This window comes from Harmonia axyridis, chromosome 1 (genome assembly GCF_914767665.1).
Source record: "Harmonia axyridis chromosome 1, icHarAxyr1.1, whole genome shotgun sequence".
Lineage (NCBI taxonomy): Eukaryota > Metazoa > Arthropoda > Insecta > Coleoptera > Coccinellidae > Harmonia > Harmonia axyridis.
In genome coordinates this window covers 64,765,528-65,342,243 of record NC_059501.1, presented here as the reverse complement: position 1 = coordinate 65,342,243, position 576,716 = coordinate 64,765,528, and the positions used below count along the sequence as shown (strand labels likewise).

General features: G+C 34.4%; 38 protein-coding genes, 7 long non-coding RNA genes, 1 other non-coding gene and 3 pseudogenes across 56 annotated transcripts; 24 read left to right on the top strand and 25 right to left on the bottom strand.

Moving 5' to 3' along the window:
• The first annotated feature begins 8,448 nt into the window (after positions 1–8,448).
• LOC123673713 (piggyBac transposable element-derived protein 4-like) lies at positions 8,449–9,429 on the top strand. Its single transcript, XM_045608351.1, has one exon. The coding sequence runs from the start codon at positions 8,449–8,451 to the stop codon at positions 9,427–9,429; it is 981 nt and encodes a 326-aa protein (XP_045464307.1).
• A 3-nt stretch (positions 9,430–9,432) lies between these two features.
• On the top strand, positions 9,433–10,472 carry LOC123670895 (piggyBac transposable element-derived protein 4-like). The gene is made up of 2 exons (XM_045604469.1): positions 9,433–10,211; positions 10,267–10,472. The coding sequence occupies exons 1-2, from the start codon at positions 9,555–9,557 to the stop codon at positions 10,270–10,272; spliced, it is 663 nt and encodes a 220-aa protein (XP_045460425.1). The 5' UTR covers positions 9,433–9,554; the 3' UTR covers positions 10,273–10,472.
• A 21,269-nt stretch (positions 10,473–31,741) lies between these two features.
• LOC123673708 lies at positions 31,742–32,414 on the top strand (annotated as a pseudogene).
• Positions 32,415–35,988: 3,574 nt separating this feature from the next.
• On the top strand, positions 35,989–38,469 carry LOC123670891. Its single transcript, XM_045604466.1, has 2 exons — positions 35,989–37,233; positions 37,620–38,469. Exons 1-2 carry the CDS (start codon positions 36,205–36,207, stop codon positions 37,674–37,676), a joined length of 1,086 nt encoding a protein of 361 aa, XP_045460422.1. The 5' UTR covers positions 35,989–36,204; the 3' UTR covers positions 37,677–38,469.
• Positions 38,470–58,801: 20,332 nt separating this feature from the next.
• On the bottom strand, positions 58,802–59,281 carry LOC123673703 (40S ribosomal protein S19-like; the record flags this gene model as incomplete). Its single annotated transcript, XM_045608323.1, has 1 exon — positions 58,802–59,281. A coding segment is annotated over one exon (480 nt), but the record flags the coding sequence as incomplete, so codon positions are not given.
• A 1,581-nt stretch (positions 59,282–60,862) lies between these two features.
• On the top strand, positions 60,863–61,716 carry LOC123670898. Its single transcript, XM_045604473.1, has 3 exons — positions 60,863–61,225; positions 61,284–61,534; positions 61,633–61,716. The coding sequence occupies exons 1-3, from the start codon at positions 61,128–61,130 to the stop codon at positions 61,680–61,682; spliced, it is 399 nt and encodes a 132-aa protein (XP_045460429.1). The 5' UTR covers positions 60,863–61,127; the 3' UTR covers positions 61,683–61,716.
• Positions 61,717–84,888: 23,172 nt separating this feature from the next.
• On the top strand, positions 84,889–87,518 carry LOC123670890 (protein ALP1-like). The gene is made up of 2 exons (XM_045604465.1): positions 84,889–85,359; positions 86,522–87,518. Exons 1-2 carry the CDS (start codon positions 85,055–85,057, stop codon positions 87,384–87,386), a joined length of 1,170 nt encoding a protein of 389 aa, XP_045460421.1. The 5' UTR covers positions 84,889–85,054; the 3' UTR covers positions 87,387–87,518.
• On the bottom strand, positions 85,662–87,774 carry LOC123670892. The gene is made up of 2 exons (XM_045604467.1): positions 87,537–87,774; positions 85,662–86,454 (listed from the first exon to the last, which is right to left on the bottom strand). The coding sequence occupies exons 1-2, from the start codon at positions 87,676–87,678 to the stop codon at positions 85,736–85,738; spliced, it is 861 nt and encodes a 286-aa protein (XP_045460423.1). The 5' UTR covers positions 87,679–87,774; the 3' UTR covers positions 85,662–85,735.
• An 11,683-nt stretch (positions 87,775–99,457) lies between these two features.
• LOC123673696 lies at positions 99,458–101,232 on the top strand. The gene is made up of 3 exons (XM_045608310.1): positions 99,458–99,695; positions 99,770–99,889; positions 100,934–101,232. Exons 1-3 carry the CDS (start codon positions 99,488–99,490, stop codon positions 101,230–101,232), a joined length of 627 nt encoding a protein of 208 aa, XP_045464266.1. The 5' UTR covers positions 99,458–99,487.
• Positions 101,233–104,398: 3,166 nt separating this feature from the next.
• Positions 104,399–104,854, bottom strand: LOC123670899. Its single transcript, XR_006746017.1, has 2 exons — positions 104,715–104,854; positions 104,399–104,633 (listed from the first exon to the last, which is right to left on the bottom strand). It is a non-coding gene; the product is annotated as an uncharacterized LOC123670899 (long non-coding RNA).
• Positions 104,628–109,332, top strand: LOC123670889. Of its 2 annotated transcripts, XM_045604463.1 has the most exons (5): positions 104,628–107,235; positions 107,459–107,811; positions 108,046–108,822; positions 108,987–109,070; positions 109,131–109,332. In XM_045604463.1, the coding sequence occupies exons 1-5, from the start codon at positions 107,229–107,231 to the stop codon at positions 109,212–109,214; spliced, it is 1,305 nt and encodes a 434-aa protein (XP_045460419.1). In that variant the 5' UTR covers positions 104,628–107,228; the 3' UTR covers positions 109,215–109,332. The 2 variants fall into 2 exon arrangements, with proteins under 2 accessions (XP_045460419.1, XP_045460420.1); XM_045604464.1 differs by lacking the exon at positions 109,131–109,332 and having other exon boundaries at positions 108,046–108,887; positions 108,987–109,083.
• LOC123670887 lies at positions 109,278–111,991 on the bottom strand. The gene is made up of 2 exons (XM_045604456.1): positions 110,560–111,991; positions 109,278–110,479 (listed from the first exon to the last, which is right to left on the bottom strand). The coding sequence occupies exons 1-2, from the start codon at positions 111,455–111,457 to the stop codon at positions 109,284–109,286; spliced, it is 2,094 nt and encodes a 697-aa protein (XP_045460412.1). The 5' UTR covers positions 111,458–111,991; the 3' UTR covers positions 109,278–109,283.
• A 223-nt stretch (positions 111,992–112,214) lies between these two features.
• On the top strand, positions 112,215–114,489 carry LOC123673690 (piggyBac transposable element-derived protein 3-like). The gene is made up of 2 exons (XM_045608297.1): positions 112,215–112,421; positions 112,623–114,489. Exons 1-2 carry the CDS (start codon positions 112,405–112,407, stop codon positions 114,487–114,489), a joined length of 1,884 nt encoding a protein of 627 aa, XP_045464253.1. The 5' UTR covers positions 112,215–112,404.
• A 7,146-nt stretch (positions 114,490–121,635) lies between these two features.
• Positions 121,636–124,454, top strand: LOC123670886 (zinc finger MYM-type protein 1-like). Its single transcript, XM_045604455.1, has 2 exons — positions 121,636–123,923; positions 124,019–124,454. The coding sequence occupies exons 1-2, from the start codon at positions 122,054–122,056 to the stop codon at positions 124,369–124,371; spliced, it is 2,223 nt and encodes a 740-aa protein (XP_045460411.1). The 5' UTR covers positions 121,636–122,053; the 3' UTR covers positions 124,372–124,454.
• Positions 124,455–127,451: 2,997 nt separating this feature from the next.
• Positions 127,452–133,120, top strand: LOC123670888. 6 transcript variants are annotated; one of them, XM_045604459.1, is made up of 9 exons: positions 127,464–128,120; positions 130,855–131,073; positions 131,146–131,364; positions 131,535–131,678; positions 131,885–131,947; positions 132,103–132,207; positions 132,261–132,481; positions 132,575–132,734; positions 132,993–133,120. In XM_045604459.1, the coding sequence occupies exons 2-9, from the start codon at positions 130,878–130,880 to the stop codon at positions 133,094–133,096; spliced, it is 1,212 nt and encodes a 403-aa protein (XP_045460415.1). In that variant the 5' UTR covers positions 127,464–128,120; positions 130,855–130,877; the 3' UTR covers positions 133,097–133,120. The 6 variants fall into 6 exon arrangements, with proteins under 6 accessions (XP_045460414.1, XP_045460415.1, XP_045460417.1 ...); XM_045604461.1 differs by having other exon boundaries at positions 127,466–128,120; positions 131,565–131,678; XM_045604462.1 differs by lacking the exon at positions 127,464–128,120 and having other exon boundaries at positions 129,921–131,073; positions 131,565–131,678.
• Positions 133,121–135,374: 2,254 nt separating this feature from the next.
• On the bottom strand, positions 135,375–136,963 carry LOC123670894. The gene has a single exon (XM_045604468.1). It carries the CDS (start codon positions 136,925–136,927, stop codon positions 136,094–136,096), a length of 834 nt encoding a protein of 277 aa, XP_045460424.1. The 5' UTR covers positions 136,928–136,963; the 3' UTR covers positions 135,375–136,093.
• A 3,774-nt stretch (positions 136,964–140,737) lies between these two features.
• Positions 140,738–144,948, top strand: LOC123670885 (probable LRR receptor-like serine/threonine-protein kinase At4g30520). Its single transcript, XM_045604454.1, has 7 exons — positions 140,738–141,084; positions 141,148–142,466; positions 142,521–142,780; positions 143,289–143,444; positions 143,507–143,604; positions 143,748–143,853; positions 144,149–144,948. Exons 1-7 carry the CDS (start codon positions 140,894–140,896, stop codon positions 144,359–144,361), a joined length of 2,343 nt encoding a protein of 780 aa, XP_045460410.1. The 5' UTR covers positions 140,738–140,893; the 3' UTR covers positions 144,362–144,948.
• Positions 144,949–149,163: 4,215 nt separating this feature from the next.
• On the bottom strand, positions 149,164–156,415 carry LOC123670883. The gene is made up of 2 exons (XR_006746014.1): positions 155,752–156,415; positions 149,164–149,268 (listed from the first exon to the last, which is right to left on the bottom strand). It is a non-coding gene; the product is annotated as an uncharacterized LOC123670883 (long non-coding RNA).
• On the top strand, positions 153,208–158,033 carry LOC123670877. Its single transcript, XR_006746008.1, has 2 exons — positions 153,208–153,488; positions 157,688–158,033. It is a non-coding gene; the product is annotated as an uncharacterized LOC123670877 (long non-coding RNA).
• Positions 158,034–182,345: 24,312 nt separating this feature from the next.
• LOC123670865 (transcriptional repressor CTCF-like) lies at positions 182,346–193,204 on the top strand. The gene is made up of 2 exons (XM_045604441.1): positions 182,346–182,666; positions 190,790–193,204. Exons 1-2 carry the CDS (start codon positions 182,575–182,577, stop codon positions 191,898–191,900), a joined length of 1,203 nt encoding a protein of 400 aa, XP_045460397.1. The 5' UTR covers positions 182,346–182,574; the 3' UTR covers positions 191,901–193,204.
• Positions 193,205–204,511: 11,307 nt separating this feature from the next.
• On the top strand, positions 204,512–425,895 carry LOC123670873. Of its 3 annotated transcripts, none has more exons than XR_006746006.1 (3): positions 204,512–204,698; positions 205,446–206,657; positions 209,839–210,984. XR_006746006.1 is itself a non-coding variant. In XM_045604449.1 (3 exons), exon 3 carries the CDS (start codon positions 424,898–424,900, stop codon positions 425,789–425,791), a length of 894 nt encoding a protein of 297 aa, XP_045460405.1. In that variant the 5' UTR covers positions 208,361–208,530; positions 209,839–209,957; positions 424,676–424,897; the 3' UTR covers positions 425,792–425,895. The 3 variants fall into 3 exon arrangements, 1 of the variants encoding a protein (XP_045460405.1); XM_045604449.1 differs by lacking the exons at positions 204,512–204,698; positions 205,446–206,657 and adding exons at positions 208,361–208,530; positions 424,676–425,895 and having other exon boundaries at positions 209,839–209,957; XR_006746007.1 differs by lacking the exons at positions 204,512–204,698; positions 205,446–206,657 and adding an exon at positions 208,376–208,530 and having other exon boundaries at positions 209,839–209,957; positions 210,037–210,788.
• Positions 210,796–213,267, bottom strand: LOC123670884. Its single transcript, XR_006746015.1, has 2 exons — positions 211,275–213,267; positions 210,796–211,192 (listed from the first exon to the last, which is right to left on the bottom strand). It is a non-coding gene; the product is annotated as an uncharacterized LOC123670884 (long non-coding RNA).
• On the bottom strand, positions 226,618–227,560 carry LOC123670879. The gene is made up of 2 exons (XR_006746010.1): positions 227,262–227,560; positions 226,618–226,870 (listed from the first exon to the last, which is right to left on the bottom strand). It is a non-coding gene; the product is annotated as an uncharacterized LOC123670879 (long non-coding RNA).
• Positions 238,300–240,831, bottom strand: LOC123670862 (piggyBac transposable element-derived protein 3-like). Its single transcript, XM_045604438.1, has 2 exons — positions 240,600–240,831; positions 238,300–240,381 (listed from the first exon to the last, which is right to left on the bottom strand). The coding sequence occupies exons 1-2, from the start codon at positions 240,617–240,619 to the stop codon at positions 238,563–238,565; spliced, it is 1,839 nt and encodes a 612-aa protein (XP_045460394.1). The 5' UTR covers positions 240,620–240,831; the 3' UTR covers positions 238,300–238,562.
• LOC123670863 lies at positions 241,869–246,370 on the bottom strand. The gene is made up of 7 exons (XM_045604439.1): positions 245,520–246,370; positions 244,662–244,782; positions 244,133–244,477; positions 243,811–244,073; positions 243,420–243,755; positions 243,074–243,201; positions 241,869–243,011 (listed from the first exon to the last, which is right to left on the bottom strand). The coding sequence occupies exons 1-7, from the start codon at positions 245,572–245,574 to the stop codon at positions 242,685–242,687; spliced, it is 1,575 nt and encodes a 524-aa protein (XP_045460395.1). The 5' UTR covers positions 245,575–246,370; the 3' UTR covers positions 241,869–242,684.
• LOC123670861 (protein FAM200A-like) lies at positions 248,535–251,326 on the bottom strand. Of its 2 annotated transcripts, XM_045604437.1 has the most exons (3): positions 250,842–251,326; positions 250,561–250,736; positions 248,535–250,502 (listed from the first exon to the last, which is right to left on the bottom strand). In XM_045604437.1, the coding sequence occupies exons 1-3, from the start codon at positions 250,868–250,870 to the stop codon at positions 248,602–248,604; spliced, it is 2,106 nt and encodes a 701-aa protein (XP_045460393.1). In that variant the 5' UTR covers positions 250,871–251,326; the 3' UTR covers positions 248,535–248,601. The 2 variants fall into 2 exon arrangements, with proteins under 2 accessions (XP_045460393.1, XP_045460392.1); XM_045604436.1 differs by having other exon boundaries at positions 250,561–251,326.
• Positions 253,821–255,213, bottom strand: LOC123673680 (jerky protein homolog-like). The gene is made up of 2 exons (XM_045608285.1): positions 254,425–255,213; positions 253,821–254,362 (listed from the first exon to the last, which is right to left on the bottom strand). The coding sequence occupies exons 1-2, from the start codon at positions 255,211–255,213 to the stop codon at positions 253,838–253,840; spliced, it is 1,314 nt and encodes a 437-aa protein (XP_045464241.1). The 3' UTR covers positions 253,821–253,837.
• On the bottom strand, positions 275,980–277,455 carry LOC123670872 (putative nuclease HARBI1). The gene is made up of 3 exons (XM_045604448.1): positions 276,984–277,455; positions 276,293–276,911; positions 275,980–276,208 (listed from the first exon to the last, which is right to left on the bottom strand). The coding sequence occupies exons 1-3, from the start codon at positions 277,198–277,200 to the stop codon at positions 276,103–276,105; spliced, it is 942 nt and encodes a 313-aa protein (XP_045460404.1). The 5' UTR covers positions 277,201–277,455; the 3' UTR covers positions 275,980–276,102.
• LOC123673675 (zinc finger protein 271-like) lies at positions 277,704–281,217 on the top strand. The gene is made up of 5 exons (XM_045608273.1): positions 277,704–277,970; positions 278,089–278,270; positions 278,324–278,785; positions 279,004–279,529; positions 279,657–281,217. The coding sequence occupies exons 1-5, from the start codon at positions 277,832–277,834 to the stop codon at positions 281,003–281,005; spliced, it is 2,658 nt and encodes an 885-aa protein (XP_045464229.1). The 5' UTR covers positions 277,704–277,831; the 3' UTR covers positions 281,006–281,217.
• Positions 287,416–288,060, top strand: LOC123673667. The gene has a single exon (XM_045608259.1). The coding sequence runs from the start codon at positions 287,449–287,451 to the stop codon at positions 288,058–288,060; it is 612 nt and encodes a 203-aa protein (XP_045464215.1). The 5' UTR covers positions 287,416–287,448.
• LOC123670868 (MFS-type transporter clz9-like) lies at positions 289,903–292,179 on the bottom strand. The gene is made up of 2 exons (XM_045604444.1): positions 291,599–292,179; positions 289,903–291,386 (listed from the first exon to the last, which is right to left on the bottom strand). The coding sequence occupies exon 2, from the start codon at positions 291,013–291,015 to the stop codon at positions 289,939–289,941; it is 1,077 nt and encodes a 358-aa protein (XP_045460400.1). The 5' UTR covers positions 291,016–291,386; positions 291,599–292,179; the 3' UTR covers positions 289,903–289,938.
• LOC123673658 lies at positions 296,481–307,606 on the bottom strand. Its single transcript, XM_045608247.1, has 8 exons — positions 307,510–307,606; positions 306,822–306,964; positions 304,960–305,086; positions 299,043–299,156; positions 298,956–298,975; positions 298,743–298,909; positions 297,351–298,505; positions 296,481–297,301 (listed from the first exon to the last, which is right to left on the bottom strand). The coding sequence occupies exons 1-8, from the start codon at positions 307,604–307,606 to the stop codon at positions 296,677–296,679; spliced, it is 2,448 nt and encodes an 815-aa protein (XP_045464203.1). The 3' UTR covers positions 296,481–296,676.
• On the bottom strand, positions 323,990–325,044 carry LOC123673648. Its single transcript, XM_045608241.1, has 2 exons — positions 324,772–325,044; positions 323,990–324,715 (listed from the first exon to the last, which is right to left on the bottom strand). The coding sequence occupies exons 1-2, from the start codon at positions 324,949–324,951 to the stop codon at positions 323,990–323,992; spliced, it is 906 nt and encodes a 301-aa protein (XP_045464197.1). The 5' UTR covers positions 324,952–325,044.
• On the top strand, positions 364,334–372,901 carry LOC123673642 (annotated as a pseudogene).
• Positions 376,008–406,555, bottom strand: LOC123673623. Its single transcript, XM_045608210.1, has 5 exons — positions 404,526–406,555; positions 403,733–403,999; positions 403,336–403,540; positions 387,824–387,899; positions 376,008–376,258 (listed from the first exon to the last, which is right to left on the bottom strand). Exons 1-5 carry the CDS (start codon positions 406,553–406,555, stop codon positions 376,008–376,010), a joined length of 2,829 nt encoding a protein of 942 aa, XP_045464166.1.
• On the bottom strand, positions 405,310–407,585 carry LOC123670871. The gene is made up of 2 exons (XM_045604447.1): positions 406,340–407,585; positions 405,310–405,686 (listed from the first exon to the last, which is right to left on the bottom strand). The coding sequence occupies exon 1, from the start codon at positions 407,554–407,556 to the stop codon at positions 406,555–406,557; it is 1,002 nt and encodes a 333-aa protein (XP_045460403.1). The 5' UTR covers positions 407,557–407,585; the 3' UTR covers positions 405,310–405,686; positions 406,340–406,554.
• Positions 412,143–414,327, top strand: LOC123670866 (stress-activated protein kinase alpha-like). The gene is made up of 2 exons (XM_045604442.1): positions 412,143–412,577; positions 413,103–414,327. Exons 1-2 carry the CDS (start codon positions 412,551–412,553, stop codon positions 414,234–414,236), a joined length of 1,161 nt encoding a protein of 386 aa, XP_045460398.1. The 5' UTR covers positions 412,143–412,550; the 3' UTR covers positions 414,237–414,327.
• Trnac-gca lies at positions 418,557–418,628 on the bottom strand. The gene has a single exon. It is a non-coding gene; the product is annotated as a tRNA-Cys (tRNA).
• Positions 425,896–442,011: 16,116 nt separating the features above from the next.
• LOC123670878 lies at positions 442,012–450,941 on the top strand. Its single transcript, XR_006746009.1, has 4 exons — positions 442,012–442,161; positions 445,654–445,894; positions 449,641–449,786; positions 450,919–450,941. It is a non-coding gene; the product is annotated as an uncharacterized LOC123670878 (long non-coding RNA).
• Positions 450,942–467,253: 16,312 nt separating this feature from the next.
• On the bottom strand, positions 467,254–467,622 carry LOC123673614 (smr domain-containing protein YPL199C-like). The gene has a single exon (XM_045608202.1). The coding sequence runs from the start codon at positions 467,620–467,622 to the stop codon at positions 467,254–467,256; it is 369 nt and encodes a 122-aa protein (XP_045464158.1).
• An 11,988-nt stretch (positions 467,623–479,610) lies between these two features.
• LOC123673604 lies at positions 479,611–481,582 on the bottom strand. Its single transcript, XM_045608192.1, has 2 exons — positions 481,456–481,582; positions 479,611–481,107 (listed from the first exon to the last, which is right to left on the bottom strand). Exon 2 carries the CDS (start codon positions 481,105–481,107, stop codon positions 479,611–479,613), a length of 1,497 nt encoding a protein of 498 aa, XP_045464148.1. The 5' UTR covers positions 481,456–481,582.
• A 29,592-nt stretch (positions 481,583–511,174) lies between these two features.
• LOC123673019 (piggyBac transposable element-derived protein 4-like) lies at positions 511,175–513,779 on the bottom strand. Its single transcript, XM_045607410.1, has 3 exons — positions 513,739–513,779; positions 511,522–512,706; positions 511,175–511,433 (listed from the first exon to the last, which is right to left on the bottom strand). Exons 1-3 carry the CDS (start codon positions 513,777–513,779, stop codon positions 511,175–511,177), a joined length of 1,485 nt encoding a protein of 494 aa, XP_045463366.1.
• A 343-nt stretch (positions 513,780–514,122) lies between these two features.
• LOC123673012 lies at positions 514,123–514,914 on the bottom strand. The gene has a single exon (XM_045607396.1). It carries the CDS (start codon positions 514,912–514,914, stop codon positions 514,123–514,125), a length of 792 nt encoding a protein of 263 aa, XP_045463352.1.
• A 137-nt stretch (positions 514,915–515,051) lies between these two features.
• LOC123673002 (piggyBac transposable element-derived protein 4-like) lies at positions 515,052–516,308 on the bottom strand. Its single transcript, XM_045607385.1, has one exon. The coding sequence runs from the start codon at positions 516,306–516,308 to the stop codon at positions 515,052–515,054; it is 1,257 nt and encodes a 418-aa protein (XP_045463341.1).
• A 1,007-nt stretch (positions 516,309–517,315) lies between these two features.
• LOC123670880 lies at positions 517,316–520,165 on the bottom strand. The gene is made up of 3 exons (XR_006746011.1): positions 519,741–520,165; positions 519,078–519,207; positions 517,316–517,771 (listed from the first exon to the last, which is right to left on the bottom strand). It is a non-coding gene; the product is annotated as an uncharacterized LOC123670880 (long non-coding RNA).
• A 22,736-nt stretch (positions 520,166–542,901) lies between these two features.
• Positions 542,902–544,381, top strand: LOC123670870. The gene is made up of 2 exons (XM_045604446.1): positions 542,902–543,233; positions 543,504–544,381. Exons 1-2 carry the CDS (start codon positions 543,101–543,103, stop codon positions 544,376–544,378), a joined length of 1,008 nt encoding a protein of 335 aa, XP_045460402.1. The 5' UTR covers positions 542,902–543,100; the 3' UTR covers positions 544,379–544,381.
• Positions 544,382–545,481: 1,100 nt separating this feature from the next.
• On the top strand, positions 545,482–547,104 carry LOC123670876. Of its 2 annotated transcripts, none has more exons than XM_045604452.1 (7): positions 545,482–545,646; positions 545,764–545,841; positions 545,902–546,051; positions 546,156–546,248; positions 546,350–546,433; positions 546,514–546,746; positions 546,804–547,104. In XM_045604452.1, exons 1-6 carry the CDS (start codon positions 545,522–545,524, stop codon positions 546,632–546,634), a joined length of 651 nt encoding a protein of 216 aa, XP_045460408.1. In that variant the 5' UTR covers positions 545,482–545,521; the 3' UTR covers positions 546,635–546,746; positions 546,804–547,104. The 2 variants fall into 2 exon arrangements, with proteins under 2 accessions (XP_045460408.1, XP_045460407.1); XM_045604451.1 differs by having other exon boundaries at positions 545,896–546,051.
• Positions 547,105–559,786: 12,682 nt separating this feature from the next.
• On the top strand, positions 559,787–564,133 carry LOC123672980. Its single transcript, XM_045607351.1, has 7 exons — positions 559,787–560,104; positions 560,195–560,254; positions 560,319–560,399; positions 560,568–560,648; positions 560,782–561,930; positions 562,055–562,815; positions 564,083–564,133. Exons 2-7 carry the CDS (start codon positions 560,218–560,220, stop codon positions 564,131–564,133), a joined length of 2,160 nt encoding a protein of 719 aa, XP_045463307.1. The 5' UTR covers positions 559,787–560,104; positions 560,195–560,217.
• A 6,360-nt stretch (positions 564,134–570,493) lies between these two features.
• Positions 570,494–574,644, top strand: LOC123672969 (annotated as a pseudogene).
• Positions 574,645–576,716: the final 2,072 nt, after the last annotated feature.

Sequence of the window (576,716 nt, the reverse complement as noted above, 5' to 3'; positions counted from 1 at the left end):
GCAGTTTACTATACATATCAAGCAAAATTAGACCAGACATAGCTTATGCTGTTAGTTTTTGTAGTAGGAAAATGGAGAATCCGACTAGAAATAATGTAAAACGAATTATGAGGTATTTGAAAGATACCAAAGCTGATGGTATTGTATACAGAAAAACTACCCAGTTAGAAATTGCAGCATACAGTGATTCAGACTTTGCTGGTGACGAAACTACTCGAAAGAGTACAACTGGCTATGTGGTGTACGATTGCAATGGACCAGTTACCTGGTGTTCCAGAAAACAACCTGTGGTAGCTCTATCTAGTACTGAAGCTGAGTTTATAGCCGCAGCGGAATGTGTTAAAGAGCTCTTGTATATAAAAGTAATGATTGAACACTTAACAAGTAATAATTTGAAAGTAATTCTTAACATTGATAATCAAAGTGCCATAGCTATTATTAAGAATGGTCAGTTTAATAAACGCAGTATACACATAGACGTGAGATATCACTTCATTCATGAAAAGATAAGAGAAAATCTGTTTAAAATTGATTATTTGAGTACGGAAAATATGATTGCAGACATATTCACTAAACCTTTAAACAAAATAAAATTTTTGAAACATAAGAATGAGTTGGTTTGTTAAGGATAAGTCCTTTGAGATTTTTTTTAGATTTAAGATTCTTCAAATCAGGTTAAGAACCACATGCTTGTTTTAACTATTGATGTTTTGATGAGGGAATTCTTTTTGTTAAGAGTAATAATTATAAAACATGTTATTAATTTATAATTATTAGGACAAGGTGTTAAAAGTATAAAAGATAAAGAAAACAATTATTTGTGAACTTGGGTTAAGTTGTCAATTGTCATGTGAACATGGAAGAATATACTGAACATAGGTTAACTAGAACGAGTCCATGTAAGATGAAAGTGTGCTACATGTGCTTTTGGGAAATAAATTTTTAATTACTTCTTCGCATTATTAATGATCAATGATAAGATAAAATAACAATCTCAACACCCCCCCTCAAACATCGCCTGGTTCCGCCCCTAAGCTACAGGTTCGCTAGAAGGGGACTTATCACGGGCGTAGCCAGGTTTCAGTTTAGGGGGGGGTTTTAAAAAAAGAAAGGCTAATGGCAGAAATAAGAATTTTTTTCATAGAAATAAATGAGAATAAAAGAAGAAAAAGATTAATAAATTTCGACATCTTAAACATTTCGGGGGGGGTTTGAACCCCCAAAACCCTCCCCCTGGCTACGCCCGTGGGACTTATACAAGTTAGATTCAGTGTTACCAAATCTACTGATTTTTCAGTATATCTACTGATTTGGTCATTAGTCTACTGATCTCCTGATTTGCACACTAAATCTACTTTTATTTTATTATTAATTTATTTTTATTAATTTTTAGCAAGTTATACTTCTGATAGTATTGAATAATAAAAATATTTATAAAAGTTGATGATGTTCGATGGTTTGTACACATCCATGAACAATCAAAATTTATATATTGTTCTGCGGTTCAGGAACCCCATTCCTTTTGCGACGCACATAAATAATTGAATGATATGAACTTTATTCTATGAATAAAATTCGTTTTGTTGTCAATTGTAGATTCGATTCAAATTTCTTACTTTCTTTCTTTAGAAGACTTCCTTTCTCTAGAAGATTGTTGGTGTATTGTATTGTGAATATTGCCTTTATTTTGAAAATGAGTTTTTTTTTCCTTTTTTTGGTGATTTTAGTGAATTATTGACGATAACTTTTATTCATATCTGTAATGTTAGAAAAAGAAGTTTGATAATGAAGTTCGAACCAAATTACTCGAAATAATTTTTGTTGTTACTAATTCGGTTGTTCTTACCTTATACTGGGTGTTCTCAAATAAGAGTTACATCTTCGCTACAGATTAGGTAAATAAATACCAAAACTTAAAATTAATGTATTCATTAGAGCTTACTAAGCTGGATCTTTATAATAATTTGGATTTTCCAAGAGATTTTTTCTCGAAATAGATAGCAGATACGACAAAACTATAACAAACCAAAAAGTGTAGTACTGGACCATAGTTTTTTTTACTACATTTTTCTAAACTAACGCCATTCACCAAAATATAGTTTTGGAGGAAGGAAGCAGGCATCTTTCCAGAAAATATATCACCCTGTAAATTTGCATTCAAAATTAGCATATCACATGGTGAAAACTTTAAACTAGAATATCTATGGCCAATTCATATTAAATATCTTGTGAAGGGAAGGTTATACGAGAAAAAAAACTCATGTTATAGGACTTTTTTCTTAAAATGATCCGGAAATCTGTTATTTTCATTTGTATCTCCAATTTAGGAACACCGTGTAATTACCCCCAGTATCCTCCTATTTCTACGCTCTTGTCGTGAACTTTGAGTATAGAACAATAATATTTTATATTCTATGGTCTGTCATTATATTCCATTCATTTGAGTAAAAATTCGATATGAACTGAATTGTAATTTATTGTGAATGTTTACAGTGTCTAAAATCAGTATTTCCTTTTTAAACGGCACCAGGCAGATGCGGGAATTCGAAAAATTTTAAAGAGCGCCACCTTACAGCACTCTGGTGAAGCAGACCACCAAAGCAAAATGTGGGTCTCTCGAAAAGTCTGAAAAAAATCGAATCAGTAAACACACCAGGTATTCTATGCATCTTAGTTGTGTCTAAGATGTCTAAAAACATGGTGAATGCACTCGTCAATTTTTGAATGGAATGACATTCGACCAAATTGAAAATATTAGATTTACTTCGTGGCGGCGCCGCAATGTCATACTTGTCATTTCGATCTCTTCCATTGATTTTGATTGATGTATTAAGTATCAAATCAACAGATGAAATCCAAGAATCAGTTTCCTGTCTATATTAAACGTTCGTAAAATGTATTTCATTAACTTCTCGTTATAAGATAAATGTACAGAATGACGAAAGAAAATATAAAATCCACTAATGACTGGAAAAATACGATAGCACTAAAGTTTTTCAAAAATTTTTCATGTAAGGTAAGTGAATTTTAATGAACTAGTTGCTTCTATATTATATTTTGTATAATTTAAAGTGCATCGTGTCCGAAGAAAAGTGCAAGGAATGATCATCTTGCAAATATTTGTATTTCCTAGGAATTTCAAGAGAAAACAGTGAAAAGTCATCTCCATTTGGTACATCTGCAGTGAAGTATTCAGGATTGTAAGGTGAGAAATTTGTAATTCAGATTGGATTTTCATAATCAGCGACACAATATTAATATGCTGAAATTTGTTTGTTACTAAAATTGTTTTTATAGCTTCTAGTCTAGATAAAATAGATTTATCATGAAGAATATTTCAATATCAAACTGTCTGCCGTTTCACCAATTCTGTGCTGTTATTTCAGTATAATCCAAAAAGGTTTATCCTAAATGTATCTAGTTGAAGCAATTGAAATATCCTGTATTATAATATTGAGGCTGAGTTTCATGGTGATATCCTGTATAAACATGATGTGATCCATTGCAGGCTAACTCAGAAATTTTGTTTGATAGGTTGCTTTTGATATTGAAATATGTTAGAATTTAACTTGAACGTGAATATTAAGATTCTTGACTTTATAAAGACAGATTAAATCTAATAAATACTTTAAGTGATTGAACACCTAAAGAAAAACATGAATACCTACATTTCAAAGTTATATGGAGAACAGGCTGTTGCAATAGCTGATCTTGAAGGATGCATGTAGAATATAGAAGGGATCATGATTCTGGTAAATACCCCATAATTATTAGAACATTTGAGAAGTTAAGATTTTGAAATTTGATAACTTCAATAGTCCAGGATAGTTCTTGATTTTGTTATTCTAATTTTAGTCTACTGCAACAAATAGCTTGAATTCAGGAACCGTATGAGTGATAGTGATCGCCCATGCTCAAGATAATTGATATGTCTTGATATGTCTGATAATGCAAAAGAATGCACCGCTTGCACTAGTTTCAAATATAGATTAAGGATGCAGGATAAAAATATCCACAAATGCCACAATATCCTGCACGCTAGATTTATGCAGATATTTATCTGAATTAGGCTTCCAATACTTGATGACTTCAAGGCTAAACCAAGACCATTTGGAGGAAATTTTGGTTATTATTGAAATGCTTATCAGCAATAATTGTAACTTTCAGATTTTCTTTGGAATGATGAGGACAGCTGCACTAGCCATCCTGAGTCAATAGCTCCAAAAGCTCCATGACTTTCAACGCTGAAATCTCTAAAACAGGTCATGAATCATGTGAGCTTTTTGCGAAATATTTCAGGAGTGTCTACGTTGAAGCATCTTGTAGCTCCCAGGTATCCTCAAAATTAACTGAGACTCTACATTGTTCTCGTAATTTTTGTGGTGTTCAGTTTTCTGTATATGAGGTTGAACAGGCTCCGAATAAACTAAATAAAAATAAAGGAGCTGGACCCGATAACATTCCCTCATACTTCGTCGTTCTTTGTGCTTCTTCGTTGAAGTATCCACTTACTTTGATTTTTAATCAGTCTTTACGAAGTGGTGTGTTTCCTGACAGATGGAAGGAATCATGCATTATTCTTATATTTAAGACTGGAGACAGGACTAACGTTACGAATTATAGACCGATAAGCAAATTATGTTTTTTCGAAAAAGTCTTCGAACAACTTATACACATTTCACTTTCTTATTTGGTTGGTGACCAAATAATCCAGGAACAGCATGGGTTTCAGAGGGGGAGGTCGGTTGAGACCAATCTCATTGATTTTGCTGAGTTCCTCCATGATTCCTTGGACCTTCGCATTCAAGTCGATGCCATATATACTGACTTCAGTAAGGCATTTGATAAAATTAATATTGATCGTCTCGTGTCCGCTCTTGCTGGTGTTGGAGTGTGTGGTATTGTGTTGCGATGGTTTCAATCCTATCTAACGAAGAGATAGGGTTCCCATCTTGGACCACTCTTCTTTTTGATATACATAAATAATATATCGAAATGCTTCGAGAGTTGTAGATTTTTGCTCTTTGCTGACGACTTGAAGTTGTTCATAAGGGTGAGGAGCATAGAGGACTGCGTTCAGCTCCAGCGTGAGCTCGATATGTTTTCGAGTTTTTGTCTGGAAAATCCCCTGGTCTTGAATATTCCTAAATGTCAGGTTATTACTTTCACAAGGAATAAGTGTCCTATCAACTACACGTACTGCCTCGGTGGTGAAGAACTATGTAGAGTAAGCCAAATTCGAGATCTTGGAGTAATTTTCGATTCAAAACTGATTTTTGATGCTCAGGTAGAGGCCATTGTGAATTCCTCTAGTAGGCTGCTGGGGTACTTGATTCGTCAATGCCGCCCATTTAGTGATTTGAATACTCTAAGGACTCTTTACTTCTCCTTCATTTTCTCCAAGTTAAATTCCGCTTCAACAGTCTGGTGTCCTCAATATTTGACTTACACAAATCGCATTGAAAGTGTTCAGAAAAGGTTTCTCAGATTTTTGAGTTTTAAATGTACTTTTCGCCTTGTTCCTGGTAATACTGAAAACTACAATATCAGGCTTAAATTCTTCAATATGATCAGTCTTGATGATCGAAGGAAGATTAATGATATTTCATTCTTCGTCAAACTATTATAATTAACTTCGAGATTCATGACAGTTACCTTTTACGGCAAATCAATATTAATATACCTGATAGGAGACTGAGACGTTTTAATGTCTTCCATATCAAGTTTCGAAATACCAGATGCGCCCAGAATTCGCCACTTCAGAGAATGACTCAATTGTGTAATAACATAAATGACCACTTTAATTTATTTTCCGCTAATTCGAGTGCATTAAAGAAATCCTTGAAAAATCACTTTTCATTACTATAGTTGCATTTAAGTATGTATGTTTATTTTATCTTATTTTCTTCAATTTTTTTTTTGTACTATATCTTATTGTTTTGTTTTTTTTCCACTTCTTTCAAACTTTCATTTTTGAGTTGGGTTCAATGGAATCGTTTTTCTTCTTCTGATTGTTATATATTGTAATAAAACCTCGAATTTGTAAATGCAGTAGTGGATTTAAATAGCCTGTTGTATTCCTTGTCTGTAATAAATAAATGAATAAATACAGGTTGGCCAAATATTTCGTCTAATGTCCCTGTATTCCCTCATAAAACCACCTAGGGGGAGTAACATAAAAGGTGGGGACATGATGAAAAATCTCTTCTTGAAATTGGAGACCTGAAAGGAAGAAAAAAAAAGTTCACTTTTGATCTAGAAATTGAGGGAAATTTTTCCGAATTTGAAAAAGCATTTGAAGAAGTGGAAGAAGCATTTGCTTATTTTTGTGGATATGTGGCAAGAAAGACTAAAACTCCACAGATTGTCCGATTTGCATAAATACAATCATAGGAAAGGGAAATGAGAAATTCAATTAATTTATAAAATTTATCAGTAGAGGGTACTTAACATTTCCCTCACAGAAGATAATAAATTTTTTGTATGAAGTAGAGAAACAAATATCAGACATTTTTGAAAGAGAATTGAACAGAAATTGCCTTCTGGAAGTTATGCGAAGGTTACCTCATTTCTCACCTAAAAGTGTGGTGGATTGTAAGGAACATCAAATCCAAATTACAAAGTATGCACTTAATGCTTACTTAATATCAAGAATGAGCATTTCTTGTACAAAAGAACATAATAATAGAACACAAAATAATAAATCTAAACATTATTCTAAATTGGCAAAATTATACTGACTTGTAAATAATAATACACTGTTGATTTCCACAAAATTTATTGATGTTAAATGACGACAATTGTTGTGGAAATCAACAGTGTATTATTATTTATTTGAAATGAATTTCCATCAAGTGAAGACCGAATCAATCAAATATATACTGACTTGTATTGAGTTGAACTGGTGTTGCTGCTGTGATTGCTGCTTTCTCAGGAAAATGGGACTATTACTATAACATATGGAAAAAAAATTATATTTTATATAGAGATTTTTGAAAATCTGTTCACTTGGTGGACTGCAATTCTTTTATCCATCTGCAGCACTATGTAATCATGGATAATTGTCGGAAATAGAATGTCTTTGAGTAGTCTAATAAAAATTAATGTTGTTTGAGAATAATAATATTCAATGAATACTGTGGTTAATTGTTAAGATTGTCTAAAATCCAATGTCCCATCAAGAAAATAAATTTTTGTTAACAACTTGGGAATTGTAGGAAAATAGTTTTCACAATTATTCAATTGTTTCTCAGGGAAAGAGCTTTGGAATTTCTTCAAAGGGCATCGAATTTGAGGCAATCTGTTGTCATTTCAAAAAATAATATTTAAAAATCTGCTGAAGATATGTTGACTTCCATTAATATTGCTAAAAATTTTTAATGATATTAAAATAGTTAGTGAAAAATTCTCACATGCATAATGGTTCTGCGCTTTTGAGCAGCTTTCTCATGCCCATGCTCTTATTATGAAAATGAGCGGAACAAATGAAAGATGAAGGAGGAAGATATTTTCCGACAGCATCAATCCACTGTTCACGTAGCTTATCGTCCTAAAAACAAATGAACTTTTATTATCATTCGTAAGATATGCAGGCACAAACAAATGAAATCTCAGTCATGAGATCTCGCTTAGCTAGATAATACTGTTGCCTGGAAAACTAGGATATTTAATGTCTTAGGTCAATTGCCTTCAAATACTTTCATTTATTTTATTCATATAATGGACAAGTTTAGTGATGTTGATAATACTATATTTGACACGATAGAATTAAAATATAGAGCAAAACTGATAAATCAGTGAAAAAATGTTGAAAATCCATCAATAAATGACTGAGAAATAGATTATTTAAATTTACGTATTTTAGCGCGGATTGCTTTGGTCTCCGACACGTCTGTGACGTCACGGCACTGGCCTGTGATCGCTACACCATAAATTACGTTTATTTATTTACCCGCGCCAAGGCTTTCGCGCCGTTTGTAGTTGTACAGTGTAGTTTTAACCCTTACTGGAACAGTAGTACAAAAATTGTACCACCTTTTCCCGAACAAGCGCAGCACAGTGGTCCATATAACATACCACTCATTTTATCGCAAATTTGATACGGCGCGGAAGCTTTAAAAGTGTGCCACCTAATGCATCGCGTGCATAAATGCATAATACGCATATCTTGTGCGCAAACGTAAACATCCCTTTTATCAAACATTAGTTTCTGCGACGCATTTGCAGGATAGTACACGTTTATATGCAAACCAATTTTTTTGTGAACAACTACCGTCTTTTTTTCATTTGAATTTATTTGTTGAGTGTGTTTATCCTATAAACTTCAAGAATAGTTTTCATCAAGTAAGTATATTTAAATTTTCTCAATATTTTGTCTAGAATGTAGTGGTACTTTATATGTACCACTGCGCCGGTTAGGGTTGGTCATGAACTATTATTCCAGATACAATGGAATATTTGCCATTCACATTGAAAGGACTAACCCATGCTGAGCTTATGGAGGAAATAGAAAATATTCCATCTGATGCAGAATCTATTGTTGACGAGGACGAAGCTGACGAGTCAGAACATCCCTTGCGGAATGAAATTTGTATCGAAAATTTGGTTCAAGACGTCGAAGATGACATCAGTGATGACTTGTGGGACTATGATGATGATATCCCTCTGATCAATTTAGTTCAGAAACAAGAACATAGAATAGGTAACGATTCAAATATCCTTTTTCCAGAGTGGGGAATTACGCAGGCCGTGAATCCAGCCCCACCTTTTGAACATAACTGCGGAATTACTGACATAGTCCGCAATGTTCATAGTAAAACTCCATATGCTTTTTTCAATCTAATTTTTACTGACGACTTACTGCAATACTTGGTATTCCATACAAATTTGTATGCTACGCAAGAAGTTAAGAATTTCATACCTACCACTGTATCTGAAATGAAAATATTTCTTGGAGTCAACATTTTGATGGGTCTCAAACCCTTACCTAGCTATAGAGACTATTGGAGTTCTAGTCCAGATATGCATGATGCATATATAAGCCAGTTTATGTCGGTCAATAGATTTGGATGGTTGCTCACTCACTTGCACCTAAATGATAATTCTCTCCTTCCACAAAAGAACCAGCCAAATTACGACAAATTGTACAAAGTACGTCCCTTTCTAGGTATGCTCTCTGTAAATTTCGAAAAATGCCTTCTTCCCCATGAAAATATAGCAATAGACGAATCTATGATCAGATTCAAAGGTAGAAGTTCAATAAAACAGTATCTTCCAAAAAAAACAATAAAAAGGGGATATAAGGTGTGGTGTTTGGCGGATCAAAGTGGTTATCTCTATAGATTCCAAATTTATACCGGGAAGGTCGGAAACGTGGCAGAAACAAATTTAGAAGAAAGGGTCGTTAAAAATTTAACAAAAGGACTCTAGAGAATAAAAACCATAAATTATACATAGACAATTATTTTTGCTCATATCCGCTACTTCTTTACCTGAAAGAAAGTGCAATTTGGACTTGTGGCACCATAAATTATACAAGAAAGAATATCCCGAAAATGAAAGATGATAAACAGTTAGCTAGAGGAGAAACAGATTGGAAAACTAGTGATAGCGGCTTATCCATTTTCAAATGGAAAGACAAGAGATCAGTGCATCTCCTCTCCAACTATCATGATCCTAATCTGTATACAATAGTGAAGAGAAAAGAAAAGAATGGAACCTCTATTGACGTGAAGTGCCCTCGCGTACTCCAAGACTATAATATGAGCATGGGATTTGTTGATAAATTGGACCAGTTGAAAACTTACTTCGAAATCAATCGTCAGAGCCGCAAGTGGTGGCATCGTATTTTTTTCCATTTTGTAGATGTTGCCGTCGTGAACTCTTATATTTTATATCGCTTGATCGGCGAAGAAATCACACATAAGGATTTTAGGAGAAGAGTTATAGATGGATTAGTAGCAGAGAAGATTGTCTCATTAAAAAGAAAACGAGACAACAGTCCATTAGAAATTAAGAAGCATAAACCGCAAGTATCCATAGAAGTCAGACTTGACAGTTCAGCACATCAACCTGGAAGAGGCACCAGAAGAAGATGCGCAGTATGCAGCACAAAAATTAACCAAGTGAGAACTGAATGGACCTGTACAATTTGTAAAGTTCCTTTGTGTTTGTCCAAAACGAAAACATGCTTCCAGGATTTCCACTCAAAGGTAAAATTACTCATCGTAAATAATTCGACAAGTAACTTTCATTTCTATCTTTCAGGCATAGTGGTACACTATATGTACCACCTCCTATAGGGTCCCACGATTTTTTTGGAAAAAAATTTACATTGATTTTTCATTATATATTCATATTTCTTCCTAAATAAATACAAAAACATAAGTAATTATGAACTTTTATTTGTCGTGCCACCCGTGCAAAATATCTTCGCTGATCTCTGTGCCAATAAGGGTTAACTCGAGTTTTGTTTTTATACCATCGTGCTACATTCTTGCCTGTTTGTGCTTCATCCATGATAATAGGAGGGAATATGCCCGGCAGTCTGATTTTCACGAACACAATACCCGCAGAAAAGATAACATAAGGCAGCCGAAAATTCGAACCGCGGCAGTGCAAAGGTGTTTCGTGTCTAACGGCATCAATCTGTACAACGCATTACCACTAAGCATTCGAGGGTTTCATTCGGCCAAATTTAAATATTCTACCAGGAGATTGTTGATGCAGGGCGAGTTTTATAGTGTGAGGGAGTTTTTTGATGGTGTGGCTGACCTGCAAAGTTTGTGATGGTTGTTTCGTTTTGTATATGTACTTATATGTATGCATTTTTGTTTTTTTTATTTCTTATATTTAATATTTAATTGACAGTCCATGTAAATTTTTGATGGAAAAATAAATGACTATGACTATGACTATGTCACCATAATGGAAGAAGGCTTCGTGAAATGACAAAGTGACAATTTGCCTAAAATAGATATATTTGCAGTGATGGAGTTTTTTTCTTCAAATCCCTCTTATGTCAGTGCTGAAATAAAAGGAGTTAAACTTTTCAAGTAAGTATCTACTTTTGAGTTTGCTTCATCATGGTTCAACTTATAACGATGATTTATTTAAAAAACGTTTCATAAACAGTTTGTAGTTGAGTACTGGTTGTTGAAGTCTATCCATTATCAATGGCAAAACATATTTTTCTACATTCATGCAAAAAACAAAACTTTATTGAACTATATTTAGTGGAAAAAGAAGTTCTTTATTGCACTAGTGCAATAAAGTTTTTATTGAACTCATCTGTCATTCTACTTCAACGTGCTGTCATCATTATTAAGATATTATGTTTCTCAGTTTATAAAAGAAGAAATGTTTCTATGAACTTATTTTTTGACAGAGGTAGATGCTCTGTGATCGTGAGATTATGGCTGTAACCGCCATTTTAAGCAGAGAGCGATGGAAAGAACTATGCCCAATGTCAGTCTTAGAGACAGAAAAAGGAATGAAGAAATCCGACAAAGAACTAGAGCCGTAGATATTATAGCGCGTGTTGCAAAATTGAAGTGGCAGTGGGCAGGACACGTGGCTCGACAGGACAAATCGAGATGGACATATAAAGTAACACACTGGCGACCAAGAACGACGAAACGCAGTGTAGGTAGACCACAGAGAAGATGGCTTGATGATATAAAGCAGTATGCGGGAAATAGATGGTTTCAGATAGCTCAGGACAGGAAAGCATGGAGCAACATGAAAGAGGCCTACATCCAGGAGTGGATAAGGGAAGGCTGACGAAGAAGAAAACTGAAGAACTGGCTTTTTACTGAGCCGTATTTTAAAAACAATTGAAAACATGTATTTCATTAACAAAACATTTCTTTCTTTGTGAATGTTTAGATGTTGTGTTCGTTTTGATTTTAATCTGTCGATTGAGATGGCAAGAAAAAATAGTACAGTGTGTTGTCCATATTTGATGGAGGATTATAGAGCCGGAGACCTAATTTGTGGATTGTGGATTAGTAGTTGGGGACAGAGTTATAGATGTGGGTGCGGAGTGGAGGACTTTTAGTGATGAGAAGAGTAAAGGTGGTGATCCCTCACGTGTTGGTGGGCGTGAGAATACATTACATGGTGCGCGTTGCCAAGCGCTGAACGCGCGTTGCCGTGAGCGTCCATATTCTGTTTGAATTATACAATTGTCAAAGATGGAAGTAGAAACAGTTTTAACGGTGATTTCATACCGACGGCAGCAACGACGAGACAGAAGACGTAGATATTGGGTCTACCCAATTTTTTCATACAGGCTGACAGAAAGCCAGTACATAATTTTGTATCCCAAGTTGAGGCAATTCGAGCCCAAATTTTTCAACTACTTTAGAATGTCCATCAAGTCATTTGATGATTTACTGGCTCTCATAAACGTTGAACTCGTAGCAGATAAAAACGCATTATTTTCCAAAATGTAAATTAAATTCAACACAAACAGCAGCTAGAATAGAGTTGTTCAAAGTTTTTCAATAGACTGCCTAATGAAATCAAAGAAATAAATAATTATAAACCATTTAAGAATAAGATATTTAATTTATTGTTGAATAATTATAATTAGAACCATATACTTAGTATAGAAGATTTCTGCTGTTAAGTGGTAGGGGAATGTTATTTTGATACTATTTCTCTTCATTTGTATTTGTTCTACGGGTATCTCATGATTTCTAAATAAAGAGCTATTATCATTTTTATGTGGTCACATAATAAATTTTTTTCTTCATTAGCATCTCCTTCACAGGATATGATGACGAGTTCTTCCCAAGCCCGTCTCCTTGAGTTTTTATCTCAATATACACTACTTGTCATGTCGCATATTACAGGAAAATTCTCAATTTCATCTATGAATAATTTAGGAGCGTCCGATTCCATTTTGAAATATTTCTGACCGAACGGATCGAAGGAAAATACGTAAATACGTCTCTGGCATCTATCAGCTCGTGCAAGCGCGCTCATCTGAACGTTAACATTAGAAACCTATGATCTCAAAGCGCGAGCCAACGAGCGCTTACTATGTATGCAAAGATTAAGGAGAGAAAGATAGGAAACGAAGCGACCCAGACGACGCCAGCGACATCTGGTGCGTCAGATGTGAACTAAATTGGTTAAAATATTATTACGGAGGCTATTTATAAACTATATAAGATTAGATTCATCTAATCTTTGCTTTTGAGTTAAATCAAAGATTAGGGTTATATTTTTGTTTGTAAACGTGCTGTGCAAAGATTAGTGTTGTGGTTATTAAGCACACGTGTTATTGAACCTGTTTATCAAAGATTAATATTAATTTGCTGTTCTTGTCAAGATGAGTCGTGGTTCATATTGTATGGTATTAACCTGCTCGAACAATAAACTTAAAAACCCAAAGCTCGCGTTTTTTACATTACCGAAGGACATGAAAATGTAAGTTTAAGTAGTCAATTCAATATAACAAAATCATCTAATTTCTATTATTATTCAGTGCCAAAAGTTGGATCGAATTCTCTGGACGCAAAGATCTTGACCTGGGTGCTTCGAAAAACTATAGAATGTGTAGTGAGCATTTTACAGAAAACCAATTCAAATGTATATATCCACGGATATTGCTTTGGCGTGGAAGTATTCCTCATGTGAATGGACCTAAATCAGATGTTCTTCCTCAATCAGAGTCTAAGATGATCATCCATGAAGAAACTGTTCAAACGGATCAAAACGTAGCTCTATCTAATATTGGTGAGTTTTTCCTGTTATTAATTGAATCACAAATGCTGTGAACAAATATTATCATTAGATAATTTTTGAAAAGAGGACACATGAATGCAAATCATATTTGTAGTAAGTCTAGTTACTTGAAGTTGTTGAATGAAATTATCAATTCAAATTAGTGATAAATGCAATAAGATGAAATTGTTTTTCTTTTTTCTAGATGTTACAATGGAATCAGAAGGTTTTACAGAAGCAAGTAGCAGTTCGGCCACCCCCAAACGTAGTGGTAGTAAGCTGAGCCCCTTAACCAACCAGAGAATTGAAAGAATGAAGGCTAAAATCAATTCTTTGAAGTGCAAAATATTTAGGACTTGCGTTTGAATTATGGTGTTGCGAAATTATTGACAAGACATCTGAATCAAGATCCTGTCGAAAATCTATTCGCCACTGTAAGACAACAACACGGTTGTTGCCGGAACCCAAGTTCTTTGCAATTTGAGAATGGTCTGCGGCATACATACCTCACAAGTATTTCAAAGTTGTCAAGTCAGACAAACTGTGAAGATGACTTCTCATTTTCATTGAAAAAATTAAGTGAGTTGAGTGAGCTTTCCGAAAGTCAAATAAACAGTCAACCTGAAGCATCTTTGTCTTGGAAAGCTATCGATAATATTGATGTTGACCTGCAGGATGAAAATGCCATATATTATGTTAGCGGATATATGGCAAAGAAATTTCTAAAATTGCACCCTTGTGAAAAATGTAAAAGTTTAGTCGTGGACGATGAAAAAAAATTAACAGGTCAGCATCAATTGTTCACATATTTCAAACAGGGGGAATCACTGCCAGAATCTGAAGGATTGCTTTATGCTTCTCAAAGTTTTTATGAATATATAAAGAAGCTTGAAGTAATCCATAATGTGCACTTCAAGGACCTTCTACATAGTAGGCATATAGTGGGGGATCTAGTGGAAATAGTCAGAGGAAAAAATGAAATTTCATTTGATCTGTGTACACCAGAAGCCTCTGGCCATTTCCTCAAGATGTTTATGACTACACGTTGTCTTTGGGGTGTTCGGTTCGAAAATCAAAATAAAATAAAAAAAGTTAATACAAAAAATCAAAAACTAAGAAATGTATGCAATGAATAATGATTCACATTTAAGATTATTACTTATTTTTATGTATATATTCTTCTGTACATTTTATTATGTTTATTCAATTGAATTAAAAATTCCACTAATTTGACAAAGCATTTTTATTTAAATAATCTCTTAATATGTTAATTTTATAATATATATATATATACATATTCTTTCGAGAAAGAGCAATAACAATTATTAATTTCAAACAATCAAGCATAATATGTGTCGATGAATCTCAGTACTAGCAGAGGAAATGTAACGGGGCATCATACATTTCAGCGTATGATACAAGAGAACAGATAAAAAACTCTGTCTCCCCGTATAAAAAAATATATTATAATATGGTATAAAAAATAGAAGCTACTAGTGAATGTGGAATACTGTGAAGATTTGAAATTCGCGCCAGATATAGATTTCTTTTTCGTTAGATGATTTCAGCGCCACCTGTTCCTTTAGATGTAAACTACGAGCCTAAAAGTGGGTCGCCATTTAGCACTAGGGTTAGTACGGCGTTTCCTATCTTTCTCTCCCTAATCTTTGTATGTATGGGCAAGCGCTAGAACAGCGCTCTACGCGTGCTCCATAAAAACGCGCGTAGGCATGTGTACGCTTCGAAGAAATTTCATGTACTTGTAAACGCGCGTTGTCAAAACACGCGCTGAGCGCTTGTCATGTGAACGGGCTCTAATGCGAACTTGAATGATATAGACAAAGATAGATGACGAAGGTAAATTCGGATAAATTTAGTGAAGGAGTTGACAGTCTCATTAATGTCTCTGGCCTCATTCATAATTTTGACAATTTGGGATATAAAATGATATAATATACCGATTATTTCCATGATGAAACCAAATCAATTCTATGTGATATTTTGTAACCAGAAATATATCAGCAACTGAACGTTTAAGGGCTATTTGATGTCAATAATTCCTGAATGAACTAAACCGATTTAACTATTCTAGGATTAAAGACACATTCCTGGGTTTACTGCCTCTTCATGGTGCCACTGCAGCGGATTTGTATGAGCACATAGTAACATTTTTTGCTACTCATCGAATTCAATATAGGAACAACCTTATTGGTTGTTTGCAGCTGATGGAGCAAGCGTGATGATTGGGGAGAACAACTCCTTAGTTACTAGGCTGCAATCGGATATACCGAATTTATTTGTTTTGAGATGTGTGTGTCACGGTTTCAGCTTATGTGCTTCAAATGGCTGTTTGAAATTACCAAGAGGTGTTGAAGATTTAATTAGAAATGTGTATAATTTTTTTTCGAATAGTCCGAAGCGAGTCGAATCTTTAAAAGAATTTCAAATTTTCACCAGAACTCCCATTCATAAATTACTAATTCCCATTCAAACTCGGTGGCTATCTTTAGCAAGTGCAGTTAACAGAGTCCTGGAGCAATATGATGCATTAGTTTTATATGTCACCGATGCAATAATGCTTGAAGGATTGCTATCGGTTGATTCTACTCGATGTTTTCTCGCACCATGGTCGCACCTCTAGAGAGTGCTTTCAATAATTCAGCAATCACCCAGTAATATTAATCAGTTAGTAACTCAGTATTCATCAGTTATTCCACATTCAAGTATTCAATAAGTATTCATTCATTTGGTATTCACAAGTTATTACTATTATAACACAGATATTTCACCGATGCAATAATGCTTGAAGGATTGCTATCGGTTGAAACTATATTAAGCAGTCTCCAGGATTCTTTAACGAAGCCATTTTTATGGTTTCTACAATTCATTTTACCATTATTCACAAATCTGAATAGGGAAATGCAGTCTGAGCGGCCAAAAATACAAAAACTTTTTTGTACTATTTCAGCTGCATACAAAACACTATTGGAATATTTAATCAAAAAAGAAATACTGGACAACAAAAATGTTAATTATAGAAACCCACAGAACTTTTTACCATTAGATAAATTGTATTTAGGTGCCAAAATTTCACTTGTAATTAACGATATGGATTATACACTAAATTAACTCTACAATCTAGATGTTTGGATTTTTATATCAAGGCTGTTGATCAGTTAACTAAGCGATTCGACTTTACTAAGGAATTTTTAATTAAATTTGAATTACTTAATTCTTCTAAAATCATATTCGGTGAAGTTCCATCAATTATACCCCTTGTGAGACATTTCCTTTCAATAGAAGAAAGCCAGTTACAGGAAATAGATAATGAATATCGTTCATTACGAAACACGGTAAAAAGCGATTTCAAAATTGATGTGGACATGGAGGAATTTTGGAATGATATAAGCAAAATGCGCTATGGCGACAATTCTCCAATGTTTTCCCTAATTTCCAATTTTGCCTTTGATATGATGTGTCAAGTAAATTTGTATTCTATGGTTCGACATAAGCATAGGTTAAGTTATGAGTTCCAAAATGGTCGTCACGGTGAGAAGACTACTTCTCCTCACGTCCCATTTTGGAGCTCCATAATTTGAAAGAGTCTTTTTGAAAATAAAATTAAAGCGTTTGTGAAGTTGAAATTGTAGAAGTAGTTTGTGATTGTTGAGATTTTTTGTAATTTGTGTTGCAGATTGTTGAATGTGTCGATGGCGACTAGCCAAGCACATGGTTAAATGAATTGGAAGGAAGGAAGGTTAAGTTATATTCTGTGGTCTATGAGATAAGTAGAGACTTCATGTCATGTTCCATGTTAATAAAGAGAGTTGAATAAATTTTTTTTTTTTTTTTTAAACGACTTTATTCTTCAAATTATTATTAAATCGTTAATAGTAATAGTTGAATCAGATAGTTAATCATTCATTGAATCCTGGTAAAATTGACGATCCCTGGAATCCCACATATTTTCATTGTCTACTACATTCATCGGCAAATGTAGAAAGAGTATTCTCCGAAATAAATTTGATGAAAACTGATGAAAGGAATCGCTTATCTTCAGCGAGTATAGTAGGGCATCTTCATACAAGGCAATATATGAAAAATAAAGATGAAAACTGATACGATGTAGAATTTAATAGTGAAATGATAAAGTTGCATAATTCAAATATGTATAAAAAAGCGAGAGACATTTCGGATTCAGACAATCACACAGTGATGAGAAGAGTAAAGGTGGTGATCCATCACGTGTTGGTGGGCGTGAGAATACATTACATGGTGCGCGTTGCCAAGCGCTGAACGCGCGTTGCCGTGAGCGTCCATATTCAGTTTGAATTCTACAATTGTCAAAGATGGAAGTAGAAACAGTTTTAACGGTGATTTCATACCGACGGCAGCAACGACGAGACAGAAGACGTAGATATTGGGTCTACCCAATTTTTTCATACAGGCTGACAGAAAGCCAGTACATAATTTTGTATCCCAAGTTGAGGCAATTCGAGCCCAAATTTTTCAACTACTTTAGAATGTCCATCAAGTCATTTGATGATTTACTGGCTCTCATAAACGTTGAACTCGTAGCAGATAAAAACGCATTATTTTCCAAAATGTAAATTAAATTCAACACAAACAGCAGCTAGAATAGAGTTGTTTAGAGTTTTTCAATAGACTGCCTAATGAAATCAAAGAAATAAATAATTATAAACCATTTAAGAATAAGATATTTAATTTATTGTTGAATAATTATAATTAGAACCATATACTTAGTATAGAAGATTTCTGCTGTTAAGTGGTAGGTGAATGTTATTTTGATACTATTTCTTTTCATTTGTATTTGTTCTACGTGTATCTCATGATTTCTAAATGAAGAGCTATTATCATTATTATGTGGTCACATAATAATTTTTTTTTCTTCATTAGCATCTCCTTCACAGGATATGATGACGAGTTCTTCCCAAGCCCGTCTCCTTGAGTTTTTATCTGAATATACACACACTACTTGTCATGTCGCATATCACAGGAAAATTCTCAATTTCATCTATGAATAATTTAGGAGCGTCCGGTTCCATTTTGAAATATTTCTGACCGAACGGATCGAAGGAAAATACGTAAATACGTCTCTGGCATCTATCAGTTCGTGCAAGCGCGCTCATCTGAACGGTTACATTAGAAACCTATGATCTCAAAGCGCGAGCCAACGCGCGCTTACTACGGGCAAACGCTAGAACAGCGCTCTACGCGCGTAGGCATGTGTACGCTTCGAAGAAAATTCATGTACTTGTAAACGCGCGTTGTCAAAACACGCGCTGAGCGCTTGTCATGTGAACGGGCTCTAATGCGAATTTGAATGATATAGACAAAGATAGATGACGAAGGTAAATTCGGATAAATTTAGTGAAGGAGTTGACAGTCTCATTAATGTCTCTGGCCTCATTCATAATTTTGACAATTTGGGATATAAAATGATATAATATACCGATTATTTCCATGATGAAACCACATCAATTCTATGTGATATTTTGTAACCAGAAATATATCAGCAACTGCACGTTTAAGGGCTATTTGATGTCAATAATTCCTGAATGAACTAAACCGATTTAACTATTCTAGGATTAAAGACACATTCCTGGGTTTACTGCCTCTTCATGGTGCCACTGCAGCGGATTTGTATGAGCGGATAGTAACATTTTTTGCTACTCATCGAATTCCATATAGGAACAACCTCATTGGGTTTGCAGCTGATGGAGCAAGCGTGATGATTGGGGAGAACAACTCCTTAGTTACTAGGCTGCAATCGGATATACCGAATTTATTTGTTTTGAGATGTGTGTGTCACGGTTTCAGCTTATGTGCTTCAAATGGCTGTTTGAAATTACCAAGAGGTGTTGAAGATTTAATTAGAAATGTGTATAATTTTTTTTCGAATAGTCCAAAGCGAGTCGAATCTTTAAAAGAATTTCAAATTTTCACCAGAACTCCCATTCATAAATTACTATCCAGTGTTGACAGAAATCACTGTGGCTAACGATAATAAATTATCAGTGGATTGCTCAGGTGACATTGAAATAGTTACTGCAGTTAACGAAAAACAGAATCCTAGTTCAATTCGTAATGTTGTTTATGTTCCTGGTATGATGACAAATCTACTATCTGTAAGTCAGCTCATCCAAGGAAAAAATAGTGTTAAATTTCACCCAAAAGGATGTGATATTTACAATGTACGAGAGCAATTGGTAGCTACAGCATGTTTAGTTAACAATGTGCATAAATTAAATTACATTGAAACATAACCAACCACTGTAGTAAACTTGGCTGCTTCAGTAGAAACGTGGCATCGCAGATTTGGTCACTTAAATTATAAGGATTTCAATTTAATGAAAAATGGTCTTGCAGATGGACTCGATTTCAAAGGAACTTCAAAGAATAACGAAGTGTGTGAAACCTGTTGTGAGGGAAAACAAACAAGATATCCATTTAACCACCCAGCAAGCAGAGCAACTTCAGTATTGGAATTGGTTCATGGAGATCTATGTGGACCCATGGAGGTCACATCCTAAGGAGGGTCAAGATACTTTTTCATCTTGGAGAACGACTTCACAAAAATGGTCTTTGTGTACTTCCTAAAAAGCAAAGACGAGGCCTTCAACAGATTTATAGAATTCAAAACGTATGTAGAAAATCAGAAAGGTTCTAAAATGAAATGTTTCAGAAGCGATCAAGGATCTGAATTCAACTCTAATGAAATCAAAGCATTTCACAAGAAGCATGGAATTCTACATCAGCAGACGAATGCATATTCTCCTCAACAGAATGGGATGTCGGAACGAACGAATCGGACCATTGTTGAGAAGGCTCGTTGCTTATTGTTTGATGCAAACATGAAGAAGATCTTTTGGGTAGAAGCTGTGGCAAGTGCAGTTTATCTGCGAAATCGTGCTGCAGTTTCAGGGATTGATAAAACTCCCTACGAGATGTGGTTCAACCGGAAACCTGATGTCACTCCAATAAGAATATTTGGAAGTAAAGCCATGACGCTAATACTCAAAGAAAAGCGACAAAAATGGGACAAAAAAATCAAGTAAATTGATACTGGTTGGTTATAGCGACAACATTAAAGGCTATAGATTGTACGATCCCAGCACAAGGAAAGTGATTGTAAGTAGAGATGTCGTTATAGAAGAATCTCCAACAAAATCAATGGAATTAATTGAACCATCACCAGAACCAGTGGGGGCTAAGGTCAGTGAAATATTATTAGATGAAGAACAGTCTGAAGAAGTTCCCAATGTTGCGTTACCAGAACCAGGAAGAATAAAATCAGCAAGGCCACCAAAACCTAAGAGGTATGATGACTATATGTCACTTTTGCATGTGCAGGAGCATCTGATCCAGATGATCCAGTAACGGTGGAGCAAGTATTATCTTCTACAGATTCTGATATGTGGAAAAGGGCGATGTCCGAGGAAATACAGTGCTTCGAAGAAAATGATGCTTGGGAGCTAGTTGACAACATTCCGAAATCTTCAACCGTTGTTCCATGCAGATGGGTTTTCAAGAAGAAGTCCTGTGAAAGTGGCGGAGTTAAGTATCGTGCGCGGTTAGTGGCGAAAGGGTGTGTACAGAAGTACGGGATTGACTAAAATGATGTGTTCTCTCCAGTGGTAAGACATTCCACTTTACGATTGTTGATGTCGTTAGCTGTAAGTTTGAATTTAAAAATTGTTCATCTCGATGTTAAGAAAGCTTTCTTAAATGGTTCACTCGATGAGCCAATTTATATGCAACAACCAGAAAGTTTTATTGTAAGGGGCCAAGAACACATGGTATATAAATTGAATAAGGCAGTATATGGCCTAAAACAGGCATCTAGAGCCTGGAATAATAAAGTTAATCAAACCCTATCAAAATTGGTCTTTAGTAGATCAAATCTAGAATCTTGTTTGTATATGAAGAAAAGTAAAAATTCAATAAGCTTTATTGCTTTATATGTTGATGATTTTTTGGTCTTTTCTAATATTGATGATGAACTTGATGATTTGAAATTGAAATAAGGCCACAAGAATTTGATGTTAAGGATTTAGGTGAAGCTGAATTTATATAGATAAAATATTGTCAAACTTTGGTATGGAGAATTGTAAGATTGTAAAAACTCCATTAGAATGTTCCTTGAACATTGATAAATTGAAGAAATCTGAAAGAGATATGAGTAAGTTGCCTCACCAGAAACTAATAGGGAGTCTAATGTATTTATCAGTTTTGACCAGACCAGACATCACATATGCTGTCAATTAGTTGAGTCAGTTCAATAATAACTACTCAGAGTATCACTGGCAATGTGCCAAAAGGGTTTTAAGATACTTGGAAGGTACAAAAGATTTGAAATTGACATACTCGAAAGATGTAAAGTTTAATTTGGAGGGTTTTGTAGACTACGATTGGGGCTCTGACGTATCAGATAGGAAATCGTACACAGGCTATGTTTTTAAATGTTCAGGTGGTGCTATTTCATGGAAAAGCTGTAAACAGAAAACTGTTGCTTTGTCCAGTACTGAGGCCGAGTATATGGCCATAACTGATGCTTGTAAGGAGGCTATTTATTTGAGAAACCTTATTAATGAGATTCATGGAGGCTTTAATTGTATTACTGTATATAACGATAATCAGGGTGCAAACAAATTGTGTTATAACCCAGTGTTTCATGAACGCTCTAAACATATCGACATACGATATAATTTCATTAGAGATAATATTGAAAAAGGAATTGTAAAAGTAGATTATCTGAACACTAATGAGATGATAGCAGATGTCTCAACAAAAAGTCTTGGTAATGTCAAGCATTCTACTTTTGTTGAAGGTCTAGGATTCAGAAATTTTTAAGAAGTGGGGGTGTTAGTTATGTATTAAAAATGTAATATGTGCCAACGCCTTTTAGATGTGAGACTAAGGTATGTTTCTATGAACATAGACACAGGATAAATACTCTGTGGTCGTTCTGTGATTTGTGCAGTTAATAAATGGCGGTTTGAGCGTTAGCAGACTGGAAAGTTCATGTTGTTTTATTCCCAATCCTGAACTAAAATATTCAATATCCACCGTTTTTCTACACGAAGAGCTCTCGAAAGAAACAAAAAGGCGACGAGATCTGGTGCATCCGCTTCAAAAATTAAAAAGTACATTTACCACGATCAACTAGATTTTTTGAGAAAAATTTTTGATGCGAGAGCGACTGAAGATTCGATGGCAAGTGAAAATAGTGATCAGGAAAGCTACGTTGAAAGTGTAGAAGGTGAGAATGAGGATCAACAGCAGTTCTCCAGAGGTGAAGGATCTTCAAATCTGGAAAGTGTTCGTCATTCAACAAAAAAAACAGAGGAAACAATCCTCTACAAGCCAACCTGACGAATTTGAGCTCAAATTAATGGAGATGGTTCAAAATACGAACCGTCACATAGCTTTCATTCAAGGATTATTGCCCACACTTGAAAATTTCGATGGCGATGAAGTCTTGGAATTTCAAACGGGCGTTCTTCAGTTGGCCCAAAGAATAAAATCTAAAAGAAAAAATGAAGCTAGTTCAACTCCAGAACGGTCTTTCTATCCAAATCAGACCATTCAGTATTATGGATGGGGAGAGCCCAGTACTTCTCGAGAACGTTACTACTCGAATCCGATGGCAACAACTCTGAACGCTCCTTCCGTAAACATGCAACATGATTACAGCCCTAGATCCTATGTATTCACCTCTCCCAATTCAACCAATACCACAATCCCGACTCCATCTGAAAGTCCATTTCTACATGATATGATACCATAAGTTTTTTTCTTGATTATTTCTCCAGAACATATATTTTTAAAATTTTTCCTATTTCCTATATTGTTGGCCATATTCGGGTCCATGGATTGAGGAACGCTAACCCGAATGTTCAACATTTTATTGCATCATTTCAAACTTTGGTGATGAATAATTTTTATCAGTTCATTCTGTAGGATATACACACATCGGAAAAGTCTAAGGATATTTCAGTATATCTCGCATGGTAAATCGCATATTGCTTTTATCTCAAGTTTTTTGCAGACTATCAATTGAAATCATCATGCGGAATGAATTTTGGTTGTATACATATGCTAGCCAAGAAAATATGGGAGATATGATAAAAATAAAAAAAATGAATGTCGCAGTTAAAATTTCTGTATTTGATTTTAATCATTTCATGCATTCGTTAGATCGATTTTGGGTTATAACATCGACAATATTTTTCTATCAACTTCTTTTTATTATGGAACGACATCATTTAACTTTGGAAGAGATGAATCGAGTGGTTGGTTTACTTGAAGGGGGCATGTGACAAGTCGATGCAGCTGAGCGAATGGGTGTTTCACAAAGTGTTATAAGTCGTTTGTGGAGGCGTTTCTGAACAACTGGAAATCCTGCCGAAAATCATCCAGGACGTGGACGTTGTACAACTGCTATTCAAGACAGATTTTTGGTTTTGACCGCCCGAAGGCAACCCACTATAACGGCTCCTGAGTTGGTTATGGAATTTCAACGGGCTCATAATTTGACCATTGGGCGAGATACTGTGAGGAATCGTCTTCATGAAGCCGATCTTCATTCCCGACGGCCCATTAGGTGTCCACCACTTTCCAGAGGAAATCGCGCTGCAAGATTGAAATGGTGTCGTGAGTTTTAAAATTGGGGTGTCAATGAGTGGTCCACAGTTTTATTCACAGATGAATCAAGATTCGGATATCATCCAGATTCTCGTCGAATAAGACTATGGAGACGATCTGGTAATTTAGAACGCTTGAGACACGTCCAGGAAGTACACCGTTATAGCGGTGGTACAATTATGGTGTGGGGAGGAATTTCCATTGGACGTAGAACAGAGCTCGTTTTTCCTGATGGTTTTCTAAGAGCTCAGCAATATTTGGAAAATATTCTGCAACCAATTGTACAACCTTATGCAGAAGCTGTTGGTGAAAACTTCCATTTGATGCATGACAATGCTCGTCCCCATACCGCTCGTATTGTGACACAATGGTTGGATAATGAGGGAATTGATGTTTTGCCATGGCCAGCACAATCTCCGGACCTGAATCCGATAGAACATGTATGGGACATGCTTCAAAGAAGGATTACGCCAAATATGGAAAACGTCCAAAATGTTTTAGAATTCAGGGAGCTTCTGACAGCTGAATGGACAAATTTAAATCAGGAAGACCTAAACAATCTGATTTTGTCTATGAATCTTAGGTGTAGAGCCGTAATTAATCAACGAGGAGGCCACACCATTGTATTAAATGCCAAACTTGAATTGATTTTCGATAAAAAATTACTGAGAATAATTACTATGTTTTTCGCAATTTAGAGACTTCGATTTTTTTCAGTTTTTCACTTTTTCATTATAAAAATTTCGGTTTATTTGAAGTATATAAACAATTATTGAATACATCTATACATAATTTCCTCGAATTTTCTTTCATTTAACTCAAAACCAATCATTTCGAAGAATATCCTTAGACTTTTCCGATGTGTGTATTTGTCAGGAAGATGAAACAGAAAGTTCTTCTTCAGACAATCTGAAATCTTTCCTGACAACAAATAGAACACGCAAGATTTTTCATCCGTAAATATTTCTAGGATTATAACTTTGCATGAGGCAACAAAACTAAGCAGATGTACCCTCGTTTATAAGAGTGGTGCAACTTTTGAAATTATTTAAAAAAAAAGTATAAAAAATGTGAAACCAATTTCTTCAGTTATCCAGAGAAAGTTAACGATTCTGAATTCATACATTATTGGGATATCAACTTTTTGTTCGGGCATTCACTCAACAAACTGTTTTACATTATTCCTAAACTTTGCGAGAGGAGGAATATCTACAGAATGCACTGAATTTGAATCTTCATTTTAGAGTTTTGAACTGCCCAATTCATTCACTTGATGAAATATGTTCATCAATCGTGAGATGTTCTTTATTCTGGTGGTGCCTACAAGTGAATGGAATTTCAATTTGAAAAAAAAAAGAAAAATTAATTCAAATCATACTACCAGTGAATCGGTAAGGTTTCTGGGAGTTTATCTAGATCCAAGTCTCACCTGGATCTCTCATGCCAATGACACAGCATCCAAAATAATAAAAAAATACCTTCCTGCTCCGTAACTTGGCCAACATTGTGTCATAGGATGTTATTAAGGTTGCCTTTCATAGTCTGGTCGAGTCGCATCTGAGATACTGTGTACTGATCGGGGGTAACTGTTCTAGTAGGGAAAGTATTTTCAGATTGCAAAGAAGAGCAGTTAGAATAGTTGCTGGTTTAAACTACAGGGATGATTGCGTAGACGCCTTCAAAAAACTCAAAATCCTGACATTTCCCTTAATTTATATTTATAAATGTCTTGGTTATGCATATAATAACAGGGATCTTCCAAAGTTTGGTGATACCCATGATTATTACACACACGATATACAAACAATATAAAATCTAAGTATATGCGATTAGAAAAATCCAAGAATGAACCTAATTTCATTTCTCATAAACTTTTTAATAAGATACCTGAAGAGGTGAAAAGGCTCAGTCTCAAAAAGTATAAGCAAACTGCCGGTGAATTTTTGCGGCAGCATGCGTTCTGGAGTGTCCAAGAGTTCCTGTCCAGTAGTTTGAATTTTAATCTCTTTTAAATTAATTTATTATTTGTGTTGTAATGTTGTAATGAGGAATGGTATTTTATATCATTCATAGTCGTATTACTTTATTGAGTAATGCATTCATATTTTATATTTCGACAATGATACTCTGTATCATTTAAGAATTGTATAACTTTTTTGAGTTATTTCTACTATATTTATACTCTGACATTGATGAGAAATGCTCTATACCATTTCGAAATTATTACTTTATTGAGTAATGCCTTTATATTTTGACAATGATACTCTGTATCATTTAAGAATTGTATAACTTTATTAAGTTATTTCTAATATTTTTGTGAAGGAGCATTAATAAATTATCTATCTATATACAGGCTAAAACAATTTTGAAAAAAATAAGAAAATGAATTTACTACATATTTATTAATTGTCAGAATATATAACATTACTGTTGCTCTTCACTCTGTACATATATCGCTCGTTTAAAACTACAACGTGTCACAATGGCATAACTCGGTTTTGAGTTATTACCACCATTTTATTCACCGTACTCGAATCTATTTAGTGCAAAAACGTGGTATAATTTAAGCCAATACTGACAAAAGTGTGAGGAAAAGAGAGGGCATGTCACGTTGTAGCGCTGTCTCGTTCGGCAGCTAAGCTTATTTCCACACCGCGCCACCTCAGTGCGACAGTGCAGTGCACATGAGCAGTTGCTCGAGATTTAAGACAACAACGTGTCACGACCTGCATGACACCTTTTTGTAGTAAAGGTAAGTTATTTTATTACTTATTTATTTTATTCTATAATGTGTTACACTTTTTATGTCGCATTTTAGCATTAATAGAATAATTGATCGTACTTGTTCATCACTTTAATAACACGTTGTTACTTTGAAAATGACGAAAATAAAATTGGTTAGTGTTAGCATGTCACGTTGTATGTAATTAACTTTTATACTTATTTAAATTCACACAGCGTTTATAACAGGATGTCGCGGTACATCTTTGAAATGTTGTTATTGAATGAAGAAATTCATCATCTTGTCACATTGTTTATAATAATATTTTACTAATAAAGCTTTTTTTTTCTTTCAAGATGGGGTCACGATCAAGAAGAATATTAGAAATGGCGAACGAAAATTATCATCAAGATGAGGAAACTCTAGCAAAGCGTCGGCGTAGTAATTCTTCTAGCAGCTCCAGCTCACCTAGAAGCTCAGGTGAGGAATCTTTCATCGAATATAGCGACGATTCCGTTAGAGACCCGAATTTCACTGTCAACAAAGTAATAGAAGAAAGTTCAGATGATGAAGAAGCTTACACCTTGACAACTCTGACTACAGTACCTCTAAACGAATTATCACAAGACTTAATAGATAGTGCAGGCATAGAAAATTGTGTTTCCAGTTATATAGACCAACTCATAGGTACATCTGAGGATCCTATTATTGCGGATTTAATATGCGATCAGGAAGAAAATAAAAACACACCACAGGATGACGCTCGTGAAGACGCCGTGGCCAAGAATATTGAAATTAAAACAAATGAAATTACTCCGACAAAGAAGGGGAAGAAGAAACAAAGACGAGAAGAAAAGTGGAAGAAAAATATCGCGAAAGAACTAAGAAACACCGGTAAATCCTACACTTCCATCAGGACTGAGAAAGTTGTGCCAGAACGTCAAATGAAGGAGCCTTGCAAAGATAACTGTTCATTTAAATGTCAAATCAACTTTACCATAGAACAGCGAAAACAATTAAATGAAGATTACTGGAATTTGGGTAGTATTGAAAAACAATGGACGTTTCTTGCCAACTCTACCGAAGTTATCGTTCCCAAAGTTCGATGTGTGAAAATAGACTCTGAGGGTAACCAGATTCCATCCAAGCGTGAACATGTCAATGCATACTTTTTTATGTCATCAGGTAAAAAAATTAGAGTGTGTAAGTTATTTTTTAAAAATACATTGGCCATCAACAACCGTCCTATAGAGACAGCCCTGAAGAAAAAAAATAACAACACAAATATTGCTACAATGAAGGATAAGCGTGGATCCCATGGAAAGCAACCAAAAATTAATGAGGATTTGAAGGCTGGCGTATTATCCTTTATTAACGCTATACCTAAAATAGAATTGCATTACACCCGAGCTAATACGACCAAACAGTACATTGATGGTAGCAAATCGGTAGCTGATCTGCATAGAGATTACGTTGAACTATGTAAATCTAATAATGCTCCTTACACGAGTTATGCCATTTTCTATCGCATTTTCAATCAGGACTTTAATATATCGTTCTTTACGCCCAAAAAGGACCTTTGTGATACTTGCGAAGCTTACAAAAATAGCTCCGATGAAGAAAAAATACTTATGAAGGAATCCTATGATACACACATTCGAGAGAAACAACTTTCCCGAATCGAAAAGGAAAATGACAAGAAGAAAACTGATACAGTGGTTGCTGTTTATGATCTGCAGGCCGTATTTCAATGCCCGAAAGGAGAAATATCCGTATTTTATTATAAATCTAAATTAAATGTTCTGAACCTAACAATCTATGACATACAGCAAAACCTGGTTGAAAGCTTTGTTTGGGACGAATCCAATGCGAATAGAGGAGTGAATGAAATAGGAACTTGTGTCTTTAACTATCTACAAAAGGTTTGCGGAGCTGGTAAGGATTTAGACATCATTTTTTATTCAGATAATTGCCCTGGCCAGCAAAAAAATAAATTCATGGTCGCTATGTACTTATTTGCGGTACAAAAATTTCCAAACTTAAAATCTATCACACATAAGTTTCTCATTAAAGGGCACACACAGAATGAAGGTGATTCTGCACATTCACAAATTGAAAGGCAGGTGAAAAGACAATTGAGAAGTGGACCCATGTACACTCCAGATGCCTTTATAGGTGCAATAAAAGCTTCTAGAAAGAAAAGCTCTCCTATTCACGTTACAGAAATATGTTATTCAGATATTTATGATTGGAAGGATGTCTGTAGTCAAATGAGTTTGGCTATCAACAAAGATGAGAACAACAAGTCTGTTAAATTGGCAGGTCTTAAAGTTATCATGGTTCAAAAGTCTGAACCACGAGCTATTTATTTCAAAACATCGTATGAAGAAACAGAATTTCAGAAAGCGGTTGTGATAAGAAGGAAGAAGGATATAGACGTAGAGGTTAAAAGGGCTTATACTAATAAGCCGGGATTGACTGACAGCAAAAAAAGAGACCTTTTAGATTTGGTTAACAAGAAAATGATACCGTCGTATTATAGGACATTTTTCGAAGCACTTTAATTCGTTTATAGAAATTTTAATTTTGTTATTATTTTTGGGAGTTTGAAAATTTGAGATTTAGATATCTAATCTTTATGCTAAGTACTTAATAAAATAGGAATTGATGCAAGACAACATCATGCATATTTTCAAAATAAGATTACCTACCTACTTCTAAAGTTAATTTTGACACTGATACTGTGATAAAGAGAAGTGAGATTAATATTAGTGCCTAGTTCTGTTCCTCAAAAAAGGTTGATTGTGATATTTCTTTTTCCTAGATCTGTTATAAATTCTTAAATAGTAAATATACCTAAGTTATTATGGTTGTTGTAAAAGAAGTACCTACCTAATTATAAGTATAAACTATGTACCGAAGCTGCCTTTATAAACATGTTTTATAATTAAGTAAGTGTTATAAAAATAGTTAACGTTACCCTAAGTCAAGCAACTTGTGATACTTTAGCAGTACATTTCGATTGAAACCTTTGTTTTGTTACAAATTTTGTTGTATACGATATTATCTATATTTCTTTAATTCATAATACCAGTTCAAATTATAATTATTAGAAGTAAGATTGTCTAGACTGATAATTAAGGTTTCAATTCAGGTACAAAAAACGCTATTTACTTATTTTTGTTATATCTGTTTGCTTAAGACTGATTATAAAACTTGTAAGTTCCACTTCAAAAATAATGTTTTTTTTTTCAATAAATACTCTTATTATAATTTCAACACAGTGTTATTATTCTGTACCACATTCTGAAATATCTTTATTTTATTACCTACAACGTGATATACCCCTATGTCAGTCAGTATGTTCATTATTTTCATAGGAAGAACGTGACATGAAGGGACTTTTTTGTTTAAACTATAGTTTCATAAAAAATATATGCATAAATCAATGAAATTTTCGCTGACATTGATAGTTCATTAGTGAAATTTGAAATGGGAATAAAAATCTTTTTTGTTGCTATCTTACTTTAAAAGTTATAAGAATATAAAAGTTTCAAAGTCATTTTCTCAAAATTCCAGTTTTTCGTTGTGCCACGTTGTAGTTTTAAATGAGCGATATGTATTTTTTTCATATAGTTTTGATCAGAGGAGGGACAGTTCAGTTTTTGACATAAATAGTTGGAGTAGTTTGTCAATTGAATTGTAAAGAAAAATAGTCAAATAAAAGTTAAAATTTAACACAACTGAAGACATTCTTTGATAATAAGACGAAGTAACAATTACTTTTGTTGGGTACAAATTTTGTATTTAGAATATTTCCTATGAATGTCATTGACATAAGAATATATTTCTGTGATCATCAAGTTAGATGTCATTGTCATAAGTATTATAATCAGTCATTGAATATAATAGTTAACCTCTATCACGTGTATTACTGATTTAATGGAATTATTCCTTAAATATACAATTACAAAATATAAATCATCATAAAATACATATCAAAATCAAAAGAAACAAATCGTCAGGTTTCGAGTCCAGACATCGTTTCAACTTGAAAATACTTTCAATCAAAAACTGCTGCGAAAACATACAACACCATGTCCAAGGAAGATATTGAATTCATCAATGGTCTGTCCAAATTAAAAGATTCATCTACATTTCCGACCTAAAACTCATGGTAAGGGCAAACCATGTGGCAAAAGTTTCATCGAATTATCAGCTGATAAAACGTTATATAGAGAGAGAGAGAGATTTTGTTTTGTTTGTCCCCCCCCCTGCCCAACGGCTGGCGACGCACTTGTGTGAGAGTAGTATTCTCGAACACCTAAATTAATGGACCGTATTCATAAAACTAAAGAATATACTTGTAAGTATAAGGTAGAAGTATAAGGTTTTGAATTGAAGAAAAAGGTAAGAGTATAAGCATTTCCTTTTTTTCGTATTCATAATGATAACCTCATACTTGCAAGAATATCCTCCAAGAATAAGTAAATGGTTATTGTCATGTTGGCTTGTGATTGTGCCGCGGCAGTTGTTAACATGTTTTCCATGGTTTTTTTATTGACGGTATTTCTTTCGCATCGGTGTCATTTGAGTACAGTACTTCGATCAGAGAAAATGAATTCGTCAAGCAGCGACAGTGAAAGTAAAGAAAAAGATAATGTTACAACCGAACTGCAGTTCATAGCAGATGAAATTGCCAATGCCCCCGTGATATTGGAAAAATCCCAAATACCAAAAATGAAAGCTAGAAAGAATGAGACTATTACAAATATTACCAGGAAGTACGAGGTGACATTTGACTGTGGGTGACTGGATGCGAAAGTCTGTTTAAAGAAAATGAACAATATGAAAGGAAGGTTGAAGAAAAAAACTGACTTGAAAAAAACTGGAAATAAAGCAATCAAACTGTTGGATTGGGAGAAAACATTATTGAAGGCTATGGAAGGAGACAGAAATCCTACATTGCAAGAATCGGAGGCACACTGCAAATTGGTACTGAAGATGGATCTACTCAGCATAGGGTAGGTGAAGCTTCTACTACGCGAGAAGAGACTCAATCTCATCAAACCACAATCTAGTAGTGTCAAGACTCTCTTCTGCCAACAGGAAAAAAACACCAACAGAAAAGTACGAAACACATTAAACAAAAGGACTCACAACCAAAGAGCTTCAACAGCTAGTTCTTTTAGAGCAGTATCGAACAAGTAGAGTTTAAAGAGAATATTATGAAAAAAAGTTGGAGAGCCTGAAGCGGGAGGAATCAGCAGCAATTGTTCCCGAGGGGTAGTTAGCATACATACAATCTGTTAGCAGGCTATTGCACATTTTCCTCTTGAAACCGATATAATTCTTTGTAATCACTAACAGGTGTTGATAAACGCTCTTTGTAGTGTTTAATCTCCCTCAGTTCCACAACATCTGCCATCGCTACAACTGATACCTATACGACTGAGTCTGATATTGACCACACTCGAAATTATTGAAGGATATCCTTTTAATTTAGAGTAAAAGGTAGCGTTTATGAATAACCAAATACTTTTTGTGAAGGATATGCTCATTCTCTATTAGTATAAGGTTTTACTCGGAATATTATGAATGCGAGCTGAAGGATTTCCTTTATATTCTGCAAGTATAAGCATAACCTTTTTTTATGAATACGGCCCAATAAGTAATGAGAACCATAGAAAAACATTCATATTATTTAAATCCAAATACAAATCCCGATGGACCAAGGCTTTCCGTACATATGACGTTTTAATCGCGAGAAACAAGAAATGGCTAGAGAGAAACTACTATTTCCATCCAAAAGTCAATACAACTCCATCAAGCCGTGTTCGAGGTAGACCAGAAAAGGATTTCGAATCTAGTTCTGAAAAATCAAAGAGACTGAAAACCCAAGTATTGCGAGAGTCTACATCGGGAGCTGTACTGAGCTTTGCCGCGCAAATGAATTTAAGATCTGAAGGTAAATCTGAATCTTCACAAGTGACAAAAGAAATCACAACAACTACCCCAACAAGAGCTACAAAATATAAGGCTGCATACCAAAAATCAACAAATTCCAAGTCTGAATATGCTATGTCAGGAGAAGATGCTCTTGTCGTTTTAATTAGTGGAAGGCGGCACCAATATGACGTAGTGAGGACAAGTACTCCGGATAGATTCCCCTCGTACAAGAATGGTAATAGTACAAGGTGCAAAAAGAAATTGTAAGCATGAAAATGTCCAACCGACAGAAACATCAGTAGAAGTGCCTTTACAAGATCTACTGGACCACGCTGTTCGAAGATTTCTGCAAAGTATCGAGGAAGTTGTTGCTACTCATGTTGCAGACTCGGAGTTAGATCATATTTGTTCACAAAATGGGGTTTTATGGTTCATCAGGACATAGCTCCTACAAGCTAGCCTTCCATGGTTTTGAAGCCAGTGATTCAGCTGTATTTATAACATGTATGGTTCCTGTTCGGTTGATATCTATGTAAAAAGAAGTTGATATGGGAAAATCCAAATCAAGCTTCAACTGTATACTGTCGACCGATGGAAATGGAATTTATTAGAGTCCACACAATTTTTAGTTGCAGAGAAAAATAGAGTAGATAATGAAATAAACGCTTTGCAAAATTATATAGTGCTACTGCAAAATAAAAATGTAACAGAAATTGATCTTTGCTAGATTGATGGAAAAGTTTGTAATGCGCTGACGGATACATCTTCAACACAGAAATGTTTTTTATGTGGCGCAACATCAAAAATGTTCAATAACATTGAAGACATGATTAGTACAAGTGTAAACACTGACAACTAGGAATTTGGTTTGTCAGTATTGCATGGATGAATTCGCATGTTGGAGTGTCTGCTTCACAAAATGCCAATAAAAAATGGCAGGCCCGAGGAAAAGACAAAGATATAGCTGCTAAAATTAAAGCCAGAATTCAGAGAGAGTTTAAATATCGCTGCAGTCTTGTAACGAAGTCTGATTATTCCAATAGGAATGATCAGGCACCCTCGAAAGAATATTTCATTGATTTCCGTTCAAATTAATCACTGTGATATATTCCCTAAATATTGGAATTAATTTATTAATTGTTCACCGCGATAATGAAAAAAGTCCATGCCTCATGTTTTTCAACCGACCAGGGCCTCGAATTATCCGATTGAAATAATATAAGAAATTATTTATTTCGGCGTTTTTACCGCCGATATATTTTTCCAGATGTTAGATTGCGTTCCGCCGAGAGAATTTTCTCGAAAAACGAGGTTTTTGTAGACATTAGGAGGCGGAAAAGGAGAACTCCCTACCAAAGATCCGAGCCACCGAGGACAGAGTTACGAACAAATCGCCCATTAAGAGCCCCCCGAGTCCCAAATCCAACCAGCACATTGGCCACGACCGAGCAGACTCCCGACTCTGTTACTACTACTATTTCAGATCCAACCAGCACATTGGCCACCATTGGTTCACTGGTGGCCACCACCGAGCATACGACTATTTCAGATCCAACCAGCACATTGGCCACCATTGGTTCACTGGTGGCCACCACCGAGCATACGAAATCCCAAATTCAAACGACGCCAAGGAGGCCCAAATCCTCCGTCAAACCGACACTAAGATGGAGGCAGTTGGTTTTCGATGAATCAGACCGTACTCCTTATCCGCTGAGGAGGAGTAACAGAAAAAGGTCTGATTCGTCGAAAAGGAGGATGGACGATGGGTTGGAAACTTCTTTATTAAATAACAAGTGTTCAACACTTTTCGATAGTTTGAGTTTATTCAATCTATGATGGTATAAAAATGTATTTTTTCTCTTTACAAATGAATAAACGTTATTATTATTATTATTAGGAGTCACATGGGCTGAATTCTTTCACCGTCCCCCCTCCGAGGTTATAAAGGGGTGTAACCGGCCCAAAATCGGTATTCAGATTTAGGCCATAGTAGTTATTACAGTTGAGATTCATTCAGACTAGGCAGTAGTTGAGATTATTATTAGAGATTCAGATTTAGGCAGTAGTAGATTGAATTGAAATAATATAAGAAATTATTTATTTCGGCGTTTTTACCGCCGATATATTTTTCCAGATGTTAGATTGCGTTCCGCCGAGAGAATTTTCTCGAAAAACGAGGTTTTTATCGACATAAGGAGGCGGAATAGGAGAACTCCCTACCAAAGATCCGAGCCACCGAGGACAGAGTTACGAACAAATCGCCCATTAAGAGCCCCCCGAGTCCCAAATCCAACCAGCACATTGGCCACGACCGAGCAGACTCCCGACTCTGTTACTACTACTATTTCAGATCCAACCAGCACATTGGCCACCATTGGTTCACTGGTGGCCACCACCGAGCATACGACTATTTCAGATCCAACCAGCACATTGGCCACCATTGGTTCACTGGTGGCCACCACCGAGCATACGAAATCCCAAATTCAAACGACGCCAAGGAGGCCCAAATCCTCCGTCAAACCGACACTAAGATGGAGGCAGTTGGTTTTCGATGAATCAGACCGTACTCCTTATCCGCTGAGGAGGAGTAACAGAAAAAGGTCTGATTCGTCGAAAAGGAGGATGGACGATGGGTTGGAAACTTCTTTATTAAATAACAAGTGTTCAACACTTTTCGATAGTTTGAGTTTATTCAATCTATGATGGTATAAAAATGTATTTTTTCTCTTTACAAATGAATAAACGTTATTATTATTAGGAGTCACATGGGCTGAATTCTTTCACCGTCCCCCCTCCGAGGTTATAAAGGGGTGTAACCGGCCCAAAATCGGTATTCAGATTTAGGCCATAGTAGTTATTACAGTTGAGATTCATTCAGATTTAGGAAGTGTAATATATTGTATTGTAATATTGTGTGCGCATGCTTGATTAAGTATCTAAGTTTCCACATGCGTTTATAAGTTCAGTATTCGGAAAGATTTGATGTTAGTAGTCGAGATTGAGGAATTGCATATCGAATAAAGTTGTAAAAACCAAACGTAGTTTTCTTATGGACATGACAATAATCTGGCGACGAGGATTATGGTAAAAATTGTTGGATTGCTTATTCCGGCTTATGAATTTTAAAGAGTATGTCGGACGCAGATGGTGCTGCAAGTTCTCAACCTAGTTCCAGAGGAAGAAGTCCATCCAGTGAAGTGAGAGTGAGCTGGGTGTACGAACTTAATAAACAAGAACTAATTGAAAAACTAAAAACGTATAACGTTACTGTGAGTGAAACTGATAGTGTTGATAACCTACGAAAAACGCTCGTCAAAAAACTTCGTGGAAAAAACGAAACTTTCACAAAGAAGGAACTATACAGGTACGACATGTTCGACTTTAATAAAATAAGTTTTACCCTAAACAAAGACAATTGGGAAGTTTTTGTCGAAAGACTAGAATTAATTTTCGAGTGTCAGTGTATTCCGCCGGAAAGACAAAGTGCAGAACTGTTAACAAGGGTTTGTCAAGAGACTTTCATGTTGTTTCGCAATTTAACTTCACCAAAAAAGGCCAAAGATCTTTCCTACTCTGATTTAGTTAATATCATGAACTCTCATCTTCATCCAAAGCCTTCAGAAATTTCCGAAAGAAATAAATTCTACGCCACGAAACAATTACCTTCGGAATCGATACACGCATTCCTTACAAAATTGAAAGAAAGATCTTTTTATTGTAATTTCAAGGACCTTGATATTGCTCTTCGTGATCAATTTGTATTTGGACTTATAAATCACGAAACAAAAGTGGAATTATTTCGTCAAGAAAATCTAACATTTCAAAGTGCGGTGAAGATAGCGGAGGATCGAGAAGCAGCTATAAAAAATTCCTTATCAATGAAGCCCGCATATGCTGTGTCTGAAGATACAATTTTTTACATGAATAAGGCTGGTTCAAAATATTCCAATCATCAACAATACAGAGGAAGGGGAAGCGGAAACGCAGAAGGAAAATTCAAATCTTCGCATCCAAACAACGCAGCCGCGGCTTCCACTTCCAAAGACCAGAGCCAGAAACTCATCAGCGACAATAGACAAAGACAACACGATAACAGGAGCAGCTACAGACGAGAAGACAGAAACGGCAGCCGTAGGTCGAATGTGTCAAACAATTCTCAGGTACATATAACCTCAAAAACGCGTAATAATAATAAATGTTATTGTTGTGGTGGATTTGATCATTTCGCAAGAAACTGTAAACTTAGGTGGAAAACTTGTAATTATTGTAATGTAAAAGGTCATATTGATAGAGCATGTCTAAAAAAACAAAACGGAATTAATTTAGTCAATGACAACTTATTAGAAAATGAAGATTTGGATAGTTCTGATTTAGATTTTTATTATATGCAGCAAAACAATTTTACTGAATTTCAGGTAAACAATATTGTGGTAGAACCTCATAGTATGAAATTAATTATTGATAATAATCAGGTAGAATTGGAAGTTGATACAGGTTCACATGTGACTGTGTTTTCAGAAAAAAACTGTAGCTAATTATTTTGCAGCTAAGAAAATCCACAAGGCAGATATTTCATTGTCCAGCTATGACAGAACAAAGTTGAATGTAATGGGTATGTTGACTGATCTTAAGGTGCATTTCGAAGGGGTTGAAGCAAATTTGAAAGCTTACGTTTTGGCAGGTAACGGGAAAAATTTAATAGGAAGGCAATGGCTTCAAGCCTTGGATATGTGGCCGATAACTTTTAAACCTCAGTTTGCGTTGAATTGCTTGAATGATCATAACAGTATTATTTCACATTTTAAATCAAAATATCCCCAATTGTTCGACAACAGCCCAGGTAAATATAAAGGTAAATCTATTAAACTAACTTTCAAAAAAGATTATCAACCAATTCAATGTAAACCTTATCATGTCCCTTTCGCTTTGAAAGACAAAGTAGATGCAGAAATCGATCGTTTGGTAAGAATAGGTAATTTGGAACAAGTTGAGGTGAGTGAATGGGCTACTCCAGTGGTTCCTGTGGTGAAAGGGGAAGGAGTTCGTTTATGCGGAAATTTTAAATTAACAGTGAATCCTCAAATAATTGTTAGAAGATATCCATTACCCTTAAAAGAAAAAGTGTTTCAGACGTTACAGGTTGGAACCAAATGGTCCCAAATTGATTTAAAACATGCATTTATGCAATTTGAAGTTGCTGAAGATTGTAGAGATCCATTGACAATAATCACACAGAAAGGTTTGTTTAGGTACAAAAAATTGCCAGAGGGTGTAGCCTCCAGCCCAGCAGAATGTCAAGATATTGTTACTGATATTTTGAAAGGTATTCCGAATATTGAAATTTACATAGATAATATTTATTGCACAGGAAAGAATGATTCAGAGCATCTCGATTATTTAGAAAAAATATTTTATAAGTTAAATGAAGCAGGACTTAAAGTAAACGAATCAAAATGTGAATTTTTCAGGTCTGAAATAGAGATATTAGGATTCAAATTGGACAAAAAGGGTTTATCACCATCTCCTAGTAGAATTCATTCAATTGTGAATATGCCTTCTCCAAAAACTAAAAAAGAACTTCAAGCTTTTTTAGGGTTAGTAAATTTTTACGAGTCATTTTTGTATAAGCGAGCTGATCAACTAAAGGTATTGTACGATGTTTTGAAAGCGAGCAAATTTTATTGAAATTCTAATTGTAATCAAGCAGTTAATTGGGTAAAGAAGGAATTAGCATCGGATAAAATTTTGGTTCCATATCAGCAAGATATTACTTTAGTATTGGCTACAGACGCAAGTTACTCAGGGTTGTCAGCTATTTTGTCTCACAGATTTTCAGACGGTACAGAGAGACCAATTGCCTTTGCTTCTAAATTGATACCTCATAATGAGTTACATCGATCTATTCTAGATAAAGAGGCAGCAGCTATAATTTTCGGGTTTAGAAAATTTTATCATTATATTGTTGGTAATGAAATTATTCTTAAAACTGATAATCAACCTTTAAAGTATATATTTGGTAATTCGAAGAAATTGAATGTTACAATTCAGAATAGGTTGTTAAGATGGATATATTTTTTATCGGGTTTCAAATACAAGATTGAATTGATTTCATCATCTAAAAACAGTAATTGTGATGCGCTTTCCAGGTTAGCAGTACGAGATAAGATGGCTGTGTTTGATTCTGAATTAGATGTTATAAACTTTATTGAAAATGAAAGTAATTTGATTGATTTAAATTTGATTAAGCAAGAAACAAAAAAAGATAAGGTTTTATGTGATGTGAAAAGAAAGTTAATGTTTGGATGGGTAGAAAATTCAAATGATATTTCTTTGGAAGAGAAAAAGTATTTCGATAAGAAAACAGAATTAAGTATTGAGAATGAATGTCTTGTTCGAGGTTCTAGACTAATAATACCAAAAGCATTGCGAAAAACTTTATTGAAATCACTTCACCAGTCTCATTTTGGTATTGTTAGAATGAAACAAGTAGCTCGTTCGTTTTTTTGGTGGCCGGGTTTGGACGATGATATAGAAAAATTAGCAAATAGTTGTGAGTTATGTGTGAAAAATAGAAAACAAAATAACAAAATCAGTACTTTTCAATGGCCATTTCCATCTAACCCATGGTCCAGGTTACACACTGATTTTTTAGGACCTATTCAAGGAAATATGTTTTTAGTCATAGTTGATGCACACAGTAAATGGCCTGAAGCTATAAATATGAAAAATAACACCTCAGCTAGTAAATTGATTGAAGTTTTTGATTCTATTTTTTCGAGGTTTGGATTATGTGATCATTTAGTCTCAGACAATGGTCCACAATTTGCAAGTGAAGAGTTTAATGAATTTTTGAAATCGTTAGGTATACGGCACACATATTCTCCACCCTATCACCCAGCAACTAATGGAGCAGCAGAAAATTTTGTGGGTACATTTAAAAATAAGGTTTTGAAAATTACAGGAGAGGGTAAGTCATTAAATTTTGCTGTGAATTCATTTTTGTTTGATTATCGTACAATGAAGCATTCGACAACGGGAAAATCACCATCAGATATTATTTTCAAAAGGGAGATTAAAACGAGGTTTCATCTTTTAAGAGAAAATTTAGTTAGTGAAACATCTTTTAAACAATTCAATATGTCAGATAAAAATAAAATAAGTAAAATTGATTTCAAGTTGGGAGATGTGGTTTTAGTAGATGTTTACAACAATAATAAGAGGCACCGAGTACAAGCAAAAATCGTTGAAAAATTATCACCAGTTACATTTAACTTGTTATGTGATGGAGGACGAATTATAAAAAGACATGTTAATCAAATGTTGAAATTTTTAAGTAATGACAATGATATAAATAAAGACTTGAAAGATGATATGAGTATAAGGAGATCTGAACGCTTGAAAAATTTAAATAAATGAAATTAAGATCCAGAATTTCTGTTTATATGTATATTGTAACTAGTTCTATATTGCATAATAATTGTATAGTAATGATAATTGATTATATAATGTATAATAATAACTCTATTAATTAATTGTTTCTATATTACATAATAAAAAATAAAAATAAAATTTATGATTGTAAATTATTATATTGGAATCATATTGTTGAATTGATTTTGATCGTATTTGTGAATTTTGAAAAATAACAGAAAAACAAAAAAAAAAAAAAATTATAAAATTTAAAAAATTAAAATATATGAATTCTTAGATTAAGATATAATTGTAATTTCTGATTAAATCAAATTGTACTTATTTAAATGGGGGAGATTGTAATATATTGTATTGTAATATTGTGTGCGCATGCTTGATTAAGTATCTAAGTTTCCACATGCGTTTATAAGTTCAGTATTCGGAAAGATTTGATGTTAGTAGTCGAGATTGAGGAATTGCATATCGAATAAAGTTGTAAAAACCAAACGTAGTTTTCTTATGGACATGACAGGCAGTAGTTGAGATTATTATTAGAGATTCAGATTTAGGCAGTAGTAGATTGAAATAATATAAGAAATTATTTATTTCGGCGTTTTTACCGCCGATATATTTTTCCAGATGTTAGATTGCGTTCCGCCGAGAGAATTTTCTCGAAAAACGAGGTTTTTGTCGACATAAGGAGGCGGAATAGGAGAACTCCCTACCAAAGATCCGAGCCACCGAGGACAGAGTTACGAACAAATCGCCCATTAAGAGCCCCCCGAGTCCCAAATCCAACCAGCACATTGGCCACGACCGAGCAGACTCCCGACTCTGTTACTACTACTATTTCAGATCCAACCAGCACATTGGCCACCATTGGTTCACTGGTGGCCACCACCGAGCATACGACTATTTCAGATCCAACCAGCACATTGGCCACCATTGGTTCACTGGTGGCCACCACCGAGCATACGAAATCCCAAATTCAAACGACGCCAAAGAGGCCCAAATCCTCCGTCAAACCGACACTAAGATGGAGGCAGTTGGTTTTCGATGAATCAGACCGTACTCCTTATCCGCTGAGGAGGAGTAACAGAAAAAGGTCTGATTCGTCGAAAAGGAGGATGGACGATGGGTTGGAAACTTCTTTATTAAATAACAAGTGTTCAACACTTTTCGATAGTTTGAGTTTATTCAATCTATGATGGTATAAAAATGTATTTTTTCTCTTTACAAATGAATAAACGTTATTATTATTATTATTAGGAGTCACATGGGCTGAATTCTTTCACCGTCCCCCCTCCGAGGTTATAAAGGGGTGTAACCGGCCCAAAATCGGTATTCAGATTTAGGCCATAGTAGTTATTACAGTTGAGATTCATTCAGACTAGGCAGTAGTTGAGATTATTATTAGAGATTCAGATTTAGGCAGTAGTAGATTGAATTGAAATAATATAAGAAATTATTTATTTCGGCGTTTTTACCGCCGATATATTTTTCCAGATGTTAGATTGCGTTCCGCCGAGAGAATTTTCTCGAAAAACGAGGTTTTTATCGACATAAGGAGGCGGAATAGGAGAACTCCCTACCAAAGATCCGAGCCACCGAGGACAGAGTTACGAACAAATCGCCCATTAAGAACCCCCCGAGTCCCAAATCCAACCAGCACATTGGCCACGACCGAGCAGACTCCCGACTCTGTTACTACTACTATTTCAGATCCAACCAGCACATTGGCCACCATTGGTTCACTGGTGGCCACCACCGAGCATACGACTATTTCAGATCCAACCAGCACATTGGCCACCATTGGTTCACTGGTGGCCACCACCGAGCATACGACTATTTCAGATCCAACCAGCACATTGGCCACCATTGGTTCACTGGTGGCCACCACCGAGCATACGAAATCCCAAATTCAAACGACGCCAAGGAGGCCCAAATCCTCCGTCAAACCGACACTAAGATGGAGGCAGTTGGTTTTCGATGAATCAGACCGTACTCCTTATCCGCTGAGGAGGAGTAACAGAAAAAGGTCTGATTCGTCGAAAAGGAGGATGGACGATGGGTTGGAAACTTCTTTATTAAATAACAAGTGTTCAACACTTTTCGATAGTTTGAGTTTATTCAATCTATGATGGTATAAAAATGTATTTTTTCTCTTTACAAATGAATAAACGTTATTATTATTATTATTAGGAGTCACATGGGCTGAATTCTTTCACCGTCCCCCCTCCGAGGTTATAAAGGGGTGTAACCGGCCCAAAATCGGTATTCAGATTTAGGCCATAGTAGTTATTACAGTTGAGATTCATTCAGATTTAGGCAGTAGTAGAATGGAAGTTACTTCCATCTGAGATCAAACATCTATCCATCCACGGACGGAAGTTACGGCAGAATAAATGAATGGACGCACAATTGCTACGAGTTTTATCCCGCACCCGCCATCATAGCTCAGACCCTACAGAAATTAGTGGAGTCAGGAGATGATGAAACAGCACCAAGAAATTGGGACGTGGGGGATGAACTGCGATACCTAGGACCAAACGAAGAAGATACAGAACAAGACGAAAGACCCGAGACACAACCCGGCCCTTCCTGTCGAGGCAGAGACGCGACGCGAACAGCGCACGATCCGCGCCTAGTCGGCGAAGACGTCATGGTGTTAAGAAGAAGGGCAGTCACCAGGAGCTCCGTCAAAGAACAAAAGACTGAAGAAGCAAAGAAGATAACGGGGCTAGACGCGCAACAGCGTTCCGGAAAAGAAACTTCCACGCAAGCAGGAGACGATATAGATGACACTGCAGATGAGGACGAATACGACCTAACTGCGGAAGAACAGTCGAATCACCCAACAGTGAACCTGCTCGGATGGCTACCGCTTCAGAGTTTAAAACGTAAACAAATCGAAATGCTAAGATCGTTAGGGATTTCAGAAACTGGATTCTCGAGAGATGTGGACACATTCCTATACAATAATAAAATTATGGAACATGTCTCAACTATTTTACGCAAGACGAACGTCGACCTTGACCTTGGACCGCACCGCTCACTAGCAGGATCACTAGCTAATATCGCGAAGACAATCCGAAGTGATGTGCGCCAATAAACATAGACCGACAGTACGCGGACTCACTCATAAGCGTCGAATGCGCGTTCGCGTTGAACTCCAAGTTGGTGAACGCCTCACAGGCGTGTATGTATCGAATTTTCCGCGACAGTGTCAAAGTGAACGAGATCGAACATCATCCGTGGTCGTGCTACTCATTCAATAACTATATTGAAGTGCCGCAGACATGGATTGATAACAGAAATCAGATCTTCAATGAAGGAACGGTTAGATTGTGGAATTCCGCAAGATTAGGATCACAACTACTACCATATTCCAACTTTATTCATCACTTGATGCAGTCTCAGATAAAGAGCGAAATCAAGCAGTAATTAATTAATTAAACCATCCTTGTTGCTTTTCTCAAGAGGGAACATTCAGGGGGATTTCATTTGAAAGAGACATCGAGAGGGTGGTGTATTGGTGGAGTTTTCAGCGCGTTAGGATTAGTTTTCATTCCTTCCCGACTCTACAAATCCACGAATCTCATCTCCATATATCATATCACGGCTCCCGGATCCGACTAACTTGTTCAACGGTTCTGACTGACATTAAATTGGTGAGGTAAGGACACAGTAGTTGTAGACAGTACAAATTATCTCGGTAACCGAATTTAAGTATACATATTGATACAGTTTATACTTTTTCTGATTTCCCGTTTTGCTGAGATTGTCTGTATTGTAAAATTGAATCAGTAAACCTATTAATTCTTTTGCGTTGTTTGTTACTTGGTCACCGCTACCATCCTAGGTGACACCGAATCCTGTCTTCACTAAGCTACCCTGGTAAGGTTTGTCAATTTCTCCCTAAAATTGGCTGGCGCTCGAGATACTACTGCAAAGTGCTGAAGGGCAATTGGCAGAGGCGCGCCGTGACGCAAAAAGGAGCGTTACAGTCTTATTGTCGATTCTCCCAAGCCTGGTTTTGGGAACACCAATGATGGCAATACGGCAAGGAGATTCTTCAAAAATGCGGAATTGTCAGATTTTTCTTTATGTGCCTTATCAGATTTATCCGACGTTGACGATCATCATAGCAAAGGCTTCTCGATCTTCTGCCATATGGAAAATTTGACCTGCATTTCGAATGTCTGTCCAGGCTGTTTCTCAGCCAAAAGACATCTGAATTGTCAGCAGATATAACAAAAATTGACTTGGTGTTGATAAAAAAAAATCATATCATAATGATAGCAATCGCAAGTGGTTTTGAAATTGATAAATTTCGATCCTATGCTCATGAAACGGCTAAATATTTAATCTTTTTGTATCCTTGGTACAATATGTCACCAACCATGCATAAATATTTGATACATGGACCTGAGATCATATCTCCTGCACTACTTACTACCTATTGGACAGTTGGCAATGAGGGAAAGAGGAATCCTCCTGACTAATTGCGTACCATCAGCGAACCTTCCCAGTGTAGATATGATAAAAAAAATTAAAATAAATAGAAAAGAAGATTGGGAACGGGAGTCCACAATCCCAGTTCTCAAAAAGAATATCATCAAATGGTACACAGATAGTTCCAAAACCACGATGTCGACTGGCACTGGGGTATTCGAGAGTGGTATCATTTGCTCAATATCATTAGGGCGCTGTCTAAGTGTCTTTCAGGCAGGGATACTTGCAATAGAAATATGTGTAGAAATTAACCTAGAACTATAGATCATAAGGTCTCAGTCAAACGGAACCACCTTGATTAAATGTAAATTTTAGTCTTAGCTATGAGAAATGTAGCAACATAGCACATATTTCAAACGCGTCCTGCTCGGGGTGCTATACAGTTCGTGCTGGGCAGTCACGCCGAGCGAGTGTTCATTTGTTACTTCTAATTAACAAACACTATTTAACATATAAAGACTATTCTTGTTATAAGTACATAACAAAACAGCAAAGACAATCAAAGTGCTCAAAAGTTGGCAAATAATCCAGTTTTCCATGATAGATAGATCCAAACATAATGACACACGATACCTTTTTCTAAGGTTGCTGAAAATAAAATTGTCCTAATGTAATGTTCTAACAACATTACCAAATGCTGAAAATTCCAAATTTGGCTTTAGGTGACAATCCAAATTTGTTTTAATATGAATGAACTTTTCTCAAGTGAGGATGTTAAAATTGTCAAGGATATGTTCTTATATTTGTAAAGCACCTGAATTTCACAAGCGATAAGCTGACCATGTACCTCCAAACCATTCTCCTATTCGCAGATGATACATCTGCCTCCAAACCCTTCTCCTATTTGCAGATGATACATCTGCAGATGGTGGGGATCCGAGAGTTTCATTATCTTCAAAATGTGCTAGAAGTTTTGATCTTATGATTTCATGAACTACCTTTGATATATTTTTTTGTGGTATTCGTGATAGTCAACTTAAGCTGATTCAGTCCTACTTAAGCAAAAGTAAACAAAGGGTGGAGATGATGAGGAAAGACGTGAATATCTTTGAGAAGGCATATGCCCTTATCAGTACTAGCCACTTTTTCGAGAAATTGTGAAGCAGTGAATAATAGAGAATTAATTGACTTGGAGGAAGGAATATCTGCTGAAGAGAATTCTAATTTCAATCATAGAAATGGAGAGAAAGATGAAGAACATTATTACTGAAGCACCAAAATAAAATCTGACAGCGAAGCTCTGAATTTCATTGATGAGTTGAAAATATTCGCCAAGAAACTTGAGATAGGGGAGACACCTATCTCAAAGAAGGAGCCCACATTGTCAGATATCTTGTCTGCCATACACAAAACGCACGCAGTGGTAACGAAAATTGACGTCGCAGTAAACAAACCTGGCACCAAAGAAGTACTGCTCACTCCTGGGATACTAAGTACTAGACTTGACCTGTTAGAGAGCCATTTAAACTCTATCCAAACAGTAACCCAGATAACCTCTCCTGCGATTCCTGCTGGTCTTCCTGTCAACTTCCCTCCTGGGTATGCTACCAACCCACCTAGTAAAGCAGGGAGCAGTCAGTCAGGATCGATTCAATTCCAGTCACCACAAGCACCCGCTATCAGAGCTGCCATGGGGAGATCCTTCTTACTGCCCCTTCCTATATCTAGTAACCTACCCACTGCAGTACCTGGTCCGGATCCTTTCAAGTCCATGTTTGGGGGAGGACCACCAGTCCAAGCTCCAAATGACGCCGCCTTCCCTTTCCAGTTCCCAGGGTCTTCTTTAGGATTTCCCATGTCACAAAGTGCAGCTCCATCCACCATAGATGAAAGCTCAAGTAAACTGGACCTAGGATTTTCTAGACTTTCTATTCTATTGGACAACTCTTATCGTGAAAATGACTATAGATTTTTCTTCTTCTTATTGGACAATTCCAGACTTACCCTATCAGAGGGAGATCTTAAAATCCGGTTGAAGATAAAGGAGTACCTTCGGTTCAGTGCTTAACCTTCTATGGTGTATATCGTGCTTAGCAAACCTAGACTTTGAAAACAACGATTATAATTTATAATAGCTATTCTCAAGACGAGTATGGAAATTGAGTATTGTTTTCGAAAATGTTTTCTTCATTAGCTGCAAAAGTAAGATTAAAACCCTCTCAAACATCCACAAAAATTCATAAAACTTCATGCTATTACATGGGTCATAAAATGGCTGCTTTTAACACATATATTAATAGACTACTCAATGTTCCTCTGAGTAAAGATGATTATAGTAAAGAAGTTAACACCCTGAAGTACTTAGCAGAGGGGAATGGTTACCACCCGAACGTCATCGATAAACTGATTAAGGAGAGAAGGAGAAAACAAAACACGGAAAGATCTAACTTGTCGACTTTGGAAGCGGGTACTACCTCCAAATAATAAATACTGTTGCATTCCTTTCTATGGCAGCATTTCACATAAGATGCGGCGAACCAGGCTGCAATGTAGTCTATGTGGGAAGAAGTGGTAGATCCATTCGAACGAGAACGAAAGAACATCTAACTAGCGCCAGAAACCCAAACAACCATAAGTCTATCTTCAGTGTTCACGTAAGGGAAGAAGAACATAATTTTGATATGGAAGATAACACCAAACTTATTCATCACTGCAAGTTAGGCTTCAAACAAGAAATTTTGGAGGAGGTGGAGATTTTTAAACATATGGAGAACAAAGAATATAGGACACTAAATGCTATGTTAACAAACAACTTTAAAGACACGTAAAAAATTTTATATTGATGCTCCTCAAGGACGCCACTGCATCGTAAGGAAATTTAACACCCGGGTCAACCTTGATTGGAAGAAGAGGAATCCGTCAACATGAACGTCAGATTTGTTTTATTTATGTTTTGTTTGTCATTTTATATTTTTTGACTTTTCACAGTATGCCTTTTTAAAAAGTGTATTTTTAATATTTATTTATTTATATTTTTGATTCACCTTGTGACTTATACTTATTTTATCAATGTTTTACCATATGACTATGGAACCTTAAAATCGTAAGTTTCAGTGAATTAGAAATTAATTTTATTTTTTATTAGGTACCTATATTAATAATGTTTTCCACCGTTTTTCTACAGGTGTTACTGTCTGGGTAAAAAATTCAACGATGTCAGAACACATCAAAAGACCGGCCAGTGGTAGTTGAGTTCGTAGTCAGTGGCTAAGAGATGCGCTGTTTACAAAGAAATCTAAATTGAAAGGTACGCGTGTGGTTATGGCCGAAATGTTGGTGAACAGAAAGTTGCATTTGTTCACAGAAAGGTTAGGGAAAAGAATAACTCGTGAACGTTTGAAGGTAATATTGTAAGTATAATGATGAACAATAACATCTGCAAATTGGTGGGCTGCATCTACTTGATCAGCTTGAAAATGAATAAAATTGGTAGGGGAGAGGGAGGTATAGTATATCCAAAGTCACTTGGACGAAACTGAATATTTAATTATAAAAGAGTTGTCCAAGCTTCCAGCAATTCCTTCGGGGCCAGTGGATTTATTGCCTAACAATACTTTCAAATAAACCCCGGTATTAAGCGGATAACGGTATCCACTTCAAAGGGACGTCTATGGCCAAGTTTTTTTATGGACTAGTTCAAGTGACTTTGGATATACTATACATGTGGACACGAGGCAGATGTGGACTATTCAATTTTACAGCCCGTTTGGCGCTGCTGTTAGTTCTCGAATATATGGGTGAATTAACCTTCCACTATAGTATTTCGTCCTTGGCAACAAAAATCACGGCAGTTTTCTTTTGAGTAAAACTTGTATGTTTTCTTTAGAAATTTGTAAAGAAAAGAGTGATTTCATATTTTTCCAGCATTTTCAAGCAGATGATGGTAAGTCATGGTCATAATTCTTCCTGAATTACTGAATGATTCAAGAAACGGTTACTGAAAAGACATTTATAGAGGATATAAACTGAAATTTTATGAAAGTTATGTTGCAAGTGATCCTAGCGTGGGGAAGAAGAGAACATGCAGTCTGGGGCGAATGTGGACATGTCCCCCAATAATATTCGACCTTTTTCCAAAGTAACCAGACCACCACCAAACAAAAATTTCAGACCGAAAATATTGTCATCAATTTTTACCGAAACACTCGAGAGAAATAGAATAGAACAAGAAACATCGGAACGAGAACAGAAAAAACTACCGAAAACAAAGAAGACAACCAGGTTTTTGACCAAGACACATCCGAAAGTGATATAGAGAAAGTTTGCTAAGTATCAGATGATAATCCATTGGATGAAGAAGAAGCGGAAATTGATTGGGATGGATTTAGCCTTCATATTGTTACGAGATTATCTTCGTGCAGATCAGTTGACATAGTGTAATCAGTTCGTGAAAAGTGCAATGTTCGAAAAGTGATGATACGGATTCTTCCAGAATCCGAGGTGACTTGTGAAATAAGACACAAACTAGCCCTAAGTTCCGTTTATACCTTAGTCATACACGTATGTTAGAGTAATCTTTTCGGACTCCGTTCTACCTCGTTAAAAATTATAAAATCATTTAATCGTAAGATTGTGATTTTTTATTTGAAAGAATAAAATTCTTTTTGAAAACAAATTTCGTAGATCGATAAACATAATTGGGGCTGCGAACAGGATATCGCAACGAGTTTTTTTGTTTTCGTGAAAAAGAAACTGAAATATTCCACTAGTGAATACAAACTCTCGAGATTGTGTTCTAGGAACTTCCGTTGAGTTTCAACTCTTTGTGCGATATCAAGAAACAACTCCACCACCACCACCCACTTCAACCAGAAGGAAGGACGATTCCACCCTAGGATGCAAATCATGGTGTCCTATTTTCCTCAAGATTTCTATTTTCATTAGTGCTCTTTATTTCGATGACAGAATTATCTGAACAATTGGAGGTAATTGCCGAAGATATTGAAATTTCAGAGTCACTTAATTCTCAAACCATTCAAGAGAAACTTTTAAGAAATAACCGATTTCGACCATACCCTCGAAGAGTTCCGTCAAACGAAATGACTCAAAGCTCTTCTAACACTTTAACAAACGAAAATATGTCTAGACAAGACATGCAAATGCTATTGAACTCAATACCTGAATTTTCCCCCGGAAGAAATTTGTCAATTTTCATAAATGAAGTTGATAATTTAGTCTCTGATTTACAAGGCAGATTGTCAACCGATTTGGAGTTATTCAATACGCTCGAAAATTCTAAACGAAGCAAGAGACTTCATCTCATTCCAAAACACTACAGATTGGCCTTCGATTAGACGTGCTCTTCTTCAAAGGTACGGAGATCAAAGAAACGAAAAATTACTAATTGCTGCAATCGCCATATTTAGCATGTGAAATCTTCATAGCGATCTGATTAACCATGAAATAATTAGCGACTCGCATAGGGATACAGGGGTTGATTTGTCATCCCTTATATCCAAAAATTTTATAAGTCGGGAGCCGTTCGCCGGAGCATATCCGATTAAAATTTTTAGATGAATGTCGCAAACACAAATATAATAGTAATCATTAGAGGAGAAGGTGGTAATGTGACCCCCGCAGGTATATTGGCCCCCTTCAATATTAGTTACTTCCCACAACGACATCTAGTATTATTTTGGCGCAACGAGATCATTTTAGTGTACTATTGATTTAATAGCCTATAAATCCGCTAGAGGCGGTTGCGTTCGTTCGTCATTTGAACAAGTAGAAACTCGTACCGGCCAAACTTATTTTACTACTGTGAGTTTTATTCCTTAATTGGTAAAACAACTGATCAAATTTGCTGTGGTTTTGAACATTGTGTCGTGACACTGTGGTCTACAGTACTTATAAGGTAAATATGCATTTTTTTAATATTTCATAATGTTTTAGATTGTATATCAAAATATTTTGAATAACTCTAATTTGGCCCCCCGACATTGGTTGTATCATGGCCCCGGGGGCCACATTACAAATAAGACTTGTTAAGCATTTACATATTTTTATTTTGTGATTTCAGATGCCTAGACAAAGCGTATTATCTCCATCTTCGAAGAAGAAACAAAAGACGTGGGACCCTGAACAAATGAAAAAAACAATCGATGCAGTGAGGCACAAGGTCATGGGATATAAAAAAGCTGAAAAATTGTTTTCGGTGCCTAGATCTACACTGAAACGGTTAGTGAAGGATCCACAAAAGTCTTTAGATTTACTTGTACATAAACCTCTTGGTCGAAAACCTATACTACCACTTAGCTTGGAAGAAAAGTTAGTGGATTATATTTTGTTTATGGAGGCTAGGTACTATGGACTCACTAGGATGGATGTTAGAAAAATGGCTTATCAGCTGGCGGTGAAAAATAATATTCAGAATACATTCAAGAATGATGTAGCAGGGCGAGCTTGGTTGGATCACTTTTTAAGGCGACACAAAGAAAAATTATCGTTGCGCAGACCAATGGGGACATCATATGCTCGTGCTAATGGCTTTAACCGTGAAGCAGTCAAGGAGTTTTTCAATATTTTGGAAGCCGAAATGAGTAAAACGAATTATCCTCCCGACAGAATTTTCAATGTCGATGAAACTGGGTTGACTATCGTGCAATCAAAAGTACCACAAGTGTTAGGGAAAAAGGGGAAAAGGCAGATAGGAGCCTTAACTGCTGCTGAACGAGGTTCTTTGTGTACTATTGTCTGCTGCATGAGTGCATCAGGTATGTTTGTGCCCCCTATGATGATTTTTCCAAGGAAAAACTTCACGGATATCTTGATGAAAGGTGCACCTCCTGGAGCGATTGGCAAAGTTCATCCATCTGGTTGGATTCAGTCCAATTTGTTCACTGAATGGTTCAGACACTTCATTGATAAAACTAACCCTAGTGCCGAGTCTCCCATATTACTTATATTTGACGGCCATTACAGTCACACGCGCAACATTGAAATAATAGAGCTTGCTCGTGTAAACCATGTTACGATCATCAGTCTTCCACCTCACACAACTCATAAGCTCCAACCTTTGGACAAGACTTTCATGGGCGCCTTGAAGAGTCACTACAGTGAGGAGATTCGCAAGTTTCTTTTGCACTCTGAAAGAATGCTAAAACCTTACGACATTGCTGAACTTTTTGGACGATCATATCTCAAGAGCACGACAGGAGAAATTGCAGTAAATGGTTTCCGTGCAACAGGCATTTATCCATTTAATCCGCAAGTTTTCAGTGAGGTCGATTTTTTAACGGAAGAATCTCATAGTTCTCTTACTCCTGATAACCAAGAAACAGGCCTTGTTGATGTAGTATCCCAGAGTACTCCAGGAGTGAGCTCTGAAGTACAAGAGCTGCAAAGTAGTTTGATTCTCCCAGAAGACATTCAACCAATCCCTAAGGCAAAGACTCGCACTTCTAATCGTGGAAGAAAGACTACTCGAGCGAACGTTATCACTTCATCGCCATATAAAAACCAATTAACCGAATCATTACAAGTAGCAGAGACTCGTGTAAAAGGGCGCGGACGAGGACGTGGTCGCGGACGTGGACAAGGTGTCAGGCATAATTATGATGGAGCAAGCACAAGTGGAGTTAGTGTACGGCGCAAGAGAGATGTGACACCCAGCAATAGTTCCGACAGTGACGAAACAAAGGTCAATTTTGATGACATAAATCTGAATAGGGTTCCTGACAACGAAAATGTACCCTGTATTTTTTGCGAAACCATTTATACCAATGACAGACCTGGAGAGAAATGGATACAGTGTCAGAGTTGCCAATTATGGGCTCATATTGCCTGTGCAGGTTCAGAAGGGGATTATTATATTTGTGACTTCTGTCGTTAGGTGCCAATACATTTAATGTGACCCCCAGGGGGCCACATAACCATCAGCTGATCTCGAGATGCCAAATTTGATTACTTAAGAATAAATGATAATTTGTATTTCATTTAGCGAGTTTATTTTATTTCATTGTAAGATGTGAATGCACATATAAATACTGAACCCAATATTTTTCATTTCATCTTTTTAATTCCTTTATTTTAGAAATGAACCCTCAAAAGCAAAGTGGGGGGTCACATTACCACCTTCTCCTCTATCACAAAATCCAGGGGTTATTGAATTGATGTGACAGGCAATGGTGTGATTTGATCATATTCACATTCAAAGGAATAAATATCGTCAGGGTAAAAAGGAATAGTGAATTTTGGAAAGAAAACATGCTGCCGCATTTGAAATCCTTTTAGCATTTCGATTTTTTGCCTTACGTTATTCAAGGGAAAGGAAATAGCTTGGAGATTTCAACTGAGAGAAAATTGAGGACACTCAAAGAATTAGAATTTTTTCCGAATGGCCTAGTGAAAGATATAAACTTTTACAAAAATATACCTGATCGCTGGCAAACTGAAAGTAAAACAAGAAGAGCGTCAGAACGCAACTATGTTGTTGCATTTTTCGAAAATGTATCTTGTCTTGTTAGAGAGATGGAAATAAATGATTTCCTCAATCTAAACCCCCGAAGTTATTTGACAAGTTTTGTGATCACTAATTATTTCTGCCTGATTGATTCACAGGATACAATTCAAAAATTCTCTGTACAAAGAGCCAGCAATTTATTTTCCAATAACTTAGATGCGAATAATGAATTGGTTATTGAAAAAGATTACGTGACACTCCCAATTAATGAAAAAATAGTCATTTTGTACTAATCATGCTCGACGTCAAGGTCAAAAAATTTTCATTCCTGGATTCCTTGAGAAGAACGGGAATTCAAGCCGAACAAACAATTAGTAAATGGAAATAAAGGAGTTCAATAGTGGAAAATTGTAGAAAAAACCATCATATATCAAGAAGATAATTTCAATTGTGGAATGTTCATATTGTATTACTTTAAAGAATACATTTTGGCAGAACCGTTAAACGATAAGGTTGATATTAATAACTTCCGCAATATTGTTAAAAGGTTTTTCCTAGAAAAATATAAGATAGGATGCTTGCATTGCTCAAGACAATCTGACTTTGATATATATGTATGCCGAAGTTGAAAGAGGAAGGTGCATATTTCGTGCCTAACGAACAATCCGGAAACGCACAATGAATTCATGAATTCATGAATGTGATCTATGCCGTATTCATCAAATAAAAAACTTGTGAAATCTGAATAAGCCTATCGGGGAAACCATGAAAAAAACGCGCCATGCATTGTACCTCATCAAGGTGGTAGGTGTAGTGCTGGCTAAGAAGAAAGAGGACATTAACAAATAGAGGAAGAAATCAATAGCAATTGCTGACTGATTACTCACAACATAGAGACCAAATTCATATGTATCTCCTCTGCAAGTGGGTATAGCTGAATTTTTGTACAGAAAATATGGATCGCGCAGGTTATTGGATGTGATCAGTTCCTTAGGGTAAAGCTCATCGTATCGTATCGATTTGTTTTTTTATGTTTTGTAGGTATTAGCTAAAGCTCATTTACCATACAATAACTTTCTTTAAAAAAAGCTTCGTTGCCGTGTTATAGGCATAAAAAACACCACTCTACCAACTCAGCTATAGTTGATGCGGTGATGGTGAAGATATGTTTCATTCGTCATTATAGATTTTTTTTTTTCAGTAGAAAAGGATGAACATGTCAAAGGACTCTAAGTCTTAGTCGTAAGATTTTCTTTTTCTAGGGACACAGTCAATAGATCAAGAAAACAGAAAATAGATATTCCTATTAATTTTTTTCATATTCCAATTTATCTTTTCCATGTTTCCATTTGAATTTTTCCTTCCAGATATAATATCAACAGATATGTCATATCAATTTAATATTAACGAAGGAAAGCTAACTCTACAAACTATATCGCAAAGAAATGTTATGATAATGAGGGGTACAAGATCGCAAAATAATGTGCGTTACCATGAAATCAGTCGAAATGAACAATGTTTCCCTATCGCGGTAGTAGCGATGGCATTTAATAAAATACGGCCGTTTAGCTTTTGGACAACTGAAGAAATTGATAATACGTTAGATTACGGGGACCATTTGTATAGAAAATCGAACGAAATAAGAATTTCACAAAATTCAGAAAATATATCCTTGCATCCATATTTGATGATGCAAGATATACATCCAAAATTCAAAATTGATAATTTCAGATTTGATTTAATTTTCGATGAAAGATAAAGCATTAATGGGCGCGTTGGGATAGAATCTGAAGATCCTTTTTTGACATTAAGCTTAGGATTGCCTCTGATTTTTCGGGATTTCGATTCAATTGTTTTACTTGCTCTTCAATGTCAATAGGAATCTGTAAATCATCCACTGCCTATTATTTATTCGATACCCATAGCCGAGATGAGAACGGAAGGTCTGTGGATTATGGAGGATGAGCATGTCTAATAAAATTCTATAGTGATCGAGATTTGCTCAGTTTTTATTAGAAAATTATCTGGTTGGCGAACAGTATTGTCTGAGTCCGATCGAGATGGAATTCGAATCTACTACAATTGATCATCGGAAACAAATGCGTACGTGTCATTGAACTTGACAATCTCCTCTCCCATTCAGATTCGAAATTCATGCGATTCTCCACCTAGAACTATTCAGAAGAAAACTCATGCGGTCGACACCACATCTTATTCTGTTTTTACCGTCTTGCAACCGAATGTGTCCTCGCACTATTTCAATAAAATGGACAAAGAGTGTTTTTATTGCGGTGCATCATGTTTTCAAGTCGGAAACATAAATTGCTGCGGTCAAGGTGCAGTTAAAATTCCCAATAATTCAATTTATCCGGACCTCCTTAAATCATTAATTACTGACATTCACCCACTTTCGAAAGCTTTTATCAAAAATATCCGGAGGTATTACACTTTTCTCGTGATCAGTTCGACAATGGCGATCCTGCGTAAGTGTAGTAAATCGGAAATTTGGAAATTATTGTAGTAAATCGGAAATTTGGAAATTATTGTAGTAAATCGGAAATTTGGAAATTATTGAAATTATTGGGATTATTATTCAGAAAGAATATACGTTAAATTCAAAAGAGCGATCGTGACTTGTGTAAACTGATCTTATTTTAGAAGCAGGATGTTTTATTTTTCAATTATTGCTTTTCTTAGTTATGGTCTCCCTGCGTTGGTGAAATCGACATATTTTTCACGGATAAGAAAGCATAAACTAAATCATGAATTAGCTGAGTTCGATACATGCGACGAACCATTAGGATCGTTCCCAGATGACACAGCAAAAAGCTAGTTAGGCAAAGTCGAAGAATGGTTTTTGTTGAGACGACAGAAAAATATAGTTTGAAGCCGAGCTTAAAGGTCTGTTGACAAAAAATTGAAGAAGGATAAAAAAATTTCTAACCAATGATCTAATTGGCATGGTATCTTGGGCAAGATACCATGCCAAGATGAGAGTTATTTTTAACAAGGTTGAGTCAAAAATAAAGGAAATTAAGTAGGTGATAGAGAGTTGAAGGAATTTGAAGTTTTTAAGGAAGAAGGAATTGTTTTAACTCTAAGAAAGGTTGAGTTAGGTCAGAAATAGAAAATAGGAATTTTTTTGGGATAAAGTTTCAAAATTTGTTTTGGTATAAATTAGATCAGCTCGGAGTGCGCGAATCGGGGGTGGAGTTATTAAAAATTGAAACTAGGTTTAGGCAGGGCCAATTACTCACCTAGCATTATAGCAATAAGGGCAAGTTAACAATCTTTTGGCTATTTGATTTTTATTTCATTTTGATGATTTTTGAATACTTTTTCGATGAAGATAAGTTTATTTGAGTAGTCCCGATTCTCCCAATTCCAAAGTTGAGTAAACCATTTTGGTATTTTGTTTGAATAAGAGATTATTTGAGACATTTTCATTTAGTCATAAAGTTTTGGCCGTTGAGTCAGAAATATAAACATTTCGTGGATATTGTAATTTTGATCGATTTTTATTAGCCCATAAAACTAATACTGTCCCTAGAGAAAGAAAGTCAACTAAAAAGACCTGTCCATTGAAGCGACGGTCTGGACTCACACATAACATCTTTGTGAATTTACATAATTATTCATTCTCCGAGATCTCTTGAAAGCCGCTCTTCCAGGGGTTGAAAGAACATCTCAACCGGAGATAAGTGAACGTTGGTCAATATTCTCTGACCAACCCGTTCATGACATGAGGACATAGGACATGGAGCACCGGTGATTGTCATATCAGGACAAATTCACTACCGCATAGAAGATGTTGACCCTCAGAAACTGGTGTTTGGTTCTCTCTATTTTATCGACAGCGGAGAAGCTATGCGAGAGATAACCACAAATGTAGGTGTACATAACGGTTGCGACCCAAATCTGCTCGATCAATTGGACAATTTACTCAGGACAACCCATCCCTATGTTAAATTGTATAAAAATTTAGGTCAAAATGTTGGAGAAGAACGACGGACTCATGGTAACGAAAGAATACCGGAAATAGGCTTATACTTCGAAACAATACCCGGTACAAATAGAAACATCTATGCAGCGCCCACCACATCGGAAGAAATCGGCGATGTATTCAAGTCAATCGACGGAAATTTGCCTCCACCAAATAGTTGCGTACGTGTTTTTTATAGTGAAAAAGGTGCAGGTTATTCAGATATTCCGAAATTATAACCTATCGTAGACACGCTTTGTTATCCTCTGCTCTTTCCTAACGGAGAATTAGGGTGGACAATAAATTTATCGAAATCAGGCGACAGAACTAGCAAGAGGAAACGAATTAGTAAACGGGACTTTGATCGCTACCGTCTGATGACCAGAAAAGACCAATTAAATCCAATCCTTCTTTGTGGAAAACTAACAGTATATCGTTGATAAATACGACGAATTGGAAGGTGACCGTTTAAACTATTTGCGCATTCACCAAAAAGATGTAAGAGCAGATACATACGTTGGACTTTTGGATCATTTAGCCCGAAAAAACGCGACGGTGTCTGTCGAGAACGAAAGGATAGGCAGAGCTATTATATTACCAAGCTCATTTTACGAAGGTCCTAGATGTATGCAACAGAGATATCAGGACGCGATGGCCGTCGTTGCTAAGTTCGGACGTCCCTCTTTGTTCATTACGTTTACATGTAATCCTAACTGGCCCGAAATACAGGAAACTTTGAACAGCAACTTATTGAATCCACAAGATAGACCAGAACTAATCGCACGAATTTTTTATCTCAAAAGGAGAGCTATTTTTGAAGATGTCCTGATACGTAAAATTTTCGGTTCAATAAAATAGCCCATGAATAAGTGATAGAATTCCAGAAACGCGGTTTACCGCACTTGCATTGGCTTTTGTTTTTGTCAGATACGGATAAATTACGAGAACCCGATGATGTAGTCAAGCTCATCTGCGCCGAGTTACCAGCTACCAATACACGCCTTTTTGACATTGTTACGACCTCTATGATTCACGGACCCTGTGGCGATCGTAATCCGAATTCTCCATGTATGGAAGACGGTTTGTGCATCACAAGCTACCCTAAAGAGTTCTCTCAAAACATAGATCGAAGACGGCCTATTTATAGAAGACCAAACGATGGTCGCACAGCAACGTTAGTAAAAAATAACAAAATGTTCATTGTAGATAATAGGGATATAGTCCCTTATAATCCATATCTATCACTGAAATATAACTCGCACATCAACGTCGAGGTTGTAACTAGCGTAGGAGCTGTCAAATATGTGTTCAAATACATAAACAAAGGACCAGATGCCGTTGTTCTACGAGCGAAGAATCAATAATTATTTGACGAAATAAAAGCTTATATCGATTATTAATTAAAATTAATAATGATATTCTACAAAGTCAAGAGAGCTCCCCTCTCATAGACTTTGACTTGCGCAGAAATTCTATCTAAATCCCTCCTGCCTTGTAGAGATATTCTCCTACCTCCTTCAGGGACAGCCTCAATGATTTTCAAGGCTTCTAAACTTTGAAGGGCTTTTCTGGCGATGCCCTTGGCAGATCGGCAGAAATGGGAAGGTTTGGTACCATTCCTCTTTCTGTCTCCGTAGACCTTAGTAACAGTACCCACACCAACTGGGCTCCTGATGTAGATGTGACGTGCAATAGATGCACATCTGGTATAATACCAGTCACTGTCATAGGGTGCTAATTCTTTAGACTTTGAGGTTTTGACAATGTCAACCCATTCTGGTACCCTCAATTTACCAGTCTTTTTCAAGAAGGCGGAGAAAGCCTTGACGAATGCGTGTTGATCCACGTCCTTCAAAGTAACGGAAGGTATTTTAGAAACTGATTTCCAAACCACTCCACGTTAAGAACACTATTGCGATCCGCGATACATTTCAGCAGGCGAAGCAGCTTACAGATTATTATCGTTTACAACCCACGGTAATACACCTTCGGTAATACAACTACCGGTTCACTTGCCAGGAGAACGGTCAGTTCATTTTGAAGAAGGCCAAGAAGAAGCGGCCATAGCGAAACAAAAAAATTAACTTTCCCGACTTGAAGCCTTTTTCGAACTTAATATAAACGATCAAAATGCGCGAAAATACCGTTATTACGATATTCCCCTTCATTATGTTTGGAAAGATGGCCATTGGAACAAACGAAAATATGCCAACTCAATCGTCACCCGAATGTACACAATAACTCCTAAATACGTTGAAAAATTCCATCTGCGAGTTCTGCTGCAATACGTTTGCGGACCAAAATCCTTCGAAGATGTCCGCACATATAATGGAATCGTACCCGAATAAGGCTATTGATCGCATCCGACGATGAGTGGGTACGAACATTGGAACATGCTGCTTTGGTCAACATGCCAAGGAGCATGCGAAAATTATTTGCATACATGCTATGCTATTGGGAAGTTGGAGACCCTTTAGCCATTTGGGCCGCCTTCAAATGTCATATGTGTGAAGATTTTCGTAGAAGAGGACTTTCTATAGAAGACGCGGAAAATTGTTCGTTACGCGGCATCGAAACCATATTACGTTTTTTGGGTAAAACTTTGAATGATTTTAATTTACCGGAATGTCCAATGTTATAGTAGACGACGATAAATTTGAATCTGATGCTTTGAGTGCCGACATATATAGCGGCTTTAATCTAGATGCGTTGAATATAGATCAGCGTGATATTTTCGATAAAATCATTAGAGCGATAGAATCGAACTTTTCGTCAGAAAGGTATTTCTACTTACAAGGTAGCGGTGGTACGGGAAAAACTCATCTTTATAACACCATATTAAATTTTTGCTAATCAAGGGATATTTCAGCGATCGCTATTGCTTTTACAGGCATTGCAGGCGTTACTTAAAAACGTTCATTCAATATTCAGCTTACCTCTGGATGTGGATGCAGACACACGATCAAGCATTACGGTACAATCAGAAGAAGCGACCGTTTTAAAAAACTTAAATTTAATAATCTGGGACGAAGTTTTTATGGCCAGCTGTCACGTGTTGGACGCTGTAGACAGACTTCTATAGGTAATTTGGATCTATGGGCAATGTGGATCTATGGATAATGCGGATCTATGGGCAATGTGGATCTATAAGCTTTATTGATCTACCTACCTATTGATCTACAGGATATATTGATCTGTAGTGACTCGGTTTGCTCAGAGATGGCGTGATGGTGGTAATGCGCCACAAAACATCGGCCCCGGCGTATTTAAAGGGATCGACGCGAAGCAACCGATTCACTGAACATCGCAAGACGACCGCGCGGCAGCTGATTTTTAAGGTCACGTTTTATTTGTGTTTAGCCATCATTAAGTTTAAAGCTAAGTGTTGTGAAAAAAGTTCTGTGAAAGACAACGGTGTCTTAGCCAAATTCAAGAAAATGGACCCTAACATCAAAGATTAGGGAGAGAAAGATAGGAAACGAAGCGACCCAGACGACGCCAGCGACATCTGGTGCGTCAGTTGTGAACTAAATTGGTTAAAATATTATTACGGAGGCTATTTATAAACTATATAAGATTAGATTAATCTAATCTAACCTAATCTTTGCTTTTGAGTTAAATCAAAGATTAGGGTTATATTTTTGTTTGTAAACGTGCTGTGCAAAGATTAGTGTTGTGGTTATTAAGCACACGTGTTATTGAACCTGTTTATCAAAGATTAATATTAATTTGCTGTTCTTGTCAAGATGAGTCGTGGTTCATATTGTATGGTATTAACCTGCTCGAACAATAAACTTAAAAACCCAAAGCTCGCGTTTTTTACATTACCGAAGGACATGAAAATGTAAGTTTAAGTAGTCAATTCAATATAACAAAATCATCTAATTTCTATTATTATTCAGTGCCAAAAGTTGGATCGAATTCTCTGGACGCAAAGATCTTGACCTGGGTGCTTCGAAAGACTATAGAATGTGTAGTGAGCATTTTACAGAAAACCAATTCAAATGTATATATCCACGGATATTGCTTGGGCGTGGAAGTATTCCTCATGTGAATGGACCTAAATCAGATGTTCTTCCTCAATCAGAGTCTAAGATGATCATCCATGAAGAAACTGTTCAAACGGATCAAAACGTAGCTCTATCTAATATTGGTGAGTTTTTCCTGTTATTAATTGAATCACAAATGTATAGATTAAATATCACACAAAGGAATTGAAAACTGAGTGACATTGTATTTCTTTTTTTGTAGAAAGATTCTGCGTTTGCTGTGAACAAATATTATCATTTGATAATTTTTGAAAAGAGGACACATGAATGCAAATCATATTTGTAAGTCTAGTTACTTGAAGTTGTTGAATGAAATTATCAATTCAAATTAGTGATAAATGCAATAAGATGAAATTGTTTTTCTTTTTTCTAGATGTTACAACGGAATCAGAAGGTTTTATAGAAGCAAGTAGCAGTTCGGCCACCCCCAAACGTAGTGGTAGTAAGCTGAGCCCCTTAACCAACCAGAGAATTGAAAGAATGAAGGCTAAAATCAATTCTTTGAAGTGCAAAATATTTAGGCGTAAAGTTCCCCACTGTTTTTGCAAAGGAAGACCCATCGAGGCTACCAATAGAACAAACATCTCAAGATTGATATGTGAATCAAAACGATACCTTTCCAAAGATGCTCATATTATTTTTGCTAATGAGTTGAAAGCAAACTTTGTTAATAAATTCAACAGAAGATATGATGATGACTTGAAAGAAATGTGCTTGTTTATGGTATTATGCTTCACCAAAGGGTTATTAAGCATTATCCAAATCACTCAACTTACCCACTGTTAGGAGTTTGAGAAATTGGCAGGCGAAGCTTAAAACTTCTCCTGGTATAAGTCCAGCCATAGAGGAATCGCTCAAAATTCATTTTAAAAATTGCACAGACCAAAAAAGAAAAATTTGCATATTGATTTTTGACGAAATTTCTCTTAGTGAAGAGATTCATTTTAATAGGGCGACAGATAAAGTAATTGGAGTTGTTGATACTGGCAACATAAGGAGAAATGAGAAGGCTACGTCTGCACTTGTCTGTATGGTAAGGGGCATCGTTTATAATTGGAAATTCACTTTGGGGTACTGGTTTTTGGGCCGTACGGCCACAAATGAATTTTTACCATCAATTTTTTCTGATTCACTTGACTCTGCTTTTAAAGCAGGACTCATAGTGAAAGCTGTAGTCTGTGATCAAAGTCCTGTGAATCAGAATGTGGCCAGGCAGCTCAAAATTTCAGTAAACCAAAGTTGTTTTTTCAGAAATGATGAGAAAATTTTTTTTCTGTTTGATGCTCCTCACCTACTGAAAAGTGTTAGGAATAATTTGGCGAAATATGACCTAATTTATAAAAATAAAACTGTTAGGTGGAAATACATTGAATCAGCTGGCAAATCTTCAAACCCTCTACGTGTGCGCTTGCTACCTAAACTCACTGAAGAGCATTTCAATGTGACATCATTTAATGCAATGAGGGTAAAATATGCCACTCAAGTATTAAGTGAATCGGTAAGTGTAGCAATGCTCGTACTACAGCAGTTTGGAGAGTTGCCAGCTGATTCCTTAGCTACAGCTGAGTTTGTGAGTGATATGGATAAACTGTTTGATTGTTTGAATAGTAGCAAACTCGATACTGATTTACTGAAGATGAGATATGCCATGAGTGATGGATCACCTCATGAGAAATTCATTTCAGAAATCAGGGACAATTTCAAAAATTCGAGGTTTCTACTATCTAAACGATCTATCCCTCCCTGCATTAATGGTTTTATCATTACAATTAACAGTGTCTTACAACTTGCAGAGGACTTGCGTTTGAATTATGGTGTTGCGAAATTATTGACAAGACATCTGAATCAAGATCCTGTCGAAAATCTATTCGCCACTGTAAGACAACAACACGGTTGTTGCCGGAACCCAAGTTCTTTGCAATTTGAGAATGGTCTGCGGCATACATACCTCACAAGTATTTCAAAGTTGTCAAGTCAGACAATCTGTGAAGATGACTTCTCATTTTCATTGAAAAAATTAAGTGAGTTGAGTGAGCTTTCCGAAAGTCAAATAAATAGTCAACCTGAAGCATCTTTGTCTTGGAAAGCTATCGATAATATTGATGTTGACCTGCAGGATGAAAATGCCATATATTATGTTAGCAGATATATGGCAAAGAAATTTCTAAAATTGCACCCTTGTGAAAAATGTAAAAGTTTACTCGCGGACGATGAAAAAAAATTAACAGGTCAGCATCAATTGTTCACATATTTCAAACAGGGGGAATCACTGCCAGAATCTGAAGGATTGCTTTATGCTTCTCAAAGTTTTTATGAATATATAAAGAAGCTTGAAGTAATCCATAATGTGCACTTCAAGGACCTTCTACATAGTAGGCATATAGTGGGGGATCTAGTGGAAATAGTCAGAGGAAAAAATGAAATTTCATTTGATCTGTGTACACCAGAAGCCTCTGGCCATTTCCTCAAGATGTTTATGACTACACGTTGTCTTTGGGGTGTTCGGTTCGAAAATCAAAATAAAATAAAAAAAAGTGAATACAAAAAATCTAAATCTATGCAATGAATAATGCAGAAATCAGAAATCTATGCAATGAATAATGATTCACATTTAAGATTACTGAGCTCTGGGCGACAAATGATGGAGAAATGGATTATTTTATATTTTTGGATTTCAGACGTTTCAGAATGTAAACATGTCAGAATTCCACGGAAGCAATTTTTTTTTTTTTTAAATCAAACGATGAAACTAGAAAGGACAAAATATTGCATTTCCCCAATTAATGTATAGCAATACATTTCTCAATTTGCTGATATGTGTTCTCAAATTTACGAAAAAGTTTTTTTTTAATCCTCAAATTTCAGCTTATATAATAATTTTGAAAGCTGAAAGTGCACCCAATTTCATTCAAATATTATACTTTGGTTTAATAATTTCCTATTATTTCATCGGATATTCTAAAATTTGTTGTAAAAAAATGATTTTAAAAAATAACAAAATTAATAAACCAAAAGCTCTACGGAAAGCTTCTAGTGTTTTACTTCCATCTGCATGACATCTTGGAACATTGAATTCACATTGAGACTGGTTGAAAATTGGTATAATCCCATAATCAAGAAATAATTACGGGTTCAAAATATTCTTTTAAAAACACCTATACCTTTTCCAACAACATCATTGATAAAGGTACAAGAGAACTGCCGTCAATGTAAGTAGTTACTAAGATCTTCATTATTCAGACCCCTCAAAACATGAATAAATTAAGGATTACACGATTTTAAACTGGTAACGTCTTAAATTGACGAGATACTACCATCTCAGGTATAAAAAAATCACATTAGCTTCCGTCAGAATTGCATTGCAAGGAGAACATCTCATTTTATTATTTTATTCCTTTTATGTTGAATTCTAATTTTTGTATCTGATGACGATCTATAAAATATACTCCCGTTGATGATAATAGATCTTATGCTTAATTCATAGATGAGAACTGCTATTTTTGGTGATGCTCCCCAAAGATTTTCAGCTACACATCTAAGAATAATGGTACTTTTCTCATATCGATATTTCGTGTTCGAAGCAACTTAAGATCGATAAATATAGGTATTTGTACTGCTTCATATATGTGTTATAGGGGATAGACGGTGTCTAGTAAAACACATAAGAGCAGACTCATCCGAATACATTATGACTATGTCAAATGTCTATTCACAATCTCTCAGATAATTGTCATAATCACCTTCGGTAACATAAAGCATAAATCGTCAGCAGAATCTTTACCTACGTATTTCTCAAGTAATCTATGCAATTCGGGCGTGAAAATATTGAATGTGGTAGGCCCACAATTGAACCTTGAGGGACACCATTATATACCAGTATAGGACCGTGCAAACCATTATGATGATCTTTTAGGTGAGTTTATTTCTCATTAAATATCTATGTGATATTGAATGCAATTCTCTGGTAAAGATCAATCCGACCAATCTTCTATGTAGTATTCAAAGGATCCCCTTAGATCTGAGAAGAAAAACAATAGAAGTCAGATGGGTATCAGTTATAAGACCTGATTGAAACCAAACAGTGTTTTCGGAAACATCCACCTGATTTCGAATGAAACCCTAGTCTTCTTAACTTAACTTTTTCCTCGTACATCTTGAGTACACATAACAGACATTTGAATATAGATCGCAATTGAAAGTTTATGGTTCAAGTAAAGAATAGTTTTGTCTTCATATTATTTTTGATGTTCATCAAAATTGTTAACTACAAAGTTATAATTGTGAAAGAGCTTGTGGAATTATCTAACATGAATACTTCAAGTGACATTTGCCAATAAAAATTTTGAGCAGTCAAAAAGAATTGCACAATAAAACAAAGATTATAAAAGACTTGTTGCCACCAGAACCCTTGATGAATTAATTAATTTTAGTAGATCTACAGCTATGAGGACTGCCAGAACGGTAGCTAGAGCATTCTTTCAATCGTGTACAAATATTTGTAGATGGTCAACTGGTGAATAACCAAAAGTAGCTTCAAGAAAATCTAATTTTCTGATACATATTTATTTCTATTGAATATATCTAACTGCATGTGATCGCCAAAAGGATTTCACTCAAGGAGTGTTATGTTGGAACAGTCAGATTGAATTATGGTGCAGTAGGTAGTATTGAGACGTAGTGAAATCTGTTCATACGATATTATTTATAGATTCCTTAAACTAAGATGAAATGTATTCCACCATACAGAAGCAAAGAAAAAATTCAATTATTTGTTTTGTATTTTATTTTAGCTTTCAGATATTATTTTATTTTAATTTTGGTTGAATATATTTAGTAATGCGACAAGACATACGACCTCAGTAATAAGGGTATATTCAATTTAGAGGAGGAAGATGAGGGATAATTTTGAAATTAGTGAATTAAAAGTTTCTAGAGATGTTAACGGATGCAGATTCATTCATGTATCATATTATATACTTGTACTAATTGGATATATGTGTTCGGGAGAATGTGAACTATTGGAGTATAGATGGGGTAGTAAAAGAAAAGTTATGGCATACGATGCCAAAACTTTTTCGAAGGAAAGAGTAATGTAATGTTTAGTCCATTCAGGAATTATTGACATCCCGGGTGGCTGTGAAAAAAATCGAAATTAAGTTGGTACTGGCTCATTCAGTAACATTTTGAATTGCAGATTTCGGGTTGACATTGAAAATGTCATTGAAGGAGGTTAGATTTCAGTTTGTTTGTGTTATTGGTTTTGATCCAAGAAATTTAGAAACTAAAGAGTATCAATTTCAAACACACATTGATTAGTTTATTTGAGTATTTTCCACAGTACTGCTTGAAAAAAGAAGAAGGCAAGTCATTACAACCTGGATTATTAGTGGAAGAAAACCTGTGCAATACGATTTCACCTTCAAAGAATCATTGAATCATTTGATTGTTACCAAAAGAAACCAATTTATCAGTCTGGATAAAATTTGACCAAAAAGCATCTGGATTTTAATTAATCAAAGACAACATTACATGAAATTAATTGGTTACAAGTTCAAAACAATTAATAAGAGGAAAATTCTTATCGATAAAAAGTCGAGTACGATGTTGTGGTGAATACAGAGAATATTTGCAACAAAATGTGAAATTCATTTATCTGGAGGGAACTTGGTTATTTGAAAATGGCACTATTTTGAACGCTGGATTGATGGATTTTTACCTGGATATTTTGTTTTGATAGTGGCTATCATTAGGATTATATAAATCTATGAAGGGAGTTGGGTTGATAAATTAATACCGTTTCTTTAGATACTTGAAATAATGTGTTCACAGCTCAAATGATGAATTTCAAAAATTCATGTAGCATGACCCAAGTTATAATATATTAATCTGTTTTATCTGTTTTATGGGTAATCCTAAAATTTAATAAATTCCAATTGCTATATAGAATTTTTACTGAGTATTTCGAAAAATATATAAAATATATTCAGAAGAGTATATTTAAGAATTTCTTTACCACCTAGCCAATTAAAGATAACAGAATGCAATACAATTTGAGAATAATTGCATGCTGAAATGCTTTTAGTGAGTGAATCAAAGCTGTTATGGGCAAAATACTTTATGTAATTTAATAGAATAAAAGCATTCCAATAAAAAATAGAAAACTTGAGTGTACAAATACTATCTAGGGGAAGCCCGGGCAAGACGCATAGTGCGGGTAAGAAGAATAAGCAAGTTTTCTACATATTGGCCATAGATGGCATTACTAATACTTGTCGCCGGTGTTCGGCACCTGTCGGCGACGCCATGACACATTTACCAAAACAATGCAAGCGCTCGCTTGTTGTCAAGAAGAAAAAAAAGAATTCGTGCTGTGTTGTTACGATTTCCAGAAAGGTATGTGCTTCAACTTTTTTATTAAGTAAATAGTGTATGATTATAACTTTTATTTGTTCAATAGTATAATTAATTATGTATGAATCGTGATTGGTTTTTTTTCATAACCATCAAATTAGAATTGAATTTGATACATTGATCTAATATTGATAACTTGGGCAAAACGAATATGGGTAAGACGGATACTTATTCGTTTTGCCCGTACTATTTCGGATACTGTTTCGTTTGAACTTTTATATCATAGACGTTCTTTTTTTTCAGACTATGGTTTACAATTACAAAAGAAAGAGCGGGAGAGCATCCTGGTCAGAAAAATCGTTAAAGCAAGCGGTAAAATTCGTAAGAGAAGAAGGAAAATCTATAAACTCTGCATCAAAAACTTTTGGGATTCCATTTATTACCTTGCATCGCCACTTAAAATCAGGAAGTATCTCGAAGAAATTGGGAAGGTATGTGCCTGTGTTTACAAAAAAACAAGAGGAGGATCTTTGTGAGTATCTCAAGCAGGATGATTGGTTTGCGGGTTATAAGAAGAGATACCCAGAAATTGTTCTAAGGGCACCCGAACCAACATCAGTGGCAAGAATGAGAGGTTTTAACAGGCCTCAAGTTGAATTATTTTACAGAAATTTTTGGCACTTAATAGAAAAATATAAATTCGACTCGACCACAATCTTTAACATGGATGAAACAGGCATCAAAAGCAGCACCACTAAACCACCTAGGGCAGTGTTTTTCAATCTTTTTGACTTCGCGACCCCTTTACAGGTTGAAATATTCTGGCGACCCCCTTGTGACGTAGAAAGCTAAAGAAAAAATTTAATTATTTTAAAATACGTACGATTTTACATACGTAAGGACCTAAAGAAAATCATTACCTAAATTCACGCGGGGGTCACTGCGTCGGCGACGGCGACGTTGCCACTTTCTGACAATACTATTTCACGCAGAATAAACGATATGGCCAAGGATATTCAAGAACAAATAGTCAACAAATTAAAGAACAGCCAACATTTTGCTTTGCAGTTTGACGAATCTACAGATGTTTTCGACTGTGCACAGTTTGTAGTATTTGTGCGCTTTGAAGCAGATGATGACAGTATCATTGAAGAAATCTTATTTTGCAAAGCACTTCCTGTAAACACTACTGGCCAGTGTTTGTACGATTTGTTTTTAGAAAGCACTTGAGACTTCCATATTGATTGGAAAAAATGTATCGCTATTTGTAGCGATGGGGCTAAAGCTATGACTGGCCAAAATAGCGGACTCATCGACAGGCTCTAGCTGCTAAGGTAGTATCTTCTGATTTAAATGACGTGCTCACGGAGGTCATAAAAATTGTGAATTCTATCAAAGGTAAAGCTTTGCAAACCCGGCTATTCAGAAACGTTTGTGAAGATATGGGCTCGCTTCATCAAAATCTCCTTTATCACACAGATGTCAGGTGGCTATCCAAAGGAGAGGTATTGACAACAGTTCTGGAACTGAGAGCTGAATTGTTAATGTTCTTACAAGATGCAAAATCTGAATATGCTTCTCTTTTTTCTGACCCTGTTTGGCGCTCGAAATAAGCATTTTTGGCAGATCTTTTTAGCCACCTCAACAATTTGAACAACAACCTTCAAGGAAGAGAAGAAAATATTTTAACAGCCAAAGATAAAGTAAAAGCATTTCACGCAAAACTTCGTTTGTGGTAACCTCTCTGCAAAACAAAATGTTCGAGTCTTTTCCATGTGTTCAGAAGATAATTGAAGATAATGCAACAGGCCAAAGTTTTGCATTATCGACTCATATTCCTTGCATGATACTGAGGTTGCATAGTTTACAAGAGAAACTTTTGACATACTTTCCAGACTTGCACTCTGAAGCTGACAATGGGCGTAGATGGATTTTAAACCCTTTTTTTGACAAATCAATAGATCTGGCTGACCACAAAAATGAAAGAATGAATGTCTTCTACATTTAGCTGCTGATGGCATGCTTAAAATAGAATTTTATTCGCATAGTGTCGATGTATTTCGGGTAAAAAGAAAACACGAATATCCAGAGCTGGCAAAAGAAGCTCTTGAATTATTAGTGCCATTGGCCACTTCATACTTGTGTGAATTGACATTTTCTTCAATGGTAGACATTAAAACTAAAAAGAGAAATAGACTGCAATTAGAAAATGATTTGATTATTAACGTTTCAAAAATAGCTCCTCAATTTGATAAACTTCTGAAAAATAAACAAGCACATCCTTCTCACTAAAATTGCGTTTTTATTGTGTAAGAAGAAGACATATTTAAAAAACTGAATTGGGCTGAGTGGGGTATAAAAAACGACGGACAACATCTCACCCATCTAAGATTTGCCGACGATATTATACTCATAAGCAGCAAGGTGGAAGAGCTTCAAGAGATGTTAAAGGAGTTGAAAAAACAACCCCCCTAGGGGTCGCGACCCACAGATTGAAAAACACTGACCTAGGGTATTATATATAAAAGGGAAAGACAAGTGGGTGTAGTGAGTAGCACGGAAAGGGGTCAACTCACCACAGTCATTTGCTGCTGCAATGCAGCTGGCACGTATGTTCCACCTTTCTTTATATTTGCCCGAAAGAGGATGCAGGAGAGGCTCTTGGATGGTACGTCTCCGGGTTCTCAAGCTACTGTTAGGGACAATGGTTGGGTAAACGGAGAAGCTTTTTTGAACTGGCTCCAATAGAAACTAAAAAGTTGTATCAATTTCAAACACACATTGATTAGTTTATTTGAGTATTTCTCACAGTACTGTTTGAAAAAAGAAGAAGGCAAGTCATTACAGCCTGGATTATCAGTGGATTAAATTGTTAGGCATCGGACAACGTCGCCGGACGTTTTAAAACCGATTATATATATATATATATATATTATCAGTGAAAGAAAACCTGTGCAATACGATTTCACCTTCAAAGAACCATTTTTTATAAACAGGAGCGAAGTTCGCAACCGAGTTTATAAAACGATGGCTGATAACAATGATCAACCACAACCCAACTAACCTGTTGAAGATCAGCGCCGAATATATAGAGGCAAGGCTGAAAATCAGCGAGACAAAACCGCTGTCCACCTACCAGGTAGACAGTCCCGAGGGCAGCCCGCCGGTAAAGAAGATACCAGCTACTTTACCGAAACCGACCCAGAAGGTCCATAATGTCGGCGGCGTTATAACCAGCGCCAACCCAGCCGACGCATCCCTGTTCGCGATGGGTATGTCCATCCGCGAGACAGCCCCCAGGCAGACCTTCACCCCGTCTGCCCCGGCATGCATCGAGATAAGTTCTCAGATGTATACCGAGCTAGTTGCGGATGACACCGCGCTAGCCAAACAGCTTCTCCTGGAATACGTCACGTACCATTCCACAGCCATGCTCTGGCTAAGGATTTTATCCTTAAAAGAGAAGAACTCCCAACCATTAACTCAGTCAGAGCAAGACTTACAAATAATGACGCAGGGAACTGCTTTCGCAATACCTGAGCCATTACTCTTGCAACTGAGAGCAATTGGCAACGTGGTCACGGCCACGAAACAGCATCTTTCATGAGTAGTAAAGATGGCGAACAGTGAACACGTATGTAAACGTTGCTCCGATAATTTCATAGTAAATTTTAAGTTTATTCGATGCAGTTCTTGTGAAACTAAGTTTCATTTGATATGCGCGTCTATAAAAGATGCATGGATTAAAATTATCAGTGAAAACCCTAATATTTTTTGGTTTTGTGATAACTGTGAAGTGAATATATCAGGAAATCAAATGCTGCTCGTGAAAGAAATTGAATGTCCCAAAAGGGAAAAATATCTACAAGAAAAATTCTTCGAAGAAATGGAGTATTCAAACAAGCTATAGAAAAAAATTATTAAATCATACGAGGAAGATAAAATTTCAACTATTGATATCAATCAAACTTATTCATCAAATAGAAACTCTAACACTCAAGGGCACCATATTGTACGTTCGAATTCTACAACATCAAACAAACCAGCTGGTGCAAGAAATAAACAAACAAGGAACGTCAACTCTTCCGAAATAAAAACTACATCTGTGCCATTGATGGTAAATATGACTAACAATCAAAATGTAAACAGATCTGATCTCCGAGGAATACATTGCCTATCTCCCGTGGTAAAGATTTCTGGTAATTACCAGAAATCTACCAGAATTGGTTTTATAGATCTAGTGGTACTGTTCAAATGAATCTATTAGTTGCCTACATATTTTACATTCTTGCTCTATTTTTTTTTTGCTGTTATGTATATAACTAACTCTTTTATTCATCTCGCACACCCTTACTTTTTACTTGTTTCCATTCGTTCTGTTCTTCAACATTACAAATTTCTTCTTTACCACGGGAGATAGGCAATGTATTCCTCGGAGATCAGATCTGTTTACATTTTGATTGTTAGTCGATATTGGGGCTCGTATTCACGTTGAATCGTTAAAATTTTAACGATTCAACGTGAATACGAGCCCCAATATCGCTCCCAGTGGGAACAAATTCCAGAATTTTCATCTTGGCTGAGTAAGACAAGGGATGGTTCTGGAGCCCATAGCAAAACTTGCAATTGTAAAATTTTGCCAAGAATGGTGTCTTTGAAAGAGCACGCAGCTTCTGCCAAACACAAGAAGAGAATTGTTGGGTTTACTGGAACATCACATGTTTGTGGAAACGCACAATGAAAATATAGTTTATCCCTTAAATGCATATTGTTGCTTTTCGGCAACACAACATTTCAAAGCATTTCAAACTCGCGTTATAGAGAGTATCGAATCATTGCATGAAGTAGCCGTTCTGCTACGAACCACTCTTCAATAAGCAACTAGTATCTGTTTGTAGGTGGCGTTCTTATTAGTTTATTATTGAGACTTCGCCGTTCGAATGCATCTGCAGAGTGACGTGTTTATATCGACTTTTTTATAGATTCTAGTTTATTCGAAAAAAGTGTTTCAGTGCAACAAAATTCTGTTTTCACATCTGAAGGTATGTATTTTGGATAAGATGGTGTTATTTTGTGTATAAGTAAAGTATTCTTGATCAAAAAATCGAATTTTGTTTTGTTGCCGATCGGCAACACCATGCATTCATGGTATCATTCGTTTTCAGTGCAAGACTGACTGTGCTACTCAGTTGAGTTTATCTTATTGTTATTCTTTCAGTATGGACAAGAAAAATCTTCTTACAGAAAAGGACCTGGAAGAGTACTGGAAAAATTTTACAGGTCTAAGTGACGACGAAATCGATTTTAACGATGAGCATAGCGATGAAGATTGCATGATTGGAGGCGATGATGAAGCCGACGTGGAAGAAGATGAAAGAAATCCTACTGGAAGTGGTGTCCAAGAAGATTCAGAGGATGAAGAAGATCTTTTGCCCCTCTCTTCTTTTTTGCCATTGAGAGGAGCAGGACAATCCGTGAAAAAGGACATACTTTGGAAATCGAAGTCATTGATTCTGAATGAAGATCAACTACGTTTTCATGGAGATGTAGAAGTTTCGGAGCAAATTTCTGCATTGGAACGGCCAGTTCAGTTTTTCAACTACTTCTTTTCAAGTGAGTTAGTGAAGAAAATTTTAGAAGAAACCAATTTATATGCGGTTCTATCCAAACCTGAGAGACCACCCTCTTTCGACGAAAACGACATAAGGCAGTTTTTGGCATACTAATATATACATCATTGGTGAATATGTCCAATACGAGGTCAATGTGGAATGATGAATTGAGATTTGCACCGGTAGCTGATGTGATGCCAATAAACAAATTTGAGACTATAAGAAGGTTTATACATTTCAACAACAATGACACATTTATACCGCGTGATCAAGCAGGCCACGATAGGCTTCATAAAATCAGACCCGTTATTGATTTTCTGAATGATAAATTTTCATCGGTTGCCTTGGAACAAAATCTGAGTATAGACGAACAAATGTGCTCCACCAAGGTGAGGCATTTTATGAAGCAATATATGCCGATGAAGCCCCATAAATGGGGTTTCAAATTTTTTGTTATGTCAGGTATTTCTGGATTTGCCTATAAATTTGAAATTTATGCTGGCCAAGAAAAGAAAAATGTACCCACTGGCGAACCTGACCTTGGAGTAACATCTAATTTGGTTTTACGTTTAGCCAGCATTATTCCACGACAAAAAAATTACAGACTTTATCATGACAACTACTATACATCAATTCCTCTAATGGTACATTTAGCGAAGGAGGGAATTTATTCCTTGGGTACCATACGTAGAAATAGGGTACCGAATTGTAAATTACCCACAGAATCAACCATGAAAAATGTTGACCGAGGAACAAGTTATGAATTTGTGGCAACAATTGATGGTGTAGATGTTTCATCTGTTATCTGGAAGGACAATAAATGTGTAACATTAGTATCTTCATTTGCTGGAAAAACTCCAATTTCAAAAGTCAGAAGATATGATAGAAAGGTGAAGAAAATCATCGAAGTTGATTGTCCTTATATCATAACTGAGTACAACAGACACATGGGAGGTGTAGATCTGATGGATAGTTTTATGGGACGATATAAAATATATATGAAGAGTCGTAAGTGGTACATCAGAATTTTTTACCACCTTTTAGATATGAGTTTGGTCAACTCCTGGTTAATTTATAAAAGAGTGCATTCTAAAAAACAACCAGCGTGCAAGTTATTGAACCAAGCACAATTTCGTGCAGAAGTGGCTTATACTTTATGCAACCTGAGATCGGTTGCTAACAAACGTGGCCGACCAAGCATAAATTTAGAACAAGAAATCGAAAATAAGAGAAAAAGAGGGCCAATGAAGCATATACCTCCATCTGAAGTAAGAGCAGACCAAACTGGACATTGGCCTAGTATTGCAGATAAAAAAATTCGATGCAAGCTCCCTAACTGTAAAGGATTCACTCATACTATATGTGAGAAGTGTGGAGTAGGATTATGTCTAAATAAACATAATAATTGTTTTAAGCAATTTCACATGTAGTATTATAACTTGATTCTATACAGTTAATGCATGATGTTGCCTTTTGACTACAAACACTTTTTTCTCAATAAAAATGTCAAAATGAAATAAAATATTTTTTTCATTATTTTTCCCTGTATAAGATAGGACTGATCTTCAAGTTTTCAATTTTTTTTTTCGAAACAAAAAGTCATGCATTTAAGGGTTATAATAATCAAGTCATTCTTATTTGCAGATTGAAAAATTTTTCAGAAATTCAACACTCTCGGATGAAACCAAGAAGGCTGAAATTAAAATTGTTTGGTGATGGATCACTTGAGTGAAGTAATAAACAATCATTCCCCGACTCAGAAATTGCCAAAAAATTTAGCTGCAAAAGAACAAAATCATCTGCTATTGCCTACAACGTGCTGGGTAAAAATTTCAAGGAAAAAATGATTTATGAAATGAAAGCAGGCTTACCTTTCTTCTCAATCATTATCGATGAAGTACAGATGTGAGTACTACAAAAATACTGGCTATTGCTGTGAAATTCTATTCATTCAGCAGTTGTTCTGTCAAGACAAAATATTTTGGCTCGATAGATCTAAAAGGAGAGACTTCCCAACATTTTTAAATTGAGCGATTCCATAATTTGTTCATGTGATGTTAGAATGCGAAAGCCCGAAAGTATTATAATTTCAGTAATACTGAAACTGTTCTCGGCAACTAGATACCTAATTGCAATAAATTTTTAAACTTTGAAATAAACGATAATATTCTCCATATAATTTTCTTTCTCGATTAAGGGTATGTATACCAATTCTTTTCTCCTTTTTATGATACTTTTCATTGTTGCAGATGCCGAAATACCAACGTAAAACTTCTAAGGCTCAATGGGATCGAGAAACTATGATTCAGGCCATACAGTTTGTAGAAAATGGAGGATCAATACGACAGGCGGGAAGGAAGTTCGATATTCCAGTCTTCAATAAGAAAAAGGAAAAGAGCATATGACAATGGACTTGAGGTGGTTGGACCACATATTGGAAAATTTTGTGTTTTTTCAACAGAACGGAAAATGGCCTTAAAAGACCATGTTCTCAAGTTGGCAAAACTCTACCATGGATTGACTAAGACTCAACTTAATTAATTATTAAGCATATTATGAAGCAAGTAGCAAGAAAAATTATCATGGTGTGTAACAATTTTCATTTTAAGTTTTCAAACAATTGACTTGTGTGAATTTAATGGTGCGAGTTATTCGTAAAGGTTTAACCATTATTTCTCGGCTTTGTAATTTCTGTAGCACACATAATGTAGGACCTTAAATATTAGCACATTAAGGGCCAGTTGCACCATTTGCCTAAACATTGATTGAAATTTAAACATTGATTAATTTCTGATTTCTCTTGAGAAATCATAGAGTAATCAATGTTTAGGCAAATGGTGCAACTGGCCCTAATTGTAGAATAAGATATTAATTAATTCTTATGGCTTTAAAATGAAGATAACCCAATTCTGTAATTTTGTATTTAGGAGTATGGTTTCTTTCTCAGGTATAAATCAGATGATCGCAGCTTGTGTTAGGTTTCGTATGGCTTGAATAATCGATACTGAAATTTATCTTTTTTAATATGGATTGGCTTTATTATTTATATGTTTTCAATTTTAACATCCCTGAAATTTATCTTTTCTTATATGAATTGGCTTTATTTTTTATTTGTATTCAATTTTAACATCCCAGAAATTTATCTTCACTAATATGGATTTGCTTTATCCTTCATCTGTTTTCAATAATTAATTAATAATTAATATTTAACAATAATTAATAACTAACACAATTTCAAGGTTGAATATAAAATGGCCGGAAAAGATTGGCACTACGGATTCCTCGGGAGAAACCCAGAAATATCGCTGAGAAAGCCAACCGACTAGTATAGCTAGAATAACAGCTTTTAACGAACATGAAGTTTCCATTCTTTCAAAACCTCAAAAAAGTATATGACAAATTCAAGTTTGAGGAGTATGCAATATTCAACGTAGACGAAACTGGTATTTTTACGGTACAAAAACCATGCAAGAGACTTGGTCCCAAAGGAATTAAACATTTTGGCGCTAAGACATCTGGTGAAAGATGGAAAACAGTTACTGTTATCTGCTGTTTCAATGCATCTGTAACTTGTTACGTGCCACCAATCTTCATATTTCCCCGAATTAGAATGACAAATTCATTAACCAACAATGGACCTCCTAATGCAATTTATACTTTGAAACAGAAAGGTTATCGGGTATGTAATCAACCTCATGATAGGATTGAAAAGTCAAATAGAAAAGTTGGTGAGCCCTCATATATTGCAGTCCAGCCTCCATAGAATACATCACCTCCTCATTAAAAATTCTTATCCTGCAAGACTTTTGAATAAATGTTTGTTTAACAACCCTGGTCGCATCACCGAATCTAACTCAAGAGTGATACAAGATAACCTTCCATCCATTGATGGGGAGAGTCCAGTTACTACAAAAAAAAATTCTCTATTCCTTACCATCTTGCCATCACACCTTCCATCATAAGAACTTTTAGAAACCATGTACCAAACAATCAAGATCTAATATTTGCTGCACGCATGCCTTGCACTTTGGGTAAATATGTATTTTCAAAAATGAAGGACAAAACACCAACATCCAACAAGTCTGGAATAATTTACTCCATAAATTGCATGGAACGTAATAGACCATATATAGGCCAAACTGGCAGAAATTTAAATACTCGAATAAAAGAACATGTTATTAGTCATTAGGTGTATTTTCAAGATGAATTACCGCGAATCTTGCAGAGGTATATTTAAACGTAATCGAATAATGACTGTTTACGGGCTCTACATATATGAAATACTCATCTATGTTTTTAAGAACATAGATGTGTACAGTACTTGTAGCAGCTTTCATAGCTATCAGACCAGACAACTGAATTTGAGCTTTCCACGCCATAAACTCAGCATCACCGAAAAACATCCAACATATGCTTGTATAAAATATTATAATAATTTACCAGTGGACATAAGGAACTGTCAAACATTGAACCTATTCAAGAAAAAACTAAAGAGCTTCCTACTAGACCTAGAGCCTTATTCATTAGATGATTTTTAGGAATACTTTTTTTGACTATTGTTTCATTTTGTGTTACTGTTTCTTGAAAATGATGTAACATGTCTTTGAAATAAATACCAATTATTATTATTATTATTATTATTATTGTTAGAGATTGTACAAAAGGGAGACAAACCACCGAATTATCAAAACATATATATGAAACCGGTCAAACCGGACATACTATGAAATTCTCAGAGGCTAGGTGCTTAAGATCTGAGCGAAATAAATATAAACGAGAGTTTTTGGAGGCGGTTGAAATCATGAGCCATGAAACAAACTGAAATATCAATTCAGATTTTAATGGTATTAATTCCATTTATTGTAATATCGTTCAATTGATTAATATGAGTCAAATTAGATGATTAGACATTACAGATGATAACTTGAGGATGACGGGGCTTGTACATCGACAGGTTCAGGTGGAAATCGTCCGAAATCTAAAACAAGAAAATATGACTCATCATACCTAAATTTGGGCTTTACTAGCCTTGAAGTAGGTGGTGAAGAAAAACCACAATGCGTTATCTGTTTAAAAGTATTAGCTGCAGATAGCATGAAACCAAATAAATTACAGAGGCATCTAGAAACGCTGCACAGAGAATATGTCAATAAACCGAGAGATCTTTTATGGAGAAACTCAGATTGTTTAAAAAACAAGAATCCAGCTTCCACAAAGTACTGGCAGTATATGAGAAGGCTCTCTTGGCATCATATAAAGTGGCATACAAAGTAGCTAAATGTAAAAAACTGCACACTATTGCAGAGCAACTTATTTTACCCGCTTGCAAAGACATTGTAGAAATAATGTTTGGTCAAAATTTTGCTTCACAACTTAACAATATTCCTCTGTCAAATGATACAATCTGTCGACGAATTAACGATTTATCAGTTGATATGCAGCAGCAGCTTGAATCTGAGCTTACTGGAAACTTGTTTGCTATACAACTTGGCGAAGCAACTGACTCTAGTAATGATTCCCATTTGATTTGCTACATTAGATTCTGTCAAGGTTCTAAAATATGTGAAGATTTATTGTTTTGTAAACAGATTGAAGGAAGAACTACAGCCACCGAGTTGTTCAAGATTACAAATGATTCTATTACTAAAATGAATTTGCAATGGAAAAATTGTGTTGCGATTTGCACCGATGGAGTTCAAGCCATGTCTGGTGAATACAACAGTTTACAAGCGCTAGTAAAAAAGGAATCCTCAGAAGTTATCTGGACGCACTGCAGATTTAGAAATCAAAGAGGATATAAAATCTTTAAAAAATAAACACTCCAGTGGATATGACGAAATATCAGATCACATAATTGAGCAAACAGCAGAAGAAATAATTGAACCTTTGACCCATATCATTAATAACTCTCTCAAACATGGTATTTTCCCTGATAAATTAAAAATTGCAATTGTGAAACCAATACATAAAAAGGGCGATATAAATGACTTTAATAACTATAGGCCTATAAGTATCCTGCCAAGTTTCTCCAAAATATTTTATTTCCGCTTTATAAAGCGGAAATAAGTTTTTCTTTTTTCTTGATTTCTTCCTCTTTTTCAATTTTGGGAACTGGTTTCGATGTTGAAACTTTTCCTACTGCAGTTGGATCAGCTAAATCAACAATTGAATCGGGATCCTCTTGGATATAGTTCTCATTCCTTCTCTTCTTCTTTGGTTTAGGCTCGTCAGTCTCCATACTTTCAACTTCTGAATCAGAATCCGCGAGAATATCGCCAATACTCTTATGTTTAGAATTGATGAGGAATCCGTCATTCTCTTCTTCATCATATGATTCTGCTTGCTCCATTTCTCCCTTACGTTTCCTTCTTGCTTCTTTTTTCCTTAAATTCTTCAGTCTTTTGCACATAATTTGATCATCTTGTGGCACATATGGAGCAATTTCAGCAGCTCCGAATTTTCTAACTAATGCAGAAACAACGTCACGTATTTTCAATCTGAAGTGACGTTTACAATCTTCTGACATTTCACGGAATGATTATTTAGAACTCTTGCTAGTAGTTGCAGTAAAACCACTAGCCATGCTGGCAGTATCAGATCGTTTCCTTTTTCGGTTTGTTAGTGGCATAGTTTCAACGCTTTCCTCTTCTGAATCAGATGCATCAAAACTGATTTTGTTTTTCTTCTCATCAGTTTCACTATCTGATGAATCCTCTCTTATTATCAACCTTACATTTTATGTGTCGAATTTCGAAGTTTATTGTGGTAAAGAACCCGAAGGCCCCTACAGCATACCACCTACTGCTGTTGTTCACCGCTTGTTGAAGGAAGTGAAAGGTAGTAATCGGAATCTGACGTGTGATAACTGGTTCTTTAGTTATCCGCTTGCTAAAGAATTTTCGGAAGATAAAATTACTATGATTGGGACCATGAAAAAAAAAAGGGAAATACCGCAAGAATTTTTGCCCCATAAAAGTAGACCTGTGAAATCATCGCTATTTGGATTCCAGAAAAACGTAACATTGGTTTCCTACGTACCGAAAATAAATAAAGCAGTCGTATTGATCTCAACAATGCACGAGCAGGGAGATATAGATTCAGTGTCGAATAAGCCTGATATCATCTTACAATATAACGCCACCAAAGGTGGAGTTGATACTGTTGATAAAATGTGTAGCACATACTCAGTATCCAGAAGAACAAGAAGATGGCCTTTGGTTATATTTTTCCAACTAATGAACATCGCGGGAATCAATGGACAACTGCTCTATAATGCAACTCATGTCAATAAAGCAACAGAAGAGAATTTTTGAAGGTACTTTCCTTAGGTTTGATGAAGCCATACCTGTCTGAACGTGGCATTCATTGCCAAGTGACATAAAATGTTTTCTGACAAAATACAAAACCCCAGCAGAAGACACCATTGAAGAGCCACCTGCAAAAATACGCGCGAGGTGTTTCATTTGCGGCAGAAAGAAAAACCGAGTCACGACGATCATGTGCGGAAGTTGCAATAGGTCAGCTTGCAAACAACATATGACAACAGTTGTTACATGCGATTCGTGTAAAAATGGCGAAGCAAGTAGTGGATGAAAAAAACTAACCATATAATATTAATTTGAGGTATTTATTTCGAGAGTTTTTTATTTTAGAGCACCTTCTTTGTTAGTTTGTAGTTTTTTCGGAGTAATTGAATTAATTTTTGTTACGTTTCAATAAAACCGAAAGAAAAGTCAAGAAACCAAGTTTTCTTATCCCTGTACATTGATTAATTCACTCAATATGGCATTCTTGGTTGTGGTGTACATAATACACCGCGCGGGTAGTTAAGTGAGACTTTTGAGCGCGGGTACTTAAAGGTTAATGACACTGTATGGACAGGAATGTTATTTTCACCCTAACATTGGGGGACCCGCAAGGTTGTGCGGTTAAATTCCTCTTTGTTTTTATAGTTTTTTAATATTCACATATATTCTTGGTTGTTATTTTTTCCACCACATATGGTAGGTTAAAATTTCAATTTTGATCACTATACTGACATTTCTTATTTCTGTAGACCTTTTTCTGGCTGAAGATGAAGGATTGTTCCTTCGAAACATGTCCCTTTTGATATTACACTCAATAAAGTTTGTATTTGGAAGAGTTTGACTGAAAGTTTTTTCACCTACCCAATATCATCTCACCTCCACTGTATGTTATGGATCGCCTCCATTTGTATCTAATATAAGAACTAATTTTTTGACCTTTGATTGAACATGAATACTTTGTGTCTTAGAATTGCCTATCCTTTGTGTTTTATTAATGATTTCGCATAGGAAATTATGCGTAATAATTTGAATTTTCCATAGCGAATATTTTATTTTCAAATTTCAGAATGCTGCAGATATACCGACTAATATTGAACTGAGACAACAATATTATAAAGAGAAGAATATCACCCTGCAACCATTCATGCTGATTGCTGGTATTAATGGTTCCTTTTCATATTTCTGTGTGGTTAATGGTATTCTGTATGAAACTGAAAGTGCTGTGAAAACCTTAGACATGACATTCAAGGTAATTTTTGCATTGGATTTGAAATATCAAATCCAGTGTAAACATTTCTGGCAATGCATTGAAAGACTAATAAATGACATGCATTCAGTTCAAAGTATCTCGATTAGTACTGACATAGTGGTAAATAAACTGAAGCAAGAAATGAGTAAACTTTCTTGAGGTTTAAATCAGCTCTATCCAACTCAGAATAAATTTTCTTTTTCTATTCCATTGTGCAATGCCTTGTTGTTTTTTATGTCATGTCGTTGAAACTTCAGATTATGCATTTAAGATTGAAACATGAACTCACTGATAACTCCAAATTCATATGTTCCGAGGGAAATTGTGGTCGATTATACTCATCTCTCACTTCTTTCAAAAAACATGTGAAAATTCTCCATCAAAAATTCTGAATTGAATATTTCGAAAATTCAACCAAATATTCAACCCCATAAGATAGTTATAAATACAGCGCCTGACAATCATGAAATGCTAATGTAGTAAGCTCGAGAGTCAATATTTGCAAAACTTTAGCCATTAAATCTCAGCTGAAAGCATGCGAACAGTATATTTCTAATAAGGGCTTTGAAAATCAATTATACATGGGAAAATCAGAAAATTTTGAAAATTTAGCAGTTAGTGATGTAGAAGAAAAAATTAAAATCTTATTATTGTCAATAAATTTTTCACTCAATATCTTTCGAGTATCATCAGTTACTTATTTTGGTGAAAAATATCAGAAGGGAAATGTTATATTGTTATATATTATATTGAGTATGATAGGGCCACATTAACCGATAAGACTTTTCGTAGCCTGCTACATAGTACAGCGACAGCATTAGACCCACTTGTAACAGATTATCTCGCTTCACGTGATATCGCCGGTCCGGAAGAACGGTGACGTAACTGCAAAAAGTTGACAAATGCAAATAAGTCCATAGGCAATATAAGAAACACCTCTCCTATACGGGGGAATATGGACCATAGACAAACTAAAAAATAGACGAGCCACTCGTATATTCCTCGCCATCTGTCGGAGAAGGATACTAATACACGAAAAAATTATTTTCAATTTGATAGTTAGATGTCGTTGCATTCATGGAGATCACTCGTGAATAATGGCTCCCATACACGTTACGGTCTATTGGGAGGAAAGTCTCCAGGTTTATATGCAGCTTGTGTGGGGAGATGTATGAAAATAGTATGTATAATGTATAATCATTATTATCAAAAAACCTTTGAAATGTCAACTGACACAAGGAGTGATTTGCGATATGCCTGCAAGAGTGAAGACGTGCTGTGTTATTGGATGTGAAAATCGAGATGCAAGAAGGTAATTATAAAATATGAATTCAAAACCCAATTGAAAACTTTTTAACGTCAACACAAGATTTGCAGTACCTATAAAAAGAATATATTTATTTTATTTCCGTAGATATGCCATCACTACCGATGAGAAAATTCGAAAAGTGTGGCTTGAGCGCATCGGCAATAGGAAACTTTTGGAATTGGAGAAATATCAAATTAAGCATGTTAGAATATGCCAGTGCCATTTTCATAGTGATTGTTTGGAAAGCAATGGAAAGCTGAAAAAAGGTTCTTTGCCCTCAATTGATTTGCCAGGTAATTAACGAAGGAGCTTTATACCGCGTAACGCAAAAGTCTATAAAATTCTGCTTTGGTTTTATTGAAGTTTGTAAAAGTAATAGATAATATATTCTAGGGTATACTGCAGATCTCGAGGACATTTTCTTTAGAGAGCCGAAAAAAACAATATTTCATGATATAACTCTAAAGGACGTTTATGAAATAGGACCTTCTACGTCATTTGGGTTGAGTCCTAAACGAGGTGTTACCGTACCTGACCGGACCTATGGAAATGCAAAAAAAATGAAGTTAGAGAAGGAGAATTCAATCCAGGATATATCTGTAGGTTCTGTGTGTGGAGACTTTATGATCAGGAAAACGTGGACCCTGCTTTGAAAGTTAAACAGAGTTATTTTCGTAAGGTATTCGTGACATGTTTTAATATTGGTTTCGGGACACCTCGAACAGATGTTTGTTCAAAATGTCTTGAATTTGAAGAAAGAATAAAACAAGAAAATGATCAACAGACCAAACAGCAACTCATTACAGAGAGGAGGGTCCATAAACTTCGTGCAAAATCGTTTTTCGAATTGCTTAGGGAGAAAAAAGATGGCCTGTTTACAATAAGCTTCGACTGTCAAAAAAATTTTGCAATACCAAGACTTCCAGACCAGGCAACCTACTACAGCAGGCAATTTTATTTATACAATTTCACCATAGTGCAAGGAACGTCCAAGGATCCTTTGACGGGAAACACGTTCGTTTATACTTGGGGAGAACACGAACTACCAGAAGGGTCGAATGAAATTGCATCCTGTATTTTTCATAGGCTGCTGAATACAGATTTAAAGGGAATCTCTACAGTGAGATGTGTTGCTGATGGATGTGGTGGGCGAAATAAAAATTCAGTGCTAATGTTAATATTGAGCAAATGGCTGGTGCATAGGGCTCCTGCAAATGTTGAAAGAATTGAATGTATATTCCCGGTCCCAGGACATTCTTTCATTCCACCTGATCGCGTGTTTGCTAAAATGGAAAAAATTATAAGAAAAAAAGAAGTGCTGTCACAGCCAAAAGACTTTTATGCAATTTTGAGAGATCACGGCGAAGTTTTTTTTTTGGGCAAGGATGTTACTAACTTGGATTGGAAAAGGTAAGCTACCAACATTATGAAGCCGCCTGGGCAGTAGCATTTTAAATTCGCACTCTCGAAACGTTTTTTCATTGTCAGGAATAAAACTCGAGATAATATCCTAATCCAAGGGGAATTTGCGTATGAATCAGAGCTAGGAAATTATGGTGGAGTATGTAAAAAAGGCAAAAATGTTTGGATGGCTAATCCGATACAGATTGCAGCAGGAAAGACTCTTAGGGTACGGCCATGGTGAGCCGCTTCTCGCGTCTCGCTTTATCACGGCTGTTTAGACTTGCGCTCGACGACTGGTGAACCTGCTAGATTGTAGCAGGTGGTGGTCATAGTGCACCGCTCGTCAAAACGTCTCGTTGTGTTTACCGCTGCAGCATAATTCATTTTTCATCATGAATTTATGCCGTGAGGATCTTTTGGCTATCTTAATAGCTAGTGATAATGTTTCTTTGAAACTAAAACATGGAAGGTCTACTGACGTTCATGAAATAAATAGATCACGCCAAAAAGTTGGTGAATATCATACCTTGTTTTCACAGCTGACGGCCCATCCAGAAAAATTTTTCGAATATTTCCGCATGCAAGAATTGACATTTAAGTATATTTTGAATCTAATAGAAAATCGTTTAAAAAAACAGTGGTGCAACTTTCATCAACAAAGAATTCTGCCGGAAGAACGTCTTATGGTAACTCTGAGGTAAGTTAATTCTCTTCATATTTTTGTTCATTGGTTCAGTACCCTGAGTATATTTGTTTATTTCATTTGCAATATATCGACTCATATAATTTCCACCGACTGAAAGATGAAGATGAATTTCTTGTAATTGAAACATCAAATTTTCTCTTAAAAAAAATATATTGAATAAGTAAAAAAATAATATAAAATAACAATATAGAAAAATAAAAGGAACATAAAAAAATCATTGGCAAATAAAAATATAAAATAAAAATATACAAAAATATAAGTAACAGAAAAAAATCTTTGGCAAATAATAATATAAAATAAAAATATACAAAAATATAAGTAACATAAAAAATTTTCGGCAAATAATAATATAATTAAATATATATCCTCAAGAAAGTTCTGCGAACACACATGATGAAGGTAGAGAGGATGGTCCAGAGGTTGATGATTCAGCATCAGGGCTTAAAATATATTCTGCACTATATTGCTGAACAAAAGATGGTGCTGACTGCGAATTTGAGTGGCTAGACTGCATTGTACCATGTGATGCATAGGCAAACTCGTCAACTATCATTTGAACTCGAGATCTGAATCTCATTTTCAAGTGCTGCGGTATCTTGCTAACATGAGGCAAAAGACTTCTAAAAAACAATGCATCTTCATCGTCTGATCCTCTATCATTAATCACACGTTCTAGTAGGGAAGCCTTTTTTGTCTCGAGGTCTAACATTTCCTGATTATAATTTTTATTCGCATTATTTCTTTTCCTTTTTCGCGAGAATACATCTGAAGATGGGGAATTCATCTGTGCTTGCTGACGTTGATCATCAGAAACTTGATTATCTATTTCTTGAACATCTTGTTGTGAATCCGTTTCCTTGCTAACATAATGAGACACCAAGTCTTCGTTTTCATTTTCGGGTTTTTTTAAATTGCTAGCAGAAGTTCTTGCTTTCACTATTCCTAATAAAAACATAAGTGACTTGAAGTAAGGCCACTTAGATTCAGGACGATCACCAGAATCACCTGAACGAGGAGGAGGTAATTTTCCCACTTCTACCGCAAATTGGTCTCTAAGGTACTTCCACTTCTTCCGTAGTACTCCGTCTGAAAAAATAATTATTATATCTTGAAGTTCTTCGGCTAATATTTCATCATAATCATTTCATTTCAGGTATCTTTCAACGGGATTATCATTCAGAGCACTGGCCTTCAGTTTTCGGATGGGAAAATCAACAGTTGCTGGAATTGTCAAAGAAACCGTGGAAGCAATATGGGATGAACTATATCCGATTCATATGCCAATGCCAACCAGTGAATCTTTGAAAAAAATTGCAGAAAAATTTTATGAAATTTGGAGTTTTCCAAACGTGATTGGTTGTCTTGATGGAAAGCATATTCGTTTAAATTGTCCTGCGAATTCTGGTTCTATGTTTTACAATTATAAACAGTATTTCTCTTTAGTTCTTCAGGCCCTTGTCGATGCTGACTACAAATACATTATTATTGACGTAGGAGGGTATGGAAAACAAAGCGATGGCGGAACTTATTTAGCTTCTCATCTACTTCATTTTATAGAAAATAAGTTTATAAAGTTTCCAGAACCGACTTTTTTGCCACATAGTCGAATCGAAGCCCCCTATGTTATTCTTGCAGATGAGGCTTACCCATTGCTTCCATACCTCATGAAGCCATATAAACCTGAAGGACTTACTGAAAGAAAACGAAGGTTCAATGATCGCTTATCACGTGCCAGAAAGACAGTAGAATGTGCATTTGGGATCACATACTCGAAGTGGCGCATACTTTCAAAGTCAATAGAGACTTCATTGGATCTTGCTGACAAAATTGTAAAATGTGTTTGTGTTTTGCATAACACAGTAATTGAAAGAGAAGGATTGGAAAGGCATCTCACAGATGTCCACATTGGAGGACACAATGTCAGTTGGGAAAGGAGAGGCAGGCCAGCTACTCAGGCAGAAAACATCAGGGATACATTATCTCAGTACTTTGAAAAATATCCTTTGAGTTATGTTTAAATAGATATAAATAATTTTGGATCTTATCATTTTGAGTTAACATAAATTTGAATAGTGAGTAATTGAATAAGGTAAAGTAGTGTTTGTGGAATATGGAAGTATTTCATAAGTACAATAAATAGTTATAAATTCTGTTAGTTTTTAACTTACCGTTCTCTAAACCCATTTCGGCAGCTATACTCTGCCATGCCTTGTCCACCATGTTACGATTTGCATGGCCTTTCAATCGTTTATCCCATATCACGCTATTAATAAATACTTTTGAAATCAAAATTTCTTTATTAATGTCCATCCTATCGCAAATAAACTTTTTTATTATTATTATTATCGATATTTATTCACTACTACGACACTACGTTCAAATTCCTTTATGAAATAAATCGAGCGGGCTTACCAGCAAGCGAGAAAAGAATTAGTAATTCATTCCGGTAAAAGCGAGAAGCACCTGGCCTAGCACTCGGAAACGGCCGAGCAGGCGCACTATGTCCATACCAGATCATTTCTTCGTATGTTTATTACCCGCTAGCAAGACGCAACAAAGCGAGACGCGAGAAGCGGCTCACCATGGCCGTACCCTTAGTCTACTAAAAGTTCGAGATGTTGAAAAGCTTCTTCAAAAACATTATGGTGGAAATTGGCAGCAAATAGACATATTGAAATTTTACAAAGAAATAATAAACAACCATCGTCACTCTGGAACCGAGGAAGAGGAAGAAGAAAGATTCTGTGAGGAAACACCTGAAGAAATTTCATTGAGAATTTGAATTTGCCTTATTTTGCTTTTGTTCTTTAGTCATTTCAAATTTTTATGATTTTGTTTTATTATACGAATGTAATTTTCGTTGCAATTTATAAGAATAAAGTTTATTTTTGAAGTACATACAGTAAAAATTAATGAAAAATAATTTTTGCGCCTGACAATCATGAAATGCTAACGTAGTAAGCTCGAGAGTCAATATTTGCAAAACTTCAGCCATTAAATCTCAGCTGAAAGCATGCGAACAGTATATTTCTAATAAGGGCTTTGAAAATCAATTATACATGGGAAAATCAGAAAATTTTGAAAATATAGCAGTTAGTGATGTAGAAGAAAAAATTCAAATCTTATTCTTCTTCTTCTTTAGCAGCCTTTCAGAATCCACTTCTGGACATAGGCCTCCCCTCTTTTCTTCCACTCTTCTCTATCCCTAGCTGTTCTATACCAGTTACGCAGTCTGTCTAATGTCGTCCATCCATCTTCTGGGGGGTCGCCCGACGCTTCTTTTATGCAGTCTCGGTCTCCACTGCATGATACGTCTTGTCCAACGGGTGTCGTCCTGTCGAGCAACGTGTCCTGCCCAAGCCCACTTCATGGTAGCAACTCGTTTTATTACATCCTCCACCCGTGTTCGCCGTCTGATCTCTTCGTTCCTTATGCGATCTTGGAGGTTGACGCCCATCTTATTATTGTCAATAAATTTTTCACTCAATATCTTTCGAGTATCATCAGTTACTTATTTTGGTGAAAAATATCAGAAGGGAAATGTTATATTGTTATATATTATATTGAGTATGATAGGGCCACATTAACCGATAAGACTATTCGTAGCCTGCTACATAGTACAGCGACAGCATTAGACCCACTTGTAACAGATTATCTCGCTTCACGTGATATCGCCGTTCCGGAAGAACGGTGACGTAACTGCAAAAAGTTGACAAATGCAAATAAGTCCATAGGCAATATAAGAAACACCTCTCCTATACGGGGGAATATGGACCATAGACAAACTAAAAAATAGATGAGCCACTCGTATATTCCGCGCCATCTGTCGGAGGAGGATACTAATACACGAAAAAATTATTTTCAATTTGATAGTTAGATGTCGTTGCATTCATGGAGATCACTCGTGAATAATGGCTCCCATACACGTTACGGTCTATTGGGAGGAAAGTCTCCAGGTTTATATGCAGCTTGTGTGGGGAGATGTATGAAAATAGTAAGTATAATGTATAATCATTATTATCAAAAAACCTTTGAAATGTCAACTGACACAAGGAGTGGTTTGCGATATGCCTGCAAGAGTGAAGACGTGCTGTGTTATTGGATGTGAAAATCGAGATGCAAGAAGGTAATTATAAAATATGAATTCAAAACCCAATTGAAAACTTTTTAACGTCAACACAAGATTTGTAGTACCTATAAAAAGAATATATTTATTTTATTTTCGTAGATATGCCATCACTACCGATGAGAAAATTCGAAAAGTGTGACTTGAGCGCATCGGCAATAGGAAACTTTTGGAATTGGAGAAATATCAAATTAAGCATGTTAGAATATGCCAGTGCCATTTTCATAGTGATTGTTTGGAAAGCAATGGAAAGCTGAAAAAAGGTTCTTTGCCCTCAATTGATTTGCCAGGTAATTAACTGAAGGAGCTTTATACCGCGTAACGCAAAAGTCTATAAAATTCTGCTTTGGTTTTATTGAAGTTTGTAAAAGTAATAGATAATATATTCTAGGGTATACTGCAGATCTCGAGGACATTTTCTTTAGAGAGCCGAAAAAAACAATATTTCATGATATAACTCCAAAGGACGTTTATGAAATAGGACCTTCTACGTCATTTGGGTTGAGTCCTAAACGAGGTGTTACCGTACCTGACCGGACCTATGGAAATGCAAAAAAAATGAAGTTAGAGAAGGAGAATTCAATCCAGGATATATCTGTTGGTTCTGTGTGTGGAGACTTTATGATCAGGAAAACGTGGACCCTGCTTTGAAAGTTAAACAGAGTTATTTTCGTAAGGTATTCGTGACATGTTTTAATATTGGTTTCGGGACACCTCGAACAGATTTTTGTTCAAAATGTCTTGAATTTGAAGAAAGAATAAAACAAGAAAATGATCAACAGACCAAACAGCAACTCATTACAGAGAGGAGGGTCCATAAACTTCGTGCAAAATCGTTTTTCGAATTGCTTAGGGAGAAAAAAGATGGCCTGTTTACAATAAGCTTCGACTGTCAAAAAAATTTTGCAATACCAAGACTTCCAGACCAGGCAACCTACTACAGCAGGCAATTTTATTTATACAATTTCACCATAGTGCAAGGAACGTCCAAGGATCCTTTGACGGGAAACACGTTCGTTTATACTTGGGGAGAACACGAACTACCAGAAGGGTCGAATGAAATTGCATCCTGTATTTTTCATAGGCTGCTGAATACAGATTTAAAGGGAATCTCTACAGTGAGATGTGTTGCTGATGGATGTGGTGGGCGAAATAAAAATTCAGTGCTAATGTTAATATTGAGCAAATGGCTGGTGCATAGGGCTCCTGCAAATGTTGAAAGAATTGAATGTATATTCCCGGTCCCAGGACATTCTTTCATTCCACCTGATCGCGTGTTTGCTAAAATGGAAAAAATTATAAGAAAAAAAGAAGTGCTGTCACAGCCAAAAGACTTTTATGCAATTTTGAGAGATCACGGCGAAGTTTTTTTTTTTGGGCAAGGATGTTACTAACTTGGATTGGAAAAGTGAAGCTACCAACATTATGAAGCCGCCTGGGCAGTGGCATTTTAAATTCGCACCCTCGAAACGTTTTTTCATTGTCAGGAATAAAACTCGAGATAATATCCTAATCCAAGGGGAATTTGCGTATAAATCAGAGCTAGGAAATTATGGTGGAGTATGTAAAAAAGGCAAAAATGTTGGGATGGCTAATCCGATACAGATTGCAGCAGGAAAGACTCTTAGTCTACTAAAAGTTCGAGATGTTGAAAAGCTACTTCAAAAACATTATGGTGAAAATTGGCAGCAAATAGACATATTGAAATTTTACAAAGAAATAATAAACAACCATCGTCACTCTGGAACCGAGGAAGAGGAAGAAGAAAGATTCTGTGAGAAAACACCTGAAGAAATTTCATTGAGAATTTGAATTTGCCTTATTTTGCTTTTGTTCTTTAGTCATTTCAAATTTTTATGATTTTGTTTTATTATACGAATGAAATTTTCGTTGCAATTTATAAGAATAAAGTTTATTCTTGAAGTACATACAGTAAAAATTAATGAAAAATAATTGTTATGCCAAATTCTCAAACAAAATTTTTTTGGAGTTTCAAAACCGGCCAAATCCAAAAAAGAATTGAAAATTATGAGTCAGCTATGAAAAATATTTCATTTTCGCTCATATTACCCTTCAGTATAATCCACAACTAACCATTTAATACAGTTTTCAACTAATAAATGTTTCAAGCGAACGAGCTACAGTTTTTTGGCTCTCCTGAAAAATTTTAAATTTTGGAGATGGCCGGTTTTGAACCCAAGGTACTCACTTGTATTGTATCTCCATAAAATTCTATCGCAGAATTAACTTGTAATTGCAATTGTAATATTTAATTTTTTTAAAACGAACTTACTGGACCAAAATACATAAGTGGCGCAGTCGACGGAGTTTTCGCGAGTTTTCATTGTGTAGGACTTTTGAGTTTCAACTCATTAAGCGAAAAAACGAACCCATCAAAAAAACCTTGGTGCAACCGTGAAGTTCCATCGAGGATACAATCACGCAGCGAGGCATGAAGATTTTGATGTTCAACTGGATCCTGTAAGTGAATTGAATATTACCATTGTTTATGTCAGACTCCTATGATTCCAATCCTATTGATTCAATTTCCGAAAACAATTCTATTGAATTAGAGACAATTCTTGATTTAATTAACTGGAGAAAGTAATAAAGTAAATATGGCAGTAACGCCCAATTTTGACACAAAGAATCTTTGTATCATACAGGAATTCGACGATAACCCAAATAAACTACACAGATTCGTAAAAGCTTCTGAATCGCTTTTACTTCACTATTTTGATGTTAATAACCCTAATAACTTTCAAAATACCCTACTGATTAATGGAATTTTGAATAAACTTCAAGGCAAAGCTCAAGAAGTAGTAGCTATTCACGGCGCAACTAATAGTTGGGAAGAAATAAAAAATACTCTCATTCTAAATTTCGGAGATCAACGAGAAGAAAACTGTCTGAACCAAGATTTAGTTAACTTGAGGCAAAGACCCGGAGAATCTCCCCAGAAGTTTCACGAAAAAGTTTTAACCCTTCTTAACACCATTTGCAACTACATTGACCTTAAATGCGCAGAAACAGAACGTAAAGCCAAGATAGAATTTTTCACCAAACAAGCTCTCAAAACATTTTTAGCAGGATTAAGAGATCCACTTGGACCAATGATACGCGCTATGAGACCTAATAGTTTAGCCCAGGCACTTCAATTCATCATTGAAGAAGATAATATAAAACATTATCAAAGTCCAAATAATTTTCAAAATTCGGGAAAACCGAATCTACAAAATTTTTCGACACATCAGCAATTTTATCGATCACAAAATAGACCAATTCTGACCCAACTGCAATACATTCATCCCCAAAACAGCCAAACAAATTCACAAAATAATTCTAACTTCAAATTCCAGCAATTTCCTAGTGTCCGCATAAATCTCAAGACAAATTCAAATTTCGTTCCGTAACGATTCCCAACCAACTCCCAAGTTTTAAAACGATCCCAAAATTATCAACAAAATAATCCTACACCAATGAGCATTAGCAGTTCCCTCAATAGTAAGCAGCGAACTCAAAGAAATTTCCAAAATACACCCTTCCAAAACACCACTCAAAAACCAGATTTTATTAGCGAAGAACTTTTCAATACTGAACACTACGATAACGGACAAGAAAACGTAGAATTTGGCGAAAACATTGAAATTGACAACACCGAAGAAGATTTTTCAAACTACGAATTCCCCGAAAAAACGAACTTACTGGACCAAAATACATAAGTCGCTCAAGATTCCGTGAGATCAGTTGTTTTCCGTGCCACAGTGACGTAAGTGTTGTTTCTGACGAAAACCTGGATTGATTTCTATTTGATTTTGGTGCAACTACGACGTAAGTGTCCTTTCTGTCATTGTATATTTGATTTTTTAGAAACGTCTGCTGGCATAACTGTTCCTTCTTCCGTTGTTGAGCACACGAATTTGTGTATTTTAGTTTACGAACTGTTCCTAACGTCACTATTGCTCCAAGGTGATATATTTCAATTCATAATAATGAATAATGGTCTTCCGCAGGGATCGATTTTGTCTCCCATACTTTTTAATTTATATTTGTGTGATATCCCAGTTACTTCATCTGAAAAATTCATTTATGCCGATGATATTGCTCTTTTGTTTCGTCATTCTGATTTTGGAATTATTGAAAATACTTTCAATGAAGATCTAAAAATTATGGAAAATTATTTTCTTGAGTGGCGCTTATGCCCTAATCCAAATAAAACAGAAGTCTCCTGTTTCCATTTGAATAATCAACAAAAACACAGAAAATTGAGAGTAACTTTCAATAATTCCGTCTTGAATCATAATTTTGCCCCCAAATATCTTGGAGTTAAACTTGATTCTTCTTTGAATTTCAAGGTTCACTTAGAAAATTTGCGTTTGAAATTGGAGTCGAGGAATAATATCCTCCAAAAATTAGCAGGATCTTCATGGGGTGCTGATGCCAACACTCTTCGTACAGCAGCCTTGGCCTTGGTTTTTTCTGCTGCTGAATACTTTTGTTCTGTTTGGTTTGATAGTGCTCATGTTCATAAAATTGATGCACAGCTTAACGTTTCTATGAGAATTATTAGTGGGACTATTAGATCTACTCCTTTAGTTTGGTTACCGGTGCTATCACATTTAGTTCCGCCTCATATTCGTAGACAGGTTGCAGTCAAGAAATATTGGGATAAATTTCATTTCTATCCGAACTCATTTCCAATTTTATCCTATTTCCCAGATTCTAGAACTGCTAGATTGAAATCACGCAAACCTTTATGGACTAATACCTTCCTTGAATCCAATGAAAGCGACAAGGAAATTTGGCGTTCGGGATGGACTTCTTCTAACGTTTTCAACAAAAATCTTATTTTTGATCCCTCAGAAAAAGTTCTAGGTTTCAATCTTCCTAGGAAAATTTGGTGTATTTTAAATCGACTTAGAACTGGTCATGGTCGTTGTAATAGTACCCTCTTCAAATGGCATTCTATTGATAGCCCACTATGTGAGTGTGGTGTAGAAGAGACCATTGACCACTTGGTGAATGATTGTCCGATTTATAAATTTCATGATGGTTTCCAAGCTATCCATTCAGTTTCAGATTCTTTTTTAGAATGGGTAGTTAACTTCAAATCGATATAATGAAAACTAATATTTAGTACTCCTTTCTGCTCCTTTTTTTTTTTGTTTTAGGATCCAATTGGAAATTATAGAGTCGTCAACCGAAAAGAGAGGATAAAGAAAATTTTGTTTTGGTTGAAGAGGAAGTCCTCCAATATAAATTATGTCAGCTTATTCTGTAAACGTTTACACAAACCAGTCACTACACCGATACGGGGAGACAGAGTTTTTGCTGAGGTTTTTATCTGTTCTCTTGTATCATACGTTGAAATGTATGATGCCCCGTTACATTTCCTCTGCTAATACTGAGATTCATCGACACATATGCTTGATTGTTTGAAATTAATATTTTGTATTGCTCTTTCTCAAAAGAATATATATATATATATATATATATATATATATATATATAGATATATTCATAATAATGAATATATAATTTTTTATTTACTTAAACTAATTAATAATTTAATTATTTGAGCTTTAGTGATGGTCGAGTAGTTTACATAGATATTAACAATTAGATATTTTTTGCAGGGTCGAAATGAGTGAACGTGCAAGAAAAATTGTGCAAGCCGCTCGTGAAATGGTGGACGAGAAGATTGACGGAGTAAATTCCTCATTTGCTTCAAATGACCAATCTATTCATAAATCAATCCATTGGGACATTGTGGAGTCTACTACAACAACAGTTACTCAACATTTGACTCATCCGATGACTGCTCATCTTTGGATGATATAGTTTCATCATTATTATTATTACAAAACGAAACTTCAAGTAGATAATCTTTGTTTTTATGATTTAAAAAATTCCGAAGCTTTCTGCTTCTTATGGAATGAATCTGAAGGCGGTGTCGGCGCTGAAGAATTTGCAAGCATTTGGATGTTCTTCATTGAAAATATGATAGTACCTCATATTCCTTCGGAAGTAGATACCAATAAAAGGAAAACTTTTATTATTTACTCAGATGGTTGTGGATACCAAAATAGAAACTGTCTATTGGCTAATGTACTACTGAATGTAGCAGCTCTTCATAATTTGAATATTGAGCAAAAATACTTGGAACCTGGACATACCCAAATGGAAGTTGATTCAGTACACGCGACCATTGAAAAAAAATTGAGGAATACAATCATCAACCTCCCTGCTGATTATGTGGAAGTATGCCAGAAGGCAAGGAAAAAACCTTCGCCTTACAAAGTTAAATATTTATCACATAATTTTTCTCGAAAATTTGTAGGCATCGACTTTTACAAAAGCATTCGCCCAGGAAAAACCAAGGGAGGTCATAAAGTTACTGATATACGGGCTCTGAAATATACTCCCGAAGGAGAAATATTTTATAAAATAGAATTTTCTGATGAGTGGACCAGTATTCCTCGAAGAAAGAATACGAAAATACAAAAACATGACTGGTATCAGCTTGATCAACTCTATACTGAAAGGCTTAAAATTACAGCCAAAAAATTTGCACATCTTCAAGCGATAAAAAAACTCTAAGTGTTGACTACATTTTATGATGATCTTCCGCATGAATAGTGTAATGACATGTATTTTTTTCTGTTACTTTTCATGAATATTATGTCAAAAATTTATTTTGTGTTTAACCTGCTTACTCCACTCTTGTGTTCATTCTTAGAAGAGTTAAACTGCTATCTCCATTAAATCATTAAAAAATATAATATTGAACATTGCAATTCCCTTATATTTCTGTGAGACAGCTTGTGATTATTGTTTAATGCGTTTTTGGACTTGAGTTGGTTCAATGTATTATTATCTGGAAAAAAAACGTTTTTTGTGTCTCCTGTAAAATTCGTTAGAAGTGACTTAGCAGGTTAACACTTTAGGCCGACGATATGCAGGCCAGTACACCCCTCAACGCCATTAACGGATTCAAGAAGACTGGAATTTGTCCGTACAACCCCGATATTTTCTCTGACATTGAGTTCGAAGCTGCTGAAGTAACTGAGCAAAAATACCCTAGGAATGACAGTGTCAATGGAAAAATTATGTGGTGCAGGAACAGCACGAAAAAATCAATAATACCGTCCATGAGGGGCTAATAAAAGCATTGAGCTGAATGTTGTTTCAACGTCTACTATCATACAATCCTTTGATTCGGTTAGTGAACCCTCAACATCATGGGGAACACGATATTTCAATATTCGGCCGAATGGTGTTCATCCACTTCCTAAAATGACACAAGAACAACGGAGTTCAAAAACAAGAAAGACAAGAAAAATCTATTGTTAGAGGAGCAACGGAGGAAGACAAAGCAGGTCGAAAAAATAGATTCAAAAAACAAGAATAAAATGGAAGAAAATATGTTTCCAAAGAAAGAAATAAAAGGCGAAGTCTGATGAAATACGTGAATAATAAAAAAAAAGGCCAAAAATTACGAGGAATCTTCAGAGGAATCCGAAGAAGATACAGAATGTCTCATTTGTACCGAAACGTTTTTACAGTCTCATTCAGGAGAAGATTTGGTGCAGTGCTCAATGTGCTATCGTTGGGCACATGATGAGTGTGCGGAAATCGACAAGAATGACTGTGATCCATATAGTTGTGTCTATTGCATTGACCGTTCCAAAGTGAACAAAGTGCGTGAACAGTTACATAGAGTCATTCCCACTCATTTCCCTAAAATGGACCTTACCTAAACGTCACTTATTGTTAAGCCTTATCTATCGTTTGCATGAAGACTACCTGCTCTTTCACTTAGTTAAGTATATGTTATACTTGGCAACACTGCAAAAAGTATCTCATTTTAATATCTAGAGCAGTGTTTCCCAATGTGGTCCAGGCGGACCCCCAGTGGTCCTCAGGGGTCTCGAAGGGGGTTCACGGTGTCGTGAAGCACAAATGGGGGTCCACAAATTTTTAATGAGGGTCCACGAAAATTTTTCTGATTTCGATTGTAAAGAATAAAAATATAGGCAGGGATTCGTAACCAAACTGCGCGTAGTGCCATAATGTAATCCTCAAAAAAAAAAAAAAACAATATCATGTATACCTAAATGTTTTTTTTTTTGCAATTAAGGCGCTATTATTATTATTATTATCAAATTATAATATCCAATTTTATTGAGTTATTTCAGAATATTCAACGCTTTCAAATAAAAACTACCTGATTTTGCATGGTCAATGGTCAAAAACGTTATCCGTTCATTCCGAATTTTTTAGCCTTTTCTTGGTTTTTACTAAAACTCCTATTTATACCTTAATTCACATACAAATACTCTTATCTGTACCATTTGTAAAAACTTCAGTGTTACCGAATTTAATTTTATAGCCCTTTCTTTGTTTTCCAAGCAATTCTTCAACTGAAAAAAAAGGTTGTAGATTTATATATAAGATGGGGGTCCACCGAAACTAGTGAAGCTTTAAAAGGGGTCCACGAAAAAAAAAGTTTGGGAACCATTGATCTAGAGCAAAGAATTATCGCATTTTACATAGCATAGAAAAAGAAAAATATCCAATTCTATGAATACAATCCTATAACCTCACCTAAGCTCTTCTATTTTTCAATCGTAGTAGTGAGTTTTACTCTGTTATGTGTAGTTGTAAGTTTGGCGTTTAGTTTTGTTTTATTGTGTTTACACAGTGTGAATAATGGAAGTTCTTAAGAAGCGTAGTCGAAGTGCTAATTTCTCAAAACCGGAAAAAGTTCTGTTATATACATTAATTACTAATTCGAAACACATAATCGAAAATAAGAAAACCGATTTGAATACTTGCAAAGAAAAAGATGCAGCATGGGACAAAAGTTGTGCAGATTTTAATGCACAAACACCAGACGGTATTCCGAGAAAAAAAAAATCCCTCAAAAAATATTATGTAAATACCAAGAAAATGGGGAGAAAGTGTATTGCTAATGAGAAGATGGAGTTGTGCAAAACTGAGGAAGGAACATCGAAGTCAATATCTAATCCTACCCACGATTTGACTCTTAATTTCATCCAAATTACTCTTAGGGAAATGATTTCTTGTACTTGTCTCATCGGTACATCCTTGTACACAACATTTCTTTAGTCTAGGCATTCTGATAAAATAATATATGCATTATTTATTTAATTGAAACATGTTAGATTGAAGCACTTACCTCGAAATTTGGAAGTATATTTTTTTCTTCAAATGAATTTCTACGGCGTACGAGAATTGTACTTAGTTGAACAACTTCAATGACAAACGTCCATTTTCAGCTTCTAGGTTAAAATAATATTGCAAGAGCAAACCAAAGGTAAACAAATGACTAGCAGCGGTTCCAAGCGTCCGGGACAAGAACTAAAACTTAATTTCGGGTGGGGGAAGGCGAGTGTTCCATCTATGTTATCCATAATCTGTGGTATTCAGTGTACGCTAGAATTTCATAAGACGTGTTTCGAGCCTCCGTTATAAAACAAAGTACGATTCACGCACACATTTTTTCGTTAAATGAAAGATTTTGTTGATAGGGAAACAAATAAATATGTAAGTACTGAAGTTGTTATTCCATATTACCCTTACTGGGCCATATTACCCTTACTGGGCCATATTACCCTTGCTGGGCCATATTACCAGGAAATCTGAATTATGTATATTTTAATTGCAGATGATAACACGACTCTACAAAAAAATTTTCGTTCTTTGTCCTTAAGTTTATACTATTATTTTCCAGTTAGTTATGCACAAAAACGAAAAGAAAATACCTTTTTTCGGTATAAAGTTTGCTTTTGTGATAGTTATAATAATAATACTCATTTTTCAATTTTTTTATAAATTTTAATTGATTTTAATATTTTTAAAGAGACCGCGCGGTGAGAGTGGGGTATTAACGTTTACACTGTGCCGCTAGATGGCACCCGAGTGATAAACAACCATCAGGTGTTATTTACAAGCCCAGAATAACTCAAAATGTCATCACGAAAGTGCAAATACGATGCTGATGCATTTTGTTTTATATGTGGTCAATTTATTAAAGTTCGAGACGTGAAATATGAACTAAAGACATCTCACGTTCTCTGTGGAGCCTATGAAGCATATTTTGACTGTCCTGTACGGAATCAAGATAAGCCATGGGCTCCACATGTTGCTTGTAGTTATTGTAAAAGGTGTTTGGAAGGTAAGCAATTTTTATTTAATTAAGCGATGAATCCAAAATAATAGACATATTAATTTTTATTTTTATATTTTTAGGTTGGTATCGAGGTGAGAAAAGGTCTATGAAATTTGCAATACCAAGGATTTGGCGAGAACCAAAAGACCATACTACTGACTGCTACTTTTGTATGGTGAATCCGAGTAAAAGACGTAGAGGTAAAAATGCAAAACCTATTGAATATCCTGACCTCGAATCTTCTTCTGCTCCAATTGCTCACGACCTGACACGACCAGTACCTGAGCCACCAAAAAAATTATCGCAGAAAAGTAGCTCATCTTTTAGTTCTTATAAAAGTAATTCCGATAAGGAGTTTTTGCCTACACCTGAACAACCAAAACACTATCTCATTACTTCAGAAGATTTTAACGATCTAATTAGAGATTTAAATTTGCCAAAAAATAAAGCAGAGCTTCTAGGCTCTCGGTTAAAACAGTGGAATTTGCTTGATGATGTTAAGATCACGGATCAGCGGACTAGGCATGAAATGTTTGCAACGTTTTTCACGAAAGAAGATGGACTTTGTTTTTGTAATGACATTAAAGGTATGTTTGAAGCAATTGGCATACCCTGTGTCCCTAGCGAATGGCGTTTATTCATTGACAGCTCTACAAAAAGTTTAAAAGCAGTTCTATTGCACAACGGAAATAAATTTCCGTCTCTTCCAATTGCTCACTCAGTACATCTTAAAGAAAATTATGAGTGTGTCAAAATTTTGCTTGAATCTGTAAAGTATCGTGAGTATAACTGGGAGCTGATTGGAGATTTTAAAATGGTGGGATTTTTAATGGGGCTACAGGGTGGATATACAAAGTATCCGTGTTATTTGTGCTTGTGGGATAGCAGAGCGGATTCTAAACACTATATTCAACGGTCATGGCCTGTAAGAACAGAATTGTGTGTCGGAAAACAGAACGTCAAATTTGAGCCGATTGTTGAAGCGGAAAAAGTGTTAATGCCGCCTTTGCACATTAAGTTAGGGTTGATGAAACAATTTGTTAAAAAACTGGATGAAACTTCAGAAGCTTTTGGATACTTAAAAGAAATTTTTCCGAAGTTATCGGAAGCAAAGGTTAAAGCTGGGGTTTTTGTTGGTCCGCAAATAAGACAGATTTTCGCCGATGAAAAATTTCCAACGTTGCTGAATCGTACTCAAAAAGCAAGTTGGAACAGTTTTAAAGCAGTAGTTTCTGGATTTTTAGGAAATAATAAAGCTGAAAACTACGAAAAGTTGGTTGAGGATATGCTTACAAATTTTAAGGCCATGGGCTGCAGGATGTCATTAAAAGTACATATGCTGCATGCTCATTTGGATAAATTTAAAAACAATATGGGAGCCTATTCCGAAGAGCAAGGAGAACGTTTCCATCAGGACATCATGAATTTTGAACAACGCTATCAAGGCCAATACAATGAAAACATGATGGGCGAATATATTTGGGGTTTATTGAGAGAAAGTAGCTATGAACATAAAAGAAAAAGTAAAAGTGTGCACTTTTAAGTTATTTTCCACTTTTCTGTAAGCTAATTTGATAGTAAAACTTAATAAAAATAATAAAAATTTTTATTTCAATAGTTTTATTTTCAATCAAGAATTAAAATCCGAGATTTTTAAAAATTTCGTTCAATCAGTCTTCTGAGCACAAAAGCAAAGTTTTTCATGCCATATATTTTTTTTCCGTCTTATTACGACCTAAACTACCGAAATTTAATGCTTTGCAATCAAAGTCAAATTTCATGTTGACCCGTGTAATCAACAATGGTCAAGCTAAAGGCTGAGACTAGAAATATAAGGAAACAGTGGACGCAGGAAAATTCAGAAAATGCTTTGAGAGCACTTAAAAATAATCAGTCACAAAGAGAAGTGTCAACAACATTTGGAATTCCACGTAGAACTCTTAGGAGATATTTGAAAGAGGGCGTATCAGTTAAACGCTTGGAAAGACCAAGCATCTTATCCCCACAACAAGAAACAGACTTCGTACAAAAAATTATCAGATACAGTGAAATTGGTTTGCCTTTGACATCTGAAATAGTCCGTCATCGAGCTCAAAGATACTGCGCTCGCTTCAACATTGCCAATAACTTCAGTAAAAAGAAAGAGATGGCTGGTAAAGATTGGCTGCTGCTATTTTTGCGAAGACATCCTGAGATTTCCAAGAGAAAAGCCCAAGCAATGAATCCCGCCCGAGCGCAGAAAATGAATCGACACATTGTAACTGATTATTTTCAAAAACTTGGTCAGGTTTTAGATGAACTGGATCTCAAAGATAAACCACAAAACATCTACAACATGGATGAGAAGGGGTGTCGCCTTACAATCCACCACCAACAATCCGTCCTCGCGCTTAAATGAGCTAAACGAGTTCACCTGGTAGCACCCGAACACGCAGAAAACGTAACTGTAGTCGGGTGTGCCAGCGCAATTGGAAGCGCAATACCGCCTATGGTAATTTTTAAGGGCAAACGTCTGAAACCCGAGTATTGTGACAATGTGCTGCCTGGTACTTTGATAAAAATGGCTCCACAAGGCAGCATGGTAACTGAACTCTTCATAGAATTTTTAAGTCATTTAGCCAAACATAAAGTGAATGGCAAAACTTTATTGATATTTGATGGTGCGTCAAGCCACCTAGATTCAAGAATTGTTGAAGCTGCCGATGAATTGAACATCACTTTATTTTGCTTGCCGTCAAATACTACACATGAACTGCAGCTGTTGGATAAATCGGTTTTTAAATCTTTCGAATCTCATTGGGATCAGGAGTTGTTGAAATATTGGGATATTAACCCAGAAAGGAGGTTAACTAAATCACGTTTCAATATTATTTTATCTAAAGTGTATCCCAAAAGCACGAGTCCTGAAAATATTACTCATGGATTTAGGGCGACTGGATACCCCTTTAACCCCTCGGTAATACCAGATTCTGCATTTGCTCCGGCACAACTATCGGAATGGCCTCAAAATGCACCTACTAGTCCAAACGAAAGACAAGATGCGGAATATTCTTCCGAAGATGAAATTCCACTTGCCCTCATCAGTCTTCAGCAAGGTAAAGAAAATGTAAGGATTAATGAAATGCCTCTTAAGACTGAAAACAAAGCAAAAAGCAATTCAAAAGCTAAGAATAAAAATACGCCTGTAGATATGGAAGGAGATATTGTAGATAATCTACGTAACCAAACTAACAAGATTGGCAGGTCTAGATCTGATCCTCAAAAAAGTCCGTCTAAATTTTTGAATTCAGAAGAATCCTTTAGGGATTTTTGCCTACTCCTGAGGGTACCAAACCAGTCAACAAAAAATGTAACCGCAGGAAAGCTATTAATTATAAAGCTCAAAGGGTCACGAAACATCTTTTTAAAGAATCTGGAGATCAGCCAGGCACATCAAAACTACAAGAACCTACAACTTCGAATGGCTCAGAGTCCTGGTATTGTCCGATATGTGATACCGACAAAAAAATGGATATGAGGCAGTGCATCGTGTGCCTGAAATACTACCACGAAGCATGTGTTGGCCTAACAGCAGATGACGAAGAGGATTTCGAATGTCCATGTTGTTCTTGAATATTTTTTTTGTGTTTCATGCATTGAAGTTAATATTGGTGGGCAATATGGCCAATCGCTGATGCCAACACTCTTCGTACAGCAGCTTTGGCCTTGGTTTTTTCTGCTGCTGAATACTGTTGTTCTGTTTGGTTTAATAGTGCTCATGTTCATAAAATTGATGCACAGCTTAATGTTTCTATGAGAATTATTAGTGGGACTATTAGATCTACTCCTTTAGTTTGGTTACCGGTGCTATCACATATAGTTCCGCCTCATATTCGTAGACAGGTTGCAGTCAAGAAATCTTGGGATAAATTTCATTTCTATCCGAACTCATTTCCAATTTTATCCTATTTCCCAGATTCTAGAACTGCTAGATTGAAATCACGCAAACCTTTATGGACTAACACCTTCCTTGAATCCAATGAAAGCGACAAGGAAATTTGGCGTTCGGGATGGACTTCTTCTAACGTTTTCAACAAAAGTCTTATTGTTGATCCCTCAGAAAAAGTTCTAGGTTTCAATCTTCCTAGGAAAATTTGGTGTATTTTGAATAGACCTAGAACTGGTCATGGTCGTTGTAATAGTACCCTCTTCAAATGGCGTTCTATTGATAGCCCACTATGTGAGTGTGGTGTAGAAGAGACCATTGACCACTTGGTGAATGATTGTCCGATTTATAAATTTCATGATGGTTTCCAAGCTATCCATTCAGTTTCAGATTCTTTTTTAGAATGGGTAGTTAACTTCAAATCGATATAATGAAAACTAATATTTAGTACTCCTTTCTGCTTCTTTTTTTTTTTTTTTTGTTTTAGGATCCAATTGGAAATTATAGAGTCGTCAACCGAAAAGAGAGGATAAAGGAAATTTTGTTTTGGTTGAATTATGTCAGCTTATTCTGTAAACGTTTACACAAACCAGTCACTACACCGATACGGGGAGACAGAGTTTTTGCTGAGGTTTTTATCTGTTCTCTTGTATCATACGTTGAAATGTATGATGCCCCGTTACATTTCCTCTGCTAATACTGAGATTCATCGACACATATGCTTGATTGTTTGAAATTAATATTTTGTATTGCTCTTTCTCAAAAGAATATATATATATATATATAACACGTTGACTGCCACCCCAACTAGCAATTTCATATTTTGTAACTGTTGCCAAAACGTTTTGAATGGTAATGTTATAAAATATCCTTGGTCTCGGAAATGTTTTCAATGCTTGTATACAACAGCTACTAGCGTAAAATTGGCACCATTTTATAAAATACATTTGTCTCCGTAGGAATTTCATAAAGCCTTCTAGTAACGTTACGAAACAATTTTATAAACATTCTGGCTGCTGCTAAAAAATTCATTAACGACATTATAAAACAGTTTCAATGAATATTTGCATAATACAGTATAAAATGTAATGGTTATATACCTAATATTTGGGAATCAACTAAAAACTGTTTTATAAGAGCTGTATAACTGACTTCATTAAACGTTCTGAAGTGAAAAAACGACATGCATTGCCATCTATAAAATCAAAATATTTTGTAATTGATGCCTACAGTTTCAATAAGTATATATTAATATAATTCTTTAGGAATGAGAAGACATAATACTGGAATGTCGGTTGGGTTTTCTCACTAGAGATTATATTCGAATCATACTTAGTTATGAAGTTTGAGACATATTTCATGATGACCGAAATGAACTTATGATGCAAATGAAATTTTATCGTGAAATCGAGCATAAAAATAATAGATTATTAACGCGCCACCTATTCACAAATGTTTTCAGTAAAAAAATAATAAAAAAAATTATCAAAAAATTAGGTTAGTGAATCTGATGATCTTTTTTGTAAATGAAACATATCTATATTTGATCTACGCATCAATTTGAGTGAGTTTTCGTACTTGGGCGGTTGTAATCTTCACATATCAATGATTTTCATCATTTTAATTCCTCGCCATTTCCTACCACCACAAATGATGTAATTTTTCAATGGCGTCTTCTTATAAAATAATTCTGCATCATCGGCAAGCTTTTTAAGATAACTTAGCTATTATATAGTTACTATAAAACATTCTGATATTATTTACTTCAGCACTACCTCTATGGTGAGACAGGACCGAACTGCTTCCGAATCAGTTTTTCTACAACATACCTTATACGTATGAGTATTTTCGATTCCGAGAAAGGACTATACCTTCTATTTCATAACTCATTTCTGATTGTTTGCTAAAAACCGGTTGCTATCTCTAATTTTCGAATTTTTGGCTGAAAATAATGATCTTAAACGATATGGTTTGACTCACTGATCAAGAATCCGTGGTCGAAATTGATTCTGTCCGGCCGACCGTGTATCCGATAACTGTCGAACGGAATGAGCTAGACGGTTGAAATTTTCAGAGTATGTTCGGCATATAGATATCTCGGTTAAGTTCGTTAATGATGAAAATCGGCATACTGGTTTCGTAACAGTTTCATCATAAGAATCTATTAATATCATTTTCTAATCTAGCAAGCTAATACAGATATGATTTTTCGAATTTTCAATAATTCATCGTACTTCATATATGTTTTCACGTCGAAATTTAACGTATGTTCTGTGATACCATATAGACATGGTCTATGTGTGATACAGATAGAGACATGCCAAACTAAGTTCATAGATATTAATTGCTGGCACTATGAATCAGAGAGAGTAGAAATAAGTGGGAATATTAAATTATGATTCTATGGCATGTCCGCTTATTGAAGTATATGTCATTTTAGAATAGACTAAGGCCGGACTTATGCTGCCGGAATGTCTCTCTGAATTCATATTCTCAATTCATAATCTGAATTCTGGAAGCTTGCAAATTCTAGATATTAATACTCCGAAAAAATCAGAATTTGTGAGGTGAATAGTGGATTAGTATGGAATTATGTGTTTTCTTAACTAATATTATGAATTGAGAGTATGAATTCAGAGAGCCATTCCGGCTGTATAAGGCCGCCCTTACAATGATGCTCTGTCTGTTCTTTCAGTTTTGAATTCTTGGAATGTTAATCATTCTGTTTTCGAAATTTGAAATGATTCGAATATGCTTCAGTTTGAAACAAAGCTCTATAAACAATATGTTTGTTTTCGTTACTCCGAGAACACCGATTTTGGTCGATTTTGCCCAATATCGAACTTATCCGAGATATTTATCTTCCAAATCTACTCTGAAAATTTAAACTGTCATTCCGTTCGACAGTTATCCTGTTCAAGGACGATCGGCCGGACAGAATGGATTTTGACCACGGATTCCTGATAGCGAGTCGAACCAAAACGTTTTATACCATATTCAACCAAATATTCGAAAATTACAGACATTTAGGCAAATTGATAAGCACTCAGCTGTTCCGATGAACAATTGCGCCAAAAATACAAAATGTGGGAAAGCTTACTCCGAAGCTGCTCTTAACAACTTTTCATTAAAGCTTCGGAGTAATTCCTATTAAAACTGTCGAGTATGTCGATCAATAGAATACGGTCCTGTCCTAAGGATTTCAGATTTCAGCGAAACAGTTGTGAGTTCCAGTTGATCCAAATATTAAAATAATAAGGTTGCTTAGATCACTTATAGAGCATTATTGACTACTGTTTGGCTAATTGACGATCTTTTTACGGCCTTATAAAGCAAGTCCTCATGGAATAAGAAATATAATTATGATTATGTGATAGTTAAACTTCTTATTGTAGTGATAGTCTTAGAGAAATAGTCTATTGTCTCTCGTGATAGTGATTGGGTCGCAGCAATTTGGCGCTACTGAGGAGAGGAGGTGAAATCCATAGATTATTCTGGAATAAATATACCGCGTAAACTTAATTTAACATAACCTAAAATCAAATTTGTTCTGAACTGCTTGGCAAATCTGAGTGCCGACTGTGACGAGTGACCTGTTTAAGTTAGAAAAGAAAATGCAAGGTAAGTTGATTGAGAGATTTGCACCAGTGATTCAATCGATAACTAGGTAAAGCACAGACATGGAATGTCCTTAATTTAATTTACCGAATCTTCAATAATGATTCACTGTAAAATACACTATGGTAAATGAATGAGTGCATAACATATTTGTGCTTTTTGATATGAAAATGATATCTTAGAGTTTGTTACCTACATTCTTTCTATATTACTGAACTTCTTTTAGACATGTTCAAGATCGTCCAAACTATCGAAAGGGGCTTGAAACAGCTAACAATTGTTCCTTCGGGATGGGAGTATAATAATCAGCTTCATTGGCCAAAATTAGGGGCTGAGAAGCTGATCAGGACTGCTAATTCCTTACCAGAAGCAAACTGGTTCACAATGGCTTGCAAATTAAAAAGGAACCACTTATTTAACTATGAAATTGCTGAAGAGGAACTAAATCGAATGTTGGAAAATGACGATACTGAACAAGAGGATATTTTAGAGGTCCAGACTAAAAAGAGACCGAGCGTGAAGCTGCCAAAGTCCATATCTAGCGAACATAATTTTAATGAATTGGCCAATAAATGTATGGTGAGTTATTAATTCTTATTAGACAAATTCAAGCGAGTAACAGGAACATCAGAGGGGTTAAGACCGATCCCTTGCTATCAAAACCGATTGGTTATGTATAGCAATATATTGGTCTTAACCGATCTGTTCCGGTTATTTGCTTATATTCGACTATTGTGTATCAATGATTCTAATCATAATCCACTTCTATTCAATATTTATAGTTGAATTAACAAATGTCTTCTTGTATTGCAGTTGACTGCTTCTTTGGAAGATTCTAGGGTGAAATCTTCAAAAACAGAGTTGGATACTGAAGTACTCCTACCCCAAAAAACAATCCAGCAAATTATACCAGATGGATTAAGAACAGAAAAATCCTCTCTAGATGCAGAATTGATGGAAAAATTTGAGAGCTTGATAATTAATCAAGACATAATTATGAATAACCAGAAACTAATTCTGGAAAGAGAAGGTCATTTATCTTATCTAGAAAATATAATGCAACTCCTTGCCAAATTACAAACCAGTATAGATGTTATGGCTAGTCATTCAATTAACAATAACTGTACATGTAACACTGCAACTCAGAATAATAATAATATTGATGATATCTTTTTCGAGCCAATAGACTCTTTAGCGGTACTTGAGAAACTGGAGGCCAAATTGGCTAATAAGAAGGAAATGGAAGACTTAATACAAAAGTTTAGTTATGTATGTGGAAGAAAGGGATGTGGAAATGGAACCAATAACTGCTATATTTTGGTGGACAAAATATTCTCTAGAAAATTCATGACTCTATGTTCTTGGGCTGGAGGTGCTAAAGATCCTGGAAAAGAGAAAATTCCATTCAAATTTTTCAAAAATGTTATCGGATTATTTTTTCGTGTTGTGAGACTCTCCGATGAAGATTTTACCTTGAAAAATTGCGAAGAGTTTTTCAAGGCTGTCATCAGAAACTCAACGAAAAGGAATGAGAGTAGCATGACACGAACATCAAGGAGCAAAAGGAGGCCCAAAAGTCTTTCTTACAAGGTAATGAGAGAACTTTTTTCTTGGCTATATTTTTGTGGAGAACTGATTTATGAATGAATTCACATGTGAGTAGAGTACTGACATCAATATAGGGCTCATTCTTTGTCTGAACATAATGCAATCTGACATCATTCTATGCATATACAATACATTCTTCATTTCAGATTAAGAACCCAAAGATTGAAGAAAGTAATGTTATGGAACTAAATGAATTAATCATCAACGAGGAGAACTTTCTAAGTAGTTATGTGAGTTATATAATCAAACTTTGGGAGTTTCTTCAATTTTCTTTCTTTTCAACTTTGTAGGTTCTGGTTGGAAATGAGGATTCTACAGGAGTAACATTAGAAGAGATGGAACAGGTGAATGGAGAGGATAGTGAAAATGAATGAGTGCAGATTATAAATTATTAACTTATTTTATTTGAATATTTTGTTGATTTTTAGTTTACAAGATGAAAATTATTTATTTTCATGTAAAGTGTGCAATAAAGGAATAAAAAAAAATTCATCTCTATATTTAGTTGCTACCATTTTGCACTTAACATCCGTAGTTGAATAAAGTTTTAATGGCTTTTGATTATTATTATTAGTTTTGAAAATATTTAAGAATGATGATTTTATTGGAATTTCAAAAACTTCTTGTAAATTATCACCTACAGCATGTCCACAAATGAGAGGAGTGTTATTTATCAATATGGCATACTCCATTGCTACAATATCATCATTGTGAGTAAGAAACCATTTATTACGATTGTCTGCCGATAATGAGAACTGTTTCAATTCTATTTTTGAAAAAAATCCTGAGTCGTTCTTGCTTTTTAAAACAGGAAAAGATGTGCAATATTTTTTAGATTCATTTTCACATTGTATAATTTCACTCATCCTTTTTGCAACCTGAGCCAGTGGGGAATTTCCATTTCGTAATAAATTTTTTATTTGATAAAGTCGACTTTCGAAAGGGTATGCATTGAAAGTCGTCAAAGGTCCATACCTTCTTACTTCATCAACTAAATGAGTGAGATTATGAACATTACTGGTAATATAATCCTCTCCATAAAAATCTCGATAATATTCAACATAATTATTGAGTAATGCTTCAGCCAAATGGAGAAAATGCACATAATATTTAGTTGAGCATATAGTTATAGCACAAAAAAAATTAAGAAAATGTTGGTACACATCAAGAGGCAATACATCCTTAAGTATTACTATACTTAAATAATGTAAAAAAGTATGATATTCGGAACCTTTCCAATGGCATAAAACATTTAAGCCTCGTACAGCTCTATGAACTTCAGATGGTAGCTTACATTTCTCAAGAAAATGTGAAACGTCAGTAATATCTTTCGCACACCATTTAGTTTTATAAGTACCAAAACTTCCATCTCTCCATCCCAATAAACACCTTTTCATGACACCCAGATCGATCAGATGAAGAGAATCACTGACCGGAAAATCTTCAACCATATCGATGGGCAGTAAACTTAGAGGGGTATCTTGTTTATGATGGGAGCCATATAATTTTGCATGAAATCCAGCATTAGTTCTTTTTTCACAACCTATCGTAGGAAAGTAGACTGTATGGGAAATGTGTGAATATTCTCCAACTGTAGTACACTTGAGGCATCCATGTTTACTATTGAAGTTCGTTACTCCTGAAAGATAAAGAAAATAATCATTCACCCTTTAAGTTATATACCTATCTTGGCCATTGATGGTCAATTATAATAATTACCTTTGATGAATGCTCTAGCCGGTGAGTCACATACAAAGCATCTTATTTTAACAGTAGTGTTGTTTCCGTTGATTATCAATCCTTCCGAAAGTATTGGTTTGGCTTCTTCAACAAATGGTGTCAAATATTCTGCCAAATTTGAAGGTTTTCCCTTACCACAATATATACCTATTATCATGGGTTTAATTTCAGGAAGTTCATGAATGTTGAAAAGTATAGGCCAGAATTCACTTCTACTGCTTTTGTATATGGGAAGACCATCCATACTAATATTCAACGAAATTTTCTTTGGAAGATTTTGAATTGATGTCAACATTTTCTGTAAAGAAAATTGTAATCCATGGTGCCAATAATGGCCATTCTCTCCAATTTTAACCATAACAATAGTGTGATATGTTTTCAAAAGTGTTCTGGGATCATGAGGTAGAATGTTCGGCATCCTTCCATTCAGGTATCGAAAGAGCACTCTTAATGCTGAGTGTGAAATATTAAATGAAACTGCCCATTGCCTTAAACGATTCCTAAATTCTGCATTTTGCTCAAGTTCCAGTACAGAGTCGCAATCTTCATTTGACTCTAATTCTATCAACCAATTACCTCTTACTTCATCATCACTTGTGACTATGTCAGTATTATTATTCGACAGGTCCACCACTGTTTGTGGGTTCTCAGTTGCTGTGGCTTTGGTAATCGAGATAGCAGACGTATTTTCGCTCATTGAGATTTCAGCATCTGCAGATTGTGTACAGTCTATTGATTCAACATCTTTCTGTAGTGTCTCCTGATTCCCAGCACTATATGTACTTGTATTCTTCATCATATTTTCATAACACATTTTCATTCGTCTTCGAAATGCACCACTTTTTTTGATTTTTTTCCACTGACTTATATCGCACATAATGAAGAATTATTTTCAAAATAGGTAACCTAACTTAAAATTTATAGGTATATTGTTTTATTATTGTCGTAGAAATACGATACAACAAAATAGTTATCAAGTGGTTACCAAAACAACTATTTACTCATCGAAACGAAATCGTTGCTAAAGGTACAACAATATAACAATTTTTTAAGTGGACGAAAAGCAACTTAAAAGTATTTCTTTAAGATATTTGTAACACTATCTGCCTTATCACCATAATAAATTAAAAAACCACTAAGCAACAAATCAGTTTTATAGATTGTATTATTTTATAAGCTAGGTATCGACACACTTAAATGATAACTAGGCAACTGTTTCATAAGATATTTTATAATTTCGCTTTACTAACGTTGTCACGATAACTCTATAAAATTCTTCAGCTATTCGCAACAAAAAAGTATTTATGTAGGCTTAATATAATAAATTGCTATTATTGAAAGCATTTATAAGATACCTTTAAAATAAAATAGTCACCAAACATTCGATTTATAAGACAACTTTGCTCGTTGGGACGGCCAATTTCCGAATTCTGGCCAAAAAAGCCAAAATGAGTTAATCATGTTATCCTACTCAAAACTGTAATTATAGTCCATAGTTAGCACCAAAATTTATAGAAAATGTATTTTTTTCGAAAAAAAGGTCTTACGAATCATCTCGTAATTGGCGTCCGTAAAAAAAATATCTTCGCGGAGGCCAACTACGAGTTAACCCTTCAAAGGCTACCGTGACCATATGGTCACACCTACAGCGCTGCACAAAATCAGCTGACATATGTACGTATATCTTAGTATACGTGAGGAAGCGATGATATTTATTCAGTTGACTTAGGAACTTTGTAGTGTGAACGTGTCGCATTGTTATTCCACTGATTTCTCATTCGTAATAGAGGTGAACTGCCGTGTTTGTTAGGTATTCGCAATAAAATGGATCCCAAATTTGTGTAAGTATCAAATTTCTATTTCAAACTGAATATCTTTTAATTATATTTGTTTCAATAGTTGGTGAAATGTGTGAGGAATTTCAAGAATATATTAGATTTGAATATCTCTTCTCTGTTCAAAATCAACTTTGATGCAAACTTGACTGTGACCGCATGGTGACACTAGCCGAATCTGGCAGAAATTGATATTTTTTGTTTCAGGCGAGGTTTCTCTCTCAAAGAAGCCTTAGATATAGTATATAACGACGAAGAAGATAGCAATGGTGTGTGTGACATTTACATATCACCGCCGGAACCAAATGTACTGACAGATGAAGATTCGGGTGATGAAGAAGGCGGGGAAATGGATAATTTATCACGTGGCCAATTATCAACTGCAGCAGAAATCCGACTTTCTGACAATTCGCGCATAACTGGCTTCGAAGATGTTTCAAATGAAGAAGGCAGTGAAGGAGACAATAGTTTATTAGAAAGTGAAGTTAGTCAGATTGAAAAATGTGGTCCAAGCACTAGTTCAAACAAGAGCACCAAAAAGACGAATTCAACGAAGAAGCCGCAGAAGAAAGTGAAAGAAACACTCAAAAGAACTTGGATCGAGGGCGATCTTCTAAAAACGACAGCAGTATTTCCACAGCCAGACTATACCAATTTTATAGGAAAATCCCCAACAGATTTATTTGAATTGTTTTTCGACGACGACATTGTTCGTATGTTAGTAGAAGAATCAAATAAATATGCGCTCTTCCTAAACCATCCAGATCCGAAAATAGAATCTGATGAAATGAAGTGTTTCATCGGTATACTTATTTTGACCGGGTATAACTCTCTTCCCGGAAAATGTTTTTACTGGGATTCAGAATCGGACATAGGAAATCAATTAGTAAAGGAAGCAATGCGTAGGGACAGATTTCGACAGATAATGCGTTTTTTACATTGTGCCGATAATACCAAACCCAATTACAAAGACAAAATGTGGAAACTTAGGCCGCTCATTGAAAAACTTCAAAAAAATTATTTGAAATATTTTAAGCCGACAGAAAATATGAGTTACGACGAATGTATGGTGAAATACTATGGCAGACACAGCTGCAAACAGTTTATTCGCGGAAAACCGATAAGATTTGGCTATAAAGTATGGAGTTTGAATGCCGAAAACGGCTACCTAATCAACTTCGATATATATCAGGGAAGTAATCCGAAGTCGGTTACTGAATATGACAATAAATTTGGAAAAGCTACTTCTCCATTACTAATAATGCTAGACTCCTTGCCAGATAGAAATCTTCGTTATCAAATTTATACAGACAATTTGTTTACGAGTTTCAATCTTTTGACGGAGCTAAAGCAAAGAGGCTATGGAGTTACAGGAACCGTTAGAGAAAATAGGGTTCCAAAGGACTGCCCAATAACTTCTAAATTAGACATGAAGAAAAAAAAAAGAGGTTCTATCGAGTCTAAAATTTCAAAAGATGAAGGTGTGATACTAGTGCGTTGGACTGACAATGCCCCTGTTACCATGGCTTCAACTTCTTATGGAATTGAACCCACTTCTTTGGTGAAAAGATATTCACAGTCCGAGAAGAAAATTATTCAAATTCCCCAGCCACGTCTTATAAATGCCTATAATAAATATATGGGTGGGACAGATCGGATGGACGAAGATATTGCGCGCCATAGAATAGGTATCAGAAGTAAGAAATGGTATTGGCCGTTACTTACTTGGCTTATAGATACCGCATTACACAATGCATGGATACAGTATAAAAGTGCAGGTAATTCAATTACTAATCTGAATTTCAGAAGAGAAATTGTAAAGGTATACCTAAATAGGTTTAAAACTGCCCCAAAAAGATATGGAAGACCAACAACGAGTAGAAATAGTGTCTCCATGAATAGGATTTCGGATGATATCAGGTATGACCATAAGGACCACTTAGTTGTTCCAGTTCCAAATAACAAGAGGAGAAGATGTGCCGGAGAAGGATGCTCCTCTGTTGGTCGAACACAGTGCAATAAATGTGATTTGGGACTATGTGTGGAATGTTTTTATATATTTCACATTAAATAATTTGTTCGACATTTCTGTATTCATATTGGGCTAGTGTGACCATATGGTTACGCCATTTTTTTGAGAAAAATAAAGGAAAAAAATGCATAATTCTTATTCTACCCAACACTGATAAATGGAATTCACTCAATAGAATCGCTAAATTTGCTCTCTTGAAAAAATAATAATTCCGCCTTTGAAGGGTTAATTCGCACCCCGACACGCTTAGACCTGCCGCTTCGCTAGAGCGGAATCCTAGATATACTGATCAGAGATAATGCATTTATATTCGTCAGTAGTGTCTAACATATTGTCGAGTGCATCTCGTTAGCGCCTTTCTTGCGTGTGTTGTTATCAAGAACGCAATATGGATAAAAAGAAGCGACCATTGTCTCAAAAACAACTTGAGTACTACGCTGATAACCTGAGTGATTCAGAATTAGATGAAATTGACGATGGTAACGATACTAACGACAGTAGTGATTATCAACCTTCTGATAATTCAAATAGTAGTAGCGATGAAGTCGTCTCAAAAAGTGAAGTTGTTCCTGAATCTGATGGTGATGACAGTGGTTCTCAATCAACATCAAATGCTAATTTGTGGACAGACATTCCGCAAGATCCTGAATTATTCATTTTCCAAGAAAATGTTGGTGTGAAATTGGATACGACAAATTTTACAGTACAAACGCTGGTAGACTTATTTTTTTCGGAAGAGTTTCTAGCATTACTCGTCGAACAAACGAATTTATATGCTTCACAAGAAATTGCAGAACGTAAAAATATAAAAAAATCTAACAGGGTGTCCAAGTGGACAGATGTTACTTCTGCAGAGATGAAAGTTTTTATCGGACGTTTGTTACAAATGAGGCCTTGTTCTTTTCCATCAATTGAACATTACTGGAGCAGAAACAAGTTATATAATGTGAGTTTTTGGCGGTCGAAAATGAGTCGAAATCGATTCCAGTTGTTACTTCGTTATTTTCATTTGGTAGATAACTCCAGACCATCTGCCGACAGATTATACAAGGCGAGACCAATACTAAATCATATATATAATAATATAATGTACCGGATAATAGTATATTATTTCACAAGGAGGAGAAGTGTCACTTTTCATGGCGAGCTTATGTTTGCCAATTAAATTTAAGCGAGCTATGAAAAGTCACTTCAACTCCGAATGAAATATGCTATTTTTTTTTCTAACGTTTTATAATTCATACAATCAAATTCTGAACAAAATCGTACGAGAATATATCAGATTTGCACAGCTTTCATGGTTATATTTTATTATCAAATGTTGGTACTCCGAACTATCCGTCAGCCGTCACGGATTTATCTGTCACTTCATCGTTTATTTTCATTTCTGCTCAGAAGTCAAGTCGTGAACAATAACAAATACAATATCTACTCTACACCTATAGTAATATCGAAATTCCTGGAACCTAAATAGAAATATATCAAGTAGATCCTATGTTATCTCGAACTTATCTAATAGTAGAGAAGAAGTTGTTTCATAAAATGGAAGGTAGAATCAAGCAAAATTATTACATCTCGTATGACTACTATTCACATTTATTTTGCAGAATTGTTGAACTCTCCAGGGTGAAAAAAATCGAAAATACTAATATGTACAATCCACACATACTTATTTATATATTTAATAACTGCATTGGATAACCAAAAGGATTGAAATAACTACAAATATTTTCGATGAAGAATATTGTTTACAATGTTTTCTTTACGGATAAGTTATGGAAAGGCATTGATGAAATATATTGTAATATAACTAACCTAAAAATTTTAGCATAAATATCATTAGTGTTCAGAAAAAATGATTGAGAGAATTATTATTCTCATCAACAATATTAATGCAGTTATATTTTTGATTACTAAAGAAGAATTACTGCAATTGTGCTAATATGTGATTTTATGAAAATATATGAGATTTGTTTTGATATACATATTCTATTCATTCTATAATAATTTGAAGATTGAATGAACTCTCAGTCCATATCATTGAAAGTACAATTATTGAAAACTTTGATTGTTACATTAGAATGCATAATGCATCCCTACATGGAATGATAGTCCAGGTATGTAGTGGTTACGTTTGTAGTACCTCTGCAAATTGTATTTATAATGGGAACGTTCAAATTTTGACTACTCGATGCAGGAATATAGCTAGCCAAGATTTCAGAAATAACCTTATTTGCCAGGTGAGAGGCAGATGATTGATTATTTATAATCATGCTGCTCATATCGATTCTTCTGCATGCACTAGAATATCTGATAATTAATATTATCTGCAATTTTGTTCCAAAATTATGAAATGTCAGATAAGATGTGATAACATCGAAGATAATATACATAACTTGACATTCAAAAACTGTTCAATGTCTTCAAATTCTAAAACCTTAGATTTTTTTGGAATATATTTTCTTTACAATAAAGCTTGTCATTTTGAATGATTTGTCGAAATCAATATAACTTTACAGGTTGAGTATACAACATAACATCGAATAGGTTTTTTTTTCCATAAAGCTGAACTTTCATGAATTTTGCTTAAACATTCAAAATATGCGATAACAACGTTTTCTATTGTAAATAGGATGATTTTTCCTGGTCCATTAGTTGAATTTTGTATGTTCGTTCTCCCAATATTCTTTTGACTTCTGGGGAATTATTCTATTTCGTGCTTCTATCGCAATGCTTTTATTTCTGGAGGAATCTAGTTCATTCCAAAATCAGATATTTAAATGTATTCATCGATAATTGCGTCTTCAACACTTATTGAATTTTGAGTTTGTGATACAGACATCTGTTCTGCCAACCAACATTTTTCAATGAAAAATCAGTAAATGATATTTATTGAAAATATTCCATTAAATTCGATAAAAATGCAGTGAATTAGAGAAAATAATGTATAATTCTAGTACAGAAGGCTTATTCCAACACTCGTTCGTTCAAATAATGACGTTTAAATCAGAATTATTTATTCTTGTCCATGGTAACTAATTAATTGTTTCCGTAGCAACCACTTTTCCCTCCGGCGGAGGAAAAGTAGAACTTTTCGATGATCCTGTCAGTCGAGAAATGACGTTATTATGGTACGTTTGAAAAAAAAAATATTTGCATTGACGAATCCATGATGCTGTGGCGTGGAAGATTACATTTCCGTCAGTATATCAAAAATAAAAAACACAAATACGGTGTGAAACTATATGAACTTTGCGAGTCTGACGGCCTTGTAATGAAAATAAAGGTTTACGCCGGAAAATCTGAGAAAACTGACAATAATTTAGGCCAAACTACTGATGTTGTATTATATTTACTTGAGGGCTATCTTGATAAAGGATACACGGTGTACATGGATAATTTTTATAATTCAGTTTCTCTTACGAAACTGCTAAATGCACGAAAAACTCATGTGTGTGGAACCCTACGAAATAACAGAAAGGGAAACCCCAGAGATGTGGTAACTCGTAAACTGAAAAAAGGGGAGTGTATTTGGAAGCGAAATGGTCCTGTTACTGTTTGCAAATGGAAAGACAAACGAGATGTCGTTTGCATTTCAAACATGCATGTTGTTGAAATGGTGGATGTGGCCAATCGCAATGGAAGACTTTCTAAAAAACCGAATATAGTTCGAGACTACAATCAAGGAATGTCTGGTATTGACCGATCAGATCAAATGCTGTCGTACTACACATCTCTCAGGAAGACTATCAGATGGCCCAAAAAGGTTTCACTACATATTATAGAGATATACAGGGTGTTTCCTAAACATGCGGCAAAAATTCAGGGGGTTGTTCCTTGGACTATTCTAAGAATATTTTGTCCTTTGATGATTTTTGAAAAACCTATTTGTTTCGAAGATATAGGGGAAACAAAATTTCAGATAATAACATTTTATTATGAAAAATTACATGAAAATTCAACTCAACCTACAAAAACTGTTGAAAATGACCACCTCTAGCCAGCATACAAGCATCCAATCTTCTCCTCATTGACTGCCGAACCCTTTCAAAAACACCAGGATCATTTCTTATTAAGTTACACCCAGCAATGATCCGATTTCGCAAGTCTTCCACATTTTCTACTGGAGTGGTATACTTTACCATCTGCACTTATCAATTTTTAGTCAAAAAACTGGCCGTTTTTAGTAATTGGAATGTTGTTAAACAAATTTAAAAATAAATTGTACCTACTTAGTAAACACAGTGCGGTACGCATTTTAATTTGAACTATTATTAATTTTAAAAATATGAAAAATGTTGTTCGCCCTGTATCTTCGAAACAAAGAGGTTTTTCAAAAATCATCCAAGGACAAAACATGCTTAAAATAGTCCAAGGAACAACCCCCTGAATTTTTGCCGCATGTTTAGGAAACACCCTGTATATTATTCAAGTTTTTATCATTTCTAGTTTCAGTTCTGAATTTTTCGAGTATATTATTTGATATTGGTAGATTTTGTATTAGCGCATGAACTGCAAATTCGATTTCTTGATTAGATTCAAGTCCTTTATCATTCTGTAAAAACGCTCTAGATAAAGTATCCGAAATATACATCTGTTTACCAGGTTTGTATGTCACACAAATATTATAGTTCAACAACTTTAGTCTAATTCGTTGCAATCTTGGTGAAATTGACGCTAAGTCCTTTTTAAATATTGTTTCAAGTGGTTTATGGTCACTAAAAAGTTTTATTTTAAAGCCATAAATGTAAAAATGAAATTTATGCACAGAAAATAAGATGGCTAGTGCTTCCTTTTCAATCTGTGCATACTTTTCCTCAGTTTTTGTCAAACTTCGAGACGCGAATGCAATTGGATGTCCCTCTTGTAAGAGACATGCCCCTAGACCATTTTTTGAGCTATCAGTTTCAATAACAATTTCTTTTCTTTGATCGAAATATGATAGAACAGGAGTATTTGTTAATTAATATTTCAACTGATTGATCGCATACTGATGTTCCTGATTCCACTTCCATTCTGTATCATTACAAGACAGGTTGTTATTTGTGATAAGTTCGGAATAAATTTGCCTACATATTTGACCATTCCTAAAAACCGCAATAGCTCTGATTCAGATTTAGGATCGGGCATTTCTGCAATTAGAGCTTATTTGGCTCTACAACCTTTTTTGAAAAAAAATTGACCCATATATTTAACACTTGGCATTTTAAACTTAATTTTATTTTTGTTAAATTTGATATTATATTTTAACGCTCTTTCAAGTACAGTTTGTGATTATCAGATCATCAAAAAAAAATCAACATTTTTTATATCCCCAAACATTTCGTAGTTCTTTGAAAAACCTCTGGAGCTGTAGCTATTCCAAATGCTAACCTTAAAAATTTATATCTACCAAACGGTGTTCCAAAGGCTAAAAGTTCTGAACTTTAGGCTTTTTTGTATGTGCTTGTAAAACATAGAAAGTATTAATTATAAAGTGTTAACTGGTAATTAGTATTATTCCACCAGACCTTGAAAACTAGTTACGAAGATAATACATGGTGTCAGGTGTGTCTACGACTGGCAAAGTAGACGAGAAGAGGAAAACAAAGAGCTCATGATTTGTATAACACATTTCAAATTTCGAAAACAAATAAAAAATTTCAAGATGTGTTTCAAAAGTTTGAAGAATACTGCTCTCCAAAGAAGAATGTTATTTTCGAAAGATTTAAATTCCACAACATAAATCAAGTTGAAGGTCAGTTATTCGACAATTTCGTTACTGAACTAAAGAAGGCTGTTCAAACAACAGAATATACCAATCCAGATGACATGGTTCGTGATAGAATTGTTATGGGTATATTCAGTAAGGACACACAAGAAAGGTTATTAAGAGAACCACAGTTAACCTTGGAAAAGGCAATCAATTGTTGCAGGGCCATTGAGATCAGCAAATCTCAATCAAAAATGTTACCAAATGAGACTGAAGTATGTGCTGTTAATAAGAAAGACTGTATGTATTGCGGACGTAAACATGAAAGAGGAAAATGTCCTGCATATAGAAAGACCTGTGCAAAGTGTCAAGGAAAGAACCACTTCGCCAAAGTATGTAAACGAGAAGCAAATGAAAAAAGAAGAGAGAAGAAGAAAGCTGAAGGTGACAAGAAACAAAAGAAGATTAACGAAGTTCTAGAAAGTGAGGATGCTAGAGAAAATTCCGATGATGACTTTTATGTAGACGAACTACAGATAGCTGATGTTAAAGGAAGCAAAAGGACATGTGAAACAGAGTGGAGAAAGAATATTATTGTAGGTAATAAGGTGATCAACTTCAAACTCGATATCGGTGCTGAGGTCAGTATTTTGCCATTTAATTGTTAGAGAACTTTGTTGTCAAAATTTAATGAGAAATTCAAATATATCATTAGTGTCATATGGAATTCTGGATTCAAATTGAATACAAAAGGTCAGATAGAACTGTTATGTAAAGTTAATAACATCAAGCAAACTATTAATTTTATTGTTATAGATGTGATTAATCAAAGTCCTTTGTTAGGGTTACAGGATTGTATAAAGCTGAATTTGGTTAAACGATTGGATTCTGTAAGAAGTAAATTTGAGACAACCTTTTTACAGAATTGCATAAAGCTAAATTTGGTTAAACGATTGGATTCTGTAAGAAGTAAATTTGAGACTACCTCGGTAGTATGGTCGACTGGGAGGTTGACTGTGGTGCCGAGGGTACCGGGTTCGAATCCCGGCTAGGTCATGGATGTTGTATATGTCTGGTGGTGGTTAATGAATTATCGTATATTACTTGATTATGGGTACATAGCATTACTGCTGACCCCAAATAAAATAGAAAAAAAAAGTAAATTTGACTCGGTTGAGGATATTATCAAACAATATCCTAGTTGTTTTCAAGGTCTGGTGGAATAATACTAATTACCAGTTAACACTTTATAATTAATACTTTCTATGTTTTACAAGCACATACAAAAAAACTAGATAGATAGCCCAGAAAAATCCAACGGTGCCAAATGTACGAAATACAATTATTTTAGGTTATGGCGCGAAATACAAGTTTTGAAGTTTGTCATTTGTCTCTGTTGAGTACTTGGCTGCTAAGAACTGATCGTTGGCTTGGAACATTTATTTGTTAGTCGTTAGTAATTCGCAAGTTCATTTCACAAAATGCCTGTTATACAGGGCCGTAGCCAGGGGGGGGCATTATGGGGCAATGCCCTACCTTTAATTTTCAATGCCCTACCTTAAAAAATAGTAACAATTTAAATAATATTCAAAGGAAATTTCATTATGTGACGTGAGGAAAAAATTATCACTCGCAAATCAATTCTGAATTAATCACGAGTTGTTAGAGATTGCGAACTACATCAATAGAGTGCACCGTGGTCATTGTATATATACAGCACGCTGTATTTTCAGAAGCACCTCATGTGCTTATTTTCTTGATTCCGCACATAGATGGCATTTGAAGTATGTATGGGACCTGTACTGGAATATACGCCCCTTGGTAGGGGGATCCCCATATAACCCAAAATAGAGTTTAGCGAAATAATTGTTTGTTTATTGAAGTGAAGTGAAGTGTTGATTGACTCATTTAGCGATGGATATAAGGACTTTCTTTACCAAAAAACGAAGAGTTGAAGAGGGAATTCATCACGATGAACCCCATTGCTCAAAACCCACTCCTAGTTCTATGGAAACTAGTTTGGCAAAACAGGTTGGTAGAAATAGAATTAACTATGGTATTCCTTCGGATATTGCACGAATCGGAGAACCGATAAAACAAATTATTTTAAATATATATCCCAAAGAAAATAATAGGGCCTTTGTTGCGGATTGGTTTAAGCGATATAAATGGTTGCAGTATTCGGTCGAGAGAGATGCTGCTTTTTGCTATCCTTGTCAACAATTTTTACCCCATGGAAGCAAACAAAGTTCTTATACTTCCACAGGATTCAGAAACTGGAAAAATGCCAGTGATACAAGAACTGGGTTTCCAAAACATGAGAAATCAATTCCTCATACACAAGCCATGGCGATGTGGCAAGACAAACTACGCAGAATATCTACAGGTAGCAGTGTCGAAACTTTGATAAATCATGAAGTTTTAGAAAAAAACCGGTATTACATGAAATCAATTGTTGAAGTTATACAATTTTTAGTTGTCAACGAGTTAGCTTTGCGAGGAAATTATGTTTTGGAGGAAAAAAAAGAACAAGGATTATTTCAGAATTTATTTGAATACACGTGCATGAAAGATCCGAATTTGAAGGAGGCTTTCAGCCATATACCACAAAATGCGACATATCATTCACCGGAAATTCAAAACCAAATAATTCAAGCAATGGTTCAAGTAGTACAGAACTCCATTGTCAAAGATATCAAGGAATCTGACGTGAATTGGTTCACTCTAATGGAAGATGGAACGAGGGATAAGAATAATCGTGAAAATATTGCTATAGCAATACGTTACGTTAAGGATGGAATCGTCAATGAGTCGTTGCTGACAGTTACAACAACTGAACATCTTGATGCAGCAACATTTACCGAATTAACTTTAAACACTCTTACGAAAAATGGCATTGATCTCTCCCGTATGCTAAGCCAATGCTATGATGGAGCAAGTGTTATGAGCGGAAAAGTTTCAGGAGTTGCGACTAGAATAGAGAATCAATTGGGCCGAAAAATTCCTTATGTCCACTGTTATAACCACCGCTTACATTTAATAGTTATCAGGACTATCTCTGAAATGACTTTCATCCGTTTATTTTTTGATCAATGCATCATGTTACATGAGTTCTTTCATCATGGAAAAATAGCTGCAATGTATGGTGGAAAAATAATTGGCAGATTACTCGAACAACGTTGGTCAGGACACTTGGCGGTTACAAAAGTTGTAAACGATAATTATTCAGAGATTTTGCTAACTTTAGATAAAATGAAAAATGACAGATTCAATGGTGACGACGTTGCCAAGAGTGTCGGCATCAAAAAAATTATGCTTAATTTGGAATTCCGAATGGCTATGGTTGTGGCCAAAAAAATACTATCCATGCTTCAGCCTGCAGATGCAAGTTTACAAGCCCGAAGCGCAGGATTGAAAGACGCCCTAATAATCATAAATTGCGTCCAAAATGAAATCACAAAATTGAGAACAGATGAAATGTATCATCAAATTTTGGAAGAAGCTAAATCTATGACAAGCATTGATTCTGAAAATAGGACTCACACCCAAAAAAGGCAAGTCAGAAGATCTAATCGCATGGATGACTACTTGATGTTTGACTCTTCCTGTTCCTCAACGAAACAAAATGAAGAAGATCAACCATTTAAATCTGAGTATTTCGAAACATTGGACATACTAGTTGCTGAATTACAGAGAAGGTTTTCAGACAACGATGATCTGTTAAATTCTGTAGCGAGTCTCGATGAGTTGGATGTGAACAAAATGGAACCTTTGAAAAATTTAGGTGAGTGTAAGGCAATTAACAAAATGATGTTGCTGCTTCTAAAATATTACGCTTGTTTATTCATATTCAATTCACAATTTAAATTAACTTTTCAGGTATAACAATTCCATCAAATGAAGAGGCTACAGTGGTTAAAGCTTATTTGAGTCGTCGTGAGGATAAAACAGAAGACATAGTGCAAGTTTTGTACAGACAGCGAGAGGCTTTCAAAGATACATATGAACTCTTTGCATCTGTGGCGACCATAGGATGTAGCACTGCTGTTTGTGAATCTACTTTTTCAACCTTAACTGCAATCAATAGACCTCAGAGGCTGTCAATGAGTCACGAAAGAATGGCAGGCATGGTATTTCTGGCCTTTGAAAAGAGAAGGACTCAGTCTGTTGATCTGAATGAAGTCCTTCGCATATTTAATAATATGACAAATCGAAGGATTCAGCTGTTTTGAGGAAGTTTTTTATCATCATTATATTAATCACAACATGTTGAAAGAAATAATATAAACTGAAGAAATAAATATTTTTATATATACATACTACCATACACTCAAAAGTAGGTACGATGAAAATTGATTCATCAGATCACATCGAGTACAATTTTTTACTTCTGCCCTACCTGTAACCTTCATTGCCCTACCTTAAATTCATTTCTAGCTACGGCCCTGCTGTTATATGTAAATTTTGTGAAAAATTCTTCAGCAATCAATCTAACCACAATCGACATATTAACGAAGTGCATAATGAAGTTGCAGAGCCAATATCTTATGAAAGGAATACTGTTTGGAGTAGCCATTGTCTTGAACCAAACTGCAATAAATCGTTTTCTAACAACAAAAATCTAATGCAACATTTACATAATGACCACTCAATGAACTTTGTGACAGAGTCTTATATATAATTATGTTTTTCGTTGAGAAAACCACGTTTTTAAAAACGAATTTATTTAAATGGAAATGAACAATAGGATGAATCTAAGATGATTCTAAAGCTGACTATCTATCTGACTATCTGACTGACAATAACATATTGTCTCCTATTTATAACATTATATTTTCTTATCTTAATTGACGCCACGTGTCGAACCACCTGCATTATGCTGGTGTAAGCAAAATGCAGCACATTGATATGTGAATCTAAATGAACAATACAATATTACGTCAATTGATCAGAACGGGATGGAATCCTGTAATTATATTCAAGAATACTAATGGTCAGTAAAATTCATTATTTATTGAAGCCTCTCACTAAAAATATCTAATAAAAAATTAAAATTCACTAATTGATCACCATTTAAATATATTTAAAGATGATGATTTTTGTATTATTGTTATGAATACCTTTCAAAAACAAATGATTAGAAAATTTCCATGTATAATTACTATTGACAGTAAACATGGTTTGAATGGTTATGATTTTGAAATGACAACAATAATGGTACTAGACGAGTTTCACCACTGTTTCCCATTGGCTGAAATGTTTTCCAATAGAAAGGATACAGTAGTTTATAGATGATTTTTTACAGTAGTTAGGGAGGAAGTAGGTATGTGAAATGGTGTTGGACGTATATTCTGAGTTCTTATTATGGGAAAAAAATTTCGGAAATATTGAAATTTTGAATTTTTTCATAGAAAAAGTAGTTTATAATATTTTAGTTTGAATACCAATTGATCATAAAACTTTCAAATTATGCTGAGGGATTGAAACTCAAATTACAATTCTAAATACCTATGTATAATAATAGTTCAGTATTCAATTTTTGCAAACATTTAGGACATGCTTAAGATTTATTTGGTAATGGAGTAAAATTTTGTCTAAGAGTGAAGAAATATAATTTTTTCATTATATTCAAAAGTATATATCACTTATTAGGTTTTATTTATAATGAGAATGGTGCTTCTTTCTATTATTTTGCATGAATATTGACATTATTTCATTTCAGGTGTTGTGTTTTGTGAGTTTTTCATGTCAGATATGGCTGAATGCTTTTTTAATGGTTGGCTTGAGGTGATGGGTGAAGGGAATGCATTTTATCCACAACATTTGTTTTGCTCATGGCATGTTGATCGTGCATGGCAAAGCAATTTAACTAAAATTTCTGACAGAGAGAAGCGTTCAGAAATTTATAAAATTTTGAAAACTTTGCAACAGGAAACACCATTGTTACAATTCACTTCTGCTTTGACTAATACTTTAGCTTACATTTGCAATAATGAAAAAACGAGAAATTTTGGAGAATATTTCAAAAAGAATTATGCTTATAATTTCAGGAAGTGGGCTTATTGTTTCAGGGTTGAAGCAGGAATCAATACAAATATGCACTTGGAGTCAATACATAAAGTCATAAAATACTTTTACCTGGAAAGGAAGACAGTAAAACGACTTGATAAGGGATTGAATGCTGTGTTGAAGTATGTGAGAGATAAAAGTGTTGAAAGAATAATTAGATTGACTAAAGGTGAACATACGAAGCAGACAAGATTTTTATCTCAGAATCACAAAGAAGGTCTCAAACACATTGATAATTATATTATTGAAACAAATAATTATAATATTAGTTGGAATATTAAGAAAAATGAACAAACTTCATATACTATTTACCGATTATTAGATATAAAGTGTTGTGAGCAAATATGCTTGTTTTGTGAAGTATGTACTCACATGTTTTCATGTGAATGCAAATTTTATTTGGAAAACAAGACTATGTGTAAACACATTCATATGCTAATAAATAAGCTTCAAAATGAAAATAAATTGGAACCTGTTCCTGACTTCAGAGTAGATAATATATCCAAAGAACTGTTAGCGTTGTCTGAAGAAAATAAAAAGAAAAAAGGTTAATAGAATCCCAAATAAGATTCACTTCCACAAAAAAAAATGCATAAAATCAAAGACCAGTCTCAAAAGACCAACATTACAGGAAATTTAAGCCGTGCCTCTGAAGATTCATTTCTCTATAAATCCGTAGAACCACTGAATGACCATCAATATTGTTAAATTACTTGATTGGATATGTAATGTTCTCAGTCTGACATTTTTTTGAAATAAATACCATTTGTGATTTGCATCACTTTTTTCTTTAACTACTTATAAACAATTTCATATAACCTCAATCAGAAACATTTTTTTTCAATATTTTTTGCTGTTTTTTATTCATTAATTATTTTATGGTAGGCGTTATTCCTCAATATGTAATCACATTTATGTATTTTTCTACAACCATGAAGAACAGTCAAAATAACCAAAATATTATTGTGAGAAGTAATAAAGAAAGAATAATACAAGCATTTTATTCACAAAATGAACATTGTTTCATATATTAGACTCAAAAATTAAAACATTTATATGGGAAATTTTTCACAATTAAAATTAACTTACAGGGCGAGAGTCAAAATATTTCGATTTTTTGCTGTTGATTTTGATTTGACGATTGATTCAGCAATCTTTCACAATATATGCACATATAAGACATTTTAAGATATCATCTATCAAACAGAATTAACCCACCCGGAAAGACCCAAAAAGAAGATACCCAGATAGCACAAACGTTCTAGGAATATTCCTACAAAGTGAAAAAGAGGTATGTTGTAGAATATTCCAAGAAATATTCATGGGATATTCTCAAAACATTTACGAATATTCATAGTATCATTCAAGAGAATATGCATAGAATGTTTCATGATAATGTTCTAGGAATATTCCTACAAAGTGCAGAAGAGGTATGTTGTAGAATATTCCAAGGAATATTCATGGGATATTCTTAAAACACTACGAATATTCATAGAATGATTCAGGAGGAATATACATAGAATGATTCAAGATAATTTTCCAATCGCATTCTCTGGCGTGGTGTTTTGTGTTTTGACAAAATGGTGAAACTTGATGATTGCGCGTTTTCGGAAACTTACTCGGGTTCACTGGATCCCTAATCTTTGTTTACTTTTAGAAGGTAAAATAATGGTTACGAGTGAACCAGAGTAAGTTTCCGAAAACGCGGAATCATCAAGTTTCTCGTTTCACCATTTGGTAAAAACGCAAATGCTAACACAACGCACAAAGCGTATGTTGTATGTTCTGTGGCACAAAGTTAACTTTGTGCGTTGTGTTAGGTTAGGTTAATGCAGAACGCAGATCTTCAACTCGGGTTCGTAAACTGTGAATGTGAAATATAAATATTGTTGCTGGTTCATATGCATATAAGGTAAGGTATGGTTATTATGTTATTTAATATATATTATCTATCACTCAATTAGTTTCTGAATACATAACCACAGAACACCTGTGTGTTCTGTGACATAACCTTCTTTTTTTTTCATTTTGGGTTAGTCATATATTTTCTCGCACTTATTCATTGCAATATTATTGTGACTTTATATGTTTACGTGTTTGATGAAGTTCGCAAATCGATTTCGAAGTTACATTTTACTTTGCATAACTTAGTAAGACAAGATCAGGTGATAAAAAATTCTATCACTACCTATTTGATTTTCTTGTAGAGTGATAGTTTTACTTGACATAACTAAGTAAGATCACCATCATGGCAAGAAAGTATTCAGCAAATTTTTATAAGAAAGTGAAAATCCAGACGGACATGAGCCTGAGTTATCCGAATATTCCACCCTCTGCTTCTTTTTCTTCGATAGTTGAGAATGAGATCAGGAATGAAGATGATGTTGAAATGCACATGCCGGAATTGCAAAACCCAGTGCATGAGTTGAATGAGATGGAAAATATTGAGTTAATTAAGGAAGGAAAAGGTGGACACATTTCTGAATATTCATTCCCAATATTAGATTCTCTTCAAACAAAAACTAGCCATATTGATAACAAGAAAGTTGATAAAGAGGAAGATATTAAGTCTAAGTTGAAATTGTGGTCAATTAAATATAATATAAGTCACGTTGCTCTAAGTGATTTATTGAAGATATTAAAAAGTTCAAAAGCCCAGTTAGATGAACTTCCGAATGATGCTCGTACTATTTTATCAACAAAGCGAACCATTGATGTAAGAAATATTGATCCAGGCTCTTATTGCCACGTTGGTATTACTGAGGCTGTGACTTATCTCTGTACGAAAAAATGTTATGATAAAATAGAATTGCTCATTAATATTGATGGGTTACCTCTCAGCAAAAGCTCTGGCAGTCAAATATACCCAATTCTTTGTTCTCTATATGATGATCCAAGAGAAGTTGCAGTTATTGGTGTATACCATGGTTATGAGAAACCTTCGAATGCTAATGATTTTCTGGGAGAATTTGTCCAAGATGCAGTGGAACTATCTAATAATGGCATTAAAGTGAATGGTGCTTGCATTCCCTTCAAAATTAAAGCGTTCATTGCTGATGCTCCAGCCAAATCGTTTATTTCCTATACCAAGGGTCACACAGGATTTTTTTCGTGCACCAAATGTGTGCAAAAAGGAGAATTCATTAGAAATCGTACATGTTTCCCCAAGATAAATTCTAAAAAAAGAACTGATAAAGATTTCAGACAAAAGAATCAGATACAACATCATACAGGAACTTCAGCCCTTGAAAATATACCTGATTTCAACATGGTAAGTGATATTCCCTTGGAGTATATGCATTTAATTTGTCTTGGTGTGATGAAAAAGCTCATTGTTAATATATGGATATATGGTAAACCTTCTTTCAAATTAGGATCATCAGCAGTTGGGGAAATATCCAGTATGCTGCTATCTTTTCAAAATCACACCCCCATAGAATTTGCTAGAAAACCTCGTTCGCTGGATGATGTTAAAAGATGGAAAGCTACAGAATTTCGTTTTTTTCTTTTATATTCTGGTCCAGTGGTTTTGGAAAAATTTCTACCTCAAGCGCAGTATCAAAATTTTATATGCCTGCACATCGCCATCAGAATATTATGTAATGAAACACATATTGCTGATAAGGAATATTTTGAACTGGCTGAATCTCTTCTGACATATTTTGTTCAAGATTTTGGGAATATTTATGGTCAAGAATTTATATCCCATAACATTCATGGACTGGTTCATATTGTTGATGATGTAAAAATGTTTGGTAAGCTGGATCACTACAGTGCATTCCCATTTGAAAATTTCATGCAAGTTTTAAAAAACATGGTCAGAAAACCTGATAAGCCGCTTTCCCAAATCATGAAGAGATTGTCTGAAAGGATGAAAGTTCCAAAAACAAAAAACATTGGAGTTTTAAAATATGAACGTCATCATAATGATGGTCCTACTCTAGAAGGATACTCTACACAATTTGAGTTGGTCAGATTTGACTATTTCACAATTAATATAAAGAGGTCAGGTGATACATTTTGCTTACTGCAAGATGGCAACATTATGAAAGTATACAATTTCATAGCAAAGAAGGAACAAATATATGTATATGGAAAAGTTTTTACAGAAACAAGTGATATTTTTTCTCGTCCAAATAGTTCATGTGACTCATCTGACATTGATGTTTATTTTGTGAGAAAGGAAAGCTCATTAGAAACCAGGCTTTTGGATAGTGTCTCAAAAAAAATGGTAGCTTTTCCACATAATGATGGATATATTGTATTCCCCTTTTTGCACGATTGCTGAAATATATCCAAAAATATTTTATTTCAGAATAATTAGAATTTTTAAGATGTAATTGCAATGAATTGATTTCTATTGATTTATTCAGAAAAAATTATATTACTAGATATTTCAAAATGATTTTGTGATACTTTCACCATTTTTTATAACTGTCGCTATTTTTTTTATCCAGGTTTTGAACCTAACTAATATTAATGAAACTTGGAGTGAGATGGTGCTCTTACTTAAGTGATATTAGACATCGAAATCAGTTTGGCTTTCGAATTAGAAACAAAAATGAATTGTATTTTAAACTGTATTTTTCATAAATTTCAGTCACAAGTTACAAAGTTTTTTATCAGGATATAATTTTGTTATCTAGTAGTTTTTGTTCACTTCATTATCATGAATGCTTGGAGAGTGGTCCATTTTCTAAAGGAGGATACAGTAGAAGCGGTACCAGTCTCCTGGTTGAGAGGCTCCAACCAATGTCACTGGCCTCCCTTCAATAGGCTGAAGCTCAAGACAGCGATCAATAAATGTATGCCACCTTCTTCAAACTGGGACGTACATGAAACACGAGTAATTGGGGAAATATATGGTAAGTGAAACAAAATCGCCAATCTACTTTTGAAGTAATTTAAAATGATTATACAGCAAAATAACATTACAGGAGATTTATCTGTTGCCCGAATGAAGGCTCTAGAAGCGGAGAGTACCTCTGATTTGAATTCTGATTCTGATCTATTAGGGTTGGGACATAGAAAAATCAGAATGAATAAAAAATATCAGGATTCTGAATCATCAGAACAAGACAAAGAGGATAGTCTATCACCAGAAGCATCTAAAATTATGATGCCTACCCTCAAAAGAAGAGAGGAAAAAACATCTGGTAAGATTTTTGTTTCTATTTTTTGTTTTATTTTGGGGACAAATCCCTGTTATCTGAAATTACCCGGTAAGTGAGAAAAGTAGTTCTGATTATTTTCAATTTTTTTTGCCATTAAATAATATAGCTGCACTCCTACACTGAGTCGCTCTACTTTCATATGTATATTACAGTTTCTATATCTGATTTTGGTATTTCTTCAGTGGCCCCTTCAGATGATGATTTAGGATTTGAGTCATACGTAGGCTCTGATAATGCAGGTGAAGCATCTAAAATTGTGATGTCTACCCTTAAAAGAAGGGATAAAGAAAGCGCTGGTGAGATTTTTATTTTTTTCTGATTCATTTTGAGGAAAAATTATCCCTGTTATCTGAAATAACTCTGTTAGTGAGAAAAGTAGTTCTAATTCTTTAAAATTTTTCTTGTAATTAAATAATATTGCTGCACTCCTGCATTGAGTCGCTGTACTTTCATCAAAGTATGCATGTTACAGTTTTCAATATCTGATTTTGGTATTTTTCAGTGTACCCTTATTCAGATGATGATTTAGGGATTGAGTCAAACGTCCCAGGATTTGATAATGCAGGTGAGAAAAAAAATTCAATTACTACCTCTATGAATAGCTTGTAGAAAATAGCTTTGTCGTCATGCTCGAAAAATCGCGCGTGTTTTAAAGACCTTAATGTCCACTTATACTTTAATGTACTGTTTTCAAAGTTCTTAATAAAACCAACTGTTTAGGAAATCCACTTAGAATTGTCCCAGGAAATCCAGACAGAAATGAGGCAGAATGTACAGCAACAGAGATCGAAGGGAGCTACTACAATAGACAGTATTACTTGAAAGGTGATTGCTTTATTCGTTATAGTGAGAAATTTAATTATTTTTTTGCTTTGCAGATGAGCAGTTTAAGCGGCAAGTACTGCGAAATCTGTCCATTTTAAATTTTAAACTGGATCAGTTGGCTGATGATATAGGTAGATTAGCGCTTAAAGAAAATACTGTAACAACAAACCTTCCTCCATCAGTATTTTCAAAATTCAATTTTCCATTAGCAACTGAGGAAGAACTGCACAATTTTGAGAGTCACTTGGCAGACAGAGAGAAGTACCAGCAAGTGGTGAGTATAGAGAATTCAACAATTACCGTCTTATTTGTTGGCTCAAGGCTCCCCTGCGGTAAAGATGTATATACCTATCTATTTAATTTTCAGCAATTGGAATTATCAAGAATTGGTGGTGGTACCACCAAAATTATGGTACGACGTTTAATGGAGAAGCTTATAAGCAGTCAACTTGGTGTTGAGTACAGTTGGATAGGATTTAAGAAAAAAAAGAACTTCTCAGTTTTACTCATATCCAAAGTACTCATAGGTGAGATTTTTATGGACTTCAAAAGAAATTAAATATGCAGGGCAGTAGAGATATGGTTTAAAATTTGATCAATCTTTAAGTACAGATATAAAGTATCTAAAAAATTGCAACAATGTTTTTTTGGTGCACTGTCTAAGCAGTATGTCTAATTCAGTGTTTTAAAAAATTAGGAAAGCCCTAACTGCAAACCAAAACAAGCCTTTCATCTTTTTCAAGACTGTCATAGAAGTAGAAAATAAAAAATATTATTTTTTGCAGATGCTGTATTGGCTGTGCATAAAAATTCAAATGCAGCGGAAGTGGAAGCATCAGCCAAACAATGGCTGGTTAAGTGTAAGGAGCGATGCACCAAAGAAAAATAATTTATATTATTATAAGAATATTATTTTTTTGGAAAAATGTTAGATTTTATTCTTTTATTTCATGTTGTTTTTGAAGAATCAGTATTATGTTTTTTTTTCAATGTATATTTTATTTTTTTATTTTATGTTATGGTTTTGAAAAATCAGTTTTATGTTTTTTTTTCAATATATATTTTACTTTTGTATTTATTATTATTTATTAATTAAACCAAAATTCTGGAGCACATTCAATGAACGTTCATAGAATGTGCTCTCAATTCAAATCTTAACCTTCATAGAATATTTCTAGAATGTATGAGAAATATTTCACGAATCTTCTGTAAATATACTTAGAATGTTCTCAAGAATATTCCTAGAATGTATGAAAAATATTTCACGAATCTTCCGTAAATGTACATGGAAAGTTCTCAAGAATATTCTGGGAACATTTATAGAATATGAAACTCAGTCCACTTTTAATGTCCATAGAATGTACCCAGAATATATTAAGTGTGTTTTGGTAATATTCTTGGAATATTTAAACATTCCAACCAGAGCTTCTATGAATATAATATGAATGTTCTTGTGCTATCTGGGTACTAGTGCAACCTATATTTCAATACTTACGTAGCCTACCCTAATATTCTTTATGTTCTATATTTCACAGACTCACACCTTATAAAAAAATATTAAACTTTAAATCAGAATTGTACAAGGGCAGGAAGACCTCGGTCGATAGCCCTTTGAAAAGTTTTCAATAAAGTTATTCTCTCTCTCTCTATATATATTGGAATAATTCATATAGGTATAACACTTTTTGTAATTACTATAATTAAATTACATATAAGTGAAATTAACAACAAAATTACACATTTACCACTGCTTTCATAAAACTGTAATAGACCAATCAACTTGTTGATTGTAGGTTGAAATCTCTGTAGGTATCAAAAATTAACTCAAACGCAAAAATGATTATATTGAGCAAATCAGCATGATAAAAGTTTTGTGAGACCCTCCTTTAGGCTATTGCCATAACTGAAATGCTACATGAGTCTTATCGATTTATCATACCAACTTTCAGACAAAAATCTCCATTGGGGAATTATGGGCTTTAATGGGTTAAGTGGGAATTTTGATTCATTTATTTCTGAATCAATCTTGATAAGTAACTACATACATATACTCCAATGTATTATGAAACTTCCTTCTCCGCATTCAATATATTTCGTGATTAATTCGTTCATTTTATTAACCCATTAGCTGTCATGGTCCGCAATGATTGGACAGATATCTAATAAAGCTGGTATCAATCTATATAAATAATATCTGCAAACAAAGTCTTGGCATTGCATCCAGCCAATCCAAAATGTTAAACGGTTCAGTCGTTCAGAGAAAAAAAAATCCCAATAAAAAATTATCAGAAGTCACAAATAGCCCAATAGAATCCCCGTCTACAGTAGATATTTTTCAAACTGTTGAAAACCCCCGAAAAAAAAAATTGTGTGCACCAAAAAAGCCAAGCAAAAAAAACACAAAATACTGCTGCAGTCATATCTTTTCCTAGGACATATTTTTATAACCTGCAGCTCCTGCCATTAACAGAGTTTTCGTAAACAAAAAGCAAATTCTGAAGATTAGGACGATTCATAAAAGATATCCATACATAAGATCTAGCATAAAAAAACTCAAAATAAATTTTTCTTTAGACCACACTGCATATCGATAACTATTGATGCCATTGAAGATGCTAGATATATATTGAAAGAAAAAGGCATTCAAAACCCCTAATGTTAAAATGTGCACATGACAGTGTATCTTATTTTTATTATTAATTTGTAATTTTGAAAATACCACATAATCAAATTTCAGCCACAGAAAATCCAATAGTTTCCGGAAGGTGGCATTACAGATGTTACCAATTTTCTTTAAATAAGAAGCTCATAACCAACCCAACAAAGATGTCAATTTCAAAAGAGGTCATTAGCTCAGGAAAATGAGATGTATAATTTACAATGAAAATGTTAATGTAAGTTAAAAGCACTACAATAATGTAATAGGTGTTTCAACATCCAAAGTAAAAAGAGACTATAACAAATGAAAACAAGATTTTATTATTATAAATACAATTGTCCCAACACACCTTATATATTTGGATATATGTATTTGGAAATTGTATTTATATAATAATAAAATCATAGAAGTTGAATAAAAATAAAAATCAATGGAAAACTATTGTTTTCAATGTATCCAATTCAGACGATATGGTCAGTGGTGGAATTTTTTTTTTTTTTGTATTCTTGGGACCTTACATATAAACAATGCCGTAAGTTTCTTTTTCGCAAATAAAATTATAGCATATTATACATTTTATATACATATATATATTTTTTTTCATTGATTATTTTCACTTGTATGTTTGCATTATTATTATACATAATAATAAATAGTTGACTATTAAGACCTGCTGTGATTTCTCACCCGATAGTAACTTGTGGATTGTAATTCCTTCGAGATTGATATTTCCATCCATTTCAGATACTGTGTATTATTGAGATAGGTAATACGAGTTGAGAAGTCAAGAAAAAATTAAGTTTGTAAAGAATATAGACGAAAAAGAGAAAAGTTCTCATGGATGTGATAAGGATATTGTTGCATAAAAATACAAAAATTAAATTTTTTAGATCTCAATTCGAATGAAAGTTAAATTGATTATGAATATATCATCGAACTGATTAAATTTTTCTGGTTAGGCTTTCAAATAAACAAATATGCACAATGAGTTAATTCCCTGCAATAAAATATTTGGATTTTTCCTTGAAATTCACATATGTAAATGCAAATTCCTGTAGAATTCACTGATCACTAATTCACTGATTGGGCCTTTCTGTGTAGAAAAGCTTAGGTAATGTCAGCACTTCAACTTTGCAATGACTCAAGTCACCAAAAAGACAACTTGTGAAAAATATTATTTAAACAGTTTTTTATTTTAATTTTGATTCTGTTCGCACTGTCAGATATTTATTTATAAATGATCATCCCCATAATATCATCCCCATGAATATCTTCTAGTTTTTGCATACAACTTTTAATGGTGTTATCAATTTTCTTAATTTCTTCCTTAACTTCATTGACAACCAATGGATCTGAGGATTTGCAGGTATCAGCAGAGGAGTCTGAATCTAAATCGATTCTATTCAATTGCACAATTAAGTTTTCAAATTTTGACCATCTATCACAAATATACCTGTCACCTAATAAACTGTTAAATTCAGAAATAGGTACATTGATATTGTCTCTAAATACTTCAACTTTCAAATCATTAAGAATTTTAAACCCTGATGTTATTTTCGGAATCACACCTTCAAAATTAATCTTATAAAACACAACAGAATTATTTTCTTTGACGTTGAAAAGAAAGTTGGAAATTTCCTTGTCTTTAAAATGAGAACAAAAATGAGAAAATGATTCGATTTGATCTTGTATGTCCAAATCATTTTGGTTACTTTCCTCTGGATCAGTTCTTTCAGGAAAGACTGAGGGTGACTTTTTACTTGGCTGATTTGGAAAAATTGAAGGGATTGCATCATCCTTCAACTTGGGAATTTTCCTGGGTACCCTTATAAATGAACCATCTAATGTCGGAAGAACGTCCTCTTTTAAAATGTCTTTATCTAAAAAATGTTTGATACAAACAACAGTATTAGTAGTAATTTTGAATTTATTATCTTTATGTATTGCATCAATCCAATCTAATCTTCTCACAGGATCTTTAGGAAATCGAAATACTGAAACATTCTCTTTAGTGGATTTGTAATTGCTCCTACAGCCAAGTACTGAACAACAACGAGGCATGACAAAGATCAAATCGAAGATTTCCTAATGTTTAACTAACTTACCGGTTGATTAGCTTAGATATCGACTCAAACACTAATATTTTTCACAATTCAAACGTAGTTTCAATTCAAACGTTTCAAGGAAAACGAACAGGGTACAATCATAGATGAATCAACCGTCGTATGTCAGTAAGTCAGTTCAGTTCAGTGTTCAGTCAATTATATTCTTAAGTTATATGGTTCTATGTCCCCATTCGCCATTTTTAGGCTAAATTTGAACGAATTTTCGCCACCACAGAACACTGAATATAGTCGCAACTATATTACTATATATTGTTTAATTAAGTCATAATTTGTTAATAGCGCTACCTACAGTTGACATAACGAAGCTCATAGTCCAGTAGATAAATACATTTTACCTGCAAAAAATTCCGAACTTAATGAAACTTCTACAAATTGTTCGGGGGTTCTGTGGCATGACTCTGTGAAGTTATCCAACATGAGGACCCTGTGCTAACTTGAGGAGGGCCGAAGATCCTCAACATTTTCGAACTTTTTTCAGTTTTTTGCTCATAACTTCTAACAATGCTTCTAATCTAATGAATTTTCTACCAGAACCTTCATTTTCAAAGTTTTAGAGCATTGAATTCTCTACAATTTTGTATATACAGAGTTTATCGTAAACCCAATATCAATTGAGATACATTCGATCATAATAATAGTCCAGTGACAAAGTAAGACAAGTAAGGTTTGCTCCGGAAAAAATTCCGAACTTCTACAGGTTGTTTGGGAGTGCTGTGGGATGTCAAGTTATCCAACGCGAGGACCCTGTTCTAACTTGAGGAGGGGCTGAAGAACCTCAACATTTTCGGACTTTTTCCGTTTTTTTGAGTATAACTTTCAACTTAATTAGTTTTCGACCAAAACGTTCATTTTCAAAGTTTGTTGATAATTGAATTCCTTATAATTTTTTTTCTCGAAACTTTTTTCTGAGAAATGGCAAAAAAAGGTTTTGACCCTCCAACTAACAATTACGAGCCGTTCTATGGTAATTATAGTAATTACTCATCAATATAGCCATATTGAACATAGAGAGGTGGAGGGGGAGGTAGCTTTGACTGAAAGCCTATGTTTATGTGATGAGTAGATATTTCAATGTTATCGTGTTACTGTATATTCCTAGCAACCCATATGTTATCACCTTACTGTAAATTCCTAGCAACCCATAATTATTTTGAACCTTATTAATCAGATCAACTGGGTAAAATCAATAAATAATAACCAAGAATTAATTGAAAATAGTGATTGTATATAATCCGAAAAAAATCCAAAAATGTTGGGGTTCATCGGCCCTCCTCCAGTTAGCACATGGTCCTCGTGTTGGATAACTCGACAGAGTCATCCCATAACACCCTCGAACAATCTGTAGAAGTTTCATCAAGTTCGGAAATTTTTCCAGCAGACCCACCTTTTTTGTATTTGTCTACTGGACTATTGACCAATATTCTCAAAAGTGGCAAAACAAAATCTTATCAGTGAATTCACCAGGTTTTTAGACATCTTAACTATAACTAACTGGTTGCCCCACAGGCAAATGGAGGTTACTGTCAAAATCAATTATTGATTTTCATGAAAATATCTGACAAATTCGATTCAGGTTAGTATTTACAGAAAAATTATGGTTGAAAATAGTATCAAGTAGAAAAGATACATCATGATTTCAGCAAGCTAGCTAGAAAGCATTTCAAAAAAATATTATTTTCTAACCATTTTCTTATTTTGTTCCTATTGGCAATTCAAGTGGCATCTGTAACCAAAACTGAAATGGGCGAGCACAGCTGATCTTCCTGATAATAACCATGTCGTCAATTAAATCGAAAAGAGGTTGTTAATAACGAAAAAAAAACATTTTTTCACTTTGAATTAGTAATATTTGTCTTAACAATAGAAATAACATATTAAAATTCATGATTTCAGTGACACCTGAAGCAAATTGAAATTATTGCCTAAAGTGAAAGAAACTATCACCACATGTTTGTTTTTCTGCGGTCAATTAATCAATTTCAATTTTCTGTGAAGATCTATGTCAAATGTATTTTTTTTTTCAATTTAGGGACTACTGTAGTCTTACTTCTATTCTATATTATTTCCAATGATCTAATAATAAGTACCATTAGTGTTATATATTGTTCAATAACTCAAAAGTAATAAATTGTATTTCCGGAGAGAAAATATGGACTTGGGCCACTCGTCCTAAAATCAACGAGGAAATGTCAGCGACACCTTTCACAGAGTGAAAAATAAAATAAAAATGCGAATTAATAACCCGAACTCAAAGCAAGCCACCAACGAATTGCACCTTACCTTGTGGGTTGAGATGATGGATTCTGGAAGGGTCCTTCTTATCTGCCTCTGCAGCTTACTCTCGAAGAACACACAAACCAAAACCGCACAAACACCTTTTGCGCGTTTCAATATATCGAAACTTAAGTTCTTTAGCGTTCACAGCGAAAATTTTGTGATTTTAGCGTGTATTTTATCCGCTTTCGAAAAATTACTTAGAACACATCGATTAATTATTAGTACATCTGTTCGACCGTTCAATTTGGTCTTAAAAAAAAGTCACAGGCGAGCACCGCGCATATACGTGCACGCTTCCTTTCGGCGCAAGACGTTGGCCAGCAGAAAATTGAAAATAACAAAAAAAAAAGGAAACCGGAAAAACAAAACAACTGTGAAAGGTCTCTAAAGCCAAATTTTAAATTAAGAGTTCCGTGGTTACGGAACAATTAGATCATTGATTATTTAATTCAAATTCCCTTCCCTATTTTGTATCTGTCAGATCACCGGGTCCAAAATCAAAGTAACTTAAGTAACCCTGATGTATGGTAGAGATAAGGAGAATAATCTCTTATTCTCTTATGGTTGAAAATAATTAATAAGGGCCCACGAATTCTCCACAATAGCACTAGTCTAGCCAAAAGGTAACAAACCCAGGAAGGCGAACACACTTTCATCCTTGTTCGCTTCTTACTTTATCCCTATCAGTCATTTTTGATACTACATATACTAGCGGCACCAATTTAGGTCAATTCAACGGACACTTCTATTAGAAGGATAGGGATAAGGAGAATAATCTCTTATGGTAGAAGTGTTGAGAAAATGTCCAGCGGAAAAGTACTGTCAGTACTTACTACAGTCCATTCAGGAATTATTGACATCGAAGTAGGCCATGAACGTCTAGTCGCGGCTTTATTTCTGGTTACAAAAATATCACTAAAAATTGCTATGGTTCATCATAGAAATAACCAGTTTAAATTATTTTCATCATTTTTGTATCCGAAAGATCCTGAATTTTCGAAATTATGAAGGGATGCATACAGTCATGATTTCATAAATTGCAATTCAGATTATATAACGTAAAAATATGGTGAAATGCTATCTCATTTCAAGGAAATCCAATAAAGAGATATCTATTCATTTAAGAGTCGCCTATGAAAGATCCCATTGAAGATCATTAAAATATGCATATTCCTTTTCACCAAAGGCTGTATGAAACTCACTCTCTAGCTATACTAGCGCCACCAATTTCGGTCAGGTAAACGGATACTTTTGAAACGGGAAGATTATTCAATATTCTTCATATCTCTACCAAAGATATGGAGTAGATAGTCCATATCTCTGATCTCTACTCTCCATAATATTAAAAACGAGAAGATCATTCTTTTTTCGCCTTCCTTCTACACTCCATCATTGAACTAATAATATTTTATTAATTCTATGCCCCCCATACATAACCTCCGACGCGGATTAAATACTTAAAGAAGAAGAAAAACGTTGTCAAAATGACACTGTTGTGTTAGCAATTTTTGGACCTCGATGATCGTTGTAGAAATTTCCTTCTTTTAGATTTCTTATTATGTATGGTGTATTGCTGTGAAATTATGTCACAATAAACCCTTCTTTGCTCATACATTCTGATAAAATGGCACTGGACACATCCGTTCAAATAAGAAAATTACCTCCTAGGCACATATCCCAGTTGTCAACTATTTTGGACTTTTCTGAACAATGGAAGAAATTAATGGCAGTTATTCCAAATACATTGAAGAAGAATATCTTTGAATGTTGCATAAATGGTGAAAATCCAGCCAAATACAATACGGACCACATGAGGTAAATACCGTTTTATTAAGTATTGAAGTACATTGCTCTGTTTACTAATTTTACCTCTTGAAGATTGATTGAAGCTGCTACCCAGAAATTCAAGAGATCCGGTACAGAAATACTTCTAGACGAATGGGGATGTTCAGGAAAGGTACGGCCTTCAGTGGGTCATTTACTGCATCTATTGTTGGAAGCAGAATTATATAGAGCTGCTGATTATGTTTCGGAAAAGATTTTGTGTAAAACATCCACCAAGAGACCATCTTTAGGCCCAGCTGCTAAGGTTCCTGTGAGTATTGATGAGAACATAGAAGAAAACCTTAACGATATGAAGTATTCAAGCTCTTTAATAGCAAAGTTGAATTTCAGTTCTTTCAATAATAATTTAAATCATGATGGTGAAACATCTTCAATTCCACATATTGTTGTTACTCCAGATGCTGATGAATTAGCACAAAATCCACATTTTTCAAATGATATTACTGGTACTAATAATGTAGCAGTAAGCTTGTCAAATATGATTGTTTTTTCTGAAGAGTTGATGCCTGATCCGACTAAAAGTGGAATGAATGCTTGTAGACCTGCAGAACCCTGCATTCCTATTATTAGCGCTCTATTGGAAGAAAACTCAGGAGTTCAAAAATCTACAATTGATGTTTCAACATCTCAAGAATTGAACAGTAGTGCATCAAATACAGTACCAGATCTAACAGAATTAAATCAGACTACTGGAATTATACCAAACCTAAGTGGATTGATCCGATCATCAACGGCTGGTAGCCTGAATGAAAATCAAGATTGTTCAATGCCGGATTTGAGTGAATTGAATGAATCAGTGTGTGTGAAAAGTATTGGAGAAAATGATGGACTATTACCAAATTTAAGTGAACTTAATCAATCAGAATTGAGTATAAAGAAATTTGATTCTAGTGCAGTTATTTCTTCCGATATATTGAATATGAACGCAAAAGCTGAAACAAAACAGTCAGTTCAAAGTGAGAAAAATAATATATCATATAATATTCCAGATCTAAGTGGATTGATTTGGTCATCTTCTCAACAATCTTATAACAGTACATTAGCAGATTCAGATTCTGTAGAAATAGCACATATTAATTCAACATATCAGTCAAAAAGTGAAAGTTCTGTTTCTACAGAGGGGTATGAAAATGATAATTCATTACCTAATTTGAATGTTCTGATTTCGGATTCAAGTAGATTGACTGTCAGTACATTTGATTCTTCTAAATCTCGTAAGTGCAACTCTCCACTACCCAATTTGACGTTGACAACACACCTACCACATTATACTTATGAAAAATTGAAAGCTTCAACTAATAATTTCAATGAGGGTATTTTTGATGGTTTGAATAAAGAAGGCAGACTTTTAGGTTTGTGAAATTTTTTTCATTCAAAATAGGCAGAAAATATATTTTATTTCATAGGAGTTGGAGCATTTGGAAAAGTTTTCTTAGCCACTGAAATATTACAAGAACCTGTTGCTGTCAAGAAAATCATTCTGGGTAATGTAGAAGTAGTTGATGTTGATGATAGGATCACTAAACAGTTTATAAATGAAGTGGAGGTATTGAGCAAGTTCAAACACAAAAATCTTGTATCACTACTTGGATTTTCTTGCGATGGTTGTACATATTGCTTATTGTATGACTATATACCTGGAGGAACCTTAAAAGATAGACTACAGGTAAGTTTTTCTTTTAGAGCTTGCAATTATGAATTGCTTTATGTGGCAACATATAAATGTGATTATACATTTATTTTACATTTCTTCGTTATTTTTCAAATGTGTTTTAAACCATGCAATATGTAGACTGAAAAGTTTCTGCAGTTATCATGATATCTCAATCCTCCGAGGATCCTGATTTGCAATAGTTTCTTCCAATGGCAAATCGTCAATATATTGTACTACCCCAATATTGGTTAAGTATATTAGGTATTTTCTTCGCCATACATTTCTCAATGAGTCTCAATACAATAGATGAAAAAGAAATGGGATTTCGGTTATTGAATGGAAAAATCTTCACCTCAAAGTCTATTTTCATTAGTTAGTTCATTTTGGTTGTAAGGAATTTCAACAGAAAGATTTTTGAGTAATCCAATTTATAAAGATCTTAGGTTTTACTTGCTTTACTAGATAAGATTAAACCTTGAATATTCGTCACAAGTTTGGTAACTTTAAATTTGAATTTCAGAGCAAAGATTCAAAGCTGCTATGGCAAGAAAGATTGATTATAGCATTAGGGACAGCGAATGCGATTACTTACCTACACACTGCAAATTCTTCTCCATTAATCCATCGTGATGTGAAAACGGCCAATATTTTATTGGATCATACAAACACTCCAAAGGTACCTATATCGAAACTTTTTCCTACATGAGAGAACTTATTTTCCATTAAACTTGATTTCAGCTTGGTGATTTTGGGGTAACTACATTATTAGATAAACAAAATATGAACACATGCACAGTCATTGGTACAACGGCATACATGGCACCAGAGGCAATGAGGTAATTTTCTTTTTTATGTTTTTTTCCTGGTAGTTAAAAAAAATTATTTTGTCTCTTAATCTGTTTCATCAAAGATGATAAATATTGGTAAACACCTTGGATCATTTTATATATATAAATTTAAGGATATTATTTCATTTCAGGGGGGAAATATCTGAGAAGTGCGATACTTTTAGTTTTGGTATCGTATTATTGGAATTACTTACATCTTTGCCACCTTTCGATGAAAATAGAGAAAATCATTATTTGGTAAGTTCAGGGTCATATGTAAATCTTTTCATAATATTATTAAATTTCCTTCTATATATATATTTATATAGAAGGAAATATAGGATGAATTCATCGACCTAATCGATTAAGAGTTATTTAACCAATATTATTCTGAAGAAACTCAAATCATAACTCTTTCAAATTTAATCTTTTGATTTGTTGTTTAGATGAATTAATATTTTTGAATTTTTATCATTAGGACATGTACAAATTATACTATTCATAAAACCTTTTTGATGATATAATCAATTTACGAAATGATGTTTATTTTCAGATAACCCATGTCGAAGAATTATGTGAAGATTCCATTTCGCCACTTCTAGATAAAAGTGTAGGATCATGGTCGATAAACAACATTGATTTTGGTGAACAAATTTTTGCTATAGCCAATCAATGCCTGGAAGAGAAAAAGAAAAGACCTCTCATGGTTGAAGTGAATGCAAAGTTGACTGAAATCACATATTTAATCGCTAATACACACACATGAATTAAAGTCTGGAATTTGTCCTCATTAGAAAAAGGAAGATTCTATAATAACTTACAGAAATAGGTACTGGATTTTAGACACAGCCTTGTTCTTATTGTTATAGAAATAATGTTAGTAAAATTCATAACTAACTAGAAAATAATTGCTAAAACTTTTCACAGAACTGCAATATTTCGAAATTGAGTTATACAGACAAAATAGAAAAAAACAACGAACGGAAACAATTTTGACTTATCATAATAAAGACTGTTATTATTGAAGACGGTTGTTATATAAATAGGAGATTTTTTATCTATCTATCTATCTTATATTGAAGAGATTTTTATTCATCATAAAATCCTAATGACAAACCTAATAAGGTAAACTTTGAATATTTTATGTATGCATATTTTCTAACCCAGCTTCTGAAAATAGAATAAAAAGGCTAGAAAAACTGAATGCTCCAATTTTTCTTACATTCACTCCTATGTTATATTTTTGTAGGAAAGAGAAATTTGTTTTGTTACAGCCTAAAAATGTTATATTTGATAGATTGCTCCTAAGGTGCATAGAAAATCTGGTGTGTCTACTTACACCTGTAAAACTTTCAGACGAAATGCGAGATTTTTCAGATTTATATCTACTTGATTTCCAGAGATTGCGTCTGTTTCAGATGGCGCATACAGCGTTTATTTTTGACATTTCTTGCGATTCTCGACTCTCGTGACCTCTGAGCATAGAATAATAATATTTTATATTGTAAGTTGGCTGTGGTGCCGAAGGTACCGGGCTCGAATCCTGGCTAGGTCATGGATGTTGTGTATGTCTGGTGGAGGTTTATGAGTTTGATATAGTAAATATGAAATGTTCGCTGTGTAGATGGCCTTAGTAGCCAAGCACATATAAAGGAAAAAAAAAAAAAAAATTGTATGCTGGTGACAACCTTCTATACTCTGAATTGGCCAATAGCCGTCTGTCATTATATTCCATTCATTTCATTAAAAATTCACCAAGGATTCTAGGCATCTTAGTTTCTACTGTACAGTGTCTGCAATATAATGCATAGAGATGCCTGGCTCTATAATAGTTCAGATTGGTGTAAAGTCAAATATTATGTTTTAATTTAAGGCAATCTGAATTATCTGAAAACAATCTAGGATTAGCTTACCTTTTTTAGTAAAAATTTAAGTCTGCATCCAGAGTTATATGAAGATGTCCAAATAAATAAAACTTTTGTTATGAAGTTTATGGCCATATGTATTTTCAGATGAATGGCTACATAATCAAGATTTTGTCTCAAAAAAGCGATAAAAGAAGTATTCTATGTATATTATTACTCTAAGGGTACAGAGGTTGAATTTCAAATATTGATATTTTTTATAGAATATTAACAACAATATCTGTGTTTACTTTTTCATTCTGGGATTTGTCACTAACTAATGAAATATATTTATATCTGAAACATTTGTGCAATAAAATGAAACCTAGACAAGATTTTTTTTTCCATTTGAAATATTGTTCAAATGATGAATTCTTATTCATTCTATTTCAAAAAGGAAATAGCGTTGTACCGGGTTTTTCACCATAATTTGAACCCCCCTTTAACTTTGTTACTGAAAGAGGTACAAAAAAATTTTTTCTACAAAAGTTTCACGAAATCGATTAGTGTTCTTTAAAATGATTTCACAAAATATATACAGAGTGGGCAACTTCATTTTTTCAAATGGAACACACTGTATATTTTTATATATTTGACTAGCTCTTTTCCTCCTGATTTCGAATATTGGCCTATCTCTCTTATTCTGAGTACCACAGAGGTTCAAATTTTAAGAACCACCTGGCAAGCTAAGTAATTGTTTTCAATTGGAAGGCTGCGATATTCAAAATGGCCTTTTGAGTTATCTCGTTGGCTACAATATATAACATACGTTTCTCATTGAATAAAACTATTCATCGAATATGCACTACACAGAAGCGGAAAAATTTGAAATATTTTCGCTTTATGTGGAGAACAATAAAATAAGAAAGCTAAAAGGAGAGAATATATGGAGTTGCATCATAGCAACTAGATTCAAGTCTATCATCATCAAAGTGAATAACAAAAATTCAAACAACTTAACCTACTAGAATGCCTCTTCTTCAATCCTCGAAAACAGGAAAAGGAAACAACACAGCAATAATAAATAATAAAAATGATCCAATTTATAGTGAAAAACGTATGTCATATCTTTCCCAACGAGATAACTCATAAATGGCATTTTGAGTTATCGCAGCCTTCCACTTGAAAATTGATTACTTTTGCCAGGTGGTTCTTAGAATTTGAAACTCTGTGGTACTTAGAATAAGAGAGATAGGCCAAACATATGTTATATATTCGAAATCAGGAGAAAAAGAGCTAGTCAAATATAGAGTAATATACAGGGTGTTCCATTTGAAAAAATGAAGTTGTTATGAATATGTTGTCCACTCTGTATATATTTCATTTTGTGAAATCATTTTGAAAAACACTAGTAAATTTCGTGAAACTTTTGTAGGAAATATTTTTTTGTACCTCTTCTAGTAATAAAGTTAAAGGGGGGGTCAAATTATGGTGAAAAACCCGGTACATAATCTAACTATTCCCTCAAAAATATTTTTAGTCAAAAAGTTGAATTTCCAACCAAAATTCTATGAAGGGTAGAATTCAGAGTAAAACTGTCGAATTAGCAAAAATTTACCCCTACGTGGTCTTCATGAAGGCCATGCTAATGATAAATTTGTATACTGCTTGAATGCTCATAAAACCCGGCATCTCGGAGCTAAGAAGGAATTCGACTGATGAATTATTGTTATTATGTGTATTGTTTTGCTACGGCTCAAGAGCTCAAGCTTCAAATGCATTTAAAGTTGATGGAAAGCGGAAATTTATACGGAATTAATGATTAATTGAAGCTTTGTATAACATAAACTCATCAGAAAAATAAAAAATATTCTATTCATTTTCTTTTTGATGATGCATTATTTATAAGCTCAACTGTCTAAATAATGGAAATTTAGATCTATTTCAGGCTAAGTAAATGAAATTACTTAAATTTTTTGAACAAATCTGGGGACTTTTCAAATTATTTTCGTTTAGGGATTTCTAGGAATTTTTCGAAAGAAATTTAGGTACTTTAACTTGAAAGAGTCGATATCACTGATCGCTTGTCCCTTCAATTTTCGCCTGTATCGGCTGATCGACATCCCTGTCATGCTCCGGCGATATTTCAAATGCCTGACAACATTTATCTGATGAAAATCTTACAATGTAAACATTCAACGCTTTACCGCCTAATTTGTTAATCTTCTCACATTTTATGTCAGTAAAACTGAAAACACACTCTCTGCTTGAGCATTACTATGAGGTAATATGTAACATCTCGCTGAATTACATATATCTTTGTATTCTGAAACCCCAGTGAAGTCTTTCGTGCCACTCAGGGTGTTCCAGAATTCCTCTGCACTCATCTTCGAAAAAAGTAGTTTTTTATCTTCATAACTCAAGCAATCAATAGCAATATTTTTCGATTGTCGCCATTAATGCCTTCCTTCTCACCGAATTTGGTCCAAACATTTCTGAGAGATGAAATATCTTCATGGGCGCCCGCAGGGGGGCCATTGCCCCGCCTGAGATTTTGATTGCCTCATTTTTCAGCACCCTCAATATTACTTTCTCAATCCAAAGGGCAAGGAAAAAAGGAAAGTAATGGATTCACAACAATTTTCCGGTTTTCAATGGAATTACTATACATATAATCCATAATCGGCAGACGTTTTTTTTGACTTGAGAACTTTTTTAGGCGCGTTGAGCACTTCTTGGATGAAGAAAAATCATGGAACCGAACGCACTTGAATTAAAATTGTTTTTATGAGTTATGTTTTCTCTTTGTTATTTCGAATCATATTTTAGTATCAAGTTTTAAACTTGATCGTTTGCGTCATTCAGTGTATATTTTAAGATTTATTATTATATTCATTTATTATTTTTTCAAACATAGTTTTATCAAGCGTATATGTATACATTTTTTATTTCGTTATTACTCGTTGAATTTCCTTTATTTATTAGCAATTATGATAATTATTTCATTCCGTTCTCCATATTTTTATATTTTATTTTTTTTGTAAATATTGTTACATTGAATGTGATTTGAAAAATTTGAAAAGAGTTACATGGCATGGACGCCTTATAGTTTTTCAATAATTTTCATTTTGCCCCCCCTGAGAAAAAATTCTGCGGGCGCCCATGAATATCTTCCGGTTTCTGATTATAGAAATTTCAGTGAGTCGAAAAAACTGTTATCCATAGGAAATATTTGCTTCATTTCGGTTGTTGCAGTAGTAAAAAAATATAGACAAGACTTTCTTACAGAGTTCTGAATATCTGGCTCTAAATGTAGAAGCAAGTTATTGCAGCCGGGACCTAAATCTATTTGTTCCAAATCCAGAAAATGATGAGGGTACTTGAAGTCGAGTGTAGGGTCATTTAAATATTCATGTTTTATGAAATGAGCGATAACTTGCCTACACAGCTTTTTGCAGTGAAAATACAATTCATGAATCAATATAACTCTTTCCTTGAAACATGGCATTGAATTTAAAAAAATTTCGAGATATAACTCAAAAATAATAATTAGTATATTGACTTGGTATAATTATTTAACTGGTGGAAGATAAAGTTGACACATTTTGAATTGTCTTCTGCTTTAGCAAACTGAAGAATTTTATGAAGTGCTATCTAAATAACGAGAATTCTTCGGATAAAATGTTGCAATCTAATCTTGTGGATGCTAATTTGAGCTTTTTTATTGCTCTAAATAAAAAACTCTTGGATTTCACAAGCGATGGGATAGTCTCCAGCGAAGATGATGATGAGGAATGCCAACTCGTCCCAAGAAAGAAGAAGAGGAAGACTGAAACAGAAACAAAGAAATCTAGAGTTCCGCCAATTCTTTGGATAAAGGAAAACTGGTCACAAACTAAAACCATTATGTTTTTCGTAAGTAATCTCATAAGGGCATCGGGCATCTAATTTTTCCGAAAAGAATCGAAAAAACACGTTGCTAAGTAATATTTTGACAAGAAGCATGAGTGTTTGTGCCAACAAAAATCCGAGTCGAAGACGAGGATTTTTGCACCTGCACGAATGCTTTTTGTCAAAAAATATTACTTTGCAATGTGTTTTTTCGATTTTTTTCACAGGAAAAATTAGATGCCCGAATGGTATTTGACAAGACTATTTCCTGAGTAACAGATTATTCTGCATGCATTACCTATGTATAGGTATTAATTTGAAAACTGAAAAACAGATACTCAATTTTATTTCATCCAAAATACTACAAATTTAATTATTTATGGTACAATTAAAATATAAATTGCAATTTTGGTACACGGTAGGGGTATTGTTTGAAACTTTTGTTGATTCATTGAAGATGTGGGGTGTAGGTACATCATTAATGTAATCTGTTGAGTGAGAAGCGGGAGGAGTGACTGCAGGATCTTCTGTTTTCTGCTTTTTAGCTGGAGGTTCTGAGGCGTCACTTCTAAGGGTGTTTATGATGTTGGAGTAGTGCTCATTATCCATTTGCAGATAAGGTTTAATTGAGTTGGCTGAACTGTGGCCAGTAATTTTAATTAATTGTTGTTCACCTACCCCTGCTTTAGCTAAGTTACTGACTGCTGTCGACCGCATAGAGTGGTTTGTTATTTTTATTCCTTTTGTATTCAATCCTGCCTTCTCTGCCGCTTGGTTAGTCCATTTCAAAAGTTCATTTTTTCCCACTGGAGTGTCTTTGTACCATCCACTTGAAAGTTCTTTGTTCCATGATGGGTTAATCGTTAAGAATAATCTATCAGTTGTTATTCTAGATGAACGTTTAACCATCAGAATTTTAAATAGGCGGACTGGACAAAAAGTTGGGTTCTTCGTGTTAGGGACCAGCCATTTACTTTAGGCCATTTTTTTTCTCCACCCTGTGCCGTTTTATTGAAGAGAGGATTAAATTCTACTCTTCCTAAAAAGTTGGATTTTTGAAAATCAGTTATTTAAAAAAATGTGTATTCTACCTGTTTTTATCCCAGAATTATCCACTTCCTCTTTAAAATAATGAACTTTGCAGTTTACTGCTTCTCCACCTCTCCAGGCAAGTTCCACTGAAGCGATATGGTAAAATTTCCGTTGGAGTCCTGCTGGAGTGTTTTCATCCCATAATGAAACCATTGCATAATACTCATCCAATTTCAATGAAGCAGAGCTGCACTTCCTTTTATTTACACACGTCTGCAAATTCCTTCTTTTCGCATTACGAGCTTCCCTACTAGACTTAAAGATAATGTCTTTAAATGGGTCAAAAATTATTTTCCACTTCACAAAATACATTTCTTGCATTTTTTTTGCAACGGTGTTCCACATTGTCTTCACAACTAGTTCTTTGTAATTTTCACCGTTTTCCTTCTTCATATTCCACGCCCAATCTTTCAGAATTAGGTTTAGTTCTTCCAAAGTTGTGTTTTCCATAAGCTCATAGTTCTTAGCTTTGCAGAATGTCATGAACTGTTTCCATATTGAAGTATGAGTTCTGAGGGTATTATACGGTATACTTTTCTCAATCGCCAGATCAATATTAGACAAAGAATCGCTTCCAAAGCGACTCATTTTCACGATATAAGCTGACTAACTAGCACTTGACAATAAAATCAGAAAAAATTGTTGAGCGTCGTTTTCTGGTGTCCTTGGAGATTATAATTACGCTTGTTTTCAAAGGTATTGTAATTTTTGGTGACAACAACTGTCAAGTTTTGCGGCGGGTAAACGCGAATAAACTGCTGACAGGTCCTGCCAAACAGTTTTTCCACCTAGAAACCATTTGTAATTCAAAATTGCGAGTTTCTGATTGGTGCAAATAACGACGAGGGAAATAGTCAAAAAAATATCACATAAATATTCTGAAAAGTCAGAATATTAAGTGCGGGATAGGTATACAATCGGCCAAATCCGAAGATTACAGGAAAATTACGAAAATACTGAAACAGAAAGTTTACCCTTTCATTCATTCACACTTCCAGAAGAGAAAGTATGGAAACTGATATTAAGAAGAATTTCGGAGACGGTTGAATTGAAGTATATATATACTTTTTCGAAATTGAATCTGAAATACAAAATAAAAAATATGTATCTTATGAATATGTTTTTCGGAAATTTTTAAAAAATTTTTAAGTTTCAGTATTAGAATTTATCAATTCGATTCATGTGGTTATCAATATTTTTGTTGTTTTTATTTAAACTTTTGCGATTCTGTTCTGTGAAATAAATATCTATAAATCTGAAATATTCGATGACCACTTTAATTTATCGATGAAATTCCAGTTTAATTTTGTTTCACGTAATACAATACCCGATGATGGAATATTTTCAACTGAAATTTACACCATCTGTTTTTAATGAGGTACAGGTCAATTGAAAAGTCCCCGGTCTACCATAGTAGAACACATTTTTTTGGCAAAATTCGATTTTATTATTCAACACAGTTTCCTTCAAGGGCGATACAGCGATTTTAGCGATCTTCCAACTTTTCGATACCATTTTTGTAGTACGATTTGTCTTTCGCTACAAAATAGGCTTCAGTTTCGGCGATTACTTGTTCATTTTGGCGCTAAATTCTTTCCAGCGAGCATTCTTTTGAAGTCTGAGAACAGGAAAAAGTCGCTGCGGGCCAGATACAATGGATGCAGAAGCAATTCGAAGCCCAATTCATGCAATTTTGCCATTGTTTTCAATGATTCGTGATACGGCGCATTGTCTTGATGAAACAGCACCTCTTTTCTCTTCAAATGGGGACGTTTCTTAACGATTTCATCATTTGAACGACCCAATAACACTATATAATAATCGCTGTTGATGGTCTGGCTCTTTTGGAGGTAATCAATGAACATTTTACCTTGCACATCCCAGAATACTGATGCCATAACCTTGCTAGCTGACTTGTATTTTTCAATTTTTCCTCGCTTTGGATTCGGTTCATCGTGTGCAGACCACTCAGCTGACTGTCGATTGGACTCCGGAGTGAAATGATAGATCCATGTTTCATCCATTGTCACATATCGACGCGAACATTTAGGTTTATCGCACTTAAACAGCTTCAAACACTGCTCAGAAGTCATAATCATTAACATGTTCTTGCTTTTGATCGATTGTGAGCGAGAGCGACTAATAGTTGGACTGCTGTCAATTTTTGACACGTATCGTTTGAAGGTTGGTACTAACCAAAAATCATATGGATTTAATACTAGCACCGCCATCTGTGCCTCAGACCATGGACTTTACAATTGGCTAAATCCCCTTCGTGGATTCCATCACCTTTTGTATTTATTCTCCGCCGACAGCCACCAAAGAAGTTTTTTGATTTTATTATTTACTTTCATTCTTCTAGAACCTCAATGAACAATTAATTGATTCATGGAAACAATCTAGGCCTCCCAAGTCCCAATACGCTCTATTGGGTGACTTTAATGAAGGAACCGTTTGATATTTGATTGATTCTCCTGGTGTCCTCTACACGACTATATATATGTTTGTCCAGTTTATGATGAAACACCCTGTAGATATTAACTCATCGCCAATATTTACATCATAAAAAAATGTTCGAACGAGCGCTCAAAAATGAACTGAAATAAAAGGCTTGTGGTTGAATTGAAATCAGCTGTTTCAATTGAGTTGTTCTAATTTTCGCAACATTGTATTATATCAAGGAATAAAGGAATATTTCGTAGCTATCTGCGGAAAAATAATAAAATCGGCCTTTTTGATCATAACGACGGTTAGTTTTCAGGAAATCCCGGTATTGTTGAGGAAACTGAGGTGATAGGAGCGTTATCAATTGAGTCATTCCAGGAAAAAAGAAGAGGTATTTCACAACAAGATTTAAGTATAATTATTTATATTACTTTTAACTCCGAGAATTTGAATGGACAATACCTACCTCTTGATTGTGATACATCAGGCTTATAAATTATTACATTCCATAGAAATAAATGGATCTTACTAAGATCTACATATTTTTTTGTATATTAATTTCAATTAGTGTGGTTGTTGATTCGTTTAATATCGATATTTCGCATATAAAATATAGAACAGGTAAGTTTTACTTTTCGAATTAATTTCAACAATTCAATTTCAAAATTCTTTTATACATTTCTTAAAAATAATTTTTCAAATTATTGGAGAAAGCAGCTTCGGATTGTATGTGAAAATTTGGCAGATATAATCATTATACTAACGGCAGCTGTACCAGCGTGCTAGTCCCTGAAAAGAGATCTTCTCGGCCTCGCGGAAATTGTCTTTAGTCTATCGTTTACCATTGCAACATATTCGAAATTCTGCGACCGAATCTTCACCTTTAATCGTTTTCATTAAATGAAAATGATGATGATTTACAATGATTAGAATTAAACAGTTTTTTGAAAGTTCCTACCTTGATAATAATAATAATTATAAAAATGGAGTTTATTTCGGTAAATAAACAAAATACATCACTGAGGTATAAAACATTATTACCTGTATGTGATATGAAATGCAATATAAATTCTTAAATTAGTTCCATGCAGAAAGTATTGAGTAAAAAAAATAAAAAATTTCATTCATCCACAAAATCTCAAAAATAACCACTTATATTGTCCATGAAGACCAGGGGCGGATCCAGACGATGTTTGAGGGGGGGCCATAGAAAGTCAAAATAGCGTAAATTTTTGTACCTACTGGGTCAAGTGTTTTTTTTATAGAAAGATGGATTTTAGTAAATCATATCATATTCAGTTTCCAAAATTTTTGTAGGACAAAAACAAGTTAAAAAAAAATTTCACATATTTCATAAATATATGTAAATTCATTTCATAAGAAAACTCAGGCGCACGAAAGTATAAGGTGTAGTAAAAAGAAAACCATTATTTTTGCATGAATAACAAGGCTTCAATAACCGTAATCCTTTTTGCTAGTGTCCATATTTGTGGCGCGCTTAAACTTAACTGAGTCAACTCATCACAAAACTGTCAAAATGTTTTTGTAGTGCGAAATCTCATCTTTTCAACGCCATATAGTGAAACCCAATCGGACTTGTAGAACACGAATTACAGATAACTAAAGCCATCTATTGAAAAAATAATGAATTCCTTTTTACTGCACCTATTAAATAAAAACATATGATCAAATATTAAAAATTTAATAACAAATTCTAATCCCCTATTTTTTTGACTAGCATATCTTTGTATAATATTTCAATATTAAGACTGCTGCAAATGGTTCCATGTGTATTACATAATACGACGCCATTCTGATCATACGAAATATTTTCGAATCTTCATTTATTACTTTATATTTCATGATAGAATATTGTTAACTCATCAATCTCAAACACGGGATAATGTGGGTGGAATGAATGCCTATTGTAACTATAATACATCCTTTGTTCTTACAATGTAATTTTGCTATTTTAGCTATTCTTTGTGTGACGCTTAGGATCACGCCACATTTTGCATTAGAGATAAATAATGTTATAAATTCTCAGATGCATTGTTTTTTAGTCAGTCAATAATAGATCAGTCAATAATAGATCAGTTCATGACAGATAGTTTTGATTGTACCTTTCGTCTTTTTCTTGTAAATAAAGTTTTTTTAAAAACAAGGTTTTCCATCTCAAAAACATAATTATATGCATTAATGCCAATACATTCAACATGTCTTCAACCATTCTAGATCATATCCAATCTTCCACCCTTGTGAGTGCCCACGCATATTTTTCGATTTTTCAGGATACATTTTTATATTTATGAGGTCCGCGAGGGGGGGCATGGCCCCCATGCCCCCCTCCTGTATCCGCCCCTGATGAAGGCAGAGTTTGAAAGAAAAGATAAATGATAACTAAAGAAAACAAAACTCAGAAAAAAAAACAGAAATGGATGGTTCCAATTGTGCTCTTCGAGGTTGAATTATTATTCTATTATTATCAAATTTCTTGCGTAATTGTGATTTTAGTACCTACCAACTGATTACCTATTACCTTTTGGCTTTTGATACATGTTTGAAGCGTAATAAATTTGGGAATATTTGTTCACTCTGTTGTTGTCATCAATTTCACTATGTTCCAACTATGTCATTTCGATTATAATTCATATTTGTTTTTTCATCTCATTCTATCAAAATTGGTCTGATTTGAGAAGTTCGGAATCACCAAATTTTCGAAAATTCAAAGCGTGAGATTTAATCGACCAATTGTTGATATTCATTTGATGATAAAACTAGTAAAATATATATTTTCTGGCAACGCTGCTAGAAACTGTTTTATGACGCCATAGTTCAGCTAAAAAAAATGGAATAAATCTATTTCGAAAATGCAGTTACGAACCTTAAACCATTGGTATTAAACAAACTTTCAAAGCCTCTCTAAAGTGATAGTGTTATTGTTTTCAACAGTGTCAAGCTTGAGATCGCTGTCTTTTTTCTTTTCTGGTGATTTATATTCCTGATCAATCATATTTTCGCCTCTTCAAAGTTGAAACTCATTTCTTCCGTTGATGCAATATTGTCGATGTCAACATAACTTTTAAGATTTTTTTGCGTAATTTTCATTTCTTTGGCACACCGTTCCATTAGAGAAATCATAGATGAAGGATGATAATCTTCTGGATCCCATTATTCGTTTGATGCAGAACCGCCATAACTTTTGTGAAAACCAGCTTTTCTAAAACGATTTTGTATTGTTGCTGACAAAACTTTATTCCAGGCCGTAAGATAGTTAAAAACATTTATGGACTTTATTAACTCTGAAGCGGATCTTGCTTAATCAGTTTTTGATGAAATGTGCTTAAGTGTTGAGCCTCGATAAAATAATTTGAAATTTTGCATCCATGTTTTTTTTAACTGGTAAATCTTTCATTGGTACATTTTTGAATGCCCTAGGCCAGGCCGCTTCTCCTATCACCAACACCTCTTCTATTTTTTCTTGCCATATTACAACAAATTAGAATTTTTCGCCTTTTCTTGGAAAGCTTCCCAACGTTACATTTTTCAGGCCTAAAGGCAAAGGTTTTTTCCAGTAAGGCTAGGAAGAAAAGGCCAGTTTCATCGGAATTGTACACATCTTCTGGTCAATAACCAAGGAGTATAGATGGAAACTTTATTTTAAACTGATTAACGTCATCTTGACTGACATCTTCTGATTCTCCGAAATACACTTAAAACTTATCGCATGTCTCTTACGCCATTTTTCCATCCAATGAACAAATATTATTTTACTACATACAACTCTGTTGTTAGAGGTTGGCGTCCGGTTGAGAGAGGTCTTGGTATTTTTGGAACCAAAAAAGTTGTTACCAGTGGTTCACAAAAAAATAATTCTGGAGGAAACAAGCGGGCACCCTTCCAAAAAAAAATCACCCTGTAGATTTGCATTCAAAATTAGGTTATCACATGATGAAAACTTTGAATTGGAATATCTATTCCAATTCAAGTTAAATATCTTGTAAAGGAAAGGTGCTATGAGAGAAAAACTTGAACTTTAACCTGTATCTCGAAAACAAAGCGTTTACGGACTCATGTTATAGGACTTTTTTTCTTGAAATGATTTAAGAAATCTGTCATTTTTATTTGTACCGTCAGTTTACGAACACCCTGTAGATATAGTCAATTCTATACTGATGTCTTCACAATGAAACACAATAAATTGTACAACACAGCCCAAACAATTTTTCGATGCGAATTAGGTACTCAGTTCAGTTCTTTGATAACTACATATTGAAATTTCGTGACGAGAATATACAAAAAACCGAAAACAACGTGTAAATGTATACCGATGACGGATGCAAAAATTACAGATGACCATTAAAAGGGCGATGCCGAGAAAGCGGAGATAAAGGAAAATAATGAACCTCGGACGAAGACGAGCTCGTAGTGGAAGAAAAGTTCTCATCTTGAAATCGATAATAAACTCATAAACCCTAAGGGGGTTCAATTTTTTACTGACGTATCACTTCAAAGGAAAGTAAAATGATTATTATTGGTTAATTTTATGGAGAAATTTTCCTTCTTAGTCTTTGCGAGATTTCTAAAATTTTATATTTTCGAAATCTTGGGGGGGGGGGGTTTATTACCCCCAGTACCCCTCATTTCTACGAACTTGATCAGCTTATTAAAGAATTTATTAATTAATAATTTGAAATATTATATTATATTGAATAAAATAATGATAAACCATCGAATAAATTTTGCAGTAGATACCATTATCTTCATTTTCAGGTTATTAGAAAAAGAAGGTTGTTATTATAATACCACTTATTTTTCAGATAAAACATCAATCAAGAAAAAAGGTGGCCCACAAAATTTACTCAGGCACAACAGAAAATGTCACCGAGGTCCATGCAGAAACGGTTTTCTAAGGGTTGGATGTTTGTGCAGACCAGAATTTAGAAGATAAAGTGTTGAGAGTTACAATATTATTCTTAATTTTATATACTACTAATAACCTTAATTACTGATATTAATCAATGTTTTTTTCATTTGAATTTTTGTGAAATATGTGTTTTATTGGAGATACTTATTTACTGTACTGTACATTGTACCTTGTGTCAATGGCCTAGCTGCTGAGACACGTTAATTTAAATAAAAAAAAAATCTGAAAATGACTTTTAATTCACTTGTATTCATTGCGTTCTTGTTAAGTTATCGTTTATTGAATAACCCACTGAAATTTATAAATAGAACTGGACCCTTTCACATTTGGGAGTGGAAAAAACTTAGCAGTTAAAGAGCCTATAAGGAAAATAAATTTTAGAGATTGATATTATAATTATTTTTACTCGATAAGGAAAAATAATTTCATCGTTTGTTTTTATTCATATTTTGATTTGTTCGTTTTAGAAGCTTAGGGATTACCAACACGTGGTTTTCGCGTATCAGTCAAAAGTTGGTACCCCCTACTTATTCATTTCCCCTCTAGCGCTCCTGCGATGACTAAACTTTGTACGGTGTTCGATCTCATCTTCTTTCTCTTTCCGAAGCCAATAAATAGAGGGCATCACTGTAAGCATCGTATAAGGAAAGGATAGTGAGCCAGTGTAGTGCTTTTTTCGATTTTGTTGATGTTGAGCGCCATCTAGTTGTAGTCACGTTTTACTCGAATTTTACTGTCAAAAATTGGTCCGTAAAGTGGAGCCCTCTGAAAAAATCGGTGTTATTTTGAAGAACTAAAATATTTGAAATAGATTGGTCAGAAGATTTCTATATTTTGATATTTTTTCTGCTCTGTAATAAGCATTTACGCCAGTGGCGTATATTTGTGATAACTAAATAATAACATAAAATTGTTGGCAATGTCATGCGACCCCTTTTCAACCACGCCACTGAATGAATTATCGTATTATTTCTGCGCCATCTATAGCTCATGATTCAGTGCCATCTATTATCGAGTTACTTCTCCAAATCCAAATCCAACTACAGTAGCGACCCCTGGCGACTATTTCCTTGCCGTCAAACGGCGGTTGGCTTACTATCCTTTCCTTATACTATGCTGTAAGACGAGCGATTATTTTTTCACAAAATTATAGCATTTTTTTCCTCTTTTGTAATGATTTTTGGTAGGATTTTTCTTCACGAATATTCTAAAATTATATCAGTGCTCTGGACATCAATATTTTTACGAAAAACGAAAAGTTACCATTGTTTTTCAATCGCAAATTGAAAATATTCACTTCCTTCCATGTGGATTACTGTCTAAGGAAATTATGTGAAAACCTCATAAAAATCGTTGAATAGTAAAAAGAAATATCTCTAATTTCGTTTTGAACTGAGCAGCTATATGGTGTTGTTCTCTCTAAATGACTTCAGAAATCATAATATTTTTTAATGTTTTTCGTCTTAATTTTTGAAGGACTTGTGAAAACGACATGTTAAGAAGGCCCACACTGTCTAAACACACACTAGGACTATGAACACTAGAACACTTATGTCAGAAGTGCTAAATATGTACCTTTATATCAGAAGCCCTATGGTAACAGGAAATGTTTGTCACTACAATAGTCGTGACCAAAACAGCTAGAATATTTTAATGTGAAAGCATGTCAATCCAATAAAAATCTTGTAGTCAGTGGACGGCAGATCACACATATTTTAGGGAAATCTAAAATTTCCTCAGTGGTCTGTTGTACCTATTATTATTGTTATGTTATTTATTCACACATGTAGACTATAAAAAAAAATGATGTTGTTATAATATTCCTCAGAATGAGAAAAACTGTGGGGCCCTGCCCGTCACACTAGGGACAGGTCTTCTGGTTGATTTTCTTTCTTGGGGACAGGATTAGATTTCCAGGTAAATTAAAATCAATTAATTCTTTAAAATTGAATATAATGAAACAAAAACCCAAATTATAATATTCACAAAATTTGTATTATTTGACTCAACGGCCAAAAACTTTAATACGAGACAAAAATAAAAAGAAACACCCAAAAGATCGTTAAACTATTACTTGACCTTATCCCGCAGGGCTAGGTTGGTATACCTAGTTTAAACTCCTTTTTAACTTTTCACACGAGACGTGTAATTCTTTTTTATTCACTTCACCCCCGAATCGCGCACTCAAAGCTAATCTATTTCTACATCAAAACAAAATTGAAACTTTATCAAAAACCCCTGTTTTCCTACTTTTGAGTCTCACCTAACTCGTCCTTTCTTAGAGTAAAACAATTTCTTTTTTTTTTAAATACTTGAAGTTCGTTGAACTCACTCATCTACTAAATTTCCCTTTTAGTTAACTCAACCTAAAAAAAATAACTCTAATCTTTAAAAAAAATTGTTTTGCCGGTTTCGCGACCGACGTACTATTCCCGTTACTATTGACTTCTTTAAGTCCCGGATCGATACTTCTTTCCACCCATTACTAACGATTCCCTTGAAACCCCGATCGATACTTTTTTCTTCCCGTTACTATCAACTACCTTGAAAGTCCGATCGATACTTTTTTCACCCGTTATTATTGACTCCCTTGAGTCCCGGATCGATACTTTGTTTCTTCCGTTACTAACGATTCCCTTGAAACCCCGATCGATACTGCCTTATTTTTTCTAATCCATTCTCCCAATTGATCTCTCACAGAGGGGCTTAGTTGAGGGAATTAAAAGCAAACTCATGTTATTCACCAAATATTTTTCCAAATTATTATTCCGTTCAAAAAAATCAGATCATCTTAACTGAGTATTAACCTTGTAAGAAAAATTTAAAAACCGTGTTAACCACTCAATTTATGTGGCATTAATGATCCATATAGGTATTCGAGACAAAGAAACTGCTCAAAGATCTAATTATGAGTTATCAATAATTCGAACCTGTCACCTGTCACACTTCGTAGAATTTGGTACTCAGATACTTTTGTTGCTGAAATAATCGCATTATCTCGTCCGATTTAGTTACTTCAAAAATTTCTCCACTACCTGTGAAAATATGAATATAAATCATTAGATTACCGAATTTCTATACCTATACCTTTATTTTTCAGAATAATAGTTTCAGTTCCATTTCGTATTCCATCATTTCGATTGAACTTTTGAACGTAAATTATGGCTATTTAAATTTCAAATGGAATAATAACAATAAAGACGTCAGAACTGTCAGAGCACAAGCTTACCCTACGACTTAATAGGGTATGATTCCTTTAAGTATGTTCATGAATGCTCACAGAGCTTACTCGGAGTACAGCATAGTTAGGCCCAGTTTCACCAAATGCTTTAATCTTGACTTGGCTCTCAAGTGAGGTCTTAGATCACGATTAATGCAATGTAGCGTTTCACCACATTCCAAAGCGCCATTTAATCGACCAATCGCGATTTAGCACTAATCGGCCATTTCTGGAGGATTACAACCTTTCAAGTTGAGATTAATAATTATTTATCAGTATGGAACTCTTGTCTATGTAATTATTTTTCCGGAAATTTCTAATTTTATCAAAATATGACTATATGTATAGGCTCAATATTTCCCATTTAAAATACACGTAAACTTTGTTTTTGTGTTTTATGAAATTTATTGCAAAGAATAATTTATTGATATGTTTGATTGAAATATTATTCAAGAAGCATTTAAACTTGTTAATAAAAATAAATAAGTTAATAAAATTACTTATATAGTTTTTTTTTCCAGAATGTGTGGTTTTGTGAAATGGGATAATTTCTTTTTAACTTCTGCAAGTTTCCGACATTTCGAAGCACATCACTCGACATTTTCGGCAAAAATTAACTTTGTTTTTTGTTTACAAGATGACAAATGTTTTGAAATGTTATGAGTTATGAATGAATGACACCTGACACCTAGCGCCAATGGTGGTCATCACTGCTAATACGATACAGAACACTATATAACTTTTTGTTCACAACGTTGCCAAATGGTTTGACTATTTAATCGCGATTTGGTTAATCGCGATCATCTTCGGACGGGTTGATGCATGGTGAAACAGAAAACACTGTTAAGCCTGCTTTAGTAACAAGCGGAGTTTAATCAATCTGGGATCAAGTGCTGTTTGGTGAAACTGGGCCTTAGTTCATGAACGCTTCTGAGTAATACGAGCTTAATCGAGTATCTTGGTGCTATGAGAAAACAACTTGAGAGAAAAATCAAACTCTAACGCGCTGTATCACGAAAACAAAGTCTATGTTTACGGAACTTTTTTATTTTAAATGATCCGTACAATCTGTCATTTCCGTTCGTACCTCCAATTTGAAAACATCCTGTATGTACAGAGTATAATTAGTGAGGATTATTTTTCTTAAAATTTAATTATTCAATTAACTTTGCACATGTATCAAGTTTTGTATGAAAGCCGTCTTTCATTCGCATTTACCATCACAGGTTTATAGTTTGTTGAAATCAAATGTTACTATTGAATTTGAAGTTATACTATTAATTATTATTTGTGCATAAAATCAACCAGAGCCGTATCTAGCGCGTGGCAAAGGTGGCACTTGCCTCGGGCGCAAAGTCTGCGGGGGCGACCAAAAATATCGAAAGAAAAAAATATTGGAGCACCAGGCGAAATAATTGGAAAAATTACAACTCGTTTTTCATGTATACATACGCCTCGCAACGAGCGATGCTTAGGAATCTGAAAATATTTGAAATATGGCCTAGCCTGGAATTTGCGTACTAGGCCTAAAATAATAACAAGATCAACAAAACTTTAAAGGAAAGAAATAATATGAATACGGATATGTTCGAGCGTGCCGTAATCTAGTCATAACTATTTCTGTCGAGCGTCGGCATGTTCAAAGATGCCGCCTTCAGATCATGAATATTACGGTCGCACATCGGCATGTGTGCTCACCCCTATTTTCGCGAGTTTTTTGCGCTTCATCAAGATTGTCGGTATTTCTTCGATAAATGGTACTATCTAGTTTTGTGTGAAGTGCGGCTTCTTTTTCCTTGATTCAATTTTATAACGATCGGTTTTTTAGATCTTCAGGAGTTTTCTGTTTATATGCATATGAAATGTGTATCTCAATGTTTTCAATAAAAATAAGTAAATACATACACGGTGTTTATGAATAGTTGCGAAAAAAATAGGGGGTGATTCCTTCTCAAAAAATAGGGGGGTCTTTCATGTAAACTTTTTTTGAGCCCCTTCCTGCTTAGTTATGGCCGCCTGAAGATTTTCTTGAAAACCAAAAAAATAACGAAAATGAAATTAATCTGGCGTTTCAAGAGGGCGAGAAGACATTCCAATGGGTAGAAAAAGCCACCCCTAAAACTATCATATATTCGCTGTAACATCATTATTCATATTTTTCAATAAGGAAATTAATTTAGGATAGGCTGATCCTGTCTTAACAAATAAGATGTCTTGTAATTTTTTGCTAAAATTCACGGCTTCTGAGAAAAGGAAATATCAACAAATAATACGCCTGAGTTGTGGAGGTTGGAATTACTTTCGACCTCAAATTTTTCGCGCATGTCGAAACTATATTTTTATTGAGATTTTCATTAGTACAAAAATAAAATAATTCTGAAAGAAAAAACAATTATGAACTTTTCACAAATAAAAAACTACTTTTCGGGCGCCATATTTAGGGGGTGGCTCAAAAAAAAAGTTTATATGAAAGACCATTTCTATTTTTGGCAAGGAATCGTTCCCTGAGTTTATTCCCAAATATTCATTTACATCCTGTATTATATTGTGTATTATTTTAAAACTTAAACGAAAACATACGACTCAAGTTATAAAAAAAATACTGTAAGAATATGTAATCGATGAAAAAATATTTGACTTAAATTATGAGAAAAAAATACTATAAGTATATATAAAATCGATAAACAAAAACTTAGAAAATGGGGGCTGCTGTCTAAAATATTGCCACAGGTGCAATACAATACAATACTGCAACTCTGAAATCAACCATTCATAAAATAATAAAAAATTAAATTTTGTTGCCTATGCATCATGAGGGGAAATCAACAACCCAATGATCTTAACAATAATATAATAAAATTCTCTAGGGATGGAATCAACAATTCCCGTAATTTTCACGTATGTGTTCAGGATAATCCAAGAACCGTAATCCAAAAAAATTCCCAGGTCGACAAGTGGCTTGGCCTCCTCGATCCCCTGATCTGACACCCTTGGATTATTAATTATGGGAGTGCTTTGAAAAGAAGTCTATGTGGTAAAGATCAACAGTGTTGCAACTTCTACAAAAAATCATTGATGCTTGCGATACCATCAAATCTCAAAGCTCTCAAAAATGTATTGAAATGGGGTTATACTATTTTGAACAATTCCTGAACTGAAAATATTTCCATTCATTCTGTTTCGGATTCATTGTTTTTAACTTAAAATATTTTATATATTCATTTTCATTGTCCAGTTTGACGATTAAAAGTTTTTTTAAACAAATTACAATTCGTTTCATTTGTGAACACTATTTTATGATTTGACATCTTAATTTGACCTCTACATAGTGATCCGATATCACTGGAAATATAGTCTAAAATTAAAAGTCCGGTTCTGTTATTTCCATTTGTGAAAAATTTAAGTAAGGCATGCGTAATGTGTGACAAAACTGCAAAATCCTAAATAATTCTACCGATAGGTTTAAGATTTATTGAAATGAAATCACACTTATAAGGGAATAATTATTGATTAAACTGTGTGACGGTGCCAAGCAGAGATTTTGAATTTTAATATGAATAAATTCCTAGTGGGGACGAAATATTGAAAATCTTATTGTTCACGCACAAGATGGTCTAATATTCACGAAAATAGAAAAAGTCTAAAATGTTCCTAGTCCGGTTCTGATTTGTTCAATTTCAGAAATATTAAAGGAAGGCGATAGCGAGGGATGATAGACTTTAAAATTTGAATTGGTTTGATTGATTAGTTAAAGAGTTATTGAACTATGAAATTTCACTCATAAGATGAACATCACCCTGTTTATCCCAAACGAAGGCACTCAGGCGATTGAATCCGAGATTGAAACTCTTAATACGATTCCTTCATGATGATCTTTTTTTCTGATATCCGTTTGTCGCGTTATTATTCCCAGACATCCTGTATACTCGCAAAATCTCAACCAGTGCATATTCGGTATTTTTTCACATTAAACTTCTCGAATTTTTTATGATTCTGATGATTTAAAATTTCGAACGACCATATTTACGGAACCTCCAGTCTGATTTTGCGAACCACTACATACGAGATTCGATCTTACCCTGAGAATTTAAAGTCGGTAGGTCTCATTGTTAAAGAATAATTAGTGTTGACGGCCAGATGGATAGTATCAAATTTGAAGGCCAATACTTCATCAGTACGTCGACCCTTATAATTTGAGTACCTCGCCGGCTATAAATTCAAGTACTTATGAATACTAAGAAAAGATTTATCATTTTTTTTAGGGGACCATCACTCTAAAATTAGATATTGGCGATTAATAATATTTAGGAATTAAATACATATTACGATATACGAGATAAGTAAAGAAAATTTTCCATATAGGCTCTATCCGAATTAATTTATCGTAAATTCTTATACATAACGAAACAAAATGATTTTGATTGAATGATTAAAATTTGAGGTAATAAAAATCATTAAAAATATCATTTTTTCAATAATCATATAATAATTCGGTTCGGTTAATTTCCAACTATTTCATAATTCATATTAAATAATAATATAATGTATTCAAAAGCGGAGGCGGTACTAATATAAATAGTTAATACTTTCGAACATATCTAAATAAGTTATTCGAGAGGAAGATAAAGGGTGACATGCCGGTAGTTATTAAGAACACTGCAATTCTGAAAAGTGAGATTTTATGTTGTTCAAAATGTCAGAAATAGTTCCTCATGTAGAATTTTTTTCTTTCGAAGTTTTTGATACTTATTACCTGATCACTCATGAGTGAATTATATTAGTCAAACCAGAAAAAATTCAAGTTTAATTTAAATGCGATTTTACTTTAGTTTCAAAGAGGTACTAGGTGTGTTTTTTGTGGAATAATTTATAGATTACTAAAAGTTTATTATGAATGAAAATACAAATTATATTGATAAAAAAAAATAAAATAAAATTGACGAAGAATAAATAAATATAAACATAAGTATAATACAAATAAGGAACATTGGACCATTTTTCATCGTTTTGAAATAGAAGAGAATTCAAAGACTAGTAGAGGGTATGGAAGAAGTTGATTGATCCAATTCTTTCGAATCTTCATCAAACTTTTTCGAATTTTTTTCATTACGATCGAACGCCATCTGGTGATCCATTTTGCACATAAGTATACGGTTTTTTCTCAATCTCTCAAAAAATCCCTTGTAGAAAGGATCATTGACGGTGTCGAAACCAGCAGCTAGATTGTTTACTCTTTGCATAGCGTTTTTGATTGCCTGATTCAGTTCCTCAGTAGGTTCTTCTCTATCTAGAAGTCGTAATCGACATTTGAGTACGGCTATTCGTAAATCGAGATTAATAGGTAATCCTTCATCGTCCAGTTCATAAATCTTATCTCCACATTTAGTACAAATATTAACACCTTTCTCAGCCAATACTGATGAAGAAGGGCCTTTATTGTCCATTTTAGGATTTAATTTCTTACCCTGTTGTTTCTTATGAATATTTTCGTTGGATGATGAGCTGGTACTTGAACTTGAAGAAACTACATCATTTTCATTAACCGGTTCTAAGGAGGAACAAGAGCCTTTTTTGTACATTTCAGGATTTAATTTCTTACCCTGTTGTTTCCTGTAAATATTTTCGTTGGATGATGAGCTGGTACTTGAACTTGAAGAAACTTTATTACTGGATATGGATAACGTTGAACCATACTTCCTCAAACTATTTTGGAAAACTTCTGGACAGCTCGAACCTTTATTTTTCTTCTGTAATGAACTAATGGTAGGCCTGCTAAATCCTCCTGTCATTTTTCGATTACAAATAGATAGTTGCTTAGATTTTCTTGATAATACATTGGGGTTACTGTTACGACTTTCATCTGATGAGGTTTCTATCACTGATGATTTCTTAAAATCGTTATTTTCACTTGAACTTGATGATTCCTTAAAATCGTTATTTTCATTTTCACTTGAACTTGTTGATGATTCATTTTCACTTGAACATTCACTGGACGAGCTTGAAGCATTGACATTCATCAAAGCTTCAACTGGTCTGAAAAACTTCATAATTTCCGAAACTATGCTTAAAATGGAATATATCGACAACATCTTGGTGCCTGATTCCTGATCAATAAGTTATATTTTTAAACTATTGCAACTACGATTGCTAGGGAGATACTGTATTCCACAAAGTATATTCACTTATATATTGTCTATACCTGAAGTTTGCAGTGGAGGGGAGGAGGGGTAAATGACTTTTATGACTTATAGATATTATCTTCATTTTGTCATAATTCTCCGAAAGAAATGGGGGGTACAAACGAAAGTGGAATATTCAAACAATTTTAGTCGAAAAGTTATTATGGGCTCGCAAACACGTTGTTTTCGAAATACAGGGTGTTTCTGATAGTCCCACCTTATTTGAGTGTGATTATTTGAATTTATCAAATCTTTATGAATCGCGAAAATAAGAACCAAAACTAATAATTAATTTATCCATCACATCTCCTAACTGGATATTTATGATAATTTGAATTTTTCTGAGGACTTCAAACGAATTGTTTCAATGTTTTTTTCTTCGGAATCGGTTTCAGATTCGACAAAATTATAAAAAACCAAATAGTTTAGAACTAGATCAAAGTTTTTTTTTTACATTTTTTAAACAACCAGTCGTCCACAAAAAAACTCCTTTAGCAATAAAGCGATTGCTGTTTCAGAAGAAGTAGAAACCTGGAGTGGCGTATCCAAGGGGGAGGATAAGGGGGATAATCCCCTTTCCAGGAGGAATATCCATTATAAGTCCCAATAATTTAATCGTGCAAAAATTGAATCAACGAATTCATCAACCAGCGTTATATCAAAGGGCACGATCTGTCCCGATTATCGTCGGCACAACCATTATTTATATACGGGCTTTATAAATGCCAGATTGATGATAAACAATCGCTTAAAAATTAATGAGATCCTGAAGTAAAAGCTGAATAATTCTCGATTGAATCGGCGGCACCCCTGATAGCAATTTCTCTCATTTTTTGGGACCTTAATGTAAATAAATGATATCGTATTATATCTAATTACCTCTTTGTCGCAAAGAATCTCTTTGTCGGTACTTAGGATTCCATTACTTACTTTGTTAATATTTTCACTCATGTTTAGTATATTCTGGTGAATTATATTATATTCTAGATTATAATCCGCGTTTAACTCTCAATGTGGGTTGCATGATCTCATAGCTAATCAAAATCTTATTATGAGTGAGCAAACTTTTTTGAACAACTTCTTTGAAAGAAGAAAAATTAATGCAAGCGAATCTTTTAATTGTTCGCGTTTGAATATAACAGCTAACATTTCGACAGCGACAGGTGAAAATCAATCTCAATAAATGTCTGTAAATTAAAAGGACATTGGAAACGAATAACCAATATTTTTTATTAGTATAATTTATTCATTTAGTATTTTAATACTTTATTAAGTCAGAATTGTTCTGCTCGTCGAAGGGACACCGCCTCTTGGACCTCGTTGGTAGATCCGCCACTGGGTATTTTAGGTCGGACTCGGTTTAAAAGTAAGTACCTATAAAACTCAGTTGATAGATTTATTATTACATTATTTCACAGTCTTTTGTGATTGATGACAGTTATTTCTCCTAAATAAGGAACTGTCACCAACTATAGACTGTGCAATGTTGCTTGAAAGCATGAAAATGGTAATTTTCATCTAATGACTGAATGAAACCGAATTCCAATTGTGTTTGAAATAATGTACATATTCCTTTTTCCAAGAAATTTGTAATTTATTTTACAATTCTGTTTGAGAATACAAACCTACAAAAATAGAGGTACCTGATTATGGTATAGAACTACTTTAGACATTTTTCGATCTCTTTACCTTGTAGGTACCTACTTACTGCATCATTCTATGGAAAGGACTTCTTTGTCTGAATGTTCGTATACACGGTGTATCAGTTTTAATCGTTAAAAATATTCTCCTCGTTGTCCTGATTCGGAAAAATGTATATTATATACCTCTATCTCGATCCCTAAGAGAGATACAGGGTGTTGAAGTTTACAAGAAAAAATCATTTTTGTTCAATAGCTTCCATAAAAAAGCTTGAATTCAAACTAAATGCCTACCCTACTCCCTGGGGGCTATTTTATGAAGATATTTTCGATTTTCGGGGAACACCAGTGGCGTGCAATTCGGTCACATCTCAAGCATTTCGAAGAAAAAAGTTTACCGCTGTTTTTTTGAAGGAATGAATGAAGCAATATCAAACTCTTTGTTCAATTTGGAGTATGATTTGATTTTACAGAACAAAATTTGAAATTCCAGATCCAGAGGTGATTTGTTTTTTCGAAAGACGTACTAACTCGAAACTGGCTACAAATTCATAATTTAGTCAGTCACGAATTGAATTCGGTAATATCTCGGAGAGATATATTGAAACAATAGATTTGATTGATTGTTTGACATACAGGGTATTTCACGAGGAACCTCACCCATATTTATACGGGAAACTACTGAACGTATTTTCATGAAATTCAGCACTTACAAGTATTTCACGATGCTGATGAAATCTAAAATACTTTCAAGGCATGAGCACCTCCGGTTTTTCCGGAAATGACGTCAACTTCCGTTTTTCAAATTAGAACACCATTTTTTTATTGCAGAAATAGATTCCTTAGAAAATTTCAAGTTATTTTGATGTAACATTTTTCAGTTTTGGTTGGAAAATTCTCTCTGAGCGGGAAAATTCGAAAAAAAAATCGAAAATAGAGCTCCGCTGAAACAAGAATTACTTCGAGGTTTTTCGATGAAAAATTTTCATTTTTGGGATTTTTCAAGATGTAAGATTGATGTATCCACTTTAAAAATCGAAATCGCGATTCATGATACAGGGGGTGAAAAAATTGCTTTCAAAGTTTGGGATGACAAAATCGTGAAAAATCAATTTTTTTCAAATTAGAACCGCATTTTTTTATGGCAGATATTGAATCTACGTTAAAAAATAATGTGAGTGTATGCATCACACCCTTGCCCTAAAGTGGATATTTTCTGAGTTATTCACAAAAAACTGTTTTTCGTCTTGAATTTTCAGCTATTTTTTTTTCCTTCACGCCAAAAAGATGAAATTTTCAGGAACTGTTACTTAAACCATGTTTTAGATTTTACTACCCTAATATGCAAGAACTGTAATTTCGTTGTTCTCATCTTCTACTACACTTTTTTCTCTGTGTATAGTTTTCTTAACGAAAGATTCGACATTTCTCAAGTTTGTCATGGTTCTCTTAATGGTATCTCTCGTTGGTCTGGGTCGGTCAGGAAACCTCTCAATGAACAGTCGAATAGTTCTATCTACAACTTTATTACATTCTCCATGAAGTAGAATGAGATTTAAATAATCTTCTTTGGTAAAATTAGGCATAGTGATTTCATAACTTAATACGAATTATCACCAAATTAATAGTCAACACAAAATGCTACTGAATAAAGAGGAATTTGGCAGATGTAATTAATGATATCTATCATTAAAAAAAAAGAATGTAAAACATGGTAAGTTTTTGCATATGGTTCATAAGGAATTATTTATTTATCACTGGAGAGAAAACCGATGGCCGATTAGTTGAAATAAAGAGGTTACCGATACAAATTCGAATCAAAATTCGCCATCTATTTAGGAACAACCTGTAACTTTTTTCTCTTGCATATTAGGGTAGTAAAATCTAAAACATGGTTTAAGTAACAGTTCCTGAAAATTTCATCTTTTTGGCGTGAAGGGAAAAGAAATAGCTGAAAATTCAAGACGAAAAACAGTTTTTTGTGAATAACTCAGAAAATATCAACTTTAGGGCAAGGGTGTGATGCATACACTCATATTATTTTTTAACGTAGATTCAATATCTGCCATAAAAAAATGGGGTTCTAATTTGAAAAAATTGATTTATCACGATTTTGTCATCCCTAACTTTGAAAGCGATTTTTTCACCCCTTACATCTTGAAAAATCCCAAAAATGTAAATTTTCCATCGAAAAACCTCGAAGTTATTCTTGTTTCAGCGGAGCTCTATTTTCGATTTTTTTTTCGAATTTTCCAACCAAAACTGAAAAATGTTACATCAAAATAACTTGAAATTTTCTAAGGAATCTATTTCTGCAATAAAAAAATGGTGTTCTAATTTGAAAAACGGAAGTTGACGTCATTTCCGGAAAAACCGGAGGTGCTCATGCCTTGAAAATATTTTAGATTTCATCAGCATCGTGAAATACTTATAAGTGCTGAATTTCATGAAAATACGTTCAGTAGTTTCCAGTATAAATATGGGTGAGGTTCCTCGTGAAAGACCCTGTATACATTCACCTAATGCAGAAGATATCCGAGGTATTACCGAATTCAATTCGTAGCTTTCGAAAAAGCTAATCATCTCTGGATCTGGAATTTCAAATTTTGTTCTGTAAAAGCAAATTATACTCCAAATTGAACAAGCAGTTCGATATTGCTTCATTCATTCCTTCAAAAAAACAGCGGTATACTTTTTTCTTCGAAATACTTGAGATGTGATCGAATTGCAAGCAACTGGTGTTCCCCGAAAATTGAAAATATCCGCATAAAAAAGGCCTTAGGAAGTAGGGTAGGCATGCAAAATTTCGTCTGAATTCAAGCTTTTTTATGGAAGCTATTGCATAAAAATGATTTTTCCTTGTAAACTTCAACATCCTGTATCTCTCTTAGGGATCGAGATAGGGGTATATAATATACATTTTTCAACGACAATCAGGACAACGAGGAGAATATCCCATTCAATTTTTAACGATTAGAACTGATACACCCTGTATATTTAGACGCCAATTTCTTAGTGCATTTTAACTGATTTCTGACACATATCTAATAACATTTAAATTATGATTTTTGACGTCTGTTTCAGTACTAATTACAGAGCTGCGAACCTCGACATTATTTTTGATATTATACATACAGGGTTACTCCGTTTTCATAATAATAATAATAATAACAAGCTTTATTTCAAGTAAAGTAGAGATGTGATACATAACTTCTTGAAATGAAATAGCGTCATAGGATAGGTAGAAAACTGAAACTGACAATAATTGGGGTTTGCTCAGTAAAAAAGATAAAGGACGGTGAAGAAAAAAAATGTATACACATTTTTTACGATTTTGCCTAACTACTGGCAATATTGAAATGAAATTTTATGCGAATGTGTTTTGGAAGCTGATTCGTCCCATGAATTTGTTTTTATAGCTCACTGTCATATAGGGCACTAGTTACACGGTTCGTCATTATGAAAATTGTTCACCAAGCAAACCCCTAATTATTTTTTTTATTATATTTATTTTCTAGAGTCGGGATCAACTTTTTTTGAAACACCCTGTATATTCGGTCCTTATACTCCTTAAATCCTCAAGTCGAACAAATAGAAGAAAATTGTTTTGGTGGACATTTAGACATTTCAGAGGGAAAAATATGATCGAATTTCATGCATTTTTTTTTAATAATATTGAAACAAAATTGCCACTGACTTGGCGTCAGAAGCTTTTGAGCGCTCGTTGATTAATTCACCTATGGCTCCGTTGTAGACTACAGAAATTTATTATGATGTCATTGTTGTCGTTTAGTTTATCTACAGATGAAGGGTTCTGATGATATGATACTTATGAAATTTGAGATGAACGTTCTGAATGATTATTTCATAAATACAAATTCAATTCCAACCTTGTCGGATCTGTTTATGGAAATATTGGGCACTTGTTTCGATATTTTACTTGAATTTTCTATAGTTCTGGAAACCAGATCAACATGATATTCTGCATACAGCTTGAAACTGTTAATATACAGGGGTTTGTAAATCAAAATAAAACAATAAATTCAGATGACAACGATTCAAACTTCAATTTCATTGAAAAAAGTAGGTTTGGAAATCAATGAAAAATGATATCTGATAAATATCCACGGATACATCATCAAAGTTTTTAATCACTTTTTGACAAAATGGTGAGCGTATTTCATCAATCTCTTCACGAATTTTGAATTTCAAGGTTGTAATCGATTTGATTGGATCCATATCGACTCTGTTTTAACATAGCACCATAAAATTAATACAGCGGTGTTGAATCACATGATGGCCATTTAACGACTGAACTTTCTTGAAATTATGCGATCCGAAAATTTGTTTTGCAATAAATTCATTAATTCATTGCTTCGGTGGCTGATGCAAGGGCGTTTTTCTTTTTTTTTTGGGAGGGGTAATCGAAAAAAATTTTTGACGACATTGTTCACTCATATCTATAATGTGAGAAAAAAAGGTTTGATAACGAAGATTGAACCAAATTACTCGAAATAATTTTTTTTAATTACCAATTCAATTATTCTCAACTTATATACTGGGTGTTCCTGAATTGGAGTTATGAAGGAAAATGAAAGATTTTTTGGATAATTTCTAAAATAAAATGGACCATAAATATCAGCCCGCAAACGCTTTGTTTTTGAGATACAGGGTGTTTCTTGTAGTCCTACTTTTTTGTGATGCTTAACCAGTTTATCGAATCTTTATTAATCTTCGCTACAGAGTTGGCAAATAAGCACCAAACTTATAATTAATTTATTCACCACAGCTACCTAACTAGATCTTTATAATAATTTGGATTTTCCTACTATAGTCTACTATAGAGAGATGTTTGAATTTTTTTCTCGAAATCGATTGCAGATATAACAAAACTACAACAAACCAAAAGTGTAGTACTGAACCAGAGTTTCTTTTAAAATTTTTCTAAACTACCAGTGGTCCACAAAAAAATAATTCTAGAGGAAAGAAGCGGACACGCTTCCAGAGATTTGCATTCAAAATTAGGATATCACATGATGATAAGTTTAAATTGAAATTTCTATGCCAATTCAAGTTGAATATTTTGTGAAGGGAAGGTGCTATGTGAAAAAACTTGAACTTTAACACCGTTATCTCAAAAACAAAGCTGATTCATGTAATAGGACTTTTTTCCTTGAAATGATCCGAGAAATCTGTCATTTTCATTTGTACCTCCAATTTAGGAATATCCTGTAGATATAATCAATTCAAAACTGATGTCTTCACAAATAAATTGCAAATTGAATGAAACACAATAAATTGTACAGCACAGCCCAGACAATTTTTCAATGCGAATTACTCAGTTCAGTTCTTTGATAACTATACATATATAGAAATTTTGTGACGAGAATGATAAACAAAAACCGAAAACAACGGGTAAGTGTATTGCGATGACGAATACAAAAATCATAGATGGCAAATAAGGGCGATGCCGAGATAGCGGAGAGATAAAGAAAAATAATAAACCTCGAACAAAGACTAGCTCGTATTGCAATAAAAGTACGCATCTTGAAAGCGATAATAAACTTATAAACCGTAAAGGGGTCAAATTTTTTACTGACGTGTCGATTGTCGAAGAAAGTAAAATGATTATGATCGGTTCATTTTATGGAAAAATTTTTGTATTTCGTCTTTGCGAGATTTCTGAAATTTTATATTCCGAAAATCTTGGGGTGGAAATTACCCCCAGTACCCCCCATTTCTAAACCCTTGGGTGTGAATTGTTGTTAAAAATGAATTTTTGAAACTGTCATGTTGAGACCATACTGAAAAACAAACTTCTTGTTGAAAAACCCTTCTCCTTTATTTTAATTTTCAATTTCAACTAGCGTGAATCTGTTGTCAAAAACATAATTTCGTACAGCGATATTTACGGAATCCCTATTCAGATTTTATCCCATTAAACTCCTTCGAGAACCGAACCTATTCTATTTCAAATTTCTGACTAGTTCTATTCGAGAACAATCGTGTTTACGGACAGAATTGAATTGGAAAACAGATTCGTTATCAACTAGATGAACCTTATCGTAATATACTATTTCCAGCTCAAAATTTGAAAATACAGACATCGTGTGGAAATGATACATCGATCTATTCGCCAAAAATTCATAAATATAATTCAAACAAACTTTAATTATTCAGCATTACAGTTTTCAAAATTTCGATCAAATTTAACTTTAAACCAAAATACTTATATGTATCTAATACGTTGGCTCAGGTTTCAAAATGTGAGTCAAGAAAAAAGGTCTAGAATATGTGTCATCCAGTTTCTTCTGGTTATGACAGTTTTATGGTCAGATTTTGGGAATAAACACATTCATCATTATTTGAAACAGTAATGGTTATCGGGTGTGTAGTCAAACTTGAACAATTTTAGCTCTTTATTGCTTCAGCCAAGCTTTCGGACAATAACTTGTCCTTTGTCAGGGCTGATCAATGTGAGTCTTAAATGTTAAAATTATTACAATGTCAATATATAATATGAAACTTGCCAGGAATAACTATGATGAATAACTACATTGTAATAATTTTAACATTTAAGACTCACATTGATTAGCCCTGAAGAAGGACAAGTTATTGTCCGAAAGCTTGGCTGAAGCAATAAAGAGCTAAAATTGTTCAAGTTTGACTACACACCCGATAACCTTTCTATTTCAAATTATAAATTGTTAGTCGAGATTTACAAGTAGTTATCATTCATCATTAACCTGTGTTCCAAGAAATCTTTACAAACTCAGTGGGACGTACCTATATGGGATACCAAAATACTGAAAATTACCTGAATCTTTCATTGATCATTGAAGGGTTTAGACAAGTTTGAAATACTAACCAGAAACCAATCTTGAATAATAATGATATGGTGATAAACTTCTTTGAAATAGTTTGGTGGCTACAGTAGAAAGTTTTTGAAATCTCTATGGAATGACATTTACCGATAGCTGTCAAGATGTTTACAGAGAAGAGAAAATGGTGACTGTGGTGACGTCATTCATTTTAACCTGTGTAAAATACGTCCACCAGAGTCAAAGAAAAAAATCTTATACTCTCAATATCATGAATATAATACTCAAAATCACGAACAGGCTTACGCTTCTGCGATCAGTGTTCATTACTGTTTTTTTTTTCGGAGAATTAACACGATATTTATTATTATAATACCGTTCCAAAATTTTGCTCATCGAAATTTTTTTTTTTTTTAGATTAGATGGATCTTTATTTGCAATAAAAATTACAAATGGTGTCGACAGTAATAAATATAAACTATCACAGTGGTAACAATATACAAACAAACACAATAAACCATAAAACAATCACTAGGTATCACATTTTTTTCTTAGCAAGAACTCCTCTATGGAATATGTAGTTTCATCCAAAAGCAACCTTTCACTTCTCTCTTGAAGTTCATAAGGGGCCTGCCATGAAACTCAGAAGGAAGATTATTATATAGTTTGGGGCCCCAGAAGTCAATGCCCTGCTATGGGAATTAAGAAAACACAGCAATATTCAAAATGTATATGATTGGATAATATGATATATATTGCTCGATAACATAAAATAAATTCATTAAAGAACTGCTACTTGACAAGGCGATCTAGAACCTGGAAGAAATTCAACTCTAATATTATTTGTCTTTAATGTGGCTGTTTTTGGTTATCTACTGTACCTAGATGCGCTTATTGACCATGGGGACCACATAAACGTATATAAGTCTGCAATGGAGCAATCCAGGTCTGGATTACTAAGAAGAGAAAAGAGCACTAAAGTCACGTAATTAAAATTTTCGCGCAGACAATTTTCCTGCACAAATTTTCAACTTGGAAGTGAATTTTTCAAGAATTGGATATAAAAAAAATGGTTTTAAGTCACTTTTGGTAATAGATTATTGAGATAATAAGCGTTTTTATAGACTAGTTTAAGTGACTTTGGATATACTATATCTTTTTGTTCTATTCTATGGCTGCTTTCATCATGATGTACATAATTGTATCAATTTGTATTAAATCGATTCAATTCTTTTCATGTATTTAAATTGAATATTCGAGTATACAATTCTGAATTATGCACATAAAGTTTGCCAATTTTTCTTCTTATTTATTTATAATTCACGGACAAGCCATTTTACATTGACAGTGAGAGAGAAAAAAACGAAAGAATAAGTTCATAAAAAGGATTAATCTAAAAACTGTTACAAGTAATTACAAGTAGGTGTATATTCCTGATAACTACACAATGGTTTGGTCCGAAGTTATGAAAAAGGAAAACTTATATATTTATTAGTAGTACGTGATTTTAAAATAACAAGGAAATCGATAGTTTCAATAATTACCCATTCCTGTTCTCTTTTTCTGAGAAACTAACAAGAGTATTCATTTGTGGTCACCTAGTACTGATGATAATTAAAACATTATACAGGCCTTTTTTTACGTAAAATCCAATGGCGTGCTCGCCTTTTTAACAGGGTTTTAAACTTGGTTTTAAATTACGAAAATATAACCCGAAGTTATGTTTTTTCGAAAAGGTTTTAGCTGTTGATGAGCACAGAAAAACTTGATCCTCATTCAAAGTTATAACTCACCAATTGTTATCACTATTATGTTAAATATTATTTCTTGTATGTTCCTTTTCCAATTAAATTGTTGAGTTTAATCATATATATGCGTTTATTTCATATGCTATTTTAAATTGATTGGTGCATGTGCGCATTCATTCTGGAGACCTATAAAAATAATCTTCTGATGCATCCATTTCATTACAACTCTTTAAATTGAAACAGTTGATAATGTGGATCATTTCGTTATTTCCAAATTATTATTATCATTTTGAATAAAAAATTCAGAAAAATATCTAGATTCGAATTTTGTAGAAATTAGTAAAGAGCATAGAAATAATCAGACTGACGGAAGGACACTTCTCATGTTATAGGAAGCTCTAATTTTTGTTGTTCTCATCAAAAGTTGAAACCATAGAAATATTGAGACTCTTAGAGGAAAAAAGGGTTTTTGACAATTTTCTATCATTTATATTGATACAAACCATACGATGTTTTATATTTTTGAAATCAGGAAAAATTAAGCTTTCGAAAAATGGCACAGAAATATAGTGTTCCTATTTGAAAAAACATAATTTTGGGTCATAGCTTTGTAATTAAAAACCCTAATAATAAGACGAGCACGCCACTGTATTCTACCTAAAGAAGTGCCTGTATAATGTTTCAATGTCAGAGCTCTATTCTCAGTATAAGCGGAGATATATTTTTTTTTCGATATCGCCATTTTTCCAATTTTCGCTTATAACTAAAAAACAAAAGAAGGTGACCAAAAATGTGTAGTACTCTTGTTAGTTTTTCCAAGAAAGAGAACTGGAGTGGAGTATCAGATTTTGTCTATCTCCTCTGGTTTAAAAGTTGTAGTGCTAAAACATCGAAATTTGCTCACCCTGTACAAGGTGTTATTTCAAGGATACAATCGGTTCATAATTTTTTGTTGATCCGGACCTGAATTTTCCTTGTGATCATAAGGTGATTCATTCGAGCTTTAAATGAGAAAGATGTGTGCCAAATATGAAGAAAATATACTTGGTGGTTCGTTAGTTAAAAACTCGAAAAGAAATGAGCGAATTTCTTGAATCACCCTGTATCTCGGTAACCAAGGCACTCAGACTCGGGGTATATCTAACCACATCGGTATCCTCTATTCAATGTCCGAGTGTTTTCGTTTACCAATAAAACACCTTGTATGTAGGGAATAATGAGAGAAATTTTTTGCTTTTATACAGACAATGTTACGGAATGATCTCTTCGGATATTGATGATAATATAATTATTTATCATCTTGAAAAAAAATTTGCACTCATCTCAAGTTCATTTAATGGGACACATAGATTTTCATCAAGCAAATGAAATAGAAAATTCAATTGAAATTTTTATTGATTAAATACATAAATATTTTTTTTAATTTGCAAAGATTCTAAAATTCATAGTATCAAAATTATCAACAAAATGTTCAGATATTATTGAAATGCAGAGGTTAATATAGAATGCATACAATTCCTCAAATACTTGAATTAAATATTCGAATTTATATACAAAAACAAATAATATTGAAAATATAAGAATGAATATAAAAACAAATATAACAATCATGGAAATAATATTTTTATTGACAATATTTCCAAAATATTAAAGAATTTAAATACGAGCTGATGTTACAGATGCAGTTGGTTGAATTCAATCCGATTTTTTCTTATTTTCTTCAGACTCCCTCATTTTCAGGTATTTTTCTTTTGATAATTCATAGGTATCTGACATTTTGCAACAAAGAATATGGTTTTTCCTCCATCTCTGAAATAAACCTTGGAAAAAAGGATCATTGCCGGATTCCAAACGAACAGCGAAACCGTTGATTATTTCCAAACCACTATCAATTCTTCGTTTTAAATCATCTTCTCGTTCTTTTTGTCTTTGCATAACAGTTATTTCGTCTTCGTCGACTTTATTTTCCCTACATTTATCACAAATATAAACTACTTCATTTTCATTAACCGGTTCTAAGGAGGAACAAGAGCCTTTTTCGACAATTTTAGGATTTAATTTCTTACCCTGTTGTTTCTTATAAATATTTTCGTTGGATGATGAGCTGGTACTTGAACTTGAAGAAACTTTATTACTGGATATGGATAACGTTGAACCATACTTCCTCAAACTATTTTGAAAAACTTCTGGACAGCTCGAACCATTATTTTTCTTCTGTAATGAACTAATGGTAGGTCTGCTAAATCCTCCTGTCATTTTTCGATTACAAATAGATAGTTGCTTAGATTTTCTTGATAATACATTGGGATTACTGTTATGACTTTCAGCTGATGAGGCTTTTACCACTGATGATTTCTTGAAATCGTTATTTTCACTTGAACTTGTTGATGATTTCTTAAAATCGATATTTTCATTTTCACTTGAACTTGTTGATGATTTCTTCAAATCGTTATTTTCATTTTCACTTGAACTTGTTGATGATTCATTTTCACTTGAACATTCACTGGACGAGCTTGAAACATCGACATCATTCAAAGCTTCAACTGGTCTGAAAAACTTCATAATTTCCGAAACTATGCTTACAATGGAATATATCGACAACATCTTGGTGCCAGATTCCTGATAAATAAGTTATATTTTTAAACTATTGCAACTACGATTTCTAGGGAGATACTGTATTCCACAAAGTATGTTTACCTATTTATTGCCTTTTTTTCTATAGCCGAAGTTTGCAGTGGAGGGGAGAAGGAGTGAATCACTTTTATGGCTTTTAGATGTTATCTTCATTTTGTCAAAATTATCCGAAATGAATCGAACAAAGTATTTATGAAAGTGAAAGTACATTAATAGTGGGATGGTATAAGAAAAATGAGCTTTAATGCCTTTAATACGGGGTGTAACATGAGTGACTGGTCATAAGCTAGTGATGAATGCAGGTCATTAAGGCCTTTCAGAAAAATAACTTGTTTTGTATATTAAGACTCTTAGTTTCAGAGATACATTGTTATTCATGCAAATTGGCATAAATTTTTGATCTCAATAACTTGGTAATCAACATTCCGATTTTGTTCATATTTTGTGTTTTTTTTTTTACTACATGCAGCTCTTCGAAACGATTAATGTAATTTTAATATTTTCAAGGAAACACCCAGATTATTGAGTTTCTTTCTTTGAACTTTGAAATCTATATTTTTTATACGTTTTTGAGAAATATCGTTAGTGGCATGGAAAAATACATAATTCAGTCTAATGAATTCAATTTTAACTTCAATTAGCACACTTCTCAAAGGAGTAGCAAACGAAAGAATCATGTGTCATGTTACAATTTTGAAATACGGTCTTGTTTTTATTCCTTTTGTGGAAATATTTGATGTTATCTGATAATTGCGGCGCCGCCACGAAATAAAAATAATATTTTCAATTTGGTCGAATGTCATTCCATTCAAAAATTTACGAGTGCATTCACCATCTTAGGTTTGATTATATCATCTGACGTCTTAACCATAGATAAACTAGTTCTAGATAAGATTAGTTGGTCTATGTTCTAAACGTTTCAGTGCTATGACGTCAAATTGTCCTGATTGGCGTTCGCAGTCACGTGCTAGTCGATAAGAATTAACACATTTAAAATCAATTTTATTGAATTGAATGCGAGAAATAAAATGATGAAAATGCTCTAATATGGTAAACCTAAATTCATCTGATTTTATTATATCACGCAACATCTCTATTCATGAAATGTCAAAGTAGGTTATCCAAAAATCGACTTTCAATTTCGTTCTATGTTTTCCGGAAGACACAGACTACTCCACTAAGTTAGAAATTGCGGTTTTCCCTTGGTTCTTTCTCGATAACTCTCAAAGTGTTCATTTTAGGTATAGGGTTTGCTGAAGTAACCTCCATCTTCTTTTCAGACGAAGAATGAAATGAATAAAACATATATGCTATCATTTGAAAATCTTGAGTTTTGATGAATTTAGGTTGCGGTACGATTTTAATGAAAATTTGGTTTATTACATCAAAAAGTACTAACAACTTCGATATTTCAAATAGAACATTCTGTATATTATTACTTTTTCATCTGTTAATTATTTATGTATTAAGATTTTCCCTCTCTCTAGCGGTTTTCTAGCAATTGATTGATTCTGTATTTGTGCATTCCGGTACTTGGAATTCTAAAAAGATATCCCTTATATCGATTACTTATATCGAAATACACCCATAATCATATAAGGTGGTTGTTCAAAATCAGATTCCAATGAAACATACAAAAATTATTTTTCTCAAATGAAAATAACATAAGATAATAACACAAGTTTTGAAATAAAATGAAATTTGCTTTCAGACGATATAACATGTTCTTGTATCTAAAATGAAATGTGTCCGCATTAAAAGCAAGTTTCGTAACTTTGATAAAAATTATAGAAATTTTGGTCTCAAGTGAAAAAGTTACGTGAATTGGATTATGATCTAAATTTTCCAATCAAAATTGAAAATGTAAAAAGGCTAATTCACGGTTTCTTAGTATGCTTTTAGAATCATTAATGAAAAATGGTATTTAACAGTAGAAAATTCTCAAAGTTCATAAAATAATTCTAATAGCCAATGACCCGAGGAACCTGTTTTTTTCTTTTTGACGTCAATCTCTTGGCCACCCTGTATAAACCTCAGTAAATAAGTTATTGTTGAAAAAACCTGAATGTATCTCCGAATCGGTAGGTATTTCTTTAAGAACGGTCATTATCTGAAAAAATCCTTCTGAATATCTTACGAAAGGTACGAGATTCTAAGATGTGAACTAAACGTGTGTTGTGAAACAATTTACTTTGATTGTCAGATTTGAGATATTCAATCATACATACATATTGCACTAGACCACTTCATTTTAAATATTCCCCACCACTACAGCAAATACTCTCAGAAGTGTGCAGAAATGTGGTGAAATTATTGATTATCTGCTTTTTTTTTAGTAGTCCACTAGCTTTTCTTTAATTTTTTCTATGTATGCATGGACGTTCTTCCTTATGCTCCTCTCGAGTTCTATTGAAGAACAACACTAATAAATTCATCACTTGTGTCTTGAATTTCAATTGATTATTTGATATTCATCAACAGAATTAGATTGTTTTGAAAATCACTGATTCTATTGCACTCTAGATTCGAACAAAAAATATGGAGAAAAAAAGTGAAGATAAGGTCGAGGTAGAAAAAATGGACGTTCTACAGCATTTATATCCCACAAGAGAACCATCCCTTGATTATGAGTGAGTATTTATCATATTTATCAACGCATAGTTGAAAATGAGAAAAAAGTTGATATTATTCAATTTCGATTATCTCAATCTGTCATTTATCCAACCGAAACATGTTAGTGTATGAATGGTAACTTTATCAAGCTATTCAAAACAAAATAATTATTCATTTTAATGAATGAATCTCATTCAAATCTATAGGTATATAACCAGTCGTTTGTGACCCCTCCAGCTTTCTAAATATCAAACAAGTGAAATTACAAGGAATTCTTGTGCCAATAGATAAAAATAATGAAATTATAATTTTAATATATTAAATGTTTTATATTATATTGTATTATGTTGTGAAATGTAATCTTCCTTGTGCCATATATTCAGTATTGACACAGCCAATTGGTCACCTTAACACAATTTCGCTCTAATCAGTATTTTTAATATTTTTTATATATTCATAATAATAATCAAAAAAAAATTTGAATAAATGTCGTAACTGGATTTTTCACTAATAATAAATATTTTATTTTTATTATTAGTGTAATTCTATTGTTTTTTAATTATTTTAATTCAATTCTAATTTGATTCAATTTTTAATTCAATTTTCATTTTCATATGTAAATTTTCCATTTTCACTTTATTATTTTACCTTCAATTCTATTTCCATTCAGATTTATTTTTGTTCTCATTTGATTTTTCTTTGTTTTCATTTTAATAATGATTTCATTCAGTTAATATTTTGATATTCATTTTAAATATTTATCAATCTAGATTATGGCTATTTTTATTTTTAATATAATTCGAGTGCATAATAAATGTATTAATATTATTATGAATATTATCTTCTAATCAGTGTAGACGCCAGCTTTCGAAAACAGGGATGGCCAAGAGGGGGCCAGGTTCTTTGGGGGGGGGTCAAAGTAAAGGAAAACTTTAGTTCTGCTAATTTTTTAGCCTTAATATGTCACATTTTAGGGGGGGCAGCATATTTTAGCGGGGGCCTGGGCCCCCCTGACCCCCCCTAGCGTAACCACTGCTTCTGATTTTTGTCATTTCATTAATATTATCAACAAGCAATATCATTCAATACTAATATCTTCCAATTATTTCAATGTTGGTATTCCTAAATATTGTTTGCGTAGTTTTGAAAGTGTGCAGAAATTAGGAGCTCATAGAGTGCAAAGAATTAACAAAAAGTGCAGGTTTCATAGGTATTATAAACGAGCCCTTGTTCAATCATGCGCCAATATCACCCTTAGGGATCACACCTATACCTAAGGATGGAATTAGCTCGTGAATGTATATGATGATGATGATAAACTTTATTTAGCACTCGGCTATTGAAAACAATACAAATGTAATCCTCTAACTTAATTGAATTCGTCATAAATATAACTCATTAAACATTTTTTGAATTCTCTATAATTATTACAATATTTGATCTTTCCAGGTGGTTTATTGAAGATAACTAATCCCCTGCTAAATGTGTATTTATTCATTAATGTAATATTAACTTTTTCTATGTAAAAATCATCTCGACGTCGTGTATTATAATTATGTATCTCATTAGCAAATTTTAGGTTTTCACTCAAATATTCAGGTAACATTTCATTCCTTGCTTTGAATATTAAATCTAATGTTCTATAAATAATCCTTTGATTGACACTCATCAATTTCAAACAATTTAACATATTTCTTATGGGAGTTCTTTTATTACATTTCAAAATAATTCTCATACCTCTATTTTGTACTTTTTGTAACTTATCTATGCTACCTTTATTCAAATTAAACATAACTGACGAGCAATAATCCACATGAGGAAGTAGATACCAATGATCTAAACAACATGAGTGACGTATTCATATCAATTTTACCCCTTATTCTAGATATGAAACCAACCTTTTTGGACATTTTATTTGCGATATAATCCACGTGAAACTGAAACTTTAAATTCTCGTCTAAAATCAATCCTAAGTATTTCATTTTAGTAACCCTCTCTATTTCATCTTTATCAATATTAATTCTGAAATTACTTATGTCGGTACTACGTGTTCTATATTCACTACCTATTAACATATACTTCGATTTTTTTATATTGACTTTCAAGTTATTGTCGCAAAGTCAAATGAACAACCTATCCAAATCCTCGTTAACTAATTTGAACAAAATTTCAACATCATATCCAGAAACATATATCATAGTATTGTAATAAATCGGAAATTGGTAAAACCTTCTAAATTAAATCGAACCAAATTCTACGCAGTGCGAGAGGTTCGAATTATCGATAATTCATAATTAGATCTTTCAGCAGCTTCTTTGTTCTATATCTCAAGTATATTGATCATTAATGCCACATAAATTGAGTGGTCAACACGGTTTTTATATTTCTCTTTCAAGGTTCAATACGCAGTAATGATGATCTTATATATTTGAACGGAATAATTCTTTGGAAAAATATTTGGTAAATAACATGAAATTGCTTTTAATTCCCTCAACTAAGCCCCTCTGTAGGAGATCAATTGGAAAAATGGATTAGAAAAATTAGGCAGTATCGATCGGGATCGATCAGGGAAGTCAATAGTAACGGGAATAGTACGTCGGTCGCGAAACCGGACTTAGAGTAAAGCAATTTTTTTTTTAAGATAAGAGTCCTATTTTTTATGGTTGAGTTAAATAAAAAAGGAAAATTCAGTAGATGAGTGAGTTCAAGGAGCTTCAAGTATTTAAGAAAGAAGAATTTGTTTTACTTTAAGACAGGACGAGTTAGGTCAGACTCAGAAGTAGAAATATAGGGGTTTTTGATAAAGTTTCAATTTTGTTTTGATAAAGAAATAGATTAGCTTTGAGTGCGTGATTCGGGGGTGAAGTGAATAAAAAAAGAATTACACGTCTCGTGTGAAAAGTTGAAAAGGAGTTTATTAAAACTAGGTATACCAACCTAGCCTCGTGGGATAAGGGCAAGTAACAGTTTAACGATCTTTTGGGTTTCTTTTTATTTTCGTCTTATTGAGTAGTCCTGATTCTCCCAAATTCAATGTTCAAAGAATAATTAGTGGATCATTTGAGATATATTTTTCTGTATTGAAAGTTTTGGCCGTTGAGTCAAATAGTACAAATTTTTGAATATTGTAACTTTGGTTTTTTGCTTTATTATATTTAATTTTAAAGAATCAATTGAGTTTGATTAACCTGGAAATATAATCCTGTCCCCAAGAAAGAAAAATCAACAAAAAACCTGTCCCTAGTGCGACGGGCCGAACCCACAATAACATCATATCTTTTTTATATTTAGTCAGTGGAAAGCCGCTCTTCCATTGACACATATATACCCCCAAAGAAGGGGTTTATTACAGTATCATCCGCAAACAAAGTTATCTTACAATTCCATACATATTTCACTACATCATTTATATACAATAGAAATAAAATTGTTCCCAAATTTGTACCCTGAGGTACCCCAAATTCATTTTTCCCAATTGATGACACAAAATTTCCGAATTTTACTTTTTGCGTCCTTCCTGTCAAATATGACTCAAACCATTGAAAAACTTTTCCAGATATGCGCTCAAAAGCTTCTTACTTCATGTCAGAACTTGCCCATTTTCGTATAATCGAAATAATAGATAACCTACTTCCTTTGAGAGAGACATATTATGTTGAAATATTCAACCTAGTCGAATATGTTGTTTTCCACTTGAGTTTCCTATGATTCTAGTAAAGCAATCAACATGAAATTTTGCAGAAAATTCCACACCAAATGTGTTTATTTCCAATAACATCAATTTTCGTCTTCATCAAGTACTCTAAATCAAGAACAAGCAACTTCCAATCAACCTGCCATAGTACACAGGGTGTTTCAAATTAAGTCGGTACCATTGCTAACTTCGTTGTTATTGATGCTACGAATTCGGTTAAATGGGCAAACTGGTAGCATTTTAGTGGCCTTCTCGATGCCGAAAACAAAAAAAAAATTGAAAGTCGCGTTGTCATAATATTTCGTGATATTTTTTCAATGGAACATCCTAATTTTTTTCATGCATTTCGATTCGTTATAACATTCTCAACAACAAAAATCATTTCACCTTTCTTTCTAAAGTGGAAAATGAGCGACTTATTTGGAGATATTTCTTTCACTAGGACAAAAAATTTCTTCGTTTTGGCGATAAAACCTCATGATTGTCCAAACCCCCCTTTTTTGTACTTATATGAATGATACCATTTAAATTACACATCATCCAAGTTTATCTGCCCACCACTGGCGCCTGCGACCAAGATATAGAAAACTTCTATGCACTTTTAGAAGATACTATGACGTCCTTTAAACCCAAGGGGATTACGGTCTTAATGGGCGACTTTAACGCCAAAGTAGGGTGCACAGGAGCTGATGACCATCTGAGAGATACAGTGGGGCGTTATGGGATTGGCAAACGTAACGAACGAGGTAGCAGACTAATCCAGTTTGCCATTGACAATAATTTAACTATAATGAACACCATATTTAAACATCACATACGCCGCCTCTATACCTGGACATCTCCTAATGGACAACACAAAAATCAAATTGACTACTTTCTTATTGACAAAAGGTGGAGAACGTCTTTCCGTAACACTAAGACCAAACCCGGTGCAGAATGTGGATCCGATCATCGTTTATTGTGGGCTTCTCTTAAGGTCAAATTCAACAAACCAAAGGTTAAACCGAAATCCAGAAAAATAACCATTCCTGACCCAATACGCTTTCAAGATGCTCTTCGAGAGAGTGGTCCGCCCGAAATAACAGGAAGCTGTGATAAAGTTTGGGATAGAACCGAAAAATGGATTGTTGAAGCAGCAAGTAAAGTTCAAAAAACTGATAAAACAACGAAACGCCAACATTGGATGTCAGACAAAACATTGGAATTAATCGATAAAAGACTGACCATACGACAAACAGTTACAGATGCAGAGCTGCAGAAACTTATGCTTAAAGAAATAAACAATGAAATAAAACAAGCTTGCCGAAGAGATAAAAACGAGCACATAAACAAAATATGCGGAGATCTAGAAATGCATGCGACTGCGAATCACTCTAAAGAACTATACAACAAAGTGAAATATTTATCTCGAGAATTCAAAGCTAAGACTCAGATCATCAAGGACAAGCAAGGAAATATTATAACAGATGTGGAAGGTATAGCCAAAGTATGGAGGGATTACTGCGTCCAATTGTTCCAGGATACTCCGGATACCATATCGGAAGACCATTTGAAAGACCTTGAACCTGAGATTCTAAGGGAAGAGGTAGAACGCGCAGTGAGAAGGCTACGAAATCAAACGTCACCAGGATCCGATATAATAACTGCTGAGGTTTTAAAAAGCATGGGAGAACTGGGCATTGACATTCTTCACGTTCTGTGTCGGAAGATTTGGGAATCGGGATACTGGCCGAAGAAATGGTGTCAATCCACATTCATACCATTGTACAAAAAGGGTTCACCACTAGAATGTGAAAACTACCGAACCATTGCACTCATCTCACACGCAAGCAAAGTCATGCTCACAATATTGAACGAAAGACTGAAAGCTTTCCTTTTACCGCAAATACCCAATGAACAGACAGGATTTGTTCCAGGGAAAGGGACTCGTGAGCAGATTTTGAATGTACGACAACTGATTGAGAAAGCAAGAGAATTCAACGTAAAAATGATATTATGTTTTGTGGATTTCAAAAAAGCTTTCGATAGGGTGAGGTGGCCGAAACTGTGGAGGATTCTGTTGGAAATGGGAACACCAAGACATCTGGTGCGCCTCATTCGGCAATTATACTCTTCAGGCACAGCGACGGTAAGAGTCAATGATATCCACTCAGACGAGTTTTCAACAGCTTCTGGAGTGAGACAGGGTTGCATTCTGTCTCCTCTTCTCTTTAACATTTACAGCGAGTACATCATGAGAGAGATCCTCGAGAACTGGAATGGAGGCATTGCAATTGGTGGTAAGAAGATTAGTAATCTACGATACGCTGACGACACATTGATAATAGTCCAAGACGAGGGTGAACTGCGGATTTTAATGCAAAGGTTAGAAAACAAAAGCTCAGTATATGGTCTCGAAATCAACAAATCTAAGACCAAGGTGATGATAGTAGATCGCCTTAACAATAACAGTCCAGACATCACAAGGATTGCTGACCTCGAGGTTGTCAACCGCTTCGAGTATCTGGGATCTATTGTGACGAACACCGGCGAATGTGAGCCCGAAATTCGAAAGCGCATAGCGATGGCGAGAAACTCTACAGCGAAATTGGCCCGTATCTGGAGGGATACCGCAATAACTGCAAGAACCAAGGTTAGGCTAGTCCAATCACTCATTTTTCCTATCGCAACATATGCAGCAGAGACTTGGACATTAAAGATGGCAGATCGACGAAGAATTGATGCATTAGAAATGTGGTGTTATAGACGCCTCCTCAGAATACCATGGACTTCTCGTCGCACCAATGAGTCGATTCTGAGACAACTGGGCATACAAACAAGATTGTCGACCAAGGTTAGTCAGCAGTACCTTAGATATTTTGGACACATTGCCAGGAGATCGGATGGAATGGAAAAGTTGATCATCGAAGGAAAAATCGAGGGAAAAAGACCTAGGGGACGCTCACCATCACGATGGATAGACCAACTTAAAACTCTAGCTGGGGAGAATATGCACGAAGCCGTTCATCATGCCCAAGATAGGGAGTCCTGGAAGCAGCTCGTTCAAAGAGTCGCGACATGATGTTACTACACCCTTACGAGGGTTAGATTAAGAGAGAGATGAATGATACAAATATTTTGTTACTAAATGCAAAATAATATAGAAAAAAGAAAAAATTGCGTTGGGGTGTGAACTCGTGAAACCCCCATCATCATGTTGCACCACTCAATTGACACAACAAAGCTATTTGGTATTAATATAAAAAATTATAGTTTCCATCTTGAAGCCATTTCGCTAGCCGCATTCATTTTGTGAATCAATTGTGTCAATAAAAAAGCCCAAATATGTGTTGAACATTTACTCGATATTTTAGAGCACTTTATCAAATCCGTTTGTTATAAATATTTCCTTATTCTCTTATTTTCACCTTAACCAAAAAAAGTCGAATGAGCTTTATTGTTGAGATTGTTATAACAAATCTAAATGCATGAAAATAGGGTGTTCGATTAAAAAAATTATCATTTTATGAAATATTATGACAACGCGAATGTCAATTTTTGTTTTGTTTTCAGCATCGAGTAGGTCACTGAACATGCTACCAGTTTGCCCATTTAACCGAAATCGTAGCATCTATAATAACGGATTTCGCAATAATGCCAACTTGATTTAGAACAGCCTGTATAATAATTGCGTTTTCTATATAAACATTAATCATAATGGTCCAAAGAATTAAGAAAACATCTAAGCTTGTAGTTGAAATGAATCGAAATTATCATGTGAACAAATGAGAATTAGATTGTCAAAAAAATATTCTGTCATTATAAACGTCAACAAAAATTCCAGTATATTTCACTGTAAAAATCACATGTGTGGAATTTTCTTACCGAATACCACACGAGGTAAAATTGAATCCGGATATTTTTTCTCGTTCATGAATATTTTTAGAAAATATTTATTTCATCTAATTTCCGGTAATAATTTGACCTCTAGTGGTATTACTATAGTGAAAATCTACATAAACTTCAACTTGATCGGATCTACTGACATCATTTTCTTTGGATGTTCTGTCATGATTTTCTTCGATTTTGATGACGCAATCAACATAAAATTTTGCACGAAGCTTGATAATGTTATTACAATGCTACAAGTATATTCTTATCTCGGTTGAATTTCATGTCACTGAATTATTGAGTATTGTTCCCAATATTCTTTCAAGATTTTCTCTAAATCTCTTATTTTCATCATTACATAATGATTTAACTCCAGTGTTCGAGACCTGAACATAATTTGAAAATTTCAAATTTTAATTTTTTTGACCACGGACTCGCCATGAGTATGTCGATTCTTAAGTATCCTTTCACACTTTTCCCAGATTAAAATTAAAAAAATACAATCCTCCTAGTGCTCTGTTCAGGGAATGAGCTCCCAAAAATATTAATATACTTTTCATTTTCATGTCGTTCCAGTGCCCTGAATGAACCTAACAGTGGAAGTTCTGAAGGTGAATTGAAAATTGAAGATGTGGACATCGTCGAACAGTTCGTCGATAACAATGAAATATTTGAAAGAGAATCGTATATTGTTAGAGTTCAAATAAATCAAATAGAAGAGGAATCTAATACAAAGAAAGGAAATTCAGGTTACCCTAATTCCAGCGATAATGTGATCGAAAATATTTTTAAGAATGAATGTGAGAATGCTAAGGAGCATGGATGTCACTCAGGTCACTATACGGCAACTAATGGAAAGAACCTCAAAAGCGATTTAAGTGAAAAGAAGCATAGATGCCACCTATGTAACTATAACTCAGATCGAGAACACCACCTCAAATCTCATATAGATTCAATCCATTTAAAGAAAAAGGATTTTAAATGTCACTTATGTGATTATTCTTCAGCTCGAAAACACCAACTCAAAAGACATATAGGTTACGTGCATTCTAATGGAAAGGAGCATAGATGTCACTTATGTGATTATGCTTCATCTCAGAAAGGTGATCTCAAGAAGCATATAAATTATGTACATTTGAATAATAAGGCGCATACTTGTCACTTATGTCACTATGCTTCAGCTTATAAAAACCATCTCAAAAACCATATAAATTCTGTCCATTTGAATAAAAAGGAGCATATATGTCACTTATGTGATTTTTCTTCAGCATATAAAAGCCTACTCAGAATCCATATTAATTCTTTACATTTGATTAAAAAGGAGCATATATGTCACTTATGTGACTATTCTTCAGCATATAAAAGCCTCCTAAAAAACCATATAAATTCAATCCATTTGGATAAAAAGGAGCATAGATGTCACTTATGTAACTATGCTTCAGTTCTGAAAAATAATCTTAAGGTTCATATAAATTCCACCCATTTGAAAAAAAAGGAGCAAAAATGTCACTTATGTGACTATGCCGCATTTTTGAAAAATGATCTGAAAAGGCATATCGATTCCACCCATTTGAATAAAAAGGATTACAGATGTCAGGCATGTAACTATGCTGCATCTCGAAAAGATCAACTTTACAGGCATATGGATTCCGTCCATTTGAAAAAAATTGCATTGGTGCAACTATAGTTAAGCTCCTAAAAACAACATGAAAGTACATTTAGATTGGGTTTATACAATACAATACAATCAGTATATATAGTATAAACCTATTAAAGATGAACATTTTGTTTCCCACAAAATTTCAAAGCTTGTACGTGGTTATTGTGAAGTCAAAGGAATAAAACGAACCACGTCTTGGAGAAGGCCTCGAACCGTATATACAGTGTGGAAAATCGCTCGGACCCATCAATTTCTGATTCGAGAGGGAATAACTTTTCCGCTCTCTTCGCATCCCCTTAACTGCAACCTCCTAAAAAGGGTGAGTACAAGCCCTTGATTTTTTTGAATAGGAATGAGGGATGTTGCAACACCTCATTTCGAAGATCTTATCGAGTACTATCTAATCCTCAAATTTCGCTTCAAAATTTCTATCGATGGCGAAATGACAGGTAAAATAGTGAAAGAGAGTTCCTACTAACTATCTACTAAAAATAAATACCTTTAAAGTATGTGTGATACGAATAATATACTGGAGATAAATTCCATATTATCTTTTTCATTATTTTCCCTGTTATTTCATTATCGATGGATATTTTAAAGCGAAAATTTAGGGTCAGATAGTATTCGATACGATCTTCAAAATTAGTTATCGCACACCCCTCATCCTTATTCAATATTTCCATATTTTCATTTTAAATCCGGAAAATTGAGGTGTTAAGTTTTCGATGGACTACCCTGTAGAATCCATTTATTTGCATGAGAAGAAGTGGTCAATGTTCTTTGAAAATTAATCCTGTATTTTTCAAGAAATTCAATAAAGATTAAAAGTTACCCTCTGCTTTCCCCATGCAGTGGTTTATTGGCAGAATGTGCAAAAAAAAACAAAAATGTGCATATTTACCTGTAAATTATTCTTTATAGTTTTCTATTTCATTGAAAATTTTAAATTAACCTTTGAGATGCAACGGATTGATCAATTTTCATATTTCTTTGCATTGATTTTTATATCTTTCAAATTTTGATTTTAGAAAATTGAAAAATGAAAAAATATCAAACAGAGACTAGTTAAAATAATATTTTATCATTATTTATATGAGTTCATCGTGGTCTAGCAGTCCGAATCAATTATCAAAATCGATAGCCACAAGAAAAATAAAAAGATGTTTTTCTTCATTATTTTTCAATTTTATTTTCATTGATTTCTCTAGTCCCCTGGGAATGGTGTTACCGAATTGAATTTTGTTTTCTGATATGAGAGCATTTGATATTTTTTCCTGACATTTTGATATTTTTTTTTTGTATACACATATTAGTGAAATGAAATGAAAAGTTGTTTTCAGTTATTCCAATAAATATATATTTTTATATACTTTGCGTTTGTAAGTTTATGCCTCTATACCTTAGTCTAGTCCAAGTTCATGGGTTTTCTCCCAAACTTTTTCATTAGAAAAAATTCAAGAAACCTTTTAAAAAATATAGAATAAAAAAATCGAATGAAATATGTTACTTTGTTGTCATTGAATTGGCAATTTGAACCATCTAGAAGTGAGTGATGTTATTCTCAGTTTTCAAAAATTAAATTAAATTTATATTCATCGGATTGAATTGGGAACAAATTGGGTTCATGTAAACCTAAATATAATTTTGTTCTGAGTAATTCGGGCAATAAATAAAAACATCATCTCAAATGGGATAAGAATTGTTGGTTGTTAGCATGTGATTTTAACTGATTTTTTTAGGACCAGGTAAACGATATCATCCCCAAGGGCGTAGATCTTTTTTTTCTTGGGGAGAGTAATCGAAAAAAAATTTTTGATGACATTGTTTACTCATTTCTCTCTGTGAGAAAAAGAGGTTTGATAACGAAGTTTGAACCAAATTACTCAAAACATTTTTTTATTACCAATTCGATTGTTCTTATCTTATAATGAGTGTTCCTGAATTGGAGATACGAAGGAAAATGACAGATTCCTTGGATAATTTAAAAAATAAAATGGCCCATAAACATGAGCCCGTAAACGCTTTATTTTCGAGATACAGGTGTTTTTTGTAGTCATACTATTTTGTGATGCTTAAACAGTTTATCTAATCTTTATTAATCTTCGCTACAGAGTTGATAAATAAGTACCAAAACTTATAATCAATCTATTAATCACAGCTGGTTAACTACCCTTTATCCTGAGAATTACTATAGAGAACTGTTTGAACTTTTTTCTCGAAATCGATTGCAGATACGACTTAACTACAGCAAACCAAAAAGTGTAGTACTGAACCAGAGTTTCTTTTTAAATTTTGCTGAACTACCAGTGGTTCACAAAAAAAAATAATTCTTGAGGAAAAAAGTGGGCACCCTTCCAGAAAAAAATTTACTCTATAGCTTTGCATTCAAAATTAGTATATCACATTATGAAAACTTCAAATTGGAATATCTATGTCAATTAAAGTTAAATATTTTGTGAAGGGAAGGTGCTATGAGAAAAAAATCTTACCTGTATCTCAAAAACAAAGCGTTTGCGGATTCATGTTATAGGACTTTTTTTTAATGATCCGAGAATTCTGTGTATTCCATTTGAACTTCCAATTTAGGAACACCCTGAAGATATACTTAATTCAAAACTGATGTCTTCCCAAATAAATTGCAATTTCAATGGTAAATAAATAAATAAATTTTACAACACAGCCTCGACAATTTTTCGATGCGAATTAGGTACTCAGTTCAGTTCTTTGATAACTATCAGGTGTGTGAATAAGTCTTTCCCGTTCTTTTTCAAATTTTGAGCCTTTATTGTGAAAAATGGTTACAAATGAATTATTGAAAGTATTGGCCATCGCTAGCTACAACTTTTCCCCATCTTTCTGGCAACATACGAATCCCGTTGCGAAAAAATTCGACCGGTTTGGCCTCTATCCAGTCATCCACCCATTTTTTGGCTTCCTCGTAGGAATGGAAGTGCTGGTCAGCCAGGCCATGCGTCATCGATCTGAAGAGATGGTAATCAGACGGAGCAATGTCTGGACTATACGGCGGGTGGGGTAGGACTTCCCATTTGAGCGTTTCTAAGTATGTTTTCACCGGCTGTGCAACATGTGGGCGAGCATTGTCATGTTGCAAAATAACTTTGTCGTGCCTGTCGGAGTATTGTGGCCGTTTTTCTCGCAGTGCGCGGCTCAAACGCATCAATTGTCGTCGATAGACCTCGCCTGTGATCCTTTCATTCGGTTTCAGAAGCTCATAGTAAACCACACCTAGCTGGTCCCATCATATACAGAGCATGAGCTTGGCGCCATGAATATTTGGCTTGGCCGTCGATGATGATGCATGGCCGGGTAGTCCCCATGATTTTCTTCGCTTCGGATTATCGTAACGGATCCACTTTTCATCGCCAGTCACGATACGATGCAGAAAACCCTTTCTTTTATGTCGCTGAAGCAGCTGTTCGCAAGTGAAAAAACGCCGTTCGACGTCTCTCAGCTTCAGTTCGTACGGCACCCAATTTCCTTGCTTTTGGATCATTCCCATGGCTTTCAAACGCTTGGAAATGGTTGTTCGGTCAACTCCCAATGCTTCAGCAAGTTCTTCTTGCGTTTGACACGAATCTTCATCAAGCAAAGTCGCCAATTCTTGATCTTCAAAGATTTGCGGCCGCCCGGAACGCTCCTTGTCTTCCACGTCGAAATCGCCACTTTTGAAGCGTCGAAACCATCCGCGAACACTTGAATCATCGACACAACCTTCTCCATAAGCTTCCTGAAGCAACCGATGCGCCTCGGCAGCAGATTTCTTCAAATTGAACCAATAAAGTGAAACTTCCCGCAAATGACGTCGACTCGGCTCAAATTTCGACATTTTCACGATTTCAAAAATTTATGATGCGAAAAAATTTCAACTAATGTGTTAGTGTGGAATTGTTGACAGATGAATAAGCTTTGATTATGACATATGTAACCATTAAATACTCGCACAGTATTGGTGGCGCCTACTCTTACAAAAAACGGGAAAGACTTATTCACACACCTGATACATATTGAAATTTTGTGACGAGAATGATACAAAAACCGAAAACAACGGGTAAGTATACCCGTTGATATGCAAAAATCAAAGATGGCAAATGAGAAGCAATGCCGAGAAAGCGGATAGATAAGAAAAATAATAAACCTCGGAAAAAGATGAGCTCGTAGTGCAATAAAAGTACTCATCTTGAAAGCGATAATAAATTCGTAAACCGTGAAAGGATCCGATTTTTTACTGACGTGTCGATTTCAAAGGAAAGTAAAATGATTATTATTGGTTCATTTTATGGAGAAATTTTCCTTCTTCGTCTTTGCGGGTTTTCTGAAATTTTATATTTGAAATTCTTGGGGGGGGGGAGGTAATTACCCCAGTACCCCCCATTCCTACGCCCTTGCTTTGAAGGGCTGTATGAAGTTAATAACTCCACAAAATTCGAACAAAATCGGACTGCTGATTTCCAAGTTATGGAGAACAGAAATTCGGGCCAATTTTCATGAATCACCATGTATCTTTGAAACTAACAGTCTCAGGAAAACGAGTTACTTTTCTGAAAGGTCTGGATGACCTGCATTCACCACTATGTTATGGCCAATCACTCATGTTACACCCAGTATATATTCTTTTCTCCCTCTACAATTGCTCATAAAACTGCATCTATCTATATATTTATAGAGAGAAAGATCACAAAATTTATATAGATACCTTTTCTCAACAATTGTTTATAAAAAGTACCTACACAAAGGTTCTGTAAATTCTTAAAAAATTATTAAAAATAAAAAATTTAATAGAATTTCTTCACAATCAAAAATACACCGAATTGTGTTTATTTCTGTACCTATTCCAGCACCAATTTGTGAATATTATAATATGTATATAATATGTAATATTGTGTATATATATAAAACAAGGAAAAAGAATATTGGACATGTCCTCAGGAGAAGTGCTAACTGTAGACACGTTTCTACGGTTAGCACTTGTCCTGAGGGCATGTCCATATTTTTTTCCTTGCTTTATACAGGGTGGCCACTTTTTCAATTGGATTGTATTGGTAACTTTTGAACCATAAGAGTTAGAAGGTCGGTCAAATGGAGAAAAAGTTTAATGCATAGAAGCATTGTCGAGCAGTTCAATCAAATCGAAATTATCAGGGCCGGTTATTGAGATATCATAAGAAAAGTAAATTTTGTCATTTTGATTTTTCTTAATTTCCCACTTTATTTCGAATATCATCAAAAAATGTTACAGGAATTTTTCATTCGACAGTAAATTATCCTCAATTTGACTTAATCAGATTTCGTATCCAACGTTTCGTACACTCTGGGCCACCCTCAACCTCATTTTTTTCAATTTTATGACACTTCTCGAAATAACATTTAACGCTGAATTCAACGATATATCATACAATGTCATTTAAAGTTGATTTTCAGGTGATTTTGACCCTTATCCAGATTTCTTGGTGGGTATGTAAGAAAAAACAAGTCTATCAACGATATCAATGTTCTGAGCCAAACTCAATTGAACCCAGAACAAACATCGAAAACTGTGGCCAGTGAATGCAATTTATCAAAATCTGCTGTTAATAAAATAATCAAGAGACGCGAATACAATGATTTTAAATTTGAATACCAAGCCTTGCAAAAATTATATCGTAATGATCTCAAAATAAAGTTCGATTATGTCATTTGTTTCAAAGGAACATATGACAAATCCAAAAATAGTGATTCCTCGCGAGAAAATTGAGAATGTATTGAAGGAGACAAAATAAGCAAATGTATAAGAAATATGGGTTCCAGAACCCTAAAGTGCATTTTACAAAATGGTGGACATTTCAAACACTTACTTTATTAATTTTCATTTACTTTCGAATAATCATTTGATTTTTCTCTCACTAGATGATAGTTTCGTTTGATTATTATGAATTGAAATATGTTAATAATTATTACTTGATTCTTACTTTGATTCTAATATGTTCCATTCAGTTCAAGATGAGTAAGTTGATTTTCCTATCGAAATGTATTGCATCTTGTTGATTAAACTCAAGGTACCCAAATGTAATACAGATTCGACCCAAAGAAAATTGGATAAGGGTCGAAATCACCGGAAAATCAACTTTGACTGACATTGTATGATATGTCGTTGAATTCAGCGTTAAAAGTTATTTCGAAAATTGTCATAAAATATGCAGGTCCGTATTGAAAAAAATGAGGTTGAGGGTGGCCCAGAGAGTACGAAACGTTGGATACGAAATCTGATTAAGTCAAATTGAGGATAATTTACTGTCGAATGAAAAATTCCTGTAACATTTTTCGATAATATTTGAAATAAAGTGGGGAAAAAAGAAAAATCAAAATGACAAAATTTACTTTTCTTTTGATATCTCAATAACCGGCCCTGATAATCTCGATTTGTTTGAACTGCTTGATAATGCTCCTATGAATGCAACTTTTTTTCCTTTGACCGACCTTCTAACTCTTATGGTTTAAAAGTTACCAATACAATCCCATTGAAAAAGTGGCCACCCTGTATATCATGTTATATATTTTTGAGAGGGCAAAAATTGAGCGATTTCATTTTTTATAGAAATTTATATGGTTCACATTCAAAAAAAAATTGTATTATAACTTCAAAACTATAGACAATAAAAAATAGATTATTACAACAGTGGTAAAAAAAGTGCTTGAAGGATGTTATTGTTTCTTGTTAATTGCACCAATAATAAGTAAGTTATGAGAACTTTTCATTCACCAAATTTTCCCATTTGCTTTTATAACTTGAAAATAGTTGAATTTATGAGGTTGCGGTTCTCACTAAAATAATCCTCTCAAAAATCGAAACCGAAAATGTGTCATTCATTTTTTTCTAGTTCGAAAGGGTTCTGAGATCCCCTCTCTAGACAACGACGATACATCGTAAACAAGATAAAAAACATCACGACAGTTAATAATTCACATATGAATAAATTTGTATTTCATTTGTTTCGAACTCAGTTGAGACCGATTTTCCTGATGTGTTGTTCAAAAACATTATAATTTACGTGTTTTTTCAAAATTGATAAAAGGCACCAACCTGCAAAGTAAGTAATCTTTGAATTTCATAATAAATTATATTTATTCACAATATCCTACCAAATTACTTGTTGAATCATAGAATTAAAAAAAATTCAAGAACAATATAAAAAAATCTCAATATTTTCATGACCACAAAATCGATGAATTTTATATTTTGGGTGGACCTTATATATGAAATAATAATTTTAGTTCCGGTCAAATTTCAAACTGATTACATCATCGGAAATAAAAAAAAATTCAAAAGGGATCTTCTAAAAGAAATACCCAATATTTCCGTGATTACATATCTCAACTGGCTGAGATTTTGTGTGTCTATAAAAATATATCAGAACGATAGAAAAATCAAGGAGAATATCGAAAAAATGAGGAAATCACTGACGTGAGGTCAGGAGGTTTTGAACGCTTTTTTATGCGCCAATTACACATTTGGCGACCTAATAACTTTATAGCGTGTGAATTTTTTTGGTTGAATACGTCAAAATCTCAACAAGATATCTTTCGGAAAAATATTTGAAATAAAAGATTGATGGATTTGAGGAGTAGGTCTAGAAGGGAACCTCCTTTTTTACAGATTCTTATTTTATGGCAGAAAATACAAAAATTTTGTACGAACAGAATATGTAACATATATTGTATACATATATAGATATTGGATTTTCGTTATTTTGAATATCTGTGTAATATGAGTGGTTGGTTATAGCCTAGAGGTGAATGTAGGTGATCCAGACCTTGAGTAGTTTGTTGTGTATCCTAATACTGTTAATTTCGGATATAGAGGGTCATTCATGAAATTTGGCCAAAATTTCTGATACTCATAACTTGGAAATCAGTCGTCTGATTTTGTTTAAATTTTGTGGGTTAGTTCACTTCATACATCAACCCTTTAAAACTTTCTATGTAACTTTTATGTAATCAGAGCAGTAGGTACTCAGATTATTGAGTTTTTTTTTAACTTTTGAATCCATATTTTTACACGTTTTAGAGGAATTTTGTAATTGCCATGAAAATACATACTTCAGTCTAATTGATTCAATTCTTACTTTGAATGCCAAACTTTTTTCGAAAGAGAAGCAGTTTTATCTAACTTTTTCAGAATACGCTCCTGTTTTTATTTCGTTAGTGATCATATTTGATGTCATCAGCTGAGATTTTGTATTTTATGGCAATTATCCTAATACGCTAATTTATAATTTCAGTCATAATTAATGCTTTTTCCTAGAAAAATATATTTTTCAAATAAATATGATCAATTATATATATTTTTTCTTTCTTTTTTTGTTCTTCTCAAGAATAATGATTTGGATTGAGTTTTTTTTTTGTTGATTCATGAATTTTCCATACAAGACAATTTCTCTGGCTCGCCAATGAGGTTGCTTTCGGAAAGATATGTCATTGATGTTTTGATTATGTTTGAATAGTGAAAATACTGAATTTGTGTGTAGATCCGATAGTATGCAGTTTGTAATGCATTTTTTTGTTGTTGTTGAATAAACATCATCATTATTATTATTATTAATTGAACAAGAACTAGGTATTTACCTAGTAAATATTCAACTAGTTCTTGTTCAATTGATCATATTTATTTGAAAAATATATTTTTCTAGGAGAATACATTAATTATGACTGATCATGATAGCGAATTTCAGAATGATTTCTGTAATAATAATTCAATACAAAAACCTATTTAGGTTTTTGTATCATAAATATCATGATTTTTACTGTTATAATTATTTGAGGTAAATATTATAAAGTCACAGAAGAGGTGGATCATTTGCTCAAGAATAAATGAGAGGAATAACTGCGAACGTAATATTTATTCCAGAGATGAAAACAAGAACGAACAGATTTTCAATTAAACTCAAAAAACATTTTATATTCAATATTGGACAGAACAACCTTTTTCAACAGAAATATTTAAATATATCATTATAATGAATTTATAATTACTAATGAATCATGGGGATATTAAAATAACTATAAGTTTGATCAACTTCTACAATATGAAGAAACATTTTTATTCAAGTGCAAATTCAGCAACAAAAAATGAACAATCATTCACACTTTATCAATTTATGACTATACATATAAAAAATTCGAGCTATCATAGTAGGTATACTCTAAATCAAAAATTGAGCATCATAAAATTGTCATGCGATATCATATCAGCGATGTCTTCAGCAAATACTATAGCGTTATAAAGCATACCATGTGCATGGAGTCCACTTTATGTTCCTCATTTCACCTTAATAGTTTATCATGAGTAAACAATTTTTCGAAAGAATCATCCCTCTGTAGAAATTCTTCAAGTGATTCCACACTATCAATATCATTTCCTGAAACAATACAAAGGGCATCTCTCAAAAGTAAAATTCTTGATGTTCAGAGTGAGTAAAACGTAGGTAACACTCAAAATTAATATCTCTGGTTTATACAGGTCAATTTTCATTTCTATTAAATGTTCGTGATCGACGTTTATTTTTTGATATTTTTATACATGTTGAAGGCCTTGGTGCCAGTTTTGTACAACTGATTTGAGGTCTGAATCTGAAATAAATGATTAAATGAAATACATGAAAATTCAAATTCCATGAGTTCAAAAATTGACATCGAAAGATTACTATCTTGAAAAATTTGAGAAAATTATTTCATTTATTTTCACGGCATTTATTGCATGTTTGATATTTTGCCCTTTATTGAATTGGATGTACATAATTTTATTTTCATTATATATATTTTTCTCTGAGAAAGTAGCATTTCCCGGCCTAGTCCGGAAAGTACGTACTTCCCGGACTAGGCCGGAAAAGAATCATAGAATCCATAGCAACCGAGATAACGGCTGACAGTTCATATGAAATTAGTTGTCAAAAATTTACATGTTTTTTGATCGCAATCGCAATAAAATATGGAAAGCAGCAGCGATAGTGTTATTCTACATGGTTGCCGAAAAAATAATGTACGCAACACGCCCGAAAATGGTTTTTTTGGACTCACAGACTTCCAGGACGAGCGTAAGCGAGTCCTGGAATTTTGTCTATTCGTCCAAAAAAACCCTATTTTCCGGACTTGTTACGTAAATTACTATTATGTTATTTCATTGACAGTGGGTAAAATTTTTTCATAACAATAAGTAAAAACAAATGTCATTTTGTAATAACGATATATGTATTTCTTTACGGTAAAATTGTATATCTAAGTGTAAAATAGCCAATTTCAATTCAAAAATTTATATGAAACTTAGATCTTAGTGACCTTACCTTCAAAAACATTAGTCAAATGGCAAAAACCATTTTCACACAAAAAATTTTGGAAGTTTTTTTCGTTCACTCACCTAGTTACATCTCATATTCTTTCGTGTATCACGAGCACTAAACACCTTGGTAGTTAATTAATGAATTTATATCATTCATGATTTAATGCACAATTTTTTGTCATAAATGACCGCAATTTGTATTACAGTCATTGGTGGAAATAAATGGTCTTTTTATAGCAAATAATCTTTGGGAACATTACTTTTCTCGATGCAATAATATTTATTTCTTAGTAATAACCGTTTCTTAAATACAGGGTGTCCAGGAAAATGTGGGAAATCTCTCTCCTAAATGACATAACTGGAAATCCATTTTACTGGAATAAATTTCAAACTACTTGAAATAATTTAGAGAATATTTGATATAATGGACAGTAGTAAGGATATCTTAAAATACTGCCCTTAAATTTAAATTAGCTCTTTTAGTTTACCAGGGGCGGACTAGGTTGTACATTTTAATGCTTAAATTTTCAACACCCTGTATGATAAGGAGTAGAAAAAAACGAATTTTGATAGCTTGAACATTAGGCAAAAAAAATGTACTCTTGTTTATGAACCGTTTTCGAAAAACAAAATAACAAAGTAAGTAATTTTGTTGTTTCTATTGAAAAAAACCATGAATTGTAATTCCTTTTTCATTTTGTTTTTCGAGAACAGTTCATTTTATCGAAAATAAATAGGAGTACCTTTTTTTAGCTTAATGTTCAAGCTATTCAAATTTGTTTTTTTCTACTCCTTATCATACAGGGTATTGAAAATGTACAACCTGGTCCGTATCTCCGTAGGGGGGGCCGCTAGGAAAAAAATGGGATCTTTTCATCTTATTTTTTTTATATTTTATCTGAAACTGAGAGATTTACCACATTTTCCCGGATATCCTGTATAAAAATTGCCTCAATAAATCGAATGTTCCTGAGAAATGAATACAGAATCCCGTGTTTCTATTTATGAATAACATTTTAGAATAATTAATAAATTTCATCAATAATCACTGAAACTAGTTCAAATAAAGAAATTAATTATTAACACTCGCAATTCTCTCAGTGTGGAATCAATGAACTTCTTAAGGTTTTCTCAGCTGAAGGAATAATTCTACATATTTCACATTTCAGAATCCGGACATATTTTCAACCATACCTAATTTCAAATTTCTACACATCGATAATAAAAGTTCAACCTTCCTAGAAGATGTCGAAATAAATAGACATAACAATTTTCAACGATCTAGAGAAAGAAGAAGAAAATACGTCTTTTGTAAACTTTTCCCTGGAATTCCTAGAATCCCTAGCAGATAACATCCTCCTACTTACCTACCTATAGAAGAGATAATAATAATTCAGTTTATTTACAAAAATAAAATTACAAAATAATTTTTTTTAACATGTAATAAACAATTTATCGTCGAGACGGAAATTAGTCTGTCTGTCTGTTGACGATAAAAAATCAATAAAATTTCAACTCGTAGGTGAAATGAACATATTATTTCTTATGTTCTGTGAACAATTAACAAAAAGAGATTATTTCTTTGAAATGAGCAAATTTTTGTTTTGTTATAGATACGTACAGGGTTTTTCATTATAAACTGCTATTTGAACTAAGGCTAAAATAATTACAAGATCAGCAGAACTAAAATTTTCGCTTATTATTTCGATTTAATTTGGCCCCCAAAAAAAATCCGGCTCCCCCTTGGCCCCCCCCGTTTTTGGAAGCTGGCGTCGCCACTGGTGCAGGTTGATAGGTAGACGTAGAGTTTGGTAAGGATACAAAAAAGGATGTCTTATATGACTATGGGATAATTAGAATTGCTCTTCATAAGCTGAGTCACCTGAAATATATTGAATTATTACCTGAAAGCCTATTATGTAGAAGTTTTCCTAGGATTTAACGTTCATTTTATGGTTATTTATGATTTGAGAACTTATTTTGGGAGGGTTTAGAACTTTAGAAATTTTTAAATGCTTTCCATAATAAACACCATTTGCATATTTAATGAAATGAATTGGGTCCTTACTCTGTAACATGTGATTTGTAACATGTTAAAACTGAATTAGGAATGTTTTATTCATTGAAAAAATATATTTATCAACCATTTCTAATCATTCAGAAAAACTAGAGGGAATGTGAATTTTAAATATTGAAATGAATCTTATTGTAAATAATCTATGTAAATATAGTATGTTATTATCATAATTAACAGAGGAGGAATTGTTATGTCGGCATATTTCTATCTCATGTTTTCTTATTTATTTTATACATATGTACTATTATGTACATGTACCTAGTTTAGTTGATGCCGAATAACAGATCTAATAACGTCTGTCTGTATTCGATATATTTGATTAATCTAAAAAAATGGATTGACGATATTTCTGCTTTCATTTTGTGTCTAACAAGATACAACACGTAAGAACAGCTCCAACCGAGTTGAGATTTTTCAGGTAACTATGAAATAAAAATTTTAAGTTTTATACCGCGTCCTCGCAATTATAGAAACGCCAATAAAAATGTCAGAATAGTTATTTATAATATAAGGGTAGAAGGCATTGATATTCTTTCAGGAGTTCAAAATTTCAAAACGAGTGGCGAGTTTTTGAATGAACAAATGTTAGATAAGTTTTCTGTAGAAGTATTAAGTATACCTACATTAGTTTCTCTAATTCACAAAATTTTTATTATTGAGATTAATATATGTATCTATAAATATCGATTAGAGATTTTTGCATTAAAAAATGTGGGTTGACAAATCAGTTTGCTGCATCACAAATTTGACCGATAAGAGATGAATCCATGACAGGAATGTTTCGAGTACCAACATATAATAATGAAATATTATAACCATGAAATTTCTGTAAAGCTGAGGATATTACCGCACTATTTTGTTCTACAAGGTATGACAGAATAAACATATTTTCCTCAGAATTATTATAGAGAAAAGAAATACCCAATATTTATGTAAATGTAGTTTGAGATTTTTGTGTTTTTCCTAAAAAAACGAAAATTTTCAGCTTAAAATGATTATTCTATATCCATTGGCGCATAAATGACGACCGCTCAAAAGCTACTAAATTCACGTCAGTGTTTTTCTCTTCATTGTATGGATAAATAAAAAAAATGGTTGGGTAAAATTTAATGACGAAGACTTCTGAGAATTCATTGTGTAGAATTTCATCACAATTTTTTTTTAGGAGAAGAAGTGGGGATGTATTTGTCTACCTTCCTACTCCATACTGCAGTTCAATCATCATTGACTACATATTCTAAGAGTCAGCACTGGTTTTACTCAAATCGAATAATTTCAAAAAGGATTGCATATTATTTACTCTACAGGGTGTTTCATTGGTAAATTTACATACGTTTACCTGAGATAGAGCTACCCTAGACGAGTTCAAAAAACCTATATATGATAGGTCTAATCTTCCTCATAGCCGAAACACAGGGTGGTTTATGAATTGACCAATATTTTCAATTCCTTATAACTTTCGAACCACCCAGTGTATTTAATTGAGATTTGGAACGCACAATTGACTCCTTCAGGTCCATCGATTAATCTTTGGATTTATTAATAAAATCAGGTCCGTATTCGAAAAATATGGGACTTGTAACAAGCTGAGATTCAACACCCTGTATGGTGGAATATTGGAATTTGATGGAAATATTCGGAAATATCGAGAATAAACCACAATAACTCAAAAAAAATATCTGTACCAGTTCCATCAGTTGAAAAATTTTATGTCGTAGATATTGTTTTAGACTACTCGAATAAATTCTAGTGAAATTTGACCCAAAATGATTTCTCAAAATTTCATTATTTAGTGGAAAATAATCGTCAGAATATTGAAAAAAAAAATTAAATTTAATCCCAATGTACGAGTTTTCTGAGAAGTTAGTGAAATTCCACAATTGAACTAAATTTTTGGCCGGAATTTTTGATGAGTTGAATGACGTGCGGGACATTGAAATCTACTGATCCCCATAGAAAAATGTCTGGTTTTTCGGAATATTCCCATCAGATTTCAATATTACACTATACAGGGTGTTGAATCTCAGCTTGTTAAAAGTCCCATATATTTCTAATACCAACCTGATATTATTAATAAGTTAAAAGATTAATCGATGGACCTAATGAAGTGAATTGTACGTTCCAATAAATACCAATTAAATATAGCAGATGGTTCAAAAGTTATAAGGAATTGAAATTATTGCTTAATTCATGAATCACCCTGTATCTCGGCTATGAGGAAGATTAGACCTATCAAATATACGTTTTTTGGACTCGTCTAGTGTAGCTCTACCACAGGTTAACATATGTACATCTACCAATGAAACACCCTGTATATCTAATTATGTGGTGTTGCAAGCCTTGGACTTCAACTTTAGTGTGAAGGAATTGTGAGCATGTAAGTACTTACGTTTTCCCTTATTTTTTACTCCATTCTCATTGTCCTATCATTTTAAGGTAACTATTATTCTGATTATATCGCAGAAAATGATTATTCACCCGAGTTTTGATGCTGGGAAAATTAAAATGGGAAATTTCATAACCCGAAAATTCAAATAAAATCACAAAATACATGCACTAATTCAGATATCCTAGTTTTGTTATAATATAATTTTATATTCTGAAAGGTAAAGGAACTGCTTTATTTTTTCTTAAATACCATAATTTTTTTTTGAGCGCTCGTTCCCAGATCAATTCGCTCTATAATTTTGTCATAATATCTATAATTATCAAATTTTGATCCAGCAGTAGTCTCAACGATATATTCGATTTTTTCCGTCTGTTCTGCAGTAAACCGGATAACATAATTAAATAAAACTCTATGAGATTTAATTTGAAATTTATTTATTAACACATATTACACTTGGTATGATTATTCTCTAGTTGACCAATATACTTGGTTTGAAAAGTTATTTTTATTTATTTAAAGTCGAAACATGATGATTGGAAAATACCAACATCGAATGTAATGGAACAAATAAATCAAAAAATTACTAACTTGCTAATGATATGGATATTATTTGTAGAGAAATGAATTACTTGATTAAAGATAATTACGTGATATTTCTCTAGTCGACAAAATGCGCTCTAGTAGTGCAATGATGATAGCATAGCTAACCTCCACAATACGCTCTATTAGTGTGACGTCGCCATTTTTGGTTCTCCTGTCAGTCTTCGGAATCCAAACAAATACATTGTCATTCAGATTAGTACGGTTACGTTGAGGGAATTGGCATATTTTCATAAATATTTAGTTATTAATAGTATTTGAGGAACGATTTCAGTATTAATTGATAGACAGAAGGAACGAGGTTAATACCAGTAAGTTTGAATCCTGTATCATTCCCCAGATTTTGTAAAAAGCCGTGTTTATTAGTTGAACTTCAAGTTCGAACTTACTGGCATGAATCTCGTTCCTTCTGTCTATCAATTAATAGTAAAATCGTTCCTTAAATAATCTTATTCATCAAAATAAGCTAATTTCTTCAACGACAACGTACTAATTTGAATGATAATAATTTGTTTGTTTGGATTCCGAACACTGATAGGAGAACTAAAATGACAGTTTTTGACGTCATCACTAATAGAGCTTATAGACAAAGCGAAATAAGAGCTACGCCACCTGGTGACAATCAGAGTAACTGAAAATCTTGAAAGTTCTTGCATTCTGTTTTATGTTTGTGATATACCTATTTTACAAATATTTATATTTTTAAATCATTTTAATGGTTATGAGTCGTTCGAATCGCTATTGTTCAGTTCCTCAGTGTTCTTCCTGGGAAAAAAAAGTTCAAATATCAATTTCCATAAATCAATTAATCTATAGACCAAGGTCTATAGATTAATATATTTAGTGTAATTGGCTACTGCATTATATTTTGTTTATTTATAGAAGTCACGTACAGGCTCACGCCTCTGTGATTATATGTTTATACCCTGTAGCTTACAGAATAAACCATATTATTATTATTAATCTATAGACCTTGAATTCGGACAATGTCAATATTTATAGTTCTACGTCTGCTCACCTTGGCGCTGCATTCTTATATTCATACGCCTATAGAGACATTACAACGAAGAAAAAGAAGTGTTTACGTCACTTTGGTTGTCCGCGTTCATGGTTCTGTCAAAGAATAAAACTTGTATTTTGTGGTTATGTATCCCAATAATCAATAAATAGATTCTGTAGAGAAGGTGCCGGGTATTTTGGTAATTACGAGAATTTATAGAACGATTTCAATATTGATTCCGATGGAACGAGATTAATACCAGTAAGTTTGAAGCCTAAATCTTTCACCATTTTTTTGTAAGAAGCCTGTTTTTTATTAATTTGAACATAATCTTAACACGTGTTTTATTTTTAGCCATGGCAGATTTTTTTTTTTAAATTATGTGTAGAGCCCCGAAATGTCAATAATGATCCCATTTGTAGAAACACTTACAAATATAATTTATGAAAATGGATTACATGAACAAAATCTACCTATTATTCTCTTGAATGCGTTTCTCTGCTTATAAAAGCTCTAGGTTGTCTTCTGTGCAGACATTGAGCTTCTAGGAGCTACAATATATATTTCTGTAGTATTTTTTGCATTAGTTGTTGAAATAGTACCGAACATGTACCCATGTTTATTATATTTGATATAGTTGACTGAAATGTTAAATCTATAGACTAAATCATATTGAGGACAATTACTATGCCTTCACTTATAAATGATGATTGTGATTCTCCCTATTCAATTTCTCCACAGTCCAACTTTAATAATTCATTTTAAATTTCCTATCATTACAAGAATACTGACAAAAGAGTATTCATTCGGCAATCCTGTAAAGAGCTAGTCTAAGTTCTTTTTATTTTCAATACTATCGAAGGGACATTTTATTTTCCAGAGCTCAGCCTGTAGATCAAAAAATAATAAAAAGGAAATAATTCTCTGCTTCTAACAAAATTTTTGAAGGGTTAACTTGGTTCAGCCTGAGTTTGAAATACACTTGAACAATTTCAGTCTAATTCTGAACCATACTTGAATCTAGAAATGGATTCATAAAAAAAAATTTTTTTTATGATAATGGCACCTTTTACCGATTTCGTGTGTATCAACTGTACTTACTGGAATCCTATTATATGCTACTAGTTGTTCTAGCGAAATCGTTTCGTTAATATATTTGATAAAAATGATCAATCGATTAAATGCTAATTTAATTTTTATCTTTACTTTAACACATAGTTGAGTTCATACTAGAGATCATCATATTAGACACGTTTCCAATTTTCATCTTTATGGAGCTAGGTAATATATTTTTTTTTAATTTCCTATTACAGGAAATAAAAATGTTCATGTGCTATGGCTGAAATAAAACATGCCTTCTTCTTTCTTGATTCAATTAATTGATCTGTTAATATTGCTGGCATGCACATATGCTTGACGATTTGTCTTTTCTCTCATATTTCATTTTATATTGATTAAATTCTAATGAAGTACTATTAGCTTTATCATGGGATGTATCAGATTTACGAATTTTCACCCTTTATCTTGATTTTATGCCGAATGAATTTTTACCACAAATTTCTTTTTTAGGGAGAGAAGTGGGAATGTAATTATGGACCTACTCAATACCCAGAAATATCTTTGCTGTTCAATGTTCATTGACAACCGAAGAGTCAGCAGTGTACAAATAAGATGAATAAGTATGTGGGGTAAGTACCTACTTTTCACCCATATTCTAGTTGATTGTCCCATTGTTTCAATGTAACTATTATACGGATTATATTGCAGAAACTGATTATTCACCTGCATTTCAATTCTGGAAGAAATCGGGTAGGAAATGTCATAACCCGTAAAAACTGAATGATTTTTCAAAATTCAGATGTCTTTGTCATCATATAATTTATATTCTAAGAGGTACACAGACTATTATGAGTTCATTCATTGAATGCTATAATTTTTTGAGCGCTTGTTGGCAGGAACGTAGTTAAGAGCTACAAGGGGGGAGAAACGGATTCTAGCGCCCCCCATTTGAAAAAATTGACAAACTATTGAAAAATACAGAAAAATAGATCATGTATATATTGAATGTATTTGTTTTAACATATAAAATATATATCAAATACAGTTTTTCAAAGAATTATACATCAATATACGATTAACTATGAATTGAAATTATATTACAATTAAGACTGAAATCACAGTCCAAACTCTACGCTCTTTCAACAGACCCCAAGAGCATTGATTCCAGGGAAATACCATTGATTAAGAGAAATAAATCGCTCAAACATTCATCAGACATTGTTGTCCTGACAACATTTTTTGAAAATTTTAGTCGACTGAATGTCTTTTCGTTGGTACTGGTATCATAACTGGCGGTTACAATGAATTTTAATATATAGTCAGTAAGTTTCAACATTTTATATTTTGTTGATGGTGATCTCATGCAAGTAGTTGTTCAAAAATGATTTTGATATTTGGAGTATGTATACAATTCGTATATTCTTGAATCTACAAATAAATATAGTTTAGTTTTAAACAAAGGTTATATAAAAGAGAGAGAGAGAGAACTTTATTGGTTACATATCAAATGGCTATCGACCGAAGTCTTCCAGCCAGTAATTTACATTTCGATTGAATTTACATTTTATATAAAATTATATAAAATTTTACCTGTTAATCTATATTAAATATAGATTAACAGGTAAATTTTCCTCTGTTCATGCCACTCTTTAGATTGTTGACAAATGTTGATTATTGTATCAGAAACCTCACTGAACAGTTCTGAATACAATATTTTGCAACATTTTCATTATAGACTAATATAATTGAAGTATCCAAAATGATAATAGACTGACATGCATTGTCCAAAATTGCTTGAAGATCATTATTGTCAGGCCCAACTTTTTTTTCCAAAATTTTGTGACTGAAACTTCTCCTTCCAATGCTAAAAGCATAAAGTACAATGTTTTAGTTTAACCGGCCAAACCTAATATGATCTAGGCTATATTATAGAGCAACCTACTTACGTTTAGAAATTGCGGATTCAGGTAATTGGCTTATAAAAAAATTATAGATTTTATTGTTATCAACTTCCAATTCACACTGCTCAATTTTATTTTGAAAATATGGCATGTCTTTCATGGGAACAGCTTTATATTTTTCGTTTGTTATGTGATTTTGAGCTGACCAAACACATTTCATTTCTGTTTGAGAAATGATCTCAAGATCTTCAAGATTTTCCCTAAAACGAAACAAAAATTGCAGAAAATGAACAAATACAATAAGCACATAATTCATTCTCATTAAAAATCAACTTGGAACAATAACGCCTTTTTGAATTAGTAAAATGATGCACCTTGTACACTTGATTGAAACAGCCGAAATGTGTTTATATCTACCGCTATTTCCTGTTTTACATGAACACAACATGGTCTTAATTTCAAAGCTCCCTCTCCCTGAGTCACAATGAAGTTCTCCTCGAATGTGATGTGGGTCTGAATTAAGTGCGCTACTCTGATTTTGTCAGGAGTGAAAGAATTCAACTTCCCGCATAATATTATGTATTAACTTCAAACTATAAAGCATGTGTAGATACATCTCAGTATTAGCAGAGGAAATGTATACATTATCTAAATATATACGTTTCTTATGAAATGAAATTTAATAAAAGATAATTCAAGCAAATTTTGAAAACCTAAAGCTGACCAGTGGAACAGCCACAGAGAAAATAAAACAAAATCAAAGAAAGTCGGTTCAGACAATAACTCGCAGAAGAACTGAAAAGAAACTGCGTGTATTTAAATTAGTTTATTTATTTATTTATTCAATGTCAACTTTGATAAACTTAAATAATTATACGAACAAAGCCAAATTATTAAAGCGACGGTATTTGGGTATGCAACCCTAAATACATATTGGAGAATTATGAGTAATATCATTGCTTAAGTAGAAGATAGTTGGTTACTCGCCCTGCAAAGGGCATTGGATCATAGACCTATAATAACATGGACTAGCCCTCACGTGGCTTCTACTCGCTTCGCTCTGCGGACTATCGAAGAGAGAGAGGTGTTGTGAAGGAAGGAAGTAGAAAGGCAGAAAATGCGAATTTACTAAGGGAATAGCCCGTTTTTAATTTTTTTTTGGAGAAATATTGAGTTTTTCGCATTAGTTGATTATTGAAATAGCTAAATGGCTATGGGAATAAAGCGTTTTTAATGAGAAATATTAAGTTATTCGGATGGAAATAGAATTGAAATAGCTTGATATGGCTATGGGAATAACGCGCTTTCAATTTTTTTTTTAGGAAAAATATTGAGATATTTGGATGAGAATAGTATTGAAATAGCTAAGTGAATCATATTTAGGTACTTTAGGTTGTATGGTACAGATTTTCATGTTATCTAAAATTTCTTTCAGAAAAAAATGAATTTTATCAAGTGCTACCTGAAAGAAAATATTTTTTAATTTCTATTCTATTTTAGATAGTTCAGTATATCAATAATATTATAGATAATTAAATTTATATTCGATATAATGTAGCAACAAGTGTAACTGAGCTTTAGGAAATTCAAAATTTATGAAATTTTTAAAATTTTATATCTTTCATCTTCAGAAAAAAAAGCCGAAATATTTTTAGAAATAGACTGAGGAAATGAAATAGTGAGTGTTATTGGGAATAAAAGTGCCATATTTTTCCTATCAAAGGACAAATTCAGCCTCACGTTCCAAAAGTATACATCTTCCTCTATACTCAAACGGTTTAAAAAAGTACTACAAATTTTATACATGGGTTTATTATATTACCTTTTATCATCAAATATGCAAGCACATATGGAAAAAAAACATATAATAAATATCAATATAAAAAAATTATGATTAACCCTTAACCACAGACGTGAAAATATTGTCACGCAGCAACAGACGTGTGGTCATTTTGACCCCTTCAATAGAAACGTCCAAATTATCCCAAAAACATCGAATTTTTCATCTCCATCAGCATTTCACATTACCTTACTATATTATAATCAGTATCCTCTTGTTTTAATAGATTCAAATCAATGAATTTTTGCAATAAACAAATATTCATAGGAAGAGGTCCCTTATCCACGATATTTGACAACGGTCTCATTTATCGGGCACATAAAAAAAACTCATGGAATTTTTGTTTTATTTCTTTCAAAATATCGAAATATAGGTATGAATAAACAAATAACAAAAAACAAATCAACAAAATTCTTAAAATTATAGATAACTGCAAGGGGTATTTACACCCATTTTTCAAGCGATTTTTGCCATAGAAATAATTTGAACTATGTGGAAAATTCTGTTTTTCTTCATTTTCAACTTCATCATTCTCGTTCGCAAGAATTTCCACTTTTTCAATAGATTCATTTTCATCTCCGTCAATTTCAGACTCTGTATCATGTTCACTGGGAATGAAATCATCGTCAGAGTCCAAGTCACTTACATCACTACCAATTTCTGCTGCCCATTTCAGTACGGTTTCTTCAAAATTTTCATCACTCAATTTCACCCTTTTAGATGGGCCACATTCCGCGTTATCAGCCATTCCAAATTGAATTTGTGATACAAAAATCGATTTGATTCAAAATACGAAATAATTACGTAAACACGGACGTGTGGTCTTTTTGACCCCTTAAAATTTTTAGGACGTGATATTTTGTTATCAGATCTCCGTAAAACACTTTTTGAATTTGAATTTGTCTTTTTACTGAACAACTGACAGGTACCTACACTGACATACGCCTACTCGTGACAGTTAGCAAAAAACACAAAATTTGAAACCTGGACGGGGTCAATTTGACTCCTCGTCTGTGGTTACGGGTTAACATCCAACGAAAAGATTCGAATCAGGGCTTCGAAACTGGAATAACATGGTCAAAAATTCATAACTCTGTATTTATGAATGGCAGGAATTTGCTGTATAGTATTCATTATTATTTTAGTAACACATGTTCTCAATATCATAATTGTATGGCTCCTTCCTTCAAAACTTTGGTTCCATATAGGGATTGACATAGTAGTCCTCAACATATGATTACTACATATTACGGTTGTGGCAGAAGGTTTTTTTGGCTTTACTCCCTATTTCCATTACCCATTCAATTCAATTTCTCGGAAACCTGTGAAAATATTCAATAAATAAACGACAAATCCCTTCTTGTTTTCTTACCTATGAAATATCACGTCCAACCCTTTTTTGGATATAACAACACAATTATAAGCTACACTCGAAGCAGAGATATTTAAAATTGTTTATTAGTACTAAAATAAGCACCAGAACACCAACAAACACTCAGTAAATTGTTTAAAAATCAGTAATCACCACAAGAAAACACATACAATCAGTTCAGAAAACCAATGTTTTGCCTGTCCTTTGAAAAGAATTATGGGTGGTATTGTATGGCCAACCGCATTTACACAAGCTACAATTGTTGCATTTTCAGCGTGTTCGTGAGCTACCAAATGAACACGGCGGGCACCTTTCCGAGCAAGTACTAACTGGGAATGATTGAGAGTTAACCTGCATCCTTTTTCGTCTAAATTGTATATGCGATGTGGGGAGTGGCGTACTTGCAATTTATCCATAATATTTCCGAGTTTTGTGAAATAATCTTTGACAATAACGGGATTGAGCTTTTGGGCCCTGGCAGGGTTCATACTTTGCGCCTTACGCTTCGACAGTGCAGGATGACGTTTTAGAAATCGCTGGAACCGATCTTTCCCCGCCATTTCTTTCTGAACATTAAAACTTGTTTTCTATGGAATTTGCTTTTGTAAAATTGTACACACATCTTCGCAGTTGCTTTGGTGTTAACGGAACTCCTACTTCCGAAAGCCGTATTATACGATTTTCTAGTTCGTTCTCTTGATCAGCAGTCAGAAGTTTTTTGCGTCCAAGTTTCCTTTCTGTATTTCCAGATTTCAAATGATTTCGTAAGGTGCGCCTTGGAATACCACAGTGCTTTTCAACATAACGCTGTGCTTTACCTTGTTTCAACAGGTCGATGGCTTCTTCCATAATTTCGGAAGTCCATTTGGCCCGTATACCTCTACACTTTTTGCCCATAATCTAGAAAAATAAACGAAAAAATGCATATCATTCGAATAAATAAAGTAACTGGAAACAAGGCCCACTGACTGGAAATAAGGCCCAGTAGTGGGCCTTATTTCCAGAACAGCGATATTGATGATTTTTAGGTTAGTTTCAATAGAACCCAGGATAAAAACGATACTTACTGAGGAAAAAATTTCACTAGATATTCAATATAATCAGAGCCCTAAATAAAAAACTAGGAAGCATTCACTCAAATAAGTCTGGAAGCGAATATACCTAGAGCAGTATTTATAACAGCACTTAAATATTTAGCGTAACCGAATACAAATGGCTGCGGAATCGAAACAGTGTCCTCTAGCGGCAAAAAAGCAGCTGATATGAAGTTCTTTGTAAGTACTGAACCTATTTTTCGCTTTTGATCCGCTAGATGTCACTTTTTCAACAAAAAACTTGATCTGGGCCTTATTTCGAGCCGGGCCTTATAACCCGCCGGTACCTTATAATATATGACCTATGAGGTTCGCAATCAGAATCGTGATCAAACCACCCCGATTTACGATAATGTAGTCCCTTATTAAAGAGCTTTCTTATTCGGGAAAGAATTTTACTCGCTGAATATTTCTCAATATATTTTTCGAAATATTTCATTCCCAGCTCTGTGAATTTTTTCATTAAGCGAGTGGGGTATTTAAAGCCTCCTGTAGAACCTAGTTCATAGTTTTTAAAAAATATCAAAACTTCATCACTTTCTATGATATCTTCGGAGCTCGACAATTTCATTCTACATTGTTCACATTTGTATCTGTCTAAACATTTTTTCAGGAGATACCCTGCAAAATAAGCAACTCCACAATCCTGTAACGTTGTCGAGCTCTCTGAATTTATAGAAAGTAATGAATCATCCGAGCAAGAGGTGGAATCATGGGGTGATTGAGGAATATTCAGCGATGTCAAAATTTTTTTCGAGCTCAATACACTATCGTCATCAGGGTGGAGCTAGAATTTGCTCCTTTTGGAGGTCTCATCAAGTTTTGAATAATATTAATTTTAAATGCGACTTTAAATGACCTCACTGTGGGATTTCTATTATACCCTCCTTTTTGTCTGTACACGGAAAATTGATTTTCTAAAGGGTCCTGAATCAATCTTCCGTGAACAGATATGGAAAACCCTGTTGTTTTTGTTCAGTGAAAAACTGTTTCACCGCATTTTCGTATAACTCACAACTTTGATATGGTGTTGTAACTGTTTCAAGGTGACTGTGTTATCGGTCACCACCATGTATGCCGGAGATTGCGTCGCCTTCATTTTGTGTATCTGGATGACTGGAACATTTTGGCTGGTTAGATCATCCTTAATTTCCTCCAGCTCGATGTCCTGTTCTAGGCCCCTCAGCGTAAAAGCGTGAGTTTTCATATGTTTCGGGGTATAAGTATGGTATTGGATACCATGTTTAGCCAAAAATTTCATAATTTTTTCTTGGTCCTTAATATTCTCGCTATATGTGGTGGTGTCGTTCATACCATATTTCAAGTAGAAGTTTCCATCTACTTCTGATCTGATCTCTTTCACTTTTCTCGCGTGATTCGTGAAAACCCCAAGTACGACAATTGGGGCGGTTTTTTGTTAGATCTGGGTTCATCTTCGTCCTTCGTATTTTCGGGAAGGTAGTTGAAACTATTTTTAATTTCGACATGATGGACTGTCTTTCTTTTCAAAGTTTTCTTTGTCGTTGGGTGGGTGAATTTGGGGTTTTCGATATCAGTTATTCTCCATTTTTTTGTTGGTGCGGCTTCGGTAGAACTTTCCTCGCCTGAACTTGATTCATTGTTCTCGATTTCCATTTGAAAGAATCTGGCCTGGTTTCTTTACCATTCCTATTTATTCCTTCATTACATCATAGCCTCTGTTAATGGCATCTAAAACCAATGGGTTATTATCACTAAGAACCTTATTACAGGGCTTAGTACTATGTTTCTTTGTGCTGTTCAAGGCATCGAACAACCCGTCTATACAATCCACAAAGTTTGCTGTATGCAGAGCAGTGTCGGAAACCAACTCTCCAGTTAAAACTGCAGCTTGTATTGCAGCTGCAACGCTGTGACTCAGTAACTGGGCCGCTAACTTGACATTCATTTTTTGAAATGAATCAGGATAGATATGCGTATCTGTCAAGTTTGGAAGTGATCTTCCGGTATTACTCTGCATATCCAAATGATATATTTTTTTTATATCATCGAATTTTATAAATAATCCCCAAGTTTAAAAACGTTTTCCAGAAAATTATTCTGCACACATTTTAATAGGTGCGGAACATCATAAAAGGTATAGTACTTCTTATAATCCAAGTAGAAATAAGGATAGTTCTCGTCCACACATGAACGTCTGAAAAACTTTTGGTTTGTCCGTGAAAGATCGCAAGTTAATCCGATTGGATCGAAACCAGAAGTTCTCAGTAGGCTTAAACATTCCATTATTATGGAATGAAGGGATGATTCCTTTACCCCATTTGAAGATATGAAATAAGCTAATGGCAATTTCCAATGAGAATAAATTCCTCTTATCATTAACACCAAAGCTTGCGTACCTGGAACAGGCTTCCTACCTATTTTTCCAAGATCTTCAAAACCTTCTCTAATGTCTAATTTTCTGTTATACTCTAATGTCCTCTTGATGGCCATTTCATCGAATAGTACTATACATTTTTTTTCAAAAGAGCGCATGGCTTCAGCTTTCAGTTTAAGGTTATAAAAGATTTTGAACCCGGGACTGCAAATAAAATTACTTACCCATTTCTTCAATGTAGAAATGGCTGGTAAAACAACGTTTTTCCTACGCAAAAATTTATACGTAGCAGGTCCCTTATAATATATGCTAAGAGCCGTTTTCTTCTCATCAGTCGTCCACAATTGATGTATTTGTATTTCGCTGTCTTGAAGCAAGCAGTTCTGGAGGTATTTCCCTCTTATTTTTTCGCAGTGTTCTAATTATTGTCAGTTTATATGGCTCTTGGAGTAGTTCATCAGCCAAACTAACTGAAGTAAACCAATTGTCCATGGTGGCATTCCTATTACTTCCATGGATGGATTTTGTAAGCTCCTTTACAAAATAGTTTGCAAGTGGCAAACCATTTGTATTAGTCTTTTTTCCTATATACGGACTTGCATCTACCATATAACACGTCGAGGAGTCGCACAACAAAACAATTTTTATACCATACTTTGCAGGTTTATTCGGTATGTACATGCGGAATGGGCATCGTCCACGAAAGATGACGGAGTATATGATGATCTGCAAGTTTCAATAAAAATTTCCCATATCTCACGAACATGTGCAAAAGGATCATTTATTTTTCTTTCCTGTCTTGTTTCTCTTGAATCAGAATCAGAATCAGAAAACCATTTATTAAACATTAAAATATATACAATACACACAATATACATAATTGTTTTCATATTTTCTTATAGAATGATAGTTCCTACATAAGATGTTTACCTATCTTTCTTTTTATGTGGTATTATATTACCTTACAATAGTTGAAATTTCATACAAGTCGAGTATTCTTTTATAAATTTAAGTTTTCATTGTTTTTACAGGGAAATAAAATAAGAAAAAACCTGCTTTAATTTGTATTTCTCTTGAATCAAACCTCAAACAGTTCAGCAAAAACACAAATCTGTCACAATTCATACAGGCTCTGTAAAGGGAACCAGAAATTGTCGTATCGAACATATGCCTGGCAGATAGATGGTTGTCTTTCTTGGCAGCAGAGAGGATCAAAATTGCAATCAAGGCTTGTAATTCTTCTTTAGTGATAGGTGACACATTGTTGTTACCAGTGTAATTTTGCTTTTTCAGTAATATTTCTTCATTTGTGTGAAGTAATATCATATCAAGAATTGGGTCGGAAAAGAAATGTAAAAAATTATTCTCCAGTGCCACACGTTTTTTTGCTTCGCCTCTCGGGCCCGACACAAATAAGGATAAGGTTTCTTGAAGCAGTTCTCCTCCTAGTTCTGTTAGGCTGTGTAGATGTCCACTTGTGACCATTCTTTCCTTTCAAACGTACAGTTGTGGGTTGAACCAGAAATGTATCTTTTTTAGATGTTTCGAGTTGTGGCTGATGTGCCTGATCATCGGCGTTTTCATGACCGACGTCGTCCATATTGTTTGCCGAAGTAGTAATTTCTTGTCCAGGAAAATTCTGATCGAGAGACGATTCATCAGTTGAATCATCTGATTCCTGTATGGATTCTATTTCAAGATTATCTTCCTCCCAGTCATTTCCACTATCCTCAAATGGATCTGCTTCACTGTTTTCTCCCTCCATAATTTTTCGAATTTCTTCTTCTAATTCTGCCTGAGATAATGCCCGTTTTGAAGCCATTCTGCTGAAATGACATATCCTCAGAATGCCATAAGTAAAAAATTATAAATAATAACTTACATGTCTCCTGAATGCAAAACTGCTGTTCACAATATGAAACCAAAAAGAACTCGCGCGAAAACTAATCAACGTACATACGGGACTATCGTAAAATTGACGAATCGAGGGCAAAAATCTGCTTTTCAATTGACAATAACGCGATGCTTCGAACACTGGAGTCCAGCTACCAACTGAATAGCATAGAACAAGTATGTATAGAACTCTCATGTTAAAATTAACACTGCTTTCAGCGACCTCATGCGGTTGTTTAGGAAATTATAAAATGAGCGCGCGAAAATTTGAAATGCTTCGTATTGAAAATATTTTAATTCACTTCAAGATTTTGAATGTGAGAAAAAACTACGTACGGAAATAAGCATTTCCTTTTGAATTAGCTATATCAGCATTATTTTCTATTACGAGTTCTTTCATATCCAATATATTTGACAACATTAGAGGCTGAAGTTCAAAGAAAACACAAATTCATATAAAAAAATTATCTATTTAAAATTTTCAATCTTTTTTTATATTTTTGATGTGCCAACTTTTTAATTGGGTCACACATTGCTGAAATTTTGAATTTTGTATCAGTGCCTTTCACGATTGCATTAACACGCTTACACCAAAAATATAAACAGCATTTCACAAATAATTTACAGGCAGCCGTTCCATATTCAGGATGTAATTCACAATGAATTGGCTTAAAATTGACCTGTTCCTGTAAAATATTTTTTAATACTTGAGAAATATTTTTAATATGGCATAAGCGTGGAATGAGATAATATAAACGTGAAAAGCACTGAGTAACTAAGTAATAAAAAAACTACCTGGTATCAGCAATTTAGAATTTTCATTATATCTTCTAGCCTCAATGAAATCAACATTTTGAACAAGTTCATGGTTTGATTGTAAAAGTTGTTTACAATCGGATCATTTCAAAATTTTTGAGAGGCGTCTCACCAAATATCCACTAATATACACCAATGTATTTTCTGCCACTCTTGACTTTCGGGTCAGAGATACATTTGGTGGAAGATTAGGGATAATAGGCGATTCTATGGAGCAATCAGACTCAACAATCAAATTTTGATTAAGGAATGAATATAAATTGTTTAATGCACCTTCAGACTCATCATTCTTGCAATTTGAATTTGGAGAATGTGACGATAAAAAATTATTTATTAATAATGCTTTGAATGAATTTTCAAAATGATATCTGGTGAAATATGCCTAGCTCCATGGCTCCTAATTGCTCCAAAAAAATTTTCAAGAGGGTCCTGATTAAATGCTCTTGTCAAAACATACTTGAATTTATGTTTTGACAACAGATTTTTTGTTAATCTTATGAACCCTCTAACACTAAAAATAAAATTTCTAATTGAAGGTACTGAGACCAGGCAGTTTTTGTTTTTACAAAAAAATTTCATATTCTGCAGAAATGGAATTGAACTTCTCCAGAACGCCAGGTGGGGAGATCCAGTTGTTACACCCCCTTGCAATGGTTTGCCGCTTGGAGCCAACCTCTTGCTGGTATTCAGGCTATCGAAGAGCTTATCCATGAAAAGGATCAGCTCTGCCGTGTCCACAGCTTCTGGTGGCAATTTATTGTTGTCCTCGATATCTGTAGGAAGCAAGACATTCATAAGTACATCAAATTTATTGCAATAAATAGTTCTAAATTGATTTGATCAGAATTGAAAACTACTATACCATTTGTTTAAAATGTTGGCTCCTTCTCTGGATTCGGAAAACGATGACGTTTACTATACATATCTCCACAGTTAGGAACACAACATTTGTTGGTTTTCAAAGTTGGCTGCGACATATTAAATCTCTGATCAAAAATTAAGGTACACCACGTTAGACGGATCAACTCAAAAAGAACTAGGTTAAGTAAATATTTCTCGAGGTAGACAGAAAATCAGCGATGCGAGCGGTCTCTGGAAGGTGTTGGTGGAACTAAATTACTGTTTCAGAGTTTAGTACCTCAGTTTCCCCTCTATATATACTTACTCTATGCTGAATAGGAAGGTAGACTGAGAGTCTCACCCCGTTACGGTATCCGGAAACAAACGAAATATCACGACAAATATTGACCATCGTAAATTTTACGAATGTCCCGTTATCTAGGGCTATACATGTTTTCTTTTTCTATCGCTTTTCCGAATCGCTCGTAATATTCTTTGAGAGATAAAAACTTGTATGCATCGTCGTTATTTAATGCAGAAACAACAAGAGCTTCCTTGATTTTAGCGAACGTTCACGGTTTTTTCTTCATTCCTTGTCCTGAGTTAGCTTTCAAGTTGGCATCCTTAATGGCGATGGCAGGCTTACATATCTCGTTATCCAAGCCTTCGAAAAACCCTCTACTAAGTTTACTTGGTTGATAAACTTCAAATATAAATTTTTCCGGATCAGATACTCGCCTTTGGCCTAGCTCAGATATTTCCTCTTCATCCTTAAAAAAAAAAAAAAACTACATATTAGTTGGTCCTGTGAAACAATGTGACTGCTGGCTGAAGGTTGGGAGTTCAACTTCCGGCCTGGAAAATAAATATTTTGGTTACGGAGGACCTTCCAACCATTCGCTGTCTGGCAAAATTCTTTCTTTAAAAAAAATGTTGGGTGACCATATAACAAAATCACAAAATCTCAATTTTGTTACAAATATTTGCATTTGTACTTGATAGTAGTAACTATGTGATTTTTTTAAAGTAACCTTATCATTCTCCCTAATTAAACATGAACTTTTAAAAGATACATATTCATTTATATCTGTACAATTATTTGTATATAACAAATAAGGGCACTTTACTTCGAGACACCCACCCAAACAGCACTCGCAAAACACTAGTCTATCAGGAGATGCACCAAGGCAAGGCCAATTTTTGCTTATTAAAAATCCGACGCCGTTGACTTGAAACGAGTCATGATCTTCACTCATATACTTTTGATACTGTTCAACAGCTATATGTTCATGATTTATTCCCCATAAAGTAGCTCTATTGCAAAACAAAGTTTTTGTTGTATAACAAATAGATTTAATGAGTGACAAAGAAGGTTTTGTTTTGTTTGTTTTGCAAACAGCTCTGAATTTTGAAGCTGTGATCCTACCAGCCCTTTCAAACAATTTCGGTTTTCAGATTGGTTTTCAGTAGATTTTTCTATATTCATAATTTGTTCGTCATCTAATGATATATTAATTGTGTTGGATATTTTTAGAAGTTCCAGGTAGGTTTTAGTTGTGTGACTCTCATCAAATATATTTAGCACAGAGGGTAGAATTTTGTTCACTTGCAAATTTGAGTCCATTTAATTCAATGAATACGTAAATAACAATATTTTATCAATATTTCTTGAAAATTTGATGAAGCCCTACCCTAATATATTGCACAACCTTTCAATGTCGTCTACACACGATCAGTTTTATTGTACAACCCGGGATATTGCACAATAATATTGATCGTCTATGGGCCGCTTTACAATTACTAGGACAAAAATTATGATAAATTCATATGAATGAATATATATCAACTTAATTAACCCATTAGCGCCGGAATTATTTTTTTCTCGTTTTCTGCAATTTTTTTGGTCTTCAGCTGGTCTTAAACGCTTTCAAAAAAGGGAAAAAAATATAAAAATATTACTGATATTCAGGTTTTTTCAAAATCTGCTGTTGACATATGGCAACACCAGGCGCTTGTGATACGTGTTTTGGGATATCTTTTTTTTTTCAAAGTAAAAATGATTTTACGAAAAGAGGACACACTCGTACATGACGATATTGTTATAAAACAATTTGTTGTTATAGTTTATTTATCCTACAAATTAATTATAGCATAATATGAACTTTACTGAGAATGGAAAGGAATGAAACAGTCAACACATAGACCAACATTACATTTTGAACACATTGTCCTGATTATTGACTTGCAAATGCTACGAGCGCATCTCTTCTTTTTCTTTCCTTCTGAGTGCATCACAAAATGATCGATTTGATCAAATCTTATTGCGTCAGAAATTCGACTATCCGGGGGAGAGTGTGATTTAATTTGATTCGTTCTGTATTAATATACAAAGTATAAGAAAATATTTCAAAATGGCTCAAGGTAAAATGAAAGTTAAAGCAAAGTTGCCCAGTGATATCAAGAAGAACAAAAAAAGGGAGCAGCAATTACCAAAAAAAAGAACTGTCCAGTCAAATCCAAAAAGGATAAAACGGAAGCGAACAAATTGAAACAAATGGTGACAAAGACGTTGAATAAAGCAATTGAAGAAGATCTTCGTGCCAAAGTTGAATCAAATATCAAACTCTCCAAAGCTCAAGAAGCCGTGGCGAAGTACCATTCTACTAAAACCGAATAATGGTATAACGAGAATGTGAATCCTTGTTTGGACTAGGTGAGAAGATAGAAACCTTCTATAATAAAATAAAACTGTTATTATTAAGAGGCACATGACGATGACAGTCTACCTGCTTCTTTCGGTATTACACGATACTTGCGCAAATACACATTGACCACCTCTCGTTTGAATTCTAGCTGCGAGATCTTCTGTCTTCCTGTTTTTTTGTATAAAATCCAGCTATTCTGCATGGCTACGTCTAACATCCATGTAATTAGGGGCCAGTACCATTTTTTTCCACGAATTCCTATGCGGTAACAACTAATATTTTGATCCATCTGATCAGTTCCGCCCATATACAAATTGTATTTCTCGATTACCTTTGGCCTCGGAATCATTATATTTCTTTTTTGTTGCTGGGGAAATCTTTTCACATAGCTAATTCTTTCGGCACCACACGACGTTGAAATCATTGTGACGACTGTATTATCCATCCATCTTACATAGAGATGACCATCAGTTTTTTCCATTGCCGTTTCAAAATAGCCTCGAGTTTTTTTTTAAAACGATTTTTTGTCTAGCAAGGGACAGTCTCGTGGGATCCGATTTTCCCGGATAGTCCCAATAGTTGAATAACCGCGGAATTTTAAAAACGAAATTAAAGCTGCACCAGAAAACAAATTATCCACGTAAAAATTATACGGCAACTGCATTTTTTCCTGAGGCATATCAAGCATACGTGTCGATGAATCTCAGTATTAGCAGAGGAAATGTAACATGGCATCATACATTTCAACGTATGATACAAGAGAACAGATTAAAACCTCAGCAAAAACTCTGTCTCCCCGTATCGGTGTAGTGACTGGTTTGTGTAAACGTTTACAGAATAAGCTGACATAATTTATATTGAAGGACTTCCTCTTCAACCAAAACAAAATTTTCCATTTGGATCCTAAAACAAAAAAAAAAAAAGAAGCAGAAAGAAGTACTAAATATTAGTTTTCATTATATCGATTTGAAGTTAACTACCCATTCTAAAAAAAAAACTGAAACTGAATGGATAGCTTGGAAACCATCATGAAATTTATAAATCGGACAATCATTCACCAAGTGGTCAATGGTCTCTTCTACACCACACTCACATAGTGGGCTATCAATAGAATGCCATTTGAAGAGGGTACTATTACAACGACCATTACCAGTTCTAAGTCGATTTAAAATACACCAAATTTTCCTAGGAAGATTGAAACCTAGAACTTTTTCTGAGGGATCAACAATAAGACTTTTGTTGAAAACGTTAGAAGAAGACCATCCCGAACGCCAAATTTCCTTGTCGCTTTCATTGAATTCAAGGAAGGTGTCATGCATTGTCCTAATAGAACGCGAATGCGCGATGCGAGCGATGCGACCATCGCGTGTTCGCGCGACGTCAAAAACTGGGTGTCCTAATAGAACGCGAATGCGCGATGCGACCATCGCGTGTTCGCGCGACGTCAAAAACTGGGTGTCCCAATAGAACGCGAATAAGCGATTACGCGAATCTTGCTCGCGCGATTTGACGACGGGAGCGAGCGTGACCGGGCAGTGGCACGGTCGATACCAACAACCATGGACGTCAGACACGCAAAATGTTTGCTGTCGAGAAATATTTGGATGACGTTTTGTGCGGACCCAGCAAACACTGGGAGGTAACTGTGAAGTACCATGGAAGTAACTTTGCAACTAAAAGCTCGCATGCGATGTATTGAAAACATTGCCTCCCGCTCGCATTTGCAGCGAAATGTCCGCGACATCATGTACGCATTTCAAGTCGTTGTGTTGTTCAAATTGAGACATGAAAAAATATCCCCAAAAAAACATCCATTTGTTGTCACTTTTATGGAAGTTTTTGAGTCAATAAATGTCTTTTTAATAACCACATTGGGTCGTTTCATGCGAGGTCTCTTTGATATCTCTATATTCCATTCCCTTTTTCCCCACACATAGAGAACATTATATCAATTTCAATAGGAAGTTCGATTATGATTTCATTATGTGTGTTTATTGAGATATTCATCTGAGTAGTCCCATAAATATACACATTCGGTGTTTTCAGGCGAGGTTTCTTTGAGACTTCTCAATTCTATTCTTTTTTTCACTACACATAGAGTACACATACTGACTTCCATATAAGCTAAAATTTTGAACTGAATAAAACATTACTTTTGTGATATTCATAAAATAGTCCTTTTGGCACTATGCTGTGTGTTTCCAAATTGTATGTATGACTTTGTACAATATATTCTACCCATTGAATAAATGATATTTAATATAGGTCAAATACCTTGTATTGTTCAAATTCGGACAAGGATTCCTATATAAAATATCATTTATTCAATGTGTGGAATATCTTGTACAAAGTCATACAGACAATTTGGAAACAACTGTATAGTGCCAAAGGGACTATTTTATGAATATCACAAAAGTAATCCTGTAGAAATTTGTACATACAATTTGGAAATGAAGTAATGAAACATCCATATAATAAATAATTATTTAATCTAATATAAAAAAACAAACGTCACAAAAAAATGAAATATATCTCTCATAAAATAATAAAATTAACAAACAGAGCCGGTCTTCATTTGACCACCTATACAAAAATACTATATATATTTTAATTTATTGGTTTTTTTTTAACATCCTCTCTTTCCGTTGTTTGGCATGTCGGAGCCAATCCTTGACATATATCTCGAAGTCCTTTTCGGACACTCCAGTTGTCTTCTTTACTGCACCTGAAATAAAATATTGTTTTTTCATCAAGGGTAAAAGATATCTTTTGTATGGTTAGCATAAAAATTGATAGACTACCAATGGCCACCCATGGACTAACATTTCTATGAACTTATAATTAAGAAATCCCAAGATCTGGTTGATTTTTCAAACTTGTAGAATGAAAGGCGGCAGTGGGAAATACAGATAATGAATTCAAAGCATCTTTTTTAAATGATGAAACAAACTGACTACTGAAAATCTAGATGTAAGTTTACTTGACGCAATAACATTTAAGCAGGGCCATGAAATTTTTCTCGAAGTTTAATAAAATATTTGTTTTTTTTTACAATTTAAACTAAGCATGAAACTATTCTTTCTTCGTGTACTGTACAGTTAAGGTATTGTACTTACTGTGTAATATTTTCATTACTGGACTGTCAGCTACTTTGTAATTGTCTTTTTGACCAGTCCATGAACACAACTCAGCCATGTCATTTGTGAACGACCTCTTCAGACATCGTATCACAAAATCTCTACTGCCATTTCCTCCTATGGACTCATACGTTTTGTACTAGAATTGAAAAAAAAAAAAAGTTAAATTCTGCTAGGAATGTGTTTTTTACAATGGGACTCAACCCAAATTGATCCATTTCTGGCCTTCTCATTCCATATGAGAATATGAAATGAAATAACTTACCTTTGGTCCTGCTGGACGAAACAGAATGTAACAATTTTAATATATTCACTTCTTTTTTTCTTAATTAAATCAGCCAATTTCTGCAGAATATTTGGGAACTACGCACTTTGTATAAATTATATTTGAGATTTCAAGTCTTTTGGATTTGAATTTCGCTGACTAATTTAATTTATTGAAGGAAAGGAAAACAAATTACGTAGGTATAAATTAAAATGAAGGTTCAGTTAAGTTCAAAGTAAAAAAAAACAAACAAACTGCAAATTTAGTAATCATTTACGGACAGCTCAGTATCGTACTCGTGTAGACCTACGGGATCATTTTCGTAGTAGTTCCGCACCGACGACATTGATAAGTATAAATATAAATCTCGGGTAATTGTCGTTAGTTGAGATACGTCAATGCTAAAATCAAACCCCTGCGCGGGAGTGATCGATGTGTAACCATCCAAGAGTGTAGATTGGGTTACTAATGGGTCGTTCTTGATATGTGATGTCTCGGTAGCCAAGTTCTTCGGGGTGAAGTTACCTTTTCCCTTAGCTCCGGCTGTCTTGGCTAATCCTGTTTTAGGTCGTACTCTGTTTTTAGGAACTTCCTGTGCTGTCTCTTCAGAGACGGGATCAGCGTTACGTTGCTGCTTAGGCTTATTCTTCCAAAACGGAGGTTTCTTCCTATCCGTTGAGGTGCTCGGCTTATCGTATGCGTTATCGCTCATCTTGATAGATATTTGGAATGCTCAAACCTTGAGCGTTTTAAACCAAATGGTTGAATGATGTGACGCGTTTACCGGAGAGGGTAATATAGATTGCGATATTGGCGTAGATGATGTTGAAGAGGTAGTGAGACTAATTTCATCAGCAATAAAAGTTTGAATTTTACTTTTCAGTCTTAGTTTTTGTACTGGCGTTAAATACTTGAAATATGGCGCCAATGATTTTAAGAACAACATGTCTTCATCGTCTTGTTCTTTGTTTTTCTCATTAAAAGCTTGTATTTTTTGTTTTTCCACTTCAATCATTTTTTGTTGAAAAAGCGTCAGTTCTTGTTTTTTTGCCTGTCTTTGCCTTTGCCTGAACCCGCTTGCTCTAGATGAACCAGACTCGCTGTCGTCTGTCGTCGTAGGGAATCTATTTCGGGGGATCAAATTACCACTAGCTAGAGAACTTGCGTTAACAGATTCCGAAACAGGTTTTTGATTTTCCACCACTTCTTCAATTTGATCCATTTCTGGAGTCTCAACTTGATCCATTTCTGAAGTTTCAACTTGATCTATTTCTGGAATCTCAACCGTGTCTGAATTTTGAGTTTCATTGTTATCAGATCCCGCATTTAAATCCTGAAAGTTGCTTTGGGTGTGCCTAGGTTTCACTATATCTTTTAAAAAAGATAGTTCCTTGAAAAAACACCATTTGCCTATATAAGTCTCATCAATAAAATCGATTCGGTGGCCGCTTCGGCCGAAGCTTCGGCTGCTTAGTGAAAGATTCGGTATCCGGAGGAAGGTACTGACTACTGAGAGTCTCACCCCGTTGCGGTATCCTGAAACAAACGAAATATCACGACAATCTCCCGTTATCTAGGGCTATACATGTTTTCTTTTTCTATCGCCTTTCCGAATCGCTCGTAATATTCTTTGAGAGATAAAAACTTGTATGCATCGTCGTTATTTAATGCAGAAACAACAAGAGCTTCCTTGATTTTAGCGAACGTTCGCGGTTTTTTCTTCATTCCTTGTCCTGAGTTAGCTTTCAAGTTGGCATCCTTAATGGCGATGGCAGGCTTACATATCTCGTTATCCAAGCCTTCGAAAAACCCTCTACTAAGTTTACTTGGTTGATAAACTTCAAATATAAATTTTTCCGGATCAGATACTCGCCTTTGGCCTAGCTCAGATATTTCCTCTTCATCCTTAAAAAAAAAAAACTACATATTTGTTGGTCCTGTGAAACAATGTGACTGCTGGCTGAAGGTTGGGAGTTCAACTTCCGGCCTGGAAAATAAATATTTTGGTTACGGAGGACCTTCCAACCATTCGCTGTCGGATAAAAATCAACAAGCATCTGGCAAAATTCTTTCTTTAAAAAAAATGTTGGGTGACCATATAACAAAATCACAAAATCTCAATTTTGTTACAAATATTTGCATTTGTACTTGATAGTAGTAACTATATGATTTTTTTAAAGTAACCTTATCATTCTCCCTAATTAAACATGAACTTTCAAAAGATACATATTCATTTATATGTGTTCAATTATTTGTATATAACAAATAAGGGCACTTTACTTCGAGACACCCACCCAAACAGCACTCGCAAAACACTAGTCTATCAGGAGATGCATCAAGACAAGGCCAATTTTTGCTTATTAAAAATCCGACGCCGTTGACTTGAAACGAGTCATGATTTTCACTCATATACCTTTGATACTGTTCAACAGCTATATGTTCATGATTTATTCCCCATAAAGTAGCTCTATCGCGAAACAAAGTTTTTGTTGTATAACAAATAGATTTAATAAGTGACAAAAAAGGTTTTGTTTTGTTTGTTTTGCAAACAGCTCTGAATTTTGAAGCTGTGATCCTACCAGCCCTTTCAACCAATTTCGGTTTTCAGATTGGTTTTCAGTAGATTTTTCTATATTCATAATTTGTTCGTCATCTAATAATATATTAATTGTCTTGGATATTTTTAGAAGTTCCAGGGAAGGTTTTAGTTGTGCGACTCTCATCAAATATATTTAGCACAGAGGGTAGAATTTTGTTCACTTGCAAATTTGAGTCGATTTAATTCAATGAATACGTTTCTTCCAGCATTCACTATTGGTAGGACATTGGCAGTTTCAGTCTTTTTAAACTCTATAACATCGAAATGTTCTTTCTCTAGATTCACCAACAAATTTTTCTTCTTGCAGTACATTAAATGCTACAAAAATGAATCCTGGTTGGTTATAACTCGAGTGCTCTTTAATTGACATTTCGTCAAACATTATGGCGCAGAGCTCATCTCTTTTCGCCATGGCACTCACTGATTTTTTCAACTAATCCCAATCAGTTGAGAGTACTGGGGTTTGGTAAATGGATCAATTTCCGAAGAAATCTATATATCATGAATTTAAATTGAACTCTAAATATCAAATTCGAATTAATTGTAAATATTCGAAAGGTAATGCAGTTTTATTTATCACGAATCCAGCGTCATATGCAATTACATCTTGGCAATATAATGTCAAGTGCCACAATTTTGAATTAGTGTATTATTCATTATAACTGGCTGGTATAAAATAGTTGGTTGAATAAGGTAAAAATAAATTCAAGTCACAAATCCTGAAGGAATACACAAGTATTATAGTTGTTAAAATGAAAATAAATGGCCAGTTAGTGAAGTGCACCTCCCCGCAAACTGTTTACAATTTCCACAGTATATAATAAGCATGAAACAACCTTTATTCAATATATTTTGATATAACTACCAATGAAAAGAAAATTAATAATCAAAACCGTTAACTTCTATTTAAATGATTGATTTACTATCAATACACTAAATCGTTACTTCCAAAATTAAATTTCAATACAATACTCATTAAAGCCAGTGCAAGCACTGGTTACCTGAATCAAAATCAATATTGAAGGCTGACAGCAAATTTAACGGTGAGATCTCAATACGTAGAATGTACCATCTACTCGAGCCATTCACTTGAACTGTACCATATATCAGAATGTATCATCTACCAGAACTGCACCCGAAATTCAGAACCATATACCAGAAAATAATGTACCATGAACACGAACCGTACTATATACTAGACTCTAGAATGGACTAGTTTTCATTTTTTTGTTAAGGATTAATTCTAAAAATTCAAGTAAAATGAAACAAAAATGTGGAAGAATCATTGAAATATCTCTAGGAATGAAAAAGTTATGGGACTTTGAAGTTGCGCTTGGAAGAATAATTTCATAGTCTAGTGTGTGACGTCACGCCACTTATACCGTGATCCTGCCGTACCGTAGTTCAAACCAAAGATTAGGGAGAGAAAGATAGGAAACGCCGTACTAACCCTAGTGCTAAATGGCGACCCACTTTTAGGCTCGTAGTTTACAACTAAAGGAACAGGTGGCGCTGAAATCATCTAACGAAAAAGAAATCTATATCTGGCGCGAATTTCAAATCTTCACAGTATTCCACATTCACTAGTAGCTCCTATTTTTTAAACCATATTATAATATATTTTTTTATACGGGGAGACAGAGTTTTTTATCTGTTCTCTTGTATCATACGCTGAAATGTATGATGCCCCGTTACATTTCCTCTGCTAGTACTGAGATTCATCGACACATATTATGCTTGATTGTTTGAAATTATTAATTGTTATTGCTCTTTCTCAAAAGAATATATATATATTATAAAATTAACATATTAAGAGATTATTTAAATAAAAATGCTTTGTCAAATTAGTGGAATTTTTAATTCAATTGAATAAACATAATAAAATGTACAGAAGAATATATACATAAAAACAAGCAATAGTATTTTCTTTATTTGGAAGTGTCAGGTTTTTAATGAAGTTGTTTATAAGTAATAAGAAATATATAAGTAATCTTAAATGTGAATCATTATTCATTGCATAGATTTCTTAGTTTTTAATTTTTTGTATTCACTTTTTTTATTTTATTTTGATTTTCGAACCGAACACCCCAAAGACAACGTGTAGTCATAAACATCTTGAGGAAATGGCCAGAGGCTTCTGGTGTACACAGATCAAATGAAATTTCTTTTTTTCCTCTGACTATTTCCACTAGATCCCCCACTATATGCCTACTATGTAGAAGGTCCTTGAAGTGCACATTATGGATTACTTCAAGCTTCTTTATATATTCATAAAAACTTTGAGAAGCATAAAGCAATCCTTCAGATTCTGGCAGTGATTCCCCCTGTTTGAAATATGTGAACAATTGATGCTGACCTGTTAATTTTTTTTCATCGTCCACGAGTAAACTTTTACATTTTTCACAAGGGTGCAATTTTAGAAATTTCTTTGCCATATATCCGCTAACATAATATATGGCATTTTCATACTGCAGGTCAACATCAATATTATCGATAGCTTTCCAAGACAAAGATGCTTCAGGTTGACTGTTTATTTGACTTTCGGAAAGCTCACTCAACTCACTTAATTTTCTCAATGAAAATGAGAAGTCATCTTCACAGTTTCTCTGACTTGACAACTTTGAAATACTTGTGAGGTATGTATGCCGCAGACCATTCTCAAATTGCAAAGAACTTGGGTTCCGGCAACAACCGTGTTGTTGTCTTACAGTGGCGAATAGATTTTGGACAGGATCTTGATTCAGATGTCTTGTCAATAATTTCGCAACACCATAATTCAAACGCAAGTCCTCTGCAAGTTGTAAGACACTGTTAATTGTAATGATAAAACCATTAATGCAGGGAGGGATAGATCGTTTAGATGGTAGAAACCTCGAATTTTTGAAATTGTCCCTGATTTCTGAAATGAATTTCTCATGAGGTGATCCATCACTCATGGCATATCTCATCTTCAGTAAATCAGTATCGAGTTTGCTACTATTCAAACAATCAAACAGTTTATCCATATCACTCACAAACTCAGCTGTAGCTAAGGAATCAGCTGGCAACTCTCCAAACTGCTGTAGTACGAGCATTGCTACACTTACCGATTCACTTAATACTTGAGTGGCATATTTTACCCTCATTGCATTAAATGATGTCACATTGAAATGCTCTTCAGTGAGTTTAGGTAGCAAGCGCACACGTAGAGGGTTTGAAGATTTGCCAGCTGATTCAATGTATTTCCACCTAACAGTTTTATTTTTATAAATTAGGTCATATTTCGCCAAATTATTCCTAACACTTTTCAGTAGGTGAGGAGCATCAAACAGAAAAAAAATTTTCTCATCATTTCTGAAAAAACAACTTTGGTTTACTGAAATTTTGAGCTGCCTGGCCACATTCTGATTCACAGGACTTTGATCACAGACTACAGCTTTCACTATGAGTCCTGCTTTAAACGCAGAGTCAAGTGAATCAGAAAAATAATAATAATAATAATAACTGATCTTTATTGATATGTTATCAACAGGCCATCGACCAAAGTCCTTCAGCCCATATTGGCTTGAAATACATTTCTAAATATCTACAAAAAAAAAAAAAAAAACATAAGTACTTTAGGAATCAGAAAAAATTGATGGTAAAAATTCATTTGTGGCCGAACGGCCCAAAAACCAGTACCCCAAAGTGAATTTCCAATTATAAACGATGCCCCTTACCATACAGACAAGTGCAGACGTAGCCTTCTCATTTCTCCTTATGTTGCCAGTATCAACAACTCCAATTACTCTATCTGTCGCCCTATTATAATGAATCTCTTCACTAAGAGAAATTTCGTCAAAAATCAATATGCAAATTTTTCTTTTTTGGTCTGTGCAATTTTTAAAATTAATTTTGAGCGATTCCTCTATGGCTGGACTTATACCAGGAGAAATTTTAAGCTTCGCCTGCCAATTTCTCAAACTCCTAACAGTTAAGTTGAGTGATTTGGATAATGCTTTATAACCCTTTGGTGAAGCATAATACCATAACAAGCACATTTATTTCAAGTCATCATCATATCTTCTGTTGAATTTATTAACAAAGTTTGCTTTCAACTCATTAGCAAAAATAATATGAGCATCTTTGGAAAGGTATCGTTTTGATTCACATATCAATATTGAGATATTTGTTCTATTGGTAGCCTCGATGGGTCTTCCTTTGCAAAAACAGTGGGGAACTTTACGCCTAAATATTTTGCACTTCAAAGAATTGATTTTAGCCTTCATTCTTTCAATTCTCTGGTTGGTTAAGGGGCTCAGCTTACTACCACTACGTTTGGGGGTGGCCGAACTGCTACTTGCTTCTATAAAACCTTCTGATTCCATTGTAACATCTAGAAAAAAGAAAAACAATTTCATCTTATTGCATTTATCACTAATTTGAATTGATAATTTCATTCAACAACTTCAAGTAACTTCAAGTGCCCTCTTTTCAAAAATTATCAAATGATAATATTTGTTCACAGCAAACGCAGAATCTTTCTACAAAAAAAGAAATACAATGTCACTCAGTTTTCAATTCCTTTGTGTGATATTTAATCTATACATTTGTGATTCAATTAATAACAGGAAAAACTCACCAATATTAGATAGAGCTACGTTTTGATTTAACTCAAAAGCAAAGATTAGGTTAGATTGGATTAATCTAATCTTTATAAATAGCCTCCTTAATAATATTTTAACCAATTTTGTTCACAACTGACGGACCAGATGTCGCTGGCGTCGTCTGGGTCGCTTCGTTTCCTATCTTTCTCTCCCTAATCTTTGGTTCAAACCAAACAGAAGTGGCAGGTTGATCTTTTGTCGCTTTTTCTATCAAAACACATTGCTCTTCAGTAATATTGTGCTTACAAAATTCTATAAAATCTTTCACACTAAATTCGTCTTTTTCACTCCTGTATTTGCAGATCAGATAGTGAAGTGAAACTTTCATCTTAGTGTTGATATCCATAAAATAGGTCATTATTTGCACGATTTTTACATTCAGTTACAAATTTATCGAGAAAGGTTGTAGTGGCAGGTTCCTTACTTTTTTGGAATTTTATTGAAATCTTTAAATTCACACACAAAAAACACCATTGACATTGCGAACTATCTTCCTTCATGTTTTAAAACATAAACAAGACGATATGACGCCCGTCAATATCAAGTCCACTTAGATAGAATTGATTCATACCGGATTTTATACGGGCAGTAAACATAACTTTTTTCTCTTTTTACTCCTCAGATAAATATGTTTTGCCATTGATAATGGATAGACTTCAACAACCAGTACTTAACTACAAACTGTTTATGAAACGTTTTTTAAATAAATCATCGTTATAAGTTGAACCATGATGAAGCAAACTCAAAAGTAGATACTTACTTGAAAAGTTTAACTCCTTTTATTTCAGCACTGACATAAGATGGATTTGAAGAAAGAAACTCCATCACTGCGAATATATCTATTTTAGGCAAATTGTCACTTTGTCCTTTCACGAAGCCTTCTTCCATTACGGTGAAATAAAAACAAAACTCGAGTTAAAACTACACTGTACAACTACAAACGGCGCGAGAGCCTTGGCGCGGCTAAGTATTCAAACGTAATTTATGGTGTAGCGATCACAGGCAAGTGGCGTGACGTCACAGACGAGTCGGAGACCAAAGACGTTCCGCGCTAAAATACGTAAATTTAAATAATCTATTTCTCAGTCATTTATTGATGGATTTTCAAAATTTTTTCACTGATTTATCAGTTTTGCTCTATATTTTAATTCTATCGTGTCAAATATAGTATTATCAACATCACTAAACTAGTCCATTCCTGAACGTAACCAGGCACTAAAATGCTCAAAGATATCCAGGCACCAGAATTCTTCAAATTCAACCAGGCACTAGAACCCTGATAAAATACTATGAGAAATTTTGTACCAAATACAAAAGGATTTATACCTCTCAGTTGTTGTTCGAGGGAAAAGGATCTTCTTGCTGTTCTTCGTGTAAGTCCAACAGTTATTCGAACTAATCACCGGGAATCCTAACAAAACAGAAATCTCAGATAATGACTCTCTCAGATCTTCAGGGTAAATTCAATACAAGAGATAGGCCTTGTGGAAGAAAATTTTCATAATCACGTATAAAACGTATTTCCCAGAAATATTCAGAATATCATAAACCAAACAGGGAATTATCCAAATCAGATAAATAATCGCCTACTACACGGATGATTTGGGTTCATATATTCTCCAATTCAGTAAAATTTTTCCAGAAGATCTCAATCTCAAAATTATCTAAAATCGCCGATAACCTCCTTTTGACAATTTCCATTCCTACACTGAGAAAAAAGTTTGTTAACTATAATGCATATTTATTAATACCTAATAAGGGCTTCATTCAAATATGGCGCAATAAAGATTTATTCCTCAGAAATTAATGCTTTATTAGAATTCCTCAAAGAAATATTTATTCATACCAAATATGTTTATTAATAATGAATAATTTCTTTTCTTTGCCTGAAATGAGCTTCTTTATCAGTTATAATGAACATAATTATCTATAGGAATCCGCTGTGTTATTATTAATAATGTGAATTAATCCAAAACATCAATTTCATTATTTATAAGTAAATTGTTATTCATAGTAAAATTATATTGTCGAATAAACAAATATTGAATATTCTTCGAATTTTGAATAGTAGTAAACATTTGTTTCCCATAACACTATGTTGACTAAGGTCGTTTTTCTCATTTATTTCCCGTGAATAACATTTATTCAGATTGTGAATCCATTTATAAAAAATATACAAAAAATTCTCTATGGCAATCTTTACAAAATAACTTATTTTTCATGACAGCATATCTGCGATAAAAACTAATATCGAAAGATATTCATAATTTTCAAAAGGTAATTCTGTAAAGATTGCCATACAGAAAGTTCTGTATATTTTTTATAAATGAATTCACAATCTGAGTAAATATTATTCATGGGAAATAAATGAAAAAACAACCTTAATCAATACAGTAATTCAAGAAAGAAATGTGGAAATCAGATTATTTCCAATATCTTGATATTTTAAGGAAGAATTTATATCAACTGTTCTTGTAATTGTTTAATTTCGATGAATATTTGAAAAGTTTTATTTTTTCTCCATGACACAAGACTGGAATGAAAAGTAATATCAAAGGATTTTTATAATTACAGAGAATAAATTTGTAAAGGACACTACAAAATTTTCAGTGTAGTTTTTATATTCAGTATCATAATCAAATCGTAATTAGATGTAGAATTCATTATTATGTATAATTTACGATATGATGAAAAAAAATTTTTATTATTATATTTTTTTATTCCTAATTTTTTTTACCCATTACGAAAAAGTTTGAGTTCTGGAAATAGGGGTTAATAGAAAAACATCATTGTGATTAATTTTATATTCTTTATAACTCAAACAAAAATCTTGAAACATAACAAAATTCAGGTACAACAAATCAAACTAAATATCAAAAATAATAATTCATACACAATCACATTTCCTGTTTCACGGAGGAAATGAATTTATTTCCTTCAGCATTAGCATGAATATGAGTTAAAAAAGGTGAGTACAACGATTTTGTATTAATAATATAATTCTTTGGTAGAACTTTCTCAACAAGATATGCTTCGTAATGTTTAATGAAACCATAACACTCGATCATCTTATAGACTAAATAAAATTTTTGGTCATCTGTTACGAAAACTTCTTCAATAATTCCAAATACTGGTTCGCCGAAATCGACTCGATCAACTTGAGCAATCAATCCTTTTTTGAACATTATGCCATTCAATTTAAGCCAGCTAATGAAAAGGCAAGATGCTTCAAACCCAGCACTTTTCAAAAAAGAAACTTGTGTTTCGGAAGGAACTGTTCTTGTTTCACTAAATTGTATACTGTCGCAAATTCCATTACCAAGGAGAAAACGGTAGGCCAATTTGAGTTGGTGTTTCACCCCTAAACTGAGTGGTAGATTAATACGAGAAGATGTAACATTACTGTACGACTTGCTTACTCTATGAAAAGCTTCGAAACGAATGGAAGAAACCCTGGAAAGTGGTCCTATATTACGTATAGTTCGTGAATAATGAAGAAGAAAATGTAATTTTGGGGTAAGATGTTCAAACCCATTAAAGCCCATAATTCCCCCGTGAAGATTTTCAACTGAAACTTTGTCTGATGAGTTATTTAGACTCAAAAAGTGATATTGTGTTATAAAAATAATGATCGAACATGCAGGAGAGTTACTATGAAGCGGCAACTTAAGTTGCCACTGGGATAATTCATGAAGAAATTTTCCAAAGTACAATAAAACTAGCATATCAATCGTATACATCTATTGTGATTCAACCGTATAATATTTCCTATGAAATTACATAAAATATTATTATTTTACATCATGAAAAATTTTGAAACACTCATCAGGATGAACAGGAACTTCACACTTCTTGCATACAAAAATTGTACGCCTGCCACATACTTTACAACGGCGATACTTGGATTCACCTTTTTCGATGAAATGATCTGTTCGATCTTTTCTTATTTCTTCGAGAGCTGGTGTGAACTCTAGAGATGATCGAACTCCTGCTACCATTGGAGGACTGCCGTAAGACTTCAGAATGAAAATAGCACACTGACGTCTGAAATCCAATAGAGGAATATCATGCCCAAGGCGACGATACAGTAACCAACCTTGTGTGCTGCATACATCCACAGTCCAAGAGAAATAAGGCCACCACCATTTTTTCGACCTGATTCTGTTTCGGTAGGAAGCCAAAAATTGATCAGAAAGATCTACTCCACCCATGTTACTATTGTAACGAGCAATAGGACCTGGTACTTTGACAGAAATGACCTTCTTTTCAATTCTGGAGTATCGGTTTGACTTTGACATAGGATGTACATTATCACAATTAGTAAGTACAGTAACAACATTGTTGTCATTCCAACGGACTGCTAAAATATCTCCTGAAGAACTGGTGGATGTTTCACCTCTGGGTTTATTTTTCCACGTTTTTTTATCTGGAAGTTTCATTGAAACACTACAGCGATTCTCACGCAGAGTACCAGTTCCACCAAGTCCTCTAGAACTAAGCTCTTCCAACAACCCAACCGATGTAAAAAGATTGTCAAAGTAGAGTCGAATACCCTTTGACAATTTCATGTGGTCTACAAGTCCAATTACTACGTCACCTCCTTGACCGAGTCCAGTTTCTGGAAGACGAGTTGAACTTCCACAATAGGGTTCAACATGATGGATGTATCCAGATGGATCCGCGGCAACCCATAACTTGAACCCAAATCTGATAGGTTTTCCGCGAATAAACTGTTTGCACCCATGCCTTCCGTAATAAGGAATCATACTCTCGTCGATACTAATAGTGGGCCCAGGACTGATTTGTTTGAAAGAGTTGTTGAGGTGATCAAAAATAGGTCGGACCTTGTACATTTTATCACTTCCATCATTGTTTTCATTGTTGGCAAGGTGAATAAAACTTATCAGTTCATCGAATCGGTTTCGACGGATGGCATCGGAAACTAAGTGCGAATGAACATCTGGATCTTGTTTCCAGTAGAGTCTTCTATATGGAAGAGGGTGGTAACCTGACATCAACATAATTCCGACAAATGTAATCATTTCTTCAGCAGTGGCATTCAGGTTGTGAACGAGTTTCTGCATAGCATAACGATTAGTTTCGGTTACGATATGACTCAATAAATCTTCCGAGAAGTAAGCCCTAAAAGCCTCAATAGGGCTTTTTACCGTTTCTTTCAGAAGATCTTCTGCTACCGGTCGGTATTCGCATTCAAGTTCAGGAATACTTGAAGATAACCCATTCATTTTCGGCTTCCAAGTACGTTCTGTGGGACGCTTACGTTTGGTGCTTCTTACTCTTGTCTGCGAAGAAGTCGTCGGTCTAGGTTCTTCTGAATGGTTCTCATCTTGGACGACTGGATTGCCGTGATCATCATCGATTTCTGGATTCTGCATTTCCACCTGAGAGCGTAATATACGGGCAGGAAGGTGGTCAAAATCTCCAACTACCTCTTCATCCGATAAATCAGAGTCCTTATCTGTATCTGCACCAGGAAGTTCATCAGGTGGACATATGGCTATATTGGTGGCTGATATGTCCTCATCGTTCTCGATAAGGTCAATTAATTCATGAAGAAGTAATCCAGTGCCTGATCTTCCACGAGTATACCTGTCGAAATCATTCAGTAAGAAATGTAAATATTGCAGAAACCGTTGTCACGTGTTCCCGTTGGCCACTTTAGTTGCCATCAAACTTTGCCCGTATGGCAAAAGCAAAATATTGCATGAAAATATTACTGTGAAGAAGAAATATACTGCTGAATTCATATTGAATAAAACTGGTACAAAAATACAAATGTGCATGCATTATTGAAATAGAATACTTACAATCTCTCATCGACGGCCATTATGGTGAATGAAAAAGTTCAAGAGCTCTGAATAAATCGTTATACACTAACTCACTGTTTGACAATATCTGACTGACGTTTGTGCTATTCGAGACAGGACATATCACATGACCGGAATTTACCAATGGAACTTCAATATCTATGCGCGTGCGCATAGAATGTAGTCGAATGCGCCGTGGCAACTTAAGTTGCCACGGGGCTGTAATGGGTTAAACAAAGAAATATACAAGGAATGATGCTCATGAATTAAATTATCCAAATATATCAATTCGCTTTCATTAATCGATGGTTTTATCACTATCTGCACTATATTGAAAAGTAACAGATAAAAATGCCATACCTCATCTGATTCATCCACTAAGTCACCAACAATAAAACTGAAATAGGTAAGGAATGCATGCATTTCTGCTGATGACATAATAATTATTTGCTTTTCAATTTGTGTTGTTGGAATTAATGGAATTTTATTACCTACATCTACAGATGAATGATTAAAGTATTTGATTCTTCTATTAAGGGTTTCCAGAGTGAAAATTTTCTCTTTTATGAAAAATTTCAAAATTCTACCGAAATCGTAACGACAAATGCCTTCGTACAAGTCATGCATTATATCAAAGTGCAAATTTTTAGTGACATGGTAATAAGATAATTCATTCCACATACAAGAACTTTTTATTCCATGACTGTTCTCTTCAATATGTATGTTATAATTATCTTCATTTCTCAAACTATTCTTATTTTCTCTAGTCATAAATTTTGTTTCATTTTTATGAGAAAAACATGCACGACAAAAATTGTTCGATGAAAAACTCTCATGAAAGCCTAGAATTGAATTAACTCCCAAGTTATCGCCTAAAAAAACTGGTACAACAAAGAAAATTTGTTTGTTATTTACATTTATGCCAACAGTTTCCAAGAATTTCAATTCATCTAAGAAGACTTTGAAAACAGCCTCATTGCCAAAAGTAACACGATCTGACGAGTAAAATATTCCCCACAAAAATATACTTTCTAATCTTGGTGCAAATTCTGGCCCCATACAAGCAAACGACACATAAACTCCCCCTAATTTGTGAACTCCTGCTTGGGTTCCTAAAACATTTCCAGTCTCAAAATCATCATAATATAAATATAAAGGAAGTATCGTTTTATTCCCCATTTTATTTTTTATAAATTTCCATAAGCTACAATTAAACATGCTGCTCATATATCAGAAACCTCTTCTTCATTTTTGATATAATCCAACATGTATTGAAGAACACCAGGGGTTTCTAAATATTTTTTAAGAATTTTTCTGAGAGATATAATTACGCCTTTACATTGTTTTGTGAGTACTTGTGATGTACTAGCAATAGATGAGGTTCTACTTTCAGGGAGGTAGCCAATGAAATACTCTTCTGGTTTGAAATATAAATTATGTTTTGCCAAAAGTTGAAACCGTTTATACTCTGATTTACAAGATTTGAAAATATCCGTTGATAGCGCTGAGATAATTTCATTATAGGATGAATGACCTTGCAGATTTGGTAAATCTTCAATTTTTAAAAGGATATTTGAGAATATGTTATTGATCAGCTCAGAAGTAGTGCCTATAATGTCATGAACAACAGATCTATTGATGGCAGGATGAGAATATAGTTTATTCACAAAAGTTAACATTTGCAATTCAAATGTATCTTGCAAAATAGTTTCTACAATATTAGGAGAATTTTCGGACAGTTCTGGACATTCATCATATAAAACCTCATTGTCATAATGGAAAGAATTATTAGAAGAGGATTTAGATTCAGAATTTTTATTTTTGGCCACATTTTTCTCTGAGTGAAATTTTTGTGTATGTTTTTTCAAAGATGATAAAGTATTGAACTTCCTTGGACAATCCTGTTGGCCACATGAAAAGTTACTCAAAAATCTATGAATTGTTGAAATGTGAATGAGATAAGAATTATTATCAGCAAGCTTCTTGCCACATTCTTTACATAATACCATTATTGAAAACAAAAGTTGATCGAGTGAGCTAAAATTAAAAGATTGACGCAACCAGTATTTGAAGAACTTTGAATTTCTATGAACATTTGTTGACAAGATCCAAAATATTGGGTATCTTATCATAAGGAGTGTTTAGGTTGTACATACCTATTTGAATAAACATCCATATGTTCTCGCTTTCATAAGGGTATCTTAAGTTGAAAATATGTATAATCTGAAAACATATATCAATTGCTTTCAGTACCCCATCGCAACGATAAATGATATCATTGTAGACAACATAAACATTTTCAATTTCTGAAATGGATGGCCCTTGTATAATCACAAAAGGAAGTAGAGGAAGGTTGTACTTGGATAGAAATTTCCTCTTGCTATTAATTGTGTCCTCGATTTCAGCAGGAATCTGATAAAAAATAATAAAGTTACTGATATTGAAGATATTGATGTTCAATGTGAATAACCTACCTTAATATGTACTATAACACCCTTCACGCTGTCCGTTATTGTAGGGTGCCATATGTTGCCCTTCTTTCCATATGATTTTTGTGGTAAAAGGGAAGCCAATAAGGTAAGCATGTAGTAATGACGACTTTCTGAAAATGGAATATCTCTATTAGAATATATATAGGATACTTATCTTCCAATATTGAATATCTACCAAAATCAATCTTAATTATGTAAAGGAATAGGAGTAATGAAAGTTTAGACTAGGAGTAGGTATCGGATGAAGTTAATGGTAATAATTATGGGACTTTCTTTCAATACTTCAGACGATTATTAGGTAACAGTAATTTGAGTTTTGGGATCTTACCAACATTAATTTTTTCCGATTGAATGAGATCTACAATCAGTAAATCACCATGATTCAAGTTTTTCTTCTTCAACTCCAAAAGCTTGTGGAAGATAGGCTCGAATTTTTTAAAAATTAATTGATACTGTGGTTGGAATGTCCTTTTGAAATCAATGTCAATTAAAGTGTATCCTAGGGGATTTTTGATAATGGGAAATTTCTGTAAAATCTCCTGAAACTCTATATCCTGCCTGATGAGTTGTTTCCTATATTCAAAGGTCTGAGACCATTTATTTATCACTTCTCCCCAGGGTTCCCTGTTATGTATCAGCCAAACCAAATCTTCTTCGAAGTCATCTACAAAAAACTCAGAAGTAATACTAAAATATAATCAAACTATGAAATTGCATACCATCTTCAAGATTTCTTTCATTAGGTTCAGGTGTATTAATCTCTTCTTTATCTGTATATTTAGCAGAAATGATTCCTGATTTTCTTAGGAATGTCAGCCTATTCCTATATTTGTCAACAAGTTTGCCCCTCGCCACCCCACTTTTGTTATCTTTGGAATTTCTTTTTTTTATTGGAGAGGTGAAATATACTTGGTGTAATTCACCAGGAAATAGTTCGACAATATGTTTCGATAGTCTTCTAAAGTCCTCATTCGTTAGTCTCCTTGAAAGAAAGAAAGTTATTAGTTAAATTAAAAACTGTTTAGTTATATTCATTATTACCTGAAAGGTTGGATGTTTATCAAATGTTGAACGATTAACTCCACCAAATAAGATTGACAAGTTGTTGATAATTGTCCGTTCGTTCTATAGAGTTCGATAATAGCCCTACCCATGAGTGAATTCTGCAACAATTGCTCCAAGTGGAATGTATTATCTCCAATTATAATACTGGACAACACAGGTGTAGGTGTAATGTTGAACACAATCGGTGTAGATGTGAAATCCAAATCAATCGAGGAAGTACTGCGTAACGACTGTACTTCAGATGGGGTTGCATGGATATCCGGAACGTCTATTATGATTTTCTTCGTAGAAATTTGGTCTGTTACCTCATCATAACAAGTCCTGTAGATATATTTTAAACATAAATCAATCAAAATATAGGGTAATATAGATTAACTAAATACATGCACATTTAAATAAATATTGGATATATCATGCAGTAGTCTCCAAGTCAACGAAATAAGTGTAAGAATGCTAAGGTTATGGTGATAAAAAAGCAGATGTAGGTATGTAATGAACGACTCACTTTTGAGAAAGGGATAGTTTCCTTTTTATCTTCAATCGATCTCCCAATCGAGGCACTGTCTCTTCGAACGATTTATCCTGTACAAGTTGTGTTATTAGGTCAATTGAATCTATTCCATTTTCTACAACAAAGTATAATCTTTGACAAAATAGGAGAATAATTATTAACATACGTATAAAGGGTGTTTCGTTTTAGAATTAAAAAAATCACAAAGTTTTTCTATTTCGTTATTTCGCTCTGTTCCGTACTATTCTTTCGATGTATGTTCATAATGAATACAATAAGATAGATTTGTGATACAATTTCACGATTTACATTACCAGAAATGCTCAAAAATAAGAATTTCCTCATTGTTTATCTATTCCGCCATAACTCCTTCTGGAGAAGTGTATGTCAGTGTTTCCATTTCGTATTAATTACAGATATCATAGATATAAGAGGTAATAGTATATTCAGTTATCATGAAATAATCTTAAATTGATACTAACCGGTAACACTGCAAAATCCACCGTCAGATTTCTTAAATCCAATTTGATATGGCGGATTTCCTGCAAGGAATTCTCATTTTTTGACCATTTCTGGCAATGTAAATGGTAAATTCGTATTGCACATCTATATTTTTGTATTTATTACGAATATACATCAAAGGAATAGACCAGAAGAAAACGAAATAACGAAATAAAGTAGGGTTACTCTGGAAATTTTTGCGATTTTTTTCTAAAAACTAGAACAGAACACAATTTTTCGTAATCCATGATCAAAATTTGGCCAGAAACAATTAATTTCACGAAAATTAATCGTGTATATTGTGTTCTTGTACACATTTAGCAGAATTAATTTTATATGCATAACACTTACCCTCCAGAGATTCTTTAAGATGCATCAATCCTCCTTCCTCCAAAAAGTTTTCCATATTCGGTATACTTATGCCTTGATATCTTCAGATTCACAGTCACAACTAATACATATAAATATTATGATTGCGTGATATAGATATTCTGATCTTAGTCTATAATAAATAATAGTAATACTACTTCGAACTACGAAAAGAAAGTATGTGTACTGAACTCTTCTCCTGTGGAGTACGCAGTACGCACTGCGGACCCTTCAGACCTGCGCAAATACGGTCATGCAGGGCGCCGCGATTCGTCCTATTGGTCGATAGCGAAAGACAAGATTCGACAAGTATAAAGAATGAGTGGAGTAGACAAATAAATATGTTAACTATTAACGAATGTATATTTCACTGAAATATATACTTTGAATTAAATATTTCTAATAATCATTTATTTGCATGGAATGAATAATATTTGGTCTAAATAAATTTGGCCTGAATAAATTTGTTATTAACTAAAAATAACTCATATTTGTTGATTTCTTTGATGGAAATCAGATATACTTGTTATTGGCTTACTGAGATTACTATAAATAAATATCGGTCAAATAATCATTTATTAAATATAAGCCATATCATTTTTCTCAGTGTAACCACAGACTATACCAGTTGTCAAACGAAAGTTCCCACACAGAAGAAAAATAATAACAAGAAATACAAATATTTCAAAATATTTCCCCACGGCAATGTTATTCGATCTCAGTAATGCAGAAATAGGTATTACATAATAAATACAAATTTATATCAGGTGTGTGAATAAGTCTTTCCCGTTTTTTTTCAAATTTTGAGCCTTTATTGTGAAAAAATGGTTACAAATGAATTATTGAAAGTATTGGCCATCGCTAGCTACAACTTTTCCCCATCTTTCTGGCAACATACGAATCCTGTTGCGAAAAAATTCGACCGGTTTGGCCTCTATCCAGTCATCCACCCATTTTTTGTCTTCCTCGTAGGAATGGAAGTGCTGGTCAGCCAGGCCATGCGTCATCGATCTGAAGAGATAGTAATCAGACGGAGCAATGTCTGGACTATACGGCGGGTGGGGTAGGACTTCCCATTTGAGCGTTTCTAAGTATGTTTTCACCGGCTGTGCAACATGTGGGCGAGCATTGTCATGTTTCAAAATAACTTTGTCGTGCCTGTCGGAGTATTGTGGATATTAATTCGGAATATTCTAAGCTGAATTAATAATTAACCTCCAGAGATCGCATTACCAATCTAAATATCAAGTGGTGTTAACTGTTACAATCTGAGAGCTTTTCTAGTAAAGGTCTTATCTTAAATAATTTGTCGTATTCAACTGTATTAGGTCTCGGTTGAACAGAATAATTATCGTTCTAATGAAAGTTCTTGAGAAGCCATATGAAAAGGTCCCTTGGCATACAGGAACTCATGAACGAATCTCTGAGTTCACTTCTTGAAGACCAATAGTCTCGGATAGTCGGAAGTTTTTTTTATACCCTTAAGAAAATTTATGCCAAGAAAAACTTTTTATCTCATCCGTATTAGTTGGAGTGAATGAATTGTTTTTGCCTCCACTATTTTGTAAAGAGAATGAGTTTGTCTGGAAGACGATTTGATCTACCAGAGGAAAAATTTGAAGGAATATGTCGGTTGGATTTTCTTTATCAGTTGAAATATCTTACTCTACAACACAGGCATTTAGTTCTCTGAACAGAGATTTCTGTACAATCAAGAATGACTCTCACATCAGTAAATTGCTCAAAGTGTTGCGGCAAATTATTACCAATTTCCTCAATGGGTGGTAGATAGATCGCAGGTTTCAATAATGCCGCTAACACAGTTAGCATGTCATAAAAAATTTCTTTTATACTTTGGGAACTGATGTTCCAAAGAGTAAAGACAATACAACATAGCTCGTGTCATTCTTTAGTTTTGTAAAAGTTAATATTATTTTTTCACTAATACTGAGGGATGAAACAAAATATTCTCTTTTTATTCTTAATACTAAAATTTCAATAGTTTTCAACATTTCGAAAGAATTCAACCCTGTCAAGCTGTTAAGCTTTTGATTCGTTGTAATATTTCCCTTATTGATAACACAGGCCAACACACATTTTGGTGCCTGCGATTTTTTAACTGTTCCTGAGTAATTTTTGGATGCAGAATGTAAAAAAGTTCTCAGATTTTGTCCATCACATCTAGTTTTTGAGATTTTTTAAAAAATTGTGTATATAATTTACGTTATATCTGTTATAATATACAGGGTGTAACTGAATAAGTGTAAAACATTTAAGGAGGTGATTCCTCATCGAAAAAAAGATAGGATCTTTCATATAAAGAAACTTCATTGGAGCATCCCTTGTTAAGATACAGCCCCTTAAAGGGGGTACATAAAATTTGTATAACAATTTTTTTCACAAGCACTGAAAAAGTTACAATATTGAAATTAACCTGACGTTTTGTACTACCAAAAAGACACTTAGCCAGTAATTTATTTGGTTTACCCCATGGTTGTAAGGGGTGAAAAACGCAACCCCTAAAATTTATTTCCAATGTAACTTTTTGTCTTATTATTTGTTTACCATTTAAAAATTTATTTCCGATAGCCTGTTTCATTCTAAACAAAAAATGTCTCGCATAGAAATATATAACATATATATTGTTATATATTTCTATGGGTGCTCGTGTCAAATTTTCTTTTTACAGATTTCTTCTGTGGGAATTGTAGCCATTACAGAAATCTGCAAATATTTTGAAAGATATGCACGCGCCAAAATTCAAAATTATTTTGACATATATGCACGCGCCAAAATTCAAAATTGGTTCACGCTGAAACCCTCCCACCTCCCTAAGTTAATGAAAAACAAATTCAACATAATCAACAAATGTTTAATGGATAAAAAATAATATAGATAAAGTTCAGAACACAACATAATACCTACCTAATTAGGTATATAAATTTTTTGATTTTATCAAATTTAAACGTTTGATGAATAAAAAATAATAAAGTAAAATTAAAAATTACCTATTCATTTCATAGGTATAACAGAACAGAAGTTCAAAACACAACATAATACCTTATTAGCAATATAAATTTTTTGATTTCATCAAATCTAAATGTTTTTCATTGACACACATTTTTGCAGCATTTGTTCCAGTCTCTTGAAAATGGCTACGCAATACACAAAGAGAATTCAATGTATTTTCTTGAAGTCTATTCCGCTTTTTTGTTTTCACATCATTCATTATTGAAAATACCCTTTCAGCTCCTGCATTTGAGTGTGGCAGCGAAAGTACAAGTAATGCTAAAGTAGCAATATTGATAAATATACTTTTGTCACTAAAATCTTTGGTTTCTCTTATTCTATGCCAAAATTTGGAAATCGGCAACTCCAATAATTCCATTTTCTCTTCATCACTGAAGTGAAATTGAATATTTCGCCACTCTGTTTCTATTTCATTTTTTTTATCTAAAATCGCCTGAAATTTTGAAATAACCGCCGAAATTTGTTGGCATTCCTCAGGCCTTTCTAATGACAAAGCAATCTTTGGTGTTATAAACAATAATTCATTAAAAAAGATATCTTGCATCGGTAAACGATTCTGCATTTCTCTACAACAAACTGAATAAAATTCTAAACATTTCAATCTAATTTTTTTTTGTACATCTACTTCTAAATTTAAAATGAAATTTTCACAGTCAGACCCTAAATAAACTTTCCATATATCTACAAAATTAATTGGGAGATTGCAGTTAACATCAATTTTGATTTCACTTGGTTTTATAAAGTTATTACAAAATTTGAAGTAAATACGTCTGCTTTCTGCTCCTAATTGATGGATAAGGACTGTTTTGGCCTGAAACAGCGCATTAAAAGAGTTCAGAAAATTAAGAACATATTTCAAAAATAAAAGGTAGGCCTTGGTCTCGCTACAATTCAAAGCATCTAATATGAATTTCGTTTGTTTAAGATGGTCCTCAGTAGAGGCCAGTAGAAAAAAGTGCTGCAAAGTAGACCACATTTCTAAAACCCTTTCAATACACTGATGCAGGCACAGCCACCTTGTTGAAGACAGTTTTAAAATTTTTTTTTTAGAATTATTCAGATACTCCTGTAATTCGGCTAGCTGAGCAGATCGTTTACCACTAGCGGATACATATGAGCTTAAGGCCCGTAATAAATCCTCAGGAGCTGCAGGTAAAACATTGCATGCAGTACTTGCTATTATAGCTGCACTATGGCAAATACATTTCAAAACAACTAATACTTTTGTATCAGCCATCAATCTTGTCATAAAGGAATTGTGCTTACCCAACATTACATTCGCTCCGTCAGAAGCTAACCCAATAATGTTAGTTAAAGGAATATCGCATGCCTTGAAAAATTGTTTAAACTGTCTGTAAATATTTTCTGCTGTGGTATCAGTTGCTTCTAATTTCAACATTTTAAGTAATTTAGTCATTAAATTACCTGATTCGGGACAAACATATCTCACTAAAATACATAGGTATTTATCCATACTTAAGTCTGTGCTTTCATCTACTAAAATGCTAAACTTAATTACCTTCAAGATTGAAATTAGTTCACTTGTTTCAACTTTGCATAATACATTATTTATCACTTTCGTTGTTTTTGTTCTTGCAAGTGATATTCCTTTAACAACATCAGGTTTGTTGCAGGTGACTTTAATTAAATCTACGAGATCATCGGCTACAGAAACAGCAATATTGTGTTCTGCGAAAAAAGCACTAATACGAATCTCGGCTGTCGCAATTTCGTCCTTTATTGAAGTTGCTGTCTGGGATTCTTGAAACATGCTTTTAACCGATGGTGTCGATTTTCTCGCATTGATTTTAGCTAAATGCTTTTTTGAATTAGCATGCTTAACTACTTCCTGTTTTCCAGCTCTTAGTGAAAGAATACAATTGCACAATTGACATTTGAATTTTCCTTGTTCATTTGGCACTTCACAGAGCCACCCTGTGAACCAAAAAAAAAATTTAAATATAAACTCATTTCAGTTTCATTATTGCTTTACCTTTAAATTCTTCCTCATTTTTCCAATCTGAATGGAACTTCCTTTTGAAAACTTTTTGTTTTTCGTCCACACTTAACTCGTCACGATATTTTCTTTTTTTTGTGGGTGTATCTGTATCGTTTTTCCCATGGGAACTTGTAGAGGCCTGCTGCGATTTGTCCATTGTTATGGAAAATCTAAAAATAAAATACAGAATAATTAATATAAGTCGTAGTCTCGCCAAAATAAAATAATTAATTAATAAATATGCGTACATATTTTGATATAATGATGTTTCTTACCCCTGATAATCTTCTTCACTTGAACTCATTTTTAAATAAATCTGTTAACTAGCATAAATCAAATGATAATGGCGACAAAGCACTATTATTAAGTAGAAGGCAGAAGAATGAAATGTAAAATTACCGACAGTCGGGAGTGTCGGGAGTCGGGACTTTACCAGTTTACAGTTTCTATAAAAAGATGTAGCACACTGCAATATTTTGCTGTTGCTAGCGCCATCTCGATGTCGAATTGCCAATAATTTCGAGTCGTAGCTCGTAGCTGAATCATTTAACCGTGAGATGTCTCTGTCACAAATGGATGATGAAAAGAAAACTTTTCTCTGAGGGATGAAAGATGAAATGAATAAAATAATTTCAAATACATGTGAATTTCAAAAATTCTGCATATTTTAGTGGTTTTCGTGAAATATTCTTCTTTTCTTCATTAGCCCTTTTTGAAGGCTGAAATTCTGCATATTGCAGAAAATTCTGCATTTCTGGCAACACTGATGACACGTACGCCGCTACGGAACAATACCCCCTCCCGATCTCTACCCCCACTACAACTCACGCGGTGGCCTACTCAAACCGGGGAGGTTTTTTTGCCGGACCCTGTATTATTAGCAGTAAATTTATATTTGTCCATTAGATCTCCTAATAGTTTGTAGAACAGTTGGACTTCTTTTTTATTGAAAGCCGTTATTCTGTTGACACTTGTAGCTTCAGGTTTTCGTACAGAGATCCCATTTCTTTTCAAAAAGCCATCTAGCCAGTCTTGTCCAGCCATTTTAGCGTTCCTGTCAAAATTGTGTTTAATTTTAAGCTCTTCTGCATACTGGTAGGCGGCTTTCCTTATTTGAATCGCTGTGACTCCATAAAAAATAGAAGATGAGTATTTTATCTGGTCTGAAAAAACTTTTTCCGAGTCGTCCTAGACGTGGATCCGATGAATTGTTCATCTTCAAAAGTTTTTGGAGGCTTCAAAAAGGTATATTCAAGGTTTTAGCAGCACTTCTCATAGAGTGGCCTTGACTTATGAGAACCTCAGCTTTTGACAGTGTTTCAGATGACCACTGAGCCTTACTCGTCGACCCTTGACGTATTTTTGGCATTTCTGGAATAGAGATTAATGAGAATAAATTTTTTGAAATACTTTACATTGATTGCGGGCAATGGGAGTCAACTCCCATTGCCCGCACTGCAGTGACTCTCATAACCCGATCGTACTAAATTTGAAACAAATTTGAATAAAACTTTTATGTGCCATTGAAATACCGGAAATATTTTTTGAATCGACAATTGAAGCTTACAGATACACAATAACCTACTTTAAATATGTGAATTTCATGTATTGGTGTACTTACCGCTTATTTCGTGAACACGTAAAATTACATCAAATGCGCGCGAAACATCGGAGCGTCCTTCCAGCGCAAATGGAACTTACTTTATTTAAATACAGGCATAGAGAAAGGAGGAAAAGAGTGACGACTCAGGGGTAAAATAAATAAGCGTGATTGTGGCGACCTTATGGGCAGGGATTGGAACTAACGATGTTGATTCTGCGCACTTGGCGCCTTATTATTTCATAATTCGAAATAACTCACAATTTGAATGAAAACCTGCACCGAAAATTGTGAAAAAACTGTAATATCAATTTCAATTTGTTCAATATTTCAGTGAGGTTATGCATCCAAGTTAATATTTTACCTCAGTAATAATACTCAACTAAAATTGAAATATTTTTTATTGCAGATAATATACAAATTGATATTTATGAACAGAAATTAATGAAATATTAGATATATCGTATTGTATCACTTAACTATTGAAGAAGGAAACATTTCATTTGAAGATTAACAATAAAATAACAATTTCTGTGATTACTGACAACAATCCAGGAAATCGAAGGGTTGATTTAGAATTGGAATCTTGAATTCTTTGGCAGAACTCCCACATAAGCTGTTCGAAACCTGGAACAAAGTGAAAAATTAACGGTGATCCTGGAAAGATTTTTGTAAAAAGTGAGGTGATAACAAAAGAACAATATGAAGTGAAAGTAAAGCTCTGTTTGTTTCACTTTTTTTTTATTTTTCTTTTCGCCCTGAGGAATGAAGAAGCTCTAACAGCCTTTCCTAGCAGCTGGGCTTGTGACGTAACGCTGCTAGGACTTGTGTGGGGCTCTCACCCACTAAACTCCCACCTCATATCGTAGGTGTTTTGGCAAAAGTCAAATTTTTTTTGGAAAACATATCCGAAGAATACTAAAGTTTCTATGGATGGCACATTTTCAGAAGCAGAACCTGTTTAGTCAGTAGCATATCATTTTGATAATACTAAAATTATTATGCAACTGACTTAATGAATTTTGTTTTTAAAAATATGTACTCATAGGAATTTTAGTATTTTTAAGAAATGTATTCTAAAAAACAGACACGATGACCATGACACCATGTTAACATACAAAATAAACTACATTTCACAAATAAAATTGATAAATAAATATAGGGAGGAGTGGTTTGGGTTTCAAGCCTTGATACCCAAACCAATCCTCCTTACTTTATTCGGCAAATAATTATCTAACTAAATAAATATATATATACAGTAGACTCGCGATACTGTGAACACAAAATGTATCAAGGGTGTTCGAGTTATCGGAAGTGTTCATCTTAAGGGGGGTAGGGCAATGTGCAAATTTTGTGACGTATTTTATAATAATTCATTTATTTTAACACTTGAAATATTGTGTAATTTTGGTTTGAATTTGTTTACTCTTCAAATTTTCCAGTACAGCTTTTTCTTGCAGGCGTTTCAAAGTTATTATGTCTTGTATTTCCATAAAATTTTCTTCAGCCCAATAAATAACAGTGGAAATTGATTTCACTGCTTCGAAATGTGGAACTTTGGGCCTTACAATATCGACATCGTTATCTTCATCGTCGCTGTTTTCTGGAATATTTTCATCATTCATATCTAGCTCATCGCAATTCCACCGTTCAATTTCTTTTTCATTATTATCATGCTAAAATATAGAAAATTTGAAGGAAATGAAAATGTATGCTGATTTTACTTACCGGTTGAAGTTCCATTAAGAGTGATATTGTATCTTTCACAACAACTTTTTCTCTATTGAGCATTTCTTGTAACATACTCAAAGGTATATTATCCTCATCAGTGAAATCTTCAGTGCGATCAAACAAATTTTTCCAACACTTTGAAATCATCTCTGCATCCAATTTGATCCATGCAACTTGTAAATGAGCCACACAATCTTTTAAAGTAAGTCGTTTCAGAGCATCGGTTATGTTTTCCTTTTGACTCACAATTTGACTCAATAAGCTCCTTCTGTAATGTAGTTTTGTTAAACGTAGGATATTCTGATCCATGGGTTGGATCAAAGGAGTCACGTTGGGCGGCATATAAACAGTGAAAATTATTCCATCTGAACTTCGTAATTCCTCAGCCGGCGGATGACAAGGAGCATTATCCAAAATGAGAATTGCTTTTTGAGGCAGTTTTTGACCTCGCAGAAAGGATCTGACCTGAAATTTGAGTTTGATATCATTATGTTATACGAAACGTAAAAAAATTACATGTCACTCACCTCTGGAATAAAATGATGAAAAAACCATGTCTTCAAGATGTCTATCGTCATCCAAGCATTTTTTGAGTGCTTGTAGATGAACGGATTTTTAAAATTTTTAAAACATCTTGGCTTCGCTGCTTTACCTATTAATAAAGGCGTCAACTTATGCGAACCATTAGCATTCACGCACCCCAATAAAGTAATACGTTGCTTAGCCATCTTCAATCCAGGAGCTGCTTTTTCAGAAAGGGCAACAAATGTTTTGTCAGGGAGAAGTTTCCAAAAAAGGCCTGTTTCATCTGCATTGTATATTTGATGGTTACTTAGGTGATGTTCTTGAATTAAATTCTTCAGCTTCTGCTTGAAAGGATCGACTAATTCTGGTTGCGATGATAGCTTTTCGCCAGTAATTTTTAAAAATCTAACGCCATGTCGAATTTTAAATCGCTGTAGCCAACCATCACTGGCATTGAAATTATTGGTTTCTTTAAATTCTTCATGTAATTTTGATGCCATGTGTTTAATCATATCTCCTGTGACAGGAACATTATGTTTCCTCTGATTTAGGAACCATTTGTATAATTTTCTTTCCATTTTTGGATTTTCCGGTCTTCTCAACGTTCGCTTCTTGCTAGGTTTCAAGGTTTTATTGACAGAGTCCTTTATTTTTTCAGCCTTCTTCTTTATGGAACAAATCGTTGATTTTGCTACGCCATATTTCACAGACAAAGCAGTTACACTTAGACCTTTTTTGTGTTCGTCTAATATATTCGCTTTCTCAAATAGAGTTAAACACTTCGGAGGCATCGTTACACTCTGATATTCCGTAAACGCAAAGTACGATATTCACTGTTTCAATAAATCTGAGATACTAAATGTATTATGACTATGCAAACAAGTCTGAACGTGTTCGTAAGCGAAAAAATTAGATTATCTGTCTCTGTTCATGTTACCGAATTTCTGCGATGTTCACGTTACAGAGTAGTCAATGGATCAGAATTTCTGTTCACGTTATAGAGCCATTCACGGTATCGCAAGTTCACGTTATTGCGAGTCTACTGTATATAAAAAAAAACAAAAATTCTGACAGTAACTAAAAATCTCATTTCTATCACAGGTATAATTTGTAAATAAACATACATTATGTATATCAACAAACAATAAAAACGAATTCTGGTGGAACAACTAAAAGAGTAAATATTGATAAGAACAATAAGAAGTTTTATTCTATCAGATAAAATCTATATATGAAGAAATTTCTTTGGAACTGACCTTTGTGTTACATATTTTCTTCTTAAATTTTTCTTAGTATCATTAAAATATTTATGAAATATTAAGTCCAAAATTACTTTATTCAACATATTCTGAACACTCTGATAATGTTCAGAACATTTGAAAAAGTTGAATGATATATTTTCTCTCACGAAACAAAGAATTTCCTCATATATATTCAAAAAGTGACCATGACTTCCTAAAATTTCTATTATCACATCATGCATATGAGCAACGTAAAAACACAATCCCTCAGATACATAATGCAAGCACCTCTTGTGATCTCCGTATTCCTTAAACATTGTGAATGTATGAAACTCTAATACTTGAGTACTTAAAAGACATTCTTTGCATTGATGACACAATAGACCAAAAAATTTTTTTACAAAATATCCACAAACATAAACCAGAGCTTGGTCATCAATTTCGCTCATATTATTGGGAGGCTTTTTATCTTTAAATTTTGAAAAATCAATTGAACTTACGAAGTGGTTTTTATTATTATTATTATTATCATTAGATTTGAATTCCAAAAAGTTTTTTAAATCTTCAAGAATGTCTATGCCATCATTTCGTTATCATGTAAAAAATGGTTGTACCGTTGAAATAAATAAATAAATAAATAAATCATCTTCACAATTTTTTCCTTGGCTCCTAGATGTAACAAGGCGATTCAAAATGCAGGTCTGTATGGAATGTACAGATTTAATTGCTTTATCCCATTCTAAAATTTTAGTTGGAGGAGGCCGAAAAAAGTGCTTGTTCGTGGTTGAACCCCTATAATAAATATTCGCACAATTTGGGATGCAACATGAATAACTAGATGATGACATGCTGATCAATTATGGTCAAGAGGTGCTTAATATTTATATTCTTACCTACTTACCGTTACTTATACTTACGAAAAAAAATAAAAGATAATTAAACTTGAACCTGCTAAAAGCTATGCCTAATGTCTACGTCAGGACTGCACTGAAACAAAAAACAAACTGACTAAAGAGAGGTTGGAATTTACGCTAGTCCTCATTTTCAGTAGAAAAGGATGAAATATGTTTTTGTGTGAAATAGCGATACAAGGGAAAAAGTTGATCTATTGCATTTGAATATTCGCATTACTCTAATTTTCTTTTCCGCATTCAAAACTGCATCCAATGATACATTATAATTACAACCATTTAAAAGTCTGTAATTGCCAAAACGCTTTTCAAGTTTTTCGGTGGTGAATTTACCCGGTAAAAAATATTCAATGTCATAATTTGTGAAACTATACCTAATTACATCCAAAAGTGTAGAAGTACTCTGAACGAAAGCCTTGTAAGTATCATTTGTGAGATGACCGTTGGAATCTAAATCATGCCATTTATTTATCCACACAACAAATTTCTCCGAAAACTCAACTCCATAATCATCATCTTCATTCGAAATCGGTTTAGAAAATTCATTTCTCCTAACGATCCCCTTTATGACACTGGTATTATTAACAATATCCCACCAATCAACTGCAGGAAGTCTGCAGTGTCGTTAAACCCAAAATCTTTCAAAGCAGCTATTGTGGTATCGTGAAATAAATTGTCAACTAGTGAAACTTTTTGCCTTTCGAAGCTATTTGGGAATAAAGTTTTGAAATTCAATTTGTATGCTTTCTTAATTATTGAATTTTTTTCAGCTTCGTAAACTTTTCTGACATCACTTAATTTGGCATATTTGATAAGACCTGTTTCAAAGTCAGGATAAACAAATGTTTTATCTAAATTTTTCAAATTGAACCAGTTGTTTCGAAAATTTTTCATAACATGAACAAAATCATAAGACAAGAATATAGTTTTGCCAGTTTTTAAAGGATTGGGAATAAAATTTGAATTGGTCAATTTCTTAAACATTGTTTGGTTTATTCTACAATTATCTGTTATTATGCATAAAATTTCAAACCCACATTTCTGAATTTGGTCAATTACACAAGTTGCGAATGGAATAATTCCACTTCCGCTTATACTGTCAACTGGAACTAATTTTACAATTTCATGAAAATTCCCAAAAGCTGAAGATATCATAAATGCCAAAACAGTTTTTGCCAAACTATCTCTGTTGGCAGCGTAGCCAATCAAATTTTTGGAGCGATAGTCCAATCTTGGTGTTATATAAATTTCGTCTATCAAAAGAACAACAACTTTTTCCCTAGGCGTTAAATTTGAGGATATATTTGATATATAATTATTGTTATGGATATCATTATTTGGGGAAATATTAAGGCCAGAAGATATTCTGTGTAAATATCTTTTATTAGGTAAAATGAAAAAACCTCTCAGAAGTTCATACGTGGAGTGGGAAGTTGTATGAATCAGAAAAGTCATAATAATGGTCGATGAAGAATATCTATTTTTCTTTAGAGTGATCTGTCTTAACTGATCGATTAAAATTTCGAGATTTTTTGAATGCGGTAAATTCTTTTCACACGATACAGTTAATGCTAGGACCAAATATTTTAAACTTTTCTCCATGAGATAATTAAATGATTCAAAAAATATGTCGGTATCACTTCTAAAGTTTTCCTTGAATCTTGCCAACATGTTCTCTAGTTGTGACCGTCTGCTCAATTTCAAATCGAAAGGAAGAATCCACTTCAAATCATTGAAATTCAACTTCTTTTTACCCAGAAAAACTTGAACAACCATATCCTCATTAATTGAAATTTGAGTTTCAAACAGAAGCGAATCCTGATTTTCCTGAACTTTCAACTTATTTCAATTATATGCCTATAATTTTTAATTTAAGTTTTAATTATTATTCCCTAATATTATCTTCCTCTTAGAGTCCTTAGTTGAAGAATTTTCAATTGAAAATAAATTAATTTATCATTGAAATAAGTCATGTTAAATTATGTTTGGGGTGGGGTGGGGTGTTTATGTTGGGGTTATAGAGTGATATTTATTGAGGGTAAAGATTAAAATTACCTTATACTAGAATCTTCAAATAGTGAATGTTGAGGTAATGGATTGACATATTTTCTCATCAGGTTTCGATATAATTAGGATCGAACTTCTTATTTGGACAGATTTTTGACCATCCCGTCTCAAGATAATTGTTTATGGTGCGAGCATGGGTCTTCAAAACAGAAAAATCCTAATGCGTCTGATATCTCTTCTTATATGAATTCGTAGATATACAATTTTTTTGTCTCTGTTATTCATGTTATACATTTATTTAAGTTTCAATGCCGCTTCTACTTTTATACACGGTTTTGTTGAATTGAACCATGTTATATTCAAAGCATCAAATAAGTTATTCATGGTTTCCACAGTATTTTTAGCTGTTGATGAGTCGAGTTCACTAGTCCTTAGGGCTATCATGGCAACATAAATGTAATAAACTGGCCTGTAGTTGGGTGTTAATGTTTAAAAAGGAACTTATTAGAAGAGCGGCTTTCTATAGTTCTGGCCAGTATAGTTGAAATTAACACAATTTCTCTTTTATGAAAGAATCTTTCGTGCGTCCGGCTTATGCACTAGGATAAGTCTTATATTTGATCTTTTTCGAGGAGGTGTTTCACTGAATGAGACCAAGTATTTTTGAATAACAAAGTTTAATGATGGATTGAAATAATTAATGAAAAAAAATACAATCAATAAAATTTGCACATTACTAGCCTATGGCAAACACCTTAAGAGTAAATAAGAAAAAATTATAACCTTCGACAATCTTGGACTATTTTGGTAAATCTTTTATAAGGAGAAAAATCATCAAACAATATATATAAGATTAAATTAAATATCCTTACCCTGGATATCACAATCACTGTTCAAATAAACCTTTCAACAAATGCCCTATTTGTACCTTTCCTGAAACCGTTCCCGCAAACTAACTTGAACTTTATTCAACTTAAGATCGAACTTGAACTCAGGGCCGAATTCCCCTTTTGGTTCTAACTTCCGAACCGAACCCGAACTTCCACTTGAACCCTAACTCCAACTCTAACTCTCTACCCTCGAACTTCTAACTGACTACCGAATTGAAAACTGTTGTTTTTATCGTTGAATAATCGTCACCCTCCTTCTACCAAATTTTTCTAAGCGTCTTTCTTCTTTTTCCTTTCGTCCAATCAGAGTGATTGTCCTTATGTACCTAGATTATTGGTTCCACCCCATGTTATGTACTATTGACATGGGGTTGTACCGTTGGTACCGCCTAAATTGGAAATCATTTTGGACGCGCACCACCGTTGGTGGTCCCTCCGAATAGAACAGATTTTTATGTTCGAAGTTTTTTTTTTTTTTTTTGGCCATTTAAACCTCCCTAGAGTTTTTGCGACTAAATTTTATTGCTTTGACATCCTGTCCAATTCTCTTGAAATTTGACCCTAGTTGTTTTATTGTGGGATATCGACAGTGCCAACCACCCTGGGGTGTTTATCTTAAGCCAGGATGAAGGATTTAATGCCTAATAAATGTGAGGGTGACAACGACTTTGTTTGCGTTCACTCTACTGGGATAGAACCGGGAATTTGTTGAATATCCTTTCAATGAGCCTGTACTAATTGTGAATTATTATTCACATTCATTACATAAACACTGTGACTCAATAACTTCACTTTCATACTTCGAAAAGAAATTGCATTGAGATATTTATCGGTCCATTTTAATAAAGCTTTTCCCGTTCTACTCCTTTGATCAATATCGTATATTTTTTCATATCAGAAAAGCAGTAGACATGGTCCATGTCCATGAAATTACTATGCAAACAATTTTTACGGATAGATTTCAACAGGTGGGAGTGTCTTAAAATAAATATTTTTTTTTCTTTCCCCTAAAAAATATGGTTTCGCTTTTTCCACTCCCCAATTCACAAGTTTGTGATTGAAACACAAGTTTTTGAAATATTTATGTTCATTCCTATTGGAATAATCAGACTTCGTTACAACAGGTCAGGTTTCGCTTGGTTCCTTTTATGGACTCGCATAATCTTTTCACCACTTCGGATGGAGAATTGTTCACAAAGAAGGGACCTTGAGGCTGTTGTCCCAGATATATTTCCAAAGTGCAGGTATAAAATGACTTGCTATCTGCAAGTGCAAAAATTTTTATGCCGTATTTATTCGGTTTACTGGGAATATACTGCCTGAAACCGCACCTTCCCCGAAATGCCTCCAATTTTTCGTCTATTGTGACGTATTTGAGAGGCGTATAAGCATGCTTACAGTTGGAGACAAATGGTTCGAACAATCCTCGAATTGGACATAATTTATCCAACTGTTTTCTCTCTTCTCCTGTATCCACATCATCGAATCTTATATGTTGTAGCAAAAATTTGAATCTGTACATTGACATTGTCAATCGAAAAAGCTCAACTCTTGTACCATTACTGTTCCACAGTTCCTCCATATTTACTCTACTACTTTTCAGCACACCTCCCAAATATAGTAATCCTATAAGAGCCTGAATTTCTGAGCAGTTAGTTTCCTTTGCATTTCTTTCACGACTATAATTTGCTTGCAATTTTCTGATGCGTTTGTTTGTTGCCTCAACAATGAGGTTCATCATAGCATCATTGAAAAAATATTGCCAAATTTCCAGCAAACTTTTTAAATTTTAAGTTATGTGTTTGGCACCTGGCGAATGACTTTGTAGGTTCTCAGAGCGCGTTCTTAAGTTTCTTGGGGGTATATGCTTCTGCCATTTGGTTATTTTGTCTTTACCAAGAAAGTGAGGTCCAACAGTAAGATTTTCACTAACATCTTCATCAGAAAACTCCTGCTCAGTATCACTACCATCGACTACTCAGTGTCAAACGTTTAATTAAAATTAAAATTTCTGCGGTGGTTGATAATAAACAATGAACAAAAATTCTCTAAGTTACCAAGAGCCAGAAGATTTCCCAAAAACTTCACCTAACACTAAACAAATGCCAGAAGGGCTTCCTATAAGTTATAACAACACCTAATCCTGAAAACAGAAGACAAGCCTTATATCAGCCTACACTTTGCTTAGGCTAAACCTCAAATTTCAGTACCGAAACTAAACCTAAACGGAGTTCAACAAACTCTAACTATACCAAATAATAAACCAGACAAAATTACCAAGTTAAACAATAAGATTGACCTCAACCACAGATCCTTAAGGAATACACAAGTACAGTGGTTGTTATGACTGGCTGGTATAAAATAGTTAGTTGAATAAGGTAAAAATAAATTCAAGTCACAAATCCTGAAGGAATACACAAGTATTATAGTTGTTAAAATAAAAATAAATGGACAGTTAGTGAAGTGCACCTCCCCGCAAACTGTTTACAATCTCCACAGTATATAATAAGCATGAAACAACCTTTAGTCAATATATTTTGATATAACTATCAATGAAAAGAAAATTACTAATCAAAACCGTTATCTTCTATTTAAATGATTGATTTACTATCAGTACACTAAATCGTTACTTCCAAAGTTAAATTTCAATACAATACTCATTAAAGCCAGTGCAAGCACTGGTTACCTGAATCAAAATCAATATTGAAGGCTGACAGCAAATTTAAAGGTGAGATCTCAATACGTAGAATGTACCATCTACTCGAGCCATTCACTTGAACTGTAGGGATGGAACGGTATTTCAATACCGCGATTTTGGAGCGGTATTTTATAGGAGCGTTGTCGCCCGTTCCAAAAACGTAAAGTAACCGGTTCCTCAGTAACGTAGTGATAGTCACGGCGTAGCTGCACCGAACTTTGACGGATGGAACTGAAATGTGAGTCACGAGCATAGATAAACGTCACGAGGCGTTCGGTAACAGGTGTTAGTTGTTTCTATCAACTGTTTCTACATCGTTACTTCGTTTTTCAATTACATTTTTACAGGGAATTGGGAAAGAAGTGCAGAATGATTATAACAGAATAGTAGGTATACCCGATAATGGTATAATTCCAACTGAAATTTACACCACCTATTTTCAATGAGGTGTCGTATTTTTTATGAGGTGTCGTATTTTTTATTGAGGTGTCGTTTGTAGATCCTATCAACTTTTGTTAAGTTGTAGTTATACTCAGCCGACAGTCACCAAAGAAGTATTTTGTTTTATGATCTTGTAATAACAAGATCATAAAACATAATACTTTCTCTGGAGGAACCTACACAATAGCATAGAATCACGTACAACCTCAATCAACAATGAAATCGGTCCGAAGATTCACCTAACAGTCCCAAGTTGGGAATTCCAAATTCCTAACTACCGACCGTCTCGCTACTTAGCGAGGAACGAAGGTGCCGACCTTCGTTCCTCCGCCGCTGGAGTTGGTCCTCTACCTAGTCGCAACTCGTAATCGTCTACGGTTTCGTTTCCTGTAACCACAGTTACAAAATCGCGGTATTTTGGAGCGGTATTTTTCTGGAGCGCTCGCGAAAGTAACGCGACTGGTAAGTAACCGGTATTCGCATCCCTATTGAACTGTACCATATATCAGAATGTATCATCCACCAGAACTGCACCAGAAATTCACGACCATATACCAGAAAATAATGTACCATGAACTCGAACCGTACTATATACCGGGCTCTAGAATTCCTGAACGTAACCAGGCACTAAAATTCCTCAACTTCAACCAGGCACTAGAATTTTTCAAATTCTACTAGGAATTCTAGTGCCTTCAATCAGGCACTAGAATTCCTCAACTTCAACCAGACACTAGAACCCTAATAAAAGACAATAAAATATTGTTCACAAAATTAAAAGGAATTTATACCTCTCAGTTGTTGTTCGAGGGAAAAGGATTCTTCGTGTAAGTCCAACAGTTATTCGAACTAATCACTGGGAAGCGAATCCTAACAAAACAGAAATCACATGTAATGACTCAAGATATAGAAATCATATCATACCTCTCAGATCTTCAGTACCGAACATGCCGGCGGCCTTGAAAGTATCCACTTTCAAAAAACAAAAAATCACAAGAAAAGAATAGCATCAGGTCTGGTAAAATAGGTTTACATAAAGTTTTCTTAATGCTATTAATAAATTAATGATAAATAAAAAAATTAAAATAAAAAGAAAGTAAAAAATGGGTCTAGATGAATGAGAGTCAATTCACTGGCAAGATGCTTATTTTGCAAATTGCTCTTTTCACAATTCCGTTCTTGGTACGGACACTGACAACACGAACAATATTGTCTGTCCCGGGATGCACAGAGGTGATTCTTCCCAAGGCCCACTGCTGAGGTAAGGAATTTTCATCACGGAGAAGTACGAGTCTGCCTATCAGCTCTTGGACTTCTTTCTTGAATTGCCACTTGTTTCTTTGATGGAGATTATGTAGGTAATCATTTCTCCATCTGGTCCAAAAACTTTGTACGAGTTTTTGCAAGTGCTGAAATCTATTGGAGTGATGAAACTTAGTGTCATCGACGTTGAGTTGAGGAGCGGCATTCAATGGTTCTCCGATGATGAAGTGTCCTGGAGTGATCGCCTCGAGGTCATTGGGGTCAGAGGATAAGGGAACGAGAGGACGCGAGTTTAGAGTAGCTTCTATTTGAGTTAGTATAGTCATATGACATAAATTTTCATATTGAGCGATAAATTCAGAATATTGAGCCTTGAGTTCAGGGTTTTTATTGAGTTTTCTTTCAATTGCGTGAAATCTATTGATGGCTATTTCTTCAGAGTCACCTAATTTGGGGTAATTTTCTTTTAAGGGTAAACTAACTGTGAATCTTCCGGTATTGTCTCTTGTGAAGGTTTCAGAGAAATGAGATTCACACTCAGCTTCTTCTTTGGTACTGAATTGTTGACCTGCAAAGTTTTCCTCGATCTGCCAAAAATCTTGTAACTGTATATTCTTTGACGTAGATAGAAAAGAATAGTTCGTGGAAGCGGGTGGAAGGATGGACAAAGGTCCATCCAGCCTAGCTTTGTTTCCTTTACCCAATTTGATTTGTCCACTAGAAAGTAGATCAAAGAATATGCCAGCACCTAGGAGCATGTCAATATCAGAAGGTATATGAAATGTTGGGTCGGCAAGACAGATATTGCCTGGAAATTAGAAATGGCTTAGAGGTATTTTCTGTTGAGGTGTAAGGCCGGTGATTTTGTCAATTATGAGATACGGCAATTTGAAGGTATAATTATTATACATAGATTGGGTTCGGATTATGGCTCGTTTGGAAATGTTAATGAGATTTTGACTCAAACCGGAAATCGGTATGTTTACAGAGGTAGAACCTAAATTCGAATAGTTTTTTGGAAATAAAGTTTGATTGCGAGCCACTGTCCAGTAGAGCTCGGCATTTAATTGTTTTTTCGTTTCTGTCTAAAATATTAAGAATTGCAGTGGAGAGAATTGTGTAAGTACAATGACTTACTTGAGATGCCACTGAATGAGTATAAAAATTTTCGGAAATATTCTCCGTGGGCAAATTGGACTCTTGATGAGTATGAGACTGATTGCTGGAGGGTTGATTATTGATTCGAGTTTTGCTGGTATCATTCGAGTTATCATGAAGGAGAGTGTGATGTTTTTTCCGGCAAAACCGACAGGAATATTTTGATCTGCAGGAATAATTTGAATGTCCAGGTCTTAAACAGTTCGAGCACAACCTAAGACGCTTAATCTCAGCAAATCTTTTTTCTATAGGAATATCTAGAAATTCTTCACATGAATAAATGAAATGAGATTGATGGCATAATGGGCATAGATTATTTTTGGTGGATAAATGAGAGTAGGAACGAATTTCTCTAGATTTCTTGTTTGATAGATTATTTGGGTAAGATGTATAGGCTTTTGTGTCCAAAGATTCTAAGTGAGAACAGCGTTGAGTGAGAAATGATAAGAAATTTTCAATTTTAGGGGTATTATTGTCATTAATGAAGATTTACCATTCCTTTCTGGTTGACGAATCTAATTTGGAGTTGAGTAGAAATATCAAAATAGTATGCCATTCATCAACATTTTCACCTAAGCCCTTCAAGGATCTAAAATGTTTTTGAAATTCATCTAAGAATTTTCTCAAGAGTGAGTGTGATTCTCTAGGAATATTCGGTAATTCAAAAATTGCCTTTATGTGCGAATTTATAATAGCTTTCCTATTTTGATAGCGTTCCCGAAGTAAGTCCCAAGCGATTTTGTAGTTGGCCAATGAAGCAATTATTTGAGCAGCTTCACCCTTGAGAGAACTTTGTAGATAGAAAAACCTTTGAATATCCGTAAGCATTTTATTTTGATTGATTAGAGCATCAAATGTTTCTTGGAACTGTGTCCACTTGTCATAACTACCGTTAAATTCTATCAATTTAATGTCAGGTAGCTTTACATTTGTCATAGGATGATTTGATACGACACTGGCGGTCGATGTTACGGGCTTAGACAATTTCATTTTCGCTAGAGAAACAACGGAAAAATATTTTTTTTTCAAACGTACAATAACAACGTCTTTTCTCGACTGACAGGATCATCGAAAAGTTCTACTTTTCCCTCCGGCGGAGGGAAAAGTGGTTGCTAAGGAAATGATTAATTGGTTACTAAGGACAAGAATGAATAATTCTAATTCAAACGTCATTTTTATTGACCAAAGTTATATTGTACAATTGATTAATGTTGCATTATGAAAATTGAAACCATATAGTAATGGACGGTTAGAATTATGTTCAAAAGTTGATGGCTCAATGTGGTCAAATTTGTGGAAGAGAAAACCCATTTGTTGTATTGTTGTATAGGTACTCAACCGATAACATAATATTGATTTTCGAAATCGAATTATTCGAAATGACAACCTTTATTGAAATCTTTGTCAAGAAAATATATTCCAAAAAAATCTGAGGTTTTAGAATTTGAAGACATAGAAAAGTTTTTGAATTCCTCGATGTCAAGATATGTATATCATCCTCAATATTATCACATCTTATCTTATCTGAATTTTGGCAGGACATGACCATAATTTTGGGACAAAATTGCAGATAATATTAATTATCAGATATTCTGGTGCATTCAGAAGAATCGAGTTGAGCAGTATAACGATAAATAATTATCTACCTCTCACCTGCTGAATAAAGGAGAAAATATAATATCCTTGAAATGACATGGAGGATGGAAGAGCTCTTCTGTTGCTGAAAGTTATGTAGAACTGCAGCACAGAAAAAACTGGATATTGCTAAAATTTTGGCTAGCTATATTCTTGCATCGAGTAGTCAAATTTTGAACGTTCCCATTATAAATACAATTGACAAAGGTACTACAAACGTAACCACTTCATACCTGGATTATCATTCAATGCAGGCATATATTATGCATTCTAATGTAACAATCAAAGTTTTCAATAATTGTACTTTCAAAAATATGGACTGAGAGTTCATTCAATCTTCAAATTATTATAGAATGAATAAAATATATCAAAACAAATCTCATTTATTTTCATAAAATCACATATTAGCACAATTGCAGTAATTCTTCTTTAGTAATAAAAAATATAAGTGCATTCATATTGTTGATGAGAATTATAATTCTCTCAATCATTTATTCTGAACACTAATTATATATCTGCGTTAGGTTAGTTATGTTACAATATATTTCATCAATTCTTTACGATAACTTATCCGTAAAGAAAACATTGTAAACAATATTCTTCATCAAAAATATTTCTAGTTATTTCAATCCTTTTGGATATCCAGTTATTAAATATATAAATACTTATGTGTGGATTGTACATAATAGTATTTTCGAATCTTTTCACCCTGGAGAGTTCAACAGTTCTGCAAAATAAATGTAAATAGTAGAGCCATACGAGATGTAATAATTTTGCTTGATTCTACCTTCCATTTTATGATACAACTTCTTCTATACTATTAGATGAGTTCGAGATAACACAGGATCTACTTGATATATTTCTATTTAGGAAAGTTCCAGGAATTCCGATATTACTAGATGTAGAGTAGATATTGTATTTCTTATTGTTCACGACTTGACTTCTGAGCAGAAATGAAAATAAACGATGAAGTGACAGATAAATCCGTGACGGCTGACGGAGAGTCGGAAGTACCAACATAAAATGATGAAATGTAACCATGAGAGCTGTGCAAATCTGATATAGTTTCGTACGATTTTGTTCAGAATTTGATTGTATGAATTACAAAACGTTTGAAAAAAAATAGCATATTTCATTCGGAGTTGAAGTGACTTTTCATGGCTCGCTTAAATTCCCCGCCTCACTCCGTTCGGCGGGGAAACATAAGCTCGCCATGAAAAGTGACACTTCTCCTCCTTGTGAAATAATATACTATAGTTTCGAATTCATCCCGTTCTAAATCATGTACATCTACATCATCGGGCTCTAGGCACTCAATTTCTGTTTGTATTGAATTATATTCAGATAAAAGCGATATAATAGCATTCAAGCGGTTTCTAAATCAAATGTTGATTCTTGTGTCAATGGATTAGTGGATATTTTCTTCAGATATTTATCAAATCTTGTGATGGGGTGGGTGCGTCAGGGGAAAGGGGAAGGTAACGCGAGGGCTCGAAGCCCTGTTTACTGGAACAGTAGAAGTGCGCTTCGGAGCTGTACCGAGGAGCTCCTGACGTTGGCTGGAAAGCACTTATAATAGATATTATATACATAGGTACAAAAAAAAAGAAATATATCCAATCCCTACTTTTGTGAGAAAAATTTTTTGAAGGTATGCATAGTTACTTTATAGTCATCTCATGTAGCTGCATAAAGATATTTTTAAATTCCAGCAATTTGCTAATGATTTTATTTAGAAGTGGATTTTAAACTGATTCTACTTGCCTGTTATTGTCATTTTTCTTTCATTGAACCATGAAACTGTGCCTTGTTCATGCTTTGTTGCCATTTCTAATATTTTTGAACTCCGTAAGGCTTCCAAAATGGTTTTGCAGCAAGGTTTCCGTGTAAAATGTTCCAGATCAATTTCCTTTTGGAGTTTTTGTAAAAACTCACCCTGTTCTATATGACGCAATACATCTTGCATATGATCTAGATTCCTGAAAACAAAAACGAACAACACAGTAAAGAGAACGGATAAGTCAAATAGGTGGAGCCAATTTCTAAACAAACGGGATTGCCGATATGCCCTTTTAAAATTGAATTAAACAACCTCTCCTTGTTACTCGATTCATGCTCTGGTGCATCCATTTGATCTTTCTCTTGAAGGGATCTTCCCAAAAATGTTGCCAAGGCAGAATCACCTACACCTGGAGTTATTTAAATAATTAAACTGATATTCCTTAATAAATTCCAGTGACTGCTCTCAATATTCAATTATTGTTTGATTTTATTGTCTAAAACATACCGTAGGCCAGAAAATAAAGTTCATTTCATTCAGTTCAACTGTTGTACTATATTTTCTTTTTTTTGTATGTCTAGGTGACAAAATGACCAAAATGGCTTGGGCCTACTGATTCCCTCTATTTCTTTTTTTTTTCTTTTTCCCATTTTTGTGCCAGATCAGTACAGCTCACTGGTTCCAACATTTCATATCTAAAACATGAGAAAGAGGAGAGGCAAAAGAGGTAAATGTAGTTCTGAGTTATCTAGTGTCTTTGTTTAATTGAGTAAACAGAGAGAACATTTTTTATGGTTTTATGGTTATTTCATGTGGGGATTCTAAAATTGAAGAGGATCTCGTACATAAACTTTCAATTACTCTTTCATTGGGGCCATCAGTTCCACATAAAATGATGTGACCAGCCTTGAAAATCATTAAAAGCATCAGTCACACAACGAACTAAAACTACGTAAGAATGCATTTCAATAATACCCCTATGGACTACACTGGTCTATGCGAATTATTAGAAAGTAATTAAGAAGTGATAGATGCAGCCAATGAGTGTAACCAAAAACGCTCTCCAAGTGGAAAGGGGAATACGAGGGGAAATATTCAGCCAATAAAATCAATCAAATCGGGACATTCTTGTTTCCAAGACGATTTGCTAAATACCGGGGTTTTTTCGAGAGTATTGATAGCAATATTTTCATAAATTCCAAAGGAATTTCTGAAAACTTGGACAACCCTGGTATAATTGAAATATTCAGGCTTCCTCCAAGTGACTTTGGATATACTATACCAAAGCCTGTGCCTGTCAGATCGGCCGCGCCCTACGCATGGTTAATATATATCGTGAAATTTTTTTTTAGTGATGTTATTGTCACAAATATTCGCTGCTCAGCGATTAATACCACCATACAGAATACTTTTCATAAATGCTAACGCATAGTTGTCTCAAAAGGTAGGATTTAATTTTCTTCAAATTTCCACAATGAAATATTTCGTCAGACAAGGGAGTAGTAATATAGGTTGCCCTAAATCAAATTGGTTAATTCACTTGGTACTTTCTATCTCTAAAATGCTGCCTATATTATTTAAGTGTAGTAATTCCATAAGCTCGGTGGCAATTTTCAATTCGTAGGGAACTATCAGACAAATTATATAGAATGTAGAAAAATATCAAACATCATTTCAACTCAAAACATAGAATTAGGTATTGCTTGAACTAAGTTTTCCTATCAATTCGCGTTTGATATTCTGGTTATTTTCACGATCTCTGTTATGTGTACTCAAGGTGTATGTGGAAATGATCAAAATTTGAGATTTGTTCTGTTTGAAATCAGGTCAATGCTTCCGAAAATACGATTTGATTTCTGTCGGGGAAGGAGAACTTATGCCTTATCAGAACGAATAACCGATATACATCTACTTTCTTCTGTGTGTCCTCTTGGATCTGATAAGATCATATGAGTGCTATTAAGCAGATTGGTCGGATTGGTTATTGAACGGGGAATTGCTTTCAATATTACAGAGGTATTTAATTAAAGATTAATTCAGATAAGAGATCAACATAATGGCTTGCACGATCCTAGATTGGTAAAGGTTTCATTTCTGAGTCCACAACTTTTCAATTTCTAGACGCCCGAATTGCATAGATTATTCGAAAAATATATTGACGATTTATGTTTTGATGTTGCCCGTAAGGAATACGACGAATGCCTAAGAGATTTCTAAGAGGTCATTTTAATAAAAAAACTGGTTATTTGACATGTTCCTGAAGTAATTAGATGAGTCTGCTCCTATGTGTTTCACTAGACACCGTCTATCTCTTTTAACGCATATAAATATAGCAGGACTCGAATCTTCATGTGTCGACCAGTATATGGCATTGGTTATTTGATCTTTAATCGACTACGGGAGAATATTTCATAGATCGTCATAAAAAAAACTTTCTACATGAAAGAAATAAAAGGCTTTACCTTTAATGATGATATATTATCCTTTAAATGCATTTCAGGCGAAAGCTAAAGTGGCTCATTTACACCTGAGACTAGTATCTCGTTCATTTAATACGTTACCAGGCTAGAATCGTGCAATTCTTTATTGATTAATACTTTCAATGGACTGAATAATGAAGATCTTATTAACCTATTTTGTAAAAAAAAACTCCACTTTATTGCCATCAGTTCTCTTGTACCCAATCAGTGACGTTGTTGAAAAAACTATTTTTATATAAATTTGACATGACTTTCTTCAAACCTGTTATTGTCTGTTTGATGTTCCAAGATTCCATACCGATGAAAGTAAGAATTGAAGGTTCATTAATTTCAATATATTTTCCATTCATTTTGTAATATTTTATGAGAAAGAAAGAAATCTGTGTAATAATATTTTAGTAAAGAAACGTTCTGAAAATATTTCCCACTCCCCTACAGTTTTGAGTGTATGTATTGGCATCAGTACAAAAAAAAATTATCAAAAAGAAGGTTGTTATACGATATCGATTCTTTCAAGTCTAGAGAAAAATTCGTAATATTGAAAGATTGAAATTGAAGAATTCGAAATGAAAACACAATTCATGTCAACTTGGGAACACATAATCAGAATGAGAATATGTTTTGCTAGATGATAACGAAATACAATATTTTTCACTTAGCTTTCATAATTTCATCCTTGCATTGAAAAAAAAAAATAATGTTCCTCTGGAATTCCCGTATATTTGCGTTTTAAAATTTCTGAAATCCCAAAATCGAATTGAAAAAATGCACCCATCCTCCGTCTGCCATCCAAAGCTTTTCTTGTGGAATATTTGAATAAAATTATGTTCAAAAATCTACCGCATCGATTTTTTCCAAAGTTACCTAATATTATTTTTCAGATTCAGACCATTTTAAGCGAATTCGATTACTAGTTATGTTTAGATGCTTGGAATTTCTATTTTCGACACCAAAATCACAGCAACCACGTGGAGAAGTTGATAAACAACCAAGTTACTTACTACATATGAGCTCATGCTACGTTGCCGCGAATAATTTTCATACCTAGGGTCGCAGAAAGACCGAATTCGAAGTATTCTGTACAAACTGGGTTATATTTTAACAAGTAGACTCTTTAGAAACTTGTATGGGATTTTATTTGACGTCGATTTTTCTTTATGAAGCTGGAAAGGAGTTTTTCGATTCTTTCTTGTTAATAGGGATAGTTTTGGTTAAAAAAAATTATCGATAGCAATTTTATGACTAAAAACCGTCATTTTGTATGGGACATTTATGTCCCAGTCAGACATTTATAATGGGGCAATAGTAACCCAATAGACATCAATAAAACATTTTATTAGAGAAATAATACAAAAAACTCAACAAAAATAAAATAGAAAACAAAAATAAGATACATATTGTTATTTCAAATGGAAGGGGGTGAAACACGTTTTGAATAACGGTATATTACAACTTTGACAAATAGTCATCGTTCGTTTTTCTTTTATGAACTGTGTAGAACATCTTTGGCATCTTCTGCGAGTGGGTCCTTCTGTTGGTAAATCATCACCAACGTTGAACATTTTTGCTTTTTTTGCTGACGGGCGGCCCAAAGATACAGCAGATTTTCTTTTTACTGCAGCCTTTTCTCTGCCTAATGATATCAGCCCTTCCGCTACGGCTACAGTAATCAGAAAAATCGCGATTTTTCTCTCCTTTGTAAATCATTGAACATGATGTGGGCATTTTGAACAGATGTCATCAGAAGTTTGAAGGAAACTTTTTTCCACCATTTAGCTTACTTTCGGTCAAGATCGTAGAGACCAATACTCTGGTCAGCTAAATCTACACCACCCATGTGTTGTAGAAATCCAGCATTTCTGGGCAAGGTAAATCATTCCTTGACCCATCTTTGCCTCTCCTCTTTACAGTGGTCACTTTGTCGTCAAAACAATAACTTAGCAATGTCTTAACATTGGCCCAGCAATTAGCCGAAAGAAAAACTGTGTCCTTTGAAGTTATCGATTTTAACGAGTCCATGAGGTTTTCAGAACATAATGCAAGACAGTTAACCAAAAGTGATTTGCGGTAATTTAACTTCACATTCTGTATAACGTTCCTGATTGGTTGTATACACGCCGTGGTGTTAGGTGGAAGGAACATTGCAAAAATCTGGCAGTCTTCAGAGACAAGTTCATCTGCTGATGGATGCCCAGGACAATTATCCAACAATAACAGTGCCTGAGGAGGCAAATTAACTGACAAAAGATGGCGGCGGACCGCGGGAACGAATTCCGTTTTAAACCACTCAAGAAACAAGTCTTTCGTAACCCAAGCATTTTTTTGTGCACGATAACAAACAGGAAGACGGGTTGATTTAAATGCCCGTGGGTTTTTTGATTTTCCGACAACAAGCAATTGAAGTTTATGAGTTCCAGCCGCATTTGCACAAGGCATGAATGTCACTCTCATCTTCATCATTTTCCTTCCGGAAGCCGACTGCTCATTGCCAGAGGCTAATATATGATCTGGCAAAAATCGCTAGTACAAACCAGATTCGTCAGCATTGTAAACCTGTTCCGCTGTTAATTTTTTTTCTCTAAAAACTTTCTGTAACTCTAGTTGGAATGGTCCGATAGCGGCTTCATCATTTGACAATTTTTCACCGGCCATTTTTATGAAAGTCTTATTCCGTGGCGTTCTTTGAATTTGTCTAACCATCCCCGGCTTGCATTAACCTTCCAGCGGGCGCGCCCTTTGAGTTTCCATGAGCGGGCGCTTGTCGTAAATTTTGCGTCATCCAGTGAATTATGTTTTCTTCATAAACATGTTCGGGAATTATTGTGGTCATATGAAAAATGAAATTCAACATCACTTTGGAAGAAATAAAGTTTTAATCAATAAACAAAAACTCATCCAGAACATAAAAATCATGAATTTCATAACAATTCGATTAACGAGTTAATTTTCAGAATCAGCATTCTCATCTTCACAATCATGACAAACCACATTGATTGAAGCATGTTTTTTGCAAGTGAAGGACTGACAACGGCAACATTTCATCGATGCTGAGGTTCTTTTCCTCTCCATCACACATACCCGACATACACCTCGTTTTGGAAGATTTATTTCTTCAATTTCTTCTGCTGGTTCAACAAGTGTGTTGAAGCAACAGAAGAAATTGAAGAAATAAATCTTCCAAAAAAAAAAAAGATGTTTCCTGTTTCAGGAAACATCTAATGTCTTGGGGTAAATGTCTCAGAGTCGATCTAGAGATGAGATGTTCTTTCATTAGGCTCAATGCCAACCCTTTGTTGGGCAGGCAAATTTGTATAAAATTTGAGCATTTATGCCTCCTATATTCATTAGAGAGTAGAAAACTACACACGGCCATCTCTTTGTTATTCTAGAGACAGAATACGCAGCACACATTTTGTCGACGGTGTCCACTCCACCTTTGATTCCGTTATAGTCTGATATAACTTGGGGCTTTCTGGTGTCTGGATCCATTTGGTCGTCGTCATGAAATGTTGACAGTAATATCACGGATTTATTCTTCCGAGGTACATAGGAATCCATCATTTTGTCTTCTTTTTTTGTCTGGCAAGAATTCTTTCGGGATTTCACATTTGTTCTAGCTCCTCTTGTGTAAGCGGCTTACTTCCCATGATGAGGCACTATGAAATTTTATTTAGCTGAAATAATAACAAAAATATAGAAATAAATTCGAAATGAAAACGAAAAAGACAGTTTACACCACAAACTCACCTGTGAGGGCGCGTGTCGTAAAATTTACGCTCAATGAAAATTTCCCGAATATTTGGATATAAAACACTTCTGAGCACGGACCGCACGCCTGAAGTTCTGGGAGGTACTGATCCTGGAATACCTCGAACCTCTTTGCTCTCAAACAAGTCGTTAGAGTGGGAGAAGCAATTATATGTGTTTGTCGTAAATTTTAAGACACCGCGCCCGCTGGAAGGTTAAATCTGATATTGGAGTTTGTAATATGGCGATGAAAAATTCGAGCTTTCTCACAAATCATATCACCACTTACAGGAACATGCAATCGCCTTTGTTGCAAAAACCACGTAAACAAAGCATCTTCTAAAACAGGATTTTCCGATTTCTTCAGTGTTTTTCGTACACCTGGACCTCGTTCTGTTAGGGTTAGGCTAACAAACTTCAAGAGTTTGTCTTTGTTTTTCTTTATGTCGCCTACAGTTGACCTGCCTATACCAAACTTCCGAGCAATGACAGGGTAGCTATCATCCTTATCTAACATTTCTATAATCCGTAATTTGTTTTTTATTGTTTACGTGGCGGCGCCATGATGTTAGCGAGCGCACTTAATTGACACTACGTATGTATTACACGAAAGGCGATAAACAAAAGACTGACGGCAAATAATGCATACGCTCAACGCTGCCGGGCCCCATTGCCCGGCCGGATTACAGCGATCACCGAACAAGCGAGAGTCCGGATTATCGAGGCCCTACTGTATATGCTCTTTACTGTGATCAGCCAAGTTCCTGTTGGTTATGTTTATGTAGCCTTTGTATAAGAAATTATTTATTTTTCACTTCTTTAATAAGTAAACAAGGTTTTCATTTATATTTTTGAATGTAAATAATAATAATAATAATAAAGGTCTTTATTCAATTAATTTAATGAAAAACAACAAAACTATAGAAATAATTGAAAGGGCGAGATCCAGCACACTGCATCGAGCGTACTGTTCAATCTAACCCCAATTATTGGTTTCCTCTAATGATTTTTGACTGTATGTATGTAAAAAATTTTCACATTTTATTTTTGAACGTTATTAACTGACTTCCTGTTTGTTGAGTTTTGTTATACAATTAAAGTCGATTTTGTACTTCAGAGCTTTAATTATCCCATTTCACAAAACCACACATTTTGGAAAAAAAACTATATAAGTAATTTTATTAACTTATTAATTTTTTTTAACAAGTTTATCTCCTTAAATAATATTTCAATCAAACATATCAATAAATTATTCTTTGCAATAAATTTCATAAAAGACAAAAACAAAGTTTACTACGTGTATTTTGAATGGGAAATATTGAGCCTAAACATATAGTCATATTTTAATGAAATTGACCCAAAAATTAGTAAAAAAATTGCTGGCTGTGGCTGTTTTTTTTTCTTTGTTCAGCTGTTTTCAATGTGTTAAGTCCTATTGATCCTGCTTCACTTCTGGACGTGGATCTTCCGCAATCTCTTGATGTTCTTCCACTACAACCCTTCCAATTTCCATGCGCTGTCGCTCTAGCATTACCAGCCTGAAATATACATATTAATTAGCATTTGCTCTGCTATTATAGAAATGCCAATAATGTTAAATAATCTTCAGGCCGGACACAAACCTTGTGAAGTATTGATGAACCATAGTACGTCTTTCTCGGTGCTCAGGGTAAACTCTCCTCTCGTTCAATGGATGACCTAAGACTGCTATGGGATTTTGTCCCATGTCTCCCTGAGCTATTATAACATCCCATGGTGCTGGTAGGTTGGCTTCAAACTCAGCATCAAAAGGTGGGACATCTTCCCCACGTCTTCGTAGGACATTATGAAGTACAGCCGTTGCCACTATTACAGGAAATACTTTATCCAAATCGATTCTCAAACCTAACGATAATACAGGAAAGCGTCTTTTCCAAACTCCAAACATTCTTTCCACAGGGTTTCTAGTTCTGATTTGAGATTCGTTGTATAATTGTCCGGCAGGGTTCAAACAATTTTCAAAAGGAGTCATGAAATACTTGGTACAGGAATATCCACTATCTCCTATTAGGACAGCATTTCCATATCTGTCATTATCAAACATAGCTTTCCGATAGCAATTACGGAATATGGTGGAATCATGACTACTTCCAGGCCACCTCGCAACTATGTCTGTGAATTCAAGTTTGGCATTGCATATAGCCTGAATATTCAGTGAAAAGTAACCCTTTCTGCAACGAAACAGCTCTGCATTATCACCACCTGAAAAATAACATAAATTTAATGAAACAATGGGAGAAGAATCATTACCTGTAGGAGGAAAGAAGGACGTACCTGGAGTTTTAATTTTAACATGAGTGCAATCGATGGCAACCAAAACCCTTGGAAAGCTTGCAATTCCGAAAAATTCAGTCTGTGTTCTTCGAATTTTCTTCTGAGTTTCAGGGAATGTTATATGCAGTGGATGGAGAGAGGCAATAGCAGTACTGACTCGATGAATTATTCTATGGGCTGTCGATTTACTAATTCCAGTGAAGTCTGCAACTGTCATTTGGTGACAACTAGTAGCATAAAGGAGCGGCTAGTTCACAACTTGCATTCCGTTTGCTATTGGTGGACGTCAGCTGATAAATGTAATATATTTTCAGGTTACGGTTTTTGTTTACAATCAGAGTACCTTTACCTATAGCTGTTGCAGTCGTTTTCTTTTTTTAACCCTAGAATACTAACCTTAAATCGCACTCCCGTGAATACTAACCATTCGTAAATTTTACGATCTCAACTAGCCAAGTTAATAGAAGGCCTGAAAAAGTTTGACAAATATGTATTGAATATTAAAGTAACGAATGAAAATGGAGCAAAGAATAACATCTTCAATTTTGAATTAGACTCACAATTCATAGAATAAAGTATACTTCTTGAATAACTTTATCTCTTTTATAAATATTTCAAACTATTCCTCATTATGACTTATTGCATTTAAGGTTATATTAACAAGAAGAACAAACCTTTGAGAACTGCGGATTCTTCACTCACATTTTATAGATGAAGAAACGTGTGCCGTACATGTAAAGGAACAACATCCCGAAGAAGAAGGTTTACACTGTAGCAAATGTCCAAGGATTTTTTATGATATATCCAGATTAGAAAAACATCTGCTGTCACACAAAGATGAATCGTTAATGAATAATGTGCATGATCAGACGACCAACAGATATAAAAACATTGGTAAATTATCAGATAGGCAATTTTCATGTCAAGAGTGTGGAAAAAAATTTGCTACCAGAAGTTCTCAGCAAATACAGATGAGGATACATACAGGTGAATAAATTTAATTCAGGAATGAGTTTTTACGGTGTAAAACACGAGGGGATGGTTTTGTAAACATTTAGCAAAATTTCATTCAGACCATTTCAAAAATGGATTATATAATTTTCAGGCGAACGTCCTTATGGGTGCAGTTTTTGTCACAAAGCTTTCACAGATGGGGGTACTCTCAGAAAACACGAAAGGATTCATACTGGCGAGAAACCTTATGCATGCGTCATTTGTCCCAAAGCTTTCAATCAGAGGGTTGTCTTAAGGGAGCACATCAGATCCCTGATCCAAGTTGTTCTGATAGTATGACGCCGTTTCGTTGTACCATCTGCTCGGACATGTTCTCCGAATCCCAGGATTTAATAGTGCATGTGATTCATCATTGCGATATAAATACTGCAATGAAACGAAAACCCAAAGCCGGTCCCAGAAAATACGTTCGCAGATCCAAATTGAAAAGCCAAAAGGTTCAAGAACAAGATGACTATGACTTTCAAGAGGAGAACGAAGAAGATGAGCATCATCAGCAAAGCGGGACAATGCCTAACTATGAAATAGACATGGATATTAACCAGCCGCAGGACATGAGAAACACTCTTTCGGAGCATGATTCTGTGGAATATGAGGACATGTATGTCGATCAAGAAATGTCACATTCTTCAACGCCAATTTTAGAATTGCCTGAAATGGAAAATAGAGAAGAATTGCGAGATAATACCTCAGTCGTTACTTCAAGGGCGAAAATGATACATACTGAAAAAAAACCGAAGAAGATTAATCCAGTTGAAACTAGAGGAAGGAAAAATAAAAAAAATATTGTGAGAGAATTTTTGGAAGGTGTCAGACCAAGAACGAAAAATGTCACTTATCCTGTTCAAGAACACAGCAAGCCATCAATAGCAACTTTTTCTCCCAGGAATTCTCGAAAAAGGAGGAAAAACCCAAGATTTCAGGAAGAACTTTATTCTGACCATACTGAAAGTTTGGATGATTTAGAAGAACAAATTAAAGATAATGTTCCAGAAAAAAGGACTAGAAGAATATCTTTGAGAAAATCAAATATGGTGATGCAGAAATTACTGAAAAAACAAGAAAGTTGAAAGAAGAACAGAGTATTGGTGAATTTAGCTTCAAACAAGAATTTGAACAGTGTGAACAACAAATTGTATATGAAACACCTGATTTATTATATATATTCGCAGAACCCCTTGACCTTTTGGCTCATGCTGAGGAGCATGCTCGTGGTTTCGAATACAGTTGCATGGTTTGCTCAGAAAATTTTATAGATGAAGAAACGTGTGCCGTACATGTTAAAGAACAACATCCCGAAAAAGAAGGTTTACACTGTCGCAAATGTCCAAGGATTTTTTATGATATATCCAGATTAGAAAAACATCTGCTGTCACACAAAGATGAATCGTTAATGAATAATGTGCATGATCAGACGACCAACAGATATAAAAACATTGGTAAATTATCAGATCAGCAATTTTCATGTCAAGAGTGTGGAAAAAGATTTGCTACCAGAAGTTCTCAGCAAATACATATGAGGATACATACAGGTGAATAACTTTAATTCAGGAATGAGTTTTTACGGTGTAAAACACGAGGGGATGGTTTTGTAAACATTTAGCAAAATTTCATTCAGACCATTTCAAAAATGGATTAATATTTCGATATAATTTTCAGGCGAACGTCCTTATGGGTGCAGTTTTTGTCACAAAGCTTTCACAGATGAGGGTACTCTCAGAAAACACGAAAGGATTCATACTGGCGAGAAACCTTACGCATGCGTCATTTGTCCCAAAGCTTTCAATCAGAGGGTTGTCTTAAGGGAGCACATCAGATCGCACCATTCGGGCCCTGATCCAAGTTGTTCTGATAGTATGACGCCGTTTCGTTGTACCATCTACTCGGACATGTTCTCCGAATCCCAGGATTTAATAGTGCATGTGATTCATCATTGCGATATAAATACTGCAATGAAAAGAAAACCCAAAGCCGGTCCCAGAAAATACGATCGCAGATCCAAATTGAAAAGCCAAAAGGTTCAAGAACAAGATGACTATGACTTTCAAGAGGAGAACGAAGAAGATGAGCATCATCGGCAAAGCGGGACAATGCCCAACTATGAAATAGACATGGATATTAACCAGCCGCAGGACATGAGAAACACTCTTTCGGAGCATGATTCTGTGGAATATGAGGACATGTATGTCGATCAAGAAATGTCACATTCTTCAACGCCAATTTTAGAATTGCCTGAAATGGAAAATAGAGAAGAATTGCGAGATAATACCTCAGTCGTTACTTCAAGGGCGAAAATGATACATACTGAAAAAAAACCGAAGAAGATTAATCCATTTGAAACTAGAGGAAGGAAAAATAAAAAAAATATTGTGAGAGAATTTTTGGAAGGTGTCAGACCAAGAACGAAAAATGTCACTTATCCTGTTCAAGAACACAGCAAGCCATCAATAGCAACTTTTCCTCCCAGGAATTCTCGAAAAAGAAGGAAAAACCCAAGATTTCAGGAAGAACTTTATTCTGACCATACTGAAAGTTTGGATGATTTAGAAGAACAAATTAAAGATAATGTTCCAGAAAAAAGGACTAGAAGAATATCTTTGAGAAAATCAAATATTAACATTGGTGATGCAGAAATTACTGAAAAAACAAGAAAGTTGAAAGAAGAACAGAGTATTGGTGAATTTAGCTTCAAACAAGAATTTGAACAGTGTGAACAACAAATTGTTTATGAAACACCTGATTTATATGAAATTCCTGAATTTCATTCAGAAACAATAGTTAAAGATGAAGCTTCGGAATATGCAAATATAATTAGTCCTTCGAAACCGGAAGATAAGAGAGATGTTGAAGTTCGGGATTATAGTGTGGAGTATGAAATTATCGATCCTCTTCTGGAATTAGCAGAAATATCTATGCAACATGCTAAAAGCGTTAATAAATGCGATATGTGTAACTCTGTATTTTTGGAAAAATCGCAATTAATAAGTCATGTCCATATACATATCTGATAATATACAATCTACATCATCTTCTGAAAGAAGCTAGGAGCAATGGAAAAAATTACAAATCAACAGAAACAAGTTGATTGTTGGAGTGTAGGAGGAGGTTTGAGTCAACGGAGCTAAGGACTCCATTGGCAGATGAAGTATGGAGTTTTAGGACGGAAACTTTGTGAAGGATATTCTGAAGAAGTTCAATTACATTACAATAAACTTAATTTTTTTTCTTACCTTCACCTTGTTTTTTAACCCTAGAATACTAACCTTAAATCGCACTCCCGTGAATACTAACCATTCGTAAATTTTACGATCTCAAATTCAATCATCAAAATCAACTGAACGAAGAAATTTTTTTATAATAAAATGATGCAAAATACTTCCAAATTTCAATTTATTAACAATAAACATAAAAAAAACACTAAATTAATTTTCATTATTGCACATAACACAACAACGTGCACGATGCTCTGCGCAAAAAGCTCGGTTACAACTCTTACAATAAACTGACGTCATTCTTCTTTTTTTCGACGGGCACATGACACAAGTTGTACGTTTCAATACGGCAGGTTCCCTCTGATCCTGTGTTTGCGGAATTTTTATTATATCTCCTATCAAATTTTTGAGTGAGCGTTGTAAAGTCGGGAGTTTCACACGCTCCTCTAGCCATGGTTTCGTGAGCTGTTCATGAAGATTGATCATGAAATCTTTTCTGGAGATTTTTTTCTTACCGCTTTTTTGTAAACTGTGATCCAAAATTATCCATGAATTTATACAAGCCATGTTTAGCATTCCATAAAATACACATAATGGCCATCTTCGCGTTTTTCTGGAGCAACTTCTACTACTACTACCACACATTTGGTCAAATGCATCAACTCCCCCCTTGGTCTGATTATAAAATATATTCATTTCTGGCTTTCCAGTGTCTGGGCAGGTAGCTGAGCTTTCGTGCATAGTGGACAATATCAGAACACTTTTATTTATTTTTGTTTTGATTGAAACCAGGGTCTTCATTCCATCATAACAATATATTGAATTTCCCAGTTCCCTATGTTTCAGATTTATCATTTCAGGAGGCACTTCACGCTTATTGTGTCTCAGAGTTCCAACAATTGTTAGTTTGTAGGAGGGTTTCAAAAGCTCTTCTGCTAGATTAATCGAAGTAAACCAATTGTCCATGGTTATGTTGCGGTTACTTCCGTGGATACTTTTTGTCAGCTTTTTGACATGATATTCTCCTAGGGGTAATCCTTTAGTGTCGGTATTTTTACCGAGGTATGGTTCAGCCGCAAACATATACTTTGTACCTACATCACAGCACATTACGATGCTCATCAATAGTTATATAACTCCCCGGTATATAAGAATGATTGCAATTGGAAATGAACTCCTCCCAAATATCTCGAATGGGCGCGAAACGGTCTTGTTGCCTCCTCACAATACGTGTTGTCTTATCATCGAACCGAAGATTTTCTAATAAAAAATTGAATCTTTCACAACTCATTGTTGCTCTGTAAATTGAACCAGATATTTTATAGTCGAACATCTCTCTGGTATTCAAATGATTGTCCTTTTGGGCACCTGCAAACACCAATAGTCCTAAAAGTGCATTTAATTCTTTTCGATTAGTTTCGGAATTTGTAGCCTTTTCAATTTTGTATTTTTCTGATTTACCTCGTATCTCTGTATTTGTGTGTATCAAAATTTTTCCCAAAATAGACTCATTCAGCAAACAAAGAAAAGCATCTAACGGTGTTTGTGCCTCTTTTGCTTTCCCGAAAGGTCCTTGTACTATATGAACGATATTTCTATTTGAAATTCGTTTACGCCTGTTGGCAACGGTACACCATCGAAGGCCATTTTTGCCTCTCAGACTTGAACCGAACGTACTTGTTGGTTCATTATTTTCACTTATTTCCGAAATATTCTCTGACCCTCCTAAATTGTTTTCGTCGGCTTCCAATTTCTCAGGTTCATCTTCTAAAACGAATTGTTCTTTATTGTTATTATGGTTTCCTAACGTTTCCGAATATTCTTATTGATTTTCATTACTTTCCATTGGTTGTTCATTATCGTGAGAGTTGTTTATTTTTACTGTCTCAAAATGTTCATGTGAGGAAAGTACACTCCGTTTATATTTTTTACGTAGCACAAAGTCGATTGGTTCTGAATCAGTGCTTTCTGCGTCAGATATTCCAGGTTCATATTCCGATTCAGAAGGTGAGAAATCTTTCTCTAGATTATCTTCTATTTCTGAACCGCTACCTGGATCTTCTTCATCACTGGATGAGCTGAGGGGTACGGCTAATTCCTCTATTTCTTTTTGCGTCAACTTTCTATAATCATTGAAGCACTTGCGTTTCGCCATTTCGGTACAATAACAACTATAAAAAATATTGACTAATGAAAATAATCCGACGAGATAATAACATGCTTACTAACCTATCATAAATATTACGAATCACCCCTGGATATCTTGATACGCACTTATCTGTTCACAAGAACGAACTGTTCAAATGACCCGTCGAACCGAATAACGAAGCTAGACAAAGAACGAAAATACTGCTGGTTACGCTGAATTAGCCAATCGCATCACAGCATCTGTGATTCGTAAATTTTACGAATGGTTAGTATTCTAGGGTTAAATAATGAGGATATGGTGGTAAGTGAAATAATTTATTAACAAAATCAAATTTCAAGTTTTAATACATACTCAAGCATTGACTGAATTATTTATTTTTTCCCAATATTATTATGGAACTACAGACTGACATTTGCCTGAAAATAATGGTAAATTTCATTAGATTTTTAAAAATAAGTTTATGGTTTTTTTTTTGTAACACTCTAGCTACTTTTACCTTTTTTAGGGTTGCTGGTTGTCCTCCTTGAATAGTTCACTTATTGACTTACAGCCAATTCAAGCATTTTAAGGCTGGTATTATTACCCAATTCCTTGATTTTCTCCCTAATTCTTTATACCGAAAAAATGAAGGAAGGGCAACATCAAACAAATTTTTTTTTGTTATCTCTTGTCCAAGTCCTTGCTTCTTCCAATAACAATGGAATTATTCAAGTTGACACTATAGCCGCTACGATTTTACTGATTTGTTTGAGGCCTTAGGGCCCAGGAAGATGCCGGGGTCTTCCTACCCTCGTCTACGATGTCTGTGGCGACGGAGGGGAGCATCATAATCCAAGAATTCATGGAATGTTTCTATCGAACATCGGAGGGCGATCATCGAATTCGTTTTGAGTGGTGATTTATCCTTTATGCCTATACGGGCTAGCGGTGAAATCGTCTCCTCGGGAATTGCTCCCCTCGTTCCTAACACAACCGGTAGGACTTCCCCAGCTGTCACTTTCAACCTCTGCTGGAGGCCAGGTAGCAATGAGCTATACTTTTGCACTTGATCTGTGCGTCCCCTCGCAAAAGAGTCCGCATCTTCGTGGCGGACTGTTACGTTACGTCGACCACAACGACCCTTTCCTGGTACTTTACCACCAGGGGTAGGATTCTGTAACTTTCGTTATCATAGCAAACGAAAGCGATAACGTTACGAAGCGAAGCTAAGCGGAGCGAATGCGGTATTCTGTAAGCGTCTTTTTCTTTATCGTTTCGTTATCTTTACGCTTTTAGTTTCGTTGTCGGAGCTTACCGACTTTACACGAAGGAACATTGGCAACGTTGCGAATAAGTAGATATTTGAGCTACTGCAGGATTCAGCAGGTTTTGACATATGAGGTACCTGAGATAATCTCTAATAAGAGCAAAGAGATAAGAGTCCCTTTTAGGGACTCTAGCTGTAATGTCCTTTGAATAATCCACAGTATTTAACTTGAGTATTCTCAGAAATTATATTTCGATTTGTGACTCTCATTGGAAGTTACTTAACAAAGGGTTTCATACCATTTTAAACTGTTCAGTTTATCATTAAGAATGAATTAGCTAATTGAATACAGCACCTGAATGCAAATATTGAGTATTACAAAAAGTCTTATTTGAGCACTGGAAGAAATTCGAAATGGAACCTCGTTCAATGGATTATAAGTTAAAACCTTCATTCTTATTCCTACGTTTATAATATACTATTATTATCAGTTAAACATCAATTATAATGACTATTCCCCTGAAAAAATTCCATCGAATCAATTAATGCATATAATACAAATCCCTTAGTAACTGACGAATATTTCTAAATATTCTGACTACTTGAAAATACTGGTTAATATTTACTTAGCTGTTATATGAAATGTATTTTTATTTTTGTAAGTAACTTCAGAGTAATTGTCAGTAGACTTGGTGGCAATATTTCAAAGATATACATGTTTATGTTTCCACTGAACAATAACTTTGAAATAATTTAGAATCAATAAAAGAATGATATAAGGTTTGTTCCTTGTATCTGCACTAAATACAATATTGTACACTAGTGTAGATCGTGTAACATAACTCAGTGATTTCTGGTCTAAACTACACTAATTTGATGTTCTGTGACTAAGCTTAACGATAGCGTCAAATGAATGTGAAGAGATAAAAGGTACACTTAAAATTTCATGCAAACACAACAAACAGATCTATAGATTTTTGGGGTAGAAATGGAAAAATAATTTATTTTATTTATATACAATCATGAATTGTCTCTTTTTTTCATTTGTTCCACTAAGCTTAAATTCGATTCCGCCAGAAGTTTAATGCTCTCTGCCAGTGATCCAATGTGTTTCGAAATTTCTTTCATGGCTTGCAAGCTTTCTACATGTAGATTTTGCAAACTTCTTATATTGTTTGGTGGTTTTTTCTCCATTGTCCTATTTTTCTTGACGGTTTTTTTTTGGCCCATCCTCCAATAATTCTCTCTTCTCGCCACAACCACTCATCAATAGAAGCATAAGTGGCGGTGGCGATAATGAAATATTTTCCTTCTCTTCATTTGAAGAAGTTGTCGGTATTTCTTCTTGGACCTACGATAAAAGAGGTTAAATATTTGGTATATGAATCAGTAACAAAGGATTAATGAAATGGATCTAATGGCACAAAAAATATATGGATTTGCCTTTTTTTACTCACAATTCCTCTTTCAACCTCTGTTACACCTATAACAGCTATTGTGCCTATTATGGCCAGTAGTCTCATTCAGTACACATGAAGGTCCACCTCCACCTGTTTGAGACAACCCCCTTTTTGATGGATGCTGTCTTCCCTTTAACTTTGGACCTCCAATCCGCAACAGCCTAAAACAAAGTTCGAACATTAATAATTGGTAGCAAAATCAACATCTGTATAACATTCGTTATTATAATATGTTTACATACCTTTTGCCATTTTGCTACAGGTTTATTTTGGTAACCGATACTATTCAATGTAGTCACTATTTCAGCCCATTTTTCTTCATATGTCTTCCTTCCATTAATTCCTTGAAATTTTTTCGTTAATATTTCTGGATTAACTTCCGCGAAATCCAGAAATGTTGATCACTGCAGCGGATTGGATTTTGCTCTTTTCTCTGAATCCATTCTGCAAATTCAAATAAGAAATAATGTATAACCAGAGTATAACAGCAATTGTTATGCTATTGATTGTAGTGTTCACAAAATTGTTTAAAATTTACCTTCAGAGCTTGATGCTATTGTTAATTATCACAAACAACAAATTTTAAGCACTCGAAGAAAATCTGACTGGAACCTCGTTCAATAGAGAAAAGCACTTGAAGATATTTCGAAATTAAAAAGAAACCTTATCTGTCGAATCAATTGGGTACTCCACTTTCACGCATAATGGCTCGTTGACACGGTGCGAGCTCGAACGCGTGAAACCACGTGCGTGAAGAGCATTCGTGACTCGCATCTCGAAAGAACATTCGTGAAATTGGTTGACACGATTCGGGCTTTCAGTTGCAAGAATGAATTCGGTACTACAAGGTGTGTGTGTTGTTAGTGAAATTTTGGCTGTAATAATAGCAAAAAAAATAAAAACTAAGAAGAAAAAAGTGTCAAATAGAAGAGAATGGGTGCGAAGGTGGGTGAGCAGACGAAAAAAATTTGGTGTTTCACAACAACTGTGTCAAGAATTAAGAAATGAAGATATTCCTTCATTCAAAAACTTTTTTCGAACGTCATTGGAGCTTTAGACGGAAAACATGTGAACATTAAGTGTCCAAAAAAAAGCGGATCAGACTATTACAATCAGGGCCGGATTAAACTCTTTTCCGCCCCTAGGCCAAAAACAATTTGCCGCCCCTATGAGTAAAGAGAATTTTAAAAATTCAAATTTTTTAAATCTTCTTCTGACAGATGGCTATTTCTACATTTTCGTAGAGGAGTTAAAGAATTTTTTTTTATTCACCGAAAAATTTGCCGCCCCTAAAATTGTGCCGCCCCTAGGCCATGGCCTATGTTGGCCTAGGCGGTAATAGGGCACTGATTACAATTATAAAAGCAAATTTAGTATAGTAATAATGGTGCTGGTGGATGATAACTATTGCTTCAATTATGTTGATGTAGGATCGAAGGGACGCTTCTCAGATGGACGCATATTCAGAAACTCACGTTTCTGCGAAGCATTAACAGACAAATCACTAAACATACCAGAAAACGGCATAATAGTAGCAGATGATGCGTTTCCTCTTACAACTCAAATAATGAAGCCTTACAAAAAACGGAATTTAAGTATGCCAGAGAGAATATTTAACTATCGCCTTTCTAGAGCCAGACGCATTGTGGAAAATGCATTTGGCATATTAGCAGCCCGTTTTCGAGTGTTTGAAAAAGATATTAATTTAAGCCCCCCTAAGGCAAGTAAAGTCGTTTTGGCTGCTTGCTCGTTGCATAATTGGTTGCGAAAAAGCAATGATCGAAATTATTGGGCTAACGGAATTGTAGACAGCGAAAACCTAGAATTAGGAACAATTGCTCCTGGTAAATGGAGAGAAATTACACAGGGTTTAACAAGTTTACGAGCAGATAGGAGCACCAATAATCCACCAAAAAATGCCACAAATTTACGAGACAGAAACTGTCAGTATTTTAATGGAGAAGGTGCGGTACCATGGCAGGAAAAAATGATTTAATTTTAATAATTTGTTATTTAGATTATTTCGCTTTAATAAAAATACTTACCTCTAAGTTAGATTCTGTTTTCTGCGTCACAAGCGGTCTCAGGAAACCATCCAAAATGTGGAACCACGGCAATGTTGGCTTATATATATCTTGTGTCCCCATACCACTTTTCATGGAATTCTTAATTTTTTTCAACTCTTGACAATAATGTGAACGTATATTTTTTATTTTATTTTTACAATCGTTCACTGTAAAATTCGGGATTTTCATCTCTTCCAAGATATTCTCTAGAGCCTGCTGACGTTTGTCGCGATTTTTGTACTCCGGAGAGTTTGTTTGCCACAAACAAGAATGAGTTTCATATAAATGAATAAAGTTTGACATTTGTTGTTCACTCCACTTTGCCATAATTTTAAAAAAACACTGTTTAATTTAGCAATCAACAACGTTCTACCACGGATCTCGAACGCCAACTAATAAACCTGCATAATACCCGTTCGAGCACGCACGTGGTGACACTGACCACGCGCGTGATTGGTATATACGGTTCGAGCTCGAATGCGAATTAGGGATGGGCAATAAATATCGATATATCGAAATATCGTTATTTTCCCAGGAAATTTTCGATAAATATCGCCGATATTTTCCAACCCGATACTATCGGTTGCCGATATTTTTGCAACCGATATAATCGATATATTTATATAGATTTCAGAGTATCAAATTCGATATTTTTTATATTTCGCATTATGATTTCGACTTCACGAAATATATTATACTTTAGTTCCAATAGTTGAAAATCCTGATTTAGCGAACTATAAAATAAATATCGAATTTTTTCGATATATCTAGCAGTTTTGAAATTCTACTCATCGAAAATAAAATGTTATGTCTCGATCTTGCTGAAAGCTCAAGAAAAAAGACATAATAAAATTTTAATAAAATTTAACGGCTGTTGTTAAATACCTTTTTTTCTGTACATAAACGTCCTGAACCATTTATTGGTTATTGCTGGAATTTCCAAGATCCCTTTTACCCAAGGTCTATAGATTTAGTGTAATCTATAGACCTTGCCTTTTACTTACCCCATATTAACCCATACAATAAGAAGCATTTTCAGTTTTGAAATTCTACATATTGAAAGATGGCAAAACTACTAAATATGATGTTTTCAACTGAATCTGGTCACGATGAAACTGGATTTTCGTCTAATGGAATTAGAGCATATGTTTCGTGTGGTCAAAATCATAATGCAAAATATTAAAAAATATCGAATTTTACACTTTCAAATAAATATCGAGTATTTTCGATATGTAGAAAGTACCTACTTCATTTTGAAAATATTTTATAAAAATGGAAGCAAACTACTAAATGTGTTTTCAACTGAATCTGGTCACGATGAATCATAATGCGACATATTGAAAATATCGAATTTGAAACTCTGAAATACCTAAATATCGAAATGTAAATCGCGAAACAGAAATTCTGCATACCGAAAATATTCCATGAAATGGGAGCAAACAACTAAAAATCTGGATTTTCGACTAATAGAAGCAGATCAAAATATGTTTCGTGTGGTCGAAATCATAATGCGAAATAATGAAAACTACTAAAAAATATATCTTTCCAACTGAATCCCGTCATCTGAATCTTATTATTCTCCTCTATGATAGAAAAACTTTATCAATTCAACAAAATGTTGCCACACAAAAATATTACAGCGATATATATCGATAAATATCGACATATCGATATTTTTACTCTAACATATTTCGATAGTGTCCGAAAATACCGATACAATATACATATATCGATAGTTTTCTGTTCCTTGCCCATCCCTAATGCGAATACGATTCGAGGCCTTCACGCACGTGGTTTCTCGCACCGTGTCAACGAGCCATTACGTCTACATCAGTGAGATCAATATTTGGAATATTTTCTTTTTCTTCTTCATCTTCGGCAACGCCTTCTACAGCTTCTGCAGCATTTTCTTCATCGGAACAAAAATCTTCATAGGAAACTGATTTTCCTGGTTGAATTTTCAACATTTTTTTTCTTGATCGAGGTTTTATATTTGATTGAGGAGTACGAAATCCTTTCAAATAGTCCAGCATCGACTCGCTGAGTGTTTCGGAAATATGTTCCTGGGCTCTATTTGAAGGCAACCTTTTCATCACTTCCTGTGGATTAAATGGAATGATTCCTGTTCCTCGAAAAGCTCCCTCAATTGTAGTTTTATTGGTCAAATCTAATTTGTCCATCAACTTTTTCAGCAAATGTGGAAATGTGGACTTGTTCAGAGTTTGGTCTCGAGGATTCTGTGTTTTATAATCCGTCAGTAATTTCCTCCATATTTTTTTGAGAGGCCCGTAATAACCCACATCCAAAGGCTGGGTGATATGCGTTGCATTTTTCGGTAGAAATACGAATCTAACATTATTTCGCTGACATTCTATTATAATTTCTATGTTCAGATGTGAGGATAAATTATCGCCTATAATAACTTTAGGCCCAGAAAGCCTTTTCGCCCAAGGAATAACAATTGAGGAGAACCAATCTTCAAAGGTAAAGCCATCGAACCACCCCGATTTCGACCTGTTATAACGAGCATTCTTCGGTCCTCCAATGGTCCACTGGTCGTACAATCGCTCCGCCTTATACACCGTGTATGGTGGCAAAACATCTCCAGCCCCAGTGATGGCAAACATAATGGAAATACATGCCTTAGAAGTATTCATTACTCGTTCTGGATATTTCATTCCTCGCCGAAATATACATTTTTTAGATCCGGGGTCATCGGAAAGATTAGTTTCATCGAAATTTAAAATATTAGTAGGTGGAACATCTCTCAGGCTTCTCTCCAAATTTTCAAAATAATTTTGCATCTCCTCTTCCGTTTTCTCTGCACGACATGTCTTGATGTTCTGGCAGCTTCTTTGTGACAGCTTATCTTTGTGCCTATCCATAAAATTCAAAACCCAGTCGTGGCCTGGCAAGTTGTTTGGAAACTTGCTTATGATCGTTCCCTTTCGATCAAAATATCTTTTGACTAGTAATCTGAGATCGAATGCAGTGAGAGGACTTCCGAACTCACCAGCTGCAAGAAGCACGTCTACCAAAACTCTTTCCTCGACTTCCGTTAATGCAGTTGGTCCACCCACTTTGTTCTTATGTTTTCCTTTGACCTTGTTCCACAAGGTTTTCCATGGAATTCCATAACGGATTCCAGCTTCTCTGTAACTAGCCCCAGCACGGATTGCTTTAATGTGTCTTCAGAATAATTTGCGTAATTTCTATTACCAACTCTTCTTTTATAAATGCGGCCCATTATACCAAGCTGAAAAAGAAGTTTATATTCATTAATTTTTGGAATCCCAATTTATGTGTAAAGTATCCTTGATATACAAAAAAACACATAACGTTGCATAGGAATATATAATGTTTATTTAAAATTGTGAATACATATTCTTAAAGTACTAATTCATATTGTACATATAAAATCAATCTGAAATTGCTGACTAAATTAAGGTAGTAACCCTTAGTACATACCAGTTGTTGAAACGGCCGATAATCACGCCGCAGCTCAAACGTCCACCACACCGTTCCACAACGGACTGAACACTTTTCTCGAATTGTGTAATTCCAACCATCATTCGACTTAATCAACTCTGCACGTGTTTTGTCGCAACGATGTCAGATTTAATACAGATATAATGTTCAGTGAAAATATACCGGTCATGTGTAAAGTCACCAATACGTAGCAAAGTAACACCGCGTTACGGTAATATATTCTTGTGTTGCAGCCTGAAGGGCATGCAACTTTGGATTTAACACTATTGGTATTACATCGTATTGCGCTCTTCGAATCGGTACTAGCCTATTTAAATTATCTAATATCATATTTGACATATCTTGCTTTACTATCTTATCGACGTTGCTTGAAAAACCAATATACTCCGGATTAATAATATTGTAAGTACCCCTAATTACTTTCTCTTTTATACGCATTAAGTTATAAAACCCTTTTGTTGTTCCTTCAATAATATGGTGTAGTCCTTTAATAAAATCTGTGTTCTAATCGAAAGCCGGGTGCACGTGTTTGGAACACATTTTCTTATAAGAACTAACACCTCAGTGAAGCAATAACTGCAGAGAGGCTTAGAAATATTAAATTTTTTTTTATCAGATACGTTCAGAAAAATTCACTAAAATGGCAGAAGAAATCCTCTAGCTGATGGTCAGCTTACAATGAAAATTTTGAATTTGGTACAGATGGCACAGAACTACAACCAATTAAGAAAAGGTGCAAACGAGGTTACTAAAACATTGAAACGTGGAATTTCGGAATTGGTTATTTTGGCAGGTGATGCTCAACCCCTTGAAATTTTACTCCATATCCCCCTTTTGTGCGAGGACAAGAATGTGGCATATGTATTTGTTAGGTCTAAACAAGCATTAGGTCGTGCATGTGGAGTCTCTAGACCAGTGATAGCTTGTTCAGTGACTTCTCTTGAGGGTTCTCAACTAACACCCCACATCAAGACAATTTTCAATGAAATTGAAAGACTACTTATATAAAAATGTGTATATTTGTTATAATAAAACCCGGATACGTAATTGTTTCCTCCGTCTTTTCTTGTAAAGCTCTCTGTCTACCAACCGCCAGACACCACTCCCCATGATTGTCGAAAACGAAATCTAATTCAACAGGATATTTTTCTAATTGTTGTGGATTCTCAATTTGCATGTTTGCCACCTCAATTAAGTCTAGTGTAGTATTAGCCTGAACAGATCTACTTGACGATATAACAATCGACAGAGCATCAACTAAATATTTGATTGAAAATAACTGACTCCCCTCTTTAACTTCTACATCTTCCTCTCTTCATAGGCCCTCTTCCGGTCCTCCCATGGATTCATAGCCGGGGGTGGAGCAGGAAGGAATTTCTTAGGTGCTGCAATTGTCGGCCTGGTCTTAGCCTGACGTTTCTCTAGGATTTTGAGGTACACTTCGCACTGTACACTGTTTGCTGGATGATTACCTTTGCAGTTCGCACACTTGGCTGGTGAGATGGTTTTCCGCACATTTCAAGCAAACTGCTTTGCTAAAGCAGTTTGAGGTTGCATGTCCCCATTGCTGGCAGCGATGACACTGGATTATTTGTTTTGATGTGCTGTATCGTTCCCATTCAATTTTGGTGTAACTCAAAACTTTAACGTTTCTTTGTAGTTGCTTGAGGGTTACTTGATTATCAGTTATCACGAGGTATAAAGGAACTTTGGTTCCTTTCATTTTATAGGACGTTTTTACAGGAACTTGGTACAACTCCCTGAGTTCTGAATTTATTTCTTCTAGGTTGGGATTGTGCTCCAGACCTCTCAACACGCATGTGTCTTTTCGTCTTTCAGTGTGAAAGAGTGGAAATCCTGGTCTGTTTGTTTGAAGTGTTTCTTCACGAGATGGTATTCTTCTAGTTTCTCTATAAACAGGATTGTCGAGTTTCTCCCGTTCTCCCTAAAACAAGCTTGATTGTGGTTTCTTGGTGTAGTATCTTTCCTACTGCATCGTGTCTCTCTTTATTTTCATTTCCTGCAAACATTTGACATCCACCCGTGATATGTTGGATTGTCTCATTCGTTGGACACCCATAACGGCATCGATCGTCAGTAATAGTTCGATCCTTTATGATATGCTTGCAGTAATTTCTTGTTGAGATCACTTGTTCTTGGATGACTAAAAGAAATCCTTCCGTTTCTGGATACATCGCACCTGATGTGAGCCAATAGTTCGACGCTTCAATGTCGACATGATCCTGGTTCACCTCGTTGAAATGTCGTCCATGTAGGGGCTTTTCTCTCCATCTTTGCAGTTTTTCTTGGATTGTCTGGTGGTTATATGACAATTGCTCCATGTGCAGTTGCAAAGGTGTTGATTCGTCTGCTTCACACAGTACTTTGTAGATCTCTGACGTGCCTGATTTGTCCTTGAAGTATGTTCGTAGGCATTCAATTTGACCATGGGCAAGTTCCATGTTGTCTAGCAGACCTCTGCCTCCTTTATTCCTCGGCAGTGTCGTCCTCTCAATGCTACTAAAAATTTGGCAACTGCAATAGGACATCCGTTAAATCAGTGTTTATTGCTCATATAGATAAGCTTAGGTTGTCCTGATCCGGCCGTCGTGTCATTTCAGATTTGATTGTCTGTCGTAGGCGCAATTCTTGTCGACAATCTCTTCGAAGCTTCTTGGCACCTTTCATATATGCCAGCTGATGTAGTAGTTGGCATTATGATTTTGGGATATATATAGTAATTCCACAACACCATAAGTATGAGAGCGATGCTTATCCCTACAATATATAAGAGCGGATTTGAGTTATTACATACTTATATTGATCTGAATATCATGATAGCACGCCAGACATCCCTGACATCCTGTGAACTGGCTGGGGACTGTATCCGAGCATTCTCCGCATTGATAGTGAACAAGCAAGTTATATTATGATTCTGTCTTCTTAATATGGTGTAATTATCCATAGGCGATGGGCTTAGATATCCCATTTCTGCCTCAAATAACACGTCATTAATTTTCTTTTCCGCAATAAGAGCCAAGCGCTTTTCTAGTCCTCTCAATCTCACAGCAACCGTTTTTCCAACGAGATCGTAACGGTCAGGTTGAACACTAAGTGCTTTGAAGTGATCACGCACTGTAGTAAGCATTTCGGTTGTCAGGTCATCATTTGTTTTTCTTCTTTTATTCGCACAAGGCCTCGATGTGGGTGTTCTCGATTGTTTGCATGGAGTTTCCTCCATTGACATGGAGGCTGCCACATCAGGATCATCATTCATATCATTTTCGACATGAAGTAGACTGTCAGTCGATTCCTTTGAAAATAAAAAGATTTTGTTGAAATATTGAAATTAAAAAAAATACCTATTCTACAATAATTGATGATCACTGTTTATTTCAGTTTCCTAAGTCAGAACAAGAATGTAAGGAGATTGCAAGTTTGTTTGAGGAAAGATGGCATTTCCCACACTGCATCGGTGCCATGGATGGCAAACACATTGATATAATTCCACCAGCTGACTCCGGATCTTATTATTTTAATTACAAAAGAAAACACAGTATGGTTCTTTTAGCAATAGTTGACGCAAAATGCAGATTTTTACTGGCGGATTTCCGATGGAGGTGTTCTTCAAAACACATATTTTTTTGAAAAGCTGGTGAACGAAAGTTTACATATTCCCCTGCCTGACCATGTTACTAACAATTTCAAGAATGTTCCATATGTATTCGTTGCGGATGATGCGTTTCCTCTCAGAACGAATATTTTGAAGCCTTTTAGGCAAGGACTGTTAGATTCTGCTGGAAAAGAGGTTTTTAACTATCGATTGTCTCGAGCAAGGCATATTGTCGAAAATGCCTTTGGGATACTTGCCTCGCGATTTCGTACCTTTCAGACCTCAATTAATTTAGAACCATGGAACGTAGAGAAGGTTGTAATGGGTGCTTGTGCTTTGCATAACTTTTTGATTCAATATCAATCTAGCACGTACGCCCCACCAAACTATATTTATCAAGAAAATAGTAATGACGGGTCTATTATTTCTACTGGTGTCGATAGTTCACAATCAAATATGATTCCACTTCACCGTCGAGCAGGAAATATTTGTACTGACGCAAAAACTGTCAGAAATGATTTTATGAACTCCTTCATGAATGAGGGAAAAATCCCTTGGCAAGATAAACATATTTTAAAAAACAAATAAATACTAAACATTAATTACATCGTGTTTTTCTTACCTCTTTTTCATTTTCACTACTCTCTAAATTAGAATATGATACTCTCGGGGTGTCTTGGTCATTCAGAAAATCAAACAGGTCATAGTACCAAAGTACCGGCTTGTAAATGCTGTCCACAGATGCTCCAGATTTTTTCGAAGCCTCAACTTTTTTTTTTCTTTGCGGTAAGCAGATTTCAAGCTGTTTATTTTTGACAGCACCGATTTCTTGGTCGTACCAGGTTCCATTTCTTCCAACTTTTTCGCCAGTCTGCTGTATGCCGCATCTTTTTTGGCGCGATCGTGATAATCAGCCGATGTCACTTGCCATAAACAAGGTTCCACCTATATAGTTCGATGAAATCGACTATAACCTGGTTATATTTACGCGACATTGTGATGCGCACCCTTGCTCGACACGAAATCAACTGAGAACTCCACAGTTGAACCCCCACACACTGTCAGTTCAGTTAAACCTTTCAGTTAAAAATATGAACAATTTCATTTCTCTCAGTTGAACTGTTCAGTTGAAAAATTCGAGTTGAACTGAGACTGAAATACCCACTCACGTAGAGTTTCGACTGACAGTTTTAACTGTTCAATCGAAACTGACAGTTTCAACTGTACGTGGATGGCCGGCCTTAGATTAGACATTTTGAATGAAGGCAACGAGCAAGGTTCACATAATAGTATTTGAATATGAAATATGATGTTAAGTCAAAATACTTAATATATTGCCATTAATTCATTGTATTTATCCAGATTAAAAAATACACATTTCACATTTTTAAAAGTAATTTATTTATTCAATACAATTTTTTTACCTTTACAATAACTATTGATTCTAAAAATATTTATGATCTTCAGTCTCTGAGTTTGAAACATATAAGCCTGAAAAACTACTATTTAAGTTGCTACTTATATTCATTACTTCTGTCTCATTCGGTTTTTTTACTTTGTTTTTCTTTGTTTTTACTTTTTTTTGCGTTGAATAGAAATTTTTTTGCTTAGAGATTTTTTTATTTGCTGGCTCAGTTTGACTGTTAATGGGAGTAAATGACTCAGTAGGAATATCAGAAGGCAAATCTATTAATTTATTTATAAGATCCAAGTGGTTCTCGATTTGAAACATTTTGGTTTCATCAAATCCATTTTTATTCATATCTAACTTGTTCATTGTCAGAGCTATTTTTCTTGAAATTCTTTCTCTTAAGACATCCAATTTATTTTGGGTGCACCTAACTAACCCAGCATTTTCTTGCCTCTCTTTGTTCACTCTGTTTTGTTTTAGACCATAATATTTCATTTCAATATAATGAATATGCTTACAAATTGAGCTAGCAGTAATGAAGTCATTACATGTACACGAATATGTATGGTAGCAGATATTACATATCGTCGGATAAGAGTGTAAATCTGCTATGTCCATAATGAACAATTTCACAGGATACCAAAAAAACCAAGAAAACCTGTGAAATTGTTCATTATGGACATAGCAGATTTACACTCTTAGCCGACGATATACTACACATATAATCACAACAAGACTCATTTTTGTTCTTCTTTACACAATAAAGCTCTTTTGATTCGGAGCTAACAATCCATTCTGCCTCTTTGATTATTTCAGTAATGAATTCACTACTTTCTGCTGTCATATGTCTCAAGACAATTTGCTTTGTGTGTACTGTATGTTTTCCTTTGATTTTTTTAATGTTCCTTTCAATATATTTATCTCTTACAAATTTCAATAATACGTGTATACTTCTATCTAACCTTTTTACTTTTTTCCCATCCAAGTAACAATATTTAAGGACTTTGTGCATCGATTCCAGCCTCATATTCGTATTAATGCCACAGCCTGTTCTAAAGCAATAGGCCCATTTTTTATAATTTTCCTTATAATGTTTGGTAAAGTATATGCCAAAATCCTTTGTATCAACATCTGAAAGTAGATGATTTAGAGTTGTTTCAGAACTTGTATTTCGATGAAGAAACTTTATAGTTTTATAAGCTTCTTTCCTTTTAACCTTATCTTTGATTTTCAATAAGTTTTGTTGCCAAGCCCGGTCAACATGCCATGAGCAAAATAGTTGGTGTATAACTGGACCCATTATTGAAAACCAGGCACTGTAAAATGTGAAAACGATATCAGTCATAAATGTTTTTGTAACTATAACGCCCACAGCTAATTTGATTACACTAAAAAATACTTCATAAATGTAAGTGTCTTTTCTGTTAGTAAACATGAAAGCTACAAGAATTCCTTCACCAAATTCATCTACCACTAATATAGTTGTTAGTTCGAAGTCATAATTGTTCAATCCATGAGTTCCATCTAGTGCTATGATGTTAGTTCCAAATTTTTCTAACATATTCTTTTGGAAACTGGTCATTATAACTAAACAAAAATCAGAGACCCTTAAACTATATACACCATCTGCTACACCCTGTTTTTTATAGAACAACACAGGATTACATTCATCATGCTCACTTTGCTTTACCCAAAGGTCAACAGATACAGCATCATTTTCATCCTTAACCCCTTCGGAGATGTTGATATGATAAGATATCTTAATATTTGAAATGTCTTTTCTTGTGAGGATATCTTCACGATTCAATTGATCAGGTCCGCTTATATCAGAAGGCAGCATGTCTCTATAGGAATCCAAAATCCTGAAAAAATAAGCAATAGACCAGTCAATAAAACCAACAACAAATTAATTTGAATAAAAACAGGTTCTATCTAAGACTAAAGGATAACAGGAAATTGTGATTGATGTCACATGCTAAGGTCTTCCTTGGCCAAGGAAGCCTCGAGAAACTATTATAAATAAGGCCCTAAGTACTGAGATCAATAACTTTCTATATAATAAGAATGAATTTGCTGTAAATATTAAAAAGTGAAAATACCTCGATGCTGGGACGCCCAAAATAAGCTTAGATGCTACTGCTGACTTATCAGCTTCTGGTAGCCTTATATGTTGCAATTCTGGTGCATGGCCATAATGAGATCTCACCCAAAAAACAGTAAGTTTATTATTATGTTCTGTAACTTTGACAACTGGTACAGTTTCTGTTCAATTTACATGAACCCTGGCTTTTTGGAAGTCTTTTATTATTTACACATCTAGACTTTATTTTTCCTGAAAATATACATTACATAGATATAACCACTTATCTACCAGTAGGACAGAACATTAAAATACTCACCAGATCTGTTGCATGTATAATAAGTAAGTTTTTTGTCTTCAGATGTTGCTGTTTTAGAAACAACATAATATGATTTGTCTTTCTTTTCTGTAGCACCTTTCCAGGCAAGAAAATCTGAAAAATTTCAATTAATATTGAAACACAGATAGAAGGAAATATATTGTGTGTCCAACTGAGGTCTGCTAGGTAGGTTGTTATTATAATGTAAGTAACTATTTCTGCTTTTAATGAAATAATAAATTGAGCTCTCATTTGACCTGGTTCGCTGACCTTAGTGTCCTGTATTACCATAGCCTTCTTCAACTCAAGCCATGCACAGTAAGAGCGGCAACAATGTCTGATAGGCCTATAGACCCGAAATGCATCGGGAAGGTCGGAGTTTAAGAGGGAATGGTACACTTGGCTGCTCAGTTCAAAACTTAAAGGGGAATAACTATTCTTACAGATCACCGATTTGTATGGGGTTTTCTGATAATTTCTTCAAACAAGTTGCACTTGTTACCGGTTTTGTGTACCGAGTGTGTATTGTTTATAAAGTTCATCTGAGTGTTTGAAATATTGTGATATTGATCAGTTTTAAGTGTGATTCAGTATCAATTCTGTGAATTAGTGCTTGAATTTACATAGTGATCTGGTACAAAGTTTCTGACTCTTCCTGTCTCCCCAGAAAAACATTGAAAATGCCTCGTCGCTGTTGTGTTACAGGTTGTGAGTCCAATTACGACTCACAAAATACGTATATTGAAATTTTATGCATAATAACAGATAATTGTAGAATAAACCAAACAATGTTTAAGAAATTGTCCAATTCAAATGTTATTCCCAATCCTACAAAAACTGGCAAAACTATATTCTTGTCTTATGATTTTGTTCATGTTATGAAAAATATTCGAAACAACTGGTTCAATTTAAAAAATTTAGATAAAACATTTGTTTATCCTGAAACAAACAGGTGAAACAGGTCTTATCAAATATGCCAAATTAAGTGATGTCAGAAAAGTTTACGAAGCTGAAAAAAATTCAATAATTAAGAAAGTATAATGTCTTTCAATGATTAACACTGGGTTACTTTTAATTTTATTTAATATATATAATATAACTTTGTACAACTTAAAATTTGGTATGGTTTGGGAACTTGCGTTCTTGAAGACTTAAGAAGAGAGAGGTTAACAGATGATTTTTACAGGTTATGTTATTTTACATGAACATAGAATGTTGTGCTATTACACAGAAATAAAACTTCTTTTTATCGCTACATTACATTTCCTCCATCCTAAGATAAAAAAAATAGAAAAATTAAATACTTTTACAAATTCAACCTATCAGGAGCCTTTATGGTTCCTCTTAGGTCTGGAAATTGGTGATGATACAATTTTGTCTCTACTAACACTATTTTTAATTTTCTCATTATTATCACAAATTTTAATTTTCTCATCACTAACACAATTTTTTATTTTCTCATCACTATCATTTCTTTCTTCAATATTTTGAGTAGTTTCCTTATTTAAAATATCATTACACTTTTGTTTTACAACATTTGAATCTAACCAAGAATCTACATTTTCGATTATTGGCTTCACATTTTCAATTTTATCAGAATTGTCTATTTCTAAGTCATCATAAAATCTTCCTATTTTAATTAACTGATCTAAATGTCTTTTCCATCTTAATTTTTTATTATCTACAGGTGTACATATATATATTCTTCTACCCAATTTATTGCAAATGATTGCCCTAACCCATTTTGTTCTAGTTATGTCGCTATAATCTTTGGTATGAATTTCTTCCCCTTCTTCAAATTCAACTTCCCTATTCCCATGATGAAACTTTATTTGTCACTCCCTATTCAAATTTGCTTCTGACTTTGTTAAAAAATCAAGTCTTGTCTTGACCTGTCTCCCGAACATCAGTTTTGATGGAGTTTCCCCAGTTGTGCAATGAGGAGTATTACGATAAGAAAACAAATACTTATTTATCATGGATTTGAGAGATGAACCTTTCTCTCTAACGTCAATAAGTAATTTTTTTATTGCATTTTTAAAAGATTTCACGCTATTCTCCGCTGCACCATTCGTTTCAGGATGGAAGGGTGGTGAAGTGGAATGTTTAATACCGTTAAATCTTCAGAACTCTTCAAAATCTGAACTTGTTAATTGAGCCCCGTTATCCGAAAAGATAATATTTGGTAAACCAAATCGTGCGAAGCAGTCCCTTAGCATATCTATGGTGGATTGTGAATCCATTTTACCCATTTCATATACTTCGGGCCACTTGGAATGAGCGTCTATAATGATCAAGGAATTTCTTCCTTGTATTGGCCCCAGAAAATCTATATGGATTCTGTCGAAAACGTGTTTTTCTTCCGCAAACTTCGTCAAAACCGCTTTATTTGGATTTTTTGCCAATGTCATACAAGGACTACAATTTTTTAAATATTTCTCAATATCTGCGTCTAAATTAGGCCACCATAAATATTGCCTCGCCCAAGCTTTCATTTTAACCATTCCGTTAGGAGCACCATGTAATTCCTCCAATATTTGTCTTCTGAACTTACTTGGAATTACCACTCTAAATCCCCAAAGTAAAATTCCACCTTCAATACCAAGTTCTAACTTTCTCCGTTTATAAGGTAACAACTCTTCCGAAGTATTATCAGGCCATCCCTCTTTAACGAATAGGTAAACCTTGCTCAAAACATTGTCAATTCTTGTGTCATTACGTATTTCTTTGGCGCTTATCGGAATTTTATCTTCTAATAAAAAATGAAAATAATCAACCAATATTTCACCCTTTTCCTTCGATTCAATCGGAAATCTAGAAAGACCGTCGGCTCCTCCATTTTCAGAGCCTTTAATATATTGGAAATGGTAATTAAATCCACTGAGGAAAAGCACCCATCGTTGTAAACGTTCCGCAGCCATCTGAGGGATGCCTTTATTTTCCCCGAATAGGGCTAACAGCGGTTTGTGGTCTGAACACAAAGTAAACGAATTTCCTAATAAGTACTGATAATGTTTCTGCACTCCCCAATAAATAGCTAGAGCCTCCTTATGTATGACTGAATAATTTAATTCTGCCCAATTTCCTGGACGCAAAACTTATGGGTCTTTCAGTACCATCTGGAAACACATGTACCAGGACACAACCGATTCCGACCTGTGATGAATCACATATTAACTTTAATGGAATATCCCTATCAAAGAAAACTAAAGTTTGATCTGACGTTAATGCCTCTTTGACCCTTTTGAATGATTTATCACATTCTTGAGACCAGTTGACCTTAAAATCTTTGCGCAACAATTTGTACAGAGGACTTAACAGGGTCGATAAATTTGGTACAAATCGTCCATAGTACAAACGATTTCACTTGTCCCTGGTCAGTTGGTGTTGGCATCTCAGTAATCGCTCTGACTTTATCGAAATCTTTATGAAGACCATTTCTGTTTATGTAATGACCTAAATACTTCACTTCTGGTACGAAAAATTCGCACTTTTTCAATTTCAATCTGAATCCCGCTTTACTCAACTTATCAAAAACTTCTTCCAAATTTTTCATATGCTCTTCCCTGTTTTTTCCAGTCACAACGATATCGTCCAAAAATATAACCGTTCCATTCACACCTTGCAAAACTTTTTCAACAATTTTTTGGAAAATAGAACAAGCCGGTTTAGTGCCAAAGGGTAATCGATTTACTTTATAAATACCTTTATGTGTACTCCACGCTAATAAATTTTTTGTATTTTCCTCTAATTCTAACTGATTGTACGCACAGGAAAAATCTAATTTTGAGAAAAATTCTCCATGAAGCTGAGATAACAGTTCATCTATCCTTGGCAATGGATGCTTTACATCTATCAAATATTTGTAGAATAAACCAAACAATGTTTAAGAAATTGTCCAATTCAAATTTTATTCCCAATCCTACAAAAACTGGCAAAACTATATTCTTGTCTTATGATTTTGTTCATGTTATGAAAAATATTCGAAACAACTGGTTCAATTTAAAAAATTTAGATAAAACATTTGTTTATCCTGAAACAAACAGGTGAAACAGGTCTTATCAAATATGCCAAATTAAGTGATGTCAGAAAAGTTTACGAAGCTGAAAAAAATTCAATAATTAAGAAAGCATACAAATTGAATTTCAAAACTTCATTCCCTAATAGCTTCGAAAGGCAAAAAGTTTCACTAGTTGACAATTTATTTCACGATACCACAATAGCTGCTTTGAAAGATTTTGGGTTTAACGACACTGCAGACTTCCTGCAGTTGATAAGAAATTGGTGGGATATTGTTAATAATACCAGTGTCATAAAGGGGATCGTTAGGAGAAATGAATTTTCTAAACCGATTTCGAATGAAGATGATGATTATGGAGTTAAGTTTTTGGAGAAATCTGTTGTGTGGATAAATAAATGGCATGATTTAGATTCCAACGGTCATCTCACAAATGATACTTACAAGGCTTTCGTTCAGAGTACTTCTACACTTTTGGATGTAATTAGGTATAGTTTCACAAACTATGACATTGAATATTTTTCACCGGGTAAATTCACCACCGAAAAACTTGAAAAGCGTTTTGGCAATTACAGACTTTTAAATGGTTGTAATTATAATGTATCATTGGATGCAGTTTTGAATGTGGAAAAGAAAATTAGAGTAATGCGGATATTCAAATAGATCAACTTTTTCCCTTGACGATATAAAAAAAAACTTTTCTTTAGAAATGAATGAGTCGTGTAGTTTTACTTTTGATGAGGACACATTAAATATCGATAAATTCAATGAAATATTCAATTCTAATTATTTAATCGAGTGTTCTGTAGATGAATCGGCCTCAATTTATATTGCAGGATATGGATCCCATAGTGCTTCCAGAAAATTAGATTGTAATATTTGCTTGTCCCTGGTTGTAGAAGAGAAAAGAAGTTCCTTTGATAATGAATATTTTGATAGTTTGCACAGAGGGGGTCTATCAATTCCAACTATTCATGTCAGAATAATTTTTCTCCATATGTGTGCTATTTTCGAGGTAATTTTAAATGATAGTTCCTTAGAATCGAACTTTCTACGAGCGGTTGATCAAAAATATATTCTTTCAAAATTAACATTTCTGAGTATTCAGACAGAATACGCTTTTGAAGAATTTCAAAATACTTGTTTATGTGGAAAGGACTATAAGAAAATTTTATTTCATTTGCTGTCAGTGTTCGCGAATATAATATTAAATGATTATAGAAAAGATAAGACCAAATCTAACATTGAATCCAAAAAGACCGATTCACCCTCAGATTCATCTAAACACCTCCCTAAAAAAAGAAAATTACAAACTCTCCAGATAGTATGAACAGAGATATATCATTTTATTCATTTATCAACTAGATAAGAGTTTATGTTTCGTTATTTTTGTTTGCACAGAATATCTATATTATTTTATCTATTTATCAACTACAGAGTTTATGTTTTGTAATTTTTATTTCTGGTTGAATACCAATTGTTTTTGGGAAAATAGGGCTACTGGCGAACTACCCATTAAAAAGTAACGCTTCACGGTAGTACCTCCTGGGTGTTGTGGAAACTACCTCTTCTAATAATTTAAAACAAAAAATAAACTGAATTTTCTCCCCAACAATAGTACTTTTCGAATTATTCCGTGTATTATGCAACAATTATAAACTAAGAATGCGGATATAGGAGTCCGCGTCGAACTAACATTGGATCGACGAGAGAGCATAGGACTCCCTGAATCAACGAAAGCGACGTTGCCTTTCTCTGTGCACGGCTTGAGTTGAAGACGGCTGTGGTATTACTATTAATAAAATTATTATATTAATTTATAGGTAGATGTAATACTTATAGAGAATGATATCCCCTATACATTAATTAATATAACTTAATTATCTACCCACACCATACCTTCTCTGGCAGAAAATTCCAAGGTTTCATATTCTATCTTGAGACCATGGTGTTCAGTTAAATGCCTTGTCAGTCCTTCATTATGCTGAAATGAATTGTTACATCCATTTTCAAGACATTTAAAATTTCATTTTGAAACGTCATAGATTACGTTTAATTTTTGGCGATGGACATTTTTGCTATGTTTGCCATCGAAAGACCAGAGAGGATTCATCTGATCAGTTCGCTTTTAGATTTAGGTTGCAATATTAACACTAAAGACATAAAAGCACGGAATATCCTACATCGATTATTACGTAAGTTTTTATCATCTGGACCTTATCTACAAGTTGCAGAGCTGTTGATTCAAAGATGAATTGACCTCAACGCTAAAAATTAGCATGACGAGACGCCTTTAGAATAAGCTGTTATATTTGAAAATTCAGAAATACTGCGTTGGACTTCGGAGACGTGGAGCAACAAATAAGGTTTCTGATTATTATCAGAATTTTGCACATTTCGCACTTGTGAGAGGCAGCACATTATGATTCCAAGCCAATATTAAATATTTTCTAGTAAGCAAAATTCAAGGAAAAGAAGTGGAGGGCAATATTATGAATAATATCACAACAGAGAGGCTTAGCTAAAATTACAACATTTGTATGCAGGAAATAGAATACCTAAAATTTTGTTTCAGGTATTTCATTTCCTGCATACAAAATATCAACAATATTTTGTTGATACTGATGTGTCGCTGTACGATATTCTCTTCAAACCGACAACAAATGTGGTAAAGTACTTGAGAAACACGGATGTTTTGTCGGAGATCCAGAGAAATATCATAGAAAACTCTGAGTTCAGTTACAATCTAGCTGAAATTCTGGATGAGGCTTTAATCAGAAGGTATCCTGAAGATTCATCACTAGTTGCATTCAAACATATTTTCGAATTACCTGAGTTGTGTTCAGACATAATTATTTCTTATCTCGAGCCCAAAAGTAAGTAGGTGAACACCTCTATATTTTCAATTTTTTCGGAAAGTTTTTATTTAATCTACTTTTGCCAATCTTCCGTAGAAATTTAGAACCCATGTATATTATTGAGTCATTTCTTGAAGATTGAAATGATTTTCATGAGTTGCAGGTTCTGAATTCGGTCATTTTTATTTTTGTTTTGTTTAAAATTTTGTGGAAATGAATCAATGAATTGTTTTCAATAGTCCTTGCTATTCGAATATTTCTCGCATGTTTATCTTGCTTTGATGGTTTCGTTTTCATGTTTTCGGTATGTTCATTTAGCAGCAACTAGAAAGAATTATGACAGTCTCAGTTCAATCCTTGTCACATTATTTTCATAACTAATACAAGGAGTGGCATCAGCATTTGAGAGACTTTGGGTGAAAATATTTTTTAGGCACTTTTGTTTTGAAGAATAATTCACAATGAAATTTCGTAATATGGTATAATTGTTTTCTTATTAAGTTGATTCTTTTACAAAAATAATAAAATAATGATCATTTGTGGGGTTTTCAGATACCTAAAAATTCATGTCTAGGAGCAGATGACAATTCAATTGAAAGAAAAAAAAACATTAGAAGAGAAGATGAGAAAATTTACTTGGCTGCGTATTCAGGAAATGCGGATAGAATATTTTTTACAATTAGGTATCTAGTTGCCGAGAACAGTTTCAGTATTACTGAAATTATAATACTTTTGGGCTATCGGATTCTAACATCACATGAACAAATTATGGAATCGCTCAATTTAAAAATGTTGGGAAGTCTCTCCTTTTAGATCTATCGAGCCATAATATTTTGTCTTCACAGAACAACTGCTGAATGAATAGAATTTCACAGCAATAGCCAGTATTTTTGTAGTACTCACATGTACTTCATCGATAATGATTGAGAAGAAAGGTAAACCTGCTTTCATTTCATAAATCATTTTTTCCTTGAAATTTTTACCCAGCACGTTGTAGGCAATAGCAAATGATTTTGTTCTTTTGCAGCTAAATTTTTTGGCAATTTCTGAATAGATGAATGATTGGTTTATTACTTCACTCAAGTGATCCATCACCAAAAGTGGAATATTATGCTCTACAAGGAAACAATTTTAATTTCAGCCTTCTTGGTTTCATCCGAGAGTGTTGAATTTCTCAAAAATTTGTCAATCTGCAAATAAGAATGACTTGATTATTATAAACTATATTTTCATTGTGCGTTTCCACAAACATGTGATGTTCCAGTAAATCCAACAATTCTCTTCTTGTGTTTGGCAGAAGCTGCGTGCTCTTTCAAAGACACCATTCTTGGCAAAATTTTACAATTGCAAGTTTTGCTATGGGCCTGAGAACCATCCCTGAAAATTCTGGAATTTGTTCCCACTGAGAGCGATATTGGGGCTCGTATTCACGTTGAATCGTTAAAATTACCAGAAATCTACCAGAATTGGTTTTATAGATCTAGTGGTACTGTTCAAATGAATCTATTAGTTTCCTACATATTTTACATTCTTGCTCTATTTTTTTTGCTGTTATGTATATAACTCTTTTATTCATCTCGCGCACTCTTACTTTTTACTTGTTTCCATTCGTTCTGTTCTTCAACATTTACCACGGGAGATAGGCAATGTATTCCTGGAGATCTGTTTACATTTTGATTGTTAGTCATATTTACCATCAATGGCACACATGTAGTTTTTATTTCGGAAGAGTTGACGTTCCTTGTTTGTTTATTTCTTGCACCAGCTGGTTTGTTTGATGTTGTAGAATTCGAACGTACAATATGGTGCCCTTGAGTGTTAGAGTTTCTATTCGATGAATCAGTTTGATTGATATCAATAGTTGAAATTTTATCTTCCTCGTATGATTTAATATTTTTTTCTATAGCTTGTTTGAATACTCCATTTCTTCGAAGAGTTCTTCTTGTAGATATTTGTCCCTTTCGAGACATTCAATTTTTTTCACGAGCAGCATTTGATTTCCTGATATATTCACTTCACAGTTATCTTAAAACCAAAAAATATTAGGGTTTTCACTGATAATTTTAATCCATGCATCTTTTATAGACGCGCATATCAAATGAAACTTTCACAAGAACTGCATCGAATAAACTTAAAATTTACTATGAAATTATCGGAGCAACGTTTACATACGTGTTCACTGTTCGCCATCTTTACTACTCATGAAAGATGCTGTTTCGTGGCCGTGACCACGTTGCCAATTGCTCTCAGTTGCAAGAGTAATGGCTCAGGTATTGCGGAAGCAGTTCCCTGCGTCATTATTTGTAAGTCTTGCTCCGACTGAGTTAATGGTTGGGAGTTCTTCTCTTTTAAGGATAAAATCCTTAGCCAGAGCATGGCTGTGGAACGTGACGTATTCCAGGAGAAGCTGTTTGGCTAGCGCGGTGTCATCCGCAACTAGCTTGGTATACATCTGAGAACTTATCTCGATGCATGCCGGGACAGACGGGGTGAAGGTCTGCCTGGGGGCTGTCTCGCGGATGGACAACGACAAATTCTTCATCATTATCATCATCTTCAAAGGCAAGATCATATACTCGTCGAAAGGCCATTTTAACGAAATTTCCGGAAAAATAATTACATAGACAAGAGTTCCATACTGATAAATAATTATTAATCTCAACTGGAAAGGTTATAATCCTCCAAAAATGGCCGATTAGTGCTAAATCGCGATTGGTCGATTTAATGGCGCTTTGGAGTGTGGTGAAACGCTACATTACATTAATCGTGATCTAAGTCCTCACTTAAGAGCCAAGTCAAGATTAAAGAATTTGGTGAAACTGGGCCTTATTATTTTGAATTCGATCTTCGATCCAATGTATAACATCTCAAATGAACTGGTAATCATGCTATCTATTATTCCGAAGATACAGATCGAAGAAAATATTGGTTATCTTTAATTTCTAACTTAAATTATAACTAAGAAATAACTCAAGAAGTACACACAAGTAGGAATTATAATTTTTTATTGATAAATTTACCTGGAATGACCAGCCATAGACTGGCCATAACTCTGGAAAAAAGTTTTTTTTGACCTTATTCGCAATCTGTACACAACAAAACGTGTTATAATTTCATGTTTCAAATTATGACAATGGTTTACAATTTCTGACAGAACAGCAATCATTTTATCAATATAAAACTCCTTTAGGTCTACATTTTGATTTTCAATATCATTTATATATTGAACAAAAATAGATTCTAATTTAATGAAAAAATTGAAGGTTGTACAAAGAATGAGGCCTGAATCTTTTCAGTTGTGTGACATTTGAATATTTATTATTTGTAGGACTTTTTGATCCAACAGAGGAGATGCAAGTGTTACACGCTCTCGAGGTTCTTTTGATGCTTGTTATCAGGTATCCACATATGTTATAAAAGGAGTTGAGTTCACTATCACTCCAATTTATATCCTTATGTTCAACACTTTTCGGAATTTTAACTTCATCATATTTATAGATCTTTGGGGTAATAGTGTCTAAAAATCCTGATAGAAACTCTCCATCATCATTGTCGTAACTACTATTACTTGGGTTTTTCAAATATTGTGCAACAGATATCAGCTTCAGGTTGTTTTTTACTTGCAGAGAATTGGGTATTATCTGCTTGCTTCTCAGAATTGAAAACAGATTTTCCAAACAATCCTGGGAAAACCTGCTTGTCTAAACAAAGTGATATCCCTTTTCAAATAATAAAATTCTCTGCAATTCAAGTATGGAATTGCATGAAATCAAAACACCTGTTTGTACCGGTTTCCAAATCTTCTTTACTCCAACTTCCATTTCAGTGGATAGTTCCGTAAATTCTTCAATAAATTTAATTTCCTGATCATAAATGGCACTATTCTAATTTCTCAAAGCACAAGAGGGATGCCTAGATGTCATCTGAGATGTAGTCTGGATCACTTTCGCAATTCGAATTAGGAATGTTAGAAGAGGAAGGACCTGCAAAACCTGATTTTTCCCCATTGTCAACTGCATCTTCTTCATCAGAATTGGGATCCGGCAAATGAATTATTTCCCGCCGGTGAGGAGTCAGTTCATCAAGAACTTTCGAGAACACAATATTTCTAGTGAAACGCTTCTTTCCTGAAGTTGAAAGTGCCCTGTTTTCCGGAATCTTCGATGAATATGCGGACGCATTCAACGCTGCCAACTCTAGAGAAAGCTACATACGCTGACCATGAGTGAAACATGGGCGTTTGAGACAAATACCAACCCTATCTAAAGTTTGCCCCTGGGATTTATTTATGGTCATACTGTAAGCTAACCTGACAGGAAATTGAAAACGCAGTATCTCTTTTGGTAACATGGGAGTTTGGGCCTTCATCTTTATTCTCGGCAGGAACAACCTCTCGCCTATCCTCTGACCTGTTAACAATTCGCATTCGATTATATGATGACCTAATCGAATAATCCTTAATCGTGAACCATTACATTCACCTTCATCCACATCCAAATTTCGAAGCAACATAACAATCGCTCCACGTTTCAGAACTAATTCATGAGGGGGTAAAGAAGGAGCATTGATGATGGAATTTAAAAGATCAAGGGGGGCCAAAAAATCGCCATCCTCCTGTCCTAGATATACGTCCTCGCTCAGATATGTCCTCGATTCTGTATCAGCTATCCGTTGAAGGATTATTTCATTGATGATGTCGACTGCTGCATTTGTTGGACAAAGAATCGCCTTAGTACCGTTTTCTTTGGCTGTAAAATCACCTCTATAAACAAAATCTATTAAATCATCTACAGAAGCAACATGGAAACGGGAGGGTATTTCGATGAGATCCTCCGGTGCTATTGAAGCAGCCCGCTGATTGAGAATTGCATTCAATAGAGAACCTTCACCCAATTTCAATAACCAAGATGAAAAAGAGATACCACCTAGATCTTCATAAACTGCTGCCGCCATATCTGGTTGTCGTTGGACTCTCATATTTTGAGACAATTTCAATTTCGTGAAGGAATTCCATAGAAAACTGGATTTCAGACATTGTGCGATGACATCGATTCGATGGGCACCTAAAACAACAGGAAGAATTTGTCTGAAATCACCACCAAACAGAACGTATTTTCCTCCAAAAGGTTCAGCACGTCTATTGATATCCATTAAATATCTATGAACGGCCTCGACTGCGAATTTCGGCGTCATTGGTGCTTCATCCCAGATAATCAAAGCGACCTTGTCTCTGAAAAAAATCGACTGAGAGGATTGCAAGTCATAACCACAACTCGTTTCATCGGAAAGAGTGAGAGGTAATCTAAAGGACCTGTGAACAGTTGTACCTCCTTTCAAAATATTGGCCGCAATTCCTGTCCATGCAACTGCTGCTGTACTTTTATCTAGAACATCATTAACAACTGTAATCAGAGTATTATATAAAAAAGTCTTGCCTGTTCCGCCAGGACCGTCCAGGTAGAAAATGTTCTCGTTCGTTCGCTCTGCTATTTGTTAGGCAATGACATCATCGCCGAGTTCTTCATAAATCTCCAGAGGTATTAAAAATTTGGATTTTCTCGCACAGGCCTTCAATACCCTCAGGAACACCACTTTTTGGTCCTTATTTGATGATGAAATTTTATAAATCTCCCATGGATACTCCTCTTCTATTAAAGATGTTGTTGGCTCTTCAGTTCGTTCATCGGTATCGCTGGATTCGTTATCGTCTTCAGAAAGGCGAACTATTCCCAGATCAGCTAACGAAATACTTGGTCGACTTCGTGATATTATTTTGTTCAGGTCTTCTAAACATGCACTTACAGCGTCAGGAGTACTCATTCCATTATGTTTGAAGTCTGCCATCAAGGATTTCCTGAAGAGAAGCCACAATTTTTTTAATTGTGCTAATTCATCTTCTATGGCTATTGAACAAATCAAACTGAATAATTTGCGGAATTTTCTTGGATGGTGATGAAGTTCCGCTTTCCTCAGACACTTTTCATATTCGCTATCATTTCGTATAAGCCAATTTCGTTTTAGGCAAGTTTCTCTAAAAGTCTCACATCTGGAACCATCTTCTGTTGTCAACAGATCGTCAAAAGACGTAGCTCCTCTAATTTTCTTCAGGAGTATTCGTAAAAAGAATTTTTCGATGCGTGCCTCAGACGGACTTATCTCTACCATACATCCTATTTGTTTGCTAACCTGAGAGCGTTGGTACCATTTAGCATTTTTATTATTCCATACATAATGCTCAGGGATTTCGGCATATTTGTATTTTCTTGCGTTTACGTGTGATCTGTTCAACGTAAACCATGCCTCTAATTTGGAAGGTTTTTCAAGTCTTTGTTGGATTTGTCCGACATCATCATCTTCGTTGTAAATAATTTCCCTTTCTCTGGGTAAATGCACCGGCAAAACCAATACAGAATGGGAGCGACCATGCAATCTAAATTGGAACGTTCTCCACGTTGCCTCCATATCTACCACTGACATATCTGCTATCGATGTATTGTTGTATCTCATCGATGCGTTGACTCTGTCTTGTATTCGTGTTTTCCTCATCTACATAGAGAGTAATATTATCTGGCCCTTTATTGATATATTTATGCAGATATTTGATGGTTTGTAGGGAACCTACGGCTTCAAAGTTAATATGGCATTGATATTTGGCCAAAGCATAAGGATTATAAGGTACCACTCTCCGATTTGTGATGGGGCGGTTCCACTTAGCTACAAAAATCTCTCTGCCATCGGCAGGTCTTCTATATTCAGGTCTCTTATTACGACCAACAGATAATGAGGTCTCTTCTCTGAACGATTCAGGGTAATACTTGGTACATTTACCATCTGCCATACAGGGAGCTTCCGGATTGATGCGGCCACATGGAGGGTGCAGATGAAAATCCGCAACTCGCTGATAGAGTAGAGGTTGATTTTCTCTATCTGGAATATAGGCATTAATGATTCGGTCGACCATTTCAATTAGGGCTGCAACCGAAACCGAACCGAACTACCAATTCCGGCCGATTCGGCTGCTCGGCCGGAATTCCGGCCTAGGCCGAATTCCACTTCGATTCGGCCGAATTTTTCCAAGTGAGAATTAAAAGGAAAACAGGAGATAATTTTGATAATTTATTTGCATAATAAAAATAAAAAGTCTTCTAGAAATATGATATATCAATCATAAACATCACAGATTAAAAAATAAAAGTCTTCTAGAAAAGGAACGTAATTCATAATAATCACAGCTGAAAAAATAAAAAATACGAAAAGGATCATAACATAATTCATAATTAATAACATCAGGATGGAAACAAAAATATTTCTGATTCTATAGAGTAGTCAAATAAAACAACTAAAAATTTTCATGAATGAACACTATTTTTTCGGCCATTTCGGGATCCAACGAACTTCTCTTATCTTCGAAAATGTTCCTCATTTCTGAGAATAAGCGTTCGCTTGGAACATTTTTTCCAGGACATGAACGAAATTTCGGTACAAGTTTGAAAATATAAGGAAAGTTTTTATTCTGTGTCTTCCAAAATTCGTGAGGACACGAATTCCGATCTAAAATGGGTTTTTGGAGGTATTCACCAATTTCATCCGTGATGGATTTTTTAACATCACAGTTTTTGTTTTCTTTAGAGGAATTGGCAATGTCTTCAAAGCATTGCCATAAAGTTGAAGTCTCGTTACTTGCTTTCTTTTTTTATTAATGGTTCGTCAACTGAGTTATTCGTTTCCGAATCGCTTCCTCCAGTAAGTCTACTCATAGAAGTTATTTCCTTGATCACAATGGAAATAATTGATTTTTTTTCCGATTTGTTAAAAAACACATTTTTATATCTCGGGTCGATGAAGGTAGCTATGGAATAGTTTTTATTAAGAACTAGATTTTTGCAACGCTCCTCTAGTCCTTTTTCTAAAGCTTCTTTGAACGATCCTATTCCATATAAATCACCAGTTTGAGCAAGACATTTTCTTATGCACACAAGAGCTGGGATGATATCTGCAATTGTGGACTTTTCTGCACTTATAACATTAGTTACTTCTTCAAAAGGTTGAAGCAATTTTACTGTGGATTCTAAAAGGTCCCATTGGTTGTTTGTGAGGGAAGGACAAGAATTTTCCAAACAATATGAGGTGAGGGACCTCTTTATTCTTAAAAGCCTTTCCAACATGTAGTATGTTGAGTTCCAACGAGTAACCACGTCTTGAATGGCCTTGATTTCTCAATCAAATGAATATGAAACCATTTGATGTCTATATATAAGAGTCTGTCTTCTATCGATTTTATCAGTTCCAAACCGTGGTGGAAATTATTGCATCCACCGATATCTCTCAGATCCTCTTTTGCATATGAAAGACACATTCTTATTTGAAAATTTATTTCTTCTCTCATCAGTTCTTATTCACTTCACATTATATACCAAAAAGCAAAGCATCTGTTTGGCAAAAAATGTGATATTCGAATATGTCGGATTACCCTGACCATCTTTAACAGGCTAACTTTACGCAATAACTCTTCTACGTTAATTGGAATACACCTGCTTCTGTTTGAAGCAAGGTTCTATTTCTTTCCAACTTCATTTCTCTGTATTCATTACCGATTTCCTGAATGTTGTTCTGAACCATGTGAGGAAATTCGAGGGACATATTGGTGAGGGTATTGAAGTTTTCATTCACGGCTATCTAAGGATCTAAGAGCCTTTACTCCTTAAGAATGTAATTATCAAAAAGTTGTTTTTATTTTCAATTCAACACTCAATTCAGTCAAGAATGACGGGCATCTTGTGAGGAAATCCTTAATTATTTGATCATTCAGAATTGATGGTAAATGTCGTTGAACATTAACAACTAATTATTTTTAAGAAGCAAATGAGGAACTGAAGATCAAGGGTCTATATCTGAGTGGGACCTATTCAAATACTTTTTCTTTATGAAACAACTCATGATCGATAGTAGGAATTGGAACATTTCATCATGAAACCTGTGAGTTACTGGGTAATCTCCTTGAAAAATAACGTTAAATTTATTCACCATAGGTAGAATGAAATCTAGAAAATAGAAATAAATTTTACATGTATGTATTATCAGTTGTAATACCTCTAGGGCCTTGATAATACCGAGATAATTTTGTAAGAGAAGTGCTCAACGCGTCTAAAAAAGTTTTCAATTAAAAAATACCTATGCCGATTATGGATATGTGTATAGTATCTTATGGATGTATTTATAGTTATTCCATTGTAAACTGGAAAATTGTTATGAATTCATTACTTTCCTTTTTTCCTTGCCCTTTGGATGGAGAAAGTAATATTGAGGGTGTTGTGCTGAAAAATGTGGTAATCAAAATCTCAGGGGGGGGGGGCATTTCTCATACATAGATTCCATAGATGCCATAGATTCGAACTGTGTAAGATGCATAGAAACTATGCATCTATGAACGGAACAATTATCGCAGTGATATTTCGCTTCCTACAATGCAATTATCGTAGGTAATTGCACAAGTGCATCAAAATTACCGATAATTTTGCATGACAGCGTGTTGTCATAAAAACTGCATGAGTTCATTTTCATTTTTGGAGAAAGAGCCCGACACCGAAGGTGGAGGGCTCTTTCTCCAAAAATGAAAATGACCGAATGCAGTTTTTCAAAGAAAACACGCTGGAATGCGAAATTATCCGGTCATTTTGATGCACGAGTGTAATTCGGGGGAATATTTCCCGAATAAACTGTTACATCACTTGTCAAACTGATGTAGAATGGAATTGCCATAGATTCGAACTGTGTAAGATGCATAGAAACTATGCATCTATGAACAGAACAATTATCGCAGTGCAGTTTCGCTTCCTACAATGCAATTATCGCTGTAATTTTCGATAATTGTTCTCCAGATACATAGAATTTTTGACAGGAGGGAAATATTCGCTGTAATTTTCGATAATTGCATTCCATTCAAATATAATTTTTGACAGGAGGGAAATATTCATAAGTAATTGCACAAGTGCATCAAAATGACCGATAATTTCGCATGACAGCGTGTTGTCATAAAAACTGCATTTTTGGAGAAAATTTTCTCCAAAAATGAAAATGACCGAATGCAGTTTTTCAAAAAGAAAACACGCTGGAATGCGAAATTATCCGGTCATTTTGATGCACGAGTGTAATTCGGGGGAATATTTCCCGAATGAACTGTTCACTTGTCAAAGTGACATAGATTCCATAGATGCCATAGATTCGAACTGTGTAAGATTCATAAAAACTATGCATCTATGAACAGAACAATTATCGCAGTGCTATTTCGTTTCCTACAATGCAATTATCGCTGTAATTTTCAATAATTGCATTCCATTTACATAGAATTTTTGACAGGAGGGAAATATTCGCTGTAATTTTCGATAATTGTTCTCCATTTACATAGAATTTTGGACAGGAGGGAAATATTCGCTGTAATTTTCGATAATTGTCCTCCATATACATAGAATTTTTGACAGGAGGGAAATATTCGTAAGTAATATCATAAGGGCATCTAATTTTTCCGAAAAGAATCGAAAAAACACGTTGCTAAGTAATATTTTGACAAGAAGCATGAGTGCTGGTGCCAACAAAAATCCGAGTCGAAGACGAGGATTTTTGCACCTGCACGAATGCTTTTTGTCAAAAAATATTACTTTGCAATGTGTTTTTTTGATTTTTTTCACAGGAAAAATTAGATGCCCGAATGGTATTTGACAAGACTATTTCCTGAGTAACAGATTATTCTGCATGCATTATCTATGTATAGGTATTAATTTGAAAACTGAAAAACAGATACTCAATTTTATTTCATCCAAAATACTACAAATTTAATTATTTATGGTACAATTAATAAATAAATTGCAATTTTGGTACACGGTAGGGGTATTGTTTGAAACTTTTGTTGATTCATTGAAGATGTGGGGTGTAGGTACATCAATAATGTAATCTGTTGAGTGAGAAGCGGGAGGAGTGACTGCAGGATCTTCTGTTTTCTGCTTTTTAGCTGGAGGTTCTGAGGCGTCACTTCTAAGGGTGTTTATGATGTTGGAGTAGTGCTCATTATCCATTTGCAGATAAGGTTTAATTAAGTTGGCTGAACTGTGGCCAGTAATTTTAATTAATTGTTGTTCACCTACCCCTGCTTTAGCTAAGTTACTGAATGCTGTCGACCGCATAGAGTGGTTTGTTATTTTTATTCCTTTTGTATTCGATCCTGCCTTCTCTGCCGCTTCTTTAGTCCATTTCGAAAGTTCATTTTTTCCCACTGGAGTGTCTTTGTACCATCCACTTGAAAGTTCTTTGTTCCATGATGGGTTAATCGTTAAGAATAATCTATCAGTTGTTATTCTAGATGAACGTTTAACCATCAGAATTTTAAATAGGCGGACTGGACAAAAAGGTGGGTTCTTCGTGTTAGGGACCAGCCATTTACTTTCGGCCATTTTTTTTCTCCACCCTGTGCCGTTTTATTGAAGAGGGGATTATATTCTACTCTTCCTAAAAAGTTGGATTTTTGAAAATCAGTTATTTAAAAAAATGTGTATTCTACCTGTTTTTATCCCAGAATTATCCACTTCCTCTTTAAAATAATGAACTTTGCAGTTTACTGCTTCTCCACCTCTCCAGGCAAGTTCCACTGAAGCGATATGGTAAAATTTCCGTTGGAGTCCTGCTGGAATGTTTTCATCCCATAATGAAACCATTGCATAATACTCATCCAATTTCAATGAAGCAGAGCTGCACTTCCTTTTATTTGCACACGTCTGCAAATTCCTTCTTTTCGCATTACGAGCTTCCCTACTAGACTTAAAGATAATGTCTTTAAATGGGTCAAAAATTATTTTCCACTTCACAAAATACATTTCTTGCATTTTTTTTGCAACAGTGTTCCACATTGTCTTCACAACTAGTTCTTTGTAATTTTCACCGTTTTCCTTCTTCATATTCCACGCCCAATCTTTCAGAATTAGGTTTAGTTCTTCTAAAGTTGTGTTTTCCATAAGCTCATAGTTCTTTGCTTTGCAGAATGTCATGAACTGTTTCCATATTGAAGTATGAGTTCTGAGGGTATTATACGGTATACTTTTCTCAATCGCCAGATCAATATTAGACAAAGAATCGCTTCCAAAGCGACTCATTTTCACGATATAAGCTGACTAACTAGCACTTGACAATAAAATCAGAAAAAATTGTTGAGCGTCGTTTTCTGGTGTCCTTGGAGATTATAATTACGTTTGTTTTCAAAGGTATTGTAATTTTTGGTGACAACAACTGTCAAGTTTTGCCACGGGTAAACGCGAATAAACTGCTGACAGGTCCTGCCAAACAGTTTTTCCACCTAGAAACCATTTGTAATTCAAAATTGCGCGTTTCTGATTGGTGCAAATTACGACGAGGGAAATAGTCGCTGTAATTTTCGAAAATTGTTCTCCATTTAAAATAAATAATAATAAACTGCTAATTTCCACAAAATTTATTGATGTTAAATGACGACAATTGTTTCACTACACTGTAGCTTTTTCAAGTCGGATGCTGAACTGAGTATTCCCAAATTATAACATTCGTTTAAATAGGTATTGATAACATAGTTGAGGAGAAAATGTGTTTTAAATGAGGTAATTAACATTATATTGGAGGGTGCCGCTGGTTATTCCAAGATTGTATAAAGATGTTAAGTAGCGGTGATCTATTTACATCTGTTTGTTCATTCAAAAGGACCTTCTTGGAATTATACCTGTTTATTTCTAGAGATTCTAAGAGTGTGAGTCTAGAACTCTTGTTTTCTGTATGGAGGATCTGGTAATTATTGTTGAACTCATGTCCGCATTCTTTCAGGTGGTTGGCGTATGTAGAATGGGTGGTGTTAGATGTGAAACTCTTCTGATGTTCATGGATTCTCTTTTTGAAAGATCTTCCGGTTTGGCCTATATAAACCATGTGACAATCCCCACATTTTAACTTGTAGACTCCAGATTTGTTATCTTTGTTTGTTCTATCTTTATTATTTCTGACGAAAGTTCCCAAATTATTGTCTGTCTGGAAGGATACTTTGAGATTGAATTTATCTTTGAAATACTTAGCAATACGCTCGGAAGTTCGATTAACGTAGGTTAAAGATATATACTTTTTGGTGTCATCTTTTATGGGGGAAGGGTACGCTAACAGCAAAGCATGTTTTATTTGTTCATTGAACAAGATCTTATCTATGATGGTAGGGTTATAACCGTTATTGATTGCTATTTGTTTGATTAAGTTTAATTCTGTGTTGAAATGATCGTGATTCATAGGTGTAGTTATTAGTCTATGGATCATAGAATTGTAAGCGGCCATCTTGTGGTTATTATTTATTTAAAATGAATTTCCATCAAGTGAAGACCGAATCAATCAAATATTTGTTCTCCATTTACTTAGAATTTTCGACAGGAGGGAAATATTCGTTATAAGTCTGGGTTGTTCAATCAATATTTTCTTCTTATCTTTTTGAAAATATCTTTCCACTTTTACAAGAGGAAATAAATACTGAGCGCAACAGGTAATTCACAACTAAGTCTATAAGTGATAAAAATATGAATCAATTTGGAAGCAAAACTCCAGATGAAATTTGTTCGAAAACGAGGAGCATCAACCACACACGTCCGTATTACAGAGTACATAATAAAGAAAAAAAAATGCATGTAGGTATCACATAGTTGTCAGTCCTTTCGTTAGGCTTGGGTCTAACCGAGTTGTGGGTTCTCCATATAGTACATGGTTGACACAGTTTCATCAATTTCGAGAAGTGTTGACCTGTCGTCTGCGGACGTGTGGTCTGGAGAGTAGTTCCAGTAAAATCCGGATGTATGGAGTGGACCATCGGCCAAAGTTTCTGATGGTATATATGGGGTGGAGAGATCCATATCGAGCCATTGAGTCGTAGGGCTGTACAATTGTGTTCTCAGATGAGAAGTGAATTGACCATATTCATCGTCGCCATATTGTTGTGCGACAATACCAACTACCCAGTGTTTCCAAAGGAGAATTTTGATAAATATTGTTCCAAACAAGTCTATCTGGCGTAGCAGCACGAAAAAGTACTCCGGGATTTACACATAAACCACACTTATAAACTAAATATTGTGGAAATAACTCATTGTATTTTTCACTGCCTTTTCTTCATCAGCCAGTCCAAGTTTCATCATCGATGATTGAAGAAAAGTTTGGCCAAATTCTTTTGATCAATTTATCATCAATTTCAACTCTTCTGTTGATTATTTCGTGAAAACGGCTGGATGTAATTCTTTCTTCTCTCTATATACCAGGCTGGACAATCACTCTGTAATCTAGTTTTTTTCTCTAGTAGTTTTGCATTTTTTAAGGAAATACTAACGTTTTCTATTGAATCAATATTGGGAATTCCATCAGTCAATAGGTTATTGATGTAAACATTAGTCCATTATATTTTTGTTAGAATAGCCAATATATCATTTTGCATTTCGTCTGTGGATGATCTACATAAATTGTTGACTGAAAGAGGATTGTATCCATTGTACCAAACATGGAGAAGTCATTTTTCATCATAAGAATTGCCAATTGTTGGATATCAGTATTTTGTACAGGATTCTTACAATGTTGTTCGAAAACTATTGTTCTTTTATCTATATTTTTTTTCGTCTTCTTATATTTATTATATGGATCCGGTTTTATAAAATTCAACATTTGAAAGGGCTGTGATGGGGGTGCCTTCTTGGAACCAGTTTCCCAAAGTCTTGGTTGTGAAGTTGAGGGGATATCTATTGGATCAACTATATTCGATTTTTCTTCTCTAACGTATTCAAGTAACTGTCATGGAAGTGCATAAATATGTCAACAACGACCTGAGACTCCTGAAATACAGGAGCAGGCACCTTTTAATACTTCTCCATGGCTTTTCAAGTGAACATTACACTTATATATAAGTTTTTTCATTGCCGCTTTCACCTGAGCTTTTATGACAAAATCATCGGCACTATAACTTAGCAAAACATTTTCAACTTCATTTGCCTTATACATGCGATAACCCAGTAAGTGATGTTTGACACTGCCTCTTCTCTTTGAATTTCAAAATATCATCTTCTTTATACGTTTTTGGAAAATCCAAAAGGTTGTTTGTCCACGGCCGATTAGCAAGGCTCATAACTATTACTTAGCATTAAAAATATAATTCAACTTATCAACTTATTCCCTCTCACCTGATATTTTTTCAGTTAATGAATTTGGAATGCATTTTACAAATATTCTCATTTAAACTTTCGCGGTCCTAAGAAATTAGCAACTTTCTTTATTCGATGTTGAGAACTCTGGGTAGTTGGTATTGTCGCACAACAATTTGGCGACGGTGAATATGGTCAATTGCATCGTATGCAAAAGGATGTTCATCTGGAAATGTTCGATTTATCGTATGGTGAATGTTCTCATTCTGATGTTGAGAGGAAGATTTTGGAAATATTGATCGGACTAAAGAGCATTGGGGTCTTTTGGGTGAGCAGTTGGCTAAAGTCGAAGAGTCTTTAAAGAATGCGGACTAAGTAGCCATTATCTTGCAGAGGCCTTAGAGCCAGTCTGAACCGGATAAATTGGTGAAAAACTTAACTTCAGATTCATCGTCGGTGAAAGAAGGGAGGCCAAGATTTTTTCCAAATTCATGGAAGGTATTATCTAGATCGGGGGTAGATTCTGGAGAGTAGAGGACGATTGCGGATTGTGGATGAGGAGTCGCTGGCTGCGATTGCTTTAATAATGGAGACAATTGGTCCAGGTATAGGGAAAGCTTCGGGAAAAAATTTTTGCGTAAATCTTTTGGTGGATCGGGATCCAACATTGATTGTTGTTTGAGCGCGAAATGTCTGAAGTAGAAAAACGACATGATGATACTTCCATGTAATATATGCCTATAAATGAATCGATTACCTTCTGTAATGCTGTAATAAGAAAATAAAAAATGGTTCTGTTCAAAATAGTTAGCTGAATAGTCTACGACAACCAAGACACCTAAAGCTTAAGCTTCAGCTTCTGCAACTAATACTTCAATTCAAGCTGCAAAAATGACACCTCCATTTTGTATGAGGTAACCTTTATTTCAAGCTGCAAAAAGCTCATCTCAATTTTTTATGTGATGCCTCTCAATTATTGGTAATAGTTTTGTTTCTGTTCTGTCAGAAACAATCACCATAAAGCACTTATGTGACTGCCTTTCAATTCCACCAAACACATGTCCATCTAGCCGTCTCTCTCGATGGAAGATCCCTGTGGAATAATTTAGATTCGTCTATATGCACCATTTTGGAAGTTCCATCATAGTTCAGTCCACCTATTGTCACATTATTATTCACTAAATGGTTTTCACACACTTCCCGACCAGTGGCGTACCCAGACTTAAGCCTTGGGTGGGGAGGTTGGGTAAAGAAAAAAAAATTGATTTTTCGTATCCGATGTCCTTTGAAATTCCAGACACTTCTTGAGATTTATTTTCAATTCGAGTAGTGGTTCGGAGCTTTTACTTCAGAATCTTATTAATTTTACCCGATTCCTTATGTTTATAGCCCGTAAGTTGATAATGATTATGCCGACGAAAGTAAGATCAGATCAAGCCCTTTGATTTGAGTGCTGGTTGATGAATTCGTTGATTAAATATTTACACAATCAAATCTCTGAGCGTTGTGACTCATAATGGATATTCATTCTGGGGGGGGGGGGTATATCTCCCCCTTACCTCCCCCCTTTTGTTACGCCTCTGTTCCCGACAGAAATTGAACCGACAGTCAATTACTGTGTGGTTCACTTTTATATCTACCTACCTCGCGATATTGTCTCCGTGTACCAACACCAATATTTTTTCAAAACTTAGTTTGCTCCTTTCGAAGTACGAGTTCTTTCTTATTATCACTGTTTTAATGACCACACATATCCATCCACTAATAGTTTTGATCTTTTGGTGCAACTCATTCTTATATTGCACTGATTACATACACACGAATTCTTTGTTGGTTTTCTTCGCGCACATCACTTTAGTGCTTGAATAGCACTAGCATATTCCAAAAAAATCTGTTTGAGACCAATTTTTTCACTACGAAATTGGTCTTCGGTCCTAATTGTCGATGGGTCTACAATTTCATTCAAATTGAATGGATTTTCTGTTGCGGCACCCTTTTTCCTCCTGCTAATGTAAATTCACTAAACGAGTTCACTATTCATATGAATATAAGTTCACTAAGTAATCGCTTTTACAACATTTTTGCAACACTTCACAATACCACACTACAACAAAATGTAATTAGTGTAATTTTCCGTTGAAACTGTTACAGTTGAATTCAAACTGAGTAATAATAGATAATTGATCGATCTTCAATGATGATCTCCTTCCTGGGTCGTCGTGACATGCACTAGGCGTTTGAATATTAATAAACGAGTCTTTATTGTTCAATGAAAATTGCGACTAATGGCACAAAAAAGCGTATATCACAGAGCTTATTTCCATTAATGTACCTAGCCTGCAGCCGATAAATATATACAGTACTGTTCAATGTTCAACATAATATATGGCGAATTAACCCTAGAACTACAACATAGATTTTACGTTACACTCACCACAACGTGGCGTCGTATAAGACTCCACAATAAAATGACTCATATCTTCTATGCCTGTAATTAAAGATGAATGATATGGAAAGATATTCAAAATATATTCATTTCCTTTTGTAAATCCATAAAAAAAGAACAACTTTCGATAACATTTCATAAAATATAAGAAAAATAAACTAAACCCCTAATTTTCTTCGTTATAAATTTCTATTGCAGTAAAATTCAACCAAACTTCAACAAAATAAAAAAAAACAATATTTCTCTATTATAAACATTATATGAAACCCTTCCAACGAAACTGAAAAGTAAAACTTATTTTTCATACTTCCGGGCCTAAAGTGACAACTTCACTCCCTTGTGACAGGAACTAAAGTGGCACATTTAATCCCTCCGGGATTAAATATTGACGAAACTCCCGGAACGATTAAATCACAAACAAACGAATTTAAGGGATATTTTATTGAAAAATATAATTAATTAGAATGGTAATTAACGTTAATATTCAAATTAATATTGTGACAGTTCGTCATATTGACCAGTCTTTCCTGGGTTAATGCACCAGGTAACTGACGAGTAACAGATAGGTCCTTTTCATATTGAACTGGTGTTTGTTTCGAAGATCCTGCGGAAACAGGAAGCGAGAATGAGGACTGTGACATAACTATAGTGGACGAATCGGCGACTTGACCAAATATTTTATCTGAAATTTTTTGTTTATTTTTAATAGACGATTCAATAAATCCCTCGGCCACGTTGGAGGATTTCCATCCTCCATGTCTCTTCAGCACGTCTATTGTTGCTCCCGAATCAGCTAACAAAGACGCAGATGTGCGTCTAAAACAATGTCCCGTATAAGACGTCGCATTTTCTAATTTCAAGAAAGCTGCTATTTGCCGTGGAAATGTACCAAACATGTTTTTTCCTACTACTCGCGTAGTACATTCTTTGTTGATGTATTGAACAAAAAATTTTGAATGAGGTGTCCCTGTCTTTCGCAATGCCACATATTTTCGAAATATCGCCACAAAACTGATGGCACTGTTTTCTGAATTTTTGATCACAAAATTTCGGTCAATTTTATTTTTGGTGTTTCTAATCGCAATTAGGAAGGAATCGCCCAAATCTCTCACATCGTCGATTTCTAAATCAACCAACTCTTTTCCACGACAAGCTCCCGCAACGCCCAAAATAAGTGCAACCTACAAAAAAATTGATTTCTTAAAATTTCTGAATATAAACAAATTTCCAAATTTACCTTAAGCATTAAATATTTATCATCCGGAGCCTCCCGTAAGAACTGATCTACCTGCTCAGACGTGAGAATTCTTGACTTCTTTGGCTTAAATCCCTCATTTCTTCTCTTCAAAAAAGCTAATAATTTTGGAAATTTACTTATATCAATATCTTCTCTAATGTTAATAACCGATTTCAGCATTGAGTAATGTGCCCAGAGAGTTGAGGCACAAACCGCTTTTGATTTATCATTGAAGTAGACTAACAGCGCATTTTCAGTAGGTTGTCTCACATTTTTTAAGCGTCACCACTTTTTAAAAGCATCGTACTGCTGCTCGTATAGTTTTCTAGATTTCGGTGGTAACAATTCTTCACCTACTTCGGCTGCACTTTTATCAATATCAGATACACCTTCTTCACTCATGATACTAATAATTATCAATAACAATGTTTCTTTACAATAACACTAGTAATGACAATGTTTCTAAATTATAATTGTCACAACGCAATGTTACCGGAAGTACGAAAAGTATCGTATATACCTTGCGACTGAAGTACATTTAATCCTTCAGGTAAATTATGGCCCTCCCTGCGGTCGGGCCATAAACTTTACCTTCAGGATTAAATGCACTACTTCAGTCCCGCGGTATATAATATACTATTTTTCTGTGACGGGAAAAAAATTTGACACAAGCAAAAAAAGATCATTGTTTGATTATCTCAACACACACTTGAAAACCGATATTTACGAGCAACAAAAGATCTCTTTTTTTAAGTAAAACAATCTTCAGGTGTTTGTTAATGTATAAAATAGAAAATCTTATAATGGTTTATTATTTAAGATGTCAAATAGTGCTTTATGTTATGAAAGCAGGAAACAACGTATTGTTGCTCTTTTAGTGAGGAAAATATAGCAATTGCTGAGATAAAAAAAGAGAAAATTTAAACAGAGAATTCATTATTTATAGGTAACTATAAATGTAGTGTTTTTGAAAAAGGGGCGGTTTGGCTTTCTCCTCCTTCTCTCTCTTCTCTTTCTCTTCTCTTTTCTTCCCTTTCTATTGTTTCTTCTCTCTCTTTCCCCCTTTCCTCTCTTTGTCCTCTCTCTTCTCTTCTGTCTTCTCCTTTTTCTTCTCTTCTTTCTCCTCTTTCTTCCCCTCTTCCACTTCCCTCTCTACCTCCTCTTTCTCTCATTTGTTCTTGACGAATAAGTTGTATTTGCATGTTTGCCTGAATTACAAAAAATATTTTTTTTATATTTTCAATTGAAATTTTTATTTCACGAAATTTTAGTTTCAAATCATTTTCAAGATTATGTATTTTCAAATAAATGTATTTTAATTCATGAAACAAATTGCCTATACTTATTTTGATGATGAATCCGTCTTCGAATTCGATTCTGGCTATCTGTACAGATAAATAATAAATCTCTTATGCGAGCGGCTACTAGAAGTTGTTGATGGAACTAAATTACTCTTTCAGAGTTTAGTACCTTAGTTTCTCCTCTATATACAGGGTGAGTCTTTGACTTGTACATATATTTTAACCGAAGATTCCTGAAGTCAAAAGAAACACTTTTTTCCTTTATAATTTTTTCCGATTCGGCCCGGTTACAAAGATACAGGCTGTTGAAAATCGATAAAAAAATGTGATTTTCAGCTATATCTCGTAAATGGTTCTATTGAAGGAAATGATTTTTGGAATATAGCTTTTCCTTGATGTGATACATCTTATCCGAACACAAGATTCCCTACACATCTTTCAGTTTCTTCATTATGAACATTACATCACATAAAAATACCAGAAATTCGAACAACCCAACTCTTAAAAATAATTTGAACGTTCATTGAACAATATTTGGCTAATTTGAAAAATAAAAGTATTCTTCATATTTTCTCCTACAAAGCGCCGTTTTCGAGTAACTTGATCTTAAAAAAAAAAATTATCTGTGAAATTCGAAAAATTGGGTACTTTGGCTAAATGCAATTCTGTTCTGTTGTGGAAAAAAATCCACAGAAATGAATATTTACTATGATGTCATGTCTCAGGTTTTAGAATTGAAGTACTAGCCAACTCAGTTTGAAAATGAAGTTATTTGAATAAGCTCACCTCAACTCCTCAATTTGATTACAAATTACAGCTCTGATAATAAGAAGATACTTCATTAAAATCAACATTCTTTTTGAAAAGTCCAGATTACCCATAAAGCCTATGTTTAAGAAAGTTTTCACAAAATAGTCCCATTATAATGAAAACCATCAATATCCCACTAAAGACTGCTGCTATCGAACAACACTATATTATTCTTCGGGCCATTCAAACTCACATCGAAACATACCACTAGGTACAAACTAGACAAATTTTCAATTGATTGATATTGAATACTTTTATTCTTTTGCTATTCCATAAATTCATCCTAGAGCATATGATTGATATACTTCCAAGAGTGTCATAATTGTTTTAATGTGAAAACAAATAGTTGAGTTGAAAGAAACAGGCAACAGAAATTGTGGATATTTATATTGAATATTTCTCATTTATTTTCAATGGCAAAATCAAGATGAATCATGTAGTAGGGTTGGCTATAATGTAGGAACATATTATAGTACAAATTTGATTACAAGTGGAGTTCAACATTTTCCATTGATTACAGAGCCATAAAACTTTATTTCCATATTTTCACACTGATGGCTTCAAAAATATTGATGCAGATCAATATTTTTATGAGATAGTTGGAACAAATCAAATGCTTCATTTCATAAAGGAATTGCTTTCTATCAGAATGCACACTTATTTATTTTGTATCCACACAATTATTTTGGAAATTGTTATTAAATTTCTTGAAAATATGTATGGAGCTTCAATATTCTGTTGGGTTTCTTCAAATCTTCCATGATTTCCATTTTATGCAAACATAATATCAAATATCATATCATAATAACAGTGTAAACAGGAAATGAAAATGAATATTTTAGGTTAGAACATAGATTATTCGAACTGCTGTGTTTAAATTTGCAACACTCGAAATTTGAGGTTCAAACTTAAAAGCACAGACTAATAGTCTGTGCTAGAATTTTCACAGATGAATATTATTCATTTGAGAATGTAAGGTTAAATCAGTTAAATGAAAATTCTTTTCCGAAATGAAATAAACAACGATATATTATAAATGCGATATAATAAATGAATGGATATGAATTATGAATATCAGAGCTGAGCCAATATGGGTAGTAGCGAGCTCAATTCGTTATGATTATCGAAAATGAAATAGAAAATCAAGAGAAAAATATTTAATCTTCATCGTCAATGAAATTGGGATAACTCATTTATTGTATTATAAATACTACTTTGTTCAACAAATGGAATGTTAAAAGTGAGTTTATGATGGTTTTTCCAATTTAGTAGCTTATTTCCAAGGTTGAAATGGTATATCTTATACTTGCAAAAACTTCAGTGTTCCGGTTTCCAGGGGTGAATTAGCTCATTATGAAAATTTAAAATGGCTGTATCTTTTTAAACGGGCCGAATCGGAAAAAATGGCAAATGAAAAAAGTGTTTCTTTTGACCTCAAGAATCTTCGGTTGAAATATATGTACAAGTCAAAGACTCACCCTGTATACTTACTCTATGCCACGTGTATCGCACTCATGTTTCGATTCTTCCACTGTTCCATTGGAGCCAGAGCGAATTTGAGATTTTCACTCTAAATCCCATGGTTCCGAGTGAATTTTCCAAACCTGTATACCTAACTCGTGAAAGATGAACGGGGTATGGCATAGACAAAGGGATTTGGGATGACCGTAACGCACTTTTTCGTGTTGCTGAATGAAATACATATCAGCATATCACGTCGGGGGGTAAGTAAACCTACATCTCTAGGGTAATAATAACCTAAAATTATGATTACCTAAATTTGACACTTCCCTCATTTCTTTCCAATATTGCTCATTGTGACCCTTTTTCCTTATTCTTAATGCTTATAGAATTCTTTAATGAAAGTAATTTCCTTTTTTTCTCTCTAACTTATTGAAATAACTCTTAGTAAATCAGTCCTAGTATAGTATCTCCAAGACTCCTATTGCCCCAGGACATAAATAGATAGATAATTTATTCGTCGATCACGCAATACAAGTGTCTTGACACGTCATAAAATTACAATTAAATAGAATTGAATTGTGAAAAATACAATACAAAGTCAATATGTTCAAATACAATATACAATACAATAAATATAATTGTACATATACACGTCAAATTTATTAACAACACATGAAAATTCATATTAAACAAATTAATTAACCAATAAGGCAGAGTTGAAATTCAATGCATAAAATACATCGTAGCTATACATATACAATGCATGATATTTCAAAAATTCAGTGAGCTTAGCTTTGAAAGCATTCAAAGATCTCCAAGATTTTGGCAACTTGTATAAAACTTTACGGCAAGATAGTTTGGACCACCATGTGACCTGCTCAATCTATAAAAGGTTTTACAAGGTTGTCTTTATTTCTCGTAAAATGAGAGTGCACACTGAAATGAGAAACCCAATCATTCATACTCTTACGCACATGCAGGAGACACTCAAGTACAAACATGTTAGGAAGCGTGAGGATACCCAGCCTACGAAAGGAATATTTTCAGTCATCTCTGTAACCAAGACCGTCCAAGACAGAGGTAGAGAGACTTCTCAGGACAAAAATGTCATTGGACAATTTAGTGGCCAACTGACAAACATGAGAAACCCATGTAAGCCTAGTGTCCTAGGATCAGGACTGACATTCAAATTACCGAGATTGGGTACATAGTCTCTTGAGGCTGAGCCCATATTCAGACTCTCTCAACCAGGGGCAATACTGGCTGGAAATTGATCTGTTTGAGAAGAAGAAGAAGGTAACCTAAAATTATTATAAGTAATTTTTTAATTCATATTACAAAAATCCGGACTAATATCCGGTTATATCAATTGAAATGAATATTTATGGTACAATTCTTACAATTATTCAAATTATCAAAGAAATTTGGAAACACGTTTTCTCGTTTCTTCTCGATGTGTATTACATTTTATGACTCCACAGATCCTTCATTTCTAACCAATGTTTCTGTCACTGTTGAAGCAGTGCAAGAGATCTCTGGCTGGGTCTTCTTGTATAAAATTTTATTCGCTACTTCCTTTTTATTGTTGAGGCTCTCAGCTACGTAATTTACCGCAATATTAGCGGATTTCCATCCACCATGTCGCTTGATGGCTAATAAATCAACTCCAGTATTTGCTTAATAATGTTTCCGACGTTCTTCTGTCCTGTATACATTTTGAAGTTCTCAAACTTTACTTGGAATTGACAGAATAGTAATTTACGTAACAAGTCCGTAAAATAGGGTTTTTTTGGAAGAATAGACGCTTACGCTCGTCATGTAAGTCAGTGAGACCAAAAAAAAAAAACCTTTTTCGGGCGTGTTGCGTACAATATTTTTTCGGCAACCGTGTAGAATAACAAGTCAATGAGACGACACATTTCTTTTATATACATTTTAATTCTTATTCAAATTAAACAGACGGAAAATACCACATATTAGCAGAAACATTCTAATTCTTATTTATATTGATATTTATATTAAAATTCGAGCAATTACTAATATTGAAAAGATTCAATTTGTTCCAAATGCCTGGTATATTTAAATTCCTTTTGTTGAAGCCAGAACAAGACGGCAAAATTTCCGTTTCACATCGATTGTTTTATTCTGATGATTTTTGAATTGTCTTGGCAATTTTAATTTTGTTTTCAATTGAATTATTCACAAAGTGAACAAACAACTTTGAGGCTGTCTTTGTGGGCTTTCACACTGACGTATCATGCGACATGCGACCTGCTGCCAGGAAGCAGGAAGCACTTCGCAAATTGCGACTCTCTAGTTTATTTTCAGACCAAAGTCGCAGAGTGCGACTTCATTTATCATCAGACCTCCGCTAATAAAATATTATTAACAAACTTACCTGTACAAAAATAAATCCCAGCTATTTGGTTCCAAGTCTTATCTTGTTCACTTCTGTTGCTGTATGTCTTTAAAGTGGGACCATAAAGACATTGGTACGACATTCTGAACAAAGGATATATTAAATTCCTCATCGTCCGGTAAACATTTCTTTCCAGAGATAACGAAAAAAACTCATTAATTTACAATAATTAATAACGCGCGATCTTTCACCAAACAAGTCTAACTACGTTTGAGGACATTGGTAATAACACTTGGCAAATAAGTAAATTATAGGACCCTTTTTATATTCAAATCGCACGTCGCATGTTGCCACGTAGCATTTTTGCGACGCCACGCCAATGTTAAACCTTGCATATACTCTACTACTAGTGTAAACTTCTCCTAAAATCTGACGGTTTCACCGGAATCACCCTGTATATGAGTTTTAAAATGAGTAGCATGCTTTCTGCTTCCTGGTAGCATGTCGCTCGTCGCTAGCTTCTTTGGTGTGAGAGCCCACGTTCGGATGTTCTCCCAACCACGAAGAAAAATCTTTGTTCGACAACCACTCCGATCTAAACTTCTGCTTGTAGGTTTTTTCTTATCTGCTAAACTAATTCTGGATTTTTTGGGACATGAAGGCCCAGCAATATTCTCGTCACAAGAACTCATTTTTCGAAAAATTTAAAAATTTCTAGAGGTAATGTAATACGATTAATCAATAACACTATAACGAATAATACGATAGAAATATACGATGCACTTATCGGACTATTTCAAGAATGAGTGAAAAACAAAATCGTCGCAACTTCACAATTGCTGGCCTATTGAGAATAAATAAATTCTTCAGGCTCTTGAGAGAGCCTATAATAACGATAACGATTCTTGTGATATATCTATAAGGCGCTCATATTGAGGAGAATTAGGAATAGCCCACTAAAGCATGTTGCTATGTTAAAAACTTTCCTTCCAAGACATATCTCTGCAGAACTGAAAATTGCAGTATATTTTGTCACCGTATTAGCATAGTATAAGGAAAGGATAGTAAGCCAGTGTAGTGCTTTTTTCGATTTTGTTGATGTTGAGCGCCATCTAGTTGTACTCACGTTTAACTCGAATTTTACTGTCAACAATTGGTCCGTAAAGTGGAGCCTTCTGAAAAAATTGGTGTTATTTTGAAGAACTAAATTATTTGAAATAGAGTGGTCAGAAGATTTCTATATTTTGATATTTTTTCTGCTCTGTAATGAGCATTTACGTCAGTGGCGTGTATTTGTGATAACTTAATAATAACATAAAAATTGTTGGCAATGTCATGCGACCCCTTTTCAACCACGCCACTGAATGAATTATCGTATTATTTCTGCGCCATCTATAACTCATGATTCAGTGCCATCTATTATCGAGTTACTTCTCCAAATCCAAATCCAACTACAGTAGCGACCCCTGGTGACTATTTCCTTGCCGTCAAACGGCGCTTGGCTTACTATCCTTTCCTTATACTATGGTATTAGTATCCCTACGGTAAACAGTAGATTGGGAACAATTACGCCAAACCTAACGTAATCACGGTTAAGTTGGAAACACTGAATTTCGGAGAATACATTAAAAAACTGCCGGACCAATCAGGAACTACTTTTTTATTTTTATCGGAAGTTGTACGAATGATCGTCACTTCCGAAAATCCGAACAAAACCGATTTTCCCGCCTCAGGGAGGGGGGTAAATACGATTTTGGGTGTATTTTCTAGATAATAGTATATTATTCAACGAGCGGTAATGTAGGTCATAACTCACGAAGATGAAGTTTGCAGCACGAGCCGAAGGCGAGTGCTGTAATTCATCAAGTGAGTTATGACCATTACCGCAAGTTGAATACTATACTTTATCTACGACTAACTAACAATAAATAGTAAGAAAAAAGTACAAATAAAGAACTTTATTAACAAATCTTATAGTCTCAATGCTATAAAAATTTCAGTTGTAATTAATTAACATGTTTATTTATTAATGAAATTGACAGTAAAGTTTGAACAACCATTAAACTGAATATGTGGGGCTGAATTTTGCAAGTTGATTGTTTCTGTTTCTGTTTGTTGCATATATTTTGTTGAGGTACTAACTGGTTGAGGTGTTATAGAACTGTATATTTTATTTGCAGTATCTGCCTTATTCTTTTCAGAATTATCAATATACCCCTCAGCCACAGTAGTTGATCGCCAACCGCCATGGCGTTTCAGTGCCGTTATATCTCCTCCAGCATCTATTAATAAAGTTGCCGACGAGCGGCGAAAACAATGCCCTGTATATAAATTACAGTCGGGTAATTTTAAAAACGTGGCAATGTCTTTCCCCATTGCTCCAAATTTATTAATTCCAATTCTATGTGAGTGGTATTTTCCATTTTGGAATTTAAGAAAAAATATCGTTTGCGATATATCAGTAGGACGAAGATTTAAATATTTCTTTACTATTGTATAAAAATTTCCCGTAACAGTGAATTTTCTGGCAATTTTTGTTTTTGTGTTTGGTACATTGACCATAAAAATAGATCCATGATCTTCTAAATCTGTTATTTGCATAGAGTGCAATTCTGCTGCACGACAAGCACCCATAATGCCCATTATTAAAGCAACCTAAAAAAAATATCATTGACTAGATGGTGAAAACGATTGAATTATTGTAAGATATACTACCTTTGTCGCCAGATATTTCTCATCGGGAGCTTCGTTTATGAAATTATTAAGTTGTTCTGGCGTAAAAGTTTTTGCCTTTTTTGCTACCTGTTTTTCTGATTGTCGTTTGAGAAACGCACGTAATTTTGAATAATTCTTTATATTGATTGAATTATTTAAGTCCAGTGTGCTTCTTATCATGGAGTAGAAATTCCATAAAGACGATGGTTTATATTTTGTGCTAAGTTCACTAAAATACGCCAAAAGAACATTCTCTGTAAATGACTTGATGTTCTTATTGCTACACCAATCTTGAAAATTTTTGTATACAGTTTTATATTTGTTCTGGGATTTTTCTGGCAATAAACTGCGGTTTGGGGGGTATTTTCTAGATAAATATTCATAACTTTTTCGTTTGAAATAGTACCGTGTTCTGCTTTCAGTATGTAGTAAACAGAAGAAAACTGAATCAAATTGCATAATATCTTATGTTAGTGATGAGTGTATTATCTTTGTTTGCTTACTCTACTATAAATAAAATCACAAATGAAAATTATCCAATTGATTCTTTTTTTATATTGGAAATCCATTGCCCGTTAACAAAAAAATCATCATTATTTGATGTTATAGTGTTTTTTTTAACATTTCTGAACATCCTACCTACCTAAAACATCAAATAATGATGATTTTTTTGTTAACGGGCAATGGATTTCCAATATAAAAAAAGAATCAATTGGATAATTTTCATTTGTGATTTTATTTATAGTAGAGTAAGCAAACAAAGATAATACACTCATCACTAACATGAAAAACAGAACGTAGAGGTACCTACCTAATAGCAACAAATAAATAATACAAAAATTCATGAACATTGCATAATATCTTACAGATTAAACTGTTCAAATTGCTGTCTAAAGTAGTAAAAAGTGGTAGATCCTCTAAAATGAATCCTCTAAATTCATATTTAAGATGGCGAATGATTTTTCTACTGCTATCATAACGAAATTATTTTGATCGGTACTTCGGATGAACGAATTTATAGAGAAATTCATAATAGCATCGGTCAACCACTCTTTACCGGATAAAGTTTCGTAATCATAAATCAATATGTCATTGTAAATTAAATGTTGATATCTACCCACTACGTAATTCCCAAACGTGGGGCATTTTTTATAGTATTCTGGATCTCTCATGAGTCCATTTGGAAATCTTTTTCGCTCATTTATTTCATGATTCTTTTCTTTTGAATTTTTTAGGGTTTTTTTTTAATTCGATCACCTCAAAATTACTGGTCGGCAGTTTCAGTTTTTTCTTCCATTTTTCTTCTTGCAGATATATAGAGTGCTCACTCCATCTATAATTTTTTTTTCTAGTGCAGCGAGCTTTCGGAATATTTAGAATAAACTCTTTGTGTAGAGCTAATGTTTTTTCTTTCTAATATTCCGAATAACTCTGCTGCATTTTTAATTGAATTATCCCTCCATGATTATATTTTTAGTTACGGAGAACCAGTTTTCAACTAATGCGTTGCTGAGGCGTTTAATTGGATTTGGTAATGATAACCCACTCCACGAGGGCAAGTAAGCAAAGTACTTTTTTAGACACACGTCATTTAAGAATTTTGGATTATAGTAGGGGTTGCTTTCATGACCTTTTCGTGATATTGTTTCCGTATCAATTGACTGACAAATTTGCGAAAAGTGTTCAAAAAATGGACTACTTTTATAAATTTTCCCCTCATCCCTACTTTTTCTTTCTTTTGGAAGAGGGCAATTTTCATTTTCTAATTCCGTTATACATTCATGATTCAAGGAGGTTGTCATAAGTCTAATCATTGCCGTTTTTACAGAATCATTAGAGTATTCGGATTTCACAAGTATGACAAAATCCCCGAACCATGAGCAAATAACATCAAACTCGTTCATGTTGAAGGGAGATGCTATCAATTCTTTGATGAATTCTTGACTCGCAGAATTACTGAAATGATTTTTGACGTCATTACTAATAATTTTGAAAAATGAGAACAACAAATATGTAGCTATCTCAAATTTCCTGTTCTGTTCTCCAGCAGAATACATTATTAATTATTTTTCCGAAACGTCGGCGAACTAACAGAGTATCATTTTGCTGTTTCTCTGATCCTACACCACCAATCTATAGTGAAATAAAATTTTTGGATCACCACTTCAGATCTAATAAATATACCATTTTTTGCTTGGACCCTACTTTTGGCTCGGAGTGTACTTGTGGATGTGGATAACTTCACACCGGTAGCGTCTGTTGGTTTTCGGAGTTTTCTATACAGTTTTTAATCGTGGTACCATGTGCAATGAGGGTTGTATCGTCTGCAAATTGCAGAATATATGCTTGTTTGTTAATATGGCATTCTGATTCTTGATTGTGATTGTATAAGGGAGAGGGAGGCACATGTGGACATTTTTCATATTATTGGAATTTCATCTGTGGAAAATTGATTCCATTCATATATTACTTTAACCTTTAACTAAGATGATGAGTTATTCCATTTATACTGAAATTTAAATATTTTATCTTTGAAATTTTTTACAGTTACAAGCGAAAATAATAACTACTGCTATTTATCCACATGTGCCTCTTCGGCGACTATGAGTCGTAATAAAGAACTGGTTTCTAATATCGGCCTCCGATTAGATGGCAGGTGACCTAATGAATTGAGAAGGATACTTTGTAAATTAGGAGTGTTTACTGAACCCGATGGAAGTGCTTATATCGAATAAAAGTTTTAGCCTCGGTTTATGGATCTCACCAGGTTCGTGGTGGTAGGTCGAAGGCACAACATGATAGTGCCATCATATATTGCCAGTTTAGTATGGCAGTATTCTCTACCGGAGAACGAAAAAGAAGGCCTATAGGTGGCTGCATACCGGAGAAAGGCCCTACCACTGGGAACACTGCGATAGGCAGTTTGTGCAGGTTGCCAACTTGAGGAGACATCTCAGGGCGTAAACGGGAGAAAGACCCTACGCTTGTGAGTACTGCATTGCCAAATTATCTGATTCCAACCAGCTGAAGGCGCACTTGCTCATCCATACCAATGAGAAACCTTTCGACTGCGACAGATGCCACAGTAGATTCCGAAGGAGGCATCATCTGCTCCACAACAAATGCGCAGTCGATAAAGAAATCAAGGTGGAAGTCGACGAAATCGTGGAGATCGTCAAGAAGCAAAGGATCTCACCACCAGCACCCATGATTGTACAAACACCCCCAACAGTGTCACCTAAGACCCCCATATCATTATCCTCCTCCCTGCCTGAGCAGACAGAACCTGAAGACTTGTCGATGACCACCGGCATGTATTTCCCCCCTCTCCAAGTCCCCCTGTTCTTGGGGGGGATCAGAGGAAGATAAAGACAGTTATCACGAGGATTTCCAACCCATAGATCTTCGAGGTAAATCCAGTTCTTAGGGATGTATATTGGTTTTTTTAGGTAATCGTAGAATCTATATTTCGGAATTTAGGTTTTGTACTTTTTTTTTGTAGCGCTTTCCCAAATTTAGATTCGAATCCATGATTGCTCTGTTTTAATGTTGGAAATTACTTTGTCGTCTTTGTTGATCGTTACACATCTCACGGATGTTTGGTATGCAAGTTCCTGGACCAATAGTTTTTAATTTGAAGATTTCATGATGTAATATGAAATAGGAGAATTGAGGTGATTTTTCTCTTCTGGTGTTCAGTTCCTGGCTGAAATCAGAAACAAGTTTCTCGTTCTAGTTTTAAGTCGTTAGATGTGATGTATATTTAAGTTTTATTATTATTATTATGAACAGTTCTTTATTGGAACAATCCAAAAGGCCATCGACCGAAGTCCTTCAGCCAGTTTTGAAAACAAATTATGGTATGTTAACAAATATTGAAAAAAAAAAATTGCATACAAATGTAAAAAAAAGAAAAAAAAAATAAATGAACAGTGAACTATGGTGTTGCGGACAACTTTTGGAGTTCTTCCCATATGGTGTTCGGCGGTGTCTTTCTGTTGGGTCTTCTGTTTGGATCTCTTTCAATGCTGTAGGTTTTCAATATATCTGTATTACTCTGCTTCACCGCGAATTTTTTCCAGAGATTTTTTATTCGTTCTTCAATTGGTATTATCTTAGTCACCTGGTATCACAGGCTGTTGGGAGGGTTATACAAGGAGTTCCTGGGGTGTCTCATTTTAGTGATTCCCCTGAGCGATGCGGTCTCTGCTGTACTAAGGATCTTCCTGACAGGGCACGTTTCTGACAAAATCAAGTTTGTCAATTTTGTTAAGAAATCTTCGATGTTGCATTACTTAGTGAACAATGGCAATTGTTTACGTGCGAAAATATTACTTGCATAATTATTCACCTCAACGAAATTCAATTTTGCCGGCAAATTTTGCAGATGCAGATCCAGATTTTTCCAATAAGATCATTTGGATCGACTAATCTTTCTGTACCAAGGATGGGTACATGAAGACCTAAATCCTCTGGACTTTTAATATTGGGGCTGCCTAGAAGACAAAGTATACGCAACACCTATACGTGATGAAGCCGAATTGCGGATGCGTTCTCTCAATTCGGCTTCATCACGTATGGGTGTTGCGTATACTTTGTCTTTTAGGCAGCCTCAATAATTAAAGTCCATAGGATTTAGGTCAGGTGAACGAGGAGGCCACAAAATTTCACCTTCTCTTCCAATCCACCGGTGGGGATAAGTTCTATTCGAATGTGCGGTAACTTCGAGTCCGTAATGTGCTGGGCATCCATCATGTTGAAACCACAGACTACGTTGCAGCGCCAGTGGTACATCTTCCAATAAAATGGGCAGCTGGTTGGTTAAAAATTCCAAATAATTGTTTGTGTTCAGTGATGGCGGCAGTTCGATCGGGCCCAAAATTAGACCATTAAATATTCCAGTCCAAAAATTGATCTTGAATTTCGTTGAGGTGAATAATTATGCGAGTAATATTTTCGCACTTAAACAATTGCCATTGTTCACTAAGTAATATAACATCGAAGATTTCTTAACAGAATTGACAAACTTGACTTTGTCAGAAACGTACCCATTTGGATAAAAACAGCCATATATTTTTATTTTTGAATAACAAATGACTTGTGTGATAACTCTTTGAAATCACTATAAAATAGACAATTTATTGGTGTAATGTGCAGCAGTAGCTCGGTACATTTTTTTTCCACTACGATGGGCTAAACTTCATGAACAAAATAATCCACTACCAAAATTTCCAATAAAAATATTTCTCATAGCCCCCCTTTGAAATTTTCGGAGGATGATTTTAATGTAAACGTTAAAATCATTCTTCAGCAATATTTTACTGAAAAAATTAACCAGAAAGATGTAAAATTGTACCAACCGTAAGGGCAAAACTATTAAAAAAAAAAGAATATCTCGAAAACGGGAAGACTTTTATAATGGAAATTTTGTCATAACAGGTGGGTTATCCTTTGATCTACATTCTCCCTTGGTTTGACGTGGTCTTTACGGGACACCCTGTATAATGAGATAAGTTGATTAGTGATACAAATCTAGAAATATTACTCAGAAAATTCAAAGAACTCTTCAGAAATTAACTTTTCGAGCATTTATCTTTGCAAATTTGCTCACAAGTTCTTTTATATCTAATGATTCTGCCATTTCAGATTCAATGGATAGATAAGCTAATCCGCTGAGGCGATCTTGCGTCATATTATTTGTAACGTACGATTTAATTAATTTCAATTTGGAAAAACTACGCTCTGCACTAGCTACAGACATAGGTAAAGTTAAAATAATTCCGAGGACTATACAAAGATTAGGAAATCCTTCCTCCAACATATTGTTGTAAATGTACTCAAGAGTTTGAATGGGCGAAGATGAAGATTGTGAAGACATCATATCAGCTATCATCACAATTTCATGCTTCAGATCTAATCCATCGATATCCTTTTCTTCCCCATCACTCAGAGCAAGTTCAACTTTGGTACAAGCGTCAAGAAGTTCTTTCTGGGATTTCAACTTTAGATTGTAAATGTCGAAGAGAAATCCAAAAATGTTATTTATTTGATGGATTCGATTGAATCTTTCTTCAATAGAAAATAATGCCCTGTCTAAAATTGTAAAATAAAAACTAATTTTAAATTTTTGATTTGCATCTACTATCACTTCATCACGAGCTTCATAATCAAAGTGACTAGGCTTTCTTCTTATGCGTTCCTCATTCGATTCAAGGAAAGGAATTAATCCCAAATTCATGGCAATATCTTTTGCATTATCTGAGATTTTTTCGAAACCGGAATCACTTCTTAATGTTTTAAGAAATTCTTTCGTTTTTTCCAACTGACTAGTTGCAGCGGACAAATCAAATTCTTTGCTTTGAAGAAGCTTGCTGCAAACATTAATATTGAAGAGAACCTCAAACCATGTTACTAAGGACGTAATGAATTTAAAATTATTAATTTTGTTTGAAATGCTATCAGCCTCATGGCGCGTAGAATAGCCTGTAGTGCCCGTTAGTGTGGTGTTTTCAGCTATTTGTTTTAGTGAATTATATATTTCCTTCAGCTGATATCGAAGAGGTTTCAAGGCATCAATACGACTAGACCATCTCGTGTCACTTAATGGCTTGACTGTCAGTGAAGGAACATTTTGTTTCAAAATATCCCACCTTTGAGTGGAGGCCGAAAAAAATACAAATATTCGCTGAATCAAATCGAAAAATATAATTGATTCCATTGAAGACGCGCCATCATTCACTACTAAATTCAAGGAATGGGACTACAATGGACATAAAAGGCTCGAGCGTTCCTTTTCAAAATCCTACTTTGTAAACCCTTGTCTTTTCTCTTCATATTACCTACTCGCCTTATCGTATCCCTGCCCTCTCATATTTTTCAGTGGTAGCGACAGGTTTTCTAGTTCGCTGACTATAACATTTTCAAATTCAGCTCCTGTCGTTTTCCCTAAGGGAACAAATCCCACCAAATGTTCCCTGATTTTTATTACTTCTTTTTCGCCGTTATTCGCAAATTGATTTGTGGAACTCTTCGGTAAATCTACAAATCTGACTATAATTACCATCTGTTCTACATGACTAACATCGGGCGTTGTATCTAAAATGATTGAGTAATATGTAGCACTTCTAACAGATTGCAGAATTTTGTTTTTGATGGCATTCGCTAACAATAGAATGATTTCATTCTGTAATTGTGGACCCGAATAATTTACAGAAATTCTATTTCCAGCAGATTTTCGCAAATGTTCATTCATTAGAGGATCGAAAAGTGCTAAAAATTCCAGAATTTTCAAGAAATTGCCATTTTTTTCCGCGAATACAGTATCATTCGTTCCCCTTAAAGCTAAATTCTGCACTCCCAGCGTCCTTACGAGGGATACAACTCGTTCCAAAACTCGGCTCCAAGGTCCAATATTCTTCCTGTTCTTTGATAATTTTTAAATTATCTTCATCTATTGTTTTTCCGCTTTTCAATCGAATTTCTAATTCTTTCCATCTCTTATAGCAAGTGAAATGATTCGCGCTAGACTCATGAGTTCTCAATTTAGACGAAAGATTTTTCCAATCGTTAGTCCCTTTATTAATGAAATTCTCTGTCGATTTATTGATTGTTTTTTCGAATAGTTTACAACAGAAACAGAAGACCTTATCTAACGATTTGGAATAGATTAACCACCGTCGATGAACAATTTCTTCGTTGGGTAAACTTCTTTGATAATGAAAAGTTGAAAAACGTCTTTTATCTGGATTGAACGGAAAATTGTAATCATTGCCAATTTGATGAGGTTGCTTCGAAACCAAAATCATTCTTATATTATCATCTACGACTGGCCATTCACCAGTATCAGATAAATCTGGATCAGCATCGGTAAGTTGACAATTCTTGATCATTTCGGTCAATTCTGTATTTTTGTTATTACTGTCTCCGGTATCGTGTTGCATTGGTATGCCCCCTGTTTGTGATAAAATTATTAGAGTGGAAATATGAAATATTAACAATTATTACCATATGGTCCATATGGAGATTCTGTTCCTACAAATGGCTGTATGGACGAGTCATCTGTGACTTTCTTTGATTTATCTTTTGAAATTATGACATCTATCCGAAAACAGAAGGATTCAGAATTAAAAAAATTGTATGTTCACAAATACTTACCAGTTTTTTCAGCTGAGGCTGCATCATCATTCGCTAATTGAACTTGTGTGCTAGGGATCACAAATTTCCCTGTAGCAGTACCGCCAGTACCTATAAATTCGAAATGACTACTACATCCATCGACCAAGGTTTTTCTATTTCATATTTCAATCACAAATTCGATTAGACTCGAAAAATATTTATTACTTACTTGAGAGTACCGCTCCAGCTTCAGAGCATGAATTCTGTTGATATCTTTGAAATGAACCCTTTAGTTTGGCTAAAGCTTTTTCTTTTTCCGCTTTCCTCTTCTGGAAAAAAATCCGCTACCTTTTTCTCTAGAATTCATTTCCAAACCTATGATCATTAAAAGTTTGAATTCTATTGCAAACACAATACAATATAATATAATAATATTGTTATTAATGTAACATGACTGAAGAGAAATTAAGTTGTACATTATTTCCAATTTTTTGAACCTGAGGGAAAAAAAACGAATTAAATATAACGAATTCGATACGTTTTTTTGCCGATATTTCTAAGTTCTCATCAAATTATGCCGTAAATTGTAGAGAATCAAAAATATGGAGTTTGCTACGAATATCTTTCATATTTCATAATAATATTCAATAAGGACCCGCTCAAGCGTTTCTGCCGCCCCGGCAAAAATACAAGTCGACGCCCTTGTTCGGGGTGAGATTTTTTTATGAAAAGTTAGAAGGGTTTTATGGACGGAAAATGTATTGAGTGTAATTATTTCTTATGAATTCAAATTCAGATACCTTTGCAAAAAAGTATCTTATTTTGTATCTATATACTCTTACAAAGTAAGTTTGATGGCTTTGTTAACATTATTTTAAAATATAATTGATTTATATAATTTGAAATAACATTCCAATTTCCACTCAGCATTAAAAAAATCAAGTTATTAATCCAACAAAAAACACGGTGAAAGTAAAATAAAACTATTTAATACATTCTTTAGGAATCTAGTAGATTCCCCGAAAAAAGTAAAAAATACCTTTCTCTAATATTTGCCGCCCCTCTAGAACAGGCTCTGCGCTCTCAGGTTCTTCTGCTGAGTTCCGACTTTATAAAACGCTTGAACATTTTGTTTTTTTATCTTTAAGATGATAGTGTGTAACAATCGGATGATACGGATGAACCATTATTTCAAATTCGAATGCGCCCACCCCCAAAACTAATTAATTTGATAAAAAATCATGTGTGAAATTCTTTGAAATTAAAAAAAAGTATTCAACACTTTCTTCTTGGAATTCGGATTTCTGAAAAAAATTGAAATTGCCGCCCTCCAATATTTGCCGCCCCGGCAAAATGCCAATTAGCCAGCCTCCAGAGCGGGCCCTGATTCAGTATTTAATTAAGAAAAATTTCTTCAAGGGGCAATTGAAAGTTCCGGGCGAGGGAAGTATGAGAACGTTTTAGAAAAATATTATCTTGAAATTTTTGTTTTCTCTTTCGGCACCTTACATTTTGAACATGTGAATTTTTGTTCATAAAGTAGAATATCGTAACTGAATCTAAGCGCCCCAATTTTTCTCCAGGGGGCGCCTGGACAGTTTTGGGGCGCACTACTACCACCCCGGAAACGTACCTGAAAGAAACACGGATCATATTTCTTTGGGAACATTATTTTCAAATAAATGAATATGATTTTTTTTTATTAAGTCTATCTCATCATCCGACGCTTCGAACGTAGGTACTTCCCAGTGCCGAAAAATGATAATAATAAGGAAATGATGAAAATAAAAAATTATAGAACTCACCTTCAGTTCTCTACTTTGAAATCCTTGAATCCAAAGGCTAATCGAAAAATTCAGAATATAACACTCACTTTGCACATACAGTACGATCAATAAAATATTGTTATATAATGGAACGTGGTATTAAATAAAATAAACTTCTCAGATATGTATTTCTTAGGAAGGATGAGATGGAAATGATGAAATGGAAACGTTTCTCGTATATCTTGCATTCATCTGGGGAATCAGCATTCTGGTTTAAGAATTGTAAAGAAGAATATCATCCACCGGCTACCCTAATAAAGCAATAAAATTGAGCAGTATAGCAAAGAGAAGGCCGACAAGCCTGATTAGTACATGTGTTTTTTAGCATCAATATCTCGTAAACAGTAAACAGCTGTGAGGGGGTTTACACGACATCTGGATATTTATGAGTTGTTGTGTATAATGCGCCACCTTTGATGGTTTTAATTGTTGATTAAATTGTATATTTTCGTGTTGTTTCTAACCGATTTAAATCTCATTTCTTACTTTGAATTTCTACACATATGATTTTTGTTGATCAAGATTGAAATGCCGCCCCAGAATTTTGCCGCCCTAGGCGGTCACCTCCCCTGCCTACCCCATAGCGCGGCCCTGGATGTTAAGAATACGTATAAATAGGTAAGAATCTGGAACTAGACAATATACACAATAGGGTGAGTTTTTTGTCAGTGATGTTATTAGATGAAACTGATAAAAATAAAAATTATTCAAATTCTTCAGATTCATCAACAGATTCTGAGACTGAGATCAGTCATCTGATAGATCATATCAAACATATTGTGTAAAAAAGTCGCCCATATAACTTAAAAACCCTGAATTTTCTTCATGTGACAGATAGAATGATTATTCAAGTATTCGAAAAATGCATCATAGAAGAGTAAGATGATATTTGACTAACCACTTTGATCTAAACAATCGTAAAATCTAAATGAATCTTGCTAAGATATAAAACCTATTTCTATATAAGGAAAATTCCCTGAATATTCCTGAAAAATCATTTTGATTTATAGGATTACATGTAATTAATCTCTTTTTACCCTATGCATTTCCTTTATAAACATGAATAAAAGAATCATTATCTCTATCTCCATTATTTAATTTCAATTGGAATTTGCGAACAAATTCATTTGAAAAAGCATAATATGTAGGTGTAGGTAAGTCATAAATGTTACTGAATCACCTTTAAAATTATTTCCAATTGTTGAAAAAAGATGAAAATCATTATGATTTCCTATAAACCAACATCTAATCCCCAGTATATGACTTTTGCACAAACAGGCAACAAAATTCAGCATACTTACAAAAAGTATGAAGTACATCACAAAATTTGTTTTCGATGGAGTCAAAAAATTTACTAGAACCTGTAAACACACAAAATCATTGGTGGTGCGATACTGCTGTTACAGAAATCACAATGCAACCTCTGACAACAGCTAAACAGGGTATACAGTGTTTCAAAGTGTTGAAAATGATGAAAATAAGTGGAATAGATCGAATACCAATTGTTGATAATGATGGTTCTCTTGTAGGTGTGGTGACTATGCAGAATTTATTGAATAAACTTATAGCAAAGAAAATAACTGCAAGTGATGAAATATCCACTATAGTCGAGAGAATTTTCCCCAAAATATCTAGCTCCGGAACTTTGGGAGTTGTTTCAAGAACGTTGGAAAGGGAATCATTTGTGGTTGTTATAGACAAAAACAAAGCACTTGGTATAATCACCGCTGTTGATCTGTTACAATTCATTGCCACAGATGAAGATTGCCGAAGAAAAACAGAAGAGAATTATGTACGAATTTTGAAAATTGCTCATGTATTTGGAGACCTTTCGATAAGACAATCGTTGTGAATTGTTCATCCACCAATATGACAACTGTACCCTCTCTAAACATTCCCCTTGAATTGAAGTATGAGAAAATCAATGTTCATTTCGAAGATAATTTGCTGACAATGTGTCATGAACGGGTTGGTCAGAGAATGTTGACCAATCATTCACTTATCTCCGGTTGAGATGTTCTTTTAACCCCTGGAAGAGCGGCTTTCTTGAGGTCTCGGAGAATTAATAATTATGTAAATTCACAAAGATCTTATGTGTGAGTTCGGCCTGTCGCTTCAATGGACAGGTCTTTTTAGTTGAATTTCTTTCTCTAGGGACAGGATTAGTTTACTGGGTCAATGAAAATCAATATAAATTTTAAAACTAAATATAATAAAGAAAAATAGAAAATAACCAAAGTTACAATATCCCTTGAATGTTGACTCAACGGCCAAAATTTTATATAAAACAAAAAATGTCTCAAATAATCTGTTATTCAAACAAACGAAACAATATACCAACTTTGAATTTGGGAGAATCGGGACTACTCAAATAAACTTATTTTCATTGAAAAAAAAAACATTCAAACATCAACAAATAAACCAAAAAGTAAATAGCCAAAACACTTGCCCTTATCCCACGATGCTAGGTGAGTATTTTAGGCCCTGCCTAAACCTAGTTTTAATTTTTTTTCAAACTGTTCACTCGAAACGTGTAATTCCTTATATAACACTTCACTCCCGATCCGCGAACTCCGATCTAACCTAATTTATTCCAAAACAAATTCTAAACTTTATCCAAAAAAAAAATTATCCCTAATTTTCTATTTCTGACCTAATTCTTCCTTTCTCAGAGCCAAAACAATTTCTTCTTCCCTGAAAACTTGAAATTCCTTCAACTCTCTGTCATCTACTAAATTTATTACTCTGATATTGAAAAGGAATTGTTTTGCTCTAAGTCCGGTTTCGCGACCGACGTTCTAATTCTCCACCTTTCTCAATAAGAGACCCTAAGCGATACTAACTTCTTCTTTCGACCTCTCCAAAAATCGTAACATCGTACTTATCTAAGACCGCCCTAACTACTCCTCAAGATACCATGTCAATTAGACCATTGGTTAGAACAATTTTTATCTTTTTTCAATAAGAGTCCTTACCTCTACTTCAAACTACATTTTTCTGTTGATCTCAGCAAGAAACATACTTCAACTCCGCCTAAGACCTTTTTGCTGCGTCATCTGAGAACGACCCAGACGGTTTTTCGCATGTATCGAACTCAGATAAGTCAAGATTTCCTCATATCTAAATTATTTTTCTTATCCGTAAAAAATATATCGATTTCACCAACGCAGTGAGACGATAAGTAATGAAAAGCAATAATCGATAAAGAATATATCCAGCTTCTAAGATAAGATCGATTTACACACAAGTCTCGACCGCTCTTCTGAATTTAACGTCCATCGTTCTGAATAATAATTCTAATAATTTCAATAATTTCCAAATTTTCGATTTGCTACAATAATTTCAATAAATTCGAAATTTCCGATTTACTAAAAATGTTCTGGCCAATAGAAGGATATGAAAATGTGACAGGTCTTTTTTTGGGCAGGAATGAAATAAATGATGTGTCTTGGATTCCATCGAATATTGAGGTTAGTATCTTTCTCACTGAAAATTCATATCGAGTAGAGAAATGCATTTAATCCAGAATTCAGGAGTCATCTATTTTGATTAACTTGTAATTACTTCATGGGCTTCATTAATGTATGACGATTTTCTTTAATCATTGATGTTGTACATATACATACGAGAGACGAATAACAGAAAGTTATAATAATATCTAATATATTCATTCCATAAATTATTAACAATATCAAACTTATTACAAAAGTATGTCCAATGGTAGTTGTATTTCTTGTTTTCTTTCCAGTTTAGTTTTTTTCCTACTTTCATTAACCGTTAAAATTAATAGAAATATGGTCAAATACTTTGATCATGTATGTATACATGCTCTTATGTAATTCTTACCACCTAATCCCATAACCCCCATATCTAATTTCATTTAAATAGTGAAATATTAAGTTCCCAACAGCTGAAATTAGTAATTAACACTATTCGATCTAACTCGATACTGAATTTTATTCAACGGAAGAATTTTTACAACGATGTACGTATACACATACCGACAGATATCGACAAAACCAAGAAAGGATTATCAAAACTTCAATTAATCGTTGAGTTAATACGCATGGCTGACATTAAATTATATTTATTTCAATCCACAAACCTGACGATCAGTTTGGTAATTCGAATTTCCTTTATTCAAATATTTCGAATATTTATGGTTGAATAACAACAGGTGAGGTCCACTTTTTGGAAATAACTTTTGTACTGTATTCTCATCTAATAATTTGAAACTATCTTCGGTGATACCTTCAGCCTTAAAACATAATAATATGATGAATAAGTTACTTTATGAGCACATACAAAACTATTGTATTTTTGTCCACCCTGTACCAATTGGAATCAACATGTGATACATTTTTGGAATCAGCTCAGCTAGAGTAACCGGAAAATTGAGACAAAATGGGGTGTTCCATTTAAAAAAAATTACGGTGACGTCATTACTCGAAAGTAATTCACCCTGTATATTAGATTATTATTTTAAAATACGGTAAATTAAAATAAAAGAATCGACGTGTTTCAGGATCATGTCTTAAAATGGTCTGTTTAGCTAAAAATGAATTTGTTCCATACTTTACGGGCACAGTGTTTGTTCTCAATGAAAAGCGCATCAAGAATAAAGTAACGAAATTCGTTAGTTTTTGTCGATAAAGAGATAAAGCCTTACGTTTGTTATGCAAATTCTTACATCGAATATGTAGAAAACACACGTGATGCTTCAAAACTCTTGTTCGTGACGCGATCGTTGCTAGATTTGTACTGACACTATTTTCACACTCATAGAGGCACTGCACCAATACCTCCTAGTCTAGGAGGTATTGACTGCACGCGATTACGCCTTCTTTGGAGAACCGAGGCGCGAAATTTGACTGTGTATCAAACCTCCCCTTGTATCAACCCTCCCCAATCTCCTCTATAAGTATTTCCATATTAACCTAGTGACAAAAATTTTTATCATAACTGAAATGCTAACCGGGTATTCATTTTTTCTACATACTTTGGATAAATATGACTTTATGTCAATGAGCCATTTTAAACATTTTTGTTGACTCATATGCAATCAAGTTTTGAAAATTCGCAAACTCCACATCAACCTTCTGGAATCTGGAATAAGTGGAATATTGTGATTTTGGATTGAAGGGTTTTAAATTGATGTATCCTGATATTCTTCTCATTCATCAAATTATTCCTCCAACATACTTGGTGAGGTGTGAAAAATCCAAACACCCTTAGAGTGCGGGTCCCATCCTTCGGTTGCTCACACCATAGTGTTCTCTATATTAAGGTGTTTCCACATTTTCCTATTCCAGCTTGCCCCATCACTGGTAATAACGTCTATGTAGCGACCTGCATTTTCGCATAGAATGACATATTCAAGCATTATTTTCGCTAAAATTTCGCCTGATATATCACCCCCCACTTAAAATGTTTGGAGACCAAATGGTTGAAACATTATGACCAAAGCATGATCAACAAGACTATTTCCCATTTTATGTGGGATGTTATGCTCTTAATCGATGAATCCGACGAATTCCATAATGTTTTCATCGAATTTTTTAGTTTTGGACACTTTACACTCGTCCACAAGCAAGCATCCGTGTCGCTCCCACGCTTCCATAAGCTTGTTTTTTTCTTTCATCATTTCAAAAATTTCTTTTCGGAATCCAAAAGAGCCATCAATATTTCTCATATAGAATAGGTGAAGGTATCAGTCACAAGGAACTATTTATGCATAATTTATTCAGCAGCAACGTTTCGGGAAATTTATTCCCTTCCTCAGGCTAAAAACACTTTTACCTAAATTAGTAATGGGTAGCATGAGATCTGGAATATGAACTAACTGATGAATGTTCGAGGGATTTTTTTCTCATTTTTCTGATGTGTACTCAAGATGTATGATAAAATTTTTTAAATTCGAGACTCTCATTTTGAATCGTTCCATGCTTCCGAGATTACAATTTGGTTTCAGACGGGGAAGGGGAACGTATCCCTAATCAGACCGAAAAACATCTTCCTTCATCTGTGTGTCTTCTTGGATCATATGAATGCAATGAAGCAGATTGATCGCATTGATCTTCGAACGGGGAGCTGTTTTCAATATTCAAAAATTCACATAAGATCGTTATAAGGGTTTGCAAGGTCCTATGCTGGTATATAATGGTGCTCCTCAAGGTTCAATTCTCGACCCATCACATTCGATATCTACACGTCCGAATTGCATACATTATTTGAAAAATATGTAAATATTTCGCTGACGATTTATGTTTCCTGTAGTCATTATAGTGAATATCTGAGAGAACACAAAGAGCTTATGTAAATTATAAAAAACTGGTCATTTGACATAGTCACAATGAATTCGAATGATTCTGCTGCTATGTGTATTTAGACACCGTCTATTCCCCCTACAACACATAAAAATAGAGCACTACTCAGAATTTAATGTGTCAACCAGTACAAATACTTAGGTATATTCCTCGATCTAAAGTTGCTCAAGACACAACACATTGGTCATTTAAAATATAGAAGTCCTAACATTCTTCGATGTGTAGCTGAAAGTGTTTGTTGATTAAAAAGTAAAATAACTTATTTCCGCTTTATAAAGCGGAAATAAGTTATTTTACTTTTTGAACATCAAGATGAATTTCCGACAAGTAAAGACTGAGACAATCAAACACGAAAGTGTTTGTGGCTCATCACTCAAAATAGCAGTTCTCATTTATGAATCAACTACGGGAAAATATTTTATAGATCGTCATCGGATATCAATCTGAAGAATTATGAAATTCAACTTAAAATTAATCAAATAATGAGCGCAATGATATATTACTCTTGCAATGTAATTCTGACGGAAGCTAAAATGACCCCTCAATATCCGAGAAGGTAGAATCTCGTTAATTACCAGGCTAGAATTATGCAATCCTTTTTTGATTTATTCTTTGAATGTTCTGAATAATGAAGATCTTTCTTACCTAACTTCCCATTATTGCTGGCTGCTCCCTTGTACACAATTGAAATCATTTCAGTTGTTTTTATATCAATATATCACACATCAACCCATAATTATTTCTAGATTATGGGATCATACTAATTTTTGACCAGTCTGTTGTGAATTCAGTGTTCCAAGATCCCATTCAGATATAAGTAAGGTTTTTGGTTCACTGATTTAATTTTTTTTCGTTTTCCAATAATTCAGCAATATTATATGATGTTGAAGGAAATAATACGACAAAGTATGAAATTCTCAGTGTTTTGTATTATTATTTTCAGAATTAAGCCTTTAAAATCGTTCTTGAATAAATTCCCCTTCCTCTACAGTTGTTCACGTTTAAGTATCTATTCAAAAAAATGGAACAATTACATTACCATGCTATACCATGTTGGTTCTCCTATCTTGAGAATGAAATAAATAATTTCGGAAGTTAAAAATTGGAGGATTCAACATGGAAAAAAAAGTAAACTTGAGAACACATAATCAGAACATTTCTGGCCATGTATTGCTAGATGATATCAATATAGGGTAGATGTGGACAGGTTCGGACATTTTTGGCTGATCGGTTGTACAATCCAAAGTTGTGGAATGTTCGGAATAAAAAGTCAGTACATACAGTGACATCTTTCGGGCCTCTTCTATGAATCCTTGTTGAATGAATATAATTCAAATACCAGTTTTCACATAAAAAGTGCTCCAATCGGAAAATGAAAGTAACCTTTTCCAATTGTAGTTCAGAAAATCAAAGTTTAATTGAAATTTCGAATAGGAAGTTGGAATTCTGAAATTTAAATTGAATTTCAGAAAGAGCAAATTATATTATCCGGAAAGGATAATTGTATTTCAGAAGTTATAAATTCAATTTCAGAAAATGTTATGTGTAATTCAGAATAGTACCGAATGTATAATATGCAACACAGGTATTCATAGATATGGCTATTCATTTTTATTTATTGTCAAGTACATCTCACCAATTTTGAATTGCAATTTCGTAAATATGAATCAGCAAATCCAAATTAAGATGATATTTTCAAAAATCAGTATCTCCTTTTCTGAATTATACATATATTCCTATTCTGAATCACAAATTGCCATTATTAAATATAAAGCCTTTTTTCGGAATTTCAAATTCTTCATTCTGAACAACGAATTCTGATTTACAAATTCGATAGTCTGCAATTTAAATTGCTTTTCCCAGTTACATTTTAAGTTTTCTGAATTACAATTGGAAAAGGTAGAGTGTTGTACATATAGGGAAGAGCAGAATTTAAAGGGATTTAACCCATTGCAGGCCGAACGTTGAAACTCGAAATTCAAAACATTAAGCGTAAAACATATCTTGAATTTAAGGACAAACAAACAACAAAAACATATCCATTCGAATGGACTAGTCAAACAATTTTGTTAGTCTAGCAAATTTGGTTAATACAAGTCCTATATCTATCAGTCTGAAGTTGGGTTTATCAGAAGTTCAGTCTTTAGGTTGCTTTGGTCTCATTAGTAGGTACTGTTAAGGATTGTATATACAAGCTGTGTTTACTTTTTGGTGATTCAATTTAAATTTTAAATGATTCGATCCAATAACTGAAAAATTGATACTATATTTTTTTAATTTCGTGCCGACTCTTACTCTCAGGTGGATTCAATTCAAATTCAGTTTGATTTAAAAATTCAAATAATATTTTAAAAGTCACTATCTATTCAAAATTCTTATCTAATAACTAAATTCCTATCAATCTAATCTAATATTACTTATCTAACTCTTCATCCTCATTTAACCAGCCAATCTTGATCTATGATATTGTCATCTATGCTTCTAACCTCAGATTATAACCTTAATCTTCATATATTTGTTTGGGTTTGGAATTATTTTCCATATAATACTGCTTCAAACTCTTACTCGAAACCAAGGAACTTCTTTCTTGAGATTGATTAAATGTTTTATGTAACTTCCTCACACAATGGTTAATTGCAGGTACGTATTTGGATTATTTCTGCTATCTTTCAATTTACGTAAATAACTTTTGTTTATAAATTTTCAATTGTTTCAGTTTTGCTATCTTGATTCAAGTGATATGCTCTTTGCAATGGTTTTTCACTGAATGAATGGCTGCTACTCTTTTCGGCTATTTATAGTTTTTCAATTTTTTCTTGAAATCAGCATTTTTTCAAATATGATGCTTTCGCAATTTTCTCTCCTGAGGTAAGTCTTCCTCCTTCAATCATTATCTAGTTGATTTCTTCCTTCTTTCCCCATCTTTTGATACCACATATGTTGCATTCGGTCGATTCTAAGTTACAAAATTTTCAAATATTCTATATATTTATTTTCTACATCATCAATTCTTTCATTCTGCTTTTCTATTTTGACCTCCCATTTTTCCCCTAATCTTTTGAATTCATGTTCATCTATAGTCTCTTTAATATTTTTCATTTGTTCATTTGTTCTCTTAGAAAATTCTTAAAAACTTCGCCATGATTCGTAGAAACATCTCCTCATTTGAATGGATTCCTGCATCTTCATTTTTCTCTAGATTATCTTTTTCATCATTGTCCATACTTTTTTCTTTATTATTTTTCCCCCTTAACTCCATCGAATAAGTATGAGAATCCATTCTTTTATTCAGAAAATATCAACAAATATCAAATTACCCTTTAGATTTTGTTTATAATTCCTGGAATAAACCTTTTTATCACTTAAAACAAAATTAAATAATTTATATGGAGTGTGAATTTTATTCGAATTAAAAAGCTAATTAATAATTTTGTGACTATTTGAGACTCGCGATGGGCGCCAATTGTTATGGATCGTATATACAAGCTGCGTTTACTTTTGGTTATTTAATTTAAATTTTAAATGATTCGATCCAATAATTGAAAAATTGATACTATATTTTTTAGTTCCGTGCCGACTCTTACTCTCTGGTGGTTCATAATCAAATTGAATTTGAACCTGAGATTAATAGTCGGCACGAAATTAAAGAATTATAGTATCAAATTTTCAGTTATTGGATCGAATCATTTAAAATTTAAATTAAATCACCAAAAAGTAAACGCAGCTTGTATATATCCATAACAGTACAATCACTTTATAAGTGGTTTCTTTAGCTGTGATCCTGTGAACAGGATTGTGTGCCCAATAGGGTCCGGATCTTGTCACTATCGCAGTGCCAAGCTCGGAGAAGTGTCCTAGGCCGAGAAGGGTTGTACGGCAGTTTGTTTTCGTGCCAGTTGCTATCATTGCAGCGGTGGGTGCAATACTTACCTCAGTGGTAGAGTGTTGATACTCTGATTCAAAAACTCCAGTTGGGTGAAAATCTCTATTCAAATTGTGAATAGGGTTGTCACCTTGGTACATTTGTTGATCCTTTCATATACTCTGAAACAACGAGGGGGTGCAGTGGTGATCACATCTGAGCATTGAGCTAAGGTAGTTGGTCCAACGAAATAGTTGCTATTCGTACTCATTATCTGGGAGATATTGCCAAACCAAGAGTCATCTTGATTCAGGAAGCAGAACTCGTCAGTGTGTCTGAAGCTTGAGCCAGCTACAGGTGTTGGACGTTGGTACATATGTTGAAGCTAGTGTCAATTTCACGGTTAGTCTCGGGTATCTGAATCATACCAGGTAGGAGCAAGGTAGCTCCTTCTCTCGACGGTGTGGTCGAAGGAGTTTGGAAGTGTAAAGACTGTAAAGTCAGGAATAGCTGCAGGTAAAGCATTGATTAGCTGTTGAATAAAGCCGAGGATGCCGGGGATGTAAGGGACTGACAATCGAAAGACGTTATGTGCGTCATAGTCGATTAGGTCGCCAGCTCTTAACTGAAGATTCGTAGATTTTAGGAGTGATCTGAGCAAAAAGCGTATTTGAAGGATTTCCTAGGTCTAACGACTCAAATAATTCAACGAGTGCCTTTGGAATGTTTAACGTTTCTGGAGGGTAATTCCTCAAGAATTCGATCAGAAATCTTTAGTTGGCGTGGGGAGATGGTTCCAGCCTTGAGTTCAGCGCGTAAGGTCTGAATAATGAACAAAATACGGAAATATAATCGGGAGATAAAGGGATGCCATGCATCTTCTTGTCTCTTAAAGTAAAAACTGCATCCCATTAAATCGTCCATGTGATGTACCATGCCTACCATGTGGTAGGCAGTGAGAGCGTAAGTGCTAGTTTGCGGTTCGCTTTTACCGGAGGCAGGTCTAAGGTAGGGAGAAAGTATCATAAATAGGCTATTCGAAGTTGAAGGTTTTGAGCCAACAGTCTTTTTTACAGTCTCTTCTGGTTTAGGTTTTGAAGTCTCGCTATCTAAGTCCCTGACTTTCTCAATCTGTTCTGAAATGCCTGATTTGTTAATCATTTTTTCCATTGTGGAGGGAGATGAAGTTATTAGTTTTTTATGTTTATAAAACCGATGTAGTTACTCAATGAAGTGAAGAGCTTCGGGTTAAACATTTTTTATATCAATATTGAAGAAAAAAAACATATTTTTTGTACATCTGTCGAGAAAACTTGACATTTCTGCATACCTATTCATGCGTAAATGTTTAGATTTTGTCACAGTAAAAAAACTTTTTTCACTGCTAAAATAAACATGAAATATTACTTTTTGAAGGATTCATTTTTAACAGTCAATTATTAATTGATTATTCATTATGAACAATTTAATTCATTAGAAAAATAATTAATGATGAAGTTTGAACAATTACTCTCTGTTTCAGCAATATCATCCAGAAAACTAATAGATTTTCTTGTACTCTTGTAGTCTATCGTCTTTGCTTTCATTTTCCAAATAAAATACAAGTATCAGCAGTTTGAAATTATTATTGAATACTTGAACTTTTCCCAGCCAATTATCAGTGTCTTGGAAATTATCGTTGCAGATTAATAATCGGATTCTAAATCTTTAAATCTCGATAAAAAACTCCATTCACCTTTTTCTCAAATTTCTACTCGACGCCCACTATTCTAATGTTTTTCCTGCTCTCGTGGATTTTGATCTCGCCTTCCACCTTCTTCTTTTACTTCTTTACCTGTATTTTGTCTATGGCACTGCTGTCACTTCCCATGAATCAAAACTTCTTTTTTTCATGCCACTCAATTAGATTTCAACTTTTCGAAACTTAATTCTAGATTTCATTACATATCAACTTTCGATAAAATATAATTTTAATTTTGGATTGATGATAATTTAGAAATAAGATCCTAGTTTGAAAAAGAACGTATTTGAGAATTTTTGTTTCAATTTGTTATTGGAAAGTTATCAATAGGTTTTTAATATGTATTTCAATATTGAGTCGTTGGCGACTGGCGAAGAAAACTAGTCCATATGGCGAGGCACCCAAGAATGGGAAATCGGGATCTATTATGAAGCCACAGCGTGGCTTGTGGCTTCATATACAGGGTGTTTCCTAAACATGCGGCAAAAATGCAGGGGGTTGTTCCTTGGACTATTCTAAGAATATTTTGTCCTTTGATGATTTTTGAAAAACCTATTTGTTTCGAAGATATAGGGGAAACAAAATTTCAGATAATAACATTTTATTATGAAAAATTACATGAAAATTCAACTCAACCTACAAAAACTGTTGAAAATGACCACCTCTAGCCAGCATACAAGCATCCAATCTTCTCCTCATTGACTGCCGAACCCTTTCAAAAACACCAGGATCATTTCTTATTAAGTTACACCCAGCAATGATCCGATTTCGCAAGTCTTCCACATTTTCTACTGGAGTGGTATAAACTAATGATTTTAGATGGCCCCATAGGAAATAATCTAAGGGGTTTAAGTCCGGGGAACGAGCAGGCCATAAATGAGGTCCACCTCTTCCAATCCAGCGATCTCCGTATGTTAATGTTAAAAACTCACGAGCAACCAAACTAAAATGCGCTGGTGCACCATCGTGCATAAACCACATTGCATGTCTTATTGCCAATGGTACATCCTCCAAAAACAGAGGTAACGTTTGTTCTAAAAAGTTGCGATACACGTCCCCGGTAAGTCTTTCTGGTAAAAATATCGGCCCTATTAGGCAGTCACCCACAATACCAACCCAAACATTCAATGAGAACTGATGTTGAAAACGATCTTCAATTACCTCATGTGGATTTTCGTCGGCCCATACATGGTTGTTATGAACATTTCTTATTGTATTTCTTGAGAAATTCGCTTCATCGGTAAAAAGAATCAGCGTCAGTAATTGAGGAATTTGAACTAATGTGGTTAAAAGCCATTGACAAAATGCAATACGTGGGGGAAAATCAGTAGGAATAAGTGCCTGAACGCGTTGCATATGGTATGGGTATAACAAATTGTCTTTAAGAATTTTCCAAACAGTCTTATTACTCACATTCAAAGTATTGGAAATTTTTCGAGTAGAAGTACTAGGGTCTTCTTCGATCATGTCCAGCACATTCTCTTCCAGTTCCACCGTTCTTACTGTGTTTGGTTTTCCTGGTCCCCCCATTTTTTTCAATGCGCCTGTTTCATGCAGACGTTGATGAATATTTTGAAACAATTTTCTGTCAGGAATATTACGCCCAGGAAATCGTTCAATGTACAACCTCCTAGCTTTTAATGAATTTCCATCAGCAAGTCCATAAATGAAATGCATGTCAGTCATCTCGGTGTTTGTATAGCGATTCATAATAGTCAAAGATAAAATGTTAATTGCTAATACATCACAAAACGAATTCAAATGAAAACGTGTTTAATCTGTATTCCTTTACCATCTGCACTTATCAATTTTTAGTCAAAAAACTGGCCGTTTTTAGTAATTGGAATGTTGTTAAACAAATTTAAAAATAAATTGTACCTACTAAGTAAACACAGTGCGGTACGCATTTTTATTTAAACTATTATTAATTTTAAAAATATGAAAAATGTTGTTCGCCCTGTATCTTCGAAACAAAGAGGTTTTTCAAAAATCATCCAAGGACAAAACATGCTTAAAATAGTCCAAGGAACAACCCCCTGAATTTTTGCCGCATGTTTAGGAAACACCCTGTATAACAACAGTCCTATTTTCATTCATCTTTCCATATAACACTCCCGGAGTGTTTAATGGTTTTTTATAAAGAAGGCATTTCACCAAATTATGGCGGGGTGTGTCCTTATTTTTTTCACGACTGCTACGAAATTTGAAGATGTAAGGTAATCCTATCGATATTCCCTCCACAATACATCATCATGCTGTCCTCTAGTCTTTCTCTCTTTTTCTTCTATGGTTGAATCTCCCGAAATTCTGTTTCGTAGCTTTTGAAGGAAATTTATTTTCTTATCCTCCATTTCATTTTTGGCCATGTCCGGTTGGAAAGCATTTTGTCTGTAATTTGAATCAGGACTAACACATCTTATTCTTTATTTCCAAGGAATAATCTTTTCTCTCCTCTGTTCATTCTTAAGCTTACTCTTCAAACAAAATTTTTCAATTTGATTGCTGCTATTCCACATTCATTCATTCATTCAGATGCCAAGAAGGGGAGAAAGTCAAAGATTATCACTCCTCTTCTTCTGTGAAACGATTAAGGAATCGATTTGAAATTATGTGGTCAAAATAACTTCACAATTGAAAGTAATTCAATTTTGGTTTTTATTTTGGTTGTTAGTGACCACTATCAACCGAAATAAAAACAAGAAGAAAAAAATTATTATCGAAGATTTTGTGTGTTCAATCTGAAAAAATTATTCCCATGTTTCTCAGGAAAAGTGAAGAAACATTTCTATTACGAGGATGATTCTAGATCATGAATTAGTTCAGTTAAATTCTTTCCAAAAAGCTTAATTCCAATCAATTTAAAATATCTCATACCAAAAAAGATATTGAGTTATCTCTAAATGGATGTGTTCTATCGAAACGGACAAAAAGAGATTCAAAAACTAATAATTTATTATTCATATCTAGGAAAAAATCAGAATACAAAATTATGTCGAAATGAGTTTGTTCACACGAACAGAAGTATCGAAAAAAAATTAAACAATGTTAAAAACTTGCATGGCGGTACATCAATATCCTCACATAACTATATTCAGTCAGAATCTTCAATTGGGTATGATATGCACTGTGAGAAGCTAGCATCAGAAACATGTTTGCTCCATTTGTGCATTTTCTACATACATAATCAGTCAATCTCTTTCTACCCTAATCCCAACCGCATTTGCTACATTTTTTTTTTCATTGGGAGTGGTGAGTTTTTGCGGTCATCGATTGGGAAAAATCTATTCAACCGAACTTGCAAACTAGTGTGTATTCCTCTCATTGTCTGAATTATTCACAAAGATAAATTAATTGACATATCACAACATTTATAATTCTATTCACATATTGGCACCAGCAGAATAAAGAACATCTCACGTTCGTTGAACATAATATTTCATCAAGCGAGTGAAACTCTGAAATTAAAATTTGAATTCAGTTTATTCAGTACAAATTTTGAGATATTCTTTCTCTCTCAAAGACTGGAAATAATGCAAAAAAATTGGTAGAGTGTAGAGCATCTCAAAAAAATTTTGCATGAACTGTGCATACATAAGGAAGAAATACCTAGTATTATTCCAATGAAAAGGGCACGTAACTTGAACCAGGTGATATTACCCCTAATAGAAAATCAAGTTGGTATTTCCATAGAAGGTCGCGTAAGGCATAAATTGGAAATGTAACCTCGTACTGATGAAAAGTTTTTGAATAAGGCAGCTAAAAAAATGATAAAGGCACAAGAGCTCGAAAGGACTACTATATTATTAAAACGGCATGTCAACAAATTCTTACCATTGAATAAGCCAATAGGAGTTGAAACAAGGAGACCAAGGAAAAATTGTTGAAAAAAGAAGATAATGAAGTGGTGGAAATATTTTTTGGTCTTTTTGAAAATCATGAATTTTATAAAATAACAGATTTGGTGCGCTTAACGAACCAGCCGGTAGTGCATCTCAAAAATTTTTTGCATGAACTGTGCATATCTAATATGAAGGGCCCCAACAAATTCATGTGGGCATTGAAACCTGAATACAAACATTATTAAGTTGTATTCAAATTATTTAATTGTTGAAATGATTTTTTGTAAATAAGATTATATTTATTTTGTAAATAATAAAGTTTGTATTATAAACACACAGAATCACATTATGACCAAAGCATGCTCTCCAAGAGTATTTTCCATTTTATGTGGGGTGTGATGCACCAAATCGATAAGCTATTATAACTCTTGGGTTGGGTTATTTTGTTTCTGTTTCATTTTGAGGGTTTAGTGGGTGGAACCAGAAAAGGCTTGCATGAATAAACACAATCATCTAGCAGATAGCCATTGCCATATAATCCCTGTTCCAATTCAACGAAGGGTGAATGGCTTCCTTGCTAAGCCTTGAGGGTCCAGGTAGCTTCTCCAATTTTGATCCTGCGTCCTGGATGCATGCGACCTCGATCTGGTTTCAGCACATTCGTAGTACCTTGTCTTCGTCCCAATCAGACCACATCGACTGCAGATCATTTTTTTCATCATCTTCGTCATCGCTATCCATTTTGTCGAAACGATGTATATTCACATTCTGCCAATTTGTGTCAAAGATAGTGAGGGTACCTTCAAAAATTAAAGTTGTCCTACACATCGGACAACATTTGGAAGAACTGGAGCACCTGTCTATGCATTCCTTGTGAAAGCAATGCCTGCAATCGGATCAATGCATAATTGTCACCAGTCACCACTTATTCCTTCAGTCGCTTTTTCAAAAGGGGTGAGAAGACTATGGAGTTGTGAAGTTGCAACCTTATTTTTTTAATCTCGGTAATATTGTCAACTACGCTTCACCTAAGGCGCGGCCTCCCTTCTCTCCGCTGTTTTCTCTGGTAGTGGTCATGGCATCTCATGCAAGGGTGCAGAGCTATCTAATTATCTGTCACTCTTGCTTCATTTGAAGGGGTTGGCCGTGGGGCTAGTATCTTGGATGCATGCGACCTCGATCTGGTTGACTGACTTATTATGCACTATTCGGTTTCATCGACATTTACAGATTAAAAACCAGTCTACTAGTCCTGAATATAATGTTTAAAATATCGGGTTAGGTTATTGTTTTACACAGTTTATAGGATTAGGGAACATAAACAACGGTATCTTCTTTTTAATTCTGTTATATTTTTCTCTTATCTCATTGTTTTTTTAGTATGGCGTGATCTCTCCTCTCTCCGCTGCGTGGCTTCCCTCTCTCTGGTGCATCTTGCACACGGACGCAGGGCTATCTGTTCATCTGTCAATCTAGTTGCTGTTGGCCGTGGGGCCAGTTTCCTGGGTACGCATTCGCAGTACCTTGTCTGCGTACCATTTTTTGTTCATACTGTTCTGTGGAAAGTACCACTGTGATGTTACCTTTGTCAGCAGGAGTGATAACTAAGTCATCATGTGTCTTGACAAATCTTCTAGCATTGATCAAAAGGTAATGTTCAAAGTTATGTGCCATCTGTGAATTGTGCACGAAGTTGGTTATAGCATTAGTGCATTTAGCTCTCAAGATATTCTGCCTAGTGATAGGAGCCAAGCTGATTATGTTCTCTACGTCCGCTACAAAATTCTTGATTGGTATGTCTTCAACAGGAAGGGGAGCCACACCAAATTTTGGTCCCAGACTCAAGATAACCTTAACTTCTGTGGGAATCTGTGTAGTAGTGAGATTGCAAAGCCATTCATCTCTGATTTGGATGGACTGGATTTTTTCGTTTCTTTAGTGCAAGGAACTTTTTTTCAAGAAGCTTCTTGTTGTTGGAAAACACTTTCTTGTATGATCGGTTCTGTGAAATGTAAAATCGTTCAAGGATGTTAGTTGGAACGAGTACCAACAATTCAGTTTTCAGGTATTCCAAAGTGGAAGAAAAATTATTGATTTTCTTTATAGTGAAGGAAATCTCCATGTTTAGAATTCTGGTAGATATTTTTTTGTTAAAAAGACTGACCTTTCTGTTGTTTTCGGCATCATCTGATAAGAGGTTGGTCAAACATGTGATGTTTTGGACGATATGTCTGGGTAAAATACCGGTCGTTCTGCAATGGAGCAAGAAGTTCCTTCTACAAGCTAACTTCGCTAATTTGGTGTTCAAATGATCCCATAGTCTCATCTGTTCAGACGCAGTTCTACCATACGCTAAATCAACGTCATCAAAGAAACCCATTTCTGTATAATTCAGTAAGAGAAATTATTTGCCGAATAAGGTAAGGAGGTGTGGTTTGGGTATCTAGGCAATTTGAAAAGATCAACAGTCTATCGTCTGTTCATCTATATTTCGAATCAATATGCGGTTCTTCTTCAGGATGCTAAAATCACACAAATTACAAAGTTAGAGTTGGAAAGTTGCAAAAACAATAATTCATGCTTACATCTGACAAGACAGAATTATTCAAGATGATAAGTATAGCTACAAAAGGTCTTCTACTCATAAAAATCACAATTAATCTAGAAAGTACAGAAACGTTGCCGTAATGCATTTGTCAATTCATAGGTTAACATTCATAGACAAGGCGTCCTCCGAGGATAGTCCAGCTTGGAAACCGTATTGCCTCTTTGAGTTTAGATTATATTTTTTGATGAATGACTCTATTCTCACTTTAATTATCTTCTCGAAAATTTTAGTAAAATTTGTTATGAGAGATATGGGTCGATAATTAGACACGATTTCCCTATCACCTCTTTTGAATACAGGCTTGATAATGGCGATCTTGAACTCCGGGGGGCATATACCTGTTTCCAGTATTTTGTTCATAAGAAATGAAAGAGGTGAAGCTATCTCAGTGGATATCTCCTTCAGTGTCTCGGCGGTTATATTATCTACTCCAGGTGACTTATGGTTTTTCAAAGAACTAATTATATTTAATATTTCTTTCTCATTAGTGGGGCTGAGAAACAAGGAGTGTTCATTTATGACTCTCTTTGGAGGCGCAGTTTCAGGTTTAACTATTTGAGCTCTGATATTAGGACCTACATTCGTAAAAAATTCAACGAAAGTTTCAGCTGTTTCAAAAGTACTTTCAGTTAGCCGACCTGTAGAGTTAAATACTTTTTTTATGGTAACCGCGTTTTTTTCCCCACTTACTGGACCAACTTCGTTTATGATTTCCCATAACTTTTTCGAATAACTTTTATTTTTTTCTATTTGTTCCCTATGGTAGGCATCTTTCGATTTCTTGATCAGACGGTTCAAAATATTTCTATATGATACGAAATTTTGCCTCAACATATTGTCGTTCGGTTGTTGTTTCGACAATTGATATAACCGGTCCCTGCGGGAAATCGAATTCATGATTCCAGGTGTAATCCATTTTTTTCTCTTAACGAGTTTTCTGTTCTGAACGATCTTGACCGTATTCGACGCAACTGCATCAGATATTGTTTTAATGAAATATTTGGTCATTTCAAGAACATCAGAACCCGTGTAAAAATTTGTCCAATCAAAGTTATTCAAAAAGTGTTTGAGTCCCCTCATGCTGATTTTATTGAATGCCCTTTTCTGTTTCAGATTATTTACTATCCTCTCATCAAAATTTAACGTTAAAACGGTTGCACGATGGTCTGTGAGGTGTGTTTCCACAACATAGGTCTTGCAAATATCGCTTATGCTCATTTCAATAGTCTTTAAAAAAATGTGATCAATACAGGAGTTGCCCCTAGTACTTCTGTTCACGGTGGAAATAAAATTGAACTCCGAGAGAACGTCAAGATAATCATCCGTGATATTGTTGTCAGAAAATAAATTTATATTTATATCGCCGATAAACATGTGAGCGTCACATCACATATAAAAGGGAAACATAGAAAACAACGTCAAACATCATAGAAACGTCACGACTACAATGTAAGGGGTGTCCAAAATTTTTTATTCGTCTATTGGGCCATCGTAAAAGGGTTCTCGACTTAATGATAAAAGGTATGTATAGATATTGCTCAAGTTATCAGTATCGGTCTTTTTGTTTATTGGGTTAGGTTGTTCTCCAATATGTACCATTTCTAGAATTGTCCTCTTTTTGTAATTCCTCTCTTCATCTAAAACTTCCCCTTCATCCAAGTTGATCCTGTGATCGTTCTCGTTTGCATGTATTGATAAAGCACATCTTTGGTTGTTTAATTTGATATCACTCCCATGAAGTGTGATCCTATTCTTTAACCACTGTGAAGTTTGTCCCACGTATGTTTGGTTGCAGTCTATACATTTTATCTGGTAAATTATATTAGTTCTTCAGTTTTTTGGTATAGGATCCTTGAGTTTGGAGTATAGGTTGGCTACAGATTTGTGGTTTTTAATGATTACTTTGATGTTTTCTTGGTTGTTGAAACATCTCTTACTTTTTGTCGAGAGTGTTTTGATGTTTGGTATTGAACAGTATTTGATCTCAACTTTCCATTTTTTTCTAAATGTAAACCATAAAAAGTTCTATGACAAATAAAATTGACTCTTTTTCCTTTTCGAAAATATTTAACATATGATATATTTATTTGTTATCAAACTATACAAATCATTAAAAATTTCAGTTTCATACGACAAATCAACCAGGTGCCTATTTATGATAATCTGTAAAATTGAGAAAATTAAAATATTCGGTGGCCACCAAGGTCTGCATTAGATATTTCTATCATTTTCAAATTGATAATTGTTTTCCTTAAATAACACCAAAGAAACGATGTCAAGTCCGGAGATCTTGGTGGTCAAGGAATATTTTAAGAATCTGAAGTTCATACAACATATATAGGCACTTGGTTGATTTTTTGTGTGAAACTCAAACTTTTGATGATTAATAAAGTTTAATGAGAGTTCAATGAGTTTATACATATATCGTGCAACATATTTTTCAAAATAAAACTTAAACCTTTAAGTCGAATTGATTTATTGCAAACTGACCTTCATTTCTGCGTTTTTAAGACTCGATTCCATTGAGGAATGAATTTTAATGCTTGTAAATGATAATATAAAGGCAATCTTTCATTGCAGTCGTTGAAAATTAAACAAAAATGTAGAAATAACCAAATGTAAATCTATATTACCTTTACAGACTTCGACGTTGCTAAGAAGAAGAACAAATTGCCGGAGAAATGTAGAAAAAATTCCCAATAGGAAAACAACAGTGAAGGCTTACGCATGTTGGTTTTTCGGAGGAATATTCGGTCTTCACTTGTTTTATTTGGAACGGGATTCCCAAGCCTTCTTGACCTGGAGCACCTTTGGAGGTTACGGCATAGGATGGTTAATAGATATAACCAAGATTCCGAATTATAACAATAACAGTAAATTTATTTCAGAAATCTTGTACATAGAATCTGGTACAAAGAAAAAAAATACGTCAGTTAAAGAAAACAAAATCAAATATTCTTACAAAAAAAATCGAATTCTCTCATAGAATAGGGTTCACATTCAATAATAAGTGATTGAATCTCTTTTTTGAATAATTTAGGTTCCATATTATGAAATTTTCTAGGTAACAAATTAAACAATTTCAAACATATATAAGGTACATTAGACTCCGTGATACTCAGATGATGAGAAGGGTATAGGAAATGTGAGTTTTGTCTAGTTCTATTGACGTTTTCAAAATTCACAAAATAACTTGGATTCTTACATACAAATAATAAACATCTATATATATATATACCTCTAACAGTCATCAGTTTGTTCTATCTGAAAACACCTCGACAGGATTCTCTGAAAGATAGGCTGAACATTATTCTTAAAGCTTGTTTCTGTAAAACAAATAATTCTTGAAGGCCATTGGTACCTCCCCAAATAATTATTCCATAATTTATTATGGATATGAAGTTCGAAAAATACAAATTTTTTAATATAGAGATATCAACCTGAGATTTCAATACTCTCAACGTGTAATTAGCAGATCTTAGACGATTTGAGACATGTTCAATGTGTTGACTCCACTTCAAACTTCTATCCAGCCACACACCCAAAAACTTTACACAGTTATTGACCAAGATTTCTGAACTTCCTACATTTATCTTCTCTGGAATGGTCAAATTTGATCTATCTGTGGTGAAAAAAACACATTCCGTTTTTTCGACATTCAACTTGTGCCGGTTCTCAGTGAACCACAATTCCATTCTCTGCATTTCTCTGTTAGAATCGCATATAAGTTGTCCAACATTTTTTGATTTAATAATTTTATTGGTATCATCCACATACATATATAAATTTTGAGAGCTCATATCATTATCTGGTAGGTCATTGACATAGATCACAAATAGCAGAGGTCCCAGTATGCTACCCTGAGGAACTCCATCTCGTGATATTTCCTCGCACGATTCAATCACTTCTGCTTCTATCTCCAAAGCAACACGTTGTCTACGATTATCCAAATAACTCTTGATCAGCAGCAGTTGATTGTCTCTGATACCATAGCTTTCTAATTTATCCAAGAGAATTTCGTGCTTGACGCAATCAAAGGCTTTGGACAGGTCAAGAAAAAGCCCACATGTTGTTTCACCTCTCTCAAAACCCCCCACAATGCTCTCCACAAGCTCAAACATAGCTGTCTCCGTACTTCTGTTCTTGATGAATCCATGTTGTGATGTGTTGAAAATTCCAAATTTACTGAAAAACTTTACCATTCTATCTGCCAACAATTTTTCGAAGATCTTAGAAAAAGTTGACAAGTGATTGATAGGTCTATAATTTATTATTTCTTCGTGGTTGCCTTTTTTGAATAAAGGTTTAATTATAGATACTTTTAGAGCATCCGGAAAAATACCCACTGTAAAAGATCGGTTGATGATGTAGCATAATGGTTCAACAATTATACTTGCAGATCTTTGGATTACGTTAAGTGGAATGCCATCATATCCAAAAGCTTTTTTATTTCTGATTCTATTTATTGTTTTTATTATTTCCTCTGATGATATCTCGAACATAAAGAAGGACTTAGAAAATCTTTTGATTTTCTTGGAATGTTGAAGTTGCGGAATATTCTGCGTTAATTTAGATGCTGCTTTGAGGAAAAAATCATTAAAAGCGTTCGCAACTTGCTTTGGATCACCTGATATCATCTTTTTCGAATTTGAGTTTGTTTTTCCCCTCAAATTGTTCATGATCTGCCATGCAGTTTTCGATTTGTTTTTTGAATTACTTATTTTCTCACCAAAGTAAGCCCGTCTAGATTTTTTCAGTTCTCTATCGTACTCACCTTTGATGGTTTTATAAAGGTTGTTCATATAAGGATTCTTCATTGCTGCAGTATAAACTTTGTCTAAAAGATTCTTCAATTCAGTTGCTCTTGGTGATCTCTCATAGAATACCTTATTTTCTTTAATATCCACTTTTTTTAGAGGAAAATGGTTGTCAAACGCTGACTTATAACAATCAAAGAATCCATCCCACATCTCGTTAATGTTATTCTGCGGGACATCTTTCAAAAAACTCCAGTCGACATTATTTAGATCATGAAGAAAATTGACAATTGACTCTTCCTTGAACTGACGCATTATAACTTGCTTAGAACACTTCTGAAAATTTGATAGAGTTTTCACATCTGATACCAAAGCTAAATGATCCGAAATATGAGACTGAATCGTTCTACTTTGACAATCAATAATATTGGTTATTATGTTATCGATACAGGTTTCCGAGTGATGAGTGATTCTCGTTGGTTCATTGATCAATACAGAGCCTCCAAAACTTCTTACAACTGATAGAAAATTCATACTATCTCTATTTTTGGGCTTAAGGATGTCGATATTGAAATCTCCCGCAATAAAATACGAAAAATTTTCATGAAAAATCTTGTTGAACATTCTGTTTAAAATAAATATGAATTTATTCATGTCAGAATTTGGTGTACGATAAATACAAATGAAAATATATTTCTTTGTCCCCGAAACAACTTCAACTGCTGAGCATTCAAATATATATTTTTCACTAAATTCAGAAATATCTGTTCTTATTTTATATTGCATATTTTCCCTACAAAATATGGCGCATCCACCATGCTCACCTTGATCCCTACAGAAAGCATCCACCAATCCAAAACCCCGAATGTTGTACTGCCCTAGTTGTTCTGCAGTTTTCCAATGTTCTGATATCATAAGAATTTGAGCTTTCTCAGAATTTGCAAAATTTTCCAACATCACATGCGAGTTTCCAATTGATTGGACATTCTGGTAAATAATCTTTATGTTCTCCTTCTCAATCATCGATTTTGATTTTCTCTTGACTTTCGGTGGAAAAAATGATGTATACTGGCTTTATTGGCCCAATTTTTTCCATCCATGGCTTTTTCGTATTCTCTACTTGGTAACATTACTTTAAATGATGCATAAGCTTCCGGAAATTTCGAAACTAAAGCCTCACACTTTACCTCTGTGAAGTTTTTATCTAAGAAAACTTTGAGTTCATCCGCCGTAGTAGTTGATTTTAGATTTGTTACATGAAAAGCCCTCAGCTTCTCAACTCCTTCAACATTCGTTTCACCTGAAAAATTTCCCGTTACTAGAGCCTCCCGTATTTTCTTCTTATATTTCCTATCTACTACTTTCCATTCATCTTCCTTCTGTAAATGTTCATGTTTAGTTTTTGAATCTTTCAACTTGTTTGAAATTTGTGAATTACAGTCATCTTCATTGTCATTCCTTTCCTTTCCAATTGTTTTTGTTTTCATAACCTGAAATCCCTTGTTTACGTCGCTTTCATTCAACAATTGCTTCGCGCTTGATGTTTGCGCAGATGGTTCATTTGTTTGTGCCGGAGTATTAGATACATTCAAATCAATTTGATTATTCCATGCATGTTTTTTTGCCGTGTTGTTGTCAGCGCTGTGTTTTTTACTTGATATTTTATATTTCACGTTGAGTTCTGTTATAATTTCATCCTTCTTTATGATTTCTCTCTCTAATATGGAAATCTTATATTTTAGTAATTGGGCATTTTCAATCAAAATAGAATTTTTACCTTCCAATTCTGAAATTATTCTCATCAGAAAATCTTGTGATGAAAAATCTTTCATCACAGTTGGAGATTTCGGATTTAATGTAACGTCTGATTCCGATGTAGTTTTCAGGTCATCACTGATCTTGTCACTCACTGAAATAACCATCAAATCTCGATCACAACATTTGCCAAATTTTGTTCCACAACTATTGTGAAATACTTTAGGGCAAGTACCGCATTTCACGGTTATTTTTGCCATATAACGCTTACAATAAACACATTTTGGAGAATTCTGGACACTGTCATCCGTAACACCTTTACTCGTCGACGCCATATTAAAGAATTATGTTAAGGAATATAACGAAGATCTAAAGTACATGAAGGACTTAGCCTTCAGAATAAGAAATAATAAAAAACCACCTAGTTCATTCACGAGGTTCATATCTGCTTTAATGGTAGGCTATCTTTGGGGAAAACTTGTAATGATCGCAATACCAGAAGAAGCAGTTAGAGGAATAGATTGGAGTTTCATGCACTGGACTGTACCTGTCTAGGTGTTTTGGGTAGTCGGTAACATTGGTCACCAACAAGGAGGAATTTGGCCAACAATATTTGTTTCCTATCTGAGCTACATATCCAGATGGTATTTTTATGACAGCAGCACATGGCTTATTATTGTGACGTTCTGCGCAGTTGAAGCCTTCAATTGGTTCTCCAAAGAATGGAGAAGGAAACCAAGAAAACCACAAACCTTCACCAAGAGAATCACTACCTTAGCCCTTTGCGCTACGCTCTACATCGCCCTATGGTCATCATCATTTTATTTTAACGGTAAAATAATAGATGACAACGGCAAGGAAATTCCTATTCATGAAGCTATTTGTCATGTCCATAAGAAAACAACGTTTGGTGATTCACAAATTTATTCGATATGCAATTTCTCAATCTCGACTACTAACATCAAATCTTTCCGAATACTGAACTTATAAACGCATGTGGAAACCTAGATACTTAATCAAGCATGCGCACACAATATATTACAATCTCCCCCATTTAAATAAGTACAATTTGATTTAATCAGAAATTACAATTATATCTTAATCTAAGAATTCATATATTTTAATTTTTTAAATTTTATAATTTTGTTATTTTTGTTTTTCTGTTATTTTTCAAAATTCACAAATACGATCAAAATCAATTTAACAATATGATTCCAATATAATAATTTACAATCATAAATTTTATTTTTATTTTTTATTGTGTAATATAGAAACAATTAATTAATAGAGTTATTATTATACATTATATAATCAATTATCATTACTATACAATTATTATTATTACGCGTTTTTGAGGTTATATGTACCTGAGAATTGTTTGACACATTCGACCTACGGCTGCCGTTTCTGTCTTCTCGTCTGTAGCTGCTCCTGTTATCGTGTTGTCTTTGTCTATTGTCGCTGATGAGTTTCTGGCTCTGGTCTTTGGAAGTGGAAGCCGCGGCTGCGTTGTTTGGTTGCGAAGATTTGAATTTTCCTTCTGCGTTTCCGCTTCCCCTTCCTCTGTATTGTTGATGATTGGAATATTTTGAACCAGCCTTATTCATGTAAAAAATTGTATCTTCAGACACAGCATATGCGGGCTTCATTGATAAGGAATTTTTTATAGCTGCTTCTCGATCCTCCGCTATCTTCACCGCACTTTGAAATGTTAGATTTTCTTGACGAAATAATTCCACTTTTGTTTCGTGATTTATAAGTCCAAATACGAATTGATCACGAAGAGCAATATCAAGGTCCTTGAAATTACAATAAAAAGATCTTTCTTTCAATTTTGTAAGGAATGCGTGTATCGATTCCGAAGGTAATTGTTTCGTGGCGTAGAATTTATTTCTTTCGGAAATTTCTGAAGGCTTTGGATGAAGATGAGAGTTCATGATATTAACTAAATCAGAGTAGGAAAGATCTTTGGCCTTTTTTGGTGAAGTTAAATTGCGAAACAACATGAAAGTCTCTTGACAAACCCTTGTTAACAGTTCTGCACTTTGTCTTTCCGGCGGAATACACTGACACTCGAAAATTAATTCTAGTCTTTCGACAAAAACTTCCCAATTGTCTTTGTTTAGGGTAAAACTTATTTTATTAAAGTCGGACATGTCGTACCTGTATAGTTCCTTCTTTGTGAAAGTTTCGTTTTTTCCAAGAAGTTTTTTGACGAGCGTTTTTCGTAAGTTATCAACACTATCAGTTTCACTCACAGTAACGTTATACGTTTTTAGTTTTTCAATTAGTTCTTGTTTATTAAGTTCGTACACCCAGCTCACTCTCACTTCACTGGATGGACTTCTTCCTCTGGAACTAGGCTGAGAACTTGCAGCACCATCTGCGTCCGACATACTCTTCAAAATTCATAAGCCGGAATAAGCAATCCAACAATTTTTACCATAATCCTCGTCGCCAGATTATTGTCATGTCCATAAGAAAACAACGTTTGGTGATTCACACATTTATTCGATATGCAATTTCTCAATCTCGACTACTAACATCAAATCTTTCCGAATACTGAACTTATAAACGCATGTGGAAACCTAGATACTTAATCAAGCATGCGCACACAATATATTACACTATTCACCACTTTTTCTCATCACCTTTATGGACTGATTTCAAACAGGCTCTAATCGATGTGTACCAATATGCGCAACACCACGGATGGTATGAAATATGGAAGCAAGTTATGGAACTTACCGATCCGAGAAAAGAACATGAAGCATACCAAATTCTTGGTCTTAGAGCCAATGCCTCTCAATCTGAAATTTCAGCAAAGTTTCGTTCGTTAAGCAGGGTTTACCACCCTGATAAGGTGAAAGATCGTCAGCGTAGGAGAGAAGCAGAAGAGAGGTTTATGGAGATCAAGCAGGCTCATGTACTTTGTCTTTCAAGATTTCCTTCGGCTGTTCCTCAAGACCATACATCCTTAAATTTTTCAATTTACTCTCTTGTTCCAAGTTATTTATTGACGTTTTCATACTTGAAATTTCTTCCTCTTGAGATAAGACTTTGTTTTTAAGTTCACTAACCTTACATTCTATACTCTCCAGGTGTGTATTTATTGTTGTCTTGACTACATCTGTTACTTTTTCTACCAACTTCGACATAAAATCCTTATCGGAAAAACAATCCAATATACATTGTTTAATTTCATCTTTCTGCCCTTTCGTAAACGGCATTTTATGGATTTTAATAAATAATTCTATGATTATTAATCGACTAGAAGCTGTTAGTAATAATTTACTGAAACTACTGTTTTGAGGTAAGATTTCAAGGAACAGAATATACACACGTCTACTCTGTGCGACACATATGACTCAATTTCGCCATCCTTTTTTGCTATCACCCATGAGTTAAGTGGTGGTAAATTCAGCCCTCGTCAGTGCATCACTTAAAAAATAAAAAAAAAAGTGTCAGCAAAAAAAGTTGTATTCTATGTTTATCTGACTCTCAGCGGGAGCAACATATAAAAAATAATATGATACAATTAAAGAAATTCCAAAGTTGATAAGACTTTCGCACTTTCAACTGAGGTACTTGGCTAATTTATTTTTTGACTATACTACTGAGGTTTGGCTGTGGTAGTAGGCTGCTGAATGTTGATTTCTTTCAAGTTCATTATATTTTCATATTGGGGGTGAAGATAAGATGATTTGGTGGAAAACCAACTGCTTAATTTCAAGTAACACAGGATGGTTACTTACTTGGGTAATGATCAATAAATTTTCAGTATCCTTCTCAAGCTTTACTCCAATCCTTCAAATCCATTTACTTATGAACATATTGTATGAATCCAAACTTTTATAGGCTTTGAAGTCTTCTCCTGTGTATGCACTCTGCTTATATACAAAATAGTTAATAATGTCGTACATTGAAACTTTAGGAAAGTCCTTCACAACATCTATACAATCCTCAAATTTCAATAAATAAGGATCACATCCATTACTTCCTTTTATCTTCTCTAAATATCTCTTCTGGAAATCCATGGGCAAGGTGTTGAAATACTCACTTTTATCAGCCATCTCACAAACTATCTCGGTACAAGCAGAAAGAATAATTATTTCTTGTCATAGTCAATAGGGTAAGGAACACCGACCATACCATCATAAAACTGGGTTGAACAATAACATGATGCCAAACAGATGAGTCCCTTTTTGCCAAGGCTTCCTCCTTAATCATCAAATCATCACTAAACAACTACGAGCAACTCTTTTTTTTTTTTTGGTTTTTTGAACACTAGAACACTATGTACACTATTTACAAATATTTGCAACCACCAATAAGCGCCGTAGGCGCCGGCGGAGAAGCTACGCAGATGGTCGCGTCGGAGGAGGAGGTCTACGCTTGCTTGGCGACATCGGAGCGTCGCAGGACGTCGACGGATTCAACCATCCGCCAACGATCTCCGATACACGCCGTAGGCCTCTTTGAAAAGCCTCCAAAGAGGCGCTGGGGGGAGGATATACCTATTAATAATAATAATAATAACTTTATTTACCCAACAGGAAATTTCCCAGTAACAGGGTAACAAATTACATCAACTTAAAGAAAATACATGTGAATTTCCTAAAAAACTAAACGAAATGGCAAGTACTCGAAAAAATGACAGATACAAAGAAGTGAAAAAAAAACTTAAAATAAACAACTACAATAGACTTATATTGACTTTGTTAGCACAATCATAAAGCCTATACACTGGTGCCCGCTGGAGTATGTTGGTCCGAGGCGTGGGTAGACTAAATGTTGGAGAACTTCTGGCTGCCATCCGAGAGAGCAGAAATGGGCAGTCAATCCTTCCACCTAAGAGTTTTTGGGCGAATCTCGCGCACTGCTGAACCTGCCGCTCAAATAAAGTTGAAAGCTTCAGCTCTTCCATTATGCCAGAAAGATCAACATCTCGCTCCGGATATATGCCTGTCCTCCTATAAACGACGTATTTCAGGAACTTCCTCTGAACTCGCTCAATGGGAGTAAGATGCGTTGCATAAATTGGAAACCAAATCATGTTAGCGTACTCCAACCTACTGAGAACAAGGGAAAAGTAGACACTTCTGAGAGCAGATAGATCGTCTAGCTCACGGAAGCTCCTGAACAGAAAACCCAAAGACCTACAGGCAGATGAACACAGATCCTCAACATGTGGAACAAAACTCAACTCACTGTCAAACCAAACTCCCAGGTCACGAAAGTGATCTCCAGTCGCAATAAAATCACCACCAATGTGATAATCGAAAGCTAGTGGCTGCGTCTTCCTGGTGAAAGCAACTTTAAAACACTTCTTCAAATTTAAAATAAGTCCATTCCGCAAGCACCAACTTTGAACCAACTCCAAACTCGACTGAAGAAGTAATTGGTCATTAATTCCATGTATTCTCATGAACAGCTTCAGATCATCAGCATAGGCTAGAGCCTCACAATTGAGAGAGCATAAAAGGTCATCAATGAATATTATAAACAGCAATGGTCCGAGGTTAGATCCCTGAGGAACGCCAAACTTGAGCTCATACTCAAAAGATCTGAATCCATTGTAGAAAACATAATTAGTTCTACCCTTCAAATAGGAACGAAGCGACCTCGCAAAGTCAGGCGCAAAACCAAGTGATGCTATCTTGTTCAAAAGCAAATTATGGTCAACGGTGTCAAAGGCGCGTGAGAAATCTGTATAGATCACATCAACCTGACCTCCATCATCAAGGGACTCTGCTAGGACCTGCGAAATTGTGGCTAGGTTAGTTACAGTCGACCTTCCCCGGACAAAACCATGCTGTACTGATGATAAACGCTGCTTAATATGGTGGTAAATGCTTGAATACAGGACCTCCTCATATACCTTAGCAAAGTTCGACAAAATGGAAATAGGTCTGTAATTCTCCACAGAAGACGAGTCACCCTTCTTGAACACCGGAACTACCCTAGCCCTCTTCCATCTCATAGGGAAAGTAAAAGAACTGAGGCTAATGGAGAATATACGGTGGAGAGGTCCGGCCAGAGCAGAGCTATATTTCCTCAAGAACACAGCTGGAAGCTGATCGTCACCAGATGTTAATCGGTCAGGATATTTTTCCATAATGGACTTTATTTCATCCTCTGTCACTGATGGAACAAAGACTGGTGGAAAGTTCGTCGAATATTCAGAATCTTGAACACTGGCAGCAGTCAGGTCATTCACCTTAGAAAAATGAGCTCCAAATAAATCAGCAATTTCTCTGGGATAGTCATAAAGACGTTCATTAGAATGAAATACTCCAGGTATTCTTGTGGAACCCCTTCTCTGATCCAGATATTTCCAGAATGAAGATGGGTTTGATCTTATTTGGCTCTGCACCTCGGACAGATATCTGTTATTATTATTATTATTATTAAACAAAATTACAGAGTTGAGGTTCATTAAACCTATAAACTCTAACTGAAAATTATCCATAATACAACTGTAGAGAAAGAGAAAAAAAACAGAGATAAGTGAAATTTACAAAAAGCTACAAAATGATATTATCAACAACCAAAAACCTAACAATGTACACACTTCAATTACTTTTCCAGGTGTCAAATTTATTCTTGAACGCATTGACTGATACTGCTTCTACAATTTCACTGGGCAGGCCGTTCCAATGGTTAAACACCCGATTACAAAGGAAATTCTCTCGGCACCTCGTTCGAAATACTTCTCTATTCAACTTGTATCCATGTCCACGAAGTTGATTCGAATTCAATTCATACAGGTGGGACTTATCGACGCCGAATAAGCCGTGCAATGCTCGATATGTAACTATCAGGTCTCCCCTCAAACGACGATCAGCAAAGGAAGAAAGACCCATCATCCGTAGCCGTTCCTGATAACAAGGACGATTCCATCCAAAGGGAATGCGTGTGACACGACGCTGTAAGTTCTCCAGCAATGCAGCATCATCCGTCAACCACGGATGCCAAACCGGACCGGCAAATTCAAGTATTGGTCGAATATAACTTTTATATATTTGGGAGATAGCCGCCACATTATTGCCACGAAAAACATTCTGGACAACATATATAAGACGTTTGACCTTTTTTGTGATGTGCAATACATGTTCAGTCCACGAAAGATCACTTGAAATCACCACACCCAGGTCCACATGAGATGAACATCCAACAACTTCAACGCCGTCAATGTAATAAGTCAAACCTGGATTGTTTTTACCCAAATGTAGTATTCGACACTTTGAAGGGTTTAGGGGAATCAACCATTTGTTTTGTTGTACTTCAAATTAATTTCAGACTTGACCAGTGCTCTCAATCGCTTAAATTCAAAAAAATATCTTCTTTCACCACCATTACGCCACTTCACTCTGTAATAGTTCTTCAAGCGGATATCACGTTTTAATTTTCTCGCGAACCAGACAGGGAAGTCAGGATCTGCCGAATAGTTAGTCCTTCTAGGAACAAGGTCATCCAGAATCTCAAAAAGTTTGCCGTAAAAGAAATCCAAAGCTTCATCGACACTCTTGAACTCTGCTATAATATCCCAATCAACGGAATTGATTGCCGTAGACAAAGAAGAGTAATCAGCCCTCTTAAAGTTATAAAATGTATTATACTTCTTCGGAAAATTTACCCGACGCTTGGGAGATTCCAGAGATAAAACCATACTCAAAGCAGGATGGTATAGGTCCTCAGGAACAGAAGGAGAGTCGCAATGAATGACTGACACCTCAAAATTATTACTCGCCAGAACTAAGTCCAGCAGTCCTCATCACTGGGAACTTCGTGCCCCCAGTGAGGGTTGAGGGCAAGAAGCAACCTCTCGGAGTCTTCGTACACCTCACTGGAGCACGTCGAGGTAGACTCCTCATCAAGATGAGGATTTAAGGCTTTCAACAGCCAATGGTTGTGATCTTCCCGATCGCTGGAAGCGTGGGATGCATTGGCTGAAGCTGGTCCTGTGCCAGCTGCCTCTGGGGAGGCCCGAGCCTCTTTCAGGTATACTAAGGATAAACCCAAAATATTCTCAGAATTGCTATTTCAATTCCATTAAATTACCATTGTTGTTTATTGAAATACGGTTTGTTTGTCCAGCTTACTGATTAACAGTTGGCGTGTGACGTCACATGCCCGCGGTTCATTGACAGCGGTTACCGAACTAACCAGAATAAAAGTATGGTTGCTCTGGTGACAGATAACTCACCGAAGTTTGAGGAAATAGTCACCGGTTTTTGAGGAATTTGACATATACGGACCACCAACTAACCATAGTAACCAAGGTGATATAAGGACCATTCAACATGAGGTGGGAGTCTAGTGGGTGAGAGCCCCACACAAGTCCTAGCAGCGTTACGTCACTAGCCCTGCTGCTAGGAAAGGCTGTTAGAGCTTCTTCATTCCTCAGGGCAAAAAGAAAAATAAAAAAAAAGTGTGAAACAGACAGAGCAATATTTTCATTTCGTATTGTTCTGTTGTTATCACCTCACAAACTTTTAATAAAAATCTGTTTTGGTGCCAAGATTAATTTTTCACTTTGTTCCAGGTTTCGAGAGGCTTATTTATGTTGGAGTTCTGCCAAAGAATTGAATATTACAATTCTGAATTAAACTTTTTGATTTCCTACTTTGTTATCAGTGATTACAGAAATTATAATTTCATTGTCAATCCTCAGATAAAATGTTTTCGTCTTCAATAGTTGAGTGATACAATAGGATATATCTAACATTCAGTGGCAGTTTCTCGATAATAATAATATTTATTGATCCTTTGAGACATAACAATATATGTATAGGACAAGTCAAAAAAAAAATAATAATTCAAACATTTTCTAAATTAATAGAAAAATACTCATTCACACTGCAGAAACACTTCTGTACAAGTAAAGCCTTAACTACTTTCTTAAACCTATTGACATTTAGTGACTTAATATTACGAGGGAGATGATTGAATATTTTTATACGCTGATATCTAGGTGACATTTCAAATTTGGAAGTTCTATGTTTGGGTATATACAATATTTCTCTATTTCTCATGATGTGAGAATGAAAGCTCGACAGTTTAACAATATAACTCTCATTCTCCTTTACGTAAACAATGCATCTGAAGATGAAAATACGGGCCAGTGTTAAAATGCTATATTTTGAGAATATAGGTATACAAGAGAACCGCGGAGCTACATTCAATATCAAACGCAAAATCCTCTTTTGAATTAAGAATACTCTACTAACATCGGAGGAATTTCCCCAGAGCAAGATGTTCTACGAAAGGTGGCTGTATACTAAACTATAATAATCTATGCTGATAAGGGAATATAGAGGAGGGAAATTTTTCACTCGACTTAATAAATAATATGAGCTATATAGTTTCTTACAAACTGAATCAATATGTACCGGGTTTTTCACTATAATTTGACCCCCCCTTTAACTTTGTTAATAAAAGGGGTACAAAATAATGTTTTCTACAAAAGTTTCACGAAATCGACTTGTGTTTTTCAAAATGATTTCACAAAACGAAATATATCGGGTGTCCCAAGGTGAGTGGCCTATTAGATTATTATGGAAACTATTGATGGTAAAGATTTCAAATTTTGTGGATAGATATTTGGCCAGTTAAGGTACATTTGTAAAATAATTTCACATTTCCAGTGTTGCCGGATGTACGACAATTTGGCAACAACTTTGTTATTTTGAATGGGACATCCGGTATTTCTATTTTTTTATGATACTCCATAAAATATTAAATCTATTCACTTTTACTTTTCCATCCCTATCTTCAACGGTTTTTGAGTTATTAATTATTTTTCGAAATTTTAGATCAAATTGGCGTATTACGAAAATGACTCTAGTTCGCTCAATATTTGAGATTTAAGTCAGAAATTTTGCAAGTCGTTAGATATTGATCTGATCTGTGTCACTGCTTTCGAATTATGGTTGTCAATAATACAGGACGGACCAAAAAAAATCATCATTTGCCAAGTTACAAAATTGTAAAAAAGTCTATTTTTTCAAATTAGACACCTAGTATATTTTTCAATTTTTGGAATCAGTACAACACATTCTACAATTTTTCTATTCACTTACACAGACTTTTTTACTATTTTGTAACTTGGCAAATGATGATTTTTTTTGGTCCGTCCTGTATTATTGACAACCATAATTCAAAAGCAGTGACACAGATCAGATCAATATCTAACGACTTGCAAAATTTCTGACTTAAATCTCAAATATTGAGCGAACTAGAGTCATTTTCGTAATACGCCAATTTGATCTAAAATTTCGAAAAATAATTAATAACTCAAAAACCGTTGAAGATAGGGATGGAAAAGTAAGAGTGAATAGATTTAATATTTTATGGAGTATCATAAAAAAATAGAAATACCGGATGTCCCATTAAAAATAACAAAGTTGTTGCCAAATTGTCGTACATCCGGCAACACTGGAAATGTGAAATTATTTTACAAATGTACCTTAACTGGCCAAATATCTATCCACAAAATTTGAAATCTTTACCATCAATAGTTTCCATAATAATCTAATAGGCCACTCACCTTGGGACACCCGATATATAGAGTGGGCAACATATTGATAGCAACTTCATTTTTTCAAATGGAACACCCTGTATACTTTTCTATATTTGACTAGCTCTTTTTCCCCTGATTTCGAATATATAACATATGTTTGGCCTATCTCTCTTATTCTGAGTAGCACAGAGTTTCAAATTTTAAAAACCACCTGGCAAGCTACGTAATCAGTTTTCAAGTGGAAGGCTGCGATAACTCAAAATTCCCTTTTTTGAGTTATCTCGTTGGCAACGATATGAAATACGTTCTTCACTATAAATTGGAATTGTTTGATTTGGATGCAACTCCGTATATTCTCTCCTTGTAGCTTTCTTATTTTTATTGTTCTCCTCATAAAGCGAAAAATATTTCAAATTTTTCCGCTTCTGTGTAGTGCATATTCGATGAATAGTTTTATTGAAAACGTATGTTATATATCGTTGCCAACGAGATAACTCAAATAGGGCATTCTGAATTATCGCAGACTTCCAATTGAAAACAGATTACTTAGCTTGCCAGGTGATTCTTAAAATTTGAAACTCTGCGGTACTCAGAAATATATATCGACTGAATTGCTCAATACTTTCAGGTAATTTTTCATTGAATCTATTTGTGTTCACACTTTTGAATAAAGCTTTAATGCCAGTTAAATATCCCACATAGTTAAATGTCATGACATAGCATTTATCAGCTTCAAGGCTAATAATATTCTCAGATGGTACGACATTTTACAACATAACATCTCTTAGTGTACCAAATGAACATTCTGCATTAGCTTTCTCAACCTCTATTAGGTCTAAGAATCTATCAACTACTCGGTCATTTTTGTAATATCTAGACACTAAAGCCATGGCTTGGAGGTACTTAGGTTTGTGGTTTCATCTATCATAAGATGAAAATTCTTCAGGTCGTTTGAAGTATCTTTCAAATTCGTTTAGTTTTCTAGCCATTTTGGAGCCAGGAAAGATGAGTTGAGTTTTGGTAAATGGTTCATTATGTGATATTGACATCGTAAAATTTGAAAAAATATGGATTTGATCGTGAAAACTTTCGAGCTATGAAAATTATGATTCTCTACGTGGTCTAACTTGAGAAAAATGCATCTATCAACTAAATTCAACTTTTGGCTATGAAACACCATTCAAATACACTGTATAACGCTGATACACTGAATTCAAACGTGGACGTAGTTCGCTCACGGTCGAAGTTGAATAACGTCCAAAATCAGTCGTTGTGCCAGAAAATATTGAAGCTGCGCGAAAACTAATCAGAGAAGATCGTCATGTGACATATCAGGATATAGAGAGATGTTAATAAAGCATTAGTATGGCTAGTATACATAAGATTTCACACGAACATTTATGAATACGTGCCAGAAAGAAAAGGCCAGTCTGCAGTTTGGATGTTTCAATGTGAAGCAAAGCCGACAAAAGTTGTTCGTTCTCAAAGTGTTAAGAAGCAAATGGTGTAGCGTGTTTCTTCACGAAAATTGATCCTGTGGCAATTAAGGCACTTGAAAATCAAAAGACCGCTAATTCAGAGTGGTATGAAACCAAAATAAACATTATTATTATTTGTTTTCCTGAAGTTTTCGGTAAATTGAGAGAAACAAACCCAAAACGACGAATGATCTCTCATCATGACAATGCGCGCTCACACACATCAAATGCAACGAATGAGTATTTGGACACACAAAAAATCAAATTAACGGGTCATCCGCTTTACAGCCCCGACTTGGCACCGAATGACTTCTTCCGCTTCCCAGAAATTAAAAATAAACTTCGTGGATAACGTATTTCATCGCCCGAAGATGAGGTTGAGGCCCTCAAAACGCCTGTTCTAGAACTACCATCTTCTGACTAAAAAAAATATTTCGAATGATGGTACAATCGCATGCAAAAGTGTTTAAATCTTAAAGGCGATTATTTTGGAGAGCAGTAAAAATATTTTGCATCAAAATCGCTTGTTTTTTTTTGTATTCTCAATACATAAATACGAGTAACACGGGCGTAGCCAGGGGGAGTTTTGGGGGTTCAAACCCCCCCGTCGGGTATCGAATGATGAAATAGACTCAATAAAAACGATCAATTTATTTGTATTCGATAATAATTTCAATCGCATGTTGTATTGGATCGACTTAAAAAAATAATCATATTTCTTTGGGAACAATGGTGTAGGTATAATAGGTATACCTATGAAATATGATAAGTAGGTACCTATCTGTTGTGAACTCCATATTTTCAATTCTTGGCAATTTAGGGAATAATTCAATGAAAACATTGACATAGATAATCATTTGGATTTCTCTTCGACATCCACACACTAAATTCAATATCGCAATAGGAACTTCTTGACGATTGCCTAAAAGCTCAACTTGCTCAGAGTGACGAGGAAGAAAAATTTATTGTTGGATTTGTTGGAAAGGATCCGAAGCCTGAAATTCTCATGATAGCTGATATAATCTTCACAATCTTCATCTTCGCCAATTCAAAGTCTGGCGTATATTTAATTTATGATAATAAGTTGGAGGAAAAATTTTCAAACCTGTTGTATACCTAGTCCTCAGAATTAGGATGTTAACGCCGCCTATGTTTGTAGCTAGTGCTAAGCGTAGTTATTCTAAACTAAAATTATAGTATATTATTCAACGAGCGGTAATGTAGGTCATAACTCACGCAGATGATGTTTGCAGCACGAGCCGCAGGCGAGTGCTGTAATTCATCAAGTGAGTTATGACCATTACCGCAAGTTGAATACTATACTTTATCTACGACTATATCAATAAATACTAAGAAAAAAATACAGACTTAGAATAAAGACAGAAGGAACGGGAAATAAACTTAATGTGCTCGATCCCGTACAAGAGAGATGGAAACTTAGTGCTACCAATCACAATCAAACTAGCTTCGGCTAGCTCGAATCCAGTACAGAGTACAGACATAGAAATTTATTGAAAAACCTTAATAATTGGCTATAAAAATGCATTAAAATATACCAAAAAATATTCCCTGTAAACGATGACTTAATGGTCTTACTGCTACACCAATCTTGAAAATGTTTTCAAACTCCTTTATATTTTTTCGGGCAATTAATTCTGTATGGTAACATATGCTGTTTGTCTTTTGGAAATGTATACCTTTATAATATTTCATCTTCACTATCTGAATTAATCGTTTTCAGCAAAACATTCACAATAATTAGATATCAACTTAATTTGAAAACGTCAAAAGTGACATTCCCTCGGACATTCCTCCCCTCAATAACAATAATGGAATGTTCCCTTTCGGCCAATCGAATAGAAGCAGAGAAGTATAGAAGCACAGATCCATATTTTCCGATTTATAATAGTGAGTTATAGCAGTGAGTTATTATAAATCACGCTGTTTGTTAATAGATACTATTAATTGCTCAAAAGCAGTTGAATAATGAGTTTATAATTCAATAGGAGTAGATAAATTAAATTATACGTTAGAAATAGTATGCCACAAGATCGGCTTAGCAGGTTAGCATGCGCCAATTGCAGCTTTGGAGACAGGGCCCCCGCAACCGCGCGTGCAACGCGTGCACCGCACGCGGGCGCCACTCTAAAAGGGCGCCAAAACCTCTTATAGACCGCATGAAGAACCGATGGACCAAAGGTTTTCGAAAAAGATTCTTTCAAATTTTTCAACAATTTTTTTTTTCAAAACTTCTTTCTTGCAATGTATACAAGTTTCCGAACGTCGCAATCGGCATGAAATAGCCAGATATTGGTTTACAAAAACGCATACTCCTAGGGCATTTTTTGCGCTATGTTGCTGCACACAGCTTAAATTTAACTGAAAATGATGCTGCTAAGGTTTCAAATAAAACAGTGGACTCTTTTGTTATTGTAAAAAAACTTTATATATATTTGTCTTCATCCACAAAGAGATTGGAATGTTATAAAGAAGCATGATCCTCAGTTACGTCTAAAACCCCTAAGTGATACTAGATGGTCAAGTAGAATCGATGCTAAAGTTTCATTTTATTCAAATATGTCATAGCCTTTTAGAAATAGCAGAAAATGATACTTTCAACATAAAAACTAGACATAAAGCAAGTTCTCTTTTATTAAATATTCATTCTTTTAAATTTATTTGAAGTATCATAATTTCTTATGATGTTTCATTCCAGATTAATATTGTAAGCAACATGATGCAAAGTGTAGCGATTGACATTGAAGTGTGCCAAAACCATTTGAAGAATTTAGTTGATCATTTCAAAAATTATAGGGTTGATAATGTTCTCGAGGAAAACCTTGCGGGAGCTGGAAAACTAGCGGCTGTTCTCGAGATAGATCAAGATTTTTCTCCATTATATACTGTAAGACGAAAGTATAAACCAAAACTGTTCGATTATGAACAGAAGGAAGATCCAAAAATCGCTTTTAAAATAAATTTCTTTTAGAAAATAATGGATCAAACACTAAGTTCCTTAAATAGTAGATAACGTTAACGTTTTTTGTTTTATTTGTGATATTCTTAAATCAAATGACAAATATCTATTGAAATGCTGTCATGCTCTTCAACAAAAGCTAACTGATGACAGGAAAAAAAGAGACTGAAATGAAAGAAAATGATTAATTCAACGAGATAAAAGCCCTAAGATTGTTTTCATTATCTGAAGCGAAAATCCTCTTGAAATTCTACAATATATTTTTGAAAATAATCTAACTTCTTCTCTACCGAATCTTAGTATTGCCTCAAGAATCCTTCTCACTTTACCTGTGTCCTGTGTCTGTTGCTTCTGGTGAGAGATCATTCACTGAATTAAAAATTTTTAAAAACTATTTGAAGTCTACCATGTCTCAAGAAAGATTTTCTGGATTGGCAATCTTAGATATAGAGCAAGAGATACTCGATAAAATTAATTGATTGATAATATAAAAGAATTTGCAGCAGCCGAATCTAGAAAAACATCCATTCAATTTCTGGATTGATCCTAATTAAATGTTTATGCCTTTATGAATAATTTATAGAAGAATACAGCTTAAGTTTTGAAACACATTTGAAATGTATTATGTTACAAATAACACCATAAAGTTCTTAAGGCAATGAAGGTAGCTGATAGATTTTCAACCATTCTATACTAAATTCTCAACAAAACTTCAAAAAAAAAATTTCCGATTATACAGTAGTACTTTTCTCCACCTCCCCCCTTCGAGGGGCGCCAAAATATGTTCCGCACGCGGGCGTTGATGTCCCTTGCGGGGGCCCTGTTTGGAGACCACATATTTTTTTTATTAATCCTTATCAACTTGCCCAAGCTTACACTAGGTATACCTTTTTATATTTCTTTGATTTGTTCGCATTGTAAAACGTCAGTTCTTCGAGAAATTGTATGACAACCGATCCATCGATTTTTTTGCGTTTTCATAGCTGTTGTAATTTTCTAGGAAAAGCCCTGAACAACGGTCAAACAATTTTTTTACCTAATTCTATTTCATAACTTAAGCTAGGTACTAAAATTGTAGGTTTCTGCAGGTAATAAAAATAATCAAAATAAGAAATTCGTTATCTTCCCTTCTAAATAAACAAGAGGATAGACGTCCTTTTTCTCATTTTTCCCTTCTTTCATGTATTTCCGATGATAACCATAACTCCATTCCATTGGCGGCTCTGCTGTAGGTAACCGCCATGCTGGATCGATAAAACCGGTCCAAGAGTATTCCTATGGGGAATTCCCTTCCCAATTTAGTGAGTTGCGCACAATTGAATACTGTTGGAAGGCGTTTCTCCTTATCGAGAGAGGAAAGAGAGAGAGAGAGAGAATGTTCATTAGTGGCTAATGGTTATATAATTTTCATAATAGTTTTCATAGTTCACAATGAAAAAAACAATTATAGGTATGAAAGTAAAGGTTGTCCCAACTTCGATGGTTATAATACTTCAAACTAAGGATCATATCTTGAAAACCTGTGGAGATAATTGTACTCGTATTATTTATCTTTTAATGAACTATCGAAAAGTTTTCGAGTCTTTTCCAAATTTATGAATTACTATACAGGTGGTCCGAAAGGGAAAGACACTTCCATTTTTTTTTAAATGACCTAGGTATAAATAATGTCAAAAAGTCCATTTTTTCAAATGACATACCCTGATTTTTTGCTTATCGGATAGCCTAGTAAATAGTTTCCATTTTTTGTCTATACATGTTATGCCCAAAAAGAATAATTTTCAAAATACTTTCGATCTGCTCAGATATCCGAAAACTTTTTCAATAATTTCAATTATTGAAATGAGATGCAGTTCGATTTGAAAAAAGTTTGAAGACAACAGAGCAGAGGATAAGACTTTTTCAGCTGAAAATATGCAGTAATTTGGAGCTCCTTGTTTGGAGCTTCCTATTTGGAACTTCCAGTTTTCCCACGTGGTCTCTATTTAATTTTATGGAAATGAATGTTTCCAAATATTTTGATGATTTCTTTGGTTTGGTTCATCTTCAATAGGTATTATCAGTAATTATTAATTAGAGTTGAGTTATCTTATTTCTTTGAAGCTGTATGGTTGAGAAGTATACAGCCAGGGATGGTATTCTCGACAAGTGATCTTTCGAAACGTATACGTGCTTACAGTGCTCTGAACACTGAATGAACGTATCTGTTTTGAAAGATCACTTGTCGAGAATCAGGGCATGCGTTTTGAAAAAAAGGACTTATAGACATTAAAAATCAAAATTAAAAAATTGCATTGTCTTTCGGACCACCTGTGGACTGATCCGTAAATTTGCAGATTTGAAAAGTTTTCGGGGATTCAATAAAAAATAAATTGTACAATTATTTTAAATCTTGATATAAATAATATTTATATAGTTATGAGGTGTCCCATCGAAAGAATTGAGTCGAAAAACGCAATATCTTTGAAACGGATGACATTTTTGCAAAACCAGTAACGTATTGCTTCTCAAAAAATCTGCAGCTGAAAAACTGCGTTGAAATATATTGGGTGTTCCATTCAAGACACACCAACTCCGAAACGGTGTGATAAATACCCCTCGTATTATGAGCAACTGGGATGTAATCAAGAATAACACTCCACTCAATAAGACCCTATCGATTTTCAGATTTCAAATGGGTCCAGTTTTCCAGAGAATGTATTATATTTCCAGAGAATGTAATATATTATATTAAAGCTGAACATCAGAGGCTTTGGGGAAAGGGGTTTCAGATAAAGAATCAATAGAATAAAACATTTTTCTTTAACTCATGATTTATTGATTTTTTTTTTAAAGTTGAAAAAAACAATTTCTACACAAACAGGTTGAAAAACAATAATCGCACATACAGTTGAAAAAACAATTTATACAATATTCAGTTGAAAACTACTACTAGAAAAAAATATATCTACAAAACTATAGGTATGCTAATAGATGGAGATGAATCATTGAAAAATTGAGATTAATATCATATAATTTCAAGAGATTCAACCAGTGATATATTATGATTATTAAACAAACAAAGATTAAAGTTTAGGCAATGCCTATAAACTCACAGAAAATTATTTTTTTTTAAAGAAGAGAACAAGGTAAAAGTGCTTGAAGAGCGAAATATGATACAGATGATCTGGAGAGAAAAAAAAAAAAAAATTACACAAAAAGGTTCCTTTCACTTGAATGCCAACTGTCATAATTGTTTTTGAACGAGTTCACCGACACTGACTCCACCACAGCAGGAGGTAACGCGTTCCAAACACCGAATATCCGGTTTGTCAAAAAGTTTTGCCTTTGAACAGTTTTAAAGTTTTCTTTTCGTAGCTTGAAAGCATGGCCTCTCAGACGGCTATCCCTGTTCAATGTGAATAGGTTGCTCAAACTGACACCAAACAGATCATTCAGAGCTCGAAAAGTAGTGATGAGGTCACCACGAGTCCTCCGGTCCATGAAAGTTGGTAGGTTCATTATGGAGAGTCTTTCACTGTATGACGGGCGCGAGATTCCGTAAGGGAGGCGCGTTGCACGACGCTGGAGATCCTCCAGCAATGACAAATCGCGGCACAACGTCGGACTCCAAACAGGCCCGGCGAACTCTAAAATAGGCCGTACGTAAGTTTGGTATACAGCAGCGCACGTAAGGGGATCACACCTGCCAAATGCTTTTTGAATCAGGAATGAGGATCTTTTGGCTTTGTTGACAGCATGGAGGATGTGATCGGACCAACTCAGGTTATCTGTCACTATAACACCCAAATCACAATGGCTGCTGGAAACAGGGATGACAACTCCATTGAGATAGTACCTCGGGCGTGGATTATGAGGACCCATGTGGAGGAGAAAATAACATCTAACCAAGAATTACCATAAGAAAAGAGAGAATGAACAATTAAAGAATCAACTATCTATTTGATAGGATTCCAATTGATCTTTCCCAGCTTTTGTTATGCCATTCCTGATTTTTTTATGCTATTTCCAATGAATATAATCACCATCCCATAAAAACGATATTTATTAACTTCAATATTTTCTACCAAAATGATGGATTCCATGTATTAGCATACATACAACTTGGCGGTTGGGTTGGCTGTGTATTTTGTGGTCAAAAATACTGATAACTGTCATTATTGAAGTTATGCTGCATAGAATAGTACCTATTTTCTTGGGCCATGTTTGTGGGTGTCTCCATTATTTGCTCAGCAGGCGTAGGTTGGATATTTTCCAAATACATTTCTATTTAATATCACTATTTCTTTATAAAATAGTATCTTATATGAAAATATTCAAAAAACTTTACATTATTTCTCTAGATCATCTGCTAAAAAGTTTCGAAAATAAAATGAGAGATGTCTTCTCTGAAAGTCTGAAAACTTTACATTGTTTCTATAGATCATCTGCTAGGAAGCTACGAAAATAAAACGAGAGATGTCCCCTCTGAAAGTCATCTCCAAAACTTGTGTATGAAATTTTTCTGATTTGTATCTCAACTCAAAAAATCAAATTCAGTTTAATATTTACTTATTAACAATTATAATCAAATAAGACCTAATTTTCAACTTACCATTCACTGGATTCCAAGCTGGATTCTCATTGTGATGCTCGAAATTTGCAGGAAGGTTGTCGAGCCAATTCCCTGCCTGAAAAAAAAATTAAATAATGAAATCGAATCATTAAATTTTTGTTGTGTTATTTGTGATAGAAATTGGAAAAAATGCATGATTGAAGAAATAAATCGTAATCTGGTAGTTTAATTCACAACTTTGGAACTATTTCTTATTTCTGTATGATGAAATTGAAATTCCAAATTCACTAAAAAAATTAATAAACGAAACAAATAAACAAATCTTAATCAACTAACCTGCAGCGCCCATTCAAGTTCTGCAATATTTCTTCTTTCGTCCATAGTTATTAAACTGAATTTAAACTTCGACTTTCGAAAAGAAAATTAAAAAAAAAGGTTATCGGATGAGTTTGAATAAATATGTTTTATCCAACACTATCGGAAAACCTTCTCAGACTAACTGTCGCTAGTTTGGGAGATTCTTATTTATATACTCAAGAAGGTAAACCACAGACTCATACGAAAATTCGTATTGTCGGTCCTTTCTCCTCAATGAGCTCAAAAAAAGTGTTTTAGAAAAAAGGGCAAAGGAGTTGAAATCCTCCGTGTCGTGGAGGAGACGGCCTTTGATCGCTTTTTACGATCCGCAGAGCTACGGTGGGAGAATTCTTGAGCTGCTCTCCACACAGCTTCGTCCGTTACCCTGGACTGGGACCCTTCGACAGGTTACAGCTCCCTGGGTTAGGGAGCTCCTGGAATCTGCGGTGGGCAGGAGTCGATTCAACTCTCCTGATAGGTGAATCGCTAGGGATTCCCTACCGCTACCCTTTTATTATATTCCGACTTTTGCCTATACGCGTAGGATTTTTCCTCGCCGTCGGCTTCTCACTCCTCGCTAAGAGGAACATTCACTCAATCCCAGATATTTAAAATATCAGAAGGGCAGAGCTCGGTCGTGTCCGGTCCTTGTGGTCCCCCTGGTTCTCGTCGAACTTCTGGTCCTCTTACACGCGATCCTTGGACCTGTCCTTCGCTTCCTAGGAATTTTCTCACCGTCCTTGCAGTACCTAAAAGAACAGCTTTTTGCATTATATTACATATATACTAACTAAGTCCTAGTTGCTTGATATTTCTCTTGAGATTTTTGGGTACTATTCCTGTTGTTGAGATGATAATTGGAATAGTTCTCGTTGATATAATTCCCCACTGGCGCTTTATTCGAGGTCCCTATATTTTGAAATTTTTTCGACCTCTTTTTGACGCATGTTGTTATTAGGTATTGCTACGTCGATGAGTATTGTTGCCTTTTGTTGTTTATCAACTAGCAATATATCTGGCCTGTTGTGAGGGACTGTTTTATCATTCAAAACTGTACGATCCCAGTACAGTTTATAGCGTTCGTTTTCCAGGATGGTTTCCGGTCGGTACTTGTAGTATGGCACTTTTTCAGAATCAATTAGTGTTAATTTAGTTGCCATTTCTTGGTGTAGTATCTTTCCTACTGCATCGTGCCTCTCTTTATATTCATTTCCTGCAAACATTTGACATCCTTCCGTGATATGTTGGATTGTCTCGTTCGTTGGACACCCATAACGGCATCGATCGTCAATAATAGTTCGATCCTTTATGATATGTTTGCAGTAATTTTTTGTTGAGATCACTTGATCTTGGATGGCTAAAAGAAATCCTTCCGTTTCTGGATACATCGCACCTGATGTGAGCCAATAGTTCGACGCTTCAATCTCGACATGATCCTGGTTCACCTCGTTGAAATGTCGTCCATGTAGGGGCTTTTCTCTCCATCTTTGCAGTTTTTCTTGGATTGTCTGGTGGTTGTATGACAATTGCTCCTTGTGCAGTTGTAAAGGTGTTGATTCGTCTGCTTCACACAGTACTTTGTAGATCTCTGACGTGCCTGATTTGTCTTTGAAGTATGTTCGTAGGCATTCAATTTGAGCATGGGCAAGTTCCATGAGGTCTAGCAGACCTCTGCCTCCTTTATTCCTCGGCAGTGTCGTCCTCTCAATGCTACTTTTCGGATGGTGCTTGTGTGCTTTCGTCATCAAGGTTCTCATTTTGCGTTGCAGGTTTTCCATATCTGTTTTGGTCCATGGAATGATACCGAAAGAGTATGTAAGAACTGAACATGCATATGTATTGATAGCTCTCGTCATGTTCTTGCTGTTGAGGTTTGTTTTCAAAATTTTGTTGATTCTCCTAATGAACTCAGTTGTTAAGTCTTCCTTCATTCTTTGATGATTTATTCGTCGGTTTTGTTTCATTCCTAGGTATTTATAAAGATCGTCCGATTTCATTGCTTCTATCTCCTGTCCATTGGAGAGAGCTATCGGTTCATGTTGAATTTTTCCACGCACTACGCTAATAGTACGACACTTGTCTAATCCGAATTTCATCCCCACGTCTTCCGAAAAATTTTCCACCAGTTTGACCATAATTTGCAAGTGGTTTTTGTTGCCTGTTATAAGTTTGAGGTCATCCATGTATAGCAAATGATTGAGTGCAATATTATTTCTGTTTCCTTTCACATTGAAACCTTTTTCAGTAGCATTCAGTTGTTTAGAAAGGGGGTTCAGCGCCAAGCAGAACCATAAGGGACTCAACGAATCTCCTTGGAAAATTCCCCTTTTTATTGGAATATCTTTAGTAGTTATGTTCGCTGTAGAGAGTTCGATATTCGTTCTCCAGTTGCACATTGCATACTTCAGAAAGTTTATTGTAATTGGATCGATCTTATATATTTCCAAAATTTTTGTTAGCCACCCATGTGGAATAGAGTCGAAGGCCTTCTTATAGTCAAAATATGTCATAAAAAGATTTCTGTGTTTTTTGAAGGCTTGGTTGCATATGATGGAATCTATTATCAGCAGTTCTTTCGATCCTAGTGCATTCTTGGAACATCCTTTCTGCTGTGCTGTCATTATATTATTTGTCTCGCAATGTTTGTAGATACGAGATGCTATACATGATGTGATGATTTTATATATTGTTGGTAGACATGTAATTGGTCTGTATTTTGATGGATCCGCTGTGTGTTGCATATCCTTCGGTAAGAGGTAAGTGGTCCCTGTTGTTAAAAATTTGGGCATTTCCGTTGGATTACTTATAACATCATTTATGGTTTCAACTAGCCTGCCGTGTATACACCAAAATTTTTTCAACCAAAAGTTGTGGATTCCATCTGGGCCGGGTGATTTCCAATTGTGTGTGTTTTTCAATACTTCATGGAATTCTTCTATAGAAACTGTGTTATGCGGCATTTGTTCCATTGTCTCATAGGATTTCTCTTATTTCTTATCCAATCAGCCTGGGAGTTGTAGGGGGTTGGTGTAGCCAGTTGATCTTTCCAAAAATTCTCAATATCTCAATATGGATAACTTCCTGGTGTTGCTGACATATTATTGTTTAACATTCTATAGAATTTTTTTTCGGGGTTTTCAAAAATCATATTATCCTGTTTTCTTCTATAGCTCTCATTGTATCTTCTGAGTCTTTCGGAGTACACACTAAGTTTTTGTTTCAGTGTGTCTAAAATTTGTTGAGCATTTTCATTGTTTGGATCATACGTTGTATGTTGCCGGTGACGATCCATTATTATATTCACCATTTTTTGTAATCTTCTAGACGGCGAACCTTTTGCAAATTGGGTTAGCCTCCCAATTTCTTGGCGGATGCTATGAACTTTGTCTTCTAGCCTTTTTTGCCAATGTGGTTTATTTTGTTGTTTTTCTCTGGCTGGTTGCTGACTTTCAGGTTTTGGCTTCACACCTAGCACTGTTGCTATTGAAAATGCTGCACAGTATATGATGAGGTGTAATGATTCGATCATGGTAGTCAGAAAGATACTTGGGTATAATTTCCTTGTTGGTCATGACCAGAAGATGAGATAGTTTCTTAGATGTCCTCAATCTTGGCAGAATCGGTCGTCTCAATGGATCTGTGCCCTCAAAATCTATAACGCATCTATTCATTGTGGCAAATAATCGCTCCAGTAGTTCTCTTTGGTCTTCTTCTGGATTTACGACGGGTGCAGCATATATATTCCGTCGTTGAGCATCACTTATTGCTAACACATCTGCGTTGTTTTGTTCCTCAGAGTTCATTTGTGCATTGATGTTGTGTTGGTTTTCAGCACAATCGTAGTTTTCTTCAATTGTCGTTTCGTTGTTAGTGAGGTTCCTATTCTGTAGCCTCAGTTGGACTTCATTTTTTATGGTGTTAAGTCTCTCATCGGGTACAAGTTTATTTCTCAATATGGCCCCGTATTGGTCGGCTACTCTTTGCTCAGAAACTTGAAGTTCGGGATAGTTTCTGTGGAATTCTGCAAATAATTTTTGACGGTAGCCTATTTTATCCTCTTCCATATTAGTCACTTCATAATATATGCGCATGATCGTTTCATTTATCGAACTTGTCCATTTCATGCGTCTTCTTGGTAGACCTGCTTTGGTGAGTGCTGGTTGGGGATCCTGCGCAGCACCTTCAGCGGTCGGAGAAACTCGTGTTATTCTTCTCCTAGAATGTTGAGATTGTGGAGGCGTAGCATTTTGTTCGACAGACGCCCGTCTCCTTAGCACTCTGTCACCGACGTCCCGCATACTGTCATGTCCAGCGCCGGCTCCAGACACGCCCTGACGAACCTCAGGCAGCGGCTCTATATTCCTATTCCTTAAATTCACCATCATTCATGGGTTCCTCCGTGTCGTGGGGGAGACGGCCTTTGATCGCTTTTTACGATCCGCAGAGCTACGGTGGGAGAATTCTTGAGCTGTTTTCCACACGGCTTCATCCGTTACCCTGGACAGGGACCCTTCGACAGGTTTCAGCTTCCCGGGTCAGAGAGCTCCTGGAATCTGCGGTGGGCAGGAGTCGATTCAACTCTCCTGATAGGTGAATCGCTAGAGATTCACCTAGCGCTACCCTTTTTTATTATATTATTATTATTATTATTATTATTATTATTATAATCAGCCTCTTCCCAATGGATATGCCCTCTCGCAAAATCCAAACGCGCCCTTCGATGAGCTGGGGTAAGAGCTGGGCCTCTTGCCGCGACACAAGGCCTTAAATCATATTCTCTGAGGCGATTTCTTATTGTCTGAGTGCTAATTTGCACCCCATGAGTTTGCTCAAGCTGATTTTGAAGGAGGCGAGCGGTTGCAAACTGTTGTCTCAACGAAGAAACTCTCAAGTAACGTTCTTGAATGGCAGTTGTTACCCGTGGTCTACCCTGTCCTGGTCTTCGGATATTCATACCTGTCTCCCTGAATCGCTGCAACATTCTGGACACACTTGTATGGGAAACTCCAAACCTTTCTGCAATTCTTGTGTATGTCCACACTTCTTCTCGCAAAACTACCGCTTGGGCACATTCCTCTTGGGTCAAATTGCGTGTTCCGCGTTGCATAGCGATCGAGTGTAGAAAATCAAACGAAAGAAAAACTATCGATCACTAGAATTGATCGAGAACAACTGATTTCAGAATGGAGCCAATACATTCAAAATCTGATAATCTCATCTTTATTCCTGCTGGGAAAAACATCTGTATTGAAGAAAAAAGTTGAAAGTGGATAACATATGCATGCATAATTCTGATAAAAATAATTATCATTGAGAACACCTTCAGTTGTAGAATAAATTTGAGATTTCCATAATGTGCGTTAATTTTTTTGCGCAGTGTACTTGATAAATAAATAGTTAACCTGACTTGATTTCGAATCAAGTTTAGTAGCTTGAAAATCAAGTCAAGCCGTGAATCTCTACTTCCATTATTTATACTGTCAATAATTCACTACAGGTACAGGTATTCTGTAATTACTTTTCATTTTTTGTTTGTTCACCCCTGTATATAACAGAAAAAAGTAAATGAGGATGGCATGTTATGTTAACGAGGAATCAAGCTATAATTCAAACAAAGAATTACAGAAATCGACTGAAGGATTCAAGAAAAAACTACAAACTTCGTTTAGATTTTGTCCTTTCCCCTAATTTTGCTGGTCATTATATATTTCCATAAAATGCAGAAGATGAAAGAGCCAATATGCCACAGAATATGGATACTATTTTAACGTAATGTATTTCGTATCATAGGTACTGGATCTCATACAGAAAATTTTTTTCTTCCTAGAAAACAATGGACAAATTTAAATCGATGAAAAACATTTTTAATCAAAACAAAAACACCATACCTAATTGGTAGATGTTAAAAATTCGAATTCAGTTATCATAATGTACCCTTAAGAGAATTCAGTTCATGAACTTTAATTTTATGAAAAATTTTATTCTCTAAGCGTATGGCAATAGGTATAAAAATGTATCTATATAAAAAAATAAAACACTTCTACGTGAATGTTCAAAATACCCAGTATTTACTTCAATAGATTTAATGATCCACTTCCACGTAGATCTGTTAATATTAAATAACCTTTGTTATTTTTTAATATCATTTTCGAAAATTTAACCGTGAATCAATTTGTCGTTTTTTTCTTACAAGTAGGCTTGTGTTATGCTTAATGCATTCTGTATTTTCTTGATTCATCTGTGCTTATTCAATATTTTCCAACAAGAGACTACCCCTTGTAGTTTCAAAAATAAGAGTTTTGATTTATTCACCACGAATTCATTTCATATTATTTTTCATTATAATTTTTTTCACGCTGATTCGATATTTCATTCAATGAAAAAGGAAGTGAAAATATTAATGGATAAAATTTTAGTATATTATCACACCTAAGTGTGATGAAAGTAAGGTATACCGTAATGAGTTCTTAAATAATGTATCTTCAATGACAGCGGTATTTAGTTTTGTAGCAGGTGTTGCTTCCTATTCAAGGGATTGAAAAAAGTCTTTCATTTCTTAATAACGCTCCCTACAAGAAAGGGGAAGTGAAATATCGATAATACCACCCATTGTTCTTCATTGTTAGGAATAATTGATCTGAACCTAAGAATATAATTAAGGGAGTTTTATCTCATCATGGATATGCCTACAGTAAATCTCATTCTAGTGAATCTTATTTAATTGAGAATATGACTTCTTCTCATTATAAAAACGTTGCATAATTTCTTATCGTTAAATAATTTATCTGTGTTTAATGGATTTCAACTCCTTTGTCCTTTTTTCTAAAACTCATTTTTAGCTCATTGAGGAGAAAGGACCGACTATACGAATTTTTGTATGAGTCTGTGGTTTACCTTCTTGAGTATATAAATAAGAATCTCCCAAACTAACGACAGTTAGTCTGAGAAGGTTCTCCGATAGTGTTGGATAAAATATATTTATTCAAACTCATCCGATAACCTTTTTTTTTAATTTTCTTTTCGAAAGTCGAAGTTTAAATTCAGTTTAATAACTATGGACGAAAGAAGAAATATTGCAGAACTTGAATGGGCGCTGCAGGTTAGTTGATTAAGATTTGTTTCGTTTATTAATTTTTTTAGTGAATTTGGAATTTCAATTTCATCATACAGCAAGGAGAAATAGTTCCAAAGTTATGAATTAAACTACCAGATTACGATTTATTTCTTCAATCATGCATTTTTTCCAATTTCTATCATAAATAACACAACAAAAATTTAATGATTCGATTTCATTATTTAATTTTTTTTTCAGGCTGTGAATTGGCTCGACAACCTCCCTGCAAATTTCGAGCATCACAATGAGAATCCAGCTTGGAATCCAGTGAATGGTAAGTTGAAAATTAGGTCTTATTTGATTATAATTGTTAATAAGTAAATATTAAACTGAATTTGATTTTTTGAGTTGAGATACAAATCAGAAAAATTTCATACACAAGTTTTGGAGATGACTTTCAGAGGGGACATCTCTCGTTTTATTTTCGTAACTTCCTAGCAGATGATCTAGAAAAACAATGTAAAGTTTTCAGACTTTCAGAGATGACATTTCTCATTTTATTTTCGTAACTTTTTAGCAGATGATCTAGAGAAATAATGTAAAGTTTTCAGACTCTAAGAGAGGACATCTCTCATTTTATTTTCATAACTTTCTAGCAGATCATCTAGAGAAATAATGGAAAGTTTTTTGAATATTTTCATATAAGATATTTTATAAAGAAATAGTGATATTAAATAGAAATATATCCATAAAAAATTCCCTCAATCGAGAATTGCTACTAACTCAACTGTTAATGGGTATTTCATATTGTTTTATACATTTTCAAACCTCATTTCGTCATCATAACTGAGCGATAACGCTTTTCAGTTTGAAAATTCATTCCGTTGTCTTACTATGTACCGGGTTTTTCACCATAATTTGACGCCCCCTTTAACTTTGTTACTAGAAGAGGTACAAAAGAATGTTTTCTACAAAAGTTTCACGAAATCGACTAGTGTTTTTCAAAGTGATTTCACAAAACGAAATATATACAGAGTGGGCAACATATTGATTTCAACTTCATTTTTTCAATTGGAACACCCTGTATATTTTTCAATATTCGACTAGCTCTTTTTCCCCTGATTTCGAATATATAACATATGTTTGGCATATCTTTCTTATTCTGAGTACCACAGAGTTTCAAATTTTAAGAACCACCTGGCAAGCTAAGTAATCTATTTTCAAGTGGAAGACTGCGATAATTCAAAATGCCCTTTTTTGAGTTATCTCGTTGGCAACGATTTATGACATACGTTTTTACTATAAATTGGAATTGTATGATTTTGATGGACCTCCATATATTCTCTCCTTGTATCTTTCTTATTTTTATTGTTCTTCACATAAAGTGATAATATTTCAAATTTTTCCGCTTCTGTATAGTGCATATTCGATGACATTCAATGACAAACGTATGCCATAAATCCTTGCCAACGAGATAACTCAAAAAAGGGCATTTTGAATTATCGCAGTCTTCCACTTGAAAACTGATTACTTAGCTTGCCAGGTGGTTCTTAAAATTCGAAACTCTGTGGTACACAGAATAAGAGAGATAGGCCAAACATATGTTATATATTCGAAATCAGGAGAAAAAGAGCTAGTCAAATATAGAGAAATATAAAGGGTGTTCCATTTGAAAAAATGAAGTTGCTATGAATATGTTGCCCACTGCGTATATATTCCGTTTTGTGGAATCATTTTGAAAAACACTAATCGATTTCGTGAAACTTTTGTAGAAAAAATTTTTTTGTACCTCTTCTAGTAACAAAGTTAAAGGGGGGGGGGGTCAAATTATCGTGAAAAACCCGGTACAATGATTGAATTGAATTATTTGGGTAGATTTTTTCAAATAAAATACATTTACAGCTCCTGTTTATGTACCTGAACCATGAAGAAGGAAAAGGTTCCGAACGATCTTCACGCCTTACCAGCTCGCCTGGTTAGAGCGAGAATTTAGATTGAGACCATACCTGGACCGAATTAGACGCTCACAATTGGCTGAACAATTAAAACTTACTGAACGTCAAATTAAAGTGTGGTTCCAAAATAGGAGAACTAAGTTGAAGAAAGAAAATTTGGAAAATATCCAACCTACGCCTGCTGAGCAAATAATGGAGACACCCACAAACATGGCCCAAGAAAATAGGTACTATCCTATGCAGCATAACTTCAATAATGACAGTTATCAGTATTTTTCACCACAAAATACACAGCCAACCCAACCGCCAAGTTGTATGTATGCTAATACATGGAATCTATCATTTTGGTAGAAAATATTGAAGTTTATAAATATCGTTTCTATGGGATAGTGATTATATTCATTGGATAGCATAAAAAAAATCAGGAATGGCATAAAAAAAGCTGGGAAAGATCAATTGGAATCCTATCAAATAGATAGTTGATTCTTTAATTGTTCATTCTCTCTTTTCTTATGGTAATTCTTGGTTAGATGTTATTTTCTGAATATATCACTGGTTGAATTCATATGATATTAATCTCAATTTTTCAATGATTCATCTCCATCTATTAGCATACCTATAGTTTTGTAGATATATTTTTTTGTAGTAGTAGTTTTCAACTGAATATTGTATAAATTGTTTTTTCAACTGTATGTGCGATTATTGTTTTTCAACCTGTTTGTGTAGAAATTGTTTTTTTCAACTTTTAAAAAAAAAAAATCAATAAATCATGAGTTAAAGCAAAATGTTTTATTCTATTGATTCTTTATCTGAAACCCCTTTCCCCAAAGCCTCTGATGTTCAGCTTTAGATTAGTTATACCTATATAATATAATACATTCTCTGGAAAACTGGACCCATTTGAAATCTGAAAATCGATAGGGTCTTATTGAGTGAAGTGTTATTCTTGATTGCATCCCAGTTGCTCATAATACGAGAGGTATTTATCACACCGTTTCGGAGTTGGTGTGTCTTGAATGGAACACCCAATATATTTCAACGCAGTTTTTCAGCTGCAGATTTTTTGAGAAGCAATCCGTTAATGTTTTTGCGAAAATGTCATCCGTTTCAAAGATATTGCGTTTTTCGACTCAATTCTTTCGATGGGATACCTCATAACTATATAAATATTATTTATATCAACATTTAAAATAATTGTACAATTTATTTTTTATTGAATCCCCGAAAACTTTTCAAATTTGCAAATTTATGGATCAGTCCACAAGTGATCCGAAAGACAATGAAATTTTTTAATTTTGATCTCTAAAAATGTCTATAAGTCCTTTTTTACATAAAGCATGCCCTGATTTTTCTTTTGATTATCGGATAGCCTAGTGAATAGTCTTCATTTTTTGTTTAGACATGTTGTGCCTAAAATGAATAATTGTCAAAATGCTTCTCATTTCATCTTTTCTACTGGGTCTGGTCTGGGACCGTATTCTCGACAAGTGATCTTTCAAAACATATACGTTCATTCAGTGTACACAGCACTGTAAGTACGTATACGTTCTGAAAGATCACTTGTCGAGAATACCATCCCTGGCTGTATACTTCTCAACCATACAGCTTCAAAGAAATAAGATAACTCAACTCTAATTAATAATTACTGATAATACCAATTGAAGATGAACCAAACCAAAGAAATCATCAAAATATTTGGAAACATTCATTTCCATAAAATTAAATAGAGACCACGTGGGAAAACTGGAAGTTCCAAACAGGAAGCTCCAAACAAGGAGCTCCAAATTACTGCATATTTTCAGCTGAAAAAGTCTTATCCTCTGCTCAGTTGTCTTCAAACTTTTTTCAAATCGAACTGCATCTCATTTCAATAATTGAAATTATTGAAAAAGTTTTCGGATATCTGAGCAGATCCAAAGTATTTTGAAAATTATTCTTTTTGGGCATAACATGTATAGACAAAAAATGGAAACTATTCACTAGGCTATCCGATAAGCAAAAAATCAGGGCATGTCATTTGAAAAAATGGACTTTGACATTATTTATACCTAGGTCATTTTAAAAAAAAAATGGAAGTGTCTTCCCCTTTCGGACCACCTGAAGAGTAATTCATAAATTTGGAAAAGACTTGAAAACTTTTCGACAGTTCATTGAAGGATAAATCATACGAGTACAATTATCTCGACAGGTTTTCAAGATATGATCCTTAGTTTGAAGTATTATAACCATCGAAGTTGGGACAACCTTTACTTTCATACCTATAATTGTTTTTTTCATTGTGAACTATGAAAATGATATAACCATTAGCCACTAATGAACATTCTCCCTCTCTCTCTCTCTCTCTCTCTCTCTCTCTCTCTCTTTCCTCTCTCGATAAGGATAAACGCCTTCCAACAGTATTCAATTGTGCTCAACTCACTGAGTTGGGAAGTAGGGATGTGTCGTTCACCAACGAACGAATCAAAAGACCCGGGTCTTCAGAACGAATGGTTCGATCGGGTCGTCTCTCTGGAAATGATTCGTTCGTTCGAACCGATCCGAATGAGCCAAACTTTCACATTCAGTTCATTCAATCTGAGGATCTTTTAGGACCCAAAGATCCATGAATGGTTCGTTATCCGAGCCTAGGTAGATGGGTTTCGGTTTGGACTGACCTTAAAGGAACATAATTATGGTAGTAACAAAATACATCCATTTCGCAAATGAATCATCGGCTCGGTACTTGGCACCTGGTTTTGAAGAAAGATGATAGATAGTAAAAGAAACTGGGCTCTGTAATTGCACTCTCCTAGATGCACCAATTATTATTTCTTGAAAATGTTATGGTATTAGATGTTGTTCATTATTTTTTGAGAATTTTTTTAACTATATATCCAAACCTAACTATGTAAAGTTGATCAAAATGAATATTTTTCGGGAACAAGATATATTAATTAGGGTTAATATCAGTTTAAGGGATTTCAGATCTTCTGTATTTATTTGGTTGGAATAGATGCAGGTAATGATCATTAGGTAGTTTTCGTGGAAATTAATAATTCAAGACCTCGTGAATTTAGTGTTCTGTACAAAGTACATTCATGATTTACTTCTACTTCTTCATTAGTCATTTAAATATTCCAAAATCATCAATTTGAACGAGGAATATATATTAGATTTTGAATTTTTTTCGAAAAGTCCATAATCATCTCATGAACCAGATATCAATTTATTGTATTCTGCCACCCCAGTAACTTATAATAATAATAATAATAAATTTCTTTATTTGCAGAAGTATGACATAACAGATAAATGCTTAAAGAAAATATAACACCAAAAAAAAAAAATAACGTCTGCAAACCGGAGCTTAAGGCAGTAAAAACTGATATGAAATTAAGCTCCAAATTCACACAAACTGTTTGTTCCACTAGTAACTTTATGATAATGGATAATCTCCTTTATGTTTATGATTGTCTCAAAAAAAAATCATTATCACAAATTCACGATCCGATTAACAAATACAAAGCTGATATTAACTTAACATTATTACCAATAAAAAAAAAACAAAGAACGAAAGAACCAGATCCACGGATCTTTGAATCATGCGCAAATCGTACATGATTCGATCTGAGCTAGTGATCTGAAAAGAACCATTGGGTCAATTGAACGGGTCTTTTGAACCGGGTCGTCTCAACCATGGATCGGTTCCAGGGCCCCCGCAAGGGACATCAACGCCTGCGTGCGGAACATATTTTGGCGTCCCTTAAAGGGGGGAGGTGGAGAGAAGTACTACTGTATAATCGGAAATTTTGTTGAGAATTTAGTGTAGAATGGTTAAAAATCTATCAGCAACCTTCATTGACTTGAGAAATTTATGGTGTTATTTGTAACATAATACATTTCAAATGTGTTTCAAAACTTAAGCTGTATTCTTCTATAAATTATTCATAAAGGTATGAACATTTAATTAGGATCAATCCAGAAATTGAATGGATGTTTTTCTAGATTTGGCTGCTGCAAATTCTTTTATATTATCAATCAATCAATTTTATCGAGTATCTCTTGCTCTATATCTAAGATTGCCAATCCAGAAAATCTTTCTTAAGACATGGTAGACTTCAAATAGTTTTTTAAAATTTTTAATTCAGTGAATGATCTCTCACCAGAAGCAACAGACACAGGACACAGGTAAAGTGAGAAGGATTCTTGGGGCAATACTAAGATTCGGTAGAGAAGAAGTTAGATTATTTTCAAAAATATATTGTAGAATTTCAAGAGGATTTTCGCTTCAGATAATGAAAACAATCTTAGGACTTTTATTTCGTTGAATAAATCATTTTATTTCACGTCAGTCTCTTTTTTTCCTGTCATCAGTTAGCTTTTGTTGAAGAGCATGACAGCATTTCAATAGATATTTGTCATTTAATTCAAGAATATCACAAATAAAACAAAAAACGTTAACGTTATCTCATATTTAAGGATCTTAGTGTTTGATCAATTATTTTCTAAAAGAAATTTATTTTAAAAGCGATTTTTGGATCTTCCGTCTGTTCATAATCGAACAATTTTTTACAATATCAAAAGAGTCCACTGTTTTATTTGAAACCTTAGCAGCATCATTTTCAGTTAAATTTAAGCTGTGTGCAGCACATAGCGCAAAAAATGCCCTAGGATTAGCATCGAGTATGCGTTTTTGTAAACCAATATCTGGCTATTTCATGCCGATTGCGACGTTCGGAAACTTGTATAAATTGCAAGAAAGAAGTTTGGAAAAAAAATTGTTGAAAAATTTGAAAGAATCTTTTTCGAAAACCTTTGGTCCATCGGTTCTTCATGCGGTCTAAAAGAGGTTTTGGCGCCCTTTTAGAGTGGCGCCCGCGTGCGGTGCACGCGTTGCACGCGCGGTTGCGGGGGCCCTGATCGGTTCGTCGAGATTGAACGAACCACACATCCCTATTGGGAAGGGAATTCCTCATAGGAATACTCTTGGACCGGTTTTATCGATCCAGCATGGCGGTTACCTACAGCAGAGCCGCCAATGGAATGGAGTTATGGTTATCATCGGAAATACATGAAAGAAGGGGAAAAATGAGAAAAAGGACGTCTCTCTTGTTTATTTAGAAGGGAAGATAACGAATTTCTTATTTTGATTATTTTTATAACCTGCAGAAACCTACAATTTTAGTAGCTTAAGTTATGAAATAGAATTAGGTAAAGAAATTGTTTGACCGTTGTTCAGGGCTTTTCCTAGAAAATTACAACAGCTATGAAAACGCAAAAAAATCGATGGATCGGTTGTCATACAATTTCTGAAGAAATTGAATTCTAGCGATCGCTAGAAATAATAATAAATAATAAAAGAAAATTAAGACATGTTAAAACCTATGAAAAAACAACAATTAGTAAAAATTAAAAAAAAAGTGGATTATTTTTTTGTAATAATAAGAAATGTAATCTGTGAGAATTTTGCTCATATGGATGAATAAATCGAATGGAAATTGAAAAAAAATTGAAACAAATAGTCAAACCCAACGTATTTATTTTCAAATAATTATTTATTTGATCAGACGGCAAAGCCATTTTACATTGATGAAAAATTTTAACAAAAACAACTTCATTATAATATATAAGAACATAGATAAACAAGCACATAAGTATCACAAGAACTCATTCATAAAGTTAAATTTTCAGAAATATACACTATCAAAAATGTTTTCACTAATTTTGTGCAATAGGCAAAATCAGATCTGAGATGCCAGCGGGCTAGTAAGAGCTTGGGATTCGAAGTGCTTCTTCAGGGTGAATATAGATACTGAAAATATATCAGCCTGACATTTGTTAGCTAGGCGAAGAGCTCTAGATAATGGGCTGTGGACACTATAATTTGTTGGCGCAAAGCTAATGCGAAAAACCTCTCGAGTTCGAAGGAGCGCTGGACTACAGTTGATATTTATTCGGCTTATTAAATAATTACAATCGATGAGGTTATTGATAAGTTTGAAAATAAGCATAATGCTAAAGTTATCTCTTCTCAAATCTAAAGATCGTAGTCCGATTATCTCTTGATTATAATTTTCGGATGACATTGACATCCCAGTTTTGAATGATACCCACTTCAGAAATTTCCTCTGTACCCTTTCAATACTTTGTCTATGAACAGCATAGTAGGGCGCCCATACCACTGCTGAATACTCTAAAATACTTCTTACATTCGAGCAGTAAACTGTTTTCAATACATTAACATCATTGAATTCCTGCACTGATCTCTTAACAAAACTCAGCATTTTGAAAGCCTTATTAGTGATGAATTGGATGTGAGGGATAAAACTCATTTTTGAATCGAAATAGACTCCTAAATCTTCAATTACATTTGTGCTTATAAGAGATTCCTGCCTCAAATGATAATAATCAAACCTGCAGGGAGATTTTAGTCTTCCAAACCTCATCACCTGGCACTTGTTATAATAATAATAATAATAATAATATATTTATTGATCCCTTAAGACATACAAAATGCATAGGATAAGTCAATTGGAAAAAAAGAAAAATGAATTTTCTGAAACTAATTCTACAAACAAAAAACTTAATTAAGCTGTTACAACATACTTGTCATCCAGATACTCCTTAACACTATAATAACATTTGTTATGTAAAATACATTTGATAGTTTTTGTAAATTTTATTTTATTGAGCAACTTAACAGTATTAGGCAGATGATTGAATAATGTTATGGCCTGATATACTGGGGAAGTTTCATATTTGGCTGTTGTATGTGATGGAATGTACAAAGTAGCATTATTTCTGGTAGAGTAACCATGAAAACTGGATAATGTTACCATTAAGTGTTCATGTTCCTTGATATAGGCTAAACATCTATAAATATATAGAGAAGGTAGCGTTAAAATCTTATGTTGACGAAAGAAAGGTCTACAGGAATCACGTGGGTGTAGGTGGAAAATCAGACGCATAATTCTCTTTTGAATAACAAACACCCTTTTAGCATCGACAGAGTTACCCCACAACAGAATATTATAGTTCATATGACTATATACCAAGCTATAGTAAACAGATATAACCGACTGGAATGGTAATGAATTATTTATCCTACTAATCGCATAGAAGGAACTACACAATTTTTTGCAAACAGCATCCACATGGAAATTCCACCTTAAAGAACTGTCCAGAGGAATACCTAGAAACTTTATAGTCTCTTTCGAGACAACATCTTGGTCGAGGCATCGAATAACTAATCGATTATTATTAATATTTCTGATGCTGAAATAAATGCATTCGGTTTTGTTTGCATTGAGAATGAGCGCACCAATTTACAAAATTGAGAATCAATGTATTGCAAAGCTTAGACAGTTCCTCAAGACTCCGAGCCGAGATCAACACTGACTTATCATCAGCAAATATAATCATTAATTCGGATATAATGTGTTCAGGTAAGTCATTAATGAACAAAAGAAATAGCAACGGACCAAGGACCGAGCCCTGAGGCACTCCCAAATCGACACTAAATTTTTCTGACCAACATTTATCCACTCTAACAGTCATCCACCGATCGGTTATGTAGCTTAAAATCCACTGGAGAAAAACACCGCGAAAACCAATGTTATATAGCTTGCTCTCGATGAATTTCCAAGGAAGAACATCGAAAGCACGCGAGAGATCAAAGAAGAGACCTGCAACATGAAGGCCTCTATCGAGGCACTTGTACACGTAATCAGTAAAGGAGAATGCTGCAGTCTCTGTGGATCTACCCTCTCTAAAGCCATGCTGGCAGTCGCTTATCACACCAAAACGGTTTAGAAATGAGATCATACGACCATACACGATTTTTTCAAATACCTTAGAGAACACACTTAAGAGTGAAATGGGTCGATAATTGGCTATATTGCTGGGATCGTTTTTCTTCAAAACAGGTATAACCGAAGCAATTTTTAATATAGAAGGAAACTTGCCTGTGTTGACAGATAAGTTTATGAGATCAGCCAAAGGTTTGGCAACAACATCAACCATCGCCTTCAATATGCCAACAGATACCTGGTCAATTCCTGTACTTTTCTTGTTTTTCAAAGTCTTCACAATTTGAATTACCTCTTCTCTCAGGACTGGATAAAAGAAAAAAGTGTTCATCGAAAGGGCAGATGTGGTGCAAACCTGAGACACAGAATCACCAAAGTGATTCAATATACTGACCTGCGCAATGGAACTGAAATAATTTGCAAATATATTAGCAACAACAGAAGGCTCAGTATAGGATGTTCCATCTATACTCAGACCTATAGTATTATTTGAGGCACCTCTCCTACATAATTCCCTATTGACCAAGTTCCAAACAGTTTTAGTTTTATTCGTGGATGAATTAATGGCATTTTGATAAAATTCACATTTTGTTTTTGTTAACAAATTCCTAAAATTAGTCTTAGCTTGCTTGTAAATTCCAAATGATTCACTCGATCTCAAATTTTTGTTGAGCCAATTCAAATTTTTCAAATTTATACTGAATTTCTTAATCTCATCATTTATCCAGTTCTTATTTATTTCATTTGGGGATCTAGAGTGAATCATAGGACAACTTAAGTCTATACAATATTTAACAATTTCAAAAAAAGCTCTGAAGCACACATCAATATCAGGACTCAAGAAAATATTATCAAATGATACAGTTTCCATAAACAGAGCAAGATTATTTAATGAACGAGGTGATACATTTCTGACGAATCCTCGCTCATGAACTGTTTTTGCGTTTGCAGTTGATTCATTAACATAATCCAAGGCACTGACTTTGTGATCACCTAAATGACCCTCAAAAGTTCTAGAATTGCAGGAGTCTGACGGTGCATTCGTCAGAATATAGTCAATTTTGGATACAGATTTTAGATTGTTAACATTGATGTATACTCTAGTAGGATCTGAGGAAGTAACCCTCAAATCAAAACATTGTAGTAAATCGTCAAGAAGTTGCTTACGTGGACAAGTTGACATTAAATAATTTATATTGAGATCACCACACAAAAATATAATGTCAGCTAACTTTAAACAGTGCTGCAAAACAAAGGATAATCTCTCAAGAAAAAGGTCAAAGTCACTATCTGGTACTCTATAAGCACTTATGAAACAATATTTCCTGCCATAATTATTAACTTTCACACCGCAGAATTCAATTTGCTTTTCAACAGACATTTTAGAGATGCCAACATCACTCACCAATAGGTCAGCTCTAACAAGAAGAACAGTACCACCATGTCCATAATTGAGGCGGCAGTATGACGCTGCTTGTACATAACCATATATACAGTAGGAACTTAATTTTTCGGCGCTGCACCAATGCTCGACAATACTAACAATTGATGGACGCTCTTCCGCAAGGAGCAACTCCAAGTTGACTATTTTGTTGCATATGGATTGAACATTAACATGCATCACTCTGAATGAATCGGATTCATTATATCTTTGTATTTCCTGTTTCGGTTCAGGAAAAAATAATTAACACTAGCATTTTTGGGCCAATTGTCAGCATTCTTGACTTTGTCAAATTCAGTGATAGGTATTAGTACTTTGAAGGAAGCATATGATTCGGGATATCTAGATTGTATTTTTTCACATTCAACACTTGGAAAGTTCTTATTCAGGAATGCTTTAAGGTCATCAGTGGAAGTATCAGGTCTGAGCCTAGAAACATGTAGAGCCCTCTTTTTTTCGATTCCGAGAACTGTAGAAGATTCAGCAGATCTTCCAACAACCAATGCCGAACGATTCCTCCTCGAGGATTTTCTAGGAGGCACCGTCCTCCATTCATTTATTTTCGAGCCACTAGATGTATTGTTGATGGAACTTTTAATCTTGCCTTCAGCATCAGCAACAGCAATGTTCATCTCATGGAGAGTAATTTTCTCGCGCTGACGTTGGGGACACCCTGTATTTGTTGAATTCGAGGTCTTCAAGGAATCTCCAGATGAAATGTTATCTTTAATTATTGGATTCGCTGCATGAGTAATATCGCTATCGGCCACAACATCTTGATTTACATGAATGTTATCATTTTCCTTATCACATCGGCTACATATTTTATCTTTTATCGAAATTACATTTTCCAAAACAGAAATTTTGTATTTTAATAATACTGTGTTTTCTTCTAAGAGACGATTTTTGCTCTCAAGTTCATGAATTATTTTCAATAAAAGATCCTGATGAGAAGAGTTTCCTGTGATTTCTATATTATTAACACTCTCAAGTATGTCATCTTCACTGGATTTAATACTGATATTAACAAATGTTATCTCTTCATCACAACATCTTTTCATCTTTTGGGCACAACTTCGGTGAAACATTTTGGTACAAATCTTGCACTTTGCACCACATTTTACAACGGAATTTTTACATCCGCCGCACTTAGACGGATCAATACGCGATCGATTATCCATAACGTCTGGTTTCGTTGACGAACTCTACGAGAATGTAATATTGAACTCCATGTGGTTTTCTAAGCACCAGTCCATCAATTCATCGAGATCCCGTTGTAAAAGCTCACAATCAACAGAAGAAGAGACTTGCCTGAATAACTTTAGATCGTCAGCAAACAGCAAGAACATGCTAAATCTGATCACCCTTCCAATATCGTTAATGAAAACAAGGAATAATAGTGCTGATAATGGTGATCCCTGCAAAATTCCGGATTCCATAACAAATTCGTCGGAGAGCACGCCACAATATGAGACTCTCAGAATGATACCGCTAATACGCTCAGCTAACCAATCTAAAAGCGGGGGTTTAACTCCTAATGCTTTTAATTTAGCGATAAGCAACCAGTGCGCTACCGAATCATAAGCTTTTTTGAAGTCTGTGTATATTGAATCTACTTGCTTTCCTTTCTTCATAGCTTCGAATATGATATCCGTATAAATCAGTAGATTTGTTGTTACCGATCTTTTCCGGATAAAACCATGTTGTTCATCTATTAATATATTGCTGAAGAGGGGGGAGATCTTTGCAACCAATAACGAATCAAATAATTTTGTAATGTAAGAAGACTTGCAAATAGGTCTGTAATTTTTTACCTCATTTCTGTTTCCCGATTTAAAAATTGGATATATATAATTGATCTTCCACTGACCTGGAAAAATGCCCGATTTCATTGAAAGATTAAATAAATCACATAAAGGGCCTGCTAAGGAATCACTACATCGGTTCAAAAATGTAGCTGGTAAGCCATCTGGTGTTTCGTCGTTTTTTTTTCAACGATCGCAAACCTATCAACACTTCTTCAACATTAAAAGTGCAATCATATAAGTCGATTTCATCCTCATATTCGATGTCTTCATCCATGGGAATGGTTGATTTGAACACACCCGAAAAATGATTTTTAAAGAAATTTGCTATTTCAAGAGGTTCATTGGATACTAAATCGTTCAACACCATCGAACTAGGTAGATGTCTATCCTGTTTGCGATCGTTACTGAATTTCCAGAAATATTTGGGGTCACCGCGAATAGACTGTTCTACTTTAGCCACGTACTCACTGAAGCAAATTCTGTTTTCAGCTTTACACCTTTCTCTTATTACGACGAAATCATCATAATCGTCACTGATACGAGTTTGCTTGTATTTTTTATGGGCTGCTTTTTGACTTGTGTCAGCGGAGAACCAATGAGGAAAGCTGTTTTTTGGCTTCAATCTTTTGGGAACGTATTCATTTATGATACGATTAATCAACTCGTAAAATGCGGTGATACTTGAGGCCATATCATTATCAATTAAAAGATTCCAATCCGCTTGAGACAAACACGATATGATTCCTTCAAAATTCGCTGCCTTGAAATCCCTAAAATACACTGCTCAACAATTGATAGGGATCACTTACTTGTTCTAAATTTATTTCTGAAATATTCGCTCCAAGATTATAAATTTAGTCAGATATCAGAGTATTTTCAGTTGATAATATGGTTGATAATATGGTTTCATGGAAAAGAATGAAAAAATGGAAAGTTGGAGAGAAAAAAAGACTTTATTAGGAACACTCAAAATTCTGTGTTTGAATAACATACAAATTTTATGATGAAACCACAAGAAGGCTGAAGTTTCGGTTAAGCTAGTACCTAGTTGGTCCCCCACGAGCTCGTCTCAAGCATTCTACCCTACGAGGCATACTTTCGATCAAACGATTTATAAAATTTTGGGGCAAATTCGTCCAAATATCCCTTAAAGCGTTAGAAAGGTCCTCCAGGTTAATGATCGGTTGTTCTAAGGTTGACAATTGTCTAGACATCTCAGACCAGACATGTTCGATGCAATTCATGTCTGGGGAGCGAGCTGGCCAGTCCATCCTATGAATAGCATGAGTTTTTAGCGCTTCATTAACCAGACGACTACGGTGGGGACGGGCATTATCGTCAATTAAAATGAAATTCTCGCCCACGGCAGCCGCAAACGGAACAATTATGGGTTCAATAATCATATCGTGATATCTCTGGCTGGTCATGGTGGTGTTCTGTAGAACAACCAACTCTGTGCGTTGGTTCAAACAAATGCCTCCCCATACACATATAGAACCTCCGCCAAAAGCTGTTGTGGGTACCATTAACTGTTCTGCATACCTTCGACCTCTTTCCCTCCAAGCAAGAATACGTCCATCGGAGTTGACCAAACGAAATCTAGACTCATCCGTAAATAAACATCGGCTCCAATCTTCAAGTGTCCAATTGCGGTGCTCCTCAGCCCATTGCCGTCGATGAACCCGGTGTTCCCTATTCAAACGGGGATGTTGTACCCTCCTACGTGCTCTCAAACCACGAACATGTAGTCGTCGTCTTACAGTCTGGTTCGAAATTAGAACTCCTGTGGCAACTCTCAGTGATCTATTGAGCCGCGACGCCGGGTAAGTGGGATTTCTCCTAGCATTGAGGATCAAAAGACGATCTTGGGCAGCTGTTGTACTGCGCTGCCGACTCCCCCCATGAACATAAGCTACTGAGTCGTTTTGGATTAACCTATTCCAAGCCCGACTCACGACACTTTGCGAAACATTCAACCGCCGGGACACTTCTCGCTGGGACAAACCTTCCTGTATCCACCGTATGATTTGGTCCAGTTGCACAGGAGCCAAACGTCTTCTCGGCATGACTGATAAGCTGATATTGTTCTCATTTCTTGAATTATGGTCACCTTATGTGTTTGAACGAGAGAAAAAAACAGATTTAATAACAAATACCAAATTGCTTTTCACTCCACCTGTAACAGCCTACAGATAATAATCGATTTTGTGAACACGAGCCGATGAAGTGAGGAAGACTTTGATATAATCAACTCAAAACATCTTACTTTTTCCTTAGAGAACATATAATGTACAGATATTCACGAGATAACTTGAAAAAAATACAAATGAAGAGAAGTTCATAAGTGATCCCTAGCAATTGTTGATCAGTGTATTCACAATTTCGTTGAGTCCTTATATTCTCAAATGGAATATCGAAGCACAGTGGAGGGTGATGAGGATCACAACTAATCAATTCATCATTCGCTCTAAATACCTCAACGTTATCCTGAGAGACAAAAATCAGATCCAATATAGTATTATTTGTGTTTTTTATTTTGTTGATCTGTTTTACATCAAGCATAGCGATTGCATTACTTATCATGAACTGTGGTCTCGACATGACACAAATGGAATCCCCCGATAAATCGAACCAAAGATCTCCTGGCAAGTTAAAGTCGCCACCGCATATCAGTTTTATATCGCCTTTGTATTCGTCGACTATTAATTCTAGGTCGTTTAGATAATTATCATACGTATTTTCGTTGATTAATTCATTTTAATTCGATAAGTAAATTTGTTATCACATTATATTTGAGAACTGTTTTTGTTTGAATAATTTGAAATTAATTATTGAAAATAATGACTGAGCCTCAATGCTATATAAATAATATTTTTCTTTTGGAAATGAAGATTTTTGTTGGAAATTTTTTGTTTTTAATGTCTTTTGAAAAAATTATTGAATTGAACGTATTGAAATAAATTTCTCTGATTGATTTATTCAATATAAACGACGCGTCGTTTATATTGACGTCTGGAATTATTGATTAACGCACCATAATTGTCGTATCCCTTTGCCCACTTCTGGGCAAATATATTAACTTAAGTTCATTTTTGGATGCGTCCTCAATTTGGATCAATAGTCAAAAATTTACTTTGATTTACTAAACATGAGCAACCGCAACTGGCACCCTGTATCAAATCAAATCAAATCAACCAATTGGATTTCAAATTTGCAATCCTCATTACAAATAACAAAGAAATTATAGAAACAAAAAATTATTGGGAGAATCAAAATTATAATCAACCAACTAGTAGGTATTTCGGAAACTAACAAAATTTTGTATACAGGGTGTTTCATCATAAACCAGATAAACATAATAGTCGCGTAGATGACACCGGGAGAATCATTTCGGCCTTATGACATATGACAATTTATTTCGAAGCAAAAGCGAGATTCAGGGTTTTCGACGCCATTTCTGAGGAATATTTTGTTGGTAATAGAGCTCTCAGATTAGAAAAAACTATACTTACTATCTTTCCATGTGATAGTTACATAGTTGAATTCTTGAATGATTCTTTCATCGATTAACTTTATATACACACAAAATGTGATTGAAAATTAGATGGATTATTTCTATACGGCCTTCATTTACATTTGTTTCACAGTGTTTTCTTAATGAATGATTTCTAAATTTCAGTTTGATCAAATGGGTATTATTCCCATTATTGAGAAAACAAAACTTCATATGGATATAAAAATACGGAACTATTGATTGGATTTAGCCCGTAGTTAACCTGGATTCATGGGAATTATGAAATGATTCAGAATTGTAATAGAAATGTTGGGTACCTACCTTCTCGTTAATTTGAAACTAAGTTTTCAATAGTTTGAAAGAGATTAGCATGCATCGATGGGTTGTTAAATTCCATTTAACAAATTTAAATTGTGAAATGTTGCAGGTAGTTCCAAGAATTGTTTGTATTCACTATTCATTGTATATTTTCAAAAATTTCTGTGACTCAACATTTTTTTTTTCTTGGTAATTAGTCCGTGGTGATCATTGGTTGGTTGGTGTACGTTAAAAGTTAGGCTGTCAAACATCTTGCTTAATGTCTTATTGCACTTTTACAAGATCCAACCTTATCACTGTCGTGTTACGCACTAATACACTTTAAGTCATTGTAAAAACTGTTCGTCATTCAATACTCAGTGTTAATTGATTATTCACAACACAAACTATTATGATAGATAACGATATTTTGATGCCCCACTCTTTTTTTTTTGATGGGCCCCACTCTTTCATTTCTTGGAATTGTTAATTCTTGAGAATAAATACAGTTAGCAAAGACTTTGGAGCTCAGTTTGAAATCTGTTACATCGAAAAAATGTCGCCCTCATCATCCAAAGAATCGGTAAGTATAACACAACTCTATATTTTCAATTTCTTTCGAAAGTCGTATTTATATTTAATCTAATTTTACAATCTATCGCAGAAGTTTAGAACCCCCGTATATTATTGGAATATTAAAATGATTTTCATGAGTTCTAGGTATTGAATTTCGTTATTTTTATTTATTTTCTGTTTGAAATTCTATAGAGATGAAATGTTTTCAATAGTCCTTGCAATTCAACCTGTTTTGTTGCATTCATATTTTTTTTTTTTTATTAGTTTTGATTTTCATCCTCTATATGTTCAAATAGCAGCAACTCGAAATAACTTAGACAGTCTCAGTTTTATCCTTGACACATAATTTTCATAACAAAAACAAGGGATGGAATCAGCATTTGAGAGCCTTTAGGTGAAAATATTTTTGAGATACCTTTGGTTCGTACAATTAGTTTAAAAGTTGTGAAAATTCGAAATATGGTATTGAAATTGATTTTTTTAATTCATTTACAAAAACAAAAGAATAATGAACATTTGTGGGATTTTTCAGGAACCAGAAAATTCAGAGACAAGTCGAAAAGCAGATCACAATTCAATTGAGAGTTGGAAAAATTCTACAAGGGAAGATGAGCAAATTTACTTGGCTGCGTGTTCAGGAGAGGCGGATAGAATCTTTGGTGCAATTAGGTATCTAGTTGCCGAAAGCAGTTTCAGTATTACTGAAATCATAATTCTTTTGAGCTATCGCATTGTTCGTTTCCAAGTACGAATCATGGAATTGCTCAATTTAACAAATTCGGTAGAGAGTCTGAATGAGGTCATGCGGTATGAAATGCAATATCACGGACCAGATATGTTGAAAGGGATTATTCTTTTTATTACTGCCATCGAAAGACCAGATAGGATTAATCTGATCAGTTCGCTTTTAGATTTAGGTTGCAATATTAACACTAAAGACATAAAAGCACGGAATATCCTACATCGATTAGTACGTAAGAATTCATCATCGGGACCTTATTTACAAGTTGCAGAGCTGTTGATTCGAAGAGGCATTGACATCAACTCGAAAAATAAGAATGACGAGACGCCTTTAGAATATGCTGTTATATTTGAAAATTTAGAAATGCTGCGTTTGCTTCTGAGATGTGGAGCAACAGTAAGGGTTTCTGAATTTTACATGAATTTTGCACATTTCGCATTTGTGAGAGGCAGCGCAATATGTTTCCAAGCCATTATTAAATTCTATCTATTCAGGAAAATTCAAGGAAAGGATGTGGAGGACCATATTTTGGATTTTATCAAAACAGAGGAGGTTAGCGAACATTACAACCTTTGTTTGCAGGAAATAGAATACCTGAAACAAAATATTGTTGATACTAATGTGTCGCTGTACGACATTCTCTTCAAACCGAACACAAATGTGGTTAAGTACTTGAGGAACAAGGACGTTTTGTCGGAGATCCAGAGAAATATCATGGAAAAATCTGAGTTTAGTTACGACCTTGCAGAAATTCTGAATGAGGCTTTAATCAGAAGGGATCTTGAAGATTCTTCTTTAGTTGCATTCAAACACATCTTAAAATTACCTGAATTGGTTTCAGAAAAAATTATGTCTCATCTCGACAACGATGAACTAAAAAGTTTTTCAAGTGCTATGGGAACTTTGACTCAAACCAAGGATTGAGAGCGCTAATGCCAAGTTGTAGGTAAATTATTTACGCATAATTCAAATCAATAAAGCTGAAGAAATAACAATTCAAAACAAATTTGATAAAGCTGAGTGTAAATATATCCTTCAGTAATAATTAATATACATCATTATTTTGGAGTATTTCATTCAATTTCAATATTCATATATTAAATATTAATAATGCTTGTTAGTATCTTGTATTCTGTTGTACATATCAATTTTTCATTTGAAAATAATTAATCAACTTTATTTATAATAACCCATGTTTAATAAAATTATATTCAAATTCACTACTTGTTGTTTTATTTATTATCTATAAAAACTTCACATTACAACACATACTTTAATCAGAAGGGATCTTGAAGATTCATCACTAGCTGTATTCAAACATATTTTTGAATTACCTGAGTCTTGTTGAGAAATAATTATTTCTCATTTCGACAATCACGATTCAAGAAATTTTTCAGGTAGGTACTTGGGAACTTTGACTCGAACCAAATAATGGGAGCGCTAATCCAAAGTTTTACCTACTTGGAAAAAATTATCTCAAGAAACATATTATGATTAAGGGCGATGATTCGATATCAAGGTTTAGAAATATATCGGAGCAAGTTCATGGAAATTATTTAGATATTTGTATGAGATTCTTCTTCTGTTTTCCTGTGAATCGAAGCTTATAATGATAATTCTCATTTCTGCTTCTTTAAACAGATTTTATCAACATAACTTTCATCTGTAGGATTTTCGGGCGGTGGAGCGAAAATTCACAGTTTTCATAAAGTTATTTATTTTCCAATAAAAGCATATCAGTATATTCTAAAACAAGTTGCAGAATGGGCTCCTATTCCAACAAGAATGCGAAATTCGAAAACGAGCGACGAAGGAGCGAGTTTTGGAACGCATGAGTGTTGAAATTGCCTTCTGAAACGAGTATTAGACGATATTTTCTCTATTTCAGTCGAGTTTCGTGAAATATTGTCGAAATTCAATGAAAAATTCAGATTATATATCCTAGTGACTTTTTTATTGTATCTTGGCAGTTGGTGTGACTGTTACGAAAATTGACAGATTACGGAATTTCAATATGAATCGTATGTTTCAATGTTTCGAATTTAGACATAATTTACAATTACCCATTGAATTCGTGAATTATGTCTGACGAAATCGATTTAACACTACCAGAATTAATAGAATTTGCAAATAATGTAGCAAATTATTTCACTATATCCCCAAATTATATTATATTGACAATTTTTGACGTTTGTTGAAATTTGATAGGATTGGAAGTCAGTATAGACAACCAGAAAACGAAAAATATATCTGAAAACGATGCTGTAATGAGTTCATTACAGCACTGTTTTTAGAACTGTAATGAACTCATTACGATACTGAAATAGAGAAAGAATCATACACACACACGTCTTACGACTTCACACAGCATAAAGATTTCTTACCTCCCTTATTTTTTCGCGCGTAAAACATGAGTATCACATGGTCATAAAGAACATAGAATTGTAGATCACATGAATATGCAACCCAAAATACAACACAAGGGGCAAAGGTAGGCAACACAAAATACATACAGATACTACACATCAAAGTATTACAAGAATTACTTTACCTATAAAAAGGAATCGGAAATTAACGCGCTACTACTATACAAGGATAATGGGAAGTAGGACAGCCAGTGAAACGCAACTTTTTAAATGAGCGACGTTTCATCTGTATATTCAGACTTCTTCACAGCTAGAATACAATAATAGACCATTAGAGAAATTTTGAAAACTTTAGGTGGTGACTCACCCTTAGTTAATTGTTGTCTGCTAACGATGTTATACACAAAACATTGAACACACAGTGTATAAATAAAAATTTTTTCAAGGATTTACAATTAAAATAATAAATTAGAATGACATTTAAAAATATGAAATGGAAAATTTACATGTCAAATAGCAATTTCCCAATCTATTTGCCAAAGTTATATTTGTAGGTGATCCATAGATTGTCAAACTAATGACTTCCACTCCCACTTCATGGCAGTTTCTTAGGCACTCAAGAACAAATCTTCTTTTTTGTTCTGAATTTATACCTGCTATCAAAAAGTATCCAACTGGTATTTTCTAGTTGCCATTTACAACATTCAGCAAAAAAACTAAGGACTCCTTTGCATTTTTTTTTAACCTGTTCCCATGTCTACGTAACCGAAAGCTTTACCTTGGCTAGCCACCCATTCTTCATGTTGACGAATTGCCGTTTCATCAGTTATGAGTGAGCATATTTAATCATTTATTCAAATTCCGGTATAATAATACATATAAATGCCATATAAATTTTAATATATTTTGAGTTTGGTGAAGATCGATATGCAGATATGCAATCCTTGTGAATACGGATCTGTTCACTATTATGAAATGTTATTGGCCAAGAGTTAACTGAGATCTATATCCAAAATGGCGTACTGGTACCGCTTTAAGTCACGTGATGACGACTCCTTCTCCATTTTTTCTCGATGAGATCATGAAAAAGGGAGTGTCGCTTCTGTAATACCTCTCTATTCTGTGACTGAACTGCTCCAGCTGACCGCGCCCTGTGGTGGGATTCTGTAACGGCAAAGCGAAGCGAAAACGTGACGACACGACAATTTTGCTCGGTTCGGTATTCTGTAATGGGATTCGGCAATAGTCGTGTTTGCCGAAGCAAAGAACGACCTCATGACGATAACGAAACATTTTAGGGTTCGTTGTCATTACGAAAAGTCCGACGACGTTTTTGATTGGTTTACTTTTACCACGTGACCAAGTCTTAAGCGTCATATTATGACACTTGAATGATTTCGATTTCGAGGTTATAATTTTGAATGTTTTGCTTCACAATATCACAATGATTAACGATTGGCGCCATATAAAGGAGTCATGACAACTTCCAGGAAATCGAGCATTGGCATTCAATATTAAAAGATCAGAATTGCAAATCAACTGCACATTAATTGAGTGATATCCTTTTCTGTTCAAAAAGGAATGTTCTTCTTCTGATGGCTTCAAGATTTATATTTGTGTACAGTCGATTGCTCCAATTATTCCTGGTATTCCACATTTTTCAAAAAATTTCCCTTTATTTTGGGTCTTCTCAGAATCATTAGGGAATTTAATTCTTCCTTGGAATACATGGTTAATCAATTTAGTCACTTCACTAACACAACGACTGACCATGGGTTGACTTACTGCTAGCAAATATTCTTGTCCAATACCGCGTTGGTAATTTCCACTGGCAAAAAATCTCAGAGTTATCAATATTCGCTGTTCAAATGGCGTTCTCGTGTTCCTCCAATAATTATCCATAAATGGTTTCAATTCATCGAATAGAACGTGAACTAAATGTTTCGACAAACGGAAAACGTCTATGAATCTCTCATCCGTTAAGTTAAATGGATCACTTCTATCTCGAAGAAATCTATTCTCCTCTCTTGTAAGAGTTAGACGAACTCTTCTTGAGATTTCCTCGTCGATGATCAGAATCATTGAAAACATGATGAATATTTCTTTATACCTATACACACTATTAGTTGACTCCCCGAACTTATTTTGTAGTATGGGTAGGTTTTGTAACTGGAATAAGAATGAAGGTTTTAAATTATAATCCATTGAACGAGGTTCCATTTCGAATTTCTTCCAGTGCTCAAATAAGACTTTTTGTAATACTCAATATTTGCATTTAGGTGCTGTATTCAATTAGCTAATTCATTCTTAATGATAAACTAAACAGTTTAAAATGGTATGAAACTCTTTGTTAAGTAACTTCCAATGAGAGTCATAAATCAAAATATAATTTCTGGCAATACTCAAGTTAAATACTGTGGATTATTCAATGGACATTACAGCTAGAGTCCATAAAAGGGACTCTCATTGCTCTTATTAGAGATTATCTCAGGTACCTCTATGTCAAAACCTGCAGAATCCTACAGTAGCTTAAATATCTACTTATTTGCAACGTTGCCAATGTTCCTTCGTGTAAAGTCGGTAAACTCCGACAACGAAACTGAAAGCGTAAAGATAACGAAACGATAAAGAAAAAGACGCTTACAGAATACCGCATTCGCTTCGCTTAGCTTCGCTTCGTAACGTTATCGCTTTCGTTTGCTATGATAACGAAAGTTACAGAATCCTACCCCTGAACTTATTCATCACGTCGTGGCCTGCAATTCTCTACTAAGAGCAAGAAGCGTAGAACTACCCCTTATGAAGGATTTCAGTTTTAACGCAGTGGTGTTTTATATATAAAAAGCAGTTTGATGATATGCGAAGATTAAAAAATTCGAGGGGGCACCCGGGTTTGAACCGGGGACCTCTCGATCTGCAGTCGAATGCTCTACCACTGAGCTATACCCCCATTAAGCATTTCAATGAAAAATTGAGTAAATATTCTTCAACTTTAAAGAGCTACATTTCGCTTGTTTCGATAATAATTCATTTCTATAAAACATTACTTGGCTGAGTTCCAGATTATCTAACAGGACTCTCTTGTTGAAATCTTTAGCTTGATCCATATAGGTTTCCACTAACGCTAACATCTTTTCCCTTGCCGGATGACCTAACATTGGCTTCAATTTATTATGAATGGAAGTATAGTTGTCTTCTACCAACTTCTAGCTTCTCCTAGATTCTTTATGACTTCTGAACATTTTTCCATTAACTCATCGTAGCGGAATTCGAAATACTACATTCAGAGATCACTGATGGAATCATCAGTTAAGCACTCGGTGATCCCTGCCAAATACACCTTCACTTCCATAGCGGAGCATGATGACTTTGGTACAGATCTTCCATATATATGTTAAACAGCAGCGGTCCTATCACCGATCCTTGGGGAACTCCGGCTTCTATTTCTCTAATCGTTGACCTGGTACTATCGATATTCACCCTAAATTTTCTATTTGCCAGGTACGGATTGTATCAATCTCCTAAGTTTGATTGGAAATTTCATCAATTCCTTTTTTTGTAAATCAGACCCTGATGCCACATTTTATCAAATGCCTTTTCTTCATCCAAGAAAGTGGCACCGTTATCTGTTAAGAGGTTCATTTGCTCCTTGATATTTTCCGTTATTCTTACCAGTTGATGAATCGTTGAATGATCTTTATGAAATCCAAAGTGGTGATCAGGAATTATTTTCTTTTATTCTACGAAATCTGTCAGTCTTCTGTGTATTAATTTCTCTACCACTTTACTGATTGCCGATAATAGGCTTATGGGCCTATAATGCGTTGGGTCTTTTTTGATTTTTCCTTTCTTCCAAATTAATATTGTATCCGCCGTTTTCCATTTGTTTGGATAATACCCTGTTTTTAGTATGAATCTGGCTATTTCAACGATTTCATCTCGAGCTTCTCCTGGTAAGTTTTAAATTGCTTGATTGAGTATTCCGTCTATTCCGGGTGCTGTTCTGTTTATCAAAGTTTTGATAACTTCTTCAATTTCTTCTTCAGTCACTTCTGTTGAATCTTCTTCTAATTCATTGTGATCTTCGTCTGGTATTCCATGTAATTCGACTGATTGGTTGAATTGGTCGTCGTTGATTTTTGGATTTGGCTTGAATTGATGTTCCAGAGATTCCGCAAACATTTCTGCCTTTTCTTCATTTGTGAAAGCTACTTGATTTCCCTTCTTGAGTGCTGGAATTTTCGCTTTCGTTTTCCTTCCAGTTAGTGCTGTCGTCATTTTCCACAGTGATTGGTCTTCTGTATCTAGTTTTTCTAACTTCTTGTCCCTTCGTTGAACACTTGTCCGACTCTGTTTTTCACATCGTTCGTCAGTTTATTGAGTATAGTTTTGTCACTGGGGTTTAATGTTTGTCTATACTGTTTCTTCGCCTTTTTCTTCTCCTCTAACAAAATTCTCACGTCTAGAGGTAGCGGTCTCTTCTTCGGTATTTTTTTGATCTTGGTGGACTGTACTTCAGCTTCGATTATTCTTTTTTCTAGATCCTCGATTGCTTCGTCTAGCCTTTCTTTGCTTTCTATATTAACACGTTTTGTTTGAATTATTTACTCGAATTTTGCCCAATTAATTGATTTTGGGTCTGTGGGTATTCTGTCTGTTCCGATTTCTAGCGTCAAGATCACTGGGCTGTGATCCGATGAGAGATCCATCTTAGTTTCTATTTCGTAATTCGCTGATACATTTTTCATTAGTGCTATATCCTGTACGTCCATCGTACCTGTGGTTTCGTGGATATGAGTGGGATCTTCTGGCCCTAGTACTAACAGATTGCATTTGTCTGCTATGACTCTCAGTTTGGTTCCTTGGGGATTTGTCTTCCTGCTATTCCAATCAGGATGCTTCGCATTTAAATCTTTCGCAATTATCGTAGGTTTTTAAGTTCGGAAGAAACTTTTTATATCGGCTTCTTCTAATTCATTGTTTGGGGAACGGTAAACAGAGTAAATGTTTATTTCACCTGCCTTCGTTTTAACACTCACCCCTGTTTCTTCGATATTTGCAGTTTGAACTTCTGGTAGTTCGTGGTGTACAATTCCTCTTTTCACTAAGACGGCTGAACCCCCTCCTTTACCATGTTCTCTGTCTTTTCTGTATACTTCATAATTTCTTATTTTGAATACTTTAGTTGGCTTCAAATAGGTTTCACCCAAGAGAAGTATATTGATTTTATTTTCTTCCAAGAAAAGAGTTAATTCCTGTCTTTTTTGGAAGATTGAGTTTGCGTTCCAAAACACAATTGTAAGATTTTTATTATTTGTGTGGTTATCGAAAAGCTTAATCAGTTTTTCCTGCTCTTCTAAGAAGGCGATCTTTTGCTTCATTGTCGCATTGGTAGCGCAAAATTGTAGAGTCATTCTTTCTAGAATGGCAGCTAGATTGTCATCGTTTTTAATAGATTTTTTCCCTTCTTTAGGTTGCTTTTCCTCTTTGCTTTCTGGGATTTTTTCTCCATCTTTTTTAGCTTCTTCCTTTTTGGCATCCATACTTTTTCTGTTTTCCATTATTTTGGTCCACGGATTTTCTTTGAGTAGTGGAGCATCTCGATATTTGGGTTTTTGATTATTTGGGTTGTTAGGATTTTTTGTGCATTTGATGAATGTTGAAAGATGGTCTCCTCCACAAGTCGCACATTTCGGTTGTGTTGTAATCGGTTTGGGCACTCCGCTGTCAGTTAAATTGATTGAAACTAGAGTAACTATATATAACAAAGAACCATATACTTAGCTTCCTAACAATTTTGGTTCAAGTTTTTCTACTTTTAATCAATATCAAGAGACCAAAACAATCATAAATTATATCAATATTTATTAGATTTTTTCAAAACTGGAATATTCACTCCATTGTTTCAATAAGTAAGTAATTAAAAGAATTTTTTGTAGTGAACAAAATGACAGTTATTTCGCTAGACAGAAGCTTCTTTATTTATAGTTTACAGTTTTAATAACAATAATATTATTTATATATATATATATATATATATATATTATATTTTTGAAAAAGTGAAATCCTGAAGAACCTATTGCGTAGCGAAACAATTGTAATTTATAGGGTTGAATAGTGGAAATACAATAAATGTCATTTAAATTTCGATTTACTTAAAATGAATTTTCATCAAGTAAAGACCGAGTCAATTCAATATATTCTTTTGGTTGCTTGGCCTTATTGAGTATCTACTTGATTTTTTATCATCTTCTAAATATTTGATATGAATAACGTCTCTAGTTATATTGAAACTATTAAAAGGCTTCTTCATTACCATAAATTGATTTTTGAATTACTTAATGTTTCATTTTTGCATTCTCGTTTGAGTTGTAATGATTGTATTTAACAGAGTAATGAATTGATTTGCACCTTTTTCTTCTTAAACAGTTCGTTATTTTCAATAGGTACCTACTATTTAGAGATTACTTTTTGTTTTCATTAATATTGTGATTTGTGGTGAATATGCTACGTTTATTTTCTCTCCATTGATTATCAGTTGGATACCTTTGTGTCTAGGTCATCATATTCAAACTCTGGTAGTTCTTCATGTATGATATTTTTTTATCTGTATCGCTCCACCTACTTTGATTTTTGTGTTTTTACAATAGTAATTGCTGAATTTCAAATCGTACGATGGTTTCAGGTGAGTTTCGTTAAGAAGTACAAAATCTATCTCCTCCTTAGTGAGATAGTTTTGTAATTACAATTTCTTCCGTCGTATTTTCAGTCCGTTGGCATTCCAGGAAGTTATAAGTACCTAGATTCTTCTTATCCATTCTAAAAAAATCATTGACAATATTTTATTTACTCTGGCATTGAAATTTTCGCTTCTTGCTTTCGTTGGTTTTGATTGTGCGAATTCATCCATCATTGCAGCGAGTTCTTATGTGTTTTCTTTTTTTTATTTTCATTCTTTGGTTGTTCATAATTTTCTTTTCTTTTTCTTTCTTCTTGTTGGATTTCTGGAATAGTTTTAATGCTTCTTCTTTTATTGGTCTCCGTGTGGTTTTTGTTTTTTTTTTGTCTCGTTGGGCAATATCAGTAATACAGGTTTCGAAGATTAAATCAAGTCCAAGCACATATTCTTTTGCATTTTCCTTCCAACTCGATTTGTACCATCTGAATTGGAATTCCTGTGTTTCCATTCATTCTCTTTACATTTACTGATGGATATTCTTCTGCTTTCTTGAATTTCTTCTTCATTGTCGGTTGGAATTTCTTAAATAACTGTTTCTCACAACAAGTTCTCCGACTCAGTTGGTGTATGTGGCATTCATAGTCCCTTTCTTTCATCAGACGATACATTTGTCTGTAGTCCGAGGTGGTCATTGGTATACGTTAAAAGTAACACACTGTTTACATTCAGTGGTAATAAAGCCTTCATTATCAAATCAGAGTATTTTTGAATCCTCAATTTAGTAAATATGAAGAACTCTGAAAAAAAAATTCAAAATGTCGGAAAACCTGCGATGTTCGTGATTTTCCTATACTATTGTCTAGTTCATGATGAAAAGCTGTGTATATTCATTCAAAAAAAAAAAACTGAAACACTTGAATTAATAATTACCTTCACCGAAAGATGTTTTATTGGTAATAGAGTTATCAGGTAAGGAAAAACTATTTTATCTTTGCACGTGAAATTGGAATTTGTAATCATTCTTTCATCGATTAACTCTATATAGACACAAAATGTCATTGAAATTTAGATATACTGCCTACGAAATTATTGAGAAAACAAAACTTTGCATGGATATAAATACGGAACAATTGATTGCATTTAGCCCGTAGTTAACCTGTATTCATGGGAATTATGAAATGATTCAGAATTGTAATAGAAATGTTAGGTACCTACCTTCTCATTATTTTGAAACTAAGTTTTCAATAGTATGAAAGAGATTGCCAAGCATCGTTTGGTTGTTAAATTCCATTTAACAAATTTAAATTTTGAAATGTTGCAGGTAGTTCCAAGAATTCTTTATATTCACTGTTCATTGTAAATTTTCAAAAATTTCTGTGACTAAACATTTATTTTTTCTTCGTAATTAGTCCGTGGTGGTCATTGGTTGGTTGGTATACGTTGAAAGTTGGGTTGTTCAAACATCTTGCTTAATGTCTTATTCCACTTTTACAAGATCTACCCTTATCACTGTCGTGTTACGCACTATTACACTCATTGTAAGTCATTGTGAAAACTTCCACTCAATACTCACTGTTAATTGATTATTCACAACACTTAAACTATTATGATTGATAACGATATTTTGATGCCCCACTCTTTTCTTTTGATGTACCCCACTCTTTCATTTCTTGGAATTGTTTATTCTTAAGAATAAATACAGTTAGTAAAGACTTAGGAGCTCAGTTTGAAATCTGTTACATTGCAAAAATGGCGTCCTCATCATCCAAAAAATCAGTAAGTAACACAACTCTATATTTTCAATTTTTTTTCGAAAGTCGTATTTATTCAATCTAATTTTAGAATCTCTCGCAGAAATTTAGAACCCCCGTATATTATTGAGTAATTTCTGGAATATAAAAATGATATTCATGAGTTCTAGGTATTGAATTTCGTTATTTTTATTTATTTTCTGTCTGAAATTCTATTGAGATGAATCAATGAAATGTTTTCAATAGTCCTTGCAATTCAACCTGTTTTGTTGCATTCATATTTTTTGTTTTTCTTATTAGTTTTGATTTTCATCCTCTGTATGTTCAAATAACAGCAACTCGAAATAACGTAGACAGTCTCAGTTTTATCCTTGACACATAATTTTCATAACTAAAACAAGGGGTGCCAGCTGCATTTGAGAGCCTTTGGGTGAAAATATTTTTGAGATCCCTTTGGTTCGTACAATCAGTTAAAAAGTTATGAAAATTCGAAATATGTTATAATAAGTGATTTTTTCAATACATTTACAAAAACAAAATAGTAATGAACATTTGTGGGATTTTCAGACACCAGAGAATTCGGAGACACGTCGAAAAGCAGATCACAATTCAATTGAGAGTTGGAAAAACTCTACAAGGGAAGATGAGGAAATATACTTGGCTGTGTATTCAGAAGATTCGGATAGAATATTTGGTGCAATCAGGTATCTAGTTGCTGAAAGCAGTTTCAGTATTACTGAAATCATTATACTTTTGAGCTATCGCATTCTTCGTTCCCAAATAGGAATCATGGAATTGCTCAATTTAACAAATTCGGTCGAAACTCTGAATGAGGTCATGCGGTATGAAATGCAATACCACGGACCAGATATGTTGAAAGGGATTATTCTTTTTATTACTGCCATCGAAAGACCAGATAGGATTAATCTGATCAGTTCGCTTTTAGATTTAGGTTGCAATATAAACACTAAAGACATAAAAGCACGGAATATCCTACATCGATTAGTACGTAAGGATTCATCATCTGGACCTTATCTACAAGTTGCAGAGCTTCTGATTGGAAGAGGAATTGACATCAACTCGAAAAATAAGGATGACGAGACGCCTTTAGAATATGCTGTTATATTTGAAAATTTAGAAATGGTGCGTTTGCTTCTGAGATGTGGAGCATCAATTAAGGTTTCTGATTATTACCAGAATTTTGCACATTTCGCATTTTTGAGAGGCAGCAGAAAATGTTTCCAAGCCATCATTAAATATTTTCTATTTAGGAAAATTCAAGGAAAAAAAGTGAAGGACAATATCATGAATTTTATTACAACAGAGGAGGTTAGCGAACATTACAACCTTTGTATGCAGCAAATAGAATATCTGAAACAAAATATCGTTGATACTAATGTGTCGCTGTACGATATTCTCTTCAAACCGAAAACGAATGTGGTAAAGTACTTGAGAAACAAGGACGTTTTGTCGGAGATCCACAGAAATATTATAGAAAAATCTGAGTTAAGTTACGATCTTGCAGAAATTCTGAATGAGGCTTTAATCAGAAGGGATCTTGAAGATTCTTCTTTAGTTGCATTCAAACATATCTTAAAATTACCTGAGTTGTGTTTAGAAAAAATTATGTCTCATCTCGACAACGATGAACTAAAAAGTTTTTCAAGTGCTTGGGAACTTTGACTCAAACCAAGGATTTTGAGCGCTAATGCAAAGTTGCAGATAATTTATTCACGCATATTTCATATTGATAATGGTGAAGAAAAAACCATAAACCAAAAAAAAAATTTAATATAGCTGAGTGTAAATATATCATTAAGTAATAATCAATATACAAAATATAATAATTTTAATATATATATATTTATTTTGGAGTATTTCATTCAATTTCATTATTCACTTATTAAATATGAACAAAGCTTGTTAGTATAGTGTTTTCTGTTGTACATATCAATTTTCCATTTGTAAATAATTAATCAACTCTATTTATAATAACCCATGTTTAATAAAATCATATTTCAATTCACTACTTGTTGTTTTATTTATTATCTATTTTTTTATTATCAGTTTTTATGACAACACGCTGTCATGCAAAATTATCGGTAATTTTGATGCACTTGTGCAATTACTTACGATAATTCGATGTCTGTTTCTATAAACAGATTGTATCAACATAACATTCATCAAACAAGGATAATGGGAAGTAGGACAGCCAGTGAAACACAACTTTTTAACTGAGCGACGTTTTGTCTGTATATTCAGACTTCTTCACAGCTATAGAATGTCAAAATTAATAGAAACACCTTGTAGTATATTTGCTATTGGTTTCAATATATTTGAATATTTTCTTGCTACCGTCAAACAAATCACAAAAGTGAAAGAGTTTATTGTAGCTCATAACTGAGCAGCTCTTTTTGTTGTTGAAGAATTCATTGAAATTTCTCCAGATTTTATAGCAAAGAGAGTTTTGAATATAGTATTGAAGTTTTCAGCGAAAACTCACAAAGATTTATATTTAGCTGACCAACGAGTTTCCTAAAACAAAGGAATGTTTGGAATCAGATTTCTTCTTGAGGTACTCTTTCGAAAAAAGACTAGAATGTCATTAACGGTGCCAATGCTATTACGAATTTCAGTTATTTTACTTATGTCATTTATTACTAAATTCAACCTATGAGAGGCACAATGGAAATAAATTGCTTTCTTGTACTCTTATGATATTTTGAACCCTGAGAATTTCACCAGCCATTGTTGAGCATCCATCATAACCTTGTGTTACAAGTTTGTCCAAATTCAAACCAGCTGCGTTGAATAAATGGATCTCTAAATCTTTATGTCCATATATTATATATTATATATATATATATATTCCGCAAAAAACTATTGTTTTTATAATCTGTAAATTTATTTTTCTATTTTCTGCAACACTTTTTTTTTACCTTCATCTATTAGACAATAGGAGAGTATATATAAGATGGATTTTTAAAAAAATTGACACGCGTTCGATTTTTCTTCACCCAAGGAGTGCTCAACACGCCTAAAAAAGTTTTCAATTCAAAAATACCTCTGCCGATTATGGATATGTGTATAGTATATTATCGATATATGTATAGTAATTCCATTGAAAACCCGGAAATTGTTGTGAATTTTATTACTTTTCTTAAGCAACTCTAATGCAACAAATTATACAGCTTCTTTACAACCATCTTTTAACGTCGCTATTAAAAGTAATACAATAGCTATGCAACCGTATTATAATTTGTATAACACTGTTTTATAATTATTCTATAGGAATTTTATAGTACGTTATGCAACTGTTATAAAGTTTATATACTTACACTATTTATTTGTCGTATAATATTAGTTGTAAGAACGTCTATACAACAGCATTATAGAAATCCCTTCATTATATGATAAAATGGTCGTATTCACACGCATTAAGAAATTATTTTATTCTTTCATGCTGCACTTTACGATAATTATGAAATAATTTCGTTCTTTTAGTGATCAATTTTGCTACTTGGGCCTGGATTCATTGGAATTATGAAGTATCAAGTTCAAGTACCTACTCACCTTCTAGTTAATTTGAAACTAACAACCAAGTTTTGAAGAGGGTGAAAGTAATTGTCACGCATCATTTGGTTGTTAAATTTCATTCAACAAATTCATATTGTGAAGAGTTGCAGGTAGTTCCAATAACCTTTTTTTCTATTCAATGATTTATGTATATTTTCAAAAACATTTATGACATTTTATTTTTCTTAGTAAATACTATACCTTCTTAAAGGCTGGCCAACTGAATATCTACTGTGCCCAAATTTAGAAAACCTTAATTTTTGCTAGATTGAAATTTCTCTACTTTCGGTTAGGGTAAGAATATCCATAGAATATCAAATTTGTTGGTAGTGCTAGAACACTTTGACGTTCATTATTAGTGTGAGTTCTATAGCTGAGCAGTGTCTTGTTTTGTGAATCTTCTCTCCGACGAATTGTTATTTCCGAAATGCCTTTAACAATTAGTGAAATAGTAAGTAATAATATCCATCTATTTTGAATTTTATAGATTGTTTTTCAATATTGAATGTTATTATTCTCAAACTGTAGTTGTGTGGTAGCATACTGTTGCTTGCATATTTCATTATCATTGTCTATTTTACAAAATTTTCGATCGTTCATTATGTTTTCATTATTTCTGCGATACATAATTTTCTGTTTTCCTGGTATCGATAACGAGCGTTTAAATTCGTGGTCAAGAGTGCTGTGGCTAAATTAGAGTTGATTTTCTGTGATTACAAGAAGCGCTTAGCTTGTACCTTATATAGTTCTCAGATTCGAAGTATGTAAACAAATGTTAATGATGCGGTACAAGCTAAGCGCAACTTGTAATCACAGAAAATCAACTTTAATTTATCCACAGCAGTCTTGACCACGAATTCAAATGAACGCACGTGATATGTTTCTAATTCATTTCAGACCCTAACAATTGAGAGACCTAATATTTTTACAAAAATTAAAAACGACTCATTTTTGCAGTAGCGAAAATTAGTTAAATAAAAGTTTTTTTCTACATTCATGCAAAAAGCAAAACTTTATTGAACTATATTTAGTGGAAAAAGAAGTTCTTAATTGCACTAGTGCAATAAAGTTTTTATTGCACTCATCTGTCATTCTACTTCAACATGCTGATGGAAATCATCGACAGTAGCGGAGGGATACGAAGAGGAATCGGAATTCAAACAAACTCAGTGTTGCAAAACAAATATTTCAGCCTGAAGGAAATAACGATGTACAGTTACCAAGTACTAGTACGTTTACAGCAGTAAATAAGTGGATTTAAAAAGTACTTCACTACGAAATATTCATATTGAAAATTGCACCAATTGTTCATTCACTTTCAACATTGAGGGTAAAATTAAAGTTTGAGTTAAATTGTTCGTAACGTATTAGTTCCTGTTTCAATGCAAATCGATATTAATAATAAAGTATTCAAGTTGCGCTTTTCATTTTCCTACACCTAGTGCCGCACCTCAATAAATCATTTTTTGCTTTTTGCATGAACGTAGAAAAAATGTTGTATGCAACTCGTGCAAAAATTGTTTATTGCTCTCGACGTGTTGTCCAACTCGGACTAACGGCCTCGTCGGACAATTCCACGTCGAGTGCAATAAACATTCACTTTTTGCACTTGTTGCATAAATAACTATTATGCACCACATGTATTGAGAGATGTTACTGCCGTTGGGGCATAAATATCCGCTTCAGGCCCTTTGTACAGAAATAACTATTATATTACTTAGATATTTCGTATTAAACACAAGGAACTATATCTTCTAATTACCGCGATCTTTCGAAAAAACACGTGAGTTAGCATCCACCACTATCATTCTCATCGAATGCAGCATGGAATTCACGTAACGGTCATCAACCGTTCTTTTATCACCAAATGGACTAATTGTCCTCTATAAGAGTTTGTCTTTAGGCCGCTAGAAGGACTCATCGACCTCCATACGCGAGTCTATTCACCGCTAGATGGACCAATCCTCTATAATCAAGTTCATCTAGCAGCTGCTAGATGGACTAATCCATATTATTTAGTGTAGGCATGTTTGAAAAGAGTTGCACAGGATGCACTCAATATTTACTTGCAAGATATCAACTCAGTATAGCTTCTGATGCCACTGAAATATTCGGTTATTTTCGATATTCTTCATCAATTTTTCATTATTTTGATATAGCTATTGTCAGGATATTTTTCTTGAAACTAAAAATTGTTTTTCTTACTAACACGCAAAATCCCAACTTCGTCGGTTCTGTCGTTACGAAAGATTATTTTTTAATTCATTTCTTGAATTTTCTATGGTTCTCTTCGAACAATCGACATGATTGACTGCGAATCTTGAAATGTTTATTTATCAGGAACTCTTTCTTCTCAAACATTTTGTTATATATTCAAGAGATACCTGCTATTTTGAGACTACTTTTAGTTTTCGATAGTACTTAATAATGAACGCCAATAGTTTCAAGAACTTGATTTGTAAATTAGTTTTGTAGCTACTACAAGATTCATCCAAGGGCGTAGAAATGGAGGGGTACTGGGGGTGGTTGCCCCTCCCAAGATTCTGAAAATATAAAATTTTAGAAATCTCGCAAAGACGAAAAACGAAAATTTCTCCATGAAATGAACCAGTCAGAAAAGATCGGACCCCTTTACGGTTTATGAGTTTATTATCGCTTTCGAGATGGGAACTTTTATTGCACTACGAGCTCGTCTTTGTCCGAGGTTTATTATTTTCCTATATTTATCCGCTTTCTCGGGATTGCCCTTTATATGCTATCTGTGATTTTTGCATTCGTCATCGGTATGAACTGAGTATTCGCATCGAAAAATTGTCTGGGCTGTAATGTACAATTTATTGTGTTTCATTCAAATTGCAATTTATTTGTGAAGACATCAGTTTTGAATTGACTATATGTGCAGGGTGTTCCTAAAATGGAGGTACAAATGAAAATGACAGATCATTTCAAGAAAAAAAGTCCTATAACATGAGTCCGCAACGCTTTGTTTTTGGGGATACAGATGTTCAAGTTCAAGTTTTTCTGGAAGGGTGTCCACTTCTTTCCTCCAGAATTATTTTTTGTAAACCACTGGTAGTTTAGAAAAATTAAAAAAAAATTCTGGTTCAGTAGTACACTTTTCGGTTTGTTGTAGTTTTGTCGTATCTATAATCGATTACGAGAAAAAAAAATTCAAACAGTTCAGAATTACTATAGTAATTCTCAGGAAAATTAAAATTATTATGAAGATCCAGTTATAAGTTTTAGTACTTATTTACCAACTCTGTAGCGAAGATTAATAAAGATTCGATAAACTGGTTTAGCATCACAAAAAAGGAGAACTACAAGAATCACCCTGTATCTCGAAAACAAAGCGTTTGCGTTTGCTTATGTTTATGTGCCATTTTATTTTTAAAACTAAGCGAGGAATCTCTTATTTTCCTTCGTAATTCCAATTCAGTAACACCCAGTATAAGATAAAAACAATCGAATTGGTAATAAAAAAAATTATTTCGAGTAATTTGGTTCAAACTTCGTTATAAAACCCCTTTTTCCCACATTATATGAGTTAACAATGTCGTCAAAAAATATTTTTTAGATTAGATTTTTAGATGGATTCATCAACCATAAAAATTAAAAAAAAAAAATCATCTACTGTTATTTTCAGGATTTCCTAATATCTTTGAAAGTGATACAAATGCAAACCTTTCATAAGTGGCTACTTGATGAATGTCATGGAGAAAAATTGAGTACGGTTCATATAATCGATGGAAAATCGAGTGTTAACCGAACAGAAGATGTTGAAGTTTACTTGTCTATAGAAGCAGGAGACAAAGAAAGACTCCTGCGAGAGCTCCAGAAACCGGTTATCTCCTTCACGCATTACCAATCTTCCATGACTCCCTTACAGCTGGCAGTATACTTGGGCCATCACGAACTCATAGCCCCTTTGATAGCACATGGTTGCAACATGAAGGGTGCAACTCTATGTCTCAGCGAATCGGAAAAATCTCTGCTATGTTTGCAAGAGCTAATGAAGTATAAAATAGATCTGGACGAACGAGACGACATGCAACGGACCCTTCTGTATATGACTATTGCCGACAATCCTGAAAAGTTTGATCTGATAGAAAAGCTCTTAGATATAGGATATGACATAAACAGTGAAGACTACACAGGGAGGAATATCTTGCATAGATTAGCTCTGAAGGATTTCTCGTCTCAGCCCTACCTGCGTATTGCGGAGTTGTTACTGGACCGAGGAATCAATATAAAGGCTAAAGATCCATATGGTCAGTATCCAGTGGAATCAGCAGCTAGCAGTACAAACCTGGCTTTATTGCGTCTACTTCTAAGACGAGGTGGAGAAATGGATTCAATTGGTTGGCCTACTGTTGCACACAGGTCGTTTAATTGTGAGAGGTATGAAAGTCTCAAGGTTATTATTAAGTTTTGCATTGTAAGGGAATTGCAAGGAAAAGCAGTGGACAACAGAGTTAAGAACTTTATAAAATCAGATCAGGTGAGCGAATATTACAAATTGTGCTTGGAAGAAGTAAACGCCCTGAAAGAGCAACAGATCTTCAACACCAAAGTGTCGTTTTACGATTTACTTTTCGCTCCTGTAAAAATCGTGGCGAATTACATGAAAAACAGACACGTATTGCTAGGAACCGAGAGAAATGCGATTGAGTCCTCCGAATTTCTTTATGATATTGAGGAAGCCCGGGAGAAGGCTTTGATTCGGAGAGATCTTGAGGATTCCTCGTCGCAAATGATCTTATATAATTTCAAATTACCCGAATTGTGCTCAGAGAGAATAACCCGTCATCTGGAGAACCAAGACTTGGAAAATTTCATAAGAAGTTGGAACCTTTGAAATTTCAACATATTATATTTGTGCTGTGCGATCTATACCCTGAAGAATACCAAAGAGAAAATTTCAGAACGATGAAATTTCGTTCAGAAAGTTGTTATGATTAAGAATTTGATCTTGAAAGGATATTTTTTACGTTCAAAAATAATACATTATTAATAAAAATATTCCTTTTTTTTATATGAATTCCATACTTTATTTCTGAAGGTATAATTACTTCTTCTCGAACCAAAATAGTTTTTGAGCATGAAGATGAAAAAATCAATTGCTTCTCGTCCATTTTTAATATTTGTAATATTTATTCAGTATTTTTATTTTTGTTTTATCCTTCATAAATGTGCTGTAAAGTGTATATAATATGTATAGAAAGTGCTGTATTTTTATCATTTTTTATCTTAAATTTTTAATTTATTACTGTTGTAATATAAATGAGAAAAATTAATAAATAATATAAATAATAATTTTTTTAATATCTTGATTTTCCGATAACTCCGAGAGAATGAACACAACCTTTCCAAGAGTATAATTTATTGACATGAAATTCGGGGCAAAACACGTTATAAACTTCTTGGGGAGAATCAGGTTTGAAGAATTTTGAGGATGAAATCAGACAAGCCACTCACATACTCGTATTGTGAATCTGCATAGCTGATACCTAAATAGGTGTATTAAAAGTTTTGAAATACAGGGTGATTCACCGGAATGGCCTATTAGACGTTTATGGAAAAAAAAATCTTAATTTTGAGCTGAAAATTTGCATATTGGGGTTTGAGACAATGATCTTTCTCCCTGAAATATTTTCAGATCTCTAAAACTTCCGGTTATACCGGAAACAGACTACTACTTCCTTATTTCAAATGGTACACCCAGTATATTATTGCATCATTAGATAGCTTTTTTGATGGCAATTTCGGCAATATGCCATACCTTTGGTAAAAAATCAACGGTTCATGAGTTATTGGGATTCTTATGAAAAAAAGAGTGGCGATGAGGACTCACATTTTTTCGAATATTTCAACAAAAAAAGCTTTTTTCGAAATTTTTTTTCTTTTTCGATTCCGCGAATAAGTAGTATTATAAGACTGTTTTCAGCTTGGATCAAAAATGTACAGGGTGTTTATTAGAGAATCATGAACTTGGACAACTCAAATTCATCAAAACTCAAGATTTTCAAATTGAAACCTATATTTTTCATTATTTCACTCGATTCTACGTGCAAAAATAGTGGGGGTTACCTAAGCAAACCCTTTATCTAACTAAAATGAATACTTCAAGAGTTATCGGGGAAGAACTTCAAATGAGGAAAAACGGCTATTTACAACTGTATTAATAACTGTCTGTTACTTTCGGAAAACACAGAAAGAAACTAAAATTCTAAGTTTGGATAACTAAATTTTACATTTCATGAATTTTAATTAATTTTTCGTTGGGATTGTTGAGAAATGCATAAACCAATATAATTTTCAATTACGAATAATTCATTACAATTCTTGATATGTCAAATTAAGTTATGAAAACATCGAATTTTAGTTTCCTTCTGTGTTTTTCGGAAATCGCAGACTACTCCACACAGTTATAAATAGCGGTTTTTCCTCATTTGAAGTTCTGCCCCGATAACTCTTGAAGAATTCATCTTAGGTATAGGGTTCGCTTAAGTAACCCCCACTATTTTTGTACGTAGAATCGACTGATATAATAAAAAATATAGGTTCTAATTTGAAAATCTTGAGTTTTGATGAATTTGAGTTGTTCAAGTTCATGATCCTCTTATAAACACCCTGTACATTTTTGGCCCAAATCGCAAACCTATAATATCACGTATTTGCGGAATCGGAAAAGAAAAAAATTTCTTTGGAAAAAGCTCTTTCTGCGGTAATATTAAAAAAAAAGTGAGTCCTCATCGCCACCTTTTTTTTATAAGAATCCCAATAACTCATAACCGTCGAGTTTTTCCCAAGGTATGGCATATTGCCGAAATTGCCATCAAAAAAGCTATATAATGATGCAATAATATACTGGGTGTACCAATTAAAATAAGGAAGTAGAAGTCTGTTTCCGGTATAACCGGAAGTTGTAGAGATCTGAAAATATTTTAGGGAGAAAGATCATTGTCTCAAACCCCAATATGCAAATTTTCAGCTGAGAATTATGATTAGTTTTTCATAAACGTCTGATTGGCCATCCCGGTAAATCACCCTGTATACTAGTGAACATTGGGATGATCTAATTATATATCTCATTGCGGCAACATTTTCCACTGCCACAAAACGTGGGAATTCATTCCCAGAAAACTTTATAGTTGTTGATGGATCGTTGTCGAATTTTGTCATCATCAGATTGTGACAAAACAAAAAATTGATTTTCTGATGAATGTGTTTTTTCTAATTATTTTTCTTTAAGAAAGCATTGATCTTGTTTTTGAATATGGAAGATTCAGCAACCGTTTTTTTTGTATTAAACTATGAAGTTTCCATAGTTTCCAAGAAAACTTCCGTATTATGGAAGGAGAGATTTTTTTATTCCACTTTTGAAGAAACAAAAAATATCAAACTCAGATGATAATTTGTGGATGCATTTGAAGTATTTTAAACATGAACAACCCCATGAAGAGGGTCATAAGAGAGGCCAATCGTGTATTTATTCCACATATCAATCTTCCAGCTGAAAAATATTTTGAATCTTTGTAACAGTGTTAATATTAATCCTTTTTATGAATTTATTCTTTATTTCTCTCTCACTTTTAATGTAAAATGGCTTGTCCGTGAGTTGTAAATAAATAAATAAATAAATATTCTTTTCAAACATTTTTTTTCATTCTTGGAAAACTTTCTCCTTTTTCTTTATCATTTTCCTTTTGACATTGTATTCTGTATGTGAAGGAGGTTTTTGTCATATTTCGCTGCACCTTCTTTCGAAAACTTCGGAATTAGTATTTCAGATCTTCCATTTGCCAATTAATTTTTGAATGAGCTATTCCGATATTCCAATACTTATTTTGTGTCTTCTAACAAATTTAAATATTGAATAATGAATGAATAAATTTATATTGTTTACATTAAAAAAAATTTTAGTTTGTATCCTAATTTCAAAACTAATTACAATAATTTTTTTTTTAACTAGTGGATTCTACAGAGAAAAAGCGTCTGAGAATATTTTTGGTTCTTCATTTTCATAGAACCAGATATAAATGAGTTATGAGAACTTTTCATTTCAAGCCATTTTCCAATTATCTCTTGAGGCTTGAAAACAGTTGAATTTAAAAGGTTGTGGATCTCAACAAACTAATTCTCTCAAAAATCGTGCCCGAAAATGTGCCATTAATTTGTTCTAGCTCAAAGGGATTCTGAGATCCCTCACTACAAAACTATTTTGGAACACCCAATACAGAATAACAAAATTTTCAACAAAAGTATTTTTGTCTACAGTTAGGTACTCTATTTTTATCGCCTACTCTATTTTTTTTGTATGTACCTACAGATATTATTCATATGGCTGAAGAACACTAAATTAATGATTGATATTAGAAAAAGATGGTTGATGAGTTATGAAAAGAATATTAAACAAAATCAGTGGTGTAACTAGAGTTGACTTAAGGAGGGGGAGGTTTAATAAAACTTTGAAAAAGCAAAATTTTTCAATTGTTAAAAAAAATGTTACAATTTCATCAATAATACAGGCCAACACACATTTTGGTGCCTGCGATTTTTCAACTGTTCCTGAGTAATTTTTGGATGCAGAATGTAAAAAAGTTCGCAGATTTTGTCTATCAGATCTAGTTTTTGAGATTTCTTAAAAAATTGTGTATATAATTTACGTTATAACTGTTATAATATATAATATTACTATTGACAGATAAAAAAAACAAAGACACATGGATTTAAGTATTTATTGCAAAAACTTAATTTACATAATTACATTAGTCACTAATCACATAAAAATTTTCTTTTATACGATTTTCTAGAATGGAGTTTACTAGGGCAGTCTCGCTGAAGGCTCCAGCAGTAGTCCGCCATCATGTGGCTATCCCATCGTCCTTGATAACGATTTTCCATAGTTTTAATATCCTAGTGGAATCTTTCCCCCTGTTCTTCACTACAATCACATAAGTTTTCTGGAAAACGATCTAGGTGGCTGTGGAGGTAGTGAACTTTTATACTCATGTTACAGCCGAGAATATTAAAATTTGAAAGCATAGTTTCCACTAATTCTACGTAATTCTCTGCTTTATGATTGCCAAGAAAATTTTGTACTACTTGAACAAATGAACTCCAAGCGTTAGATTCAGTCTCGTTCATTGATGTGGTGAATTGTGGATCTTTAACAAGTTGCCTTATTTGAGGACCATCAAATATACCAGTTTTTAGTTTTTCCGTGCTAATGCCAGGAAATTTACGTGACAAATACCCAAAACAATTTCCATCTCGATTTAAGGCCTTCACAAATTGCTTCATTAGGCCTAGCTTGATATGCAAGGGCGGAAGTAAGATTTTTTCTCTTGAAAAACGATAACAATGATGGTTGCAAACGTCAGTATTCGTGCCACCAAAGAGGGCACACGAATTCTGACGTTTGCAACCATCATTGTTATCGAATTCGATTGAGTAGTATCCACGACTACTATGCGTGTAACTTCGAAGCTCTAGACCAAACAGTCATCTGTAATAATGTTACTTCTGTAAGGCAAGGACCTTGGATGGATGAACTAAGTTCATTGGGAATAGAAATTTCAGATACAAAAGATGGCCCCGTTGATATTTTAATTGGAGCTGATATTGCTGGAAAGTTATTCACTGGAAAACGTCATGAACTCAAATGTGGACTTGTGGCATTGCATACGCTATTGGGATGGACAATCATGGGCAAAGTTACTTCGAATGAGCAATCTTTAAATTCCTCAATGCTGGTTGTTACTTCTATGTTGAGTAGAGACTTGGACCCTACCGACTTATGGAATCGAGTGAAAGAAATTCGTAATTTAACGAATAAGGAAGCGTGGTTTCACGTTCCAGATCATTTCTACCCAGCCGACCTACCTTCTCGTGGATGTTCTCCTAAGCAATTAGTTGAGTCGAGATGGTGGGAGGGTCCGGAATGGCTAAAAAAATCCCCTGAACAATGGCCTTCTCAAAATTATTCTGTCGAAGAAAATGTTATCAATACTGAAAAAAGAAAGTGTGTGACTTCTTCAATGTTATTTTCAAACCAATGTTCTTCATGGTTTTACGAGCGTTTTTCAGGATTCGAAAAAATCGTGAGGATATTGAGTTGGATACGAAGATTCATTTTCAACTCTCTTAACCGAAATGAAAAGAAAAGAGGTCCATTGTCACTGGCAGAGCTGATTTCGTCCGAAAACTGCATCATAAAGTTTATTCAAGAAGAGGCATTTGAGGGACTGAATGATCCCAAACTGAAAACTTTATGTGCTTTTATTGATAATGATGGAATAATACGACTTTCAACGAAAATTTCTGCCCGAGAAGATTCGCGAGATTTCCGTTTCCCAGCTGTTTTACCCAGCAAGCATCCAGTAGTCGATAAAATTGCTCATGAACAACATGTGAAAGCTTCCCATGTTGGTGTACAGGGCCTGCTGAGAGAAAGATTTTGGATACTTAAAGGAAGAAAAACACTTAGATCAATCGTTACAAAATGTGTTGTATGCAGACGATACAATGGAAAATCATCCGAAGTTTCACCGATACCTTTGCCAAGAGATAGAGTGAGAGATGCAAATGTATTCGAAGTCGCAGGTGTAGATCTTGCCGGTCCACTTGGCTTGGATTGGCCACTGGCTCGAATAGAAGAAATGATTCCAGGGCGAGATGGTAAAATTCGAGTAGTTCGCCTGAAAACAGCTACGGGGTCATTATTGAGACCAGTGCAAAGAATTTATCCCCTAGAAATCAATAGTCGGGATAACGAAATAGATTTCCATGCTCTAAACAAAATAGGACAAGAAAAAATGAAAGAAGAGAAAGGAACGAAAAGGGACAGAGAACCAGAAGAACAGAAAAATGAAAAAGATGACAAACCCGCACATGAGAAAAAACCTGAGATCACAAGATACGGGAGAATTGTCAAACCCCCATCGAAGTATACAGGGTGATTTGGAATTGAGTTACTCCTCTGATGTTTTGTAACTCAAGGTGGGAGTATGTTGGAGAAACTCTGTATCTAAGATATCTAAGAAACATAATTTTTTTTCGAAGAAATTATATTTTGATGTTGTCAGTTTTGTGAATATATTTTACGAGACAATAGTTATTTGAAGCCTCCTTTGGAATCATATTTGTTTACCATTCTCCATATTAGACGTCTTTGTTCACCGGGTAGGTGTTCTTTGGAGACGAAACACCCAGTGCTCATTTTTAGCTCTGCTGTCCCAAAGGCACAGAAAACAAGGATATTTTGTATAACCACTCTGCTGTCCAAGGAGGAAGTTAACCATTTTTAAATCAACACAAAATGACCACTGATGTTCTTCGTATTTAATTTTTCTCAGAACTAATGCTATTGTTTCATATTCTTCCTTCATGGTAGTAGAATGACCAATAGGAATTGAGCCATATTTGTTACCGTTATGTAAAAGAACACATTTTAAACTACGTTTTGAACTGTCAATAAAAAGGCGCCAATCATCTGGAGTGTATTCAGGCAAATCCATTTTTTCTAAGAGCCTTTTTATATTGTTACAGAATACCAAGTCATTTTCCTGAGTGAAAAAAGGCAGCAGATCCTCATATCTTTTACGATAAAATGTAATATTAGTACCTCGACAAAGTAGATTTTTTTCTTTTGATCTGGATGCAAGTAATTCAGCGGATTCCTTTGAGAGATTCAGGTCTCTTATAAGATCGTTTAGTTCTTCTTGATTGAAACACTGCGGAGTTGCTAAATCTGCTTCAAAATCGCTATCGTTTTCTGATTCCAATTCCAGGTATCCATTTGGCTAATTAGATTCTGGGAAATTTCATTTTGACGATTAAGTACATATTTATCTCTTTATTTGTTGTCCTTTATCAGAAAAAAATATATCATTTAACCTGTAACGTGTATCTCAAAAACTAGAGCTGATAGAAAAAATCTGGTGGCATTTTTGGAATCAGCACATTAAAAACATCTAAAATCAGATGTTAGATTTCTGGCACCAAATTTTTTTTTTCATTTTGTTGGCCTGTGTAATCAATAAGGGGTTATGTCCACAGTAACCCCCCTCATTACAACTATAAACAAGATTGCTCACGATGAAAACAACCATCAATTACTCATGATTCCAAAAAGTACCTACTTCCGTCAAGTAAGAACCAATGCATCAATTAAATACAATACTTCACTAACATTATTGTATTCAATTACAATATTTCATATTACATTTTTCAATAAAACTGGAGTTATTTTAAATGAAAAGACTTTGGTGATCTAGCTATTTTTTGACTCTACAAATTAAAATCTAATCATCAGTATAAAACTTGCAAGAAATTTAATAGTACGATTAAAATTCAAAATCCATAATCTGTCAATTTTCGTAACAGACACACCAACTGCCAAGATACAATACAAAAGTCGCTATGAGATATTGTCTGAATTTTTCATTGAATTTCGACAATATTTCATAAAATTTGACTGAAATAGAGAAAATTTCGTCTAATACTCGTTGCAGAAGACAATTCCAACACGCATTCGTGTTGGAATAGGAGCCCATTCTGCAACTTGTTTTAGAATATACTATTACACACTGTTTCTCCTCCAAAACATTCAGCAATTGATGGTGCTGCGGAAAATGTTGTAAGGACATTAATAGATAAAGTAGGAAAAATGTTGAAATCTGGAAAAAATATTAAATATGCAATTGATTTTGTAACGGTTCGAAATTATTTTCGTGTCAAACATATATAAATGGTTCATTTTGAAAGCAAAAAAGATTTTCCTCTTCTCTTCCTCAGTCCATCTTGCGGGAATAATTGAAATCAATTAATAAATATGCAGAAATATATTTCATCAATATGAGTAACAATATGAATAAAAGACAGGTGGCGATCGGTGTCCATGGCTCTCTTAATTCTTATCTGATCGGTAGTCGATAAGAAAGATTCCAGATTTTTCATATCGTATTTCGTTGTTGACCTGAAAAGGATTTGTCAATTAGAAATTTAAAATTACCGTTTTAAAACAGAAATTATTGTCGTTTCGTTCAGTAACACTCAGATTCTGTCCAAATTCATAAAAACCCTTTATATATTAAAAGGTGAGTCTCGTAAGACTATTATGTTTTTTGTAACATGTGAGAATTGTAATTTTTAGGGTTCCTACCGGAGGTTTAGGAATTATCGATCTATTACCATAAAGTTTCGATTACGAAATCTACGTCAGGACTGTTGATTTTACTTACCTGATTGTATCAATCATCATATATGTACTTGTAGAATTCCTGGAACTGCTGCTACCGCCATTTTGTTTCGTTCGTTCTTCTAACATCAAGGTCAGTATTACACAAAACTGTGATAACTTTTAACTGCGAATTCCTGAACATTAAGGAAAAGTTTGGTGTACTTATTTCAAAACTGAGTGTGTGATTTATTTACGTGCCTTCTCGAAGAAATTACTAACCCTATATGAACATTAGACTATTTTTTGCCAGAATATCAACGTTTCATTAATTCATTGTCACCTAAATAATAAACCATACATAACTGTTTGTTTCTTGATTTTCAAACAGTTTAATATTCTTAGTTAATTTGAGCTGATTCAAGTGGCGCCCATTTTTCATAGTTAAAATATTGTAGTGTCTCAAAAATTATAAACCCACGACCTAAATGCTCTCTGGCGAACAGCTGCCGTTCGCATTGATGTAACGTAGTGAAAATTACGTGACAATTTTTTTTTATTCGATTATAGATGAGTCAAATATTCTGCATCGGAAAAAGCAGTTACCAACGTATGGAAAAGGATTCAAAACAAAATTCTATTTTCTGAGAAGTTCAAAACATCAATCAATAACTAACATCTGCAGAAATAAATTTCGAGTAGGAGTATTATCGTGGTTGATGATTTTTCAACTTCATCTCGAAGTATTCTGTGAAAGGAATAATTATTGATCAATTGAATCCAGTTAAATTTCGTTTTGAAACGGATTCAGGTTTTATTATAATAATATTATAATAAATGAGTGTATTCAAATATATTTATATTAGTAGAAGTTCAAATTAAACTCAGAAAATGAACCGTGGGTACCTTCTAGAATAATTATACACTGATTATCGCTAAATATTCCTATAAGATTCCCCACAAACATAAAAAAATAAAACATGTGAGAACAAAATTAAGAATTTTTTTATTGAAATGAATCTAATTGTAAATAATTCATGTAAATATAGTAGGTAAATATCATTATTGACAGGAAAGAACTCAGTTTATGTCGGCATATTTCGATCTCATGTTTTCTTATCTATTTCATACACATGTAGATACATATAGTTTAGTTGATGCCAAGTAGCCGATATAATAACGTCTTTATTTGATATATTTGATTAATCTTATAAATGGATTGACAATATTTCTTCTTTCATTTCGTGAAGATACAACACATAAGAACAGATCCAACCAAGTTGAGATTTCTCAGGTAACTATCTAATAACAATTTTACGTTTTATTCAAAATTTTGATGTCATCTGAATTATAGGAAATAAAAATTTCGCTATAGTTAATAGTTATTTATGATATAAATGCAGAAGGAGGCATTGATATTGATATTCTTCCACGAGTTGAAATTCGCAAGTTTTTGTATGAAAAAGTGTTAGAATGAGCCTTCTGTACGAGTATTAGGTATACATTATTTTTTCTAACTCAATGAATTTTTAATTGAATTAATGGAATATTCCCATAAATATCGTTTAGTGATTTTTGCAAAATGTGGGTTGGCAGAACAGTTTTCTGAATCACAAATTTGACCTATAATAGATAAATCCATGACAGGACAGTTCCGAGTACTAACCATGTAATAGTGAAATATAACTATGAAATCTGTGTGAAGCTGAGGTATTACCTACCACTCGATTTTGTTCTACAAGGTATTGTAAAATGAACGAATTTTCCACAGAAGAGAAAAGAAATACCCAATATTTTTATTAATGAAGATACAATCGGATTGAGATTTTCGTTTTTTCACATTTCAATTGAAATAAAATTTTGCTGCTTGAAATGAATATTTTTTCAATAGGCGCATAAATGAAGATCGCTCACAAGCTTTTAAATTCCCTTCATAGTTCTTCTCTTTATATTATGGATAACAAATATATGGGTGAAATTTAATGATGTATATATTCCTTTTTGTATTATATGTTGACGCATAAATTAGAAAAACCTGTAAGTACACATAAAACAAATTCAATTTGTTGTATCTATATCACATTGTTACAAACTTCAAATATATATTTATACACTGTGTCCGTAAAGTATGAAACAAATTCATTTTTAGAATTTTTAACAGACCATTTTGAGAAATAATCCTGAAACCCGTCGATTTTTGATTGTAATTTACCGTATTTTGAAATAATAATCTAAGATACAGGTTGAATTACTTTCGAGTAATGACGTCGCCGTCATTTTTTCTAAATGGAACACCCCCATTTCGTCTCAATTTTCCGATTACTCTAGCTGAGATGATTCCACAAATGTATCACATGTTGATTCCAATTGGTACAGGGTAGACAAAAATAATAAATTAAATCTAAGCAATAATTAAAACATTCACGAATACCAAAAATATTGTAGTACTAAACTGTCATTGAACACCAATAAATTACTAAACAAATAATGACATTTCACAAAAAACTAGACGGCTATGTTTTTTTTAAATTGATAAAAATAATTTCTTTCATATTCTGTCTGCTAGACCACAAGTACCAAACATGTTTGGAAACAGCTCATTTTCATTAATCTAAAAATGTAACCAACTACAACCGCTAGACAATAAGTATTTTCGATAATATGGTTAATTTAACTAATAAAAATTTTACGCGTTACTTCATGAGCACACACAAAACTATTGTATTGTTGGAATCAACATGTGATACATTTTTGGAATCAGCTCAGCTAGAGTAATCCGAACATTGAGATAAAATGGGGGTGTTCCATTTAAAAAGAATGACGGTGACGTCATTACTTGAAAGTAATTCACCCTGTATATTAGATTATTATTTTAAAATACAGTAAATTCAAATCGAAAATCGACGTGTTTCAGGATTATTCCTTAAAATGGTCTGTTTAGCTGAAAATGAATTTGTTCCATACTTTACGGACACTGGTATATGGTTAAGTCGCATCACCAGGGGGCCAAGATTTCTCTTCGAGTTACGTATAGTTCGACTTAGGTGTATTTCGAGATAGACAGATCAATCTTGATTAAATTTGACTTACAGAGGTTAAGTATGAGAAATAGAGGTAAACCTTAGACTATACAGAGTGTCCACTTTTTAATGGGGTTGTATTGGTAACTTAAAAACCATAAGAGTTAGAAGGTCGGTCAAATAGAAAAAAGTTGCATGCATAAAAGCATTGTCCAGCAGTCCAAACAAATCAAGATTATCAGGGCCGGTTATTGAGATATCATAAGAAAAGTAAATTTTGTCATTTTGATTTTTCTTTTTTTCCCACTTTATTTAAAATATTATCAAAAAATGTTAAAGGAATTTTTATTCGACAGAAATTTATCCTCAATTTGACGTAATCAGATTTCGTATACAACGTTTCGTACTCTCTGGGCCAACCTCAACCTCATTTTTTTCAATACGGACCTGTATATTTTATGACACTTCTCGAAATAACTTTAAACGCTGAATTCAACGATATATCATACAATGTCATCCAAAATTGATTTTCAGGTGATTTTGACTGTTGTCCAAATTTACTGGTGTGCATGTAAGAAAAACAAGTCTATCAACGATATCAATGTTCTGAACCAAATTCAATTGAACCCAGAAAAAAATCGAGAACTGTGGCCAGTGAATGGAATTTATCAAAAACAACTGTTAATAAAATAGTCAAAAGACGCGAATATAGTGATTTTGAATTTGAATACCAAGCCTCGCAAAAATTATATCGTAATGATCTCAAAAAAAAGTTCGATTCAGTAATTTGTTTCAACGGAACAAATGACGAATCCAACAATAGTGATTCCTCGCGAGAAGATTGAGAATGTATTGGAAGGTATTCAAGGTGACGAAACAAGCAAATGTATAAGAAGTATGGGTTCCAGAACCGTGAAGTGCATTTTACCAAATGGTGGACATTTCGATTTTCGAACACTTACTTCATTAAGTTTCATTTACTTTCGACCATTTGATTTTTCTTTCATTAAATTATACTTTCGTTAAATTATTATGAATTGAAATATGTAAATAATTATTACTGGTTTCTTGCTTTGATTCTGATATGTTCCATTTAGTTCAAGATGGGTAAGTTGATTTTCTTATCGAAATGCATTGCATGTTAATTAAACTAAAGGTACTTAAATGTAATACAGATCCGACCCAAAAAAAATTGGACAAGGGTCAAAATCACCTGAAAATCATTAATCAATTTTGAATGACATTGTATGATATATCGTTGAATTCAGCGTTAGAAGTTATTTCGAAAAGTGTCATAAAATATGCAGGACCGTATTGAACAAAATGAGGTTGAGGTTGGCCCAGAGAGTACGAAACGTTGGATACGAAATCTGATTACGTAAAATTGAGAATAATTTACTGTCGAATAAAAAATCCCTGTAACATTTTTTGATATGATATTTGAAATAAATTGGGAAAAAAAGAAAAATCAAAATGACAAAATTTACTTTTCTTATGATATCTCAATAACCGGCCCTGATAATCCAGATTTTTTTGAACTGCTTGACAATGCTTCTATGAATGCAACTTTTTCTCCATTTGACCGACCTTCCAACTCTTATGGTTTAAAAGTTACCAATACAATCTCATTGGCTTTGGTCTCTTCGACTAAGCTTAAGAACAAGGAAAATAATTCGTGTTATCAAGGATTTCGAGTTAACGAGAGTCGGCTTTACCTACTTCTGAGAACTCATTGGGTAAAATTTAATCACAATTTACTCTTTCAGGAAGGAAGTGCTATTCAATGTTCATCGACTCTAGACTGCCAAGATGACAAATTAATATGGTTTAACTCAAAAGATATTATTACGCGAATTCCAGAAGAGATTGTTGAAATTATTGATTTTACTCTATAATAACATGGTGTTGAACTTAACATTAGTGTGAAGGAATTTCTAGTGAACAATGTTAAACAGTGTTAAAGCCCATGGTTTCAAGTTCCAAAAATGAATTTCAATAAGTATGTGGGTAAGTATCTACTTTTCACAGATTTTTCACTTGTCGCATCGTTTTAATCTAACTATTATTCGGATTTCCATGCAGAAAATGATTATTCACCCCAGTTACAATGCTGGCAAAACAAAATATGTAGGGAATTCCATAACCTGTAAAAACTAATATCTTGAAATTCGCTAACTCAGATGTCTTTGTTATAATTCAATTTCATATTATAAGAGATAAAGGAACTGCTTTATTAATCTATTTATTATATAAATAACCCCTACTTGACTTGAAATCAAGTCAAGTTGAAGTCAAGTGGTAGTTTCTCAATGTCAAGTCAAGTATTTATTTATCAAGTACGTACTTGAATTCTATCAAACTACAAACTAATTGATTAGCTGAAGTACAATAGTTCATGACTCTTTGATTACAATGCTGAATTACTATTAGTCAAAGCTTAATGATTGAAAAATTCAATATCGAAATTACATGAGACAAATTGATGAAAAAAGAAAAGTGAATTACTTCGTTAATGATAATTATAAAAAAATTATAAGTGATATTTGTCTTTTCCAACCTCCGCAATCCGCACACTGACCACGGTACATGAAAAAGAAGAAGTTCTTCTGTCTCTCCGCCATTTTAGTTCTCCTAAATCTGACAATCTGTTCTGTATCCTAACCTAACAATTATCAAATTCAATTAAGATTTCATTTTTCTGGGTGTCTGTAAAAGTCGCCTCTTTTTTCTAAATATGAGAACTTATAAAACGATTTCACTATTAATTAATAATCTAACAAAACCAGATTAGCACCAATAAGTCTGAAGTCCTTATCATACCCCAGTTTCTGTAAAAAAGCGTTTTACATAGCCTCAACTCATATTTACACCTGAAATTATTATAATGACCCCATTTGCAGAAACATCAACAAATGAAAAATATGAAAATGGATTACATAAACATTCAAGAAATTTACCTATTAGTTCCTTCGAAGTATTTCTCTGCTTTTAAGCGCTGTGGGGACATTGAACTTCTAGGAACTGCAATATATATTTCTGCGTGGTGAAATACTTTTACTGCAATTCTTAAAAGCACTGCCATTTGGAAGGTATGATCTATTCTTTTGTCAATCTGGCATTTTTTGCAGTAGTTTTTAAACAATATTTTGTTTAGTACTTATGTTATTATTACTAACTGATACAGTTCACTATGGAATGCTAAATATCTGGACCAAATCCTGCTGAGGAAAAGTATGCATTAACTTCTTTAATGTTGATAATAATTGGTCCTCCCTATTTAATTTTTCCAAAGTCCAAGTTTGTGAATAATTGATTTTCAAATCTCCTATTAATACAAGAATACTGTCAGAAACTGATACATTTGGCAAGAGATGGCCTTATAAATCAAATATGTTCTAGTTTTTTAAAGCGTTAGTCAGACTGTAGTTCCTATGTTTAAATGGACACTTTACTTTGACTGCATAAAAATCATCTGGGAAGCCCCAAGAAATCCATTTGATTGTAGCTAGTGTCCTACAGGCATAACCTTATGAGAGTATAACTGAAATTAGTGATTGCTGCTGCTTTATTCCCTTCTCCCCCATTTCACGGCTAATACTGACGACAGATCAAAACTATCGAGCAACCTTTTGAACAGTGATGGAGGGAATCTATATATTTTTTCCGCAGCCAATGCCACTCCAAAGTTGCTAGTAGATAATATAAGCCAGTTTTCATTTTTTGATGACAGTTTCAAGGCAAATTTATATTATTCTTTCAGCAGTTAACTGGCACTTAATGAAATAAATCTTACGGTATTAATTGTTGCCAATTTCTGATTGAAATTTTCCTTATTTCTTTCTGGGATTTGTTCGGAAATGGCATTGTTGATTCAAGAAATAGGTCACGAATAGTAACTAATCACCCACAGATGATGTACTTTAAGGAGCCCTATCACATTCTTTGTCAGTCACACTTATATTATGATCTACATAAATAAATATTATTATGGCAGCTGTATGGTGACTGCCAAACACCTGAGACAAGTGTACGTTACCGTTAAAATTTTTTATACATTGCTACATTGTTTGTATCTATTTCTTATAAATGGTACAATTCAATTTTATCTTTACCTCTACATTAATTTGAGTTCATACTACGTGCTCACTTGCCTTTCAATACAGCTTTTTATCCACTCTGGTGTACATTCTCACCCCTTTGGAACCAATAAGTATCATCTTAACAAAAATTTGCTACTGTGGTCGTTAACGATTCATGTTTATCTCACAAAAATAAAACACATGTTAAGGTTATTCTTTCTTGATTTTGCACTAATCTTCCTACCACGGTACAATTTTTCAATCTTTGCATCACTAAAATTGAATTAATGGGTGAATGGCAGTGGAATCTTTCAAATATTCTGCTTCTTCTGGAATGTGTTTCTGCTCAAGGTTGATGATTTTATTTGTTCCTAAATCTTTTAATTGAACTGTAAGAGAGTATGTATGCACATTCGCAAATATTGTGTAATCAATTATTAATCTGCATAATGGATTTGAAGAAATTATCGAGCTTGCTTTTGCGTTTTCAGAATTTATTTTATTTCCATATTTTTTAAGGATGTTTCTAGTTGTATCTGTATTTTTTAGTCATTACTTGCTTTTGCAAAGATGCATGTTGTGAGGTTACTAAAGGAGCATTGGCCTCTTACTAGTTTTTGAGTAGAGTAGATAATTTGAATATCTATCTGGCATTATTCTGTCCACAATTATTTTTTCAATCCTGATATATGTATTCTGTAGGTGGTATCACGGTTTTCATTTGGATATTTGGTATAGAATGAATGCTTAGGTAAATATAAGGATTCTGACATAGAAGAGGTATATGCAATGAACATGCAATAGTTTTTCCAATATACTTATGTATATTACTCCAATTCTTGAAAATTCAGGTTTTTTAAATACATTTTAACAGATCTTTTTGATTAATGAGTCATTAATTATTTCTGTAAGTTCTTGAACGAATATAATTAATAAGTTAGTGATACCATCAAAGCTAATGTAATAGTTCTTTGAATTTTTTTCATGATTGATATTAATTGTTGTAATAGATAAATATTCTAATCAATTAACTGTAGTTTATTCATTCATCATTGTTTTTTATGAAGGGCTTTGAAAGTATATTCACACACACAGGGCTTCGATCTGTATATTTTTGAGATCAATGATGTATCTATTGCTTATATGGAAGTAATTTCATCAGTTTGCTTTGAAATTCAATTTTTGCTTTTAAGTTTTGAATAGTGATTTCCATTAACTATTTATGTTTTTTAAGTCTTTCTATTCAGGATTACCAGTGATGAATAGCAGATCCAAGATATTCTAGCCAATATTCTGCCAAAGTAAATAATTTGCCCAAAGATGTTAAAAGCTAATTCCTATATAGCAGTAATTGAAATAAGAACAAAATTTTTGATAATGATATATAGTTCTTATAGTTTCTAGAACTTCCAATGAGAAAACCATTGTGATTAGATTCATTGATCTGTTAATATTTCTAGTATGCGCATATGCTTGACAATTAGTCTTTTATCGTATATCTTTGATTTTATATTCATTTATCGAAGAGATATTAACTTTATCATAGCTTGGGTCAGATTCATGAATCTTCACCCTTCTCTTAATTTTATGGATAAATAACGGATGAGTAAAATTTAATGACATATACTTCTAAGAATTCATTGTCTAGAATTATATCACAAATTTTTATTTCAGGAAAAGAAATGGGGATGTAATTGTGTAACTACTCTATACTTTTGAAAATCCCTGTCTTTGCCGTTCAATGTTCATCGACATCCGAATTATCAGGAGTGTTCAACCTTGGTTACAAGTTTCAAAAATGAAGCTGAATGAGTATGTGGGTAAGTACCTTCTTTTCACCAATTTTTCACTTGATTTTCTCGTCATTTTCATGTAACTATTATTCGGATTATATCACAGAAAATGATTAATAATTTGTGTCTCAAATTTCAATGCTTTTCTTATTACATTGAATATTTCATGTTGAGTTGTGGAGTTCCCAACACTGGAAGTAATGTTATTGGCCTGTAGTTTTCTATTTTACAGTGGACGCACTGTGTTAAAGTGGACGCACTATGTTTCCAAATATTTTGATGATTTTTGTGATTTGGCTTATCTTTAATTTATATTACTAATCGGTATTAAATAGAGTTAAAATAACTATTTGTAGAATATTGTGTTGATAGCATCATCCGAACCATAGAATATTCGAACAGAATATTCATGAATGAATGAACCAACAGATCCGACCTAGTTAAGATTTTCAAGTTAATATAAAACAACAATTTCAACAAGCTTTTTATACAATTTTTTGTATAGATCAAATCAAACAAAAAAATAATTATCTTCAATACCCTTTCTGCAAATTGATACAACGCGGTTTGAACTGAACGCCCCTCCAAAATACCATGCTGGGAAGCGTTAAAGACTTTACAATCATTTAAGAAATTACTCATAACATGCTCAAAAATTTTTGAGAAACTGGACAAAATACTTATTGATCTATATCTCTCAAAAGAATCTATGTCTCCATTTTTGTCTATAAGCTTTATTAATGCTAATTTCAAATTGAAGAAGTGATTTGTCCTTGGGTATATACTTTCTACTAGATCAGGCTATTTCTCTTTTATATCTTTTCATTCTTGTAGTGGATTTATCCATTTTTTATACTTCTGAAATAAGTAAAATGGATTAGATGAATATGACATAATTTAAATTGAACTAACCTGTACAAATCTTTAGGTTAAATGAAGTTCTATCAGGATCATTATTCCTCACGTTTCATACAAAATGAGCACTGCATATATATGGAATACTTCAGGTTGCCATTTCCCTCAAAGTATGATTAGCACTACAATAAGTTTTAGATGAAAGACATTTGCTAACATTTCTCAAATATTCTTACCAAACTCTTCTCATACTAATAATCCATATCTTTTCCTTGATTCTCACGATATTCTCTCAAAATTACAGGATATCTCCTTTCGTGGGAACCAGAAATGTAAAAAAAGCTAGTTTTTCTTATTATGATATGAATTGTGGCAACCAACTACACATCACTGAATTTGTGAATTTCTTGCAATAAATTATTTATAATAATAAAGTCCATACCTTCAGAATTCCTTTTCAATAGTGAAAATCGGATATGGAAAACTCAAAACTTCTTAGTATATTTAAAAAACTTAAATTTCTAACACCTCTTCAGCAGGGAAGACAGTAATAGCGTTTATTATGATTATTGATTATGTTTTACTAATGATTTCATTTCATTTCGCCACGAAGGGCGCCACATGCAAATATCAAAGAACTGTCATAACAGCTGATGCTCTGTACCGTTCGTTGATTTCAGATAAATCTTGATTATTTGTAAAATCTGTGGTCACGTGACTAAAAAATTCGCCCGCTCTCGGATGCTATTGCCGAACGCGCTGCTAGTTAAGATTTTCAAGTAAATATAAAACAACAATTTCAACAAGCTTTTTATATAATTTTCTATATAGATCAAATCGAACAAAAAAATAATTATTTTCAATACCCTTTCTGTAAATTGATACAACGTGGTCTGAACTGAACGCCCCTCCAAAAAACCATGCTGGGAAGCGTTAAAGACTTTACAATCATTTAAGAACTTTAAGTCCTTTAGTGGGAATATCAGCCTTTTGATCATTAGTGTTAATATACAGAACTTTCAACTCATTTATTATTTATTTATTTAAATTAACGTGTCTCGACAGCTATGGTCATTGACGCAAGATCACATTGAAAGTAGTCAATATTACATCAAAAAAGATTTAAATAATAAAGTACAGTTCATTATCTTTGTTTCAACTCATTTGCACTTATTAATTCTTTAATGAAGTGGTATTTGACATCAACATGTTTTTGTCTTGAATGGTCTGGTTTAGTTAAGAGATGGATACAAGACATATTATCTTCAAATATATTAACTGTTTCAACAATTATGTTTATTTCAAGAAGCAAATTTTTCAACCAGATCAATTCACACGCTGCTTGACTAAATGATACATACTCTGCCTCTGTAGAAGACAAAGTGACCATTCTTTGCTTTTTAGTACACCATGAAACCAGGTTTCCAAAAACTTCAAATAAGTAGCCACTTATTGACTTTCTGTCATATTCGTTAGCCCAGTCAGCATCAGCATAACCTATAAGAGGTTCTGTGATGTTTCTAGAATATATTAATCCATAATTTAACGTTTCTTTAACATATCTGAGTACACGTTTCAAACCAACCCATTGACTTTCAGTTGCATTCGATTGAAATTGACTATAGAAATTAACTGCCATACATAGATCTGGTCTGGTTGATACCATGACGTACATTAAGCAACCAACTATTCTCGATATGGTTTTATATCTATTATACATGGGCCTATTAAATCTCTAGGTGGTTTAACTTCTAATGGTGTTGATATTGGGATACATTCATTCATTTTAAATCGTTTCAGTACGTTCTTTAAGAATTATTCAATTGACAGAAATAATGTATTAGGATTGTGCAAGATTTTAATTCCAAGAAAATATTCTAATTTTCCTAAATCTTTTGATTCAAATTCTGACATCAGTTTAGATTTGACTTCTTCTAATTCATCATAATTTTTTGCTGCTAAGAGAATATCGTCGACATATATGAGTACATACGTGATCCGAGAATTTAATTTACGTATATAGAGACAATTATCATATTTACTCCTTTCAAATCCTAAACTTGTAATGAAATTATCGAATTTTAAATTCCATGTTCTTGGCGCTTGTTTTAATCCATAAAGCGATTTATTTAATCTACAAACACTTGTTGAAGAGTCATCTAACCCTTCAGGCTTCCTCATGTAAATTTCTTCTTCTAGTTCTCCATTTAAAAATGCGTTATTTACATCTACTTGTATACAGGTTAAATTCTGAGAAATTATTATTGAAAATAAAATTCTCACGGTGACTAACCTTGCAACTGGCGAATATGTTTCCTTGTAATCGAACCCTTTTACGTTGACTACAGCCTTTAATAACTAGCCTTGCCTTATATGTGTGAGCATTCCCATGTGAATCTCGTTTTATTTTGAAAACCCACTTGTTTTCAATGATTTTTTGATTTATCGGTGGCTCACATAATGTCCAAGTATTACTTTCCTGGAGCGCATCCAATTCCCTTTTTACTGCTAATTTCCAATATTCTTCATCAGCTCTACCTTCTATATCATCGTAGGCTTCTGGAACATCATCTACATAGGCCTCAGCATTAAATGCTTTTTTATGTCCAGTTTTGTTACAGAAGTAACATTTGTATGGAAACTTTTCCTGGTTTGCCCCTTTTCCTGTGACGTTACCTTGCTTCCTATTCATTTGCCTGTGATATGTTTTAGTATTTCCTTGATTTGCCACAAAAACAGCAGATGACTGAACTTCTTCTTTGAACTTGTTCGATAGTGTCTTCAGCTTTGTTTCTTCATCGAGTAACCTCCCTTTGACCACAGTTAACGTGATTAGTGATTCATCAGCCAGGGAAAGTGTTTCTAATGTGCTTATAACTGTTTGATATTCTTTCATCGGTAGTGACTGGAATAATTGAAGATTTCTTTCTTAGGAATGTCAATGCTGAATTTAGGACCCAGTGACAAGAATTTTAGAACTCTATCTGGGACATTTGTTACACTTATATTTTTAACCCACCTTTCTTGTGGTCTGACTTTTCCCAATTGTGCATCTGTCAAAGCTCTCACCTTATCCAGATTTTTTTGTTTCGTCAACGCAAACTGTCTATTATACTTGTTGTTCTGATAAGAGAAAAAATGGTTAGTAATATCTTTAGGAAGTGCATGCTGAGTTTAAGTCGTTCAACTTCTCTTTCTATTCTTTTCATTTTTGTTATTGTTACTGTAATTTCAAATTTTAAGAACATGTTTAATACCTTGTTCTCCATGTTCACTGCTTGTCTGGACGACACCTCGTCTGTCACAGATCCATATAATTGACTGAAGTTATTGGTCATGTGTTTAGGATGTAAACCTAGCCTTTTGCACTCCAACAGGAACACCCTGCGATTCCGCAACGCTGCCAACTTGATGTTATTAGATGACCATGATTTTAAGGTCGATGACATTTCCCTTCCATACCGTACACGGATTTCAGCATAAAACCCCATGCTGATATACAGAATGTGATAATTTCCTAAAGTAATTAATAAACAATGGTTTAAGGGGTGTTGGAAAAACTTCAATTGTTACTATCTTCTTTATTTCATCGGTCGACGTTTCGATCCTTGGCTGGGATCTTCAAGATCCCAATTGTAGGATCTTTCCCGTATTATCACAGCAAATTCAAGTGGTCCATATAAAATTAATTTGCGAGTTGATTTTTATATTAGTTCTTTTCTTTTGAGTTGTTAGGTAACAATTTCCTTAATATATCATTCCTTTCTGCCGTCAACCTATTCTTTTCAGCCATCAACCTTGTCTGTTCCTTCAAATCCTTTGATATTTGGGGAAGGAGGTCCAATCGCCTCTCTTCAATTTCAACCATTTTTTTTTCTATGATCATATAATGATTTATTTCGCGTCTTTTTTTTCTCTTTCTCTTCTGACATATCATTACTTTCAGATCGAGGTCTTTTTCTAGAATTTGATTCTTTTGAAATGCAGGGTGAATCAGGACACTCTGAGGATGATAATGAATGGTCCGATTTTGAAGCGTTCCCCTCAAAGTATTTCTGGCAGAAAACAATATCTGGAAAAAGTAATTTCTTTCTTAGTACGAAAATAAAAAAAAAATGCGTTCCGATTAGGATATCATTACGAACAGAAATTTTTTATTTCAATCAACAGAAACATTAACCTATAACATTTCACGCATTTACTTACCATTTTGTAGTCTCTGAGATGAATTTGTGGAGTTTCTGTCACATCATAAGTAATATTATTAAACGAATATCTAAAAGTTTCCATCTTTGCTATGTTTGAAATTCAAATTTCGTCCCAAAACAAATGTCACTTGTCACTAACTCAACACGTTACCAAAAAGGAGCTTAAAATAAATTCGCTACCGAAAATGGCGACCGCTCCGTAGGAAACGCTCCCTAGCTGAAACTGATCGAACGCGTTCAGCAGAAAATTCATAGAATATTGACAACTGTTCCACAACTGTTGTGTCTGCTGAACGCGCCCAATAACACATGAATTCGAACACCGTGATGCCGAAGGTACCGGATCCGAAGCTGTTGATTGGAAGAGGCATTGACATCAACTCGAAAAATAAGAATGACGAGACGCCTTTAGAATATGCTGTTATATTCGAAAATTTAGAAATGCTGCGTTTGCTTCTGAGATGTGGAGCAACAGTTATGGTTCCTGAATTTTACATGAATTTTGCACATTTCGCATTTGTGAGAGGCAGCGCAATATGTTTCCAAGCCATTATTAAATTCTATCTATTCAGGAAAATTCAAGGAAAGGATGTGGAGGACAATATTTTGGAACAAGGCTAGAACATGGATGGTGGTGGACAATGCATTATTACCTTATATTACTTAATTATGGTAACATAGCATTACTACTAGAATAGAATGAAAAAAAATTCGTACACCATTCACATGAATATCAACACCAAGGATAATAAGGAAATTATTAAAAAAACAAAGAAAAGATTAAGAAACATCCCTCAAGGCAAAGTACTAATAGGATGAACAACACTTGGAGGTAAACAACAAACTGTAAATATTCAATACAGTAGAATATGTTCTACTCTATTGAATATTTACAAATGACAAGGATAAAAATCAATATTTTGAGTCATCTGTGAATATTCAATAGAGTAGAACATATTCTACTGTATTGAATATTTACAGATGACTCAAAATATTGATTTTTCTCCTTGTCCCTTTATTTGTTGCCAATTCCCTATTTGAAAATTTCATGGAATAGAAAATTCTCATTCTTATGAACAATTTAATGAGATATATTTTATCGAATTCAGGGCACTCATGAGAAAATTCTATATCCTTGAAAAGTTCCAAATACCTTCTCCCAATTCCTACTTCAGTACTAAACGAATCAAATTTTTAAAAAAATAATTTTTCCATTTTAAAAATGAATTCAAGAAATTTTTCCTGTGGAGCTTGCAAGAGGCCATATGTATTGAGATTATTGTCATAGGCCTTAAAATATGTCAATAATCTACTAGTTTGTAATTCAGTGAATCCTCCCAATTCCGAACATTTGACACAGTTATGGATGTTTAAAACTTTTCTTAATAAATATCCACAAACATAAGTGAGCCCATTTTGGGATAACATATCCTCATTCCTATAATGGGTAATGACAAATCTGAGTTTATTGGTGTTTCTTTGATCTGACCCACAGTTATTAAAGAACTGCGATCAATACCTTAGATTAATGTAATGTACTATTTCGATATAATATATCAATAAACTTGTTCCAAGTTCTCTTTGTTATATGAAAAAAAAATTGTACTCAGATTTGTCAGTACTATGTCCGAATCATTAGAGCAATTCGAAGTTTAGCTATGAAAATAATTCTGACAAAAAAGTTTTTTGAACGTTCGTTCAAATTGAATTGGGGTGGGGTTCACTGAATTACCTCCTTGTTGACGAATGCTACCAAAAAAATTCTCCAAACAATCTTGATTGACTCGTCTGGTGAAAAGATATTTGAAACCAGATGAATGTGTGACTTGCCACAACTGTTTTATTCCATTTATGGTGATGAGCCAACATTTTAGGCATTTAATTATTGATGTAACATCTTTACCCTGAGTATTAAATACCTTTATAGATTTGATAAATAGCATCATTTCATTAAGGTATTCAATTTGATAATCTTCACCTCTGAAAGCATTACGATGAACAGTGTCTGCTTCCAGGGATGAAGAGTTCAACAAATCAAATACCTTATTGAATTTGTCGATGAGAATAACATTTGCAATTGCCTTTTGTGGCAAAGCACCTAAACTAATGTGGGTATTTAATCCACTGGCAAGGGTGTTACTCAATATTTGAGTGGCAAGTCTCACTTTCATCTTTTCGAAATTAGTTGGATAAATATGGGAATTGGTGAGTCTTGAAGCACATCTATTCATCTGTGTTCTATCTTTCTCATAGAACTGCTCAATATATGACCAGCAAGTTTCCATGCCATTGAACTTGAATATATTTTTAATTAAATTGTTCCTAATAGCTTTTATTAAATGGGGAGTATCAAAAAAAATATGCGTTCCCTGTTAAGTACTGTGAATGATGGCCTTTCAGGAGTAACACCCAATTTATTGGCCAATTCAATAAAATTACTTCCCATGTCATTCACAGTACCATCCACAATTAAACCAACTTCTTCCAATTTTTCAATAGACATTTTCAAATTAAATTCAAGTTCAGTGGCCGTCATTCAATTCTCAACAAAAAAGTATGCAATTGGTTGCTTCCAATTGCTATACAACCCTCTGGCCATGATTACAGTAACATTTTGAGCAGGAATAAACTCTTTCTCCCAATTCCTACTTCAGTACTAAACGAATCAAATTTTTGAAAAAATAATTTTTCCATTTTAAAAATGAATTCAAGAAATTTTTCCTGTGGAGCTTGCAAGAGGCCATATGTATTGAGATTATTGTCATAGGCCTTAAAATATGTCAATAATCTACTAGTTTGTAATTCAGCGAATCCTCCCAATTCCGAACATTTGACACAGTTATGGATATTTAAAACTTTTCTTGAATATCCACAAACATAAGTGAGCCCATTTTGGGATAACATATCCTCATTCCTATAATCTGTGTCAGGTAATGACAAATCTGAGTTTATTGGTGTTTCTTTGATCTGACCCACAGTTATTAAAGAACTGCGATCAATTGTACTCAGATTTGTCAGTACTATGTCAGAATCATTAGAGCAATTCGAAGTTTAGCTATGAAAATAATTCTGACAAAAAAGTTTTTTGAACGTTCGTTCAAATTGAATTGGGGTGGGGTTCACTGAATTACCTCCTTGTTGACGAATGCTACCAAAAAAATTCTCCAAACAATCTTGATTGACTCGTCTGGTGAAAAGATATTTGAAACCAGATGAATGTGTGACTTGCCACAACTGTTTCATTCCATTTATGGTGATGAGCCAACATTTTAGGCATTTAATTATTGATGTAACATCTTTACCCTGAGTATTAAATACCTTTATAGATTTGATAAATAGCATAATTTCATTAAGGTATTCAATTTGATAATCTTCACCTCTGAAAGCATTACGATGAACAGTGTCTGCTTCCAGGGATGAAGAGTTCAACAAATCAAATACCTTATTGAATTTGTCGATGAGAATAACATTTGCAATTGCCTTTTGTGGCAAAGCACCTAAACTAATGTGGGTATTTAATCCACTGGCAAGGGTGTTACTCAATATTTGAGTGGCAAGTCTCACTTTCATCTTTTCGAAATTTGTTGGATAAATATGGGAATTGGTGAGTCTTGAAGCACATCTATTCATCTATGTTCTATCATTCTCATAGAACTGCTCAATATATGACCAGCAAGTTTCCATGCCATTGAACTTGAATATATTTTTAATTAAATTGTTCCTAATCGCTTTTATTAAATGGGGAGTATCAAAAAAAATATGCGTTCCCTGTTAAGTACTGTGAATGATGGCCTTTCAGGAGTAACACCCAATTTATTGGCCAATTCAATAAAATTACTTCCCATGTCATTCACAGTACCATCCACAATTAAACCAACTTCTTCCAATTTTTCAATAGACATTTTCAAATTAAATTCAAGTTCAGTGGCCGTCATACAATTCTCAACAAAAAAGTATGCAATTGGTTGCTTCCAATTGCTATACAACCCTCTGGCCATAATTACACTAACATTTTGAGCAGGAATAAACTCTTTCTCACCTATTCCCAAATCTTTCATCCCAATAATTTCATCACGTCCTATATTATAAAACAGATTTGCCTTGAGGGACATTTCGTCAATACATAATAGACAATGCCTGTCTTGCTCGAGCAGGCCAATTGTTATTATTTTTAGAGCCTCATATAAAACATCATTGTCCAGGCCTGGTCTATATAAAATATCCTTGGTTATCCTCTCAAGACTTCTCACTGAAAGAAAAAGGAAAAGCTTTTTGAAGAAATTGTAAGATCTTGGGCCAAGAAAATATAGAGATAATCCAAATTTTTTGAATTGAGCACTATATCTTCTACCCTTTGCCTTATGCATGTTTAACTCTGCTTGAATTCTCACGAAATCTGCCAAGTCCTGAGGCAGATACCTAAGGCACATTTCGTGGAATTCATCCATAGATTTATTCTCTTCCTCTCTTCCTTCTGATAATTTCCTTATTTTCCTCTGGAGAGTTCTCACTCACAGTGGTGTTTTAGAATATAGGTACTTTTCAATTCATATGATTAATTATTAAAACATTTGGAAACTCACTCTATGTTCTTGTCATCCAGCATTTTCATTATGGCAGGTTTTATTTTGGCCTTTCCGGTAGTACTATGTAGCCCCCTGCCGGTAATGATGATGTGGACCTCCATTTGATCTTTTTGATAGAAGGGGAGACTTTTGATCTTATGATCAATGAATCTTCCCGCCTCCTCCACTGCCTCATAAGTATAGAGACGATGTAAATCACTCACTTCGAGTTTTTGTTTTGGAAACTCACTCTATGTTCTTGTCATCCAGCATTTTCATTACGGCAGGTTTTATTTTGGCCTTTCCGGTAGTACTATGTTGCCCCCTGCCGGTAATGATGATGTGGACCTCCATTTGATCTTTTTGATAGAAGGGGAGACTTTTGATCTTATGATCAATGAATCTTCCCGCCTCCTCCACTGCCTCATAAGTATAGAGACGATGTAAATCACTCACTTCGAGTTTTTGTTTTGGAAACTCACTCTATGTTCTTGTCATCCAGCATTTTCATTACGGCAGGTTTTATTTTGGCCTTTCCGGTAGTACTATGTTGCCCCCTGCCGGTAATGATGATGTGGACCTCCATTTGATCTTTTTGATAGAAGGGGAGACTTTTGATCTTATGATCAATGAATCTTCCCGCCTCCTCCACTGCCTCATAAGTATAGAGACGATGTAAATCACTCACTTCGAGTTTTTGTTTTGGAAACTCACTCTATGTTCTTGTCATCCAGCATTTTCATTATGGCAGGTTTTATTTTGGCCTTTCCGGTAGTACTATGTTGCCCCCTGCCGGTAATGATGATGTGGACCTCCATTTGATCTTTTTGATAGAAGGGGAGACTTTTGATCTTATGATCAATGAATCTTCCCGCCTCCTCCACTGCCTCATAAGTATAGAGACGATGTAAATCACTCACTTCGAGTTTTTGTTTTGGAAACTCACTCTATGTTCTTGTCATCCAGCATTTTCATTACGGCAGGTTTTATTTTGGCCTTTCCGGTAGTACTATGTTGCCCCCTGCCGGTAATGATGATGTGGACCTCCATTTGATCTTTTTGATAGAAGGGGAGACTTTTGATCTTATGATCAATGAATCTTCCCGCCTCCTCCACTGCCTCATAAGTATAGAGACGATGTAAATCACTCACTTCGAGTTTTTGTTTTGGAAACTCACTCTATGTTCTTGTCATCCAGCATTTTCATTATGGCAGGTTTTATTTTGGCCTTTCCGGTAGTACTATGTAGCCCCCTGCCGGTAATGATGTGGACCTCCATTTGATCTTTTTGATAGAAGGGGAGACTTTTGATCTTATGATCAATGAATCTTCCCGCCTCCTCCACTGCCTCATAAGTATAGAGACGATGTAAATCACTCACTTCGAGTTTTTGTTTTGGAAACTCACTCTATGTTCTTGTCATCCAGCATTTTCATTATGGCAGGTTTTATTTTGGCCTTTCCGGTAGTACTATGTAGCCCCCTGCCGGTAATGATGTGGACCTCCATTTGATCTTTTTGATAGAAGGGGAGACTTTTGATCTTATGATCAATGAATCTTCCCGCCTCCTCCACTGCCTCATAAGTATAGAGACGATGTAAATCACTCACTTCGAGTTTTTGTTTTGGAAACTCACTCTATGTTCTTGTCATCCAGCATTTTCATTATGGCAGGTTTTATTTTGGCCTTTCCGGTAGTACTATGTAGCCCCCTGCCGGTAATGATGATGTGGACCTCCATTTGATCTTTTTGATAGAAGGGGAGACTGTTGATCTTATGATCAATGAATCTTCCCGCCTCCTCCACTGCCTCATAAGTATAGAGACGATGTAAATCACTCACTTCGAGTTTTTGTTTTGGAAACTCACTCTATGTTCTTGCCATCCAGCATTTTCATTACGGCAGGTTTTATTTTGGCCTTTCCGGTAGTACTATGTAGCCCCCTGCCGGTAATGATGTGGACCTCCATTTGATCTTTTTGATAGAAGGGGAGACTTTTGATCTTATGATCAATGAATCTTCCCGCCTCCTCCACTGCCTCATAAGTATAGAGACGATGTAAATCACTCACTTCGAGTTTTTGTTTTGGAAACTCACTCTATGTTCTTGTCATCCAGCATTTTCATTATGGCAGGTTTTATTTTGGCCTTTCCGGTAGTACTATGTAGCCCCCTGCCGGTAATGATGATGTGGACCTCCATTTGATCTTTTTGATAGAAGGGGAGACTTTTGATCTTATGATCAATGAATCTTCCCGCCTCCTCCACTGCCTCATAAGTATAGAGACGATGTAAATCACTCACTTCGAGTTTTTGTTTTGGAAACTCACTCTATGTTCTTGTCATCCAGCATTTTCATTACGGCAGGTTTTATTTTGGCCTTTCCGGTAGTACTATGTTGCCCCCTGCCGGTAATGATGTGGACCTCCATTTGATCTTTTTGATAGAAGGGGAGACTTTTGATCTTATGATCAATGAATCTTCCCGCCTCCTCCACTGCCTCATAAGTATAGAGACGATGTAAATCACTCACTTCGAGTTTTTGTTTTGGAAACTCACTCTATGTTCTTGTCATCCAGCATTTTCATTATGGCAGGTTTTATTTTGGCCTTTCCGGTAGTACTATGTAGCCCCCTGCCGGTAATGATGATGTGGACCTCCATTTGATCTTTTTGATAGAAGGGGAGACTTTTGATCTTATGATCAATGAATCTTCCCGCCTCCTCCACTGCCTCATAAGTATAGAGACGATGTAAATCACTCACTTCGAGTTTTTGTTTTGGAAACTCACTCTATGTTCTTGTCATCCAGCATTTTCATTACGGCAGGTTTTATTTTGGCCTTTCCGGTAGTACTATGTTGCCCCCTGCCGGTAATGATGTGGACCTCCATTTGATCTTTTTGATAGAAGGGGAGACTTTTGATCTTATGATCAATGAATCTTCCCGCCTCCTCCACTGCCTCATAAGTATAGAGACGATGTAAATCACTCACTTCGAGTTTTTGTTTTGGAAACTCACTCTATGTTCTTGTCATCCAGCATTTTCATTACGGCAGGTTTTATTTTGGCCTTTCCGGTAGTACTATGTTGCCCCCTGCCGGTAATGATGATGTGGACCTCCATTTGATCTTTTTGATAGAAGGGGAGACTTTTGATCTTATGATCAATGAATTTTCCCGCCTCCTCCACTGCCTCATAAGTATAGAGACGATGTAAATCACTCACTTCGAGTTTTTGTTTTGGAAACTCACTCTATGTTCTTGTCATCCAGCATTTTCATTACGGCAGGTTTTATTTTGGCCTTTCCGGTAGTACTATGTTGCCCCCTGCCGGTAATGATGATGTGGACCTCCATTTGATCTTTTTGATAGAAGGGGAGACTTTTGATCTTATGATCAATGAATTTTCCCGCCTCCTCCACTGCCTCATAAGTATAGAGACGATGTAAATCACTCACTTCGAGTTTTTGTTTTGGAAACTCACTCTATGTTCTTGTCATCCAGCATTTTCATTACGGCAGGTTTTATTTTGGCCTTTCCGGTAGTACTATGTAGCCCCCTGCCGGTAATGATGATGTGGACCTCCATTTGATCTTTTTGATAGAAGGGGAGACTTTTGATCTTATGATCAATGAATCTTCCCGCCTCCTCCACTGCCTCATAAGTATAGAGACGATGTAAATCACTCACTTCGAGTTTTTGTTTTGGAAACTCACTCTATGTTCTTGTCATCCAGCATTTTCATTACGGCAGGTTTTATTTTGGCCTTTCCGGTAGTACTATGTTGCCCCCTGGCGGTAATGATGTGGACCTCCATTTGATCTTTTTGATAGAAGGGGAGACTTTTGATCTTATGATCAATGAATCTTCCCGCCTCCTCCACTGCCTCATAAGTATAGAGACGATGTAAATCACTCACTTCGAGTTTTTGTTTTGGAAACTCACTCTATGTTCTTGTCATCCAGCATTTTCATTACGGCAGGTTTTATTTTGGCCTTTCCGGTAGTACTATGTTGCCCCCTGCCGGTAATGATGTGGACCTCCATTTGATCTTTTTGATAGAAGGGGAGACTTTTGATCTTATGATCAATGAATCTTCCCGCCTCCTCCACTGCCTCATAAGTATAGAGACGATGTAAATCACTCACTTCGAGTTTTTGTTTTGGAAACTCACTCTATGTTCTTGTCATCCAGCATTTTCATTACGGCAGGTTTTATTTTGGCCTTTCCGGTAGTACTATGTAGCCCCCTGCCGGTAATGATGATGTGGACCTCCATTTGATCTTTTTGATAGAAGGGGAGACTTTTGATCTTATGATCAATGAATTTTCCCGCCTCCTCCACTGCCTCATAAGTATAGAGACGATGTAAATCACTCACTTCGAGTTTTTGTTTTGGAAACTCACTCTATGTTCTTGTCATCCAGCATTTTCATTACGGCAGGTTTTATTTTGGCCTTTCCGGTAGTACTATGTTGCCCCCTGCCGGTAATGATGATGTGGACCTCCATTTGATCTTTTTGATAGAAGGGGAGACTTTTGATCTTATGATCAATGAATTTTCCCGCCTCCTCCACTGCCTCATAAGTATAGAGACGATGTAAATCACTCACTTCGAGTTTTTGTTTTGGAAACTCACTCTATGTTCTTGTCATCCAGCATTTTCATTACGGCAGGTTTTATTTTGGCCTTTCCGGTAGTACTATGTTGCCCCCTGCCGGTAATGATGTGGACCTCCATTTGATCTTTTTGATAGAAGGGGAGACTTTTGATCTTATGATCAATGAATCTTCCCGCCTCCTCCACTGCCTCATAAGTATAGAGACGATGTAAATCACTCACTTCGAGTTTTTGTTTTGGAAACTCACTCTATGTTCTTGTCATCCAGCATTTTCATTACGGCAGGTTTTATTTTGGCCTTTCCGGTAGTACTATGTTGCCCCCTGCCGGTAATGATGATGTGGACCTCCATTTGATCTTTTTGATAGAAGGGGAGACTTTTGATCTTATGATCAATGAATTTTCCCGCCTCCTCCACTGCCTCATAAGTATAGAGACGATGTAAATCACTCACTTCGAGTTTTTGTTTTGGAAACTCACTCTATGTTCTTGTCATCCAGCATTTTCATTACGGCAGGTTTTATTTTGGCCTTTCCGGTAGTACTATGTTGCCCCCTGCCGGTAATGATGATGTGGACCTCCATTTGATCTTTTTGATAGAAGGGGAGACTTTTGATCTTATGATCAATGAATTTTCCCGCCTCCTCCACTGCCTCATAAGTATAGAGACGATGTAAATCACTCACTTCGAGTTTTTGTTTTGGAAACTCACTCTATGTTCTTGTCATCCAGCATTTTCATTACGGCAGGTTTTATTTTGGCCTTTCCGGTAGTACTATGTTGCCCCCTGCCGGTAATGATGTGGACCTCCATTTGATCTTTTTGATAGAAGGGGAGACTTTTGATCTTATGATCAATGAATCTTCCCGCCTCCTCCACTGCCTCATAAGTATAGAGACGATGTAAATCACTCACTTCGAGTTTTTGTTTTGGAAACTCACTCTATGTTCTTGTCATCCAGCATTTTCATTACGGCAGGTTTTATTTTGGCCTTTCCGGTAGTACTATGTTGCCCCCTGCCGGTAATGATGATGTGGACCTCCATTTGATCTTTTTGATAGAAGGGGAGACTTTTGATCTTATGATCAATGAATTTTCCCGCTTCCTCCACTGCCTCATAAGTATAGAGACGATGTAAATCACTCACTTCGAGTTTTTGTTTTGGAAACTCACTCTATGTTCTTGTCATCCAGCATTTTCATTACGGCAGGTTTTATTTTGGCCTTTCCGGTAGTACTATGTTGCCCCCTGCCGGTAATGATGATGTGGACCTCCATTTGATCTTTTTGATAGAAGGGGAGACTTTTGATCTTATGATCAATGAATTTTCCCGCCTCCTCCACTGCCTCATAAGTATAGAGACGATGTAAATCACTCACTTCGAGTTTTTGTTTTGGAAACTCACTCTATGTTCTTGTCATCCAGCATTTTCATTACGGCAGGTTTTATTTTGGCCTTTCCGGTAGTACTATGTAGCCCCCTGCCGGTAATGATGATGTGGACCTCCATTTGATCTTTTTGATAGAAGGGGAGACTTTTGATCTTATGATCAATGAATCTTCCCGCCTCCTCCACTGCCTCATAAGTATAGAGACGATGTAAATCACTCACTTCGAGTTTTTGTTTTGGAAACTCACTCTATGTTCTTGTCATCCAGCATTTTCATTACGGCAGGTTTTATTTTGGCCTTTCCGGTAGTACTATGTTGCCCCCTGCCGGTAATGATGTGGACCTCCATTTGATCTTTTTGATAGAAGGGGAGACTTTTGATCTTATGATCAATGAATCTTCCCGCCTCCTCCACTGCCTCATAAGTATAGAGACGATGTAAATCACTCACTTCGAGTTTTTGTTTTGGAAACTCACTCTATGTTCTTGTCATCCAGCATTTTCATTACGGCAGGTTTTATTTTGGCCTTTCCGGTAGTACTATGTTGCCCCCTGCCGGTAATGATGATGTGGACCTCCATTTGATCTTTTTGATAGAAGGGGAGACTTTTGATCTTATGATCAATGAATTTTCCCGCCTCCTCCACTGCCTCATAAGTATAGAGACGATGTAAATCACTCACTTCGAGTTTTTGTTTTGGAAACTCACTCTATGTTCTTGTCATCCAGCATTTTCATTACGGCAGGTTTTATTTTGGCCTTTCCGGTAGTACTATGTTGCCCCCTGCCGGTAATGATGTGGACCTCCATTTGATCTTTTTGATAGAAGGGGAGACTTTTGATCTTATGATCAATGAATCTTCCCGCCTCCTCCACTGCCTCATAAGTATAGAGACGATGTAAATCACTCACTTCGAGTTTTTGTTTTGGAAACTCACTCTATGTTCTTGTCATCCAGCATTTTCATTACGGCAGGTTTTATTTTGGCCTTTCCGGTAGTACTATGTTGCCCCCTGCCGGTAATGATGTGGACCTCCATTTGATCTTTTTGATAGAAGGGGAGACTTTTGATCTTATGATCAATGAATCTTCCCGCCTCCTCCACTGCCTCATAAGTATAGAGACGATGTAAATCACTCACTTCGAGTTTTTGTTTTGGAAACTCACTCTATGTTCTTGTCATCCAGCATTTTCATTACGGCAGGTTTTATTTTGGCCTTTCCGGTAGTACTATGTTGCCCCCTGCCGGTAATGATGATGTGGACCTCCATTTGATCTTTTTGATAGAAGGGGAGACTTTTGATCTTATGATCAATGAATTTTCCCGCCTCCTCCACTGCCTCATAAGTATAGAGACGATGTAAATCACTCACTTCGAGTTTTTGTTTTGGAAACTCACTCTATGTTCTTGTCATCCAGCATTTTCATTACGGCAGGTTTTATTTTGGCCTTTCCGGTAGTACTATGTTGCCCCCTGCCGGTAATGATGATGTGGACCTCCATTTGATCTTTTTGATAGAAGGGGAGACTTTTGATCTTATGATCAATGAATTTTCCCGCCTCCTCCACTGCCTCATAAGTATAGAGACGATGTAAATCACTCACTTCGAGTTTTTGTTTTGGAAACTCACTCTATGTTCTTGTCATCCAGCATTTTCATTACGGCAGGTTTTATTTTGGCCTTTCCGGTAGTACTATGTTGCCCCCTGCCGGTAATGATGATGTGGACCTCCATTTGATCTTTTTGATAGAAGGGGAGACTTTTGATCTTATGATCAATGAATCTTCCCGCCTCCTCCATTGCCTCATAAGTATAGAGACGATGTAAATCACTCACTTCGAGTTTTTGTTTTGGAAACTCACTCTATGTTCTTGTCATTCAGCATTTTCATTACGGCAGGTTTTATTTTGGCGTTTCCGGTAGTACTATGTAGCCCCCTGCCGGTAATGATGTGGACCTCCATTTGATCTTTTTGATAGAAGGGGAGACTTTTGATCTTATGATCAATGAATCTTCCCGCCTCCTCCACTGCCTCATGAGTATAGAGACGGTGTAAATCTAGCGTATTGTCATCCCTTATTTGCATCGCGTTTTCCTTCAGGATGAGCTCCACAGCACTCTTATTAGCGTCAACTGCAAGTTTCTGATGCTGTTTGGAGTGATCAAAACAAACTCTTGCCTGAGCTGGTTTACCTTCCTGGTAGAGAATGGTTCCCCTTTCAGACATAATTTGGCGCTGCTCCCTGTGGTATATAGCATCATTGCGGAGCTTATCGACTGGTTTGGTTGAATTTTTTGAGTTTTTGTTTTCTTGGACTACAAGAACTCAAAGAAGCCGAAGTTTGCATTGCTATCGCTGAAGTACTCTCAACATCTGAAAAAAGCAATATATAACATTTAAGGCACTAATGGAAATCTGGAAATCTTATCATTACGATAACATGCAATAAAGTCGTAGCAACTGTCTATGGTCCGATCAGTAGAAAGAAGGACTCACAACAACAAATGAAGTACTCACTTAGCCTATTGGACATTTTGAAGTAGTTGTATGTAGTTGTGAGTAATCGTGACCATTCAGAAGCCCATTTCAGTCATATGAAGGGTCGCAGGCCCCCTTGTTTGACGTTAACAACTACTGCTTTAATCAACCCTAAAATTAAAAGCACTAGATTTCCAAATCACTAAATGGTGAATTTTTTCAACAAATTGTAATATATCGTACAGGATTACAGATTGAAGAATCTCAAATTATGCATGGATACCTACTTGATATTACTGGACGATAAAATTTTAATGAGTCTACTTGTTGAAGGCTATTTAATATAAATCAAATAATTTGATTTATATTAAATAGCCTTCAACAAGTAGACTCATTAAACTTTTATAATTTGATGTAATCATTTATTGATTAAAGAGTCATTACCAACCAAGTGATAAATTTAAAATTCCTGAAATTGTTTATTCAATGATAAATGTCGATTTGTATATGTACTTCAAAAAGATAACAAGATAGAAATCTATGACTACCTTCAGTAATGGTTTTCTCTATGAATCCTAACTAGAGTAACTGGTACGTTTAGTTAGTCTGTAGTTTCTAGCTTGCAGTTTTGATGGAGTATTGTACACGTGGTGAGTTTGCAAATTTAATAATTTTCGTTGAACTATAAGACACTGATGAGGAAAAATTGTATTATTAAATACAAAAATTCCGAGACGTACGTCTGTCTTTATGTTGATGTAGTTGTTCAATTAGTTAACCGTTTACTTAATTGATACATTTTTAGTAATTTTGAATTTTCTTTTGGTTGATTATTAAATTTGTCATTTTTAGAATTGGAATATATTCCAAGACAAAAATAAACTAAATATATCATATAGATATATTATTGTGAAGGATTAGACACAAAGGTGTCAAATTATTTGATTTATATTACTGGACGAGTCGCACAAACTGATTCACTAGTCGATGGACCTGCATCAGGGTCAGTGATATAATTAGGCAGAACCTCCTCTACATCCCCATGACTGTTCTCAACGAAGGAAAAAATGGTTGGAACTGCTTTAGGAAGAAGACGTTTTTTCAAGATATTAGTATACATGTTGTCCTCAAAATGTGCAGCACATATCCTATATCCTTTCAACTGGACAGAAGATTTTCCAAAGAGATCCTCCCGGGAAGATATCGTTAACCATTGATTAATTCTGGAAAAATAATAGTAATAAGATTTCGAAATAGACCCTAACATGAAAAACCTTCCTACCTTTCAGTTTCCTTTTGTAAATTGAAGAATGACAATTTACCGTCTCTCGTGCGATTCAGACATCCACGTACCAAACAATAAAATCCACCTTTTTTATTTCCACTCATTGTAAATAGTTTTTGAAACGAATCAAAGAACACAACCGAACAGAACTTGTGTCAAACGGGCAATGAACTTCTGTCGCTTCTGTAATACCTCTCTATTCTGTGCCTGAATACACCGTCTAAGAATCGAACACACAGAACCATAGACAAACTAATTTATCTATGCACAGAACTAACACACCCAGGGCCGTAGTGACCGGGTGGGAAGGAAGTTGAGCTTTCCTCGGGGCATATTTCAAGAGGGCCAAATTGACCCTAGATCGTTCAAAAACTATAGCAAAATTTCATGATGAAAATAGATTGTTTTTGAATCACTAGGTACCAGGGCCGGCGTTAGCAATTTTGGCGCCTGAAGCAAAGAATTTTTTAGCGCCCCCGCTGAAAAAGTATCAATCAAACCGTAAAGACGAAGAACTAAAATTTCTCCATGAAATGGACCAATAATGATCATTTCACTCTCCTTTGAAATCAAGGCGTCAGTAAAAAATCGGACCCATTTACGGTTTATGAGTTCATTATCGCTTTCAAGATGAGTATTTTTATTGCACTACAAGCTCGTCTTAGTCCGAGGTTTATTATTTTCCTTTATCTATCCGCTTTCTCGGCTTATTTTCCATCTGTGATTTTTGCATTCGTCATCGGTATACACTTACCCGTCGTTTTCGGTTTTTTGTATCATTTTTGTCACAAAATTGCAATATGTAGCATCAAAAAAAGTAGGACTACAAGAAACACCCTGTATCTCGAAAACAAAGCTTTTGCGGACTCATGTTTATGGGCCATTTTATTTTAAAAATTATCCGAGGAATTTCTCATTTTCCTTCGTAACATCCAGTATAAGTATAAGATAGAAACAATCCAATTATTAATAAAAAACAAAATTATTTCGAGTAAATTGGTTCAAACTACGTTATCAAACCTCTTTTTCTCACATTATAGATCTAAGTAAACAATGTCGACGATAAACCCCAAAGGAATAAATAGATCTACGCCCTTGTAAGTAATATAGGTATCTGATTTTCATATTCACAAGACACAAGAAATATCAACTGCGTACGATCGCACGCAGAACTTCGAAAACTAAAAGGGAAAACATATGTTCCGCCGAAAACATTTCGTCGGCTAAGAGTGTAAATCTGCTATGTCCATAATGAACAATTTCACAGGAGACCAAAAAAACAGTACAGTAAGTGTTATAATAATAATAATAAGAGAGTTTATTCATGAAAATACATTCAATAAAATTTATTGAATGTATTTTCATGAATAAACTCTCTTATTATTATTATTATAACACTTACTGTACTGTTTTTTTGGTCTCCTGTGAAATTGTTCATTATGGACATAGCAGATTTACACTCTTAGCCGACGATTTGGCATTTAATAGTAACTAGTTTCGAATGCAGAATCATAGGAATTTCCAATATGTTGAATGAGTAAACAACTTCCACATAATTCGAAAGCGAAGATAGTGTTGTTTTTCGTCTTTGTGAAATACATTTCATCCCTCTTTCAATTAGGTTAATAGTCAATGCTGCGTATATTGGTTGGGTTGCCATGTGTTATTTATTGAACAGGCGGCTTGATAAAGACTGGAAATTTGTATTGCAGGGAATGTTGATGAACGCAGCGGAGCGGACCAACCTCACGTTGTTTTTAAGAATAAAGACTATATTTTTATAGAAATACACTCTGGGCTAAATTGCCGCCCCTCGAATAGAGGTGCCTGAGACAGTCGGTTTCATCCCTAACGCCGGCCCTGTTAGATACTTGCTAGAGATAATAATTGTGGGGGTGATTCAAAATCCAGTATCAAGATTTCAGATGCGTATTTTTTAGGTCAACCAAACCGAACCAAAAACGTTTAAGTTCTTATTTTTAGTTAGGTAATGTCTAAGGAAACTTGTAATTTGCTCATAAACCAAAAGTTTTTTGTTTTCAATGTAATAATAGGTTCAATAAAAATTTTAATGAAATGCAGCCAATTACAAAAACTGATTTCACTTTTTTCTCGATGACGATCGCAGATGCGTAAAAGTAACAGAAACCAAAAAATTTATGAATATAATATAGCATTCATTCATATGTTAGAATTCACCTGCGCCGTACTGCAAAAAGTTTATGAGGCGAAAAAATATCTCCCTTACAATCAATTCTTACAATCTTAAGAGCTCTAAAACTGAAAGAGCTGTGAAGAAAGGACTAAAAAAATCTTTTATGCCCTGTAGTTCGGTAACGAAGCGTTTGCGAGCACAGGTTATTGAAAAAAAGCATTATTTTGACCTGAAAAATACGCCTCTGATATCTTGATACTGAATTTTAAATCACCCTGTATACTTACTCGATGTTTTTGTATTTTTATAGATTTGTATATTTTTTTAAATGGGGGCGCTACAATCCGTTTGTCGTCCCAGTCGTTCACTGAAGGATTGAGTGAAGCTCTAATTTCAGCGGACTTTCTGTTTGCGACATTGAAGAATTTACAACTTTTTTTTAACATATTAAGCAAAATACTCTAGACGAATCTTTATTGCGAAAAAACTATGTTCAGACATTATACTATGCCACTATACAAAAGCTGTAAGGAAAAGCTGAAGATAAAACTTTTAATGATTAAATGAAACAAAAAACCACGGTTGTAGAAGAAAGATGCGGAGCACATAATATTTTATTGGCCCTACGTATAACATAAATTCATAAAATCTCGAATAACTCTTGAATTATTGAATTTGAGAGCATAATCATGTTTGGACACTACCCTTATTTTTCACCGTAGAATCCAACGAAATCACAAAAAAATAGGGTTCAAATTTGGAAATCGAAAGTTATGATCAAATTTTGTTCACAATTTTTGGCACAATATTTGAAACACCCTGTGATGATATTTCTCAAATTCAAGATATGCACGATATTCCAACATCATTCTAGTTTGAGAAAGTGAATTGAGTATACGCATAGGATATTCACAGTGAAAATTATTCACTTAATTGTGACTCAGGAAATCTTTTTTTCGGTTTTTTCTTGATATTTTGAAAGCAATGAGGACTAACGCAATAATTTTAGCAGAGAGTATTTGAAAATGGAAATCTTGATAATATCAGGAACATAAAATGAAAAAAAAAGTTCTTTTTGAAAATTTTTTTTCAATTCTTGTATAACCGGAAGTGCAGGAACTTCGAAAATATTTTGGCTTGATAGAGCATCATAAACAATGTCATATTCCGAATTTTCAGATTTCAAATCGGCCCCGTTCTCCAGAAACGTCTAAAAGGCCGTCGAACTTGAAACACCCTGTATAGTATGAATTTTTTCAATGCATATTTATCGGAAGCCTAGTTATAATTATGAGTTGTTGCATTGGCAGGCAGGCATTGGGTTGAGGTGGGGAAACTCAAATTTCAATGAGTCAACGTTTCAATACCTTTTTATCTTCAGAAATACCTCATCACTTAGAAAGATTATTTCAGTAGAATAGTTAAGCTAATATATATCTACATATATTGGGATTAATTTAAGATATTGACATATCCATTAATGAGGTACATATAAGTTTGATAAAATAATAATAATATTTTAATTTCATGTTAAAGGATACCACGATAGGAATGTTCAATAAAACAGACAATATAAAAAATATATTCATTTATAAAATTTTCAGAATAATAAATAATAAAAATAAAAAAACTTTCAAAACAAACAAAAACACTTTAAAACAAACAAAACTACTTTCGAAACAAACAAAACAATTTTGAAAACAAACATTAAATGATTTCACAGTGTATAAATTAATAAAATAGTTATTTATGCAACAAGTGCAAAAAGTGAATGTTTATTGCACGAGTTGCATACAACATTTTTTCTATGTGCATGCGAAAAGCAAAAAATGATTTATTGAGGTGCGGCACTAGGTGTAGAAAAATGAAAAGCGCAACTTGAATACTTTATTATTAATATCGATTTGCATTGAAACAGGAACTAATACGTTACTACGTTACGAAAAATTTAACTCAAACTTTATTTTTACCCTGAATGTTTAAAGTGAATGAACAATTGGTGCAATTTTCAATATGAATATTTCGTAGTGAAGTACTTTTTAAATCCACTTCTTGATTTGTTACTGCTGTAAACGTACTAGTACTAGGTAACTGTACATCGTTATTTCCTTCAGGCTGAAATATTTGTTTTGCAACAATTTGTTTGCATGTGATTCCTCTACGTATCCCTCCGCTACTGTCGACGATTTCCATCAGCACGTTGAAGTAGAATGACAGATGAGTGCAATAAAAACTTTATTGCACTAGTGCAATAAAGAACTTCTTTTTCCACTAAATATAGTTCAATAAAGTTTTGCTTTTTGCATGAATGTAGAAAAATGTATTTATCACAGATTTTTCGGTGATGTTTGTCACTTTCTCTGTCATATCATTGTATACTTCCCAATGATTATTATTGCGGCGACAAACAGCCCAGAAGTGTCCGATGCTGCTTTCTAAAGCAGCTCCTTCATATGCGACGCAACTCCGCAAATTATGATATCTATCGGGCATCAGATTCATTTTTTTGATATGGCACCCAAAATGAATAGCAAAGGCAGTTCTGTAATACTTCCTGCTGCACTAGCTCAAGGGCGATGACTCTTCTTTTCTTCCTCAGGGTTCGTGGGAAACTGGTTTTATTGGGTGAAAAACAACAACTTGGTGGAAAATCACTGTATAATTCGGTACTCCTTCACTTTGGTACAGAACACAACTGATTGCTCAATATTATAAGCATTAACTATGGTTAAATGTCGAAGTTTACACAATTTATAATAATGGTAGTACAGGTGGTGTGAGCTAAGTGACCTCACGCCTCCGACTGACTTCCTGCGGAGTCCGGAGACCGCGCAATCATCCACTAAGCATATTGAGGCAGAGGTACGCTAACATAGGCGTCTCAGTTTAGGGGTCTGAACCACTACACTGCACTTACAGTGTTCACTTCGATGAAAACTATATTTTCATAAATTCGTTTAGAATGTAGTGGCTGCCCACACTTGTTGCACTTTGTTACTAACATTACCCCATCATCAATAGCAAATTGTAGAAATTCTATACCATTTTGTGAAAGTGTATTACAACAAATGATGGTGGCATGCTCAGAATTTAAAACATTTCCACAATTGCATTTTCCCATTTCTTGGTAGCTCTTGAGTTTCAAAATTTTCACCATATTATATATAGTTGTTTGACAATCGACTGATTGAATCACATTCAGTAAAGATGTTCTTTGAAAACAAGAGGACAATATTTCAGCTCTGATGCTATAAACTTTCGTCAGGCAGTTTTTTTTTATGGAAAGTTGCTTAGCCAAACTATATATTCATGGTTCAATTCATCTTGGTTGATTTCAGCGAGAAAAATTTGTTGCAAGGCCTTGTTTCAATGAATCGAAAGCACATGTGTTTGTCAGACTTATTTTTCCGTCTTTAGTTTGCCTTACAGAATCTTTCATCATTCCACCATTCTTCAAAAGACACACTTTCAGGGGCTTCTCTAACTGACTTTCAGTAATCTCAGCTGTCGACCATTCAGATTCTGGATTCAAATAGAAACTCCGTTTGGATAGCTTTTTGTTGAATGGTTTCGGATTCTCACCTTTTCCTTTCCAGTTTTCATAAGTGTTGTAAACTTCCATCAGGTTTATTGAATCAGCACTGGGATTTTGCTAAAACGATAAGAGTTTATATACTCGCGTGATATCTATTTAACTGCTATTCCGTTTCAGAATGTGAATTTTGAATCGTTCTTACCTTGAGATTTTTGGGATTCTCGGAAAAAAATTGTTTTTCCTCTTGTTTCTCTTCATGCCTCTTTCATCAGTAATTTCTAATAATTTACTGTCATGAAAGTGATTCAGACCTGCTGCAAGTTTCATTGAATCTGCAAAATTTTAATGAAATTTTTTAGCTTTATCTATATACCTAACCCTACAATATAACTATTGAAAATGTGAAAATGATGATTTAGTTATAGAAATGCGATCTAAATATGAGGTGAATTAGTTTGATGAAGGGGTTATTTGGGTAATTATCAATATTATTAACATTATTTTATGTTTACCATTGATTTGGTTACATATTTTCCACATAGTTTTGTTTTTGTTGTCAGATTTTTTAATTTCCTCCTGAAAATGTTTTGCTTTCAACCTGCATAATAGCTTATCATATTCTTTTTTTGTTTCTTTATATAATTGTTTGTATCTACTATCTTGATTGTTTAAAACCAACAAAATATCTAGCCTATTCTTACATTCTACCACCTGAGGGTCTTGTTTTAGTTTTGTTGCAGTCTGTTTTTTTCTAATTTTCAATTTTAACGGAAAATTCAGAGCTGAAATTATTCCACTGTTCATTCACTTCACCTTCATCTACACTATACACTGTCTTCCAATCTTGTTCTCTTAGTCTTGATATGAAAGTCTGCTTCGCCTCTTCGTTAAAAAATCTGGTATACTCTCTTACGTTTTCTCTTGTTGTTTGCACTGCAAAAGTTAACTTTTGCGCTGTGTGATCTGAAAGATGCATTCTCACAACACTACTTTTAAATTTCATTATGTTCGTACAAATGTTATCCAAACAACTTTCTGACTCTGGTATTATTCTGGTCATTTCATTCACAGTATGATGTAATCCAAACGATGCTAACTGGTTGATGAAGTCGGTTCTGTCCTTATTTGTATATTCGATATGTATATTGAAGTCGCCTGCTAACAGAATGCAATCGAATTTATATTTTCTTGTGGATATTAAAAACAATTCCAGCCTATCAAAAAACATATTGACACCTGAGCCACTTGGACGATATACTGAAGCCACTATGCAGACAGTACCATCAATATTACACTCGACAGCAGCACACTCAAAGATACCACTGATACTGAAGTTTGTTAGTTTTTTTAATGGTTCTACATTTTATGTCTTCTTTTATGTAGACTGCTGATCCTCCATGTTTACCTTTGTCCCTACAAAAACTTGAAATTAGTTTGAAATTTTCGATTGCCATGACTTTTAATTCTTCTTCAGTCTTCCAGTGGCGTCCTTTCTGCCTGTATGTACTTGATTTCCCGCCTAATTTGAGGTCCCTGCTAAAACTTTGAATTCAGTGAAAATTAATTATAACAACTGATTTCAAAACTAAAAATTGAAGTCAGAACAATATTTTCATAATATAAACAGCAGATTACGAGAACATTCAAAAACAGAAAAGCTGTTCTCTGAATCGAGTCGACCAGACTGCTTTAATTCTTGAAAATACAGATATGAATACTATATCGTCAGTTCATTTGATTATTAAAATGAGCTTAGTGTTAAAGGAACAAAAAAATTATGGTACTTACCTTCGAATATATGGATGTATTCTTCTAATTTCCACTCTTGGAAAAGTGTTCTAATGCTGCATTCTTGATTTTTTTCGCATTCCATGATCATGAAAACACGAGTACTACTACTACTGAATTGAATAGCGATGTAATTCCAAAAACTGGAATAACGCGCGAAACGGCCAAACTGAATAAACTAATGCACGTGCACGAGCCACGAACTGCAGGCAGCAGGTGCAGGATCGGTGGCAGCTGCAGGATCAAACGTTTCGTTGAAACAGAAAAAAGTTAGCCAATCAAAGACAAGCTCGGTCTGACGTGATATGCACTAGGAAGATATGTTTGGATGTAAGTTTCGATTTTCTGTAGCAACAAATATTTCTTAGGTGGAAGCGATCGTTGTTGCCCATAAAACAAATATTCTCATGAACGTTATCAGATTGAATGAAACAAGACACTTCTTCGTATTAATAAATCAATATATGTATTCGAGTTGAACATAACCAGTTGCAGCGAAACATTTATTTTTTACTGTTATATATCTTCTTTTCAACTAACATACATTCGAGAAAGCGATTGTAACTTCATTGTTATTTGTATCTAAGCAAATCATTTCATTTTGGGCATTTGTATTCAATAAATTTTATTAACAATTAATATTGATTATTATTATTCAATTTATATTGTTTTAACAAACTATAATCTTAAAGACAAATAAACCTTTCTCTCAGTGTACGACTATCATACATGTTTACACATAATAATAATAATTTATTAGATACCCTTAAAATTTTACAGGGAGTGTCAAAGAATTGTATGATAATCTACATCATAATATAAAAAAGTGTATAAATCAGACAATAGTCAAGAAATAAATACTTCTAAAATTTACAACAACCAATTATAAAACAAACTATTATACATAGGTACGAACTGAAACACAGAAAGATAATGACTAGAACTGGTAACTCATAAATTCATCCATTGAATAAAATGCACATAAATACAGGTTGTATCTAAATAACACCGAAAAAATGTAAGGGTTGATTCTTTGATGTCAGTAATGGACATTTGATATAACATTTTTTGGAATCCTCCCTCCGAAAATGTTACACCCCTCCGAATATTACCAAGGTGGAGCTCCATTTTTCTGTATCCACAAATTTGCAGAACAAGAAGTGGTACGTCCTCCAATGAGTCGTCCAAATCATTCTGTAAAAAATGTAGATACTCAGCTGAGGTCAATCTCCTGGACAATTCCTGTAATCCTATCAATTGGTTGTTTACTATGCCTACCCCTTTTGGATATGGTAGAGGTAGCAGTAGAAGCTCTTTCCGCCGCTTCTGCTTTTTTTCCTGGGCACTAGATATTCGTTTTAATAATTCTATTTTTTCTTCATAATACTTTTTTTTTTAATGCTATCCATCTTTGAAACTAGAAACGGCATATTTACGTGTGCGTTTTATTGTTTTTTTCTTCGGAACTTGTTCTGAATTATTGTCGTGAAGTCGCGGTGAATCTTCCGAAACTTCGATTACTTGTTCTTGTTCCACATGTGAATCATAAAAATCGAAGTTGACTTCCGGAAGTTGACTTCCGATTCGCACGTCTCTTTATGTCCCTCAGTGGATACAGTTTTAACAAAATTCACAACATCCTCTTCGGTTTTCGATAGTTCTAATTCCAAAGGAGGCCCTCCGCCTGTTCCTCTCGCATGCCTTTTTTTTTGCTTACTTTTACTTTTGTTCTGGATTTTAGGTCTTGCCAAGTCTACAAATATATATTATGAGAATACATCATGGATTAGTGCAGCCAAATTTTACCTTTCTCCAATTTTTCCAATCTCTAGATGCACCCGGCATACTATTAAGTATCGCACCAATTTCTTCCCATTTCTTTTGTGCGTCTTTGTAAGTAAATTGATTGCTGAATTTTCCTGTTTGAAGATCTGAGTTTTTCTTTAAAAATTCAATTAAACAAGTTCTTTGACTGTCGGTCATTTGATTTCTTCGTTCAATTAGCTGAGACATGTTTGAATATATTTCTCGTCAAAATTTTCAAATTTGAATTGACGGAACATAAATTGATGACATTTCATCTCATCTATGAAATTTTACAATGGTGCCAGCTTTTGCGAGTAGACGTTTTTGGACGTGTACGTTTAATGGAAAGAACGGTTGTCAAGAATACCATTTTGGAAAACCGCTCGCACGTGTACCACTCGTTTTTGAAACTTGTACGTCAAAAAGATCACTTGTCGAGCATACGGACCCTGATTCGCACTAGGAGCATGCAGGTAATGCGAACTTCTGTGGCACTGCACTGGCACAATGCTTATGCTAAGTGTTCTGTGGTCATTTGCTGTCATTCGACTAGATTTGAATTTGAAATTCGAATTGCTTTTCAAAGTAACACGAATATTATTTAATTATGAATGTTATATTCAAAGAATTCATTTACGATCAGAATAATAAATCGCGAGAAAATGAAAAAAAAATATGCGTTATCAGCGATGTAGGTAGGTTTTCTCAATATTCAAACAACATGTCAGTTTTCATAATACAATCACTATTAAAGGGAAAGATGAAATTGCTTACTTGGATAAAGAAACTTTATTCAAGTACAACATATTACCTAGAGAGGAAAATATTGGTGCGCCAGCCGTGGCGGTCATATGCCAGAAATCATATTCAAAATGTAATGCCACAAGATTATCTTGCGGATAAATAAAATTCATGTCAATCGAATAATCCATCGTTCTCTAGCTCTAAAAAAAACACCCTTTATAATCAAGTGTTTTATTTTATTTTCTTTTATTAATATTCGTGCAGACTTTAGTGTGAATCGAGCAATTAGAATATTAAAAAAACAGATATTTTGTGGGCAAAGCAGCGTTGAGCGAGTTCAGTACATGAATGTCCATGTACTCCAAATTTTTATGGTTATGGTCATGCGCGCAAAAGCTCCTGACTTAACGTGCTTTATTAGGTTTAAATGATTAGTACCTCGGCATCAGAATATTTTTCAACAATTTCCAGGTATTCTCGAATATTAGGTTTGAATATTTTTTCTTCTGCAGGAGTCGTTATTTTTGCGCAAAAACCTTCAGCAGCTTGAATTTTACATGATTTCCAAAAACGATACATTTCGTCATCATTCTCTTTATCTTCATCTTTCGAATTAAATTTCCTATTAAACTCAATTATTCTGACTCTGTCCAAAAACTGTTCTACAACTTTCAAAGACGATTGATACTCTTGATGTGTCAATACTTCACTTCTACCGAAGATTTCCTTGCGCCTTGCAGAAATGCATTTTGAGAAGTCAACAGCATCAGGATTTAGTGGATATAATCCGCATGCTCTAAAGCCATTAATAATAGTGTCAGGCTTACAGGCCTTATCGAATGCTTCTTTGAATATGCTACAGAAATTGTGGCGTGTAATTGGGGTACTTGTTCGTTGCTTGTGTCTGCGTGACACTTCCTTCCACTCCACTTTCAAAGGTCGAAAAATGCTCACATCACAGGGCTGCAAGATGTGTGTTGCATTGGGATATAAACAATACAGAACTATTTTGTGCTCCACACAAAATTCGTATAGCTCTATGTTATAATGGGACTTATGCCCATCTAGAAATAAAAAAACTGGTAGCTGAATTCCTTCTTCTACCAACCATGGAAAAAATACGTTAGCAACGTATTCGAAAAATGTTGCGGAGGTCATCCATCCAGTATCAGATCGCCCAATACCCCAACCTGGAGGAACAGAAAGGGCTAGGTCTTTAGGTATCCTCTTATACGGGAAAACGACCATTGGCGGGACTGCGTCACCAGCTGCTGAATAGTTACATAATACTGTTATAGAATCTTTTTCGGCTGCAGAAGCAATTTCGTAAAGGTTGTTGAATTTTCTAGTCGGACCTAGGACTAACCCTGATTTCATGCATGTTTTCATACCGGTTTCATCGGTATTAAAAACGCGAGTTGGATCGCCTATCATGTCCAATAAATTATCATTTGTCAAAAATTCTGCAAACCATTCGCGAATGGCTTCTTCCGTAACTGAAGCCCGTGATTTTGATATAATTTCGGTATTTCGTTTGGCAATGTTTGGGTGCCTCTGCAAGAACAGTTTTAACCTTTTTTTACCAGGCCTGTCATCGGTGAACTTGTTTGGTCTTGAACCATCTTTGAGAATATTTTGGACAGCATCCATGACATTACTGGGATGCATTGGGAAGCCTAATTTTGCCTTTGCCAAAATCCAACTTTCCAGCCTCTCCTCTACAGCGGGACTCAAAACTGTGGATGGACCCATCTTCCTTTCAAACGGCACTTTATTTGTAATTTTATTGTGTAGAGTAGATTTAGGAATACCATATTTCAAAGATGCTTTATTCAAACTTACACTTCCATTGTTAATTTCATCTATAGCTTTAATCAAATCTTCTTCGGTGTACTTGAAGCGCAAATACTTTTTCTCCATCTAGAAAACAGAAAATATATTTATACCTATTTACAATTGAAAAATACCAGAATAGTTCAATTGATGCCAATTTATTCAAAAAAAGGTTGTTTAGGTGAATGCTCCAGTGAATGAACAAATGAAGACCAGTATATGGACACCGTTCATTTACTGGTATATCACCTCACACGACGTAATTATTTTAATTTGCAAATTTGCATCATAAAGATATACATCTTAAGACCTCATTTTGCTTGTTTTATTATTAGTCCTTTATTAAATATAATTATCGCTAAACACTCAAAATATGTCAAACTCCCTTCATAAATGCATTTTTCATAGTTTTATAGAAATCAATTTTTTGCTTACCTTAACCAAATATGGCTGCCGGGCCGTTGCACTGAAACATCGACTACTATAAATGAGTGGCAGGGCTAGACTAACGGATTTTTACAGCGCGTCTAGTGAATGAACATCTTACGGAATAAGCTAATTGGCTATACGACAGAGACATGAGAGATTTTGAAAGCGGATCGTCTTATTTCAACGGAAAATAAGACTAATTGTTCATTTACTGGGTGATGTTCATCTAATGGTGCACTGACCCTACTTCTGGTTCAGATATCAGGTGTGTTGCAATTTGCCCCCGCTTCCCCTACATTTTATTTCTTGAAATGCCGCCTTTGATGTTCAAGTTTAATAATTCCATAAGCTAGTCAACTACCAGACAGATTATTTAGAATGTAGGTGAATATCAAACAGCATTTCAAATCAAAACTCTGCCTTTTTTCTTTATATGATTTTCTCGATCTCTGCTATGTGTACTCAAGATGCATATAAAAATTATTCAAATTTGAAACTATAGTTTAATTCGAAATAAGTTCAATGCTTCCGAAAATACGATTTGGCTTCTGACGGGGAAGGGGAACTTATGCCTTATCAGAAGGAATAACCGATATACATCTACTTTCTTCTGTGTGTCTTCTTGGACCTGAAAAGATCATATGAGTGCTATTAAGCAGATTGGTCGGATTGGTTATTGAACGGGGAATTGCTTTCAATATTACAGAGGTATAAAGATAAATCTACATAAGGCCCAGTTTCACCAAACAGCACTTGATCCCAGATTGATTAAACTCCGCTTGTTACTAAAGCAGGCTTAACAGTGTTTTCTGTTTCACCATGCAGCAACCCGTCCGAAGATGATCGCGATTAACCAAATCGCGATTAAATAGTCAAACCATTTGGCAACGTTGTGAACAAGAAGATATATAGGGTTCTGTATAGTATTAGCAGTGATGACCACCATTGGCGCTAGGTGTCAGGTGTCATTCATTCATAACTCATAACATTTCAAATCATTTGTCATCTTGTAAACAAAAAACAAAGTTAATTTTTGCCGAAAATGTCGAGTGATGTGCTTCGAAATGTCGGAAACTTGCAGAAGTTAAAAAGAAATTATCCCATTTCACAAAACCACACATTCTGGAAAAAAAACTATATAAGTAATTTTATTAACTTATTTATTTTTATTAACAAGTTTAACTGCTTCTTAAATAATATTTCAATCAAACATATCAATAAATTATTCTTTGCAATAAATTTCATAAAACACAAAAACAAAGTTTACGTGTATTTTAAATGGTAAATATTGAGCCTATACATATAGTCATATTCTGATAATATTGACCCAAAAATTAGAAATTTCCGGAAAAATAATTACATAGACAAGAGTTCCATACTGATAAATAATTATTAATCCCTACTTGAAAGGTTATAATCCTCCAAAAATGGCCGATTAGTGCTAAATCGCGATTGGTCGATTAAATGGCGCTTTGGAGTGTGGTGAAACGCTACATTACATTAATCGTGATCTAAGGCCTCACTTAAGAGCCAAGTCAAGATTAAAGCATTTGGTGAAACTGGGCCTAAGAGATCAACATAAGGGCTTGCACGATCCTAGATTGGTATAGGTTTCATTTCTGAGTCCACAAATTCTCAATTTTTTCACGCCCGAATTGCATAGATTATTCGAAAAACATATTGGCGATTTATGTTTTTTATTGCCTCTGAGGAATATGACGAATGCCTAAGAAATTTAGAAGAGGTCATGTTAATAAAAAAACTGGTTATTTGACATGTTCCCGAAGTATTCAGATGAGTCTGCTCTTATGTGTTTCACTAGACACCGTCTATCTCTTTAAAAGCATATAAATATAGCAGGGCTCGAATCTTCATGTGTCGATCAGTAGGCATTGGTTATTTGATCTTTAATCGACTACGGGAGAATATTTTATAGGTCGTCATATGAAAAAATATAATCTTTTCAAATGGAAGAAATAAAAGGTTTTACATAATGGTATGATATTTTCTTCTGTCAATGCATTTCTGGCGGAAGCTGAGAGGGTATTATCTCAATAAGTACGTTACCAGATTAAAATCGTGCAATCCTTTATTGATTCATACTTTTGATGGTCTGAACAATGAACTTACTTTGCAGAAACAAATTGACTGCAGTTCTCTTATAACCAATTGAAATATTATTTCAATAAATTTTATAATGATTTTAACTTAACTTTCTTCAAACCCTTTATTGTCTGTTGTTAATTCATTGTTCCAAGATTTCATACAGATTGAAGAAAGATTATATAAGGTGTCTTGATTGCTTTGGTTGAAGACTCACAAACCAACCTGGGATGAACGCATCACTTGCGCAATATGTAAGTTCAGACTAGCACAGTTTTTATCGTTTAGATTGTTGTGGAACGTTCGCAACGAATTTCCGTCACGAATGAGGTGAGAATTTGGTTTGTGGGAGCCTTCATTCTATGTTTTTTTTCATTAATTTTAAAATATTCCATTCGATTCGAAAAAATAACCAAAGTATGAAGTTTGCAATGTTTCATATCATCATTTTCAGTAATAAACCTTCGAACTCCTTCTTGAAATAATTTCCACTCCCCTACAGTTTTGACTGTGTACGTTTTGGCATGAGTACAAAAAAAAATTACAATATAAAAAAGATGATTGCCATACGATGTTGATCTTCTATCTTGAGAATGAAATATAATAATTTTGAATGCCAGAAATTGAAGGATTCAAAATGACGAAAATTCTTGTAAACTTGAGAACACATAATCAGAAAATTGAGAATATGTTTTGCTAGTTGAAAAAAATAATTTTTTTCACTTAACCTTAATAGTTTCATCGTTTGATCTGAAAGAAAATAATTGCCCTTGGAATTCTCGTATGTTTGCGTTTTAAAATCCAGAAATCGAATTTAAAAAAAGCCAATACTCCATCGTCCGTTATCCAAAGGTTTTCTTATAAATTGATCTGATTTGATTTGTTTTCTTCTACGATTTCGTGCCAACCTGTAAAATGTATGAAATATTTGAATAAAATTATTCACTAAAATTTGTTGCCAATTGAAAAGTCCCCGGTCTACCATAGGAAAACACTTTTTTTTTGGTAAAATTAGATTTTATTATTCAACATAGATGCATTCGAGGGCGATACAGCGATTATAGCGATCTCCCAACTTTTCGATACCATTTTTGCAGTACGATTTGTCTTTCACTTCAAAATAGGCCTCAGTTTCGGCGATCACTTCTTCATTGGCGCTAAATTTTTCTCCAGCGAGCATTCTTTTGAGGTCTGAGAACAGGAAAAAGTCGCTGGGAACCAGATCTCGCGAATACGGTGGATGCAGAAGCAATTCGAAGCCCAATTTTGCCATTGTTTTCATTGATTTGTGACACGGCCCATGGTCTTGATGAAACATAACATTTTTTTCTTCAAATGGAGCCGTTTTTTAACGATTTCAGCCTTCGAACGATCCAATAACGTTATATAATCTCTGTTGATGGTCTGGCCTTTTTGGAGGTAATCAATACATATACCTTGAGCATCCCAAAATACTAATGTCATAACCTTGCCAGCTGACTATTTTGTTTTTCCTCGCTTTACCTGAACTTTTAGTGCCGCAAAGTATTCGGCTAATTCCAACCAGAAAAATAAGAAGTACTTTGTATCTTTTGCTTTATATTGGCTATTTTTACAGTCTTGACGGTATTCCATCCAATTGTTCACAATTGCTGGACCAAAAAGATGGAGAATAACCTTCAATTTCCATTTCCTGATTTTGAAGAATGTTCTGTAACATCTGGTCACAAATAGCTACTCCACCCATTTTTTCTTTATAATTTTCATTACATTTGGACATGAAATATCAATATGTCTTGCAGAAGATATGTCCCACCTTTTCACAATATGATTCGGTTCTTTCCCGAAAGCCGTAGACGCTATCAATACTGATTTGTCTTCTATTTATTTCTACGAACAGGTTGACCTGGACGGTCAGAGCCGTGCATTAGGCAGGGTTGAACACTATCCCCTATAACCAAAGAATTTTGCAGCCGTTTTGAAAAGTTTAGTGGCTTCCTTTGGGGAGGATAACCTAAGACTGCTAAGCGCGTGGTATATCATTAAAGCGTAGTCCGCTATCGGCGCTCTGGAGGTCACAAATCAGCTCGTCAAGGACGAAGTTGAACAGGCAGTGGATGGGAAGTAGTAACCTCACCCACTTTCAAATAATCCAAGGAAATTTCTGCACAACAATTGCACCGGCTGGCTCGGTGAAAGCACAAACCCTTCGCCCTAGGGATTTGGGTGGTCCCACGGTCTGCTCAGATTGCGCACAGACCGCTGTTCTATCTCTAGAGCTCGCTTCCGCTCGTTAGCCAGCTATAATAATAATAATATTAATAATAATGTTTATTGATTCTTTTTGACATTTAAGAAATGTATAGGATAAGTCATTTAAAATAGTATACACATTCATAGAAAAAAACAAAAACAGATTTAATTAATGGAGTCCTTGAGGAATTCATCCACACTATAGTAGCATCCCTGGTTCACGCACTCGCTCGGGCGGGCGTTGGTGCAAAGCTACCATCCGTGGGATTATGCTTAAACGCCTCTAAGGCCGTATCCTGTCTAGTCAAAGGTGGCAACGATACCTTTTTTAGCTTCTATGAGTCTAAAGGCTCAAAACAATCAGACGTTCTCGTCTGGGACCGTATTCTCGACAAGTGATCTTTCAAAACGTATACGTTCATTCAGTGTTCAGAGCGCTGAAAGAACGTATACGTGTTGAAAGATCACTTGTCGAGAATACGGTCCCTGGTGTCGCACGAGCCAAGGTTGCCGTTGGGGCTGATGGTCGGCGGCGGGATTGATTCTTGCCATGTCTGACCTGGACCTTTGACGGTCGATCATGGGTCAACTATTTCGATGTTGAAGCTTTGAATTGTCTGATATATGATAATTCAGATACAGGGTGTCCCATAAGTGGCACGCCACAGTCACACCGGAGGTAGGTCAGCTAAAGAGGGACCTAACCAGCCTAACATGACCCCAGTAAAAGTTGCATGGATTTCGAGTTATTACCAAATTACGTTTTTTAGTGAATTTTCACCTTTTTTAACATTGTCAGGGTCAGAATTTTGCTGGAAAGCTCTCGAAGCTTATTTTTTTTGTTGTAATGGAATCTTAAATAGTTATTTAAGATGACATGAGTATGATTCTGTCAAAAAGTTATGTGGATTTCCGTAAATTAATGGATAAATCTTGATTTCAATTGCTAGCAAAACGAGAACTTCGACTTTGGACACCTGCTGTGAAAAAAAAATCCTTGAAACAAAACGAGCAAGTAACATCAAAAAATTGGGCATTTTAGACAGATTTAGAAATGGTACCATACACGAATCTTATGCCCATAAAACTAGGTATTTTCATCATTTTACCGATGCCCTACTTAACTAAGTTGAAACTAGGAACCCCGCTATCAGGTAATTTTGCCGCTTGCTATGACATTACATTTGATACCGGGCTTTGTTATTATTTGTTAAAGTCACAATAGGGAAAAAGATGGATTAGGGGAAGCGAAAAAGGAATATTATTGAAAAAAAAGGTAAATTAATTAAAAACAGACTTAACTTTCGATTATTTATTCAATTCTTAAATCTAACTTACAGTAAATGTTCAAACTGTTTCCCTCGGACTCTAATGCATAAATGACACCGTTTTATAAAATTACGATTCAATTTTCTTAAACTAATTTCCGATATGGTCCGGGCTGCGGCGAATACGCGTTCACGCAATTCTTCCTCGCATACACTTTGTCCTTTAAACATCCCCAATAAAAAAAATCCAGTGGATTCAAATCCGGGGATCGCGGTGGCCACAGTATGGGTCCTAATCGCCCAATCCCAATTGAACTGTCTAGAGGGATCGTCTTTTTTGGGCTCAACAATTTCCTCAGATACCAAACTCTGTGTCCCCCTTTTTTGGGCAAGATCACTTTTTATTGTGAATTTAGTTAGTCCTACTCTTACCTCATCAAAGAACAATTTGAAAGCTGTAGTCGCGTTCATTATTAGGGTCGAATTTGTAAAGCTTTTGGGTTTAAAAATAGGTAATAATTCATCATAGAGATTTTCAATTTTGAAAACGGTTCCATCTATGGTTACTTCTTGGGCTAACAAATCCACCCCTGCGCCCCGCAGGGGTGGATTTGTGTTTTCTTCTTTTCGCATGGCAGAGAAAATAGTTCTCATGCATCTTGCTATCTCGTTTGATAGGTCAAGATCAAAAGTTACGGTCTGATCGTTTTGGTTTACAAACCCTATGGTTCGTAAATCTTGTTCGAAAAATACATAATATTTTTTTTCTTCCACGAAAAAATATGGTTTCGCCTTTTCGACTCCCAAATTTCTAAACAGTTTCTGATTAGTAGTTGAAAGTTTTGATCCTTGAAGTTTTTTCAAAGCCTCCGTAATGATGAGCAACAACGATGCATGAGACACCCCATTATCAGATACAAAATATGCAGTCGGTATTTTCCAGGAGCTATAAATACCTCTAATCGTTAAAACCAGCGCCTGGTTAGCAGGAGAAGATTTTCGCCCAAATTCACCAAGATACACAATTCCTTCAATTTCATCAGTTTTTTTATTGTAATCAATATTTCTTTTGATACTCATCTCATCAAACATGAGAACACATTCTCTCTCTTTGAGCATCATCGACTCAGCCTTTATTGTCAGGTTGACGAAATTTTTTTTATTGAAACCTGGCTTACACCGAAAATTTGTCAACCATGACTTCAGTGTCGAAACCCCTGGTAACTGGAACCCTTTCTGACGCAAGAACTTGTAGGTACTGGGACCCCTGTAAAAAAGAGCCAAAGTTACCTTTTTTTCAGAAGGCAGCCAAGGCGTCCATTCCTTATACTATGCTATAAGTTAACTTATAAACTCTAGATTTCATCTTTTTTGATCCTGTCTTTATTATTTTTCCTTAATTATTCGATGTTCTATAGGAAATTTACACAGTTATAATTATTTCTGAAATATTCAGCTATATTTTCGGATAAACCTTCTATATATGTTGAAGTTATATATTTATTCGTTTTTTCTATTTCGCATGGGTATGATAAACTCATCTCGATTCTTTTTTGTTTCTTTTCTAATATTTTGTCAATTAACATTGGGTTATACCCATTGTTAACTGCAATTTTTTCAATTGAATTCAAATTGAATTCTTTGAAGAAACTTTCTTGATTCATAGGTAAGGTCAGAATCAATTAAATACAATATAAAAACAAAATAAAAACGTTTATTCAATAATATCACAAAACAATATGATGAACTTAACTAAATGACAATATTTACTGAGCTTTAAAGAAAAAATTGTACCGTCGAATTTAAATCCCAAAGCTTATGTAATGGGTGACCACGGGAAGTATTTACATTTTGAAAACAGCAAAACGGTGTTAATTTTTAAACAAAAAATTTATTTACTTTTCCGACATGTTTGTTAGGATATGCCATTTAATTTAACTTGCAAAAATAATGTCAGGAAGGTGACGGCTGTCTTCTTTGATGCAGTTTTCAATTCTGTTGAGGAAGCTCTGCCATACTAGCTGTAGTGTCTCCTCGGTGATTAGTGCCACCTCTTCACGAATTGCCTCCTCCAAATCTTCCAAATTACGAGGTTTGCGTTGAAAAACTTTCTCCTTCAAATGTACCCACAAAAAAAATCGCAGATGTTGAAGTCGGGAGAACGAGGAGGCCATGGCACATCTGCAAATCTTGAAATGACATGACCTGGAAACAAGTTTCGCAGCAACGTCATCGAAACTCTTGCTGTGTGTGCAGTAGCTCCATCTTGCTGGAACCATACGTCCTGTTGCAAGTTGTGCATCTGCAGTTGTGAGAAAAAAAAATCGTTGATCATACGCACGTACCGATTCGCATTCACGGTCACCGCAACTCCATCCTCTTCAAAAAAGAAGGGGCCAATAACATGTTCTCTCGAAACCGCACACCATACAGTCACACGAGGCGAATGGAGGGAGAGGTTTCTCATGAAGCTGTCTTGGCTTTTCCTGTGCCCAGTATCTGCAGTTCTGTTGGTTGACTGTTCCATTTAGGTAAACGTGAGCTTCATCGCTCATGAAAATCAGGACGTCAGGCTCATCGTGAAGGAGAACTTGCATTTGAGTAGCGAAATCCAACCGTTGGGGGTAGTCAGTTTCTTTTAACTCCTGGACACACACAATCTTGTAAGGATGAAACTTGAGGTCTAGTTTCAAAACATTTCTGGCCACTGCTAAGGAGGTGAATGACCACCCGCCCAAATCCCCCTAATTTGCCAAGGCTGAGTACAGTCGCATCAAAAATGTAAATACTTCCCGTGCTGGCTGCCGTTTCGTGCCCGCCAAACAGCTACTAGCGGAAAGCAAACATTTTATATCGGTTTTCTTGACATCTACAGAGGGATAAATGGAAGAGTTTTTTTGTTTGACACTATGCCCCAAAAAACTCACTTCAAAATCATCCTCGATGAGTTCTATAATTTTACCCTCTAAGAAAACGGACTTTTCATCGTGAAACTCAACCAAGACATAGGAGTATATATCTGGGTTGAGATTGTCCAGATTTCCGTTCATATTCAATTCATCAAACGACTCTGAGGAATCAGAAATGAATGAGTTATGTTCACTTTCAGATGCTGAAAAATATTGTGAACTTTTTTTTAGCTATCGTCGAATGAGTCAGCTTTCTCTTGGTACACTTGGCCATTCTTACTGACTCATTTCGCTTCTTCTCCGAAAATTTATTTTCAATTTCTAATTTCTCAGGTGTATCAGTGGCTATAATACTTTTACCTCTTTTTTTGGGATTACAGGTTCTATTCAAAATATAATATCCAGTATCATTCCAAAATAATAATGGTTTCGTTTTCAGATCTGTCAAGGAGCGATTTAAATAATGTCTCAAATCAATAAAGGGCTTATCAGTCAGTATGTTCATCATATTGAGTGTCATGTTTCAAGGTTTCATGTAAAGTCCACAAACTGTCAGATTTCAATATCCTATTGGTGATGTTGATATATTTCTTGACTTCTCTATATATTTTGTTCGGTATCAAAGATCTTCGAAGCGCTAAATTTACTCATATCATTGGGTCCTCTTCGGTTATTACTTCCAATTGGTCCAATTGGTATTAGCAATTCATCATCGAGATGCTTTAAATTGTATTGATGTTCATCATTACATTCTGATATAATCGGAATTAGCAACAACTGATTTCTCATACGTCCTAACCGAACTAGTACATCCATACAGGTACATCCATAAAACAATACTAAAACACCAAATCCAACAAAGTAACTTAAAATCCGCGATACTATTTCTGCCTAGGGCCATATTAATAAAACCAACCGACCCCATACTTGTCAGAGTTTGTTCTGAAACTGGACTAAACTGTTGTTACCTGAACACCTCAAAAAAATGCGCTCTGAAGAGAAACTTCGAAACTTTCAGTTTCGTAACGAAATTGAGTATAATTCCCAGAAATTACTATACAAACATTTGAGGTAGGAATTTAACTATATTTGTGGGGGTAAGGATGAATCGAGATAGAATAGATGGCTGCGGCAGACTGAAGTCATGAAGTCACTACAAATTCGAAGTAGGGAGTTGGTTAACCTATAAGTTCTGCGATAAGCCCGTGAGTATTTGGAAATTGGTAATTATTTGTGAAATTCCTTTTGATTTGCATTCTCTTTTTATAAACTTGACTGCCTGAGAACATTGGATCTTGTTGTTGAAATGAACTTTCTTGAACCGATGTTCCAGAATAGTTGCACAAACTAAAATATCAACTTGTTCCACTACACTGAATCTTTTAGGAATATTCCAAAAATTCTCATCTCTTTTAATGGTTTCTACGTGAAAATCGTCGTCGCAGTATAGAATAAAATCACAATATTCTCTTATGCATATGTTCAATTGACCCTAAATCTGGAAATAGTAGTTGTGATTCTTCTTCAACCTGTAAAAATTATTTTCAATGTGACGTATAATAATTATAATGCAACATTGTAATCCATGAAATGTTTCTTACCTTAATCCATCCTGATGGACAGTATAGCATTTCGATTTTTTGTTTTCACTAAGCTTACCCTTTACAGATAGAAGGCATTTGACCTCTATCAGACCATCATGCTTGATTAGTCCATCAGGCGAGGCACCTAAGAATGGGAAATCGGGATCTATTTTAAAGCCACAGCGTGTTACTTCAACATTTTTTGTGGCTTCACATATTTCAATAGCCCGATTCTCATAAACTCTGCCATATAACACTCCCGGAGTGTTTAATGGTTTTTTGTAGAGGAGGAATTTCACCAAATTATGGCAGGCTGTTGTCCTTCTTTTTTCACCACTGCTCCGAAATTCGATGATGTGAGGTAATCCTGTCGATATTCCCTCCACAATACGTTATCGTCCTCTTGTTTTCATCTCTATTTCTTGTATGGTTGAATCCCCCGAAATTCTGTCCCGTAGCTTCTGAAGGAAAATTATTTTCTTCTCCTCTATTTGAATTTCAGCCATGTCCGGTTGGGAAGCATTTGGTCCGTAATTGGAATCAGGACCAACACATAGTTTTCTGGATTTCGACGGAATAATTCTTTCCCTTCTCTGCTCATTATGCCGCTTCCTCTTCAAACAAAATTGTATCAAGAAAGTAGAAAAAGAAGTACAATTTCAAGTATGTAATAATATCATACGATATTAATTATCTATCTGGTTAATGTATCAGCAAAAATGCCATCAATATAACAATTATCAAACAGAATTTGGTATAAATGATATTTTTTGAAATTGTATCATATGATTGCTGCTATTCCCCTTCCATGCATTCAGATGCCAGGAAGGACCATCAGCATGGGAAAGTGCAGCACTATAGGCACGGCAGGTGTATGGAATGGATCGGCCAAAGTTGACTCTCTTTCCTCCCGTACATTTTGCTACAAGAGCCGTATAACCAAAAGGATGAATGAGTGTTTTATATGATAAGAAAAATGATAGAAGATTGCTTCAATTATTTATAAATTTACAGATCTTTCTGCTTGGTTTGTGGTTTCATTGTATGCTAATCTATCAGCCTTATTTTTCATAGGCTCTAAAATTTTCAAAATCTCTTGAAAAAAGAGCGGACTCATCATCTTCTTCCCCGCCATTTTTCCTCGTGCAATATATCTTCTTCCCCGTCATTTTTCCTCTTGCAATATGTGTCCCTGAAAATATGAAATTATGAATCTGTTTATATCGAGTATATTTGAAGGACAATTCACCTGTAGTTCTCGTGGATTCCAAATATATGATAAGGAGCGTTTGCCAAATCCCTGCGTAACATAACCGCATCATTTTTATTATTTTTTACAATAATTCTCACAGATTTAACCAATCTTTCCACATTAGCTATGTTTTTTTTTTTTTTTTTGTTAACATTTTACGATTGAAAATCTCAAATGCAGTATTTTAAGCCAATTTGTGGAGCTTATCGCTCACACATCTTGTCATATGATTGGCACACTGAATTTTTATGAATTGCCGACCGTACGGGACCTTTTCAACAACCCTTGAATATACACTTGAATCTCCATCACCTGAATCGAGATAAATATAACGAAATAACATCAAAGGTACATATATACATTGTAATAATCGATAATTATGTATTTGGGTTTTTTAATTTATCAAATATTTATATAGAAGTCCATGCTGTTCAATACTCTTGCAAAAATCATCTGTTATATTATATCTTGCTCCATGCTTGTTGAAGGACCATTGAAATGGAGTGCATAATCATGCGACTTTGGGGCTAAATTATGTTTTTTATAATAAATGCATAATAATAATAATAATAAGAGAGTTTATTCAAGAAATATAAATACATTAAACAAACTCATGACGAACAAGTTTTATTTCTCACTCCTACAAATGAAATTTTTTTTGTCTCAGCACTAATTATGACTCTCTGAAACGTTATCGATTAGTACGCATAAATATTAACAATATTATATAACGGCAATGAAGTCAGATATTATTTCAATTCCACAGTTTAGTACTTACAACTCCTAGAGGAGCATAGTATCCATGCCCGTAACTTCTTTTACCCCATCCTCCATCTACAATAACAGTTATGAAGGGCGTTCCATCGGCATTCACATTGCCTTTTTCCAATGCCAATTTCTTCTCCTCTTCTCTCGCTTTCTGCATATTCTGAAATAGTTTTTCTTTCCAAATCTAAAACATTAATAACGTATTCAATATTTTTTCTTATAAAAAAAATTAACACTACTAAGAATACTAAAACACCAAATCCAAATAAGTAAATGCAATTCTGCGAAACTATTTCCACCTAGGGCCATATTAATAAAACCAACCGACCCCATACTTGTCAGAGTTTGTTCTGAAACTGGACTAAACTGTTGTTTCCTAAACAGTTTCGCTCTGAAGAGAAACTTTGAAACTTTCAATCAATAAAGAGCTTCTCAGTATATTCATCATATTGAGTGTCATGTTTCAAAGTTTCATGAAACGACCACAAACTGTCAGATTTTAATACCCTATTGATGATGTTAATATATTTCTTGACTTCTCTATATATTTTGTTCGGTATCAAAGATCTTCGAAGCACTAAATTTTCTCAGATCCTTGGGTCCTCTTCGGCAATTACTTCCATTTGGTCAAGTATTGGTATTAGCAGTTCCTCATCGAGACATCCAGAAGCTTCAAATTGTTTTGATTTTCATCATTCCATTCTGATATAATCGGAATAAGCAACAACTGATTTCTCATACGTCCAAACCGAACTAGTACATCCATACAGGTACATCCATAAAACAATACTAAAACACCAAATCCAAATAAGTAAATGCAATTCTGCGAAACTATTTCCACCTAGGGCCATATTAATAAAACCAACCGACCCCATACTTGTCAGAGTTTGTTCTGAAACTGGACTAAACTGTTGTTTCCTAAACAGTTTCGCTCTGAAGAGAAACTTTGAAACTTTCAATCAATAAAGACCTTCTCAGTATATTCATCATATTGAGTGTCATGTTTCAAAGTTTCATGAAACGACCACAAACTGTCAGATTTTAATACCCTATTGATGATGTTAATATATTTCTTGACTTCTCTATATATTTTGTTCGGTATCAAAGATCTTCGAAGCACTAAATTTTCTCAGATCCTTGGGTCCTCTTCGGCAATTACTTCCATTTGGTCAAGTATTGGTATTAGCAGTTCCTCATCGAGACATCCAGAAGCTTCAAATTGTTTTGATTTTCATCATTCCATTCTGATATAATCGGAATAAGCAACAACTGATTTCTCATACGTCCAAACCGAACTAGTACATCCATACAGGTACATCCATAAAACAATACTAAAACACCAAATCCAAATAAGTAAATGCAATTCTGCGAAACTATTTCCACCTAGGGCCATATTAATAAAACCAACCGACCCCATACTTGTCAGAGTTTGTTCTGAAACTGGACTAAACTGTTGTTTCCTAAACAGTTTCGCTCTGAAGAGAAACTTTGAAACTTTCAATCAATAAAGACCTTCTCAGTATATTCATCATATTGAGTGTCATGTTTCAAAGTTTCATGAAACGACCACAAACTGTCAGATTTTAATACCCTATTGATGATGTTAATATATTTCTTGACTTCTCTATATATTTTGTTCGGTATCAAAGATCTTCGAAGCACTAAATTTTCTCAGATCCTTGGGTCCTCTTCGGCAATTACTTCCATTTGGTCAAGTATTGGTATTAGCAGTTCCTCATCGAGACATCCAGAAGCTTCAAATTGTTTTGATTTTCATCATTCCATTCTGATATAATCGGAATAAGCAACAACTGATTTCTCATACGTCCAAACCGAACTAGTACATCCATACAGGTACATCCATAAAACAATACTAAAACACCAAATCCAAATAAGTAAATGCAATTCTGCGAAACTATTTCCACCCAAGGCCATATTAATAAAACCAACCGACCCCATACTTGTCAGAGTTTGTTCTGAAACTGGACTAAACTGTTGTTACCTGAACACCTCAAAAAAATGCGCTCTGAAGAGAAACTTCGAAACTTTCAGTTTCGTAACGAAATCGAGTATAATTCCCAGAAATTACTATACAAACATTTGAGGTAGGAATTTAACTATATTTGTGGGGGTAAGGATGAATCGAGATAGAATAGATGGCTGCGGCAGACTGAAGTCATGAAGTCACTACAAATTCGAAGTAGGGAGTTGGTTAACCTATAAGTTCTGCGATAAGCCTGTGAGTATTTGGAAATTGGTAATTTGTGAAATTCTTTTTGATTTGCATTCTCTTTTTATAAACTAGACTGCCTGAGAACATTGGATCTTGTTGTTGAAATGAACTTTCTTGAACCGATGTTCCAGAATAGTTGCACAAACTAAAATATTAACTTGTTCCACTACACTGAATCATTTAGGAATATCTTGCAAAGCCACGTTTTTCAATAACTGGGTACATTCTGATAAAAATGAAAGCTGTTGTATTTTCTGTTATGGAGATTATTTTGCTAACTAACCGGCAATTTCTTTTGATTCTTTTTCAATAGGACTCAAGACCTGAATCACTCTTCTTTTATTTTTTGTAAATCATTGGTATGAACCATCGTGGGAGTCTTTGGATATTCAATTAAAACAGGTGCAATCACACTTTCTGAAATTATTATTATTATACAGGGGGTATCAGTTTTAATCGTTAAAAATTTAATGGGATATTCTCCTCGTTGTCCTGATTCGGAAAAATGAATATTATATACCTCTATCTCGATCCCTAAGAGAGATATAGGGTGTTGAAGTTTACAAGAAAAAATAGCTTACATAAAAAATCTTGAATTCAAACGGAATATTGCATGCCTACCCTACTCCCGAAGGGCTATTTTATGAAGATCAAATTCACAATTGATCTTCCCCTGGGGGGATTTGTTGAATTCTACCCAATAACCATTTGCAGGGAGGTTGATAATCGTAGGAATGATAATAAGAATAATAATAGTAATTGTAATAAAAATGGTAATGATAATCATGGTCATAATAATGGTTGTCATGGAGGTTATTATCAAAGAGAAAACTAATAATCGAAGTAGAAATAAAACATATGGCACTTGAAAGTGTATACGAGTGTTAATCTGTGATACCATTCTCCTCATAGATATGGATAAACATAAAAAAGTATCATTCATCACTGGTATTCGTGTCCTGACTTTTTAAATATTCAACTATGTAGTGGCAGAGAGGACAGGGGAAATAAAAATCCTTAATGAGATGCCGACGTTTCGACCTTTATTTCTGGTCTTTTTCAAGGCTGGAAACGGAACTACATTGAAAACATGGGGCATAACATAGTGCCATAATATAAAAAACAGTATACTCTAGTAGGTGCAGAAACAAAATACAACAGAGCAACATAAAAACATAATTTAAAACACATACCAATTCATATGAATAATCCCTCACAATATTCTGAGGTGGACATAAAACTGTGTCGTCAATTTTTTAAGAACTCAATATACAGGTCCACTAGTCAACAGATGAAATTATCTATAATCTTTTATTACATAGTTGAATATATAAAAAAGTATATCCTTTTGCAGATATTCCATCTCAATTCTTTGCATTAAATATTTCAAATAGTCCACTTTTTCTATTCGTTGTAAAAAAGACTTTCCCTGGAGTGAGATAGGTTTTGAGAGGTCCTTTCTTGACTTGCTCTTCTGCCGGAAAACATTTCTTTGACCCTTATATTGTCTTGAAGATTTTCTTTCTTCATGCTCTGTGCAGGAGGTAGATGAATGACTTATGTTATCTTGTGAAATAGAAGCAAGATGTAATTTTGTCTTACGCTTTCTTTAGAAGATGTAACTCTCGGAGATGATTTTGATATGAATTTTTTGTGATATGATTCTTTTTCTTTTGTTGTTCCACATTCATTCGGACAATTATGTGTATTTGTAGTAGGTGTTTTTACATTGCAGGGCGTTATTTGTAAATCTTCAAACTGTTTTTATAGTTGACTCAAATAACCAATTACAACATCTTGTCTTCTAGAAATTGCCTCTAGATTGGCCAATTCAAATCGTGAACAATCAGGACTAACTACCCAACCTTAACATCTTCGGAACGACTTCTCCATTTACTTCTCTTTTGGAGTTCAGAGAGATAAAACCTTTGCCATTGCTTCAGGAATGAAAAAGACATTAGGTTACTGGATAAAAGGGATATAGAGGCCGCGAATTTAGACTTGCCTCAATTTGCACTAAAAAAGTACAAACCTCTTCAGCACAACTATTCTGAATATCATCATGAGTCATTTTTAAAAATTCGAGCCATTGTCGGAGTTCTTTATTTGCTCCAAAAAAGTTAGTAGCATTGTCAGAATGTGCAGGCTTGCCTCTATGAGAGGTAAATCGTCTCAGAGCTGCGATAAACGCTTCAGTAGTCAAATCCCCGACCAATTCAAGGTGAACGGCCTTGCTTTTTGTTTTATTAGGCGGCAAAGTAGTAAATTGACTACCTCAGCTTAATTCCTAGCCACGCTACGCTCAGCCATGTATAAGTATTTTTTATACTATGGCTCGGCTATGAACTATCAGCCGCGGCTGATCAATATACTATTTTGCTACTTATAGTAAAATAAATAACTATTGAAAGTGACTTTTATTTGACAATAACTATTTTCATTCGATTTCGATGAAACAAAGCTTAAATATTGATCTTTTGATTTTTTTTGTAGTGATAAATTAAAATAAAATTTCATACAAATTGCAATTAATTGTATAGTTGGTTACTATGAAAATGTATATGTCCATAATAATTATAGTTCTAAATTTTTTTGGAATGTTTTATTCCCATTAATCATTTCTGATGATGATGCCTAGGCATGAAAGTACTTACTTTGCTGCCTAGGCAGAAAAAGTAATACTTTACTGATTGATATGTGTCTGCAAACTTAATATTTGTTGTCAATCGGAGAAAAAATATTTTATATGTGTATTTAAATTTCAAGAACTTTTTTTTTGGTAAGAGGGGGGAAGCCCTACGCGTCGAAGCATAAGTTCAAGATTCTGGCTCGCGAACTTGCATTCCTCTTGGAATTCTCCCATCTATTATCTCCGGGAGAATACAATTTTCATAGAATTCTCTCAATTTTGGTACCATAATATTCTTCCAAAAATTCTCATCTCTTTTAATGGTTTCTACGTGAAAATCGTCGTCGCAGTATAGAATAAAATCACAATATTCTCTTCTGCATATGTTCAATTGACCCTGGAAATAGTAGTTGTGATTCTTCTTCAACCTGTAAAAATTATTTTCAATGTGACGTATCATAATTATAATGCAACATTGTAATCCATGAAATGTTTCTTACCTTAATCCATCCTGATGGACAGTACAGCATTTCGATTTTTTGTTTTGACTAAGCTTACCCTTTACAGATTGAAGGCATTTGACCTCTATCAGACCATCATGCTTGATTAGTCCATCAGGCGAGGCACCTAAGAATGGGAAATCGGGATCTATTTTAAAGCCACAGCGTGTTACTTCAACATTTTTTGTGGCTTCATATATTTCAATAGCCCGATTCTCATAAACTCTGCCATATAACACTCGGAGTGTTTAATGGTTTTTTGTAGAGGGGGAATTTCACCAAATTATGGCAGGGTGTTGTCCTTCTTTTTTTCACCACTGCTCCGAAATTCGATGATGTGAGGTAATCCTGTCGATATTCCCTCCACAATACGTTATCGTCCTCTTGTTTTCATCTCTATTTCTTGTATGGTTGAATCCCCCGAAATTCTGTCCCGTAGCTTCTGAAGGAAAATTATTTTCTTCTCCTCTATTTGAATTTCAGCCATGTCCGGTTGGGAAGCATTTGGTCCGTAATTGGAATCAGGACCAACACATAGTTTTCTGGATTTCGACGGAATAATTCTTTCCCTCCTCTGCTCATTATGCTGCTTCCTCTTCAAACAAAATTGTATCAAGAAAATAGAAAAAGAAGTACAATTTCAAGTATGTAATAATATCATACGATATTAATTATCTATCTGGTTAATGTATCAGCAAAAATGCCATCAATATAACCATTGTCAAATAGAATTTGGTATAAATGATATTTTTAAAATTGTATCATATGATTGCTGCTATTCCCCTTCCATGCATTCAGATGCCAGGAAGGACCATCAGCATGGGAAAGTGCAGCACTATAGGCACGGCAGGTGTATGGAATGGATCGTCCAAAGTTGACTCTCTTTCCTCCCGTACATTTTGCTACAAGAGCCGTATACCCAAAAGGATGAATGAGTGTTTTATATGATAAGAAAAATGATAGAAGATTGCTTCAATTATTTATAAATTTACAGATCTTTCTGCTTGGTTTGTGGTTTCATTGTATGCTTATCTATTCGCCTTATTTTTCATAGGCTCTAAAATTTTCAAAATCTCTTGAAAAAAGAGCGGACTCATTATCTTCTTCCCCGCCATTTTTCCTCGTGCAATATATCTTCTTCCCCGTCATTTTTCCTCTTGCAATATGTGTCCCTGAAAATATGAAATTATGAATCTGTTTATATCGAGTATATTTGAAGGACAATTCACCTGTAGTTCTCGTGGAGTCTAAATATATGATAAGGACCGTTTGCCAAATCCCTGCGTAACATAACCGCATCATTTTTATTATTTTTTACAATAATTCTCACAGATTTAACCAATCTTTCCACATTAGCTATGTTTTTATTTTTTTTTTGTTAACATTTTACGATTTAAAATCTCAAATGCAGTATTTTAAGCCAATTTGTGAAGCTTATCGCTCACACATCTTGTCATATGATTGGCACACTGAATTTTAATCACTTGCCGACCGTACGGGACCTTTTCAACAACCCTTGAATATACACTTGAATCTCCATAACCTGAATCGAGATAAATATAATGAAATAACATCAAAGGTACATATATACATTGTAGTAATCGATAATTATGTATTTGGGTTTTTCTACCTATCAAATATTTATATAGAAGTCCATGCTGTGCTATACTCTTGCAAAAATCATCTGTTATATTATATCTTGCTCCATGCTTGTTGAAGGACCACTGAAATGGAGTGCACAATCATGTGACTTTAAATTATATTTTTTATAATAAATGCATGACGAACAAGTTTTATTTCTCACTCCTACAAATGAAAGTTTTTTTGTCTCAGCACTAATTATGACTCCCTGAAAAGTTATAGATTAGTACGCATAAATATTAACAATATTAGATAATGGCAATGAAGTCAGATATTATTTTAATTCCACAGTTAAGTACTTACAACTCCTGAAGGAGCATAGTATCCATGCCCGTAACTTCTTTTACTCCATCGTCCATCTACAATAACAGTTATGAAGGGCGTTCCTTCGGCATTCACATTGCCTTCTTCCAATGCCAATTTCTTCTCCTCTTCTCTCGCTTTCTGCATATTCTGAAATAGTTTTTCTTTCCAAATCTAAAACATTAATAACGTATTCAATATTTTTTTCTCATGAAAAAAATTAACATATTTTATTATAAATGTTCGTTCTTATGGGAGTCAAGATCATTAAATTAATTATTTGAAAATAAAAAATTTCGCTAATTGTGCTAATTTACAAGTCCTACCTTTTTCATTCTATACGTTTTTTGTGTCATGAACGGAATGTCCATAATGGTGAATAATTCCTCACATTGATATTTTCCAATTCCTATTGACATATTGCCCCATACAACAGCCTTAGTTATTTCATTTTCCCCATCATTTGGATCAGTGCTCAATACAGTGGCTCCTTCACAATTATCACAAAAGAAATGCAGTCTTGAAGTCAATCCAAATCTTGTTTCTTTTACAAAAGTTATCTGTCCCATTTGTCTCCATGCTTACAAATTTTCTCATATTCTCTAAGTTTACAATGCGGCTACCGTTCAACAATATACAAGGTGAGTCTTTGACTTGTACATATATTTTAACCGAAGATTCCTGAGGTCAATAGAAACCCATTGTTGTAAAGCGTTTGACGTTTGAATGCTGAGATCGTCCTATATTGTAAGTCATTATAATTTTTTTCACTTATTGTTTTCAATAGCTGTGTAAAATTTTTGTGACAATTCGCAGATGGGATATTGTGTATCAAGATAAAAAAATAATAAATTTGTAATAATTTGCTGTTTGATCGGTACAATATGTTTAATATTCATTTCAATGATAATGATAAAAACTCATCAGAGGCCAAGCATGAAGTGATTTAAGATAGTTTAAAGAAAAAAAACATCAATATAAACGGTTATGAAAGAGCTGTTCAGGGTTATTCACAATAAATTATGTGACGAGTCACAAGGCTAAAATTCTTTTTTTGATGCATTTTGGATAATTTTTTTCAATATTTCGTCATCCATTATTAATGAAAACATTTTCGGCGAGCAATATTCTCGTACAAAATTGACATTGCAGAGATTTTTGGTTACAGTTCTGGAACAAATAAAACATTAATTTGGTATGAGATATTTCGTTTGAACTGTCTTACTCTTGAGATTTGTCAAAGCAATACTTCCGAAGAATTTAATGTATGGAACCACAAGTTCGGCCATCTTCTTGTTTGTAGGTAATTTCTGTTCTTATGGCTTGAAACTCCTTCTATATCTTGCTACTAAGAAATATAAAAATTGTTGTAATTTTTTTAATAGAACGTTATGAACGAATAAATTCAGAAAAATCATTCTCGGGATATATAATTCACAATGTATTGAATACCTACCTGGTAGGGATGTCGATTAACATAAAATATAACCTCCAATGAATAATCTGGGATTCAATTGAACCTCTGAATATTTTCTCCTCATTTTGAAATGTCAAGTCAAAATACAAATTGTAAAGTGGTATTTTGGGGGTTGCTCGATTTTAAGGACAATGACAAATTGTTTTTCATTTCATTTGAAAGTAGACCTACGCCTTCACGTTCCACAATTTTTCGAATTATTCAAAAGTTTGAGAATTGTGGATGTGTTCAGAACTGCGCGATCTATAAAAATATTGATAAACCATCAATTCGATAGAGAGATAGTTGTGTAAGCTGCTGTTGAAACCTGTGAACCTTTTTCTACCAGATAAATTACGGGCCAAAGTAATATGAGTGAATGAACTGTTCGGAATATTCTGATATGGAATGGCATTACCATTATCATTGGCGCAACTAAAATTGACTCCTGGGGTGGGGCTATCCCAAAAAAGAAAAATCTTTTTCTCAATTGTTACTTACAAGTTTTTAATTTTTTCTGAACATTGGGGGGTTATTTCCCCAATAACCCCACCTCCCCTCGTTACGGCTATGATCATTATGTAGTCAGCTCAGGAAATTTTTCTTGATGACCTTATTAGACGGATAGAATGTTGTGAAACTATGATAAAAAACATAATGAAGATGTTTTTTTTTTCGAAAGTATTTACTAATACTCTGAAACACAATCCGTTGTATGATATTGGTCTCTGAAAAATCAGCATCGAAGTATTTCAGTGACTACTCAATATCCTCAAGAAACTGAATGTTTTGAAAGGGATAAGAATTATTATTGAGTCCGTTCTTTTGAACGCATTCAGATATCTGGAGCCATTCCAAATTCGAATTATTCCTACAGTTCAGCAGCTTTTTATTAATTTTGAGGACATTGGGTTTCAACAGGATGCTAAGTCACAGTGCACGAGAATCTACACATTTTCTCCGAATAACGTTTTCAGATCGTGTAATATCATACTTCATAGTACGATTTCGTAACCCTCAAGATATCAAATATATATCCAAATAATTGTTTTGCGTTGGAGATATGTATCTCAAAAAATGAGCTTTTTGACACTTTTCGACAATTAAGCAGAAACTTCATTTTATATACTATTAAGATACTATTGGGTATGATATTGACCTGACAATTCTACTCATATTGACGGCAGTGGCTTACCCATGGGTGGGATAAGGGGGATATTTTCCCCTCCAGGAGGAATATCCATTATATGTAACAACCTTATATATGACAGTATTATTATGAGTAAGCAAACTTCTTTGGAAAACTTCTTCAAAAGAAGGAAAATGTGAATTTTTTTTTCTTTATATCCCCCAAGGCTTATGTCTGGGTACGCCACTGATTGACGAAATGTTAAAATTTTCAAACTGTGTGGCATCATTAGTCCAGATCAATTCAAGGATCTCTTTATAACCAATTGAACTATTGTTCAGCACAACAACAATGAGGTTTATTTGAATATTAGATAAAATGGATTTTTATTGTTTTTTTGATTTTGCAGACGTTAACATTATATTCCGCGAATGACTTTTTGAATATATACATTTTTGTATCTTTGCTCTGTTATTTTCGATCGATGGATTTTCATTGATACGCAGTAATTATTACCTGTACTAAACAATAGAAATGGACATAACCAGAAGGTATTTGTGATTCTAATAGTTTTAAGCAAGCAATTTGCGATTTGATCATTATTTTTGAATATTGAACTTTTTGGGATAGCACCTGGAATCATTGATTAGATTCAACCTATATCAACGATCAAACTTGAAATCCATCCCTCACTATCCATCGGTGAGGAAAATTAAGAGTTCACAATTTTGAAATATCAGTATATTTGCGAAAGAATTACTATACTTAATATAATCTCTGCAATGAAGTGATCATTGTCTTTCAAATCAGGATCATATACTTTGTGTCCGTTTGGAATGCAATAATCATGAACAAGTGTTTTGTAGATACTGCATTTGAAGTAGAGACCACTTTCAATTGCATTTTATCTGTATACAAAACATTTGCCATTTTGTTCATATCTTGTATATCATAGCTTTAGCCGCAACTGTTTCTTCCCTTAAACGTTTCCTTTTTTACATGAATACAATTTCAAATTGACAAAATATCGAAAAACAACTAATAGAAGAATCAAATTATCCAAAATTGTTCAAATTGAGTTTGAGACGATTGGTCTTTTTTTTATTAGCCAATACTTCAAGCTTTCCTGATTCAATACAAAGAATTTCTATTTCCATTTCACTATCTGCTATCTCTTCCAATTTAGTACTGGGCTCTTTCAATCTGATATCGAGTATCTTCAATTGATCAATTGATTTTTCATTTTTTATAAATTTTTTATTCAATATCAGGTTTCTCGAAATTATTATTATTAATATTATTATTTATTTTGAATAAATTTCAGTGAACCAAGTTGTTAGAAAAATAACCATATTGCTAAATTCAGTTTTTTTACACATTTTGAAAAATTATTGCAGTAGTAGGATTGAAGAAAAATAACCCACATGCTTTGAATCCGTGTTCTAAAGTCTTCCGCTTGACAACTTCGTTTACAACGGTGCAAAACGTCCTATCCCCAATAACTACAATTGTTCAGGGCGAACAAAAAACATTCTGGTTTTGATAGAACTGTCTGCGAATCAGAATTTAATTTTTTCGTATATTGTGCTGAATAGTTTGTTTCACTTTCTAGAATCAATTTTAATATATTTTCATTTTTTGAAAAACTTTGTGGGTTACGACATATTGTATTAGATATGATTTTGGTATACGACTTTTCACAACATAATGAGAAGTATAAAAACGCGAATATATTCCTTACATATTTTATTATCGAAAGCATAAAGTAACATTACATTCAATTTGAAACGGAAATCTTAATTATTTTTTTTATATAGAAAGGTATGATATCGTAAAACTTCTTCACTTCGGCGAGTAAGACTTGGGTCAGTTCCTGTAGATCATCATATTTTTTCTTCGATATTGGAACCCTATGTTTATATAACGTGAATGTGGCCTTTGTGGAAGTGGTGTATATTTTTCTTGTAGGAAATCTGTTTTATAATAAATAATGCCATCAGGTGCATACTGCAAACATTTCAGATGATATATATATATATATATATATATATATATATATATATATATATATATATATATATATATATGATATTATATGAGCCGAAATCTGTCTTGGAAAATGATAATGTCAAGGTGTACTGGGACTTGACAGTGTGTACAGACCCGGGCGTTGAGAGCAACAGACCTGACATGGTCGTTTGGGAGAAACGCAAGAAGTCGGCAACCATCATCGATTTTTCAGTGCCGCTTGACCAGAATCTCTCAAAGGCTTATGGCGAAAAAATAACGAAATACGAAGCCTTATCAAGACAGATGAAGAGCACCTACCAACTGAATAACGTAAAAGTAAAGCCACTGATTATTAGCTGTAACGGGTTGGTGCACCGAAGAACAGTAAAACATCTACTTGAGATGGATCTCCCCCATAACACCATTGCATGGATGCAGAAGGCCGTAATTTTGGGAACGGTCAACATAATACGGCAAGTACTTTTCCCTCATTAACAGATGGGATGGCTCTTGGCAGCGATGCCCGGGTCATCTGACTGATCCACATTGCGTGTGAAGGTAAAAAAAAAAAAAAAAAAAAAATATATATATATATATATATATATATATATATATATATTCTTTTGAGAAAGAGCAATACAAAATATTAATTTCAAACAATCAAGCATATGTGTCGATGAATCTCAGTATTAGCAGAGGAAATGTAACGGGGCATCATACATTTCAACTCTGTCTCCCCGTATCGGTGTAGTGACTGGTTTGTGTAAACGTTTACAGAATAAGCTGACATAATTTATATTGGAGGACTTCCTCTTCAACCAAAACAAAATTTTCTTTATCCTCTCTTTTCGGTCGACGACTCTATAATTTCCAATTGGATCCTAAAACAAAAAAAAAGGAGCAGAAAGGAGTACTAAATATTAGTTTTCATTATATCGATTTGAAGTTAACTACCCATTCTAAAAAAGAATCTGAAACTGAATGGATAGCTTGGAAACCATCATGAAATTTATAAATCGGAAAATCATTCACCAAGTGGTCAATGGTCTCTTCTACACCACACTCACATAGTGGGCTATCAATAGAATGCCATTTGAAGAGGGTACTATTACAACGACCATGGCCAGTTCTAAGTCTATTCAAAATACACCAAATTTTCCTAGGAAGATTGAAACCTAGAACTTTTTCTGAGGGATCAACAATAAGACTTTTGTTGAAAACGTTAGAAGAAGTCCATCCCGAACGCCAAATTTCCTTGTCGCTTTCATTGGATTCAAGGAAGGTGATTAACAGTAGGATCGCCCGGTATTCTACCAGGACGTATGTGAAACTGTCTTTGATGACAAAATTGATAAAATAATCGTGAGTGAGATAGTGAACTCCAAAAGGGGAAGGAGATTTCCTTGCCTCCCTTATCATTGGATACTGACTTGGAATGTGAATTTCTCTCCCTTTCAACCGTCTTTCTATTAACGCATGAGCGGAATCAACTTCCATTTGGGTGACTTTTTTCCAAAAATTTTTGGCAAATGGTAACATCATGTTCCACTGCAAAATTGAGAAGTGCTTTTGCTAGTGTAACATTTCTATTTTGGTATCCACATCCACCCCAATGAATGGTCACCGGTTTTTTTCCACACGTCAAAATAAATCATCTAAGTGCTTTACCATAGTATAAGGATGGCTCGAAATTTTAATTGGAATAATGAGAAGTCCCGAAAACTTTGAATAAATCCGTGTGTGTGTGTTGATTGTAGAACGTCTCAAATGTTTAATGTCACATACTTGTATTTTTGACAGTCGGTTAAATCGGGATGAAACATATTTTCCATAATATAATTCGACTAAACACAGCCGGTTAACTTATTTTGAATAGTAAATCAAGTAACAACAACCTGGTGTTGCAAAATTTATGACTATTTGATGAACAACTAAAGGCAGATTTCGAGTCTTTCAAAAATGCAAAATTCTTGGTATTTGGGTAAAAATTATTTACAGGTAGAAGAGCCGAAATATTTTCGAAAATACTATTTTTTCTTTGACTTTAATCTCCTATTGAGTATAAGTTTATGACTTTTAGACGAGGTCTAGTTATTAAAGATTTTTGACCCTTAGGCTCAGCAGGTACCTATTCAATTTCGAAAATTTAAATGATATTGAAATATGATTTCTTTCCAAACGAAAAATGAAAGATAGCATAAGTAGATTATTTAAATGTCACGATAAAATTTTTGTAGGTATTTGATTTAATTATTAAGTCGATAAAGTTCATTCAAACGACACAAACACTTTAAATGAACAAGAGTAATTTTTGTCAATCTTCGTATCAAAAGTAGAATCAACAGTGGCGGGTTTACAGATTTGCCGCCTCTGAATTATTATACCTAGGGTCTAACTTTTTGATCTATTTTAGGATATTTTACGATCTATCATTTTTGTTGAATACTCATATCAATTTTCGAAGTTCGTACTTTGTGTGTATAATAATTTTTTGTCAATTATGTAGATAAAAAAAAATTATTGAGCTCAATCTGCCTGCGGTTAATTTGCCAATAAGAACCGCACTGCAGAGTTTATAGATGCTGAAAACTCACCTTAGTTAGAAAAAAAAATCAATTTTTTTTAACGTAATCCAAATCGCGATCAGGTATCGTTGAAGAGGTAATTTATAAAACGAATATACCTCAAACGCACGCACCAAATACACTTCACAGTCGAGATTTCCAGCAATAGCATAGAAGTCTGTTCGCTCTTTTCAAAAAATTATTCCTCGCGTACTGAATTCTGACATAACAACTAAGACTTTCTGAAATTGAGCTTGGAACTTTCAGGAGCACACTTCTAGATGGCCGAATTGGCAATTATGTAGATCAAAAAAAAAATTATTAAGCTCAATCTGCCTGCGGTTAATTTGCCAATATGAACCGCACTGCAGAGTTTATAGATGCTGAAAACTTACCTTAGTTAGAAAAAAAAATGATTTTTTTTTAACGTAATCCAAATCGCGATCAGGTATCGTTGAAGAGGTAATTTATAAAACGAATGTACCTCAAACGCACGCACCAAATACACTTCACAGTCGAGATTTCCAGCAATAGCATAGAAGTCTGTTCGCTCTTTTCAAAAAATTATTCCTCGCGTACTGAATTCTGACATAACAACTAAGACTTTCTGAAATTGAGCTTGGAACTTTCAGGAGCACACTTCTAGATGGCCGAATTGGCAATTATGTAGATCAAAAAAAAAATTATTAAGCTCAATCTGCCTGCGGTTAATTTGCCAATATGAACCGCACTGCAGAGTTTATAGATGCTGAAAACTTACCTTAGTTAGAAAAAAAAATGATTTTTTTTTAACGTAATCCAAATCGCGATCAGGTATCGTTGAAGAGGTAATTTATAAAACGAATGTACCTCAAACGCACGCACCAAATACACTTCACAGTCGAGATTTCCAGCAATAGCATAGAAGTCTGTTCGCTCTTTTCAAAAAATTATTCCTCGCGTACTGAATTCTGACATAACAACTAAGACTTTCTGAAATTGAGCTTGGAACTTTCAGGAGCACACATCTTGATGGCCGAATTGGCAATTATGTAGATCAAAAAAAAAAAATTATTAAGCTCAATCTGCCTGCGGTTAATTTGCCAATATGAACCGCACTGCAGAGTTTATAGATGCTGAAAACTTACCTTAGTTAGAAAAAAAATGATTTTTTTTTAACGTAATCCAAATCGCGATCAGGTATCGTTGAAGAGGTAATTTATAAAACGAATGTACCTCAAACGCACGCACCAAATACACTTCACAGTCGAGATTTCCAGCAATAGCATAGAAGTCTGTTCGCTCTTTTCAAAAAATTATTCCTCGCGTACTGAATTCTGACATAACAACTAAGACTTTCTGAAATTGAGCTTGGAACTTTCAGGAGCACACTTCTAGATGGCCGAATTGGCAATTATGTAGATCAAAAAAAAAATTATTAAGCTCAATCTGCCTGCGGTTAATTTGCCAATATGAACCGCACTGCAGAGTTTATAGATGCTGAAAACTTACCTTAGTTAGAAAAAAAAATGATTTTTTTTTAACGTCATCCAAATCGCGATCAAGTATCGTTGAAGAGGTAATTTATAAAACGAATATACCTCAAACGCACGCACCAAATACACTTCACAGTCGAGATTTCCAGCAATAGCATAGAAGTCTGTTCGCTCTTTTCAAAAAATTATTCCTCGCGTACTGATTCTCACATAACAACTAAGACTTTCTGAAATTGAGCTTGGAACTTTCAGGAGCACACTTCTTGATGGCCGAATTGGCAGCTTTCAGAATCAAAGACTTCTAGATGGCAGAAACTTTCAGTAACTATGTTTACAAACACTTCGAAGAGAAGAGATAACTGTTACACTGTTCCTTATACTATGGCTTTACTATACAAGTAGTGAATATGGATGCCTCAAGTTCACCTTCAGTTTCATTCCAACAGTAATTCACACAATGATGGTCGCTTAAATTATAAATAGGAAAATTGTGAACTTGCAATTTGGCAGCTTTCCTGTTTCATTTTCCTTTCCATTCATAAAATCTTCTTGTAACTCCTCTCTCCGCTGCGTGGCTTCTCTCTCTCTTGTGCATCTTGCACACGGACGCAGGGCTATCTGTTCCGCTGTCAACCTACTTTCCGTTGATCGTGGGGCCAGTTTTCTGGGTACACACTCACAGTACCTCGTCTGCGTACCAATCAGACCACATCGGCTGCAAAACAGGAGGGGTCGACCTCGATACTCATGCTGCGAGGGACCAGTCTACTAGTCCGGAATATAATGTTAAAAATATCGGGTTAGGCCCTATATTATTTTACACAGTTTATAGGATTAGAGAACAAAAACAACGGTATCTTCTTTTTGATTCTGTTATATTTCCTCATCATTTTCCTATCTCATTGTCTACTAGTATGGCGTGATCTCTCCTCTCTCCGCTGCGTGACTTCCCTCACTCTGGTGCATCTTGCACACGGACGCAGGGCTATCTGTTCATCTGTCAATCTAGTTGTTGGCTGTTGGCCGTGGGGCCAGTTTCCTGGGTACGCATTCGTAGTACCTTGTCTACGTACCCATCAAACTACATCTGCTGCAGAACAGGAGGGGTCGACCTCGACACTCCTGCCGCGAGGGACATGTCTTGCCGCACTTCCAGCAAGTGTTGGGCCTTACTTCCAGGTAGACTTTAGTTCCCATCGTACCTACTGTACGAACACTCATTGGTTTGATTGGTACGCAGCTGGCACAACGGGGGGTCTGTGTAGATTGCGTAGTGGTCCTCTTCACCACTCTCTCTACTCCTGCTAGGGAATTCCTCCCTCTAACTGACGATACCGAGCTCTGGGGGGTTCTAGACATCCGTACCTCCGTCACCGTTCTCCTCCTTAATACCGGTACTTCCGGTATGGTATCCGGTGATGAGCTTCGTGGTTCGTACACGACGCAGTCATCTCCCCATCGTATCTCTGCCCAACGACTATGGCTGTGTTAAGATCAGCGATTTAAGGACGTTCATCCGAAAACCACTACCTCGTTGAGAGACTGAGGTGAAGGTAGGCTGCATATAAGCAGTGGGAAGGTTTCTCCTAGCATTTCTGTTTTGGATCCACTCTTCGGGTGTGACGTTTGGAAACATACTCCATGACTGAGTCTGTGCTCCAACGTTTTCCTTAAGTAATTGTGTACAGAAGAATACTCCTGACCCAAATACTGCTTCTCTCTTTTATCAGACAGGTGGGACCGATGTCGCCTCTGACTCCTGGGGTTGGATCATGGACGATCAGTTGTGGACGTTCTACTACGATCTGGGACTGTGCTCCGATCTCAGAAAGAGCACTGAACACTACCTGTGTCACTTTGAACGTTTTTGTTGATGCGAGTATGTTAGATACTGCAACAAGGTCCTCTTCACCACTCTCTCTACTCCTGCTAGGGAATTCCTCCCTCTAACTGACGATACCGAGCTCTGGGGGGTTCTAGATATCCGTACCTCCGTCACCGTTCTCCTCCTTAATACCGGTACTTCCGGTATGGTATCCGGTGATGAGCTTCGTGGTTCGTACACGACGCAGTCATCTCCCCATCGTATCTCTGCCCAACGACTATGGCTGCTCTCAGACATCTTCTTTGCCGTGTCTTATTTAACCTGTTATCTTCCAATAATTCTTTAGCAAGCGGATAACTAGAGTACCAGTTATCACACGTCAGATTCCGATTACTACCTTTCACTCCCTTCAACAATCGGTGAACAACAGCAGTAGGTGTATTTGGCATGCTGTAGGGGCCTTCGGGTTGTTTACCACGATAAACTTCGAAATTCGACACATAAAATGTTTTTGCATCACACAATACAAAAAGTTTCAGCCCATACTTCGCCGGTTTGTTCGGGATATACTGAAGAAAACTACAGCGTCCTCGGAAGAGTATCAACATTTCATCGATGGTTAAAAATTCGCCCAAAGAGTAGTTGTTCTTGCAATTCTCTACGAATTTATCTATGACCCATCTTATTGCAGCCAACTTATCTATCTTTTTTCTTTCATTTCTTGAATTTTTATCGTCGAATCGAATGACAGAAAGTAAAAATAGGAATCTATTTTTACCCATACATGCCCGAAAAATTTCAGAGCCGGTACCATCTGTTGTCCAGAGCTCTAGAAAGTGGGTGTGATTTTGCTTTTTATATCCAGATAATAGGAGCAAACCTATGAATGCTTGCATTTCTGTTTTTGATACGTCTTTGGCATCACGTTCTCTCATAAATTGCGGCCGAACATTTGAAATGTACATATTCGTGCATTCAGTTATGTATTCTATCATTTCATCTGTGAATATTCTCATAAAAGCATCATCTTCATTTTGGATTTCCCTTGCTTGTTGTTTCGCACCGGGCAGGATTTTTACTAGGTTTTTGTCGCTCACTTTACTGAATTTGCTTTTTAGCGAATTTTTGTTCCATCGAGTCAGTTTATCTTTGGCAATAAAGTAACTACTATTTCCAACATCTTTTAAATCATCGGATTCATTACCGTCGATTTCGGATTCGGAATCATGTTCAGTGTCCTCTTTTTTCTCTTCAGAGGAAGTATCAGCATCGTCGTCGGGTAATTCTTCTTCTGAATCGGAGTCGCAAATTTTTTGAGCCAGCTCCTTTAATTCCTTGTGTGTTAATTTGTCAGGGTTTTTTATTTTTACCTTGTCCCTAAAATGATAGAAAATTCATAAAAACATCCATAATATGAGCCCCTGAATGGTATTCAATATTACTTACATAGCTACCCGCGTGGTGCACTTTATACACCAGACAGTATTGCAACCAAGAAATTGTCAATAAAGTAACGCACGCTCCAGCCACCAAAGCACAACTGTCGGTACACGTAGTAAACACATCGGTCGAGGGTTACATGGGGGGGCAAGAGTGGGGGATACCACATTCGGTTTTGACCGCTCTTTTAAACTTTTAAGAGAAATGGTGTATTTTATACACCGGCGCGGGTAGTTAAAGGTTAAGGATATTATCTATTCCTCGCTTGGAGTTATCTGCTGCGGTTTTGCCCGCTAAGTTGGTCAAGAATATTTTTGTTAATAAATTTCCTCTTTCAATTACAGAAGTGAGATTATTTTCTGATTCCCAAATCGTTCTTTCATGGATATCTACGCCCTCACATTTTCTTGAAACTTTTGTTGCAAATCGTGTTGTCACGATGAACGAATATGCTCCTCAAGCTTCCTGGCATCACATTTCATCGGAATCAAATCCAGCTGATTTGCCTTCTCGAGGGCTCACACCCGATCAGTTTTTGAATCCAGAAATTCATAGATTTTGGATGCATGGTCCACGTTTTTTGAGTTCTTCTCTTTCTAGTTGGCCAGCTCAGTTCACTTCCACCAATGAAAATAGTTCGTTGTTGCCTGAATTAAAGACTAATATTCACGTTGCAACCACAACGTCGAAAATGATTTCGTAAGGAAGCAGAAAATAAATTGTTTGGAAACTGTAATATAATATCTTTCGCATGAAACGTAAATATGGATACTGGTTTTTAAAACGAAATGTGTTAATATCACACTCGCTGAGGAACGCGAGGGCAAAAAAACTATCACAGCTGTTGTTAAATTATTTACTTCAGCGGATACAAATAAATAAATCGCGGTACTTTTTGAATGAAAATTTAGAAATTTGAATTTAATTATAAAAGAAACGTTCACTTTGGCGTGAACAAAGGCAACTTACGAAAATAATTTCGTAAGGAAGCAGAAAATAAGGATCTCCATGTCTAGTTCAGTTTGTTGAGCTCAATCACTCTGCTTCTGGAGCGTGAGTACAGTACAGATCCATTCGTAAAGTTCGACCATTTAAAGGTAAGAAGTTTTTTTGTTGGTTTGGGTTCACTTATCCTTCTCGTAATATGTTGGGAATATTTTGAAATTCACATTACTTTCTTTCTACTCATTTTTGATCTGAAAACTCCCCAACATATTTTCGTCCTTCGGGCCGGATATAGATGATGACCGAGTTGTTTTACGCAGGTTGGGACCTTATTCAGGATTTGTTTGCGTTTGTCTAGCTATTGGCTTCTACCTTAACGTTTTGTCAAGATCAGCGATTTAAGGACGTTCATCCGAAAACCACTACCTCGTTGAGAGACTGAGGTGAAGGTAGGCTGCATATAAGCGTGGAAAGGTTTCTCCTAGCATTTCTGTTTTGGATCCACTCTTCGGGTGTGACGTTTGGAAACATACTCCATGACTGAGTCTGTGCTCCAACGTTTTCCTTAAGTAATTGTGTACAGAAGAAAACTCCTGACCCAAATACTGCTTCTGTCTCTTTTATCAGACAGGTGGGACCGATGTCGCCTCTGACTCCTGGGGTTGGATCATCGACGATCAGTTGTGGACGTTCTACTACGATCTGGGACTGTGCTCCGATCTCAGAAAGAGCAGTGAACACTACCTGTGTCACTTTGAACGTTTTTGTTGATGCGAGTATGTTAGATACTGCAACAAGGAACTCGAGGTTGAAACCTAAGTTCGGCGGGTACGACGGCATGTCTGCCTCCGTAACACCAGCGTCAAAAGCAAGGTTCTTGGCTTCTGCGCGCCGATAACTGAGGATGCGATATCCCAACAGATTATCGTTCGGTTGGTGACCTTCGTAAGTCACTGCGGAAGGGTATCTTCCGGGTTGAGCGTTGGATAACGCTTGCCTGACAGCGTAACCTGTTACGCCTAAACAAGGAATTTCCTCATATAGGTTGTGTAAGCCGTTGTCGACTGTAGGGGCTGCGGGTTGCGCCGGGGGGGCTTGGCCTGCAACGGGAGCTACTGGTAGTGCAGGAGCTCGTGGTGGGACTGGTAGTTGGAGTTGTCCGTAGAATCCTCCTTGTCCGTTCGTTACCTCTGTGGGCATCCGCGGAAACTCTGGATAGAGATGCTGTTTTGTAGCAGTAACTATGTTTCCTAGGGCGCGGAGCTACAGCAGGAGTGGTTCAGGAATTGAAAAAGCAGTGCTTTGCACTAACATTTGCAAGTCTTGCTCCGACTGCGTCAGCGGTTGCGAATTCTTTTTCTTGAGGGATAGAATTCTGAGCCATAACATGGCGGTGGAATAGTATGAAACATATTCCGGGAGCAGGTGCTTTGATAACGAAGCGTCATCAGCAACGAGCTCTGTGTTCTCTCCTTCAAATCGATAAAAGAGTAGGGTAAATGTCTCTTATTTTTTCTGACTGTGCCAACATATGACAACCTTTGCGTTTTCAATTCATGGATGAGGTTGAAATCAGTGAACCAGTTGTCTGCAGTTATGTCGCGACCTGATCCAAATAATGGAGCTGCTAATCTTTTTACTACGTCAACAGGCTTATTGCTCACACGAAAGGGACCTTCCGGCTGTGTTCCAGCATATATTTCCATGTTAAATGTATAAAACATTTTGGCATCGACTAAAGCAAAAATTTTTATTCCATATTTGTTTGGTTTTGAAGGTATATATTGGCGAAATGAGCACCTGCCTCTGAAGCCTGGTAGCATCTCGTCAATGGTGACATTCTCAGCAGGATAGTATGAATTTTGACAATTTATGATGAATTTGTCGAAAACTTCACGAATTGGAGCAAGGCGGTCCAATGTTTTCCGTTGGTTTCTAGTAGATCGATCATCAAAACGCAAGCAACGAATAAGGAACTTGAAACGTTTTATATTCATTACTAGTCCAAATTTTTCAATACCGTCACCTTCCTGTCCCCAGAGTTCCTCCAGATATTGACGATTGGATTTATAAGCCCCTGCTAGATATAACAAACCAATGAAAGCATGTATTTCAATCATGTCATTGTGTCTAGCATCTCTATCCCTAGAAAATTTATGGTGGATGGTGTCTATATATTGGTTTTTGTATTTCACTATAATAAGAATGATTTCATCAGTGAATAAACTTTTCCAACAATCTAAAATATTTTTAGCGTTGCGCGCATTGCCCTTGCTACCAGGAAGGTTTACCATTATATGCTGAGACGGTGTACGCCGTTTATTTGAAGGTGGCTCTTTATTCCATTTAGTCTGTTTATCTCGTCCTAGATAAAATTCAATTTCGCTATTTGACAAATTCTCTTCATCAGATGATTGATCTTGTTCGGATAATGAATCGCCTTCACGTTGCTCCACTTCATCAATTTCGTCGATATCACTCTCTTCACCCAAATCCTCGTTTTCTGCAGGGTCTCTTGAATCATCATCCTCCAGAAAACGCATGAGTTCTTGAACGTGGGTTGGGTTATTCAGATCATAATTCTTACGTTCCATATCTGGTAAAATTCTGCAACAGAAGTAGAGAAAAAGCTCATTTGAAAACGAGATCGGGCGCGGTGGGCCTAAGCGGCACAAGGCAATAAACGTAGAAATGGTTCAAACTGAATTTTAATTATGTTCTATTTATTCATAAAATGACTAACCTCAAATGTTTTGAATGAAAAAAAATCCAGATATGTACCTTCAAAAATCGAACGAGTTCGGGCGCCGTGAGCCTAATAGATCAGAACGGAGCTGGACGTAATTCGGAAAGATTAAAAGCAAGATACTCTTTAGCAACACGATTGACTTGACATACAGCAAGTTTTTATCATTTGTTGTTGTGTTACTGGTAGATCTTTGATGAAATCATCAGTTTTCTTTGAGTCGATCAGCTCTTTTTTGATATTCACTACAATAGATTCCAGTTGATTTTTCCTTTTTCTCATATATATTTGTTTGTTCATTTTAATTTTTTTTGATATGGGCCATTTTTTTGCTTTCACTTTTCGCTTGTATTTGATTTGTATGCAATTCCTACATTTATTTTTATTGATAGGAATTAAAAGTCGACAATTGGTACTCTTAATGCTGCATATTTTCTTCCCATCCAATCTCCTCAAATAATCCTCAAGATCGTAAACTGTGGTTACAGATTTCATGATGTCAACAACCCTGTGCATTATTCTAGCCTGAATGGTATCGGCCGTAAGAACCACTGAACGCTCTAAATAAGGCATATCATTTTCTTTAAGTGCCACTTTAGAAAATCAATGTGATTTTCTAATTTATTAAAACTCCAGTAAGGAGGAAGATCAATGGAGATTTCATCATTCTTAATAAGAGAAAAAGGTTTGTGACAATATCGAATGGGTAAGGAATATAATCTGATTGGATGTGGCTGGATTGCAACACAGGATTTTGGGACAGAATCCGGTGAATCAGGTAGACTACCAGATGGATTAGGAAAACAATTCAACGGAAGTTCAGTATCAGTGTCACTAAAAAATTCAAAGAAATACTTAAAAAAGTGTTTTTTATTACACTAATGATTAAATCACCAAGTCAATTTCACAATATAACAAGCTTAAAACATATTCAGTCTTCAAATCAAAACATATTATAAAAGAAATAAATCAAACTACAGTAGAAACCCCATTAACCAGACTAATTGTTGTTGTCAGATGTTCCGATAATCGAAGAGGAGAGATTATCGTATATATTATTGCAAAAATTATGATGTAAATATATTTAAGCAAAAATAACACTCAGCGATATGAATAAATAATTTGTATAACATGGGTCTGGATAATGGGGTTTCTACTGTAAATAGATAATCACACAATAGTTATCATATTTGGTAGAAATAATATAGAAACTATGTTACAAAAAAAACAATCTCTGAATTATATAGGATTTCCAATATACATTTAGTCCCGATTTCAAAAGGATATTTCTCCACTGAATCCAACTGCAAACTGAAAAATAAAACCAACCAATCTTAGTGCTAAAGTATTTATACAGTGTGTCTATTTAGTGTGTAGTTCTTCGATTCTTCTTGAAAGTGAAACCCTTTGAGTAAATAGAGTTCATTTCAAAATTATTTTCTTGACTACACTTTTCTTCAGAAGCGGGTTAATTTTGAACTTCTTTCTCAATTGATATACTCTGTATTTTTTACCTGGAATCGAATCCTCTTTCATAGATCTGAGGAAAATCACTTCACCAAGTTATGATCTTATTTCCATATATTTACAATTATTGTATTATCCTGATGTAGGATCAAATCATACATTTAATTTGAATAGATTTCGGAAATATTTTATGCAGACTTTAGAATCGAAGAACTACTGGTATTTTTGTTATTTGTTTACTAACAAGCTCTCTAGATTATTTAGAATTTTGTTAAAAACATTTGAAATCAATTTGATCTTTCTGAATGTAACACCCAGTATAATCTGTAAAAAATGACTCATGAACCAGAATCTTTTTCATTTCAACATATGGACAAAAGGTGTAAAAGGGATAGCAACTTTTCTAATAGTTTTTGAAATTCATTACTTATTATTTTCATTATTACTTTACCCATACTTGTCTTTCAAGAAATGTTTTTGAAAAAATTTAAATCTTTAACTGATTTTGTTCCCAGAAGAAGCCTTTCAATGATGAACATAGTGAATAAAGGGGGTTGTTGTGGAAAGTATCAAGGCAAATATGATAAAAAATGTTAAATAAAAATGTTTTAATCAACATCAATAAAATAATAATACTGTTTATTGATTCTTTCGAAATGAAAACAAAATTTGAAAACTTATAAGTCAACTTATCTACACCTAGGTGAAAGTTTTTTTTTTACATATTTTCATTTCAATACTAGAGACCTGTATATCTCCTCTACACATTAATTTCATAATAACTCCAAGAACCCAATAACCATACGAAAAATTTGTTGGAGGACATTGTCATGCTTGAGCTGAACCAAAAACAATAAAATCTCCCTTCACAAGAACTGAATAGAGAAGACATTAAGAATTTGTCTCTGTATCAATATATTAATATTTGCCAATTTGATAACACCATTTGTGCTTCTTTTTTAATTTGTTTGTGATTACATTTGCTTTCAATACTACAAGTGCATGTTGATTTTTAGGTACTTACTATGCTTCAGAAATTAATACGTATCCTCTCATTTGTATGATGGGCTTCCAAGAAGGGGTATAATTTTCAAAAACCCAATAAAATAACCCCTTTTATTCTATTATACTGAATACAGTGAATACTTACATGAATGCTGGTTTGGAACCCTTCAATAATTTCAGAGCACCAATGGACTGAATGGGAAAATGCTTTGAGCAAATAAATGCACCAGATATTTCCCCACAGAATCTATCCATTACTTCCGCCTGTTTTCATCCTAGAAATTATAGATTTTCATCAGCTACCATGGAAAAAATAAAATATTCCATTGAAAACAAGTGAAGATGAACGTGCATAACATTTTGTTTGCTTGTATTCTCACTGGGAATTCTACATTTACTACTCAATGATCGGTTTAAGATATCAGACACTGGATTGAAAACATACTGGAATATTCATCCATATTTGTGTGTTAGTAGAGATGGGATTTAAAAAATTCTTCATTTATTCAATAAGTAAACTTCAGCTTGAACATAACTTGATGTATTGGAAGTGTTCACGACATTTCTTCTTGTTTGTTATTTATATTAGATTTATATTTCTCTTTTGGTAAACTCTTTCAACAATCCATAATATTTGGTAAGACTTAAATACTTTTTAACCCTCATAGACCTAATATCTATAATATATTAGGTAACCCTATTAGAATGATCGACAATGGAGAAGGACCATTCAAAATATGAGTTGTATTATGGTTTAGGTTGATGCTATAATGATTGTAATTATCAATACAAGATAATTTGTATTTACCTTCGGAACTGAATACATATGAATACTCGAATCAGTCGAATCTCCATCTTTGCACTGCCCACACAAAATACAAAATCGCATCATTTCACGAAAATTATCCTTATACACTATTTCTTACTAACTAACTACTGGAATAAATTAATCTAAAATAACAAGAACTGAACAACAAAACTATAATAAAACTACGAACAATGAATGATTAATTATATAAGAGAAAAAAATTTCAATTTCAAAGAATCAAAATTTGAAAATACTGATTGACATTTTATCTGACAGCGGGAATTCGAAAATTTTTAAAGAGCGCCCCCTTACAGAACTCTGGTGAAGCACACCACCAAAGCCACAGGTGGGTCTACCAAAAAGTCTGAAACAATATCGAATCAGTAAACACACCAGGTATTCTATGCATCTTAGAAAATACCTAGTTAACATTGAAACGTCAAAATTTTACTTTGAATTCTTCATTATTGACAGCTTAAAGTGCATTATTGAGAAATGAACACGAACCGATTCAGTGCCATCACCCAATAAAATATTGAGCATTCAAATTGTTGAAAAAAATCCTCTCAAATACAACTAGTTCTTCAAATTTTATCACATATTTTTTTTATTTTCTTCTCCATTATCTCAGACATTTGTTTTTGAATCTAGATTGAAAAATATACAATAAGTTTTTCGAAAGACCCTGCAAAATAAATTGAAATGAATATTCTGATTACTCATAATTGAGCCAATATGAATTTGCTTCAACATAATATGATTTATTCGTAGATATGTTATTTCAGAGCTAAATTTACTAAATGATTCTCAAAGTTGAGGATGCCTAAAAATTGATACTTGGAATACCGTTTTCTGAATGATATTGTTACTTGATTACCTTCCATATAGAATACTCAAATTTAGCAATATACATAATTTAACATCTGGTTTAATTTTTCTTCATTAATGTTAATGCGTTTCTACTCAATTGAGTACAAGGTGATTTGTTGTTTCACAATTTATTGAAGTGAAACAACAAATTACCTCCTTCATTTTATACTACTGAAACATTGGCACAAGAAATACAGAAGTGAGTCAGTTGATGAATTTTACTAGGAATTATAAAAAAAAAAAGATTCAACTTGATTTATCAAAGTGGAACAACGAATTACCTCTTTCATAATATTTTCAACCATTGGCAAAAGAACTAAAGACTCCTGTCTTTATGTTACTGCTTTCTTCTTAATTTTTTTAGGAATTAACTTTCGAGCGCTCGTTAATTTTTGTTTCTCACGATTACTCTATAGTTATTGAAGTAATTTTTAAAACGCTCATAACGATTCGTACAATATCGAATAGTTTGAATTTTTCTTTAAAATAATAATAATAATTATTCATTCATTTGCCATAAGAAAGTAAGGCAAAATTTTACTTTCTATTTTACAATATGATTTTGTTGATGAAAAAATTCGCTGAATGCTTTTAATGATTCATACAATTGAATAGTTTGAATTGATCTCTAGAATGCCAGTTTTTAAATAGATTAAAATAATTTTATTACCTAGAAGAATTTGTATGTTTCAATTTGTCATGATTGTGATTTTGACGAAACATGTAAAATTTGATGGTGAATAATTAAGTACAGAATTTTATTAGTCAAATATTTTCGACCTATATTTTCGTTCCATATGATATATACTAGATTCTCAAATAACGACTCGAATGCAGATATCCATTTATTTCTTATCACATATTTCAGATCGCAACTACATAACAGCTTATTATTTGTTTACTTTAGGAATTCATGCGAATCGTGCAACGCCGCTGGATATCCACCAGTTGATTAAACGTCTTTTTATACAGTCTTGGATCTCGAGCAATTCAGAATATATCATCGGATCTGATTCCGTTTACGAAATTCCTTGTATGTAAAAAAAAATGAGATATGCCTACCCCTCGAAGTGTTCGCAACTTCAATTGAATTTTTCAATGATAAAGTTAACTATAACGCAATAAGAACACAATATTGATGCCTAAAAATACAAAGAAAATTGCAGAGAAAGAGTAAATGAGCAGTACGCTAAAAGAAACTTTTCCCTTCGCCGTACAAGATCAAATCTGAAGGTACCAATGTATTTACTTGTATCACCAGCCACTTTCTCGTTCCAACGACTTCAACATCCTTCCCTGATATAGCCTTCATAACTTTATCTTTCTTTTTCCCTTAGAGCAGACCTCAATGTGGAAGGGTCAAATCAAATCAAATCAAATAATTTATTCCCAAATCAATGTACAATACATGAAGAAGAACATGTCATAATAACAAAAAATAGAATACAAGTTAATATAAATCAGCTATACGAATCCTTTACACTTACAGTGATCTAAATATTCTTGAACATTATAAGGTTCAGTTTCAATTAGAAAGTTTGATATTTCTCTTTTAAAATTTTTGAAATTATCGATTTGTTGAATCTTTCTTGGTAAAGAGTTATACAATTTCAGGCACATATATTATATATATATATATATATATCTTTAGAGTATTGGGTCCCTGAATTACCAGAATTTAAATAGTCCTTCATCTTCTGAGTTATTGTCCTCCTAGTAGCACCAGAGAAGGATGGCCTCGTGAAAAGACACTCCTGTACGTTGCCCAACGTTCTCGTCATGAGGGTCTGAGCCATTTTTGCTACCTTCGTGGAAGTTATTGGCTGGAAAACAAGCTTATTGGCCTGGGTTCTCTGCTTGAACAATTTGATGTGTCGATGTCTACTATTATGGTGCCTTTCTCCTCTTCACTTCTTCCTAATGCCTCCGATTGTAAATCCCCAGTGAGTTTCTTAGCTATTGCTTCGTACATACCAAATAAGTTCTCTAGTTCATAATCCCGAGATAATTGCTTCCTGACCTGTTCTTCATCTAACCCTTCAATGCTAGTAGAGTTGTCCCCTTGAGTATAGAATATTGTTGCTGCGTCCATATGTCGAGCCTCCTCCTGATGTCAAAGTTGAAGGCCTTTGAACAGGTCTTATAGTGTTTTCTATATGAAGACTGAAATTACCGTCTTTTCTCAATGAATTGATTAATTTTTTTCTATTCGAATGATTCTTGGGAAAGTTCAAAATTTTTTTGACGCATTCTTCTTCTGAATGTTTCCTGAAAATATGTCTGGAAAAATTTGTGACATCCTCATTGCAGTAAACACAGCGATCTCTCTTATCCCAAACCCTTCCCTCTCCTACTAAACTGGATGGAGTTATCTCCTTGCTGAAATTATATGAGTGATATTCCCTTATAGCAACAATTCATCCATATGAGACATTGGGATGAATCGAATATAAAAGAAGTATTTTTGTTGATTTCTCAAAGCATTTACTCACCAATACAACATTAGGTCTTCTCTTTTCTTTTATTTCATTTGATTTTTCTCTCTTTCTCTCAGAAAATGATGATGATGATTTCGGGGAAGACTGAAAAATTTTCATTTGAGTGAAAAATACTCAGGGAAATAAATGTTTTATTGACTCACCATAGAAAGCTTCATGTATTTCTTCAGCTCCTTCTTCGACTGTTACTTCATTACCCACTTCCGCGTTAAATAATGATGAGTTCGAATACAGAGTGATACATTGTATTTGAATTTGACACGTCTTAACAGTCTACATCCTTTGTTTATTACCTTCAACTAGATTGGCCTCTGTTACTTCATCATTTTCATCGATGTAGGCTTCTGTGTCACCTTCAGCAATGAATACACATTTTCCCCCATGATTGGAGTCCATTACTTTGACACGTCTAAACAGTTTATTACCTTTGACATGGCCACCTTTTCTTTGACCTGATCTTTCTTGAGATCTACCTCTTCCCCCTTTTAGCTTCTTTAAATTCTTGTACCTTTTTCTAATAGCATTATCGATCAACCTAACAGTTTTGTTAGGTAAATTAAACGATTCGTGCTTATCTGTGAGTTACTTACAGTTATAGCACAACTTCTTCGTGTTAAGGCACTCACCAGATGAATGATTTAATTTGCTACATTTGTAGCAAGTTTTCTTTTTCTGCCATTTCTCTATGCCTGATGGACAGGCTCCAAAACAACTTCATTTGGTGGAGGTTTCACCTGCCAATTCAGTCTTTGAGACTTGCCCCCCAGATTTTCTCTCTTTAGCTTCTTTATGTCGATCCTTCTCATCGACTAAAAATGATTTTAGTCTACATACGTCAGTGATTTAGACCATGCTTCTTCGCATCTCCCTATTTTCTCAACAAAAACAGGAAATGTGCAATCCACTCATATCGAACATCTTCTACAGGTCGTGATTATTTAGATATCATTGGAGAAATGAAAAAATCATAATTGGAACTGGCACTAGCAGATCCAGTCAAGCTCATCGGTCTTTCCCATTTCGACTTCGGTATTTTACCATACAAAATAAGATTCTGCTAGTTTTTGCCGAAAATGAATGGAATCTATAATATTTTTTCTTGTACCTATGCCAAGATTTTTAGCTTATTTTCTAAATTCAAGCCATATCCGAAGCATGCGATATTAGCCGAACTGTCTCCACTTTTTTTGATCTGATGAAGGTGAATTCTTAATGTGATCTGCCATTTCATGACATATATTCCGTCAGCATTTTCTGTTCTGTTTTTTCTGCAATAACGTTATATTACTTGTTTTTCTGGATGATGAATTTTTTCAAATTTTTCACTAGGAGATTTGAAATAAAATTAACTTATGAAATGAAAATTAATAATTTCATTTTTGCTGGTTTGATAACTTCAGCATGTCCAACAAGAAATCTTAAAATAAAAAAACTACTCAGAGTCTGACTCACAGCATTTCTCTACTCCATCGGGTTTTTCTGATAAATTTTCGTAGAATGGCCAATGAACAGTTCTGATAGAACTGTCTCTGCATCATTATTTTCTTAAAATCGTCGAAATTCTGTGATGTTACAGGACTATTCACAGTTTTTGCTAAAGGTTCTGATTTGTTCGAGTTAATCTTCATTGTTTGGCTCATTCGAGCGATATCAACACTTGACAAAGAAAATGTAGGGAAAACGAACTGTGATGAGTAAGCCACTGATAATAAGTTATTCTCCGGTAGAATTGAAAGAAATTGTGTGACGGCGACAGGAATAAAACGGGTCTTACCAATCCTAAGAACTTCTCACTTCACTACACGAACTCAAATTCTTTTCGTGCACGAGCTAAGTGTCAAATTCACAACTATAAATCACTGCACTAAAAACGTCCGACGTTCGAAAAGAAAATTGTTAACTGAAAATTCAACTCTAAATACTTCAGGAAAACCCCAAAACAATCTTAATCCGCTCAATAATTATCAGAAAATATCTAGAAAAATATCTTTATACCTCGAATTGTTCTAAAAGAATTTTTCTGAACTGGACGAAAAATCATTTCACTGCTTTTGATCAAATTAATATTTCTACCTCCTCATGACTCGTAAAATAAATATGGAATTCTAGATTCTAGTAACGAATTTCACTTCGTTACAATTGGGTAACATTTTGCGGATTTGTATAATTCGTCCATCGCATGCTATTCCTGCCATATAAAGGACTCGCTCCAAAAGCTAGCATCAGACGTTTTCTCCGGAATAAGCTTTTCTTCTATGACAGCAAATCATAAATATCCTGAGTACCGATTTTATTTATATTGTAGGGCACTCTAGTTGTCTTCGTCGATTTGATAATAGTTGCCCACTGTCCACGAATATAAATTGATCCGCTTTTAAGAACCCGTTTTTTTTCCTTTCCGATTGTGGTGACGCTGAGCAATTCGACTTCTCATGATTGATGATATTGGTCTTGTATTTTCCTCACATAGAACATTAGCTGGAGACATTTCTTCGCATGGATCGTTGAATAGAGCGTATTTTGTTTCATACAGGAAAAGGAATTTCTTTTTGGGGATTATAATTTGATATAGATCGTTTTTCTAAATTGGTAATTCGTAATAATTGTAACTAATATTTTTTGAAAGGTGAATTTCTAAAATGAATCTCATTTGATTTTTAGTAATGAATCCCCTTAACTCGAGTTCAAGAATAATATTGAATTATATTTTCATCTTTTATTGGAAATGGTAATTTATTATTTTGTTTGAATTTTGAAAAGTTCTTTCATAAATTCTTCATGTGAAATGGTCGATGGATGAAGGGTTTCTGTTTGGGCAAAGGAAATGGCTATTTCTATATCATTCGAAATTTAAATTATATCTATTGCTAGAATAATATGTGTGAACACTGAGTATAGAACAATGAAATTGAAATCATCCTAAGAATCCATGGCTGATGAAATTTATTTGGCATGATTTTAATCTCTAGTATAGCTTGATTATGTTAAACTTATTCGTGAATTTGCCACATCAATTAATGTCTCTCAAGTTTTGAATGGCTTCAATGTATCTATAAGTATACCTTTGATCTAGATTTCCGATTATAGATTTCCATATAGCACCCAGTCCATTTATCAAACCTCTTTTTTCTCTTCTTGGAGGAGTAGATATGAGTTGTCTGAGTTTTTTATGGGTTTCATCAATTTTAAATTCTTAAATATGTTTATGATTGGAAATTTCATGCGAATAACTTTTGCCGTATTCTGCGCTATGAAATGATGTGTTCATTTTTCTATAAGTAGAAACTAATTTATTGAATTCCGACGTTATTGTTCGATAAATTTTCGTAAAACGACACTATCCTCCAGCCTGGCCACAGAGATTCGACTGCGAAATCAACCTCCCCATCGATGTATTATGGTTCCAACCATACAATCAGGTTATTGCACTTAACTTTACTTTATTTGTATAACTTCACAAACAGGCACTATTACTATAGCATGAACGTTCAAAATAGATATGTACGTGGATATTGATAGATCTGAACATAGGTCGTACTTCGGTCTGAACTTGGACGGAACTGACTCGCAGCTTCCGTGATTCCCTTTTATCTAAGTATATATAAAACCGCTTGCACATATACGTCAAACTTTAAACGTAAAATCACAGCCCAAACGGGACCATCTAGAGCAAAAATGACAAGAATAAGACCCCCCTCAAAATCGTCTGGAGATCCCGGGAAAAATCCCAAACCTTCGATTCTCCCCGCGGTTTTCGAGTATACGGGGTGTTTCGGATCATTTTGACATTTCAAGTCCCATATTTCTGTGGTATCTGTGGACAATTTGGCTGTCAGTGTCATGTTAATAATAAATATTCCATTTCGATATATGAAAGTTCTTGAAAAAGTTTGCAGTTTCCAAAATTGTTATTCAATATTTAAATAAATGCCGACAGATAAAATGCAAAGTCTACGGCGAATCAAAAATTCGATAGATATTTGTCAAAATTTGGAAATGAACATTGATATCATCATCGAATGCATTTTCCTCAACTCAGGTTCGTTTGAAGGGTTTGTATTATTTGGATGAATGTTACTTTATTTCAGGAATTTTTCGTTTATTTTCCACAATCTATAAAACTACATTTCCTTTCGTGAGAATTTGAATTTATTGCGACAGAAGATGGAACTACCAAAGAGAACAGAAGCTTCATTCATCAATTCAGTCTTGGATTGGAGTAAAAGTTATGCTACTATGAAACAGTATTAAACATATAGAAAGACTCCTTATAGATAATTCACAATTGGCTTTATTACTGGAAAAAAAGAGCCAAGTTAGTCAGATAACAGTCAAAAGTTTCCATGAGTTTTTTGAATATCTAAAATATACACTTTTACGACAGAGGAGTGCAAAAATATAAGTGACCACTCCGTTTTTGAAGAATTTGAGTGCAGTGCTGTTGAATTTATAATGAATAAGTCAAATCTTTCATACTAATAATTTCAACTATATATACCCTGTTATATTATATTCCGCTCAACTGAAACATGTATTAATAAGCTTTGGAAATTAGAGACTCTCAAACTTATCACCTGATTTCTCAAAAAGGTTTCACCAAGATAAGATATTGTAGGTAATTGCTTATGAGGTAACATAGGCCATGGGTATTCGAAAGGCAAGTCTATTCATTATGTCTCTTTTTAGTTGGTTTATTATAGCTATACTGAATATTTCTAAAAATAACATTCACTTTAGATGTGAATTAATTAAATTTGGACTTATGCATCATATCATATATGACTATGAAATTGAGAAAGACATATTTTTCTAAATTCCATTATAAGTCTTTCGAATAGTACTTTGAAGATATTGATTTCAATGACGTATGGAATATATCAGTTGAAATACTAGTCAAAATGTTACGACAGAAATAAATTTTGAAGGATCATTCAGTATATGAAGAATTTAACATGGCAGTCACTTTCGAAATTGGTATCAATTTTCCAGCAATTCAATGAAGGTATAAAATACTTTAAAAAGCAACTATTTATTGAAAATTTCCATGTCATGAATGAATGATCAAATTTGTATAAAAATGTTGATACCTACCTATTTGTTCACTAAAGTTTCCAATCTTTTAATCGTTATAGGAATAGGTGCTATATGGCCATTTCAAAAATGCTATCCTACTGATTTATTCATTGCTTTTCATTTTGGTAAGAATTAAATTATTCATTGATTCAGATCCAAAGTTAACATTTGAAAAAATCAAGTCAATGTAGTTATTCGAACCCACTAATATGGGTCAATAGTATTGGCCGATACAATTTTAGTACCGATTTCAAATACTCAGTTCCTTTTGACTGAAGTAAAAATTGAACAATGATCTTTGTATCTTGAAATGAGTTTTGCACTTTTCCATGTTCAACAATGAGATAATTATTAAGTTGACTCAAGAAATTAACAGAGTATGCTATATCAGGACTAGTTAATACTGCTGAAGATATTAATAAACCTATTAATTTCTTATATGGTTCATCATTACAACTCTCTTTTGTTGAATCAAAATTCAATTTAGTTTTCACATGTTCACAATCAGACATGTTGAATTATTGCAATACATATTTGATGAATATAATCGATAGCTTTACTACCTTTTCCATAATTTCTAGTAATATTCATCCCTAATCATTTTTTAGCTTCCCCTAATTTCTTTATCATAAAATTTTCTATCAGAAAATTCATTCAGAATTAACATTAGTTAAAACAAAAAAGTCATCCATGTACAATGCAACAATAGTAAGCCAGTTATTTTTTGATTTATGTAAATACTATGATCAATTGTTGATCTTTTGAAACTTTTATCTATCAAAATTTTATTTACTATATAGGACATAAATTGCCCTGTTTAATTCACTTCTGAGTAAAACCCAGAGCCACAAGTCTCGTTCTATAACATAGCATCAATACAATCTTCAGATACTAAAAAACTCCTTAGTTCGTCAGGAATTTCCAATAGGTCCTTCAAATTGTTCAATTATATTGTATTTCTTCACAAAATATGGAATAGAAGAATAATTTGCTGCTCAACTGAAAAATGTATTGATAAACCTTGGAAATGAGGGACTTCTTATAACCTGATTTCTCAGATATGGGTATCCGAAAGGTAGATCTATTATTCATTCTGCCTCTTTTCAGTTTGTTTATTACAGCTATACTGAATATTCCTAAAACAACATTTCACTGTAGGTCTTTTCATAGATCTTATCGAATGATTATGTAAATTCAATATTTGTCAAAACTGAAAATAAACATTGAATGCAGTTTCTTTATTTCAGGTAGTATTTCTATTGACTGATAATAACTCTCACATTTTGATTATGCATTTTTCCCAAATTTTTTAAATAAGAAAGAAATTGCCATTTCTAGAGAAATGAGAATTTCAGATTTCAAAATGTCTCATTTCTCCAAAAATGACTAATTACTACTTCAAATATATACACCCTATATAATAATTGATCAAATATTGTGTATTTCTTTACAAATTAGTTAATAATTTGAAGCTTTAATCTCAATTTTCAGACTTGAATTGGTCCAACATCTCTAGATATTTCTAATTGATATTCCACAAATAAAAATCCTGTATAATTATCCATCCAAATCCTGTATAATAATCCATCTTCTGAAAAGAAAAACAGGTGAATGTTTACTATATAGAATTAATTTTGATAATGATTCAAAAGTGATGAAATTTTGCTTACTTACTAATTTTGGGTATTAGATCACGAATCCGGTGACATAAATTCCTCAATCCTGCTGGTTTTTTTTAAAAATTTGTAAAATTGGCTTGATGAAGGTAAGGTTATCCACATTAATAGCTAGTTTTCTTGTATTTTATCAACTGATTCTCGTCAGAAATGATTAATTAATCACATTTCAAGCTTTTCCCTAAAAAAAAATGGCTTTTTCTCGTCAAAAACTACTATTTTATTCATTGTTTATATCCGGTGGCGGCAATTATGTTCAATACGTAACGTCTGTCAAATGCCAAATAATCTGCAACGTTGCCAGTATGCCCAGATCTTCTTGATGGGATCGGTCTTTACTTGGTAGAAATTCATATTAATAAATTGTTTGAGATTATGACGTATTATAAAACTGTATGGAAACTCATAACATGACAAGTCTACAGGGTGGCCACTTTTTTAATGGGATTGTATTGGTAACTTTTAAACCATAAGAGTTAGAAAGTCGGTCTAATGGAAAAAAAGTTGCATGCATAGAAGCATTATTATTGAGATATAAGAAAAGTAAATTATGTCATTTTGATTTTTCTTTTTTTCCCACTTTATTTCAAATATCATCAAAAAATGTCACAGGAATTTTTTATTCGACAGTAAATTATCCTCAATTTGACGTAATCAGATTTCGTTTCCAACGTTTCGTACTCTCTGGGACACCCTCAACCTCAATTTTTTCAATACGGACCTGCATATTTTATGACATTTTTCGAAATAACTTTTAACGCTGAATTCAACGATATATCATTCAAAGTAGATTTTCAGGTGATTTTGACCCTTATCCAATTTTCTTTGGGTCGGATCTGTATTACCTTTATTCAGTTTAATTGGCAACATGCAATATGCAATAAATTTCGATAAGAAAGTCAACTTACCCATCTTGAACTAAATGGAACATATTAGGATCAAAGCAAGAAACCAGTATACTGGTTTCTTGGTTCTTCTTTTATAATAATCATTTAAATATTTCAATTCATAATAATTAAACGAAAGTATCATTTAACGAAAAAAAAATCAGATGATTATTCGAAAGTAAATGAAAATTAATGAAGTAAGTGTTTGAAATGTCCACCATTTTGTAAAATAGGTACACTTTACGGTTCTGGAACCCATACTTCTTATACATTTGCTTGTTTGGTCTCCTTGAATACCTTTCGAAACATTCTCAATTTTCTCGCGAGGTATCACTATTGTTGTATTTGTCATTTGTTCCGTTGAAACAAATTACAGAATCGAACTTTATTTTGAGATCATTACGATATAATTTGTGCAAGGCTTGGTATTCAAATTTGAAATCATTGTATTCGCGTCTGTTGACTATTTTATTAACAGCAGTTTTTGAAAAATTCCATTCACTGGCCACAGTTCTCGATTTTTTTCTGGGTTCGATTGAATTTGGGTCAGAACATTGATATCGTTAATAAACTTATTTTTTCTTACATACACACCATTAAATTTGGATGAGGGTCAAAATCATCTGAAAATCAACTTTGAATGACATTGTGTGATATATCGTTGGATTCAGCGTTAAAAGTTATTTCGAAAAATGTCATAAAATATGCAGGTCCGTATTGAAAAAAATGAGGTTGAGGGTGTCCCAGAGAGTTCGAAACGCTGGATACGAAATCTGAATACGTCAAATTGAGGATAATTTACTGTCGAATAAAAAATTCATGTAACATTTTTTGATAATATTTTAAATAAAGTGGGAAAAAAAGAAAAATCAAAATGACATAATTTACTTTTTTTATGATATCTCAATAACCGGCCCTGATAATCTCGATTTGTTTGAACTGCTTTATAATGCTTCTATGCATGCAATTTTTTCTCCATTTGACCGACCTTCTAACTCTTATGGCTTAAAAGCTACCAATACAAACCCATTAAAAAAGTGGCCACCCTGTAGACTTGTCTTGTTTGGTTTCCGAAATAGTTATTTAGTAATCTTCCATTCAACTCTTTCTTAGTACCTATCCTCTCAATTAATTTTTACTTTAATCTTTAATAACAGTAATTAATGATTTTTCAATACTTTCAATCGGTTTGTCAATCAGAAATGCTTGACTGTGTAGAAATAGAGTATAAAGTTCTAATAAAGAGTCAAAAAAAATCGGTTACAGCTTTTAAGGCCTTTTTTTCAGCTGAGAAATTTTTTTTCAATGGCACCCATAGCTTCAGCAAGCGTTCAATAGCTAGAACTAGTGAAAGCCATCGAATTCTAGAATAAGAAAGAACATTGCTGTAAGTTGTTTCTGCATACTCACGAAAACCTTTCATCGTTCGACCCTTACAAAAAATATCGAAAAATATTTGAAAATTTTAAGACCAATAGAATGCACAGAAATTAAAATCATATCGGCGGAAGTGGAAGCAGTATTGTGAAGTCTATGCGCTGGACAACCGATAGTTTCATTGTCGAATTAAAAAAAAACTCGCCTTTATTTTACTTCGAAGTAAGTACCGCACTGACAGCGAAAATATTTTATATGGAAATATTAAGGTACTCTAAGGATTCAATATAAAATAAAGTGATTGCATAAGACTATTTTTTTGAACAATTTTAATAATTTTATTTTCAATCCTTCGGTTTCTGAAAAATAATGTTTGAGCAACGGAAACAGCATTTCAGATTTATAATTACTGGAATCCGTTGAGATTCCATGAAAACAAATTTTGTCTCACCTACACTATATAAGGAAATATGAATCTCATAACGGTCAAATTACTGACCGGGACAATTGAATAACTAACCGGGACACGGGGACTCAATGGTCCAAACCGGGACATGTCCCGGCGTACCGGGACGTATGGCAGCTAATCGTGAATAACTTTATGATGCAGATACAAATCGACTAACATGTCGATGGCGTTATGTTCACAAATACCTAAACTTATTGTGTGACATCTACGTTATATTTATTTCTACTACCACTTACCGTTACAGCCATCTATTGCAAAACGGCGCGCCGTTGCCGCGGCGGAAGCAAAGTTGTACGCCTTATATAAATATTCATATGAATATCTAAATATAAATATTTTTGAGAGGTTAGGCTTGATATCGGTGTAATATGGGATTTGGTCCCATAGAAAAACTCGAAGCCCAAAATGGCGAACCCCCTCAAAATTTAAGGCTAGGACCGCCCTTGATTCGTCATGAAAAGTTAGGATTTGCATCAAATATTTTCATGTGAGCAAGGGCGAAACGGTATATTCTAGGAAAAAAATCATATAGAATTCCAACCTAGAACCAGCATAGTATACCGAGTGAATCGTCTGAAATCAGCTAACGATACAAGGTTTCGGAAAAAAAGCTTTTATTTTCTAGCCGGATACCCAGTGAAGGATCTACCGGCATAGTGACGGGGTCCAAGGGGCGGAGCCCCTTCGGCGAGCAGAGCGAGTATTTTTTATAAAATGCTGGTTCAGCATTACTATTTTCAGTATCATTAATTACATTTTAGTATTGCAACAATATATTTGTGGTCATCCTACCGTATAGACGAATTTATGATCACGACGAAAAAGGATCTCATTCTACACTAGCCTCAGACAATTCTTTGTTTTATGCATCCCCACAACGCATACAACTCACCCAAGCAGTCTAATTTCTGTATAACTTTTAAACGAAGTCTTTTTATACTTGACCTTTACTAATTGAAGTATGTTACAATTAAACTAACTAAACTCCACCTCGCTACTTCTGATTAGACCCTCAATATACTTAACATTTAAATTAAATCAAAAAATAACAAACTTTCAATTTGTATGTCGTAACGCTCCTTTTTGCGTCACTGGCGCCTCTGCCAATTGCCCTTCAGCACTTTGCAGTAGTATCTCGAGCGCCAGCCAATTTTAGGGAGAAATTGGCAAACCTTACCAGGGCAGCTTAGTGAAGACAGGATTCGGTGTCACCTAGGATGGTAGCGGTGACCAAGTAACAAACAACGCAACAAAATTAATAGGTTTACTGATTCAATTCTACAATACAGACAATCTCAGCAAAAACGGGAAATAAGAAAAAGCATAAACTATATCAATCTGTATACTTCAATTCGGTTACTGAGATAATTTGTACTGTCTACAACTACTGTGTCCTTACCTCACCAATTTATTGTCAGTCAGAACCGTTGAACAAGTTAGTCGGATCCGGGAGCCGGGAAATTATGATATTTGGAGATTGAGAATCGTGGATTTTGTAGAGTCGGGAAGGAATGAAAACTAATCCTAACGCGTTGAAAAACTCCACCGGTACACCACCCTCTCGTTGTCTCTATCAAATGAAACCCTTGAATATTCACTCGTAAGAAAGTCACAAGTAAAAATTAGCAAACTCCCCAGAAAAGGACTAACAAGTAAGTTTACTGATGAAAATGGCGATTTTCGACCTCAGAAACGGATTTGTAAACTATTGGCGTTCAATTACCAATCTTACTATCGTCAAGTCACCTGGTAACCACTTAACCAAAATGTCTTTTCTAAAACTAAACTAAACTACTGCCTAAACCTCTAAATCTAAATAACTAACTCAACTAAAACTAAACTATCTACTACCTAAATCTGAATAACTAACTATCTGAATCTACTAAATCTGAAAATCTCTACTATCTAAACTATCTGAATGCCTGAACATCAATCAATTACTATCTGATAATACTGAATGCCTAAACATGAATTACCGATTTTGGGTCGGTTACACCCTTTTATAACTTCGGTGCGGGGCGGTGAAAGAATTCAGCCCACGTGACTCTTCATGTCGACAAAAACCTCGTTTTTCGAGAAAATTCTCTTGGCGGAACGTAATCTAACATATGGAAAAAAATATATCAGCGGTAAAAACGCCGAAATAAATAATTTCTTATATTATTTCAATCGGATTATTCGAGGCCCTGGTCGGTTGAAAAACATGAGGCATGGACTTTTTCATTATCGCGGTGAACAATTAATAAATTATTTTCAATATTTACGGAATATATCAGAATGATTAATTTGAACGGAAAACAATAAAATATTCTTTAGACGGAGCCTGATCATTCCTATGGGAATAATCAGACTTCGTTACAATGTAATGAATTTGCACCTCGTACATAATAGAGGGTTTTACATAAACTCCGCCTTCGGGGATGGAGATATAGTATATTTTTATTCTCTTGAACAACAGCGAATAATTGTTTAACAATTTAACAGTCTTTTTCCTTTATGCTGAAGAAATCTTGACCACTCTGCGATTGCCTCTTGGTGTTAAAACTTTAGGATCTTTAGTAGGTACTGTTCGAAAGCCAGTTTCATTTTTATTAAAAATCTGAGAAGCCGAAAGTGAATATTTTCGATGAAGTTCTTTATATATTTTGAAGAAGGCTTCTCTGTTCACTTTGTTAAAAGTCATTAACCTAGCTGCGGACGTTACTTCTGGTTTTCGTAGTGATATATTGAATATTCCCATTAAAGCATCTGCAAAGTCTTTTTCGACCAGCCCTTCAGTAGTGTTAAATCTATCTGCAACTCCTCGGTAAACAGCAAAGTCTTTACTTTATTTGAATAACTTCACAAACAGACACTATTCCTACAACATGAACGTTTAAAATAGATATGTATGTGGATAGATTTGAACTTAGGTCGTACTTCGGTCTGAACTTGTTCGTCTGTGATTCCCTTTTATACTTTTTATGAAATGCTGGCTCAGCATTACTATTTTTGTATCATTAAGTAATTTCATTTTAGCACTACATCAAAACAATATACTTGTAATCATCCTACAGTATAGAAGAATTTGAAAGATCACGACGAACAACGATCTCGTTCTACACTAGCCTCAGACAATTCTATGGTTTGTGCGTATCAACATCGCGTACAACTCGCCTAAGCAGACTTGTTCCTGTAAAACTTTTGAACGAAATCTTTTTATAGTTCACCATTACTATTTGAACTTTGTTATAATTTGACTAACTCCTCCTCACTACTTCTGATTGGACCCTCAATTCATTTAACATTTAAATTAAAACAAAAAATAACAAACTTTCAATTTGTATGCAACGAATTTGCACCTCGTACATAAAAGAAGGTTTTACAAAAACTCCGCCTTCGGGGATGGAGACTTTATATTTTTATTCTCTTGAACAACAGCGAATAAGTGTTCAACAATTTAACAGTATTTTTCCTTTCTGCTGAAGAAATCTTGACCACTCTGCGATTGCCTCTTGGTGTTAAAACTTTAGGATCTTTAGTAGGTACTGTTGGAAAGCCAGTTTCATCTTTATTAAAAATCTGAGAAGCCGAAAGTGAATATTTTCGATGAAGTTCTTTATATATTTTGAAGATGGCTTCTCTGTTCACTTTGTTAAAAGTCATTAACCTAGCTGCGGAAGTTACTTCTGGTTTTCGTAGTGATATATTGAATATTCTCATAAAAGCTTCTGCAAAATCTTTCTCAACCAGCCCTTCATCAGTGTTGAATCTATCTGCAACTACACAGTAAACAGCAAAGTCTTTGCTTTATTTGTATAATTTCACAAACAGGCACTATTACTAGAACATGAACGTTTAAAATCAATATGTACGTGGATAGATCTGAACTTAGGTCGTACTTCGGTCTGAACTTGTTCGTCTGTGATTCCCTTTTATATTTTTTATAAAATGCTTGTTCAGCATTACTATTTTTAGTATCATTAATTAATTACATTTTAGCATTACAACAAAACAATATAATTGTAATCATCCTACAGTATAGATGAATTTGAAAGATCACGACGAACAACGATCTCATTCTACACTAGCCTCAAACAATTCTATGGTTTATGCGTTTCAACATCGCGTACAACTCGCCCAAGCAGACTTGTTCCTGTATAACTTTTGAACGAAAGCTTTTTATAGTTCACCATTACTATTTGAACTTTGTTATAATTTGACTAACAAAACTCCTCCTCGCTACTTGTGATAATACCCTCAATATATTTGACATTTAAATTAGAACAAAATATAGCAAACTTTCAATTTGTATGTAACGAATTTGCACCTCGGACCTAAAAGATAGTTTTACAAAAACTCTGCCTTCGGGGATAGAGATATAATATATTTTTATTCTCTTGAGATGCAGTGAAGAATTGTTTGAGAATTTAACAGTCTTTTTCCTTTCGGCTGAAGAAATCTTGACCACTTTCTATGATTGCCTTGTTGTTAAAACTTTAGGATCTTTAGTAGGTACTGTTGGAAAGCCAGTTTCATCTTTATTAAAAACCTGAGAAGCCGAAAGTGAATGTTTTCGATGAAGTTCTTTATATATTTTGAAGAAGGCTTCTCTGTTCACTTTGTTAAAAGTCATTAACCTAGCTGCGGAAGTTACTTCTGGTTTTCGTAGTGATATATTGAATATTCTCTTAAAAGCTTCTGCAAAATCTTTTTCAACCAGCGCTTCAGTAGTGTTGAATCTATCTGCAACTTCTCAGTAAACAGCAAAGTCTTTACTTTATTCGAATAACTCCACAAACAGACACTATTACTAGAACATGGACGTTTAAAATAGATATAACGTACGTGGATATTGATAGATCTGAACTTAAGTCGTACTTCGGTCTTAACTTGGTCGGAACTGACTAGTAGCTTCCGTGATTCCCTTTTATATTTTTTATAAAACGCTGGTTCAGCATCACTATTTTTAGTATCATTAATTACATTTTAGTATTACAACAATATTATTTATTTATTTATTTAATTTACGTGTCTCAACACTTATGGTCATTGTCACGAGGGACTGTTACAATCTCTTCATCATATTATATGTAATATCAATTTCACAACATTTTTATAATCTACCCATTTGGATAACATTCAGAAATTTCAAAGTATTTTCGACTGCATCGTGTGAGCTAAGATTGTCCTTCAGGTTATCCTTCAGTCCACATCTACGACGAGCATGTTCGTGTTGGGGGCAGTGTACTATAATCTATGTGCTGTACTGTTTGGCGAGTACCGCAGTATTCGCAACTGGGAGCATCATCATTTGACATCAGATGGCCGTGGGTTAATTTCGTGTGTCCTATTCTGAGTGTTCGAATATTTATCTAGTCCTGTCTTCTGAGGAAACTAATTTTGGTGGGGCTGTCTACTTTGGTTAGGATTTCGTGGAGTTTTTGGTTGCATACATCCCATCGGATTTGCCACTCTCGGACAGATTTCTTCTTGAGGGCAGCTTTGAGGTCTACATGAGGAAGGATGTCAGATATTGATACCTCTGAAGTTCTTGCTAGATTTGCCGCACGGTCGGCTTGTTCGTTGCCGCTTATCCCCATATGGGATGGAATCCAGATAAAGGTGATGGATATGTTTTTCGTGACTTTCAATTCATGACACTTTTCTAGGATTTGTTGGACCAATACATTTTGTATGTAGATGTTGGCAATAGTCTGGATGGCAGAAAGAGAGTCCGTAATGATTGCAATCTCCTTTGCTTGGGTCATGTCTATGTAGAGGGCTTTATATATAGCGAAGAGTTCACCTGTATATACAGGGTGAGTCTTTGACTTGTACATATATTTTAACCGAAGGTTCCTGAGGTCAAAAGAAATACTTTTTTCATTTACCATTTTTTCCGATTCGGCCCTGTTAAAAAGATATAGCCATTTTAAATTTTCAAAATGAGCTAATTCACCCCTGAAAACCGGAACACTGAAGTTTTCTCAAGCATAAGATATACCTTTTGAACCTTGGAAATAAGCGACTAAATTAGAAAAACCATCATAAACTCACGTTTAACATTCCATTTGTTGAACAAAGTAGTGTTTATAATAAAATAAATGAGTTATTCCAATTTCGTTGACGCTAAAGATTAAATATTCTTCTCTTGATTTCTATTTCATTTTCGATAATTATAACGAATTGAGCTCGCTACCACCCATATTAGCTCTGATACTCATATCCATTCATTCATTATATTTCATTTATATGATATCGTTGTTTACAAGAATTGGCATTTAACCTTAAAATCTCAAATAAATAACTTATGAAATTTCTAACACAGACTATAGTAATCTGTGGTTTTAAGTTTAAATTTCAAATTTCGAGTGATGCCAAATATAAACACAGCAGTTCGGTTCGAATAATCTATGTTCTAACCTAAAATTTTCATTTACAGTTTACACTGTTATTGTTATAAGATATTTGTTATGAAACGAAGCATTTGCTTTGTTCCAACTATCTAATGAAAATATTGAAATGCATCAATATTTTTGAAGCCATCAGTATGAAAATATGGAAATATGTAAAATATTCTGGTTCTGTAATCAATGGAAAAAGTTAGACTCCACTTTAATCAAATTTGTTCTAAATGTGTACCTACATTATAGCCAACTTTACTACTTAATTCATCTTGATTTTGGCATTGAAAATAAATGAGAAGTATTCAATTTAAATATCCACAATAGAATATCCAGTTTCTTTCAACTCACCTAATTTGTTTTCACATTAAAACAATTATTGCCCTCTTGGAAGTATGTCAATCATATGCTCTTAGGATGAATTTATGGAATAGCAAAAGAATAAAAGTATTCAATCTCAATCACATGAAAATTTGTCTAGTATGTACCTAGTCCTAGTGGTATGTTTCGATGTGAGTTTGAATGAGCCGAAGAAGAATACAGTATTGTTCGATAGCAGCAGTCTTTAGTGAGATATTGATTGTTGTCATTATAATGGGACTATTTTGTGAAAAATTTTTTAAACATGGGCTTTATGAATAATCTGGACTTTTCAAAAAGAATGTTGATTTTAGTGAAGTATCTTCTTATTATCAGAGCTGTGCCAAAGCTCAGTAATTTTTAATCAAATCGAGGAGTAGAGGTGAGCTTATTCACTTTTACAACTTCATTTTCAAACTAAGTTGGCTAGTACTTCAATTCTAAAATCCGAGACATGATATAGTAAATATTCATTTCTGTGGTTTTTCTTCCACAACAGAACAGAGTTGCATTCAGCCAAAGTACCCAATTTTTTGAATTTCACAGATAATTTTTTTTTTTTAAGATCAAGTTATTCGAAAACGGCGCTTTGTACGAGAAAACATGAAGAATTACTCTTAAGAGTTGGTTTCTTCGAATTTCTGGTATTTTTATGGGATGTAATGTTCATAATAAAGAAACAGAAGAATGTGTATGGAATCTTGTGTTTGGATAAGATGTATCACATCAAAAAAAAAGCTATATTTCAAAAATCATTTCCTTCGATACAACCATTTACGAGATATAGCCGAAAATCACATTTTTTTAACGATTTTCAACAGCCTGTATCTTTTTAACCGGGCCGAATCGGAAAAAATGGTAAAGGAAAAAAGTGTTTCTTTTGACCTCAGGAATCTTGGGTTGAAATATATGTACAAGTCAAAGACTCACCCTGTATACTGCATATTGGGGAAAGCTTGTATGATGCTGTTGAACTGGTGCTGTCAATGAGGGAAAATGCAAGTCCTTGTGTGTCTTTTGATGCATCGGTGTAAATGTATTTGTTATATTTTCCTTCATCCAGTAGTTTGAGAAATGAGTTTCTGAATATAGCGGGCGGTGTAGTTTGTTTTTCGTATTCATTCAGAGAGTTGTTGACCGCAGGCTGATGTCTTGCCCAGGGAGCATGTTCTGAGAGGGTCATTAAAGTTACAGATCTCGAGTCCGTTGATTCTGTAAATTTTTGGAGAATTTCTGATATTGACGCTAGTATTTTTGGAATTGCAGTAGCTGGGTTCCGAGGGCTCTTAACGGTGTTGTGTGCGGGATGCTTTGGGATGGCAGATATTTTACAAGCGTAAAATAGAATGTTTTGTCGTCTGCGTAAGTCCAGCGGTAGTTCCTGAGGTTCACTCTTGGAAATATCAGATTTCCAATAGTATTCATTCACAGACAGCAGTTACGTTAACTCCCATTCTGCTGAAGAAATCTTGACCACTCTGCGATTGCCTCTTGGAGTTAAAACTTCAGGATCTTTAGTAGGTACTGTTCGAAAGCCAGTTTCATCTATAGTATAGATCTGAGAATATTTTCGATGAAGTTCTTTATATATTTTGAAAAAGGCTTTTACGTTCACTTTGTTAAAAGTCATTTACCAAGCTGCGGAAGTTACTCATGGTTTTCGTACTGATATATTGAATATTCTCATAAAAGCTTCTGAAAAATCTTCTCCAACCAGACGGAGAATTGTAATAAAATTGACAAAACGGTATTAGCTAGACATCATTTCGAAGAATTACACTCGTTTGATTTTCAAATGATTTTTTTATGATATTTCTCTGGATCTCCGACAAAACGTCCTTGTTTCTCAAGTACTTTACTACATTTGTTTTCGATTTGAAGAGAATATCGTACAGCGACACATCATTATCAACAATATGTGATGTTCTTACCAGGTACCAGTCTTATCGTACATTCAGGGTGAAATAAGACACACACTCAAGGGAATATCAGACGAGGTTTATTCATGGTATCACCATCTTATACAATACACGAGATACACAAGTTATCGTGTGAAGAACAATAATGCCAAATCTAGAACTCTCTAGCACATCTCTCATGGGACTGCCTACCTTGGCTTATATGTATAGTTATATATCAGAATATATGTAGTTTACAACAATCATTGACGACATAGTAACAAATTGTTGGTAATTCAACAATGAATTCCAATAGTAGCTACCTTGCGGAAATATCGCTACTAAAATGGATATTGGAATTTGACCTACTTTACAACGATATTGTATTGCCTGAATCTAATTAAAATTTTTTGCAAGAATCATCAATGCGTAGTTTGGTTTTTTCGCTACGGTCTTTGAAGGCTCCGTGATGTGGCATATAAAATACGATTCTTTCGACATATTTTTTTTCTTTTTCATCTAATTTTTTCATATGTCCCAATTCGTATATTCTCTGATAATTTCAGTATATTGTTTTTTGGAATCTTCATTTATTCCAAATTTTGCTTTCAACATTTCAAATCATCGCGTTGCAATTCATTCGAACTGGCAATGTTACCGAGAATCGTCCACCCACGTTCACGTTTGGTGGATTCAATAAAGTTTTCTTCGCATTCTTTTTATTCTTTGTTTAGCCTTGGCTTATTATCGTGATCTTCCATAATTCAAAAGTGTTCCAATTGTTGTCCAATGTGGATAAATTACATACCTTGTCATAATTTGACATGGGCTTCGAAATTAATGATCCCGAAATTTTCCTTGCCAATTCAGTTTTTTTCATGAAAGGATGACCTTGTTGGAGGAACAACAAATCATAAAATACAGTTATCCTAAGTAACATTTGTATTGGATTCAGAACATTGAAGGAATTATCAGCTAATGTTATATCATTGGGAATTTTCAATTCTTAAATGTGTTACAATTGCCCATGAGACTCTATAGACTAATTTCTAGAGGTGGTTTGGCTTATTTAGCAACAAAACTCCTACCCAGGTTTTTACAAATTTAATAAAATTAAAATATACAATGATCGATCCTTTTCACTCTAAACAAATAATGAAATAAAAACTTAACTTAAATCGGTTTTGAATGAGTTACTTTGCTATTAGGATGGAACCTCTTCTGTAAATTATTTTCAGCCCTCTGAACACCAGATCTTATCAGGAAGCTATAGCATTCCAATCCCCATTCAACGAAGTTGATGTGATAAAGCCAGGTATTATGCAGGTATTCTTTCAGATTCAGGAACTAAAGTGGTTCAACATACGTACTCTTCCAAATTCTGTATCTCAAGGAAGAACTTCTTGATATCTTTCAATCCCAAGAGATTGAATTGAAGGAAAAATAAGGAAACGGAATATTGCAACAGTACACAGAAAATAAGGAAAAAACTGAATCTTTACAGACCCAAAATAATAAATTTCTCCAAAGTATACTCTCAGTTACGTCAAAATTAATTTGCTCTGCATATCTAAAAGACACTTCAGTCAGATTAACAACAACTTCAAAGGTAAATATATGTAGTATCCATACTACAACGATAAGATAAATAGTAGCCACTGTAAGGCCAGGCGCAAAATGACTCGCAGTTTCGTGAGGTGACGCAGCGTGAGTCACGGCGAGATTTTGTGAATGTAATAAATAAATACCACTGCGCATACATAATAGCAGTGTGACGTGACGCAGGTTTTGCTTAACGTGATCCTGCGGAACGCAGTGTCCATCCCGCAGTTTCTTGTATGTATTCACGGTGAGTAGAAGTGAGAAATGGAAGAAAAATTAATTGAAGCCGTGCGAATTCGGCAAGTTTTGTACGATACAAGCCATGTAGACTATATGAGGGCAAAACTAAAAACTGAAACGTGGGTGGAAATCGCTAAAGAAATCGGAATGAAAAGTGGTAAGTTTATTCATTTATTATAAATAGGGTAATCTTGCAATAATTATTAACAAAGCTACAGAGAATTTTCTGAAAAAAATGTCCAAAAAATTACCATCAACTGTACATATCTCAATATTTCCCTCTTGCAACACTTTCCCTCTGCCAAGGTATCGCTCCTGCGGAGTTAAAATAATTTTTGAAGTTTTCCCGAATCTCAAAAGCTTTCTGTGTACTTCGAGAATTGTTCGATGTTCGATGTTTAATATTTATTAATATATATTGTTGTAGGATCTGAAGCAAAGGCGTTGTGGGAAAAACTACGACATTCATTGAGAGATGCGATTCGAAGACAACAAAAATGTTTCAAAAGTGGAGCAGGTGCGGAAACTATCAAAGAATGGAAATTTCAGAAACAGATGGGATTTCTGCAGCCTTATATGGCCAATAAATCAAGGGAAGGAAACCTCCGCCAAGACGGTGAAACTGAAATCCTAACACAAGATTTTGAAATCAATGTAGAAGCTGCAGAGGTAGACAAAGAACATTCACAACAAATGAATATAGAGGAGCAACCTGAAAATGTGGAGGATGAATCCCAACCCAAGGCACTTTCAGAAACTGTTCCCACAATGTTATCTGCAAAGCGAACGTCAATTGCAACCCCCAAATCAGTTAAAAAAATTAAGAATGATAATGTTACTAAACTTTTTAAAGAGACTATCGAGAAACATGAAGAGAGAAGTAAAGCAAGAAACGAAGAGAGAAAAAATTTGGTACAGCAATTACAACTCACACATAATGATCCCCTATTTAACTTTTTTTTGGCGATGTACCAATCTACTAAAAGAATGCCATCCTCCTATCAACACATGATTAAAAATCGTTTGTTCAACGAAGTTTCACAAGCAGAAGCCATGTTACTGGGAATTAGTCCTGCTGTCCAGCAGCAGCCCAGCCTTGATCAGCAGCAACCCTACTACCAGACTTTACATTCTCTTCCTGCAGCCACTCCATCCAACAGCAGAGCATCAACAGCAACCAGTTTCTATTCGGAACAGTCACCATTAAGCCCCTCCGATATCCGTCCGGAAAAAAACGATTACTCCACAAGTAGCAGTGGTAACGAGCTGATGAATTTTATCACTACTTTTGCGGAGAAATAATTAAGTTAATGTAAATAAAATAAAGTTACCTTAGAAATACACTTAGTTTCTCTTCCGTCCCGATGGGCCTTGTAGCGTTACATCCTTCTGCGTCAATTTCTTTCTTGATGATCTCATGCACTTCGATGAACTGGTCACGGTTTAGCCGAAAATAATTTTTAAATTGTCCGTCGTTAAATTCTTTGGTTAAAGCAAATTCTCCGTGACTTTTTCTTCTTTTTAGGTATAAACTTCTCGCTGCCTTTCTTTTGGTCAGTTGGGAGGTAAAAAATAACATTTCGGAGACAAACTCATCTTCCGAATCAGATTCAGAATTGAAGTCAAACAAAAGAGCAGTAGCTGTTTCCATTTTGAGCTTGTAACCAACTGCGTTATAGCAACCAAAAGCAAGTACTGCGATCGTATTTGCGCGGTTCCCGCGTTCGCAGCTAACCTCCTCAAAATTCCGCCGCGACTCACGCTGCGACGCCTCACGAAACTGCGAGTCATTTTGCGCTTAGCCTAAGGGTCGATTAACAAATACAGGTATTTTGAACACTTTAATCGTTGATTTAACAAACTTGGAAATACAAATATAAACAAAATGGAGGTTAGGTTTGCTGCTTAAGGTGTGACGCCCTCAGAGGAAAGAAAACATAGAGGTGCCTTATAGCATTTGTTGACATCGCTATAACATTTTTGTTTACAAACACTTATAATGTACTGCGTTGCCATTCTAAGGAAGAAGTAAACTTTTCTCCGTTCTGTGGCATAGATGTTTTGCGAATATTCTGTGGATTTGGCAACACGGTTCTGTTGTTGTTATTGCACGTGACAACTAGAGGTGAGTTAGTGGTGAACTGAAATATTTTAATTTCACGTTTGTAATCGGCGTTTGTGTGTACAAGTTCGTGAATTTTAAGTTACTTATTGTTAATTTTAATCATGGTAAATACTCGAAAATCATGTATAGTGTGTAAAACATCCGGAAATGAAAACATAACCTATCATAGGTAAGTTCACGTTTTGAGTCCATAGGCGTAGAATATATCTCGTCTATGGCGTAGTATTTGTGAGATATTGAAAACTTAATTCACTAACATTTGTAGGTTTCCTTCAAATAGAGAATTTAGCAAAATATGGTGCCACGCGTTAAGATTGCAAATGAACAATTTGCCGAAATATGCATATGTTTGTTCCAAACATTTCAGCACCGAAAACTTAATAAGAGGCAGTAAGAGAACCACACTTTCTAAATATGCAGTTCCTCGAATTAGCGAGTTTGAAAGGTGAGCATTAATATGTATATATTTTTAAATATGTAAGAGTGTGAATCTTTTTGTAATTGTTTTTTTGTTTCAAAACTTGACGTAGTCCTCACATTAGTACATTCATCAATTTTTCAGACCTGAATTGAAAAGAAGTTCCAGCACGGAAACTGCAAGTTCCAGAACAGTAACAATCCCAGACACTGATAATCAAAGGTAGTTGTGCTATTATTATTAATTGAAAAATAATATATATATACATAATCTTAGTTTCAGCCTATTGTCTTCTCCCAAAAAATTCTTAATTAAACGTGTAATTGAGAGTCTCCCAGAAAGTCGAGAATATGCATTCAAAAATTCCTTCAGTACCGAAACTGCAAGTTCAGCAAGTTCGAGGACATTAACAGCGGATATTGTCTTTGGAAGGTATAAATATATTATATATATGAATTTATTTTATTATTTATTTTTTTGAAATAATTTGAAGTCAAACTGAAGGTATCACTCAATATTTGAATATTTTTTTCTAGCTTTGAGTCATCTCCTGAAGAACATGCTGCTTCTTTAACCGAAAAAGCTGCTCCTTCAACTGAAAAATGCACAGCTGGGGGGCTCAAAAGAAAGTAGGTAGAAATAATTATTTCATAATAAGATGTTTCATAAAATATAATCTATTCAACACATCTAATTTTGGGTGCAATTTGAAATATTATACAATTTTTAGGTTTGAGGCTTTAGTAGATGAAGAAAATTTTCCATCAGTCATTACACCATCTAGCCCTGGAATTTCAAATATCACACTGAAAAAGTAAGTTCTCAGCCTGCTTAATTTTTTTTTAATTGCATCAGATTTTTCCTTGTAAATAGTTTTAATTTGAAAAATTTTAGGCGTAAACTCAATATGCCACGTTTCTTTGGCGACATAGAATATGAAGATCTGGAGGATCCAAATAGGCGAAAAATTTGTTGGAACATCATTACAAATACAGTAAACAAGCTGAAGATATAATATTCAAGCCAAAAGAAGACGGAGGGAGAATAAAATATACTCACTAGAAAGTTTGACAAGTGATTTGAGAAAGAAAAACTGGATTTCAGAGAGTGCTGAAATGAATTTGAATGTAAATATTTCTCATTGCTTAAATTCAATTGATAAAACACATACTTTAATTTTACAGAGTTCAATGACGGAATCAGCCAAGCAACTGTTTTCTCTCTTATTGAGAAAACGAAAGAGGAAATTCTCACCACAACTGAGGCAGTTTGCATTAACTCTGAATTTTTATTCGAAGAAGGCCTACAATTATGTTCGTCGAACTTTTTCGAATGTGTTACCACATACAAGAACGCTTGCAAAGTGGTATTCCACCGTTAATGCTTCTCCAGGTTTCATGGAAGAAGCTCTTTCTGCTATTAAAATAAAATGCATGGATGCTGCCCAAAAGGGTCATCAAATATTGTGCAATTTAGTGTTTGATGAAATATCACATTCACAAGTCATATTATGTTATTCTGTCTACTGTGTTGTGTTGTATATATCTCAAAATTTTATAAATAATTATATGTTTTAAAACTACTTTTTTCTGTTTTTATACCCAAGCATATGTGAACGTTAAGTAAAGTTATATAATAAACCAATAAATATGTGCATTATTATTTCCTCATTGACATGGAATTACATAAGAAATATTGTGAATGGGCACTTTTCGTAATTTACAAAGAAATATGCTGAAAAAACTTCAGGAAAAATTGGTTATTATTATTCCACTTTAGCTAACACTTAATTGCGATGCTTTTTTCGAATCCTCAGGTGCACTAGGATAGCTACAGGTCCCAAATATTGGGGAATCATCTCCCATTTCCTCTAATAATATTGCTTTATTGTTTGAAGTTAACAATTTTTCACCAAAAAATGATAAAAAACATTGTATTTTACGACAGTTTATTTACTATTTCCATAACATATCTACTCAAATATCTCATTACTTCTTAAAGAAAAAATGAAACTAGCTGGTTTTCATTTTGAAATATGGAAGTCATTTATATTCTGATTATAGTTCAATATCGATTTTTGTAATATTAATCCTTACTAAGAAACCATTGACTACGCCACTGAAATGTTTACTTCACCTCTAGTTGTCAATTTTGCAGGTTTGTTGTTTTTCTATCTCACTTTATCATCATACTGTTGCAATTGATTACAATACAACGCTTTTTACCTCTAAGGGCACCTCTATGTTTTCTTTCCTCTGAGGTGACGCCGTTATCTATTCGTGTCTCGACAGAACTGGCATCTCCACCACAGAATACTAATAATAAGAAATGCAATCTCCCTACTAATCTGTGGAAACAAAATAGCCGCCATCTTGATTAGGTCCGCACTCGCGACACCAACGGGCAAAGTGAGAAATAGGCTTTCTTCAGGGCGGGAAAATTTGAAATTACCGCAGGAAAGTTTGAAATGTAAGCGGCCTTTAATTCTACTAGTAAAAAGAGCAAAAATTGATTTCACTCTATATTATTTGACTTCTATCTAATATTTCAATGGACACACTACATGGAACAAACAGAAATACAGTACATATTTTATAATATTGTTGGTTGATAATGACTGTACGATTAAATGAAATTAGCAGGTAAAGGTCAAAAATTAATCATGGAAATTCCAGTTATTAGTTGCCGACCAGTTTCGTTATACCTTCAGGCTCAGAAAGAAGGAATACAATATTAAATATAAACTTAAGTCTATGAAAGTGTAAAAAAATTATCTATTTTTATGTTCTCTGGTTTCAAAGCAATTGCAACCTCTTCGTATTTTGAAAAATGACGAGCTTTTTGTGAGAGGTCTGCGATATATGGGATTTTAAAGTATGTTGGCTTCACGTCGGCAACTAATAAATGGGTTTTCCATGATTAATTATTGACCTTTACCGGTCAAATTCATTAAATCATTTATAATTCTGTTAAAAATTGATGATATAGTAATCAAACAGCCATTTTAGGATGTACATAACCAATGGAGTCGTCGATCGAAGATTTGAGGCACTCATTTCAATCCTTAGACTAGACCAAAAGTTGTGCAGACCTGTAAACAGATATTAGAATGTCAACGAATTTATTCAATAATTTTATGATCAATAATAAGTTTTTTTTTTTTATAGGTGAAAAATCTTGCATCAACTGCACAAAACAAACACAATAAAGCTTTGTACAGCTGCCTGAGAGGATCCTTCCTCACAGGAGACACTGCAAGGGTCCGCACTCAAACAGTAGTGTCAGATTCTTACTGACTAAAAAACACCATCGGTAAAAAAACAAATCTCTAATAAATATATCACAAATAATAATTTTGGAATTGAAATTGAATTGAAATGTTGAGTTTTTTCAAATACCAAATTATGTTTGGTTTTTCAAACTAAAAACAAATAACATAATATAAGATCAAAAGATTTAAAAATTTTTTTTATTGAACAAATTGATTTTTTTTTAATGCTCACAAAGATAAATAATAAAAATGTTGGTTTTTCAAACAAAAAATAAATTAACATAATATCTAATATCAGTCTTAACGGATAAAATTTTTTTTTTCAACGAATGTTGAATATTTTTCAATACTACTATCCGAAAATGTTTGGTTATAGAACGTTAACGTAAAATCATCTAAAAATATTGGAACAAGATAAATTTTTTTTTAACGAATGTTGAGAATTTTTTTAATATTTGAATAAAAAATGATGTATTTTTTCAAACACAAAACAAATTAACTTAATATCAGAGAAAATGGTTTTAAAAATTTTTTTTTCATCAAATGTTGAGTTCTTTGAATATTCGCAAAGAAAAATGATGTTCGATTTTTCAAACAAAAAATAAATTAACGTAATATCTAATATCAGTCTTAAAAATATTTAAATTTTTTTCAAAAAAATGTTGAGTTTTTTTAATAGTAGAATAGGAAATTGTTTGATTATCGAACTGAAAACGAATTAATAAAAAATTATCTAAAAATAGAGTAACAAGTTTAAATTTTTTTTTTCAACGAATGTTGAGGTTTTTTAAATATTTGGATAGAAAAATAATTCGTTTTTTCAAACTTAAAACATAATAACGTGATAATATATATAAATAAAAGACTCATTATAACAATATCACAAATGAAAAAATTAAATCAGTCAAAAAAATTTTTTTTTCAACAAATGTTGAGGTTTTTGTTCTTTATATTCGAATCCAAAAATACTGCTTGTTTTTTTAAATTACTGGCAGTTCCTGTTTTTAACTGGTTTTTTTCCTTCAAATATTTATAAATAATTAACCGTGCAGTCATATTGAGAATTTTTTCTGTTATGTTATGTTCCCCACAAAATGAAAAATTAACGAGTTCTTTTTTGAAGGAATTTCGAAAGTTATCTACGAGGTTAACATTGTGGGCATTTGCGTGGAGGTATTTATAACATTTTTCATGTATTAAATCTATAAATTGAACTAACCTTTCACTCGGATAATTCAATCTTGTTCTCTCATCGTTCTCTTTAAACGTAACGAATAGATGCTGATTTGAAATCACATCATTCGAGAATAAGTTATTTCGACACTGAACACAGTCCAGTACATCAACTTTGCTCAAAATATACCCTGCTACATAAGCAGTAGCATAATTTTGCTCCAAAAAAATTTCATCCGTACTATCAGGAGTGTCAACAATTGTATTACTACAAGATGTTTCAGGAGTTTGGTCAATGGTGTCTGAATACTTTTCAATAAATTTACCAAAATTCCCTAAAAATTCACAGAAATCATCCTCACAATTTCTTGATTTGCTGAGCGGAGAACTTAAATTATTAATAATTAAAGTTTTCATAGCTGCAACAAAATGTTGGCATGTGGGATTCGTATTGCAGACACCATGCTGCCTTATCTGGCCAAAAAAGTTTTCTAAAGGATCTTGATTCAAGTTCCTTAAATTCAAAAATGTTATCCCCTGCAATTGTAACTTTTTCCAAAGTAAAATGATTGCTCTAATACTTGTTAGCCACCCATCAACGAATTTAAAATTATTTCTCAACTTTCCCTGCTTATCAAAAATTTTCCATCTATTAATTTTAGACAACATGTCAGACCAAAACTCTAAATGAGGAGAATTACCCGATAGTGCAGATCGAAATTTTCTTCCTTCGTGATTACGCACTTGTGAACTGTTCAGTGAGTCAAATAAATTATCCATCAGATGACAGAATTCCGCAGTATGTAAAGAATCTGATTTCAAATGTCCAGAAGAATGAAATGTTTCAATGGCTGCTGCCATTGTTTGACTCAGCTGTCGAGCTGCTACTTTAACTTTCATTTTCATGTAAGAATCTTTGAAATTGAAATAAGACTCTTTCATTCTAAACAGACATCTATAAGTACGTCTAGAATTATCGAATTGGGAAGCTTGCAAAATATGTTCCATGCTTGCAAACTTTCCTTTTTCAAATTCTATCCTACAATCAATTATTGCGTTTCTTGTATTTTTTAAAAGATGTGGTGCGTCGAATATTGTTACCACTAATTCTCCATCAACTATAAATTGATATGGACTTGGGTTTTTGTCTGGAAACTCTCTAGTGAGAGCAGCAATAGCCGCCCTATTAGAGCTACCCTGGTCACAAACTGTGGCACAAACCTTCATCCCTACCAATCGTAGCTCTCTGATATCTTGAATAATCATTTATTTCAAATTATCAGTTTTTATGGAGTCTTTAGTGAAAAAATATGCGACAGGCATCTTGTAACATTTACTGATGCCCCGTATCATGAAAATGAAAGCATGATTTGCAGGGTTGGATGTTCTACCCTTTGTGCCCAAATCCTCGAAGCCAGATATTCTTTGCTTGTGGCTTTCATAGTAGAGACCACTACTCAAAGACATCTCATCAAAAATTAAGGCACAATAACGATCAATCTCGTCCATGTTTTCAACGTGAATTTTCAAGTTTTCCAAAACAGGTTTAAGAAGTCCACATTCGAAAGGTATTGAAGCCAAAATTAATTGAAGTGATCTAGGTGATGGTAACTGAAAAATATTTCGAAGATAGTTATAAAGTTTTGGACTCCTTTTAAACAAAGATAACGCAAAAGCTTTATCTTCTGTAGACCACCGGCGAGCTGTTGGAGGCTTGTTGGCATTTCTTAATTGTGAATTTATGAACTGCGTGGTGACTTTATTCAAATTGTCTTCAATAAATTGAAATTTACCAACTTTGTACAATTCTTTCAGTGTTCGAAACTGAATACGCTCATTATTTAATAAATTTTTGAGTTTCGATAATCTGGAAGACACAGTTCTATGAATTTTGTACATGGACTCCTGCTCAAAGGATAAATCTGATTTATGAAGCCCAACTTTCCGTAAAAATCCTGTTTGTCTGTCTGTCAAAAATGAGTACATAGCTAATGAATTTTTTTGAGCTGTTTCAGAACTAGAAAATTCACTTGTACATGATACGGGGCTACTTACTGGAGTTGATGGATTAGATATTGAGGGAATAGGATTGAGAGGATCAGATGTTGAGGGAATAGGAGTGCGAGGATTATATGGTGAGGGCATAGAAGAGCAAGAATTAGATGTTGAGGTCATAAGAGTGCTTGGAGTGATAAGTACATCACTAATAATATTGATGCTGGCTTTGGAGGATAACCTATCAGTTTCAGACTTAAGTGTGTAATTATGTTCATTAAGAACATGATATTTTGGTGGAAATCTTGGAACAGCATCAACACGAAGACGGAAAACAAGGTTAGGGTTAGGGCAATTAAAATCAGATGGTAAAAAATGATCCTCACATATTCGAAAATATGAACATTTCACGCTCGGTTCTATTCCGCAAACTTTTTGCCATGACAATAACCTTGATGGATTGGTAGGAAAACAGAAAAAGCGCTTGTTTTGCTGATGGTTTAGGGTTTTAGACCTATAAGAATTTTTACAAGATGGAAATTTGCAATAGAATACATTTTTATAAAGGTAAAGTTTCACTGGTTTTGGTGGCATTTTCAGGAATGGGTAAATGGGATGAGATATCCTTAACAAGAAAAACAATAATTGCGAAGAACGATGAGAAACTATAGTGAATTACCTAGTAAATTATTTTCATTATACACTGCAACAAAACATTTTAACCGCTAAAACCGCGAAGGCGCCAAACTGCAACTGTCGAATGTCAATTTGGATTTTGGAACATTATCCTTCTTGTCATGAGCGACAGAGATAACCATACATCTTCTATGTCTTTCATTCTCTGTTAGGTAGGCGCATAGAATATTTGTTTCCAATTTAGTACTACGAGTTTCACCCCCCTGATCTCCACCTTCAACGGCCATAATACTTTTCTAGCTGCGCATGCGCACTAGACTGATCATAATAGTTGTCAGCAGGTTGTTTTATAGAAGTGGACTGGCGCCAAATATATTTGGCCAGCGGTTCTTACTTCAACACCCCCTCCCAAACTGAGGAACTGACAACTAGTCAACAGATAAGACATATACAGATAAGTTCCAACCAACTGATTTCAATAGTTAAAATAGAATATATACAGTACAATAAATACAAATAATAGTTAGTATTTCTTTTGAGTTTATATAAATCAAGCCTTAAAACTAAATCAACAGGATTGTCAGTGGAACTGTAGAGGCTATTACTGTAAGGCAATCGAATAGGGTTCTTTATAGCGAACCAACTTTCCTGAATATTTTGTATGGTATCAATACATTGTTTCCAGGGACCGGAGACCCTTCTACAAGTGATATTATACCATCAGATCAACATATACATATAACAGATACATATTAAGTTCCTTCATATAGAACTAACTTGATTAATTCATCACACACATTATACGTGTCCGAATTTTTTTTGCTTTCGCATCTATCATTACCAGGGACCGGAGACCCTTCAAATCAAGACAATAGTGTTTATGAAAGTATGTACCCAGGGACCGGAGACCCTTCTACTTGACTGGAATAAACACTTAACATATAAACATATTTATTAGAGTATATTTCCAGGAACCGAAGAACCTTTCAATAAAACTCCGACAAATACACAACAGATTTTTAGTATTGTCTAAGCATGTTTCCAGGAACCGAAGAACCTTTCCACACAGACAAATACTCAACAGATTTTTAGTATTGTCTAAGCATGTTTCCAGGAACCGAAGAATCTTTCCACACAGACAAATACTCAACAGATTTTTAGTTTTGTCTAAGCATGTTTCCAGGAACCGAAGAACGTTTCTACAGAGACAAATACTCAACAGATTTTTAGTATTGTCTAAGCATGTTTCCAGGAACCGAAGAACCTTTCCACACAGACAAATACTCAGCAGATTTTTAGTATTGTCTAAGCATGTTTCCAGGAACCGAAGAATCTTTCCACACAGACAAATACTCAACAGATTTTTAGTATTGTCTAAGCATGTTTCCAGGAACCGAAGAACCTTTCCACAGAGACAAATACTCAACAGATTTTTAGTCATGTCTAAGCATGTTTCCAGGAACCGAAGAACTTTTCCACACAGACAAATACTCAACAGATTTTTAGTATTGTCAAAGCATGTTTCCAGGAACGAAGAACCCTTCCACACAGACAAATACTTAACAGACATTATAGTATTATCCGAGTATGTTAAACAATACATGGATAAACAACAGATAACTGAAAAAAAAGAACATATTGGGTTATTTGTATACAAATCAACTGAAAAATCAAGCCTCATAGAATACAAGGTGATTACGAAATTTACTTAGCTTTGCTGCACTTAAAGGTTTTGTAAGAATGTCAGCAATCTGATCATTGGTATTAATCTTCACAATATTAATTTTCTTGTCACTTACATGTTGACGAATTAATAAATATTTACGTGCAATATATTTTAAACGACTTTTACTTGTACCTGCAAGACAGTTTTGTCTTGCTGCTTCATTGTCTTCATATATATCAACAGGAAATGAACTGATACCCACAGTTTCTGCCAATAACTGTGCTAAAAATAGAACTTCATTAGTAGCATGAGTAAGTGCAATAAATTCTGCTTCTGCTGATTTTTGTGCTAATGTTGATTGAAGTTTTGAGCACCATACAACCGGATTACCGAATGCAAAAATCACAAAGCCGGTTGTCGATTTTTGACTCTTCTTATCACCTGCAAAATCTGCATCACAATAGCATGACAACGTTGGGGAACCTGCTGTATATTTTAGAACCAACTGACTGGTACCTTTCAAATATCTGAAAACCCTTTTTACTAATGTCCAATGATACTGTTGTGGATTGGCTTGGAATCGAGATAAATAACCTACAGCAAAAGATATATCGGGTCTTGTAAATAAACTTAAATACAACAGAGAGCCTATGGCTTTCTTGTACGGAAAATCTGCTTCATTAGTAACTTCGGGAACTTTATTATTTCCTTGAGGAACCAATGGAGTATCAACAGAATTTGAGTTTTCCATTCGAAATTCTTTAAGCATTTCCTTCACAAATTGAGTTTGATGAAGAAACAACTGATTTTCTGATCTACTGATTTCCAAACCAAGAAACTTAGAAGGATAGCCAAATTGTTTGATATTAAAACGTGATTTGAACATATTGACATTTTCTTGAATAAGCTTTTCACTGGTACCTGTAATTAATAGATCATCAACATATACTAGAATCAAAATAATCTCACTATCTTCCTCTTTTTTATACAAACATGGTTCACGTAAATTTGGTTCAAAACCTGAATTCTTTAGAAAATTATCGAGTGTCATAAACCAACATTTTGGTGCTATCGATATTCCATAAAGAGCTTTTCGTAACTTAAGAATTACCTTAGTTTTATCCAGATTGATTCCTTCAGGTACACTTACATATTTTGGTCTATCAATTTCACCATAAAGAAATGCTGTTTTGATGTCCAACTGTTCAATATGCCATTTTCTAGAAACTGATAATGCAAATAATAATTTAACTACTGATAGAGTTGGTGTAGGAGATGCAGTTTCCTCAGAAGTATACTTTTCAGTATCTTTGCTTCCTACAACAACTAAACGAGCCTTATATACACCATTGTCTTTAACTGTAAATACCCATTTTAAAGGAATACTTTTCATACCTTGTTTTCTTTCAACAATTTCCCAAACATTGTGTTGGTTAATTGCTTCAAGTTCTGACTTAATGGCAGTCATCCACTTATCACTTTCTGAACTGGTGATTGCTTCTAGATACGTTTGAGGTGTTTTACTTGTCTGATATATCTTTGAATCATATACAAAACCAAATGGATTCAAAATTGTGACATTAACTGAAACTTTTATGTCAAGTCCACTGGTTTCTTCATTATCAAAATCTTGTAACTCGGGAATTTCTTCATATTCTATCTCATTATTTATCTGAGAATTAACTGAAATATTTTCTAACATATTCATTGCACTTGTTTGATCAACTGAATTATCTGAGTTCCTTTGTACTAGACTTCCAGAACCAGATTCTTGTTCAACTTGTATGTTTGTAACAGGTTCGTTTGCATTAGAAACAACAGATTTGCCATCAATAGGCATAACAGGTATGTCCTTACTGGACTCAGGTGGTTCAGATGAAATTATAAGTTCATCACTAGGGACTGATAACTTTGATTCACATGACTTGTAGGTCAGATTTTCATTAATTAAAACATTACAAGATGTAATTGTCTTATGTGTTATAGGGTCATACAACAGATAACCAGTATCGGTATACCCTACTAAATACATTGTACTAGATCTTGTGTTCAACTTTCTACCTTTTGGAACATTTTCATTTTTAACTTCTGCTTGTGAACCAAAAATTCTTATATTTTGCAGATCGGCTTGTTTTCCATAAAGTTTTTCATATGGAGTGAGAAAATCTACAGATGAATGAGGCGTACGATTGTATAGATAGCAAGCGGTCAAAAAAGCAAAACCCCAAAAAGTAACTGGGAAGCCTGATTCAAATAACAAGGCTCTAGCTCTTTCTTGGAGTGTTCTGTTAAACCTTTCAGCTGTTCCATTATGTTCATGTTGATAAGGTTCTGCTAACTGAATTCGTATACCAAACTGATCGAGAACTTGTTGACTTGTTTCACTGATAAACTCTGTTCCATTATCACACCGTAACTTACTGAATTGACCAGGACCAGGAAATAATGACTGGAAACTATTAAGAGCAGATTTCAAAAACTTAGAAGTTTCAGACTTTTGTTTCAACAGGAAAATTTGTGCATATCTAGAATAATCATCAAGAACGATTAAAACATACTTTTTCTTAGTGTATTGTGTTGGCGGATTAATAACTAACAGATCAGCATGAAGAATTTCACAAGCTCTAGTAGCTCTATCTCTTTCTTTCGCACATGTTTTTCTGGTCATTTTCGCTTTTGAACAAACTGAACAACTACCTGTGCCTAAATTATATGTGAGTTCTTTAACTCCTTGTCCTTGAACAACTTTAGGTAGTTTTCCTAAATAAGATGAAGATATATGACCCATTCTACGGTGCCACATACTACCTTCTTGAGCCAACCTTTTTAACTGATCACGAGTGAATCTTTTACGTAGCTTACGCGTTTCTCTTTTTGTATTATTAACGGTATTGGTTTTGATAACTGAGAGTTTCATTTCACTAAAGAAATTTTCTTTCAAATTAAACATTTTATTTGTACTTTTATTTTCTTTATAATTAACATTATTAACATTAACATTATTCGTTCCACTTAAATTTATCCTTGCTGATACTCTATACACGCCTTCCGAAACGAAAACTAGGGATATTTTTCTTCTTAATTTTCTAGACAAAATAAAACCATTATTAGCATTTAGTACAAGACTTGTCCCAAACTGAACGTTAAATGCACGGACACTGAGAACATTATCCCTTATTACCGGGACATACTGAACATTAGCTAGATGTACAATGTGCGAACTTTTTCCAAACTGTACAAGTAATGGAAGAGTTCCCTAACCTATTGACACTATGTTCCCAGTTTCCGATGCCAAAACAACAGGTATAGGCTTATCATAAGCCTCATAATCCAACAGAATATTTTGTACATTCACCACATGGTGGGATGCACCAGAATCAACTAGAAATGTTGCAAACGTACAGAAATTGTTTAGATCAAACAGTGACTTACTAGATTTGTATTCCTTCAGTTTCCTACAGTCCTTCTTTTCATGACCTTTCTTATGGCAGTAATAACAGAATCTCTCTGTGTTGGTACATGCAGCTGACCGATGGAATAATAAACCACACTTTTTACAGCTGGCTTCTCGTTTTTCAGCTGGAGTCATTTTCCTAATTTTTTCCAGTTGTTCGATAGAATAGGGACTACTGCCTCCTTTCTTCTCTTTCAAATACGAAGGACTTTTGAAAGAATTTTTTTCTTTCTTCGTATGGGGCTCCCTATATGACCTATCATGTCGACTCTTGTTGTCAACCTCTCTGAAGTACTGGCAGTTTGCTACCTCTAAAAATGCATTCTTCACAAAATCATAGGTTCTGGTTGCCTCGGGTAAAGTGGTCATCGTTGTGAAGAATGCCAGGAACCCATTAGCATTCTTTACCTTGTGTAGGAAATACGCTACCACTATTTTTGGGTCCAATGGAACACCTAGTTCCTTGAATTCTTGAATACCTTTCTCAAACTGGGAGACAGAATTGATCGGATTCATCCTTGGGTAGAACACCGTCGTGCCGAAGTTGTCCAGTAGTTCAACCATCTTCTGGACGTCATTTTTTCCAAACATTTGTGTCAGCTTTTGTAAAGCTTCGGCTGCTGACTGCTCATTCTCTATCACAGTTTTGGGAGCATGCTGCAACGATGCTTCCAAATATTGTAGCACTTGAGCATTGTACATGTGCTTTTCTTCTTTACTCATTATGCAGTCTGGTCCACCCATGTCGTAGTTCAAGAATTGGGAGCGTCCTAGAGCAAGCATGTCACGCTCGACTCTTTGTTTCCATGACCGGTAGTTGGAGTGGCCCTTTAACTTGTCACTATTTTCGTAATGCGGTATCACAAACGCCGCCATAGTCACCTTCTCTGCTATTTCGGATCCGCTACACGTGGACGTGTTGGAATTATTTAGATTTCCAATCTTTTCTGCAAGTAGTCGCACAAAACTCTGGTTGGTCAGCATCTCGAAAATGTTCTCTGGAACTTCCATTGTTGACACGTGGGATTGATCCATTTGTTCTTGATAACTCATTTTATTACTTAACACTTAACTTCTTGTTGATTGTGGATTGCTTTTAACGTCACAAGCTCTGCTACCATGTAAGGGTGGATTAACAAATACAGGTATTTTGAACACTTAAATCGTTGATTTAACAAACTTGAAAATACAAATATAAACAAAATGGAGGTTAGGTTTGCTGCTTAAGGTGTGACGCCGTTATCTATTCGTGTCTCGACAGAACTGGCATCTCCACCTTCAGCGGCCATAATACTTTTCTAGCTGCGCATGCGCACTAGACTGATCATAATAGTTGTCAGCAGGTTGTTTTATAGAAGTGGACTGGTGCCACAGATTACGGATAACATAGATAGAACACTCGCCTTCCCCCACCCGAAATTAAGTTTTAGTTCTTGGCCCGAGCGCTTGGAACCGCTGTAAGTCATTTGTTTACGTTTGGTTTGCTCTTGCAATATTATTTTAACCTAGAAGCTGAAACGAGACGTTTGTCATTGAAGTTGTTCAAGTAAGTACAATTTAGTACGCCGTAGAAATTCATTTGAAGAAAAAAATATATACTTCCAAATTTCGAGGTAAGTGCTTCAATCTAACAAGTTTCAATTAAATAAATAATGCATATATTATTTTATCAGAATGCCTAAAATAAAGAAATGTTGTGTACAAGGATGTACCGATAAGACAAGTACAAGACATCGTTTCCCTATGAGTGATTTGGATTTATTCGATAACTGGCTCCAAATTATCCAACCAAGAAATTGGCAACAATTGAGTAGGCATCGAATTTATGAAGGTTATTTTGTGTGCCATTCACATTTTGATAAAAAATATCATTTTCCAGGAAGCCATCGTGGTCTCACTTGTAATGCCATACCTACAATCGGTATTCCAGGTAATTTTATCGAATTTTTCAATTTTATTCATATTTAAATCCCTTAAATTTTTTTTTTCATTTGTACTGCCCAATGTCAAAATGGAGCTGTAACTTGTAGTTCATTCTGATTTAAATGATGCTTAGGATTAGACATTAGATTCATTTTAGTAAAAGTCGTAGGAAGGAAAGTATCACTTTCCAGGAAACCATCATTGTCTTAAATGTAATGGCATACGTACAACAGTATTCCAGGTAATTTTATCGAATTACTCAATTTTATTCATATTTAAACCCCTTAAATTTTTGTTCCATGTGTACTGTCCAATGGAGCTGTAGTATATTCTGGTTTAAACGATACTAACAATTAGGCATTACATGGTTAGTATATATTTTAGTAATAGTTATAGGATGTAGTATGTTTCTAGTTTGTTAGTTTTTGAATTCTGATGAACATTTGATTTTTTGTAGGTACCTTATGCACTGATCCAGAAATGGAGATTAATCATGCCCAAGAACCTATACATGAAGGTGAGTAACGATTTAATTGTATTTCTGAAATTGAAGATAAATTGATTTATATATTTTTTTCTAGATTTGAATGAGCCTATGGAAATAGAGGAATTCCAGGGAACTTCTCTAGTTGTAAATAATGAGGAGAGGCATGTTATTGAAAGTAAGTGTTATTTATTCAAATCAATTTATTTATGTTATTCATTTTTTGTTGAAAGTAATTTTCTTATTGTTGAAACTAATTTATTCATTTATCCTTTATGATTTAATGTTGATGCTCCTTTATTTATTGAATGTTGATTTATTTATACATATATTGTTTATTTTCTAGATTCGAATGAGCCTATGGAAATAGAGGAATTCCAGGGAACTTCTCAAGTTGTGAATAATGAGGAGAGGCCTGTTATTGAAAGTAAGTACCTTTTAATTTCTCTTGTAAAGTTAATAATTGTATAATATAAGATTACCCCCATGTTCCATACAAATTGATTGCAAATGTCATCGAATAAAATTTTTCATTATTATTATTCCATCTTTTTTTTTAGGTCGTGGAAAATCATTGTTGAGGCAACTTAGAGTTTCGAAATATAACTTGTCTCAACGAGAAAGGATTTTGTTCAATCTTTTGAAGAAAACTAAACATAGATATAACATGGTCTCCAATAAGTTCAACAAGTTCAAGAATAGGATGAATGAGGCGAAAAAATTTACGGAGAGTAATTTATTTGGAAAATTGGCTACCTCTGTCAACCAGGTAACCTTGGATTTTTTTGCCAGTCAAATAAGGAATCAAAGGCGGCAATTAAATGCAAGGAGATTCTCAGTTGATGAAAAAATTCTAGCTTTAGCATTATATAAATCATCTCCCAAAGGATATCGCCTGTTGAGTAAAATGTTTGCATTACCAACAGGTGCTACTCTGAGGAGATTATTGCTAAAGCTAGAATTTAAACCTGGTGTGAATGCTCATATTATGGAGCACCTTAAAAAGGTTGTTTATAAGATGAATGCAAAAGAAAGATTTTGTGCACTCATATTTGATGAAATGAGTGTACAAACTTTCATCTCCTATAGTCCTTATAAAGACGAAATTGTTGGCTTCGAGGACTATGGAGATGAAAAAAAGGCTGTTATAGCCGATCATGCCAATGTTTTTTTTATAAAAGGTTTGTACAAGTCTTATAAACAACCTTTGGCATTCACATTCAGCAGAGGAGCCATTAATTCATATAAATTGAAATTCCTAATAAAATTACTCGTAAAAGAATTAGAATTAATTGGGTTGGATGTTGTGGTCACAATTTGTGATCAGGGCACCACCAACACAAAGGCAGTGCAAATGCTGCTTCAGGAAGGAAGACAGGAACATGTGAATCATGACCATTTTGGTTTTTTTGTGGACAACAAAGAGATTGTTCCTTTATTTGATACTCCTCACCTAATTAAAGGTTTAAGGAACAATCTCTTGACAAAAGATGCACATTTTTTATTAGACGATGTCCCAAAAAAAGCAAAATGGAGCCATATCATACAGTTTTATAATTTGGACATATCTGACCCATCAACGAAGATATGTGCCAAATTAACTGATTCACATGTTCTGCCTGAAAAAATTAATAAAATGAAGGTGAAGCTGTGCACACAAGTGTTCAGCAACACTGTAGGAAGTTTAATGAAAAGAATTTCTGAATGGGGTGAGTTGCAAAAATGAAGAACTACTTGTATGATGATTTATTCTTCAAATTTCTACTTGACTAATTAATCAAGATCCATCTTTATTTTAAAATGATACTGAAACTATTTTTTTTTTCTTTTCAGATATTAAATACAAATGCAGTTTACCTTCTGAAGCAGCAGACACTGCCGAATTAATTTTATTTCTGGATAAATTATTCGATTCTCTCAATGTATCGAAGATTCGAAATACACAGGGTAAGTTTTTGAAGGAACCAATAACCACAAAATCGGAACATGAAATATTTTGGAAAAAATCAATAAAAATTTTTGAAAACATGTATTTCTATGATGAAAAAAAACAAAAAAATGTGGTGGTACCTACCATAAAAAATTTTATTTGGACTTTAAAAGCTTTCGTTTACCTTAAGAGGAGGTTGTTAACTGAAAAAAATTTCAAGTATATCTTGACTGGTGCTTTCAATCAAGATTGCCTTGAAAATTTTTTCAGTTATATCCGAGGGCATGGTGTAAGGAACACTAATCCAAATATTGGCCAGTTTATGTCCTCTTTCAAATGCCTTACTTTGAATAACTCCATGTCCTCCCATTCTGTAGGTTCCAACTGTGAAGAGGATTTAACATCACATTGTTTGGATAATCTAAAATCATTTGTTTTATCAAAATTTCCTTTACCTCAAAATGTTGTGCTTGATTTAAATATAGTTATTCCGAAATTAATAGTCCTTGAACAAAAATCAAAATTTAGTAGATGTACTTTAGTTTATATGTGTGGATTCATTTGTAAAATTTTATTTAAAGATAAATTGATCAAACAATGTGATAAGTGTAAAAAAAATTTAACCTTTAACAGTGAAGAATTGGGGGACATGGATTTTATTCAGGTAAGGCAGTATAAACACGGAAAGTTGACAAAACCTGGGCAATGTGTATCATTTTTATTTCGGCATTCTCTAAATTACCTTTTCTATATTATTCCGCGAATTTGTGAAAAAAAAAACATTTCCCTCTATTTGAAATCGTTTTTAATGAAATATTTGGACTTCAAAATTTTAAATTGTAATGAACATATGTTGGGGGAAAAAGTATGTGAGACAATAATAAGGTGTTCCTTGCACTGGTGGTGCAAGCAGGTAAACGAAATTATGAGTGGTACCGACACAAAATTTTCCAAGTTCCTTCTAACTTCCCCTAGTGAAGAATTTATTGATCCTATAAAAATAGGGGCAAAAAGGATCTTTGATACAAAGAGAAAAAAGAAATGATTTATTCATTTAATTTTATATTTATTTATTTATTTATATATTTATTCATTTATTTATTCATATATTTATTTATTCAAATTAATTTATTCATGTTATTCATTTTTGTTGAAAGTAATTTTATTATTGTTGAAACTAATTTATTCTTTTATTGTTTGAACTAATTTATTTATTTAATGTTGATGCTCCTTTATTATTTCAATGTTGATTTATTTATACATATATTGTTTATTTTTTGTTGATTTTTTTATTTTTGTTTACTGCTAATAAATTATATGTTTATTCTACTATCGACTTTTATTTGCACAAAATGTAATATCATCACATATTATACCAGTTATTTATAAAAAAATTCAAATGGTTTTTGGTCATCATAGCACCAAACTCCATTTGGATTGCTTAATATTTCGTTAATAAATTCAAAACAAGTATAGGAAAACCAGTCACTTCAAATTTCCCGCGTTTGTCGAGTTTGTTCTTGGCCCGACCACCAGGGGGAGTTAATTTCAAATGATTCTACTTTAGGTAGGGGAGTGTCCCATCTATGATATCCGTAATCTGTGACTGGCGCTAAATATATTTGGCCAGCGGTTCTTACTTCAACACCCCCTCCCAAACTGAGGAACTGACAACTAGTCAACAGATAAGACATATACAGATAAGTTCCAACCAACTGATTTCAATAGTTAAAATAGAATATATACAGTACAATAAATACAAATAATAGTGAATATTTCTTTTGAGTTTATATAAATCAAGCCTTAAAACTAAATCAACAGGATTGTCAGTGGAACTGTAGAGGCTGTTACTGTAAGGCAATCGAATAGGGTTCTTTATAGCGAACCAACTTTCCTGAATATTTTGTATGGTATCAATACATTGTTTCCAGGGACCGGAGACCCTTCTACAAGTGATTTTATACCATCAGATCAACATATAACAGATACATCATAATAGTTGTCAGCAGGTTGTTTTATAGAAGTGGACTGGCGCCAAATATATTTGGCCAGCGGTTCTTACTTCAACAGCCACCATAAACTAATAGTGGTACAACGATAAGCGATACCTAATAATAGCCTCGCTACAAAGATACGATAATAGTAGCCACGCTACAAAGATACGATAATAGTAGCCATGCTAAACGATAAACGATAATAATTGTCAAAAATAAAGAAAAACATATAATCTGTGCATCTGGAGCAAATTTAGGAAGAAAGGTTAAAGGTAAAAAGAATTATTCATCATTGTCATCGGTTTTGTCAAAATCGGTAGAAACATCATCATGGGTCATATCTAGTTTTATGTGTTTGACATGGAAATTGCCAAGGTCAGTCCCGTTCAAGTCTCTCAAATTATAAACTAACGGAGAAATAACTTTGTTCACTATACAGGGGATGTATTTCGGGGCTTACTTGGCCCAAAATTTATTTGAAGCGTCTGACAGAAAGAAATTCTTTTTCCAAACTCTATTTCCTACCTTGAAACGAAGATCGCGCTTCCTCAATTTATAACTATTTGCAGAGAGAGAGAACTGTTTTTTATTGTCACAGACATAGACAAGAGCCGTCGACCTTCGGTCCTTCAGCTCAATAAATTGAACATTAGAAAAATCAGAAAATCGGGGAACTGAGAAGTGTGACCAGATTCGAAAAAGAAATAAAAACATGGCTTATATCAGAGGATCGATACATGTTCCCTTAGAATGATCAATTCTAGTTGAGATTTAACTGGTCAAGTCTAGACAGGAATGAACCGAATGCGGAAAACACCGGATGAATTGGGATTCTCTATAAATTCCCAAAAATGTACCTACTACCGATGAAGACGATACACACCCGATAAAGAGAGAGAAAAAAATACCGATGATGACAAAGAAAATGATGATTAGAATAAGGATTGAAGAGGAATAGATGGTGAAATTGTTCATTTTGGTTTAGTTTTTTGAGTGAATCTAATTTTGATTTAAAATAGCTGTACACAGTTGTCATTGAATAACTCCACAGTAGTTTTTAAGTTTATTTGTAGTTTTGGAACGAATAAACTTATTATTATTATTAATATTTAACAAAAAAAAAGTATGAAATGTGCTGTAATCAAACTATCAATTTCCAAATTTCTGTCTTAGTTTCTGAAGAAGTGTTGATGTCGGAAACTTTCTTGTTGGGTTGTTGATGGGGTCTTCGTGGTAAAGCTGGACGATGTCTGACATCTCTTCCAGTCTACTGTAGAATCTTGCATTTAAATTTTGAAGCCTGTCTGAAATGGGTTGGATCTTGATTTTTGCATATAATAATTCATTGGGTGGGTTGTGCAATCTATTGTGTGAATGTCTTATTCTTGAAACGGTCCTCAGTGCTATTCTTTCTCCAGTTTCTATATTTCGGATTGCTGGGTTTCTGCAATTAATTAAAATTGGGTGGGCATACTCCAAAATTGGTCTGCATATCGACTTGTAGATTTTAGCAGCATTTTTCATGGATAGTCCCTGGTTTCCAATAACAAGTTTTGAGAAGTGTTTTGCTCGGGATGTTATTTTTTTCTTCATCTGTTTAGTGTGCTGGTTAAAATTCATTTTATTTTCTACGTAGACTCCAAGGTATTTTATTGCCTGTTGTGGGTGTTTCTGCTCGCTACCTAAGGATATTTTGGAGAGTTACTCGAGAGTCTATGATTGAAGATTATGAACTGGGATTTTGCTGGATTTGGCTTCAATCTCCAAGTACGAAACCATATTTCTATTTTTCTCATTAGTTCTTGAAACTGTTCTACACATTTCATTAAATTTTTCTCGTGGGATATCAAAAGAGTCTCATCAGCATACTGTAGAACATATTGTAGTTGGCTATCAGGATTAAATATGTCCGCACAGTAGAGGTTATAAAACTAGTAGTGGTGAGCCCTGTGGTGTCCCTTGTTGTGGTACAAAAATGTATGATTTGCTCTTCTTGATTCTTACACATAGTTGTCGATCTTCCAAGAAATCTCTTATAATATTTAATAGATATCTGGGTGTTTTCATCGAGTTAAGTTTGATTGAGAGACCTTTATGCCATACACTGTCAAAGGCTTTATTTATATCCAGGCTGATTGCAGATGTTTTGAAGTTCTTCAATGTGGCATTTTGACACATTGATATTAATATAGTCAGTGGATGTGTTGTAGATTTCTGATTTTGGAAGCCGAATTGAAAGTTGATCTTGCAGATTTTCAGTTAATTTTATTTTTATTATTTTCTCATAAATTTTCCCCAAAACTGGCAGAAGGGTTATCGGTCTGTAGTTTCTTGATTCTGAGTGATCCATGTTTGCTTTAGGTTCTGTTATTATACATCCTTTCTTCCATATTTTTGGGTATATTTCCTGATTGAGACAATGTTCGTAGATTATAAGGTGTTCATGTATTTTATCACTGAGTTTTTTAACAATTTTCCATGGTATGTAATCGATACCTGGGGCACTATTTTTGGAGTTGTGTACTATCTGAAAGAAGGTCTCTCTGTCGATTTTTATTTCTTCTGCTGCAATTTTCTTTGGGGTTGAAAAGAACTTTTCATACCACTGGTCAACTCTCCTCTCCTGGGATTTATCAAAGTTATTGTCGTTGTCGTAATTGAAGGCATTTTCGTAGTATTTTTCGAACAATTCTACTTTTTCCCCACCTTCGGAGTAAGATCTTCCATTTTCTATCAGAGTGCGAATTTTATTATATCGTTTATATCTTGACAGTTTTTTGATTTCTTGATAGAATGATCTCCCTTTAGATTTATTCTGTTACAGGCCCTTATCCAAGTGTGTTCTCTGTATTGGTGAATCATTTTTTGTACATTTTTGTTGTTTAGTTTCTGTTTCAAGTTAGGAATTATATTCCTGCAGTAATCCCTGTATATCTTTCTTTTGGTCTTAATCAGTTTTATTATATAAGGTGGCAGTTCATGAAGGTAATGGGTATGACTAATGGTGGGCGTATTGGCTTTGATAGTCTTGGACAGCATTTCGTTAAATGATTCTATATGTTTTTCGTTGATTGCTTGATCTCTGTTTTGTTCAATAAATTCCTTCATTGCTTCATTCACCCTTTTTATGTTGCACCTGCTGAAATCATAAGTGAAGCTCTCTTGTTCCTCATATATTGGTTTTTCTAGATCTAGTTCTATCATCGTCGCCAAGTGATCTGATCCCAAGTCTGAGATCAGGGGTAGGATTCTGTAACTTTCGTTATCATAGCAAACGAAAGCGATAACGTTACGAAGCGAAGCTAAGCGGAGCGAATGCGGTATTCTGTAAGCGTCTTTTTCTTTATCGTTTCGTTATCTTTACGCTTTTAGTTTCGTTGTCGGAGCTTACCGACTTTACACGAAGGAACATTGGCAACGTTGCAAATAAGTAGATATTTGAGCTACTGTAGGATTCTGCAGGTTTTGACATATGAGGTACCTGAGATAATCTCTAATAAGAGCAATGAGATAAGAGTCCCTTTTATGGACTCTAGCTGTAATGTCCTTTGAATAATCCACAGTATTTAACTTGAGTATTGTCAGAAATTATATTTTGATTTATGACTCTCATTGGAAGTTACTTAACAAAGGGTTTCATACCATTTTAAACTGTTTAGTTTATCATTAAGAATGAATTAGCTAATTGAATACAGCACCTGAATGCAAATATTGAGTATTACAAAAAGTCTTATTTGAGCACTGGAAGAAATTCGATTAATGGAACCTCGTTCAATGGATTATAATTTAAAACCTTCATTCTCATTCCAGTTACAAAACCTACCCATACTACAAAATAAGTTCGGGGAGTCAACTAATAGTGTGTATAGGTATAAAGAAATATTCATCATGTTTTCAATGATTCTGATCATCGACGAGGAAATCTCAAGAAGAGTTCGTCTTACTCTTACAAGAGAGGAGAATAGATTTCTTCGAGATAGAAGTGATCCATTTAACTTAACGGATGAGAGATTCATAGACGTTTTCCGTTTGTCGAAACATTTAGTTCACGTTCTATTCGATGAATTGAAACCATTTATGGATAATTTTATTATTGGAGGAACACGAGAACGCCATTTGAACAGCGAATATTGATAACTCTGAGATTTTTGCCAGTGGAAATTACCAACGCGGTAATGGACAAGAATATTTGCTAAATTGATTAACCATGTATTCCAAGGAAGAATTAAATTCCCTAATGATTCTGAGAAGACCCAAAATAAAAGGAAATTTTTTGAAAAATGTGGAATACCAGGAATAATTGGAGCAATCGACTTTACACACATAAAAATCTTGAAGCCATCAGAAGAAGAGCATTCCTTTTTGAACAGAAAAGGATATCACTCAATTAATGTGCAGTTGATGTGCAATTCTAATATATATTGTGAAGCAAAACATTCAAAATTATAACCTCGAAATCGAAATCATTCAAGTGTCATAATATGACGCTTAAGACTTGGTCACGTGGTAAAAGTAAACCAATCAAAAACGTCGTCGGACTTTTCGTAATGACAACGAACCCTAAAATGTTTCGTTATCGTCATGAGGTCGTTCTTTGCTTCGGCAAACACGACTATTGCCGAATCCCTTTACAGAATACCGAACCGAGCAAAACTGTCGTTTCGTCACGTTTTCGCTTCGCTTTGCCGTTACAGAATCCCACCACAGTTCAACTGCTGTCACATTATTTTTCAGGTTGAGAGTGTGCATTATGATGTCAGGAGTGCTATCTGGATTGTTATCTATCAGGAATGTGGGCATGGTTGGTACTTGAATAAAATTGCTGTTTTGGATGAAATTGGATATTTGTTTTTTTTTTTTCACCTTGTTCGCATTGAAATCTCCAATAATTATTGCATACTTGTACTGCAAGGCTTTTGTGAATATGGTTTTTTTCTATTTCAGACCAGGGATGGATATATACGAGGAAAATGTGTAGTTTATCTTCTTTGAATGGTATAGTGAAGTATTATGTTTCATTTTTCCGGTTATTTATTGAGGGTGGGTTTGCTTTTCCCATCTTCAGGCTGGGGTGGCATTTCACCAGTCTTCCACCTCTAACTCTCTCGTCTTTCTCCCCAATATGATTAAGTATATTCCAGTTTTGGTACTCCATTACTTGGTCTTCTCTGATTTTTTTTCTACAAACATGGCGCAATTACTGTTGTTGTTTTCTATAAAATGATTGATTATGTGTTTCTTAGGAATATAGCTGTTCATATTGTTGTATAATAATTTAATTTTAGAGTTGATTTTGCCTATTATTTTGGTTGTCGACTGGTTCTGTTGGGGAATCTGCTTCAGGATTGTTTAATTTTCTGATATAGAAGTGTTTATTATAATGTCGTGTATGGTAACTGAAGAATGTATTCTCTTTTGTTTTTTTGGAGATTCATGGATGTCTCTCGATTTCTTGTTCAGAGGCTTGTTCAGGGCATTTGGTATACCCTCTATTAGTTTTTGGGGTGTCTTGGGCATTTTAAGGACCAAGCTTGGTGATTTTCTTCGCCACATGATGAGCACTTGGGTGGTTCTGTCGATTTGCACATAGATGTTTTGTGTGGTCCTTGGCATTTCGTACATTTATTTATTTATTTATTTATTTATTTATTCATAACAAGAACATATACAGGTTAATTAATGCCCAAAACAATGTCCACTAATTAACATTGATTTACAGAAGTGCAAATACTTACATAGAAACAAAAAAAAGAACAAAATTTTGATATTCAATTGAACAATTTTTATCCTTCATAACTACTTGTGATCTTTCTTTGAAAAAAGGAAAGTGCAAATACCTACATAGAAACAAAAAAAAGAAAAAAGAACAAAATTTTGATATTCTATAAAACAATTCTTATCCTTCATAATACTTGTGATCTTTCTTTAAAAAAGGGAAAAAAATAATTCAGCGAAAATAAATAAAAAAAACAATTAATTGAGTAGAGATACCTCTGAAGTGGTTACCCAAACATCTTTTGACATATTCGTGGCTGTGACCAATTACATCCACTAGATCCTTGAAACTGTTACAACGACCAAGCATTCTAATAATAGGGGAATTCCTGGAGCTGTTAGTATGCCTCAAAGGCAAGACGAAGGTTTCCAGCTGTCTGAATCTCCTCGAAGGAGCATGAAAGTTGACTCGCGATAAGAGTGACGATGATTCCAATTGATTACTTAATAGCTTATTTACGAAGAGTACGTCACTCATAATTCTGCGATTCTGCAAACTAATCATATTAAAGTGTTTCAACCTTATTACATAATTTTCTGGATCTCCTCTATTCAGCCGTAGACCACACTTAAATGGAAACGGACGCTTTCAACACAGAACTTTTCATTGATGGAATTGAAAAACGTCCTTCAATATGGGATATGACGAGTAAATTTATACGCAGATAAAAACTCAAGAAGAAGGGCTTGGGATGAACTCATCATCCTATTTTGCGAAGGAGATTATAATGATGAAAAAAAAATTCTTATATGAGTGAATATATTTATATTTTCAATCAGTCTGTAGTATACATTAAATATTGCGTTCTAGCCAATCAACTTTTCCTTCGTTAATGAAGTATTGTGTCAAATGTTCTCGAACACTATCCGCCTGTCGTACAGGACGCCCGGTATAATGTGAGGCTAGATTTTCCAATGGTGAAGTATAGAGTGTGTCTTCATAATTGTAACCATATCTCATTCTGACATAATTGTGTAGTGTACATATTGATTTTACGATATATTCTGCAAAACAGATGTTAACATCTAACGCCCTATGTAAAATACGCCATTTATTACACATTATGCCAAAAGTACATTCGACATACCGGCGTGCTAATGTCAAACGGTTATTGAATATTTTTTTAGCAAAAGTTAGTGACCTTCCTCCATAAGGTCGCATTAGATTTTCCATCATGCCAAACGCTTCATCGGCCACTATTACGTATGGCAACACTATTGGTCTATTTTGTATCAACAATGTCTTTGGATCAGGTAGGTCTAATGACCTTTCTGTCTACTTTTTGTACAATGAAGTATTTTTGAATATACCTGAGTCACTGTTTTTACCATATGCACCTATGTCAACCCATACAAAACAATAGTTTGCATCAGCTAGCGCCATTAAAACTAGTGAAAAATAATAATAATAATAATAATCAACGCAATTTATTGACCCAAGGGCCAAATGGCCATCGACAGTATTAGTCCTAGAGCCAGGTAAATTTACAATAACTGAAATATAAGATTAAACAATGTTTGTAGATAAATAGTTTGGAGATTCAACATTTGGACGGAAAGCAAAAAAAAAACATTATATTATAGTGGTGAATCAACTAGATTTTGAAGTGGTAATCATTGATTGGCATCTTCAGTGGGCAGGACTGTCTCTGAACTCCTCAAGATGTTCTCTGATGGTCTTTAGAGGATGTTTTGCTCTGGGCTTGGAATGCTGGTTTCGTTGGATTAAGTGTGGTTCCAGGATTTCCCAGTTGTTCGGCCTTTGGGCAAATTTCATGGACAGCTTCCTGATTCTGTCTGCTGTAGGCTCAACCTTAAGCAACTTATACAGCAATGGGTTTGGAGGATTGTGTACCGGATTATTCGGATGGCGAATTTTGGTTATTTTTCTCATTGCTGTTGTTTCTGCCGTTTCAAGTGGTCTAATGGTTGGTCTCCTACAGCCCAAGTAAAGGTTGTGCCCATAATCCATAAGAGGTCTGCATATACTTTTGTAGATAGTGGCAGCAGTCTGTCTGTTAATGCCCTTATCCTTGTAGGTAAGACTGCGGAATATTTCAGCTCTGGAAATTACCCTTTTTTTAACTGAATTACTGTGGTATTTGAAATTCAGCTTTTGATCCAATTGAAATCCTAGATATTTTAGGTTAGCTTTAGGCTGTATGTTGTGCTGAAAGATTGTGATGCTTGGCGAATAACTCGTAATTTTATGATTGAATATTATTAACTCGGTCTTAAGGGGGTTCAATTGTAGTTTCCATTTCTTCAGCCATTCAATTGTAGCCTCTATTAATTCTTGTAGAGCATTAATAACTTGTGGTAGGGTTCGTTTGTGGGCAACTAAGGCTTTATCGTCAGCGAACTGGAGAACGTATTGGTGAAAAATAATTTTTATAGTTATAATACATTGAACCTGTATGTTCAGGTTGGATTAACCGTATATGTTTCCCATCCAAGGCTCCCCAACAATTGGGAAACTTTGATTTCTTTTCAAATATAGTGGATATTTCATACCACTTTTCTTTCGTTGGTTCACTCATAACAATGGGTCTCAGTTTTTTCCAAATAGTTTCACACACATGTGGTATTATAGTAGCCGCAGTAGATTTGCCAATTCTAAAATCGTTGCTTAATGCTCCGAGTGAACTTCCTGTGGCCAAATATCTGAAAAAAAAAAACATAAAACTCAATAGAAATATTTCAAAAAATTCCAAGCTGGTCAACTATTCTCAATTTATGTCTCTTTTAGTGTCATCTCTGCAAAAGAAATGGAAGAATTTAAGAGATAGTTATATGAGAGAGGTAAAGAAAATGAAGAATGTTAAGTCTGGATCCGGAGCTTCTAAAACTTCTTCATATATTCATAATAATAGATTATGTTTCCTACAGGCTTCTATAGCCAATAAAGATACAGAAAGCAGTTTCGATCCAGATAATGTACCCGGTTCGTCAGAAGTTACTGATGTAGAAGCAAGTTCTCCCTTTAAAAGTCCACTATCTACTCCACGAAAAAGGCAAAAAATTAGTGCGGCGTACGAAAGATTTGCAAGCATTCTGGAACGAAGTTTGGCATGTAAAAATTCGTCTCAACGCAAAGAAGATGATGATGAAGACAAGCTATTTTGTTTGTCACTCGTTAAAGAAATTAAGAAAATTCCGGAAAATCGACGGCTTCAAACCAAAATTGGCATTTATATCAGGTGTGTGAATAAGTCTTTCCCGTTTTTTTTCAAATTTTGAGCCTTTATTGTGAAAAAATGGTTACAAATGAATTATTGAAAGTATTGGCCATCGCTAGCTACAACTTTTCCCCATCTTTCTGGCAACATACGAATCCCGTTGCGAAAAAATTCGACCGGTTTGGCCTCTATCCAGTCATCCACCCATTTTTTGGCTTCCTCGTAGGAATGGAAGTGCTGGTCAGCCAGGCCATGCGTCATCGATCTGAAGAGATGGTAATCAGACGGAGCAATGTCTGGACTATACGGCAGGTGGGGTAGGACTTCCCATTTGAGCGTTTCTAAGTATGTTTTCACCGGCTGTGCAACATGTGGGCGAGCGTTGTCATGTTGCAAAATAACTTTGTCGTGCCTGTCGGAGTATTGTGGCTGTTTTTCTCGCAGTGCGCGGCTCAAACGCATCAATTGTGGTCGATAGACTTTGCCTGTGATCCTTTCATTCGGTTTCAGAAGCTCATAGTAAACCACACCTAGCTGGTCCCACCATATACAGAGCATGAGCTTGGCGCCATGAATATTTGGCTTGGCCGTCGATGATGATGCATGGCCGGGTAGTCCCCATGATTTTCTTCGCTTCGGATTATCGTAACGGATCCACTTTTCATCGCCAGTCACGATACGATGCAGAAAACCCTTTCTTTTATGTCGCTGAAGCAGCTGTTCGCAAGTGAAAAAACGCCGTTCGACGTCTCTCAGCTTCAGTTCATACGGCACCCAATTTCCTTGCTTTTGGATCATTCCCATGGCTTTCAAACGCTTGGAAATGGTTGTTCGGTCAACTCCCAATGCTTCAGCAAGTTCTTCTTGCGTTTGACACGAATCTTCATCAAGCAAATTCGCCAATTCTTGATCTTCAAAGATTTGCGGCCGCCCGGAACGCTCCTTGTCTTCCACGTCGAAATCACCACTTTTGAAGCGTCGAAACCATCCGCGAACACTTGAATCATCGAGACAACCTTCTCCATAAGCTTCCTGAAGCAACCGATGCGCCTCGGCAGCAGATTTCTTCAAATTGAACCAATAAAGTGAAACTTCCCGCAAATGACGTCGACTCGGCTCAAATTTCGACATTTTCACGATTTCAAAAATTTATGATGCGAAAAAATTTCAACTAATGTGTTAGTGTGGAATTGTTGACAGATGAATAAGCTTTGATTATGACATATGTAACCATTAAATACTCGCACAGTATTGGTGGCGCCATCTCTTACAAAAAACGGGAAAGACTTATTCACACACCTGATAGATCACAGCAATCTAGTGTATCAAATGATTACGCCCATTATTATACTACATCAATGGGATCTTCATCGCCTGCAAAAACTAATGCCAGCAATGAATCGGAGATTTTTTACGAGTAACGAAATGTTTCTGTTTTTCTTTGAATTTCAATTTTAAATTTGAATTCAAGTATCGATTTATAAATAAGTTAGTGTTTTAATAAAAAACTTACCTAAGTGTAATTATGAGTTTTTCTTCAGGTGAAATACAATATCGCACAGCGTTTTTATCTGCTACGAGTTCATCGTTTATGAGAGCCAGTAAATCATCAAATGACTTTATGGACATTCTAAAGTAGTTGAAAAATTTCTGCTCGAATTGCCTCAACTTGGGATACAAAATTATGTACTGGCTTTCAGTCAGCCTGTATGAAAAAATTGGGTGGACCCAATATCTACGTCTTCTGTCTCTGTGAATGTTTTGTTAATGAAATACATGTTTTCAATTGTTTTTAAAATACGGCTCACTAAAAAGCCAGTTCTTCAATTTTTTTTTTCTTCGTCAGCCTTCTCTTATCCACTCCTGGATGTAGGCCTCTTTCATGTTCCTCCATGCTTTCCTGTCCTGAGCTATCTGAAACCATCTATTTCCCGCATATTGCTTTATATCATCAAGCCATCTTCTCTGTGGTCTACCTACACCGCGTTTTGTCGTTCTTAGTCGCCAGTGTGTTACTTTATATGTCCATCTCGATTTGTCCTGTCGAGCCACGTGTCCTGCCCACTGCCACTTCAATTCTGCAACACGCGCTATAATATCTACGACTCTAGTTCTTCGTCGGATTTCTTCATTCCTTTTTCTGTCTCTGAGACTGACATTGAGCATAGTTCTTTCCATCGCTCTCTGCATCACCCTCAGCTGGTTTGCGGTCTTCTTAGTTATTGCCATAGTTTCCAGGCCATATGTCGCTACCGGTAATAGGTATGCAGGCATCGAAAACTTTCCTTTTAAGATTTATTGGGATGTCGTTATTCCTGAATATATATTTCATATTTCCAAAAGCCGTCCAACTGAGCCTGATTCTTATTTTTATCTCTGCTGTTTGATTTTCTTTGCCGATTCTTATTGAGTGTCTTAAATATATATATATTCTTCTACATTTTCAAATTGTGTGCCGTCAATGTTTATGTGTTCTGTGGTGTTGTTGATAAGTTTGGTCTTCGAAATATTAATTTTCAAACCTACTTTTTTCAGAGCATCACTAAGTTGTTTTAACATCTCGCTCAATTCCTGCATGTTGCTACTTATTAGGACGATGTCATCGGCAAAACGAAGATGATTTAAGTAGGATCACTTTTAATTGATGAATAATAGAAACTATTCGATCTATAATTACCTAATCAAAACTTAAAAAGGTTTAATTTTCACCTAAAACTGATACTGAATCCAGATTCAACTCAAAATGTAGAATTCAAACTGAATACGGGCCGTTACGGCAACGAGCGTTCAGCGCTTGGCAAGCGCGTTCCATGTGAACGGTATCCAATTATCCAGCGCTCATTCAAACGCGCGTAGAGCGCTTGTCATGTGAACGTGCTCTTAAACGCTTCATAAGTAATCATACATAATGGCCTGTCAGCGCCGACGGTCTGCGTGACTTTAAAACCAGCCTATATGTTATTTCGTTCCCGAAAAAAAGGAGTGAAATCATCGAACGGAATGCACTACCCATGTCAACCTAGCTTTCTGTTCGAATCAGATGTCTCAATGACGTACACATCAGGAATTTCCCACCAGAAGACAAGTGACGTTATAAAATGAGGAAAGTATAAGGCGTTTCATAGTGAGGGAATTGTTGCGTCAAGTGAATTTCACGCAAACTTTATGGGCAGTAACCAACCCCAGCAGGTACAGCGAGGGCTAAACATAGAACAAGAGCATCCTTGGCGCTACATATGGTCATCCTGAAGTCACATCTAAGGGCAAGGAACGAAGACGTGGACCAATCAGAGACCTGGATTGCGCTTTGGTATGCAAAATCCAAAGCGACGCTTAACATCCCCAGGAAATTGGGGTACCATATTCAGTACGCTCGTAGCTGTTACCTTGTAAACACATAACTTGTACAGCCAAATTCAATATATTAGTTTAAGATATCCGGTGTTTCATTATCCCAATTTAATAGAATTCAAGTCGATTCAACGAAAAACAGGAATCATCTAATTTGACTCATATTAATCGAATTACCCGAATTGGTGTAGGTATGTTCATTGCTGTCTCATACGAAAAAAAAATGGTAAGAAGAAGTGTATTCTTCTTACCATTTTACTCAATAT

Coding starts and splice junctions, on each gene's coding strand:
- LOC123673713 (XM_045608351.1), top strand. CDS start 8,449: ATGGAATATTTGCCATTCACATTGAAAGGACTAACCCATGCTGAGCTT.
- LOC123670895 (XM_045604469.1), top strand. CDS start 9,555: ATGAAAGATGATAAACAGTTAGCTAGAGGAGAAACAGATTGGAAAACT.
- LOC123670891 (XM_045604466.1), top strand. CDS start 36,205: ATGTCGGACGCAGATGGTGCTGCAAGTTCTCAACCTAGTTCCAGAGGA. Junction 37,234..37,619: donor ATGTGTCAAACAATTCTCAG/GTACATATAACC, acceptor ATTATTTTGCAG/CTAAGAAAATCCACAAGGCA.
- LOC123670898 (XM_045604473.1), top strand. CDS start 61,128: ATGAGTCGTGGTTCATATTGTATGGTATTAACCTGCTCGAACAATAAA. Junction 61,226..61,283: donor TTACCGAAGGACATGAAAAT/GTAAGTTTAAGT, acceptor ATTATTATTCAG/TGCCAAAAGTTGGATCGAAT. Junction 61,535..61,632: donor CGTAGCTCTATCTAATATTG/GTGAGTTTTTCC, acceptor CTTTTTTTGTAG/AAAGATTCTGCGTTTGCTGT.
- LOC123670890 (XM_045604465.1), top strand. CDS start 85,055: ATGAATTTATGCCGTGAGGATCTTTTGGCTATCTTAATAGCTAGTGAT. Junction 85,360..86,521: donor CGTCTTATGGTAACTCTGAG/GTAAGTTAATTC, acceptor ATTTCATTTCAG/GTATCTTTCAACGGGATTAT.
- LOC123670892 (XM_045604467.1), bottom strand. CDS start 87,678: ATGGACATTAATAAAGAAATTTTGATTTCAAAAGTATTTATTAATAGC. Junction 86,455..87,536: donor CGAAATGGGTTTAGAGAACG/GTAAGTTAAAAA, acceptor TTATTTTTTCAG/ACGGAGTACTACGGAAGAAG.
- LOC123673696 (XM_045608310.1), top strand. CDS start 99,488: ATGTCATCACGAAAGTGCAAATACGATGCTGATGCATTTTGTTTTATA. Junction 99,696..99,769: donor TTGTAAAAGGTGTTTGGAAG/GTAAGCAATTTT, acceptor TTATATTTTTAG/GTTGGTATCGAGGTGAGAAA. Junction 99,890..100,933: donor TCCGAGTAAAAGACGTAGAG/GTAAAAATGCAA, acceptor CTGGATTTTTAG/GAAATAATAAAGCTGAAAAC.
- LOC123670889 (XM_045604463.1), top strand. Junction 107,812..108,045: donor AATTGGCCAATAAATGTATG/GTGAGTTATTAA, acceptor CTTGTATTGCAG/TTGACTGCTTCTTTGGAAGA. Junction 108,823..108,986: donor CCAAAAGTCTTTCTTACAAG/GTAATGAGAGAA, acceptor TCTTCATTTCAG/ATTAAGAACCCAAAGATTGA.
- LOC123670887 (XM_045604456.1), bottom strand. CDS start 111,457: ATGTGCGATATAAGTCAGTGGAAAAAAATCAAAAAAAGTGGTGCATTT. Junction 110,480..110,559: donor GGCTAGAGCATTCATCAAAG/GTAATTATTATA, acceptor TTTATCTTTCAG/GAGTAACGAACTTCAATAGT.
- LOC123670886 (XM_045604455.1), top strand. CDS start 122,054: ATGGATATAAGGACTTTCTTTACCAAAAAACGAAGAGTTGAAGAGGGA. Junction 123,924..124,018: donor GGAACCTTTGAAAAATTTAG/GTGAGTGTAAGG, acceptor TTAACTTTTCAG/GTATAACAATTCCATCAAAT.
- LOC123670888 (XM_045604458.1), top strand. CDS start 128,457: ATGGCAAGAAAGTATTCAGCAAATTTTTATAAGAAAGTGAAAATCCAG.
- LOC123670894 (XM_045604468.1), bottom strand. CDS start 136,927: ATGCCTCGTTGTTGTTCAGTACTTGGCTGTAGGAGCAATTACAAATCC.
- LOC123670885 (XM_045604454.1), top strand. CDS start 140,894: ATGGCACTGGACACATCCGTTCAAATAAGAAAATTACCTCCTAGGCAC. Junction 141,085..141,147: donor TACAATACGGACCACATGAG/GTAAATACCGTT, acceptor TACCTCTTGAAG/ATTGATTGAAGCTGCTACCC. Junction 142,467..142,520: donor TAAAGAAGGCAGACTTTTAG/GTTTGTGAAATT, acceptor TTTATTTCATAG/GAGTTGGAGCATTTGGAAAA.
- LOC123670865 (XM_045604441.1), top strand. CDS start 182,575: ATGGAGAAAAAAAGTGAAGATAAGGTCGAGGTAGAAAAAATGGACGTT. Junction 182,667..190,789: donor GAACCATCCCTTGATTATGA/GTGAGTATTTAT, acceptor ATGTCGTTCCAG/TGCCCTGAATGAACCTAACA.
- LOC123670862 (XM_045604438.1), bottom strand. CDS start 240,619: ATGGCCGTCGATGAGAGATT. Junction 240,382..240,599: donor ATGGCCGTCGATGAGAGATT/GTAAGTATTCTA, acceptor TGATTTCGACAG/GTATACTCGTGGAAGATCAG.
- LOC123670863 (XM_045604439.1), bottom strand. CDS start 245,574: ATGGAAAACTTTTTGGAGGAAGGAGGATTGATGCATCTTAAAGAATCT. Junction 243,756..243,810: donor TGAAAGAAATCTTGAAGATG/GTATGCAATTTC, acceptor AGTTTTTTGTAG/ATGACTTCGAAGAAGATTTG. Junction 243,012..243,073: donor GTGTTATAGTACATATTAAG/GTAGGTTATTCA, acceptor ATTTTTTATCAG/ATTCCTGCTGAAATCGAGGA.
- LOC123670861 (XM_045604436.1), bottom strand. CDS start 250,816: ATGTACGCATATTTATTAATTAATTATTTTATTTTGGCGAGACTACGA. Junction 250,503..250,560: donor AAATGAGGAAGAATTTAAAG/GTAAAGCAATAA, acceptor TTTGGTTCACAG/GGTGGCTCTGTGAAGTGCCA.
- LOC123673680 (XM_045608285.1), bottom strand. CDS start 255,213: ATGCCTCCGAAGTGTTTAACTCTATTTGAGAAAGCGAATATATTAGAC. Junction 254,363..254,424: donor TTCATCATTTTATTCCAGAG/GTGAGTGACATG, acceptor CTCAAATTTCAG/GTCAGATCCTTTCTGCGAGG.
- LOC123670872 (XM_045604448.1), bottom strand. CDS start 277,200: ATGACAGTTGCAGACTTCACTGGAATTAGTAAATCGACAGCCCATAGA. Junction 276,912..276,983: donor TGTTAAAATTAAAACTCCAG/GTACGTCCTTCT, acceptor GTTATTTTTCAG/GTGGTGATAATGCAGAGCTG. Junction 276,209..276,292: donor GTTCATCAATACTTCACAAG/GTTTGTGTCCGG, acceptor TGTATATTTCAG/GCTGGTAATGCTAGAGCGAC.
- LOC123673675 (XM_045608273.1), top strand. CDS start 277,832: ATGAATAATGTGCATGATCAGACGACCAACAGATATAAAAACATTGGT. Junction 278,786..279,003: donor GGAAAAATAAAAAAAATATT/GTGAGAGAATTT, acceptor AAAAAGGACTAG/AAGAATATCTTTGAGAAAAT. Junction 279,530..279,656: donor ACATATGAGGATACATACAG/GTGAATAACTTT, acceptor TATAATTTTCAG/GCGAACGTCCTTATGGGTGC.
- LOC123673667 (XM_045608259.1), top strand. CDS start 287,449: ATGGTGCTGGTGGATGATAACTATTGCTTCAATTATGTTGATGTAGGA.
- LOC123670868 (XM_045604444.1), bottom strand. CDS start 291,015: ATGGATAGGCACAAAGATAAGCTGTCACAAAGAAGCTGCCAGAACATC.
- LOC123673658 (XM_045608247.1), bottom strand. CDS start 307,606: ATGACTAACAATCAAAATGTAAACAGATCTCCAGGAATACATTGCCTA. Junction 298,910..298,955: donor GAAAAATAAAGTCTAGATGT/GTAAATAATAAA, acceptor CATGTAAATTGA/ACAGAAACTGTACCAGTTGT. Junction 297,302..297,350: donor GATTATATGTGTAGTATATC/GTCGGCTAAGAG, acceptor ACAATTTCACAG/GTTTTCTTGGTTTTTTTGGT.
- LOC123673648 (XM_045608241.1), bottom strand. CDS start 324,951: ATGCTGAAATCGGTTATTAACATTAGAGAAGATATTGATATAAGTAAA. Junction 324,716..324,771: donor ATAAATATTTAATGCTTAAG/GTAAATTTGGAA, acceptor ATTTTTTTGTAG/GTTGCACTTATTTTGGGCGT.
- LOC123673623 (XM_045608210.1), bottom strand. CDS start 406,555: ATGCATGTTAATGTTCAATCCATATGCAACAAAATAGTCAACTTGGAG. Junction 404,000..404,525: donor ATTATATTTGCTGATGATAA/GTCAGTGTTGAT, acceptor ATATATTTATAG/ATGTTTAGCCTATATCAAGG. Junction 376,259..387,823: donor AGCTTGGAATCCAGTGAATG/GTAAGTTGAAAA, acceptor GTTTATCCTTAG/TATACCTGAAAGAGGCTCGG.
- LOC123670871 (XM_045604447.1), bottom strand. CDS start 407,556: ATGGATAATCGATCGCGTATTGATCCGTCTAAGTGCGGCGGATGTAAA.
- LOC123670866 (XM_045604442.1), top strand. CDS start 412,551: ATGTCGCCCTCATCATCCAAAGAATCG. Junction 412,578..413,102: donor CCTCATCATCCAAAGAATCG/GTAAGTATAACA, acceptor GGGATTTTTCAG/GAACCAGAAAATTCAGAGAC.
- LOC123670873 (XM_045604449.1), top strand. CDS start 424,898: ATGGAATTGCTCAATTTAACAAATTCGGTCGAAACTCTGAATGAGGTC.
- LOC123673614 (XM_045608202.1), bottom strand. CDS start 467,622: ATGTCTGAAAGGGGAACCATTCTCTACCAGGAAGGTAAACCAGCTCAG.
- LOC123673604 (XM_045608192.1), bottom strand. CDS start 481,107: ATGGAGAAAAAGTATTTGCGCTTCAAGTACACCGAAGAAGATTTGATT.
- LOC123673019 (XM_045607410.1), bottom strand. CDS start 513,779: ATGGAGATCCTTATTTTCTGCTTCCTTACGAAATTATTTTC. Junction 512,707..513,738: donor TTCCTTACGAAATTATTTTC/GTAAGTTGCCTT, acceptor CTATCATTTTAG/GGACAAGGTAAAAATAAAAA. Junction 511,434..511,521: donor ATACCATACCGGAAGTACCG/GTATTAAGGAGG, acceptor GGAATTCCCTAG/CAGGAGTAGAGAGAGTGGTG.
- LOC123673012 (XM_045607396.1), bottom strand. CDS start 514,914: ATGCCCACAGAGGTAACGAACGGACAAGGAGGATTCTACGGACAACTC.
- LOC123673002 (XM_045607385.1), bottom strand. CDS start 516,308: ATGGAACGTAAGAATTATGATCTGAATAACCCAACCCACGTTCAAGAA.
- LOC123670870 (XM_045604446.1), top strand. CDS start 543,101: ATGGAAGAAAAATTAATTGAAGCCGTGCGAATTCGGCAAGTTTTGTAC. Junction 543,234..543,503: donor AGAAATCGGAATGAAAAGTG/GTAAGTTTATTC, acceptor ATATTGTTGTAG/GATCTGAAGCAAAGGCGTTG.
- LOC123670876 (XM_045604451.1), top strand. CDS start 545,522: ATGAACAATTTGCCGAAATATGCATATGTTTGTTCCAAACATTTCAGC. Junction 545,647..545,763: donor CGAATTAGCGAGTTTGAAAG/GTGAGCATTAAT, acceptor TCAATTTTTCAG/ACCTGAATTGAAAAGAAGTT. Junction 546,052..546,155: donor GCGGATATTGTCTTTGGAAG/GTATAAATATAT, acceptor ATTTTTTTCTAG/CTTTGAGTCATCTCCTGAAG.
- LOC123672980 (XM_045607351.1), top strand. CDS start 560,218: ATGGAGATTAATCATGCCCAAGAACCTATACATGAAG. Junction 560,255..560,318: donor CCAAGAACCTATACATGAAG/GTGAGTAACGAT, acceptor ATTTTTTTCTAG/ATTTGAATGAGCCTATGGAA. Junction 561,931..562,054: donor GAAAAGAATTTCTGAATGGG/GTGAGTTGCAAA, acceptor TTTTCTTTTCAG/ATATTAAATACAAATGCAGT.